We start from the raw sequence: 576716 nt of genomic DNA, 5'->3' as shown, positions 1-576716 counted from the left end.
GGGTGAGTTTCTAAAGGACATTTTCGAGCTGAGAGTGAACTATAATTGTAAAAAGAACAAAACACAATATTCCTACAATTGTGTAAGCAAACATGACTCTGAAACCTACTCAGTAGTATTTTTCTGTGGTTAGAGCCTGAAAAGGTTTGGATTTGACGAGGTCTTTTAGAATTGTGTTTGTTTAGATATTCTGGAATTGAAGCCAGAAGCCATACTCCAAATGCAACGCTTCGTATGAGAAAACACATTCGTCAAGGATACATCTGATAAAGGTTAATTTCCAAAATATATAAAGAACTCACCCTGGCTGGTTTGGCTCAGTGGTTAGAGCGTTGGCCTGCGGTCTGGAGAGACCTGGGTTCGGTTCCCGCTAAGGGCACGTACCTCGGTTGCAGTTTGTCCCCGGCCCTGGTTGGGTCGTGTGGGTGGCTACCACTTGATGTGTCCCTTTCATGTCGATGTTTCTCTCTCTCTCTCTGTTCCTCTCTCTCCCTCCCACTCTATCTGAACAAAAAACAAAACAAAAACAAAACAAAACAAAAAAATGTCCTCAGGTGAGGATTAAAAAAAAAAAAAACACAAAATATATAAAGAACTCAATACAACTCAACAAAAGGAAGACAAACAATTCGATTAAAAAATGGGCACAGGGCCCTGGCTGGTTTGGCTCAGCGGTTAGAGCATCGGCCCGCAGACCAGAGAGTACCGGATTCGGTTCTCACTAAGGGCATGTACCTCAGTTGCAGTTTGTCCCCGGCCCCAGTTGGGGTCATGTGGGTGGCAGCTAGTTGATGTCTCTCTCAATCAAAGTTTCTCTCTCTCTCTTCCTCCCTCTCTCCCTCCTGCTCTATCTGAAGATGAATGCAAAAATGTCCTCAGGTGAAGATTTTATTTTATTTTATTTTATTTTATTTTATTTTATTTTATTTTATTTTTTTATCCTCACCTGAGGATATTTTTCCATTTTTTTTTGTACAGATAGAGTGGGAGGGAGAAAGAGGAAGGGAGAGAGAGAGAGAGAAACATCGACGTGAAGGGACACATCGAGTGGCTGCCACCCGCATGACCAACCAGGGCCGGGGACAAACTGTAACCGAAGTACGTGCCCTTAGCGGGAACCGAACCCGGGTCTCTCCAGACCGCAGGCCGACGCTCTAACCGCTGAGCCAAACTGGCCAGGGCTCAGGTGAAGATTTTAAAAAAAAGGGCAAAGTGCCCTGGCCAGTTTGGCTCAGCAGTTAGAGTGTCAGCCCACAGAACAAAGAGTCATGGATTCAAGTCTAGTCAAGGGCACATGCCTCACTTGCGGTTCTGTACCCAGCCCTGGTTGGGGTCATGGAGGAGGCAGCCAATTGATATGTCTGTCTTACATCAATGTTTCTCTCTTTCTCTTTTCCTCTCCCTCGCCCTCTCCTTCTCCTTTTCTCTCTCCCTTCTTCCTCCCTCTTCCCACTCTGTCTTAAAATAAATGGCAAAATATTCTTGGGTGAGGATTTAAAATGTAAAAAATAGGCAAAGGACCTGAATAGACACTTTTCCAAAGAGGACAAATAGATGGCCGATAGATATATATAAAAAAATGCTCAAAGTCACTTATCATCAGAGAGATGCAAATTAAAACTACAATGAGGTATCACCTCACACCTGCTAGAATGGCTGCCATCAACAAATCAACAAATGAGTGCTGGCGAGGATGTGGGGACAAGGGGACTTGAATACGCTGCTGGTGGGAATGCAGACTGGTGCAGCTATTATGAAAAACAATATGGAGTTTCCTCAAAAAATAAAAAATGGAACTTCCCTTTAACCCAGTGATCCCACTTCTAGGACTATAGCTTAAAGATCTTAAAACTCCAATTAGAAAGAATATATGCACCCCTATGTTCATAGGAGCACTATTTACAATAGCTAATATCTGGAAACAACCTAAATGTCCATCAGTAGATGAGTGGATAAAAAAGCTGTGGTACATATATACAATGGAGTACCATGCAGCTGTAAAAAAAGGAAAGATTTCTTAGGCTTTGTAACAGCATGAATAGACCTGGAGAATATTATGCTGAGTGAAATAATCCAGTTATAGACAGATATCACATGATCTCACTTATATGTGGAATCTAATAAACATAATAAACTGACTAATAAAACAGGTCCAGAAGCATGGATGCATGGAACAGACTGACATCTTAGGGGTGGGGGGAAACAGGAAAAGATTTACCGAGGAAATTATATATATACATATATATATATATGCGTGTCAATGGGCCCAGACAGTAGTGTGGTGAGGGCCTGGGGTGGGGCAGGGGATGCAAGGAGGGGAGCTAAGGGGGTGGAAATTGGGGAACATCTGTAATACTGTCAACAACAACAACAAAAGATTCAATTAAATATGTTTTCATAAAATTGCTCTGTGGTGCTAAAAGAAATTCTTGCTGGGTCAATAACAGCATTGTCACTTACTTGGTAAAAATCTAATAGTGATATCACTATATCCATAACTGTACATATAAACTAGATACTATGTAGAAAGTAAACTTTTATGAACAAACTAGATTAAAATTTTTCCTCTGGCTTTAGTTCCTGATTGTTAACAAGCTAACCAATATTACCTATTAAAAGAAAAAAAAATCTTGTGTTCCCATGACTACATTTTTGACAGTCTTCAGGGATTCTTTTAGTCTACCTAAATTGATGCTGAAACAATCTCCGCTTTCTATTAAACATATGAATTTGATGGCAAGGTACTGAGTAGTGAAATAGCAAAGTTGAAAGCAACAATATGTTCTTCCATTTAGTGAAATACCAAGCTGATAAGGACAAACTACACGGGAACCTTTTCATACTGACTGTGGCCTGAAAAGTGGCAGGTGAACTTCAATGTAGATAAGAAACTTCGAAAAATATCTGAAACTAAATTTACAGGAAAATAGGCGCTGAACTTTCAGTTATAACTTATGAAAAACAGATGGAGAAATCATTGCAAATTACTTTTGGGAAATATTAACCCAAGTTACTGTTTTAGAGAGATTAAAATGATAGTGCAGGTAAATACAATTTTTTGAAAATAGATATAATTATTTTCTTACCGCTATACATATAGGATGTTTTTGTGTATAAAATATTATGAGTTGTAGCCAGTCCTGAAACTTGAAAAAAGCTACTAAAGACTCAGAGAAAGAAGAAGAAGAAAACGTGAATTAGGTAAGAAAAGCTATAAAGAGCAAATTCTGAATAGCACAAACTGATTAGAATAATTGTTTAAAGAGATCAAATAATTAAAGATTATAAAGTCTAAATCATATGATTAAAAAGTGAACATGACAGTGTCCTCTAAATTCTGGAGAACTGAAAACAGAAAGTACCAACCGAATGTGCTGAGAGTTGTTTCAGATAACTAGAAACTATATAAAAATACTATCTCTAGCAGGTAGTAACAGGGTATTCCTAAGACCGAGAAAAACTAAAAATATACAAAAGTATAGAATGACTTCTGATAAACTTTAAGCAATAAATTAGTTCACTCATTCAGAAAAAAACTATGTCTTCAATTATGCATCAAACTGTGTGCCAATTGGCATACAGTTTAGTAAAAACAGGAAAATGAGCAGACAATATCAACTTAGACTTATGGCTATAATGACAGATGTGCAGATGGGTGGCATGGTACCTGTGCAGATGTGTCTGTCCACGTGTATGTACTCACGTGAGGACGAAGGTGTTAGTTAAAGCTACTGGGAAGACACAGTGATTCAATTGAGTCTCAACAAATATTTAGGAGTAAGACAAAAGGAGCCAGAAGAAAGAAGAAAGTAGAGTTTAAAAGGAAGAAAGCTGTGCCCGGCTGGTGTGGCTCAGTGGTTGAGTGTAGATCCATGCACCAAGAGGTTGCCAGTTTGATTCCCAGTCAGGGCACATGCCCAGGTTGTGGGCCCGATCCCCAGTGGGGGGCATGCAGGAGGCAGCTAATTAATGTTCTCTCTCATCAATGTTTCTATCTCTCTCTCCCTCTCTCTTTCTCTCTCTCTGCAATCAATAAAGAAAAAAATTAAAATTAAAAAAATAATAAAAGGAAGAAAGCTGAGAGAAATTATGGCATGTAGGTAACTGCAACTCCATGAATAAAGCTACAGCCCCAATTCCTAGGTATGAAGAACAAGAGATGATACTGAAGAGAAAAACAGGCATCCACGTACCATATTATAAATCTGGGCTTTATTTTATGGAAAATGAAGAATTTGTAATATTTTTTATTGATTTCTTTTTTTGAAAGAGAGGAAGGGAGAGAGAGAAACATCAATGTGAGAGAGAAGCATCCATCAGCTGCCTCCTGCACGCCCCCTACTGGGGATTGAACCAGCAACTCAGGCATGCGTCCTGACCGGGAATCAAACCAGAACTTCTCAGTCCATGGGACGATGCTCAATCCACTGAGCCACACCGACCAGGCATAAAGAAACACCGATTTGGTATGGAGTGAGAATATGATTATTTCTGTCATTTTTAAAATATGTTTTTATTGATTTTTTTTTCTTTTAGAGAGAGAGGAAGGGAGATGGGGAGAGAGAAACATTGATTGGCTACCTCCAGCCCACAACCCAGGCATGCGCCCTGACTGGTAATCGAACTGGTAACTGAGCCACACCAACAGGCCTGTCTATTACCTTTTGTATCCTTGCCTGAGTTAAAGCTAGTCGCATAAAGATGGATTTAGTCACTGAAATAAAACAAATGGCAGGTAAAAGAGAAAGCTTCAGAAACATACCGATTAGATTCATATGACAAATTTTGAAATTCTTTCTTAAAAACGTGAGAAAAAGCATTTTTAAAAGATTAGGGTTAAATAAAATGTAATATTGGAAATTGAGACAAAACTACCTTTCCAAAAAATGTAATAAATGATTTAAAATTATTAGTAAAAGACTTGATTGGAAGCACACCACCATTCCTAGGTTTGTGGGGACAGGACTGAGGGAGAGCTGGCCATGGAATGGTACAGATGGTGCCAATTAGGGTCTCCAGTCACCTGCCACACAGCATTAGCAGAGGCAGGACTGACATGGCTTCATGCTCTGCCATGTCTTTTCTTGGACATCGTCTTTAATAGTGTCACAATTTCACTCTACTATGAAATAGAAGGAAACCATCTAAGGTCTGGAGGCAGTGGCAAATGTAAAAGGGATAGCAAACAATCTCTAAGAAGCCAATTTCATGAATTAGGACAAATAGAAAATATGACCATAACAAAGAAAGATACCTTCGGCCTTATTTAACGAAACTTAGAGGCTTATTTCTAACTCCACTTTTAATGAAAGAGTGTGGAACATCAGAAAGTTATTTCCTATATTATCTGCTCCTCCATTTGATACTAATTTCACCCTAAGCTTTGCCAAGAAGTTTAAAGAATAAGTGTTTACCACTACACACTCACATGCTCACTTTCAGCTTAAGGTCCATGATGTAAGAATTTTAATGATATTTAGAGACAGATGGAGAAAGAGGAAGAGATGGGAAAAAAAGGGAGGGGGGGTATTGAACAAGATTACATAGAAAATATCCTCCAAAGACAAGTAAACAAAAATAAAATACTTTGTGGGCCATCTGCAATATTTCCTTAATAACAAGAAAATAAACATACAAAAAATAGAGAAATGATACAGCTTTGAAAAATATGTACCTTAGAAAAATTCTAGGAAAAGCTCATAATTTCAAAAAATTTGAAAATTATGAAATGATGCAGTAAGATAAGGAAACAATATAAAATATTAATTGAAGGTGACAGAGCTAAGGAAAGAATTCAAGGCAATAATGTGATTGTACATTATTAAAATGACATCAGAAAGAGCAAAGATCAAAGTCAACCTGCATCTGTGGTGTGAAAGGCAGTCTTGAGGAAATTCCTCATAGAAAAACTGAATGGGGGCCTGCTGATGTGGCTCCAAGAGGTCACCGGTTCGATTCCCGGTCAGGGCACATTCCCAGATTGTGGGCCAAATCCCCAGTGGGGGGCATGCAGGAGGCAGCAATCGATGTTTTCTCTCATCAATGTTTCTATCTCTCTCTCCCTTTCCCTTCCTCTCTCTCTAAAAATCAATACAGAAAAAAAAAAGCAGTTATGAGAAAAACGGTAGGAATGAACTTGAAAACCATGGTGAGTCCATATGATTATCATTGATCTTTCTAAATAGATTAAGGTGTAAAAAAAAAAGATAAAAATAAAACAGATTTATTCAAAGGTATAATGGAAATAAAGGGTCTGAATTTGTGGAATGAAAGGCTCACCATATACATGATACTATCATTAAAAATGAACTAACATTGATAAGTAAATTGGTGAAGTTATTGAATCTCAAAGTTAAAGGAAAAATGCTCTACATACTCAGATGCAAGACAGAACATATTTATAAACAAAAATAAACAGACCTGTTTTAGAGTTTTTCTTACTAACTTTAACCCTGCCAGAAAATGTGAGAAGAGTGTCTGTAAAAATTTGATAGGAAAAGGATGAGACTAAAATTTCTATACCTCATCATTGTGATGTTTATGTACAAAAGAAAAAGATTTTTATGCATAGGTCCTGGAATTGTCCCTTTATGTCTCCTAAAAATGCTACATGATGACATGCTCCACCTAACGGAGAGATGAGAAAAAGTAGAATACAAATGGCCCCATAACCTGGAGAGTATTATGCTAAGCGAAACAAGCCAAGCAGAGAAAGACAAATACCACATGATCTCACTTATTTGTGGAATATAATGAACTAAACAAACTGATGAACAAAATTAACCCAGAGACATAGAGGGGGGTATAGATTGACAAGCCTCAGAGGAGGGGGGTTGGGAGGGAGAGAGAAACCACAGAACTTACATGCATGTATGCATGACTAATGAACATAGACAACAAAGCTGGGGATGGGGCAGGAGGGAAGGGGAAGAGGGTGTCAATGGGGGAAAAATGAGAAACATCTGTAACAAAAACAAATTAATAAATACATTTTAAAAAGCAAACGGAAAAAGAAAACAAAAAACAGAAAAACAAATGACCCCATAGACAAGACCTTGGTGACAATATGCAGATTACTTCTTTTAGGGGTCACAGTCTCACCCCTGGTCAACTAATGATTTGGCTTAAAGCCATCTGGTTTAAGAGTAAGGACTTTAAAGGGGAGGAATGTGGGGTTTATGGGGATACTCAATATTTATTTCTTCCCTTTCTACTACTTTTCTTCACAATGTTGACATCAAGACACTGTATCTGAAGGAGCACTGCGTGCCTCAAACTTGTGCACATCCATCCTCTATGTTTCCTAGGAGCATCACTTGCTAAAAATTTAATGGTCCAAATGAGAATACCCCTTTCTCTTTTACCCTGTTCCACAGCAACTAGACGGCATCATAGGAAAAGCTCCTCTCTTGGAATCTTTCCTTTTGCTCCCCCTTAAATTGTTTTTTTTCTTTGTCTATTTCCTTCTTTTAATGTTCTGTTCCCTTCTTCATCTATCCATGAGGCCTTCTCATCACTGTAAGACCTCTGTGTAAAAAGCTTTACATCAATAAATATAATGTAAAATAATTGACTTTCACATTTAACTTTCAAAATCGGTAAACTTAAAAAAATGTAGAACCAACCTCTTATATCTTAACATTAAAAAAAAGATTCAACTTTGTAGGAAGGATGATTATATCTGTATAAAAAATGTCTAGGTAACAAATGATTATTGAAAGTAATACAGTAAATCTTAATAGTAATTTTTCTAGGTAGTAGAACAACAAATGAGCTTTTAACACAAGCAGTCCTAGCTCTGCACAATTCCAGTACACGTACATTTCAGCGACCATGGTGCAATTCAGTAGCACGAATCCCACAATTCAGGTCAAATTTCCAACATTAGCTGTAATATATAAAGTAAAAACTTCACTGCTGCTCTTCAACCTACAAATTACTGTGTAAATAACATATCTATATCCTGATTGGTGATCAAGCACATCATTTTGTTTTAATATGTTGGTTACTGGCCCCCAATCATCTGTTCCTCAGGTTGTGCCCAGACAGCCAAAGCATATAGTTGTCTACCTTCTTTGTGTCCCTGGATAAACCTATGGGACAATTTTCAAAAATGAATAATTGAAACAGAGAGTTAACCAACAAACAAAATCATTGCAAAACAAACAAAAAAGCGATCATCTCAGAAGGAAAATTTACACTGAAAACGAATGAAATTATAATAGAGCTAATTGTGGAAATGTTGATAGTGCTGCCATTTTAGACACTGTACAGCCAGAGGACGTAAGTGAAGGTGAAGGAGAAAAGTGGCTGTAACAACAACAAAGATGTTTCAGAGGAAGTGATGCCTGCAAAACATGGGAAGTTTAAAGATAAAATGTTGGAAGCTGATGTACAATTAAGAGGATTATCGTGATATACTAAGGAACAGACAAGATGCCTATTTCACATCATATGTTATAGAAGAAGAGAATAATGTTCAAACTATACCTGATACATCTTTATACAAAATACATACACTTTAAATTTCAATGTTTCTTATATTTTTAATATGGTGTACTAAATAAATATCTGACTTGCTATATGTGTTCCTTTACTTACACATTTACAACTGACAATACAAAAATTTTAATGTTATGTCATGGAAAAATAAAAATTATTCCTACTAATTATTTAGATCACTTTGCACAGCCTTAGTTGTCATGGTCATTTTTATAGCTTTTTTGCTACTGTGAGAACCACCTGTCCCTAATTTCTTCCGTTATACACACACACAGACATATATATACATATATACACACACGCATATATATATGTGTATATTACTGATATAATTAACATTATTTCACAAGCTTCAAGTAAAATTTAGGCATTCAATTAAATATCATTTTGGTGGTGGTGGCTGGGTAGAGAGAAACATTCCACAGAAAACATTTTATCCTAAGCATATCATGTCTTTTACAAAGTGACATTGTCTAATTCTGAGGTTTAGAAAGCCCCTCAATAGCTAGATAATTAAATGCAATATTTAGTGTGCTTTAAACATTACTAAATTCTGGAATTATTCACAAGAAAATCTGTTACCAAATATGGCATCATCCATACTACACTGCCAAGAAACACAGGATCAACTGAGATCCCAAAGACCCAATAAAATGCAAAGTAATGTTTAAATGCAATTAATTTAACACAGTGACTACACCATTTTTCTTTCATTTAGAAGAATAAGGACAACAGACATGTCTTGAAATTGCTGCGGTAGAAGAAATAACTGTTTTTCCACCTTCTTAGATTTCTCTATGGACTGAAAGCAAATAAAGTTAGTAGTAAGGAAATCTGTTTAGTGGGACCTACTAAAAAACCTACCTAAGTTTAAGTCATTTAGTCATGGTGCTCAGTGCTCAGATGCGGATGGAGATGGGTCATGAATGCAGAAAAGATAGAAACTCTATCCTCAGGAGCTCACCATCCATGTTTCTGTCCTCCCATTCCTCTCAAACACATTCTCTGCATTTCCCGGTACTGCTCCCTGCTCAGGAAAGCTAATCAAACTGACCTTCCAAGCTTCCTTGAAAATAGTGATTTGCAATTGCATTTGTCCCATCTGTTCCATGGGCTGCAGCACTGAGAAGTAGAATATTTTTTCCTCTACCCCCAACTCTACAAGTGCACTGTGGTTCCAGCATGGGTTGCTTCCCTCTACAGTTATAGACCCTCTTAGATAGATAGTTCTTAATCCAAGTTGCAGCTCTCACTAGGTTCTGGTCATGCATTTCTCCTTGTCTACTGAGGCCTGGCGGTAGCAAGGGTTTGCTGGTGCTGCTGTTCCCTGAGTGTTTTGCTGTTTCTCTTTTAGTTCCCATGACCCCAGTCACACCTCTGTAAATAGTTAAGAGACAAAATGAATACTATGAGAATTTAAGTGAGGACATTATTCATCTGTTTTGAATGGATTCATAAAGATACCGAAACAAGATCTTTCAGGATTCCAACACTGGCAGCCTACAAGATGAGTTCTGTCTGTGCACAGCCCCTGGAGACATCTGCTTTTTTTTGAATCCTTGTCTACTGCTCGAAGACCTTAAATCCCTTTGACAAAAGCAGTGGGGACTCTACTTTAAATCAGGGAAGTTCCTGGTGAGCAAATGTTCATACCAGCTCTCTCCTGCTCTGTGTTTCATGGCAGACGTCTCTGAGATGTCCTGAACACACCCGCCTACCGGCAGCTGGACTGCCTCTCCACGTCACACCAGATGGGAAAAATGGTTTTCCCAGACAAGAGTTATGCAGAATCAAACACCCAGCTGTGCTCCAGTTTCCCCAACCAACTCACTGCTACTAGCAGAAACTATTCTTCATGCCCATAAGGTTTGTCAACCAAGCAAGAGGAAAATCAATTACCAAATACTCTATGCCATGAAGGAGACAAGTGGAGTGTCTAATGTAAGTGCCTTAGGAAGAAGTAACATCTAAAAGGATCGAGGATCAACTCTGTTCTGGGAGCACAAACAAGAAAATTTCCTGCCTTCTGTCAGACTAGCAGAGACCTAAGTTTACAGGGAATTTCCCAAATGGTCGCAGTCAATGGACCTCAGTTGATGTTGGGGTAAAACTCCTTTGAAAATGAATGGTGAAAGCTTTTGTTACAGAAACCCACTGTGGTATAACATTCATCAAATTCCTTTTCTCCATATCGAAGTATAAGTAGGATTTCTAAACAGTGGAATAAATATAACTGAATGTTGTGCCTATTTTATTTTCTAGGACTAGAGTCTTACAACACAATAGTTACCAGTACAACAAAGTAATAGTCCATCAAATTTTTTAAATCACATTAATGCCTGGCTGCCGTGGCTCAGTGGTTGAGCATCGACCCATGCACCAAGAGGTCGCTGGCTCAATTCCTGGTCAGGGCACATGCCCAGGTTGTGGGCTAAATCCCCAGTAGGGGCATGCAGGAGGCAGCCAATCGATATTCTCTCTCATTGATGTTTCTATCTCTCCCTCTTTCATCTTCTCTCTCTAAAATTAATAAAGAAAAAATATTTAAAATCATATTAATGACTACTTTTTTCCTAGGGGGTTCATGTCATCTGTCTAATAAACATTATTAAGCCTTAAAGTCAATAGAAAACTTTAATAAAAACTGACCCAGAAGATTCTTTAGTTCTTAATAATAAATTGTGAAATCATTTTTAATTTCTAAAATTTATTAAAATATGCCCTGGCCAGTTTGGCTCAGCGGTTAGAGTGTCAGCCTATGGACCAGAGAGACCCGGGTTCGGTTGCCATTAAGGGCATGTACCTTGGTTGCAGTTTGTCCTGGCCCTGGTTGGGGTCATGTGGGTGGCAGCAAGTCGATATGTCTCTCTCTTGTTGACGTTTCTCTCTCTCTCTTCCTCCCTCTTTCCCTCCTGTTCTATCTATAGATAAATGCAAAAATATCCTCGGGTAAGAATTAAAATAATAAATAAAATTTATTAAAATACATATAATTATCTTTTTAGAAAATTAAGGGCATATTAAAGAAATAAAAAATGATTCGTAAGATAGTACTAATCTTGGGAGTGACATTAGCATCATGGTGGCATAAGACATCCCTCCTGGGTATTCCCATTTTAACAACTAAAATCCAGCGTCTGTCCACAAATAAAAGTGTATCTATGGAAGTCTTGGGACCTAGCAACATGAGCCAAAGGACCCAAGAGGAAGCGGGCTCACCTGTACTTCTGTACTGCCCATCAGTACAGCTTTGGGACCAGCAAGAGCTAGCGAACCTGCCTCAGCCACCTGACCAGGCTGGGTGAACCTGGAGAGAGTAGACTTAGACAGACTCCCAGATGACAGAGCCTTTGTGAAAGTCCAGGCTTATTGTACGCCATGCACAAAAATTAGCCCAATGAATTAGAGACTTAAAAATAAGTCTACACTTTAAAAGTCCTAGAAGATAATATGCATGGGAAAAGATGTGATACACACACACACACACACACACACACACACATGAATATTATTTAGCCACACACAAAATGAAGAAAATCCTGCCATTTATGACAACATAACTAGACCATGAGAGCCTTATGCTAAGTGAGATGAATCAGACAAGAAAAATACTGTATGATATCTGATATAAATAAGAAAAAAAAAATACTTGTAAGAATAATACTTACATCTGGAGTCTAAAAGAGCTAAAATTCTAGAAAGAAAGTAAAATGGTGCTTACCGGGGCTGGGAGGTGGGGGAACTGGGAAATGTTGGTCAAGGGGTACAAACTTGCAATTAAAAGATTAATAAGTTCTAGAGATCTAATGCACAACATAATGAGTACACTCAATGTACTTCAACATATACTTCAAAATCGTTAAGAGACTAGATGTAAATGTTCTCAGCACACACACAAAAAGCATATATGAAATGACAAAGGTGTTAAGTAAGGCTATAGTGGTAATTACATTGCAATATTTAAATGTATCAAGTCAACAAGTTTTACACCTTAAATGTACATAATGTTATTTGTCAATTACATTTAAATAAAGATGCTTTTTAAAATGGGATAAATAGCTCAGCTGGTGTGGCTCAGTGGCTGAGTGTCAACCCATGCACCAAGAGGTTGCTGGTTTGATTCCCAGTCAGGGCACGTGCCCAGGTTGTGGGCCCAATTCCCAGTGGGGGGCATGTAGGAGGCAGCTAATTGATGTTCTTTGTCATCAATGTTTCTATCTCTTCCTCCCTCTCTCCTCCTCTCTCTAAAATCAATAAAAATAAATAAAAATGGGATAAACAACAAACTTTTTTCAGTGAATTAAAATTGTAACCATTATGAAAAGTAAATCTTGAAAAATTTCCACCAATTAGGGCTATAACAAAAAATTCATTAGGATCTGAATATCTTCATAAAACAAGTATGCATAAATTTTCCAAGCGAATTTAAATCCAGAATTTTAATTAAAGTCTGCAATTAATAAGAAACAGTTTGTTTCTGATAGATAGAGGCAATCATTTCCACTTGTAATTTTAAGCACATTTAGAGCTGTATTTACACAAAAATTCTTTTAAACTTCTCAGGTTTGTGTATAAAGTGACCAAGCATACATGATGACTTATTATATGAACTGTGAAAGGCATTAGGATTTTCTACTTTATTCCAGTGGTGAAGTAGGAAGGTGAATGAATATCTTCTTTATGTTCCAGAAGAATATAACCTTTAAATACAGATTGAGATTTAGTTCTTTTACCATATAGAATATTCAATAAAATAAGTCATAAGAAAATGTGTTATATATTCATAAAGGTTTATTAATGGTAATAAATCCATAATATATTAATTCACTTAGTTTGCTTAAATTGACTTTTTTTTTGTAAATTAATATCACCACTACTACTACTAATAGTAGTATTGTATATAAAGTTAGTATTGTATATAAAGTTTTTCAGTTTTATTGAGATATAAATAAAACTGGAATACAGCACTGTGTAAGTTTAAGGGGCATATATAGCATAAAATCTTGACTTACATATATTGTGAAATTATTAGCTCAATAAGATCAGTTAACATCCATCATCTCATACAGGTACAAAATAAATTTTAAAAGAAAGAAAAAAAAAGAAAATGTTTTTTTCCTTGCAATGAGCACTCTTAGGACCTATTCTCTTAACTTTCAAACATATCATAAGGTGGTGTTAATTATTAAATAATAGTTTTTTTAACAGAAGTAAATGTCATATTCCATGCTCTGAAAATATATAGAAAATGTTCTTTCTTTTACCCTGATGAGAAAGCATTATCCCCATTTTGTACAATGGAATAAAGAGATTCAGAGGGACTAAATAAAGTCCCCCATTCCTTTTTCTGGAAAAAGATTACTCTTTATCCACAGCTCACACATGGTCTTATTCACTGACCCAGCCTAAAATGAGCCGGATTCATGCATCTGGGAAGGAAGGACTTTCTGTGGAGTCATTTCACTCCTGATCCATATTTATTGCAAAAGCACATCATGGACGGACCTAGAAGGTATTATGTTAAGTGAAATAAGTCAGTCAGAGAAAGACACATACCATATGATTTCATTTATATGTGGAATCTCAAGAACAAAATAAATGAACAAACAAAATTGAAACGGACTCTCAGACACAGAGAATAGACTGATCATTGCTAAGATGGGAGGGGTGTCGGGGGACTGGGTGAAAAAGTGAAGGGGTTAAGGAGTTAAAATTAGTGGTTACAAATAGCCCTGGGGACATAAAGGACAGCAAAATATGGTCAATAATACTGCAGTAACCGTGTGCGGTGCCAGGCAGGGACAGGAACCTTCGGGGAGAACACATTGTAAAGTATATGATTGTCTAACTACTATACTGTATTCCTGAAACTATACCCAATAATACTGTATGGAAACTGTAACTGAAGAATAAAGTTTTTAAAGATTTTTTAAAAGTTACATAAAGAGCCTGAATCAAGACACTTTATGAAACCATTGTTTCCGGTAAAAGAAAAAACATTCCACAGCTTCTGAAGTATTGTCTCACTGCTGACATAGAAACTAGAGGAGTTAGAGTTATGTGTTCAGAAAGCCATTCGAAAGACCGATGCTTCTCTGATTTCTGAATCTCTTTAAAGAGACAATATTCATGTCTAGATCTCCTTACAAAACACCCCAGGAGGACTTTCACAGGTATGGCTTCTGTGAGACCAAAGAGATATAATGAATAAGAAACAACAGTGAATACACTGACCAGAGAATAAGCAACTTTAACATGCAATATAGAATGTGCAGTGAGGCAGTTAAGAAGAATTAAAACATCTTATTTTTAATATTTCAGATTCTCAAAAAAAATAAATCTAACCACTGAATCCCATGTTCTCCACTTAAGAATATTTCTGTACCCGTCTGGAAAGCCAGTGTAGGAAACCTAGTAGTATCTCTCATTACAATATCAATCAAACATGCTCTAGAGGCCCCTGAAATGGGGCTCATTTAACTGACCCCTTTATGAAATTTATGGCATAAGAGTCACATCCAATTCCAGCTGATTAAGGAAGTTTTATAGAAGCAGAACTAGAAGAAAATGGAACTATCTGAGCCGTGCCTATAAATATGGTCTGCAGTGACAAGCCTTTTAGAAGTGTTTATTAAATGAAGAATGTTTTTTTCACCCTGACTGCTGCATTTCATCAGAGGCCCCGGAGCTCCCTGTCAATACCCTTTCACACATATAACTGTCACTGGGTAGGCACTGAAACCCGCAAAGGCACCTTAACCTCAATCATTCTTTATCCTTAAAACTTTGTGGGAGCCCTGGCTGATGTGGCTCAGTGGGTAGAGTGTCAGTCCATGCACCCATGGGTCATAGATTCGGTTCCCGGTCAAGGGCATGTATACTCAGCCCGGGTCAGGGCCTATGCTGGAAGCAACTGATCAGTGTGTCTCTCTCACATTGATGTTTCTCTCTCTCCCTCTCTCCTCCCATCCATCTCCCTCTCCCCTCTCTAAAACTCAAAGGAAAAAATATTGTCAGGTGAGAATTAACAATAACAACAACAAAAAACTTTGTGGGGAACTATGAATCAATAATATATTTGTAGTAGGAGACTGGTTTTTACTAGTGATGATCACCCCCATCTTTAACTGTTTAAAGTAGGAAGAAGAAAAGGTTTACAAGGTCCCTGACCCATTCCATGATGAGCCCAACATGAATGGATGATTTATTATGGCCCACTTATCTCTTCTCCACTAAAGCAGTCACAATAAAGAACACCTTCTAAAACTACTCTGCTTGTGGTGTTCTTTTGGTCTTCTTTTCAGAGGTAGCTTCAAGTGAAGGGCAGTGTGTTTCATGCTCTGAAAATTCCATATTTTATGATTTTCAATTAGTGAAAAAGTTTGAACATAACTCAAACCCTTTAAAGAGCTGAGAGAGCTATATGAAATATAGATTGGATTTTTTAGAGTTTCTTAACACTTTCTGCAATGTCTTATGATGTCAATATTTTTCATGGCACATTTTAAGTTTCCTTCAAATATTTGTAATTAGAAAGTAAATACCATTTAAAAGTCAGAATTCATATAATACAGAATACAATTGATTTCTGATTCACATTTCCATGCCCAAATCAAACTTCTTTTTGCCATTTGAATTTTGCTACCTTGTTTTTTATTTCTATTTTCTGAGTACCACGCAACTACCTATATGCATGTTTTTCTCACTATGGAGCTAGGAGTTACAAAACTGTTTTGTCCATATATAACAGTGCTGTTATAATGTAAATAACAACAGTTATAACTTGAAGAAAATGGGGTGGGCTTATGCTGTGCTTGCCTGACTCTGTAATATAACTCATAATAGCAACGAGTGGTTGTTTTTAAAGCATCATAGGACATTTGAGCTGGAAGTTCCTAGGAGTTGTATTGGCCTCCTCCTCGTTTCTGGGGCTATGGGAAATTCATGGCATCCCTTGGCTTGTAGCTGCAGCACTCAACACATCCCTCAGTTGTCCCATCAACTCCTCCCTTATGAGTTTGTATCTCTGTGACTTCTCTTCCTGAAGGACACCAGCCACATTGCCTTCAGGGTCTACTCTATTTCAGTGTGACCTCTCTTAACTAACTACATCTACAATGACCCTATTTCCAAATCAGATTACATTTTCAGATTTACATTTAATACCCTTCTGCATAAGTCTGAGAGTTAGGATTTCCACATATCTTTCTGGTGGACAAAACTTGAACCCTTAACAGGAATCATCTATCAAACCACTTTTTTCAAGGACAAGAAATTAATTAATGCTGGAGAAATAGTTTTATACATTAAAAATTTGTGTATATCACTTGTCATTTGTCCCTAATAAGGCAAAATTTAAGCTAAAAGACATGAAAGTATATACTTTATATATATACTTATATTAATCACTTGACGTACGTGTGTGTGTGTGTGTGTGTGTGTGTGTATGTGTGTGTATTAACCTGATTGTATATATGGCAGAATCCTGTGACAAACTTTTTTTAAAAATCCTCACCCAAGGATATTTTTTTCATTTATCTTCAAATAGAGTGGGAGGCAGAGAGAGAGAGAGAGAGAGAGAGAGAGAGAGAGAGAGAGAAAGAAAGAAAGAAAGAAAGAAAGAAAGAAAGAAAGAAAGAAAGAAAGAAAGAAAGAAAGAAAGAAAGAAATATCAATGTGAGAGAGACACATCTATTGATTGCCTCCCACACCACTCAACCAGGGCCAGGGACTGAACTGCAACTAAAGTATGTGTGCTTGACTGGAATCGAACCCGCAACTCTTTGGTCCATGGGCTTGAAGTTTCAACTGCTGGGCCAAACCAGCCAGGACCTGTGATAAACTTTTAAGAGCTCCTTTCTATTTTCAATATTTCCAACAGATAGGACTGGAGAGGATGCTTCGCTTTAAGTCTTAACACACTGACTAATAATGTGGACATTTGAGGAGTTCTATGTTATCCATTTCAGGCCACAAGAAACACCTTTAATTGCAAAGAGGAATTGTCAAAAATTTGTGCTCTTAGATGCTCAATCTGTAGAAGCAGATGTATTATCACTTCATATTACAGATGTAGCATTCAAATCCTAGCATAAGCTTGCAAAGCAAATCAGGAAATAGTATATTTCTGAGAAGGCGGACTGAAGAAATTATGTTAATCACTAGTAACATTAGTTCTGGTTTAAGGCTTTCAAGATAAAATCTTTATGTCTCACCAGAAATGAAGCCAGGTGTGGGACTTTTCATAACCGTGCTCCACACAGGTAGACGATAAAGATGATATGCAGGGAGCGGACAATTTCCTCCAGAAAGGGCTTGTTACCCATAGCAGGCATTGACCTTGTATCCAATGTCACACTTGTGGAGTATCTGCAGTGGATGAAATTGGTGTCTGAAGTTAAACACCTTGAAATTTCAATTTGATTTTCACATATTGTTGAACTCCTAAAAGTAAGGTTAGCAATTGGGTGGCTCTCGGGCCCCTGGAAGAATATGATGAAAACCATGGGCTCTTGTCGTTGGAAACTGTGCACGGTACAGTCATATGAACGTCTGCATACAATTTCAAGGAGTTAATAGGCTGCCTGTGTTATACCTATATTTCTAGGGAGTGTTGCTGGAAGGATCATTATTAGACTAGATATTAAGAAACAAAATACAAATCTTCAGAGTGAGAACATTTGGAGTCACTCTACTCAAACATAACTGCTGCTCCTGAGAACCTTGCTGCAGTGTCAGCACCCCTAGCCCTCATTTCTCCAGCTCAGGCAAGGACGTCACATGAGCCCTCTGCCCTACTCTGCGGAGCACAGGTTATGCCCTTCCTGCCACCGGCTTTGGAGAAAGATTAGCCTATACAATGCATATATGAGACGGGGTTCAAGATGAGAAATGTGTCTTTTCATTTAAGCTTAACAATGTAAATATAACAAAACAGGCCAAGCAAACCAGGTAGCATTCTGCTTAACCTTCTTTGCAGGACACATCAGAAAACTTGGGTACTGTTTGTGAGAGAGAGGAGGAGGGAGAAAGAAGGAAAGAAAGAAAGAACCTTACCAACAGGGAAATGGGCTATGCAGTTTGATACCGCTACAGATTTTTGAAACAGATTAGGTTTTCTCGGTAAGTACGTATAGTCTCTGCAAAAGAGCATGTAAACATCATTTAATTCTTTGAAAATATATGGTATCTCTTACTCTGGGCCTTAGCATATTTTAATTTTTCTCCTGTTCTCTTTGCCGCGGACACTTTGTAGTGATCAGCAAACCTCAAGGTTTGGTCCCTTCACGGAGCCCTCACTGCACCTATACCGCCCACAAGCCCTAAGACAGCCTCCTTCCTTCTTGTTCTATTGTCCCCACACCCAAGACACACACCCTATGCTTGACACGACTCTTACTGAATGGATGGGTAGACCAATGAGTGAGTATATTAATATAGGGAGTCACTTTTTGTCTCAACTATAACCATGGCAAACCATGACTAATTTTTAGTGTTTATCAGATCTTAATTTTTTATTTCTGCTTCCTCTAACTTATCGTTCTCACTTTTGATTTTCCTCGATTATCACTCAAATTTGGAAACACCCTATATTCATGCATAAATCTATAATACTATAAATATTGTTTTGAAAAGACAAACTAATCAAATCATTGACATCTCTAAAGTTTTATAAAGCCCCTCGTCGTCATTTGCTTATAATTCCTAAGAGCAGTGATTTATAGGCTCTACAAGATTATGAAAATCAACCTAAACCCAAAATATTCATTCTTTTTTTTTCAGTAATCACTTGTAAAGTGCCAAGTTTGCGCCAATAACCATGGCAGGTGCTGAAGGATAAATGAAACAGTTCTCACAATCCAGTCAGAGAGACAACATAATGGTAACACTTTTTCTTTATAAATGTGCTTTCATTTGTTCATATCTTCATGCATTTTGTTTTCAAAGGACTAAGACAATGGCCATAACGATGTGATAAACTCTGTATAAAAAGTTCCCAGAGCACTATGAGGGCAGAGGGGAGATGCAGACCACTGCCTGAGCTCACCTGAGGCCAGCACTTCCTCCAGCCTCATAGGCCAATATTTTCTTCTTGGGAATACACAAAACAACACAACTAAAATGATGAATTCTTTTTTTTTTTTTTTCATCCTCACCCGAGGACATTTTTCCATTCTTTGTTCAGATAGAGTGGGAGGGAGAGAGAGGAACAGAGAGAGAGAGAAACATCGATGTGAAAGGGACACATCGAGTGGTCGCCAACCAGGGCCGGGGACAAACTGCAACCGAGGTACATGCCCTTAGCGGGAACCGAACCCGGGTCTCTCCGGACCACAGGCTGATGCTCTAACCGCTGAGCTAAACCGGCCAGGGCTAAAATGATGAATTCTTATTTGCCTCATTCTGGATTATATCCTTCTATGTTTTTAGAGGGCATCACTGCCCTCTTTAAGACAGTAGGATAGTAATTTTAGGGTCTTGCTTTAGTGGGACCTCTATTTAAAACTATACATAGATGAAGCCCTGGCCGGTGTGGCTCAGTTGGTTGGACATCATCCAGTGCACCAAAAGGTTGCCGGTTTGAATCCAGGTCAGCACACATGCCCAGGTTGCAGGCTTAATCCCTGGGGGGGGATACATGCAAGAGGCAGCCAATTGATGTTTTGCTCTCAAATCAATGATGCTATTTTTCTGTCTCTCCCTCTCACTTCCTCTCTAACAATAAAAAAAAAAAAATCTTTAAGAAAAAGTATACATGAAAATAGTTGCTGTCCAGATGTATCTAACAATCATGCCATGAGTGTACAAAATGCATAGAAGGAAATGCTTTTTGAGGTATTTTTTGAATCTTGTAGTTTTCCAGTCCAGAAACTATTTTCCTTTAAAGTAACTTAACTCTGTTGTTTGTATTCCAAAATCACTTTCTGTTCTTCTTTTACCTCTATAAAATATAGTGTCAACTAAACTTAGCTTCCGACTTTTCTCTTTATTTTTCACACTAACCTGACGGTTGACATGGATCTTGAATGGAACATTTCTGCTATTTTTTGCTGTTTTGGCTTCTTATTCCCTGTGCACACCTTGTCCTCTAGTTGATCTGCAGAGAAGCAATGGCATTATGTTGGTTTATTAGTATTGGGATTAATTTTTCTAAAATTGTTAATTTTTTCCCATTTGTTTTCCTATGTTCCAATACCTTTTATAACAATAGAAATGCTTTTCTAGCTTCGGATTTCATGAGGCACAAAGTGCTACGGGATGGAAGGAACATTTCTCTTGTGCAAATTAGAGAGTCTTCTGCTCCATCATTAAATGAAAGGAGAGAACTGTCTGAAATGAGCACAGGCTGTGCATTGTCAGTCCTCTGACCCCCCGTGCCTGTCGGTTTTCATTACTTTACAGAAGGTGAGAAATCACCCTGAATGGCGAGATGAGTGTGATGATACTGTGTTTGTGGATGCACACATTCCAGAAATTGAAACTGACGTGTGCCTCTGCACAGAGCTGAACAGAGAGCAGCAGGTCCCCCTCTGGTCCACCCAAAGTTCAAATGAACCATGACTTACGAGCCACCTTTTTTTCAGGACACTGTCACATAAATATATAAGGCACGCTATATTGACAAAGCCAGGATCTATCACACACAGCGTTCTGTTTCATTCCGTGATGAGAAAGGATTTTGTGGGAACAGGCTGAGCGAAACTCTCTTCTGAGAAAGTAAAAAATTATGCCATTAAATGAATGTATCTTCATTTCACAATTAGTCTCAGGGAATAATCTGAAAACATCTTGACACTGTTTCCTGGTCTGTAGTCCATATTAGGTCCATATTAGGTCCACAATCGGATGTGTTAATTTCTCCATCTAAGCATTTCAGGCTTTGAGGGGTTCTCCCGTATTCCTGTTTTAGATTAAAAGCAGATGTTCAAGCTACTCTCCTTATAATAGTATGTAATTTGGTCATATCAATTTCCAGCCATTATCTTTTCTGATAATTTTAACTTTTAATAATAAAAAAATCATAAAAATTATTTTTTGATTTAGATTAGATAACCATCTCTGGGTTGCTCAAGCTCCGGTAAGTGTGGCTTGTGTTACAGCAATGAGAGCAATAATTGGGGGGGCAGACACTGCACCGTGAATTGTATGATAGTGAGATGTGAAATGAGAGTTTCCTTTTGTTCTAGTCTCTAGGTTATAGCAGCTATTACTTTTAGGAAATTATTTCGAGGTCTCTTTCTGGAGTCATTATAGTCCCTTATCCTATAAATTATAGTTAATAATGGGATAGATTCCTTCTTAATATGCTCAAAAGACCTTAGCATTGTCACTTACAGCTTAGACAACCGAATAATTGTATTTTCTCATTCAGAGGAATATTAACTTTTTTCATATTATTCATTTCCTTCAAATTAAGTAATTTGCTGCTCAAGAAAATTTTAAAGTATTACATTCTATTCATATAATCACTCTCACTAAATATTTACTGATGCCTTCCATGGGAAATCTCAATGCCAGACATTTGGACAGAGAAAATGTCACACAGTGCTCCCACCTGAAGCTCACAATATGTCAGAGGAAACAGACCGAGGAACAGATAATTACATTAAAACCAAGTAAGTGATATACGTTCAGAGTTTGCTCCGGGTTCTCCAATCCCACATAAGAATGATATTTTACAGAATGCTGAGGGAAGACCATCACGCACAAGACAAAAATCTACTCGATGCCAGAACTGTGTGATGATTCTATCGCAAAACACGTTATGGAATCTGTATGTTCATCTAACTAGAATTGACCGAGTATTAGACCATCTGGTTTAACTGTCAGTCTTCTGGTGATGATAGAGAAATTGTCCAAAAGGACAACGAGCATTCTAAGGTTCATCAGTCCATAAATACTCATGAACTTGCCACACACAATCAATATTAATTTGCTAATGTGGTTGAGGTTTCCTGTGAAGTCAGTAATGAGTCGTTACAAGTAATGGTCATTGTATGAAGTTTGGATCCAGAAGCCACAATAAAATTTCAGAAGTATATCCAGGGGAATTCAAGTTCTGAGTTTTGATATGGAAAGTTAACTTCCCTGAAATTTCTATGTTAAACTCTGGGCAACTTTCTTCTTGACATTACACAAACCATGGAACTTTGGAGATGTGCTTTGCATTTTAATAACTATAATACAGATCAAATATAATAAATATCATGAAATAGTAACCTTGTACACTTTTGTCCACAATGGGAAATTAAAGCACCCAGCAACTAGAAATACCTTGAATAGTCTAGGTTGTGGAGAGAATACATCTCTTCAAGGGAAACAAATTACAGACAAAATTTCTGGTGTTGGGTTGAACAAAATTTTGTGATTTGCTGAACTTCATCTTTAACTTGTTATATTACTGTGCTTTTAATATTTGATCAAAATATTTTAATAAAAGCCTAATGAGTAGAAATTATTTCTTAAATTTTCGGTGGTCTCTCCAGGGCTTGTCATGGAATTACATACTTGTTAGTCTGAACCTAAAATAACAGTTAGGTTATTTCTTAAATATTCTGCCACTGTTCAAACCCTATAACTGTCTTGCATAGACTCATGCTCTGAGGCATCTCATAGTGTATTCATTCTTGCTTCCTCTCCAGTTGATTATCCACCTTGTGGTCCAAGAGTGATCTTCCCGGAATTCAAATCAGATCGTGTCATTACTCATTTGATAAACAGTGGCTCTTGTTCCTTTAACTGATAGATCTCAGCTTTTTGGCATGGCATTTCTGGTCAACTTCGTCTCCCGCCTGCACTGCTTGGGCAATTTGAACTACAATGCTTGCCTTTTTCCAACACTGCCACTTTCACAACTTTTAATAAGCTCTTTTCTCTGTCTGGAAAATCTGCCATCCCTGTTGTAGAGATAATTTCTTCATCAGTATCAAAATCCTCTCCTTTAGAAAGCCTCTTCTATCTTCTCCCAGCAGAAGTAACTCATTTGATCTCTATTTTCATATTGCAAAATATCTTTGGTATCTCTCTTTTGGTATAGCATTGCTGGTGTTCTTTATTTTGTTTACATACTTTATTTCTCATAGGAGTGTGGGCATCACCAAGGTAGAGTTGTGTACTGTTCCTATTTTCATTTTTATGACTAGCATAATATTTGATACAGAAGATACTTGAGATAATAGCTGTGGGATGCATAAACCCATTAGTAAATTTTTATATTGGGCTGTGATAGCGTCATTTCCTTCTATTTGGAGACTCCCCTTTTCTTCATCACGGGAAATCGCTGTGTGTAGGTATGCACGCCTCTCCCACCTCTGTCTCCAGTTACCCTTGTGATCATTGCTCAGGAAGAAGGCTCTAACTCTTGCTCTGAAATTTAGAATGTAATCACATAAAAAGGTAAGAAATTCTATCATACTGCTGCACAGTTTGTCAGAAAAAAAAAAAGTAACAATGGTGGCACATTTTTCTGTGCTTTATTTATGTTCTGGGAAATGGTTTCCTCTTGACCTAACCATGACTGAAAGAGAAACACTATTTCTTAAAATGTCACCAATAAATTTAACATTACCACTAAATATTTTATAGGAGAAATCCAAGCCAATACCGTGTAAAAGGGAAAAATGTCATCTAACATAAGTTACCATTTTCCTGAATTTTATTCTTCTGAAAAACACAAATGGTAATTATTTGGGAATAGCCAATCTCTTACGATATAAAAATCTTCAGCCTGAGTTATACAACTTCCTTTAACACTCAGGGAAACAGGACAGAAGATAGGTTTTATCCCCTAAACCCTTTTACTAACATCATTTCTACAAGGTTTAATTCAAAATTATTCTCTCCTTAGATTCAAGGTGGATTTCTTGGAATATGAATATCGTATGGGTTGTGTCACATTTTTGGCACCATTACAAGCTTTCCTTGTATCACAATTCAGTTAATTGATCCCCTAACCAGGCTGTGGCAGGGCCATTATTAAGTGGATGCAGGGATGAGATCTAGTTCAGTTCAAGTTAACCTTGCTTCCCAGCAGCGACAGGAGTTAATTAATTCCTGTCACCAGACTTCACGCCAGGTCTATTGCACATCACCTGTCGTTATTGCAGTCACAGCCATTATCTCCAAATCGCCCCTTATAAAATCTGTATGTGACCCTTCTCAAAGATAGATAGATAAGCAACAGTCAAATATCCATAAAGAAGTAGACCGTAAACAATCAACCTCAGAGGAAAGTCATAACAAATATACAAAAAGTTAAGATCCTCAGTTCTAGCCATTCCTCTCTTTTTTCCTTCCTTTCTTCTTGTCTGCCTCCCATCCTCCATCCCCCCTCCTTTACTTCTTTCTATAAGTGCTTATTAAGCACTTTCTATGTACTAGGCACAGTTCGAGGTAGTATTATGGATATACCAGCATAAAAATAGACAAAAATCAATGCTCTATTGAACTTCAATTTTTTTTCACATTGCATATTTATCTTGTCACAAAATTATTTTCTAAATACCTGTTATAATATTAAAAAGTGAGCATCAGTTAAATATCTATAAAATCTCTCTCTGATAATGTACACACTTCACAATGAGTACAAATAATAAATATTGTTTTGTTTAGGAAACTGAGGAAAATTATGCAACTTCAATACAAATTCACACAAAGCTGAGGAGATAAGTAATATGAGAAAATTAAGGTAACTCATTCTTATGAGCTCCAGTTTTTTTCAATTTAAAAGTAGTAACTCAGGAAATATTGTGAAAGATCAATATCCTTTTTTGTTTTGTTTTGTTTTTTTATCAATTTATTTTTGTTACAGATATTTCTCCTCTTTCCCCCATTGATACCCTCTTCCCTATCCCGCCATCCACCACATTCCCAGCATAGTTGTCTATGTCCATTGGTTACACATATATGCATATAAGTTCTGTAGTTTATCTCTTCCCTCCTCCCCCACCCCCACATTTGAGGTCTGTCAGTCTGTACCCTACTTCTGTGTCTCTGGTTCTATTTTGTTCCTAAGCTTGTTTTATTCATTATATTCCACAAATAAGTGATATCATGTGATACTTGTCTTTCTCTGATTGGCTTGTTTCACTTAGGATAATATTCTTCAGGTCCCTCCATGTCATCTCCAAGGATAAGAGATCTTTCTTTCTTACAGCTGCATAGTACTCCATTGTGTATATGTTCCACAGCTTTTTTATGCTATTCTCTTTCAAGCCTTGGTAGAAGAACAAGGAAACACAAAGAAAATTGAACTAACAACACCCACCCTGCCCCACACTGCCTACGTTATCCTCCTCTATTTGAGAGAAAAGGATAACTAGTGTCAGCAGTAGTCGTCTAACAGACTGAATTGTTTAGGGCAATATTTTTAACAGTCTGTCTGTCTATTCCAAGTGGAAAGAAGATTTACTATTGAAACAGAAAATCTTTCTAGCAATAATTACCAGCATTGGAAACCCATTAGTTATCTCACGAGAGGTTCCATCCTTTCTCTTTGGGAACAAGGATCTTCACTCCCTCTGCAATCCATATGGTCAAGTGCATAAAATATGTTTATACAATGAGGACTAACTTTTAGACTCAGGGAACGCACATGGCTATATCTTAAAATCTTTTTCTATTTTGCTTTTATATCTTGTTTCTATGGTAATCAAAACAGTATTATGTGAACATAAATGCTATGAACAGAAGCATAGACCAATGGAACAGAATGGAGAGCCCAGAAATAAATCCACACATATATAGTCAATTAAGTTACAATAAGAAGTCAAGGATATTTAATGGGAAAAGGAGAATGCTTCTATGATTAGTGTTGGGAAAAATGGACAGCCACATGCAAAAGAATGAAACTGGATCATATCTTATACCCCACACAAATATCAACTCATAATGGATTAAAGAGTAAACAGAAGACCTGAAACCATGAAAATACTAGAAGAAAACATAAGTGATGAACTTGATGTGAGTCTTAGTGATGATGTTTTTGCTTTGACACCAAAAACAAAGGCAACCAAAGCAAAAATAAATAGGACTAGAAACTGAAATCTGTGCAGCAAAGGAAACCACCCACAAAATGCAAAGGAACTCATACAACTCAGTAGCAAACAACAGGAATCCAGTTGAAAATAAGCAGATGATTTGAATGGATATTTTTACATATAATACACATAGATGCCCCACAGGCACATGAAAAGTGCTCAGCATCACTAATCATCAGAAAAACGCAAATCATAATCACAATGAGACATCACCTCACACTTGCTGGAATGGCTATTTTCAAAAAGACGCGAAATAACAAGTGTTGGCAATGTAGAGAAAAGGGAACCCTTGCACATTATTGGTGGGAATGTAAATTGGTGCAGCCACTATGAGAAGCAGTATGTAGGTTCTTCAAAAAAATTAAAAAATAGAACTACCATATGTCTAGCAATACTGCATTTTGGGTAATTTTCCAAAGGAAATGAAACAGAGAAAATGAAATACGATGTGATCTCACCTATACAGAGACTCCAACAACAATAACACATAGATACAACAGACACACAGGACAGGTTGGTTTTGCCAGAGGTCGGGGTGAGAGGGGGGTGAAATGTGTCAAGGTGGTCCAAATGCACAAAGTTCCAGTTTTCTCTAAACAAGTCCTGGGGATATAATGTCAAGCACGGTGACTATAATTAACAAAACCATATCATATGGTTGAAAATTTCTTGGAGAGTAGATCTGAAAAGTTGTCATCACAGAAAATTTTTCTGACTATGTGTGGTAATGCAGGTTACCTAGACTTGCTGTGGTGATTGTTTCCCGATATTATATATTTGCACAACAAATCATTTTGCTATGCATCTGAAACCAGTATAATGTTGTATGTCAATTATATCTCAATAAACAAATAAAGAAAATAAGAATAATAAAGAATTATTTAGTGGTCTTGATATTAAGGGTTTGGCTCTTACTTTTCAAAGGCAACAGCAGTAATGAAGGAGAACAACCATCTCTTATAAAATGTGCCTTGAGGTGTGTGAATGAATAAAGGAAAACTTTCCTATAAAGCCTCTTTTTTTCCAATCCTCACCCGAGGACATTTTTACACTTATCTTCATACAGAGTGGGAGGGCGAGAGAGAGAGAGAAATATCAATGTGAGAGAGACACATCAATTGGCTGCCACCTGTCAGGGACTAACTGCAACGAAGGTACGTGCCCTTGGCTGGAATTGAACCCAGGACTCCTTGGTCTCTAGGCCGGCGCTCTAACCACTGAGCAAACCAGCCAGGACTAAAGCCTCCTTTTTTTAACCCTTTATTTTATGGCATCAAATCATTTCAAAAACATGAGAATAACAATGTTAGCACTTTCATTCTATCTAGAGTGACAAGAAAATTGAGAGCGAAAATGTAAAAACAAAACTTTTTATTTTTTTCTGGAATTTTGGCAAGAAGTCTTGTTTAGGTTGATTATCCCATTATTTTTTTTCTGGGGAGCTTTGTGCTAACCTGCATTCAGAAATAGAAGAAACTAGAATTTCCCACTGATTTGATATTGTTGTAAATAATTATTCCATGCCATCCAAATTATATTTTCATTGGATTTGCCTTGGTTATGTGACTTCAGGTTTCAGTTTAAAATTTGTATCAAGAATGGAAATGGCTACACTTTTGTTTTGTGACTTTCTTTTATAAAATAAAACATAATGAGGCAGTATAAAAGGGAAATTTAGGTTTTTCCCCCCATGTAGTTATGTCTTTTTCAAATCATCAGTTTACATTAGGCAGAGTATTCATTACTTTGTTAGAGAAACAAACAGCATATACTGAAAGCTTAACTAGGAAACAAAGTACCTTTATAAAGAATGAGAGAAAATGTAGCCAAATCCAGATGCCTAAAATTAGAAAAATTATGTTTGAAAATTTCTCTGAGGAATATTATAACTGTTCTCAGAAATACCTGTGATGAATGATTTAAATTTTTCTAATTTATTATATCTTTAAACTTTCAATGTATGAGAAATATAGTTAAGTCAATATGGATGATTTTATTAGATATGTACAATTGTGCCAAATTGGCAATTTAAACACACCAGCTTCCCATTTTAAATCCGCAGCCTTAATAATAGTAAATGTTTTATTCATAATTATTACACTAATAATTCACATAGGCTAAAAATATAATGAATTTTTAGAAATCACAGTACTTAATAACATTCATCAGTAGCACCACCAAATCTCCTATAGGCCACATGAATATATGAACACTACTTGGAAACGAGAAATTTCACAACATTATATAGCTTGCTTAGTTTACAGCATTTCTAGCATCAGCAACTATGCATATGTGTGTTTCATTCTCTGATTCAGGTAATACTGTGTAAAAAAAAAAACTGTCCTCATTAGTGGGCACAGAAATGTATAGTCTCTACTATCAAACAATTTGAAATAATTACATGTTTTTGCACAGAGACGAACTCCGGGAGAGAAGAATGCAGTCGGCTCGTTGCCCCGAGAGGAATGTCCCATGCCACTAGGTTCACCCCCACTGGAATGTTGCAGCTGAGACGTGCTGTACTGCAGAAACCTTCTGGGGGATACTGCGAGAAAGTGAACCTGTCTGACAACGGAGGAGACCCATGCTGCCTGTGCAATACTGCGGTTGCTGTCTCCTTTCCCAGTATCCCTCTCTCCGGGGGCAGAGAAGCGACTGGAAAGCCATCACAAGAGACTTCTGCTCTGGTAGGACCACAGTGGCGGCTGGCAGACTCCACTCTGAGACCCTGGATCTGGGCTCCAGCCCAGTGGGCGCCTCAGAAACATAGAAGGGTGAACATATTCCCTCTCATGGTATCTCAGGCTTTTCTGAGGGGTGATGCTGAGCTGATCCTGCAGTGTTGTCCTTCTTCCCAGTGGCTGTGCACGGGGACTATGATCCACCGGGGACAGTGATCCACTGGGGACAAATGGAGGACTGCACCAGTCCCTCCAGCTCACAGTCATTCCCTAGCGAACCAAGCCCACGCTCCATGGTGTGTTCCTCAAGAAGAGAACTTCTTTACAATTCACCCAGAAATTCATACAAATGAAGAAGGTGAGTAGAGGAATAAATCCATTTGAACACGGGAGGGGGGGGGGGAGTCGAATAATTCAAGAAATTTAAAGAATGGAAGGATTGGATACCAAATCGGCTAAAATAATAGAATATTTCTCAATGCAAAATAAAATACTAAAGTCCCGGGGCTTATAAAAATCCAAACTAGGGCTTCTTATACTAAAAACAAACAAGCAGAAAAAAAAAATTGCTGTCTTCCTTCCTGAGTGAGTCAAGGTCCTGGCAGAAAACAGAAGTCGATAAAGAAGTTTCAGAAGAATTAATGATGACACTCTACAGAGTACCGATTTTGGTGTTTCGCTCCAGAGACTGGCAGTAGTGAGAACACTTTAGCATCTTTAGGCTTAAAAGGCCAAGAAAAGAATGTGGAGCACCCCCTCCACCCCGGTGATAGCTTCTCTCTAATTTATGTGTGTGTGTGTCAGAAATAATGATGATTTCCTAGTTTTTCTCGCAGTTTAAAGCAAGGCAGACTACTAAGGAAATGTGGCAATCCTGGCTTACGGCTTCTAATTTATTTATTTATTTATTTATTTTTTTATTTTTTATTTTTTTTATATGAATTTTTATTTATTTTTTTGTTACAGATATTTTACCTTTTTACCCCATTGGCACCCCCCACCCCACCCCCTCCACCCTGTCCCCGGCTTAGTTGTCCATGTCCATTGGTCATGCATACATGCATATAAGTTCTGTGGTTTATCTCTTCCCACCCCCCCACCCCCCATCCCCTCTTCTGAGGGATGTCAGTCTGTGCCCTACTTCCATGTGTCTGGGTCTACTGTATTCCTCAGACTGTTATGTTCATTATATTCCGTATATAAGTGAGATCATGTGGTATTTGTCTTTTTCTGCTTGGCTTCTTTCACTTAGGATAATACTTTCCAGGTCCCTCCATGTCGTCTCAAAGGATAAGAGATCTTTCTTTCTTACCGCTGCATAGTACTCCATTGTGTATATGTACCACAGCTTTTTGATCCATTCGTCTACTGGTGGACACTTGGGCTGTTTCCAGATCTTAGCTATTGTAAATAGTGCTGCTATGAACATGGGGGTACATATATTCTTCCTGATTGGTGTTTCAGGCTTCTTAGGGTATATTCCCAGCAGTGGGATCACTGGGTCAAATGGAAGTTCAATTTTTAATTTTTTGAGGTAGCACCATATTGTTTTCCATAGCGGCTGCACCAGTCTGCATTCCCACCAGCAGTGTATTAGAGTTCCCTTTTCTCCACACCCTCGCCAACACTTGTTGTTTGATGATTTGTTGATGGCGGCCATTCTGACAGGTGTGAGGTGATACCTCATTGTTGTTTTAATTTGCATCTCTCGGATGATTAGTGATGTTGAGCATTTCTTCATATGTCTCTTGGCCATTTGTATGTCCTGTTTGGAGAGGTGTCTATTCAGCTCCTCTGCCCATTTTTTAATTGGGTTCTTTGTCTTCCTTTTGTGGAGTTGTGTGAGCTCTCTGTATATATTGGAAATTAACCCCTTATCTGATACATCATTGGCAATGATGTTCTCCCATACAGTGGGTTGCCTTTCCATTTTGATGATCGTTTCTTTTGCTGTGCAGAAGCTTTTTAGTTTGATGTAGTCCCATGTGTTCATTTTCTCCTTTATTTCTGTTGCCTTAGGTGATGTATCAGTGAAAATTCTGCTCCGTATGATGTCCGAAATTTTGTTGCCTACATTTTCTTCTAGAATTTTTATGGATTCACGGGTCACATTTAAGTCTTTTATCCATTTTGAGTTTATTTTTGTGTATGGTGTAAGTTGATGGTCGAGTTTCATTTTTTTGCATGTAGCTGTCCAATTTTCCCAACACCATTTATTAAAGAGGCTGTCTTTACTCCACTGTATGCTCTTGCCACCTTTGTCAAATATTAATTGAGCGTATTGACGGCTTCTAATTTAAATCTTGCTTCTTTTATGATAGGGACACTGTGTTTATGTTCTAGCATATCATGTTAAAAGATTTTTTTGACATACAAACAACAAAAACTTCAAAACAATATGTGGTTGGACAAGTAAAAGAGCACAATGTTTTAGGAACCCAGAAACTAAGTAAATGCAACACTAAAGAAGGCACAGAGGAGGGGCATCTGCTCTGACGTTAAACAAGAGTAGGAATTTCACCTGCAGAAATAAATACAAACACAGAGAAGATGCTTCTGAAGTGCTGAATACATTTGGGAACGGGTGGCAACTGGAGTCTTCTATGCTTATTAAGAACGGCTGAGCCAGAGGACAACTGTCTAATTCATTAATTAATTAAATTTTAGCCTGAATCCTTTTTGTTATATCTTAATTATCAAGTGAAGAACAGGAAAAACTGTAAATATATTAGTATTCATAATAACAGTTTCTACCTTTCTATGTATATATTAACTTGCATAAAGACCACAGACCACAACATATTTCTTGTTAAACATTAGGTCACTGCAAGTGGTAAAAAAAAAAATATATGAACTTCAATACTATCTGACATTAAATGTAAAATGTACCAATTTTTCAGAAACTCCTTTTTTTTTTTTTTTTTCCAGTTCTTTAGTTCACTGAAGCTTTCAGTAAACCAGCTAATCTCTAAAAGATTCCAGTAGAACTTGAGCTGCATGAATACATCTTTCCCCGACTCTGGTGCCCCATTAGGAACACACATTTCCCATTGCTGCATTCGAATAGCATCCCCACCCTCCTTAAATAATTAAGGTTTAACTGCAGTATAACTCCAGGTTTTCTTCCTGTTTGTCAATAAACTGACTGAATCCTCTTCACTCTGGAGAGATCTTGGCACAACTGGCCATCACCAAGGACATATAAAAGTCAAATGTATTAATGGTTAATTCAGTGTAGCCTCACCCTCGCTTCCCTCTCGGAGAGACCAGGGACCTCTAAACTTCCCCAACAGCCATGGCGGCTCTGAGCTACCAGAAAAATGCTGGAGAGCAGAGCACGTGGCCCAGCATAGGAAATTCATTTTCACTTTCTGGGCTCCCTTCGATCACTTTTAGGACCAAATCTTGCACTGGGATACCCCGTTCTTTTGGAATTTAAATGCTACTCCCTGCTGAGAGGTAATGAGACTGATTTTTTGGAAGATTTGTTTCTAAATCATGAGTTCTTCTAAAGCTCAAAGAACTCAAGAACGATCTGCTATGTAGACTACAATGGTGATATAAATTCCAGGGACACATTTTCTTTTTCTAGCATTGATGCATTTGCGCTATGTGCACAGTTGACAACAAGTGATTATCTGGACACATTTTAGCTTCCAAATTTGGTTTCATCTTTCCAGAAAAGGGAAGTCAATTGTTTTATTTTCCGAGAGAGATAATTGCCTAATTATGTACCTGTCATGTGTAGAAACGACCAGAAAAGGCAATATGTAATTGATCAACTTCTCAATATAATTTCATAAACTCACAAGTGCCACAGGTTCTGCTCCGCAGGAGGGGTGAACAATGACAAATAAGCAAAGCAGGGCACTGCACGGTCTATTGGGCTATAGAGCGCTATGATAAATGGGTCTATTAACACATAATGTCCCCATTTTCTCGAGAATTATCTTGAGGCTGAATTATAGGCCCAAACTCTCCTCATTAACCCTCCAAAGAGATCATGTAAAATATGTTCTTCACCATATCATTAATTACTAGAAATATCAATTTTAAGGATGGGCATCTACTCAGACTTTTTGTGTGTGCAAATTTTCTAAACAGAGATGGTGTTCAATTATAAATGCTCAGCATGTAGGCACCCTCTCTCAAATCTAAGTCAGAGGTGATATATAGTTTGTCCAGATATTGATATAACCATAAACCTGTATTTACTAAAGACTTCCTATCAGATGGACCAATTGTTGATACAGAAAGGTGATCGAGATTCTACTTACATTAGGCCCTTTGTTTGGATTACCTGTGAACAGTAAATTGTCAAAGCCAACCCATCACGATACAAAACTCACATCTCCAATATGTGAACTTGGGCCATTTACCATCCTTCTCCTTCCTTTAGTTCCCTCATGTATAAAATTGAAATAATAATGGCATCAACCTCAACTGCAAGTGTTAAAGGAATATACACATAAAGAGCTTAGAAGAAAGACTGGTATATAGTAAGCATTCAAATAAAGTTTTATTTTATGCTCCTACAGCATGCAGGTTCTAATGAACATATATTTAGTATGTTTACAACTCTTCCATATCGATTTTTACTTGTAAGTTATATATAGGCCAAGTCCAACACAGATTCCTGGTGTGTCTATGATTATTTAAGAAGCTTGTGAAATGCTTTTGCGAAAATAATTTGTAGGAACATGGAGACCGAGGCAGGAGAGGCCCTGAGGGACAAGAGTAAATCTCTACTGAAGCTGCAAATAGATACTGGAGTTCTCTCTTCCAGTCTGGTGCTCAGACTAATGGGATAGACTTTGTTTCCTCTTACATAGGAGCATTCTAGTTTTCTTTAAAGCAAATATATTATTTACTAGGCTTAGAACTGCCCAGAATTATCACATGGAGACTCTTATAAAAAACGTGATAAAGGTTCCAGCTACATGGCCTCATTTTAAGGACCTGAAGCTTTGTGTCTCCTCAGAAACAGAGCTGCCAAATCCAATTTTTCTTCTGGTATCCCCTGTAAAATTGCATCCTACCTTCTTGTTATTCTCAAAAACAAAATAATAATAATAATAAAATCTCATCAGTTTCTCTTTGGGAAGAGGCAACTGGAGAGGCTGAAATAAGAATACTTAGTTAATAAAATATAAGTTCGCCAGGTCACACAAATGGTGTGGAGTGCCAACGTCAAATATGTCCTCGGTCCTGTGCTCCGGAAGACGATGGCAGTGAAAACAATCTCCCCACCCTTGTCATCCCCAAACAGCTTAACCATGAAGAATGCCACTGGCCCCATGTAACTCAGATATGTTTCATGGATGCCCTCGTGTTTATAAGGCCAGGTGCAGATTCTGCAGACTCCCCTTCTTTGTGCCCAAAGATCAACCTGGACAAAATTCCTGCTAATTTGACTTCACCAAACATTAGTTAAGCTTCCCCTCACCCGCAACACCCCTGGCAGGCCCCTGAACATGACTCACTCAAGCCAGCATTATCTGATTTGGAATCACCCTTGCTTAACAGACCCTCCCCTTCAGAGACCATTTCCTGCTCAAATGTCAGGTCACCCCACTCTCTTAGCACATTCCTCAATGCCCATTCTTTCTAGACGTATTTACTCCAGTTGATTAAAAAAAAAATAATTCTATCTGCCTGACTTTTGTGAAACTTGCAGATTTTATGGTCAGAACATTCTCTCATTGCGAGAGCCCCTCCCCTTATTGCAATAATCCTTTTGAAGAAGATTTTTCCTTACCTAAATCCAGATTTCTTTTATTGGACCATAGGTCACAGACGAAAACCTGGAGATGAACGTTATGAATTTTTGTTCCATAGCTAAGACATGAAAGTGAACTCCTCCGGTCCCAGTTTTCGTAAAGCATTAAAACAACAGAAAGTGACACTAACATTCAGGACTGTCAAAGCAGAGAGCAGATTTGCAAGATTAAGACACCCACCTCCAGCGAATAAAAAAATTTACAAAAGTCAAGGAAAGGGACAGCGCAGATTGATAGGCAGTTTTCCCCTCACGAGAACTGTTGGTGTCCTGTGAGTCTTACTCCCTCTCACCACCCCCATCCAATCTCGAAAGTAGGACTTAAATAAGAATATTTGATGATATTGGCATGTAACCCCTGCAGTGTGGACACACATATGTCTGATTCTCCCCTCGGCAATATACACGGTGAGAAAATGAATTGTAAGCTCCTTATACAATCACTCTAATTAAGTGGTTTCACTGGGAGGAATGCAATCCCAAAATCTGTTCAAGCCAGAGATAGATTTATTTCCCATAAATCAGATGTGGGCCCTATGAAAGAGAGATGCTGGAGCTGCCGCGGGACCTCTTCAAGAGACACAGTGGTGAACGAATCTCAACAGAGAAGCTGGGGTTATCTCCTGATGGCTAGAGATGAAACAACGAGAAAGTTATGATCCAGACAGCAACACGGCACTCATTTTCTAATGAGAAATTGCTCTGACATGTCTTATAACTGGGACCCCTAGAAAATTCACAAAGGTGCCCTGGCCGGTTTGGCTCAGCGGTTAGAGCGTCAGCCTGTGGTCCAGAGAGACCCAGGTTCGGTTCCCGCTAAGGGCATGTACCTCGGTTTGTCCCCGGCCCTGGTTGGGTCGTGTGGGTGGCAACCACGTCGATGTGTCCCTTTCACATCGATGTTTCTCTCTCTCTCCCTCCCACTCTATCTGAACAAAATATCAAAAAAAGAAAATTCACAAAGGTGAACTCAGTAGAGTGTTAAGTGCCTATCTGGGTTAAAGAACATGGCATAAACCGGAAACAGTAGCAGTCAAGTAAAAAGAAGAACACAGCTCCTCTACATCATTTTCCTTTCCATACAATGTATCTAAAGAGAGAGCCAGATGAGTAGAGAAGGAAAAGGGACATTGTCAGAGGTCATAATTCTGTGGGTGGGTGCCCTGGCTGCCTCATCCAGCTAGGTTATTCCCATTTTTGTTCACCTTTGACTAGGCTATTATTTCAACTCTGTCAAGATAAAAGTTGTAGAAAAATGATGGTGATGCAAATAGTTTCTGTCCACAGAAATTCACATTGTACCTGGTGGAATGTAATTGATACTGATAGTGGCCTTTGACCCATTTTTTCATTGGGTTATAAATCTCTACGAAAATATATGCAAAGGCAATTGTTCCTTTGGTTAAGAGAGACGGGCTAATACAGAAATCACTGAAATTTCCACCACCCTGGGTCATTTTTCTTAATTTTGAATGTTGTTACTTTTGAATCCAATATCCTAGATGAGTAAAACTTTGAAGATCACATGTATTTCAATTTATGTGGATAGAAGGAGAGTATTCACTTCAGATATTTTTTTGTTCTTTCAAAAGAAGAGATTTCTTACCTTTGTGCAGATTGCCTTCTACTTAAAAAGAAAGTGACTGTTAATTTCTCTTGCTGACCGCATCGACCCTTCGTACAAATGCGAAATGTTGGAAACCAGGGCTCCACGTCTTGTTCTCTAATAAGTGCTGTCTTGACTGAAACTTTAGCACATGCATCCACTGAAAACCAACAGCTAAGAAATCAACCCCACTGTCTTGTAAGAATCGACTCAGGTCACATTTAACATGTGACCTTTGATTACAAATTTGTGGAGAGAAAAAGGAATTAAATAGCAGCTATCACTAAGGCAATTGAAAAGTCAATATATATGTTGAACTGCTTTCCAATAAGACTTATTTTCTAATATTTCCACTTAGGTTCACTTCTTAAGATTCCCAGGCAATCTTTCTCTGCCCATTAATGTTTCAGCACCCAAAACGTAATTTGTATGATGTTCTACACATAGAAAAAGAGCACGTTACAGAAAACGGCTCTCTTTAAGTTTTTTTTAGAAGAATTTAACTTACTGACATATTCACATTTGATAGCATTTGGTATAAGAAGAGAGAAATCTTAAAAGTCTAACAGAGGAACTTACTAGGAAACCTTATTTTAAAATTTGAATAAAAAATTTAGTACAGTATTATGTGCAGTAAAATCTAAAATTAGAGTATATTACATATTTCTGGCAGTAAAGTCTAGCCTGATTATGATAAATTACAGGAGGAATGCACATCTTTTTATTAGTAGATAGAAAAAAATATTACAGAAGTCCAAATGTAAAGTATTACCGTCAGAAATAAATAACAGTTTTAATATATAAAATGTTGACATCTTTTTAATTTTTTTAAATTTTGATTTTAGAGAGAGATAGAAACATCAATGAGAGAGAATATCGATTGGCCACCGCCTGCATGCTCCACACTGGGGATCGGGCACATAACCTGGGAACATACCCTGACCTGGAATCAAACAGGCGACCTCTTGGTACGTGGGTCGATGCTCAACCACTGAGCCACACCAGCAGGGCTAAAATGTTGATATCTTATATAGATTGATATCCTATATAGATTCCAGGGAAAGAACAAAGAATAATGAGAGTAAATGTTTTTGACAACATTTTGCAACTTCAGACAAAAGATCAATAAAATAATAGGGCACAGAAAAAAGTAAATATACAGATTAACTTATTGTTTAGTGATCACTTCAATCATATATTCCATCAACAAATATTTATTGAATTCTGTGAAGACACCAGAGAGCCATCAATGAATAAAACGGCTTAAAAATCCCAGCTTCTCACCCTGGCTGGTTTGGCTCAGCGGTTAGAGCATTGGCCTGAGGTCCAGAGAGACTCGGGTTCGGTTCCCACTAAGGGCACGTACCTCGGTTGCAGTTTGTCTCTGGCCCTTCATGCGGGTGGCAACCACTCAATGTGTCCCTTTCACATCGATGTTTCTCTCTCTCTCTCTCTTCTTCTCTCTCCCTCCCACTCTATCTGAACAAAAAAATGGAAAAATTTCCTCGGGTGAGGATAAAAAAAAAAATCCCAGCCTCTCCCTGGCTGGTGTGGCTCAGTGGATTGAACGTCGTCCCATGCACTGAGAGATCCTGGTTCAAGTTAGGGCATATGCCCGGGTACACGCTTGACCCCGGTAGGGAGCATGCAGGAGGCAGTCCATGGATGTTCCTCTCTCACATCGATGTTTCTATCTCTCTCTCCCTTCTTCTCTAAATTAAAAAAAAAAAATCAATAAAAATTTATTTTTTAAAATCCCAGCCTCAGAGTTCACATTATATTTGGGGGAGATAGTCTATAGACAGAACAAAAAGAGCATATATATATAAAATAGTGTAAAGGAAAATGGAAAAATATTACAATGGATGTCGAAATTGGGAGAGTTGCTGTTTGAAATAGAGCCAGTAGGTACACATCCTCTGAAATAAGAGATTGCTTAGAAGTTGACAAGTGTTGAGCCATGTAGATGCTTAAAGAAACGCATTCCAGATGGGAGGGCTATTACATACAAAAGTTCTAACACAGAGCCCTGACCAGTTTGGCTCAGCAGTTAGAGCGTCAGCCTACGGTCCAGAGAAACCCAGGTTCGGTTCCCACTAAGGGCATGTACCTCGGTTGCAGTTTGTCCCCGGCTCTGGTTGGGTCGTGCGGGTGGCAACCACTAGATGTGTTCCCTTCATGTCGATGTTTCTCTCTCTCTCTCTCTCCCACTCTATCTGAACAAAACATTGAAAAATGTCCTCGGGTGAGGATAAAAAACAAAAAAACAAAAGTTCTAACACAGAGCCCACCTGATGTGCTTGAGGTAGAGTAAGGGTGGAATGAAAACCCTGAGCAAGAGTAAAAGGAGATGGGGCTGGAGAAGCAACGAGACACTGGAGTGAGTCCCTATCACCGATTTAAACAACTCCATGTTTATTTGTATAGGATAAGAGACATTGCATAGTTTTTTTTATTTTTTTATTTTTCCACATCTTTATTGTTGGATGTAAAATGTATTACAGATGTTCCACATTTTTCCCCCATTGACCCCCTCCTCCCCATTCCCGCGCCCCTCCCACCTTTTCCCAAACTATTGTCCGTGTCCATTGGTTATGCATATAAGTTCTTTGGTTTATTTCTTCCCACCCCCCCAACCCCTTTCCCTTTGAGGTTTGTCAGTCTAGCAATGAATTTGTGCTTCTTAATCCCTTCACCTTTTTCATCCATTCCCCCAACCCCTTTCCCAACTGGCAACCAACAAAATGTTCTCTGTATCTATGAGAATGTTCCTGTTCTTCCTGTTCATTTTGTTTGTAGATTCCATTGTTGATAGATATGTATTCATTGCCATTTTGTTTGTTCATATATTTTATCTTTTTCTTTAAAAAGACCCTTCATCATTTCATATAATAACGGTTTGGTAGTGATGAACTCCTTTAACTTTTTCTTGTCTGGGAAAGTTTTTATATGTCCATCGATTCTAAATGACAGCTTTGCAGGATAGAGTAATCTTGGTTGTAGGTTCTTGGTTTTCATCACTCTGAATATTTCTTGCCACTCCCTTCTGGCCTGCAAAGTTTCTTTTGAGAAATCAGCTGACAGCCTAATGGGAACTCCCTTGTAGGTAACTAGCTGCCTTTCTCTTGCTGCTTTTAGGATTCTCTCTTTGTCTTGAACCTTTTGCATTTTGATGATGATGTGTCTTGGTGTGGGCCTCTTGGGGTTCATCTTGTTTGGGACTCTCTGTGCTTCCTGGACTTGTATGTCTGTTTCCTTCACCAAGTTAGGAAAGTTTTCTGCCATTATTGTTTCAAACAGGTTTTCGATTTCTTGTTCTCTCTCTTCTCCTTCCGGCACCCCCAAGATGCGAATGTTGGCACGCTTGAAGTTGTCCCAGAGGCTCCTTACACTATCCTCATTTTTTTGGATTCTTTTTTCTTTTTGCTGTTCTGGTTGGGCGTTTTTTGCTTCCTTATATTCCAAATCGATGGTTTTGCTCCTTGGATTTACGTACTCTATTATTGAAGCTATGTAAATTATTCTTTATTTCAGTTAAAGCCTCCTTCGTTTCTAACTGTGCAGCGATCATTTCTGACTGGTACTTTTTTATGCTCTTGAGGCCCTCACTGAGTTCATTGAGCATCCTTATAAGCAGTATTTTGAACTCAGCATCTGTTAGGTTGCTTATCTCCATTTCGCTTAGTTCTTTTCTTGGGGTTTTGTTCTGTTCTTTCATTTGGGACCTGTTTCTTTGTATCCTCATTTTGGCTGCCTCCCTGTGTTTGTTTCTGTGTATTACTTAATGAGAGGTATGGGGCTCGCTGAGACCCGATGTTGCTCGTTTGAAAGAATTTAGGAAAAACCTGAAGCAGGATCCAAGACAGGCCAATCCTATGGTTAAGCAACTGGCAACAGCTTGGGTGGGCTTGAAAGTTGTGTGGGGCGGGGTGGGGCAGGGCCTCAGGGAGTCAACAGGGCGGGGCTATCAGTGTGAGCCAGGTTGCTGGAGTCCCAGATATGGCGACTGTCTGCCGCCCCAGGGAAGGGCTCATCAAAGGAACAAAGGCCTCTGACAGCACGTTTGTCCCCGAGAAAGCCCCCTCTCCAGCCCTCGCTCCAGTGCCAAACAGCTCAGTTCTTCCCTGTATTTCTCTGGTGCCCCTCGAGCTGCCTCCCCTCCGAGCTTAGAGGGAGAGAGTCCGATAAGTCCGTGCGCGGGCCCTTTAAGGAGCTGCCTGTGGCTCCAGCCAGGTCAGCTTCCCTGAGCCTCAGTTTCTGCTGGTTTTTCCAGCCAGAAGTTATGGGGATTCTCTTCCTGGCACTGGAACCCTGAGTGGGGCACCTGGTGTGGGATGGGGACCCCTCAGTCCTCAGGAAGGACCTTCCCAGCCGCGGGAGCCTCCTGATTTTTATCCGCCACACTTGGGTGTGGGACCAGCCCGTCGCGCCGCTGCGCTGCTGCTGCCACCCCTCGCGCCGCCGCCCCCTCCTACCGGTCTGGATGTAGCTGCTTTTTTTTTTTAATTCCGTAGTTGTAGAACTTCCATTCAGCTTGATTTCAGGCGGTTTTGGATGATGGTTGTTCTGTAGTTTTGTTGTAACTTGCATGTGGTTGTGGGAGAACGCGATACTGCGATTCCCTACGCCGCCATCTTGACCGGAAGTCCGACATTGCATAGTTTTGTTGTTTAGTATATTCATGGTCATATTTGTGCAAGCACTTTTTAAAACACTCTTATCATGGAACATTTCAGGTATATAAAAGAGAGAAGTAATAATATAATTAATTCCCATGCACTCTCCACGGCAATACAACATTCAACCCAAAACCATTCTTGTTTTATTCCATTTCTAAAGTGGTTATCTTGAAACAAATCCCAGACATAATATGATTATAGCCATAAATACTTCAATGTGCATTTTTAAAATATAAGGACTTCTTTTAACATAAGCACACTACATTATAACTTAAAATGTTTAATTATCCTTTAATATCAACTATCTAATAAGTAGTAAAATGCTGTGTTCTTTTCTTAAATTTTAACATTGATTTGTTGGATGAGGTTCCAAACAGTTCTACATGTTGCATTTGTTGATGTGTATTTTATGTTTATACATACACGCACATTCTATCTCCTTTTTTATTTTGCGATATTTTTTTCAGAATTTTGAGATTTGTGTATAAGACACTATGGTAGGTGACAGAATAAAAGAGAATGAGAATTGCCACATGCCTATTCGCATGGAGTTGTTCACCTGTGCCTCTCGCTCCTCCGGTGGATGAAAGAGCCAGATAAGTAAGCAGTCAGGTTGTGAAGGACAGACAATAGGGCAGTAAAACAAAAGAACATACAGCTAAAGCACTGTGAAAACTTGTAGCTAAAAATTTCCCACTTGGTAGACCTTGCCCTGGACCCTAAGAGGATTACAGGAGCTAGGCAGGAGGGAAGGAGATGGGTATCAGCCGGAGCTGACCACTACACTGTGCAAATAGAACTGCTTACCCCTCAGACATAATGGCTCACCGCAGATATCCGCTTCTGTACATGTTTGCTTGCTCGCAGACCCTTAGCCCAATTTCTTAACAGGGGCCAAGAAAACTATATAAGCAACTCTTCCCCCTGAGCTCAGGGCTGCTCTCTCCTCTGCGTAGGATGGGACAGTCACCACGCAGCTAATAAAGCTCTCTTAATTTGAACCCAGTTCCGAGTCTGTGTCTGGCCTGTCTCATTGGTCTACAACAAGGTTATTCTAATCTTTCCATTTCTAGCTAGGGAAGTAAAGGATCGAACAACCTGAGTTTTTTTATATTTACTAGCACCTCATAAAATAAATATTTTGCATAGTTACTTCAAAGAGAACTGCTTGGACTGCTTGTAGAAAGCTTAAAGAAATAATGAAAGCCATAAAGTTCTACCATGATACAGCAGAATTCTGACAAGGTATTTTATTGCCATATAAACAAGAACAAAAATTTAGTAGAAAAGCATGTTAATATTTTACTACCTAAGTGATCTCCAGTGATTTGGAACAGAAAGGCACAAGTAGAGAGAGGCGGCAAAAAAAAAAAGGCCAGGAGAGAAAAGCCAAACCTGCCGGGCATGCTGGCTGTCCTTTCCAAAGCCATTACAAAGTTTCAGGTGGATTAGTATCTCTTGAAGACTGGCTACATGGTAACGGGCGCAAACAAAATTCCAGAAGGGCCAATTAGGAAAGAGCGAGAGAATGGAAATCAGAACTGTAAGAGGACAGGGAAACACACCTACATTCTATTTGTAAGTGACGCAATCTTGGAATTTCTGAGTAAAGATCCTTTAGAGAGATCAGTACCTCGGAATGATGAGAAAATAATACGAACTTGAACAAAGAGACATTTGCAAACCTTGTACATAAGGTTTTAAAAAGTCAATCACAGAAAAAGAGGAAAGAAAAGGGGATTGCAGCACTCAGCCTTGTTGCCTCGGGTGTGAAGACAAGTCCCGGGGAGCTCAAGCTTTGTGTGTGGGTCCTTTGTGTGCGGGTCCCGCCAGCCCTCATCCAACCCCAGTCCGGAAGTGTGGGGGCTCATTTCTCTTCTCAGAGGTCCCAGGAAGATAGAGTCCCTACAAACTACAGCAATAACTCCATAGGGTTTTTCCTCCTTCCCCATCTTTCTGTTCCGTTATCCCTGCTCCCCGAATTACATCCCAAATAAACTACCTTCACCCAAGTCCTTGTGCCTTTCTCAGCTTCCGGAGGATACACCCTAACTACTGACCAAGCGAAAAACACCTTCAGATTTCCCTTCTTCACTTGGACAGAGATGAAGGTTTAGGACACACTACCCTACCCCATAAAACAACAACAACAACAACAACAACTCATTTTACCCTAATATAAATACAGAAATCCGAATGAGGCAGGAATTCCCTGTTGTGGTTTGGATGTGAAAGAGAAACTCGAAAGGTAGAGAAGTGTAGGAGGAAAGACAAAAGCCCCCTCAAGCTTTGTGTTTAAAATGCTTCCTTTCCCTGATGAACATAGACGCCAAAATCCTGAACAAAATACTAGCAAATCGGATCCAGAAATACATCAAAAAAATTATTCACCACGACCAAGTGGGATTCATTCCAGGGATGCAAGGCTGGTACAATATTCGCAAATCAATAAACGTGATACACCACATAAACAAAATGAAGAATAAAAACCACATGATCATATCAATAGATGCTGAAAAAGCATTCGACAAAATCCAGCATCCATTTCTGATAAAAACACTCAGCAATGTAGGAATAGAGGGATCATATCTCAACATAATAAAGGCCATATATGAAAGACCTACAGCCAACATCATACTCAATGGACAGAAACTAAAAACATTTCCATTAAGAACAGGAACAAGACAGGGATGTCCACTTTCGCCACTCTTATTTAACATTGTACTGGAAGTCTTAGCCACAGCAATCAGACGTGAAGAAAAAATAAAAGGGATCCAAATTGGAAAGGAGGAAGTGAAACTGTCATTATTTGCAGATGACATGATATTATACATAGAAAACCCTAAAGAATCCATCAAAAATCTATTAGACTTAATAAATGAATTTGGCAAAGTAGCAGGATACAAAATTAACGTCAAGAAATCGACGGCATTCTTGTACATCAATGATGAGCTCACAGAAAGAGAAACGGAAAAAATAATCCCATTTACCATCGCTCCAAAAAAATTACGATACCTAGGAATAAACTTAACCAAAGAAGTAAAGGACCTATTTGCAGAAAACTACAGGTCATTGAAAAAAGAAATAGAGGAAGATATAAAAAAGTGGAAGCACATACCCTGTTCATGGATTGGAAGAATTAACATAATTAAAATGTCCATACTACCCAAAGCAATCTATAGATTCAATGCAATCCCCATCAAAATACCAACGACATATTTCATAGAACTAGAACAAATACTTCAAAAGTTCATATGGAACCAAAAAAGACCCCGAATAGCCACAGCAATCTTGAAAAAGAAGAACAAAGTTGGAGGGATCACAATACCAGATATCAGGTTATACTACAAAGCGACTGTAACCAAAACAGCCTGGTACTGGCACAAGAACAGGCATATAGACCAGTGGAACAGAACTGAAAGCCCAGAAATGGACCCAAGGCAATACGCTCAATTAATATTTGACAAAGGTGGCAAGAGCATACAGTGGAGTAAAGACAGCCTCTTTAATAAATGGTGTTGGGAAAATTGGACAGCTACATGCAAAAAAATGAAACTAGACCATCAACTTACACCATACACAAAAATAAACTCAAAATGGATAAAAGACTTAAGTGTGACCCGTGAATCCATAAAAATTCTAGAAGAAAATGTAGGCAACAAAATTTCGGACATCATACGGAGCAGAATTTTCACTGATACATCACCTAAGGCAACAGAAATAAAGGAGAAAATGAACACATGGGACTACATCAAACTAAAAAGCTTCTGCACAGCAAAAGAAACAATCATCAAAATGGAAAGGCAACCCACTGTATGGGAGAACATCATTGCCAATGATGTATCAGATAAGGGGTTAATTTCCAATATATACAGAGTGCTCATACAACTCCACAAAAGGAAGACAAAGAACCCAATTAAAAAATGGGCAGAGGAGCTGAATAGACACCTTTCCAAACAGGACATACAAATGGCCAAGAGACATATGAAGAAATGCTCAACATCACTAATCATCAGAGAGATGCAAATTAAAACAACAATGAGGTATCACCTCACACCTGTCAGAATGGCCGCCATCAACAAATCATCAAACAAGTGTTGGCGAGGGTGTGGAGAAAAGGGGACTCTAATACACTGCTGGTGGGAATGCAGACTGGTGCAGCCGCTATGGAAAACAATATGGTGCTACCTCAAAAAATTAAATATTGAACTTCCATTTGACCCAGTGATCCCACTGCTGGGAATATACCCTAGGAAGCCTGAAACACCAAGCAGGAAGAATATATGTACCCCCATGTTCATAGCAGCACTATTTACAATAGCTAAGATCTGGAAACAGCCCAAGTGTCCACCAGTAGACGAATGGATCAAAAAGCTGTGGTACATATACACAATGGAATACTATGCAGCGGTAAGAAAGAAAGATCTCTTATCCTTTGAGACGACATGGAGGGACCTGGAAAGTATTATCCTAAGTGAAAGAAGCCAAGCAGAGAAGGACAAATACCACATGATCTCACTTATATACGGAATATAATGAACATAACAGTCTGAGGAATACAGTAGACCCAGACACATGGAAGTGGGGCACAGACTGACATCCCTCAGAAGAGGGGATGGGGGGTGGGGGGGTGGGAAGGGATAAACCACAGAACTTATATGCATGTATGCATGACCAATGGACATGGACAACTAAGCCGGGGACAGGGTAGAGGGAGGGTGGGGTGGGGGGTGCCAATGGGGTAAAAAGGTAAAATATCTGTAACAAAAAAATAAATAAATAAAAATTTCAAAAAAAAAAAAAAATAAATAAAATGCTTCCTTAGCATTTGTTTCACTCGCAGCTGAAATGCATTTGGGTAACTGGGACAGCAAATAAATGCGACACACCACCCTTTTTGTTCATGAATGGTTCTTGTACCAATAACATACTTGAGGAGCTAAACAATTAGCAACCTTGTGGTTCCCTTATTTTCAGAAATGGCAGCTCAGTGTCAGTATCCTGCAATGAATAGTCTTTTTACCCGAATTTTCAGATGAACCCTTTCTAAACTACTTTATGTTGTGCAATAGGTTAATGTGTTCCAATCTCATTTTAGTGTAACCATTAACCTATCACCGATATAATCCTTCTCAAAAATCTTTTTTCGAAAGAAATAACCGAAGTGAGGTAATGGGAAACTCCTGTCTTGAACACAGCTAAACCGAGGGTATCCACCAGCCTTTCATGGTGATGGGAGAGAAACCTGTGACTTCAATCAATTCTTTCCCGAAGTTTTTTACCGGGTCCAAAGCTTCTTCCTGGGAAATATTTTTAACTTGCCTATTACGGTAGCTGTTCTCTGCCCACAGATCCTCTGCGAGAATGAAGCTACAGTCCAGATGATTTCATTTTTACATTTATGTCAAGGGTTCCGCCAGCCGGCTGCAATCCGAAGACACTCTTTCAATTAACTCATTCAATTAATTCTAGATATTCTAGAATTCAGGCATTAAACAGTAACTTTAGATTCAAATTATCCAGTTCCCGAAACAAGCAGAGGTTTCTAATGGAATTGATCTGGGGACTAGGCTCATAAATCTGCTACTCCTCCTCCCTTCCCCGGGTTAACTCGACACAATATTATCACATCAAGTTACTGGAAAGCCCAAAGTCACTCTGCATTACTTTAGCTCCCTAGAAAAATATACTCAGACTTTCTGGTTCTGCCTAAAAAGCTTAGAGGTCGCCACTCCATCCTAACATAGTAACAAGTAATATGCTGAAAAGATTAAAAAAACAAACATATAGAGTGCTCATACAACTCCACAAAAGGAAGACAAAGAACCCAATTAAAAAATGGGCAGAGGAACTAAATAGACACCTCTCCAAATAGGACATACAAATGGCTAAGAAACATATGAAGAAATGCTCATCATCACTAATCATCAGAGAGATGCAAATTAAAACAACAATGAGGTATCACCTCACACCTGTCAGAATGGCCGCCATCAACAAATCATCAAACAATAAGTGTTGGCGAGGGTGTGGAGAAAGGGGACTCTAATACACTGCTGGTGGGAATGCAGACTGGTGCAGCCGCTGTGGAAAACAATATGGTGTTACCTCAAAAAATTAAAAATTGAACTTCCATTTGACCCAGTGATCCCACTGCTGGGAATATACCCTAAGAAGCCTAAAACACCAATTCGAAAGAATATATGTACCCCCATGTTCATAGCAGCACTATTTACAATCGCTAAGATCTGGAAACAGCCCAAGTGTCCATCAGTAGACGAATGGATAAAAAAGCAGTGGTACATATACACAAGGGAGTACTACGCTGCTGTAAGAAAGAAAGATCTCTTATCCTTTGAGACTACATGGAGGGACCTGGAAAGTATCATCCTAAGTGAAACAAGCCAAACAGAGAAAGACAAATTTCATATGATCTCACTTATTTGTGGAATATAATGAACATGACAGTTTGAGGAATGGGGTAGTCCCAGACATATGGAAGTAGGGTACAGACTAACAATCCCCTAAAGAAGGGGGTGGTGGGGGAGAGATAAACCACAGAACTTAAATGCATGTATGCATGAACAGTGGACATGGACAACAAACTGGGGACAGGGCGGGGAGGGGGTAATCAGTGGGGGGAAAAGGAGAAACATCTGTAGCAAAAATTAATTAATAAAAAAAAAAACTTGATAACAAAATGAAAGCAAAAGAAAAATAAATAAATACATAAATAAATAAATATAAACAAACAAACAAACAAACAAAAAACAACTCTCTTGGGATCCACAAAATGGAAGCACGCAGGACACAGCTTTGCCCCCAAGACTGGAGAGAGCAACAGGGGCAGTGGCGGCTTAGGGGACCAGAGCAGGAGGCCGAACCTGCGGAGGCCCCATCACCCGCGTAGGGAAGCCTGACCTGGAATTGAGGAGTCGCTGGAGGCCCTAAGAAAGAAACACAGAATTGAAATTTCTCTGGGGACCAATCAAGTTTCGGGGGGGGGGCACGGGGTTGGGGTTGGGGGGAAGATACGTAAGACTTACCTCCAGGAGCTCAACAACATTTTCACAGACTGTATCAAGGGGAACTCTCTCCTGCTTGCATCAAGGGTGGGGAAAAGGAACCACTTTAAAAACAGCACCTCTGTCCTCCTTCAAAAGGCCTGACCTCAGGGGAAACTAGTCAATGGAGCCTAACCAGCTGGGCTATTATCAGAGCCTGACTGACCCGGGGAAGAGATATAGCCAGCTCCCCTCAGCTCTAGCCTTCCTTAGGGGAGCAGAGAAATACAGAATTCCAGTCCAATCCAGCCATCCTGTCCCATACAGGGTGGAGGGAGAAGCCTGGCAAACACTTGAGAAGTTGACAGTCCAGTCACAGGCTCCCTGAGAGACTGGGAACTAAGCATAGGACTGTAGGATGCCCCCCACACACCTCACCACCACATTACTGAAGACCCATTTGCAGCAGTTCCTTTTCTCCAGTACATTATGTCCAGATATCAAGATAAACTTACAAGGCGTACCAAAAGGCCAAAAACAAAATTTGAAGACACTGGGCAAGATCAGAAACAGACATGGCAGGGATGCTGAAATGATCAGAGTGGGATTTTATTTTATTTTTTTTAATGCTAAGGGCTCTAATAGATAAATTTGACAACATGCAAAAACAGATAAGCAATGTAAGAAGAGAGGTGGAAATCCTAAGAACCAAAAGGAAGAAATGCTAGAGATACACACACACCACACAGACTGTAACATAAATGAGGAATGCCTTTAATGGGCTTGTCAGTAGCCTGGACACAGCTGAGAAAAGAATCTCTGAGCTAGAAGATAAAATCAATAGAATCCTTGAAAAGTAACGAACAAAGAGAACAAAGATTGAAAAACATGAATAGAATATTCAAGGTCTGAGGGACTAAAGGAGTAGCAGAGGCATAACTGGAATACCAGAAGAAGAAGAAGGAGAGAAAGGAAGAGAAGAAATATTTGCAACCATAATGACTGAGAGTTTTCCCAAATTAACATCAGATGCCAAACCAAGTTCCAGGAAGGTCAGAATACACCAAGCAAGATAAATGCCAAAGAAAACCACACCTAAGCATATCATCTTCAAACTCAGGAAAATCAAAGATAAAGTAAAAAAATCCTGAGGGAAGCCAGAGGAAAAAATACCTGTAAAGGAGTCACATGACTTCGGGGAAAGAGAGGGCTGGAGGAGAAATCAAAACCTAACCCCGGACTTTCTAGCCCACCTGGATGCAGCTAATGCAACCTTCCTTATGCTTGTAGCTGCATCACCGCACCTTACCCCTCGACCAGTCAAATACCTCCCCTCTTGCTCCTCACCTGTTCTGGGCAGACATAACAGCGCGACTTCCCTGACCCGAACCCCAGACCAGTGAACCTCACCGGGAGTGCTCCAATAAAACTTTCTTGCCCGCTTTTGCGGCTCTGTTTCTCTTTCTTCCTTGGCAAAAAACAAAAACAAAAAACCTTATAGGAACAAGGATAAGAATTACTAAATTGACAAGCTAGATTTCATTAATATTAAAAACTTCAGCTCTGAGAGAGACAATATCAAGAAATGAGAAGACAGGCCACAGACTGGGAGGAAATATTTGCAAAAACACCTCTGATAAAGGACTGTTATTCAAAAATATACAAAGACTCTTAAAACTCAACAGAAAGAAAAACAACCCAATTAAAAGATGGACCAAATACCTTAGTGACACCTAACCAAAGAGAATATACAAATAATCATATAAAGAGAGATTCCATTTTTTTGCATGTAGCTGTCCAATTTTCCCAGCACCATTTATTAAAGAGACTGTCTTTTCTCCATTGTATGCTCTTGCCTCTTTTGTCGAATATTAATTGTGCATATTGTCTTACGTTGATTTCTGGGTTCTCTGTTCTGTTCATTTAATGGGGGGGCAGAAGACTCTAATTAGCAGACGAGAAATGTTTGTTCAATCCCACAGCACTCTGTGCCTCCTAATATCCAGTTTAAGCTAGAAAATCATTTCTATTGTTATAAAAGCTATTGGGACATAGGAAAGCAAACAGGAAAACAATTAACAATTTAATAAATCTCAATACCAATAAGCCAACATAATGCCATTGCTTCTCTGAAGATCAACTACAGGACGAGGCGTGCACAGGGAATAAGAAGTCAAAATAGCAAAAACAATGTGATACTACTACATACCTGTTAAAATTGTCAAAATCCAGATCATTGACAGCACTAAATGCTAACCCGGATATGGAGCAACAGGAATTCTCATACATTGTTGGTGGAAACGCAAAATTTTATAGCCACTTTGGAAGACAGTTTTGTTATTAATTACAAAACTAAATATACTCTTACCGTATGATCCAGTAATCATATGCCTTAGTATTCCCCCACAGGAGTTAAAACTTATATCCACAGAAATACCTGCACATGGATTTTATAACAGCCTTATTTGTAATTGCTAAAACTTGGAAACAACCAAAATACCCTTCAGTAGGTAAATGGATAAACAAACTGCAGTACATCCAGATAATGGAATATTATCCAGTACTAAAAAGAAATGAGCTATCAAGCCATAAAAAGACATGGAGAAACCTTAAATGCATATTACGAAGTCAACAAAGCCAGTCTAAAAAGCTATATACTCTCTGATTCCAATTTCATGACATTCTGGAAAAGGCAAAACTATGGATACAGTAAAAAGATCAGTGCATGTCAGGACATGAAGGGGATGAATAGGCAGAGTACAGAAGGGTTTTAGGACAATGAAAACACCCTGTATGATATTTTAATAATAGATATATGTCATTATAAATTTTCCCAGATTCATAGAATGTACAGCACCAAGAGTGAACCCTGAGGTAAACCATGGACTTTGGGTGATTATGATGTGTCAATATAAATTCATCAGTAATAACATATTTAGTAATCTGATGGGGGATGTTGATAATGGGGGAGGCTGTGATTGGTTGGGGACAGGCAATATATGGGAAATCTCTGTATCTTACTCTCAATTTTATTGTAAACTTTAAATGCTAAAAAAAGTCTTAAAAAAATAAAGAAAAATATATTCAGAAAAGTACAATTTAGTCCTCTTCTTCTTTTTTTTTTAATCCTCACCCGAGGACATTTTTCCATTTTTTGTCCAGATAGAGTGGGAGGGAGGGAGGGAGGGAGAGAGAGAGAGAGAGAGAGAGAGAGGGAGAGAGATTGATTGGCTGCCTCCAGCAGGTCCCCCAGTGGGGATCAGGCCCACAGTCTGGGCACATGCCCTGACCAGGAATTGAACCAGCGACCTCTTGGTGCATGGGTTGATGCTCAACCACTGAGCCACACCGGCTATGCTCAACTGTTTTTTAACATTGTATTTTTCAGGCTATGTAAATTACTCCTCTACAAAAAGATATAAGCCAAGTTTATTTTAGCACTAAAAGATATATATAATGAATGAAAATTCCATTAATTAGAGACAAGATACATTGCTAACCACAAATATTTCCCTAATGCCTTGCACAATACTTGGCTCATAGTATGAAATCAATAAATAGTTGGTAAATATTATTAGTTGTTTTTCACACCAAGTCTCTCAATCACTAATGATCGTTCACATGTGTTCTGTATTTAAATTCTCATTGCTCCATTTGTTCTCAACTAATCTCAGTATTAACAGAGTAATTCCAGAAGCCCTTGCTACTGGGGGAAACAATGTAAAGCTCCGATTAGTTCTGCTGAGAATCAGCAATGGCTGCCCTGTGCTCCACCACAGAGGAATAGCTCAGTGCCAACGAGATGGGTAGAAGGCAAGCAGAGACTTAATAATAATAATAATAATAATAATAATAATAATAATAATAACAACAACTATGTCCTTCTATAATCTTCATTTGCCAAGTGAGAAAAGTCAATTGAGCATCAGCTTACAATATACCAAGAAGGTTGTTCAATGCAGATAAAATAAATTTTAGAAAAATAAATTTCTAAAACTGCAAAGTATTTAAAAAGAAAAGAAAAAAGTAAGCTCCTCTAAGAAAAGTAATCTTTATCATAAATAGTAGATATAGCAGATAACTCTTTAGAATTGTTGAAAAGCTAGTGACCTAAATCCTATAAAGTGTCAAATTCATTGAAACCTAAATTATACAGAACATAGAGGGATAAATATAAATTAAGCAATGCAAACAAAAACAAAAACAATCCAGTAAAAAAGAGTATTAAAAGAATCATATAATTAAAGTGGGATAAACTCAGAAAGCATAAACCATAAAATAAGTTGCAACTTGTAGGATATATTTATTATAGACAAAGGAAGCAATGTAAGATGGAAATGGTAAACAATACTGTTTTCTAAAGAGTATAGAAAGTGATGACAGGTTACGGTTAAAGGCAGAAGCTTTTATTCTTTTTGGCTTTGTCTTCAAATTCAAGAGTAATCAATTAGCCAGAACAAGTGTTTCCCCAGATAAGGAAAAAAGAAAACGCAATACAAAAGAGGTACAAAGAAAAGGCACAAAAATCTTCAGGAAATGATGCATTCTTTCCTGGATCCCTTTTCCCCAAGAAAGATTTTTCTTTCCATACAGAATATAAAAGTAACTGAATAACTGGCATTAAGAAAAATATAGTGACTGTTCATTAAATAACCTCCACCACAAAACCCTGATGGAAAGAAATAAAATTTCTGTCATTTTATAGTTCAGAATATGGCTGTCCTAGGGAAATATGTGATTCTCCTAAGGTCATATTTTATTCCTGTCAATTTAACTTTGATAAGTAAAGATCCCTGTTTTCTGATCTATCAGAGAAAAATTGGATTCAATTTTATTTGTGATAAGTATAGATCTGGATTGTCTGTGCATATAAGCAATTAAACACGAGGCCAAATGTAGAATTAGGTATTGGAAGGGTTTGGCTCATTACGTTGAGTGGTTTCATGGTCAGCATACCCATATGACAAAAGTCGTGAATCAGCTATAATTGCATTTTGAATTATTCCATAGCTCTGATTTTCAAGTAAGTTACTGAACACTTCTCTAATGATTTAATTAAGTATGATTTTATGTATTTAACATATTTTAACAAGTTCCAACTGTGTGCTGAGGATCAAGCTAGATTCTTGTACAAATAAATTCTAATAAAGACAATCAGGCCCTGGCCGGTTTGGTTCAGCGGTTAGAGCGTCAGCCTGCGGTCCAGAGAGACCCGGGTTCGGTTCCCGCTAAGGGCACATACCTCGGTTGCAGTTTGTCCCCTGCCCTGGTTGGTCGTGCGGGTGGCAGCCACTCGATGTGCCCCTTTCACGTCGATGTTTCTCTCTCTTCCTCTCTCTCCCTCCCACTCTATCTGAACAACAACAACAAAAAAAATGGAAAAATGTCCTCGGGTGAGGATAAAAAAAAAAGACAAGTCAGTATTTTAAGCAATTTGTTATGGGTTTAGTGATCATATAAAATGGTTTGCACTTAGGATGACAAAGATTAAATTATAGTTTACAAAACATATATTTGTAACACATTATTGCTTTTTATGTATAATGTCCTCCTGTAATATGGAAGAATTAAATGATCACTGGAGGTCTCTATATGATTATATTGCATGATTTTTAAAAATATTATTCAATATATCCTGCATTTCCAAAGACACCTTAAGAAGATCTATTCATTAACATTTCTCATTCTTGAGGGCTGAATTAATATCTATATCATTTGGGGAGTCTTCTCTCACTAGAAGTACAATTCCATGCTGAAACATGACTTATACTTTAGTTCTACTTATCTTGCTGCATATCTTTACATGACTAGACTATTCTCTTCTCTAAATCTGTATTTCTGCATCAGATAGAACTGTATGAAACGACATTTATGATGCTTACTAAATTCATAGAGAAATTTAAAAAACAAATGTCAACATAAGAAACATTTAAACCTGTGAAGAATTTGGTGAGTTTATTTGAGCCAAAACTGTCGACACAATTTCCTGGAAGCAAAATCTCAATGGATTGAAATACTGCTCCAGAGAATGGCAGTTCTGCACCTTGTTTTATAGATTATAATCAAGAGAGATGATGTAACTGAGTTACATGAAATCTGTTGGTGATGGTTTAGGGAGATAGGAGAAAGCAAAGTGGGGATACTTCTGGGATTAGGTGAAAAGAAAATGATAGACACATACATCTCTTACATATGTGGGTACAGGAGAGTTAACGATAAACAATTAACTCATAACAATGAGGGGATTTGTGGTCTCCACAGAGCGGTGCCTGTGCATTGAGGGGTCTGGAGAAAGTAAAATCACTTTGACATTCCAAAGATACATCATCATAGATGCAAAAAGATAATAGACAGGCTCAGTTAAGGTAAAGACTGACCTTTGTCAGGGAAGATACTGGGCTAGAACATGACTACCTGCCAATAACTGCTTTTAATTAAAACATTTTTTTCTTTATTGATTTGAGAGAGAGCAAGATAGAAACATTGATGAGAGAGAACATTGTTTGGCTGCCTCCTGCATGCTCCCCAGTGGGGATCCGACCCACATCCTGGGCATGTGCCCTGACCGGAATCAAACTGGCGACCTTCTGGTGCATGGTCAACACTCAACCACTGAGCCACACCAGCCAGGATTAGTTTAAGCATTTTAATTTCAGACCATCCTTTGTGGTTCGTTTAGGCCTTTGAGTTTGCAAGGTCACCACGCAGGCCTCTCCTGAGCTTGTCTGTTTAGCATGTGGCCTCCTCTTGTCCACATACGGTATGGATTTATTTTTATATTCTGCCTCATACTTTTACTTCAACTGTGGTCTAACCTCTAAATTTACTTTTGGATTGCATATATAATATAGTTTCTTTTTTATTACTTCTACTGTCACCGATAACTTATTTTATAGAATCCATATTCAGGTATGATCATACATCAAAATTCTGTCAAATGTTAATTTATCTATTTTTTGTTCTTTAGTTTTATTGGAATCTTTTCTGCCTCCTTATAAAAATGTAAACTTATAAATTAACTTAATTTACCTGTCCAATAATTTCTCTTATAAATGTCTAAAAAGAGGTAAAATTAATGACTCTCTGGGCTGCTGCTGCAAGAGAAGAGCACACAGGCCTGAATCATCAGATGTGGAACAGTATATGGATACATACTTTGATATTTTTTGATGTTGAGAAGTGCAGTTGCTTGGTTGTATTGTAAATGTAAGTTTGACTATATAAGAAACTCCCAGATTTCCAAAAACAATGGACTCCAGGGGTGGGCAAAAGTAGGCTTACAGTTACATGGTGACATTTGGATTAATAAAACTATTGTAATAGTCATAACCTGCATGTGTTTTTCCATACAAACAACTGTAAACCTCCTTTTGTGATTTTTAATTCCTCTCAGTTGCTCTGCATCTTTGAAAATATTTAGTATTATCAGTCTTTTTATCAGGGTCTTTCTAGTAGTAGGCAGTAGTATTGTTTTTTTTTTTTTTTCTTTATATTCCTTTGCAGAATAAAAATGTCAAGCATCTTTTTTTGTGTGCTCATTGAATCATCATAGTCTATCATGAGCAAATAAGAGTTGTATGTTTTCTTTTCGAGGTGTATTCCTTTTATTTTGCTTCCTTGCCTTGTTGTTCTGTCTAGGGCCTCTCCAAAAATTGAAATGCAGTAAAGATGGAAGATACCATTGCTAGTTTCCAACTGTAGGGATGACATTTTAGGCTTTCATCAAAAAGTAAAAGAACGCTGGGCCCTGCCCAGTTTGGCTCAATGGTTGGAGCATCAGCCCATGGACCTATGAGTTTTGGGTTCAATCCCGGTCAAGAGTATGTACCTCAGTTGTGTTCGTCCAGACCCTGGTCGGGTTGTGCAGGAAGCAACCAGTTGATGAGGCTCTATCGTATCGATGTTTCTCTCTGTCTCCCTCTCTCTCCCTTCCTCCCACTCTATCTGATGGCAAGTAGAAAAATATCCATAGGTGAGGAATAAAAATAATAATAATAAAATAAATAAAAGAACTCTGGGCTTTTGTTAAATGTCTTTTATCGGGCTGAAGAAGTAGCACTCCACTCCTTAATCTTGAGTGAGTACTGAATTTAATTGTGATTTCTGCAGCTATTGAGATGGTCATATGGTTTTTGTCATTAGTTAATGTGCTGAAGTACATTGTTTGATCTTTTTAATGTTCTCAGCCCAGCATTTCAGAAATAAAATCCATTTTTCATAATGTATTATGTTTTTAATATATTGTTGAATTCAGTTTGCCAACATTTTATTAAGCATTTCTTTTCATCTGTGTTCATGAGTGCATTAGTCTGCAGTTTTCTTTTCTTTGTAATATATTTGTGTAACTCTGTTACAGTGAAATCCTGGCCTTATAAGTGAATTGTGAGTTGTTCCCTTTCTTCTATTTTTATAAATAATATTGTGTAGTATTGGTGTTAATTTTCTTTGAATGCTTGATAAAATTTGCCATTAAGGCCATCTGAAACTGGAGATTCCTTTGTTGGGTAATTTTTAATTATAAATCTATTCTTTAACTTCTATAAAGCTATTCAAATTGCCTGCCAGAAAAATTTTCTTTAACAGTTTTCACAATGCAGGTCTGCTGGAATGAAAGTTTTCCGTAATGTTTCTGATGGATATGTAATTCTAACTTCATGGTTTTTGTTGTGTTTTGTGTTTGTTTTTCCTACCAGCATTATACGCGATCACGCGTTTGTCTTCTGGCTTGCATTATTTCCGTCTGGAAATGTTTGGTTATTGTGTTTTTGCCGCTGTCCTGCTATATAATGTATCTTTTGCTATGGCTATCTTTAATATTTTTCTCTTTATAAGTAACTTTTATCAGTATAATTATGATGGGCTTTGGGGTAGTTCTCTTTTTGTTGATCCTGTTTGGATTCTATTAAGCTTCTTCCAGCTTAATAGTTTTATAGTTTTTAGCAAATTTTTTAGAAAGACCATTCTTTCTTCATTCTCCTGCAGCCCTCTCATTTCCCTCTGTTTTTAAAACTGTAATTACACATATATATAAGGTTGCTTGATATAGTATCACAGGTCACTATAGCTCTGTTTAGTTATTTTGGGCAATAAATTTATTTTCTCCTCGTGATTCAATTTGAGTTATTTCTATTTCTGTGTCAAATTCATTTATCGATGACTAATCCACCATTAATCCAACTCAGTAAATTTCATGTCAGCTAGTGTATTTTCAGCTCTTAAAATTTTATTTGCTTACTTTTTATCTTTTAGTTTTCTCTGTAATGTTTATGTTTTTTCTTATATCTATGGATATATTTACAGAGCTGTTTTAAAGTCCTTGTTTGCTAATTCCATCATCTTGGTCATGGCTGAATTTCTATCTATTGCCTGATTTTAATTTTCTCCTGATTACAGTCACATTTTCTTGCTTTGATTGCCTAGTAATATTTGATTAGATACTGAACTCTTGGGATATTATAATCTTGAGCAACTTGATATTTTGCCTTTACTAAAGAGTGTTGAAATTTGTTCTTATAGGCTGTTAGGTTACTTAGTTTTTATTTTGAGGCTTCTTTTAAGGTTTGTTAGAATGTGTCACGAGAAGAATCTATTCAAAGTATATGCTAGCCCTACTACCAAAGGGAAACCATATGGCATCTCTACCACATGCATTCTCATCTATTAGATCTCAAAGTGTTCCCCACATTGAATTATCCTGTTGACAGTCCCCTGGTATATATTCTTTGCTCAGCCTTGTGGATTTTCACTCTATGTTTGCAAAGCTTAAGTGTCATTTTCTGTGGAGATTTTTTGTTCTCTTTCACCAAGTAGCTTCTTTCTTCTCTGGTGCAATATCTGGTTAATCACACCATCTCAGGTTCCTTAAACTCTGACCTCTACCTTTTCAACTCAGCAAAACTTTCATCCTCTGCTTAGGTTTTCTCTCTCATGGGAACAGAACAGAATGTGCCCCTAGGCAGAGAGCAGGGCCCATTACAGAGCTCACCTTGCTTGTTTCTCCTTTCTCAGGGGTCACAATTATGCCCAACAATTGTCAAAACTCTAAACAGTTGCTTCATATATTTTGTTCCGTTTTCTAGTTGTCTATTCAACAAGATAAATATTGTACAAGTTAAACAGTGATGGCTGAAAGTAGAAGTGCGATATATTTGTAAATATAAATTAAAGTTAGTAACCTAAATGAGAAACAATATTCATAAAATTACAAACAAATACAAAATTAAAGAAAAGTGAGAAAAAGAGTTAAATATGAATGCTTGTTCAAGATTCTATTTTTAATTGTTTATTCCCTTATAAAATAGTTTGCAAGGTGAGATCTCAATAAATACTTACTGAAAGAATATAAAAATACTAGGCAGAGAATTCTTTCTGGTGATATCAGAGGAACGGTGGCGTGAGAGATTTTCTTTGATTTCTCCCCGTGTAATTTCAACAAGTTGAACAGCTATAACTCAACAAGGGATTCCCTGCTCAACATACAGTCATGCCTGACAGAGCTATATATTGAAGCATCTAAAGGTGAGCAAATGGAAACAAACAGAGGAGGTAAGAGGCCACAGACACAGCCCTGCTGCCAGGAGCTCATGGTGGGCTCAGCCAGGAGAGGGTAGGAACCTAGCTGTAGCTGGCACTTCCTCCAGCCAGGAGGAGCAGATACTCAGTGGGCACTCCTGCAGGAGTGAGCAGTGCAGACTATAGCTGAGCCAAGAGACCTAGGCAAGGACACTGCACAGGGGTTGGTTCTGCCATAACTCTCAAGTGGTTGGCTTTCCAAAGAAAGGAAGAAAACCCTACTGTTCCATAGGCTCCCAAAACTCACCTCCTATTGCCCTTGCTGTTGGGTTGCAGACCACATTATCTACAAACCCAAGAACTATTCCTATAGAATCACTAGTTCCCCTGAGCAAACATTGCACTCTGTGACTGATCCTCAGTTGGGGCATGTGGCAGGGGAACCCTGTGGAAGTCCAAGGTCACCATTATTGAGAGGGAAAAACAAAACAACCCCCCAAGCATCCCAGCTATACTGACTGTAGCTGCAGAGGTCAGCTTTGGGAATTCACACAGCTCTAAAACTTGTGATTCAGTACTACATACTGGAAAGTAATAGAAAGACCTCTTTGTAGTAATCTGCTAGAAAAATGGCACCAAAACATAGATTCTTAGACAGAGAAGGGCCACATCAAATACCATGAATAACCAAGGTAGTGAGGCAGCTCAGAAAATAAATAATCTCCAGAAAGGAAACAGAAACACATGGAAACATGTGATATATAAATGACAGAGGATTTAAAATTGTAGTTCTGAAAATACTCAATGAGATGCAAGAAAATGCAGATAATTTAGTTTACTCAGAAAACAAATTAATGAAAAAAACAAGTACTTTGCCAAAGAGATTGAAACTTTAAAAAAGAACTGAACAGCCAAGCTAGTGTGGCTCAGTGGATTGAGCATCATCCCATGGACTGAGAGGTCCCAGTTTGATTCCCAGTCAGGGCACATGCTGAATTATGGACTCCATCCCCAGTGCAAGGCATGCAGTAGGCAGCCAATAGATGTATCTCTCTCACATCAATTTTTCTATCTCTTCCTTCTTCTCTCTCTAAAAAATTAATAAAAACATATTTTAAAATAATAATAATAAATAAATAAAATTTAAAAGAACCAAATAGAAATCCTGGAGATGAAGAATTCAATAAAAGAAATCAGAAACAGACTAGTGAGCAAAGGAAATAGAGCCAACCAGATGGAGGAAATAATTAGTGATATCAAAGATAAAAATGACACAGAGGGAAGAAGAGAGAGACCTGAGCATTAAAAAAAAAAAAAAAAAAAAAAAGTGAAAGCTATACAAGTACAATCGACTCCATCAGAAAAAGCAATATAAGTATAATAGGCATACCAGAAGAAGAAGAGAGGGAGAAAGGAATGAAGAGCTTATTAAAACAAATAGTGGATGAGAACTTACCAAATCTATGGAAAGAACCAGAAACTCAAATCCAAGAAACAAACAGAACACCTAGTTACCTCAATCCAAAGAGGCCTTCTCCAAGGCACATTGTATAAAAATTGTCAAAAATTTATGACAAAGAAATAATTCTCAAAGCAGCCAGGGAAAAGAAGGACATGATCTATAAAGGAAAACCCATCAGGTTTCATTGACTTCTCAGTAGAAACTCTACAAGCCAGAAGAAAGTGGAACCAAAAATTCAAACTACTGAAAGAGAGAAATTACCATCCAAGAATAATATCTCCATCAAAGTTATCCTTTAAATATAAAGGAGAAATAAAGAATTTTCAAGACATACAGAAGCTGAGTGATTTTATCACCAGACAACCTTCATTGCAGGAAAAACTTAAGGGGGTTATTCTACCTGAAACAAAGAACAAATTGTCACAACACTGCAAGTGAGATCACCCAAAAACTTACAGCATAAATTTGGATTATTTGTGACAACAAAAACATAAAAGGAAGGGGGTAAAGATCTAAATTTGCAAGGGAGGATGGAAATAAGATACATTAAAAAACAAAAACAAAAACAAAAAAAAAATCCCACAGCCTGGCTGAATAGCTCAGTTGTTTAGAGTATTGTCCCATATACTGAAAGGTTGTGGGAATCCTGGTCAGGGCACATACCTAGGTTGCATATTTGATCCACGATTGGGGCATGTATGGGAGGCAACTGATCAATGTTTCCCTCTTACATCAGTGTTTCTCTTTCTCTCTCTCTCTCTCTCTCTCTCTCTCTCCCCCTCTCTCTCTCTCTGTCTCCCCTCCGCCCTCCCTCTGTCCCTCTCCCCTTCCCTTTCTCCCTAAAAATCAATAAAGTCAAAACCTAGGTGAGAATTAAAAAAGAAAAAAAATACTTTATATATGAAACTTTCTTTTTCATAAACCTTATGGTAACCACACACAGAAAAACAAAACTGAGACACATAGCTTAACAAAAGAGGAAACAGAGGAGCAAAGTATAGAATCCCACCAAACAAACAAACAAACAAAAAACAGACAAAAACACAAAGGAAAAGAACCAACTGAGGCACAAATCTATCAGAAATCAAAGGATATAATGACTATAGGAAATCCTCATACATCAATAATTACCTTAAATGTAAATGGACTGCATTCACCAATAAAGAGGCACAGAGTAGCATAAAGGATCAAAAAGCAAAATCCAACTATATGCTGCCTTCAGGGGACACATCTAAACTGAAAAGACAAAGGTAGAGTCAAAGTAAAAGGGTGGAAAATGATTCTCCAAGCAAATAACATCCACAGAAAAGCAGGCATAGCCATACTTATAATTGACAAAATATATATGCACCAAATCAGTGAGCAACAAAATATATAAAGAAACTACTCACAGAACTAAAGGGAGAAACAGACCAAAACACAATCATATTTGGGGACCTCACTACATCATTCATAGCTCCAGAATTCATAGCTCTACATCAAACAGAAAATCCGTACCGTAAAGAAATATTGGCCTTGGAGGGGGAAATGGTGGTGGAGTGAATGGAAGCTACACAGACCACCCCCCAGGATCAAACTGGAATTACAACTAAAGAAAAGTCATTTGGAAAAACCAACTGTAGAGCAGCTGGAGAGAAGTCTTATAATCAGGGACATAAAGAGGAGCCGAAATCAAGACTGGTAGGAGTTGTGGAAGCATGAGAGGGCTGGCTGGGTGCCCACAGGCAGCAGCTGAGGGCTGTCTTAGCTGTGAGCAGGTCCCTCTGCAAAGTTAGGGGTTTAAACACTAAGTCAGCTTCCCAACACAGAGTGGTGGAAGAGGAAAAGGCACCCACATAACACCTGGCTGAGAAAATCACGAGAGTAAAGGTTCTGTCTGACGAAGAGAGGCACAGGGAACACTGGCACTTCCCTGAAGGGCCAGTGCACTAAGTTATAGCTATAGCCACTCACCTTGGGTTCCAGCAGAGGAAAATCAGACTGGACTGGAGCTGTGTCAAAAGAGTTGGGGGTTCATGGCACTGGGAAGTGAGTTGGGAAGGAGGCCATCATGAGCTCTATGCTGAGTTACTCCCTACTTCTTCCTCAAGAATCCCCTTCACATCAGAGTATCTGTAGCCCAGGGGAGAAGCAACTTTCCCTTCCTTGGGAATTTAATACTACCCAGCCAGAGAAGTGCAACCTGAGGCTGATTAATAGCCAGAGACTACCTGCCAGCCAGTAGGAAGAGAAGAGCCTCTGAAAGCTTTGAGCTTTGGACCTGCTCTCAGTATTGGTGGTGGTGTGGCTCTGCGGTCTGAGTTGTAAAGGCTAAAGCCTGGGTTCCTGTGCTGAGCCACCCTCCCATGCTTCAGTAGCCATCTTTGTCAAGTAGCCCCATCAGAGTGTCTTTACCCTGTGGGGAGAAGCAACTGCCCCTCCTTCAGGAATTTAACACTACCCAGCCCAGGGAAGCACATCCTGAGGCTGATTCACAGCCAGAGACTACCTTCCAGCCAGTAGGCAGAGATGATATTCTGAAGGCTTTGAGCCTGGGGCCTCACCCTCAGTGTTGGGTGTCCTGGCTCTGGAGACTGAGCTGTAAAGGCTGAGGCCTGGGTCCCTGTACTGAGTCATTAACCCATATTGCAGAAACCATTTTCTTCTCAAAGTAACTTTAGCCCAGGAGAAAGCAATTGTCCAACCCCTGGAATTTTTCATTTAACTGAGAGCTTCAACCTAAGGCTCATTAAATAACTGAGACTAATAGTCTGCAGGCAAAACTCTGGGATAATTGAATCTTTGCTTGGCTTGTGACTCTTCCCAGGAAAGTAAGACTAAACATTGGTTTTTGGCATGGTCCCTCCCATATTCATCCAAACCAAGCAGAGGGAGCCACAATTAGCAGAACATTGACACTCACAGAAAAAATATAGTGGGCTCCAAACCCTGCTGAGACAGCAAAAATGGTGAAACAAAGTGTCAAATCCAAAATGAAAGAATAAGAGAATTCTACAGAAGAAGGACTAAATAAAATGGAGTTAAGCAAGTTATCAGAGGTAGAGTTCAGAGTAATCACTATGAGGAAGCTCAACAGCATGAGTAATGATATAGAAACAGTGAAAATCAACCAATTGGAAATAAAAAACTACCAAGGAGAAATGAATTATGACAGCAGAAATGAAGAACATAATGGAAGGAATAACCAGCAAATTAAAGGAAACCAAGAATCAGATCAGCAAATTAGAAGACAGGGTAGAAAATAAATCACACAGAGAACCAAAAAAAAATAAAATAAAATAAAATAAAAAAACAATTAAAAAACAGGACAGTTTAAGAGAGTTGTAGGACAATATGAAATGTAACAACATCTGAATCCTAGGATTACCAGAAGAAGAAGAAAGTGAGAAAGGGTTAAAGGATATATTTGATGAAATAGTAGTCAAAAACTTCCCTAAGTTGGTGAAGGAAAAAGGTATATAAATTCAGGAAGAACAGAGAGCCCAAGTAAGAAGAACCCAAAGAGGCCCACACCAAGACACATCATAATTAAAAAGCCAAATATTAAAGACAGAGAATTTTAAAGGCAACAAGAGAAAAACAACAGATTACCTACAATGGAGCCTCCATAACTGTCAGCTTATTTTTATTTTTTCAACAGAAACACTACAGACCAGAAGTAAATGGCATGAAGTATTCAAGGTAATGAAAAACAAGGATCAAAATCCAAAACTACTCAATCTAGCAAGACTATCACTCAAAATAAAAGATGAATAAAGAGCTTCCCAGACCCCCCAAAAAAGGCTAAAGGAATATATTGGCACCAAATAAGCACTGCAAGAAATGTTAAAAGGACTGCTATAATAAGCAGAAGGAATAGAGAGCAAACATATACATAATAAATAAAATTGGCAACAAATAAGTACATATAAATAATAACCTTAAATGTAAATGAATTGAATGCCCCAATCAAAAGACACTGAGTACCTGAATAGATATATATAACTCATATATATGTTGTTTACAAGAGACCCACCTTATAATAAAAGACTCATTGAAAGTGAAAGGATGAAAAAAATTTTCCAAGCAAATTAAAATGAAAAAAAAATCTGGGATAGTAATACTCATATTTGATAAATTATACTTTAAAATGAAGGCCATAAGAAGAGACAAAGAAGGCCACTACATAATATTGAAAGGATCTATCCAACAGGAAGATATAACCTTGGTAAACATATATACACTGAATACAGGAGCACCAAAATACATTTAAAAACTTCTGGAGGACTTCAAAGGAGAAGTTGACATCAATACAATCATAGCAAGAGAGTTCAAAACTCTGGTGACATAACTGGATAGATCCTCTAGACAAAAGGTTAACAAGGAAACAGAGACTCTAAATGATGCACTAGATCAAATGGATTTAATAGATATCTACAGAGAATTATACTCCAAAACTGCAGAATTTACATTCTTCTCAATGCACACAGAGCATTCTCAAAAATAGATCACATGTTAGGACACAAATTAAGTCTCTACAAGTTCAAGAAGATTGAAATCATATCAAGATCATAATGGTAAGAAACTAGCAATTAATTACAATAAAAACACTCAAAAACATTCAAACACAGAGGCTAAATAGCATGTTATTAAAGAATGAATAGGTTACCATGGAAATTAAGGAAGAAATTAAAAACTTCCTGGAAAGCAATGAAAATGAACACACAAAAACATAAAATCTGTGGGATGAAATGAAAGCAGTTCTGAGAGGGAAGTTCATAGCATTTCAAGTCTACCTCAAGAAACAAGAAAAATTTCTAATAAACTAACCTTACAACTTAAAGAACTAGTAAGTAAACAAAAAGAAAAACCCAGAGCAAGTAGAAGAAAAGAAAGAGTAAAGGTCAGAGAGGAAATAAACTACAGAGATTAAAAAACGATTCAAAAGATCAATAAAACCAAGAACTGGTTCTTTGCAAAGATAAACAAAGTTGACAAACCTTAGCCAGACTCACCAAGAAGCAAAGAGAGAGTACTCAAATAAACAATGAGAAATGAAAGAGGTGAAGTAACAACTGACACCACAGAAATACAAAGGATTGTTAAAAAATACTATGAAGAATTATAGGCCAAAAAATTGGACAATCTAGGCAAAATGGAAAAATTTCTAAAATCATACAGTCTCCCAAAAATGAACTGGGAAGAGACAGGAAACTTGAACTGACCAATGGCAAGTAAGGAAATTGAAGATGTAATCAAGAAACTCCCAGCAAACAAAAGCCTGGGTCAGGACGATTTCACATGTTTTACTGAACATTCAAAGAAGAACTGATATCTATTCTTCTCAAACTATTCCAAAAATTCAAGAGGAAGAAAGACTTCCAAGCTCTTTTTATGAGGCCAGCATAATCCTAATTCCAAAACTAGATAAAGATACTACAAGGAAAGAAAACTACAGGCCAATATTTCTGATGAACATATATGCCAAAATCCTCAACAAAATATTAGCAAATTGGATCCAGCAATATATTAAACAAATTATTCACCATGACCAAGTGGGATTAATTCCAGAGATGCAAGGCTGGTACAATATTCCCAAATCAATAAATGTGATATACCACATAAACAAAATGAAAAATAAAAACCATATGATCATATCAATAGATGCTGAAAAAGCATTCAACAAAATCCAGCACACATTTCTGATAAAAACGCTCAACAAAGTGGGAGTAGAGGGATCATATCTCAACATAATAAAGGCCATATATAAAATACCTACAGCCAATATCAGACTCAATGCGCAAAAACTAAAGGAATTTACCTTAATAACAGGAACAAGACAGGGACGCCCACTTTCACCACTCTTATTTAACATACTAGTGGAAGGAAGTCTTAGCCACAGCAATTAGACAAGAAAAAATAAATAAGAGAGCCAAATGAAAAGGAGAAAGTGAAGCTGTCAGTATTTGCTAAAGAAATGATATTGTACATAAAAAACCTTAAAGATGCCAAAAATCTCCTACATTTAATAAATGAATGGCAAAGTAGCAGGATACAAAATGAACATTCACAGATTGATGGTATTCTTATACACCAATAATGAACATTCAGAAAAGGAGTAAAAACATAAATTTCATTTACCATTGCAAAATAAAATAAAATACCTAGGAATAAACTTAACCAAGGAGATAAAAGACTTGTTCTTAGAAAACTAAAGGACATTGAAAAAAGAAATAGAGGAAGATATAAAAAGTGGAAGCATATACCACGTTCATTGATTGAAAAAATCAACATCATTAAAATGTCCATACTACTCATTAATAGGGATTCAAGGCAATCCCTAGTAAAGTACCATTGACATATTTCACAGATCTAGAACAAATACTCCAAAAGTTTATATGGAACCATAAAAGACCATGAATAGCCACAGCAATCTGGAAAAAGAAGAACAAAGTGAGAAGGATCAAAATACCAGATATCAGGCTATACTATAAAGCCACTGTAATCAAAACAGCCCGGTACTGGCACAAGAATAGGCATATAGATCAATGGAACAGAGCATAGAACCCAGAAACCAACCCAAGACAGTATACACAGTTAATAAGAAACATCATCATTAAAGTCTTTACCCGACAAAGGAGGCAAGAACATACAATGGAGAAGAGATAGTCTCTGCAATAAATGGTGTGCGGAAAATTGGACAGGTACATGCAAAAACATAAAACTAGATCACTAACTTACACCATACACAAGAAAAAACTCAAAATAGATAAGAGACTTAAATATCAATCATGAAATCATAAAAATTCTAGAAGAAAATGTAGGCAGAAAAATCTCAGACATCATATATAGCGGAATTTTCACTGACACATCACCTAGGGCAAGAGAAACAAAGAAAAAAATGGATAAATGGAACTACATCAAACTAAAAAGCTTCAGCACAGCAAAAGAAACCAGCATCAAAATAAAAAGGGAACCAACTCTCTGTGAGAACATATTTACCCATGATACATTGAATAAGGGGGTTAATATCCAAAATATATAGAGTACTCATACAATTCAACAAAAGGAAGACAACAATTCAATTAAGAAATGGGCAGAAAATCTGAATGGACACTTCTCCAAAGACATACTAATGGCCAGGGGACATATGAAAAAAAGCTCAACCTCACTAATCATCAGAGAGATGCAAATTAAAATGACTATGAGATGTCACCTCACACCTGCCAGAATGGTGGCTATCAACAAATTCTCAAACAACAAGTGCTGGTGAGGATGTGTAGAAAAAAGTACACTAGCACACTGCTGGTGGGAATGCAGAGTGGTGCAGCCACTATGGAAAACAATATGGTGATTCCTCAAAAAATTAAAAGTGGAACTGCCATTTGACCTAGTGATTCCACTTCTTGGAACATAGCCTAAGAAGCCTGAAACATCAATCAGGAAGAATATATGCACCCCTGTGTTCACAACAGTGCTATTTACAATAGTTAAGATCTGGAAACAGCCCAAGTGCCCATCAGTAGATGAGTGGCTAAAAAAGCTGTGGTATATTTAAACAATGGAATACTATGCAGATGTAAAAAAGAAAGATCTCTTATCCTTTGAGGTGACATGGAGAGAATTATGCTGAGCAAAATAAGCCAGTCAGAAAAAGACAAGTACCACATTATCTCACTTATTTATGGAACATACTGAACAAAATATGCTGTCAGCCAAAAGAGATCTAGAGTCATTGAAGTAGGGAACAGACTGACAAACTTTAGAGGGATAGGAGGTGGAAGGGTGGGGTGAGAAGAGATAAACCAAAGAAGTTATATGCATATATGCACAGCCAATGGACACAGAAATTAGGATGGGGAAAGCAGAAGGGAGAGGAAATGTGGAGGAGGGGGTCAAATGGAAAAAAAAAAGGGGACATTTGTAATACCTTCAACAATAATTTTTTTTTAAAAAGAAATATCAGCCTTAAATGACACTCTAGTCTAGACAAAATATACATAATTGTAATTCATAGATCCTTTCATCCCAGAACATCAGATTTTTCTTCAGTGCACATGGTACGTTCTCAAGGACAAACCATATGTTGGGTCACAAAACTAGCCTCAACTAATCCAAGAAGATTGAAATTATACCAAGCATATTCTCTGATTACAAAACCTTCAAATTAGAAATCAACTCCAAAAGGAAGTAAAGAAACCCACAAATATGTGGAGATTAAACAACATACTACAAAAAATGACTGGGTCAAAGAAGAAATAAAAGGTGAGATCAGAAGATATATAGAGAAAAATGAGATTGATAATGAGACATATCAAAACTTCTAGGATACAGCAAAAGCAGTATAAGAGGGTAGTTTATATTATTACAGGCCTATTTCAAGAAAGAAGAGAAATCCCAAATAAACAACTTAACACTGCATCTTAAAGAACTAGAAAAAGAAAAATAAAGCAACTCAAAATCAACAGAAGAAAGGAAACAATAAAAATTAGAGTATAATTAAATAAAATAGAGAATATAAAGACTATACAAAAGAATTAATACAACAAAGAGCTGGTTCTTTGAAAATATTAATAAAATTGACTCACTAAAGAAAAAATAGAAAAGACCCATATAAACAAAATCAGAAACAAAAGAGAAGTTACCACAATCATCACATATATAAAAAGAATCATCTTGAATATTATGAAAGACTACATGCCACCAAATTCAATAATCTAGAAGAAATAGATAAGTTCCTAGAAATATATAACCTTCCTAAACTGAATTATGAAGAATTGGAATCAGAAGTGAGAAAATTGAAAGAACTATCAACAACCTCCCAAAATATAAAAGTCCAGGACCAGATTGCTTCACCAGTGAATTCTACCAAATATTCAAAGATTTGAAACTTATCTTCTCAAACTCTATTAAAAATATTTGATAAAGAAGGCAATACTTTCTAACACATTTTATGAGGCTAATATAAACCTGATATCAAAACCTGGCAAGGATAACACAATAAAAGAAAACTACAGACCAATATCTCTGATGAAAACATACAAAAATCCTAAACAAAATACTAGCAAATTGAATACAACAATATATTTAAAAAATTATACATCATGATCAAGTGGGGTTCATTCCAAGGGCACATGAGTGGTTCAACATACATAAATTAATCAATATAGTACGCCACATTAACAAAAGAAAGGATAAAAATAATATGATCTTATCAACAGATGCAGAAAAACATTTGATAAGATACAACATCCATTTATGATTGAAACACTTAATAAAATTTGTATAGAAGAAAAATACTTCAACATAATAAAAGTTATTGAAAAACCCTCAGGCAATATCATACTCAATGGTGATAAACTGAAAGTTTTTCCTTTAAAATCAGGAACAAGACAAGGATGCCCACCACTCTCACCGCTCTTATTCAACATAGTTCTGGAAGTCCTAGCCTGAGCAATCAGGTAAGATAAAAAAATAAAAGGCATTTAAATTGGGAAGGAAGAAGTACAAGTGTCACTTTTTGTATATGACATGATTCTGTACATAGAAAACCCAAAAGGCTCCTTCAAAAGACTGTTAAAAAAAATAAACAAATACAATAAAGTTACAGAATATAAAATCAATGTATGAAAATCTACTGCTTTTCTATATACTAAAAGTGAAACTTCAGAAAAAGAAATGAACAAAACTATTTATTTTGCAACTGCAAACACAAGAATAAAATAACTAGGAATAAACTTAACAAAGGATATGAAAGACCTATATATTAAAAACTGCAAAGCATTATTAAAAGAGATTGTAAAAAACACAAATGGAAAGATATTCTATATTCATAGATTAGAAGAATCAACATAATTAAAGTGGCCATATTACCCAAAGCAATATACATATGTAATTCAATCCCCATCAAAATCCAAAGTCATTTTTTAAAGATATAGAACAGAAAATCATCTGATTTATATGGAACCACAAAAGACCCCAAATAGCCAAAGCAATCCTGAGAAAAAAAGAACAAAGCTGAGGTATCATGCCACCTGAATTCAAATTATATTTCAGAGCTACAATAATCAAAACAACAAGGCATTAACAGAAAAACAGACACATAGATCAATGGAACAGAATTGAGAGCCCAGAAATATAACCACATGTTTATAGGGAGATAATATTCAGTAAAGGAGCCGTAAACACGCAATGGAAAAAGTAAGTCTCTTCAATAAATGGTGCTGGAAATTACAAGTCACATGCAAAAGAATGAAACTAGATTACAGTTTGTCTAATGTACAAAAATTAATTCAAAATGGATCAAATACTTACATATAAGATGTGAAACAAAAAATTACATAAAAGAAAACATAAGTACTAAATATATGGACCTTGGTCATAGAGAATATTTTATTAATTTGACCCTAAAGGCAAAGAAATAAGGACAAAAATAAATAAATGGCACTATATCAAACTAGAAAGCTTCTGCATAGCAAAACTAACCAACAACAAAACAAACAGGCAAACAACCAAATGGGATACAATATTTGCAAACAACTCCAACAAAGGGTTAATATCCAAAATATATAAAGAACTCATAGGACTTCTGGTCAAGATGGCGGTGTAGGTAAACACGGTATCGCTTGCTCCCACAACCACATCAAAGTTACAACTAAACTACAGAACAACCATCATTCAAAACCGCCTGAAATCAAGCTGAATGGAAGTCCTACAACTACGGAATTAAAGCAGCAGCCACATCCAGACTGGTAGGAGGGGCGGAGGCAGGAAGGCTGGTGGTGGGACGGGTTGGTCCCACACCCACGTGTTGAGGATAAAAATCAGGAGGACACCTCAGCTGGGAAGGTCCTCCCCGAGGACTGAGGGGTCCCCGCCCCACACCAGGTGCCCCGCTCAGGGTTCCAGTGCCAGGAAGAGAATCCCCATCACTTCTGGCTGGAAAAACCAGCGGGAACTGAGGCTCAGGGAGGCTGACGCGAGGCAGCTCCTTAAAGGCCCGCGCACGGACTTATCGGACTCTCTCCCTCTAAGCTTGGAGGGGAAGCAGATCGAGGGGCACCAGAGTCATACAGGGAAGAATTGAGCTGTTTGGCACTGGAGTGAGGGCTGGAGAGGGGGCTTTCTCCAGGACAAACGTGCTGTCAGAGGCCTTTGTTCCTTTGATGAGACCTTCCCTGGGGCGGCAGACAGTCGCCATATCTGGGACTCCAGCAACCTGGCTCACACTGGTAGCCCCGCCCTGCTGACTCCCTGAGGCCCCGCCCTGCCCCACCCAACTTTCAGGCCCACCCAAGCTCTTGCCACTTGCTTAACCATAGAATTGGCTTGTCTTGGATCCTGCTTCAGGTTTTTCCTAAATTCTTTCAAATGAGCAGCATCTGGTCTCAGCGAGCCCCATACTTCTCATTAAGTAATACACTGAAACAAATACAGGGAGACAGCCAAAATGAGGAGACAAAGAAACAGGTCCCAAATGAAAGAACAGAACAAAACCCCAAGAAAAGAACTAAGCGAAATGGACATAGGCAACCTAACAGATGCTGAGTTCAAAATACTGCTTATAAGGATGCTCAATGAACTCAGTGAGAACCTCAGTGAACTTAGTGAGGGTCTCAAGAGCATAAAAAAGGGCCAGTCAGAATGACGGATGCACAGTCAGAATTGAAGGAGGCATTAACTGAAATAAAGAATAATTTACACAGATTCAATAGTAGAGTACGTAAATCCAAGAAGCAAACCATCGATTTGGAATACAAGGAAGCAAAAAAGCCCAATCAGAACAGCAAAAAGAAAAAAGAATCCAAAAAATGAGGATAGTGTAAGGAGCCTCTGGGACAACTTCAAGCGTGCCAACATTCGCATTTTGGGGGTGCCAGAAGGAAAAGAGAGAGAAGAAGAAATTGAAAACCTGTTTGAAACAATAATGGCAGAAAACTTTCCTAACTTGGTGAAGGAAACAGACATACAAGTCCAGGAAGCACAGAGAGTCCCAAATAAGATGACCCCCAAGAGGCCCACACCAAGACACATCATCAAAATGCAAAAGGTTCAAGACAAAGAGAGAATCTTAAAAGCAGAAGGAGAAAGGCAGCTAGTTACCTACAAGGGAGTTCCCATTAGGCTGTCAGCTGATTTCTCAAAAGAAACTTTGCAGGCCAGAAGGGAGTGGCAAAAAATATTCAGAGTGATGAAAAGCAAGAACCTACAACCAAGATTACTCTATCCTGCAAAGCTGTCATTTAGAATTGATGGCCATATAAAAACTTTCCCAGACAAGAAAAAGTTAAAGGAGTTCATCACCACCAAACCGTTATTATATGAAATGATGAAGGATCTTTTTGAAGAAAAAGATAAAATGTATGAACAAACAAAATGGCAATGAATACATATCTATCAACAATGGAATCTACAAACAAAATGAACAGGTAGAACAGAAACATTCTCATAGATACAGGGAACATTTTGTTTTTTGCCAGATGGGAGGGGAGTTGGGGGAATGGGTGAAAAAGGTGAAGGGATTAAGAAGTACAAATTCATTGCTAGACTGACAAACCTCAAAGTGAAAGGGGTTGGGGGGGGGGGGTGAGAAGAAATAAACCAAAGAACTTATATGCATAACCAATGGACACAGACAATAGTGTGGGAAAAGGCGAGAGGGGGGTGGGGGTGGGGAGGAGGGGTCAGTGGGGGAAAAATGAGGAACATTTGTAATACATTCTACATTCAACAATAAAGATTTAAAAAAATAAATAAATAAAAGTAAAACTAAAAAAAAAAAAAAAAAAGAAATCATAAAACTCAACACCAAACAAATAATCCAATTTAAAATAGGCAGGGGACCTGAATAGACACCTCTCCCAAGAAGACATACAAACAGCCAGCAGGTATATGAAAAGAAGCTCAGCTTCACTAGTTACTAGGCAAAAGAAAAATCAAAACTACAATGATATACTGCCTCAAACCTGTCAGAATGGCTATTCTCAACAAGACGGGTAATAACAAGTATTGGAGGGGTTGTGAATAAAAGGGAACCATCATTCACTGCTGGTGAGAATGTAAACTGGTCCAGCCTCTATGGAAAACAGTATGGAGACTCCTTAAAATATTAAGAATAGAGTTACTTCAGCGCAGCCACTATCAAAAACACTATGACGTTACCTCACAAAATTAAAAATTGATCTGCCATCTGATCCAGTGATCCCACTTCTAGGAATATATCCTAAGAGGCCTGAAACACCAATCAGAAAGGATATATGTACCCCTATGCCCATAGCAGCACTATTTACAATTGCTAAGATCTGGAAACAGCCTAGTGTCCATCAGTAGATGAGTGGATAAAAAAGCTGTGGTAACTAAAACAGCAATGAGGTATCACCTCACACCTGTCAGAATGGCCACCATCAACAAATCATCAAACAACAAGTATTGGCGAGAGTGTGGAGAAAGGGGACTCTAGTACACTGCTGGTGGGAATGCAGACTGGTGCAACCACTATGGAAAACAATAATGGTGTTACCTCAAAACATTAAAAATTGAACTGCCATTTGACCCCGTGATCCCACTTTTAGGAATATACCCTAAGAAGCCTGAAACACCAATCAGAAAGAATATATGTACCCCCATGTTTGTAGCAGCACTATTTACAATAGCTAAGATCTGGACACAGCCCAAATGTCCATCAGTAGACGAATGGATAAAAAGGCTGTGGTACATGAACACAATGGAGTACTATGCAGCTGTAAGAAAGAAGATCTCTTAGCCTTTGAGACAACATAGAGGGACCTGGAAAGTATTATCCTAAGCGAAACAAGCCAAGAAGAGAAAGACAAATATCACATGATCTCACTTATTTGTGGAATATAATGAGCTAAACAAACCGATGAACAAAATAGACCCAGAGTCATAGAAGTAGAGTGCAGATTGACAATCCTCAGAAGGGGGAGAGAGGAAAGGGATAAAGCACAGAACTTATATGAATGTACACATAACCGATGGACACAGACAACAAAGCAGGTGATGGGGTGGGAGGGGATGGGAAGGAGGGTGTCAATGGGGGGGGGGAGGAAAAACATCTATAACAAAAATAAATTAATAAATTTATAAAAATAATTTGTAAAATATCCCTGACCACCTTGGTTCAGCAGTTAGAGCATTGGCCTGCAGTCCAGAGAGACCCGGGTTCTATTCCCACTAAGGGCACATACCTCAGTTGCAGTTTGTCCCCGGCCCTGTTTGGATCATGTGGGTGGCAACCACTCGATGTGTCCCTTTCACGTCGATGTTTCTCTCTCTCTCCCTCACACTCTATCTGAACAAAAAATGGAAAAATGGTCTTGGGTGAGGATAAAAAAAGAAAGAAAGAAAGAATAGAGTTACCGTAAGACCCAGCAATCCCTCTCCTGCATATCTATTGGAAAAATTCTAAAACATGTCTTCATAAAGATGTATGCACCCCTATGTTTACTGCAGCATTATTCATGGAGACAACTGAAGTGACCTTTGATAGAAGACTGGATAGAGAAGATGTGTTACATATATACAGTGGAATACTACTCAGCCATAAGTAAAGACGAAATACTGCCATTTGTGACAATATGGATGGACCTTGAGAATAGTATGCTAAGCAAAATAAGTCAACCAGAAAAAGCTGAGAACCATATGATTTCCCTCATGAGTGGGATATAAAACTGAAACCCATGGACATACATAGACAGCAGTGGTGGTTACCAGAGGGAAGGGGGTGGTGAAGCAGTTCTAATATATGGTGACAAGATACTTTGACTTAAGGTGGTGGGCACACAGTGCAGTATACAACTCTTGTAGCATAGAAATGTACACATAAAACCCATATGATCTTATTAACCAATGTCACCCCAATACATTTAATAAAAAAAAAATTTTTTTTAATTCTTACTAATTCACTAAATGCTATCTGATCCTAATAACTAATAAACATTTTTATAGTGTTGAAAAACTACTAGGCATTATTTGCCCCCAAATAAAAAATACTAATATTTTATGTGCAATAAAATTGTATTTGTAATTGGCTAAAATATGCAGTTTATATAAGAGTAAATATCATCCTATATTTGGCTTCATCTTCATTGACAATTAAAATATGATTGACTCTGCTTTTATAATAGGCACTTAAAACTTTTACAATAAAATGTGGTGCTTTATTAAATAAAATAAATCTTCCTGTTTAAACAATTACGCTTTCAAGAAAATTATTTTGTATGAAAAAACTATTTCTTTTGTAAAAAGAGAGAGTAGTTTGAATACAACCTAAACCAAGTGGATGTTGATTTTTAAAAACCACATGAAAGATACTGAATTTCAGTGTGCTGAAGTTAATGTCTTTTATTTCCCCAATTAGTTATATCTTGAAATATTTATTTTTAATGTTCCCAAAATAATTAAGCTACTCTAACCTGCACAGCTTTGCTTGTTACACAAGCAAATGTTTCATTAATATTTTGCTTCAAATTCCCACTTGTTTCCAAAGGTTCTTTTCTGATATAGATATTTAAAATGTAGTCCGCTTAACTTGTTTCCTTTGGAGGCTTAGTTCTTCCTTTCAAAGATCTCTGTCAATTCCAGAAAAGCCCAGTTGTGTTTTAGAATAGATTCTATTTGCTGCGACCTATTAATGATTTTATGACAATAAACCAGTGAAAATAATGTTTATATTATCACGGTTCAATGTAGTTTGTAGGTGGTAATCAAGAGTCATTGTAATTCAGTTGTATTGGAAAAAAAATTTTTTTTTTTTTGTAATTAACAACTAGCTTTAAAACAAAAAGCATTGCCTTTTGATATTCAGATATTTCAAACATAAACATTAGATTGGGCATTTTTGTTGTGAATTAATTTTGTGCATCAAGCAAACATCGTGAAACAAAGGAAGATATGTTTAGAGAGCACATTTTTAACAGAAAATGCTGATACAGCACGTGGAGGTGTCATTTTTCTAGAGGTGCAAATTCTAATTCATTAGAACTGATAAAAAAAATTAAAGGGACATTTATCTGATACATGAATAAATGAAAAGTTACATTGATGAAAATGCTACATTGCTTAAATGTCAACACCTGTTGTTGAATTCAGTATCCTAACATTGCTTTGTATTTCACCCTGATAAAATTGTGTTTGCTGGGATAATCTTCAGATTTGTGGAAAGCTTTGAACATCAAATTATCTTTTAAATATATTCAATTTCAAATTCCCAGAAAGCTATCCTGCCAATGCAAATGTTTGAGATAAGCATGAAAGCTTCTCAGCCCGACCAGAAACTCAATTCGTAAATGCTACTTTTTAATTAATGAGGTTTTTATTTATATAACTAATTAAAAAATAATACATGGGAATCCATCTTTGTCTCATAGTCCCAAAATTTGCTTCCTTATATCAGTGTTACTAACAACTGGATTAAAATCATGCAACTATTAAAATAGTTATTGAGCGCAGCAAGTGTAGCTCAGTGGTTGAGTGTTGACCCATGTACCAGGAGGTCACCAGTTTGATTCCCGGTCAGGGCACAGCCCAGGTTGTGGGCCAAATCCCTAGTGGAATCCCTAGTGCGGGGCATGCAGGAGGCAGCCAGTCGATGTTCTCTCTCATCGATATTTCTCTCTCTCTCTCTCTCGCTTACTCTCTCTCTAAGATCTATAAAGGAAAAAAAAAAAGTTTTTAAAATAAATACAGCAAAGGGTAATTTGTAGTGAGAAATCTGAAGATTTCACACATTTCTGACTATATGAGGTGTCTCTACTGAATTCCCTATTATCTTCCCTCCTTAATTTCGTTCTTTCAACGTGTAAGAAAATAGCACAAAAACGGCCATCTGAGAACCAGGAAAGGGCTCTCACCAGACACGAAATCTACTGCTGCCCTGATCTTGTCTTTCCCAGCCTCCAAAACTGAGAAATAAGCATTTGTTGTTTAAAAGCCACACAGTTTATGGCGCCTGGTTATAGCAGCCCAAACGGACTGAGAGCAGGACCCTTGCTACAGCTGGGTTAGGCGGCTTGAATACAGAGCCCAAGGATCAGACCTAACTGAAAATGGGGTTCAGAGGAGCCCGTCTAAAATTTGGTCGAGGTCACTATCTACATTATTCTGGCTTTTACTTATGCAATTTATTAAACTACCAGATATGCCAGTCCTCTAGTTCTCCTGCAACTCTAAGGAGATAATGATGATTTGTGCAACGCTGTACCCATGGTGGGTAGTCAGAGCATGATCATAAATTAAAATTTTCAAAATCAAGACTAAGCTAGACAGAATGCACAGAGCATGTCTATCAGCCCCAGGGTTGAACCAGCCTCCTTTGTGATTATTAAATTGTTTGGAACAAAAGCTCCCACAGAGTAATCTGCAGTCAGCCTATCTAATGAGACACACTGCAGTGTCATACAGACATAGCATATCAACTTGAAACAGGTCACTCTCAGAAGTCATATATGGAGACACGTGTTGAGATTTCAAACTTTGTCGGCAAACGACTTATAATCTAAAATATTGTACTTTGATAGAAATAAAATAGATAATGAATGATGCTAATAAAAAACAGATAAGATTTCTGAAACATTACTTGGTATAGAAAAACAGCACACTCCCTTTTTATGGGGTCATTAAGGGTCTCTGATGCCATGCACATTGACACAGTACTTGGTCAGCATGGGGAGAAAACAAACCGTCATTCTTGAGCATCTCTTTCATGCCAAGCATCATGATGAATGTTTTAAGCCCTTGAACTTATTTAATTATTGCAACAAATTTCAGAAAGAAATACTACCCCACTTACAGATGAGAAACTTGAAAGACAAAGAAATTTACTAATTTTTCAAATGTTATATACATTGAGTAGCAGGACCCAAATTAAAAGGCAGGTCTGATAAACTCTATAATGTTTCCAATTGCAGATAATATCAAAATAGTTGTATTCATTTGCACATTGCTGTGAATAAGACAGGTTTGGGTCTTATCCTCATGGAGGTAGCTCACAGTCTAGATATTTTTCAAGTAAATATATAATTTATTTTTATATTTTACAAACAACCATATACTTGAAATTATGATAAGTAGTTAAAAGTACAGAAATTATGAGAGCATGTAAACCATGTATTAAAAAGGTCTCTTTAGTCTGATATAAGGAAGATAAATTAGAGCTAACAGGGTGACATTAAGTGGTTAGGAAGGATATGGCGACTGCATTTCTGATAGAGGAAAAACAGATGTGAGTGACCAGAAACATAAAGGAGTTTGGTATGCTCTTTAAATATAGGAATGGCCATGCTAGAGAAGAGAGAGACTAGCAAACAATCCTTGAATTTTAGTAAAATGATGACTATTTATTTTCATACTCCATGTCTTCTTTTATCTTTTATTATCTAGATCATTAGTGATAAGAGAATGATAAACTCCAAGTTGCTTTTTTTTTTTTATCCTCACCTGAGGACATTTTTCCATCTTTTGTTCAGGTAGAGTGGGAGGGAGAGAGAGGAACAGAGAAAGAGAGAGAAACGTGAAAGGAACACATCAAGTGGCTGCTATCCGCACAACCAACCAGGGCTGGGGACAAACTGCAACCGAGGTACATGCCCTTAGCGGGAACCGAACCCGGGCCTCTCAGGACTGCAGGCCGACGCTCTAACCGCTGAGCCAAACCGGCCAGGGCACTCCAAGTTGCTTTTTAAAGAATACTTTATGAAAGTGACCAGTATCACTTATGATCATATTTCATAGTCCAAAGAAAGTCATGTGACCATGTTTAACTTTATGGGGACAAGGAACTATGATTCTAATGTGAGCTCAGAAGGAAAACTTAACATGGTTGATACATAGAGCTGATGACTATGAAAGAAAAACATGAGGGGAAGTGGCCTGAGTGTCATTCAAGGGCCGGACTACACTGGCTTGTGTAGGCCTTGTTTTATGGACGTCATCCTAAAAGACTTCCACTTTAGAAGATGAACTTGGTTGCTGTGGTGTGAACAGACTAGAGGGGACTAAGAATATAATCAGAATGACCAGTGAGAAAGGTACAGTAATGATCATTTTAAAAGATGGTGTTGGATAACAGTGGAAATGAGAAAAATGAGAAGATTAGGAATCTCTTTAGAAATCAAGTAGGGTATTGTGATTTATTGTATGTGCATGGGGAATGAGAAAAAGACATCAATACTCACCTAAGCCTCTATCATGAACTATGGGTTGAATGGTCATGATATTTACTTCAACGGACAATATAAGTATAGATTAAAAAAAACTAGATTTTAAATCAGACACTCTAACGTGTTTTTCCTAGGAGACATCCAAGCTGAGGTGTCCCCCTAGGCAGACAGATCAATGTGTCTAAATAGACCTTGGAAGAGAAATCTAGAATGAATATGCAGATTTGGGAGTTGTTTACACATAGTTGGTATTTCAAGCCATAAATAAATAAAATGTATATGTAAAGGAGGGCAAATGCAAGAAACAAGCACCTTTGGAAATCCAACACAAAGCTGCTTGAGAAGTGTGAGCCACCAAAGAGCACTGAGAAGCATAATCAGAGAAGGAGTTGAACCTGAAAAATATTGTTCCCAATCCTCAACCCAGTCATCAGACTTTAGAAGTCTCATGTTAACCCATAAGTTGAAATCTGCACATTCTTTTAGGGAAGGATAAGAATTCAACCATCTTTATATTTGACTTTATGGTGCTTTTAAAAAATAGGCATACATTACTGGGGGGATGGGGGTAGAAAAATGCTAGGCAACAGAAGAATGTTAGATTTTGTTCCTTCCCCAATTCTCTACTCTACCCTAGTCACACACTCACACACTCTTACATTCAGATTTAGATTATTATTTTTGTTAATCTGTGCAGTCACTGAAATGGAAGAGTTCAACATATTCGACACACTGCGTGATGCTCCCAGGGCTTAGATATAGCACTATTTACAAAATTTAATTGAAGAGGAAAATGGTATGAAAATGTGAAATGCTCTAGTAGTTCCCATCCCAAAGCTCTGATGGTGTGCTTGGCAAGGCAGCAAGAGGAGAATGGTAGTTAAAAGCTATATTTGAAAAATCTATAAAAATGTCCAGGATGTGGTATTAAAAACTGCTTAAGTTATCATTGGATTTATTTCGATGTAAAGTTAAAACTATGCTGAGAAGAGGGGTTGATGTTATTTATTATTCTCTTTCCCAGACTTAGAATGAGGAGAGCTGAAATTTAATTTACTGTCACCAGTAGAGAACTGGCTGTGGATCGATATCTGGCGACAGCTTTGTGTTCCTCATACTTTACAGGCTTTATTATTTCTTCCATAAAAAAACAGCAATGCCCGGTGTGTTCCAAGAGAGTGAGAGCGGTACAATTAGAGTTATTATGTGCAATGGGTCCCATAAACTGCAACACTGATGCAAGGAGGAGTCCGCCTTTGTGCAATCAGTTACTGTGTATCCCAAATTTATTCCCAGCTTTTACTGTAAAGGGAAGTTGCCCTGTTAGTTCCCAAGCAACTGCCAATAAGAAGTAGTATCAAAGATTTCCAACTGAGCTACATGCCAAATTTCTTGAATATAGTAAATCACCTCGCTAGTTTTTTCCTTTATCAGAAATTATGTTGCTCCTTTGTTCACAGTACTATATCGTAGGTCTTCAAATAACATTGTTGCATGCAACATCATAATGTTGATGAAAGAAAGAAAAAAGGGTCCTGCCTGGGGCCACAGGCTGTGTACACTTTGCATGTTCTCCCCATATCTACGAGGGTTTTCTTCTGGGACTCCGGTGTCCTCCTGCATCCCACAGACATGTATATGAGGTAATTAACACGTCTAAATGGTCCCAGTCTGAATGAGTGTGGGTGTGAGTGTGCCCTAGGATGCATGGATGTCCTGTCCAGTGTGGGGCCCCACTTTGTGCCCTGAGCTGTCTGGAGAGGCTCTGGCCCACTCGAGACCATGAATTTGAATAAGCAATTTGGAAAAGAATGATCTTACTTGTTTTCTAAATCTTTCTTAAGTGTGAGTATAGCTCACATGTATTTTATTGTTTAATATTAGAAGTGTTTTGGGTTTTTATTTAGAAGTTTGGGGATGTTTTTCTGACCAGAAACATACTGTGGGAACTTCACTCTTGTTTATAGCAATCAGCCTGGTAAAACGGGTATATATGTGTATATATTGTTTCACTTAAAGTCACAGTTTCATAGAAATAATTGACTCAGATAAGTGAGGACTTACTATCACACGGTGTACTTGAACACAGGGAAGCTAATGTGTGGGCATTGAAGAGATACCATTGTCCCTATAAAAGAGCAAAGTCTGGCGTGTGTCCTCTGCCCTAGGCTGCATTGGGCATAAGATACACTACGTGGCTCTATCGGTTTCTAGGTCTACCATAACAAAGTACCCCAGACTAGATGGCTTAAACAACAAAATTTGCTCACAGTTCAAGGCCAAGATCAACGTACTAGCAAGTTTGGTTTCTCCCGAGGCCCGTCTCCTTGGCTTGCACATGGCTGCTGTTCACTGTGCCCTCAATGGCATTTTCTCCAAACACAGGCATCCCTCCTGTCTCTCCCTCTTCTTATAAAAGAACATCATTCTCGGTGGATTTGAGCCTAATCATGTAACCTCGCTGAACCTTAGTAACCTCTTTCAAGGCTTCATCTCCAAATAGTTACAATTTGAGGTGTTGTGGGGGTTAGGACTGCAATATATGAATTCGGGGGAGACATCATTTAGTCCATAACACAGCATTCTGGCCCCTAAAATTCATGTTGTTCTTGCATAAAAAAAATACATTCCCCTCCATCCTAACAATCCCAAAAGTCTTAATTCATTCTGGCACCAACTCTGGAATGATCAAGGCCAAAGTTTCATGTAAATATCTAAATCAGATATGGGTGGGACGTGAGGTATGATTCAGCCTGAGGCAATATTCCCCTCCAGCTGGGAACCTGGGAAAGCAGACAAGTTATGAGCTTCCAAATACAATGCTGTGACTGGCACAGGATGGACATTCTATTTGAAAAGGGAGAAATTGGAATGAAGAAAATAATGGTGGGTCCCAAGCAAATGCAAAACCTAGCCATGCAAACTCCATTAGATTGTAGACTTTAAGGCTCAAGAATAGTCTTCTTTGGCTCCATTATTTTGTCCCCTGGATCCTCTGAGGGGACAGTCCTGTCCCCCCGTGACCCTAGGAGGCAGCAGCCTGGCCTGCTGTAACCAAGGAGGTCTGATCTTCTGGAACTCAGGAGGTGATAGCCTGGTGCCCTGTGTCTTTGATGGCCATGGCATCCCCACCATCTCTGAATGGGCTTCAGAGTCACTCTTCCCTTTTGTTGAAGGATGACACATGATTGCAGCTGGATAGCTCTAGTGGTCCATCTTGTAGAATCCCAGAAGTACCACAGCCTTCCTTGATCTGGTCTTCGTCCCTTGAATCCAAGTTGGCAGTGTTTCGGCATGTGTCACCCCATTTCAAGTGCTAGCTTCTGTTGAGATGGCTGATTGATTAATCCACATCACCTCTTTATCAAATAATTTTCCAGCCACACCCTTGATGATCTCTCCAGAAAAAGCTTCCTCATTTTTTGTAACATGGAAAGGCTCAGAATTTTCAAAATTTTCATGTCTTGGTTCCTTTCTACTCAGCAGTGTCTTCAGTCATCTTATGCCTTTCGCATTTTCCTACAAGAAGCAAGGAGAAACAAGTCTTTAACACTTTGCCTGGAAATATTTTGGAATCTAAGTACATTACTCACAAGGGTGTACCATCCACAAGATACTAGAACACAACTCAGCCAAGTCCTTTGCCACTTTATAGTAAGGATCACCTTCCCTCTGGTTTCGAGTAAGATCTTCATCATTTCCACCTGAGACCTCATCAGATTCACCTTTTGCTACCAACAATATTTACTGGTAGTCCAAATTCCTGCCAACAACCTCTTTACTGCAATCTAGGCCTTTCCTGACATGCACTTTTAAACTCTTCCAGTCTCTACTCCTTACCCACTTCCAAAGCCCCCTTCACGTGTTTAGGCCTGGCAACAATCCAACAGAAATTACAGGCAGAGATCATGAACAAACATTGCACACAAAAAAGAGATATAAATGGCACTGAAACTGTACCTAAAGATGCTTCATTTAACTCGTGATAAGGTAAATGAAAAATGCAACAACACTGAAATGCCATGTTTCACTGAGGATAGTGGTAAAAATCCATAGATTTGACAAAGTCGTGCTTCAGCGAGTCTCTGGGGAAGCAATCTCGCAGACATTGCTGGTGGTGGTTCAAATGGTGCACCACGTGGGGGTCAATTTTGCAATATCTAACAAAATTGCATTTGTGTAGCAAACCCACTTCTAGGAATTTAGCCAACAGATATATCTGCACACAATGCAAAACAATTATGGAAAAGGTAACTTATGTGTCAATGTTAATAGCCAAAAATGAAAACATCTGGACTGTTCACCAAAAAGATGGTTTAATAATGAGAGCATATCATTTTTCTGTTCAGGTATTAATCTTGCATTTCCTTGAGGGTTTGTCCTAGACAGTTTTCAAAAGACCGTATCTGTATGTCCAATTACCAAATTGGCATCTTAAATAAAAAGTGGCAATTCATGTCAATGTGGCCAAAACCGAACCCATTGTCTAGCCAAACCCCATAACCTGTCCATTAAATCTGTTCTCGCTCCTCTTCCACCAATCTCTTCAACTCACAGGAATCCTTCTTAACTCTCAGCTTTACCTCATTTCTACTAATGCAATTATTACATTTTATTAATAGAATATACTCATTATTTCTTAAATTGATTTTCTTTCCAAAACTACCCTCATCTCAGGCTTAGCTCCCATCATTTATCACTTGGACTACTTCAATATGCTCTCAGTGTTACCTTTGTATTCTCTCTTGATCATTTATGATTCTTTTTTTTAAAATTAATTAATTAATTTTTGTTACAGATGTTTCTCCTTTTTCCCCCACTGATACTCCTCCCCCTCCCTCCCCGCCCTGTCCCCAGCTTTGTTGTCCATGTCCATTGTTCATGCATACATGCATATAAGTTCTGTGGTTTATCTCTCCCCCCACCCCCTCTTTTGGGGATTGTCAGTATGTACCCCACTTCCACATTTCTGGGACTACCCCATTCCTCCAACTGTTATGTTCATTATATTCCACAAATAAGTGAGATCATGTGGTATTTGTCCTTTTCTGCTTGGCTTGTTTCACTTAGGATAATACTCTCCAGGTCCCTCCATGTCATCTCAAAGAATAAGAGATCTTTCTTTCTTACAGCTGCATAGTATTCCATTGTGTACATGTACCAAAGCTTTTTTATCCATTCATCTGTTTCCAGATCTTAGCTATTGTAAATAGTGCTGCTATGAACATGGGGGTACATATATTCTTTCTGATTGGTGTTTCAGGCTTCTTAGGGTATATTCCTAGAAGTCAAATGGCAGTTCAATTTTTAATGTTTTGAGGTAACACCATTACTGTTTTCCATAGTGTCTGCACCAGTCTGCATTCCCACAAGCACTGTACTAGAGTCCTCTTTTCTCCACACCCTCGCCAACACTTGTTGTTTGATGATTTGTTGATGGTGGCCATTCTGACAGGTGTGAGGTGATACCTCATTGTTGTTTTAATTTGCATCTCTCTGATGATTAGTGATGTTGAGCATTTCTTCATATGTCTCTTAGCCATTTGTATGTCCTGTTTGGAGAGGTGTCTATTTAGTTCCTCTGCCCATTTTTTAATTGGGTTCTTTGTCTTCCTTTTGTTGAGCTGTATCGGCACTCTATATATATTGGAAATTAACCCCTTATCTGATGTATCATTGACAATTATGCTCTCCCATACAGTGGGTTGCCTTTCAATTTAGGTGGTTGTTTCTTTGCTGTCCAGAAGCTTTTGCGTTTGATGTAGTTTAATGTGTTCATTTTCTCCTTTGTTTCTGTTGCCTTAGGTGATGTATTAGTGAAAATTCTGCTGCATATGATGTCTGAAATTTTGTTGCCTACAGTATCGTCTAGGATTTTTTGAATTCATGAGTCACATTTAAGGCTTTTATCCATTTTGAGTTTATTCTTGTGTATGGTGTAAGTTGATGGTCTAGTTTCATTTTTTTGCATGTAGCTGTCCAATTTTCCCAACACCATTTATTAAAGAGGCTGTCTTTACTCCACTGTATGCTGTTGCCCTCTTTGTCAAATATTAATTGAGTATATTGTCTTGGGTCCATTTCTGGGTTCTCTATGCTGTTCCATTGATCTATCTGCCTGTTCTTACCAGGCTGTTTTGATTACAGTGGCTTTGTAGTTTATTCTGATATCCGGTACTGTGATACCACCTACACTGTACTTCTTTTTCAAGATTGCTGTGGCTATTCGAGGTCTTTTTTGGTTTCATATGAACTTTTGAAGTATTTGTTCTAGTTCTGTGAAGTATGTTGTTGGTATTTTGATGGCGATTGCACTGAATCTATAGATTGCTTTGCGTAGTATGGACATTTTAATGATGTTAATTCTTCCAATCTATGAACAACGTATGTGCTTCCATTTTTTTATATCTTCCTCTATTTATTTTTTCAATGACCTGTAGTTTTCTGCTAATAGGTCCTTTATTTATTTGGTTAAGTTTAGTCCTAGGTATCTTAATTTTTTTGCCACGATGGTAAATGGGATTGTTTTTTTAGTTTCTCTTTCTGTGAGATCATCATTGGTATATAAGAATGCTATCGATTTCTTGATGTTAATTTTGTATCCTGCCACTTTGCCAAGTTAATTTATTAAGTCCAGTAAGTTTTTGATGGAGTCTTTGGGGTTTTCTACGTATAGTATCATGTCATCTGTAAATAATGGCAGTTTCATCTCCTCCTTTGTAATTTGGATCCCTTTTATTTTTTCTCCATGTCTGATTGCTGTGGCTAAGATTTCCAGTACTATGTTAAATAAGAGTCGCAAAGGTGGGCATTCTTGTCTTGTTCCTGTTCTTAAGGGAAATGCTTTTAGTTTTTGCCCATTGAGTATGATGTTGGCTGTAGGTCTTTCTTATGTCAAGATATGATCCCTCTATTCCCACATTGCTGAACATTTTTATCAGAAATGGGTGCTGGATATTGTCGAATGTTTTGTCAGCATCTATTGATATGATCATATGATTTTTATCCTTCATTTTGTTTATGTAGTGTATCATATTTATTGATTTGCAAATATTGTACCAGCCTTCATTCCTGGGATGAATCCCACTTGGTCATGGTGAATAATTTTTTTGATGAATTCAATTTGCTAGTATTTTGTTCAGGATTTTAGCATTTATGTTCATCAGGAATATTGGCCTGTAGTTTTCTTTCTTTGTAGTGTCTTTTTCTTGTTTTAGAATTAGAATGATGCAGGCCTCATAAATCGAGATTGGAAGTCTTTCTTCTTCTTGAATATTTTTAATAGTTTGAGGAGAATGGGTATTAGTTCTTCTTTGAATGTTCAGTAAAACTCCCCCATGAAGCCTTTGTAGGCCTGGGCTTTTGTTTGCTGGGAGAATCTTGATTACTTCAATTTTTTTTGTTATTTGTCTGTTCAAGTTTTCTAACTCTTTCCGGTTCGGTTTTGGGAGACTATGTGTTTCTAGAAATTTGTCCATTTACTTAGATTCTCGAGTGTGTTGCTATATAATTGTTCATAATATCTGTTAACAATCCTTTGTATTTATGTGGTGTCAGTTATTATTTCTCCTCTTTCATATCTGATTTTGTGTATTTGGGTTTTCTCTCTTTGTTTCTTGGTGAGTCTAGCTAAGGGTCCATCAATCTTGTTTATCTTATCGAAAAACCAGCTCTTTGTTTCATTGATCCTTTGAATTGTTTTTTTGGTCTCTATGTCATTTATTTCTGCTCTGATCTTTACTATTTCCTTCCTCTACTTGCTCTGGGATTTTCTTTTTGTTTGCTCTCTAGTTCTTTAAGTTGTGAGGTTAGATAGTCTATTAGAAATGTTTCTCTTTTTTTGAGGTAGGCCTGTAGTGCTATGGACTTCCCTCTCAGACTGCTTGCACTGCTTTCCATAGATTTTGTGTTGTGTGTTCACTTTTATTGGTTTCCAGGAAGTTTTTAATTTCTTCCTTGATCTCAATGGTAACCCATTCATTGTTCGATAACACATTGTTTGGCCTCCATGTGTTCAAATGCCTTTTGTATGTTTTTGTTGCAACTGATTTATAGTTTCATGCTATTGTGATCTGAGAAGATGCTTGATATGATTTCAATCTTCTTCAACTTGTAGAGACTTAATTTGTGCCCTAACATGTGGTCTATTTTGAGAATGTCCTATGTGCCCTTGAGAATAATGTGAATTCTGCAGTTTTGGGGTGTAATTCTCTGTAAATATCTATTAAATCCATTTGATCTAGCGCTTCATTTAGAGTCTGTGTTTCCTTGTTAATTTTTTGTCTGGAAGATCTATCCAGTGATGTCAGTGGGATGTTGAAGTCCCGTGCTATAATTGTATTGCTGTTGATTTCTCCTTTGAAGTCTCCAGAAGATTTTTAATATGTGTTGGTGCTCCCAAATTGGGAGCTTATATGTTTACCAAGGTTATATCTTCCTGTTGGATAGATCCTTTCAATATCATGTAGTGGCCTTCTTTATCTTTAGTTATGGTCTTCATTTTGAAATCTACATTATTAGATATGAGTATTGCTACCCCAGCTTTTTTTTACCTTTCTGTTTCCTTGAAAGATTTTTTTCCATCCCTTTACTTTCAACCTATGTGAGTCTTTTGTTGTGTGTTGGGTCTCTTGTATACAACATATATGTGAGGCATGCTTTCTTATCCAGTCAGCTACTCTGTGTCTTTTTATCGGAGCATTCAAACCACTCACATTTAAGGTGATAATCGATATGTACTTATTTTTTGCCATTTTTGTTTAGTGTGGTTCTATTTTTCTTCCTATTTCTTCTACTAATTACAGCAGTCCTTTTATCATATCTGCAGTGCTGGTTTGGCGTTAATATATTCCCTTAGCCTTTTTTTTTTTTTTGTCTGGGAAGCTCTTTATTTGACCTTCTATTTTCAATAATAACCTTGCTGGATAGAGTAGTCTTGGATTCAGATCCTTGTTTTTCATGACCTTGATTACTTCATGCCACTCCCTTCTGGCCTACAGTGTTTCTGTTTAGAAGTTAGCTGAATGCCTTATGGGCTTTCCTTTGTAGGTAACCTGTTGTGTATCTCTTGCTGCTTTTAGGATTCTCTCTTTGTCTTTAATTTTTGGCATTTCAATTACTATGTGTCTTGGTGTGGGCCTGTTTAGGTTCTTCTTACTTGGGGTTCTCTGTGCTTCTTGAACTTGAATGAATGCCTTCTTCCTTCACCAAGTTAGGAAAGTTTTCTGTCACTATTTCTTCAGATATATTCTCTAACCCTTGCTCATTTTCTTCCTCTTCGGGGACTCCTATGATGCGTATGTTATTATGTTTCCAGTTGTCCCACAGTTCTCTTAAGCTATCTTCCTGTTTTTTAATTGTTTTTCCTTTTGGTTTTCTGATTGGTTGATGTTTTCTACCCTGTCTTCTAATTCACTGATCTGGTCCTCAGCTTCCTCTCCTCTGCTTGTTAGTCCTTCCAATGTGTTCTTAATTTCTGCTATTTCATTCTTCATTTCCACTTGGTTGGTTTTCAATGTTTCTATATCTTTACTCAAGGTGCTGATGTCCTTACTCATGCTGTTGGGATTCCTCAAGACCATGGCTCTGAACTCTACCTCTGATAATTTGCTTAGCTACATTTCATTGATCTAATCTTTGATAGAGTTCTCTTGTTCTTTCATTTGGGATTTGTTTCTTTGTTTCACCATTTTGGCTATCTCAGTGGGATTTGGAGCCTTCCAAATTTTCCCTGTGGATGTTGGTGTTCTGCTGTTTGTGGCTCCCTCTACTGGGTTTGGATGAGCCTGAGTGGGCCCACATTAAACACTACTGTCAAGTCTTACTTTCCTGGGTAGATTTGGAAGCCCAGGAAAGGTTAAGTTATCCTCTAGCTTTTTCCTGAAGGCTAGCAGTCTCAGTTACTCATTGCCTTGGAATGTAGCCCTGGTGTTCTGCATAAGAGGATTTCCAGAGGGTAGGATAGATGCAAGTTGTTAATGAGCCTCAATTTGCATTTCTTTGTCTCACCTGGGAAAGGCTGAATCTCTGAGTGAGGGGCTGCTGCTTTTCTCCACAGCTCTGGAAAATAGCACACTTGCCACTGTCCTTTGTGGCTGCAACTCAGCAAAAACTCTGAGTGCCCTTCAAATCTTGGGTGTCCCCACAGAGTTCCAGCTTAGTCTGCCCTCCATCTGCTGGAGCCCCCAGGTAAGTGGCTGTGTCTATTTTAGTGCTCTGTTCCAGCTCTCTGCACTGTGGAGTGGGCTTGGTCTTTATTCCCCAAGGGTGCTGCTCACAGCTAAGACTGCTGCTATCCGTGGGCTCCCAACCCACTACCCTCTCACGCCTCCGCAGATCCCACTGATGTCCCTGGTTATGTGGTTCTGTCTCTTGATCATTTATGATATTTTTTTAAACATAATTGCCAAAATATACATGTTGAATATTATATAATCAATATACTCAACAATAACTATACAATAATGTACATGATATAAGCAGTATATACAATAATATGTAACATATAAACAGTAATGGATAATAATATCTAAATGTATGATTATGATTTTTCTGATTGAAATTCTTCTGTCACATCTCTGTATTCTGTAAGTCCCCAAAGAATACATGGTTATGCACAATTTGGGCTTTCCTTAATCATTCTAGCATCACCTCAGATGACAACTAGTTTTTTCTATGTCAGTCTTTCCTGCCTTTTCTCTCTGTCTCAAACATGCTGTGTTCTCTTGCATTTCAGGTCATTACACATGAAGTTGTTTCTTTTCCCTCCTTGTAAAATTAACTTTTATTCTTTTGTAGCTGTACCAGATAATCAAAATTTTCTGCATCCTCACCATCATTTAGTGTTATAGTTGTATTCGATTTTGGTCATTTTGATCTGTAAAAAGTGATAGTTGGTTGTGTTTTTAACATGCATTTCCATAAGGGCTAATGATGCCGAACATCTCCTCATGGGCTTGTTATGCTGTCTCATAAATGTGAAAAGTTATAGAAAATGAATCAATTCCTCAAAAACCACATACTGCCAACCAACCAAATTCAACCAAGATAAAATATATACTCTGAATATCCCCAAAACCATTAAAAAAACAAATTTGGAAGCAAAAGGTTCACACAAAACAAATCTCCAAGCCCAGATGGTTTTACTGGAGAAATCTGCCAAATATTTAAAGAATAATTAACACCAATTTCACACATTTCCTGAAAAATGGAAGAGGATGGAGCACATTCCAAATCATTTTATGAGGCTGCATTGCCATAGTATCAAATTCAGACAAAGATAGTAGACAAAAGAGAAAAAAACTACAGATCAACAGCATTCATTAACTTAGATGCAAAAATTCTCAACAAAATATTTCTTCAGTCCTTTTATTGCTGAGCAATATTTCTTAACATGAATGCACTACTGTAGCTTGTTTATTCCATTCTGTTAGTGGATATCTGGGATGTTTCTATATTTTAACTATTACAAACACAGCAGTCATGCTTATTTATGTACATGTCTTTCTATTTAAAGACACAACCAAGCAGTTTCCTAGAGTGTTCATACCATTTAAAATACCAACTGAGCCCTGGCCGATTTGGCTTAACAGTTAGAGCATAAGCTCACAAGCCACAGAGCCATGGGTTTAATTCTGGTCAAGGGCACATTACCTTAGTTGCTGTTGCAGGTCAGTCCCCAGCCCTGTTCGGGGTCATGGGGGAAGCAGTCAATCAATGTTTCTCTCTCTCTCTCTCCCTTCCACTCTCTTTGAAGATAAATGAAAAAATATCCTTGGGTGAGAATTTTTTAAAAATAGTAATAATAAATAAAGTACAATACCAACCAAGAGGTGCATTGTGAGCTTTCTGGCTTCTCCACATTGTTGCCATACCCCGATATGGTCAACTTTTAAAATTTAAGACATTAAATAAGTGAAGTAGAAACTTATTATGGTTTTAGGTTGTATTTCATAATAACTAATGATTTTGATCATCTTTTCATTTTCTTATTTGTTGTCCTAAGGCTTGTATCTCAAGACTTAGGTCTTGCTTTTTTGTCCAATCTATCTCTGCCCTTCAATGGGGTGTTTAGATAATGTTGTCTGTGTTTTCCAAGAGTTCTTTCTTTCTTTGTCTTTTTTTTTATTTTTTCTGAATTTTTTGGATTAAGAAAATTTTATAGTTCCATTTAAGCCCAGTATTGGTTTGTTTGCTTTTGTTCATTTGCTTGCTTTCTTAATTAAATTTTATTTATTTTAGATTTTAAAATATACATCTTTAGCTTAGCAGTCTACCTTAAAATGATATACCACTTCATGTAAACAAGTATTTTACAATAATACACTCAATATTTTTACTTGTAGCTTTATGGTATTATCATAACATTTACTTATGCATATTATAAATTCCACAGGTTATTGTTATTGTATTTTCAAGAGCCAGCTATTTTAAGAAGAAAATTATATAATAAGAAAAAAAGTCTTTCATAGCTATACTTGAGACATACTTATATATCCAGTGTTCTTTATTTTGTATTTATAGATTTATATTTTCATTTGGTATCATTTTTTGTTCAACATTTCTATATTTCACACACTGTAGGCCTGCTCATGATGAATTATTTTAATTTTATACATTCAAAACTATTTTACATTACCTTCTTTTATAATGGATATTTTTCTTGGGTATAAATTCTGGGTTGTTTTGTTTGTTTGTATTTTATCTCTATTTTAAAGATGGTGCTCCACTGTCTTCTTACTTCAATTATTTTTGAAGAAAACACAAATTTTTCACAACTACTGAGGCAAGATGATTTTGGATACTTTACCCAGTGCTCCATGAATTATAAGATCTTTTCCAATCTGGCTGAAAGAACAGGCAATATTCCTGGTCCTGTATTAGCATCAAGCACTGTTACCCTTAATCTTTTTCAATATATTTTTCTCTATTGTCAGGTAGCTTCCTTTTATGTAGATGTTGACAAGTATTCAGATGACTATGGAAAGGAGATCAGTTTCAGATCTTTACCTCCTTCTCTGTGCATCCCTCTCCTGTCTGGTACACTATTGCGCTAACCGTACCCACCTCGGTTTCCCTGAAATCTCAGCAACATGTTTTAAACTCAGGGAGTCATCAGGTTCCACCTGAGGAGCCTCTTTCTGTATCAATGCCTGGAAAGTCTTCCAATCGTGGAACCTGTCTTTTTTGTTTTTTCTCTCCCAGAGATGACTCTGCTATGTGAACTGATGTCCAGGGACTTAAAAACCTATGTTTAGAATATTTGGTCTTTCTTTTTTCTTTCCTTCCTTATTTTCTTTTTCTGTAGTTGTTTCAGGATGAAGGGTAAATCTCATTATTCTGTCTTGGCTGGAAGTCAAATGAGTATTTCTGATACCAGAAAATGAAATTATTGAAAATCTCATTTTAACTTTACCCATAGGGAAAAATACTCTGTCATTGTGCCCAGAATTAAAAAACAGACCTTTATCTTCAACCCATACTATAAGTAAAAATAATTTTAATGGAAAAATAAAATTACTTCAAGTTAATAATATTAGAAATTTCTAAAAATTTCTCAACAAAGTTATACTCAAAATTAAGGAATATTTGGTCAATCTAACATCTAGCTGAAAAGATATACTAAAGAAGTTAACAATTCTAACTTAGTTAACTGATATAAATATATTTTTAAATGTGTATTACATTATTAACTTTATAAAAATAATTAGTAAATTTTAATAGTAAATCTATGTGAGAAAATAAAATACTGGGCTGATGTTTGCTATTATGAAAGTAAATATGTGTGTTGTATATATTAGGCTTTGTCCCATCAACAGAAACTTTCTATCATAACCTGAAAATTATAAATAAAATGTTTTTTATATCTTTTGGCTTCAGCTCCTCAATTTCTTTTTCCTTCTTATATTGGCATCTCTAAACCAGCTTTTATGTCTCTGATCAACTATCTTTTCCCTGATGTTGCAATGTTTTTGTATCTTGATGTAAGAATAAATATAATTTTAAACATTTATTTCCTGCTTGTCATGATTTCAAATGCCCAGACTGCATCTTGCAAGGGATAATATATATGACAGAATAGAACAATCAAAATGAAAAAAAAAAAAGATTATGAGATTAAAAACAAGGCACTGGAAATAATAAATAATAATAATAATAAATAATAAATAATAATAATAAATAAATAATAATAATAATAATAATAAAACCAACTGTATATTGTAAAGATTTCAAGGAAATTGAGATTTTGATTTTGTTTACAAACTTGAGGAAATAACTACCATAATCCTGGGGGATCCACCTAGTGTAGGATTTTGCTTTTAAGCACCATAGTCATCAAGGTGTCTAGAGGCTTCTAACTCATTCTGAGCCAGGTCGGTATTGAATTACTTAAACTGAAACAAGGGTTTTATTAATTCCTCAGTGTCCGTGCTTATGTTTTTATTTTCAAACCCAGAGAGCAATAAGACATTGCAAAACCCAAGAATTTCCAAGTCCATAGCACCTCCTGCTGCATGCAGTAGGATAGATACCAAGTTTGTAACCAGTCCGATTTCTGAAATCCAGAAATGTCTTATGATTTCTGGGGTTATCAACTTTTTCTTAAGATAACCCATGACCTACATCACTTATCTTAATTAAGTTATGTATGTGTTGTAACAGATAAATCCTGATATTTCAGTGGTTCAATACAGTTGTTGGCTTCTCTTTCCCATCAAGCTGTACGTATAGCAAGGGAAGGACTGTGATCTGTGCAGTCACTCAGACAGGGTCCCTGCCAGTGTCAACACGTGACAGCCAACGCTAGAAGACAGATAAGAGAAAAACTATAATTATATATAACATGTTTATATGTATGATGTTCATAGGGCAAGCCTAAAAGTAGTAATACCACTAACACCCACATTCCGTTAGCCAGAACTCGAGCATAGCATTATCCCACATGGAAACTAGCCTGTCCTCAGAGGCGGGGGGATGAGCTTGATGAACAGCTAGCATTGTTGGTTACTACATTTATATGAGACGTGGAGTCATAATACCCATTACATAAATATCCCCCATGGACAAAGCACCGTCCAAGTGTTTTGTTGTCAAGATGATAAAAAGGAACTTGAACTTTGACATCAGAGGTACCCAGATATAAATGACAGTTTTTAATTCACTTGCTAAGAGATTTTGAGAAAATACAGAGTTTTGTCCTCCAACTTCCTCATTTGTAAAATGGAAATTATAGTATCTGTTACGGGCTGAATTGTGTCCCAAAATTTATACGTTGAGGTCTTTATTCTCAAAAGCAGAATGCGACTGCACTTGCAGATAAGGTCTTTACAGAGGTAATTAAAGTAAAATGAGGTCATATGAGTGAGCCTGACCCCAAAATATCTGGTGAACTTAGAAGAGGAGACAGGACACGACACACACAGAGAAAGAACATGTGATGACAGCGGGAAGCTGGTCACCTGCAAGCCAAGCGGAGAGTGTGCAGAAAACAGCGACCCTGCCAACACCTTGATCTTGAACTTCTGGCTTTCAGAGCTATGAGAAATAAATTAGTGGTAACATGATAATGGTATATTTATAGAACACCTTGAATATCATCATATATATATGATATATATATATATCATACATATATCATATATATATATATATATCACTCTCCGCTTGGCTTGCAGGTGACCAGCTTCCCTCTGTTATCACATGTTCTTTCTCTGTGTGTGTTGTGTCCTGTGTCTGTAACTGTTATACTAATACCTATACTTCCCAAATTATAAGAAAAAATTTTAAATTCCTAGATTCAAATACATTAGAAAGTCTCTTTCATATGTTGGTCTGTAGTTCACCCCATTTATTCTGAGTCTTTAGGCTGGAAAACAAAATACATAAGCAACCACTTATTTGCCATATTGCATTAGAATACTTCATCCAGATAATTTTCATTAGGGGAGTGGCCTGGACAAATATTTTTAAAAGTGAGAAAAAATGTTGCTGTATAAATACAGTAGTTAAAAGCAGCATGTTTTTTTCAATACCTTCATTCTGTTCTCTGTAGATATACAATAGGGGGGACATCTGTAATACTCTCAACAATAAAGATAAAAAAATTTCCTCACCTTGGCCGGTTTGGCTCAGCGATTAGAACAAGGCCCGTGGATCAAACAGTTGTGGGTTTAATTCTAGTCAAAGACACATACCTCGATCATGGTTTGGTCCCTGGCGCTGGCTGGGGTCCTGAGGGAGGCAGCCAATTGAGGGTTCTCTCTGAATCTCTCCCACTCTATCTGAAGACACATGGAAAAATATCGGGTGAGGATTTTTTTAATTTTTTAATTTTTTATTTTTTACCCTCACCCGAGTACAGTTTTTTTTTTGTTTTTGTTTTGTTTTTTGCATTTATCTTCAGATAGACCAGGAGGGAGAGAGAGAGGAGGAAACATCTACATGAAAGAGACACATCGACTGCTTGCCACTCACACAGCCCCTGGCTGCAACCGAGGTTCGTGTCCTTAGTGGGAAAGGAACCCAGGTCTCTCTGGTCTGCGGGCCGATGCTCTAATTGCTGAGCCAAACTGGCCTAGGCTCAGGTGAGGATTTAAAAAAACGTTTTCCTCTTACATGAGGGAAGAATGGGCTTGTGCACTTAGTAAACTGGCACCGTGTGTGAGTCTGGTGCGCGTCTGCGTTGTTTTCGGTGCTTTCTCCTAAGCTGGGATTGCTGTGTCTCCACTCTCAACATCATGTTTCAAGCAGCAGCAGCAGCCTTTCTTTAATGTCTTTATGCGTGGGCGTGTGATTTCTTCCCCTATACACTGACCGAACAGGAAGAGTTGCAGTGCAGCAGCACAATTCTCGCTCTTTCAGATCAGAGACGTGGAAGTAGGGAACAGACTGACAGACAGCAATGCGGTGAAGGCAGGGGTTGGGGGCCAGAGCGGGGAGGAGGGTGTCAACAGGGGGGAAAAGGAGGGACATCTGTAATACTTTCAACAATAAAATCAATTTTTAAAACAATATTAAATAGGAAAAAACATTGGAAGCTGGCAAAAGGTTTTCCCCTAGCCAGGGGCTTGCTACAAAGATATAGCCTTGAATACTTTTTATTATTTTAAAAAATTATCAGCTTTTTTTTTTTCTTTATTGATTTTAGAGAGCGGAAAGGAGAAGGAGAAAGAGATGGAAACATTGATGAGAGAGAACATCAATTGTCCGCCTCCAATATGCCCCTGATTGGGGATCTGGCCCACAAGCTGGGCATGTTTCCTGACCGGGAATCCAACGGTGACCTCTTGGTGCATGGGTCTAGGTTCAACCACTGAGCCACACCGACCAGGCAAAAATTCCTAGCTTTTAAAAAAAGTTTTCTACAATTTAAAGTCTCAGTCAAGTTGAATCCCACTTAATACAATTCTTTTTTAAGAGTTTTATTATAAAACGTCTACTGTTGAGTGATCAAAAAATCCTATGGAATTGCCTTAGCAGTAATTTTGATTCTGTCCTAATTCATTAAGTCTCCACCTTTCACCCTCCACTGGTTTTCTCCGTCTTGCTCTCACACGATTAGGAGTAGATTTAATTTCTGTTAGTTAGTGGCTTTTATTTCCATTGGAGTCATGGACTTTAGTGACATTCAGCTGCAACTAATGCCAGCACATTTGTTACATTATTATTAACTATCTGGATAATTAACTGACATTACTCCAAAAATAGTCTTCATTCTCTTTAAAATACATGTTGTGCAAAGCACTTTTAAAAATCTCTTTTAACCTAATAAGTTTATTGACATTATATGTTTCATAGTTCTCATTTTCCTATAGACCATTTAATATCTAGTTGTTTTCCAAAATAATGATATATTTTCCTTCAATGAGTCCAGTTTTCCTGAGTGTCCCTAGATTTTGTAACAGGATAATGAAGAATAATTTTAATTATTAATGATAAATGTTCCACCTATTTCCAGAATATTTTCACATTTTGTTCATCTTTAGGTTTTATCCTCTCCAATTTTCTACTCCTTTTACTTAATTCTTCCCATCCTTAAGGCACAAAGTTTGTCTTTCCTGTCATAGGCATTTGTCAGGTACATAGGAGGTAGAGAAATCTAATTAAAATGTATTATCTGCATACACATTTGATGAAAAACTAATATAGAGACTCGCTTTTTAATATACACCACCCACCATTTTGCAAATTAAAAAAAATCTGTGCATCTTAATGCTCTCCCTTTATCCCTTCAGGTAAAGCTAGGAAGGGCTTTGGAACCCTGGCTCTGCCATGTGCTTAAGTCACTATGGGCAGTTTTCCTCTTGTGAAAACTGATCATTTAGCCTGGCCGGTGTGGCTCAGTGGTAGAAGGTTGACCCATGCACCAAGAGATTGTCAGTTCGATTCCCAGTCAGGACACATGCCCAGGTTGTGGGCTAAAGCCCAGTGGGGAGCATGCAGGAGACAGCCAATCAATGTTCTCTCTCACTGATGTTTCCATCTCTCACTCCCTCTCCCTTTCTCTCTCTCTAAAATCAATAAAGAAAATTTTAAAAAAAGAAAAAGAAACTGATCATTTAATCCCTTCCTTATCATTTTCTCTGCCTGAGATGTGTTTTTTTCTGACCTCTAATTTTGCAATCAATAAAGATTTCTCCCAGCAACTTATCAGCATATTTGGCTTTTCTATATTGGCATTTATTTAATGTTATTTTGTATTGTTACTAATTTAGTTTACTTAAGTCTTATTATTATTATTATTATTTTGCTTCTTATTAGTCAGCAAAACTTACACATAGGTGTTTGGGCAAAATTAACATATTATGTTGGCATCTTCCATTAGCAAGCTCACTAAAATTCCATTATTTGTGCAATATAAAAGGTTCATTCACAATTGAAGTTGTCTTGCTTTCAGCAACAGGAGTTAGGGTTTTATATTTTTAATTGTTTTTACTGCCTGAATTTTAGATTTCTTAAGAATTAAATCTGGATATTACATGCCTATCATAAAAAAGAGTTTTAATATTCTTAAAATAAAAATGTGTATTCTGCATTTATTTTTTTAGTTTATATATTTATTCAAATGAATTTAAATCTTGCTATAACCTAACTACTGTCTTCTCTGCTGGCTGCGATTCATTCTTTAAAGAAATGGGTATAACTTTAATATATATGCATATTTAATGAGATAATCAATGTATAAAGTGCCAAATCCATGGTAGTGGAAGAATACGTAGGAGTATAAATAATTACTGCTTCTTTATTCAGCAGCCTTTTTTTTTTTACCGAGCAAGATACACTATTAAGTAATGATATATTTAATGATGAGAATTGAATCATTCTGATGGCCAACTAATTGGACAACCTAAAATACAAGGTTTCTTATAGATTCTTTGTATAATTTCTACAGATCATTTTTGTTCTACATTAATCAAGGAGAATATTAAGTACATTAGAAGAACTAAGAAACACATATGAAGTACATTAGAAGAAATGAAGTCACAAGATATTAACAAATTATATGGTGAACTAAAATAAGCCACTTACATTCAGATTTTCTAAGACAGGATTGACTGTGTAGCTCCCTACATTTTGTGGATCTTACAGCATACAATACTGTGCTTGATTCTCTGCTTCAGAAGGAAAGAAAAAACAATCTACAAAGGGTATGCTAATTGTGCATTAGCTCTATGACCCTAATCCATGTAATTCTTTGTTTCCTTTTTTCCTTAATGAAGGCAATAAGCCACTGTTGTTCAAAGGCAAAGAGTACTGTATATTTCAGTTCAGATCCACGTTGACTCATTCTGTTAACACCATTCAAAATCTAACAATTGTGCCTTATGAATTTTTTTTTTAGTTGAGTGGAAAAACAGAAGAAAACATTTGAAGATTTCAACAAACTTTCATCAGTACACTGATTGTACAGGTACTTATCTGATTATGGTTACCTAACTCGAGTAACTTCATTAGTTTGGTTTTATAGATTCACATATTCCAAAATTATGCTGACATTAAAAATAAATATCTGCTATACATCATTTTATAGAACAGGCACATAAACCTACATGCTGCAATATGGTAGAATATGTTGATCTATAAACTACGACACTGAATGACAAATCTACCATAACGTAAAACCTCAAGTATCCCTTCAACACTAAAATTCCCATTTCCAGGCTTCCTTCTGGCTAGTGGGAACCTTCACTGGATTCCCAGCCCGTGAGGTGTAATAATGATTACAAATAGATCCTGCATGACAATACAGTCAAATGTACAATTTAGACAACTCTTTTGGGAAGATGCCATGAGCTTATATGCCCTAAGTTATCCTACATGCTCAATATTCTATTTCCTAGAGTCATTCGTGAATATTTTCCAGTCGCACTATTAACAATTTTTTTATATCATGGAGCCCCTGTTCGGTTTTATATATACAACTCACTTGGTTTAACAGATAGACAACTCAAAGACATCAGATATTAATTCTACCTCTAATTGCATTATATTTTGATAACTTGCACAGTCATAATGACTTGTTAAAATACATATAAGTAAAAGGAAGACAATAAAAATCTATATACAGGCTAGGACCCAGAAAGTCAGGATATTTCCATGTGAGAAAACCTATGTCTCAGCTCAAAGGTCATCAGGCAGGAGGAGGTGGATGTCCCTCTTATTTGGGGGGTCAGCCATTCTGTTGTATTCAGACCTTCAGCTGATTGGATGAGGCCCACCCACATTAAGGGGAACAATCAGCTTTACTCAGTCTATCAATTTAATTTTAAACTCATCCAAAATGACCCTCACAGAAACACTCAGAATTATATTTGACCAAATGTTTGGGCACCCCAGTCAACTTCACAAAATTCATCATCACAACTTGTCCTGGTTGAGACTTCTTTGTTACAGTCTTTTTCTCTTTAATGGACTGAAGATGATCCATATTGTGTCTTTGTTCCTATTCTGCTGTTTCTGGGACTTTGTCCTCAATTTACTATTTATCACAAAGTAATACAATTGCTAAAAGATGTACAGTGTATGACTACAAACACTCTTGAACCAGGCATAGAATCTCTTACAGCATGTTATGCATGGGGCATAACAGAGTGTCTGGCAAACAGTAGTCAAAAATGCCACATGAGTCCGGCAGATGTGGCTCAGTGCACCAAGAGGTCGCCGGTTCGATTCCCGGTCAGGACACGTGCCCAGGTTGTGGGCCCAATCTCCAGTTGGGGGCATGCAGGAGGCAGCCAGTTGATGTTCTCTCTCATCGATGTTTCTATCTGTCTCTCCCTCTCATTTCCTCTCTCTTTCTAAAAAATAAAAATCAATAAAGGAAAAAAAATTTTTTTAAAAGCCACATGAAGGAAGAAATGGATGAATGTTAGCTGTGTGTATCTTCTGGAAATCACGAATTATTGCTATATAAAATAAATATTTGAGCCCCATAATTTATACTACATTCCTTCAGTTTTCTGTATCTGCAATTGTTCTGAGACCATTTTAGGCTCATTTTTCTCATTGTTGTTGATATCTGTTGATAATATCTGAATTTGACATTTTCACACAAGTCTTTTGAAATTCCATGCCTCCTAATTTGTTTCATTGTCATGAATATAGGCATACACTGAAATAAGTTTAAGAGCATCAGAAGATAATTAGTTCTTAGAGATTTCAGCTCCGTTTTATGAACTCTAAATTACATGCTTTCTTTATATTATAGTAAATACTTAGAGTTTCTTCTGCCTACTCAAAACATTACTTTAAAATTTGACTCTGTACTACACTGAACTGATTCACTGAAAATATAAAGTAGTAGGACAATTTATTTCACTTTTTAAACTACAATTTCACAAGTGGCATCTCTTATCACTCAATGACTGAGTATTAAAAACTTTTGGCGTTCTTAAACTCTTCAGGCTTCACACAGTTATTTAAAGTAAGGCTGTTTCCTTATAAATTCCTGTGAATTTTTTAATAAATGATGTCTTTTTTTTTTTTTTTTGTAAACTACATACCACAAGTCACAGTGTTGTTTTTCTGGAACTTTGTCAACAAAGCCATGGCCGGCCGGCATAAGCAATGAAAAGCAGTATGTATTCTTCCTAAATGAGCCACCATTTCCACAAACGGTAGAATAAGGCTTCCTAATATCTAAATCCACAGATGCTCCAGATTCCCTCACATATTAACTTTCACTATGATAATAAGAGAAAGATGTGGATTGTCACTAAACTCTGTTGTGGTCTGAAACCATATAGACCCATGATTAGAGGTGGAAGCAAAGAAAACTGGTCAAAACTGAAATCAGAGAACTGTCCTGGAAGGAACAAAACTGTAAGTGCAAGAGAAGACTACTCATGAATAGGAGAGCAGATACCAAGGACATCATGTATAATCATAACCCCGCTTTGGGGTATCTAGGTTCACTCTTAAAAAATCACAGAAATGTATATGTCACCGTCTATTAAAGTGAATAATTTTAGGAAATTTATGAAAAAGGCAATTTTATCTTTTTTTCTTCTAATCTATCAAAAACTGCCCTCTTCAGATAGACTTCCTCTCTCCCCATCTTTCTCTGTTCCAAGTTTCTCTATGGACCACTTCCTTTCCTGACAGGGACCCTACAACTTGCCTGTTTATTGTTACAATTTATCTTTGATGAGTCTGAAACTGCAGAACGTTTCTGTCCATAAGCCCTCACCCTGAAAAGATTGAAACTAAACTAAAATAAAATGTGGTCTATTAGCACAAGATGATTTCTAGGTGGCAATTGAGAGATAACTACATATTTAACATTTTGAATTTTAAAATAATTGTCACCTACTAAAACATTTCAATCATTGAATTACACTGTTTGAAATAAAATTGTATCTACAATACAATTGTTTTTACATAATTTATATAAAGCTAAGATGAATCATAGACATTTAGAACTGCAATGTTCTTGCAATAACTGGATAAAGAGGTGGAAAGGGTTAAACAGAGTTGTTCAGTACAAAGAGGTATCAAGTAGCAGCATTTTAACTTGGATCAAGATTAAACCTAGAGAATAACTCAGGTCACAATGTCATCAGCAGTCATGAATGAGTTTATCTGGGCTATTTAATTTTGTCATAAAAAATGTGCCTCAGCTTATGGAATTGTTGTAAACAATGATTATCAATTGCCTTCAACGGTCATGACTACCTTCTAGAACAGGTGAGATTTGGTAAGGACTGAGGTTGTGTGTTTCCGAGGGGGAACAAACAAGGTTTGAGAGGCCAGATGGCTGAAGCCTGAGGAAGTTCCCTCTGCTTGCTCCAAGCACAGGACCGAACTTGAAGCTAAACTGCAGAACATGCCACTTGAAAAACCACCCAAAAACAGCTGCTTGAAAAATACTGCGGACAGGGAGCGTGGAGAGGGAACAGGAAAGGATGCGAAGTAGTTGAGCGAACTCCTGGAGCTTGCAGCATGGATGGGAAGATGAGGGAAGATGCGGCAGCACAGCTCCTGCCCCCTGGGAGCGGGGTGGGGGGTGGGGACTCAGTCCCACACAGAGATCCCCAAATGAGAGCAACAGAGCAGGGTAGGGGAACTCGCGTAGCATCAGACAGTGGGAATCAGAGGTGCTTTGGCCCACTGCGGGGACTCAGCACTATCCCAGGCTAAAAGCAAGTGCTTGGTTACACCACCAGCCTAGGAAGCTCGCCCTGACTGTGGGCACCCGGAGGCACCGTAAGGCAGAACAGCGAACCCGAGGAGGGGTTCACACAGCAGTGAATCTGGGGGACCAATTATTTGCTGAAAGAATTTTGACGGGAGAGTCAGAGTGCCCGGGGAAAGAGGCGTGATCCTCCCCACCTGGAACAAAGAAGAGGCATCCCTCCCTACACCGGTGGAACAGCTCTGGGCTGGAAATCGGCACCCCAGTGGCTGGGCCTGGCAGCACTGGAGATTCCGATGTCTTCTGGAGGGAGCCTGGGCAGAAGCCCTGCCAGCAAGAGCCAGCTGTGCTGAAAGATTAAAGAGCCAAGCAGGGTGTTTTTTTTGTTTGTTTGTTTTTTTTCTCTCATTTTCTTTCTATCCTCCCCTGCTTGGGGTGGTGATCACGTGGTGCCAGCAACCCAGGCAGAGCTGAGGCCCTGGCAGGAGAAGAAGAGACTGCTTGCCGTGTGTGTGTGTGTGTGTGTGTTTTGTTTGTTTGTTCTTTAATCATTTTGTTGAAGCTGATGCTTTTATCATTGTTCATGCTAATATTTTTTTCAGCTTCTTTCTGGTTTGGTCTGGTTTTGCCATGACTTCTTTATTTTCATATTTTTTTTATCTGTCTTCTAATTCTAGAAGCCTCCTATTATTCTTTCTGTGTGTGGGGAGAGTTGTTTCTCTTTGAATCTTTTTGTTGAGGAGGTTGCTTTTATTGTTGATGCTCATATTTGAGGGGGTGGGTTCTTTTTTGGTTTGGTCTGATTTGCTTTGTTTTGTTCTGTCAATACCTATATAACAGTTGGCATGATAGTTTCAGGATTGAGACTTACAGTCAACAACCCTGAGGACTGAGCCCACCCACAAACAGACAATAGCAATCAATACCTAAATTCAACAGGAGAGCACACATAACCCTCAGAAGGGTCATTCCTAGAGCACCCAGCTCAGATCAAGGAGACTAGTCCACTGGGTCCTACAGGAATGCCACATACCAAGACTGGGAGGCACAGCAGTCTTATCTGATACACAACAAACTGCCTATGTATCCCAGTGTACCTCACGTGGCCCTGAACTACTGGACTGCTAAAATGGTGACAAAAAAAAACAAAAACAAACAAATGAAAGAAAAAGAGGAATCACAGAAAATGAACTAAATGAAATGGAGGCGGACTTCCGGTCAAGATGGCGGAGTAGGGAAACTCAGTATCGCGTTCTCCCACAACCACATCCAAGTTACAACAAAACTACAGAACAACCATCATCCAAAACCGCCTGAAATCAAGCTGAATGGAAGTCCTACAACTACGGAATTAAAAAAAAAAAAAAAGCAGCTACATCCAGACCGGTAGGAGGGGCGGCGGCGCGAGGGGAGGCGGTGGCGGCGCAACGGGCTGGTCCCACACCCAAGTGTGGCGGATAAAAATCAGGAGGCTCCCGCGGCTGGGAAGGTCCTTCCTGAGGACTGAGGGGTCCCCGTCCCACACCAGGTGCCCCGCTCAGGTTTCCAGTGCCAGGAAGAGAGTCCCCATAACTTCTGGCTGGAAAAACCAGCAGAAACTGAGGCTCAGGGAAGCTGACCTGGCTGGAGCCACAGGCAGCTCCCTAAAGGGCCCGCGTATGGACTTATCGGACTCTCTCCCTCTAAGCTCGGAGGGGAGGCAGCTCGAGGGGCACCAGAGACATACAGGGAAGAACTGAGCTGTTTGGCACTGGAGCGAGGGCTGGAGAGGGGGCTTTCTCAGGGACAAACATGCTGTAAGAGGCCTTTGTTCCTTTGGTGAGCCCTTCCCTGGGGCAGCAGACAGAAGCCATATCTGGGACTCCAGCAACCTGGCTCACACTGGTAGCCCCGCCCTGCTGACTCCCTGAGGCCCCGCCCCACCCCGCCCCACACAACTTTCAAGCCCACCCAAGCTGTTGCTACTTGCTTAGCCATAGGATTGGCCTGTCTTGGATCCTGCTTCAGGTTTTTCCTAAATTCTTTCAAACGAGCAGCATCGGGTCTCAGCGAGCCCCATACCTCTCATTAAGTAATACACAGAAACAAACACAGGGAGGCAGCCAAAATGAGGATACAAAGAAACAGGTCCCAAATGAAAGAACAGAACAAAACCCCAAGAAAAGAACTAAGCGAAATGGAGATAAGCAACCTAACAGATGCTGAGTTCAAAATACTGCTTATAAGGATGCTCAATGAACTCAGTGAGGGCCTCAAGAGCATAAAAAAGTACCAGTTAGAAATGAAGGAGGCTTTAACTGAAATAAAGAATAATTTACATAGCTTCAATAATAGAGTACGTAAATCCAAGGAGCAAACCATCGATTTGGAATATAAGGAAGCAGAAAACGCCCAACCAGAACAGCAAAAAGAAAAAAGAATCCAAAAAAATGAGGATAGTGTAAGGAGCCTCTGGGACAACTTCAAGCGTGCCAACATTCGCATCTTGGGGGTGCCGGAAGGAGAAGAGAGAGAACAAGAAATCGAAAACCTGTTTGAAACAATAATGGCAGAAAACTTTCCTCACTTGGTGAAGGAAACAGACATACAAGTCCAGGAAGCACAGAGAGTCCCAAACAAGATGAACCCCAAGAGGCCCACACCAAGACACATCATCATCAAAATGCAAAAGGTTCAAGACAAAGAGAGAATCCTAAAAGCAGCAAGAGAAAGGCAGCTAGTTACCTACAAGGGAGTTCCCATTAGGCTGTCAGCTGATTTCTCAAAAGAAACTTTGCAGGCCAGAAGGGAGTGGCAAGAAATATTCAGAGTGATGAAAACCAAGAACCTACAACCAAAATTACTCTATCCTGCAAAGCTGTCATTTAGAATCGATGGACATATAAAAACTTTCCCAGACAAGAAAAAGTTAAAGGAGTTCATCACTACCAAACCGTTATTATATGAAATGATGAAGGGTCTTTTTAAAGAAAAAGATAAAATGTATGAACAAACAAAATGGCAATGAATACATATCTATCAACAATGGAATCTACAAACAAAATGAACAGGAAGATCAGGAACATTCTCATAGATACAGAGAACATTTTGTTGGTTGCCAGTTGGGAAAGGGGTTGGGGGAATGGATGAAAAAGGTGAAGGGATTAAGAAGCACAAATTCATTGCTAGACTGACAAACCTCAAAGGGAAAGGGGTTGGGGGGGGTGGGAAGAAATAAACCAAAGAACTTATATGCATAACCAATGGACACGGACAATAATTTGGGAAAAGGTGGGAGGGGGGCGGGAGTGGGGAGGAGGGGGTCAATGGGGGGAAAATGTGAAACATCTGTAATACATTTTACATCCAACAATAAAGATGTGGAAAAAAAAAAAAAAAGAAATGGAGGCAAGCGGTCTCTCAGATAACAAATTCAAAGAATTTAAGGGTGCTAAAAAACAACTTAGTGAGATTTACAAGCCATTTAATGAGAATTATAAAGAGCTCAATGGAAATTACATCAGTATAAAAAAAAAAAAAACAGGTAGAAGCTATGAATAAAAATCAAGTGGAAATGAAGAATGACATAGCTGATACCAAAAAAAAAAAAAAAAAAAATGTTCTGGAAGGATTTAATTATTGATTAGAAGAAGCTGAAGACCAAATCACCAAGTTAAAAGATAAGATAGAAAAAAACACCCAATTAGAGCAGTAAATGGGGGGGAAAAAGTGGAAGCAGGATATAAGGGAGTTTTCGGATAATACAAAATGTAACAACATTCACATCATATGTGTACCAGAAGGGGAAGAATCAGAGAAAAAAATAAAAAACATGTTTGAAAAAAATGATAGAAAACTTCTCTGACAGGTTAAAAGAAAAAGTCATACAAGTTCAGGAAACATGGACTCCCAATCAAGATGAACACAAAAAGACCCACACCTAGACATATCATAATAAAAATGGTAAACATTAAAGACAAAGAAGGCAATTTAAAGGCAACAAGAGAGAGACAAAAAAGTTAGTTATGGCCCTGGCCGGTTTGGTTCAGCGGTTAGAGCGTCGGCCTGCAGTCCTGAGAGACCCAGGTTCGGTTCCCGCTAAGGGCACGTATTTCGGTTGCAGTTTGTCCCCGGTCCTGGTCGGTTGTGCTGGTGGCAGCCACTCGATGTGTCCCTTTCACGTCGATGTTTCTCTCTCTCTCTCTGTTCCTCTCTCTCCCTCCCACTCTACCTGAACAAGAAATGGAAAAATGTCCTCGGGTGAGGATAAAAAAAAAAAAAAAAGTTAGTTATGTAAGAACTTCCATCACACTATAAGCTGATTTCTCAATAGAAACACTACAGGCCAGAAGGGAGATGCATGAAGTATAGAAAGTAATGAAAAGCAAAGGACTGAATCCAAGATTATTCTATCCATCAAGGCTATCATTCAAAATTGAAGGTGAAATAAAATGCTTTGCAGATGGGAAATAAAAAAGTTTACAGGAATTTATTAACACCAAACCAACACTGCAAGAAATGTTAAAGGAACTGTTTTAAGAAGAAAAAGTAAAGAGAGAGAGAGAGAGAGGCAAAAAGAATAAAAATGACCTTGGCTGGTTTGGCTCCACTATTAGAGCGTTGGCACACAGACCAGAAAGTCTCGGGTTTGGTTCCCGCTACGAGTGTGTATCATGGTTGCAGTTTGTCTCCAGCCCCAGTTGGGGTTGTGTGGGTGGCAGCCAGTCAATGTGTCTCTCTCACATTGATGTTTTTCTCTCTCTCTTCCTCCCTCTCTCCCTCCTGCTCTATCTGTAGATAAATACAAAAATGTCCTCAGGTGAGGATTAAAAAAAGAATAAAAATGGCAGCAAATAAGTACCTATAAATAATAATAACCTTAAATGTAAAAGGTTTAAATGCTCCCATCAAAAGACATATGGTAGCTAAATGCATAAGAAAACCCAACCCATATATATGCTGTCTATAAGAGACACACCTCAGAACAAAAGATGCACACAGGATGAAAGTGAAGGGGTGGAAAATATTTTTCCATGCAAATGGAAATGGGAAAAAAAACTTGGTGAAGCAATATTCATATTGGATAAAATAGACTTCAAAATGAAGGCCATAATAAGAGCCAAAGAAGGTCACTGCATAATATTAAAAGTTTCTAGCCAAATGGAGGATACAACCTTGGTAAACACAAATGCACCCAATATAGAACCACCAAAAATAAAAATAAAATACTTCTGGAGGACTTCAAGGGAGAGATTAACAGCAATCATAGTAGGGGACTTTAACATCTCACTGACAATACTGGATAGATCTTCTAGACAAAAAATTAACAGAGACTCGAAATGACACACTAGATGACCTGGACTATATCAATATTTATATAACATTTCACCCCAAAGCTACAGAATATATATTTTTCTTAAGTGCACATGGGACATTCTCTAAGATAGACCACATGTTAGGACACAAACTAAGTCTCTACATGTTCAAAAAGATTTGAATCATATCAAACATCTTCTCAGATTACAATGGCATGAACTAGACATTAATTACAATAAAAACACTCAAAAATATTCAAACACATGGAGGCTAAATAGCATGTTATTAGACAATGAATAGATTACCAATTAGATCAAGAAAAAAATCAAAGACTTCCTGGAAACTAATGAAAATGAACACACAACAACACAAAATCTATGGGACACAGGAAAGCAATCCAGAGAGGGAAGTTCATAGCAATACAGGCCTACTTCAAGAAACTAGAAACATTTCTAATTAACTATCTAACCCTACAACTTAAAGAATTAGAAAGAGAACAAAAAGAAAAAGAAAAAAGAAAAAAACAGAGTTAGTAGAAGGAAGAAAATAATAAAAATCAGAGTGGAAATAAATGACATAAAAACTAAAAAGAAGGGTCAATGAAACTAAGAGTTGTGTAAAGATAAACAAGATTGATGAACCTTTAGCCAGACTCACCAAGAAACAAAGAAAGAGGGCTCAAATAAATAAAATCAGAAATGAAAGAGGTGACACCCAGAAATACAAAGGGTTGTAAGAAAATACTGTGAATAATTATATGCCAACAAATTGGACAACCTGGGTGAAATGGAAAAATTGCTGGAATTATACAGTCTATCAAAACTCAAGCAGGAAAATTCAGAAAACCTGAACAGACCAATAACAACTAAGGAAATAGAAGCAGTAATCAATAAACTTCCAGCAAACAAAGGCCAGAGTCCAGAATGCATCACAAGGAAGTTTTATCAAACATTCAAAGAACAAACATCAATTCTCCTCAAACTCTTCCAAAAAATTCAAGAGAAAGAAGGACTTCTAAACTTTTTGTATGAGCCCAGCATAATCCTAATCCCCACCCCCCAAAAATGATAAAAACGCTACAAAAAAAAAAAAAGTACATGTCAATATCCATGGACATAGATGCTAAAATCCTCAACAACATATTAGCAAATTGGATCCAGTAATATATTAAAAAATTATTAACCATAACCAAGTGGTATTTATCTCAGGTATGCAAGGCTGGTACAATATTTGCAAATCAATCAATCTGATATACCTCATACACAAAATGAAATATAAAAATCATATTATCATATCAATAGATGCTAAAAATTCATTTGACAAAATCCAGCACCGATTTTTGATAAAATCTCTCAGCAAAATGGGACCAAAAGGATCATACCTCATTATAATAACTCGATGGGCAAAAACTAAAAGCATTTTCTTTGAGAACAGGAATAAGACAGTGATGTTCATTTTCACCATTCTTATTCAACATAGTACTGGAAGTCTTAGTCATAGCAATCAGACAAGAAGCAAAAATAAAAGGCATTGAAATTGGAAAGGAGGAAGTGAAACTATCATTATTTGCCATGACATAATATTGTACATAACAAAATCTAAAGACTCAACCAAAATACTACTAGATTTAATAAATGAATTCAGCAAAGTAGCAAGATACACAATCAACATCTAGAAATCATTGGCATTTATATGCACCAATAATGAATACAGAGAAAAGGAAAATAAAAAAGCAACCCCATTTATCATTGTAACAGAAAAATTAAGATACCTAGAAATAAACTTAACCAAGGAGCTAAAAGACCTATTCTCAGAAAACTAAAGGACATTGAAAAAGAAATAGAGAAAGATATAAAAAAGTGGAAGCATATACTTTGTTCATGGGTTGGAAGAATCATCATTACAATGTCTATACTACTCAAAGAAATCTATATATTTAATGAAATACCTATTAAAATATCAACAGCATGTTTCACAGATCTACAACAAATACTCCAAAAGTTTAAATGAAACCAAAAAAGCACCACAGTAATCTTAAAAAAGTAGAACAAGTTGGAGGAATCATAATTCCAGATATCAGGTTATACTACAAAGCCATCGTAATCAAAACAGCCTGGTACTGACACAAGAACATATATACAGATCAATAGAACACAACATAGAACCCAGTAATCAACCCAAGACATTATACTCAATTAATATTTGACAAAGGAGACAAAGCATACAATGGAGTAAAGATAGCCTCTTTAATAAGTGGTGTTTGGAAAATTGGACAGATACAGTAAGAAAAATGAAACTAGATCACCAACTTAGACCATACACAAGAATATACTCAAAATGTATAAAAGACTTAAACACAACTCTTGAATCCATAAAAATCCAAGAAGAAAATGTAGGCATCAAAATCTCAGATATTACACATGGCAGAATTTTCACTAACACATCATCAGTGGCAAGAGAAACAAAGAAAAAAGTTAATAAATGAGACTCTATCAAACTAAAAAGCTTCTGCACAGCAAAAGAAATTAGTATCAAAATGAAAAGAAAACCCACTGGGTGGGAGAACATATTTGCCAATGATACATCTGATAAGGGGTTAATTTCCAATATGTATAGAGTACTCATACAATTCAACAAAAGACAAACACTCCAATTAAGAAATGGGTAGAGGACCTGAATAGATACTTCTCAAAGAAGACATACAAATGGCCTGAAGACATGAAAAAATGTTCAACATCACTAATCATCAGAGAGATGCAAATTAAAACAACTATGAGGTACCACCTCCCACTTGCCAGAATGCTGCCATCAACCAATTATCAAACAACAAGTTCTGGAGAGGGTGTGGAGAAAAGGGGTCTCCAGTACACTGCTGGTAAGACTACAGATTGGTGCAGCCACTATGAAAAACAATATGGTGTTTCCTCAAAAAATTAAAAATGGAACTGCCATTCATCCCAGTGATTCAACTTCTTGGAAGATATCCTAACCTGAAACACCAATCAGGAAGAATATATGCTCCCCTATGTTCATAGCAGCACTATTTACAAAAGCTAAGATGTGGAAACAGCCCAAGTGGCCATCAGTAGATGAGGGCTAATAAAGCTGTGGTACATTTACACAATGGAATAGTATGCAGCTGTAAGAAAGAAAGATTTCTTACCCTTTGAGATGACATGGAAGGACTTGGAGAGTAATATGCTAAGCAAAATAAGCCAGTCAGAGAAAGACAAGTATCATATGATTTCACTTATTTTCTGGAATATAATGAACAAAGTAAACTGATGAAAAAAATAGATCCAGAGACATGGAAGTGGGGAACAGACTGACAAATCTCAGGGGGAAGGGGGTGGGACAGGAAGAGATAAACCAAAGAACGTATATGCATAACCAATGGACACAAACAACAGTTTAGTAAAGGGGGGGTGGGGTGGAGGCGGGTGGGAGCAGGGAGGAGGGTGTCAATGGGGGAAAAGAAGAGACATCTGTAATAAAAAATAAATTAATCACAATTTTAAAGTATAAGAGGGAGCAAACAGAAAACTATGGCAAATGGATAACTCTGACGCTCCAATTAGAGTTAGTTTAAAAGAAAGGGATTGCAAATGTTAGCAGCAAGAAGACAGGAGGATCTAATACTGGTGGAGCTGACCACCTGAATCTGTTCCCAGAAACAGTATAGTGTTTCTCAATGTTGGCATATGCAGAGAGAAGCTTCATTAATAAATGAGTTTTATGGGACAGAAGGGGGCAGAGAACAGAAACAGACAACTGTCCAAAATCCATTATATGCATAATCAAATATAACTTAGTTAACAAAACTAGATCCCACAGTTAACCTTTTCATCGATTTATTATAGTTTATTGCACCACGTTTATTGACTGTTATACACATAAATTTCCTGTTAAAACTGTTTTGCTTTGGACTTCAGCTCAAAGGTGTAGATAGCTGAAAAAAAGCATAACTCCCATACTTACAACAAAAATAAATGCTGAACAATTAATTTTCTTCAGCCCATCACAGATATAAGTTTGTTTGGCAAGCAAATAATACAAATGTGGAGAGAAACTGACACCCACAGAGAGAAACAGGACCCGAGCCCTTGCTAACTGGGGCAGAAGTACCAAATGCCATGTGAGCTAGAATAGGATTTAGCCAAGTATTTATAACAAGTTTTAAAGGCCAAGTACAGGATAGTGTGAATGTCCTAGGGCCGCAGAAAGAGGGAATTTTCCACCCTCTTATAGGTATTCCTTTGAGGAACCTTACCAAACCTTTAAGGGTATCCAGGGAGAACCGTGGGAATGTGTTCCCAGTGGAGCTTACTGGGGGTAAAGAGCAGCCACTCCCCAAATCCTGCTGGGTTTTACCCGGCTTCCCCTTCAATGCCATTAACCTTGGAGTATCCTCTTGGCAGCAAGCTTGGGGAGTCATAGAGCTTACTTCATTTGTTTCATGTCTCTCAAGGCCAATATTATTTAATGGCTAATGCCCATTACTGAAAACCTTTATTTCATATATTTTGGGCCATTTCTTTGTTTTTTCAAGAATAAGGTTAAAGCCAGTCTTTGTTACGCCATTCTGATCAAAAGCAGAAATTTTACTTATGGATATTGATTCAAAGATAAAGAAAATATTTGAAAGCAGAATTCATCTCTACCTTAGTAAATAATAAACCATGATCTAATGGGGTTTATTTCAGAAATATAAGACTAATTCATTACTAGGAAATCCTTTAATATCATGCACCATATTAAAAGATCCAATAAAAAAATACGATTCTTAAATGTGAAAAAAATCTTTGCCAAAATTTCACATGCAATCGTGGTTAAAAACTCTCAAGAATATAAGAATTGACAAATATTATGCTGACTCGTATAATTATGTGTATGTATATATACATTTAGACATGCATATGTGCATGCACACACATCTTATTTATAAAGCCAATAACATACTTAATCAGAAACACTAAAATTATTTTCATAGAGGTTCAGACTAAGGCAAAGAAGCTTAATATCCTCATTAATATTCAATAGTATGCTATTAGACAAAAGAATGCAATTAGAATCATATAATTATTAAAAATAAATATATAAAATTAAAAATACTATTTGTAAATAATATGCTGTTATAGCCAAAATGCTCTAGAGAAGCAATGATAAAACAAATTCAAACAATAAAAAGAAATCAATAAGGTAGCCTGCTATAAAATTTGCGCACACATATAAATAATCTTTATATACACAAACAATAATGTGGGACTCTAAATTTATCAGTATATATAAAATTCATTGCCAAGAAAAGCATAAAAATTAAAAGACCACTGACAACTGGGAGAGAATATTTGTACAATATATCACAGACGAGTTTATATCCCTAATATATAAAGTATTCTTAAAAAATAAAAGACCAAATATTCAATAGCAAAATAAAAATAAAACTATAGCCAGACAATTCTGAAAAATAAAAGACAATAAAAATGCCCCTTGAAATATTTAAATGTTTAAATATACTCATAAAAGAGATATGTACATTAAACAAAACTGATAAAATCATTCTTACCTAGGAGTTTGGTGAAAATTTTTTTTTAAATATGACAACATTTGGTTGGCATGTCTATACGTAGGGAAACAGAAACTTCCTGTTATAAAAGTTTTCATATTGCTGATGGGAATGCAAATCAGTACAACCCTTCTTGCAAAAAATGTGGCACTATATAACACAACTACATGGTTACTTATCTTTTGACCCAGCAATACAAAATAACAGGAGTAAAGATATTCAATGCAATATTATTTGTAATTTTAAAATATTAAAAATAATCCAAATGTCTACATGTAAAAAAGTAGTTTAAAAACATTTGGTAGATCTATCCAATGAAATAATTAACGGGCTTAAAAATTAGTGAGAAACATTTTATGTACAGATATGAACTCAATTCTACTGTACATAATTTAGGTGAAAAAAAAGCAAAGTACAAAAGAATATCTGTGCTAACATTCCACTAGAAACAAAAGTAATATATCAAATATTCGCACACCTGATAGCTCTTTATAAAAAAAGAAATATGGCCCTGGCCAGTTTGGCTCAGCGGTTAGAGCGTCGACCTACGGTCCGGAGAGACCCGGGTTCAGTTCCCGCTAAGGGCACGTACTGCGGTTGCAGTTTGTCCCCGGCCCTGGTTGGTCGTGCGGGTGGCAGCCACTCGATGTGTCCCTTCACGTCGATGTTTCTCTCTCTCTCTCCCTTCCTCTCTCTCCCTCCCACTCTATCTGTACAAAAAATGGAAAAATATCCTCGGGTGAGGATTTAAAAAAAAAAAAGAAAGAAATATGTACAGGATGATAAAATAGATTCATTAGTTTGGTTACCTATTGGTGGCCAGTGTGAGCGGGGTGAAAAGAATAGAGCAGAGTGGGGTAAATGGGATGGGCGGGGGAAGTCACACTTCTCTGATTTAACTTTTTATATTGTTGTAACTTTTCAAACCATCGTAATACCAAAAAATACATTATTAATCAGAATGCAGAACAACCAAAAATGGAATCTAAAGAGTAATAGTTGAATTTGTGTATTATAAATCAATAAAACAATCAAAATGATGCTGGTGGAGAATGAAAGACTAAATTAAAGTAACCTAGGAAAACCACATTTTGACTGTATACTACAATACTAAAGAGACATGCATTAATTATGCACAAATTATATATTCTAATTTGGAAATTTATTTTTCACAATCATATAGATTAGGGACTCTGAGACAAAATTGTAAGACTTTATGACTATTGTTAGCAAATAAATATATTGTGGATTCTAAGAGCAGATATTTCTCTTTCAGAGAATGAAGCTACAAATAAGAAAAGGGGGAAGGATGGAATTAGCATAAGGTGTTGGAATGGACTTTAAGCTATCAGTAAAATCTCATGGTTATCAATATGCTTATATACAAGTAGATATTGATACAGATATATATATATATACACACACACACATATACATATATATGGATTAGTAGACCAGTAAAAGGATAATGATAGGACAATAGGTAACATTTGAATATAGTATGTAGTTCAGTCAATAGTATTTTCAAGTTAATTTTCTAGTTTTGATAATTGAGCTATGGTTATTTAATCATTTTTGCATAATCAATCATTTATTTTATTAAAATTTTTTTGATTAATTAATTAATTTTTGTTACAGATGTTTCTCCTTTTTCCCCCACTGATTATCCCTTCTCCCTCCCTCCCCGCCCTGTCCCCAGCTTTGTTGTCCATGTCCATTGTTCATGCATACATGCATATAAGTTCTGTGGTTTATCTCTCCCCCACAACCCCCTCTTCTGGGGATTGTCAGAAAATTTTCTAATTTGGTGAAGGAAGACGGCATTCAAGTTCACGAAGCACAGAGAGCCCCAAGTATGACGAACCCAAACAGGCCCACACCAAGACACATAGTAATCAAAATTCCAAAAATCAAAGACAAAGAGAGAATCCTAAAAGCAGCAAGAGATAAGCAACAGCTTACGTACAAGGGTAACCCCATAAGGCTCTCAGCTGACTTATAAACAGAAACACTACAGGCCAGCAGAAAAAAGCATGAGGTAATCAAGGTCATGAAAAACAAGGATCTGAGTCCAAGACTACTCTACCCAGCAAGGTTATCATTCAAAATAGAAGGTCAATAAAGAGCTTTCCAGACAAAAAAAGGCTAAGGGAATACATTAGCACCAAACCAGCACTGCAAGAAATGTTAAAAGGACTGCTGTAATTAGTAGAAGAAATAGGAAGAAAAATATAACCACACTAAACAAAAATGGCAATAAATAAGTACATATCAATAATCACCTTAAATGTAAATGCATTGAATGCTCCCATAAAAAGACACGGAGTAGCTGATTGGATAAGAAAGCATGACTCATCTATATGTTGTTTACAAGAGACCCACCTCACAACAAAAGACTCACATAGGTTGAAAGTGAAGGGATGGGAAAAAAATCTTCCAAGCAAATGATAAGGGAAAAAAAGCTGGGGTAGCAATACTCATATCTGATAAAATGGATTTCAAAATGAAGGCCATAACTAGAGACAAAGAAGGCCACTACATAATATTGAAAGGAGCTATGGTTATTTAAAATCGTAACATTCAGAGAAGCTGAGTGAAAAGTATATAAGAACTATTTTCACTATTTGGGGAACTTTTGTCTGTGTCTCAAATTATTCCATAATAACAAGTTATAAAATATGTTTTAAAAAGTAATAGAAGAGTCCTGGCTGGTGTGACTCAGTGGGTTGGTTGAGTGTTCTCTCATACATCAAAAGGTAGCTGGTTCGATTCCCGGTCAGGGCATATACCTAGGTTGTGGGTTCGATCGCAGTTGGGGTGCATATGGGAGGCACGCTTGAATTATTCAAAAATTAAATTTTATAGCATGCAAGCATCAAAAATAGACCAGCTCAAATTGGCAGCTCTCATTCTTTCTAGCTCTCTTGCTTGATGACCTTTGAAAAACCAATGATCTTTAAGTCATCTTGTTCTGCTTTGTGTTTGGCACATAAACTCATCTAAAATTATCACTACCCATGAATGTCAAAGGAACTGTGCTGTGCTCTTTTATATACTTGGTTTGTGTCATGTAAGACAAAAAAAAAAAAAAAAGAGTTTAGACATTTTACTAAAGTATGAGAGATGTTCATATTAAAAGCAGATTAATGAGAGCCCAAAAATAAATTCAAACATATATGACCAACTAATATTTGACAAGGAAGCTAAGAATACTGAATGAAGAAAAGACAGTTTGTTCAATAAATGGGTCTGGAATCATTAAATATTTACCACATAAAAGAATAAAACTGGACTCATAATACATCACAAAATCATTAACTCAAAATAGATAAAAGACTTAAACGAACTTGGCCAGTTTGGATCAGCAGTTAGAGCATCAGCTCACGAACCAAAGAATTGCGGGTTCGGTTCCGGTCCAGGGCACGTTGCTTGGTTGCAGTTCATCCCCGGCCCTGATCGGGGTTGGGTGGGAAGCAGCCAGTCGATGTCTCTCTCTCTCTCTCTCTCTCTCTCTCTCTCTCTCTCTCTCTATCTCTGTGTCTCTCTCTCCCCTTCCCAATTTGTCTAAAAGTAAATGGAAAAATATCCTCAGACAAGGATTAAAAAAAAAAAAGACTTAAGCAAAAGACCTGAAACAATGAAACTCCTAGATGAAAAAACTTAGGAATTAAGCTCTTTGACATGAGTCTTGGTAATGATTTTTTGGGGGGGAATGACATCTTAAGCACAAGCAACAAAATAAACAAGGGACTACAACAGACTACAAAGCTTCTGCACAGCAAAAGAAACCATCAATAAAGTGAAAAAGGCAACCTACAGAATGGAAAAAAAATATTTGCAAATCATATTTTTGATAAGGGGTTAATATCCAAAATATATAAAGAACTTACACCACTCAATAGCAGAAAAACCAAATAAACTAAGACAGTGATCAAAGGAACTGAAGAGACATTTCTCTAAAGAAGATATAAAAAAGGACAACAGGTATATGAAAAGGTGCTCAATGCCACTAGTCATCAGAGAAATGCAAATTAAAACCACAATGAGGTATCAAATTATTCAATGCCTATTTAGATGCCTATTAAAATGACCATCATCCAAAAGACAAGAGATGCCCCACCGGTGTGGCAGTGGTTGAGCATCGACCCATACACAAGAGGTCACCAGTTCGATTCCCGGTCAGGGCACATGCCCAGGTTGTGGGCCCGATCCCCATTGAGGTCTGTGCAGAAGGCAACCAGTTGATGTTCTCTCTCATCAATGTTTCTGTTTCTCTCTCCCTCTCCCTTCCTCTCTCTAAATTTAATAAAGAAAAAAATTTAAAAAAAGACGAGATAAATTGTAGAATTAGTGTGGAGAAAATAGAAACCCTGTTCACTGTGGGTTGAACTGTAATTGGTAAAGCCACTATGAAAAACAGTATAGAGTCTCCTCAGAAATTTAAAAGTAGAACTACTGTACAACCCAGCAATTCCAGTTCTGGGAATGTATCCAAAAGAACGAGAACACTAACACAAAAAGGTATCTGCATCCCCATGTTCACTGCAGCGTTATTTACGATCGGCAGAACATAGAAACAACCTAAGTGACTATTGATGGATAAAAGGATAATAAAGCTGTAATATATTACATATGTATACATATATATGTATGTATACATATGCAATAAAATACTACTCAGCCATTAAAAACAAGAAAATCCTACCATTTGCATCAACATGGCTGAATCTTAATAGCATTATGGTAAGTGCAAAGTCAGACAGAAAAAGACAAATAGTGTGAATGATCTTACTTTCATGTGGAATCCAAAACAAACAAACAAGCAAACTTATAGAAAAAAATATCACTTCTGGTTACCAGAGGCAAGGGTATAGGGAGGAGAAATTAAAAAAGGTAGTCAAAAGTTACAAACTTCCAATCTGGCCATGTGGCTCAGTGGAATGAGCATCCTCCCATGGACTGAGAGGTCCTGGTTCAATTCCCCATCAGGGCACATGTCCAGGTTGTGGGTTCTATGTGTGGTAGGGGATGTGCAAGAGGCAGCTGATCAAAGTTTCTCTCTCACATCAATGTTTTTATCTCTCTCTCTCTCTTCTCTCTAAAAAAAAAAAAAAAGGCTACAAACTTCTAGTTATAAGAAATAAGTACTAGGGCTATAAAATACAACATGATGATTATAGCTAACACTGCTGCATGATATACTAATAAGAAAGTTGTCGAGAGAGCAAATACTAAGAGTTTTCATTACAAGGAGAATTCTCTTCCTTTTTTTCTTTCTTTTCCTTTTAGTGTATCTATATGAGAAGATAGATGTTAGCTGAGCCTATTGTGAGAATCATTTCACAATGTATGCAATTTAAACCATCATGCTGTATGCCTTAAACTTATACAGTGATGAATGTCAATTATTTCTCCATATTCTGGAAAAAAAAAAGTTTTTTTAAAAAAAGTAGATTGAGCTTGTCTCCAACTTGTCTCTAGAAAGCAAATATCAGCATAAACTATGGAGCAAGAGTTGTGTAATTCTTTGGGGACATGATTGAACAAAATTATTTTGGTATGTTTATAAAAGATAATTTTTTTCTAGAAATAATGGTTAACATTTTCTATTTGCAATCCTTGCAATCTTTCCATGTAGAAATGCTTCAAAGTTTGGAGGGGAGAAAGAGTCAGTTATGAAATATTTTTTGAAAGATTCCTTCAGACACTAGTCTCAAGAAGACAGTAATTCTTTAACAAAATATACCATTTAATACACATAAAATACAGGGTGGCTGTGCAATCCAGTTTATTGAATAAGTATATTTGTAAATCTCCATGTTTTAGGGTTACCTTTCAAATACCTACATTTATTATCAATGATAAGGTTTTGAATCTATTTTGTGTTGTCTCTCAGCTCATTCTTTTATATTAAAAATGTAAAGGAGCCCTGGCATGTTTGGCTCAGCAGATAGAGCCTCGGCCCATGGACCAGAGAGTCCCGGGTTCGGTTTCCGCTAAGGGCATGTGCCTCGGTTGCAGTTTGTCCCCAGCACCGGTTGGGGTTGTGCGGGTGGCAACCAGTCGATGTGTCTCTCTCACATCGATGTTTCTCCCCACCCCCCTCCTTCCCCCTCTATCTGAAGATAAATGCAAAACATGTCCTTGGGTGAGGATTAAAAAGAAAGAAAGAAATAGAGACACACAAAATATTTTTTAAAATGTAAGGGAAAAAGTAATTTATGGAAGTATGTTAAAGAAGAGCTTTGGGAACAATGAAATAAATGTAAAAACTGTTTTTACTATTCTGATCTACTTTCTCTCATAGTGAATCATAAAAGAAAGTAATGTTCTCAGTTTGAATTGAATAGGATCTCTAGGGATAACCGATCACATTCCTTTGTTATGGTGAACAGAAAGACTAGACACTAAGAATAGTGTGTTTAGCTTACTAATAAGTACGGGGATATGGTGCTTTAATTCACCTGTTAATTCAGGAAACATTTATTATTATCCTGCTCTGTAAAAGTGTTATGGAAAATATGACAGGGAAAGGAATAAACTCTGTCTTCCCAGTTTACCACGAGATGAAGTTTAGTTCATTAAAGTCATCTTAATATGTAAAAATGCAACTAGAAAGCAGCACAATTATCACAGACTTAGGGTCTTAAAACAACACACAATTTGCTCCCTTACCGTTCTGGAGGTCAGAGGTCTGATGTAGGTCTCATTGGACTAAAAGCAAGGTGGTGTCCTGGAGGCTATAAGGTAGAATCTATAGAATTCTTGCCTTTTCCAGCTTCTCGAGGCTGCTTGCATTCTTTGGCATATGGCTGCTCCTCCCAGCCCCTTTGGCCGAGTCCTCCTCATGTTGCATGTCTCTAGTTCTCCCTCTTCTGCCCTCCGCTTCAACGTGTAAGGATCCTTGTGATTATCGGGCCCACTGAGGCAACCAAGGGTAATCGCCCCATCTCCCAGTCAGCTGATGAGAAGATTTAATTCTACCTGCTTCTGTCTCTCCTCTTTGCCATGTAACTTCACATATGGACAGGTTTTGGAGATCAGGGTGAGGACATCTTGAAAGGGGAGCAATACTCTGCAGATCACATCAATGAAATGTTTCTGTTTTCTAAAACAGCTTAAGCTAGCTTCCAAATTGGGCAGCATATTTTGTTAGTTTTCTAAGCCGGTGCTTTTAAATTGAGTGAACACTTTAGTGATAGATAATGACATTTGTCTTTTTATGATTCTGTGGCCCATCTCCTGGCCTGCAATAAAGGAAACACATTATGTTGTTGAGTTATTTGTTTCCTTTCCAGGAAACAGGGTCCTATAGTCCTGTAGAAAGACATGTCATGGGCAGTTTTTGTTTTCTTGGGTTTTTTGTTTTAGTTTTCTTGGTTTTTTTGTTTATTCCCCTAGCCTGAACCGAACCCGGGACTCTCTGGTCCGTAGGCCAATGCTTCAACCGCTGAGCCAAACCGACCAGGGCTGATGGGCAGCTTTAAATAAGCACTTTTTCTCATCCTTCTCCATCTCCTCCTCCTAGTTGTTAATCTCTGGTTTTCCTTTCTGAGCTTCTTCCAAACACGCTTTTTTTTTTTCTTTTTTATTAATTTTTGTTACAGATGTTTCTCCTTTTTCCCCAACTGATTTCCCCCTCCCCCTCCCTCCCTGCCCTTTCCCAAGATTGTTGTCCGTGTCCACTGTTCATGCATACATGCACATAAGTTCTGTGGTTTATCTCTCCCCCACCACCCCCCTCTTTAGGGATTGTCAGTCTGTACCCCACTTCCGCGTCTCTGGGACTACCCCATTCCTCAGACTGTTATGTTCATTATATTCCACAAATAAGTGAGATCATATGAAACTTGTCTTTCTCTGTTTGGCTTGTTTCACTTAGGATGATACTTTCAAGGTCCCTCCATGTAGTCTCAAAGGATAAGAGATCTTTCTTTCTTACAGCTGCGTAGTACTCCATTGTGTATATGTACCACTGCTTTTTTATCCATTCGTCTACTGATGGACACTTGGGCTGTTTCCAGATCTTAGCGATTGCAAATAGTGCTGCTATGAACCTGGGGGTACATATATTCTTTCTGATTGGTGTTTTAGGTTTCTTAGGGTATATTCCTAGAAGTGGGATCACTGGGTCAAATGGAAGTTCAATTTTTAATTTTTTGAGGTAACACCATATTGTTTTCCATAGTGGCTGCACCAGTCTGCATTCCCACCAGCAGTGCACTAGAGTCCCCTTTTCTCCACACCCTCACCAACACTTGTTGTTTGATGATTTGTTGATGGCAGCCAAACACGCTTTTATAATTATCTTTCTTTTATTTTTCACTTCTACTCTTGTTGCCTACAATTATTTATCTACTTTACTATATTGCTTGCATTTGTGGGTAAAAAGTGAAGCTTTGTTCCTTTTGTTTTTTAGATTTTAAGACTTGATGGTTACTGCGTAGCTGAATCTTCCTATTCTGATCAAAATTTTTATTTGGAAGTCTCATTAGAAAGAAAATCTTAGGGAGAAATATATGAACTAAAGCAAAAATATCTACCCTGAAAGTTATCTTTGGGAAAACCACCTTGTTGGTTCAAATGTTTCGAATATATTTAAATTTTAAAATAAAATAATAAAGTACAAACAATGATGAACAAATGTATATCATATATGCAGATTCCAGGTAGAAGACATTCATAAATAGTCATTTTTCTTCACCAGCAATAATCTTGGCAGGTTATATACATAGCCCTATATTTCATTATTTAAAGTTTGTAAGAAAAATTTTCTTTTTAATTCTGTCTGCAAGAGGTCAATGTCTGGTTTTTCTCAAAATACCATCAGCTTTATTATTTTATTGTCAGATATTTCTCAGGGATGGATAAAAAATTAGGGAGACCTGATATTTTAATAATTTTGGAGACTATTTTAAGAAAAAGAATGCATACATTAAAAATATGAGGTATGTATTTATTTGAACATATTTAGAATGGGAGATTGCATGTATTATTTTAAAAGCGAAAAACATCAGAGATGTAACAATATTCTGAAAAAAATAATTAAATGTGTTAATAATTGTTACTTTAATAATTCTTTGTTACCGATTGCAATCAACATTAAAATTCTGAAAAATTTGTGATTTTACTCCTTTCATATTTCTGACATTAACAATAATTCATAGCAGAGGAATTAAATGTCAAATTTAAAGTTTCCTGAATAGCAAGGTAAACAGTGTTTCCCAAGTACTTGAGTTTACATAGAAACACACATACTGTCCTCAGGTTCTTAGGTCAGAAACTAATGGCTGACTTTAATGGGCATACATTTTATGGAACAAAAATGGCTGTCTATTCAAATTTTTAATGCCATGTAATAGTATAGAATAGCCATCTGCACATTTTATCTGCTAAAAACAGATAAAACTAAGCAGTACATATTTTAGGTTTTGTGAGCTAGATAACCTCTGTTGTAACTACTCAGTTATGCCATCATAGCATGAAAGCAGCTATAGGCAACATATAAAGAATATGTATGGGTGTATTTTAATAAAACTTTATTTACAAAAGCACAGGGCAAACTGGATTGGTCTTGCCTGCAGTAGTCTGCCAATGCTGGGATAGACTTTTTGTTGGGAGAGGACTGACCAGACAGAAACTAGACATCCCAGGACTGATGAAAAGTTCCTATTAAGCTAACTTTATGGCCCCTTTCCAGAGCCAAGACTCATATGTGTGTGCATTCACACACAGATAATTAAATGCACTGATTAAAACTGCTGTCTCCTACAACTATGAGTTGACTTCACCCTTCTCAGCATACTGATATTCTTTTGATGGCCACACACACTTCTGGGTCCAAGCTAAGGAGAAATTAGTTTGAATTTAATGGGATATATTTACATGGTTTTCAGTAATTCCTATGTATCAGTCTGAGTCCAATCGGAAGATAGAATTCACACTGTAGTTTAAAGGAAAAAATTTAATATACAGAAATTTTAAGACATAAAATAGGAGTGTATCCTAGGACTGATAGAGAGTACACGTGGACGAATAAATCTGGGGTGGGAGAATCCTCCTCAAGTTGGGTTTAGATATTTTTATCAGAAATATGAACACTATGTTCCCTTTCAAAGGTTCTTTTACTTAATCTCTTTACTCTTCTGACCCAAAGAAAGACTCATGAACACAAAACATAGTATGGTGATTGCTAGAAGGAAGAGGGGGTGTGGAGAAGGGGAAAAAAAAAAGGGTAAAGGGGATATTAATGGTGATGGAAAAAGACTTGGGGTGGTAAACACACAATACAGTATACAGATGATGTATCAAAGAACTGTATACCTGAAACCTGCATAATTTTATTAATCAGTTGTTCCAATACATTTAATGAACATAAATTTAAAATAAATAAAGTGCTTTTAAAAAACCAATAGTTAAAATATATTCAAAGGAATTCTATAGTGGGAACGAAGAGAAAATGGGCTTGAGTACTAGTGCATATAAAAGAAAGCTATTCATATGCCTATTGGCCTTTTGTATGTCCTCTTTGGGGAAGTGTGTATTCAGATCCTTTGACCACTTTTTTTTTTATTGGATTGTTTGTTTTCTTTGTGTTGAGTTGTATAAGTTCTTTATAAATGTTGGAAATTAACTCCTTATCAGATATATCAATGACAAATATGTTCTCCCGTTAAGTGGGTTGTTTTTTCATTTTGTGGAAAAGCTTTTGTGCAAAACCTGTTTAGTTTGATAAAATCCCATTTGTTTATTTTTTCTTTTGTTTCCCTTGCCCAAGGAGATATGTCAGGAAAAATACTGAGAAATGTCAGAGATTTTACTGCTTGTGTTTTCTTCTAGGCTTTTAATGCTTTTGTGACTTGCACTTAAGTATTTAATCCATTTTGAGTATATCCCTGGGTATGGTGTAAGGAGGTGGTCTAGCTTCATTTTTTTGCATGTATTTGTCCAGTTTTCCAACACTACTTATTGAACAGGCTGCCTTTACTCCAGTGAATGTTCTAGCCTCCTTTGTCAAATATTAATTGTCCATATAGGTGTGGGTTTATTTCTGGGCTCTCTATTCTACTCTATGTATTTATATGCCTGTTTTTTGTGCCAGTACCATGCTGTTTTGAATATTATTACCTTGTATTATAGTTTGATATCAGAGAGTGTGATACTTCCAACTTTGTTCTTCTTTTTCAACACTGCTGAGGCTATTTGGGGTATTTTGTGGTTGACATCACTAATCATTAGATAAAAGCAAATTAAAACCACATTGAGATATCACCTCACACCTATCAGAATGGCTATCATCAATAAATCAACAAATAACAAGTGTTGGCGAGAATGTAGAGAAAAGGGAACCCTCATGCACTGTTGGTAGGAATGCAGATTGGTACAGCTATTGTAGAGTTTCCCCCAAAATGAAAAATAGATTGGATTTATGGCCCAACAATTCCACTTCTGGGAATATATCTGAAGAAACAAACAAACAAACAAAAAATGAACCCCTATGTCCATTGCAGCATTATTTACAACAGCCAAGATTTGGAAGCAGCCAAAGTGCCCAGCAGTAGATGAGTGAATTAAAAAGCTGTGATACTTTTATACAATGAAATACTACTCAGTCATAAAAGAAAATGAAAGGAAATCTTACCTTTTGTCACAGTATATATGGACCTGGAGAATATTGTGCTAAGTAAAATAAGCCAGTCAGGGAAAGACAAGTACCATATGATTTCACTTATATGTGAAATCTAATGAACAAAATAAACTAACAAACAAAATAGAAACAGACTGACAGCTGTCAGAGGGGAGGAGGAATTGGAGGCCTGGGTGAAAAGAGATGAAGGAATTAATAACAACAACAAAAAAAAAAAAAACAGATACAGACAACAGTATGGTGATTGCCAGGCAGAGGCAAAGGGGGGTAAATGGTGGCAGAAGGAGACTTGACTCGGGGTCCAAGTCATGCACGTTGCATTATGCAGATGCATGTTGGAGAAAAGGAGGCAAATGTAAAATGAGACTGGAAAAATAGATCGACAAGGCACCTTTAAGATTTTAGTCCATAACTTCTCTCTTTTTAAATGACAATATTTAAGAAGGTTTATATAAGAATAGAAACAATATAAATGGTACTTATTTTATGAGATTTGACAGGATATCTTCCCTTCAAAGACTAGCTAGGCAATAAAAATTCCAAAAATAAATGAGAATCTTAGTAAAATGAAAATGAATACACAAGCTGGAATCAGATTTGAACTTACTTTGTTTCAAGAACAGTTTGGGAGAAATAAATCTGGGATGCCAGTTACTCTCCTAAATAATAGAAACACACACACACACACACACATACACACACACACCAAACACCTTGAAGTGAAAAAGACATGTAGATCTTTCTCAAATTATAAAAATTAAAGAAAACAATGCTAATTATTTGGCATCATTTTTTTCTGTTCTTAAATATGTCTTGGATAAATATTTAAATATATACTCAAATATATATAAATATTTTGGATAAATCCTTGCTTTTTTATTAATTTATATATAATCAAGATTTAAAATCAAGTGTCCTTACTGTGGACCCCTAGGGGAAAACAGATGTATTTAATTTAATAGTAAAAATCTTGAAATGTGAAGTCCAACTACAGAAGCAGCTAGTTTTCATGCTCCATTATTTTATCCATATTCTGATTCATACACTGAATCTGTTTGCCATAAAACACTATTCACCACAACAAAAAAGAGAAGTTGCCTAAGCTCATGTGTATTTGAAATATAATAAGAGAATAACAAAAATATGATACTTTGAATAAAAAAAAATTGAATCACACCAAAGCATTGCATTTTGTATGAATAACTTCTTTTTCATTTGTATTTAGATGCAAAACAGATGGTGAAAGTTTGTTTTAAATGATTTGTACATTAAAGGAAATTTATCCACACAGTTACATTATTCTCAGTACACAGAGCTTTTGTTCATTACAGATATGTTTCACTTCTGATATATTAGTAACCATGATAACTCTGGTATCTAAGATTACCATCCATCTCACAACAAGACATATTGGAAATCAACATTTTCATATGTGCATTTATTACAACCCCTCTTTGTTCTACCATATGGTACCAGTCTATTGATTTTCTAAAGGAGGAAAAAGCTCATGGATGACAGGCTCTAAGGGCAGGATTTTCTCCAACACCAGGATGTGTCTTTACTCTATAGATTAAGAAACTGATTTTGTTGGTTTAGGCTCAGAGAAGTCATCATAATAAGAGATAGAAAATAAAAGAATGCCAATTAATTAATTATAAAATGAAGCACCATCATTTTCTTAAAGAGAAAACCCAAGTCTTTTTTTGGTGACTTCACTTCCCCCAAACACCAGAGAATCACAAAACAGTTACTTAGCATATGAGTCGAGCAGAGGAAACAATGGCTATTGCTCCCAGAATCTTCCTCACAATGGAATATACTACTATACTCATTGAGGGACTTAGGGCACCTTGTCTCACTTTCATGTAGACAGTGCTGAACATTGGCCAGTTCTAAATATGTTTTCTTTTTCCATTTTTGTCTTCATTTAAACCACTATTCTTCTCTTAAGATATACTGTCTTCAGATGGCTTCAAGGAAGAAACTATTTTTCAACATTATTTCATTTCATTTCAAACCTTAGTCCTTTTTTTTTTTTTTTTATCCTCACCTGAGGACATTTTTCCATTTTTTGTTCAGATAGAGTTGGAGGGAGAGAGAGGAAGGGAGAGAGAGAGAAACATCGACGTGAAGGGACACATCGAGTGGCTGCCACCCGCACGACCAACCAGGGCCGGGGACAAACTGCAACCGAGGTACGTGCCCTTAGCGGGAACCGAACCCGGGTCTCTCCGGACCGCAGGCCGACACTCTAACCGCTGAGCCAAACTGGCCAGGGCAAACCTTAGTCCTTTTTATTCCAAATGTCTACTAGCTACATACAGGGTGGGGCAAAAGTAGGTTTACAGTTGTCCATATGGAAAATAATACAATAATTATTAAACAATAATACAAGAATAAACTCTGTGTTTTGTTCACTCACAATTATAAACCTGCTTTGCCCCACCCTGTACTTAACCACCATGATTTAGAATAGATTCCGATCATAGCTGGTTCATCTTATTCACTGTGCTTTAGTTTGTATGCTTTTACCTCAAAGAGGGTAAACTCAGTATCTGTCCCAGAATAGGAAGAGAGGACGAGGAGGGGGAAGATGGGAAGGAAAAGAAGAAGAAAATCATCTGGAGGCTTGGGAAAGTGTCACTGTGGAGAAATTATTTAAAGTGCTTAGTTACATGCCTTTAACCAACCAATCCAAAAACCCAACAACAACGGAAAAGAAATAGTTCATCACTCAATACAGTCAGAGAACAACCTGAGTTAAAAAGTTAGAGAGCATTTTTATAATACAGTGTTATACAGATTTTCTATTGAATTCATTTTTAATAATCTCACATTTTTATTTGTATATTTATTTTACAGGCATGCTTCACAGGGTACTCTGTGCAAGGGCTGTTGCAGGCACTGGTTTGGACAAGAAAGGTGGTCCCTACTCTTCTGAAATATGCATTCCAAATAAAAAAAATAAGAGAAGGGGAGGAAATATAAGGAATTTTATATATTGCAAGTTCTTTCTTTTCCTTTTTCTTCTTTTTTGCAAGTTCTTTTAATGAAAGTAACAATAACATTGCAGAATGCTAATGTCTGTGGTTAATTGTTTTCATGTGATCTTGTACCAATAAGGTTAGAAAGAGGTGACACAATAGAAAAAACGAGCCCCCCACTTTCAAAATAAAAGTGTTAAGAGACAGTAAATTAGTGGAAACTCCCATTTTGGTTACATATTTGTGAAAACTTTGTAATATCTTTAAAGTTGTTAGAAATTAACAATAGCAAAATCTACCTAACAATTTCCACCTGTTGAAATAGGTTATGTACATCTTTTCACACTGCTTTCGAAACTGTTTACATCCTGCCCCCAAGCACAGAATTCAGCAAACTCGCTCTGCAAAGGCCCAAACACTTAGTGTTTTGGGTTTTGCAGGCCAACAGACATAATTTAAGATATTACATAGGTACTTATATTGCTAAAGAGAAGATAATTCTCCACAAATTGTTATTGATGAAATTAAAAATATAATAATAGAGTATATATATATATATATATATATATATATATATATAGTTTGTTTGTTTTTTTGTAATACAATTTTATGAGAAGAATAGCGTTTTGGAGGGGAAGATGTTTCACCTAAATGGGGTTAAGTGACAACAGCATTTACTTTCATCAAAATCCATTGCAAATATTCATCTGTTCATGCTAATCTGTAATGATATTATTAAAACATCTTATCTTTTTACACAGACCTTGCTGAACACAATCAGTCTACAAGCAAATGCTTTGAATTGAACATATTTGTCTCTTGAAAAGCATTTATAGAATTTCATTAGATTCTATTTTTGATATTTGCCTTGAAGTATATCATTGCATTACAGATTATCACTTCCAATTAAAAGCTGGGTGGAAGCCCCTCAATTATATAATTAAGTGAATTTAAAAAATAAAAAAAATTTATTTGTACTTATATTGAGCTTTTAAATACATTGCAGGAAGTGTTTGAATTTAGAAAATCTATCTGGTGCAAATTTATGAAGAAATAAGGATCCTGCTCCTTGTTTTAACTTTTAACAGAACATGGAGTATATAAAATAGCTTGACACTACTTATGATGAGAACAATGTTAGTTGTTGTCGAAATGGTTTTACCAAAGTCTAGGTTTCACATTTAAGTATTATTTTGCATTTTAATTTTAGGCTGAACTCATTATGAAACATATCAAGTCTGTAGCAAAAACTAATTTAATGCTATTTCCTATCTGATAATAGTGGTTGGGGGTAGTTCGTCACTTCCAGAAAAATTTCAGTATGACTCTGAGTTCAAAATATCATAATGAAACTTTACCACTGCTAAGTCATTGAACAGCCAAGAGGTAGGAAGAGATGGTATATCCAGCTTCTCTTTCAGACATAAGTGCCCCAAACTGAAGACAATTGGGCCCATGAGAGGGAAGGAAGTTAGTTCCCTGTTGACACTACTGATTCAATAAAATGTAACAGAGTCCAGTGTTTACCTCAAAGTACTTGCTGATGAACAATAAAATGAAAACCAGAAGCTTTAAATACCTCACATTTTTGTAAGTTTTATAATTTTGCCCAAATAAGCCTTTTCCTACATACATATATATTTTTTTTCACCAATATCGGTTATGCACTGTAGATTCAGTAATTCAGGTTTTACTTCATTACTGGTTTCTCAACTTAAAAAAAAATCCTTGTGTCTCATTGTTCATGCGCACTATTTTTAGAGATAAATTCTTAAAACTTGGTATTGACTCATTAAATAAACAACTGAGAAGTGTCAGTAAGATCTATCAATTCATCAAGAGCCAAGAAAAACAACCCGAACTTATTTACCTTGTAAAAAATAAGACAAATTGATTATTAATGTTGCTTCCAATGCAACTGCTCTTGCTGATGGCTCATCATCTTTAGCTGGTTTGTTTTCTCTCAACACTTTTCCTCGGCTGCTGCAATCAAATATGATTTAACAAGCTCACCATTGGTAAATGGCTTTTCTTGCTTGGTTAATAGATGAGATAATTAAAAATTTAGTTTTGTTGTAGCCACATTTTAATTTTTTATATTTGTGAAGAAATTCCACTGTGATGAGATATACTGTCTTAAATGTGCCAATGTTTCTGAACTTTGCTTGTCTGGGAGATAGGAACATTGTGACACATGCTTTATCTGTTGATGTCAACCTATATGCTTTAAGCACAAGTACAGTGTCATAGCATAGGAAACAGTGATTGTCTATCTAATTTGATAGAAATAATCCATACTACACTGTGACTTAAAAGATGCAACATTTGGCCCTGGCTGGTTTGTCTTAGTGATTAGAGCATCAGCCCATGGACCAAAGAGTTGCGGTTCAATTCCCAATCAAGGGGACGTACCTTGGTTGTGGTTTGATCCCTGGCCCTGGTTGGGATTGTGGGAGGAGGCAACCAGTCGATGTGTCTCTCTCACATCGATGTTTCTCTCTCTCCCTTCCTCCCTCCCACTCAATTTGAAAAAAATCAATGAAAAGTTATCCTCAGATGAGGATAAAAATAAAAATGCAACATTTGAAGTCCAAGCTTCTTGTTTTAACTTATGAGTATGCACAGGTGTATCAAATTCGTAAAATGTATTATGGTGACATAGGACATTTGAAATGCCTCCAAGTTATAACTGTGTTACCACAATGTGTAGTGTCAAGTAGCACTGGAAGGCAATGCGTGTGCGACATATACGTTCCCTGTCGCCCTACTTAACTTCTCTGCTGTTGTAGTGCAAAGCAGCCGTGGACAATAACACATGAATAAATGAGTGTGGCTGCCTTCCTATAAACCTGTATTTGTGGACACTAAAATTTGAATTCCATAATTGTCATGTATCATTAAATGTTATTATTTTGATATTTTCAGGAATTTAAAAATGTAAAAGCCAATCAGTGCACACAGGACACATGAAATAGGTGGTAGTCCAGGTTTGTATAGACTGTAGTTTGCCAACCTTGTTTCTGATTTAGAAAATAGAATATAGTCGGCCCTCATTTATGGTGGTTAATCCTTTCCAGACTCTAGCAGTTGCACCTGGTGTTGAAGGACTCCTGGGATGCTCGAATACATAGGCCTGCAGTCCATACGTACATTAATTTTAACTGTAATTGTAATACAGGGGTGTATAATTGACTCAGACAACTGAGTGCATGCTGTATCATTTTCACTGTCTCGGTCAACTTTTTAAAGAATATATTTGAAAAAACCACAATAGAGTGAAGCAGCGAAAGGTGAAGTGCGAAGTGGTGAGGGACGACTGTACAGATATATATATATATTTTTTTTATCCTCACCCGAGGACATTTTCCCATTTTTTGTTCAGATAGAGTGGGAGGGAGAGAGAGGAAGAGAGAGAGAGACAGAAACATCGATGTGAAGGGACACATCAAGTGGCTGCCACCCGCACGACCAGCCAGGGCCGGGGACAAACTGCAACCGAGGTACGTGCCCTTAGCGGGAACCGAACCCGGGTCTCTCCGGACCGCAGGCTGACGCTCTAACCGCTGAGCCAAACCGGCCAGGGCTGTACAGATATTTGATGAGCAAAAGACACAGAATTAACATTTAAGAGTATTGAAAGATGGGTAGTAAAGTGTAAAAGAAATCAAATAATTACCAAAAGAAGCTGGTAGCATTATACTGTTTGTTTTTAACAGTTTGATTCTGACATACCTCAGTGTGTTGTTGTTTTCAATTGATTCACACCGGGGTCCACTAAGCTTCTAGAGTTAATGGTTTGATATCTTTCTTCAGTTCTAGAAAATTCTCAGGCATTAGCTCATCTTTCTTTTTTCCCCCTCTTGTGACAACAATAATGTGTATTCTGTGATATCATTATATGTAATATATATTATTACTTAATATTGTCAAATAATAAGCCCGCCCAATGAAATTTTGATTTCTTATATTCATTTTTCATTTCTAACATTTCCATTTGGCTATTTTTACCATTTACTATATGTACTGAAATTCCCCGATCTGTTCATCCATTTTCCTTGTGTTAATACCATAATTAAAGTTATTTTAAAGTCTTTTCCTGATGATTCCAATAGCTGGGAAGATTTTCAGGCAGCATAATGCTTATAAAATGTCACTTTGTTGCAAACTTCGGAGGATTTTTAATACCTTAGTACATTTCTTAAATGGAGTATTCATAGAAATATAAAAATATGTGTACACTTACTCCACAATTGACGTGTTAGGAACAACTAAGAATAAAATAAATTCATTATTATGAGTCAAACCAGCAGACTATTTTTTCATCAAAGCGAATGTAGCTTACAAACCAAAATGTACATCATTTCATGTTTGTTTTTTTAAAAAACACACATAATCCAGGAGAGGGAAAAATTCCGGGTGTTGAAATCAGTAGAGGGCATTAAAAACAATGAAGTCTAATATTTAATTCTAACTCGTGCACTCTCTGTGCTCCACTAGCCTGGGTTCCTGCAGCACCATCTTCACTATCACCTCCAATCTTCTAATGAAACTTTCCGAAGCATGCAATTGGTTCTTGATTTCTAAAATTAAATACAAAAATTCTGTCCAGATTTGTGTTGGTACAGGGCAGAGAGGAGAGATGAATCACAAATACAGAAAACCAGTGATATAAAAAATACCCAAGGAAAGGAGGAAATTTGAGCAAGAGAGAATTAGTAGGACTATAAACCCCTGGGAGGTGTTCACATGTGGGATGAGAGGAAATGACTCTACAAAGCTAGACGTTTGGGGGCCATACAGACAGATGACCGCTTGGTTACATTAATATAATAGATTACATTAATATTAATATTAATATAGTATTACACTTCCATATGTGATGTTCCATTGCTGGCTTTTTTGGCTAATGTTGATATAAAAAATGTCCAAATCTGCAGAGAATGTTCATGAGTTTATTGAGCCAAACTGATGACAATGGCCAGGAAGCAAAATCTCAATGGATTGAGAAAATGCTCCAGAGAATGGTAGTTTTGCACCTTACCTTAATACAATCAAAGAAGGGGGTGTAAAGGGGTTACATGAAATCCACTGGAGACAGATTAGGGCGGTGGGATAAAGCAAAGTGGGGAAATCTCTGGAGTGGGATAACAAGTAAAACTAATAGACACATACTTCTTTTACACTGGTGGGTATAGAATAGTTAACAGTTACAATGAACATGGTAACAATAACCATGAGGGGTTTTGTGGTCTCGGCACAGGTGGGTGATTGTGCTCTAAGGGTTTTGGGCAAAGGAAATTGCCCTGACAGTCCAAAGCTCTGTTATTGTAGATGCAAAGAAACTATAGACAGGCTCAGTTAAGGCAATGGCCTTTGTCAGGCAAGGTACTGATCTAAAACTAGACTACCCACCATGACTTGCTTTTAATTAAGAAGTTTTTATTTCAGACCATCCTATGTGGCTACTTTCGGTCTCTGAGTTTGTGAGGCCCACCGTGCAGGCCTCCCCTGAGCTCACCAGGTTTCCTATGTGGCTCCTTTTGTGTTCACACCTTATTCTCTGATCTTTAAAAAGCTGTTGTAAGCATAATTACTTATATTGTAGTGTTTGCTACTTTCTTTATGTAAACTCTATTTTGCTTTCTTAGTCCTATTTTAAAAGTCCTTTGGTATTTTTGGAATAACCCTAAATGCTTTACTGAAGTGAACACATTTATGCACGTAAAATAAATGGAGTAAGCTGGAATTATTTTGATGTTTTCCTTATATTCTCATAAAATATCTTCTTGTCTGACTGGTGTGGCTCAGTGGCCAAGCATTGACCCATGCACCAAGATGTCACTGGTTTGATTCCTGGTCAGGGCACATGCCCAGATTGTGGGCCAGATCCCCAGTGGGGGGCATGCAGGAGGCAGCCAATCAATGTTTTCCCTCATTGATGTTTCTATCTCTCTCTTCCTCTCTCTCTAAAATCAATAAAGAAAAAAAAGTTTTTAAATAAAAGATAAAATATCTTATTGTCATTAAGTACCGCAAATAAGTTGCTAGTATTCGTGGCAAAACAGCAGTGAGGCAGGACAGTAAGAAGCTAGGACAATTCCTTGGCAAGTGGAATGGGAAAACAGACAGATAGCGGATTCAAACTGGCCTCATCCAGCACCCTGCCTCACCCGCCTCCTTTCCCCTGCACAACGTCTCCCTTAAGCATTAAGCCCTGAGGACAATAAGGTTCTGATCAACCTCAAATAATCTTAGGAAAGAAGCCTTAGGTCTGTTGACCACAGAGATTGTTTTGGTAAAACTGAAGATAACATCTCGGCAGTCAGTTGCCTTTCAGCTCCAGTCCCAGAAAAGCAGCAGAACCAGACAAAGCGACAACATGGCTGACATCGGGATCACATGCAATGACCAATGACCCCTACCCTAGCACTGACCAATCAGTACAGACCAAGATCCTGACCCTACATGCACATTTTGATTAATCAGCATATCAAAGGACATACCTGGAAAGCTGATGAACATTCCATTGTGATCCTCCCCTGAGAGGCTCCCCTAAAATTTCTGCCTTTAGAAAACAGCTAAAAACCCTTTAGACAAAAACCTAGTGCATGCTCTCTTTCTAGAGCATGCCCACACCTCCTTTCTTCATGCATGTATCTTCACTTTCTTTCTCTTAAGCTCTAAGGGTCCCACGAGACTTGCAACCAAGGGAGCAGCGGGCAGCAGCCGCTCATCCTGGACTAACCCCCTGAAACTGCCTCCAAGGGCTATTCTTTTGCCTCTGTAATGTGTTTGATGAGTCCACACAGCCCAGCTGGCTCAATTCTTCTGCCTCCATGACATTCTTTCTAAAAGGCCAAGGCAACTCTGTGAACAGCCCACTCGATTCTTCTCTTCGAGTGTACTTTCGCTTTGCATGCTAAATAAACTTCCTCTTGCACTAGAGTTCTTAGCTCTGAATTGCTTCCTTGTCAAACTCAAAATGCAAGAGCTGACATGGCCAGTAACAGCAGCAGTTACTCTAAGAATATGCACATACTTCCGAAATCATAATCATTGATATCTAATTGTGCTCTTCGCTTTGTACACTGCTTATCTACCTGCCAGTGGTAGGGCTTTGTGGATAAACTATAATTCCAACAAGGTGGTATAAAAGTCAGTAAAATCTAGTCATCTCCACACTTTCAATGGAGATATACAGAGAAACAGATTTTCTTGGTGATTGTTCCCAGATGTGATCACCAGCATGAAACTGCAGACTCCCTTTTTCTTAAAAGAGTAATAAACCTGAATATTATCTATATTGAAAGGATGTGACTATATTACTTCCATTATAGAACAGAGGGCATTTTAAGCAATGCAAAAGCTACTTTGAAAAAGAAAAATAAAAGGTTTCAACATATCACTTTCATGCAGGCTCTCTGTTCAATAAAATCCTGGTTTACTCTGATTCTGAAGAGAGACTTGTGGGGTGGAATGATGTTAAAATGCATGCCATTTTAGTTTAGATGTGCCCATTTGGATTCACAGCATGCTATAGCTAAGTATTTGATTGCCACTGTAGTGTAGGAAATTGGTTTGTAAAAGTCATACTTAGATTTTCAAGCTAAGACCAAATGAGGACATTAGCATTTGGATTATTTCAAAAGGACTGAATATATCACCCTCTTTTTTCCCCTGGGGTTTCTTTAGCCATTTTCACTTTTGCTTACCCCTCCCCCTGCAACCCCCCTCACATACACACACATTGTGAGAAGCAGCAATAGAGAATTGAAATGAAGCAAATAGAACAGTAAGATGCTTTGGGGGCAAATACCAGTTCTAGCCCTGTCCAACTGTTACTCTTTAGTCCATGCAAATAAACTCTTACACTAGTTACTTTAAGTCAAGAACAGAATAACAACGCATCCTATCTATTTTGTGTTGTAATCAATGCTTTTTGACTGAATAATATATTACAGGCACTGGAAATATTTAGAGAAGTACATAGAATGAAGGTCATGGGTGTGTGTACCAATGTCAAATGCTTTGGACTATACTCCAAGCAATGAGGAACCAATGATCCATCCTCTCATCAAATTTGTCTTTCTTACTCTCTTCAGACAAATATGAAGGTGGGGTAGTAAAACTACCTTTTTCACAGGTTATTGTTATTTTGGTTAATCCTCACCCAAGGATATTTTTCCATTGATTTTTAGAGACAGTGGAAGATGAGTAGGGAGAGAGAGAGAGAGAAACATTGATGTGAGAGAGACATATCTATCGGTTGCCCCCTGCATGACCTTGACTGGGCCTAGGAATCAAACCTGCAACCTAGGTATGCCCTTGACCGGAATCAAATTCACAGCTGTTTGGTCCATGGGTTGATGCTCTAACTGCTGAGCCAAACCAGCCAAACTTTCACAGGTTATTAAGAGATATTGTGCATGAAAGAAATTTGGAAATTTTGAAACAAACGCAAGAGGCAGAAAACTGCACATAAATCACCAGAGTTTTTGTGCCTGTGATATTTACCAAAGAAAAAGGACTAAAGCCATGAGTTTTTATTCAGAAATTATCTATCAACTGGCCTTTCAAAAAAAACAAGTAACACACTATAATATCTATAGTTTATTTGAACACTTATGCAAAAAACAAAGCCAGGTATAGTGTAAGGAAGTAATCTCGGATTATTTCAATTAGGTTAGTCATAAAAACTTTTTTGAGCAGGTGACTTTTGAAAACTATATTAAAATGCCAGGTAGAAAGAATTTGTGGCATAATTGTCCTAGGTCAAGAGAGAAGCAAATGAATGACCTTAAAATAATATTTTGTTTTAGTCAAGTATTCTAGGAACACCAAGCCAATCTGGACAAGATGAAAAGCAGTAACAGATATGATTAGGAAAGTACACATTTCAGACCATGTAAGTAATGGTGTTTCATGTAGAAGTATTTGGCTATCATGGCAAATTTATGATGACAAAGTCTAATTGGAGGGTTTTGAGCAAAAAAGAGCAATAATCTAATTTATCTTTTAACCTGGTTTATCACTGCTTCTCTGTAGGGAATGAACTGTAGAAGACAAAATGGATCCAGAAGGCATTTTCAGTTGCTCAAATGAAACACAATGATGACTTGAACTGAAGTGTTAGTATCAGAAATGATAAGTATGGGACATGAAATAAAATTTTAAAGTAAATCCAAATTTAATGATACAGAAATGAGAATAAGAAAAAAGAAGAGCTTCCCCTATGACTGACAAGTTTTAGGTTAGTGCAACTGTGCCAATAATGGCATCATATCATGACATAAGAAAAACCAAGTAAGATATGGGTAAAGAATGGAATTAAAATATTTCCTCTAATTTGAAAAAGCTATTGAGTCATTCAAGACAAAATGCTCAGTAGGCAGCCCACTACGTGAACCTAGAGCACTGGACTCCAAGGGTAAGATCTGAAGATATAAACTTGCGGTCATCAGCCTATAGTATTGAAAAGCTTGGAAACAGATGAGATTTCCAAAGGAGAGATCATAGATAACGAAGAGAAGATCTAGAATGTCAAGTTTGGGGGCACTGAAACATTGCGAAGTTGGTAACTGAATTCAGCAGAGGGCACTAAAAAATGAAAACCAGTTAGTTATAAGTTAAGCTATAAAAAAGCCAAATCAATATGTATTTTAGCAAGAAGTAAATAACACTGTTAAATGCTCCTGAGGTGTCAATTAAGATAAATACTAAAAATTGACCATTGGACATGGAAAGATAGAGATAATTTATGCATTTAACAGGAGAATTAGGAAAATAAAGGTTAAGAAAAGTGAGCACGGGGATGAATTTTTCTACAGAAATATTTAGTAGCTCAAATAGAGCTTGAAAGAACTCAGCCAATAATCAATCTTGCTTTGTTGGTTAGAATTGACTATAAAGGTAAATAACCAAGTCCTGGCCAGTTTTGCTCAGTGGTTAGAGCATCAGCCTGATGACTGAAGGGTTGTGGGTTCGATTCCCAGTCAAGGGCATGTACCTGAGTTGCAGTTTCAATACCCCGCCCTAGTCAGGGTCAGGTGGGAGGCAACCAATCCATGTGCCTCTCTCACACTGGTGTTTCTTTCCCAACCCCCCACCCTCTACTCTATCTAAAAATCAATGGAAAAATATCCTCGAGTGAAGATTAACAACAGCAATAAAAAACACAACAAAAAAGTAAATAACCAAAACCTGTATTATTGTAGCTTGAACAAGTATGGGATTATTTTTCTCCTATTACAAGAAATTTATTGGTAGAAAGTTTGGGAAGTTGGTTCAGCACTTTAAACAATGTCAGGACCGCAATTTTCTTGACATTTCCCTCATGCTCCCAAGATCAAGGCTGTTGCTGCAGTAGTCAAATCAGGGGGGGGAAAGGGGTGGGGTTTGGGTAAAGGGGCAATAAATAATGTATTCTTTATTTTTTGTTTTTTAAATTTTAATCAGTTAAGAAAACAAAATTCCCTTGTAACTTTCCCCAAATTTTGTCTCTCACAGAATAAGGTCACATACCCCATTCCCCCATTGAACTGTGAGAATTAAAATATTTTGTTTTCCATCTTTTATAATGCTCTAAATTGCAACCTTTGCATTCCATATTGACTTCTTATCAGGTCAACTTGATATATTTCACATGACAAATCCATACTCAACTTACCTATTCGCAGATGTCTTTTCTTCCTGAAATAATTAATGAGAAGCAACTAAGTCACAGGCACGACTCTAAGTTCCAGGGACAACATTATACTAAAAACAATATTTCTGTACACATGTAGAGCAGTAGAGAAGACAGACAATAAACAAATCAATAAGGGCGTAGTGAGATATGAGAAGTGCTATGTTAATGAGTATGGTCAGGCTTCCCAACAGAGCTGATATTCTCAGAGATATGATTAGAGCAAAGAATGTCTGCAAAGGCACTCAAATGGACCATGCTTTTATATGTTTCAAAGACAGCAAAATGAGTATAACCTACATGGAATGACCAAAAGAAGAATGGTAGGAAATAAGAATGGAAAAATATCCAGGGGCTAGATTATATAGACCTCCTTAAGACATGGAACGAAATCATATCGATCTTGATAAGCCATGGTAATGCTCCAACCTCTGCATCTGTCATTGCTTGGCATTCTCCATGTGTCTCTGTGTATTTTCTTCATATAAGGACTCACCATATCATAACTAGTTACATCTGTAATGACCCCATTTGCAATATAAAATCACATTCTGAGATACTGGGGGTTAGAAATTCAACATATCTTTTGGGAGGACACAACTCAACCTATAAAATTTATGTTATAAACAAATCAACATATGTCCATTCTTTATTGTAACTATCATCACATAGCTACTACTGTTGTTTGATTTATATGTGAGGTAAGTGAAAGTCATGTTCATAATGTTTAGTTTCATTTTCTAGATAAAATTTCATTCGAAATTTTTATGTAGTTTAAAATTTTTTAATATTTAGTTAGAAATATTCTCCATTTGCATTTGATTTATTTTAATGACTTTATAGTATACCCATTACTTTCAGATATTGAGGACAAATTATTATCTGACTATTAATGCATTTAATCTCGGTCTTTAAATGAATATCAATATTGTAATAAAGTAGACAAAAATAAAACTAATACATAAATAAATTACTTTTATTTTTTGGACGGTTAACTGTTGAGGCTAATAATAACATAAACTAAAAATAAAATTGAGAGTAAAACTTCTCTATCAAAAAGAGAAAATAAATAAAGTGGTCTGAAGAGATTAACAAAATTATTATTTTTTTTACCCTTAGCCTTATCTCTTGGAAGAATGGTTTCTAATTCCACCTTGAAATAAATTTGAATTGCACTGTCAGATGCATCTAACATCCCATAAATAGCAACATCTATATGTCACCTTCAAATGAAAACAACTAAATGTTTCATCTGGGCGAAAGCAATAATAATGTTAAAGTACAATGAACTTATTTACCTGTTCTTTAACTTACATAAAGTATACCTAGTGCCACATCTTTTAATATCTTCAGATTATAAAAGTGTGTTTATTGTTTTCAAAACCTACACAATTAGAAAAACCAAAATGCAATATTCTTATGAGTTAAAAACAACATGGTCCATTATTAAAACTCACTTACAGATGAGAAAGACCATAGTTCAACATATTAACATTTTAATGAAATCTTTCAGATGAAAACCACCAAAATCCAGATTGAAGAAATAATTCAGAAAAACTAACATTAGTATGATGAGTTTCTCTAATCCTAGATTGGGTAAATAATGAATGTCATTTAGCAAACCTCATATATGATGCATGTTAACTCCAACACAATGGGAGTATGTCCGAAGACTTGGTCCCTTCCCTCCAGAGGACTTGAATTATCTACTGAGATAAAAAACACTATCTCCTGAATTGCCACTCAATAGATTCCATACTTACATTTTACCTCTCAAAAAAGTCAATCCTTAGTCACTCAAAAAATACCTATCTTAAATACATACTGTCTTTCTTTGAGTTTTTAAATTTTTATTTATTTTTAATTTATCTTTATTGTTGAAAGTATTATAGATGTCTCCCTTTAATCCTCCCACTGACTCCCTTCTCCCCTCTCCTGCTCATCCCCCTGACTTTACAACACTATTTTCTGTGTCCATTGGTTATGCATAAATACATATCAGCTCTTTGGTTTATCTCTTTCCACCCCACTCCCCACTTCCCCCTGAGGTTCATCAGTCTGTTCCTTGCTTCCATGTCTCTGGATCTATTTTGTTTGTTAGTTCATTTTGTTCTTTAGATTCCACATATAAGTGAGATCATGTGACACTTGTCTTTCTTGGACTGACTGATTTCACTTAGCGTAATAATTTCCAGGTCCTTCCATGCTGTCTCAAAGGGTATGAGATCCTTCGTTTACATAGAGGCATAGTATTCCATTGTGTAACTGTTCTACAGCTTATTTATTTATTTATTTTTAATTATTTTCGATTAATTTGTTTTTGTTATGAATGTTTTTCCTTTTTCCCCCATTGACACCCTCCTCCCCATCCCCCTGCCTTCTCTTCCCAGCTTTGTTGTCTGTGTCCATTGGTTATGCATACATGCATATAAGTTCTGTGGTTTATCTCCCCCCCCCCCCACAAAATCCCCTCTTCTAAGATTTGTTCGTCTCTACCCTACCTCTATGTCTCAGGGTCAATTTAGTTCATCAGTTTGATTAGTTCATTATATTCCACAAATAAGTAAGATCATGTGATATTTGTCTTTCTCTGCTTGGTTTGTTTTGCTTAACATATTACTCTCCAGGTCCCTCCATGTGATCTCAAATGATAAGAGATCTTTCTTTCTTACAACTGCATAGTATTCCATTGTGTACATGTACCACAGCTTTTTATCCACTCATCTACTGATGGACCCTTGGGTTGTTTCTAGATCTTAGCTATTGTAAAAAGTGCTGCTATCAACATAGGGATACATATATTCTTTCTGACTGGTGTTTCAGGCTTCTTAGGGTATATTCCTAGAACTGGGACCACTGAGTCAAATGGCAGTTCAATTTTTAACTTTTTGAGGTAACACCATAGTGTTTTTCATAGTGGCTGCACCAGTCTGCATTCCCACCAGTAGTGTACTAGAGTCCCCTTTTCTCCACCCCCTCGCCAACACTACTTGCTTGATGATTTGTTGATGGCTGTCATTCTGACAGGTGTGAAATGATACCTCATAATTGTTTTAATTTGCATCCCCCTCATGATTAGTGACGTTCAGCATTTTTTCATATGTCTCTTGGCCATTTGTATGTCCTGTTTGGAGAGGTGTCTATTTAGTTCCTCTACCCATTTTTTAAATTGGGTTCTTTGTCTTCCTTTTGTTGAGTTGTATGAGTACTCTAAATAATTTGGAAATTAATCCCATATTTGGTGCATCATTGGCAATTATGGTCTTCCATATGGTGGGTTCCCTTTTAATTTTGATTATTGTTTCTTTTGCTGTGCAGAAGCTTTTTAGTTTGATGTAGTCTTATGTGTTCATTTTTTCCTTTGTTTCTCTTGCCTTAGGTGTGGTATCAGTGAAAATTCTGCTGTGTATGATGTCTGAAATTTTGTTGCCTACTTTTTCTTCTAGAATTTTTATAGATTCACAAGTTACATTTAAGTTTTTTATCCATTTTGAGTTTATTTTTGTGTATGGTGTAAGTTGGTGGTCTAGCTTCATTTTTTTGCAAGTAGCTGTCCAATTTTCCCAACATCATTTATTGATGAGACTATCTTGACTCCACTGTATGCTCTTGCCACCTTTGTCAAATATTAATTGGGCATATTGTCTTGGGTCCATTCCTGGGATCTCTGTTGTGTTCCATTGATCTAGACTGTCTGTTCTTGTCCAATACCAGGCTGTTTTGATTACAGTGGCTTTGTAGTATAACCTGATATCTGGTAACGTAATCCCTCCTAATTTGTTCTTTTTCAAGATTGCTGTGGCTATTCGGGGACTTTTTTGGTTCCATATGAACTTTTGGAATGTTTGTTCTAGTTCTGTGAAATATGTCATTGGTATTTTGATGGGGATTGCATTGAATCTATAGATTACTTTGGGTAGTATGGATATTTTAATGATGTTAATTCTTCCAATCCATGAACAAGGTATGTGTTTCTACTTTTTTATATTTTTCTCTATTTTTTCAATGACATGTAGTTTTCTGTAAAGAGATCCTTTACATCTTTGGTTAAGTTTATTCTTAGGTATCTTAATTTTTTGCTGCAATAGTAAATGTAATTTTTTTTAGTTTCTCTTTCTATGAGTTCATCATTGGTGTATAAGAATGCCATTGATTTCTTGATGTTCATTTTGTATCCTGCTACTTTGCCAAATTCATTTATTAACTCTAGCAGATTTTTGGTGGATCTTTGGGGTTTTCTATGTAATATTATGTCATCTGCGAATAATGACAGTTTTACTTCCTCCTTTCCAATTTGGATCCCTTTTATTTTTTCTTCATGTCTAATTGCTCTGGCTAAGACTTCCAGAACTATGTTGAATAAGAGTGGCAAAGGTGGGCATCTCTGTCTTGTTCCCATTCTTAAGGAGAATGTTTTTAGTTTTTGCCCATTGAATATGATGTTGGCTGTAGTTTTTTCATATATGGTTTTTATTATGATGAGATACGATTCCTTTATTCCCACATTGCTGAGTGTTTTTATCAGAAATGAATGCTGGATTTTGTTAAATGCTTTTTCAGCATCTATTGATATGATCATATGGTTTTTATGTTTCATTTTGTTTATGTGGTGTATCACATTTATTGATTTGTGAATATTGGACCATCCTTGCATCCCTGGGATGAATCTCACTTGGTCATGATAAATAATTTTTTTGATGTATTGCTGGATTTGAATTGCTAATATTTTGTTAAGGATTTTGGCATCTGTGTTCATCAGGGATATTGGCCTGTAGTTTTCTTTCTTTGTAATGTCTTTAACCAGTTTTGAAATTAGGATTATGCTGGACTCATAAAATGAGTTTGGAAGTATTCCATCTTTTTAGATTTTTTGGAATAGTTTGCAAAGAATAAGTATTAGATCTTCTTTGAATGTTCAGTAAAACTCCCCCGTGAAGCCATCAGGGCATGGGCTTTTGTTTTCTGGGACTTTCTTAATTACCTCTTCAATTTCCTTTGTTGTTATTGATCTGATCAAGTATTCTATCTCTTCCTGGTTCAGTTTTGGGAGGCTGTGTGTTTCTAGAAATTTGTCCATTTCTCCTAGATTGTCCAATTTTTTGGCATATAATTAATTGTTCATAGTATGCTTTGATGATCCTTTGTATCCTATGTATTTCTGTGGCATCAGTTGTTACTTCTCCTCTTTCGTTTCTAATTTTGTTTATTTGGTTTCTCTCTTTTTGTTTCTTGGTAAGTCTGGCTAAAGATCATTAAATCTTGTTTATCTTTTCAAAGAACCAGCTTTTTGTTTCATTGATCTTTTGAACTGTTTTTTTGATCTCTTTGTTATTTATTTCTGCTCTGACCTTTACTATTTCCTTCCTCTTTCTAGCTCTGGTTTTCTTTTTCTTTTTTTTTTTTATCCTCACCTGAGGACATTTTTCCATTTTTTGTTCAGATAGAGTGAGAGGAAGAGAGAGGAAGAGAAAGTGAGAGAGAAACATCAATGTGAAAGGGACACATCGAGTGGCTCCCACCTGCATAACCCAACAAGGGCCGGGGACAAACTGCAACCGAGGTATGTGCCCTTAGCAGGAACAAAAACCAGGTCTCTCCTGACTACAAGCTGATGCTCTAACTGCTGAGCCAAACTGGCCAGGGCTACTTTCTAGTTCTTTAAGTTGTAGAGTTAAAAGGTAAATTAGGAATTTTTCTTGTTTCTTAAGGTAGGCCTGTAGTGCTATGAGCTTCCCTCTCAGGACTACTTATGCTGTATCCCATAGATTTTGTGTTGTTGTGTGTTCATTTTCATTGGTTTCCAGGGAGTTTTTAATTTCTTCCTTGATCTCATTAGTAACCCATTCATTGTTTAATAACGTGCTATTTAGCCTCCAAGTGTTTGAATGTCTTTGTGTGTTTTTATTGTAATTAAATTCTAGTTTCATGTCAATGTGATCTGAGAAGATGCTTGATATGATTTTTGAGCTTTGTAAATTTGTAGAGACTTTCTGTGTGTCCTAACATGTGGTCTATCTTTGAGAATGTCCAATGTGCACTTGAGAAGAATGTATATTCTGCAGTTTTGGCGTGAAATGTTCTGTAAATATCAATGAAGTCCAGGTGATCCAGTTTGTCTTGTAAGGACTCTATGTACTTGTTAATTTTTTTGTCTAGAATATCTAGCCAGTGGTGTCAGTAGCATGTTAAAGTCACCCACTATGATCGTATTGCTATTGATCTCTCCCTTGAAGTCCTCCAGAAGTTTTTAAATATATTTTGGTGCTCCCGTATTTGGTGTGTATATGTTTATCAGTGTTATATCCTCTTGTTGGATTGATCCTTTTTATATTATGTAGTGGCCTTCTCTCTCTCTTATTATGCCCTCATTTTGAAGTCTATCTTGTCAGATATGGGAATTGCTATACCCACTTTTAATCATTTTCATTTGCTTGGAAAATTTTTTTTCATTCCTTCACTTTCATCCTGTGTGAATCTTTTGTTGTGAGGTGGGTCTCTTGTAGACAGCATATATATGGGTCATGTTTTCTTATCCAATCAGCTACCCTATGTCTTTTGATTGGAGCATTTAAGCCATTTACATTTAAGGTAATTATTGATAGATAGTTATTAGTTGCCATTTTAATTTTATGCCTATGTTACCCCCACCCCCACCCCCCCACCCCATTTCTTCTTCTTCTTACAACAGTCCCTTCAGCATTTCTTGCAGTGCTGGTTTGGTGGTGGTAAGTTCCTTTAGCTTTTTTTTTTTTTTTTTTTTTTAATTCATGAAGCTCTTTATTTATCCTTCAGTTTTGAATGATAGCCTTGCTGGATAGAGTAGTCTTGGATTCAGACCCTTGCCTTGCATTACTTTGTACACTTCATGCCACTCCATTGTGGCCTGCAGCATTTCTATTGAGAAATCAGCTGACAGTCTAATGGGAGCTCCCTTGTGGGTAACTTTTCATCTCTCTCTTGCTTCCTTTAAGATTATTTCATTGTCTTTAATGTTTGCCATTTTTATTATGATGTGTCTAGCTGTGGGTCTTCTGGGTTTCATCTTGCTTGGGACTCTCTGTGTTTCCTGGACTTGTGTGACTTTTTCCTTTACCAGTTTAGGGGAGTTTTCTGTCATTATTTCTTCAAACAGGTTCTCTATTCCTTTCTTGGATTCTTCTCCTTCTGGTACCCCTATAATGTGAATGTTGTTACATTTTGTATTGTCCCACAGCCCCCTTAAACTCTCCTCTTGCTTTTTAAACTTTTTTTCAATTTGCTGCTCTATTTGGGTGTTTTTCTCTACCTTGTCTTCTAAGTCACTGATTTGATCTTCAGCTTCTTCTAATCTACTATTGAACCCTTCTAAGGTATTTTTTCCTAACAGCTATATCATTCTTTATTTCCTCTTGATTTTTATGCATAGCTTCTACCTCTTTTTTTAAAGCTAAAGTAGTTCCCAGTGAGCTCTTCATAATTCTTATTAAGTTGTTTCTAGTTCTCACCAAATTTTTGAGCACCCTTAAAATCATTGCTTTGAATTCTTTATCTGACAAGTTGCTTTCTTTCATTTCCTGTAGTTCCTTTTCCAGTGATTCCTCTTTTTCTTTCCTTTGGGTGTTGTTTCTTTGTCTCCCATTTCAACCGTCTGGTAGCACTTTACCCGGTGAGGGATGTTTGGATGTGTAGGCAGCTCACTGTATATCAAATAAGGCTACTGTGCCTCCCAGACTCTTTTGTTGCATGTCACCTCTTGCCTGCTGTGGATCCTGGAGGATTGACTACTGGGGCTTGTATTGGTATGTACTGGTAGGTGCTGCTGCTGGATTGCGTGGGCCCCTCTGAAGCTGTGTTCCCTGGTGCCACCTGTAGCTGTATTGCTCAGGCTCCACTAGAGCCACACTCCCTGCCTGCACCTTTGGCAGGTGGGTCACACATGTCCCTCTGGATCTTCAGTTCCACACTGCTGTTATGCACAGGTCCATCTGGCACCCCAGCTCTGCACTGCTCTTGTGGGTCGCTGGGTCGTACATGTCCCTCTGGACACCCGGCTCCACACCACTCTTGTGTGCCACTGGGTCACACAGGCCCTGATGTATTCCCAGCTTCCCAATGCTTTTGTGGGCAGCAGTGTTGCACAGGCCCTGATGTATTCCCAGGTCCCCATGCTGGTGGCTGGGGAGTGCTGCTGCCCAGTGGGGCTCAGCTACTGCTCAGCCTTTGCTGTAATTTTGGGGGATGGTTCTCTGCTGCTGACCTGTGCTTCTGTTGCCTGGGGATGGATGTCTGCTCCCCTGCCTCTGCTGCTGGGGGTATATCTCGACTCTGATTAGGCTGCTGCTGTGGAGGATGGTGCTGGGCCCCCAGCCATTTGCGGTTTCCGAAACCGGCACCTTGACAGCTCCACTACTGTGCACTGGTCTGTGTTGACACAGAGTGTCAACTGGCCCAATGGTGCCAGGTGCAGTGGTGGACTCAGGATGGTACCACAGCTTTTTTATCTACTCATCTACTAATGGATACTTGGGCTGTTTCCAGATCTTAAGTATTGGGAATAGCACTGCTATGAACATAGGGGTGCATATATTTTTTCTGATTAGTGTTTCAGGCTTCTTAGGATAGATTCCTAGCAGTGGGATCACTGGGTCAAATGGCAGTTCCATTTTTAAATTTGGAGTTTCTTCTCTGAGTTGTTTTTAATCAGCTTTACTATTGTGATCTGGTATAGTAAACCACAGTAGGCATGTGTTGACCTTAGTAGTTAATTTTTAAAGCCTCATTTTGGGGACATAGTCAGTGACAGGAACAATGCTTTTCTATGAAGTGACAAGTACAGATGTATTTAACATTTGAAGTAAACTAAATTAGTTAAGCAATCTTTTGCATTTGCAGAAAGTAACCATTAATGGAACATGCAAAATGCTCTAACAAAGAGCCTCATCGGCAGCAGCATCTCCATATATATCTTCAATAATTCCAGAGAATTGTCTTAAAATTAGGCAGATTTGCATAGTATTTCTTATAGATGAAAATGGGCCAAAATAACAACCATCACAAAATCTCTCCTAAATTACATTCTCTGTTTAAAGTGCTGATAACTTTTAGTATCTATTAATGTATTAATAAAATGTAATACATTTTAGAAACATCACAGTGAAGAAATAGTGCCAAGTTGTTTATATAACTAATCACAGATGCTTGAGCCAAATCTTTCTCGTTGCTGCCTAATGTTAACTACTTATATTACTACTATGTTTACATTATTATTGTATTACTTAATGCACTGTCTCAGCATACCATGAGGCACACTAGCTAGGGAAGTCACAGTTTATTACGAAACCCAGGCAATGCATTGTAGTTTTAGAGGCAGCTCTCACTTTCAGAGGCAGAAGTAGTCCCTTGACTAAAAATATGAATGAGAAGAGCTTTTTGTCCCATTGCTTCCAAGATGAAATGTGAACAGAGCGGGCATTAGAAGGTGGCCCTGTGCTGTGTTCCACCAAGCCACAGACATGAAAGTAGGAAGGGCAAAAATGGAGATTCCCTTACTTGACCTCCTTATTTTCCTTATACGTATTTAGAGTATTTGTTTAAATTTATAATTATCTGTTTATATTAATGCTTCATTTATTCTTCACTGTGGAGAATAAGCTGTTTCATGTGTGGCAATTCTCTAGATCAGTGGAATGCACTTCTGTAAGCAGCAAATGTCAACACGACACATGTATTTTTTGCAAGACATGTTTCTAAAACACTACACATTTGTTTGCCTTTGAAAATAAAGCATGCAATGTAAGGAGGTCTCAGAGAGATTTTGGAGCGGTAACAGGCTACCTTGAAAACTCTTCTGCTCCTTGTTTATAGTATTACTATATAAAACAAGGACAGGGAATAGCTGTGCCTTGTCTGTGACAGTCTTCGGGGCCCAATCACAACCCGCTCATTCTGGTTATGTATGGTGGAGCTGGGAGTGGGGAGACAGAACCTGTCATGAGTGGAGAAGCCTCGTGTGCTTGTACATGAACAAAAGAGGAAATAGAGAGCCAACCCCCCTCGCATGAGAATCTGATGAAACAGGAGCAGAAGCAGGGATTTTCAGATTCAGAAGCTTAAGGGAGAATTCTGCGGATGAGTGATCATGAGCTGTTTCCTGCCTTTAAACTCCTTCCTGTAAAACTATTTCCACTCAAGCCAATGAACCCATCCGTGGCATACAAACTGATATAAAGAGCTGATGAGCAGGCCAGAAGCAGCTAACATGATACTCAAGGAAGTTCACATTAGTGTCATGTCAAGGTAATGACAACACTGTACATGAACACATTGATGGTACTGCTTATTCAAAACCACAGATAAAAAGGAATGAATATGCAGCCTAACTAATTTTATCATTTGAACCTAAGAAGCATCCAGATCCTGTTTCTCATTATCAGGATGAGGCACAAATCCGAATAGGCAGGTCTCAGTTCAGTGGGAACTGTAAATCAGCCGTGTGCATGCCTCTTCACATTCAGGCACATTTTAATCTTCCTGATGTAACACAAGCTAAAGCCTTCTGTCTCCTCAATCCTGGCAAACGATGTCTCTCTGGAAAACTACTATTATTCAGAGACAGGATTATTTGTTGAGAAAAAAATGAGTGACTAATGTTCAAAAAATGTGAAAATAATCACTATGTACATGGTGATGGGGAGTTAATTACTTGTTGGATGACGGTGATAGTTTTATACGCTCTTCTGAGGCAGCAGCAGTTAAACTTGCTTAAGCTGACTTAGGGTGTTTTGAATGAACTGAAAGATATTTTGATTCCTCTGTATGTCGTGTGTGCTGACTTGATCCGAGGCATGAAGGAGAAGAATCTCAAAGTGAAAGGACCAGTTCAGATGCCTACAAAGACTCTGAGAATCACTACAAGGAAACTCCCTGTGGGGAGGGTTCTAAGACTTGGGATGGACTTTAGATGAGGATCCACAAGTGACTCAGTGACTTGCACAGCCCTTCTGAGATTGTTAGCAGATTTGTTCCATCAGTATGGAGCCAGGAGTCGAGGTTGAAGTCACCACTGCAGATGCTTAAATCAACTTTTTTAATAAATTGACTATCAGTTGAAATAAATAAATAAATAAATAACTACGTACAATGACATATCAGGGAGACCATTTTGTAAAGTATCTGACTGTCTAACCACTATGCTGTATACATGAAACTAAAACAAGACAGCATTGAATGTCAATTGTAAGTGAAAAATAGAATAAAATAAAAATACAGTTCAGAAGCACACTGCATAGAAAAAAAATATTTTAATAAAAACAGCTAATCCCAGATGGCATGAAACCTACAATGTCTGTAACCATATTTGCAGCCTTCCAAATGGTTAAAAGGCTTCTGATGCTGGAGTATTGTTTGCATCAGTCTGTTTCCTTAAATAGAAAGGGATTATATTTGAGGATAATCAGAGCTATTAAAAAACAAAGTGACTATATATTTTTTAAATGTTAACAAAAATTTATAAAACTATTATGAGAAAGGTTTTATACATAAAAAAAAAACAACAGGAGTTTATGGTCTCACCTCTGACTTTTCATTTATGGATTCTAATTTTAGAAACAAGCCCTATTTCCAGGCTCTTCATCATGTTATAAATCTTAAATTTATTCCTGCCAACAAATTTGGTTTCGTCAATTTAACATATTTGTCTTGAGCATTTCATGTTGTTTTACAAACCTTAGTGATCAGATATGCTTATGGACAACATTTGGGTAAGGATCAATTTGGGCAGTTTGATCATTCTCTGAAAATGATCCCTATAAATCTTTGTAACCCAAAGCTTTCCAATCAAACATACATACACAGAAGCTTTACTTTGCAAGGTAAACTTGATCTCTTAGGTATTGTCATGGCATGACAAGTCAATTATAAATAATTAGTTCTAGTGGGCAACTTCCAAACTGATCATGTTTCTTTTGCCCAGTGAATGGCATACAAAACAGTACTCCCCAAACTATGTCCCTTGGAAATATACTGCATTTTAAAACATGAAAGAATTAACTTCCTATGTAGTCCTTGTACGTCAATATTCATTGAACATTTTAATGGGAACTAAAACTGAAATCCATGGGAACTTCAGAAAGTTTCAGGTGATCTCCGCAGGTAAGTAATTGCTGGAGATTGTCCTGTGACTCCTTCATTTCTCTACCAAAGTCTGGTGGGTGCCGGCTCTCAAGCTTGCTTGGCTACCTCCTTCAAGAGCTTTCAAATTGTTCTTCCCACTTGCATTGGCCTCCTTCCTAAGATTCTTCATAGCCTATCGTGTTCACCTCATCAAAGTACTTCTTCATGGAAAACATGTTGAAAATACAGTGGAACCTCAGTTCTTGAAGTTTATTTGTTTTGGAAAGTTGTTGAATAATTGATTCATTTGAGCCCAGCCGGTGTTGCTCAGTGGTTGAGCATCGACCCATGCACCAAGAGGTTGCTGGTTCGATTCCCAGTCAGGGCACATGACCAGGTTGTGGGCCCGATCCCCAGTGGTGGGCATGCAGGAGGCAGCCAATCGATGTTCTTGCTCATTGATGTTTCTCTCTATATCTCCTTTCCTCTTTCTCTAAAATCAATAAAGAAAAAAAAATTTTTTTAAAGTGATTTGTTTGAAAACCAAATCATTTTTTCCTATTAGGAATATACTCTAAGAAGCCTGAAACACCAATCAGAAAGAATATATGTACCACCATGTTCATAGCAGCACTATTTACAATAGCTAAGATCTAGATACAGCCCAAGTGTCCATCAGTAGATGAATGTATCAAAAAGCGGTGGTACATATACACAATGGAGTACTATGCAACTGTAAGAAAGAAAGATCTCTTATCCTTTGAGACGACATGGAGGGACCTGGAAAGTATTATCCTAAGTGAAAGAAGCCAAGCAGAAAAAGACAAATACCACATGATCTCACTTATATACGGAATATAATGAACATAACAGTCTGAGGAATGGGGTAGACCCAGAAACATGGAAGTAGGGTAAAGACTGACAACCCTCAGAAGAGGGGGTGGCAGGGGCTGGGAAGAGATAAACCACAGAACTTACATGCATGTACGCATAACCAATAGACATGGACAACAAAGCCTGGGATGGGGTGGGGGGGATGGGGAGGAGGGTGTCAATGGGGTAAAAAAGGAGAAGCATCTGTAACAAAAATAAAATTTTAAAAATAAAGAAAAATAATAAAAAAGAAATAACAGAAATAGAATTAATTCCTTTCAGAACCACAAATGATTCCATTTTAACCTTTCTTATATATAGTCCATATCCAATGTACTGTTTATTCTATAAACGAACACTTATTTTCTTAAATGTATCGAACCACCTGCTACTAGTCTTAAACAAACCACTTTGGGCACTAGTTCCAAGGGTATCCTTTGGGAGGTCAGTGTGTGGCATCTTTGCTTTTTCACATATCACTGCCTGCGAAACCACTACCTGATCTCCTTTATCCAAATCAACAACAGTTTTTCTACCTCTTCAATTGCCTGTGTTCATTGTTTCTTTTCATACCCTTAGCAATATTAGCACTCTTGGAGGCCTCTTTATGTCTTAAAATTGTGCTAATCATCGATTTCACCAGCAACAAAGGCATTCTCTTCTTTGTTGCCCAAGAGACGCTTTTTGTCATGTGAAGGTATCAGAATGAACAAGTTGTCGGGTCAAAAACTGAACACCAAAGTTGTATTCCACAACCAAGACATTTTTTCCAAGAAGGACCTGGTCAAGAACCAAATTGTTTGAAATGGGAGATGTTTCAGAACTGAGGTTTAACTAGATACAGCTGCTAAAAAATCAGCAGTGGCTAATTGTTTATTAGGAAAATTTGTTCTCTTTAGCATGGAAATCAAGGCAACTTTCCAGTAGGACATTTCTCTGATATAAAACGTTCTCTCCTCTCTTCTCTGCCAAACTAAGCCCTAGATTTAATTCACTGTGCCCTTATTACATTAAACTTTACTTCTCAAACAAACCTGATGATTTTACATTTTGGAATAATTTTCTATAAACTTTTATTTTCTCTCCCAACTTACATTGGAAATTTCTTAAAATCTGAATTAAAGTCCTTCTCTTTAATTTTATTCTAGGTTTGTCATTTCCCAGTAATACAAGGAGATGCTAGCATATATATTTTTATTTTAATGTTTTGGGGGTTTTTTGCATTTATCTTCAGACAGAGCAGGAGGGAGAGAGGGGTGAAGAGAGAGAAACATCAATGTGAGAGAGACACATAGACTGGCTGCCACCCACACGACCCCAACCAGGGCTGGGGACAAACAGCAACCGAGGTACATGCCCTTAGTGGGAACTCAACCCAGGACTCTGGTCCACAGGCCAACGCTCTAACCACTGAGCCAAACTGGCCAAAGCTCCATTCATTTATTTTAAAGCGGTGTGTGCCTTTATATAAAAGTGGCTTTCTAGTAGACAACATGTAGTTCCATTGTGTTTCTTTATTCTCTCTGACAATCTCTGTTTTTTAATTGGTGTATTTGGACCATTGATATTCAAAGTGATTGTTGATATTCTTGGCTTAACATCTACCATACTGCTTTCTATGTATTGCCCTTATTCTGTGTTCTATTTTTGTCTTTCACTCTTTTTATGACTTTGGTGGTTTTGATTGAGCATTTTATATGATTCTATTTTCTCTCCTTTCCTAACATGTAGGTTTTACTTAAAATTTGTTTCTAATTTTAAATGGTGCCCTAGAGTTTATAATATACATTTACAACTAATCTACGTCCAATTTCAAATAACACTATACCACTTCACAGGTAGTGTGAGTAATTTATAATAACAAGATAATCACAATTCCTCCTTCCCATTTCTTGTATTGTTGCTGTCATTTATTTCATTATATAAGCTTAAATAGCATGTATGTAAAATATATATAAGCATACATAATCAAATACATTGTTGATATTATTTTGAACAAACTATTGTCTGTTAGAATAATTAAGAATAAGAAAAAAAAATACTTTTCAGAGGATGGCATCAAAAAGTGAAAAAGGAAGCCCCTGCCCCACCCAAGGCTAAAGTCAAAGCAAAGAAGTAAAATGCAAACAAAGCAGTGCTGAAAGGCATCCACAGACACCAAAACAACACTTCACCTCCAAAGGCAGCCTAAACATCCTCAGAAGAGTGCTCCCGGGAGAAACAAGTATGGCCACTATGCCATCATCAAGATCCCCCTGACCACCGGAGTCAGCCATGAGGAAGATAGAAGACAAAAATACACTTGTGTTCATTGTGGATGTCAAGGGCAACAAGCAGCAAATCAAACAGGCTGTGAAGAAGCTCTATGACATTGATGTGGCCACGGTCAACACCCTCATCAGGCCTGAAGGAGAGAAGGCATGTGGTCGACTGGCTCCTGACTATGATGCTTTCGATGTTGCAAACAAAATTGGGATCATCTAAATACAGTCTGGCTGGCTAATTCTAAATATAAAAACATGCCTGGCCAGTGTGGCTCAGGGTTGAGCATCGATCCATGCACCAAGAGGTCTCAGATTCCATTCCTGGTCAGGACACATGCCCAGGTTGTGGCCTGATCCCCAGTGGGGGCATGTAGGAGGTGGCCAATTCATGTTCTCTCTCATAGATGTTTCTATCTTTCTTTCCCTCTCTCATTCTCTCTCTCTAAAATCAATAAAGAAAAAAAAAATTTTAATTTTACACTTTAAGAAAAAAAGCAAAGAAAAAAAAATGAAAGTTTTTATTTTATTTTCACTTAGTTCTTCTTCATTGCTTTCTCTTTCTTATGAATCTCTAAGTTTCACATGTATATTTTTTCACATCTCTGTGAAGGATTTTTTTAAAACCTTTTTCCAAGGCAGCTCTAGTGGACACAAATTATATCTTTTTATTTTGTATGCCAGTCTTCTTTACTTTTGAAGGCTAATATCACTGGTTACAGAATTCGAGGTTGGTGGATTTTTCTCTCCCAACGTTTTAAGTATTTAACTGTATTCTCTTCTTGCTTGCACGGTTTCTGAGAAATTACATGTGATTCTTATCTTTTTCTGCTATTAGTAAGGTGTTTCTTTTCCCTGGCTTCTTTCTGCTTTGTTTGCTATTTTTCCCTTTTATCCTTGACTTTCTATAATTTGAAATGATATGTCTATGTGTAAGAGGTTTTATTGTTGTTGTTTTACACATATTCTGCTTGGCATTCTCTGAAGTTCCTGGATCTGTGATTCGATATCTGAAATTAATTTGGAAGAAATTCTCGGTCATTTTCTTTCAAATATATATATATATATATATATATATATATATATATATATATATATATTTTATCCTCACCCGAGGACATTTTTCCATTTTTTGTTCAGGTAGAGTGGGAGGGAGAGAGAGGAACAGAGAGAGAGAGAGAAACATTGATGTGAAAGGAACACATCGAGTGGCTGCCACCCGCACAACCGACCAGGGCCGGGGACAAACCGCAACCGAGGTACGCGCCCTTAGCAGGAACCGAACCCAGGTTTCTCAGGACCGCAGGCCGACGCTCTAACCGCTGAACCAAACCGGCCAGGGCTATATATATATTTTTGTAAAGCAAATTATCCTTTATTCTTTTGTACGTAAGCTATTATTTCCTTGTCTGTTTTTAAAAGTTGATAAACAATTTAAGAAGTAAAAGTCTACAGATCCTATGCTGATAGATTTTTAAAAATTAATTTATTTTTGTTACAAATATTTCTCCATTGTCCCCCACTGATTCTCCCCTCACCATCCCTCCCCGCACTGTCCCCAGCTTTGTTGTCCATGTCCATTGTTCATGCAAACATGCATATAGGTTCTGTGGTTTATCTCTCCCCCACCACCTCCTCTTCTGGGGATTGTCAGTCTGTACCCCACTTCCACGTCTCTGGAACTACCCCATTCCTCAGACTGTTATGTTCATTATATTCCACAAGTAAGTGACATCATATGATACTTGTCTTTCTCTGTTTGGCTTGTTTCGCTTAGGATAACACTTTCCAGGTCTCTCCATGTTGTCTCAAAGGATAAGAGATCTTTCTTTCTTACAGCTGCACAGTTCTCCATTGTGTATAAGTACCAGAGCTTTTTGATCCATTCGTCTACTGATGGACACTTGGGCTGTTTCTAGATCTTAGCTACTGTAAATAGTGCTGCTATGAACATGGGGGTATATGTATTCTTTCTGACTGGTGTTTCAGGCTTCTGAGGGTATATTTCTAGAAGAGGGATCACTGGGTCAAATGGAAGTTCAATTTTTAATTTTTTGAGGTAACACCATATTGTTTTCTATAGTGGCTGCACCAGTCTGCATTCCCACCAGCAGTGTCCATTCCAACACTTGTTGTTTGATGATTTGTTGATGGCGGCCATTCTGACAGGTATGAGGTGATACCTCCTAGTTGTTTTAATTTGTATCTCTCTGATGATTAGTGATGTTGAGCATTTCTTCATATGTCTCTTAGCGATTCGTATGTCCTGTTTGGAGAGGTGTCTATTTAGTTCCTCTGCCCATTTTTTAAATTGGGTTCTTTGTCTTCCTTTTGTTGAGTTGTATGAGCACTCTATATATATTGGAAATTAGCCCCTTATCTGATATATCATTGCAATTATGCTCTCCCATACAGTGGATTGCCTTTCCATTTTGATGATTGTATCTTTTGCTGTGCAGAAGCTTTTGAGTGTGATGTAGTCTCATGTGTTCATTTTCTCCTTTGTTTCTGTTGCCTTGGGTAATGTATCCATGATTCATCTGCTGCATATGATGTCTGAAATTTCGTTGCCTAGAGTTTCTTCTAGAATTTTTATGGATTCATGGGTCACATTTAAATCTTTTATCCATTTTGAGTTTATTCTTGTGTATGGTATAAGTGGATGGTCTAGTTTCATTTTTTTACATGTAGCTGCCCAATTTTCCCAACACCATTTAATAAAGAGGCTGTCTTTACACCACTGCATGCTCTTGCTACCTTTGTCAAATATTAATTTAGCATATTGTCTTGGGACCATCTCTGGGTTCTCTGTTCTGTTCCACTGGTCTATATGCCTGTTCTTGTGCCAGTACCAGGCTGTTTTGATTACAGTGATTTGAAGTATAACCTTTAATCTGGTAATGTGATCCCTCTTACTTTGTTCTTCTTTTTCAAGATTTCTGTGCTATTTGAGGTCTTTTTTTGGTTCTATATGAACTTTTTAAGTATTTGTTCTAGTTCTAGGAAGTATGTCATTGGTATTTTGATGGGGATAGCATTGAATCTATAGATTGCTTTGGGTAGTATGATGTTATTTCTTCCAATCTATGAACAAGGTATGTGCTTCCACTTTTTTATATTTTCCTCTATTTCTTTTTTCAATGACCTGTAGTTTTCTTCAAATAGGTCCTTTATTTCTTTGGTTAAGTTTATTTCTAGGTATCTTAATTTTTTTGCCGCATGGTAAATGGAATTGTTTTCTTAGTTTCTCTTTCTGTGAGTTCATCATTGGTGTATAAGAATGCCATCGAATTCTTGACGTTAATTTTGTATCCTGCTACTTTTCCAAATTCATTTATTAAGTTTAGTAAACTTTTGATGGAGTCTTTGGGGTTTTCTACATACAGTATCATGTCATCAGCAAATAATGACAGTTTCACTTCCTCCTTTCCAATTTGGATCTCTTTTATTTTTTCCTCCTGTCTGATTGCTGTGGCTAAGACTCCCAGTACTATGTTAAATAAGAGTGGTGAAAGTGGGCATCTTTGTCTTGTTCCTGTTCTTAAGGGAAATGCTTTTAATTTTTGCCCATTGAGTATGATGTTGGCTGTAGGTCTTTCATATATGGCCTTTATTATGTTGAGATAAGATCCCTCTATTCCCAAATTGCTGAACGTTTTATCAGAAATGGATGCTGGATTTTGTCAAAGGCTTTTTCAGCATCTATTGATATGATCATGTGGTTTTTATTCTTCATTTTATTTATGTGGTGTATCATATTTATTGATTTGCAAATATTGTACCAGCCTTGCATCTCTGGGATCAACCCCAGTTGGTCATGGTGGATAATTTTTTTGATGTATTGCTGGATCTGATTTGCTAGTATTTTGTTCAGGATTTTGGCGTCTATGTTCATCAGGGATATTGGCCTGTAGTTTTCTTTCTTTTTAATGTCTTTTTCTGGTTATGGAATTAGAATTATGCTGGCCTCATAAAACAAGTTTGGAAATCTTCCTTCTTCTTGAATTTTTTGAAATAGTTTGAGGAGATTGGGTGTTAGTTCTTTTTTGAATGTTCAGTAAAACTCCCCCGTGAAGCCATCCGGGCCTGGTCTTTTGTTTGCTGGGAGAGTCTTAATTACACCTTCAATTTTCTTAATTGTTATTGGTCTGTTCAAGTTTTCTATCTCTCCCAATCCAGTTTTGAGAGACTATGTGTTTCAAGAAATTTGTCCATTTCACTTAGATTGTTGAATTTGTTGCCATATAATTGTTCATAGTAGTTGTTAACCATCTTTTGTATTTCTGTGGTGTCAGTTGTTACTTCTCTTTCATTTCTGATTTTGTGTATTTGAGTTCTTTCTCTTTGTTTCTTGGTGAGTCTACCTAAGGGTCCGTCAATCTTGTTTATCTTTTCAAAAAACCAGCTCTTTGTTTCATTGATCATTTGAATTGTTTTTTGTTTGTTTGTTTGTTTGTTTGTTTGTTTTTTGGACTTTATGTCATTTGTTTCTGCTCTGATCTTTTTGTTTGCTATCTAGTGCTTTAAGTTGTGAGGTTAGTATATTCAAATTATTTTTGTTTCTTGAGGTAGGCCTGTAGTGCTATGAACTTCCTTCTCAGAACTGCTTTCGATGCATCCCATAGTTTTTGTGTTGTTGTGTCTTCATTTTCATTGTTTTTCAGGAAGTTTTTAATTTCTTCCTTGATCTCCTCAGTAACCCATTTGTTGTTTAATAACATGCTCTTTAGCCTCCATGTTTTCAAATGTCTTTGCATGTTCTTGTTGCAATTGATTTCTTGTTTCATGCCATTGTGATATGAGTAAATGCTTGATATGATTTCAGTCTTCTTGAATTTGTAGAGACTTAGTTTGTGTCCTAACATGTGGTCTATGAGAAGTCCCATGTGCAATTGAGAAAAATGTGAATTCTGTAGTTTTGGGGTGTAATTCTCTGTAGATATCTATTCAATCCATTTGGTCTAGTGCTTCATTTAGAGTCTCTGTTTCCTTGCTAATTTTTTGTCTATAGGATCTATCCAGTGATGTCAGCGGGGTGTTGAAGTCCCCTGCTATGATTGTATTGCTATCGATTTCTTCTTTGAAGTCTTCCAGAAGATTTTTAATATATGTTGGTGCTTCTATATTGAGTGAATACATGTTTATCAAGGTTATATCTTCCTGTTAGATAGATCCTTTCAATTTCATGTAGTGGCCTTCTTTGTCTCTAGTTATGGTCTTCATTTTGAAATCTACTTTATCAGATATGAGTATTGCTACCCCAGCTTTTTTTTGCTTCCTGTTTGCTTGGGAAATTTTTTTCCATCTCTTCACTTTCAACCTATGTGACTCTTTTGTTGTGAGGTAGGTCTCTTGTAAACAACATATAGATGAGTCATGCTTTCTTATCCAATCAGCTACTCTGTGTCTTTTATGGGAGCATTCAATCCATTTACATTGAAGGTGATTATTGATATGTATTTATTTATTGTCATTTTTGATTAGTGTGGTTATATTTTTCTTCCTATTTCTTCTACTAATTACAGCGGTCCTTTTAACATTTCTTGCAGTGCTGGTTTGGTGCTAATGTATTCCCTTAGCCTTTTTTTGGTCTGGAAAGCTCTTTATTGACCCTCTATTTTGAATGATAACCTTACTGGGTAGAGTAGTCTTGGACTCAGATCCTTGTTTTTCATGACCTTGATTACCTCATGCTTTTTTCTGCTGGTCTGTAGTGTTTCTGTTTATAAGTCAGCTGAGAGCCTTATGGGGTTTCCTTTGTAGGTAACCTGTTGCTTCTCTCTTGCTGCTTTTAGGATTCTCTCTTTGTCTTGATGTTTGGGCATTTTGATTACTGTGTCTCTTGGTGAGGGCCTGTTTGGGTTCTTCTTACTTGGGGCTCTCTGTGCTTCTTGAACTTGAATGCCTGCTTCCTTCACCAAGTTAGGAAAGTTTTCTGTCACTATTTCTTCAAATATATTCTCTAATCTTTGCCCATTTTCTTCCTCTTCAGGGACTCCTATGATGCAATATTATTACTTTTCCAGTTGACCCATAGTTCTCTTAAGCTGTCTTCCTTTTTTTAAATTATTTTTTCCTTTTGGTTTTCTGATTGGTTGATTTTTTTTTTCTACCCTGTCTTTTGATTTTCAACATTTCTATGTCTTTAGTCATGGTGCTCATGTCCTTACACATGGTATTGAGCTTCCTCAAGTCATGGCTCTGAATTCTAGTTCTGTTAACTTGCTTAACTGCACCTCATTTATCTCATCTTCGGTAGTGGTCTCTTGTTCTTTCATTTGGATTTTGTTTCTGTGTTTCACTATTTTGGCTATCACAGTGGGCTTTGGAGCCTGCCAAATTTTGCTTGTGTGTGTTGGTGTTCTGCTGTTAGTGGCTCTCTCTCCTGGGTTTAGATGAGCGAGGGAGGACCCACATTAAACATCACTGTCAAGTCTTTCTTTCCTGGTTAGAGTTGCTAGCCCAGGAATGATACAGTTATCCTCTAGCGTTTTACCTGGAGGCTATCAGTAGAGGTTACTTGAAGAGCCTTGGCTTCTCAGTTGAATGAAAAACTCCCTCTAGTGCTCAGCATAAGGGGATTTCCCAAGGGTGGGGCAGATGCTGGTTGTTAATTGGCCTCAATTTGCATTTCAATAGCCACTGGGTGGGGTTGAATCTCTGAGGGAGGGGCCGCTGCCTCTCCCCAGAGCCCTGGGAAGGAGCAATATGGCCAATGTCCTTTGTGGCCACAACTCAGCAAAAGCCCTGAGTGCCCTCCAAATCCCGAGTGTCCCCACATAGTTCCAGTCGAGTCTGCCCTCCCTGTTCCGGAGCCCAAGGTAAGTGGCTATGGCTATTTTAGCCTCTGTCCCTGCTCTGTGCTGAGGAGCCGCTTGGGAGTTTAATCTGAGGGTGCTGCTCCCAGCTAAGGCTGCTGCCGACCATTGGCTCCCAGCCCTGCTCTCGCGCCTCCGCAGTCCTACCAGGATTGAGTCAGTGTCCCTATTTAGGTGGTTCTCCAAGATGCTTTTCTGTTGCTTTTCCTTGACGATTTGTCTTTATTTTCATTGTAATTCCAGTTTGGTTCTGGGAGATGGTCTGTGTAGCTTCCATTCACTTCGCCGCCATTTTGGAGTCTCTCTGTTTCAAATATTTTTTCTGGCCTTTCTCTCTCTCTTCTCCTTCTGCTACACTCATTAGTCATATATTATAACTTTATTAGCAGTCCCACAGATCTTGGATATTTTGTTCTAATTTTTTTTTTCAGTTTTTCTACTCTTTGCTTTTCAGTATTCAAGGATTCTATTGATATACTTTCTTGCTTAGAGACTTTTCTCACCCATGTCCAGTCTACTAAAAAAGGCCATCTTTATTTCTGTTCCATTGTTGTTTATCTCTAGTATTTCTTCTTTTTGGTTGTTTGTTAGGATTTCCATCTCACTGCTGACATTGCCCATCTGTTATTGCATGCTGTCTTTATCCATTGGAGTCCTTAGGATAGTAATTATAGCTCTTTTAAATTCCCAGTATCATCATGCTGACATCCCTGACATGTCTGTTTCTGACGTTTACTCTGTCTCTTTAAATTCTATTTTGTTTACTTTTGGTATGCTTTGTAATTAACCTTGATTGCTGAACATGATGTATTAAATAAAAGAAATTTCTGTAAATAGATCTGTAGTAATGCAGTGGTGATGTGTAGGAGGAGAGAACATCTTCTATAGTCCTAGAATTAGGTCTTAGTCTTTTGTGAGCTTGTATCTTTAAACTGTGAACTTCAAAAGGGTTTCTGAGAATTTTTCTTCCCCATTAGATGTCACAGAATGACTAGAGTGAACTAGAGTTGAGTATTTCTCTTCTCCAGGTCAATTAGGCTTTCATACTACCCTAAGTCAGGCTTTAGTTAACTAGATTCCCCTAAGGGTAGGCCACGTTAATAAGAACAGAGTTCTCTGCAGCAAAAGATATAATCATCAAAATGGAAAGGCAACACACTGTATGGGAGAGCATAATTGCCACTGATATATCTGATAAGGGGTTCATTTCCAATATATAGAGAGTGCTCATACAAATCAACAAAAGGAAGACAAAGAACCCAATTTAAAAAATGGGCAGAGGAACTAAATAGACACCTCTCCAAACAGGACATACAAATGGCTAAGAGACATATGAAGAAATGCTCAACATCACTAATCATCAGAGAGATGCAAATTAAAACAACTATGAGGTATCACCTCACACCTGTCAGAATGGCCGCCATCAACAAAACATCAAGCAACAAGTGTTGGCGAGGGGGTGGAGAAAAGGGGACTCTAGTACACTGCTGGTGGGAATGCAGACTGGTGCAGCCACTATGGAAAACAATATGGTGTTACCTCAAAAAATTAAAAATTAAACTTCCATTTGACCCAGTGATCCGTCTTCTAGGAATATACCCTCAGAAGCCTGAAACACCAATCAGAAAGAATATATGTACCCCCATGTTCATAGCAGCACTATTTACAATAGCTAAGATCTGGAAACAGCCCAAGTGTCCATCAGTAGACGAATGGATAAAAAAGCAGTGGTACATATACACAATAGAGTACTATGCAGCCGTAAGAAAGAAAGATCTCTTATCCTATGAGACAACATGGAGAGACCTGGAAAGTGTTATCCTAAGCGAAACAAGCCAAACAGAGAAAGACAAGTATCATATGATGCCACTTATTTGTGGAATATAATGAACATAACAGTCTGAGGAATGGGGTAGTCCCAGAGACGTGGAAGTGGGGTACAGACTGACAATCCCCAGAAGAGGAGGTGGTGGGGGAGAGATAAACCACAGAACCTATATGCATGTTTGCATGAACAATGGACATGGACAACAAAGCTGGGGACAGTGTGGGGAGGGATGGTGATGAGGGAGTCAGTGGGAAAAAAAAGGAGAAACATCTGTAACAAAAATAAATTAATTAATTAAATATTAACAAAACAAAAAAAGAGAACAGAGTGCTCTGGAGTGTTTCAAAATGACTTAACTTTCTCTCCCTTTGTTGAAAGCCTGTTGATATTTTTGTTTAATATTTACTGTGGGATCCTAGTGTAGCTCCTGGAGGTAAATCTCACAATATTATGAGCTCTTCCTCTCCACCACCTCATTACTGGGTCTCCATGGAGTTTTTAATTCTCAGTCTGGTCCACACTTAGCATCCAGCAATTCATTAAGTACATTTCAGTTTTTCCTACCTGGGCTCTGGTCCCATTATGGTTTCTACTAGTGACTGAATCTCTGCTCTGGTACACTTTGACTCCCTGTATTCTCCTTTCTGTTTCTCCAACTTGAGGTCAGTGGTTTGCTCTGGGTCTTCCACATTCTTAATGATCCAAGAAGAGTTAGTTTTTTTTGTCTGCTCAGCTTTTTGCTTGTTAGGATGAAGTTATTCTTTTAAGCTCTTTACATACAGAACCAGAAACCAAAGTTCCCCAAGGGAATCAATATAGCCACAAACATAAATCAAGCATCCAAATAGAAAGATAGCTAAAACATCACCTTAGGTGAAGTATTCTGCGTCAGTTGGTAAAGTTAAATCAGTGAGATAGCTGAGCTTTTTGACTAGTCGGTGTCTTTCCAGAAAAACACAAAAATACAGTAAAAATCCAAGAGTCTGAACTAAGGTAAGAGCTAAGTCTAAGGTTAAAGTCTACATGTTTAAATATAAACCTGCATCTAATTATTGATAAGATGCCAAAGAGTTTCTAACAAAAATTTTAAATGTTTCCCTTTTAATTTTTAATGAGTCACTGATACTGGGATGTATTTCATATGTTTATAATATGTTATTGTTAACAGTATGGTAAATTATCACATATAAACCTCACTGTTTACATAAAATGTTAGGCCAATGATGTTATAATTTTAGTCTGTCCACACATATAAGAGCTTTTTCTTTTCTTAAAATTATTTTTTTCTTTATTGATTTTAGAGAGAGAGGAAGGAAGTGGGAGAGAGAGAGAAAATGTCGATGAGAGAAAACACTGATTGGCCTCTTCCTGCATGCCCCCCACAGGGAATCTGGCCCATAACCTGGGCATGTGCCCTGACTGGGAATCGAACCAGTGACTTCTTGGTACATAGGTTGACGTTCAACTACTGAGCCACATCGGTTGGGCCAGATAAGGGCCTTTTCTATGTGGCAGTTGAATATTATTGGGAGGTAGAGCAAGAAGAGGAAAGAAATTGGCAGCATAATTACATAAAAAATGGACATAAAATTACTCTAGGACCTAGAGACACATTGGAAGCTTCTAAATTTTTTTTTTTCTTTTCTTGAGGTAGGGGTTATGTGCCCCTAGCAGGAACTGAACCTAGGACTCTCTGGTCCGCAGGCTAATGCTCCAACCGCTGAGCCAAACTGGCCAGGACGGAAGCTTCTAAATTTTTAACTGAGCCTGTTTTCTTCTTCATTACCTACTACCCCAGTACTTCATTTTCAACTCGTGATCAAGCCCCTTTCTCATACCTTCTTTCATTCTCTTTGTCTTTAGTTTCCTTTTTTTTGGTGGGGGGGGTGGGGGGGGTGGTATATAACATTATATTAGTTTCAAGTGTACAATGCAATGATTTGATATATGTATATATTGTGAGATAATCACTAGGGTAAGTCTAGTTAACATTCATCACACATACAGTTAGAAATATTTTTCCCTTGTGATGAGAACTTTTAAGATCTACTTTCAAAAGCATAATCTACTTTCTCAGCAACTTTTAAGTATGCAGTATGGTATTAATAACTATAGTCACCATGCTGTACATTATATTCCATTTGCCTTTAGTTTCTATATAGAAAAATACGCTTCAATAAGTAATAGCCTAACATGCTTGTCCACTGCAAAAGAAGATTTTTAATTTAAGGAGAATTTTAAGGCTAGCAATAATAAGAGAATTATTTCAATCATGCATGTTGACTTTAAAACAAAAATGCAGCACTATAAAATGAGTTGTTTTTATATCACACTTTTCTACGAGAACTAATTTGCCATGATATGACTATCATTTAAAGCCCATATTCTTTGCTTAAATGAAAGAAAATGAAATAATTTGAATGGAGTTTGAAAGACCACGAAATAATTTGACAATAAAGTTTAGAATTGAGTTTGTTCTGAAATGTCTTTATCACACTTGAGAATAATCTTCCCAACCACTAGTGGTAAAAGCTTCCCTCCACATGAAAAAAAAAAAAAGAACTTTAGCGAGGAGGATTTTCAGACTCTGCTATATCCCATTCTTAGAGAGAACTAAACAACTAAATTAATATTACGTATTTGCTTAGTTCAAGTCAAAGTACATATAAAGAAAACAGATAAGGAAACAATTTAATAGATTTCTTAAATAAAATAACCCATTTGTATGGCTAAATTATTTCTAAAATCAAACAATAAGAACAATAGGTAAATGGCGCTTACCTTGCTCCTTTAAAACTGTACTCATAAAAATGAAATAAAAGAACAAACCAACACACTCACCTGAATCCAGATTTCTTTAATCCAGGGGCCTTTTGACTTTATAAAACTCCATTCCAGAGCAACTTTATTCTTCCACATATATAGACTTTAAATTGCAAAGCCATAGTATTAGACTATATAGGTCTTCCAATGTTGTGTAATCAATTGAAGGAAATGCCACCTCTCAGTTTTGGATACTACTATTGCATTAATCGTATGAAATAGCAACTAGCCCACAAACAATGAGCATCTTCCATGCACGATTAAACCACTGTTCCAGGTGTGGAAATTATCTTGTTTTAAATTAGTTTTATTTTCATACTCAAAAAAATATATACATAACTAAATATAATTTAAAACTAAATAAACAAGTGATATCATAACACCATCCATTACTATGAAAGATCAAAGAAGGGGAGGCCATTTAAGATAAAAGTTTTAAACTCAATTTAGCATATTTTCTATGTTTTGGTCCAACTTTCTTTTACAGTTACATAAATTATAAGTGGGAACCATTTCATTGATACATCCTGACAGTTAATAGCATTAGAAATGGCCAATTTATCCTTAAACAATACTGGAGGCCTAGAGCATCATTCATTTGAGCCTGCCTAGCACAATTTCTTCTAGTAGATATTACTATTTTTTAATCTCTTACTTCACTGCTTGAAAGCTTAGCTGAGAATATAAAATAATAAATCATAGTAGACAAATCTCAGAAAAGATATCATAAATAAAATACCTAGATATACTTATAGAAATTTGCTATAGATCTCCATTTCAGAAATGGAATACTATAAGGTAACAAATTTGCCTTCTCTCTTCTGGAAAAACAGTAATATCTATTTATAATGACAATAAAACTCTTCTTTTTTTGAGCTCTAGGAACCTATATGCTCATTATCAGGAAACTAAAAACTTCCAAGGTCTTTACTTTTTTTGTTTGTTTTGTAGCCTAAGAGAAATAAAAATAACTCTTTCTCCCTCTGTTTCTTCCCATATTCTCCTGTGCATTTAACCTTTGTTGCCTCTCAAATTCCAGAAGCATTTTATTGAGAACCTTGATTGGGAAGATCTCTTGTGATGTGCATTTTTTTTTTTCAATGAGCATTTATTGAGCATCTGCAATTTGCAAGCAATATGTTATAGACAGAAACTTATGTCAGAAAATTTGAGGACAGGTTTCATAGCTCACCTTTACTAAGGTGCAACAAATCTCATGCACAGCTTGAGTAACTTACCACAGGCCATACAGATCGTAAGCAAAAGAGCCGACTATCCAGAGATATATCTAACACAACACCCTGAGCTCTCCAACATTTTATTTGAAAAAGAAAAATCTCCCATACCATTTGCTCATGTTGATATCAAAGAGACCAAAGGCTAGAGGACCATAGAGATAAGCCTCCTGTCTGCTGCACAGCTGGGCCACTGAATTGAAATAACAGGCTTAGTCCCACCTGGAAGCAAAATGAAGTTCCAAGGAGGTAAACATTTTATTTCACGTTATGACTTATACAAAAATAAAAAATGTGGAAATAGTATTTCATGCAGTGAACAATGCTAGGTGGTTTTCTAGGTGTCTCATATTTGAATTAGAAATCGAAACACCATGCAGATCCTTATGCATGTAAGAACATTGAATTTCATATAGTTCAAATAATCCAAAATCATATAAAATAAATTATCCTAAAGAAAAGTTAGATTAGCCCTAGCTGGTTTGGCTCAGCGGTTAGAGCATCAGCCTAAGGTCCAGAGAGACTTGGGTTCGGTTACCACTAAGGGCATATACCTCGGTTGCGATTTGTCCCCAGCCCTCATTAGGTCGTGTGGATGGCAACCACTTGATGTGTCCCTTTCACATCGATGTTTTTTTCTTTCTCTCTCTCCCTCCCATTCTATCTGAACAAAATATGGAAAAGTGTCCTTGGGTGAGGATAAAAAAAAGAAAAAGAAAAGTTAGATTAAGAGGGACTGGGTGAAAACAGTTAAGGGCTTAAAGAACAACAACAGCTCATAGACACAGACCACAGTATGCTGATTACCAGAGGGAAGGAGGTGGAGGAAGGTAGAAGAAGATAAAAGGGGGATTAATAGTGATGGAAGGAGACTTGACTTGGGGTGCTAAACACACAATACAATACACAGGTGATGTGTTGTAGAATTGTACACCTGTAATTAACATAATTTTATTAACCAGTATCACCACAATAAATTCAATAATTTTTTTTTTAAAAAAGAGAAAAGGAAAAATAAGTTAGATTTAAACCTAGGCCTATTGGAAGCCAAGTTCTGCAATCATTCCTGATCACCTTACCACCTCCCACTGTCTTCCAGATAAACTTGAAGAGATACTAGAAAAGGAAGAAATACTTTTATAAATGTTCTTATTGCCATCACTAACAGGAGTCTCATAATGACAATGCAATTACAATGTAAATATCTGGCTCTGTTCTCCCACTCCTGTGAGCTCCTCTTCTAGTCATTCATTCCCTAAAGCCAGATGAGTCTTTGAAAGCAGACTTAAATTGCAAGTGAAACTCTAAATACAGTAGTCATTATTTTCTACAGGTGAGTCATCATGATGTTCCGTATTAGGTCTGTGTATTGAGTAAACAGAAAGTAGAGAACCTATGGTCCTGACAGTAGTGGGAAAATGAAACTTTTGTAAAAACCAACAAACAAAAAAACATGCTCATTATCACAAGCAGGTGCTCACAATTAATTCAGATACATGAATATTGAAATATTAGGGCTAATTTGGGTATAACATCAAGAAGACACCAAAGGTGCAAGTTCCTCTGTTTTAGGAACATGGAGGTTGAAATAATTGTAAGAGCTGGAACACTGAGCTCAGGTTGTTCTGGCTCCATGAGACCTTCCATTTGACTAACTAAACAGCAGAACTCAAGGTGGTGCTCTAACCTGAAAGTGGTCTGGGATCAAATGGAACTGGAACCTGATTTCAAAAGAGCAATCAATAGAAAATAATCCATTTTTCAAAACCAACTTTGTTTTGAAACGAATCCATCTCTAATGATTAATAAGTGGAATTTTGACTTCCCAATTTCTATTTTAACAATAAACAAAACAGTTATTTAGAAGATACTGATGATTTTTATCATTTTACAGATAAAAAACCTGAAATTTTGTTGTCTTACATTAAAAAGAGATTGATCTGTCTCTGTGCCACTCTCAATGCCTTTTCCCCTGTGTTTTAGATTAATTTTTAAGCCACTGTCCTTCGGTGATGAAAAGGTGGTTGTTGGGATACAAAAATTCACATTATAATAGCTTACTAACTTGCCCTGGCCAGTTTGGCTCAGCAGTTAGAGCGTTGACCTGCGGTCCAGAGAGGCCCGGGTTTGGTTCCTGCTAAGGGCATGTACTTCAGGTGCAGTTTGTCCCCGACCCTGGTTGGTCGTGCAGGTGGCGGCCACTCCATGTGTCCCTTTCATGTCAATGTTTCTCTCTCTCTCTCTCTTCCTCTCTCTCCCTCCCACTTTATCTGAACGGAAAATAGAAAAATGTCCTCGGGTGAAGATAAAAAAAACAAAACTTACTAACTCTCATAATAATATATATTTTTCTTACCAATAGTTCCAGGAAAAAAATCCCAAAATTCAATTCGTGTCCAGGTTTGGGGTGTATGTTTTCTCTGAAACAATGAGAGTAGAGTCAGCCTCATGCACAGCCCACAGGTTAAAATGAGTAGGAACATTCTTTCAACACAAAATCAAGTTTCTCCCAGAGGTAAAAGGGAAAATAGAAGCAAAGCAGTCACAACAACATACATCATATTTTCCATATATCTAACAGTCACCAAAACTTTGCTTCTTGGGCGTCACTCACATTTACCTCTGTCAAGAACCACCGAGCAGCCCTGCCAGTGTGGCTCAGTGGCCTGAGCGTTGTCCCATGGACTGAGAGGTCCTGGTTTGATTCCTGGGCAGGGCACATTCCCAGGGTATGGGCTCGATCCCCAGTAGGGGACATGCAGGAGGCAGTCAATTGATGTTTCTCACATTGATGTTTCCATCTCTTGCTCCCTTCCTTTCTCTCTAAATAAAAAAAAAAAAAAATCAATAAAAATATATTAAAACAAACAAAAAAAAAAAACATAAAAAAATTTACTGCCTGAGATTTCCATCAAGAGCTCTACATTACACATGTGCTCTGCAAAGAAAACACCCACCAACTTTAAAAAAAAATATTTTTTTATTCTCACCCAAGGACTTTTTTACATTCATCTTCAGACAGAGTGGGAGAAAGAGAGGGAGGAAGAGAGAGAGAGAAACATCGATGTGAGAGAGACACATCAACTGGCTGCCACCCACACGACCCCAACCGGGGCCAGGGGCAAACTGTAATTGAGGTGCATGCCTTTAGCGGGAACTGAACCCGGGACTCGCTGGTCCGCGGGGCCGACACTCTAACCGCTGAGCCAAACCAGCCAGGGCAACACCCACCAACTTTTAATATATTTTCAATTCTTTGTCTTCATTTAAATTCTAATACAGAGGACTTCTCATAAGAAAATGATATTTTCTTGTCAATCAGACAGTTTTTTTTCCAAGATCCTCAATCTGCTCCCAAGTGTTTAATTGTCATCCTTTGTCTTCTTGTGTCAGTAAAGAACATGATCAGGCCCTGGCCGGTTTCGCTCAGCGGTTGGAGCCTCGGCCTGCGGTCCTGAGAGACCCAGGTTCGGTTCCCGCTAAGGGCGCGTACGTCGGTTGCAGTTTGTCCCCAGCCCTGGTGGGTTGTGCGGGTGGCAGCCACTCGATGTGTCCCTTCACGTCGATGTTTCTCTCTCTCTCTCTCTTTCTCTCTGTTCCTCTCTCTCCCTCCCACTCTACCTGGACAAAAAATGGAAAAATGTCCTCGGGTGAGGATAAAAAAAAAGAACATGATCAGCTGATTATCATGTCAAGCACGGGGTATTTGCTTTGTAAAAAATAAAAGTGAGTGGATAAATCAAGGAAATGGATCTCTAACTACAGACTGTCAACATTCAATGAGCTGGTAGAGGAGGTGCTCCGGGGAATAAGAGAGTGTAACATTTCTTATCATATAGCAAAAACTCCCAAAATTTAGTGGCTTAAAAGCCCATCATACAGTTTCGCTAAAGAAAATATGGTTTTCTTAGACAGTTGTTCTGATCTGGGCCAATGTTAACATAGGTAGTCTTAGTGTGTTCATGTGTTTATGGTCATTTTGTAGGTAGGCTGAAGGTGACTATTCCGCATAACCTCACTCACAGGTTTGGTGATGGACTGGCCATTGGCAGGCGTAAAGGAGTGACTGGGCCACAAGGTTCAACATCCAGCAGGGTAGTAAACCTCGTTCACATGTGACAGCAGGGCCCCAAAAGGGAGGGCAGAAGGGTGGAAAGCCTATTGAGCCTTAGTCTCAGAATTGTCAGGCCCTCATGTCTCCCACTATTTACCAGCCAAAGCAATTCACAGACCAGACTCCATCCCATGATGGTTGAAAAGCCACATTGTTTGTGAATATGAAATATAAGTAGAGAGTTGGGCTATTTTTATAAGTAATTGACCACAGTCCTCCATCTGCTCTCCCTCTGGTCTTGTCCCGCTCTCCCCACATGCAAAATACCCTTACTTTCTCCCAATGATCTCTAAGTTCAGGAGTTTATCATCTACATCCTGTCTGAAAGTGCCCATCCCCCTTAGACACAACTCTGCTAGATTCAAAGACTTCTGAGGTAAAAATGCAGGTGATCTGACACTCTTTGGTGAGACAGGGACAGGATAACCACAATAAATACTCTCATCTAAAAAAGTAAAAATGAAAACTATATAGCTGTCACTAGTCCATAGCGATTCTGAAGCCCCACTGGACATTGTTCCCTGGTACCCCTACTCTGGAGGCATAAATTTCTTAATCAGTGCAAGTTCCATTTCATGGGGGAAAAACAGCACTCAGTTCAGCGTCCTCCGGTATTCTCAGTTCCAATATTTGAGTTAGTCCACTTGAGGTATCCTTTAACTTTTTCATTATATTCCTTGACTTAAAAAAGGAAAAAAAAAAAATAGCCCTAAATGGAAGATGAGTAGACGCCTCTGCCTTTTCCCTGCTGATCGAGATTTGAAGACCTGCTGCCTGTTTACAATTTGAACCATCTCGATCCCCTTTAGTACAGGCTATTGGCACTTACGAAAATACAAACTCCTTGAAATCTGTGTTGATGTACACATCTGAATGACTCTACTCTGTTCAACAAAGCTCACTGCCAACTGATTTCAAAATGTGCTTTTTAATCTATACACTGCTAATTTCAGAATAGGTGGCTGTGCCCTTTAGATTCATAGACACTTCTTATTCCCCTAATTGAGACAGTCAATAGGCACCAACGTAATTCTTTAAGAAGTCTCAACAAAGACTTTCTAATTTGAGCCTTTTCCATAAATCCCAGAGTTTATTCTGAAATCTTCTACTCTTAAGGAGACTTGAGGTGAGAAACAGTTTAATTTTCTAAACAACCAAAGCCTGACCCCACCTAAATTCCTCTTGCGAACTTACCAGTTCTTTTTTTTTTTTTTCGTCTCTTCTTTCTACCCAGGTCTTATCATATAAGGCTACCATCAATGAGCTGGCACTTCAACATTCTCCCTTGAGGTTTTTGGTTGGTTGGTTGGTTGGTTGGTTGGTTGGTTGGTTGGTTGGTTTTTTTAAGCCAAATCCAAAGTAGATGAGGTATATTTTCCATCTTCCTTGTTATTGTATGCAATTCTTTAACCAATATTTTTGTATATTATTTGGGTTATCAGTTTCCTAACCTCTAAGACTAATTTCCTCACCATGTTCCAAGCATTGCTAAAAATTTCTTCTCTATTTTTCTAGCCTCAACTGGCTCCCCAGACCAATGTTTGTATTATGGCAAGTTCCCGTTTGAAGAACCAATTTCTGTATAAGTTAACTTTTGCTGTGTACCAGATCAGCCAAAGAAGACTGATTCAAAACAACAATTATTGTAATTGCTCACGTGTTTATGCATCACAATGTTGTACTACGTCATGGGTGAAGCTCTCCTGGTCTCAGCTGGGATCCGTGATGTAGCTATGGCTACCTGGCAGGTTATCTGGAGATTGGTTGGTAAAGAAAAGCCACATTCACGCCAGATCTGGGACTCCAGCAACCTGGCTCACACTGTTTGCCCCGTCCTGGTGATTCCCTGAGGTCCCGCCCCACCCAAGCTGTTGCCAGTTGCTTTATCAGAGGATGGGCCTGTCTTGGATCCTGCTTCAGGTTTTCCTAAATTATTTCAAACAAGCAGCATCTGGTCTCAGCTAGCCCCATACCTCTCATTAAGTAATACACTGAAACAAACACAGGGAGGAAGCCAAAATGAGGAGACAAAGAAACAGGTTCCAAGTGAAAGAACAGAACAAAACCCCAATAAAAGAACTAAGCAAAATGGAGATAAGAAACCTAACAGATACTGAGTTCAAAATACTGCTTATAAGGATGGTCAATAAACTTAGTGAGAACCTCAGCTAACTTAGTGAGGGCCTCAAGAGCACAAAAAGAACCAGTCAGAAATGAAGGATGCACAGTCAGAAATGAAGGAGGCATTAATTGAAATAAAGAATAATTTACACAGTTTCAATAGTAGAGTAGGTAAAGCCAAGAAGCAAACCATCAATTTGGAATATAATGAAGCAAAAAACACCCAATCAGAACAGCAAAAAGAAAAAAGAATCCAAAAAAAATGAGAATAGTGTAAGGACCCTCTGGGACAACTTCAAGCGTGCCAACATTCGCATCTTGGGGGTGCCAGAAGGAGAAGAGAGAACAAGAAATCAAAAACCTATTTGAAACAATAATGACAGAAAACTCCCCTAACTTGGTGAAGGAAACAGACATACATGTCCAGGAAGCACAGAGAGTCCCAAACAAGATGAACCCCAAGAGGCCCACACCAAGACACATCATCATCAAAATGCAAAAGGTTCAAGACAAAGAGAGAATCTTAAAAGCAACAAGAGAAAGGCAGCTAGTTACCTACAAGGGAGTTCCCATAAGGCTGTCAGCTGATTTCTCAAAAGAAACTTTGCAGGCCAGAAGGGAGTGGCAAGAAATAATCAGAGTGATGAAAAGCAAGAACCTACAACCAAGATTACTCTATCCTGCAAAGCTGTCATTTAGAATTGATGGCCATATAAAGAGTTTCCCAGACAAGTAAAAGCTAAAGGAGTTCATCACCACCAAACCATTATTATATGAAATGTTGAAGGGTCTTCTTGAAGAAAAAGATAGAAAATATGAACAAACAAAATGGCAATGAATACATAGCTATCAAAAATTGAATCTACAAACAAAATGAACAGGTAGAACAAAAATATTCTCATAGACATTTTGTTGGTTGCCAGATGGGAAGAGGGTGGGGGGAATGGGTGAAAAAGGTGAAGGGATTAAGAAGTACAAATTGGTTGCTAGACTGACAAACCTCAAAGGGAAGGGGCTTGGGGGTTGGGAAGAAATAAACCAAAGAACTTATATGCATAACCAATGGACACAGACAACAGTGTGGGAAAAGGCGGGAGATGAGGGGAGTGGGGAGGAGGGGGTCAATGGGGGAAAATGAGTAACATCTGTAATACATTCAACAATAAAGATTAAAAAAAAAAAGCCACATTCACACGTCTCTTGATTGGCCAGAGGTGATGGCACCATGTGAGTAATGTCATCTAGAGCATATTGACAAAAAAGAGCAAGAGTGCAAAGGTCTTTTGAGGCCTACGCTGAGAACAGGTATACATTAGTTCTACCACATTCTCTTAACAAAAGGAAGTCTCAATGTCAGATCAGATGCAAGAAATAGATAATTACACTTTACCCTTTGGTGAAATAACTGTGGTCATATTGCAAAGGGTTTAGACTTAGAGAGGTGTAAAGAATAATGGCCATATTTGTACGATGCCTATTACTGAGATTACCAACATGTGGAATTGAAGTTGACGTAAACATTTGTTTTGCAGTCATTTCTAAATTGAGTTTTCTATTTTACTGAATGATTATTTAAAACGCTTTTTATTTTATTCTCAACCTGGCATTTAGGTTTTGAGAATAAAATATATGTCTTAGATTTACTAAATGTTGTCACAGATGTGAAATCCATAGTAGGAACTCAAGAGAAATATTCATAGTGTGAACTCAAAATTAAGAATGATGATATTAAAAATATGTATTTTTGGGGGGAAATATTTTTATCTTCTATGTTTTTGGTGACATTGAAGAAGTTAGTAAAAGTTTTAATTTTATTTGCTCAAAACACACAGTGTATAAAATTAATGATAATCAGTATTTATCTTCAAAACCAATGAATTATCATGATCATTATTATTGGAACAAATCGATCATAGTTAGAAATAAATAATCCAGATCTAGTAAATGTCCCTTCTGACTATTTTGGACTTTATTATTGCACAAGAGAAGAAAGATGGTAGCTGTTTGCGTTGCCAATTATTCTGGGACACAGTTGGTCCTGCTGCAGAATGTGATTAGTGAGGGCTTTGGTCACGTTCCAAGTTTCCCATCTTGATGTTTACCTGTGGTCTATCCAAGGTAGCTTATGAGACTGGAGAGGAGAGTCTCTTTTTCAGCTACAGGAAGAAATGAGGCAGACCCCTGGCCCTGGCGAACGGCTTTGCATGCTCTATTGGTATTCTCTGCTGTCGTCACAAGCGCCTCTCTGCTTCCACATCAGTACCTCTGAAAAAAATAAAATTAGAAAGCCTTCTCTTGGACTACATTAAGGCAGAAATGAAAATTAATGACCAGAGAGGAGTTATCCGGGAAGGATGGGAGATCAGCAGCCTTCTGTTGGAGGTCGGGACTAGAGGAGCCTGGCAAAGGGCAAGTCTCCCAGCGGGGACAACACGTAGCAAAGCAGTGGAGGAAATCATTAGTGTGTTTGCATTTGTCGAGTCCCTGGTAATTACTTGGGAAAGAACCTCACAAGAAGAACAGATTTCCTGAGTACTCAGAATCATATTGTGTATCTTTTGAAGAGTAAAATAGTAGTGACCATTTTTATAGATCCCAAACAGGAGAAACAGGTCATATCAGTGAAATTAGATAATGAAATACTGTACATTAATGCTAAAGTCATGTCCTTGTCTACAGGGCTATTATTCCTAAATGGAAATGTCAAATGGAGGAAAAGTGCAGTAAATTATACACAATAATCTGTAGATAGTGCAGGACAATAAGATATAAATACCTAAAGAGCTGAGAATACTTGACAACTTTTCCTCATGCAGTTGTACTTATTTAATAAAACAATTATCAGGTAAAATTTTTAAAAATCTATCTATAATTTTTATTATCAGAAATACCAAGATCAGTTCAAAGTAAGCACTCTTTCCATAAGAACACAATAAGCTAGGGTTGGACACCAGAATACAATTTGCTTTTCTTGCCCAGAGTAAGATTTGGTCTGAAAAACTTTGTAGTCCAGGACTGCTTACACTTTAAAAACTGAGCAAGAAAATAAAGTTAAACTTTGAATGCAGCCATTATTCTTGCTGTCAGCAGGAACAAAATTTACCACCAAAGGAAAATCTGAAGAGTCAAATGTACCGTCATGTAGAAGTCAAACAGCCCTCCTGAGCTCTTTCTTAGTTTCCTAATAAAAGTCTTTGGCAAGAACTGCCATAGCTTACAGTTTAATGAACGTAGGTAAAAACAGACTCAAGTAGCAGCTTTTTTATATGAACGTGGAGTGTGTAACTTCTTTATAGAAATTTAACTTAGGAGAGCTGTGAAGAGTCATATACTCCTGAGTTTAAGAAGGAATATACTCCTAGGATACCTACTCCCTTTCATATACATATACATACACATATAAATATATATACAAATACACATATACATATACATGTGCATATACATATACATTTGTGAGGAGACTTGGCATTCTACCTGACTCCTATGTGCAATATGTCCATCCATTTGTGTATATAACTCCTATAAATATAAGTTGCTCATTTATCTTCTGGCCAACATATTAAAAAGGGGACTACCTTTCTTTTGAGACAACATCCTCACTGAGTATATATCTTTGAGAAATTCACTCGTTCTCAATTTCTACATCATCTGTAGCTGCCCCGCAGGGAACTATGGAGATATAAGAAGGCAAAGCTACGGACGAACACGTAAGCCAGCTTATGAGCAGTGATTACCGCAGATGTCCTGGCAGCTCTATCTGGCTGCACGCTGTCCACCTCAGGATGGCCACCTGTCAATATGTTCATTTATTTTGCATCTCATTCACCCTGGGTTCTCACACTTACAAGTCAAGGCACTGTCCGTTATTATTTCGGCACTGGAGGTCAGATTTTTTATTCAGGATACTTCTTAGACCTTTCAAAAAGCATGAAGATGGTGCTTTTCATAAGTGTGATCATTCTCTTGTTAAGAAGAGGTATTGGTGGCCCTGGGCAGGTGGCTCAGTTGGTTGGAACGTCATCCCATACAACAGAAGGTTGTGGGTTTGAATCCTGATCAGGACACATATCTACATTGTGGGTTTGATCCCCGGTTGGGGCACATATGGGAGGCAACCAAGCGATGCTTCTCTCACAATGATATTTCCCTCTCTCTCTCCCTTCCTCTCTCTCTAAAACTCAGTAAACACACATCCTCATTTGAGGATCAAAAAAGAAGAAGAAGAAGAAAAGAGGCATTTGCCTTATTTTCCTGCAATTAGAGATTCTGCTGGCACACCATGTCTTTCTAGTTTAATTCCGCACTTCGCATTTTCTGATTAAGTGCAGTACTCAGAGATGACTGGGCACAGGCTACACTCAAATTAAAACATGTTATTATTCAGGGCACAGCGGTGGTGCTTATCTGGAGACTGTCCCACATACACTTCAGGTTTGGCATTTGCTAAAGGAGACTGCAGTCAGCAGGGGCAGGGAGCCGACACTAGAAATCCCCAGATGAAGGAGCATCTGGAGGGGAAGAGGACTAGCAGGCACGGAGCGAGGGGGCCGAGAACCGCGGCCGCCTCTTCATCGGCACTGCGAGAGTCGAGAAGCCAAGGGGCTGTCAAAGGCAGATAAGCACACATGCATGGAATTCAATTTGTGCTGGTCCACAAGTCAGCGGCACAGTGAATGACACCCCCCAAGAGCCTCCTTGAATAGTTGGGAAATTAAACCTCCCTTTCAGACCCTCTGATAAATAGCAAGCAGGGTAGATCTACTGTGGAAAAGAAAAAGAAGAACAGAAAGTGTGGGATCTCAAGGGAAACTTGTATTTGGGGCCAAAAAAAAAAAAAAAAGTACATTAGTTACATGAAGTTGAGACACTGAATTCTAAGTGCTAGAAAACCTATCTTGAGCGAATTCAATGCCATCGATGTTCTAGTTACTATAGTTTGGGAAGCTGGGAAGCATCATTTCAGAGGGAATAGCCAAGTACCTATGTAGATAAAGAAAGTTGACAGGATTAGAAATGCACAAATGCTCTGAGAACTCTAGTTCTTCCAGTAAAATACTCCTCCCCCTTCCCCCATCCCACCTCCCTGTCAGGAGCAGGAAATATATACCATAAATAGTTGCATTTTGCCCACCTAGGATGCTTTATCTGTACTCCCTAACTGAGGCACACATTGGATATTAAAGAGGCCGGGACAGGACAAATTATAACAATTCAACAACCTCCTACCCCGAAGTAATTTGTGTTCTTGTGATGACAAAACATACAGAGTACAGTGAGCTGCATCTCTGTATCCTCCTTCTTGAACCAGTCTCTGGCCCCACCAGGCTGGACTAATTTCAGGTTCCTAGCTGAGCCAGGCTCTCTGTCTATACCCATTTGTCCTTCTGCCTGAACGTTCCCTTTTCTCCACATCATCCCTAACTAGCCCCTATCCCTCCTACCTTTTAGATCTGGATTACTCCATAATCCTTTCCTGGCTCCTTTAATTGGAATAAGATATATGTCCTCCCCCAACCTCACAATCCCTCACCTCACTGTGTATTGCCCCTACCATAATGTTTGTTGTATTATATTCTAATTCCATGAGTACTTGTCTGTCCAGAATCCCCTAGATTATATATTTGGTGGCTGCAGGGACCCATGGGACTCTGGGACCCTGTTGATGTTGCTCACAATGATGTTCTTAGAACATGGGTTCTCGCCTGATACATAGTGGGAATTCAGTAAACAATCTCTGTCTACGTGAATTAGAACTGTAGTAAAGAGCTTAAAATGATGTCATTTTATTTTTTGAACCAGTAATGAACCGATTTAAAAAATCTAGAGAACTCTTGAGAAATCACTCCAGTTATTACAGAGAGGAAGGAAAGACTGTGAGACCAATTGACTGAAACAAGGTGTTTGTCAACTTTTTCATTGTCTCTTTCCAAGATTCTTACACTAACCAGGAAACAGTTCTTGTTTTTTCTGCTCTGACTCCCTTTCTCAACACCCACACAATTCACCCTCCATTCTGTAGACAGAGTCATCTTCTTAACACAGCAACCTAAACATTTTACTCTCTACCTGAGATCTTTCAGTCAACAGCTCACATCTGTACCTTACAGGGGAAATTTCAAGCTACTCCATGGAATAAGGCCCCTGCCCACCTCCTCAGCTTCGTATCTCATTCATCCACACCTCGGAACTCACCCTCCAACAAACCAAAATGCTAGCCTCCATCGCTGTCACCTATTAATAAGTGAAATAACAGAGATGTTGAGTCACTTACATATTTACCTAAACCAAAAATTCTACTGTCAAAGTAAAAATATGGGAAATGACACCCCCTCCTTCCACAGTTTTCTCAGTTTTCAGGCAGTCCTACAATTGACCTCTTTCACTTTTTTAAGACTATTTGACACCCGTTTTACATTTAACTGTGTAAGATCTTTTAAAACATATTTCCTCTGTGTAACATTGTTAGGAAAGGAAGGAGATTAGTGTTTCCATGCTTCAATCACCAACACAGTAGGACTTGACCTAACATAAAGGATGATGAGTCCACAGTGTAGTCTTTGCATACAATGAAGTAAGAAAGAGTGTGCATGACCAGGGCATGGTCCCTCCCCTATGGGCAGGATTTTGTCCTTCTACATGCACCTGTCTGACAACCTGCATCCCCCATGTGTGCTAGTCTACACATCTCGTTTTCACCTTGTCAGCATACTCTAGGAAATAACACCATAAGAACCACTGACACTGAAAGCTATTGCATTTTTTTTTTTTTTTTTTAGAGAGAGAGGAAGGGAGAGGGAGAGAGAGATAGAAGCATCAATGAGAGAGAACATCGATTGGCTGCCTCCTGCATGCCCCCCACTGGGGATCGGGCTCACAACCTGGGCATGTGCCCAGCCCACGAATCTAACTGGTGACCTTTTAGTGCGTGGGTCAACACTCAACCACTGAGCCATGCCAGCCGGGCCAACTGCCACCTATTTCAATCAAAACTACATTGAAATAGAAACCTGCCCAGAACTGCCACTACTCAACATATGTTTAGAGAATTGCATACATTTTGTGGAAGGATGCACCATAAAAAGAAGACTAGCCATTGGTAATGCAGATGTAAATCAAAGGGATTCATTGTGTATAAATGGGTAACTTTTAATGACTGAACGTTGCTGGGACAATGCAGATGCACCTCAGCTGTGCTGCTAGAGGGTTTCATCACTTTCCACATAAAAACTAATTGTGTCTACAAACATCTTACTTGACTTAGGTTGCAGTCATCATGACAAAAACAAATATATCTTGTTAACTGAGATCTTTATATTACTTCAGTTTGAAATTGGCCATCACATTTAAAAACACACTAAAAATAATAACAATTTTCAAAAATGAGTACTCTTCCCCCTTGACATTCTATCTTCTACTTGACATACCCAAATACCCCCTTTTAAGTTTATGCTACGTATATTAGAGCTTATTTCCGACCTGCTTCCAACTAATTTATATGAAACGGAGATCCCCATGCACGAAGTGACAAGGGTAGAAAACGATTTCCACAAGTTCAAATTTAAAGATTATTTTCCTTCTTTCTATAAGACAAGCTCAAATGTCAACATATCAGCATATCATTTACTTTGCATTGAGCTGTTTTCCCAGTATTCACAAATTCAATTACTTTTCAGTTGCATCAAACAGGATTCTTACATGATTTTATTCAGCAACTCTGAATTTCTTTCCTGCTGCTTTTTGCTTTGCTTGCTTAAAAAAAAAAATCTGCCATTTTTTGGTGATGTATCAGCAGGTTTCATTCTCATCAGGGTGAAATAATGACTCATCCAAGAAGTGAACTGTAGCCTTGAGTCACACTTTCAATCTAGGTAAGATGAGATATTCTTGTGTAGTTATTTTCACACCAAGGATAAGCTTTAGTTTATGACAGATATGGAGCAATTCCTCACTTTGCAGTTTATTGTTAATAAGTACCTGATTTTGGATTTAAAAAAAAATTAAGATGTCACCCCCTGCCCTTCCCCACTATACATCATATTTTGTACTTATTAGATTCACAGAATGCTTACATGTAAAAATCACCCTTTCTCTTATTTTCAAAGAAAATATGCATAGGTCATTGCTTCCATTTGAAAGTGACATTTGTATCCACTGTTTGCCATTGGTTACAAAGCAAACATGAGTAGAGAAGGAAATAGAAATAGATGAACTCAGGCCACATTTAGAATTGCAACTCATCAGTATGTGAGTTGCCTCACAGTTTTGTCTATGATTTGGACAGGGTTCTCCAGAGAAACAGAACCAAATTCCTTATATATGAAGAGACTTATAGGCATTGGCTCACTTGATTATTAAGTCCGAGCAGTCCCACAATCAGCTATCTTAGAGCAGGATAACCAGAAAAGCCCACACTCTGAAGGCCTGAGAACAAGGAACCCTAATGCTTCCAGGGCAAACAAAGATGCACCTGTCAGCTCAGACAGCAAATTTGCCCTTCCTTCTCCTTTTTGTTCTATTCAGGCCCTCAACACACTGAATGATGCTCCCCTGCATTAGTGAGGGCAATCTACTCATTTTGTCTATTGAAATGCTAATCTCTTTCAGAAAGGCCCACACAAACACACTCAGAGACGAGGTTCTATCAGATATCTGGGCTCGCCTCAGCCTACTGAAGTTGACGCGGAAAATTAACCATGAGTCTATCCCTGTAGCTCTTTCCTATAGTTGAGGTTATTATTTCAGAGAAATGTACACATTGAAAATCTACAAACAAATGACTATTAGTGGGAATTGTAGAGACCTGACAACATTCATTCTGAACAACTTCTCTTAACATTCCTGGAAAATGAGTCCTATTTATGGGCCACTCTTCGGCATTAGCAGTGCACTTGGCGGCCAAGGGATAAAAATGAAACCAGCAATAAAGCTGTTGTTCCTTCCAGCTCAAGTTCAGATATCTTTAACATGACCCGTATGGCATCTTGTGATCAAGTGCATCACATCTTCATCTTGCATCACTCTTTCTGTGAAGTTAAAGGACGGAATTTTGGAGTCACAACATCAGTCTGTTAACTTGAAATAGCAACCAAAGAGATGGTTAATGGTTTATACTGCATATAATCCTTTCACAAATATCGCTTCGATTGATTTTCTTAACCTTGTGAGAGATAACAATATCTATTTTACAACTGTGGAAATGGGATCAAAAAGGTTATAAAAATCTTCATAACTGTCACATGACACAAACCTGGGCCATCTGATTCCAAACCACACAATTTTCCCACTCTGCCACCATTATCCTCAATGACAAGCAATGTGATTATGTTACTTCTTTTGACAGATAGTCCTGCCCTTTAATTATCTAGTGCTTCTAAGCATACTTTGTTCTTGCAACAGTTTCCATTTGGAAACCAAAGATTTTGATCCATGCATTCTGACATACATTTAATCATGTTTCTGCATGCTTTCATAGCCTCAATGATTAATGATTTCTATGCCTGACACCACTGTAGCAGGCCACCCAGAAATTTTGAATATAGAGAGCTGCAGCCTATTTAATAGTGGTTGTGAGCCTCAGGTGGTACATTGTAAGGACAGTAGAATCCTTTCTTTTTCTTGTTAACTTTAAGCTGATAGCAACTGGAAAAATGTTATGTAATTAGGCTTCTTTCTGCCTTAGGAATACATTTTTTTTAAAGCTGTCTGAGATAACTGGCTGATTATTTGCTTATGGATTCTAGAGTTATATTTTATAGAGATAGAAGCTGACTTTTTTTCTTTCCTTTTTTTTCTGAGTTTCACAAACTTTCACTAGAGGGTTATGGGCAGTCCTGCTAGCGGGCTCAGATGATGCTCACAGCTGATGAGGCTGCTTGATGTGTGCTTCCCAGTGCCAGGAATCCACAGGCTGAGTTCCGGTGCACCGTCTGCAGTGGAACGGGCCCCAGGAGGCCGGAGGCAGTGCTGGCAGAGAAGGGCTGATTGAACACGCCCCCTGGCTCTCCCAAGGATCCCTCACTGGTTTGCGTGCCTTTCACCAGAGCTCAACTGATGCTCATTTCTTTTTTCATTGAATATCTTTTTGCCATTAAAACTGTTTCTCTTATCCTTATTCAATTATATTATAGACAATTTAAAACCAGGGACTCAGTGGTTAATCGCAATAATGACTCAGATTTACAATTCTCTATTGCAGTTTGAAATCTTCTCACCCCTCTCCCCTACCTTTGCTCGGGATACAGTTCCCCACACTTCGATTTGTTCATGGCATTCCTTTTAGCCAATAGGATGTTAGCAAATGTAATGCAAGCAGAGTTTGAAAAGATCTTCCGATGTGGCTTGCATCTCTTGAACCACTGCTGCCATAATGAGTAGAACATGCCCATGAGGAGATGAGAGACACTGGGAGGGGGCAGAGCTGAATCTCCCCAGCAGAGCCAAATTGGATCAGCAAAACATCAAACAACCCTCAGATCTGATAAAAATTATTGCTGTTTAAAAACCACTGAGTTTGCCCTGGCCAGTTTGGCTCAGCAGTTGGAACATTGGCCTGGGGACCAGAGAGACGAGGGTTCAGTTCCCACTAGGGGCATGTACCAAAAAAAAAAAAAAAAAAAGAAAAAGAAAGGAACATTTAAAAAAAAAAAAAAGAACCACTGAGTTTGGGGCTGGTTTGCTATGAAACATTTTTTTTCTAGTTATATGAAGACTACTCTTATTAAATGATTGATCCATGTCATTGCCAGGGCCACTGTGTACAAGTAAGAGAGGTGAAGTTTTATTTCTTGGTCTCTTCCTCCTTGCACAGTTTTGATGATGTCCTCCTTCTTGGCCTGGAGCTGCTCTTGATGGCGCTTGCAAGCTTCCTTGGTCTTAGACTTGTGGGCCTCCACCTGGTCATCCAGAAGCTTCTTGGGAGCCTTGTCTTCCTTCAGCTTGTGGATATGTTCCATGAGAATCCATTTGTTTTAGAACACGTGACCCTTCACATTCAGATAACAGTTGTGGTACATGTGGTGGTCAATCTTCTTAGAGTCACAGTATTTTCTGAGCAACCGGCGAAGAATTCTCATCCAGGTTACCTCTCAGGCATTGGCAGTACACTTTCCCTTACCTATGCCCATATGCTTGCCCTCCCTGTGGGCCAAGATGTTTTCCCAGCAGGAGCCCAGGAGTGGACAGTCACAGGCTTCCGGATAATCAGCCCACCTTCGATCAGCTTCCGGATCTGCTGACAGGAGCTGGCATTGACGATTTCATTGGTCTCACTGGGTTTTAACCAGATCTTCTTTTGGCCACAGCACAGGACACTGGAGGCAAATGTCTTCTGAAGCCTGAGCATACTCATGCTGGTGCCGCAGGGACAAAAGAAACACTGTGGGACATTTTTGTAGTGAGGGCTAACTTGTGCATAGAAACAGGTCACTGTCTTTAATTGCTCACTATTCTGTCCCAGTTAAAAAGATGAATTTGCCATCATTACTAAGAAAAATGTGGGATACAATAAGTTTTATACTAGGATATAATATCCCAGACTTAATTATATTCACTATAATGCTGTGATTAATTATGTTGGCTTTACTGAAGAGGAAACTAATATTCAGAGGATGCCACTACTTATCGTTAGAAAGAGAATGAGATGGAATTATGACCTCAGAACCAAAGACTTTTTTAATATGACTTTTGTGACTTGTACTAAATGCGTTTCACCAAAATTTAGGATTCTTGCCAGCCAAACAGTTCATCATAAACAACATCATAAAATGTATAATTGTTATAAATCCATTTGAATATTAGTCACACTCTTAGGGTTCATGCTCCTAAAATGAATCATATTTGCAATTACAATATAATAAACCTGCGCAGACAGGTGGATTACTGTTCGTTTTTCCATTTCTGTCCCCATGAATCATTGCAAACGTCGAAGTGGCCGTGCAGTGATGCAGTCATGGCTGCCCATAAAGCATCACTGTTGCTCTCAGGACTTGAAAATCCAGCTGTGAAACCATGTCTCTGCTGGTCCTAGATGCACTGAGAGATTTGGCTGTATAGTATTTCCTTGAAAAATGTTTTTTAACTTCAAAATGAGGGGCTGTGCATATATTGGAACATAGTTCATTTTATGTCACAGCAAAACATGTAATGACAACAATTAACTTTACAGAAAGAGTAAGGAGAGATAATGGACGCAGACCCAAGCGAGGAGGTGATCCAAAATGCGTCTTACAGGCCATAGTAAGAATTTTGTTCTTCATCGAGGAACAACTGGAAATTGTGTTAGTTTCCTAAGACTCTCACCACAAATTATCCAAGATCAGGTGACATAAAACAACAGAAATGTATTCTCTTGGGTTCTGGAGGCTAATAATCCAAAATCAAGGTGTCAGCAGGGCCATGTCCCCTCTGAAGTATCCAGAAAAGAATCTTTCCTTGCATCTTCTCACTCCTGGTGGCTGCCAGAAATCCTTGAGTTTCTTGGCTTGTGGTAGCATCACTCCAATTTCTGCCTCTGTCTACACACAACCACACCCCCTCTGTCTGTTTCTGTGGGCAAATGTTGTCTTACTCATAAGCACATCAGTTACTGGACTAGTGCTACCACAATTCAGTATGACCTCATCCTCACTGGATAGCATCCCGAAGAACACCGTCCATTTAAGATACCATTCACGCCCTGGCCGGTTTGGCTCAGCGGTTAGAGCGTCGGCCTGCAGTCCAGAGAGACCCGGGTTCGGTTCCCGCTAAGGGCACGTACCTCGGTTGCAGTTTGTCCCCGGCCCTGGTCGGTTGTGCGGGTGGCAGCCACTTGATGTGTCCCTTTCGCATCGATGTTTCTCTCTCTCTCTCTGTTCCTCTCTCTCCCTCCCACTCTACCTGAACAAAAAATGGAAAGATGTCCTCGGGTGAGGATAAAAAAAAAAAAAAAAGATCCCATTCACGAATTCCACGTGAACATGAATTCTGTGGAAACACTATTCAACCCAACACAGAATCATTGAGAGTCTTTATGTAAGAAATGAACTTGAACCTGTGACCTCTCTCTATATCTTCTTTGTATGTAACACTAATTGGAAAACTTACTACCTTAAATGTTATGTATTAACATAGGATCTTGTTTAAAATATGGACAGTATTTATCAAACATCTCACTTATTGTTTTCTATTTAATACAAAGCAAAGCCAAAATGCATTTGAATAAATTATTTTGTCCCCTTTAAATGAGATAATGTAATTAATTTGATTCCTACACTTCTAATTTATTTATATTTAAGTTTGCTGTAATTTCTATATGCTCAGGTTTCATAGTCCTAAATTTTACATGTATACATACATGTATATGAGAGAGACAGAGACAGAGAGACAGATTTATGTGTACTTTATCCATCAGTAACAAATGCAGATTTAAAAGCTTCAAGAAAAAATATTTTAAATAAAATATCATAATAAGAGGAACGTTTACTCAATGCAATTGCTAAAAGCATTGCATATACAAAGAGCAAGAAGAAACTTCTGTATATCTTGGAAATATTCTGGAATACAGAATTTAGTGTCACGAAGGATTTAAAGTTCAAGTGGATCCCACAATTACGTAATCTTGAATTTCCAACAAATTCAGCGATGTCACTCATGAGAATAGCTTTTCTCCACAAGTTCCCATGTTTCTTTGTTAATCCCTGGAAGAAAAATTTTAGGAACATATTTTTTTCTTCATTCACATAGGCACTTGATTCATTTTTCCTTTCTCAAAACAATGAGGGAAAAGTCTTAATGGTGCATTTCTTTCTTTCTTTTTTTTTTTTTTCTTCATTGATTTTAGAGAGAGAGGAAAGGAGAGGGAAAGAGAGATAGAAACATGGATGAGAGAGAACATAGTTTGGCTGACTCCTGCATGCCCCCCACTGGGCATTGGGCCCACAACCTGGGCATGTGACCTGACCAGGAACTGAACTGGAGACCTCTTGGTGCATGGGTCAACACTCAACCACTGAGCCACACCGGCCAGGCATAATGGTGCATTTCTTAAACATGTAAAAATACTTGCACTGATTTGAGTTGCTAAAGCTGATAGAACTATAAAAATAGAAGACTATAACTTGGAAGGAGTTTTATCAGATCTAAATTTCTAGTCCTTAAATGTATATGGTTTCCACATTGATGATGGAAGCTATAGTGTCCTGTCAACACTCCGCAATGGTTCTCTCCATCTCCCAATCCCCGCCCCTCCCCTGGCCATCACCCCTCCTCCTCCTGTTCCCAGTACTGTCTTGCAGTGACCTTGAAGAGAAGTGGACACTCACTTGTGATATTCACAGCAAGGCCTTTGTGTAATAGGGAGGGAGTCTTTTAATCCTCTGGACTTGGGCTTCTTAATTCATGGGTCCATGGACCCAGGGAGATTGCACAGATGGGGACCTTGGGTCTGAGAACCCCCTAAATTTGTCTTTGTTATTAAAGTCATTTTATAAGTTTGAATGGAGAAAATAGAATTTATTGTGTGCTTTGCCTAATGCAAAATATACAACAACCTAAAAATAATTCCCCAGGTAATATAAAGATATAAAAATCTATCTTGTGCAAAGAATCTATACCATACACAAAGTTTGATTCTTTTTTTAAAAAACTGTAGATCTAAGAAAGTAAAAAATCTCTTAAGTACCAGGACAGACTTTTGAACAAAATCTATTCTACCAGCTCTAAGCATTGAACAGAAGTATCTCCAAAGGAGGTCTAAAATGCAATCTACAATTAGCCTACTTACAAAATCATTACTGTCAGGCTATAATAAAATATTTGAGAATATTATAGCTATTTTTAAAAAGTTTCCAAAATCATGCTGTTGATGCAGAACGAGAAGTAAATTGGAATTCAATTAGCCTCTACTTTTAGAACTCTTTTAATTACCAGGTTGAAAACCTGCACCAACTGAATCCCCATTCATTAGGGGCATGAATTTTTAAGACTCTCCTAAATTTAACATGTACATATAAACCCTTTGGCTCTGTTGGCACTTGGAAGTATTGTTCACAAATGGAAAATAACCAGGGCAACGGAACTAGGCGATATAAACACTGGGGCAATTTTAACACAATACTGTACCACCTCACCCTTCAGATTCTGGGTGCTCACTTCACTTCATCATGTACACAGTATACATGTTCTAGCTCTCAGAGCTGCTGAAGACTAGATTAACAAGAAGAAACCAGTAACCAGTACCTAAGAGAAATGCTGCTTGCATGCTCTGGCCTTAGGTCGGCACTAATGTAGACCACTAAGTGAAGCTGCTCCCTCTGACCCACAGAATTTTTTCCTCACTGTTAAGTTTCTTGCTCTTCCAAACAGAATCTGATCAAAGACTGTTTCTAAAATGTATCAGAAAATCCTATACATTAAGTTAAGAAGGATGAGTAACCCAATTTAAGAAGGTGAGCTTGTACAGGCACTTCACAGAAGACATCTGAATCACTGGTCAGGAGGAAATGTAAAGTAAAACCACAAGTACAAGTACGTTCTGCTACACTCTTACCCAAATGGAGGGAGGGAGGAAGGGAGGAAGGGAGGAAGGTGTAAGGAATCGGGGGCGGGGGGGGGGGGGGGGGGGGGGCGGGGGGGCGGGGGGGGGCACCGCCGAATAAAACAGAGAAGAGACTGGAGAGCCAATCAGCCGAATAAACAGGGATCAGGCTTTATTGGGTACACTCCGGGCGGGTTCACAGACTCCGGGGGTCAGGAGTCCGGGAAGCCGCGCTCAATGTAGGGGCTCGCGTTTTTTATATCTGCCTGTTGTAGCTGGAATTTGTCCCTTAGGGTTTGGCCCTGCGGGGGCCATGCATGGAGCCTCTGGAATGTGAATCGATGAGAGCAAGATGGGAGTTAATCTACAAGCTCGAGGCAGGCCGTTCAGGGTGGGAGACAAGGCTGAGCAAGTGAGACAATGGTCGAGCACTTTGCCTGGTGCCTGTCCCCATGCCATCGGACAGAAGGGAGGAAGGGAGGAAGGGAGGAAGGGAGGGAGGAAGGGAGGGAGGAAGGGAGGGAGGAAGGGAGGAAGGGAGGAAGGAAGGGAGGAAGGGAGGGAGGAGGGAGGGAGGGAGGGAGGGAGGGAGGGAGGGAGAGGAAGAAAGGAAGAACTGAAGAAAATGTGGGGCAACTATGTTTTTCAAGCAAGCCTCACTGGCTTCAGAGCTGGCTGATTTGGGGCTTGCCTCTCAAATAACAACCCTAAAAGTTGGTAGTCCAAACCCCTCACTCCTCATGGAGAAATTAGCAGTTGGGGGTTCCCTCCCAATTTGCAAGGCAGTGTGCCACGGTGGGATTTATGACCAGAGTGTCTCTCAGCCTTTCCTATGCAGTGTGGGGATTTTCTTTGATGCCCAATGTAGGAATCACTCAGATACTTTCTGGATTTCTCTCAGAGGGATTGGTGTGTGCAGCTGTATACGCAGTGCTTCCATGGGAGGAGGGGATTCAGGGTCCTCCTATTTTGCCATCTTCTTCTAATACTATATGCTTTAAAATTTCTTTTAAAAGCTTTCAAGGAAGGCAAAACTAATCTTTGGTAAGGGGTTAAAACAGTGGTTACCATTGGAGTTATTGACTAAGAGGGCGTTCAAGGAAGCTTTCCAGAATGCTAAAAATGTTCTATAACCTTGAGGGTTACAAGGATGAAAACATCTGTAAAATTCATTAAGTTGAACATTCAAAATTTGTTTTAAATATATAAGCATATTCATATACACATACACATTTTACTTCAATAAAATAGTATGCATGTACATTTCAAGCCAATTTTGTTGTGCTTTGTATAGGACTTACTAATGTGTCAAGGAACTTTAGTAGTGACTATTTTTCTCTCTTTTAGCCATATAATACAATAATATTCTGACATAACCACTAATTACAATGATAAGATTCTATATAAATTAAAACGACTTGGAATGCTTTACTATTTTAATGCATAAAGTAAGAAAAACCGATTTTAAAATTATCCCTGAAAACAGACCAGGGATTGTGACCTATACACAACATCACTCAAGACTGCAACAAGGCACATGGCCACGCTGCCTGGACGTGTGGACAAGGGCTTGGGCGTGCACACATAATTCCTGCACTAGGCCAGAATCATTGAGTATCTGCCACAGTCCCAGGTTGGTATCATTTCAGTTTACAAAGTAGCAAATGCAAATCATCTTAAAAAAAAACAACAAAAAAAAAAACACCTAAATTTAGATCCTCAGGATTGCCACACGCTGAATTAACCCAAATATGAGCTTAAAATAAAAAATAAAAAAATCAAACAGACGAGAAAACAAACCGATTCAGAACAAAAGACGGATTAGACCTTCTTAAAAAACATCTGATATCAGACTTATCATATAAGGTGTTACTTTGCCTACTCTGAAATGTTCAGAGAAAGAAATAAAATCAGGGAAATGAGAGAGCAAGAAATTTGTATAAAAATAACTTGGCTATTTGAAAAAGAAGCAGACTGTCCTTGTAGAAATGAAAAAGTATAATCGCTAAAATAAAAAAAAACACAGTAGATTTGCTGAAAAACATGTAAAATAGAAAAAAAAAATCAATTCGTGATCTAAAGATAGATCTGAGGAAACTACTTTTTTGAAGCACAGAAAGATTAAAATACAAAAGTAGTTAAGAAATCTGGAGTGAAATAGAGACTAAAAAAGGTGGTGTGTGTGTGTGCATGTGACAGAGAGAGATCCCAAGATCCCAAGAGGTCCCAAGATTTAAAAATCTGGATTTCACCCAGCTGGTGTGGCTCAGTGGTTGAAGGTCAACCCATGCACCAAGAGGTCACCAGTTCAATTCCCAGCCAGGGCACATGCTCAGGTGGTGGGCCCGATCCCCAGTGGAGGCGTGCAGGAAGCTGCCAATCGATGTCCTCTCTTATCGATGTTTCTCTCTCTCTCTCTTTCCCTCTGTCTCTAAAATCAATAAAGAAAAAAAATTATATAAGATAAAAAAGCTGGATTTCTTGGCATTAAACACAATGAGATCACCTCCTTCTCACCAGTGCTCAGAGCTTAAGTCTCAGTAGAAGGTCCATTCTAACTCTACCTCAAAATATTTGAAAAAAGTGACGAATGGAGTTTGATGCTGCCAATGTTTTATAAAACAACTCAGTCTCATCAGCATGGAATGCCTGCTCTTGCACACAACGCTTTTCCTGTATAATATTTATTTATTTATTTATTTATTTATTTATTTATTTTTTATCCTCACCCGAGGACATTTTTCGATATTTTGTTCAGATAGAGTGGGAGGGAGAGAGAGAGAGAGAAACATCGATGTGAAAGGGATATATCGAGTGGTTGCCACCTGCACAACCCAACCAGGGCCGGGGACAAACTGCAACCGAGTACGTGCTCTTAGCGGGAACCAAACCCAGGTCTCTCCAGACTGCAGGCCGACGCTCCAACTGCTGAGCCAAACCGGCCAGGGCATAAACTTTTTTTTTTTTTTTTTAATCTTCACCCGAGGACATTTTTCCATCCTTTGAAACATCGATGTGAAAGGGACACATCGAGTGGCTGCCTCCCGCGCGACCAACCAGGGCCGGGGACAAACTGCAACCAAGGTACGTGCCCTTAGCGGGAACTGAACCCAGGTCTCTCCAGACCACAGGCAGATGCTCTAACCGCTGAGCCAAACCGGCCAGGGCCTCCTGTATAATATTTAGCAAGTATTTTTGAAACTCGTCAGAGACTCAGCCTCCAGATCTTCAGAACCTGTCTCACCCGCACAAGTCACCATTTCCCATGTCCCCCTGCCTTCTGAAATGTGAGCTAACCAGCACTAGCTGAGAAGGGTTTGGCATTTTCCTGTCCCCAGGTGACACAACTGTAATTTCTTTAGCTTTCAGCCTCACCACACGTTTTCATTAGTGACCACATGGATTTACAAACTTAGTCACTTTTCCAAAGCTTCACCTCACACAGCAGATGTTACTCCCCTGAATGGCCTCACAGACAGATAAAGAATTTTCTCTTCCATTTTTGGGATGGGCCATGCTGTTGCTTCATTGACATTGGACTCGCCATTATCAGCACTGTAACTCATGCTTGAAAATGGCTTGCCTAATGTGTGCTTGGTTGGTTGTGTTTTTTTTTTTTTCTCTCTCTCTATAAGGCACATCATAGCCATCTGGCACTTAGGGACACTTGATAATACTTCAGCGCCGTGTTTAGAGAATGTTATAAGCAGCAAAGTCAGCAACAAAAAGCACAAAAATGTGGAACACATGGCACTTGAGACTGGAAAAAGGATTCTCCTTTCAGAAGACAGTGCGTCACCCTGTTGGACCTCGGCAGGGATGTACTCTTTGTGCATGTCCAGGAATGAGTCACAAGCATTGATTCGGGGGTTACAAATAAGTTTATCAAGTATGTGAATTGACAAATAGAAAATCTGCAAATAATCAAAAGTAACTGCATTTTATGCAAGTTGTATTCATTTTCTCTTGCTGCTGCAACCAATCGCCACAAGCTTAATAGCTTAAAACAACACGCCTTCATTATCTAGCATTTCCAAGGGTTAGAAATCCTGGTACAGCGTGTCTCCACTGGGTCCTCTGCTCACAGCCTAACAAGACCGGTGGTTTCTACACAGATTCTTATCTTGAAGCTCTGGGGACGATTCTGCCTGCAAACCCACTAAGGTGGCTGGCGGAATTCATTTCCTTCTCTTGCTTTCCACATTGCCACCCCCAGCTTCAAGCCACCAATTGTGCCCAGCCCTCTGACGCCTTCTACACCCACTGACTTCCCCTTCTGCCGGCCAGAGAAAGATCTCTGCTTTCAAGAGCTCCAGGGATTAGACTAGGACACGGGGAGAATCTGCCCTAACCTCCCTTTGTAAAAGTCAGATGATTATTAACATTAATTCAATTTTCAAAGCCTCTTTTATCATATGACATAACATATTCATGGGAACAACACCGGTATCTAAAGGTGTAAGAGCCAAAGGACTGCCTACTGCACAGTATTAGAAATAGAGAACTAAAATATTGCTTTCAAAGCATGTAGCTTTGAAAGTTTATAAGACTTAAAACACAAGGTGTTATGGCACTATGTGTGTGTGTGTGTGTGTGGGGGGGGTTATGTTTGGATTTAACTACATTTTATTAAGTGCAGGTATTAATTATATGGGATACAATGTCAAAGGTCAGTGCTAACATCAATAAAAATGAGGGATAAAAAAACAAAATAATAAATTCGACCTTTCAAAAAAGTAAAAAGAGCAAGAAAAAACAAACAAACAAACAAACAAAAACCCTAGGCAATTATAAAGTACAAAATAAGATTTAGAGATAAGTCACAATCACAGACTTACCAATAAAAAGAAACTGTCAAGTAGATAAAAGGAACAATAGAGCTATATGTTATTTTTAAGAGATAAATCTAAAATCTAAGAATACAGAAAATTTAAATATAAAGAACAGAAAGAAATTTTAGGCTAAACTAAAAACCTTCTTGGGATATTGATAAAAGCCTTCATTGATCAGGATAATACAACAATTGCAATTGTGTATATATCAACAATATAACTTCATATTTCACAAAAAAAGGTGTTAAGTCACGGGAGAACCTAACAGATTGAACAACACAATGAAAGATTTCAAGACCACTTTCTCAGTTACTGAAAGGAAAAACTATAAAAAGTGATAGGCATATGACTTAATATGATAAGTAGATTCCTAAACCAAATAATTTTGAAACTAAACACTGTACTCAAGAGCTCATTTGTAAAATTGACAATGTACAAGATCGTTAAGCAAGGTGAACAAAACAGCTGTATATCATTACCTCTGCCATCGTCTGTTGGTAAGAAGCAGGTCTCAGGCTCCACCTGTGCTCAAGGAGATGGAGTTACACAAAGGCTGAGCTCCTCTGGAGACAGGAATTATCTGGACTCACCCCAGGATTTGTCTGCCACTCCACAGTTATTTCATAAAATCATGCCTATCACCTAGGAGTTATAATATGAATTTTTTAGGTATATTTTGGAACAAAATGATAACTTATTCTAAGTCATCTAAGTACAAGTCAGAACAATACTATTTTATTGAAAACATAATATGTAGCCCAGCTGGTGTGGCTCAGTGGTTGAGCATCAACCCATGCATCAAGAAGTTGCCGGTTTGATTCCTGGTCAGGACACACGCCCAGGTTGTGGACCAAATCTCCAGTGTGGGGCATGCAGAAGGCAGCCAATCGATATTCTCTCTCATTGATGTTTCTATCTCTCTCTTCCTCCCTCTCTCTAAAATCAATAAAGAAAAAAAAATTTAAGAAAAAAGAAAATATCTAAAATTGTTATGATTCCTTAATTTGCCGATTTTTCTATTTCTTTGGAAGAATATGACTATGATTTTTGTTATTTTCTTTGCTCCCAAAGAGGTTAATTATAGCTAATGCTTTTTTATGTATCTTATTAAAAAACACAATCTTTAGCCCCGGCCGGGTTTGTTCAGTGGTTAGAGCGTAGGCCTGAGAACCAGAGAGTCCCTGGTTCAGTTTCCGTTAAGGACACATACCTTGGTTGCAGTTTTTCCCCTGCCCCAGTTGGGGCCATGTGGGTGGCAACCAGTCAATGTGTTTCTCTCACATTGATGTTATTTTCTCTCTCTTCCTCCCTCTCTCCCTCCTGCTCTATCTGAAGATAGATGCAAAACAAGGTCCTTGGGTGAGGATTAAAAAAATAATAACACACAATCTTTATGTACTTAATCATTGAAGGTATAAATCAAATTTTAACTATCCCAATTTTATAAAATAGGGAAAGAAAGCATTTTCAACAAATAAAATCTAATAAGCAGATAGCAATACTCCAGACACCCCGGCCACCTTCTATTTATTTCCACAGCCCTCTAGGTACTCCACTGTACGTCTGATACCTCATTTCCAGAAGATGGCCTCAAGCATTCACCCAGAGGGGCTCACCACGCATGCATGCAGAACCAGGGCACTTCTAAATCTCTTCATCTTCTCACAAGTTCCAAGTCCCCCGAATGGTAATGTCCTGACTGTACTTCTATTGTAGAAACAAGTCCGGCAGGTAATGCAGGAACATGCCTCTCTTTTCTATACAGAGTCTCCATGGAAGTGCTTTGGGCTCACACAGAAAGGCAGATAAAATGACATTCTTCGGGACCCTGTGTCAATGTCATCATTATAAGTTATTTCCTTCTGACAAAGCAGTACTTTGGAAATGAGATTCAAAAGTGAGGGTGCCACATGGATATCTATGGTTTTCAAATATACATCTAGGCAGGAAAATGTCCGTTGTGGTTCGGCTACTGATTCCACTGGCTCTATAGACTAACCAACTTGCTAAATCAGCCTTTCCAAGAAGCAGAGTGGCTCCATTTAAGCAGTAGTGCCTATAGGCCTATCATCGTGAGACTGTTTCTCTTCTTGTCTCCTCAGTTAAAACAGCTTTCTTTACACTGCACAAATCCTGGAAAAGAAGGCTGCAAACCAATATTAGAATATCAATATAGGCAGATGAATAACTGTCTCCTGGCTCTTGTTGTTTAATGTAAAATGGTAATAAAAACAATGCTTTCTTTGCAGGATGGCTGAGAGAATTAAATGAGTGATTACATAGGAAACAATAAGAAGAGTGCCCAGTGTATACAGTAAGCACTCAATGAATAATAGCTAATATATAAATTATGGACTTGGGGGAAAATATTTTAATATCACAAAATTCCAAATACAGAATGAGCGAACTGAAGGGAATTGAAATGAAAAGAAGGAGATTTAAGTTGATTTGTACAAGAGCAACTACAAAAAGATGCAGTTCTAGCCCTGGCCGGTTTGGCTCAGCAGTTAGAGTGTCGGCCTGCGGTCCGGAGAGACCCGGGTTTGGTTCCTGCTAAGGGCATGTACCTTGGTTGCAGTTTGTCCCCGGCCCTGGTTGGGTCATGTGGGTGGCAGCCACTCAATGTATCCCTTTCACATCAATGTTTCTCTCTCTCTCTCTCCCCCTCCCACTCTATCTGAACAGAAAAATGGAAAAATGTCCTCGGGCAAGGATATAAAAAAAAAGATGCAGTTCTGCCCAACATTTCTTAATTTCATTTTATTAATTTATCCGTGTGAATGTCTAGTGGTTAAAAAAATCCACAGATCATTTCAAGACTATGTCCCAGGAAGTGATCCCCAATTGTTGAAATGAGTTCTAGTCAACATGCTTGTAAATCGAAAGTGAGTGGTTCTAACACCATGTGCTTTGACAGGTGAAAACACAAACCCACCATGGACAGATGGACATAGTTCCATCTTTCTGCTGGTTGTTAAAGGTGACAGTGAAATGACTTCTGGCAGTTGCTCTCAGATCTCCAGAGAACAAGAGTCAAATTCAAGAAACAAGCAGTAAAAGACTGTGGTATGAAAGTGATACAGGGATGGACAAGATTGAACCATTGTCTCAGTGGGATTGGGAGGAGAGAATAAAGCAAGTCAAGTCCTATTAAATTGTCTGCAGGGCTCAGGCATTACGTTATTCGGGGGACACAATGACAGAGCATTGGGCATTGGTGCTCTACATCAAAAGTTCAGTTAATTTTTTTTAATGTTGAGTCTTATGGCAGCAACTGCCCACTGATTGAGCAATATTCAGCAATGCTCAATAAACTGAGAGTAAATTTCTTACTGCGTCAACCCACCATTTGTGTGTATTTCTATGCGCGTCTATTAGTGTAAACTTTACCTCCCAAGAGCCAGCTTCAATTTAAGCGTTTTCGGAGAGATTAAAAGACAAATGTTTTGGTTTGAAAGAGAGCTCATTTCCTATGTAGATTTTTACTACTATTACTATTTAAGCAGCACAAATTAAACTGAGGAGAAAAACATTCACAGTTCTTTTATTGTGGGAATTATTGTAATTTTATGTCTATGTGTATAGTTCTAAGCTGATGTGGTATTTTAAGTGGCTTCTCTGCTCACCACTAAAGGTTGTTTTTTCTGTTTTTGTTTTTGTATTTTTGAGAGGAAGGAGAAATCCAAACTGCATATAGACTATATCAACATTCAGTAGATTGTGCTACAGTAATAAAACTGACTTTCTGGAAAATTCTATAAACAATTTTTGCAGATGAGTATCCATTCTCTCACTTGAAGGTCAATGAAAATGCTTTCTCTAGTGTGCATAATTGCCTATTATTATTTTAGAGGAGAAACTGTAGCTCCAGTTTTATATTATACTCTGAAGTTCAACCCACCTTTACTTTACATAGGTCTGCTTCTATAGCTATTTAAAAAGTCTTCAGAGAGCAGTAGAGAGGAGTAAGCTATACAACTAAAGGGGCAATTACCACAGGTGAACATTTAATTAGTCTCTTGTTCAATAGGTCTGACCTTGATCATGAATCTACCATAAAAATTTCCCTGTCGTGAAAACTGGACTTGATGCTGTTCTAATTTTGGTTTCAGGGAAGTGCTTCTGAGTATACACAGCGTATCTTGGAGAGCAGAGAAAAACCAGCCACATTGCAATAATTTCTGATACACTGACATTTCTTTTATCAATTAACTTTCTGTGTTCTCAATTTATATGTAACCTTACACAATAAACTATATAAGAAGACTTTTTCTGTATGTGATTAGGAACTAAAAAAAAATGACATTTCCTTACACAATGAATTACATAAGCAGATGTTTACTGTATGTGTTTAGGCACTAAGAATATCAAATTTTTTTTAAAATGATAATTTCTAACAGAACAAGTTAAAATAATTACAAAACACCATAACAAAGCATATCATCACCAAATGCTTGACATATTCACTCTTTGACTTTATTAAAAAAAATTTTTTTCTTTATTGATTTTTAGAGACAAGAAGGGAGAGGGAGAGAGAGACAGAAACATCGATGAGGGAGAACATCGTTTGGCCATCTCCTGCATGCCCCCCACTGGGGATTGCGCCCACAACCTGGGCATGTGCCCTGACCAGGCATCAAATTGGCGACCTCTTGGTGCATGGGTTGACATTCAATCACTGAGCCACAACAGCAGGGCTTGACTTCATGTTTTTTACACATAATTTTTTCTTTGTGTTTTTTTAATTGAATTTATTGGGGTGACACTGGTTAACAAAATTATATAGATTTCAGGTGATCACTTTCACAACACACCATCTGCACACTGTATTGTGTGTTCACCACAAGGCAAGTCTCTGCCCATCACCATTTATCCCCCACATACCCTCCCTCCTCCACCTCTACCCTTGCCCTGCAATCACCACTCTGTTTTCTTTGTTCATGAGTTTTTTTGTGCATTTTTCTTTTTGGCTCAATCCTCCCACCCCCTCCCCAGTTCTCCAACCCCTGCATAATTTGTTAATTGAAAATAACATGCAACCTGTAAGGTATCCATGCTTAGTTATAACTGGCTCCACGTTTTGGCAATGCTGGTATTGGAACATTATGAGAAAGGCTTCTGAAATACAGAAAGCCCTTGGTCATTCTATTAGTTTGAACACTCTGAGAAGCTGATCCTAAGACTGTATAAATTAACATAAATGTATATTATTAAGTACAATGCCTGTGAGAGAGAAAATAGGGATGAAGTGGGTGTAGAATGGGAAAGTCATCAGACCACAATGCAAATCTTACCTGCAACCCTGCAAGAGAGAGACTGTTGAGCACTAGACGAGCATTAGGGGATTGGCATGGCAAAGCCATAGGGGAATCCTAATACCAAAGTCTGCAAAAGGAGCAGTCCTGTATCTCTCAGGAATGGGTAAGATGTAGTAACCTTGCCACACTCAGTCATGGGACTACAGTGAGCAGTCGGCTTAGGTCTTATGGTTCCCAGACCTGGGGTCAATTAGATCACATTCCTTCTCCATAAATGTAAAGAATGTTTAAAAGGTTTGCAAAGAAATTTTGTTTTTGCATTTGACAAACTTTTTTGCTAAATAGTTTTCTTTTGTTTGATCCTAAACTGTTTTTATTGTCTTGCTATATACTTCGTATGCTTAGAAGCAGAGTAGACAATACATGTTAATATAGACTCCCAATCTAGGAGTACAGGATCCTTGAGTGCCAGCCATAGTTGTAAGACAGCTTTCTGTGCTGAGTGTTTTTCTTTATGAAATATGCAAATTATCTGATAACTGTTAAATGTAATCATATCTACATGGTGTCTACCTTACCTAAAATCCTATGTTCTATCACTAGAATTAGCACAGAAAAGAATGTAATACATCCAATTAGGAAAGATCAAAGAATTTTGCAAACCTACAAGACAGTGAGTGTGGCCTGGTATCTAAATTATTAAATGATTTTTCTAGCCATACAGCTTCCTCTAATCTTTAAGCAAGATAACTATGAAGTTTATAGTTCTCAATTTGTGTGCATGTGGGGGTTGGGGGGAAGGTTCAATTCATAGATCTCCAGTAGGATAAAATAGAAACTTATTTCTTTAAGTTTTATAATTCAATAATGATATATATATTTTTGTTGTCTAGTTATAAAACAACACATATGCATATATGAAGAGCTATTGAAGTTAGTGACATTGCCAGAATATATGATTGCTAAAGTTTCCTAAGAATGCTTTTATAATTCTTAGCAGTCAAGAAGCAAAGAATGGTATCTATTTTAACATTAGGTTAATTATTGTTTTCTTATTATATATTATCAGTGTGTTATCATTGTTCTCATTGTACATTTATTTTCTTTGTTTGCATATTTTACTCTTCCAGTTTTATATGATTCAAAGACCATCTTAGACATGGGCTAGAAGAACATTTTCCTGCTCCACTAACTGCATTGTTTTGTTTTGACAGTATTTAAAACTTTCATTCAGAAATTATCTTGAAATGTAATTACATGTCATATAAATTACATTTGTAACACAGTTATTTAAAAAAATATGTTCTGTGGGAAATCATATAAAATATCATTATTGAGCTTGTTGCATTGCCCTGTTTATTCATACATGTGAAAAAGGTGCCCTGTTTTCAAAATTAAACTTCAAAAAAATGTACCTTTATATGAAGTTTGCCTAATGCTAATGATGGGATGCTGAAAAAAGAAGACAGAAATTTTCAGAGGAGATGCAATTATATGGAATGAAGCAAAAGTGGGTTTATAATTTTTTATATAAAAATAATATAATTAATAAATAATAGTACAAGAATAAACCCTATGTTTTGCATACTCACACCTGTAAACCTACATTTTCCAAACCCTATATTATCATGGTAAAAGGGCCAGGATAGGAACAGTTGGACAGACAGAAGAGCTCTGCCCCTTTAAATGAAGTTTCTGCAATTCAGGGACTCCAGAACTAAAGCATTCCCAAACGTAAAGCCAGCAGTGATAGGGATGTTCTTCCTTATCTAAACACGAACTTCATTTGAGAGAAGAATCTGTCCACAATCAAGTAAAAGGTTTTGTTTGTTTCTTTGATCACAATCAAAGAAGAAGGATAGTGTGATGCAAAAGAAAGAAACACGGTTTTGAGTTTTATTTCCAGGTCTTCTGAGAAGCTCTATGATTCTGAACAAGTCATTGAATGTCTCAGAGTCCTGGACATCTCAACTACAAATTTAAAATGATGAAAGCTGAATGTAATTACTATGTATAAAAGGTCTGATAACAGTAAAACTCATCAATTATAATAGAGCCTTCCAGAATTTCCCTTCTGCAGAAAACAACATATAAAGTCAACCAAGAGAATCTAGAATTTTTACAACATAAAAAAAAATCTATTTATATTAGTCAATATCAACAAGCAATAACTTTATTTTCTGTGTAACTATCCTCATTATTGTACATACATTTACACAAATTCAGGGCTACTGCCTCACTTGTTAGAGAATATGCTCATTGGTCAACATTAAAAACCACTTCAATGAATTTATTTTCTATAGTGTTTATGAGTCAATTTTTAAAAAATTTTAAGCACCTTCTCTACCATTTATTCCTTCTTCAGTGTCTTATCTGTTGCAATTCTATTTAACCTTCTTAAGGATTGATGTAATGCTTTTCATTTGAAATCTGTCATTGATATAACAGCTCACTGCCATCTGCCTTATGTGACAAATTTGAACTAAGCAGCTTTATCAAAGTATAAAGTATCCCTCAACATACCATTTATTATTTTTTTATTCAGGTGCACTTTAAAATGCCCTAGGTGGAGTATAAATATTTCTACTAGCTTATCAAGTCACATAAATGAGTTGAATCTTATGCTAAAACATGTCATAAACTAGAAACAGTTCATAAATTGAACAAAAGACATACATATCTTGTTATGTATCGAGATTAAAAATATATTGTCAGTTTAACAATTTTCTGTTTCTTTGCATATATCTTTAGTATGGCAGTCAGGTGTTTGTGTGTTTATGTTCTGGCAAGTAGGAGTTATTTATTTTTCTCTTTTTTTGTTTTTTAAAAAGTATATCTTTATCCTTGATTTCTTGTATGGAAGAAGGATAAGTATTTGAGCTTTGCTCTTTTATCTTTGCAGCTGGAGTCAAGGTCCTTTACTGCCATCACCTGGAATAAACAACAACTCACAGCAATGGAAACCAAGAAAATAAAAAGACAACCTGCTAAATGGAATATGTGCAAATCATGTATCTAATAAGGGGCTAATATCTAAAATATATAAAGAACTCATACAACTCAATAGAAAAAAAAACCTGATTAAAAATGGGCAGAAGATCTAAATAGACATTTATCCAAAGAAGACATACACAAGTCCAACAGGTTCATAAAAAGATGCTTCTACATCATTAATCATTTGGCAAATGCAAAAGAAAACCACAATGAAATCTCACCTCATTCTTGTTAGATGGCGATTATGAAAAGGACAAGAAAAGGGAACTCTGGTGCTCTGTTGTTAGGAATGTAAATCGGTGCAGACACTATGTAAAACAATATGGCAGTTCCACAAAAAAATGTAACATAGAAATACATGTGATCTAAGAATTTCACTTCTGATTATGTATCCAAAGAAAATGAAAACACTAACTGGAAAAGATAGATGCACCCTCATGTTTGTTGCCGTATTATTTACAATAGACAAGATACAGAAACAACTTAAGTATTCGTCAATGGATAAGTAGGTAAAGAAAATGTGGTACATATACAATGTTATTCAACCATACAACGAATGAAATCTTGCCATTTGTGACAACATTGATAACTCTTGAGGAGATTATGCTAAGGGAAATAAATCAGACAGAGAAAGGAAGATACCACATGATGTATTTTATCTGTGTAATCTATATATCTATCTATACCTATATAAATAGAAAGATATACAAATTTATAGACACAGAGAATAGATTGGTGGTTAAGGTGAAAGAAATGAGTTAAATGTTTTCCTTTTTTTAGTTTAAATATATTTTTAAAAACTAAAAAATGATTTGTTTAACAGCCTTTTATTTGTCTATATCATTTGTAGAACGACTTATTTCTAAGGACATCTCTTTGCATGTATAAGAATTTGTGAAAATGGGAAAGCATGTTTTTTTTACTATTTTCTATTATTTATCTTCAGTTATAAATTTATGCTTATTTTATTAAAAGAGTAGATATGTGGATGCATATAGTTCTGGGATTAGAGATTATTTTATTCACATATTAATGCTTTATTCTATAAACATGCATCATTTTATATTCAGAAGGAAATATAAATGCAGTAAAATTTTATGCATTATAAGAAAACCTAAATATATTTTATATAATCCTTTAAAATAAAATCTTAGTATGGAAATATTAAAAGAATAAAATGATTTGTTTTAAAAAAACAATATCAAAAAAAATTTAATAGAGTATTGTATTTAAATTCCCAATTTGTTCATTCAGTGAATATTTAGCAAGTGACTATGAACAATGCATGCCTTAGCCCATTAAACACAGAGATGCATAGAATATGATTTCTGACTTAAAGACATAATATCATATTCAAACTATATAAATTACTATGTAGCGATAAATATTTCTCATAATTTTAGTGAAACATTAACTATAGAAGAAGTACTTCTATTGAATAACTTCCTTTTCTAAAGTAATTTAGTAAGAATATGTTACAATAACTCTGACTGCATATGGAAATGGAGAGAAAAAAGCAAAAGCAAACAGAAGTAATTGTGCCACATAATACAATTATGTTTTAGCTTGGACATGATACCCACAATTCACTATTATTTTCAATCATACAAAAGTTATAATTTTGACAGACTCATAATAAATGGTGCACAAATATGAGATAAAGTTATGACTGGGAGGAAAAAGCACCGTTGTAATGGTGACAATGTGTGTAATAACTTCAATTTTTACCGACCACCATTTGTTAAAATAACATGCTAAATTATTTCTCTCTTGATTTTGAACCCCCAAAAACATTAACTCTGAGTATTTGGGGGTTCAAAAATATTAGTTTTAAACACAAAATACATAACACCATAGTCATCCACTGGGGGGGGGGGAGAAAGGTAGGTGTTGAGGGACAGAGAGGGGAGGGAAGAGAAGGACTGAAAAAAGTCTAATTTCTCCAAAAATGGATGTTATTATTTCATTAAAAAAATTTTTTAGCCCTGGCCGGTTTGGCTCAGCGGTTGGAGCGTTGGCCTACAGTACAGAGAGACCCGGGTTCGGTTCCCGCTAAGGGCATGTACCTCGGTTGCAGTTTGTCCCCGGCCCTGGTTGGTCATGAGGGTGGCAACCACTCAATGTGTCCCTTTCACATCGATGTTTCTCTCTCTCTCTCTCTTCCTCTCTCTCCCTCCCACTCTATCTGAACAAAAAATGGAAAAAAAAAATTTTTTTTAAACTAAATTTATTTGGGTAACATCGGTTAATGAAATTATGTAGGTTTCAAGTGTACAATTTTATGCTACATCATCTGTATATTGTATTGTGTGTTTACCACCCAAAATCAAATCTTCCGTCACCAGACATCTGACTCCCTTCACCCTTTACGAACCCACCGCGCTTCTCTCAAGAACTGTATTTCACTTGTGTGTGTGTTACATTTACCTTAACAAGTAAAAAGTGATAGCTTATCACTGGTTTTATTTTTAAAACATTCAAAATATTTTTAAAATATTTTCTGAAGTAGCAAGAGAATGGTTGAGAAAAGGACTAGTACATCCTGCCAACAGCCAGGCCCACACTCTGGAATGAATTTGAAAACATCAAATTGAAATCTCCACATGGATGTTTTTAATAAATGTGTAAGAGTTGATGTTTGTCTGAGGTTAATTTTCTTGGCTATTATTACGGGTCAAAAACCTATTCAGCAAACCATTTATAACAAGAAAGTGTCCTGAGAATCAATCATTATTCTTTGGACATATTAAATTAGTTTCGGAGTTGATTGTCTTAGATACATTTTGAAGCTTGAGAAGAAAAGGCAGTGAGGGTTATAGAACACACTCGACAAGCAGATGTGTAACATCACAATTCCTCTGCTGCAGCAGGCTTCTGAGTCTGATTTTTAAATCAGCGCAGCAAACCCAAAGCACAGAAAATGAAGACACCGCTGGCTTCAGGGGCTGACCCCAAGGGAAATAAGCACAGCTGGAGGAGAAAAGGCAACAGAGACCAAAAGGGATTTTATGCTTTGGTCTGATTTCATACTGGTTGGGGCATCTACTGGGTCTTTTTTTTTCCTTTTTTTCTTTTTCAATTCAGTTAAAGCTCTTATAAATTAATTCTGCAGTGGAGGACCAGTAAAGTGCATGCAAATAAATAAATAAATAAATAAATAAATAAATAAATAAATAAATAAATAAAAAGAGGAGATTTTGAATTGTCTAATGTATAGCAAATCCTGTTAAGGATTATTAACAAACCACTGTTGTCCATAAGAGAAACCAATGCTCTTGAGTTTCAACAAATCATCATTAAACAATATTAACTTAGTGTAAAAATATTTTAAAGATTTTTATTACCTTCTCAGTGATTAGCTATCACTTTTTACTTGTTAAGGTAACAGTAACACAATGTCTTACAATGTATATTGTTGAGGATTTCCAGTGAAAATCCAAGTAAATTCTCTTTTGATCCTTGCCAGAGCCTAAGTTAGTGGCAAGTAAATTAAGTGTATTAGTGTGTGATCCAAAATATTCTGAAATATCTCACAATTACAAAGATTTCTTTCTTTATCCAAAGTAACTAAATGATCAGATATGGTATTTTTAGAGACTGAGTTCATAACTGAAGGGAAAAAACTAAGAATGGTCTGCTTACATGGAGTATGTTAATCAACTAGAAAGTTAAGATCAATTACTGATTTTAGTGTTTGAATTATTTAATGCAATAAACTGAATGGTGGACAAAAAAGAAAATTTCTCTCCAGTTCAATTACACATTTCAGTTTGTTTTCTATGAGCAAAGTATGATTCCTAACCATGTACATGTATAGAAATGAGTAAAATGCTTTAATCTGCCTAACAGGCACTCACATATGTACTAGAAAGATATGCATACAAAAGAAAAGCAATAAATATTGTGGTTAAGAGAGTGAGCTCTGGTATGGCCGATGTGGCTCAGTGGTTGAGTGTCAACCCATATACCAAGAGGTCACTGGTTTGATTCCTGGTCAGGGCACATACACATGTTATGGGCTAAATCCCCCGTGGGGGTCATGCAGGAGGTGGCCAATTGATGTTCTCTCTCGTTGATGTTTCTATCTCTCTCTCCCTCTACTTTTCTCTCTAAAAATCAATAAAGAAAAAAAGAATTTTTTAAAGAAATGACGGTTTCTTAAAAGAAAAAAACAACATTTAGACTCAACAATAAGCAAACAACACAATTAAAACATGGGCAAATTATCTGAACAAACACCTCACCAAAAAGGATATACAGATAGAAATAAGCACGTGGGAAAATGCTCCATGCCGTATGCTACTAGGTAATTTCAAATTAAAACAATGAAATGCCACTGCACACACATCAGAATGGCTAAAATCAACATCAAATGCAGGTGAGGACATGGAGCAAGAGGAACTCTCGTGCGATGCTGACGGGCGTGAGTACAGCCACTCTGGAAGAGCTTGAGGTTTTGGCAAAGTTAAACAGTCTTGCCTTACAATCTAGCCATTGCTCTCCCAGGTATTTACCCACATAATCTGTCAACATTTTCCACACAAAAACCTACATACCAATGTTTATAGCAGCTTTGTTCATGATTGCCAGACTTTGGAAGCAACCAAGATGTCCTTCAATAGGTGAAGTGATTAACAAACTGTGGTACATCCAGCCAATGAAATAATATTCCCAGATAAAAAGAAATGAGCTATAGAAGTTCAATTTTTTAAATGACATGGGAAAATATTAAATGCATTTCGCTAAGCGAAAGAATTTATTCTGAAAGGTTGCATACTGTAAATTTCAACTGTATGACTTTTATCTAAGGCAAAATGATAAAGACAGTGAAAAGATCAGTGGAAAAAATCAGTGATTGCCAGTTCCGGGAGTTGAAGGGTAGAGGGAATGGATGAAGAGGTGTGCAAAGGCATGTATGTGTCAGTGAAAATGTTCTTTATGAGATGTAATAGTGTATACATGATATTACTCATTTATCAAAACTCATGGAACTAGACCACACTGAGGGTGAATGCTAATATAACACTATGGATTTTTGTTAATAATGTATCAATATTAGTTAATCAATTTTATCATTAGTTAATAAATGTATCATACTAAAGCAAGATGTTAATAATACAGGAAACTGGGGAGGAGTGGGGTACATAGCAACTTTCTGTACCTTCTACTCAATTATGTTGAAACCTAAAACTGCTCTAAATTAAGTAATTGTATTTTTTAATTCACAGGAACAAAATCAACAATGAACATGGTCTTTTATATTTAGGTGAAAGAATTTGGAAGGCCTATATACTACAGTCCCCTCTTAGACATCAAAACTGCATTAGTAATATTAAAAGTTGAAACAATCAAACATAAAGAAATGTATTTACTTTTAGTACCAGTTTCCCAGACTTTTTTGATTACTGACCTCAATTTCTACTAAGAATATTTATTAAAAAGCCTTATGTTACGTTAGAAACAGCTGTACTGGGCAATCATTATTCAGATGATTTAAAGAATTGAGGGCCATGTACTGTTTCTGTCTCCTGATGAAGAAATGGATATGCTATTCTTAATACTTAAGGCAAAGGCAATCTGCCTTTATTAGTAAAGAAGCAATAAATTAAATATTTTTGAAGAGAGGCAAGAATTGTTATGTTTCTGTGCATTTTATATAAAGTCACTTTTTGCTTATAGATTTTAAAGAAGACTCTGGAACGAGTTATCTGGATTTATATAGAGTTCCTTCACTGTCCAGCTGTGCAGTTGTGGGCATTTAGAATATAAACAGTTAGTTATCATAAGTGTTAGCAGATATTATTTTATTTTTATTTTCTGCAGATGTCAAATTTCTTCTGAGGGTGTGACCTCCTTAAAAGGGGACAGAATCTGAATGATGAGTCAAAGCCAGTGACTACCTTACTGGTTGCATTGTACAGAATAAAGCAAATATTTAAAAGTGGAAAATCTATGTTAAATGGTCTTTTTCTTCAGCGCATGGATCCCTCTTCATTTTACCAGTCCTCTCACATCCTTCCTGCAATCAAAATCACAGACAATGACGCTATTGCCTAGTGCATACACATAAGTGCATGGTTTTAAATTGCTTTGGATGTGTGAGTCTCTATGGTTCCCTAAGATATAACTTAATTCAGATTTACAAAAAAATGAGCAATGTTGGACTGAAATCTGAAATCTATGTTCAACCTTCAACTGATTATCTCACATATTTATTTAGTTCTAATCTGGTTAAATTAACATTTCACTGGATTGATAAAAATTCCTCCTTTGAAATCCAAACTTGTCACTAAAACTTGATATATGATTATAAAGTTTATGTTAAACATTTAAAAGCTCAGTATTCATTAATTGTCTGTCTTATCCAATCCTAATCCTAATGAAATAAATTGGTTTAAGTGTATGTCATATATTGTTCAATATTTTAAAATTATTTAATAATAATTAATGCATCATTAACATGTGTGACTGATACCAATTTGACATAAATTGTCAGATATCATTAATTAATCTAGTCTCATTACATTTGCATTAACTGTGTTATTGTGAATGTAAAATGTTCTTGCAGAGATATTCATTGATAAATCTGAATTAATTGAAATACTTAAAAATTTCCATTCTATAAAGGCTCATAATTAATAGTTTTCTTCTCTTGAAATATATGTGCACATCAGTGAATGAGCATAAATTTTTTATTACACTGTATCTCCTTAAGTAGTCTTACAGTAGAACTAATGTCATTAGCATTCATTAACTTGCAGTTGGTTCTTTATAATGATCCTGCTGAGAAAAACCTTTCCTTCCCACATTTTAGATAGAGCACATTCTTCTTTCTTTGGAAGATATGCCTGCTCCCTAAATTCGCTCTAGACATTTCATTGTGATTGCAAATAAGCTTGAAGGCATGCCTAAAAGATGTTACATGTGGCTTAAATATCCTTCTATTTATGTACTTTTGTAATGGAAGATAATCATCATAATGGAAGATGATTTTTCATGTCTACAACTTGAGAGGCTAAGCCACCCATATGATTCCAACTCTATAGCTTTTTAAATTTTTATCTCATAAAAAGTTTTCCATCTGACACTCAGCATCAACTTACAGTAGACGAGTATTATTAAACCAAACTGTGTGCATGTATTTTTTTAATTTACAATATCCTTAGGTGGTGTATTAGCTTGTTATGGCTGCTGTAACAAGGACTACAGACAGGGTGGCTTGAAGCAATAGAAATATATAGCCTCATAGTTCTGGAGTCCAGAAACCTGACATCAAGGTTGGTGTCTTAAAAGAACTGTGAGATTGGTATTATTTATTTCCTGGCACATTTCAATAAGGAAAGTATTATTACTGTCCTCTATATTGTTGAGATAGGGACAATGGGGTAGAGAAAAGTTATAAGCCCAACAAAGATCTCACAGCAAATGAAAGACAGAATCTGGTTCCGCAGTCCATGCTCTTGATCACCACACCGTGCTGCCTTTCAAGAATGGTTAGGTGAGAGATGGAACATAACTTGCAAATGGAAGTTGTTTTAAGACACTGAGATTAGCATTGTTTGCTATCATAGCATAACATTATCTTACTTGACAACACATTTGCCTCAAATATTACAGAATTGTTTCCAAGTTGATGAAACTTCCTACCCAAGGCTTAGACATATTACAAAGTCATGATAAAACAAAAACAAACAAACAAAAAAAAACAATAAAGAACTGGAGCAAGAACAGGCAAATGGATTAATAACAAAAAAATATATACAACTCTTAGGAGAGTCCAGTGGATGTATAGACACTTCATATACGGTAAAAATTGCACTGGAAGTAAATGATCAAGGGACATTCTATTTTTAGTAGGTATTTCACTTCATGGGGAACATTAAAACTGAAGTCTTTTCTTACACAGGAACTAAAAGTAGACTCCATTTAAAACATATATTAAGCTATAAATATGAAATGTAAAATAATATGTCTGTTAGGAGAAACACAGGGAAGAGCACTTAAATAAGCTGGAGACTCAATAGGATACTTCTGCTCATTCTGTGAGCTCTTTTCCCCTCCGAGTTCCTTCCACTCTGGTATTCTGCCCTGCAAACCACAGCTGCCTCATCTCCCACAACTCCTGCCTTGGTCTCCTCAGCTTGAGAGATGATCCAGCTCTGCCTGTCTCCTGTCTCCTGTACTGTGGTCTGAAAAGGACATCTAGTTAAGAAGCCCAGTGACATTTTAGGGCTATCTCATTTATGCTCCTCTCAAGGTTTGCAGACTTGTGTTTCCTGCTAGACCAATGCCTGAAAACAGATGTTTCATACATTTCATTCCACTTTTTTTTTTTTTAGCAGACTGTAAGTTCTGCACCAAAAATGTTCATGGACAGAGCGGAAATTAAGCATGGCATGTTAACGACAAATTTTATCTCGCCAGCACTGCTACTTCACCATCGAATAAAAATAGTTCCTTGTATTAATGGCCTCTTCCCGTCTGGTGCTGTGAGGCAGCTTTCTGATGACAACTGACAGTTGTGTCTATAACAACAGAGAGATACATATAACCTCTCTGCTTTCCAAACTTGATTCTGCTATATAAGGGTCCAGCATATTAATCCCATCACTTCCATTATGTTCTTCCTAATTCTAACTTGGTTGACAGTTAAAATTCATTACTGAATCCACAATCATGCAAACTTCATTCCTGGGGTTTTTCAGTTATGTTTAATACCTCTAATCTCATCGATTTGTTTTTTAAAAAAATAAACTTAAATTATGTCAGGTTTAAACTGTCTTTTAGGAAAATATAAAGAATCATTAGGAATGACAGTAGCAGTGAGAAAGATGATGGTATGGAATTCTTAAAAATTAGGTGAAGCTCTCTGTGAAATAATGTCATAAGAAGTAATAAATTCTCTCTAATACAATATAATAAATCATTCAGGTCTTAGCTATTGCCACAAAAATTTTAATATCAAAGAGAAATAGCAAATAATATACCATAGAGATGTGACAATGCACTTAAAAACATTTCAACAATTAGTTTCATATGAATTTATGAGCGCCAACAAAGGATAGTAAAGTGTTCTTTATTTCTGTTTTAAGTGATTCCTGGCAATTATTAAAGAAAATCTTTGGAAGAAAAATTTTTATATTGAACATTATCGCACTAATAGTATATAGTCATGACAATTCTGATTCTGCCACTAAAGCTTTTATCTGCTTTGGAGACAAATTTTAAGTATGAAGTTGTAAATTTGTTCAAGCAAATTTGTGGCGAAAAGAAAGATTGCAGAATACCTCAGAAGGAACATTTTCCTAATGTTGGCAATATAGGTACATTTCCATGCATATTCTATTTTTTAAAAAATGATTGTTGGAATATGAACACTACTGTGTTTTTCTTTAGCTGATTATGTATTTTAAAGAATGAGAGGGAGTTGAAACTATTCCCATTTTAAAGGCTGTCTTCACTAGCAAGTATTTATGACAAACGATGAAATATTTTATTTTCACTTGTATATCTCCATAAGGATTCAGAGTCTGGCAATAGTTTCATTAAACATCTATGACTACTTTGTCAGTTTTGCATTTAAATGCAAACTATCCAGCCTCCGTGGCCTAGTGGATTGAGAGGTCCTGGTTCAATTCCCAGTCAGGGCACATGACCGGGTTTCGGGCACGATCCCCAGTGGGGGGTGTACAGGAAGCAGCCAATAGATGTTTCTCTCTCATTGATGTTTCTCTCTCTTTCTCCATTCCTCTTTCTCCAAAAAAATGAATGAAAACATATTTTTTAAAAATGTTAAGCAAAAACTGATGTTTGTTACTTTAAATAGCTAAAATATGTGTTCAAGAACATAATCTGTTGTAATGTTAAGAAACTCAAATATGACTTTTAACATTCAAAGTATAGTCAGAAAAACAAAAGGCCCATACAATAAGATAAAAATATTTCTAGCACAAACATTTTTTAGTACATCTTATCTCCAGATTAGTCATACATTAGCACTTCCAGTAGGCATAGTTGGAGAAGTGGTCAGCTTTGAATGAAGTCAAATCCTGAGTCATAAAAATAAGTTTGGTAACATTAAAAACAAAAGAGCTGTGTGTATGGCACACATGCCGTCTTGAAACCTAACGTTAGGTGGACTTCAGTCAATTTACAGAATAAAATATTGGATTCCACTCAAAATTGAATTCAATTTCAACAACTAAAGCTCAATCTTGCCAAAATCAGTTGGAGATTTGGTTCTCAACTAGGAACAGATAAGTGATTGTGCTTCACACTGGTGTGTGAACAGGAATCCAGAGATGTGGACCTCAGTGAAGGGAAATACTGGCGGCGGGTAACTGGTGTGTGAGCCAGCCCATGGGATGCAGGTGTAGTTCAGAGGACACACTGGAATCGGAGCACAGCAGGAAGAGGAAATAGACTGCTCATTCATGCCAGTAGTAACAGAACCGGAAGAGTAATTCTGCAAACTCTTGCACATCAAAAATTCACACTTTTATCACCTATGAAATGAAAAGTGTCCATCTAGTCTAGGTACTTGTTAGAATTCTTTCTAAATCTAAAAATTAAATAACAATTCTAAATGAAAGAAAATTTGGCAGAATTAATGGAAGGGCCTCTAGCCTGTCCTAAGATATAAAAAAATTTTCAATTTTTTTCTTTCACTAAAAAATGTAAAGTTTTGTCTGCTTACATCAAATATTACATATACTTGTACAAAATGTTTTATTTGTTGTCATTTCATTTCAAGTATATTTACAGGTGCTAATCAAAGACGAGAATTTACAGTAGTAGCTGAGATTATAAATAATTTAGTCTTGCCTCGGCTGGTTTCGCTCAGCTATTAGAGCATCAGCCCGTGGACCAAAGAGTCATGGGTTTGATTCCAGTTAAGGGCACATACCTTGGTTGCAGTTCAGTCTCCAGCCCTGGTTGGGATTGTGGGAGAGGCAATCAATCGATGTGTCTCTCTCATGTCAATGTTTCTCTCTCTCTCTCTCTTTCCCTCCCTCCCTCCCTTCCACTCTATCAGAAGATAAATGGAAAAATATTCTTGGGTGAGGATTTAAAATAAATAATAATAATAATTTATTCTTCACCATTCCCTCTAATCTATGTAACTAATTCCTGTTTGTTACCAGGTGAAACTAATTCTCTATGCTCTGTTCTTTTATTAAAATAAAAAATGGCAAAGATCTTTTCTACATTGTTTTACACATATTTTTTTTAAATCACAATAACATGATCACAAATTCATTTTATCCAGGCAACAAATATCAATAAATTTGGAAGAAAATTAAAAATTCATTTATCCTTTTGGATAAACTGAACAAAAAAGCAAAGTTATATATAAACCACTATATCCACTAATCACTTTGAATAAAGATTCAGTAAATTATAGAGCTGGAATATTTGTAGAGAAGCATTTCTTTAAAATTTTAAAAATATTTCTGGATTATTCCCATTTTTTCTTTATTTAAGCACTTCCAGCATCGAGGGCCTTATTTATTTATAATAAAACAAAATCAGTTCAACAGTTAGAATGGATTCCTGCCTTCTTGTAACCTGTACTATTATATTTTAAGCTGACTCAACACAGAATGATAATGTCTTTTCTTTCAACCAGATACATCTACCAGATCAAATAACAGGTGCTTTTCTTTATTACATCTCCCTAATACTGAAAGCTATCATTTCTCCTCTTGATCTACCTCCCTCCAAGCAAAATATTTCATTATTTTTTATTAATTCCTAAAATGTTTTGCAGACTTGTTTTTAATACTAGTGGGTTCCTTCAGAATGCACCAATGTCTCCTTGTATTTCTGTGTTGCAACTGGTTAGGGTGTTTAGCTATTAACTGAAAAGTTAGTGGTTTGAGCCCACCTGTATTCTTAGGAAGCAAAATCCTCTGTGTCTCTTTCTCCTCTGCACATTCTCTCTCAGCTGCTACTGGAGAGACAGAATGCACCCAATCTGTCTTTTTTCTGCTAAACGTTATCAAGTATTGCATACACTCCTACTCCACTATTATTAGACAGGGTTCTCCAGAGAAACAGAACCAATAGGAAGTGTACATGTGTGTACATATAAATGGAGGGAGGGAGAGAGAAAGGGAGAGAGAGAGATGAGGTTATATAAGCAATTGGCTGGCAAACGGGGGACCTAGGAGAGCTGACATACTTAGTTTCGATCCAAATCTGAAAAATAAGAACTAGGGAAGCCAATGGAGTAAATTCCACTCTGAAAGCCAGTAGGTTTGGGGCTCAGGAAGAGCCAGTGATTTAGTCCAAGTCTGAAGGCCAAAATACAGCAATGTCTTAGAAATTAGTATTACACACACACATACACATACATATAATATTATATTATATTATATATTATTAAACTAAGGAATAAAAGTTGTACCTGTTTTTAAAATATTCTATATAAATCCTTAATTTATTAAAAGAAACTTTTCCACATTACAAATACAGTCATGTTACCAACATATTATGTGTGCTCATTCGTATACTGGAGGAATGCACAATTCTAATTCACAAAGTGCATGTCATTATATCGCTTTTCTTTTTTGAAATGCTCTTTCTCTAATAATTTAAGTGCCAGCAGCTAACTTTATGTACTTAATCATCTAAATTGCTTTGGAATACAATGCTAGGCTGACAGTGAAGTATTGAAAATCTCTAATTCAATATCACATCATTTAGAAATAAAAGATATTAAAAAACTATAGAATACAAATTTTACATTATACTTCTAAGTAAGACAACCATATTAACTGGAATAATCTTATTAAAGATGACTATTGGAATAATTTAGCAAAGCTACAAAGATGATCATCAGAAACACTGACAAAATATAATTGGAATTAAATATTATGATATGAAATTCATATTAGCCAGAGAGCATACTTAATGGTTTATTTAATGGTAATGACCTTTATTAAGTTCTATTTTATCGATTTTATACAACATAATAACTTTGAAACTTAAAAAATAATTTTAATAAAAATATAAATTTGCATTTTTATTTCTCTTAGGTTAAATTTCTTTATTTTCAAATTTTTCAATCTAAGCCCTTAGGAAGAAACACATTAGCTGAGTCTTGAAGAATGATCAGGTGCTTGCAAACTGAAGAGAAAGAGAAGTCTTGTTTCGGGGTGTACTCCTAAAGGACCTGGCATAGAGAATTGCTCAATGTAGATCGAGTCGTAGTGGGAGAAAGGCGAGGAGAAGGTTGGATTGTGGCTAGAGACCAGGCTGGAGTGAAGAGCTAAAGTTAAATTGCAAATGACTTCATAAAGTCAAGATTAAAAATTTGTATTTTATCCTACAGGCAAGAAAAACATTAGCTATTTTAAAAATGAATATATAAAAAAAAATTTAAAACTCTGACAGTCATATGAAAGCTCTGCCAGTCATTTGAAAAATGAGACAATGTATTGGTCAAAAATAGGAATTTAGTGATGAGATCAATTAGGAGGTTGTTTTAATCAATGAGGCAACTGATGTCAAGGCGATAAATTACTTGACAATAATAAAGAGAGAAGAATCTTTGGTTGTGGGTGATTTATTGGATGTTTTGTACTCTATACTGTTTTCTGGTTTTGGAGACCAGATAAAGAGCAGACCTAACAATGTGTCTGAAATGTGTAGTTTGTAGTGTGTGGGGTTATACTGGTCGCTAAGTATAGTAGATAATTGGCAATACAGAAATCTTCATACCTCTGCTGACAAAAGCCAGAGCAAGAATTTGGTCCTGCTCAGTGAACTGTGTAGTCCACATAAACAAAGACAAACTGCTGAGTTTCTGACCTAGTTTTGAGAACTCTGTACCTATCATGCTACATAAGATGCTACGGAGCCAGTAGGTCTACTGCATGCCGAGCTATACAGTGAACTGATCCCAGAATATGGAGTGCAAAGTTTCTCTCCAAAACCAGAATAAGCCAACATGCTCAGATTTATTCTGCTAACAAATACAGATTGAGCTTCTGCTATATATCATGCACTATACTAAAAACCATAGATAAAGCAGTAAACAGTAAAAAAGAACTGCCTTCATAGAGTTGACAGCCAAATGGATTATCTTAATCATTTACAGAATTAACTCATCATGAGAAATCATTTGTGCATATGTTGGTGATGAAAACTTGAGGAAGATTAAAAATATATATAAATTGTAAGCAGAAAACATACACAAAAATAAAATAAATTGGATATGGTTAAAAGAAAATAATGTCAATTTGATTGCAATGCAAACTATCTAGAATGGTGTATGTACATCTTTATAAAATTTGGATATTTGGGTTGTTTAAGTGACTGAGAATTTATAGCTGTATAATACAACAGTTTGCAAAGGAAAGTGTTCTGTATTCTAAACCACCAACAGTTAATATGTAGACAAAAATATCCCAAATTTCACTTCATTAAATTGAATAAAATATTCTCCAAGACCATCTGACTCTCTCATTCTAATTATTGCTCCAAACCATGTCTTAAAGGGATTGCCTCACCAAAAGTTCCAAGAGGATGTACGCTATGCGAACAGCTATTAACTGATTTTTTGAGTATCGTTCCACTAGCAATCTTTAATTAGCCTGCAAAAACTGTAAGTTAGTTTTACAGATATTTGAAACAGTCTTGATACTACATACCAAGATACTATACCATAAAGAGCTCAGTTGTATAAGAGCACAGTGTCCAATTCAGTGCCCAACACAGTGCTGGTATAGTAACAGTTACACCCTGACAGAAATATCCAGTCTGCCTGATGACTGGATATTTATATCTATATCTGTAGCATTTGTAATTGTGGCAGCCTACTGTGAGACATTAACAGGTGGTTTTTCTATGCAGTTCCTGTACCCTATGACCCCTTCCAAAACCCAGGCAGTTAGGATATTTACTTGCTTCAGGAGTGGAAAAGCATAGAAGAATGCAGAAATCAAATCTGATTAATTTTTAACTTTTGTATTTCATACATATAACCAAATATTTGGAATGATGACTCAGGGCCTAGATGAGAAAGAGATTTCTTGAGCATTAAAAATGCAAGAGTGAGCCCAGCCGGTATGTCTCAGTGGTTGAGCATCAACCTATGCACTAAGAGGTTTTTGGTTTGATTCCTGGTCAGGGCACATGCCCAGGTTGTGGCCCGATCCCCAGTGTGGGGCATGCAGGAGGAGGCCAATCTATGTTCTCCCTCATGATGTTTCTATCTCTCCCTTTCCCTTCCCCTCTCTCTAAAATCAATAAAGAAAAAAAATCGTTAAAACAACAAACAAGGCGATTGTCCCCTGAGAAGTAGAATTATACCCAGCGGTTTTCAACCTGTGGGTTGCGACCCCTTTGGGGGTCAAATGACCCTTTCACAGGGATCACCTAAGACATAACAGTAGCAAAATTACAGTTATGAAGTAGCAACAAAAATAATTTTATAGTTGGGGGTCACCACAACATGAGGAACTGTTTTAAAGGGTCGCAGCATTAGGAAGGTTGAGAAACACTGACATGCCAAGTCTAGGAATGTGGGCGACGATGAAGCAGTTTTAGGAACACAAGAGTAGAGGGCATTAGTCCTATGGTAAAACCGAATGAGCAGGTGACATCCAAGCCTTTACCACATTCATCATGCTGTAAGAGGCTAAAAAACCTATTATGTATCCATACTGAGGTGACAAAAATACCTCAGAGAATTTCCCAAGCTAAGGAACTGAGACCAGCACGGCAAAGCCCCCCTTGTTTGGAAACAATGGAGAGTTTCGCTGTTATCTGCTGGGCCAATAACACAAGACAAGGATGTGTCAAGTACAGCAAGGTACAAGAATGAATCAGCAGATACTGGAATAAATGCATGATGACTCCAAGGACAAGATGTTCCATCCCCAAATCTTTACCCTTAGAAAGCCTTTTCTGACTCCCAAACTTTAGACACAATCTCTGGATAAGACAAAATGATATAAACCTCAAGTACACTGAGATGAATTTTGCCATTTATGGGAACATGGAACTTAAAATGGAAATCTAATTATCAGAACACAATAATAGCGTTCTTGAACAATTTGTGCCCATTACAAAATTATCATATGTGCATTAGAAGTTATTATCTATTCATTGCCAGCAGAATCATATCGATTTAGAAAATTAGATATGAAAAATAAAGGGTCATTTTACAAATCTATCTACACACTGATCAAAAATGTATTTTTAAGAAAAATAAGCATTTTAATAATAAATTATCTCATAAACTCCTAATGCTTGTGTATCTGCACCATGCCAGGCTCTGAGCTAGCTCTAAACTGGCTTAAGCCATAATCGAAGACCAACTATCCCTAGTCAAGGCAGGAAGCCAGTAAATTGATAAGAGAGAATGTTTATAGGGGAGCACTGATAGATAATATTTTACAACAGTTGGTCTTAATTTGGGATTTTTTTTAAAGATCTCAGATAACAAAGAAAAATAATAAGTTGACGTATAGTGCAGTGGAAGTTACATAAAATTTAATGACAGGCAATAGAAGGAAAGTCTTATCAAAACACAGGAGCTTGAGAATACCGTGCTAAGCAAAATAAGTCAGACAGAAAAAGTCAAGAACCATATGATTTCACTCCTATGTGGGATATAAAACTGAAAGCCACAAATGAACAAACAAGAACAAACAAAAACTCATAATCACAGACAAGAGTATGGTGGTTACTGGAGGGAAGGGAGGTGTTGGGGTAGGAAAGGGTAAAGGGGGTCAAATACATGGTGACGGAACTTTTGACCTTGGGTGGTAAACACACAATTCAATACGCAGAGGATGTATCATAAAGTTGTACTCTTGAAACCTCTATAATTTATTAACCAATGTCACCCCAATAAATTTAATTAAAAAAACAACAACATAGGAGCTAAGCTCTGTGGACTGGGGCGTTAGTAGGGGAGCTGGTACAGACCTGTTCAACACCAGAATGGCCTCAGTGCCCTGGTCCGGCTGGAAGCATCACGTGGGCGTCACCATTGGTTCAGCTCTGAAGGTAGAGCTGGGTCACAGATCCTTAAAGTCAAAACACTGCCCACTACCAGGCTACTTTATTCTGTTGATTCTGCATTATTTCCCAGATGTGGTTGGTCTGTCTTCTTCTCTGCCCTGACTGCTTGCTCTGTGACAATGTCACACCTCACACACAAAGCCATATAGTTGGCAATTCCTAATAAATAGCAGCCTTGCACATGCTCTAAAATTGGGAGAAAATTCCTGTATTAAAGCAGTAACTTCAGGGGATCAATTGAGATTTTATTTCAGTTCAAGGTTACAGTATAGATTGGTACAATTACAATACTTTCATGGCAAACAGTCCTTGTTTAAAGTCCTGTGTTACAGATTTAGTTTATAGTAACGTTTTCTTTTTCTTTTTTCTTTTTTTATCCTCACTCGAGGACATTTTTTCATATTTTGTTCAGATAGAGTGGGAGAGGGAGAGAGAGAAACATGAAAAGGACACATCGAGTGGTTGCTACCCGCACAACCCAACCAGGGCCGGGGACAAACTGCAAACAAGGCACATGCCCTTAGCAGGAACCGAACCCGGGTCTCTCTGGACCGCAGGCCAACTCTCTAACCGCTGAGCCAAACCGGCCAGGGCTATAGTAACCTTTCCTTTATAGTCAGTCATCACCAACCACTAACATACTAGAGCCAATAAAAATAGTTAAAACATTTTGGTTATAGTACTCTGATTGACACTTACTCTCTTTAGTCGGGAGAAAATAAATCTGTAGATTTAGTTGGGGGTGAACTTTATCACAATATTTAAAAAATAACTTACCCTTCATTATTTTTCTTCTCACACAATTTTGGATCTCTTGAGCAAAGAATATTTCAAATGAAATTTACAAACAGAATTTATATAGAAAGAAGTACTTTTATACTATTCTTAGGGGGTTAAAATTCAAATTTTACAGTGTAACTTTGGACAAACATATATAAAAGTTTTATTTATTTGGTACACCTTGACCAAAAAAAGAACAAGCCTAGATATTATATATCAATATTTTAAAAATATAGCACAGAGCCCAAAATGTCTCTATATTTTTTCCTTTTAACCATATATTTTACTAGAACAGACAATAAAAGGAAGATAAATTTAGACTAATATTATAAACACACCAGGGTTTTCATATTAAATTGACAATCACTGTCCAATTATTTCAGAAATCAAATCACTTGTTCATATCTACACAATATAGAATCCAATATTCAGTACAAGTTCCCTTATAGATCATTTCCCTTAGGAAAAGCTATAAGCCATGAGTTGTGTGTGTGTGTGTGTGTGTGTGTGTGTGTATTTAATTTAGCTTCTAAAACCTCATCATTAAGCTTAAATCAATCAGTAGGTAGATTCCCTAGCAATTGTCTCTTATTGACCTAAACATTATTAGTTTCTAAGAGTAGATAAAAGATAATCATTTAAAAATCTCACGTTTTTATTGAGAAACAGTTACATGTTTAATCAAATGCATGGAAAAAAAAAAAAGTAAAAGAAAATTTCTTCCATTATTTGTGTTTAAGAAATGACTTTAAGTGTATTGCTGTAAGATAAGAAGTTTCCTGGAGACTACTATTTTACTGGCTTTTGTAAATATGTAAAGTCAAAATCAAAATTTTTTATTGACTATACCATAAAAATATAGTTATCAATGCAGAAATTTTATTTTCTTTGAACAAATTTAGGCTTTTGTCATAATAAAAAGATAATATCTAACTTGTGCAAGATAAATAATTTCTAGATGTCTGCTTACCTCATCATACCTACATTTAATAGTGTTTTGCACACTTGAATATTTAAGAGGGTCTATCTTGTGTTAAATGTTCTTATTAGAATAACACATATTATATATCCACGCATATTAAAACAGAACCTAAAAACCTTTTATATCACTGATCTACATAATAAAAATATAAGTAGGATAATAAAAAACATAATATACCAATAACAGAAATAAAAAATAACAAATTGTAAATAACATATGCATAAAATAAATAATTTGTAACATGTAATGGATGCAGAAAATTGAGAGAAAACATTCTCAAAGATAAATGTACTATTTTATTATATCATCAGGCAGTACAATATGGGGGGAATAAGAATAATCAAATCAAAACATTTAAGACTATATTGGTTTATATGTAATGGTTTATATTTTCTTTAATTTCACAGTTCAAAGCTATTTTTTAGCAACCACTGAAAGTATTGACAGTGTTGGAATTTTTCCAGAAAGTACCCTCTATATTTAAAAGTATTTTAAGACAAATAGCATATGATTTCACTTAATGGTGGAATCTGTGAAAAAAAAAGAAACAAACAATAGAAACATGCTCATAGATACAGAAAACATACTGATAGCAGTTGGGGGGAGGGGCTTGGGGACTGGGTGAAAAGGTGAAGGGCTTAAGAAAGAAAACCTCATAGACACAGACAACAGTATGATGATTACCAGAGGGACAGAGGGCTGGGGGAAGGTAGAAGGTAAAGGAGAGATAAATGATGATGGAGAGACCTGACTTTGCATGGTGAAAACACAAGGCAATAAACAAATGATGTATTATAGAATCATACACCTGAAACCTATATAATTTTATTAACCGATGTCACCCCAATAAATTCGATAAAAATTAAAAGTACTATTATTATAAGCCATATCTTCTGAACGTAATCATGGAGAAACATGCTAATGAACTTCATTGTTTAAAAAAAAATGTTTAAAAATTACTACATGAAGAATTGCACCAGAATTTTATAAAAATGAAACATTTATATAATAAAAAATTGTAATATTTCACCATTTGTTTCAATTTAACTAAATTGTATACATATATTCAGTCTTTGCTCTTCATTTTACTAACAATAATACAATATTATAATCTTGAGTAAAAATCACTACACTATCAAATTAAAGAAAAATATCATATTTGAAGTTTAAAAAAATGCCCTTTTGTATGAAACTGAAAACATAGCAATAAAATCTCTAAGTATTCAATTAGTTATTTTCTGATCTGGCAACTACCTAATACTTCATTACAGCTGATGAATTTCTCTCAAAAGAAAATACAAGTAACAAAATAAACCTAACTTCCATATCAGTAATGATCAAGTAAAAACCATGGAAACATTTTCAAGGTTTTTGCATAATGATTCTCTCTGCAGGTTTTCTTACTGTATTTTTTCCTCTAATGAGTTCATGCTTCTCACATAATCAACAGTTAAGAAAAACAGTTTAAAAAATGTACTCAAGACAACATTTTAGATAAATCTCTTAGGAAAACTATGTATTGGATTTTTTCCCTCCAGTTGTGCCCTCGTGACCTCTCTCCACTCATCACCCCTCTGCGCTTGCCATACATACAAACAACACACACTCCCCCCAAAACACTGAACACGCACCCATACACAAACATACACACACACAATTCACACGTACGTACACACACACACACACACAGAGCAGTCAGATATTCTTGTCACAGGGGTCATAAGAAAAAAAGAAAACATTTTTTCCTGTAAATCTGAACTTTATTTTAAATGACTTTAAAATCATCACCCTTGTTCATTGATTTGTGCTACTAAATGTCAATGGCTTTCTTTAAATCTTTATTGAGGTGGACCACAGTATCTGATTATGGTATCCAGATATAGGAACAGATTGTTTAAATGTATCAATTCACCAACTATCTACCTAAGATGATCAAGAGGTCAACATAGAGTTTTAAAAAATTAAAAAGCCAAGTACAAATATATAAGATATTAAAATAGGGGTAGGGGGCATGATGAATAAGAAAATGAAATTATTTTTGTACCCATAACCCTCAGCATGTAACTGCCATGCATTTGTCTGAATGGATATTGTAATTAAAATCATAAAACGTAATTACAGTGACATTTTCAGCCATCTGTATGTACAATGCTAATTGCACAGAACTGCCCACAAATATATATTTAAACCAACTGCTGTTAAAAAAAAACAAAAACCTGACTGTTCAAAACGTCAGTTCCTTTTTCAAATAAAACAACAGTTAATACCAATTGCCAGCTGTCCAAGTAACAGCAGAATACTGACTGAAAGGTGAGTATTTTGCCCCTTTGACTTGTGCAATCTGCTTCCTAGATGGAAGCACAGGGCATAAAGTCAAACATCTATGAGATTACAACGCCAAGGTCAGATATCCTTCCGTCAGCATTTACACACTACCATTAACGTTCTACAGCTGCACTATTAATCACGATTGATTACGTCCTTGTCTAGTTTAAAGCAAATAATTATGGAGTGTTTATATCCTAAAACATTCCTATATTGCTATTAGAAAAGTATGCTTTCCAATATTGTGAGAATCCTCCTCCTTTCCAAAGAAGTCACTTTATTTAAAATTAAAAAGGTTTTGTACATCTAGTTCACTTTCATTTAAATCATAAATGAAATATATATTAAAATAGCAGAGCTTTACATTTTGAATAGACTCCACAGTTTATGACAGAGAAAATTAAGTTATATGATTATTCAAACAAAGCTAAAGAGCCCATGATAAATCAGCTAAAGTGGTATACAACACCACATCATAAAAAATAGATAACTAAATTTAAGGATGTTAGATTACTCGGACAAAAATATGCAACGAGAAAGGGACTGTGGAACCACCTGTTCTCAGTGGCAAGACTTTGATGAATAACAGCCTTACCATTTATCACATGGAAGCCCTTCATGGAATAGCTGGAACACCTGGCTGAAGTTACACAGGATATGAGCAATGTAAACTTAAAGAGCCTGTGCTCCATTTCCTCATTTTTACAGGTCTTGCTTGAGTTGAGATCTAAAGCAACTTTGTGAAAGCATAGCCAATGTCAAGTCCTCACTCTTAGTGTATAAAACTCCACCATCTCCTCTTTGCTCATCCCAAAATAAATGTGTCCTTGGCCCAAACTCCAATTCTCAGAGCCACAAAACAACTTCTGTATTACCCCGCTATAACCAAGTTTAAGATGAGAAGAAGACTACGAGGAGAGATTCAACATTTGGAGAACAGTAGAAATTGGAAACAGAGCAGATTCTCTTGAATGACAAATCACTACTTCTTGACAATCATTTGTGGGAAACAAAACCATCTTTGAAAGCTGACGTTCTCAACCTTTAGCATGCATCCGAATTATCTGGAGATCTGGCTAAAACAAAAATCACAAGTTTGTTCCCCAGAATTTGTGAATCAGTAGGTCTGGGGAAGGACCCAAAACTTTGCATTTCTCATCCTTTCCCACGTGGAAATTCCCCTTCTGGTCCAAGGACCACTTTGGGGGAATATTCAGTTAAATAGTTAAGCCACTTTGTGGATGATCACAAACTCACGTCTGAACCCCTGAAATCAATTGTTACTCATCGGAGTCAATGAGCTATTTCCCTTGTATCAGATACTGTCAATAGACAAGCATGTCAGTTCTTACTCATGACTCTCACTTCAGTTTTTGCAGAAATGTAGCTAGAGGGACAAACTCCCACTCTGTTAAACTCTATAAAGGCAAAGATACATAAACAAGCCCTGAAAAGAAGAATTGTCCAAATCCACCCATAGATATTAAATTGAATACTTCTTCTGAGGCCACTAAATTGTTGAGGAAAAAAAGAAGCACATTAGTTGCAATAACTCTGAGGTGTCTCCTAATTCTACACTTTCGCTTAGAGTATAGTTGATGCTGTGATGGCTCCAGGTTGTCTGGCTGGTGTGGCTCAGTTGTTGAGCATCGATCCATGTACCAAGAGGTCACCGATTCAATTCCTGGTCAGGACACTTGCCCCAGTTGTGGGCCCCAGTTAATGCAAATGGGGTTAGTGATGGAAAAATAATTAGGATGGTTCAAAAGAAAGAAAATAAGAATGAAAAGGATAAAGTAAAAGAAAATCTCAGAAATATTAAACTGAATGTTAACTCTTCCATAGGTTGATTAAAATATTTAAAAGATGATAGATGATATAACTACTACTATTTTAATGAATCATGATATAAAGATTAAGTGATCTGACTGCCAACCCATTCCTCAAACTGTAAAAGCAGTGTGACAGATTTGCTCAATTTTCCTTAGTCTTAATGAATTTTTAAAAATCTGACTATTGTAAAAAAGAAATTTATAATACCCTGAGTCAATGCCAATGACAACTGTGGAGCACAGAGAAGATTATGACTCTGGATAACAGGAAGGCCAAGATCACTTGGCCCCGCCCCCAACAGCCAGGATTGTTTACACTGATGTGGGTGAAATGGCCAGACGGTGGTAAAGAAACTTGAGTTACATTTCTGGACACTGGTGCCCAATGCAATCATAATAAAGTCTGATAATGAAAAGTTAATATGCAATATAATTAAATTGAGGAGATAATGGTGAGCAACACAAGCAAAAGCATGGCTTAAAATGTAGGAATTTATTAACAAAACTTTTATATGGGTCTCTGTCCCTGCCAGAATGTATTGTCAGAGTAGATGGTAGATGTAATGTTCATCTGGAAGACTATTACCTTATCCAATTTACTGGAAAAGGTTGTCCTGCAAATCTGTTCTTCACGCTCTTTTAATCGAGCACGGTAAATGGAGACTTTTAAAATTATCTAAGCCCACTCAAGTGGCTAATTTAAAACAATTAGGATACACTAGGTCAGATACCTGAGGTGCTCAAAGAAATTTTGATTTTAATTAAAGATCTTTCAGATTCAGGTATATCAATACCACCAAATTCCTTGTTTAATGGCCTTTGAGAAGAGCTGATGTATCCTGGAGATTCACGACAGGTTACAGCAATCTTAATACATAATAACCTCATGCTCTATGATATTAACTATTCAAACTGTGTGACAAGCTAAGGGAGACTGTAATTTTGTGACCAATTTGGCTAATGTTTTCTTTTCCATTTCTACTCATGAAAAAATATACAACCACTTGGGGGTCATGGAGATGTATGAAAAAATATAACTTTTACTGTGTTTTCACAAAGATACTTAAATTTTCCTGCCACTGTCACACCTAATAAGATAAACAGATGTTTCCCCTGTACATTAGATCCCCAGAAGTTAATCATTTTATAACTAGAAGTTTGTACCCTTTGACCAATATCTGAGGTCTCCTCGTTTCTCCCATGCTCTAGCCATGGTAACCACCATTCTACTATCTGTTGCTATGAATTTGACTTCTTTAGATTCCACATATAAGTGATATTATATAGTCTTTGTCTTTCCTTGATGTACTCCACTTAGCCTAATGCCTTCAAGGTCCCAAATGGCAGAATTTCTTCTTTTGTATAGCTGAATAATATCCATTTTATATATGCCACAGTTTCTTTGTCTATTCATCTATTGCTGGACACTTAGATTATTTCCATACCTTGGCTATTATGAATAATGCTGCAATGAGCATGGAAGTACAGATATTTCTTTGCTATCCGTTTTCATTTCTTTTAAATATATACCCAGAAGTAGAATAGCTGGATCATACAGTAGTTCTATTTCTAATTTTTTGAGGAAGTTCCATACTGTTTTCCATACTGTCTTCACCAATTTACAATCCTATCAACAGTGAAAAAAAAATTCCCTTTTCTCCATACCCCCTCCAATGCCTGTTATCTCTTGTCTTTTTGATGATAGCCATTCTGATTTGCATTTCCTGATGATTAGTGATGTTGAGCATCTTTTCATGTACTTGTTGGCCATTTGTATAGGCCTTCTACGTAAAAAATATCTATTCAGTTCCTCTGCCAATTTTTAAATTGGATTGTTTGTACTTTTTTGCTATTGAGTTGTATGAGTTCTTTATACATTATGAATATTAGAGATAAACTTAAGCCAATTCAATTGAAAAGTATAGTTATTTATTATATTAATCATATGTTTATATCTCAATCTAAACCCTAAACTAAAATGGAATTATAAGTACTTGTTAGTCATATGACCTGAGGAGAGCTGATTAACCCAGCTATAGTAGAGACTCAAAAAAACAGTGAAATGACAGACATTTCTTACCCAGGATTGACTAAGTCATCTCTCAGACAACCAAAAATAAGCTATTATTCCTTTCAACTCCAAAGTCAAAGCAAGGAGTACACAAATTGATGAGGTTATTTATTTCTGTAGAAATCACATACAAATGCTGAGAAATTAGTCCCTAATTTTTAATTTACTAGGAAAAACAACAACACTGAATTTGAGTGGGGCTTTAAAGCAACAGCACTTTTTTTTTCTTTTTTAGACCTTCGAACAACGATAGCATTATCCAGCCCTTTGTGACCCTACTAGTCCAGGCTCACCTGAGAACCCCATGTTCAAACAATTTGGTAAAATCTGTCAAAATCTGACTGGAGCATTTGGCAAAATTCTATTACTGCTACCCAGTGGTAACTGCTGGTATTTGGACTAGAAACTAACCTGACATACTGCAAGGTACACCATCTAAAAAAAGTTCTTGGCTTGTTATTGTTATTGGGAACTTTCATTGAAATGTTTTCTATTACAGAAAGACATCAACTCATTTTGAAACTTGAAATACTCATCCACTTGGGTTTTCTCATGTCATCTGATTACATGGAGTGAAATGGAGAGAAGAATCTCTTCATGAGATGAAAATACTATACTCAAGTACACAATAGGGAGAAGCACTAGGAGTACTCATCATATATAAGAACAACGACTGCCATCCATTTGGGCCTTATAACCCTTTTCCTGTGGAGTTATATAAGGATGTAATGAAATGGGTCCTCCCTATGCCATATTATCAAAGGATGTCAAACAAGCAGCATGATTTGTAGCTAGTCCTCAAGGTTGGAAGATCAGTCAAAACCACATTCAACCTAAAAAACAGTTGCACTGTTGAAGTGTTAATGATGCTACATTAACTAAAGAGGCAAAAGATAAATCTGCTAAATGGGCATAACTGAGTAGTGTTTCTTACAATGCCAGAGGAACTAGACAAAAGCCAAAAGTGACTTTTGCCAATTCTTGGGTAGTAGCCAATAGAGTTGCAATGGTCCAGTAAATGGGCCTGAGATAACTGGAAGATAGAAGATTCCCCATGTGGGGTACTGTATGGTGAAATCTGTCATGGAATCTGAGGTGGTATCAAAACGCAGCATTTCTACACTAACCCCCAAATAACCCCCACAATAACCCTGATGATTGCTATTATGGGTTAGTCAACCAGGCATGGCCATATAATCAGAAGAAAACAAAAGATCCCAACATAAACTTTTAACAAGCTCACCCAAAACAAGATACATTGCACAAATGACAATTTGATCTGGAGATGACTCATATCCTTGCAAGTGATAATATCCTTGACAAGCATACTCCAAGTCCTTCCTCCTGACACTCTGTGTCCTACATTTATTAAAATCCTCATACAAGGATGCTCTATAAAGTCCTTTCAATTATCTGAATTGAATTTTCAATCTATTCAATCCCCATTTATATTATGGAATAATAATACTTCATAAGGTTGTTTTGAGGAATAAATTAAATCATGTCAAGTATTCAGAATAAAGCTGGTGCATTAGGTGCTTAGAAAATTCTCTTTTATAACTGGAATAGTAGCATTACCATTGTAAATATATAATCTCCCAAGATAAAGGATCATACATATGTGGATATATAAATTCAAGTTAAGGCTCTAGTTGGCTATATTAGCTCCATAATAAAACACGTTCCTCCCTATTACCAGGTCAAAAATACCAATCATGAGTAAGATGCATCATATGTAGTTTATTTCAAAACAATAGAAAAAGTATTTATAAACCAAAAGGTAAATATGATTCAGAAACATTTTTCTATTGCTTTTTTATATAATTTGCTTTTAATACCAATTTCAGATGAGACCAATTTGGTAGCACAAATATTTCTTCTCCTTTAATGACAATGATTCTCTGAATTATCACTTGTATTAAATATATGGAAAATATTATTCCAGGAATGTAAACTTAGTTTCAAATTAATAGACATGACTAATGTGCTAGAATATAATTTTCAAAGAGATGAAAACAATTTTAAAGTATGTTACTTTCTTTTTTACTTTTAATTAAGTTTCTTCTATAAGGATTTGGAGATCTGATTTGAAGAATAATTAAAAATTGGCTCTTACCTTGAGGTCAGACTCCAAGTTCATAGAGAAAAAGCTGCATAACGACTGATGCTTATCATGTTACCTCAAAAGGAAACTAACTGGTCATCTTTCTCATGCTCTTATGTACTTGGGTTATTATTGCTGATTACAGCTGGAAACACTCTTCAAACACAAGGTTACAGGAAGATCAGGAGGCAGAATATCACCTTTTGGCTTTTTTGGCCTGAAGCTGAACTCTCAAGGCCAATGCAGTACAATAACTTAACTTACAAGGTACTTCACTGAGATTTTTTATTTCAAGTTTGAAAAGCTACACAAAATAATTTTTGACTTTTCAAAAGTTCATTACATCTACATTTAAAAATGCAGTACCTTTGAGTCAGAGACATTTTCAAGGACAAAGGTAGCCTTGAGAGAGCAATGTGTTGTGGGGACCATCTGGACTAAATACATGCCTGAAACCAGGCTATGTTACTGGTCTATTGAAATATATTAAGGTTTCAATGGAGGCACTTCTGGTACAAGAAGGGCCTACTGGACAAGGAGAAAATAGGAAAGGACTGCACTAGAAAAATAAATGCAAAGACTTTCACTCACCTCCTCCCAGGACCAAACTGGAAATACAACTAAATTGGTGACAATAGAATAACCAACTAAAGAAGAGCTGAAGGGGAGTCTTATAACCAAGGATTTACAGAAGAAGCTTTGTCGAGACTGCACCTTCATAGCAGCCCACATGCCATGGGTCAGGGTTGAGCCTCACAGTCAGCCAGTCTGAGGGTCAATCCCATACACAAATGGGCCAATAGCAATCATGACTCAATTATAACAGGAGGTCCCAAAATCTACATATCAGGGACATTCAGAAGATCAAGAAGACCACACCATTAGGTCCCGCAGGAACCTACTACATAAGGCAACACCATGAACTCTGGTAGATATAGCAGATCCATCTAATACATAGAAATAAACACAAAGAGACAGCTAAAATGCAGAAACAAAGAAACAGACCTCAAATGAAAGAACAGGAGGAATTTCCACAAAAAGAACTAAATAAAATGGAGGCAAAAAATGCATCAGATGTAGAGTTCAAAGTAATTATAAAGATACTGAAGAAACTTAAGAGAACAACATCAGCATGAAAAGGGACACACAAACCATGAAACAGAACCAGTCAGAATGAAGAATACCACATCTGACATTAAAAATAGACTGGAAGGAATATAAAGTAGGTTGAATAAAGCAGAGGATTAAATCAGCAATTTGGAAGACAAGGTAGAAAAAAACACCCAATCAGAAAAGCAAAAATAAAAAATAAATTAAAAAGCAGGAAGATAGTTTAAGGGAACTTTGGAACAATATGAAATGTAGGAACATCCACTTCATAGGGTTACCAGAAGGAGAAGAAAGAGAGCAAGGAATAAATAACCTATTTAAAGAAATAATTACAGGAAACTTTTCTAATTTAGTGAAGAAAAAAGTCACACATATTCAGGAAGCAGGTAGACTCCCAATCAAAATGAACCCAAAGAGACCCACAACAAGACACACCATAATTAAAATTAAAATAAAACATTAAAGAAAAAGAAAAAATCTTAAAAGCAGTAAAAGAAAGACAGAAAGTAACCCACAAGGAGGTTGCCATTAGACTGTCACCTGATTTCAATATAGAAACACTTCAGGCAGAAGGGAGTGGCATAAAGTATATAAAGTAATGAAAGGCAAGGACCTGAATCCAAGACTACTCTATCCAGCAAGGCTATTATTTAAAATTAAAGGCAAAATAAAGAGCTTCCCAGACAAAAATTTTTTTTTAAAAAAGGACTAAAGGTCGCCCTGGCCGGTTTGGCTCAGCGGTTAGAGCGTCGGCCTGTGGTCTGGAGAGACCTGGGTTCGGTTCCCGCTAAGGGCACGTACCTCGGTTGCAGTTTGTCCCCTGCCCTGGTTGGTCGTGCGGGTGGCAGCCACTCGATGTGTCCCTTCACATCGATGTTTCTCTCCTCTCTCTCTGTTCCTCTCTCTCCCTCCCACTCTACCTGAAGAAAAAATGGAAAAAAAAAAAAAAAGGACTAAAGGTGTGCATTACCACCAAACAAGTATTACAAAAAATGCTAAAGGGTCTACTTTAAGAAGTACACTAATAATAATGATGATGATAATAATAATAATAGAGTTAAAAGAATAAAATGGCAATAAATATGTACCAATCAATAATCACTTTAAATGAAAATGGCTTAAAGGTTCCAATAAAAAATATAGGGCAGCTGAATGGATAAGAAAGCAAGACCCATATATATGCTGTCTACAAGAGACCCACCTCAGAATGAAAGATTCACACAGACTAAAAGTAAAGGGATAGAAAAAGATATTTCATGAAAATGGAAATGAGAAAAGAGCTGTGGTAGCAAAACTTATATCTGACAAAATAGACTTTAAAACCAAGGATATAGTAAGAGGCAAAGAGGGACATTATATAATTATAAAAAAGAGCAATCCAATAAGAGTGTATAACTCTGGTAAATACTTATGCACCCAACATAGGAGCACCTAAATGTGGAAAGCAAATCTTGATGGACACAAACAAAGAGATTGACAGTAATACAGTCATTGTAGATTTTAACACCCCTTTGACATCAATGGATAGATCTTCCAGACAGAAAACCAATAAGAAAATGATGGACTTAAATGACACACCAGATCAGATGGATTTAATTGATATCTTTAGAGCATTTCACCCCAAAGCATCAGAATATATATTCTTTTCAAGTGTACATGTAACATTTTCTAAGATAGATCACATGTTAGGATACAAAATAAGTCTCAAAAAATTTAAGAATATTGAAATCATATCAAGTATCTTTAATCATAATGGTATGAAATTAGAAATCAACCACAGGAAAAAAACTGAAAAACACACAGTCATGGAGACTAAATAACATGTAACTAAACAATAAATGAGTTAACAATGAGATCAAGGAAGAAATCAAAAGTCACCTTGAAACAAATGAAAGTGAGAACACTATGACCCAAAATTTATGGGAAATAGTGAAATCAGTTCTTAGAGGGAAATTCATACCATTACAGGCAACCTTAGGAGACAAGAAAAAAACTCAAATAAGCAATCTAACTTTACACTTAAAGGAACTGAAAAAACAACAACGAACAAAGCCCAAAGTGAGTAGATGAAGAAAATAATAAAGATCAGAGCCAAAATAAGCAAAATAGAATCCAGAAGAACAATACAAAAGATCAATGAAACCACGAGCCAGTTCTTTGAAAAAATGTAACGAGATTGATAAACCTTTAACCAGACTCATCAAGAACAAAAGAGAGAGAACCCAAATAAATAAAATCAGAACTGAAAGAGGAGAAGTAGAAACTGACACTAAAAAAATACAGAGGATTGTAAGAAAATATTACAACAACTATCAGCCAACAAACTGGACAATTGGGAAGAAATGGATAAATTCCTAGGAAGATACAATCTTCCAAAACTGAATCAGGACAAACCAGAGAATTTGAATAGATGGATTACAACTAGTGAAATTTAAGCAGTAATAAAAAATTTCAAAAACTCTTAACAAATAAAAGTCCTGGACCATATGGCTTCACAGGTGAATTTTACCACACATTCAAAGAAGAACTAACACCTGTTCTTCTCAAACTATTCCAAAATATTCAAGAGAAGGAAGATTCCCAGACTCACTTTATGAGACCACCATTATCCTAATTTCAAAACCAGATAAAGATACTCCAAAGAAAGAAAATTATATGCCAGATATAAGGAATATACCACGATGTAATAAAGAGCATATACAACAAACCCAGAGCCAGTATCACATTCAATGGGCAAATGCTAAAAGAGTTTCCATTATGATCAAGAACAACACAGGGATGTCCATTTTCACCACTCTTATTCAATATAGTGCTAGAAGTTCTAGCCATAGCAATCAGATAAGAAGAAATAAAAGCCATCCAAATTGAAAAGGAGAAAATCAAACTGTCATTATTCTCATATGACATGATATTGTACATAGAAAACCCTAAAGACACCACCAAAAATCTACCAGAACTAATAAATGAATTTGGCAAAATAGCAGTATAAAAAATTAATATTTAGAAATCTGTGACATTTCTATACACCAATAATGAACTATCAGAAAGAGAAACTAAGAAAACAATCCTATTTACTATTGCAACAACAACAAAAATAAGGTACCTAAGAATAAATTTGACCAAGGAGGTAAAAGAATTTTACTCGGAAAACTATAGGACATTGAAGAAACAAACTGATGAAGGTACAAATAAGTGGAAGCATATACTGTGTTTAAAGATTGGAAGAAACAACACCATTAAAATGTCCATACTACTCAAAGCAATCTATGGATTCAATGCAATTCCTTTTAAAATACCAATGGCATACTTCACAGTTCTAGAACAAATATTCCAAAAATTAATATGAAAGCAAAAAATACCCCAAATGACTTCAGCAATCTTGAGAAGGAAGAACAAAGTTGGAGGTATCATAATACCTGATATCAAACTATACCACAAGCCCACTGTAATCGAAACAGCCTGGTACTGGCCTAAGAATAGCCACATAGGTAAATGGAACATAACAAAGAACTCAGAAATCAACTCACTTCTATATGGTCAATTAATATCTGACAAAGGAAGCAAGAGCACAAATGGAATAAAGACAGTGTCTTCAATAAAAGGTGTTGAGAAAATTTAACAGGTACCTGCAAAAAAAATAATAAAACTAGAATACCAACTTACACCATACACAACAATAAATTCAAAATGGATAAAAAACTTAAATGTAAGTCATAAAACCATAAAGATCCTAGAAGAAAACATAGGCAGTAAAATTTCAGACATCTTTTGGAGCAATATTTTTGCCCATATGTCTCCTAGGGCAAAGGAAACATACAAAAAAATTAATAAATGGGACCACATCAAACTATAAAGCTTCTGCACAGCAAAAAAAAAAAAAAAAAATGCATCAAAATGAAAAGGGAACCCACTGTATGGGAGAAAATATTCACTAATGATACATCTGATAAAGGGTTAATTTTTAGAATATATAAAGAACTTATACAAATTAACACAAGGAAGACAAACAATACAATAAAAAAAAATGGGCAAAGGAACCCAGCCAGTGTGGCTTACTGGTTGAGCATCGACCCATGCACTAAGAGGTTGCTGGTTTGATTCCCAGTCAGGGCACATGTCCAGGTTGTGGGCCCAATCCCCAGTGGCAGGCATGCAGAAGGTGGCCACTCCATGTTCACTCTTATTGATGTTTCTGTCTTTCTCTCTCTTCTTTCCACTTTTCTATAATCAATAAAGAAAAGAAAAAAATGGGCAAAGGAACTGAATAGACACTTCTCCAAAGAGGCCATACAGATGGCCAATAGACATGAAAAAAATGCTCAACATCCCTAATCATCAGAGAGATGCAAATTAAAACCACAATAAAATATTATTTCACACTTGCCAGAATGGCTATCATCAATAAATTAACAAACAACAAGTGCTGGCAAGGATGTGAAGAAAAGGGAACCCTAGTGCACTGTTGGTGAAAATGTAGACTGATGTAGCCACTGTGGAAAACAGTATGGAGTTTCCTCAAAAAAATTAAAAATGGAACCGCCTTTTCACCCAGGATCCCACGTCCAGGAATATATCCTAAAAGTCCCGAAACACCAGTTCGAAAGAATATATGCACTCCTATATTCATAGCAATGTTGTGTACAATAGCCAATATGGAAACTTCCCAAATGGCTATCAGTAGATGAGTGAATAAATAAAACAGCTGTGGTACATTTACACATTGGAATACTATGTGGTCATAAAAAAGGAGGAAATCTTACCTTTTGTGACAGCATGAACAGACCTGGAGATTATTATGCTAAGTAAAATAAGCCAGTCAGAGAAAGACAAATACCATATGATCTCACTTATATGTGGAATTTAATGAACAACAACTACAACTAACTGACAAACAAAAGTATGGATACATGGAACAGACTGACAGTTGTCAGAGGGTAATGGGGAAGAGGGTACTAGATGAAAGAAGGTGAAGAGATTAGCCAAATAATATATATACATAACCCATAGACACAGACAACAGTGTGGTAATGGCCAGAGGGAAGGAGGGTTGGGAACTGGGTGGAAGGGGGCAAAAGGGGTGGAGAAAAAGACATCTGAAATAGTGCCAACAATAAAAATAAAAAATAATAATAATAAATAAGAAAAAGTAATTAAACATTGGTTATTTTTACCCATGAATTCTCTTGCTACAAAATGGAAAGTGTCAGTGCAAATTACCAGTTAGAATGAACCTTAAATGGACTTTAGAATATCACAATATGTCCACAGTACAGAGATAAAATTAATTTTTTACAATCATATTTTGTTCATTTATTCATGACATGGTTACCTTGTACATTGTATGTGAATTTTCTTTAAATTTTTCCTCAAATTTTAACATCAATTTTCTTCATCAATTTAAATATTGACAGTGGCATTTTGAGTAGGGCAAGTGTGATGTGTGTAACAAAAATCTATTGTAAGTGATAAGCAATGTAATTCAGAAAAGACTATTTTTGCTATTTTGTTTTAGAAAAATCTGGAAGTATTTTATATAATTTACAGTGAGTTTATATAGTTTGCTAACTATGATGACCAAAAATAAACATTTTAAAATTCTTGGCAAAGAAATTCAAAGAAAAAGTATGGACCTGGGTGAGCTATAACTTTGATCCTTAAGCAGACAGATAAACTGCTTGTACGTTAGAGGTTATGAGAACTGCCACAGAGAAGTCACCAGGGAGTCTAATGGCCTCACCAATATTAGTTCTTTTCTTTTCTTTTTTTTTAATTTAATTTTTCAAGTTGATTTTTTAGAGAGAGAGAGAAATATCAATTTGTTGTTCCACTGATTAATGCATTCCTTGGTTGTTTCTTGTATGTGCCCCGACTGGGAATCAAACCCACAACCCTTCCATATCAGGATAGTGTTCTAACCAACTGAGCTACCTTGCCAGGGCTTATTTATTTCCTTGACCCCTCCAAATTCTTTAAAAATCCAGTTCATTCACTCAGAAAATGTTTGTTAGATGCTTTTATATTTTATACACTATTGTATGTATGTGAGTATGGTCGTGAACAAGACCAATAAATTCTCTATCCTAATAGACCTTACCCCAGTGTTTGAAACACACTTAAAAAATAAAGAAAAATAAAATTTTTATTATGGAAGATATGAATTTTTTAAAAAGCAGAATAAAGGTAGAGATAGACATGCAAATAAAAGGGTCTATCAAAACCAGAGTGGTCATATTAAAGAAGCAATATTTCAACAGAGGTCTAGATAAGAAGAAAGAACCACCCTTGCCAAACCAGGGAATAGGGGTCTACATAAATGAAGAGCACGTTTAAATGCCAAGTGCGATGATTTTGAGGAAGGGGCAAGCTTAGTGTCTCCAAGACACCAAGAAGATGACATTTAATCTGAAGTAGAATAAGCCATGGGAAGAGAGTGGAGAAGAAGACATAACGTTAGTCAAGGCCAGATCATCTAAAGCCTTGTATGATTTGGGAAGAAATTTTGGTTTCATTTGAAGTGTTGTCAGAAATCAATGAAGGATTTTAAAGAGATGAGAAATATATCTGATTTACTCTGGTTCCTGTGTGAAGAATAGAGACTATATGGTAGAACAAGTTGTCAAAAAAAGCTCTCTGAGGAGAAATTTGCGGTAGACTCTGCTTGAATTAAGGTGGCTGGGGTGGAACAGGTAAAAAGTGATCATAATCAAGATATATTATAAAAATAAAATCAACAGGACTTGCTGATGATTCAGGTTAGACAAAGGTAGTAAAGGATGAGACTTGGATTTTGGCTTGCGCAACTCTGTGGATGGTGGTGGCATTGATGGAACAGCAGGTTTTTACTGGTGTGAAAAAATAATATATAGTTCTTTTTTTAAACATTTATAGACATCCAAATAAAGGTGCTGAATGAACATTTAGACATCAGGGACAAAATATAAAATTGGAATTCATAAGAACAAGAATAGTTTTAAAGCTGAGAAATTAAATTTATAATTTAGGGCAAGTATTTACACAGAAACAGAACAGAACCAAAGACTAGTCCCTGGAACATTTCCAAATACAGACGTTGGAAATAACAGAAATTTATAGTAAAGAACACCAAGAAGCTATGGCCAAGTCAAAGATAAAACCAAAAAAGTATGGTATTTCAAAAGCCAAGTGAAGAACATGTTTCAAAAAGGAGAGAGAGATAAATACTCCAAATAAGATGAATACAGAGAATAAGTCACTAGATTTGCAAGAAAAACCATGATTCATAACAAGAGCAGTTTCAGCATGATGAGGGGGAAACTTGATTGAACTGATATGAAGAGTAGTCCAAGTAGAGAGAGAGTATAGATAACTGTGTGAAGGAGCTTTTGCTATGAAGAGGAAAAGGAAAAAGGAGTTGTATCTGATGAAGAACGTCGAGTCAAAGACATTTTCTTTTTGTTTGCTTGGTTGCTTGCTTTTTAAAATAAGATTTGCTCCAACATACTTTGTGGCTAATGGTAATATTAAGAGAATAAAATGATGTTAAATAGAAATGAGATAATTTCCAGATTAAAGACCTTGTTTTAGAGAAAATGCCTAAGTCAAGTGTTTGAATATGATAGAAAAGTGATATAAGTTAGAAGCATTAACCATTGTTATAAGGGGTAAGAAGGAACATAAGGGTACAGATTCATAATTGGAAAGATTTTTTTAAAATTCTGTTTGCATAATAGATATTTCCTCAATAAAAAATAAAAGATGTATCAGCTAAAAATTAAAATAGGTTGGAGGAGTCTGGTGGTTTGAGGTTTGATGAATACAAAGATGTGAAATGGACCGCCAAGAAAGTGGAAAGCTGATAAGGATTATCAGAACAGGTTATCACACACTTAATATTTGCTGTCACATATTTAAATTGTATCCAATCTCATGTTTTTATTGTATGTTCTCCTTATTCGCTGTTGCTTAACCACATATTTTCTCTCCTTACATTTAAATTTCTAACACATACTTACTAGATTTAGATCAACATAACAGAAACATGTGAATTTCACTTAACAATATTTTTAGTATAATTTGTAAGCCCCGAACTTTTAAATGACCCAGTAGTTACTCACTTTATTGTTCTTGGTGTCTGCAAAGTACACAAACCTGCATTCTAAGAAGAACATCAACTTATGTATGGATATAAGACAAAATGCCTTTCATGTTAGTCTGGAACATAATGCTTAAAAATTTGGAAAACATCTTTATTTAAGATTAACAACTTTGTCTCAGAGTTTATTGCTGTTCTAATTCTGTCAGAGTCAAAATGACAAAATTTATTATTTCCAAATATCATATGAAATTACTACTATATTTATGTAATATTTCTGAAGTATCTGTCTTCTGTCCATTTGTCAAGCTTTTTCAAAGGACTTAAAGATAAACAAGAAAATAAAACATTTACATAAGTAAATAAATAGACGTAAATAAAATGGTCTTGTTATCAGGGGACAAAAACACTTTGACTAAAAAGTTTCCTATTTATAGAGATGCTTTTCCTCCATTATGTCTAGTTTTTGCATTCTGACAAGATGTGTCTAAGAAAAGAACAATGACAAAATTAGTAGTCATTTGAGAGGTCTTGCTTTTTGATGATTCTAGTAAATCCAATTTACTAGAAACCAAGATGAATGATCATAATGACTGAACAACAATTCCTTCTAATCAAATTTATTTGTCATCTAACAAATATTTTGGTGATAAATTACAATGTTCATATCACTCAGAGCTTCATATAATTCAGTTATATTCTTGTAACAAAACTTCCATTCCTACCAAAGTACTTATGTAAATATGCTTCTCAGAGCTTATACCTATTTCATTAAGTAAAACCAGAGTGCATATTATACACTCATTCCAGCCATCAGTAACAGTAACACTCACCCATGGATACATGTACTCATTGAGAAAATAATTTATCTACCTCATTATATGACAACACATTTAAAAGATATTTATATTTTTGGCAAATTGTGCACTATTACTCTCAAGAAATCTCTACTGAGAAGAAACAATTTAAACACTTAGAGACTTATATTCACAAATTAAATTTCAGTGTATAAGGGAACTTCCAGTATGGTGTCAAGTAAAGTGGTTATGTAGACGCAACCACTTTAGATAGAGAATAATTATAATAACTGGATAAAACAGTCAATTAAGTAATGGCACTAGAAATTGTCCACAATCAGACAGAAGTTATAGGAAGCTTTCCTCTCAAAAAATAGCTCTTAAAAGAGTAAAAAATGTGAGTTTGAGTCTTTCAGGCTAGAATTTGTGGCTTTGTAATTACTAGTCCTCTCAACTCCATTAGCTATAATGATGTCAACAGGCAAAAGGAAAGCACTGTCTTACTTGGTCAAGGTACCAGGAATGAGATTAGAATCCAAAGAGCAGCTGAAATTTTAAAACAAAAACTATGAGACATTCAAAATTCAGTAAAGTGTGATGCATCCAGGAAGATAGTAGAAACTGATTTTAAGTGGACCCACCCGTAAATTTAGGAGAAAGGACTTCAAAGTCCCTATTATAAACATTGAACATAAAAAGAAATAGAAATTTGAATAGGTTTTAATGTTGAATCCATAATAAAAATAAATTTTGCCAAGAAAAAAATTCAAACAACTTTGGGTTCACTGGTTAAATCAATCAAATATTAAAGAAAGACTTAACATTGTTATTACATAAATAATATTACTATTACATAAGTGGTTTTAAAACTAGACAAAAAATTAATAGTTTCTAACTCATTTTATGAGGCCATTATTACTCTGATAACAAAGCTGAACAAAGACATTATTTAAAAAGTACCAATATCATGTCCTTTATGAATATTAGATGCAATTTTTTAAAATATTAGCAAATCAAATTTAACAATATACTAAAATATAATGCATGATGGCTAAGCAGAGTTTTTCCAGAAATATAGGGGTTGAGACTTCCTCAAACTAAAAAGGCATTTATTAAAGATACATAGTTAATAATATACCTAATGATATAAAACTGAATGTTTCCTGCTAGCATTCAAAAAAGGTTAGGATGTCTCCTCTTCTATTTCTTCATTATACTAAATTCCTTAGCCAATCAAATAAGAAAAATAAATGTAGAAAAAAATACAGATTAAAGAGGGAAGGAGTAAAATGATCATATTCTCAAATTGGCATGATTGATTATATAAAGTGGCCTGAAAATGTACAAAATAGCTAGAAAATCTAAGAAGTTAACAAGGTCATAATATACAATGCAAATAAATACAAATCAATAGTATACCCATCTATTTGTATAAAATAATGGTAAAATGAAATAGCAAATACAATATAATTTTCTTTTTTTCTTTTTTTTAATTATTTTTATTAATTTGTTTTTGTTATAGATGTTTCTTCTTTTTCCCCCATTGACACACTCCTCCCCACCCCCCTTGTCTTCCCCAGCTTTGTTGTCTATGTCCATTGGTTATGCATAAATAGATGTAAGTTCTGTGGTTTATCGCCCCCCCCCCCAAATCGCCTCTTCTAAGATTTGTTAGTCACTAACCTACCTCTATGTCTCTGGGTCAATTTTGTTCATCAGTTTGTTTAGTTCATTATATTCCACAATAAGTGAAATCATGTGATATTTGTCCTTCTCTGGCTTGTTTTGCTTAGCATAATACTCTCCAGGTCCCTCCATGTTATCTCAAATGATAAGAGATCTTTCTTTCTTACAGCTGCACAGTATTCCATTGTGTACATGTACCACAGCTTTTTATCCACTCATCTACTGATGGACACGGGTTGTTTCCAGATCTTAGCTATTATAAATAGTGCTGCTACAAACATGGTGGTACATATATTCTTTCTGATTAGTGTTTCAGGCTTCTTAGGGTATATTCCTAGAAGTGGGATCACTGGGTCAAAAGAAAGTTCAATTTTTAATTTTTTGAGGTAACACCATATCGTTTTTCATAGTGGCTGCACCAGTCTGCATTCCCACCAGCAGTGTACTAGAGTCCCCTTTTTTCCACACCCTCGCCAATATCTGTTGTTTGATGCTTTGTTGATGGTGGCCATTCCGACAGGTGTGAAGTGATACCTCATAATTGTTTTAATTTGCATCTCTCTGATGATTAGTGACATTGAGCATTTTTTCATATGTCTCTTGGCCATTTGTATGTCCTGTTTGGAGAGGTGTCTATTTAGTTCCTCTGCTTATTTTTAATTGGGTTCTTTGTTTTCCTTTTGTTGAATTGTATGAGTACCCTACATATTTTGGAAATTAATCTCATATTTGGTGCATCATTGGCAATTATAGTCTCCCATATGGTGGGTTCCCTTTGCTTTTTAGTTTTATGTAGTCCCATTTCTTCTTGAATTTTTGTGGATTTACAAGTTACATTTAAGTCTTTTATTCATTTTGAGTTCATTCTTGTATATGGTGTAAGTTGGTGGTCTAGCTTCATTTTTTTGCAAGTAGCTGTCCAATTTTTCCAACACCATTTGTTGAAGAGACTGTCTTGACTCCACTGTATGCTCTTGCCACCTTTGTCAAATATTTATTGACCATATTGTCTTGAGTCAATTTCTGGGTTCTCTGTTCTGTTCCATTGATCTATTTGTCTGTTCTTGTGCCGATACCAGGCTGTTTTGATTACAGTGGCTTTGTAGTATAACCTGAAATCTGGTAATGTGATCCCTCCACCTTTGTTCTTTTTCAAGATTGCTGTGGCTCTTTGGGGTCTTTTTTGGTTCCATATAAACTTTTGAAGTGTTTTTTTCTAGTTCTGTGAAAAATGCAGTTGGTATTTTACTGGGGATTGCATTGAATCTGTAGATTGCTTTGTGTAGTATGGACATTTTAATGATGTTAATTCTTCTGATCCATGAACAAAGTGTGTACTTTCACTTTTTTATATCTTCCTTTATTTATTATTTTTTTTCAATGACCTTCAGTTTTCTGTGAAGAGGTCTTTTACTTCTTTGGTTAAGTTTATTCCTAGGTATTTAAATTTTTTTGCTGCGATGATAAATGGGATTGTTTTTTTTAGTTGCTCTTTCTGTGAGTTCATCATTGGTGTATAAAAATGCCATCAATTTCTTGACATTATCTGCTACTTTGCCAAATTTATTTATTAACTCTAGTAGATTTTTGATGGAGTCTTTAGGGTTTTCTATATACAATATCATGTCATCTGCGAATAATGACAGTTTTACTTCCTCCTTTCCAATTTGGATCCCTTTTATTTTTTTCTTCATTTCTAATTGGTGTGGCTAAGATTTTCAGTACTATGTTGAATAAGAGTGGTGAAAGTGGCATCCCTGTCTTGTTCCCATTCTTAAGGGGAATTCTTTTAGTTTTTGTCCAATGAGTACAATGTTTGCTATAGGTGTTTCATACATGGCTTTTATTATGTTGAGATATGATCCCTCTGTTCCCACATTGCTGAGCATTTTTATCAGAAATGGGTGCTGGATTTTTTTATGCTTTTTTAGCATCTATTGATATGATCATATGGTTTTTATCTTTCATTTTGTTTATGTGGTATATCACATTTATTGATTTGCAAATATTGTACCAGCATTGCATCCCTGGGATGAATCCCACTTGGTCATGACAAATAATTTTTGATGTATTGCTGGATCCGATTTGCTAATATTTTGCCAAGGATTTTGGCATCTGTGTCCATCAGGAATATTGGCCTATAGTTTTCTTTCTTTGTAGAGTCTTTAACTGGTTTTGAATTAGGATTATGTTGGACTCATAAAATGAGTTTGGAAGTGTTCCATCTTCTTGAATTTTTTGGAATAGTTTGAGGAGAATGGGTATTAGATCGTTTTTGAATGTTCAGTAAAATTCTCCCTTGAAGCCATCTGGACCTGGGCTTTTGTTTGCTGGAAGTTTCTTAATTACATCTTCCATTTCCTTTGTTGTTATTGGTCAGTTCAAGTTTTCTAACTCTTCCTGGTTCAGTTTTGGGAGGCTGTGTGATTCTAGAAATTTGTCCATATCTCCTAGATTGTCCAACTTGTTGGCGTATAATTGCTCATAGTATGTTTCGATGATCCTTTGTATTTCTGTGGTGTCAGTTGTTACTTCTCCTTTTTCATTTCTGATTTTGTTTATTTGGTTTCTCTCTTTTTGTTTCTTGATTAGTCTGGCTAAATGTCCATTGATCTTGTTTATCTTTTCAAAGAGCCAGCTTTTTGTTTCATTGATCTTTTGAATTGTTGTTTTGGTCTCTATGTCGTTTATTTCTGCTCTGACCTTTACTATTTTTTTCCTCCTCCTAGCTCTGGGTTTTTCTTTTTGTTTACTTTCTAGTTCTTTAAGTTGTAGGGTTAGAAAGTCAATTAGAAATTTTTGTTGTTTCTTCAGGTATGCCTGTGGTGCTAGAACTTCCCTCTCAGGACTGCTTGCACTGTGCCTTATAAATTTTGTTGTTGTGTGTTCATTTTCATTGGTTTCCAGGAAGTTTTTAATTTCTTCCTTGATCTTGTTAGTAACCCATTTATGGTTTAATAGCATGCTATTTAGCCTCCAAGGGTTTGAATGTTTTTGTGTGTTTTTATTGTAATTCTACAATATGATTTTCAATGCAATCAGAAAATGTAAGGTATTTCAGATAAAGTTAAAATGAATGCACTAAAAAAATAAATAAAAAATAAAAAACTTCAACAAATTGATAAACACACTATATTCATGAGTCAGAAGATTATCTGCTGTTTAGAAATTATTTCTCCTCCAAAGGAATCTATAAATGCAATGCAATCCCAATGAAGCGTCCAAAGGCTTTTTTGAAGAAATCAACAAGTTCTTTAAACTCATAAAGGATGGAAATAACTTATAGGAACCAAAGCAGTTAAAAATAGGAAGAAGAGAAGATAACGTTGGAGAACACACATTACTTGATTACCACACTTACAAAGCTACAGTTATAAATTAATACAGTGTGGTATTGGTGAAAGGAAAGACATTCAGATCAATGGAGAATAATATGCAGTTCAGTAATAGACCCACACATATATAATAAAGAAATTTTTGACTGAAGAAATGTCAGGATAAATCAGTGGAGAAAAGAAAATCTTTTAAACAAATGGTTTAACAACTGAGTTTCCTCATGGGGGGAAATAAAATACTATTTTTATTTTATACCACACAGTATATGAGTATTAATCATATGTCTTGAAAAAGATATAAATGCAAACTTCTAGAAGAAACATTGTAACATTGGAGTAGGCAAAAAAATTTTAGACTACAAAAAAATGCATAAAGTTAAAAATTAATTGGGTTTTGTTCAATTGTTAATCAAATGCAAAGAACCTTTCTATTCACAAGACACCATTTCAAAATTGAGAAGACAAGGCTCACAGTGAGAGCAAGCATTTGCAAATCAAAGCTGCTGAAGAATGTTTACTTAGAATGTACAAAAACTTCTTACAACTCCGTAGTAAAATCATCAGCTCAGTTAGGAAATGGATAAGGAATTTGAACAATTTATACTAGAAGATGTAAAAATGGCCATTTAGCGTAAAAACGATACTTTGTATTTTTATTCATAAGGGAGTTGCAAATGTGATACAACTGTAGAATTAGATGGCAAAAATTGTAAAAGGTAATAATATCAAGGGTTGGCATAAATAAAAGCATCTTGAAAACAGATGAACAACAGGAAAATGGGTAAATAATATTCAGTATATCCATGCAATAAAAAATACTCAGTCATAAAAAGGAACTCTTCATATACACAACATGAATGAATATAAAAAATATTATGCTGAAAAAATACAGACAAATAAGAGTACATATTATGTAATTTTGTATAAATGATATTCTAGATAAAGTAAACTAATCTACAAATGCAGATAACAGATCAGAGAAGAGATAAGTGAAGGAAGAAACTACAAAGGGATTTGGGAAAACCTTGGGATATGGGTCATGAAAATATTCTGAATCTTCATTGTAGTTTTAATTTTACAGTTGTATATATACCTTCAAAACTTACCGAACAATATACTTTAAGAAGATGCAGTTAACTATACACAATTTATATTAAAGTTGAAGAGTGCCAGAGCCAATTGTTCCCAGATTTCATTGAAAATGGAAACCTTGCTTGGCCAGTATAGCTCAGTTAGTTGAGTGACATCCCATGCTCCAAAAGGTTGTACGTTTGATTTCTGATTAGAGCACAGGCCCCAGTTTTGGGCTCGATTCCCAATAGGGGGTGTGCAGGAGGTAGCCAAATGATGTTTCTCTCTCTCTTTTCTTCTCCCTTCCTCTCTCTTTAAAATCAATTTAAAAAGAAAGAAAATGGAAAATTTACAGGCAAGATTGGAGAAAAAATATATATATATATATACATGCATAATTTATAAAACTATGATAAGGTGACCCCTCCAAAAGATATGCAAACATAAGGGAAGCAGAATGAAAATTCCTAATCAGAGAGCTAGAGGAATGATGTAAAATATTCAATTGTCAACTAAAAACTTGCTGTATGTTTTTAGATGAATGACTATGGGCACTAAATTGCTATGGTAGTTGGATTTCATTGGCTGCTTTTAAAAAAGTATAAAAAAATAGTCCAGCCAGTGTGGCTCAGTGATTGAGCATCGACCCATGCACCAAGAGATCATTGGTTCAATTTACGCAGAAGGTGGCCAATCGATGTTCTCTCTCATGGATGTTTCCATCTCTCTCTACATCTCCCTCCTCTCTCTCAAATCAATAAATAAAATAAAGAAAGAAAAAAAGTATTAAAAAATCAAGTATCTAATTTTGAATAAAATATGTATATGAAATATTTATGAAGGAATAAAAAAGTGCGTAGTTTGAAAAAAATGTTAGGGTATATTGATGCAAAACATTTTGAAGACCACTGTCTAATTATAAAGAAACTTGCCCTTTTTATAGCTTCCTTTCTTATGATTGTTGTTTTAGACAGTTTGTAGTGTTCATGGAGAAAGTGTTACTATACCTAAGTATATATAAACTTATACTAAACAACTTACATTCACTACACTTTTTTGAATCATGCATAATATAAAAACTCCAAATCATTGATTAATAAATATAAGCAGTATAAGGCAGGGGTCTTTGTCTTGTTCAATAAAGCATCCCAGACCTTATTACATTGCCAGGCACATATTAGTTATCTAATAAATACTTGCCAATAAAATGAATGATTGATATGAAATTTGACACTCAGGAGGATTAAATGCTTGTTTGGTATGGCATACTACATAGAAATTCAAATTTTATTTAGAAGATGGCCTGGTTAGTAGTTATTAATAAAATCTTAAGGTTAATGTGAGTAGCTTCCAGCCTGAATAGTATGATGAATATTGCTAAAATTGGGATTGTGTCAATTAGCTAATGCAAATCTAAGAGGCATTTCCTATGACCTGCTCCCAAGGGTTCTCATTTAAGCTTCTCCTGTTCCGGCATATGCTATTTTTGCCAGAGAGCAGAAGCATCAGGAAAGAGCAGCAGAAAATAATGATGTGTCTAAAAGTTTGTGCTCAGATATTCCATACCACTACCTGCTCATAATATTTTGGTTGAAACAAGTCACACGACCAAAGCAAAATGAAAGGTGCATTAAAATGTATGCTACATAACAGAAATAAAGAGAGAAAATAATCATGAACAATAATGTAATCTCTCTCAGGCACGGAACTAACATCAGACTAGAGTTCACATTTCTACTCTACCATTCATTAGGGTGCAATATTAGGCTAACGTTTTGACTATGCAGACCTCAGTATTTTCCTCCCTCAAATGTAGGTAATAATAGTACTTAACCATAGAGTTGTAAGAGTTAAATTCATTTATACAAGTAAATTCACTTGAAACAGTGCCTAACATAGAGTAAAATTTCAATTATTATTAGCACTTGTTACTTTTCATATAGCAGATACTCAAAATACTCAAACCATATTTAAAATTATTTTGTATTTATTGACTTCAGAGGGAGGGAGAGAGAGTGGTAGGGAGGAAGGGGGAGAGAGAGGGAATGAGAGAGAGAGATGAGAGAGAGAGAGAGAGAGAGAGATATGCTCTAACCAACTGAACTACCCAGCCAGTGTTTAAATGTGAGCAAATAAGTTAAACCCAAACTTTAAACAAAGTTTCCTATGAAATATTTTAAATACATACAAAAACAAATTATCTAAGGGACTGTCATATCTCCAAGATTTTGCCATATTGGATTAATCTCTCCCACATTGTTTTGCCTGTACTAATATAAAGCAAATTCCAGACATTATAGTGTCAACTGGGCACAGTTTTTTTTTAAAAAAGCTAAACTATAAAATAATGATGAATAAAAATAAACACTAAGTAATCATTGTCTGGAAGGAAATTAGGAAATATAATCAAAGCTCATATTATCAAATCTGATGATATTAAGGAAAATATATTTGCTTCAAATATTTTGACAATTTTCATTTTATGCTGACACATCTGGTCTATAAGTAAAGCCACAAATCACATAATCTTTGAAAAAATTATAAAAAAGAATATAATAATTTTATTTTTTTATATTTTATTTTTTAAACAAATCATTTATTAAGCATCCACTCTGCATCAAGGGATGCAAAAAATAGAGGACCTATTTTTTTTTTCAGTTACAGGTGAGGTATATTATAATAGTTTCAGGTATGCAACATAGTTATCAGACTTTTATATAACGTACAAAGCGATCCCCTGATAAATCTATTTAACCATCTGACGGCATACATGGTTAGTACAATATTATTGACTATATTTCCTATAATGTCTGTTATATCCCTGGGACTGTTTTTATTAGAACTAGAACTAAGCTATTTTATTATTGTGGTAAAAAATACAAAACATAAAAAGTATATTAACCATTTCTAACTGTACAGTTCAGGATTGTTAAGTACAGTCACACTGTTGTGCAGCCAATATGTAGAACTTTAAAAACATTTTTTTTATTTATTGATTTTACAGAGAGAGGAAGTGAGAGGGAGAGAGAGAGAAACATCAATGAGCGAGAACATCGATTGGCCATCTCCTGCATGACCCGCACTGGGGATCCGACCCACAACCTGGGCATGTGCCTTGACCAGGAATCGAACCAGTGACCTGTTGGTGCATGGGTCAATGCTCAACCACTGAGCCACCCTGGCTGGGCAATCTGCAGAACTTTTAATTCAAAACCTCATTTTCCTTTGTTTTTAATTCTGAATCCTAAACATACAAGTATAACTATTACTTAATAATTACTATATGCTTCTAAATATACACAGAGAAAACACAAGACTTAAATTCAGACACAAATACAGAAGCACACACACGTGAACATGTACATGGCTGACTTACTAGATTATAACTCTTTCGAAAGAAGACATCATGCTTTACATCTTTCACAATACCAAGTATATTATTAAGTTAGTCAGATTCTATTATGAAGTGAATGCTGCAGAAATCATATATTTTCCCACTCATAATGTATATACATTAAGACATCCTGTGTAATCAATTTTATTTATATTTTAACATCAGATTTATTTGAGGAAAAGCAGTCTTGGTTATAACTGCTGATTACTGGATACTTATAATTACAATTTTCTGTTCTTTCAGCCAAGAATTCTTTATTCCTAATTTGCCTTCAAAATATTTTAAACTTCTTATAGACTAAATAAACACTGTACTGTTCTAAAAGTTAAGTAGCAGTAAAGTGACATAATACATATTTATTTTGATTTTTGGAATAATATATGAAACATATGGCAACAGATATTTCCTAACAATATATAAGAATTTAAAGGCAATTTTGCAATTTGTTTCCTTAAAATGTAATACAGTTAAATATTAAAATCAAATGTATAGAAAGTATAAAAATAAGAAAGTAATGAAAATAATGGTGAATTTCTCCAAAGACTTTAGCTGCTGCTCATCAATTCAGTCCTAAATACACAGTTTTTGTGGTTTTTTTTACATAATACCAGATACACAATAGTTAAAAATACATAAGAATGGTACAGACATACATAGAACCTAGTAATTTAAAAAATGAAGGTAGGGGTTGAGTTCCTAAAAGAGTCTGGACGTTAAAAACGATAAAGCAGAAAATAAATAATTAACTTTGTGGTTAATGAGCTTACCTTCTCATAAATCATCAGCTTTTCCCAAAGATTACACTTCTTTCATTGATTGGCTAATTTATGTTTCTTAAATCAACACAGCACCAGGGGTTAGGCTACTGGTTCTATTTATTTTGTGCAATAATTCTGCCTAGTCACCTATCACTGATAGCTCAGCATACATACTATATCTCAAGACATGGCTATATCCAGAACTGACCCTACATTTTCTTGCCTAAGAAACGGAGGTGAAGCAGACATATTTAAACTGGATTGAACAGTGAACTTCAGTTCTTTCTAGCTACACAGAAAAACAAGTCGTACAGTTGATCACTTACTAGCAATCTTTTGATCTATCCTGAAGTTGACCACTATCATCGAAATGTTTTGTGGAGACTATGTAAGTAAATATCTATTTCTGTAAAACTTACTAGTCTTTTGAGATTGAAACTTACTCACAAAATTTCATTTGTGGTACTTGACATTCTCAACAGGAATACTGGTGTTTAAATTTATTTTATTAATGTATAATTAGTAGGTGCTTAATATAACTATTAAACAATGTTAATATTATTAAATCTCAGATCTAGGCTAATTTTAAAGTAATGTATTATTCCATAGGAACAATTTAGTTACCCTTACTTTCACAATTTTAACTGTAAGAATTTAAATTCTAACTGTATGTTCCAATAAAAATTTTTAACTCCATATTTATTGTTACTTTTTATTTTAAATCCATTTTTATTTTTAAATGATTATTTGTTGAATTTAAATAGTGTATAACTTACGTCATTTCTTTTTCCTTGTCTGAATTATCTTGATCCAACTGCTCTAATAGTCCACCACTTTTGAAATGTCCAAATAGAGATTGAGTTATCCGAACATACATTGTTTGAAAATATACCCAATTCACATGACCTTGGAAATTATACATAAGTATTTCATGTGTTGATAATTTTTTTCAGAAATCTGTATTATGAAAAACACTTTCAGAAAACTTTTTATTTTATGCAAAAATTTCAACATAACTATTGGATTATACTTTGGTACAAATATAATGTTTTTTATTCACAGCATATTAATTATTAAAAATTTTAATTTATTTTGCTTTTCAAATTAAATATTAGATGAGGAACTGAAATATGGCTACTCTCCATTATTGTTGTCTTAAGAATATTAATTTCACCTTGGGATATCAGGATCTTATTGGTAGTTGAAACTTCTCATTATTGTTTTATGAACTGTGAGGCAGTTCAGTAATTTAGGCCAATATAGTAAATAATTTCATTTGTAAAAAGATATATAGTGTTCTCCATTTCTATTCATTCAAGTATAATTATTTGGGAATAATTAATATTATATTCTGTGTGCTGTGTATATGTTATATTAACATTTATATGCTAATTTATCAAAAGAAACATGTAGAAAATATTTTGATTATATTTCAGGGATTATTTGAAGTTACAATGATAACAAGATTTTAAAGAAATGTAATGATTTGTAGTGCTTCTAAACAAATGAAGAATATCAGAGTTTAAAGAGTTGCATTTGAACATACCTAAAATTCATTTTAAGTGTTTTCATCACCTATATCAGAGATAACTTTTGGATTTTATGTATTATCTCAGCAAGTTTTGATGATAAAACGGTTTTATATCATCAGCATCATGATATTTTAAAGCAATTCTTTTAATTATCTTAAGACATATGGCCCAAGTAGTTAGAATTTGGTATTAAAGAGACCAATGTTTGAGGTCCAGTTCATCTGTTTAATCTCCATTTTAGGTCTGTGTCTTCAGTCAAAAGACTTGCTCTTCCATAAGCAAGAAAGCAGAAGTTCTCGTATTATAATGTAGATAATAACTGACTGGGTTTCTCATTAAACATAGAGTCCTGGGCCCTCTATTCGGCAGTTCTGATTCAATATATATGCCATTCGAATTGACAGGCTTGTTATAAATGTGTGACCATTTTTGAGAGCCACCAATGTAATTCATTAGTTTCAGTTACAAAACTAAAAAAGAAAATTTAAATATAAGTTAAGCAAGAGGCAAGAATGATTTAAAAAAGCATGTTTTGAAATTCTTGGAGGCACCAGATATTTTGGCTCAGCAGTTCAACATAAATTATTTTTAGTCTTGATACCCTTCAAGGAAAGTATCATCATCCCCATTTTCCACATGAATATACTGAGGCTTTGAGAAGTGAAACACTTTTCCCAGGAGTGAAAAGTCAGGCAGTGGTGAAATATAATCCTACCCGACTCAAAATTATTTCTACTACAAAAATAAAAGAGATAAAAGTATCTAAATATGACTAGACTGACTTCATTCATATAATGGAACAAAGAATAGATATTTTGTGAACCCAATTAAGAAATATAAAATTAGTCCTGCCCGTGTAGCTCAGAGGTTGAGCGTGGACCCATGCACCAAGAGGTTGCTGGTTCTATTCCTGGTCAGGACACATGCACATGTTGTGGGCCCGAGCCTTAGTGGGGGGCATGCAGGAGGCGGCCAATCGATATTCTCTCTCATTGATGTTTCTATCTCACTCTCCCTCTCACTTCCTCTCTCTCTAAAATCAATAAAGGAAAAAAATGTTTTTTAAAAGAAATATAAAATTAGCAACAGTATCTTAAGATGCTCTTAATAAATTTGTCCCCAGAATGGCTCAAGAGTAACAAGGTCAGACAACAGCAATTTGGGCAATGTCTAGTGTCAACCACAAGACAGTCTGCATTGTAGCCCAGACAGCATGGAGCAAACACATGGGTGCTTAGCCGTGAGTTGCATGTAATGAAGGAAGGGCACTCAGAAAGTCAGAAACAAACTCGGGGCATTCTATCCAGGAGTGATTACAGGCTGAGAAGACCTCCCACGGGAGCAAGGCTGTTGATTAGGTAAGATTGTTTTAAAGCTGGCTTTTCCTTTTGAAAGGTATTCCTGGGAGAAAAATGGCCATCCAAGAAATCTGACTTTGACTGTTAATCTGCAATACGACTTGCTGAACAAATATTAATAAAAGGTTACTCATACGTTAGATTGCTTTTTACTGTCACAAGACTACATGGTCTGAACTTGACATACTTTGAATCATGCTGGTTATGGCTTCAACTTTTACTGAATCCTCTTTTGAACTCATATATATTGAACTGGAAAAATTAAATGTAGTAACTTTTTTCTTGAAGTGATATACAGGCATGTTGTTAAAAAATTTAAAAGCCCCTTATATTAGCTGTAGATTGCTTTTCATGTAAGGGCTGGGCAGACATAACACTCAAATAGTAGTTAAACATACAATCAGAGCCAGCTTTACCCCTAGGATCCTTATGACTGAGGACAATTTAGTGAATATTTTCTGTACCTCAATTTTCCCACCTGTAAACATGGGTGTGATAACGGTATCTATCATGTAAGAGTCTCCTGAGAATTAAGTGGCAGGTAGAGCACTAAGAACACCTGGAGTGTAAATAGCAACCTCCCTAAAAGGTGAGCTATTATTAAGAGATGAACAGTTTTAAGTAACAGTGCCAAAATGTGAACCCAACTCTAATTCAAAACACCCAACACTGCTTGTAGAGGTTGAGTTTGTATCTATTGATAATGTTAAATTTGTGTGCATATGTACATATACATATATATGTATACACACACACACACACACAGGTGTAATTATTCATAAAATTTGTGAAAGGCCTTGAGTAACAGAAAAAGCTTCACAAGTGAAAATATAAATATATTCTGTTAAATTCAGCATAACCTTTATTTGTAAATAGCTTCTTCCATGCTAAAAATATTTCATAATCCCATTTTCCTAAACAGTTACTGCCAAATTATTTTTTTAATGGCAAAACTCCTCAAAAGTGTATTCTACTCATTATATCACATTTCTCTCCTCCAGTTCTCTCTGAATCCACTCTCATGGGTCTTCAGCTCCTCAGCTTACAGAAGCTAAGCAGTAATTCCAGGGCCTGGATCCCATGTCTACACGGTCCCCTCTGCCAGGAATGTCCCAGGGGCTAAATTCTTTAAACTTTTCTCTTTCCTATTTATAGCCACGCCTTTGGTCATTTCACCCAAGATAATGGTTTTAATTACAATGTATTTAGAGTCTTTTGTGAATTTATATCTCAACCTAGCATCTATGCCTGAACCCCAGATTCATATAACCAGGTGTCCATTCAGTGACAAGAAGTTCCATCTTCTTATTAGCTCAGGCAAAAAATAATAATAATAATAATAATTTTAAAATAGGACTTCTCTCTGATTCCCCTCTTTCTCTCATATCTTACAAATGATTCACTATCAAAAACTTTTGGATCTACTTTCACAATATATTTATTATCGGACTATCTGTCACCACTTCCCCTGCACCTACTTTGGTTCAAACTACCATCATCATCACTCGTCAGCTTCATGCAACAGCCTCCTGCGTGGTCTCTCTGCTTCCATCTTCGCTCTCACTTCTCAATGCTAGGGAGGAGACAGGGACCAGGACTGCCAAAAACTGCACTCTTGAAACATGCCTGCCACTGCATGATGATGAAACATCCCATCATCATCATGGAATTAGCAAAGTCACAAACTGGGAGGTAGAAACATTAGAGAGGAGATTGTGAGAAGGCTTTTAGTCCTCATTCATAGGCTCTGAGCACTTTTTTTTTTTTTTTTTACCATAATAGGAAGAACAATAATAAAGCTTAAATATGTAGAATCATTTCCATTTTCCAAAGTGCTTATAGTACATGCACCATAGGGCCTATGGAGGATAACACCCCTCTCTCACATATCTGTCTAGATCTGTTGGCTTTTTTTAAATGCTAGATGTTTTCAGATGATTATAAAAGTATCTGGAGAATTATATTGACATTATACTTCTATTATTAACATTAATACATGGCACTCACTTAAATGAGCATTAGCTTAAACCCAGAAACCTCTTCAAATTTAAATAACATGGGACATTGTAAAACCCAAGTAACAGAAAAAATAGGGTTAGTCATATTTCAATTGTATTTTTTTCTCATTAATCAATCCATTTAACAAATAGTACACAAAAGAAGTTATCAGAGTATCACACATTACTTATTTTAAAAACTACATTTTTTTCTCTTAAATCACAGGATTCAAGTCTTAACAAATTATGTTTGAGCAATATCACTCATAGTTATTTAAATGAGTCATGTATTTCTGGGTTTAGGTGGAGTGGAGAAAACAGAAAGACAATACTTGGAAGGCGTTACTTACTGATTTTTCATTTTGTAGTGCCACCCCCTAGACCAACACCCTGCCCTTATCTACCACAGATTTCTTCTATTATCAGGAACCCCTGTAATCAGGAGTAGCTCAGCCTGACTCACCAAAAAGGAAAGAGTTATAGGAATTGTTTAAAGTATTTCAGAGTCCATACTGTCAATCTCTCTGCCTCAGCCTCTTGAATTGTCTGAGTAATAAAACTGCATAGAGCTCAGAGACTGCCTTCCCTGGGCAAGGCACAGAAAAGACTGCTTCTGAAGACCCTTTTTTCTGCTTTTATTGCCAGCATTCCCTCGTATCACAACATGTAGTTATGAATATATTCTTTCTCAATACACTCTTATTTATGTCTTTCAGACAGTCTGGTAATTATGCTGGAAGGAACCAGAAAAAAATATGTTAATAGACCATGACAAGGATAATGTACAAAACATTAATGTAATGATAGGCTATCTGTACACAAGATAATGTGTTTTATGTACTCCTATTATGGATAAAATGGAATCAACTCACAGCCTTCTATGGATTGGCATTTCATCTGTATTTTGTGGCAATTTGTAAAAAAAAAAAGCAACAGGATATCTCAATGTATTTTATCATCTTATCTCTTAATTGCAACATTGAGCTATTTTATTTTTAAATAAGCCAGAACTGAAAGCATTGTAAAAATATATATTTTTGAGCTATGAGAAAAGCACTTTCACCCCAGCAGACACACTGTTCTAAGTGATGTGCATTATTAAGGGTTTTAAAAATGTAAGAATCATATTGTATTTTATAGTTGGATGATTCTTCTATTGTTGCCATCATTACAATAGTAATCTTCTTGAATAATTGTTAAGTTCTTTAGAAATATTAGATACGTGTACCCATTCTTCTAAGATTTCATTTAGCTGCCAGTTGCAAAATGTCAGTGTTTTTAATGTGAAATAACAAAGCAGACAAGGTGCTAAATGATAGAGGCACTGGTACCTGGAGGCATACACACCTTCTGTGTACATTTCGTCACTCATTGTACTGACTGCCATGTGTTTAATCAAAGATGTAGATTGTATATTAAAAAGTAAATATTTGCAGTGAGTACAGTAGTCCCTTCAAAGCAAAAAAAAAAAAAAAAAGTCAGATTTATGGACCCTCGGTGATCAGTGAATTGTTGGTTTTGAAACGAGAATTTGGGGGCATTTAGTCACAACTGAACCTGTAACAACTTAATGGCCATAGAAGCTCTTCTGGATCTCACTGCCCTGCAGCTCTTCATTTGTTTATCCCAGATATTGTGAATGGAAGGGTGACTGTGTACAGACATGCCACATCGTCCCTCAAGATATTCAATAGTTTATAATTTCATAACTTACTGACTTGGTCTTTTTCTTATGCATAATACAGATTCGAAGTAATTTAAATGTTTCAGATGTGAAGATGGTTTTAGTTATTTAACAGGGGGAAATAAGTATTAAATAATACTCCTTCTTAGGACCACAGGGTTGCATATAACTTGTCTGCTAATAACAATGAAGAAACAAGTGGGTCAGCCTCTCTCTCAAATATTGTGCTTCAGCTCCTCTACTAAAAGATACAGGAGTGCAGCTTTATGACCTAGGTTTATTTCCTTTTGTTTTCTTAATTCTTTCTGTATATTTAGAAACTGTACAAAAGAAAATTTATGCAGTGTAGAATTTGATGTAAAAACTAATTTTAGAATAGGTGTAGTGAACTTTGTAGCATAGTAAATGGTCTATTGTATTTCTCCCTGCCCCAGCCCTGGAATTAACCACTTCTCCAAGGAGTCCTGATCTTTAAAGAATGATTTTAAAACCAAGATCTGGATGCTTAGGTGTACTTATTGTTACAGGAAAATAATTGCTTATATGCTCTTTCAGAAGACAAAGCAGCGAAACATGTATATATACTAACTCATATGTCTGCACACATCTATTCTATATTTCTGTACATGTGCATGTATATACATCTGTACGTATGTTTGTATCTGTCTATCTATCTACCATTCTCTCTATTTCTCACTCTTTCTCTCATCTATCTTCAAATTGATACCCTCAGTCTAATCCAGTACCAAAAATTTAGTCTTCGGATTATTTATAATTTCTCAAACAATAAAAACTATAACTATCAGATCCCACTTCTAGGAATATACCCTAAGAAGCCTGAAACACCAATCAGAAAGAATATATGTACCCCTATGTTTGTAGCAGCACTAATTACAATAGCTAAGATCTGAAAACAGCCCAAATGTCCATCAGTAGACGAATGGATAAAAAAGCGGTGGTACATATACACAATGGAGTACTATGCAGCTGTAAGAAAGATCTCTTTTCTTTTGAGACGACATGGAGGGACCTGGAAAGTATCATCCTAAGTGAAACAAGCCAAACAGAGAAAGACAATTATCATATGATCTCACTTATTTGTGGAATGTAATGAACATAACAGTGTGAGGAATGGGGTAGTCCCAGAGATGTGGAAGTGGGGTACAGACTGACAATCCCCAGAAAAGGTGGTGGTGGGGGAGAGATAAACCACAGAACTTATATGCATGTGTGCATGAACAATGGACATGGACAACAAAGCTGGGGATAGGGTCGAGAGGGAGGGGGAGGGGGGAATCAGTGGGGGTAAAAGCAGAAACATCTGTAACAAAAGTAAATTATTTAATTAAAAAAATATATATATATAACTATCAAAATCTAAAACATATATGTGTATATATAATCATATATAACATACATGTAGATCAAAACCTGCTAAATCATAGCCCTACGAGAAACAATTTGCCAACAAGAAAACATTGTTTGGGTTCTTTCATCTTTTAGCTTGATAGTATTCAATAAGACACTATTTTTCAAAGTTATTTAGGGCATGTCCCTTCTCCCAAACCACTTTACTGTGCTTATGAGATTCAGCTGTAATTTAGACAAATTGGTTTGTTACAATCTGTATTTCCTGTTGGGTTATCCCTACATCATAGCTGATTTCGTTAATTTAAAATTACAAGTGGTAAAATATGCTCTTTGTGGTATACAGTTGTATGAATTTTGAGTGTTGTGTCCAACACCACGTTTTCTTATAGAAGACTTCCTTCATGTAAAAATTCTTTCATACTTACCATTTAGTCAACCACAACCCCAACTCTCAAACCCTGATCAATACTGATCTGTTTTCCATTCATAATTCCACATTTTCCAGGTTGTTCTATAAATGAAATAACAAATGATAAAACCTTTTGGATACTGCTACTTTCACTTAGTAGAATGCACTTAATATTTATCAAGTTCTTCAATGAATCAATAGTTGTTTCTGTGAGAACTCAAGGTTTTTGAGTAAAGATAAGATTCCATTTCTTTTGGGTAAATATCAAGAAGTGGGATTGCCATTAAATGTCTGTTTAACTTTACAGGTACTGGCAAGCTGTTTTTACAAAGAGGTTGTACAATTCTGCATTCCAACCACACAACATATTGTGATAGTATTTCACTGTACTTTTACTTTGCATCCCTTTATATATAATGATATTGATAGTTTTGCATATGCTTATTTACTATACCTTAAATGGGAATGTGTCTGTTTAACATACCTATTTTCTTAAAATTGTTTTTTTTTTTTACTTTTTATTATACTTTATATATTTGAGATAAAAGGTCTTCATGAAATGAGATTTATAATTTTTTCTCTAATTCGGTGACTTGTCTTTTTATTTTTTTAACTATGTTTTTCACAGAGCAAAAGTTTTCAGTTTTGAAAAAGTCCAATTTACTTTTTCTTTATAGATTATATTTTTGTTGCCATCAAAACAACCTCTTTGATGAACCCCAAATCATGCAGATTTTCTATATTTTCTTTTGGATATTTTATACGCATATTTTCATAGAGGCATATGGTCAACTTGGGGTTGATTTTTATATAAGGTATAAGAGATAGTTCATGGTTAATTTTTTCATATGGATATATAATTTTTATAGCACTATTTCTTGGCGAAGCAATTTTCTTTAATAAATTGCTTTTACAACTTTGTCAAAATTATTTGTCTGTATATATGCTGATCTATTGCTAGATTCTCTATTATATTCCATTGATCTATTTTTCTGGAACGTTGGGCAATTTCACATTCTTGCTGTTACTGTGACTTCATAATAATTCTTAATATCAATTAGTGTTATTCCTCCAATTCTGTTTTTCTTTTTTGAAACTGTTTCAGCTTTCTAGGTTTATTACATTTCTACAGGTATTTTAGAGCCACATCGTCCAAAGCTACACAAAATGCTGCTGTTTTCCTGCAATGAAAATGGCATATTTTGGTCTCCTTTAATTATTGTTAGCACTGGTTTGTTTCTGGTGTTCCAGTATATGTCTTTTATTTCTTTCAATTCCCTTATTGCACCATGATTTTCAGTATGATGCTGAAGAAGTGATGATAAAAGACATCCTTGCTTTGTTCCCGCCATGGGATGGACAGTGATGGGGGCAGGGGGAGGGAGAAGCACTCAATATTTCACCATTAAGTATAATGTTGTATAGTTAAGTGTAGTTGCAAGTTTTTGCAGATGTCTATAATCAGATTTTAAAAGTTGCTTTCTCTTTCTACTTTGCTGAGAGTTTTGAACGTAAATGGTGCTGTACTAATCAAGTGCTTTTTCTGTATCATATTTTGATGATAGTATGAGTTTTCTTTTAAATTTATTAATATGGTAAAATAAATTAATTGATTTTTGGATGTCAAATCAGCCTTGCATTCTTGGGATAAGCATCACTTGGTCATGCTACATTATTGTTTTTGCATATTGCTGCATTGGATTTTCTTATATTAGGTTGAGCATTTTTGTATCCATGTTATTAAGGATTACTGTTTTGTAATTTTATTGTTTTGTAATGTTAGTATTGTTGTGGTATTATTATAATTCTGGCTCCGTAAAATAAGTCAGACAGTGTTCTCTTCTATTTTCTATAAAACAGTTTGTAAATCAGTTATTATTTATTCCTTGAATGTTTGATAGAAATTCCCAGTGAAACTATGTAACTGAAGCTCTCTTTGTTGACATATTTCTAACTCTAAATCCAATTTTCTCAATAAATATCAGGCTATTCGGGTAATTTGTTTTTCGAGTGAGTTTTGATAGTTTTTGTCTGTCGAGGAATTTAAATTGTCATATTCATGGGCATAAAACTGTCCACAGCACTTCTTTTGTCTGCGATGTCCACAGCTATTTTCGTGTTTATAGGTTGTATCTTCTCTGTTTTTCTTTGTCATTATGGTGAGAATTTTTATCAATTTTATTGCTGTTTGAAGAATTAGCTTATGATTTTACGTATTTTAATTTTCTCTTCTTAATTTTGTTAATTTCTCCTCTTATCTTTATTATGTTCTACCTACTGCTTGCTTGAAGTGTAGTTTTCTGTTCTTTTTCTAATTTATTATTGTAAAAGCTTAAAATTTTTATTTGAGAACTTCCTTTTGTTCTAACACGTGTATTTAATGCTGTACATTTTTCTTCAAGCACTGAAAGATATTGAGTCTTGTAAACACCAAACTGGCATGATAGCTGTGGAAGATGGTTTTGCTTCTCGTGTCTGGTTTTAATCAGGAAAAAATCCATATAATCTTGAAAGCTATTAAGATCAGTGACTGACTTTGTAATGTTGCATAGTATAAACAATTTTAGACTAACAATATTTTAAAGCATTTATTATTTATTTCTAGGATATAGTATATGTGAAATGCAAAAATATTATACATATATCTGTGGATACCTAAAAGGCTTAAAGTTTTAATTTTACTACTCAATTAGATAACACTTCTAGTTTTATATCAGTGATTCTTAAAAATGAGAATGTCCCATGGAACTCTCATAAGAAAAATGCAAACATAAGTGGGATTATAGGTTGAAGCTAATGATGATAATGAGGAAGAGGGAGAATAGGATCAATAATAATCACTGCCCATTGAAATATACATCACATTAATTGTCATAATAACTGAAGTGTAAGAAGTATCTAGACTATAACTCCACAAAGTGTAAATCAGGAGAGTTTAAGTAACTTCCTCATTGTCCAGCAAGGAACAAAAATGACTCAAAACTAAGCCAACCTTACCATAGTGAGATACATAGGTTCATCAATAAGGGAAATGAAGAGAAGGTCCTAAATTTTACTAGCTACCCTTTATTTAAATTTACAGGTTACATGCAACATGATTTTTGCTCCAAACCATCACTGACTTATTAAATGTATGTCTCTTTTCATGCCTCCCTTCTAATAAAGGACATGGTAAACCACAGAGAATAAAGATGCATTCGATACAGAGATAGAGGGATTTAGGTTGGTGGCAGAAAGCACTGACAACTCCATAGAGATCCTAGGAATAGTTAACACTCCACATTAGGTAGGGGGTGCCTCTTAACTTTTTGCAAGGGGTCCTCAAAAGACCAAAATATACCCTCAAGTCATCACCATATCAGTATTCCTTTCACATGGACCCCACTGGCAATGGTATAAGCAGACCAATCAAAAGAGAAAGTATAGATTTACTTGATGACAAATCAAACATGGAATTCAGTTTAATGTAAAATAAATTGGAAACAAAATTGCAGAAGGTTTCCTTCTCTCTGTGTCTTCACATGTCACAGAGAGACCCCACTCTTCTTATATTAATCTCATCATGGGACCCCACTTTCATGAACTCACTTAAATCTAATTACCTCCCAAAGGCTCCACCTCCAAATACCATCACACTAGGGGTTTAGGCTTCATCATATGAATATGGAAGATGCAAATATTCACTGTATAAGAAATCTCATGGCTTATATATTACTCATAAATAATTAAATATTCATAAGTCAATTCCATGCAGAAAACATTTATACAAATTAAAAATGGCCTACATTTGTGCAAGATAAAAATTCTGAACATTTCTTCTCAATGAAAGCTTCTCTCCCTCTCCTGTTCCTGCCAGCATCAGGTCAAAGCCCTAAATTAGTACAGAGGACAAGAATGACTTTTTGATCCTTCTTTGGGTTGGTCCTTCACACCTGAAAGTGGTCTCACTGAGGCTCCCAAAACTTCAGGAAAGTCTGGTTTTATTTAACAGGTGTTTTATTCACACAGCACGATGGTTTCTGGCCATGCAAGATGTTTCTTTGGGACTGTCGTTTTTTAAAATACCTCTCATTGCCAGTAATCTTCTGAAGTGTATCAGTCTTCTCTCAGAGTCCCTATTGTTCATCCTGAAGGAAAGTTTGGAGGCAGACCCCTTAAAAAATGCTATGACTAACTCTTCCAGCCTGTAGCTGTCAATTGGTCCACACAGCACTCACAAGCCCTATTCCCAAAGAACTCGGAAGAGGAGCAAATCGTTAGAGTTCAGGCATTGCTAAGTGAAGCCAGCCTCCTCACTTGAAGCAGCTAGTTAGCCATGCAATCTCAGTTTAACTTTTCTCCAGTGTGAGTTCACTGTTTCCCAAACTCCAGGAATATATAGCAAGTTCTCTGGGTGGCCCCTTTGGTGATGATATGACCACCCTTCACCTTTCACCTCACTTCTCACAGCAGGGCAGGAAGGTCTTACAGAACACTATCAATTCGACCCAAATAAATCTCTTCTACAAGTTTTTATTTTTTTAATCCTCACCCAAGGATATTTTTTCATTTACCTTCAGATAGAATGGGAGGGAGAAAGAGAGGAAGAGAGAGAGAGAGAGAAACATTGATGTGAGAGAAACACATCGATTGATTGCCTCCTGCACAACCTCAACAGGGGTGGGTATGAACCACAACCAAGGTTGATGCCCTTGGCTGGGATCAAACCCGGGACTCTTTGATCGTGGGCCAACACTCTAACCACTGAGCCAAATTGGCCAGGGCCTCTTCTACAATTTTAAATAGAGCCTCTGCAATTCCTCCAAGTTGGTGAGTGCCTAAGAGTTACAAAACTGGTTTCTAGAATGTTCTTTGCGAAACCCATCTCCGTGGCCTGTCCTTCACTTTGGAACATGGATACACTTGCCAGTGGATTATAGCATCAATAAAAACCGAATTGCAAGGATGCCAAAGTTAAAATATTATTGTGTTATATAAAGATCTTAATTTTTTGTCTTTCAAAAGGACATTTCTATCAACCCTCACTTTCTAGAAAGGAGACGGGTATATGTCTTGTGTGCAGCAATCCATAATTGACTCCTTTCCAAAACAACATATTTATTTGGAAGATATTTTCCTTTAATATAAGACACCATATGAATGCTGATGGATTTTAGTCCCTTTGGCATATGTTCTCAATTTTTGTAAATTATATAAATACTAGTACTGCTTTAACTCTTACTCTGCCCATCTCTATAGCTACTACGTTTTTTAAATGACGAAAAGCATTATAAAAATATTCCAAATGCAATTTAAAGCAGAAAATGGAACTGTACTTGAGTACATAGTAGAAAAATTTTAGGTGCATTACCAATGCTTCAAAGAGTAAAAATAAGTAATTGAGTATTATTTTAAAAAATAAAATAACAAGCCCTGGCCAGTTTTGTTCAGTGGTTAGAGTGTCCGCACATAGACTGAAAGATTGAGGGTTTAATTTCCGGTCAAGGGCATGTGCCTAGGTTTCAGGTTGGATCACTGGCTTCAGTAGAGGTCGTACAGGAGGCAACTAGTCAGTGTGTGTCTCTCACATCAATGTTTCTCTCTCTCTCTCTCTCTTTCTCTCTCTCTCTCTCTCTCTCTCTCTCTCTCTCTCTCTCTCTCTCTCCTTCCCTCCCTTCTACTCTGTCACCATCTAAAAGAATCAATGGAAAAATATTCTCAGGTGAGGATTAACAAAAAAAAATTAAATTAAATTAAATAACAGGAATAGATTCCCCTTTTGGGTGGCTGACTCTCCTGGTACTCTTAAAACAGACTACTCTGAAGATTAATTAAAAGGGGGAAGATACCTTACCATATGACTTAGTGAGCATCAATATTTTCTGAATTAATTTTCTTCCTAAACATTTGTTGACTTCTGAAATATATACTATACAATGAGATCACATCAATTGCTACCTATCAGAACACTGATCACTTTTATAAGTAAAAGCATAACAATATTAAATCTAAGGTCCTTATATAACCAGGTACTCTTGAGAAATGTAAAAATTACATTAAAATGCTTGAAACATTTTAAAATAATTTCAGCTATTTGTAAAGTTAACTATGATACCTTACTTGTCTTAAATTCCTTGCGATCATAAAATCAATGCATTTCATTAAATAAGTAGAAAGCTATGAACCAACTAATATAAAACCAATCAAGATATAATGTATTTCTCTGTCTCCTTCTTCACCAGGGCAAATTATGGCAAAATATACAACTAATGTCCATAAATAAAACTTCTAATAATGAATGTCTTCTACCTTTACTATGATACCATACTTTTTTCTTTAGTATTTTTTATATTTGTACATCTTTATTCACTGAATACAATAAAAATGTTATGCAGAACATTTGATTAAAACATAAGGCAAAAATTACCCTAAACCAACTGGCCATTACTCTAAGTCTGTAATATATATTAGTCATATATCTATGAAGATTAATTCCAAAATTCTAACTTTTGTTTGGTTAAATTTTCTGTAGTATAGAAATATAGGTCCTGGCCAGGTAGCTTAGTTGGCTAGAGTGTCATCCCAATACACCAAGGTTGTAGGTTCTATCCTGGGTCAGGGCACATACAAGAATCAACCAGTGAATGCATAAATAAGTGGAACAGTAAATAAATGTTTCTCTCTTTATCTATCTATCTATCTCTATCTCAAATTCTATCTCAAATCAATAAATAAAAAAATTTTAAAAGACATATAAATTTTCTTTACTATATAGATACACAACTTATTCATGGATTACCCAGATAAGATTTTATTGAGCTGCAAACTGACTTTTCTTTAAAATTATCTTCTCTTGCTTTAGTTAATATAAAATCGGGGGGGGGGGGGAGTAAAACCAGCTATAACCAAGCATTATTATAAAGGTAAAATCTGTTGGGAACAGAGCATCATGACATTTTGCATAGCAGTCTTTTGGTGCCTAAAAGGAAGTATAATGGTGGACAAAAGAGCCCTTTTTTTCCATTAACATCTCAAGAACACACAGTTCGCTAGATAACATTTTCATTGATTTCTGTTATTAAAGGCTAAAGAAGTTTTAATCACCAGGAGGCTATTTCTATTTGTGAATAGATTACTGTGCTTTGAGAAGGCTGGTTACCTACCTCCCTAAAAATATCAAATTAGAGGAAAGTGGCTGAGATTTCAGAATCACCATCTAAGAACTGCGACTTCATTTTGTAGAAATTGTTTAATAAATCCAGACTCATGGATCCAGAAAACAGAAGATGGCCATCAGAGGGGAGAGGTGTTGAGGGGCTAGGTGAAAAAAAAGTGAAGAAATTAAATAAAAAAACAAACAAATAAAAAATTCATAGACAGTCTGGTGGTGAATGCGAGATGGAAAGGGGGATGGGGAGGTAGGAGAGAGTAAGGGGAAGAGAAATGTTGATGGAAGGAGACTTGACTTAGGATGGTGAACTCACAACACAATATACAGATGATGTATTATAGAACTGTACACCTGAAAGCTCTGTAATTTTATTAACCAATGGCATCCCAATAAACTCAATAAAAATAAAATTAAATTGCCCTGGCCGGTTTGGCTCAGCAGTTAGAGCACCGGCCTGTGGTCCAGAGAGACCAGGGTTCAGTTCCCACTAAGGGCATGAACCTTGGTTGAAGTTGTTCCCCGGTCCTGGCTGGGCTGTGCGGGTGGCAGGCACTTGATGTGCCCCTTTCACGTCAATGTTTCTCTCTCTCTCCTTCTCTCCCTCCCACTCTATCTGAACAAAAAATGAAAAAGTGTCCTCGGGTGAGGATTAAAAAATAAAATAAATAAAATAATAAAATTAAATTAAATTTAAAAAATAACAATGCAGTGCCTGGCACAGAGTTTTTATAATAAATAAAAATTAATGTTGAGTGAAACATAAGCCAGTCACATAAGTTGGCATATTGAAAGATTCCAACTATATGAAGCGGAAAAACAGAATAAATTAATGTAGGAGACAGAATAGTGGTTGCCTGAATCTGAGGATGGCGTGGGGATTGACTAGGAAAACATCATGAGGTCCTAGAATGTTCGATATCTTAATCCAAGTGACAGTTACATGGGTATGTACATATGTCCCAAATAACAGAGCTGTATTCATATATTTATGTATTTGCTCTATGTAAATTACACTTCAATAAAGCACTATTATCTAAATTTAAAAATCCATGCAATGCAATTCCTCACACATTAAATGTCAGCATAATCTCTATCTTAAGTGCAAAATTCAGGACTATGTGTGTTCTTTGAATATGAGCAATCACTTAGATCCTATATTGAATTTGCTTTTCATTTAACCTTCTAAAATATTATATCTTTTATCTTCTCTAGATTACATTATGTGTATGAGGATGTTTTAACTGTTTCATAAGAGATGTAAACAAATACAAAGTAGTATTAATTTTTGAAAAATAAGAATAATCACAATCACAATAAAAGAAAAGTTTTGAGAAAAATATGCAGAAAAGCACTATCATTCTGAACTTCCAACTGTTAAGCCAAAGGCCTTGTATAAATATTGAGTCACCATTTTGATATGTAATATGGAAACACTTACCTTGCCTGAGTCAGCCTTGCTGATAACTTCAAATTAAATAAAGACTATAAAGGTGCTGTTCAAGTGCAAAGTAGTTATACAAATAATAAGCAGAACAACGCCTCCTCCACCTCTAGAACACCAGTACATATTCTTTTATCTGGGATTTAAATGTTGTCTCAGGTCTCTAAATAATATATTATTGATAAAAATAAAACCAGTGTATGACACCTTATTAATTAGAGTATTCATAAAGAAAGTTGAGTAGAATTTTTAGCAGGCATGATTCCTTATCATAGACTTTGTTTTACCAGCTAAGTACTAAGCTCCTTTTGAACAGGAACTGACTCACCTGTTTGCAGTTCTGCCATTGAATAAGGGTCCTGGACCTTTGTAAAGCTACAAAAAAGGGGGGAGGATGCACAGTCAGCCTTATTAGCATGGGATACTGAACAACTGAGCTTCAAAAAGATTAAATAAAAACACAAATTCCTTTCAGCTGAAATGATTATGTAGAGTATTATCTGATGATCAGTCGCACAGTGGTCACAGACACAGGTTTCTATTTTGGGGAGGACACTATTGTAGCTCTGTAGGTTCTCTTTATTCACTTTGATTTATGCTGTGCTTTCAGCTTTGGAAAAATCCTTTAGACCAACCTGTGGGTGAAGTGACTGTGAGGTGACTGCTCTCTCGAAGCAGGAGGTACTGCACTATGGTACCAGTGTTCTATCTTTTCCAATAAGTCATACTAGTGAGCGGGAAGTTGTTGCCTAAATTATTCAAAATCCACTTGTGAATTGGAAGGTGTTAAGCCTTTTAGAATATATTGTGCACTATAGAGCATTTCTCAATGAGAATCATTCCATGATGTGAAAGATTTTTAGAGATTTGCTTAAATATATATACTTTTGAAGTGAGAAGGAAATAGTTTCGAAAATATTGTAAAAATGTATAACAACATCTTTAGGGATAGTCTATTATTTATTTGAAGAAAAATAATATGAAGAAATAAAAATTTTTGTTTTCTGTTTTCTATATTTATACTATTAATTCTAAACGACATGCCCAATACAGAATTTTTTTTGCAAACAATAAAAGATGATAAAAACTCTACTAATTGGAAATATTTAGTATTTATAATGCTTGTTTTTATATTTAATTATAAATAGCTTTACTTTTATCTAACATTTTTCTTAGAAACATTATATACAAAATGTTACATTACATAGCACCATATAACATTGTATATAGTAAAATATATATATTTTTTCATTATGTTTAAGACTGTATCTCATAGGTATTTGTTCTCGGCATTCCAAGCATTTAGCTACTATTTAAATTTCTAATAAGAAAATTACCCTAGAAATAATATTGTACAGTGAAAAAGGAACTGATAATGTCAGCCCATAAAACTCTCTTGGGAATGAGATTTCCAAGTGATGCATTTCCACTTGTTGAAAGCTAACCAAACATGAGATTTTTGTCTCAAGCGAAACCTCTTCAAGACGCCTTCCGTTGAACTCTCCCCTTTTTTTCACTTGAAAATTATATCCTTCCTCCAAATTCCATGGTACTTTGTTAGACTTTTATGATATAACATCACTTCTGCCTTTAATTAGTCATGTATATTTATTGCATTTATAGTAGTAAAACTAATAATAGTATGCATACAAACTATTAAACATATTGGTGGTGTTTTTTTTTTTTTTTTACTTTCATCAAACAATAACTGAATAAATTGAAAGGGGCTATGATAAGCTATTATATGTATAGCTAAAATCAATTAATATTTAAAATACCTTAAATTATGAAGTTAAAAACCTGCATAGAAATAAGAAATTATTTTACCTATGAACATGAAATAACTAATCTAATTATTTGGTATAAGACCTAAAATATTTAAATTCTATAAAACTATAGTAAGCATGACTTACAATTATATCCACATATACAATTTTTTCCAGGCTAATAGTATCATTATTTCTTGTGATGATATCAGTCAATTTCATAATTTAACTGAAATATACATTATCAATGTATTAAATACTTTGAGTTAAGAAATAAGAACATTTGTTGTGCTACTGAACTAAATTCCAAGTTTAAATATTTTAAGATATAAAATAACATTCTCATATTCTAATGTACACTAAAAATATTTTCTTTATTTCTCATATAATTTCAATTTTTCCTTGAATGTGTTCTTTTTATACAGATGCATTCTCTTTTAGTTCTCAATTTTTTGATTCTCCATTTTCACCTTCCACTAATAAGACCCAATCTCTAAAACCCATGTCAATTGTAGTATCTCTGGATCAGTGAAATATTTTTTAAATTGACTTGAGAGAGGGGGAGAGAGAGAAAGATACATGGGTTGCCTCTCGTGTGTTCCCTAACCAGGGATTGAACCCACTACCTAGGTATGTGCCCTGACCAAGAATTCAAACTGTGACCTTTGAGTGCACAGGACACACTCCAACCAAGTAAGCCACAGTGGCCAGGGCTGGATTAGTGACATAGCAACATCCTTTTCAACTATCCTAATATAATTAGAAGTATGAGGATAAAAAGAGGAGGGAGAGTTTATAACTAAGATCAGATGATTAGGAAATACTTCCCTTTAACTAGATTATATAGTAAGTAAATTAACTGGACATTTGCACATAAATTATACACCCAGTCATAACATTATTTAATATACATCTAAATTCCAGTTGTGTGAATTTTATTATTTTTAAATATCACAAATAGGATTTTTTATTTTTTGCCATTAAATGTTTGAATTTTAAACAGATTTTTGGACTAGGGGTTCATATCCATCAACTCATTCAACCTCAGCACCTGTCTCATCCTCAGTAGCTTTTCCAGAACTGCTACCTTCACCATGAAGCTCCATGAGTTTTCCCAGTTCAAACTTGGGCTTCTTCAGTTTTTTATTTTTTATTTTTCTGACAGACATCATAGAGTGGATAAACAGATTGGCAAGCCTTTTCTATGTTGTTTACAATGCTATCTGGAATCAATTTATTGACCACTTCTTTCAAGTCATTTGTTTGCACCTCTTGGGTGATGATTCCCATCATCTTCTCCTGGATTTGGCAGCCCTGCTGATGCTCAGCATAAGAGGTCTTCTGAATCTGACTGTTGCATTTTTTAGTAAAACCAACACAGAATAAATGAAGCAAATAACCATCAGTAGTCTTAACATCAACATGACCTTCAATCATGATCTGCCATTTTTTGACCATGGAGCACATTTTGTCATGGGTAAGATCCATGCCATGGAAATTAGGCATTTTCTGCCCTGAACATCTTCAGTAATTAGCTTGAATTTTCTAAATGCAACTTTATCTTTCTGCAGAGTAGTTAGGATCATTCAAAAACATGATCTTAGCCCTGGCCAGTTTGACTCAGTGGTTAGAGCATTGACCCGCAGACTGGAGAGTCCCAGGTTCGGTTCCCACTAAGGGCACGTACCTCAGTTATTTGTCCCCAGCCCCGGTTGGGGACCTGTGGGTGGTGGCCAGTGGATGTGTCTCTCTTACATGGATGTTTCTCTCTCTCTCTTCCTCCCACTCTATCTGAAGATAAATGCAAAAAAAAATATCCTCGGATGAGGATTTAAAAAAAAAAATGACCCTAGACACACCATCAGATGTGATTTTGGTTTCTTCACTTCTCGTGACTAGTTTTTTTCCAATATTTCTTATATTGTACATAGCTGGTGCTTTCATATCGTACCAATATTTCTTACAAATGGACCAACCACTTTCTTGTTGGCTCCATTTTTGCCACCTTTTGTGAGGCCTTTGTTCCTGCCCACCACCATGGTGCTGCTCAGAGACCCAGTTGTGTGAATTACAAATATTGAGAGAAAATACCCAGAACTAATGTCAATATATTTAGTCAAATTTCAAGTTAATTTGGTGAAGGTTTTAGGTCATCAGAATTCTGACAATCTATTGAAAACTTTGGAAAGGTTAAATCATTAATTATTTCAAATCATAATATCTAGCACCTCTAATACAATAGTAGCACACAAACTTGAGGACTTACAGTCATGAAGCAGCAGGAAGAAGCATAAGCCACAATATGCGTGTGAGTAGGAGATGCACACATAAGATTGTCTCAAATACCCTTATTATGTGATGTGAAGTCTGAAGCCTTCCCCAGACTTCAAATTCTTAACCTCTTAGGCTGTCATCTTTCCTCCATATGAACCTCTAAAGCTATACATTATTTCTTTTTCCACCCAGAATCAACCCAAATAACTCATCAATTTTCCTAGTTTCTGCACAAAAAAGTCCACAAACAACACCTTTTAACAAATATTAATGAAAAGTTATGAACAGCAGAGGAAATTACAGTAGCTCCACCTCACCATTCCTGTTACTTGTCATAGCTCTTCCAAATTTGTTTCCTGGCTATCCAAATATGTTTTGTTTACTCATGAAAATAGTTCAATCTCCAAATTTATACAACCACTCACATTAACATTCATTCTCGACAAAACAAAGGAAGCCCAGTTATTAGGAATCAGTATTTTTAGAAAGCTGCTACAATTAGAAATGGATATTTTCTGCTGATGTGTTGCCGGTGCTCTGGTGGGATGGACTGCAGTTCTGGTCCATCATTGGAAGCACTAGGAAGAAAGCAGACCATGTACGAGAGGCTTCCTGTGAAAGATGACACTGGAGCCAGAGTTTGAAGGTTAAATCTTGGCTCGAAGCTCAGCATAATCACAACATGGAAGCATGAGAGGGGAAAGTGGAGTGAGTTAGGAGAGGGAAATATTTCAAACAGATGAAACAGAATGAGCAATGCCACAGAAGTCCGTTTTGGCTAGAGTGTGTGTTGGTATGTCTCATGGTGTGGGAGTAGAGAGATTCAGGAGAAAGAAAATAAACCCACACAGATAGTAAATAACCAGGTCATGAAGAACATTGTTTATTATGTTAAAATACTTGGATGGAATCCCCGAATTCTTAGTCTCAATCATAGGAATAAGTTGCAGCATACACCAAAATATTGTCATTAATAATAATAAGTGAAAATTTAAATATTTTCCTATTCAACACAATTCATGTTTTTCCCTATAATATGATATTCTCACTCAGTTGTAGTACCATTTATGTCCTCTGTTGAGAAGTCAAGAATAGAATGTCATTAAGGCTAGCATACTGCAATGTGTTCATAAACCTAGATGTTCTCAGGGATGTCTCTTTCATAGTAAAGTTATCCATCCTGATGTAATATTGAGAAGCATTGCTTTGGGCATTAGGATCTCAGGCATGCAAAGACAAGTGATGGGTTTAACTTTCAGAAGGATCATTCTGGCAGTGAAAACAGATTGGACCTACTTAGCAGCCTATTGGATATAACCCAGGGAAAAAGTGTTAAGGGCTTCTTGTACTAAGGTAGTAGTAACAGAAGGGTAGATACATGAAAGCTATATAGAGGCTACAAGCAACAGTATTGTACTGAAGGACACGTTAGTTGTGGAGGGGTAAGAGAGAGGAACATTGTACGTGTTAACCCATCTTTTAGTGTTGGTTGTGTTTAAGCCACTGAAAATACTTCAGAAAATTCCAGTTAGATATGAGTCAGAATAGATTAGGGTGACTGAAGACCTTCAGGAAAGTTGAGGTGATTTTGGCCTGAGGCAATGGAGATCCAAAACCAATGCCCCAAAGGTGATTAAGTGCTTGATTCCAGAGAAGTGCCCTATGGAAAGGGTATACCAAGATTTCTGTAGAATTTCCTCTCAGAGCTGTAAAAATCCTAAATTAACTAGATATCTAGTAATCTTCAACTACACTAAAACTAAAGTATTTCAGTGGTGTTGACTTATTCATTAAACAGACATCCGACATTGGGCAAATTACCAACTCTAGTATTTCAGAGTCTAAAAGTCTTGAGGCACTCAGGTAATCAATGTGAGTGTGATTCAAAAGCCACTTGAGAAAAAGAACTAAAACATGGGTAGTCTAAAAACATTGATTTGGAAGGATATGGGTTTATGGACCCCAGCCAGCACGGATTAGCTATGAATAAATGAAATGTGATACATTTATTGATGTATCTGTCACTATATGGTGATGAAAGTAATTTTATCAACTTTATGAGAAAAATACATATGATTTTTTCAGTATGTATTCAGTTTGAGATAATAATTTGAAAATGTTTCTGTTTGTTATGAAAGTCTATTCATTATTTACTTAGGGAATAGAGTCTAGAACCAATTTTAAATCTACAAATTACTCATGCTCTTCTGCAAAGTGAGTTTAGGAAGCAGTTTATTTTGTCCTTTAGAAAGAGAGTATTTTTTATTTCTCTGTCAAAACTTAAATTTACAAATGACTGGAGGAAGCAAAGATTATATTTTGATTACCTTGTGGTAGGAATTGAAATTGAAATGACAGACGTTAGAATTTATTTTGCCTTATGTAAGTGTTACTATTTCCACATCTGTCAATGTTCAAAGAAAAATAAAACTTTTACCATATTCATATTTTTTCATGTCAAATTGGAAAGTGTCCACTTTTTCAAAATTTGCAATTTTCTCTAAGACATGAAAAAATTAGAAACATGTATATTTTAAAAAGGCATTGCTTAAAAAGGTACCTACGCTGAAAAACATCCGAAATAACAGACTCTGACTCTTTCAAAATGCTAAACTACAGTTACTACTTTCACTTAAAATATACCTCAAAAATTAATATGTTAAATTACATTCAGTTAACCAAACAATCTGTATTTATTAAAAACATACTATATGCCTCAGTTCAAACATCTTTATATCTCAACTAGTTTTCAAATTAAACATTGACAACCTGCCCAGCTGGTGTGGCTCAGTAGATTGAGCGTCCTCCCATGGACTGAGAGGACCCCATTGGATTCCCAGCCAGGGCACATGCCTCGGTTGAAGGCTCAACCCCCAGTAGGGGGCATGCAGGAGGCAGCTCATGGATGTTCCTCTCTCACATCAGTGTTTCTCTCTCTCCCTTCTTCTCTCTCAAAATAAATAAATAAATAAATTAATTAATTAATTAAATGAAAATATATTTTAAAATAATGATAAATAAACTCTGACAATTTATATCACCTTTTTGAGGCACTCAGGTTGTTAGTGTGAGTTTTATCCTTTATATTGTTATAGTGTGTTACTACGGAAATGCAAATTAGATTATTTCATTCTCTTGCTTAAAAACCTTTAGATGTCCCTTAGTAACCATGTCTTTGCCACTCCTCATCCACTTGTCTACTAATGGACACTTGGGCTGTTTCCAGACCTTAGTTATTATAAATAGTGCTGCTATGAACATGGGGGAACATATATTCTTTCTGATTGGTGTTTCAGGCTTCTTAGGATATATTTCTAGAAGTGGGATCACTGGGTCAAATGGAAGTTCAACTTTTAATTTTTTGAGGTAACACCATTATTGTTTTCCATAGTGGCTGCACCAGTCTGCATTCCCACAAGCACTGTACTAGAGTCCCCTTTTCTCCACACCCTCGCCAACACTTGTTGTTTGATGATTTGTTGATGGTGGCCATTCTGACAGGTGTGAGGTGATACCTCATTGTTGTTTTAATTTGCATCTCTCTGATGATTAGTGATGTTGAGCATTTCTTCATATGTCTCTTATCCCTTTGTATGTCCTGTTTGGAGAGGTGTCTATTTAGTTCCTCTGCCCATTTTTTAATTGGGTTCTTTGTCTTCCTTTTGTTGAGTTATATGAGCACTCTATATATATTGGAAATTAACCCCTTATCTGATATATCATTGGCAATTATTCTCTCCCATAGAGTGGGTTGCCTTTCCATTTTGATGATTGTATCTTTTGCTGTGCAGAAGCTTTTAAGTTTGATGTAGTCCCATGTGTTCATTTTCTACTTCATTTCTTTTACTTTAGGTGCTGTATAAGTAAAAATTCTGCTGCATATGATGTCTGAAATTTTGTTGCCTACAGTTTTTTCTAAGATTTTTATGGATTCATGAGTCACATTTAAGTCTTTTATCCATTTTGAGTTTATTCTTGTGTATGGTGTAAGTTGATGGTCCAGTTTCATTTTTTTGCATGTAGCTGTCCAATTTTCCCAACACCATTTATTAAAGAGGCTGTCTTTACTCTACTGTATGCTCTTGCCACCTTTGTTAAATATTAATTGAGCATATTGCCTGTTCTTGTGCCAGTTACCATGCATTTTCATTACAGTGGCTTTGTAGTATAACCTGAAATCTGGTCATGTGATCCCTCCAACTTTGTTCTTCTTTTTCAAGATTGCTGTGGCTATTCAGGGTCTTTTTTGGTTCCATATAAACTTTTGGAGTGTTTATTCTAGTTCTGTCATTGGTATTTTGATGGGGATTGCACTGAATCTATAGATTGCATTGGGTAATATGGACATTTTAATGATGTTAATTCTTCCAATCCATGAACAGGGTATGTGCTTCCACTTTTTTATATCTTTCTCTATTTGTTTTTTCAATGACCTGTAGTATTCTGCAAATAGGTCCTTTATTTCTTTGGTTAAGTTTATTCCTTGGTATCTTAATTTTTTTTGCTGCAGTGGTAAATGGGGTTGTTTTCTTAGTTTCTCTTTCTGTGAGTTCATCATTGGTGTATAAGAATGCTGTCGATTTCTTGACATTAATTTTGTATCCTGCTACTTTGCCAAATTTATTTACTAAGTCTAGTAAATTTTTGATGGAGTCTTTGGGGTTTTCTACGTGTCGTATCATGTTATCTGCGAATAATGCCTGTTTCACTTCCTCCTTTCCATTAAGGATCCCTTTTATTTTTTCTTCCTATCTGATTGCTGTGGCTAAGACTTCCGGTACTATGTTAAATAAGAGTGGCGAAAGTGGGCATCCTTGTCTTGTTCTTGTTTTTAAGAGAAAAGTTTTAGTTTTTTCCCATTGAGTATGATGTTGGCTGTACGTCTTTCCTATATAGTCTTTATTACGTCGAGATATGAACCCTCTATTCCCACATTGCTAAATGTTCTTATCAGAAATATGTGCTAGATTTTGTCAAATGGTTTTTCAGCATCTATTGGTATGATCATATGATTTTTATCTTTCATTTTGTTTATGTGGTGTATCACATTTATTGATTTGCAAATATTGTTCCAGTCTTGCATCCCTGGGATGAATCCCACTTGGTCAAGGTGAATAATTTTTTTGATGTGTTGCTGGATTCAATTTGCTAGTATTTTGTTCAGGATTTTGGCATATATATTCATCAGGGATATTGGTCTGTAGTTTTCTTTTTTGGTAGTGTCTATTTGTGGTTTGGGAATTAGAATTATGCTGGCCTCATAAAACGAGTTTGGAAGTCTTCCATCTTCTTGAATTTTTTGAAACAGTTTGAGGAGAATGCATATTAGTTCTTATTTGAATGTTGTGTAAAATTCACCTGTGAAGCCCTCTGGGCCTGGGCTTTTGTTTACTGGGAGAGTCTTGAATACATCTTCAATTTATTTTGTTGTTATTGGTTTGTTCAAGTTGTCTATCTCTTCCCTGTCCAGTTTTGGGGGACTATGTGTTTCTAGAAATTTGTCCATTTTGCTTAAATTGTCAAATTTGTTGCAGTATAATTGTTCATAATATTTGTTAACGATCTTTTGTATTTCTGTGGTGTCAGTTATTATTTCCCCTCTTTCATTTCTGATTTTGTGTATTTGGGTTCTCTCTCTTTGTTTCTTGGTAAGTCTAGCTAAGGGTCCATCAATCTTGTTTATCTTTTCAAAGAACCAGCTCTTTGTTTCATTGATCCTTTGAATTGTTTTTTGTTTTTTGTTGTTTTTTTGTTTGTTTCCATGTCATTTATTTCTGCTTTGATCTTTACTATTTTCTTCCTTCTACTTGCTCTGAGTTTTACTTTTAGTTTGCTTTCTAGTTCTTTAAGTTGTGAGGTTAGATAGTCTATTAGAAATTTTTCTTGTTTCTTGAGGTAGGCCTGTAGTGCTATGAACTTCCCTCTCAGAACTGCTTTCACTGCATGCCATAAATTTTGTGTTGTTGTGTCTTCATTTTCATTGGTTTCCAGGAAGTTTTTCATTTCTTCCTTGATCTCCATGGTAACCCATTCATTGTTCAATAACATGCTATTTAGCCTCCATGTGTTGTAATGTCTTTGCATGTTCTTGTTGCAAATGATTTCTAGTTTCATGCCATTGTGATCTGACAAGATGCTTGATATGATTTCAATCTTCTTGAACTTATAGAGACTTAGTTTGTGCCCTAAGATGTGATCTATATTTGAGAATGTCCCATGTGTACTTGAGAAGAATGTGAATTCTGTAGTTTTGGGGTATAATTCTATGTAGATATCTATTAAATCCATTTGGTTTAGTGCTTCATTTAGAGTCTCTGTTTCATGGCTAATTTTTTGTCTAGAGGATCTATCCAGTGATGTCAGCGGGGTGTTGAAGTCCCCTGCTATGATTGCATTGCTGTTGATTTCTCCTTTGAAGTCCTCCAAAAAATTTTTAATATAAGTTGGTGCTCCTAAATTGGGTGCATATATGTTTACCAAGATTATATCTTCCTGTTGGATAGATCCTTTCAATATTATGTAGTGGCCTTCTTTGTCTCTAGTTATGGCCTTCATTTTAAAATCTATTTTATCAGATATGAGAATTGCTACCCCAGCTTTGTTTTGCTTTCTATTTGCTTGAAACATTTTTTTCCATTGCTTCACTTTCAACCTATGTGAGTCTTTTGTTGTGAGGTGGGTTTCTTGTAAACAACATATAGATGAGTCATGCTTTCTTATCCAGTCAGCTACTTTGTGACTTTTTATCGGAGCATTCAAACCATTCACATTTAAGGTGATAATTGATATGTACTTATTTATTGCCATTTTTGTTTAGTGTGGTTCTATTTTTCTTCCTATTTCTTCTACTAATTACAGCAGTCCTTTTAGCATATCTTGCTGTGCTGGTTTGGTGTTAATATATTCCCTTAGCCTTTGTTTTGTCTGGAAAGCTCTTTATTTGACCTTCTATTTTGAATGATAGCCTTGCTGGGTAGAGTAGTCTTGGATTCAGATCCTTGTTTTTCATGACCTTGATTATTTATTTCATGCCACTCCTTTCTGGCCTGTAGTGTTTCTGTTGAGAAGTCAGCTGAGAGCCTTATGGGGTTTCTTTTGTAGGTAACCTGTTGCTTATGTCTTGCTGCCTTTAGGATTCTCTCTTTGTCTTTAATTTTTGGCATTTCAATTACTATGTGTCTTGGTGTGGGCCTGTTTGGGTTCTTCTTTCTTGGGGCTCTCTGTGCTTCTTAAACTTGAATGCCTTCTTCCTTCACCAAGTTAGGAAAGTTTCCTGTCACTATTTCTTCAAATATATTCTCTAACCCTTGCCCATTTTCTTCCTCTTTGGGGAATCCTATGATGCAAATGTTATTACATTTCCAGCTGTCCCGCAGTTCTCTTAAGCTGTCTTCCTGTTTTTTGTTTTTTTTTATTGTTTTTCCCTTTTTGTTTTCTGATTGGTTGATTTTTTTTTCTACCCTGTCTTCTAATTCACTGATCCAGTCCTCAGCTTCCTCTACTCTGCTGGTTAGTCCTTCCAATGTGTTCTTAACTTCTGCTATGTCTTTCTTCATTTCCACTTGGTTGGTTTTCAATGTTTCTATATCTTTACTCATGGTGCTGATGTACTTACTCATGCTATTAAGCTTCCTTGATATCATGGCTCTGACCTCTACCTCTGATAATTTGCTTAGGTGCCTTTCATTTATCTCATCTTTAATAGAGTTCTCTTGTTCTTTCATTTGGGATTTGTTTCTTTGTTTCACCATTTAGGCTATCTCAGTGGGTTTTGGAGCCTGCCAAATTTTCCTTATGGGCGTTGGTGTTCTGCTGTTTGTGGCTCCCTCTACTGGGTTTAGGGAAGCCTGGGTGGACCCACGTTAAACACCACTGTCAATCTTAATTTTCTGGGTAGATTTGCAAGCCCAGAAAAGGTTCAGTTATCCTCTAGCTTTTTCCTGGTGGCTAGTAGTCTTAGTTACTCAGTGCCTTGGATTGTAGCCCTGGTGTTCTGCATAAGAGGATTTCCAGAGGGTGGGATAGATGCTGGTTGTTAATGAGCCTCAATTTGCATTTCTTTGCCTCACCTGGGAAAGGCTGCATCTAGGGGTGGGGGAGGTCTGCTTCATTGCCCCACAGCTCAGGGAAGGAGCACACTTGCCACTGTCCTTTGTGGCCGCAACTCAGCAAAAACTCTGAGTGCCCTCCAAATCCCGGGTATCCCCACAGAGTTCCAGCCCAGTCTGCCCTCCCTTTGCTGTAGTGCCCAGGTGAGTGGCTATGGCTATTTTAGCCAGGCTCTCTGTGCTGTGGAGCAGGCTTGGTCTTTATTCCCCAAGGGCATTGCTCACAGCTAAGCCTGCTGCTGTCCATGGGCTCCCAGCCCGCCACCCTCTCGCACCTCCGTAGATCCTACCAGTGTCCCTGGTTATATGGTCCTGTCCTGCTGCTTTTCTGTAGCCTTTTTCCAAGGATTTGTCTTTATTTTAGTTGTAATTCCCATTTGGTCTGGGAGATCTTCTGTGTAGCTTATATTCACTCCGCCTCCATTTTCACATCCTCTAAGCCTATCTTGTGAGCAGCTGGGTCGCACAGGCCTCTGTGGTACTTCAGCCCTTTGGGTAACTAGATTACACAGTCCCTGCTGGGTCGCAGAGGCCTCTCTGGTGCTTCAGCACCCCACAGGCCCTTTGGGTAACTAGATCACACAGTCCCTGCTGGGTTGCACAGGCCTTTCTGCTGCCCCTGTACCCTGCAGTTCCCATGGGCGGGCAGCTGGATCGCACAAGTCCCCCTCGGGCTCCGTCTTCCCACTGCTCTTGTGAGCTCTGGACAGCATAGGCCTCTGTGGAGCCCCAAGTCCCTCTGCTGGTACCTGGGGAGTGCTGCTGCCCCTTGGGGCTCATCTCTTGCTCAACTTTTGCTGTAGTTTTGGGGGATGGGTCTCAGCTGCTGGTCTGTGCTTCTGTTGCCTGGGGACAGGTGTCTGCTCCCCAGCGTCTGTTGCTGGGGGTATATCTGGACTGTGATCGGGCTGCTACTATGAGGGATGGTGCTGGGCTCCGGGCTATTTGCGGCTTCCGCGACCAGCACCTTGGGAGCTCCACTACTGTGCACCGGTCTGTGTTGACACAGAGTGTCCACTGGTCCAATGGTGCCAGGTGTGCTGGTGGCTCAGGTTGCTGGGCCCTAGCCGCTCCCACTGCCTCCTCCCAGGGAAGACCCAGGATCTCCCAAAATGGTGGGACCTCCCCGGGATGCAGGGAGAAGCCCCTGAAGGGCCCCTTACCGCGGTAGCCAGCTGCTCCTGTCCACAGTGCAGGAACTTCTGCTCCACGGCTCTGCACTGCACGAGTTTGGTTGTCCACCTTCATGTTTGTTCACACTCTCTCACACACTAGCTCACTCTCCCACACACTCACCCTCCCTCCGGTCCTGCCAGCCACCATCTTCCTCTCTCAAAACTTTTTAAAGAAATCATTTAACATAAGTGCCATCAGCAGTAAATGAGAACATTTTAAAAAGAAATCTTACTACATAGAAAATCATGGTATAGATTTGATGTATCTTCTGCAGACAAGGGACACAATATAATTAGAAGGATGAAAAATGAAGCCATAGAACAATTACTCAGTACAGCACTATATTGCAAAACAATACTGTGTATGACATAGTCAAATTCCCAACTGCAAGATAAGAAGCAAGTAAGAAAATATAAGGTACTGATTATAAGTAAAAATGCAGTGAGTGTTAAGGAGTTAGTGAAAGAAATGCTCAGTAAATACTGATTTCAGAAAGAGTAGTTTGGGGTATTCAGCAAAGAATATGATTGAGCACAAATTTGGGGTGGGGGTGGAAATCCAAAAGACAGATCAATTACCCTAAAATAGATGAATATATACATATAGGTATATTGTAGTAATTTGAAAAAAGTTGTATGGACCAAAGCAATTAATAAATTAACTTTTTCAAATAACTGTTTAATTCAGGGGACAAAGTTAAAATTGTTTACTTACTGTTTCAATAGACTTAAGAGGTCAGTTCAGTGAAAATGATCATTGAAAGATTGATGGTTGCCAGAGGCTACAGTGGGGATGGGGAATGGCAATTGGGAGGTGTTTGTCAAAGGGTACTATTTACAAGGTGAGTAAGTCCTAGACATATAACAAACAGCACGGTGATTACAGTTAATAGTATATTGTATAGTGTTCTTGAAAGTTGTTGAGAACGTAGATCTTAAGTGTTCTCATCGGAAAAAATGCCCTGGCTAGTTTGGCTCAGCAGTTAAAGCATCGGCCTGCAGTCCAGAGAGACCCTGGTTCAGTTCCCGCTAAGGGTACGTACCTCAGTTGCAGTTTGTCCCAGGCCCAGGTTGCAGTTTGTCCCAGGCCCCAGTTGGGGTTGTGTGGGTGGCAGTCGAGGTTTCTCTCTCTCTCTTCCTCCCTCTCTCCCTCTCGCTCTATCTGAGGATGAATGCAGAAATGTCTTCGGGTAAGGATGAAAAAAAGAAGAAAACTCCATGAGATGATGGATGTGTTAACTAACCTTACTGTGGTAATTATTCACAAGATATACACACATTAAATCATCAACTGTATACCCAGATTTACATAATGTTACATGTCAATTATATCTTCATATGGCTGGAAATATGATCATTAAAGACAAATTCAGAATGCCAATGACAAAGTAAGTAAAAGGAATATTACGTACCTTACATGAAATAATGTCACTGATTTGAGCTTAATTGAAGCATACTAATTGGCATGAAAATGAATACAATTATTTAATATACTATATAAATGGGCAGAAATGACAAATGCTTACTAGAAATTTTGCTTTTATAAATTACAAAGCTTTTGTAATGTTTTATCTTTTACTTTTAGAGTTTAATTTATTCCCAAAACCTTTTTAGTATATTATTTTAGGGCCAAATGACAAGGAGATAATTTTAAGTGGCAAAGGAGATAAGAATTATAAAGAAAAAAATTAAAAAGTAATTTTTACATCATACTGTAAAAATAAATTATACTAGTAATATGTACATGAATTATAAAAACAATGAATTAAAAACTGTAGGCATCTTTCACCTACAGACTGTGTCTGATAAATCACTACAATCGGCCCTCGTTTATCATGGTTAATCAGTTCCAGACTCGACCGCGGTAAATGAATTTCCGCAAAGTAGGATTCTTTATTTATAAATAAAATATTTTCGCAGTTAGAGCAAAGAAAGCCTGTTTACGACTTTCTAAATACGTTTTTTAACATTATTAGAGCCCTCTAGATATGAAATAACACGCTTTAGTCACCATTACACTCATATTACCCAATATATTAGACAAAATAAGAGAAAATAAAACATATTAGGCGTTACAAATATCATATTATTATTGTACATTTAATCACACACACACAGTTCTTACACACAACCACTAACCTATGAAAATAGTGCAACTTGTTCGATAATGAAGTGATGAAGATGCAGAGATGTACTGACAGCAAAGAAGAGCAAGATTCCTGCTCCTCTGAAGGCACGGCCTCAGTAGGAGAGTCTTCAGGTGGTGCAGTATCTTCAGCAGGTGCGTCGTCATCTTCTTCTGCTGAAGGAGCACTAAGAGTAGGCAGTGGGTGTCTGGGTGTGTGGCTGAAGCACATCGTGATAGGCAGTTGCTGGCACTGTCTTTTCATATACGTGAGGAGGCTTTTGTAGGATTCTATCTCTTCATCAAGTGCATTCAGAATCACAATGCATGCATCATTTTTGGGTCCCATTCACCAATCATATCCTGTACTACCTTAATAGTTCTCACGTGTGAGAGACGCTCAAGTATAAGGTAAACTCCCTCCTCCTGACCCCCAGGAACTTCTGGCTCCTCTTCCTCCTCCTCACTCGCAGACTTAGTCATCTCCACCAGGTCCTCATCAGTTAAGGACACCTGTTCTGGATGACACTCGCCCTCCTCAAGGATCTTCTGAAACTTGTTCACCTGGTCCTCTGCTGCAGGCTGGTCAGCAGAGGCAGCTTCTCCATGGAGAACAACACTCTTCAGATGATACCTCTTCTGGAACTTCTCGAACTAACCCTTGCTCGCTGTGAAATCCAAGAACGTTGCAGAAGAGGGTCTTGGTTGAGGTTCGTCTGCTGTAAAGCACTGATAGAGCTGCCTCGCCTTCTCCCGGATGACCAGCGAATCCAACAGAATGTTTTTCTTGCGGCTGTTGCTGATCCAAATGGCTAGGGCAGACTCCGTTTTCACTATGAACTTATTACGACTTGTCACAACGTACTTTGCTTGCTTGTTGAAAGAGACAGTAGCCATTGCACAGATGTTCTTTTCATCTTTATGGATGGAGCGAACAGTAAACTCATTCAAGTCGTAACGGTGGGCAACCTCCACAATTTTCTTACCATCTATGATCATATCCAAGAGTTTCACCTTCTCCTGGATGGGAAGCATCTTCCTCCAGCACTTAGTTTCATCGTCAGAAGGCTTGAAAGAAGCACACGTTTGGGAGCCACCATGGGGCTTAGATAAAAGTTCTCAGAAATCGCAAACACTTACAAGAGCAAAGATACTTCCAATATGTAGCCATGTAGAAGCATGGATGAGAGAAACGAACTTGCATGAGGCTGAGCCAATCAGTGGCCAGGATAGGAAGAGGATAGGATAGCCAATCAGTGAACAGCGTGCTCTGGTTGGCTTAGTTTCACCATACCCAATTTTTTGGAAAAAAGTTATTTCCCACACATAAAGAGTGGTGGAGCGGTTGCACCTGGCTTTGAAGGATTCCTGGGGTGCTCGAATACATAAGCTTACAGTCCATACGTACAGTAATTTTAATTGTAATACAGGGGTGTGTAATTGACTCAGACAACCAAGTATACGCTGTCTCATTTTCACTGTCTTGATCAACTTTTTAATGAATATATTTGAAAAAACCGCGATAGAGTGAAGCTGCGAAAGTCAAAGCGCGAAATGGCGAGGGACAACTGTATAGATATTTCTAACGCTCCTTATCTATAACTTTCTAAGCTTTATATATATAGTTTCATTTTATACCACTTACTCCAGTAGAAAATCTGGGGGATCCTAGTCCAATCAATAATGAAATGTTTTGTGGTGATTATTTGTATACTCTGTGCTTAAATTTGCGTGGGTAACTTACACATCTTTAACACTAAGTCTTATGGTTGGTGTGGGCAAGTTAGATAGTTATTGATAAAGAAAAGGAGCAAAGGGAATTAGATATTAAAAAGCCTCTTGCTTCGCCGGGAAGCTGCCACTTTACACACTCCATGGGATCGCACCATTTCCTTGCCAAAGTGAATAACACCCCCCCACACCCGTACAGGGAGGATGGACCAGCTTTTCAAACTCCCTGGTTCTCTCACCCAACCAATGGGGGAAGTAAACCCGTGAACAACAGGAGCCAACATGGTGACCATAGATGCCTGTCAGTCTAACCTGGGAAGGGAAGATTGGTTAGGAGGTAGAACCATCAGAAGCCCAAGAAAGCTTGGGAAGTTGATTGGTTAGTTTGCAAAAGTGCCTGTCTATCTAAGCCGAGGTAATACAATCCCAGTTAACAAAGCTCTTCGCCGTCTCCCTGGAGCACACGCTCGCCCCGTTCTTCCACGTTCTCTCTCTGTGGCAAGCATTCGGCTCCAGCAGCCTGGGGTCCGTGGCAGACCACACAGGCTGCAAAGGACTAAGCTTTACTATGACACGGAAACTCGGGACACTGGCCTTTGTTTTGGCCTCAGTGAAGATAGGGTTGGACTTTTTCCATGGTGGGACAGCTGGAGATAAACATTGGGAATCTGGAGACAGCTTTCTATTTCCACCTGAATAAATCTTACCACACCACGTTCTCCTGTATGCAGGTCCGTGGGATGCTTTCTTCTCGATCCCATGAAAGAACATGATTTCCACTGGCAGCATCATTGCTTTCAAATACATTTTCTCTTTTATACTTAAAAGAGCCCTTTTGCGGATAGCACTCAGTGAGATTAAGGTCACCAAGGCAATAAACGGTACTGTCCACATAAAACTTGTCCCAAAAAGTCTTCTAACTACTAAAATACGGAAAATAAAGTATCTTTTTTCCACACTTCAGAAAACCTCTTTATTTCCCCCTTTAAAAAAAAAAAAAAAAAAAAAACTGAGAAAGAACTACATAGACAAAAAGCATTTAGTAAAAGGCAGTGACAAGTAGCAAAAAAGAAAATCATTTTCACATTTAATGGTATGGTTGTTCTTTCAAACATTTAAACCTTAAATTTTTCTAGGATTATAAGATTCCCAACAAAATGCTAGAGGTGAGGAGAACTCAGCCTAGGAAGTTACATTACAATCAGCTATCCAAACTCAATAAATAAAAAGGAATCAAAGTCTGTTTTCCTAAGAGAGTCTCATATAATGAGACAGGTTAGCAAATAAGGGAGATAAAACTCATGTTGTCTCCTAATAAATAGCTTCTAGAACTGAGGACCGGCTCCAGAGAACTTGGTTTCTATATCATCTCTAGTAAACTGGAGATACGTGAAGTAAACTGGACTGTAGTTTGTAAATACATGCACTTCAGCAAAATAAGGTGCAAACTAGGCTCTTATTTTATCTACATGTATCTGCCGATATAGGCATTTAAGAATAATATTTCAGCCCAGCTGATATGGCTCAGTGGTTGAGCATTGAACCATGCACCAAGAGGTCGCCAGTTCGATTCCCCGTCAGGGCACATGTTGTGGGCCCGATCCCCAGTTGGGGGGCATGCAGCAGGCGGCCATGATGTTCCCTCTCATCGATGTTTCTCTCTCTCTCTCCTTCTCCCTTTCCCTCTCTCTAAAATCAATAAAGGGAAAAAAATTTTTTTAAAGAATATTTCATTAACATTGTTGTACTTGTAAGCATGAAAATATGACCATATCACAATTATTATAGTTTCCAGTCTACTTCAGATAGACAGACTCATGTCTATTAATATCAGTCAAATGGAATTCAAACTGAATGTATATTTTAGTTTTAACTCAAGTGAACAATGCTCTTAATCCTCCAAAAATATTTTCATAAATATTTTGGTATTAGTACATTTCTTGGACTAGAAGTTATGGTCCAGTCTTCTCATTCATTAGTTAATTTTTTACCATTGGACCATGGCACCAGAAAGCTCCATCCTCAGCTAAGACATAATTGCTGCAGAAGAGCTTGGTGAGCGTCTGAGTTCTCAAGGCCTGGTAGATCTGTTTGCTGTGGAAGGCATTTCTTCCAATGTTTCCGGGCACACCGACAACAAGCAGGGGGGGAGCTCCCCTTCTTTAATAAAATTTTATTTACAGCTCTCTTGTGCCAATTATGGTCATATGGTGCCTAGTCCTGGCTGGCTCTGTCTGAAATAATAGACCATGTGGTTTCAAAGCCCAACTTAAATGTTCTGCCATTTTATTATTGGCAAGAGAGAGAATTTAAATGAAATGTCAGTCAGGTTTCCATGTTTTCCTCTGCAGCTGCAAGTTTCAGCTAAAAATGCTCTGCCCTAATGACATCATCTACATTTTTGTGACTCACATAATCTAAATTCAAACATTTCCATTTTCTCCAATATTTTAAGGCCTCTGATGTATAAAAAAAACTGTGGTGGCAAGTGCCACTTCTTGTTCATATAAAAATGAATTCCTCCATACAGTTCTCTTTTCAGTTTCTATAAAATAGTATCCAATACCTAAAATGCTTGCTGATGATTAAGAAGATATGTGTTTGCCTCGTCCTATACATCAAAATGTTGCGGGTCCATTTCCATGTCAGAGCACACACCTAGGTTGCAGTTTGGATCCTTGTTCAGGGCACATACAAGAGGCAACTGATTGCCCTGGCTGGTTTGGCTCAGCGGTTAGAGCGTCGACCTGTGGTCCGGAGAGACCCGGGTTCGGTTCCCGCAAGGGCATGTACCTCAGTTGCAGTTTGTCCCCGGCCCTGGTCGGTCGTGTGGGTGGCAGCCACTCGATGTGTCCCTTTCATATCGATGTTTCTCTCTCTCTCTGTTCCTCTCTCTCCCTCCCAGTCTACCTGAACAAAAAATGGAAAAATGTCCTCAGGTGAGGATATAAAAAAAAAAAAAAGGCAACTGATTGATGTTTCTCTCTCTCTTTTTCTTCCTTCCTCTCTCTAAATATCAATAATCAAATCCTCAAGTGAGGATTAATAAATAAAGCATATACATATTAATTTGATTCTCATGTTTCTATTATTGGTTCCAGTATCTAAGTTTCCTAGATGAATAATAGATGCCAATATAGTAGAGGCCAATTATTTTTAAAATTCAACCAAATTTGCTCTCTGCAATTACCATACAGTTAACCACTTTTTCTGTTCCTCAAAAAAAAATTTTTTTTTATTTTTCAACTACACTTTACATTCAATATTATTTTGTATTAGTTCCAGGTGCACAGTATAGTGATTAGACATTCAAATATTTTACAAAGTGGTCCTTTTGGTATTTCTAGTACCCACTTGGTACCATATATAGTTATTACAATATTATTGACTATATTTCTTATGTCATACTTTATAGATATATGTGTATATCTTAGAGTAACTAAACATATAGAATATACTTGTGTTTTTATTTATCTGAAAAAAAAATGTTGAAATCTTTTGTGCAAATTATTGCAATCTCTTTCTCATGAACTCTTCCCATCAGGTGCAAGGAACCATCTTTCCAGCTCCCAACTTCAATCCCACAATCGATGCCCAAATGCTAGGCGGAGCACTCCAAGGATTTGGTAAGCCTCATCCTTTCTATCATCTTTTATAACTTTTTTTTTTCTTTTGGCTTTACATTGTTTTAAGACTGTAATATGGGTATAGATAGCTGCTGTCTAACAGAAGACAAACAGATTTAAAAAAAAAAAAAAAAAAAAGCTTGGCAAAGAAGTAGAATAAGAAAAAAAAACAATAGAATAAGTCAATATAATGGAGAGGTTTGCAAATCTGATCTTGACATGTTTTTGCCTTAAATCCTTAAATGTCTCATCGTTAATTACTAAGTGAAATCCCGAACCAAAAATTAAAAAAACCTTAATCTGGAATAAAACATCCTTCTTTGCCCTTGTTTGCTTTCTAGACCGTTTCTTTTGGTACTTCTACTTCCAGCTAAATAAAACTTCCTGCCAACCACCCCACCCTACCCCACCCCCACCCCCACAATGGATCTGCTTCTTCCACATCGTTATAAACTGGCCTTGTAATCCCCTAGCCTGGAGTGCTGTTTTCTTCTCCTGTTTACTTTACATCCAAATTCCCTTCCTTTAATAGTCACCTCAAATGAGTCTTCCTCTTTAAATGCCTCTTTGGGAACTCCAGACACAGCCAGATATGCTGAACCCTGGGTACCCTGCTTTGCACTCCGTTTGTCACCGATGTCATTGTACTCGTCCTTTTTGGCTCCCTTGGGTCACTGAGCTCCCAGAGCACTGAGTCTGGCATGCTGGTGCTTAATACATGGGTGGTCAGTGAATGAAACTAGTGTTTAGAAAAGGGACAGACATATAAGGAAGGGATGAAAATTGTAGGGTTCTTTTAAAAAAAGATTTAATCTTTAAGATATGATATGGCGCTGTTAACATCCACAAATTTTCGCTAAGTAATAGCTATTTTAAGAAGACTTCTGGTGAGCACGAAGATAAACGCCTGTATAAAACATGCAAAGCCTTTCATAAGAAAGTAATCTCTTAACTTTAAAGACAAGGTCACCTTTATGAGAACTTGATTCACTTTGTGTTTTATTCACTAGCAGAACCCCATAGGAAAACAATAAAGAACTTTAAATGTGCTCTCTAAAGTCCACGTTAGGAGTCTGCAACGCTGTCATGCCTTTTAAAATATCAACAGTCACTAGAAAAATAGACGAGATAACAAAAAGTTATGGATGAACTTTTTATTCAGGAGAGTAATTTTTGCTTTAAAACTACAGATCAGAGCAACCTATTCACTGAATAAAAGTTTCTTTGCTCCGGTTCCAATTTTCCTGCCGTGGATATTTTAGGGACAGAATATTGATTCACTTTGACCATTGCAATTGCTTGTTTGTCGGTGTTTTGGGCTGAAGAAATGGAGGAGGTTTTGATCACCACGTCCAGTCTAGCATGCAAGAGCACAAACACAGCTCAAAATGCTTTAAAAGTTTATCTATCCTAGTGACCCTGGCAAAGCTCAATTGAAAAAGACAATCACTAATATCTTTCTTGGTGACTGTGATGTTTTACCAGCTTTATGGAGATATGAATGACATAGAACATTATGTACCTTTAAGGTACACAATGCGATGATTTGATATACTTATATGCTGCAAAATGAGTAACACAATGAAGCTTAACACATCCTCCACCTCACATAATTACCACTTTTGTTGTTATGGTGAGGCATTTAGATCTACTCTCTTAGCAACTTTCAAGTATGCAATACAGTATTATTAACAAAAGTCACCATGCTGAACATTAGATCCCCAGAATTCATTACAATTATACCTAGAAGTTGGTACCCTTTGACCAACATCTCCCATTTCTCCCATGCCAGCACCTGAATGTTTCTATGAGTTCAGCTTTTTTAGATTCTCTGGATAAGTGATATTATTTGGTTTTTATCTTACTCTGACTCATTTCACTTAGCATAATGCCTTCAACATTCATCCATGTTGTGCATATGGCAGGATTTTATGACTGAATAATACCCCACTGTGTGTGTGTATACATATGTATATATCGCATTCTCTTTATCCATTTATCTGTTTATGAACACCTAAGCAATTTCTATATTCTGGCTAATGTGAATATTGTTACAATGAACGTGGGGTACAATATCTCTACAAGATAGTGATTTACATTTCATTTAGATAAATACCCAGAAGTAGGACTACTATATCATGTGGTAGTTCTAATTTTAAATTTTAAAGAAACCTTTACACTGTTTTCCATAGTGGATATACCAACTTACATTCCCACCAACAGTACACAAGCCTGCCTTTTAAATAGCTATTCTAACAAGTGTGAAGTTGACATCTCATGTTTTTTATCTGAATGTCCCTGATGACTATTGATTTCGAGAAACTTTTCATGTACTTGTTGACCATTTGTATGTCTTCTTTGGAAAAATGTCCTTTCAGGTCTTTTGTCCATTTTTAATCTATTTATTTTTTTGCTATTGAGTTGTATGAGACTTTTATATATTTTATATATTAACACATCAGATAAATGATTTGCAAATATTTTCTTCCATTCTGTAGGTTGCTTTATCATTTTGCTGATTATTGAGATAACAGGAATAAAAAACTTATTGATCTGTGCATGAAGCTGCCCATAATATACTAAAGTAATATGCATGTTAGAAAGCTATGAAGCCCAGCTGGTGTGGCTCAGTTCTTGAGCATCGACCCATGCACCAAGAGGTCACTGGTTTGATTCCCAGTCAGGGCACATGCCCAGGTTGTGGGCCCAGTTTCCAGTGGGGGGCAGGCAGGAGGTGGCCAATCCATGTTCTCTCTCATCGATATTTCTGTCTCTCTCTCCCTCTCCCTTCTTCTCTCTCTAAAATCAATAAAAAAAAATATTTTTAAAAATAGAAAGCTATGAAAAAGCAGATAAATTTGTGAGTTCATGAGATGATAACTGACAATGATAATAAAAAGTGTAATGATCCACTTTCTTTTGAAAGTAGTGCTGGCTGGCTTGTAGGTTTCAAAAGACGATACAGCATAAAAACTGTTAAACTTACAGTGAGACCTAGTCCTGCAGATCAGGAAGCTGCAGAAGAATACCTCCTTAAGGTATCTTTAAAAACACCGCCTAAGTTTTTACAGAAAAAGTATATGTGGAAGAGAGGATTTTCAATGCTTATAAGACTATTTTACAAGCACAGCGATCAGTGCCAAACAAACATATGTAATGTAAGCAGCATTTCTGCTAAAAAAAATAATTTCTGTGACCACAGAGCCATAGAAACCAAACCCGAGATTTCCCCCAGGAGCAATAGTTCAGCATTTACTAATTTGATGCTCAAGGTAACCTTGTAGAAAACTACCACAAATACCAGAAATCAACTGTACATCATAAAAGTATATAAATTGCTATGGTTAATTGTGCCAGGCTTTTCTGTTAAAGCAGGAAACTAGGAATATACCCTAAGAAGCCTGAAACACTTATTAGAAAGAATATATGTATCTCTATGTTCATAGCAGCACTATTTACAGTTGCTAAGATCTGGAAACAGCCCAAGTGTCCATCAATAGATAAATGGATAAAAAAGCTGTGGTACATATACACAATGGAATTCTATGCAACTGTAAGAAAGAAAGATCTCTTATCCTTTGAGCCGACACGGAAGGACCTAGAAAGTATTATCCTAAGCAAAACAAGACAATCAGAGAAAGACAAATATCACATGATCTCACTTATTTGTGGAATATAATGAACAAAGTAAACTGATGAACAAAATAGACCCAGAGACATAGAGGTGGGGTACAGACTGACAAACCTCAGAAGAGGGAATGGTGGGCGGAGGAGGGAAGAGATAAACCACAGAACTTATATGCATGTATGTGTAACCAATGAACATAGACAACAATGCTGGGGATGGAGGGATTGGGAGGAAGGTGTCAATGGGGGGAAAAGGAGAAGCATCTGTAATAAAAACAAATTAAAAAAAAATTTTTTTAAGAATTATCTAGAAATTCCTGTCCTATCGCAATAGGCAAAGAAAGAGAAAAAGCATACAATGATTCTAAAGAAACTCGAATTCTTATTTTTTACAAATAATATTGTTATATATCTCAAAATTCAAGGTAATCAACTAAAAAGTTATTAAAAATTATTACTTCAATACTTTTTCTAATGTAAGGTAAACATTAAATCCAACATCATTTATTTATTTAAGCAATAATGTGTGAAGAAAAAAATAATTTGAAACATCAATAGAAAGGCAAAAATAAATAATTTTAACAAAATTAAGTTTCTTGTCATTGGCAAATATTCTACAAATGTTCCTAAGTCTTTTAAGAAAAAAATAATTTGGCAGATACCTCATGTTAGTGACAGAAAGAAACTCTTCTGAATGATTCCTAAGTTTATAGTTATTTTAATAAAAAATTTTAATATGTATATAATATTAATATATTCTAAAATATCTCTCAAAAGAAAGAATTGGTATAAACACTTTGAAAAATAAAGAGTAATTCAGATCAGTAGGTTGTGAATAATCTCAACAGAACAACAAAAAACAAATAATGATTACATAAATATGGTAGGGAAAATAACAATGGATATAACTGATAATTCTTCGATTTATTATTTAAAAGTACATTAACTCTGGAATGCCCATCAAGCATCTAACAGATTGCTCATGGACTACGTAAGGTCCTTTGAGTCCAGGGCTTCAACCAGACTAGCCCCATGGTACCATGTTTCTCAATGCCTCTTCGCTGGAGGCTGCCATTTTTCTCACAAATCATAAAGTTCAGTCTTTGGAGCTGATTCTATGCCTTCCTTCCTCCATTACAGCTCTCATATTTCTCTCCCTTACGTCAAACACTCCACTCTTCTTTTTGTTTCTCATTGACACCGTGAGTACAAGACTTAGAGTTTTCCAGTGAGCCTATGGCCATCTAAGATGGTTTTTGTTTCCAAAAAGAGGGTCTATTTAACATCCTACCCTTTGAATTCAATTTTCTCATCTCCATTAAATACCCTTTTTGTCAAAGAAAATTTGTACCACAAAGAATTGCACAGGCAAAGAAGACTTTATTCAAGTCTATTGAAGTAGGGATCAATATTTGTTTAATTGAGAAGAAAGATGACTCTCAAGTCCTTCTAAACAAACCACAGGAGAGTTTTGAAGCCTTGGGTGAGCTAGTGCACAGCACTAGAGGGTACTGGGGTTAGGGGTCATTGGTCAGTGTGATTAGGCCATCTTTATTTGCAAATTGATATTTATGGATGTCAGGTTTCTACCCTCCAACAGAGACTGGGATATAGGGACTGTACCTTTTCTTGATGATTAAAGGAATGGTTCCCAAGTCTTTGAAAAAGACATTTCTGGGGTGTGAGATGGGCAAGAGTTTGGGAGAAGATTTACATCACAAAAGGGTAAAGAAAGAATTAACAATTCTTTCCTAACTAAATGCTCTCAAAAAATGGAGATCAAGGTCCTATAGTCAGGAAGAAATCTATCCAAATTATAGTCAAGCTGAAGAAAACATTAAGGCCTTCTTGATTACTCTACCACAACTATAATTACAGCTAAAATGATCTAACCAAGTTGTGCATTCAGGTAGACATCAGTTCAGGGAGCTGGTATGCAAAGACTAGAGGTCTTAGAGCCCAGAAACAGAGCCTTTATTACAGAGATGGATCATGTTCTGTGCAAATCATGAGAGGTTCACACTATCCCTCAGAAGGGTACACACCCCTTGTACTTGCATTTCTTTCTCTGTTTCTCTTTCTTCCTCTTCTTAATGTATCTGTGTCTTAATGTATGTTCATTATAAGACATCTCTCTCCAACTGTAAAAAGAGAAAGATATTGTGCGCATGCAGGAAAGCCTTTTTTTGCTGGGGCAGGAGAGGTGGTTGAAGAAAGACTGTGTTTTTACTTCCCTGTATTTTTTATTGGATTATTTTAATGGACAATCTGTCGTAATAGCACCAAAATAAGACATAGGAAGAATCTTGACTTCATCAGGTGTTGCTCTGGGATCTCCCACCTTAGTAAAAATTGCTCTCTGCTTTAAAGTACCATCAGGGATAACTCTCACACATTGGTTTTAATCCCTAGATACTGAATTCTTAACTCCAGAGTAGTGACTTTACTTCTTCGATTATTATTCTTTACCAGGCTGTGACAAAGACATGCTGATCAACATTCTAACTCAACGCTGCAACGCACAGAGGCTAATGATTGCAGGGGCGTACCAGAGCATGTATGGCCGGGTAAGGTCCCTTCACCCTGATCCACCTAATTTTAGGGTAAACGCTTGAGAAATGACAACACTCTCAGAGAACAGGTACTGTTCTTCTTTTTGGTCTCACAGATGACAAAGATTTCAGATGGCATTGTGCATCAGAAACAGTTCCTATGTCTAGTATGCTTCCAGGAACACAAGAAAGATGTATCTTCAAATGTATCTATGTGTGAGCTATGTTCACACTCACCGTGACTCCACCAGTCTCTTCTCTAACACCACTGAGCTGCAAAAAATCAAAGTTCTGCTAGCCTTACACTGCTGGTTGGTCCAATTAGGCTAAAAATGTCATGCTGGAAATACTTGTGTCAAGCTTTAGGGAAGGCTCAGAAAGAACTAATAATGATCACTAGTTCAAAAAATAAGATCTTTTCCTGCAATTCTCCACAGGTCCTCACCTAACTCTTAACCAAAGTGAATTGTCTACAAGCTTTTCATTTAGCAGCATGCAGCTATGGTGGCCATTAAAACAGAATGGCAGTTAAAAATAGTTTAAGGCAATGAAACTCTCCATAGTGTTTTAAAGTAATCACTTTCTAATTTCAAGCAAATACCATTAAAGATTCCTTTCCTGTGTTATGCATTTAAACCACAGATTCAGAACAAAAACTCTTCAGGCCAAAAGGGCCTGAAATATCAATTACTTTGCAACTGAGCATTATCAATGAAACGCTATCATAAAACTCCTCTCTATAGAGTTAGTCCGCACAGTTTACCGCATCGCAAAACCTTAGTCTTTGAATAACTCTAATACATGAAATAAAAGACAGCCCTCTGTTTTAGAATCAATTAATAATCTAAAAAGCCACAACTACCAGTAAAATTAGTTGAATTAGGCCATAAAAGGAAGGCAGTTATGTGAGTCTTTTTTTGTTTTTTAATCCAGGTAAAACTGTTAACTTATGCTCCTATGACACCAGTGTTAGTTTTTTTAATAGAGAATGCAAAAACTATAAAAGTTGAAGCATTAATCATGTAATATTGTTTTAATAGGAGAGGTTGCTTTTCAGTAATTTTTTTTTTAACCGAAGACTTATATACATCTTTGCTACATCAGGTAAATTTAGGTTAAAGCATGATTTATCAATCTCGACAATATTACACTACAACAAATTAAAGCGATTAAGAAATGAGGTATACCCTGGCCGGTTTGGCTCAGCGGCTAGACCGTCAGACAGCAGACCAAAGAGGGGCAGGTTCGATTCTGGTCAAGGGCATGCCTCAGTTGCCGTTGGCTCCCTGGCCCTGGTTGGGGTCGTGTGGGAGGCAGCCAATCTATGTGTCTCATTCTCTCTCTCTCTCTCTCTCCCCCTCTCTCTCTTTCCCTCACTCCCTCTCTCTGTATCTGAAAATAAAATAAATGGGAAAATATCCTCGGGTGAGGATTAAAAAAAGAAAAAACTGAGGTGCTTACACTTAACGCATGTAAAATCCATGAAACAATGTACCCTCCAGGGCAGCATCTGCACTGTACACGTAAGGTCTCAACATTTGTTACACCCGCACTTTCGCCGAGCAATCCGCACCGTGTGGAAAGGTACTGCTGCTGCACTAACTTGTACCAACTGGAAGAGAGGGCATCGTGTTGTCCCCTGTCCTCAGAGTCACAAAATCAGTTACCAAGTCCTGCAAATTCCTTTCCCTGTCGCATGTCTCTTTGTCCCCTCACCCACACGGTCTTGATTCAGGCCCTCACACTGGGGCCCCCACGAGAGGAGAAACTCCTAGCCAGCCGCTGCTACTCCCAGTCCTGCCCCTCCGCTCCACCCACACCGCAGCCACAGTGATTCCAAGTCGAAGTGCATACTTTCCCGATTTAACCCCAGAATGTTTACCTATCTCCCGCTAACAAACATCCATGTGTCCACGGAATAAACCCAAGTGCCTGTCCAGGGCACACCAAGCCTTGCTTGCTTGTTTCCGCTCTCCATCCCCAGCCCTCTCCCTGGTCTTCACACCCTGGTCCCTGGCAGCCAACAGAACCACTTGTCCTTCTGCAAACTAACCATCCCCGCTCCCTCCCCTTAGTCAGGTATTTGTCTATCTTGGCTGGCCTGACTCGCCACTCCACACACTGCACACCTACTCATCTTCCCAGATGCAGGACACTTCCTCCCACCACTACGCCCCAGACAGAGAGGAACAGACGTGCCGCTACTGCATTTGTTACGTGACTTCCCCTTGGTACCCAATGACACATCTGTGAGCTTTGCACATCCGTTTCCCTGTATGAGTCTAAATCCTTGGAAGCTGGTGCGCATCTTGTTCATCCCTGGAGTCCAAGCACAGGTGTTAGTCCCACATGCCGAGATTGCATAATCAATGTTTGTTGAGTGACCAGGTGAAGGCATAGACCATTGCACCTCCTCCTATGACATGTAGCAGGTTCGGGCTGCTTCTGGAAACCCTGGGCTGGCACACTCTCTGCTCGGGGCTAGGGGCTTCCTGCTGGGCTCCCGGAGTTCCCCTGCCGTATGCCACCATGGCCTTGCCACACTGGGTTGTGTGGGTTTCCTGTTATCCTTGCTGACTAGGCTGTAATCCCCTAGAAAAGCAGAGACTAGGTTTTTGCTGCAGAGCTGAGCCCAGGGTCTGACATAGAAGAAGCACTTAACTGATAGAATAAGAAAATCTCAGGAATTACATTCTGCCTATGTACATTTTTCTTAAAAAAAAAAAAAAAAATTAAAAAAAAAAAAAAAAAAAAAACGGTCCCGGCTGGTGTGGCTCAGTGGTTGAGCATCAACCCATGCACCAAGAGATGGCCAGTCCAATTCCATCAGGGCACGTGCCCAGATTGTAGGCCCGATCCCCAGTGGGGGGGGGGGGCGTGCAGGAGGCGGCCAATCGATGTTCTCTCTCATCCATGTTTCTCTCTTTCCTTCTCCTGTCCTCTCTCTCTAAAAATCAATAAAGAAAAAAAAAAAGGAAAACATCCCTTTATTATCTACTTTATTATTAAAATAAATATTCATACATTGCTTAAATTTCTCTTTTCCCTCATTCCCTGCTCAAGCTGTTCCCAGGCTAATCTGCCTGACCTTCAGTCAGGGCTCTTGGCCTCCCCCGCTGCTCACGCTGACTCCCTTCTTCCTGGTCACCAGGGTGTAGCTCTGCTACCTTCCCCTTTCCGTGGCACGAGTTTATAGATTTCCTGTATCTTAATCATGGATATTTTTAGTTTTTATGAACATGAATAATCAAGGTCTGACAATTATTTTCCTAACTGCTGGGTAAAGTGCCATTCTAGGCCTGCTTCTTAAATACTCATGATTTGATATTTAACATCAGTGAAGAAACTGAATTCCAGCCACAACGTGGCCTCATTCAAAGCAGAAGCTCATCGCTAGACTCAGAGGAAAAGCCCTTGAGCAGGCCTCTGACTGGCGTGCCCATCAATATCATTGACAAGGTCGCCCTGGTCTTCCACACCAAAGGAAGGGCTCTCCTACTGACAGTGCAGTGAGAACAGGGAGCAAGGGGACGCCTCTGAGGCTGGGGGAGACTCTCCACCCTGACCAGCCTGGCAGTCAATGATTCCTGAAGGAATTCCAGTTCAGCACCGAAGCCCTTCCCAGTTTTCCCTTAACACAGGTTTGATCCACTCTGAAATCTCCTGGCATCTGGAATTCATGAACCCCGTGGTGTTGGTTATGTAATTTAGTGCAGACGCCGACTTACCCCAAATCACACCAAGTTAGAACTTACACCAAGGTTATCTGACTCTTAATCAAGTCTACCAAAACTTTTCAATAATGCCCATTGTTCTCCATTGAAAAAAACACCAGACTAACAAGGGCAGTTATCTACATTGCTGATTTCCTCATATTCTTCTAGGTCTTACTCAATGTCAGCTACTCAAGAGGCCCAATCCGATTCCGCTGTTTGAAACTGCCACACAGCCCAAAGCCTATACTAGTACTCCACATCTCTCTCACCTGCTCTTTTGCTTTTCTCTATACGTATTACCTTCTAACATCTTGTGTACTTTATTTACATATTATAAATAATATTTAGTTTGCCACCTCCCTCTAGAACACAAACCTAACTAGGAGAAGACCTTTGTTTTGTTCACTAATGGGTCCCCAGCATTTACAATAGTGGCAGGCACATGATTGGTGTTACAGACTGAATTGTGTTCCTCAATATTTATATGTTGAAGTTCTATCCCCAATGTGACTGTTTGGAGATAGGGTCTTTAAGGAGATGCTTTAGGTTAAATGAGGTCATGAGGGTGGGGCCCTAATCCAAGAGAATGGGTGTCCTTATAAGAAGAAGAAAAGATACCAGGGGTTCGTGCACAGAGGACAAGACCATGTGAGAATACAAGGCGGCCAGCTGTGAGCCAGGATCGCAGTCTCACTGGAAACCACCTGCTGCTTCCTCAATCTTGGACGTCTAGACCACAGGCTGTTAGGAAACAAATTTCTGTAATAAATGCTCAGTCTGTGGAATTGTGTTACGGCAGCCCAAGCAGACTAATAATAGTTGTTATTCAATAACAAGTTGTGAATGCATGAAGAGTTTAAGTGAATCCTTCAAAGCCATCTTGTTCCCATGATTTTTCCCCCTATCACCTTTCATCTTCATGGTTAAAAATACTGACCTTCAGCCCTGGCCTGTTTGGCTCAGCAGTTGGAGCATTGGCCTGTGGACCAGAAAGTCTTGGGTTCAGTTTCCACTAGGGGCACATACCAAAAAAAAAATATATATATATATATACTGACCTTGAAGTATCACATACCTAGGGCTGGCTAGAAATTTAACTCATCTACTTTAGGGATAGAATTACCATGTTGCTAGTACCAGTAATTATTATATCTTCTCTGTCCTCACTTTTAGTTTGGAAGTGATGGGGAAGATACAGTTTTATCCCCAAAAGCTGGATTTTATTACACAGTTTATCACAGATCAATTTTATAAGCATGAATTAAATAATTTAAAATGGTACAACTACCTTTTCTTTCAAATATAGCATGGGTTCAATATACTCCTTTTGGTGAAACTGGGAACTTAACCATCAAAAATATAAAAGAATAATATTTTTTCAAAAAGGTTTTCTATAGAGTCAAAGTTTTGTGACTGGTGTAAACCTCCTGTGAATGTTTGTTACCTCCAGAATAATCATTTCTCTTTGAAATAACAAATACAATCCTGCCGGAGAAGGAGAGAGGAACACGGAGATGGGGGGCGGGGTCAGTACTGCTAAAGCCAGACCCCATTAGGTTTCCAAACACTCTTTAAAGCAGTTCTATAAATGGGCACTCCCACATGCAATATATAATGCCTCTCATTTCCTTTAAATTCTCATAAAACTTCTTAAGTCTTGACCAGTCTCATGGATGCAAATGGAATCTCACTGTGGTTTTAACTTGCATTTTCCCTAATAACATGTAACGCTGAGCACCTTTTCATAAGTTTCTTTTACATTCTGGTTCCTACTTCGTTAACTCTTTACATTCTTTGTGTGTTTTTTGGTTCGGAAGCTTGCAACTCAGTTATTAATTTGTAGTTGTTTATATAATTTGGACATTGGGCATGTCTCGTGTATGTAGACTGAAAATATTTTCTTCAAGTATATGGATTCATTTCACACTATGTTGTCCATCTTGTATCAATAAGTGGGAAGGGTAAGAGGCTTTAATGTGTTTACAAGATAGCAAGTTAACCAGCCACGATGACGTAGATACTGATGGAACCTAGCAGACTCCTGGGTCAAAGACAGAAGAGAGTTTACCATGCACAGTAATAGTGGTAGCCAGCATGTCAGAATTCTTGCACCGGTTCCCCAAGCCTCAATCCCACAGGCCAATGCAAAGATGACCAGATAACGCCTGTACATGCAGTGGGTTACAATGCCCAAGAAAAACCAGGAGATTAGAAACTTGGATCACTTACAATGGGCAGAATGCACAAAGAGACACTATCTCTATCTTCTGACTCCATTCACCGTACACACGTCCTTGGACAAGTAAACCAGAGCAAAGTGCTATCAGTGGCTTACTCTGCCTAAGTTTCAGAAACATGAAAACTGTAGAGAATTGTCTCCCAACAATATCACCTCTCATTTCTATGCCACTTGCACTATTGACTTTTTTTTTCCTGAGTACACCAATCCCTGAGCCACTTCCATTATTCTGACCAACAAAAGCGGAGACTAAATCCATCAATTTGTCTCATGCAGCATTTAATTATCAAAAGACTCCAAGAAGCAGGGGGAGGTCAATCGGCAGTATTGATCCCAACCATGCCCCCATAGGGCCCTGGACCCAAAGAGCTGAACAAATCCCATACATCATCAGGACCTATCTTAAAAGCTGAGTGACTTTCTCTTTAAGTTTTAACAATGACCTTTCCTTTGAAGTTTTTACCTAGATACAGCAGGATGTATTAGCAATGGCACAGACTGTACCTTGGCCTACAAACAGGGAGTCCAGGGCAAGTCCATCATCCATAGCAATCTGGGCCAGTGAATTGTGGCTGCCCTAAATACTACTAGGGCCCAAGTGGCGTGATTAGACATCCCCCCACCCCCACCCAGGGGCCAGGGTTGTTGTTTTTACTCTACCACCAGAAAATTGTCATTGTCCTGGCAGTTATAACTTCACAATTTTTTCTGTCATTTCCAACCCACACACAGAACTTTCCTTTGGAAGGGTCAGGTGGCAGGAGGGACAAGGGTATTTTACTAAAATTTCAAGAAAGTCATTATGACCCGCATATAGTCAGTGCAATCAATCAAGTAGTCATTATCTTTATGATCTAGAATTATGAGGGTCCAGAGACAACCTGAGTGGCTGAACCAAAAGTGTTTGAAATCCTATGCCCACTTTTGGTTACACTGCCACCCATACAAGAGACCAGCCAGCATACCCTGAGATGGACAGTTTAGGAATGATTAGGGCAGAGTCCCAAATTTTCAAAATAGGTCTACATCACTACAGGAAAACTGTTTCTCTCTAGACTTACACAAATTCAACACTTCACTTCTGACACCAAATGTGTGGAATTCTCCTCCTCAAATTAAACAATTCTGATACTAACTACCCAGAGTGACATTCACCCCAGGTTATGGGCTTGGTCTCCCACAACCCCCTCCCACTTCAGATGCTAACCACAAGTCTGAGACTGTTGCCTCTAGTCTGCCTGACTGACTATCAATCGGGGGTTCCCACAACCCTCTCCATGGGTCTGAGCATACTCTAGGAAGGCTCACAGAACTCGGGAAATTGTCGGACTGGCAATTACTGGTTTACGATAGAGGATAAAACTCAGGATGAACGAACTGGAAGAGATGGACAGGACAAAGTATATGGGAAAAGGTGTGGGCGTTTGTGCCTTCTCCAGGCATGTCCCCTTCCCAGCATCTGGACGTGTTCAGCAACCCAAACCTCTTTAGTTGGAGCTCTTACAGGGCTTCGTGACGTAGGCGTGATAGAGTCACTCGCTGGTCACCAGTGAATCGGTCAGCCGCTGGCCCTTCTCTCCTCCTAAAGAGCAGGGGTCGAGCTGAGGGTTCCCGTACTGTAACCATATGGTTGGTTCCTCCGGCAACCAGCCCCCTTCCTCTAAGATTACCTCATTAGCATAAACACAAGTGCAGCTGAAAGGGGCTTCTTATAAATAAAAAAGATGCTGCTCTCATTTCTATCACTCAGAAAATTACAAGGTTTTAGGAGTTCTGTTCCAGGAACTGGAGTGAAGACTAAATATGGATATTTAATTATTATATATATATAATTATCATTATATCACAAAAACTCTCTACCTTCCTCTTGATAATTACTCAAGAGGGACAATTGCCTTCAGGACCATGCTACTTACAAAGCTATGTACATCCGAAGGAGCTAAAGGAGACAGTCAGAAATCCTACTGAGTTGATCAATTATCACCAATATCAGAAGCCTATGAACAGTGGCGAACATGGCAGGTTCATCAAATACCTTATCAGTGTATTGTTGAGCAGCTTTCATGATAAAAACCATGCAGAGTCAGACTGCAAATAGCCCGGAAAGCCAAATACATGACACAGATTAATTTCAAGGGCCGTGATGGTATGTCCAGAGTCAGCTGATTGAACAGGACTTGCAGCATACGAAAAGGGGACTGACGAAGCCCATCTGAAAGCACCGTGCAAGGGCAATGCCCTTTGCACTTTGACTTTCTCCACCATGAATAAAGCAAGGCAACAGTTTTTTTGAGAGAGAGAGAAAGGAGGAGAGAGAAAGAGAAAACAAAACAAAACAAAACAAAAAAACATCAATTTGTTGTTCCATGTAGTTATGCATTCATTGGTTATTTCTTGTATGTACCCTGACTGGGGATCGAACCTGCAACCTTGGCTTATCAGGACGACTCTCTGATTAGCTCCAACTGAGCTACCCAGCCAGGGCAAACAAGGCACTTTTGACTGGAGTCACAAAGCTGACAAGCCATGGTAACCTTTGTGTCAGACACAGAATATTTTGTATGTGCCCAGATCATCATGATGCATGTTTTGTGACGTGTAGTATGATGGTGGACCCAGGTAACAATGGTATAATCTGGTCACTGCGGGCTTGATCAGTAGCTGGGTGCCTGTTCACATCATCAGGGAATAAGCCCTTACTGTGGACACCTGTAAGAAGGACACAAAGTTCCTATCAGTAGCCTTGGTATGTTTCCACAAATTACAGCCCCAAAGAAAGCCCCTTTTCATATGCAATCTGTGCTTTTCCAAGTGCTAAAGAGAGAGGTCTGACAGCCCAAGACTGGGTAAAAAGAAGAAAAGTTTATCAAGGAGAGTACTGGCCAGAACTATGAGAAGAACTTCAATTTCTGCCCACAGAACAAAATCGTCCATTCTTGGTTCTGCACAGCTGTTTGAGTTGAACAGCCACAGAAGCCCAGTGGACACCATCTGGTTTCAGTGTCTGAACCATCAGTGAACCAGGTCAAGGCATTTAGGGCAACTGATTGACGTCTCCATTGATTTAGCAGCTTGTTTCACGCCCAAACTGTGGGTTAGAGTCTTTCTAAAAAATCGTAAGAGCTGTCATCATTCATGTAAAGCCAAGATGCTCCCGGGGCCGGGCCAGCTGTTTTCTTCAGTGTGCCATGTCCAATTGACAAGGAAGACTTGTTGATTTCCCCCCCCCCTTGCTAGTCATTGAATCCCAGTTGTCCCTCCAAAATGGGACTGAGAGGCTGTCTCCTTTTGCCAGAGGTTCCTATCAACAAAGTAAGTGTCACAGATACTTTTTTTAAATACTCACCTGAGGATATTTTTTTCCCATTGATTTTTCAGAGAGAATGGAAGGGAGGCATGGGAGGTGAGAGGAAGAAACATTAATGTGAGAGAGACACATCCATTGGTTGCTTCCCGCACGTGCCTCCACCCAGACCTGGGATCAAACCTACAGCCCAGGGATGTGCCCCTGATCAGGAACTGAACCCGAGACCCTTCAGTGCTCAGGTAATGCTCTAACCACTGAGCAACACCAACCAGGGCATGCCACAGAGACTTTTAACAGAAGTAATCATTGGGGTTATGGGGCCTTCCCATATGTGTCTATAGGTGGAAGTGCTTCCCTACATGTGGCTCTTTTCCTATTAAGCCCGGCCCATGTGGCTCAGTGCTTGAGTGCTGACCCATGCACCAAGAGGTCACTGATTCAATTCCCACTCAGGGCACATGCCCAGGTTGTGAGCCAAATCCCCAGTGGAGGGTATGTAGGAGGCAGCCAACTGATGTTTTCTCGCATCGATGTTTCTATCTCTCCCTCTCCCTTCCTCTCATAAAATCAATTTAAAAAAAAAAAAATTTTAAGAGCATCCCTTTGATAGTTATAAGCATCTGCAGTAGAAACAAATACAACATCCCAAAGTGAATCATCCCAAAGGGCCCCAATCACCAGCTCCTTTAGCTTCCTTTCTTCCATTGCAAACCTTGCCCACACCCATCATTTGAATGTGAGCATTCCCCAAATTCACCCATTGGGTCCACATAGAATGGTGACTTGGTAGCTATATCCAAGAAATTCATAAAAAATTTGAGTCCTCCTATTCCCAAGTGCCCCCCAGCATAGTCAGACAAATACGAATGGCCTGTAATCCACAATGGGACAGGAAGACCTTGGTCCCACCCCTAATTATTTCTCTCCTGAACACAGCAGAGGTTGGTATAGAAGGAAGGAGAAGACATGAGGAGAAAAAGAAGATCAGCATCAATTAGCAAGATATTTATTTTCTGGGTGTTAGAAGCACAACCCTCCACCAAATGAATGTTGATGTTTTGGGCCTATACAGAGTCTTATCAGGTACCAGGTTCATCATTGCAGACACCGTATGGTTCAGCTATTACATTCTCCATTCAGTGGACAGACCATGTTTCTTTCTGGTCCCAGCCATGGGGTTTGCACATTTTGACTAACTTGGAGTGTGCTCACACTTGGGAAGTTTTTTAAATAAATGTGTCTTTGAAATAGATTCTGTAGCATTTGCTGCTCCATCTTCAAAATGCCATCTCTCAATTAATGCCTGGCATGAGCACAAAGGCTAGGGGTAGCATATTATTATTATTATTGAATATTCTACCTTGCTTTCTACTCCCCAAAATCATCACTGTTTTGATGTTTTATCAGTTTAATGCTTCTTTAGTTTTATCTATAATTTTCAACTTCTTTGTTCATTTTTCTGCGAATATCCAACTCCATGTTTCTGAGTTCAATGTCATTTTTCCAAAGGGCATTTCTTCCTTTGTTTTCTCCAAGAAATAACAAATAATTGTTAAATTATTTCAGTCTTTTCCTTAAGAATATCTTCATTGTTTCTTCATTGTTGAATATGAGTTTAGATGGCTATAGAATTCTAGGCTACAGTCTAGTTATTTTTCCTTCGGTCTTTGCAGATATAATTTCAATGTTTCTTTTCCTCATCTCTTTCGATGCTTTTATCTCTTCTCTTATTACAAGTTTTGCTTTTTGGGTTACCTTTTATTCTCTGGCTGCTTTTAAGGTAATTTCTTTGTCTCTTATATTCTGCAATTTCACTGTGTTAGTCAACAGGTTTGTGTACTTTTATCTAGATAGCTAAAGATTCACATATTATATAGTATTTGAAATAACAGCTCTCTAGCATTGTCCACATTCTTTCATGCTGTAAATCCTATTCGACTGAACTTCGTTCTTCCAAGTCTCTTAACGTTATGTTCACATCACCTATTTCTTGCCTGTGTCTGTGGAATTTTTGGTCATCTTGTTCAGACCATTCTCCACTTTACTAATTCCATATTTAGCTGATTATTAGCTATTCTTTAAAATATATATTGCTTTTTTTTTGTTGCAGTTTTCCATTTCTAGAATTTTATTGGCATCCTTTTTGAGTCTGTTACTTTTTTTTCATAGCATTCTTTCAGATTGTTATTGTCTCAAATTCACGGGTTTTGAATGCTATTATTTGTAGAGTCCACCATCTATCCCTCTGGAAAATTGATTCTAAGCGCACATCCTGTTTTTATTGTGAGAATGTCGAAAGTGTAGCTTGCTTTCTTCAGTGAGAATTTTTTTTTTCTGCAGCGTTAGAGAATTCCTCTAAGTTTATTTTGCATTTGCTTCTTCCTGGTGTTCCAAAAGAATCACCAGTTCACAACTAACTGTCATGATGATTTCTTTTCACGGAGGTCTCCGTTCATATGAAAATTCAAGCGCAAGGGTGATAGAGCTATTATTTTGAATTCTCAGAGAAAAAATCCTTCAACTCAAAACCCAGGCAATGAGAGATGAGCTCTCTGCCCATCTTCCAATGCTGAAAGGTACAAATTATCAATCTGCAGGTGGGAACCCCTGTACAGGGAGGGCTGACTTAAGTTAGACATAAACTGTCCACTGTGCCAGTGAGTTGGTGTCCCTAGGCCCCGCCATGTTGTTAAAGATCAATTGAATTTTGAATTTTTTTTCTTGTTCACTCTTTTACTGAGGACATAATCCTGTCAGGGTGCCAACCTCATATAAGAGATTTCAGACTCAGATTCCTCTGTTACGCTGGCCCCGTGAATGTTCTCCAGTCCTCATATGATGTCTCACCTTGGGCTTTGGAGCCCAACACAAATAGTTCTCACACCAACCTCTACTTTCCCTCAGTCACCTGCAAGTCATCACCAAGGTCAGCTCAGCTGCTTCTCCTCTGATTGTCATCTGTCTCCTGATTTTTACACCCAGGAGTTTCTCTTTCTTCTGAGATCAACTATACTTCTGAAGGAATGATTTTTATATTTTGTTGTTTTGGAAGGGGAGAGTTTTAGCTTTTATATACTGATTTTCCAAAAGACCGAAGTATTATCAAACAAAAATTAACAGTTCCAATTTCCATAGAAAAGTAAATCATTAAACTGTGAAAATACCCCTAAAGTGAAGCTGCTCAAAAATGTTCAGCTTGCACAAATATTTCTGCAATATAAAATTGGGCAAGTATTTACACAATAAATATTGGAGTGGGTAGAATGAAGACAGATTCTAAGTTACACTTTATATGGGCCTACATCATTGAGTGTTTAAACAGCAAGTATTATGTTTTATAATAGACAAAGGTATAGAAGTTGAAAGCATAGAAAACTGTTCCCCTGAGCATATCCAGACACACAAAATGTTAGTCATGCTCCTCCTTCTTGCCCCTGGTTAAACATAACTAGATAAAGGAAAGAGAAACAAGGAAGAAACTGCCATTTTACTTTGAGTTTAAATGGAGTGGTCAGAAGAGCTGCGACATGGGAAACCTACAGTTTCATCAGCTCAGTTTGAAAAGGCGAGTCCTCATTAGCTTAATGCAAGGCCAAGCTGTGATTCCCACAGAGTCCCTTAAAGGCAAGTCTTTGGCAACCAAGAAAGCAGAGGCAGTCAGGCTGGGGAAAGTCACACTCGAAAGGTTGCCTCAGCAAAGTTATTTATATAACTCCAAGTGCGAATTTAAGACTCTAATTAGAGAACCTATTTGATGGCTCCTCTTTGAACTTGCAAAGTCTAGCTATTTAAACATATTTATATATATATAAATATGGAACTGAAAATAATATCTCCTTCTCGATGTCCTGATAATATCGTGCTATTTTCACTGCTGGAGCATTTAGCACTTTCTGCATTTCAGGAAAAGTGTAATTTCTGTGTTTCTGCACCCTCCCATAAATCAAGCTTGTTTATCTTTGAATAGCCAAGAATGACTTCAGACAAATAACGGCTGAATTACAAGTGGTCCTCATTCGTTCATTCTATACCGATGTTGTAAGGTTCCTGTGCAGTGGGCACAGTTCTGTGGGCCATGAAAGAGCCATAAAGAAAACAGAGCAGAAGCCCTGCCATGATGGAGCTTACATGCCACCTGGGTGAGACAGATAAAAATTAGTAAAATGTGTCCCATTAGAATGGAATAAATACGGTGGAAAAAAGAAGATGCCCAGTGAGAAATACAGCAAGTGTTGGGGGACCCCGTGTAATTTTAAGTAGTGTGACCAAGGCAGGCTTCCTGAGGAGGGCAGGGAGGAATGAGGCGTTTGAAAATCTAGAGAAAGACCATTCAGGGAAGAGGGAAGACCCTGATATGGGCGCAGGTCTGCTATTCCAGAATCAGTCAGAAGCCTGCTGTAGGTGGAGGAAAGAGATCAAGAGCAAGGAGAATGAGGAAATGAGGGTAGAGAAGTGACCAAGACCATGTCATGAACCTTGTGAACGATTCATTGTAAGGACTTTGGTATTTGCATGGACTAAAACACCTGGCGAGTTTGCTTTATCCTGAGCTCAACTACACAACAATAGTTGTAGTTTATCCTGGAGTTTAGAATGGGAAAGGGCATTTTGAGCAGAGGCGTGACTAATCTGATTTTGTATTTTTATAGGATCATACTGTTAGATGCATTGAGGGGAGACTAGAGGAAAAGGACAGAATGGAGACTCATCTGGAGGCTACTATTTTAATTTAGGAGAGTAGTTAATGCTACCACATTATATAGGTGGAGGCCTGGACAAGGGTTGTAGCAATAAAAGTGGTAAGAAATCATCAGTTTCTGGGTGTATTTGTAAATTAGAAACAATACAATTTATGAAAATTGGGTATTGTAAAAGTTGTGAGAAATATAATAAACTCCTGAGGTGAAAAGAGAGATAGAGATCTAGAGAGAGAGAGAGAGAAAGAGTGGAGAGACATGGAGATAATCTAGTATTAGCCATTTTTGATCTGCAGTTAATTATTTAACATTGGGGGATGGGGAAAGACACATTTTTGAGTGCCTAATATCTGCCAGAAAATATTTAAGAACTTCACCAAAATTAAATATTTTTATATTTAGATCTGTTACTATTATTTTCACTTTATAGACAGAGAAGCAAACACAAAGAGGTTAAGTAACCTAAGCAGTTTACTTAGCTCAATCTCACAGTTGGTACTTTGCACAGCCAGGATTCAAACCTAAACATTCTGCCTCCAGAACCTGTATGCTCTAATGGTATTAGATAAAATCTGATACCATTTCTTTGACTGAAATTGTATCATTTCATTGCCATCTTTTATAAAACCAGTTTACCATTGCCATGTATACGCACATACAGCTGAGTTACAAAAAAATATAAACTAGCGCCATCTAGTGGCAGTACTAATCTCCATCTACAATGGGATATATACAGAGGTGTTCAGTATCAATATACAAAGTAAATGACGATGTTATAAAAAGTTTGGGAAGGACAGCGATCAAAGAAATGTGACTGAAGAATAAATAAAAGACATTTTCAATGCTCAAGCAATCTTCAACTTGAACATTTTCTTTATCTTTTAAATATAATCAATAAATTGAGGGGTTTTTCTTTCCACATTCGTTCGTTTCTTTCACTTGTTTATACAATTATTTATATGTTATATATAAGTTGTACTCTGCACGTTTTGTATACTCAGCACAGTGCTAGAGCTAAATAATGAATTTAGAAAAATTTATGAGAAAATTCACATTCTGATAGGTTTTGGGAGGAAATAAATGCAAATAATATGGTCATTAAAATCTAGTGTAAAAAATGGGAAGATAGAACAGTGCTGGCAAAGAATTAATCAACTTCACTTGGAATGAGAGGAAGTCTCATAAAATAAATGATAATTCAAATGCTTCTACCTTTTCATCAATTGCCAAATACCGTTATCAATCCATTTGCATTTAAACCTTCAAAGCACTGCCACTGAATTTAAATGTCCATACATGCTACATTCACCACCTATGTTATGTTCATCACCTTGCTGATTTGTGACTAGTGGCTTCCTATGACCTACACAACATAATAAAGAGACTAGAAGGCCAAGATGCTTGATTTAAAATCCAGGCTCCGCCCTGGCCGGTCTGCTCAGTGGTTAGGCTTGGCCAGTGGACCAAAGAGTCTTGGGTTCCATTCCGGTCAAGGGCACATGCCTCGGTTGCAGTTGGGTCACCCATCCTGGTCGGGGTCATGGGCGAGATAATCAATCAATGTTTCTCTTTCTCTCTCTCTGTCCCACCCCCACCCCCATCTGAAGATAAATAGAAAAATATCCTCAGGTGAGAATTAAAAATAAAACAAAAAATAATAAGAAAATCCAGGCTCCATCACTTACTTGTTAATTTTTATTGAACTTACTACTTAAGCTCTATGTACCACAGTTTTCTCTTCTATACAGTGGGATGATTCTACTTCCTAATTCATAGCGTTTTTGTATTGAATTATTATAGCTATTCTAATACTCTGTGGGGCGTATAATTTTCCTATGGTATACTAGTATGGAAAAAGTACTACATCTGAAGACCTCTAATTCCTTTTAAATAGCTTTTTATAAAAATTTTTCACGGGAGAGTCCATTCAGAAAAGAAACGGGTGTTGTATCCTAGACTTTTAAAACAACAAAATAACTGCCCGGAAATCATGCAAGGAAATAATTCTAAGGGCACAAATTTTCTAAGAGTTATCCCATTCTGAACTTTTAAAAGGCTGGACTAATTAAAGTTAAAACAGCTAACATTAATTAAGGTCCATATCTCCTAGTGATGCATATAGAGAAAATCCTCACTTAAAAAAAGCCATCAGCCCTGGCCAGTTTGGCTCAGCGGTTGAGCATCAGCCTGTGGACCAGAGTGCTGGGTTCGGTTCCTGCTAGGAGTAGCACAAAAAAAAAAAAAAATTCATCATCATTTGGTGAATTAGTGGAACACGGGCTGAGTTTCTTTGTCACCACAAGCTGAGCTGGTTCCCGAGTTTCCACAGGGGTGAGGATCCACACCCACCACATCCTCTCTCCCGGTGGATCGAAGATTCACTCGCACCACCAGTGCAAGCACACAGACACGGGATTAGCCCTGACTCTACACTTCTGTCACCGACTGCCTTACCTTCTTGGATGGTGTACAAGTCTGGGTTATGTACACGTGTGTACATAGATGCTTTCTGGGTGATGTGAGACAGACTCCTCACTGAAGAGTCTGAGACACCAGTGTCTCCTCATGGGGGCACCCAGGTGGTTCTCACAGGTGTCCCCTGAGTCCCATAGAACTCCCGAGATCCCGCGAGATCAGACTTCTGGGAAGAGTGGATGGGGGCAACTGAGCTGCAGGTCAGGCTGATTCGTCCATTATCTGAGCTACTCCTAACTTCAGTGCCTCCCAGTCCAACCTTTGCTTTCCCTTCCACACCCCAAAAATGTCTCAGTATGTCTTTCTTTCTTCCTCTCTTCTCTTCATATCTCTATCATAGATACAAACATGCAGAGAAAAGAGTTTAAGGATTTAGCTCACATGATTGTAGAGCCCCGCAATCTGAGAATCCGTATGCTTGGCCAGCAGCCTTGGGGGGCATTTGCAGTTTAGTTCCAAAGGTGGTCTGCAGGCGGAATTCCCTTTTCCCAGGAGGTCAGTCTGTGTCCATTCAGGCCTTCGCACTGAATGAGGTCCACCACATTATGGAGAAAGATCTGCTTTACTCAAAGTCTACTGATTTAAATGTTAATTTCAAATCAAAAACACCTCTACTGGAACATGTAGAATAGTATCTGACCCAATAGCTGAGTCAGACATTGACACCTAAAATGTCACCTTGACACAAAATGAGCCATCGCAAATAGCTACTCTGTCTCCCTCACAATGCGACTTGTCCCTCACTGTCTAAACATGTCCCACTTCCCTAATCCCATAAATCTGATCTCACATCTGAATTCTTTTCACCCTGAAGTACTACTGCCTTAGGATCTTATGTGAAAAATTATATTTCAAGCCTTAGAAAGGACCTTAGCTCACATTTTTACTTGTTAGGGTTTGTGGAATGTGAATCTCCCTGAAAACAGAGACTGTGTTGCATTTCTCCCTCACTTACCACCATGTCTGGGAACAGTATTAAATAAATATCTGTTGAGTAGCTGCAACCTTTAATTCAAAGAATAGTCACTGAGCTCCTGTGGGTATAAGAATATAAGCATGCACACTTATGTGTTCATATCTGTTTTATTTATTTCTATAGCCCCAGTACCTAGAAGGCCTGGCTCATAGTAGCACCCGAACAGCTCTTTGGGTACAGGAATTAGAAAAAGTCGCTGCCACCCTGGCTGGTTTGGCTCAGTGGTTGGAGCATCAGCCTGCGGACCAGAGAGTCCCAGGGTTCAGTTCCCGCTAGGGGCACGTACAAAAAAAAAAAAAAGTCGCTGGCAAATAATGAGGGAATTAAATAGAACACAAGCTCCATGAAAATGAAGATTTTATGCTTTTATGTGTATTACAAACACCTGACACAACTCTAGACAAAATTGCTCATTAAATGAATTGCACTGACCCTAACAAAAATTCAACAGATTTTTCTGCATTACCAATTACCACCATGTAGATGAATGCTTTTATTTGCTGAAAAAGAAAAGCACATTATATGAGAGGTGCTGTCAAGTTATACTAAATGAAATAAATATTATAACTATTTTGATTTTCTTGTGTTAAAGACTATTATCATGCCTCACCGAAACCTGTCACTTGAATTCTATTGTTGGACCACCTCAGAACTAAAATATTGCATATTTTAGAGTAACATTGAACGTGCTTTTACATTTTAGCAAGAAATGTTCAATTTTAGACAGATAATTTTGTAACCCTACAAAAGATAAATTTAACATATATGTTTTTAGATATCCATTTCATGCTAAAAAGAATAGTTAAAATAAAATGATCAATTTCATACTTTTATATGTCTTCCAAGGACAGAAATTCAGCATGCTAGTTATTCTTTATAGGTGTTTAACTTTCCCATATTTTAATGAATGTATTAATGTGGCTATTTGAAGGACGTTCTAAGGTTACTGAAATCATTTACACAAGCTTTTTGGCAATAACATAACTAGGAGCCCCCTGCTAAGAGAGACTGCTACAATAATAAAATACAATAAAATGCATATTTTATTTAAAGACATGTTTCATTAATTCCACACAAGAAAACTAAGAACTCCTAACCAAAATGTTTTTAGGTTTCAACTTTTATTTATTTTTGTAATGAGGTAAAAAGAGTGCTAGAGTTGAGATTAGAAAAAAAAAAATATCGGACCATGTTTATATGACTAGAATGTCTATATAAATGACATCTCATGGAGAGATGTGATTATATCAGTCATTTTCAAACCCTCCAGCCCATCATCTTAGGTAATCCCTGTATATATGTGTGAATCAAAACCAGAATTGTTATTAAGTGAAATGACAGGGAAAAGGAAATTTTACTAGAAGACTTTAGGCAATTGTCCCATTTCTCTTGTAAAGTTGGTAACTGATATAATAAAAATATTTACTTTTCCCTTCACAGGACCTGATTGGTGACTTAAAGGAGAAGCTTTCAAATCACTTCAAAGATGTTATGGTTGGCCTCATGTACCCACCACCAGCTTACGATGCTCACGAACTCTGGCATGCCATGAAGGTAGTGGTCTGATGCAAAAATATACCTGTAACAGGGACAGGTCCATATTTCAGTGAAGAAGAAACTACCCTGTGTTGCCACATGGAATCAGGGAGAGGGGAAGCAATATCTGAGCAAAGATGAAACCATGGAAATGCTGTGCTCAGGAGAAGTGGCCTGTTAGGAGAGGGGACCTCTAGAGCCCACTGGCTGGTAAGATTAGCCTGGTTTTTGTTTTGTTGCTTTTATTTTTTCTTTCTTTATTCTTTGAGAGAGAAGAAGGAAGAGGGAGAGAGAGATAGAAACATCCATGAGAGAGAACATCGATTGGCTGCCTCCAGCATGCCCCATGCTGGGGATTTGGCCCACAACCTGGGCATGTGCCCTGACCAGGAATCGAACCTGCAACCTCATGGATCAACGCTCAACCACTGAGCCACACTGGCTGGGCAGCCTGTTTTTTGTTATGCAAATTCACTTCCTGGCCCAGATGAGCTACCAAAAGGAAAAAGTAACCAAGCTTCAGGGATTTATTCAGATTTGTCCCTCCCCAGTAAGTATTCACATGTTAAGAGGAACTATTATATCATGTGAACCTCTTCAAAATAGTTGTAAAAATTTGGCTCATAAGTAAAATAGGATACTGACACAAAACATAGCTCATATCTTTATTTGGATATTTTTGTGATCTTAAGTTAGCGCTTTATAAAAACTATTGCTCAAATATATCTAAATTTTACTTCTAAAGGATTAGAATTTTCTTTCTCACAGGAAAATAATTTCTATGCAATAAATTGACTACAGATTTGGTAGAGACTTTGTTGGCTAGGGACAGGGGACAAAAAGGGTTTTCACGTCTTTCCAAATGTTAATATTAAACACCTGCAGAACTGTTGCATTCATTCCAGCATAATGCCTGCCAATGACCAGATTACCACAGGCTGTGAACAGTGTGGGACAGGAAGGAGAAAGGGAAAGAAAACTAAGCGAACCTGGACTCTGGCCATCTATATTTGTAGATCAGAAGGGCATTGTATAAAATCCATGTGAATTTCAACTAATTGCTTTTTTAAAATCACGTATGTCAATTTCTACCCTTTGCAAAATTATGTGACTAAAAACTATAACTTTCTAGTCATGTTACTGTTTAGATGAAACTGTAACGTTTTATCTACATCTCAGAGAATAGTCAAGATTTCTGAAGCTTTTCCGAAAAACATGTGCTGCCTTTAAAATTACTATCGGAGAAGAATACGTATATCCATTAGGCTGTAAGAGACCACATAAAGGACCCAATTCAAATGTTTAGGCAAATGGTACCAAATTCCACATCTAGGAAAAGGCAGGGAGAGGTCCCTAAACATCCTTAGGAAATTAAGAGACTCTAATTTCAGGTTGCCAAAGAACTGATATTGGAGCAGCAAAAATCAGTATAATGAGCATTGTTTAAATATCTGTTTCCACATTATTTAGAAATGCCCATGTTGTTTTATTCTAAAATAAGGAACAGGTTTCAAATAATATTATCTTCTCAGAATCAGACAGCTAATAAATAGCAGAGCCAGAACTGAACTGGGCTTATCTTGAACCCAAACGTACTTCTTTTGGCCTCTGTCACCTCTCAGAATTCGGGAATGCTATTTCCCTTTATACAACATAAGACTATTCCCAGTGCAAATGCCTTTATATTTTCCTCTTTCTGTCTTTCCAGGGGGCAGGCACTGAAGAGAATTGCCTCATTGATATATTAGCTTCAAGAACAAACGGAGAAATTTTCCAAATGCGAGAAGCCTACTGTTTGCGTAAGGAAATACACACATATTTTACGTACATGTAAACCTTATTTTTTCAAACAACACAAAAAGAATTTGCTTATGTATTTTAAAGGATTTTTTAAGACATGCTTATATTTGAAAGATCACTCACTCAAGACCAATTAACTCCTTAAGAAAAATCAATGATTAGGATATTAAAAATGAAACAATTACCCTGGTCCATGTGGCTCCATTGGTTGGGTTTCATCCTGTGCACCAAAAGGTTACCAGTTCAATTCCTTGTCAGGGCACATGCCCAGGTTTCGGCCTCAATCCCCATTAGGGAGTGTGCAGGAGGCAACCAATCAATGTTTCGCTCTCACATCAATGCTTCTCTCTCCCTCTCCCTTACTCTTTCTCTCTCAAAATAAAAATATATATAATAAAAATTTTAAAAACAATTTTAAAATAAACAATGAAACAATTCCCTAGACAATCAAATTAAGCAAATTAAGCAAAAAAATAATTACAAGTTTCTATGAGGTGACTGTTTACATTAAGACAGGAAAGTGCCCAGAACAGTGGCTCAGGGAGCATTTTCTCTCTTACTCAGCAGAGACTAGATACATAGACAAAATAAAACCGTGCAGTCATTGCTCAGCTATTTGTACAAATATAGGTAACTGCTTCACTTTATATAAATTTCATAATCACTGTAATCTACCTCAAAAATCTGATTTTTACACATTCTAAAAGTAGAAGGTTAACTATTTTCATTTTCGAAAAGGTTTAATGTCAAGAAAATGTTCCAGGCAGTCTGCTATATTCCATTTGAACAAAAACAAGACTTTCCCAAGGGGAATGACGTAAGACCCTTCACTTAAAATATTCAAGTGAAACAAAGCCCTTGGGAAAAGCTCTAGGCTGAGCAGCAGTCTATGGAAATACAATTTATAATTCTAAATTTTGAGAATTTGAGAATGTGAAATGACTTTCAGTGTTGTTTTTCAACTTTGGAATGAAGATAATATTTTTAAGAAAACAAACCTGTGCCTACGTTACTGTTATGTGTCAGATTTTTTGGTGAATTGTTTATTGGTTTCATCTGAGTAAGTAAACGACAAAGAAATATCAACAGATTGATTGTATTTCCTGTACTTTCCAATCTCAACTGAGGAAATAGCATTAACTTATTCAAAGCACATTGGTATATTGTTCTGTAATAACTCATAGCTTTAACATGGATGTTTTCTTACTCAGAATACAGCAGTAACCTTCAGGAAGACATTTATTCAGAGACCTCAGGACACTTCAGAGATACTCTCATGAACTTGGTCCAGGTATGATACTCAAAAATTTACACCATTTGGCACTATTCAAAAAATGGATGTGGCCCTGGCCGGTTTGGCTCAGCGGTTGGAGCGTCGGCCTGCGGTACAGAGAGACCCGGGTTCGGTTCCCGCTAAGGGCACGTGCCTCGGTTGCAGTTTGTCCCCGGCCCTGGTTGGTCGTGCGGGTGGCAGCCACTCGATGTGTCCCTTCACATAGATGTTTCTCCCTCTCTCTCTTCCTCTCTTTCCCTCCCGCTCTGTCTGAACAAAAAAAAAAAAATGGATGTGTTTTATTCTCAAATAACAGAACAGAAAAGTCATTTTACTCCAATTTAACAGTAAGTCTATATAATAGTATTTATTGAATACTAACTTAAGTCACTATAATAGAAACATGAGTTGGATATAGAGAGAAACAATTTATGAATAGTGCACCATCTCTTATTTCACTGTCTTCCTCATTTGGGGTGGATTCCTGTTTCAAATAAACAGAAGGTGTGGTTTTCTTTAATGTGTGTTTAATGTAATTAAAAACTTCATACTGTACTTTACACATATTTTGTATGACTTTATTAAAGAATGGATAAGTAGCCAAGCCACTGTGGCTCAGTGGTTGAGCATCGACCAATGCACCAATAGGTCATTGGTTCGATTCCCGGTCAGGGCACATGCCCAGGTTGTGGGCCCGATACCCAATGAGGAACATGTAGGGGGTGGCCAGTCAATGTTCTCTATCATCCATGTATCTCTCTCTCTCTCTCTCTCTAAAAATCAATGAAAAAAAATTTAAAGAATGGATAAATATATTAGCCAGATTAGAACACAAATGAATAATTCCATTCATTGTTAGGAAACATTTATTTTGATTCTTTGTGTGTGTGTGTGTATCTGTGTGTGCCCACCTTATTGTCAGTTTTTTTTTTTATTAATTAATTTTTCTTACAAATGTTTCTCCTTTTCCCCCCACTGATTCCACCCTTCCCCTCCCTCCCTGCCCTGTCCCCAGTTTGTTGTCTATGTCCATTGTTCATGCACACATGCATATAAGTTCTGTGGTTTATCTCTCCCCAACCACCCCCTCTTCTGGGAATTGTCAGTCTGTACCCAACTTCCACATCTCTGGGACTACCCCATTCCTCAGACTGTTATTTTCATTATATTCCACAAATAAGTAGGATCATATGATACTTGTCTTTCTCTTTTTGGCTTGTTTCACTTAGGATGATAATTTCCAGGTCTCTCCATGTCGTCTCAAAGGATAAGAGGTCATTCTTTCTTACAGCTGCGTAGTACTCCATTGTGTATATGTACCACTGCTTTTTTATCCATCGTCTACTGATGGACATTTGGGCTGTTTCCAGATCTTAGCTATTGTAAATAGTGCTGCTACAAACATGGGGATACATATATTCTTTCTGATTGGTGTTTCAGGCTTCTTAGGGTATATTCCTAGAAGTGGGATCACTGGGTCAAATGGAAGTTCAACTTTTAATTTTTTGAGGTAACACCATTATTGTTTTCCATAGTGGCTGCACCAGTCTGCATTCCCACCAGCAGTGTACTAGAGTCCCCTTTTCTCCACATCCTCGCCAACACTTGTTGTTTGATGATTTATTGATGGTGGCCATTCTGACAGGTGTGAGGTGATGCCTCATTGTTGTTTTAAGTTGCATCTCTCTGATGATTAGTGATGTTGAACATTTCTTCATATGTCTTTTAGCCCTTTGTTTGTATGCCCTGTTCGGAGAGGTGTCTATTTAGTTCCTCTGCCCATTTTTTAATTGGGTTCTTTGTCTTCCTTTTGTGCAGTTGTATGAGCACTCTATATATACTGGAAATTAACCCCTTATCTGATATATCATTGGCAATTATGCTCTCCCATACACTGGATAGCTTTTCTGTTTTGATGATTGTATCTTTTGCTGTGCAGAAGCTTTTGAGTTTGATGTAGTCCCATGAGTTCTCCTTTGTTTCTATTGCCTTGGGTGAAAATTCTGCTGCGTATGATGTCTGAAATTTTGTTGCCTACAGTTTCTTCTAGGATTTTTATGGATCCATGAGTCACATTTAAGTCTTCTATCCATTTTGAGTTTATTCTTGTGTAGGGTGTAAGTTGAAGGTCTAGTTTCATTTTTCTGCATGTAGCTGTCCAATTTTCCCAACACCATTTATTAAAGAGGCTGTACTTACTCCACTTTATGCCCTTGCCCACTTTGTCAAATATTAATTGAGCATATTGCCTTGGGTCCATTTCTGGGTTCTCTGTTCTGTTCCACTGGTCTATATGCCTGTTCTTGTACCAGTACCAGGCTGTTTTGATTACAGTGGTTTTGTAGTATAACCTGAAATCTGGTAATGTGATCCCTCCAACTTTGTTCTTCCTTTTCAAGATTGCTGTGGTTATTCCAGGTCTTTTTTAGTTCCATATGAACTTTTGAAGTACTTGTTCTAATTCTTTGAAGTATACCGTTGGTATTTTGATGAGAATTGCATTGAATCTATAGATTGCTTTGGGTACTATGGACATTTTAATGATGTTAATTCTTCCAATCCCTGAACAGGGTATGTGCTTCCACTTTTTTATATCTTCCTCTATTTCTTTTTTCAATGACCTGTAGTTTTTTGCGAATAGGTCTTTTATTTCTTTGGTTAAGTTTATTCCTAGGTATCTTAATTTTTTTGGCGCAATGGTAAATGGGATTGTTTTCTTAGTTTCTCTTTCTGTGAGTTCATCATTGGTGTATGAGAATGCCATCGATTTCTTGACGTTAATTTTGTATCCTGCTACTTTTCCAAATTCATTTATTAAGTCTAGTACATTTTTGATGGAGTCTTTGGGATTTTCTACATATAGTATCAGGTCATCTGCAAATAATGACAGTTTCACTTCCTCCTTTCCAATATGGATCACTTTTATTTTTTCCTCCTGTCTGATTGCTGTGGCTAAGACTTCCAGTACTATGTTAAATAAGAGTGGTGAAAGTGGGCATCCTTGCCTTGTTCCTGTTCTTAAGGGAAATGCTTTCAGTTTTTGCCCATTGAGTATGATGTTGGCTGTAGGTCTTTCACATATGGCCTTTATCATGTCAAGATATGATCCCTCTATTCTCACATTGCTGAGTGTTTTTATCATAAATGGATGCTGGATTTGGTTGAAGGCTTTTTCGGCATCTATTGATATGATCACGTGGTTTTTATTATTTTTATTTATGTGGTGTATCACGTTTATTGATTTGTGCATATTGTACCAGCCTTCCATCCCTGGGATGAATCCCACTTGGTTATGGTGGATAATTTTTTTGATGTATTGCTAGATCCGATTTGCTAGTATTTTGTTCAGGATTTTGGCATCTATGTTCATCAGGGATATTGGCCTGTAGTTTTTTTTCTTTGTAGTGTCTTGTTCTGGTTTTGAAATTAGAATTATGCTGGCTTCATAAAACAAGTTTGGAAGTCTTCCTTCTTCTTGAATTTTTTGAAATAGTTTGAGGAGAATGTGTGTTAGTTCTTCTTTGAATGTTCGGTAAAACTCCCCCGTGAAGCCATCCAGGCCTGGGCTTTTGTTTGCTGGGAGAGTCTTGATTACATCTTTAATTTCTTCGGTTGTTATTGGTCTGTTCAAGTTTTCTATCTCTTCCTGGTTCAGTTTTGGGAGACTATGTGTTTCTAGAAATTTGTCCATTTCGCTTAGATTGTCGAATTTGCCATATAATTGTTCATAGTAGTTGTAACGATCTTTTGTATTTCTGTGGTGTCAGTTGTTACTTCTCCTCTTTCATTTCTGATTTTGTGTATTTGGGTTCTCTCTCTTTGTTTCTTGGTAAGTCTAGCTAAGGGTCCATCAATCTTGTTTATCTTTTCAAAAAACCAGCTCTTTGTTTCATTGATCCTTTGAATTGTTTTTTTTTTTTTGGACTCTATGTCGTTTATGTCTGCTCTGATCTTTACTATTTCCTTTCTTCTACTTGCTCTGGGGTTTTCTTTTTGTTTGCTCTCTAGTTCTTTAAGTTGTGAGTTTAGATAGTCTATTAGAGATTTTCCTTGTTTTTTGAGGTAGGCCTGTAGTGCTTTGAACTTCCCTCTCGGAACTGCTTTCACTGCGTCCCATAGATTTTGTGCTGTTGTGTCTTCATTTTCATTGGTTTCCATGAAGTTTTTGATTTCTTCCTTGAACTCCTCGGTGACCCATTCATTGTTTAATAACATGCTATTTAGCTTCCATGTGTTCAAATGTCTTTGTATGTTCTCCTTGCAATTGATTTCTAGTTTCATGCCATTGTGATCTGAGAAGATGGTTGATATGATTTCAATCTTCTTGAACTTGTAGAGACTTAGTTTGTGCCCTAACATGTGGTCTATCTTTGAGAATGTCCCATGTGCACTTGAGAAGAATGTGAATTCTGTAGTTTTGGGGTTTAATTCTCTGTAGATATTAAATCCATTTGGTTTGGTGTTTCATTTAGAGTCTCTGTTTCCTTGCTAATTTTTTGTCTAGAGGATCTATCCAGTGATGTCAGCGGGGTGTTGAAGTCCCCTGCTGTGATTGTATTGCTATCAATTTCTCTCTTGAAGTCCTCCAGAAGATTTTTAATATATTTTGGTGCTCCTATATTGGGTGCATGTATGTTTATCAAGGTTATATGTTCCTGTTGGATAGATTCTTTCAATATTATGTAGTAGCCCTGGCCAGTTTGGTTCAGTGGTTAGAGCGTCGGCCTGCGGTCCTGAGAGACCCGGGTTCGGTTCCCGCTAGGGGCACGTGCCTCGGTTGCAGTTTGTCCCCGGCCCTGGTCGGTTGAGCGGGTGGCAGCCACTCGATGTGTCCCTTTCACATCGATGTTTCTCTCTCTCTCTCTGTTCCTCTCTCTCCCTCCCACTCTACCTGAATAAAAAATGGAAAAATGTCCTTGGGTGAGGATAAAAAAAAAAATATTATGTAGTGGCCTTCTTTGTCTCTAGTTATGACCTTCATTTTGAAGATATGAGTATTGCTACCCCAGCTCTTTTTTCCTTTTCTTTTGCATGGAAGATTATTTTTCCATCACTTTACTTTCAATCTATGTGAGTCTTTTGTTGTGAGGTAGGTCTCCTGTAAACAACATATAGATGAGTCATGCTTTCTTGTCCAGTCAGCTACTCTGTGTCTTTTTATGGGAGCATTCAATCCATTTACATTGAAGGTGATTATTGATATGTACTTATTTATTGCCATTTTTGTTTAGTGTGGTTCTATTTTTCTTCCTATTTCTCCTGCTAATTACAGCAGTCCTTTTAACATTTCTTGCAGTGCTGGTTTGGTGCTAATGTATTCCCTTAGCCTTTTTTTGTCTGAGAAGCTCTTTATTTGACCTTCTATTTTGAATGATAGCTTTGCTGGGTTGAGTAGTCTTGGATTCAGATGCTTGTTTTTCATGACCTTGATTATTTCATGCCACTCCCTTCTAGCCTGTCGTGTTTCTGTTGAGAGTCAGCTGAGAGCCTTATGGGGTTTCCTTTGTAGGTAAACTGTTGCTTCTCTCTTACTGCTTTTAGGATTCTCTCTTTGTCTTTAATTTTTGGCACTTTGATTACTATGTGTCTTGATGTGGGCTTGTTTGGGTTCTTCTTACTGGGGCTCTCTGTGCTTCTTGAACTTGAATACCTTCTTCCTTCACCAAATTAGGTAAGTTTTCTGTCACTATTTCTTGAAATATATTCTCTAACACTTGCTCATTTTCTTCTTCTTCGGGGACTCCTATGATGCAAATGTTATTACTTTTCCAGTTGTCCCACAGTTCTCTTAAGCTGTTTTCCTGTTTTTTAATTATTTTTTCCTTTTGGTTTTCTGATTGGTTGATTTTTTCTACCCTATCTTCTAATTCACTGATCCAGTCCTCAGCTTCCTCCACTCTGCTATTTAGCCTTTCCAAAGTGTTTTTTATTTCTGATATGTCATTCTTCATTTCTTCTTGGTCGTTTTTCATTTCCAACTGGTTGATTTTTAACATTTCTATGTCTTTACTCATGGTGCTCATGTCCTTACACATGCTGTTGAGCTTCCTCAAGATGATGGCTCTGAATTCTAGTTCTCTTAACTTGCTTAACTGCACCTCATTTATCTCATCTTCGGTAGAAGTCTCTTGTTCTTTCATTTTGCTTTTGTTTCTGTTTTTTACCATTTTGGCTATCACAGTGGGCTTTGGAGTCTGCCAAATTTTTCCTGTGGGTGTTGGTGTTCTGCTGTTTGTGGCTCCCTCTCCTGGGTTTGGATGAGGCAGGGAGGACCCACTTTAAACACCACTGTCAAGTCTTAACTTTCCTGGTTAGAGTTGCTAGCCCAGGGAATGGTGGTTATCCTCTAGCTTTTTTGCCTGGAGGCTATTAGTAGCTGGTCACCTGAAGAACCTTGTTTACTGAGTTGACTGAAAAACTCCCTCAGGTGCTCAGTGTAAGAGGATTTCCTGAGGGTGGGGCAGATGCTGGTTGTTAATGGGCCTCAAGTAGCATTTCAATGGCCACCGGGAGGGGTTGCATCTCTGAGGGAGGGGCCGCTGCCTCTCCCCAGGGCTCTGGGAAGGAGCAAGATGACTACAGTCCTGCGTGGCTGCACTCAGCAAAAGCTCTGAGCACCTGTCAAATCCCGAGTGTCCCCACACAGTTCCAGTCCAGACTGCCCTCCCTCTGCTGGAGCCCAAGGTGATTGGCTGCTGCCAATTTAGCCTCTTTCCTGACTCTGTGCCACCTGGGACTTTAACCCGAGGGTGCTGTTCCCAGCTAAGGGCAGCCAAGGCTGCGGCAGCTCCCAGCCGAGGGCGTAGCACCCAGTTGAGGTCGCAGGACCCAGCCGAGGTGGCCGCAGGTCCTAGCCGAGGCAGCTGCTGGTCCCAGCAACAGCCACTGGACCCAGGCAAGGGCGCTGGTCCCAGCTGAGGGCGTAGCACCCAGCCAAGGTTGCAAGACCCAGCCGAGGCAGCGGCTGGTCCCAGCCCAGGCCACAGCAGGTCCCAGACCAGGCCACTGTGGACCATGGGCTCCCGGCCCTCTCTCGCGTCCTCGCAAGCCTACCAGGATTGAGACAGTGTCCCTGGTTATGTGGTCCTCCAAGCTGCCTTTAGGTTGCCCCTTCCTGACGATTTGTCTTTATTTTCGTTGTAATTTGTTTGGTCCTGGGAGATGGTCTGTGTAGCTTCCATTCATGCCACCGCCATTTTTTCTCCCCTCTATTGTCAGTTTTGAATTAGGAATAAAGAAGTACAAAAGAAAACATTATTGAGGAAGCCAAGTATATACTGCCCCAAGTTGAGGAGAATGGTAATTTGCTCTGATTAGATTCCTTCAAATTGTTCAATTGGGAGTGGGGAGGGGAGGTGGCATAGTATTAAGCAAATTAATTTTAAATTTTTAATTTAAAAAATTAAAAATTGCTTTATTGTGTTTGGTTTTGATTTGATTTGATTCGGATTTGCATGGTTTGGCTCATAAACTGTCCATATCACCAATCTCAATTAATCATGTCCTATTCTGAGGATTCTAAATCTAGGATTCTAACATTAGTGGGGAGTAAATAGTTTTGTTTTTTATAGCCCAACTTAAGTTCTGTGTAAGTTGTAGAAATAAGCTTATTTTAATTTGTGAGAGAAGTTGAAGTCAATATAGAGAAAAATTAATAAGTATTATTTATAGTAAAAACAATCTCATTTGTCATATCAATGGAATATGTTCTAACTTTTTTTTTTATCCTCACCCAAGGACACTTTTTTCATTTTTTGTTCAGATAGAGTGGGAAGGAGAGAGAGGAAGAGAGAGAGATAAACATCGACGTGAAAGGTACACATCAAGTGGCTGGCACCCGCACATCCCAACCAGGGTGGGGGACAAACTGCAACCAAGATACGTGCCCTTAGCGGGAACTGAACCCAGGTCTCTCTGGACCGCAGGCCGACGCTCTAACCACTGAGCCAAACCGGCCAGGGCTACTTTCTAACTTTTAAATGCCACAAGATTAATTTTATTAAAACATTCTCTCAAGGTAGAAAGGTCATTAATTTTTAATTTACAAGTAATGATGCTACATAACATAACTTGAAACAAACGTTTCCAGTAAGAAATTCACATAGGTGTACGTATTGTTGTTAATAGAAGAGTAAAGGTAATAATCTCATTGTAAATGTATGAGCTGCATTCTGATATCTGACAAGTTTTCATTTTCTTAATATCCAAATTGAAATGTATTATAATTACTGAAGAAAAACTATAAATTGTCTACTAGTAAGAAAATGTATTTCTTTAGGACTACTTAGTATTCCAGTAGGACTGTACCCGTCCAGCTTCTCCTGCCAAAGTCTGCTCCCTTTCCCTCCCTTCCATTAGTGTTGACCACAAGCACCTTCCGTAATAAACAAGAGTGTGCTGATCTCCAGCTCAGAGTCACCTTCCCAGGAAACCCAACTGGCTATATCTCTTCCTTGGAGAGATGAGGAAACTGAAGTCCAGAGGGGTTAAAAGCTTGCCCAACATTACACATTTCCTGCTCGAAAGGGCTAATATGAAAACAGACTAGTACACTATACCTGCATTGTTCACTTGAGTTAACCTCCAACCCCATTTGATTCCACTCCAGTTCTACTTCTGTTTGGTAAAATGTCAATGACCAATAGACAAATAACCCTTGAACCTCTGTACCTCCTTAATAGTTGAGCTATAAACCACCTTAAAGTGACATCTGTGTATTTTTATAGAGCAAACATTCTTATATTTCAGGGGCGGGGAAAAAACCACACGTCTGAAAATTAGACATGAGAGAAAATAAATCAGAAGAGGGAACAAAAACAATAGAATAATGTTTTCCCTTGATATATAGGGCAATCAATCTTATTCATAATTGCAGTTTCTTTTTTCTGAAATTAAATAATAATGCTTTGTTATTGATAACATATATAAGTATGTGTATTTTTATATATAATAGTATTGTCTGCATAGACACATATATTTTAAAATAACAACAACTTATTTCATCACTGGGTTTCACCTAATTTGTATTGAGACTTTATGAAATAAAGGATAACTTGTTAAATTAAATTTCTAAGTTTGAATCTTAAGTGTGTGTGTGTGTGTGTGTGTGTGTGTGTGTGTTTAACCTTGAAATACTTTTCAGTGTAATAAAATTTTCCTATCACATAAAATATAAAAAAATAGGGTAAATAAAGACAGATTTTATCAGCAGCCAAGAAAATTAATGAGATTTACTTAAACATTATATATTTACAAAGCTTCACAATGCATTTCCTTTAAAATTTAAAACACACTTTACATGTATAAAATACATATTTAATAGAAATTACATTATTCATAATAGAAAATAGAAGTTAAAAAACTTATAAAAAGATGTTTCTTCATACAATTTCCCTTAATATTTGCCTTTATAAAAATCAAAAAGTCCCATGATAATTCATAAAATGTATAATTTATCTTAAAATTTTAAATATTTTAAAGATGTTCCACTGACTCCTAGCTTCTACATTAATAGTTCTTCAATTTGGAACTCTTGTTTTAGGATTTGGATCAATAAATTGAGAAGATTGGAAGTAGATATAAAGTGAATCAGGAAATTGAAAAAGTCCATCTCTTCTCCTGACCACTATCTGTGGGGTATACCATTTCACAGAGAATCTATCTAAATCTTTTACAAAAAGACAATAAAATTCCCTCCTAAAGGGCTGTAAAATTTAGAGCTGATTAAGTTTCAACCAGACAACTGAGGGTTGCTGCAGTGTAATCAGGTCTCTCTACCTTCTAGTTACGACTATTATTCCCTCTGTCCCTGTCTGTCTGTCTCTCTATGTATGTCTGTATGTCTGTATGTATGTATGTATGTATGTATCTATTATCTATCTATCTCTCTACTGTCTCTGTAAAACAACAAGGTATATATTTAGATATCTGTTTCTCTTGGCTCTGTTATAATTTAGTTGTATGTCTTTAGATTTATTATTTAACCTTTTTGTGATTCAGATTAGAGAGAGACACTCTAAATTAAGGGATATAAACCCATTCTCTCAATGCCTTCTGAATACAAATATTCTAAGTTGCTTCGATTAGTATTATTACTTTGCCTACCTCCCTCTGCATGGTGACTTTCAGAACCCAAGGAAAGACTGTCCACAGTTTTCATCTTTTTCGCACCATGAAAATGAAGACACGCCTCTTTTTGTGAATTAACAGATTGAGAAAATTAGACACTGGAACCTAAAGGTGTTCATGAAATGGAAAGTGCTGAAAATTACTGTCATATTTTCTGGGAGAGAAGATCTTTCACTTTATCTATAGAGCATTTTCCTACAGGGCTATTTCTAATAAGGTAACAACTCAACCAGAACATGTTCTTCTTGAAAATGAATGCCAATCATTAAACTGGCTCACAACACTTCCAGTGTGCTTTTATTAAACTAGATTTATAGGAGATCTAATTATCTGTCAAATAATGAAAAATGAGACACTCAGAGATTAATTAATCAATATGTGCAAATCACACTGAAGATGATGAATGTTTTCACAAAGAGAAAGAATGGAAACTACCCAGTTGGATGCTTACTCCTCATCTTGCTGTCAGGATTCTCCTGGGGACAGTTTCTCAGACGTGTACAGTGAGGCCCCTGGGGATGTGATTGCCAAAAGCCTCCAGTGATCATCTGTAGTCTACTTACCTGCTCCAAATATTTTCAGCTATATTTTAATTTTCTTTATTTCTTCCTTTCACATTGTTATTTTGCCCTTAATCCAAATTCTGTACTCATGTATGCCATTTTTCTGGCATTTACATCTTAGGCTTTCTTTATATGACAAAATCAGCTTGACTCTGCCTTGATGGAAAAAGCTAAATCACAAACTTACTTATTCACATCCTTTTTATCCATCAGTCTTCTTAAAGAGTTCTTGGAAATTAAGGACTCAAAGAAGTAAACAGATAGGCACCACTCCAAGTTAAATATCCAAAAATTTTATCTTTCAAAAAAAAATTAACATACACAGAACTACAGAAAACTCTTAAATATTTCTCATAACATCCCAAGGGTACATGTTTACATAGCTTTATAGTTTAATTGGAAATCACTAGGAAAACATGAATGATTTAAAGCCACACAGTGGCTGAGATTAACAAGAGAAGGACTGTATAGACAAGAACAGGACCAAAGACTGAGTAGTGCATTTCCAACAGTAAGAGGTTGCAAAGTAAAAGGGGAACCAATACACAAGATTGAGAAGAACTAACCAGTGAAGTAGAAAGGAAAAGAGAGTGACAATCCTGGAGGTCCAGTGATGAATGTGTGGCAAGGAGGAGAAAGTGATCAGTTTTTTCAAATTCTACTGATAGGTCAAATTAGATGAAGAATTACTATGGTAAGTTAATGTTATTAAATAAACAGCATACTCATGGCCTATGAGCGTCATCCCATGAACTGAGAGGTCCTGGTTTGATTCCCAGTCAGAACACATGCCCTGGTCGTGTGCTCGATCCCCAGCAGGGGACGTGCAGGAGGCAGCTGATGGATGTTTCTCTCTCACATGGATGTTTCTCTCTTCCCTCTCCCTTCCTCTCTCTCTAAAAATAAAACAAAACAAAAAATTAATAAAAAGACACACATAAATGGCATATATCCATAGAAGACATAGTATATTGATTGCTTTTAGTCATTTCTTGCTTTGTGTAAACTAAAACCATAAGAGAGTGACCAGGGAGATTGTCTGAAATAATGAGTTCTTTAGGTTAAGAGTATAGTAACCAAACCCCAGGGACAGAAATAGCACTGAAATAGGATATCATCTTTTTCTAACAATCAGAACTTGGTTAATTCACTTACTATCTATAAGCCCATTTATTTTTTATCTTCAAGGGGGAAAACTATATAATCATTAAGGTCCCTATATCTCAACACTTCCATGATTTAAAAATAAAATAACACCCAGATCTTACCACTTAATAACAGTATGTTTACTCTAAATGTTGTCTTCTGTTCCTTACTAATACATGTATAAAGCACAGTTATATACATAAATATACGAATTTTTTAAATGTTTATTTGTTTATTAATTTTAGAGAGGGAGAGAGAGATAGAAACATCAATGAGAGAGAACATCAGTTGATGGCCTCCTGCATGCCCCCCACTGGGGATTTGGCCCACAACCTGGGCATGTGCCCTGACTGGGAATTGAACTGGCGACCTCTTGGTGCATGGGTCGGTACTCATTTACTGAGCCACACTGGCAGGCCATAAATACACAGATTTTAAAAATAAGAATTGCATGTGTGTATTCTTAGTCACCCGATATTTTAAGCAAATGAAATGACGCAGAAGAAATGTGTCTGATAAGCTCAATCAATTTTTCCTTAGCTGTACTTTTCTAAATAATATATAGCTTCTGAGTATAATTAAACATATTAAATTTCCAGAGCTACAAATTTACTCACACACAAAAAAAAAATCACTATGAATAAATTGATCTTTCTCATATGCCTCCAACTTTTGGTTAGCAAGGGGAAAAAAATCTAATATTTAATCTAATATGGCAAATTTAATCCATATAATACGTAGAACAGTCAACATGAGAGTACATGGTCAATCTCATTTATAGGTTTATTGAGTTAAATCCTTAGCTGTCAGATTTCTGGCCCTTCTCTCCTCTCTCCTTCTCTTTAAGAAGGCATTAGTAGGGAGATGTGTGTGGTTTATGAGATGTCTTGGCAACAGATGGTTGCTAGTGTCCTCAGATCATCAAGCTATTTCCTGCATCCTTGCTCATCTCAGCTGCGGAATGGCAGTTCTGGGCACCTCTTGACATGCAGCATATGAAGAGTAGATATCCAGGATGTGAGTGTTTCTCAGTGTCCCCTGTCAAACCATACAGTAGATGAATTATGAGCTTTTTTTTGGTGTCCATTTGGTCACAGCCATGATGGTTTGGCCTCATTGCTGCTGTCCCTGGAGCTTAAGAATCCTCTAAGGTCTAGCAGGGTCTCTCATGCATTTCCAGCCCGGTGACTGACCATGTAGCCCTTGGCTCCTGGAATAGTCTGTCCTTGCCATGGTCATAAACAATTTCATCTGTCAAACTCCTCAACCAGGTTCTCAGCTACCATGACAGTTCCTCCATCCTGAGCAGATAAGAAATTGTGGACCCATTCATGCTGCTTAGGTATTAAGATGAATTCAATCGAGTTGTATTCAGCACCACCCTTGGCCTAGTTATGCTGTATCACTGCAAGGTGGCCCTTTCCTGAGTCTGGAAAGATGATAGGAGCAGAAACCACTTCATCCTCGGTGTTTTCTCAGCAGAGATTATATATTTAAACAGAAGGAAAAAACTTTTTCTCTAGATTTCAATCCAAAGGAATGATTAAATAAACTGATCACTCATCTCTTCCACCTCTCTCTCCCTTCTTATCCTTGTAATACTCAGGAAACAGAAGGTCCTGCATTGGCTAGCCTTCCTTTCCTCCTATTTTGAAATGGACATTTCCCAGGTCAATTTGGCATGTCTGTTCTTTATATGATAAAGGGATGGGGATGAAACAAATTACAAAATAGTATCACTCCACAAAATTTAGATTTCATGGTTATTTTCTTGTTGCATATATCTTATTTCATGAGTCAGAGACTGCATATTAACTCATTCTTTCTCTGTGCATTTTCACTCTGACAATGTTAAAGCCCATCTCTTCTAGCCACAGCCAGGCAGTGGACACTCTTTTTGATGGGGAAGAAGATACAAGAAAGTTGGAAAAGTGGAAAACTTTTCAACATCTTTGAAATATTACCACTGCTGCAAAGACAACAATAACTGAAACAAAAAGAACCCACATTTTAAGAAAAGATATTTCATAAGGAATTCAAGAACTATAAGGCTAACTCTAAATAATGGTAGAATTCTTTTAGGAGTTACCAATGTGTTTGTGATTCAGAGCTTGTCCCAATCATTCGAGTGAATCATCGATTAAGAACAGTTACAAAGGATAACCTGTGCTTATTTTGCAGGGAAGCAGAGAGGAAGGATATGCAGACCCTGCTATGGCTGCTCAGGATGCAATGGTAAAGAGAACCAGCTCCCAGCATAAGTGTAAGGAACCTTTGTTAAACGGGTCTGGAGGTTGTGCTGCTACTTCCTGCATGTGTGATGTTTCAGGTCCTGTGGGAAGCCTGTCAGCAGAAAACGGGGGAACACAAAACCATGCTACAAATGATCCTGTGCAACAAGAGTTACCAGCAGCTGTGGCTGGGTAATTATTAATCAGGTTTCTTTTCAGATACTTAACTGATGATATAATAGGAAGCAAGGAGTTAACTGGAAAAAATAGGGGTGGGAGGGGACTGTTCCATGTAAATGGAAGAAAGCCAGTTATCTCAAAGGTACTGATTTTGAATTAAGTTTATGGAGCTATGCCTCATCTAATGACATTACTAAGGAATAAAGTTTCCCTATAATTTTTTTTCCAATAACTAAATATAACCTTCAAATAATGAAACTTTAAAAACATCTCTGTTTTTGATGGAGAACTTACTCAAATATATTACCTAATTACTACTAGGCATATTATATGTTCTCTTGAAAATAATACAGTGAACATAGCTTAATCAGTCTATTGTGAGTCAAGATCACTATTATTCACATCATGAGTTATGTGAAGCTGCCGTATTGGTCTTAGAGTTGCACTCATATTAGTTGGCACTTGGTTCAATTCTCCCCAAACTTCTGTACCTTTGTGTTTCTCTTCTTTTTTTAAAAAAATTCTTTTATTTTTTTACATATATAAAACACACAGAAATCTATAAAAATTGTAAAAGATGGCCTACTTCAACCCAACTCCCACCCCATACTTTATTTTCCTTCACTATGTAGAACAATTTGATCAATATCTGTATTTTAAATGCATTATATTTACAAATTTATAACATTTTATTGAATTATCTCTATTTGTTAAAGTGTTCCAAGAATTTCAAAATATTTCTGGGCAAGACATAGTAGATGCCATTAATGAATGTTACGATGGATACTTTCAAGAGCTGTTAGTTGCAATAGGTAAGTATCATTTATTTGGTGTACAGCAGACTTTGTATCCCACAACACCTGCTGATTGGCTCTGATTACATTAAAGATGCATGATAAAGCTCTTGATTGAGTCGTTTTCTCCTGACTTTAATTATTTAGAAGGGATGTTAACTTTATAGAGGAAAAGTACATCAACTACTGATACAATGCATCAGCTGGCAACCTGGTAACTTTAATGAGCAAACACCCTTCCCTAATAGCTGGTTCAACTTTCATACTAGGAAACACTGGATTCTCAAGTGCTCTTTCTCAGGTCATTGGGATCTCACACCTTTAAATTCATTATATCTCTACTGACTTCCATCACCTTGTTAAAGAACAGATAAATGCTAGCAATGTGAGTTCTTTTTTTCCATGAGGAAAAGTGTTTTGTTACTACGTCTAATAAATTTGCATTTAGGGGTAGGTCTTATTATAAAACAAAAGGTTTGCAAAGTTGTTACTTTAGTAGTGATTTCTTCAGGCTACTGTGAGAGAGGTATACCTTCCTAAGAAAAAAGTATCCCTCCATAAAGGGGAAAACAGTGGTAGCTATCCATAAAAACTGCAATGAACTAGCCATGGGTTACTCTGTGCTATGCTATGTCCGGAGAGCACATGTTGCAAGGACTACAAATGAGGGGCCATTGTGATTTACTGCCTATAGAAGGCATACAGCAAGTACTCAAATATTGTTGAATAAGTGAATATTGTGGCACAGACGTACATGGGCATAAAAGCTGAGAGAGAACAGAATTTTAAGGAGTTTTAAGCAAGGCCTCCATAAAAAGGTTTGGTGGGTTCTATGGAATTTCCAAAATACTATACAAAATATGACTATTTGTCTATGTATTCTTCCAAGAATAAGGTGCATCTATTTCAGCAAACGTTCAACATGATTTTATAATTACATAAACACATCAAAACTCCTCATTTTACAAACAAGGCCTAAGTCAGTTAAGGGACTACTCCAAAGACAATCAACTAATTGGCGACAAAGTTATAACTAGAACCTCCGTGGTCTGAATCTCAAGATAGCTCTCTTTCCACTAGACCACAGCCACCAACACAGCAGTGGGCACGAGACAGAAAATAGTGGACAATAGAAATAACAGAAAACAATTTAACTGCTTCCTTCATCCACTCAATAAACATTTATTGAGTATTTACTATTCTGGTCATTGACTGAGGCACTGCAGATGGGACAGTAAAGCAACCACCACCAAAGCAAGGAAAGTCCTTGTCCTTAAGGCACTGATGTTCTAATAGCAACTCAAGAGTGCTTATGGGGTTCACAGTGATAAAGAAAAGTAGAAGATGAAGGCATGGTCGCAGTCTAAGTTATTTGAACTATGGAGAAAACACTGTTATGATGATTTTATTTTGCCTAGAAGTTAGAGACTCACTCATTCATTTACTAATTTATTTACCTATTAAAATAAACAATTTGAATATCTATAATCGTCAACTGATTTTCATCAAGAACAGCTGCTGACTAGACTCTAGGCTGTTTTAATGCCATCATGGTTTTGTTTTTTATATTTTTATTGATTTTTTTAGAGAGGAAGGGAACGAGAGATAGAAACATCAATGTGAGAGAGATACATCAATCGGCTGCCTCCTGCATGCCCCCTACTGGGGATTGAGCCTGCAACCCGGGTGTGTGCCCTGTCTGGGAATCAACCGGGACCTCTCAGTCCATGGGATGACGTTCAATCCACTGAGCCACACCTGCTGGGCATCATAGTTTTATTATATGACTTCTAAGACTGGTATAGATCAGTTATTGTCCACACATTTTCTCTTTAAGAGACCTGAGAGCTAGTCACAAATCTACACCCTAAAAACAGTGTTCGGGAAGATGAACCATTTGCATGGGACTATGTCCCATTAAACTCTACAGTAATAGTGATGGTAACTTGGGTCTCTTTGAAGCTCTATGTATTTAATTTTCAGATAAAGAAGATATATTTTATGAAGGAAAAAAGAGAGTTCCAAGAGACAGAAATAAATGAAAAATCCGAATTAATCATTATAATATTGTTTCTTCATATGCTTTATTGGTTGTGGTTTTACCAGTAATCTAAATGTTGAAGTTGTAATACAGTGTATAATGAGAGATCCGACATAGAACTCACAAAAACCTTTCCAGGATTGTAACAGAAAAAAAAGTGCTCATTGCTTCTCAAATTTTGAAAATATATATTGTCACTCTCAAACTTTCTTTTTTCTCTCTCTGATTTTGTGTAGTTCTCTGTGTTCGAGACAAAGCAGCCTATTTTGCTTATAGACTATATAGTGCAATCCATGTAAGTATGATCCATATGTTTTAAAAATTTCTACAGAAATCATGTCTGCTTCCTCAAAGTATTAGTTTTACTTCCATTACTTAAACATTAATTTTCATTTTTAAACTTGTATGCAAATATACTTATTTAAAACAAAATGTACTCAGTGAAAAATGTGTTATACACCAAAATGAGACCCATCAAATGAAAGTAATGCTCTGCTTTCTGTATCAAGTTGAGGAACGTAAGAAATGTGATTCCTTGGGGCCCATCTCCATGTGTTTTAGTGTCTCTTAGCAACTGATCAAACTGGTAAATTCAAATGCTTTTTTCTCCTTAATCTTCACCCAAGGATCTGTTTACTGATTTTAAAGAGAGAGAAGGGAGAAAGAGAGACACAAGGATCGGTTGCCTCCTGTACATGACCTAGTCGGCCATCTAACCTGCTAACTTTGGTATGTGCCCTAACCAGGAATTGAAACCAACATTTTTTGGTGCGCTGGACGATGCTCCAACCAACTGAGCTACCCATCTGGGGCCCAAATGCTTTTGTATCTTGCTAAACAACCCAACCTCATACTTAACGCAAGTACAAAACATAGAGCATCATGCAGAAGATGTCAAAATGTTACAAACTCCCCATAAAAGCATTGCTACAGAAGTTTAAAAACACAAAATAAAGTCAGAAATGTCAATGGTATTTCTATTTATCTTTTGTATATTTGTTGTTGTTAACTCTAACCCGAGAATATTTTTTCAATTGATTTTTAGGGAGGGTGGAAGGGAGGGAGGGGGAAGAGAGAGAGAGAGAAATGTCAATGTGAGACACATCTATTGCTTGCCTCCCACATTTGCCCTGACTGGGGCTGGGGATTAAACCTGAAACCCAGGTATGTGCCCTTGACCCTCAGGTCCAAGGGCCAACACTCTAACCACTGGACCATGCTGGCCAGGGCATCAGTGCTTATTTTTAAATATAAAATTTTAAAAATTATACTTAAAAAGAGATAGCTAGACAGCAGTAAACTCTAAAGCTCTTCTTGTAATTAAATGAGAATGTTTTTCATAGTTTAGTGTGCTAGTTAATCTCATATCCTTTGGTGCATTCATTAAAAAAAATAGTTTATTGGCTGTTAGAGAGGGAGACGAAGAGAAAGAGAGAAACATTGATGTGATAGCATCACATAGATCAACTGCCTTCTGCATGCCCCCTACCAGGGATGGAGCCTGCAACTTGGACATGTGCCCTGACGAGGAATCAAATCAGCAACCTCAATGCACAGGAGGACACCCAATAAGCTGAACCACACCAGTCAGGGCTGGTGCATTCACTTTTTTTTTTTCTTGGTCCTCACCCGAGGACATTCCTGCATTTATCTTCAGATAGAGCAGGAGGGAGAGAGGGAGGAAGAGAGAGAAAGAAACATAGAAGTAAGAGAGACACATTGACTGGTTGCCACCCACACAACCCCAACAGGGGCCCAGGACAAACTGCAACCGAGGTACGTGCCCTTAGCGGGAACCGAACCCGGGACTCTCTGGTCCGAGGGCCTATGCTCTAACTGCTCCAACCACTCCAACCGCTGAGTCAAAGCAGCCAGGGCAGTGCACTCACTTTTAAAGAAACAAACACTTAAATGCCTGAGACAATTCACACCTTATCTATTATGTGCATGAAATATATTTAGAAAAAGAAACGGTCTGATACAAATCATAATACATATGTCAAAGCCTTGAAAACTCAGTGAAAATTATTTAAAACCATTCACTAGTACAGTGATTTTAATCATCAGAGTGTTTTAGCCTCAAAAAAATTTAACAAACTTCTTAAAAGTAGCCACAATACAGGGATAGTAGGCTAATTGTCAAGAATATTTCTGTTCTATATCATGTGTAAAGAGTATTTTTTATTCACGAACAAGAACCTATGTTTTCTCAGAACACAGGAGGAAGATCAAATGCCCACTGTTCTTCGTTGCTCTTTTATTCTATTTCCAAGCACACAGTGTTGATTTGACTTATTTCAGTTATATAAAATGATGTTCTGGGTAATACCATTGGATGATTCCAACAGTTTTCTTCTCCAACAGAATAAAGCTTCATTTGTGAGTGACCAGGGGAACATAATGACAGTTACTGATCCTATTGATGCCCAAGTGAGGGCTACTTATTCTAATAATAAATAAAACTGTACCCCTGCTGTGTGTTGCAATGCAAAAAGGGAGGTGTGTGTAACCCCAAATGGTTTGAAGGTAAAGAGGAGGATTATATATTTATTCCTCAAGTAATCAAATCTTTGATATATGAGGCCCTTAAATGTAAAACGTTGGTCAAGAGCTGTTTTCACCACCACTAACCAAAGAAAATCTCTGTCTGTGTTTTTCTCCAGTGAATGATAGGAGTCGCATATGGACATTTGGTTAGATCATTCATTTTGGTCACCTCGAATTAGATAAAGCCTATTAGTGGGTCTACACTGACAATACTCACACATCAAATATTAGTTTATGCTTACTGGCCACTGGATGTCACTATTACTCCACTTGAAAAAACAATTTAAAATGTATTTGTAAAACAGAATCTTTTCTGAAGCTAGTACACAAACATTGATTTGTTTGTTTGCTGTTTTGTTTTTTTGGTATTTGAGCCTAAATCAGCAAGCATTTCAAGTACCTGGAATTTTTACTTTTACCATTTTCAGTAATAGACTATAAAACAAAAATGTAATTGCTGTGTCAGACAGACCCACATTTATCTGACAGACGGAGTTCAAAATCTCCGCCCACCTGGCCCCACACTCCCCGCCCTCCAGCCAGCCAAGAAGAACTGTTACCTAGCAAGAGAACATGCTAAGATTTGCATGTTCTAACACAGTGTGTGAAGGTTGACAGGGCTGGAAAATGCAGAACCGGAGTGGAATGATAGGGGCCAGCATCAACACGGTGACACTGAAAAGGAGAGAGGACAAAGTAGAATGGGTGGAGGACCTCACTACATGGGTGTACCTGTCAGAATCCGACCTGGGCACTCCCGGAAGGTGATGCCAGCGTCTGAGGGCTACACGAAGAAGAGCACATTGCTACAGAAAAGGGGACGGGTCTATTTTAGACAGATTAACTGTAAAGTACTGTTTTCTCTCTCTCTCCCTCTCTCTTTTCTTCTTCCCTTTTCTGTGTCTTTTAGGACTTTGGTTTCCATAATAAAACTTTAATCAGGATTCTTATCGCCAGGAGTGAAATAGACCTGATGACCATAAGAAAACAATACAAAGAGAGATATGGAAAATCCCTCTTCCATGATATCAAAGTAAGTCTCTCATACATGATTTCTTTTGACCTATAGTTTGTCCTTTCTGAAATGGAAATGAATTTTGTTTTGTTTTTTTTATTTCTTACCTGAGGCTATTTTTCTCTTTATCATCAGATAGAGTGGGAGGGAGGGAGAGAGAGAGAGAGAAAGAGAGAAACATTGATGTGAGAGAGACACATTGACTGGTTGCCTCCATGTCACATGACCTGACCAGGGCCGGGGATGAACCGCAGCGAGGTATGTGCCCTTGACCAGAATTGAACCCGTGATTCCTTGGTCCACAGGCTGATGCTCTAATGGCTGAACCAAACTGGCCAGGGTTAAGAGTTTTAATTTAAATAACTTCATGGTGAAATCTAAAAAGTGAAATAAGCTGACAGATAATCGACTTCAGTACCTCAGACGCATTTAGAGCATCAACAATGCTAACTGAGGAAATCCCTTCACATCAATTACAGATCACATTCCTCTTTCATGTGTTCTAAGCAAAAATTATTGGGTAGCCAAAGTGGCTTTTTAAAGGAAGAGTTGATGAACCAGTTAAAAGAAATCTTATTGGTGTTTCTTTAATAAACGTCTCCTTACATCCACCTTCAAAACTCTAAACTTTTAGGGATGATAAACATTTCTCATTGAGAAATGCATTGTTATGACTCATTTTCTAAATGAATAAACTAATTCTGATACATTTACTGCAAATAATCACAGTCACCTCGAAATCTACTAATATTTACATATTAATGCCACTTTACTATGTGGGTTTAAAGCAGTGAATTTTAATGACATGATATTGCATAAGAGAACATTAATATCATGGTTGATTCTTAACAAAGATAGGTTTTAGAATTCTATTTATTCACTACAATTGTTGTTTTTTAAAATTTAGAAACTATAGCCCCGACCAGTTTGGCTCAATGGTTAGAGTGTCAACCCGCGGACCAAAGAGTCTCAGGTTGGATTCCCAGTCAAGGAAATAGATGTGTCTCACTCACATTCGATATATTTTTTGTCTCTCTCTCCCTCCCTCCCTACTTCCCAAAAAAAAAAAAAAAAAATCAATGGAAAAATAAATATCCTCAAGTGAGGATTAAAAAAAAAAAAGAAAGAAATTATAGGTCATCAAAAGAAGAAAAGTTATCCTAATTGTCCATCACAGATAATCATAATAAAATTTGTTTTAGGTGCTTTATTTTAAAATATATATATAAAAATATTACTGTTTTACTACTTAAAGGAGTATTTTTATTTTATAAGTTGTAAAGTACACAAACTACTCCACATTATTCTATATTGCTTTTTAATGTTTCACTATTATGCATAATATTATGGTGTATATTTTTAGCACAAATCTTTATGTTCATCAATAATTGATCATTATTTCCTTAGGATACATTTCTTGAAGTAGAATTGCTTCACTAGTGAATGTAAACATTTAGAAGTCTTTTTAAGGCATATTGTCAATTTTCCCTCTAGACTCTAATGATTTGTAGCAATAATATTAGGACATGTCTTTCTAAAGCTAGGAAGAAGATTTAATTTTAAGTTATTCTTCTTATAAAAATACATTAGTGTTCAATCAAATTTACATAAACCCCATTCTATTGACCATGGTATTATTTTTCAACAACTTCCACTGGGAATGGTTTTAAGGATAGATTAAATCTTTCAATGAAAAAATAAATACTTTTGGAAAAGCTAATAAATAGCTCATGGGTCTTTCATACTGCAGTTCAGAGAAGTTGCACTTCTTTTTAGAAATATTGTGACGTTCTATTTCAAATACATTATTTCTTTCAGCATTTTGCTTCAGGGCACTATGAGAAAGCTTTGCTTGCCATCTGTGCTGGGGATGCAGAAGACTACTAAATCAAGGGAAGGTTTGCGAGGTCTGTGCCCTCCTCTTCAGACATGTCAAATATAGATTCTGTCATGAAAATGCATTGTTAGTAGCATTTTAACGAAACTAGAGAATCATATTTTCTCTTCTATCTTTAAAATTATTCTAAGCCAAAGAAAACTCTTGATACATTTGTGGCAGACTGGATTTTTACTTATTATCTAAATCAACAATTTAGTAAATTGTGTATAATGGAATAATAAAAAGCATAATGCCTTAAATTGAATTATATTTAAATGTGAGCCATCAACTGTCTACAACAAGAGACTCTGCTTATGGTTGTCTTTAGCATGCTTTGGAGGTCAATGGAAACACAGTGTGTGGCCATGCCCCTTAGAAGAATTTTCAAAACTCTTGTACAAATGCAGTAAAGCTAAAGTGAACATATAAAGCCACCTTTAAAAGGAAATAAAAGTGCCCTGGCCCTGGCCAGGTGGCTCAGTTGATTGAAGCATCATCCTGTACACCAAAGGTTGTGGGTTTGATCCCCAGTTGAGGTGCATATGGGAGGCAACCAATACATGTTGCCCTTTCATATCTCTCTCTCTCTCTCTCTCTCTCTCTCTCTCTCTCTCTCTCTCCCCCCCTTCCTCTCTCTTTAAAATCAATAAACATATCTTCAGGTGAAGATAAAAGAATTAAAAAAAAAAGAAAACAAAGGTACAACACAGCAAAATGCAGTCAGGTATATGCTTATCAGGCTTAGATGTGCCAGACACTTAGATGTAAAAATAGGTGTGTGTGTGTGTGTGTTTGACAATTATTCTGGTAATGGCAATTTATCTCCAGCTATTTTTTCTTTTTAATGTTGGTGCCTAACCAACCACTTGCCCATTGTTTTTGTTTTTGCTTCGTAATATCAGCATCAAAGTCTTTTGAAAGTTATTATATGCCTTGTGCCATCAGTACAGCCTGGTCCTATAAGTCTCTCAACATTCAGTAACTTAGGTGCAGAAAAAAAACAAAAAAAAAACCAACCTCACTGAGGTCAGATTTGGGGGAGAATCTAGATTGATGCCACAATCTAACCTAGAATAAAAGCAGAGATATGGATTGATGAGCCCACAACAGATGCTCCCAACAGAAATAAGGGGAAACACAGAAACTGAGATCATAGGAAGCAGTGATTAATGAGGTCACACAAGAAAAATGAGGACATATCTGCAATAAAACTAGATGAACTGGTGGAACAGATAGAAGTGCTTTATTCTACATGGAACATTTTTCAGTTGTCTGTAGCCCACTTCCTACAGATCTGTTTCCATTGGTCTCAGGAGAAATGAAAAATGTACTCAGAATCTGGCGTCTGACAGGAGGGATGACACAGGACATTGAGCACACAATGACTGGGTACAACATGAGACATTTCAGACTTCTGACATTACTCTCAAGATGTCCAATGGAATATGACTCAACCACATAAAAGAATGAAATCTTACCTTTTGCAACAGCATGGATGGACCCAGAGGGTCTTATGTTAAGTGAAATGAGTCAATCAGAGAAAGACAAATACCATATGATTTCACTTATATGTGGAATCTACAGAACAAAATAAACGAAGAAACAAAATAGAAACAGACTCAGAGACACAGAGAACAGACTGATGGTTGCCAGAGGGGAGGGAAGTTGGGGAGCTGGGTGAAAAAGGTGAAGGGATCCAAAACAAATTGGTAGTCACAAAATAGTCACAGAGATACAAAGTACAACATAAGGAATATAGTCAATAATATTGTAATAACTATGTATGATGTCAGGTGAATACTTGAAATTTCAGGAGAATCACTTTGTAAAGTATACAATTGTCGAAAACTATGCTATACATCTGAAACTAATACAAAATAACATTGAATATAAGCTGTAATTAAGAAATAAAATTTTAAAAAATTCAACTCATTGATATGGTGTATGATATTATTTTAAATTGGGTTTGATTTTTATCTTTTAAAATATTGTCACATTTTAAGCTGCAAGTAGTAATTGTCTGAGACATTTGGCATAGCTACTGTACAAGCTAAAATTCTTAGCAGAAGAAAAATATTGTTAGAATTCCTAATGAGAATTTAGATATTTAAATAAAAACTTTCCTCACTGGACATCTTTCAATAAGTTGTTCAATAAATTGTGAAATCTATACTTTAGCTATACATTGTTATTTCTTTGGCACAGAATGAAAATCAAATAAACAAATCCATATTTAAACAATGAGAGATTTTATTTTAAAAAGAAACACTTATTGCAATAAGTGGGGAGGCCTATTGCAATAGAGAAAGGGGTAAGTGGTAAATGTTAACACTCTGCCTATGAGATTTTCAGCAGTCTTCAAGGTCAGCCAGAAAAGAATTTTAATTTCTAGAGATAAGAAAACAAGGCTAGAAATAATCAGGTATGATGGAATGGTGTGAATGTGTGGTATGATTGGACAGTTGATCTGGGAATGTCTTTCGTTGACCTTCCCAGTCACAGTTGATCTGCGATTGGACAATTGATCTGGGACAGTTGATCTGAGAATACCTCCAGGCAGTTTTCAGGAGGAGCCTAAGGGTGGATTAAGGGTCCAGGACCTGTGGGGATAGGAGAAGCCAGACCAAAGTTGGGCAAGTCAAGTAAGCAGGTATTTTGTCAACTGACAACAGTTCAGCTAATCATTTATGAGACAAAAAGTGAAGATTGGGAGGATATGTTGAGGATTGTCATAGGTAAACAAGGAGTCATAAAAGAAAGGGTGGTTCTTTGCAGTAAACCATTTCCTGAAACACAAAAGGGCAAGAAACATTTTTGATCATCTCTGTTTCCTAGGAGCACAGTACTTGGGTAGTGTTTAACATTCAGTCTAATGCTCTTCTTCCTAAGATTGATCTGAATGTTTTACTTAGTTGTTTAAATGCTAATACAACATTGTCATCTTCATCATCATATAATTCACTCAGTGAAATCCTGTAAAAGATTAAGTGTTCATATTATTATCATTGTTATTTTTACTTAATGGTGTTTAGCTGGTTATATGATCTTTCAATGCAAAAATGTTTACTATACCTGATAGACTGAACAGTAAGTGCAAAATCTCTGATAAGATGAAAAGCATCTCCCATATTTAACCTGTAGAAAAAAAGACAAAGATATATTTAAAGGAATAATGTGTTTCTGGTGTTTTGTCAATCTAAAGTAAAGGAAATAATAAATGACCACCTAATTGCTGACTTTTCCACAAGCAAAATAAAAACAGATATGGAAAGACTGCAGAGAACTCTCTGTCCTTCACAGCCAGTACTTTACTATGCTCATTTTATTCCTAAATTGACTAAACTAGTAGACAGGATAAGCATTTATCTAAAAAATTATGACTTGCAGTTCTTTTAATATAGTAGCACATTATTACTACCACATTTAAGTATTTTACATATGTTGAAAAGAGTGTCAAATTTAAGTGATGTCACTAAAAATACAGCACAGGCAGCTGCAAGGGCCCATCATTTCACAGAGGTAGATAGATGAAAGATAGATGATAGATAGATAGATAGATAGATAGATAGATAGATAGATAGATAGATAAATAGATGAAAGATAGATGATAAATAGATGAAAGATAGATACATACATACATGCATACATTCATGCATACATACATACAAAGATAGATAGATAGATGATAGATAGATAGATAGATAGATAGATAGATAGATAGATAGATGAAAGATAGGTAGATGATAGATAGATACATACATAGATACAAAGATAGATGATAGATAGATAGATACATATATATAGATAATAGATACATATATGCATGCATGCATACATAGATGATAGATACAAAGATAGATAGATAGATAGATAGATAGATAGATAGATAGATAGATAGATGAAAGATAGATACATACATACATGCATACATACAAAGATAGATAGATAGATAGATAGATGAAAGACAGATGATAGATAGATTGATAGATGATAGATAGATAGATACATAAATACATACACACATACATACAAACATACATGCATGCATACATACATACAAAGATAGATGATAGATAGATAGATAGATAGATAGATAGATGAAAGATAGATACATAGATACATGCATACATACATACATACAAAGATAGATAGATAGATAGATAGATGAAAGATAGGTAGATGATAGATAGATACATACATAGATACAAAGATAGATGATAGATAGATACATACATACATAGATACATAGATAATAGATACACACATGCATGCATGCATACATACATAGATGATAGATACAAAGATAGATAGATAGATAGATAGATAGATAGATAGATAGATAGATGAAAAATAGATAGATGAAAGATAGATAGATGAAAGATAGATAGATGAAAGATAGATACATACATACATGCATACATACAAAGATAGATAGATAGATAGATAGATAGATAGATAGATAGATAGATGAAAGATAGACAGATGATAGATAGATAGATTGATAGATGATAGATAGATACATACATACATACATACATACACACATACATACAAACATACATGCATGCATACATACATACAAAGATAGATGATAGATAGATAAATAGATGAAAGATAGATGATAGATAGATAGATAGATAGATGAAAGATACATACATACATGCATACATACATACATACAAAGATAGATGATAGATAGATGAAAGATAGATGATAGATAGATAGATAGATAGATAGATAGATAGATAGATAGATAGATAAATGAAAGATAGACAGATGATAGATGATAGATAGATAGATGATAGATAGATAGATGATAGATAGATAGATAGATAGATAGATAGATGATAGATGAAAGATAGATTGAAAGATAGATGATAGATAGATAGATAAAAGATACATGATAGATAGATGGATAGATAGATAGATGAAAGATAGGTAGATGATAGATACATACATACATAGATACAAAGATAGATGATAGATAGATACATACATACATAGATACATAGATAATAGATACATACATACATACATAGATGATAGATACAAAGATAGATAGATAGATAGATGAAAGATAGATACATACATGCATACATACAAAGATAGATAGATAGATGAAAGATAGACAGATGATAGGTGATAGATAGATAGATTGATAGATGATAGATAGATATAGATAGATAGATAGATACATACATACATACATACACACATACATACAAACATACATGCATGCATGCATTCATACATACAAAGATAGATGATAGATAAATAGATAGAGGAAAGATAGATGATAGATAGATAGATAGATGAAAGATAGATACATACATACATGCATACATACAAAGATAGATAGATAGATAGATAGATAGATAGATAGATAGATAGATGAAAGATAGACAGATGATAGATGATAGATTGATAGATGATAGATGATAGATAGATAGATAGATAGATGATGATAGATAGATAGATAGATAGATAGATAGATAGATAGATAGATAGGTGAAAGATAGACAGATGATAGATGATAGATAGATAGATAGATAGATAGATAGATAGATAGATAGATAGATAGATGAAAGATAGATGATAGATTGAAAGATAGATGATAGATAGATAGATACATACATACATACATACATACATACAAAGATAGATGATAGATAGATAGATAGATAGATAGATAGATAGATAGATAGATATAGATAGATAGATGAAAGATAGATGATAGATAGATTGAAAGATAAATTATAGATAGATAAATAAATGAAAGATAGATGATAGATAGATGAAAGATAGATTGAAAGATAGATGATAGATAGATAGATAGATAGATAGATAGATAGATAGATAGATAAAAGATACATGATGATAGATAGATAGATAGATAGATAGATAGATAGATAGATAGATAGATAGATGAAAGATAGGTAGATGATCGATACATACATAGATACAAAGATAGATGATAGTTACATACATACATACATAGATGATAGATACATACATACATGCATGCATACATACATACATAGATAATAGATACAAAGAGATAGATAGATAGATAGATAGATAGATAGATAGATAGATAGATAGATAGATGATAGATAGATGATAGATACATACATACATACATGCATGCATACATACAAAGATGATAGATAGATAGATAGATAGATGGATAGATAGATAGATGAAAGATGATAGATGATAGAGAGATGATAGATATACATACATACATACATACATAAATATGTAGATAGATACATAGATAGATAGATGATAGATAGATGATAGAGAGAGAGAGAGAGAGAGAGAGAGAGATAGATAGATAGATTGATAGATAGATACAGAAACGGTCAGAATCAGCTCTCTCAAAACTCTGGGAAATAGTCAAAGGTTTAATTTAAATCATGAAAAAGGTTAGAAAAGGTAGGAAAGCTTGACATCACTTCTTGCCCTTCCCCCACCCTCCTTCCAACATAGGGCAGCCTGTGTTCCCAGGATGCCCTGATCCCCAGTCCCGGAGGGAGCAGAGCTGACCTTATTAACAAGGAATGTGTCATGTGTCTGTCCTAACCTGTCTGGGAGCTGTGTAAAGGACTGAGGTGAGGCACTTGTCTTTGTTTTGCCAGCTTAAAACTCAGTTAGGAAGGAAAAATGGAAAGTCAGTGGAACCACTGCGGCTGCCTAGGGCAAAGGATTACAGTTGAGTCAACATAACTGAGGAATGAAAACCTGTGAGAAAGATCTGGGAAAAGGCACCCAGTATACTGAAACAGTGCTCAAGCCTAGAGTAGGACGTTCACTCAGAAAAGATCTGAGAAGACCCTCTGGCTAGTCTCCACAATTAGTGCAAGCAGGAAGTGAAGGGCAAGGCAGAATTGTAAATGGACTAAGTGTCGACAAGAGTATCCTAACACTGAGCCAAACTGCAAAAATCGGGAGACATTTTATTTTCATTCTTCTCTCTCCCCTCCCTCCTCCCCTCCCTCCCTTCTTGTGTTAAAAAAAAAAAAAAATGTCAAAATTAGCTGAATACAAACTAAATAAAGACTTCAGAGATCACAAATAATAAAGAATACAGACTTAAAAAAAATGTTTAGAAAAGTCACTAAGCAAAACAACAGCTAGAAACAAAAACAAACCCTGAGAAGGAAGAAAATTCCAGAATTACATTATAATATTCAAAATGAATAGTTCTCAAACAAAAAAATTTTTTGAAGTATGAAAAGAAATAAGAAAGTGTGCCCACTGACAGTTAAAGGAGAATGATTTAAAGACTAAGTTAGCAGAGGAAAAGAAATAAAAAGAATCATCAGTATAGTGATAAATGAAATAGAGAATAGAAAAATAATAAAGAGAATCGATGAACCAAAGATTGAATCTCAGGAAAGATCAGCAAAATCCACAAACCTTTAACTACACTAACAACGAAAAAAAACAAAGACAATGTGAATAAATAAAATCAGGAGTAGACGCAGGAACATTACTATCTATGCTGTAGGGAAAAAAAAAGAATTATATGAGAGTACTATGAACACCAAACTCTCCACCAAAATACTGGATAATCTAGATTAATTGGACAAATTCATAGAAGTACAAAAATTACCAAAACTGACTTAAAATAAATAGAAAACCTAATAAAACTTATAACAAGTAAAGAAATTGAATCAGTGATCAAAAACTCCCCAACAACAAAAATGTCCAGGCCAGCTGGCTTAACATTTGAATTCAATCATTTAAAGAATAATTAACGCCACTCTTCCTAGTTCATTTTATGAGGTCTACATTACCCCGATACCAAAACCAAACTAAGATATTACAAGAAAAGAAAACTACAGACCATTATCCATTATGAATATAGATGTAAAAATCCTCAACAAAATACTAGCAAATTGAATCCTGCAGCATATTTAGAAGATTATACACTATGAGCTAGTAAACTTTATCCCAGGGATGGAAAAAATTCAACATAAGAAAAACAGTTAATATAATACACCATATTAATAGAATAAAGGAAAAAAGCCATGTGATCACTTCAGTTAATGCAGAATAAACACTTGAAAAAGTCCTTTCATGATAAAAATACCCAGCAAAACTAGGTATATGAGGGGACTTCCTCACCATTATAGAGAACATTTATGGAAAATCTCACAGCTCATATCACAATGATCAAAGACTGAAAGCTTTTTCCTAAGATGAGGAACTAAACAAGGATGTCTGCTTTGACCAGTGCTTTTCAACATTTTACTGGAAGTACTAACCAGAGTAATCAGGTAAGAAGAAGGAAAAAAAAGCATCCAAATTAGAAAAAAAGAAGTAAAACTCTCTTAATTCAGAAATGATGATTCCATACATAGAAAATCCCAAAGAATCCACAAAGTAACTATTAGATCTAGTAAATAAATTTGGTAAAGTTGTAGAATACAAGATCAATATTCAATAATTAGTTGTTTCTATGCACAAGCAAGTTACTTTCTGAAAAGGATGTCAAGGAAAAAATCCAATTACAATTGCAAATAAAATCCTAGAAATAAATTTAACCAAAGAGGTTAAAGATTTGTACACTGAAAGCTACCACCCGGCTGAAGGAAATTAAAGAAGACCTAAAAAATTGAAAGACATCTTATGCTTATGGATTGAAAGACTTATTATTGTTAATATGATAATATTATCCAAAGTGCTGATACATCCATTGCAATCCCTATCAAAATGTCCACATTCTTTATTGCAGAAATGGAAAAGACAATCCTCAAATCCATATGGAATTGCAAAGGACCTTGAATAGCTGAAAAAATATTGAATACAAACAACAAAATTTGAAAACTCACACTCCCCTATTTGAAGAACTATAGTAAAACAGTGTGGTACTAGCATACAGATTGATCTATATACTAATAAAATAGAATTGAGAGTTCAGAAATAAACCCATATCTATATAGCCAACTGATTTTTGACCAGGTGTCAAGACTATCCAGTGAGAAATGAATTTCTTTTTTTTAATGGTGTTGGGACAACTGTATACCCACATGCAAATGAATGAAAGTGGACCTTATCTCATATCATATAGCAAAATTTATTCTAACATAAATTAATGATCAAAATATAAGAGTTAAAACTGTAACACTCTTAGTAGGAAACATAGGGATAAATCTTCATAACCTTGGATTTGTGAATGGATACTTAAATATGACACCAAAAGCATTAGCAACATGGAAGAATACATTAGACTTTATCAATATTAAAACTTTTGCATATCAAAGAACATTATCAAGAAAATGAAAAGATAACTTATAGAAAAGGAGAGAATATTTATATATCATATACCTGATAAGGGTCTATTATCCAAAATATATAAACAACTTCTACAACTCAAGAACAAAACCAAAAACAACACAATTAAAAAATGGGCAAAAACCTTGAATACACATTTCTCCAAAGAATATATAAATATTTTCATAACATGAAAAGGTGAAAGGTGCTCAACATAATCAGTGTATAAGAAAATTCAAATCAAAACTACAATGAAATTATCACTTCACACCCACTACAATGGCTATACTTTTTTTAAAAAAAGAAAATAACATATGTGGTAAGATTATGGAGAAAATAGAAACCTTGTCCTTTGCTGGTGGTAACGTAAAATGAATGGTTCAATTGCTGTGAAAAATATTTCAGTGGTTTCTCAAAAAGTTAAATATAGAGTTATTCTATGACCCAGCAATTGTACTCCTACAAATATATCCAAAAGAATTAAAAACAAGGACTCAAACAAATACATGTATATGCATGTTCATAGCAGCACTCTTCACGATAACCAAAAGTTGAAAAAACCCAAATGTTAATCACCTGGATAAACAAATTGTATATATACATACAATGGAATATTGTTCAGCTATAAGAAGTGATAATGCTACAACTTTGAAATATTATAATGAAAGAAGTCAGACATAAAAGATCACATATGATTTTACTTACTTTAGTATTCAGATGAGGTAAATCTATAGAGACGGAGAGCAGATAGTTGCCAGAGGATGGGCAAAGGCAGTTACTGTTAATGGTAAAGATTTTACCTTTGGGCTAAGGAAAATGTTTAGCAGATAGATAGAGGTGGTTGTTACACAACATTACAAACGTACCAAATATTGCCAAACAGTTCACTTTCATGTAGTTACTTTTATGTTATGTGAACTTCCCCTCAATAATAAGAATAATAAGTGACATTTAAAAATAGTTCCAAGTAAGATACATCTTCATGACTCTTCTTAAATTACTGCATCTTAATATTATCCTCATAAGTTATAATGCCAGAGCACAATGAACATTAATTACACAAACATATGTATGTCTACAAAGAATGCTAAAATAGAGAAAGTCATACCAGTTATCCAAAGTGAGTGCTGACAGGGAACGGTTTTTGTAGAAGTTCAATACATAACCATTCAATGGAAACTTCCTTCCATTCTTATATTTGTTCAAACAAAGGAAAGGAACATTTTTAACATTCACATCAATTGTTCGTAACATAGCCTGAGGAATGCAGAGATTTCAAGTGTTAGCATTTTCTTTTGAGATATGCCTCAACCTAGTATACAGTTTGATTATTGTGGTTCATTACATCTAGCTAACTGAAACAACCCAATATATTTTAATAAAATATTGTCAAATGCTCAGTGGATTAAGGTTCTCCAAATTAACATGTGACCAAATAAAGTCAATAAAAACATCAATATTCAAAATATTAAAACTATTTTTAAATTCACGAAAATGATCCAATTTATTTAGAATTTCAAAAGACACAGTCACTTTTACAACCTCGGAAATAGTCCACCAATATTTTTTTAATCATTTTTCCAGAAAAGATATTTGTGAGCTTACAAATTTATATTGGTAGCTGCTACACATAATAAAACCAGCGCTTATTCTTTTTTTCAGACACGTGTCCTTTTTTCCTTCAGGATATAAGAATCTGATTTGGGCCAATGCTATAGTCACAGTCATTGAAATTTATTTCCACCAACATGCTACGATGAGCTGTCAGGGGTCCAGGTAGGACTGGCTGTCTCATTACTCCCAGTCTAGTGGGGCAGTAAATGAAGAAACTCTGAGATCAGTTTTAAAATTTAAGTGCTTGATACATAGGTACTGAGTTCCTACTCTTCACTGTGCACCATCATTAGGTGCAGGGGTCACACAAGTGAAGCAAACACAAACTGCCCTCACATGATCCATAACAGGCCTCCGCCAATGTTTTCTTTGTGTGTGTGAGTGCATGTGCGCGCACTTTTTTGTTATTTTTTTCAATTATAGTTTACATTCAGTATTATTTTTGTATTCGTTTCAGGTGTACAGCACAATGTTTAGACAATCATACACTTTACAAAGTATTTCTCCTGATAGTTCCAGTCCCCATCTGGCACCATTCCTAGTTATTACCATATTATTGACTGTTTTTCCTATGTTTTATTTTACACCCCCACGACTATTTTGTAACTACAATCTGTACTTCTCAATCCTGTCATCTTTTATTCCCAGACTCCCAACCCTCCTCCACTCTGGCAACCAGGAGTCTGTTCTCAGCATCTATGAGTCAGTTTCATGTTAATGTGTATTTTGAACTCAAATGTTCTTAGATAGCTCCCAAGATACCTCCTTCCTAGCAGGTGATACTAATGTTGCTGGTCTGGTTCACACCTGGGGTGGCAAGAATTTATGCTATAGTGATTCACACAAGTAAGATAACATATTTATATATGATGGTTAACTGAGAGAATAACATTCCTTCTGTTATCTAACTAAATGTTTCTATTTTAAAACTACTTATATAGTAAAAGCAAAAACCTCTTCTGTGAAAAGTACTGCCATGCTAGAATATGAATAATATGGCTTTGTTTTAATATGGCTCTGAGCTAGTATTATAATCACATAAAATTATTTCTCTTAAATAATAAACAGGATAAAAGAAAGTTTCACGGCAAAATGTACATACATCATTGACCACATCAATATCAAATAAATGCTGATCAGTCAAGTTGGACAGGCAGGCAAACGGGGAGACAGCCGTTCTGCTCTCGGTCCCAGGCATCAAATGAGAGATCAGTTCAGACTCTTCACATTCTTGACCTGAAAAGTCTAATAAGAAATCAAATAATAAAATAATGGAAAACTGCTGTATTAAGCCAAATGATTTAAAACCAATCATACTTGTAAATACCATTAGTACTAGGCAAATTCTTGAAAAAAATTGTTCATGAAAGTATTTAAGAGGAAAATTTAAGGGTTGTATTGCCAGGTGATCAATGAGAAGACCTTCTTCACAGAATAAAATCATTCTGGCATCCGCTAGTGCTTCTATCATTTGTAGTTATTACTTGGTTCAGTTGGATAACTCCATGTCTATCCACTCCAACATTGGAAAGAAACTATTGGCAAAGTAGAAAACATGCTTCATTGGACACTACTGGATCTGAGGACCCCAGGTTAAAAACCAGTGCCATCCACCTGTCCTTCAGAATGAATTTCATTATCAGTTAATTCCTCTCAAGATGCTATTGAGCTACAAAACCCACAAAATTTCCCATAATAGAATTAGAATTGGTGTAATGCCCACTTTCTTACACTAACGATGTTGTCCATATTCCAGCAGAAGGGAGGAGATTCCTACTCACTCACAGGAAGCAAAAGTAATAGAGGAACATTTCTAGGTCTTGTGGAGCTCACTCATGTCACCGCAGGCCTGAGTGGAGAGTTTGGGAAAGGAGCTACTATCATGTCCATCTCTAAATGTTCCCTAGAAAATTAAGATACGTAGGAATAAACTTAACCAAAGAAATAAAGGACCTATTTGCAGAAAACTATAGGTCATTGAAAAAAAAAATACAGGAAGATATAAAAAAGTGGAAGCACATATTTTGTTCATGGATTGGAAGAATTAACATCATTAAAATGTCCATATTACCCAATGCAATCTATAGATTCAGTGCAATCCCCATCAAAATACCAACGGTATACTTCACAGACTAGAACAAATACTTCAAAAGTTCATATGGAACCAAAAAGACTCCGAACAGCCACAGCAATCTTGAAAAGGAAGAACAAAGTTGGAGGGATCACATTACCAGATTTCAGGTTATACTACAAAGCCACTGTAATCAAAACAGCCTGGTACTAGCACAAGAACAGGCAGATAGATCAATGAAACAGAAATGGACCCAAGACAATATGCTCAATTAATATCTGATAAAGGGGGCAAGAGCATACAGTGGAGTAAAGACAGCCTCTTTAATAAATGGTGCTGGGAAAATTGGACAGCAACATGCAAAAAAATGAAGCTAGACCACCAACTTACACCATACACAAGAATAAACTCAAAATGGATAAAAGATTTAAATGTGACTCATGAATCCATAAAAATCATAGAAGAAACTGTAGGCAACAAAATTTCAGATTTCATACGCAGCAGAATTTTCACTGATACATCACCTAAGACAACAGAAACAAAGTAGAAAATGAACACATGGGACTACATCAAACTCAAAAGCATCTGCACAGCAAAAGAAACAACCACCAAAGTGGAAAGGCAACCCACTCTATGAGAGAGCATAACTGCCAATGATACATCAGATAAGGGGTTAATTTCCAATATATAGAGGGCACATACAGCTCAACAAAAGGAAGACAAAGAACCCAATTAAAAAATGGGCAGAGGACCTAAATAGACACCTCTCCAAACAGGACATACAAATGGCCAAGAGACATATGAAGAAATGCTCAACATCACTGATCATCAGAGAGATGCAAATTAAAACAACAATGAGGTATCACCTCACACCTGTCAGAATGGCCGCCATCAACAAATCATCAAACAACAAGTGTTGGCGATGGTGTGGAGAGAAGGGGACTCTAGTGCACTGCTGGTGGGAATGCAGACTGGTGCAGCCACTATAGAAAACAATGTGGTGTTACCTCAAAAAATTAAAAATTGAACTGAAAAAAACAAAAAATGGCGGCGGAGTGAATGGAAGCTACACAGACCATCTCCCAGAACCAAACTGGAATTACAACTATAACACAAATTGACAAAAAAAAAGCAACAGAAAAGCAGCTTGGAGGACCATATAACGAGGGACACTGACTCCATCCCGGTAGGCTTGCGAAGGCGCGAGACGGGGGCAGGGAGCCCACGGTCAGCAGCTCGGCAGCGGCCTTAGCTGGGAGCAGCACCCTCGGGTTACACTCCCAGGCGGCTCCACAGCGCAGCCAGGACAGAGGCTGAAACAGCCACAGCAACTCACCTTGGGCTCCGGCAGAGGGAGGGCAGACTGGACTGGAACTGTGTGGGACACTCGGGATTTGGGGGGCGCTCAGAGCTTTTGCTGAGTGGCAGCCATGCAGGAGCTTGGCCTTATTGCTCCTTCCCAGGGCTCTGAGGAGAGGCAGTGGCCCCTCCCTTGGATCCAACCCCACCTGTGGGCCATTGAAGTGCTAATTGAGGCTCATTAACAACCAGCATTTGCCCCACCCTCGTGAAATCCCCTTGTGCTGAGCACCTGAGGGACTTTTTCAATCAACTGACAACCCAAAACTCATCAAGTAACCACGACTGCTAGCCTCCAGGCAAAAAGCTAGAGGATAGCAGTACCTTTCCTGGGCTGGCAACTTTAACCAGGAAAGTAAGACTTGACAGTGGTGTTTAACGTGGGTCCTCCCTCGCTCATCTAAACACAGGAGAGGGAGCCACAAACAGCAGAACACCAACAACCATGGGAAAACTTGACAGGCTCCAAAGCCCACTGTGATACCCAAAATGGTGAAACACAGAAACAGAAGCCAAAGGAAAGAGCAAGAGACCTCCACCGAAGACAAGATCAATGTGGAGCAATTAGGCATGTTAACAGAGCTAGAATTCAGAGCCATGATCTTGAGGAAGCTGAACAGCATGAGTAAGGACATAGAGACACTGAAAATAAGCCAATTGGAAATTAAAAACCATCAAGAAGAGATAAAAAAATGACATATCAGAAATGAAAAACACATTGGAAGGTTTAAAAAGCAGAGTAGAGGAAGCTGAGGACTGGATCAGTGAATTAGAAGACAGGGTAGAAAAAATCAACCAATCAGAAAAACAAAAGGAAAAAACTATTAAAAAACAGGAAGACAGCTTAAGAGAACTGTGGGACAACTGGAAATGTAATAATATTCGCATCATAGGAGTCACCGAAGAAGAAGAAAATGAGCAAGGGATAGAGAATATATTCAAAAAAATAGTGACAGAAAACTTCCCTAATTTGGTGAAGGAAGAAGGCATTCAAGTTCAAGAAGCACAGAGAGTCCTAAGTAAGAAGAACCCAAACAGGCCCACACCAAGACACATAGTAATTAAAATGCCACAAATTAAAGACAAAGAGAGAATCCTAAAAGCAGCAAGAGATAAGCAACAGGTTACCTACAAAGGAAACCCCATAAGGCTCTCAGCTGACTTCTCACCAGAAACACTACAGGCCAGAAGGGAATGGCATGAAGTAATCAAGGTCATGAAAAACTAGAATCTGAATCCAAGACTACTCTACCCAGCAAGGCTATCATTCAAAATAGAAGGTCAAATAAAGAGCTTCCCAGACAAAAAAAGGCTAAGGGAATACATTAGCACCAAACCAGCACTGCAAGAAATGTTAAAAGGACTGCTGTAATTAGCCATAGAAATGGGAAGAAAAATAGAACCACACTAAACAAAAATGGCAATAAATAAGTACATATCAATAATCACCTTAAATGTAAATGGATTGAATGCTCCCATAAAAAGACACAGAGTAGCTGATTGGATAAGAAAGCATGACTCATCTATATGTTGTTTACAAGAGACCCACCTCACAACAAAAGACTCACATAGGTTGAAAGTGAAGGGATGGAAAAAAAATTTTCCAAGCAAATGGAAAGCAAAAAAAAGCTGGGGTAGCAATTCTTATATCTGATAAAATAGATTTCAAAATGAAGACCATAACTAGAGACAAAGACGGCCACTACATAATATTGAAAGGATCTATCCAACAGGAAGATATAACCTTGATAAACATATATGAACCCAATAGAGGAGCACCAAAATATATTAAAAATCCTCTGGAGGACTTCCAAGGAGAAATTGACAGCAATACAATCATAGCAGGGGACTTCAACACCCCGTTGACAACACTGGATAGATCCTCTAGACAAAAAATTAGCAAGGAAACAGAGACTCTAAATGAAGCACTAGACCAAATGGATTTACTAGATATCTACAGATAATTACACCCCAAATCTACAGAATACACATTCTTCTCAAGTGCACAAGGGACATTCTCAAAGATAGACCACATGATAGGACACAAACTAAATTTCTACAAGTCGAAGAAGATTAAAATCATATCAAGCATCTTCTCAGATCACAATGGCATGAAACTAGAAATCAATTGCAACAAGAACATGCAAAGACATTTCAACACATGGAGGCTAAATCACATGTTATTAAACAATGAATGGGTGACCGAGGAGATCAAGGAAGAAATTAAAAACTTCTTGGAAACCAATGAAAATGAACACACAACAACACAAAATCTATGGGATGCAGCAAAAGCAGTTCTGAGAGGGAAGTTCATAGCACTATATGCCTACCTCAAAAAACAAGAAAAATTTCTAATTGACTGTCTAACCTCACAACTTAAAGAATTAGAAAGCAAACAAAAAGAAAACCCCAGAGCAAGAAGAAGGAAGGAAATAGTAAAGATCAGACCAGAAATAAATGACATAGAGACCAAAAAAACAATTCAAAGGATCAATGAAACAAAGAGTTGTTTTTTTTTAAAGATAAACAAGATTGATGAACCTTCAGCTAGATTCACCAAGAAACAAAGAGAGAGAACCCAAATGCACAAAATCAGAAATGAAAGAGGAGAAGTAACAACTGACACCACAGAAATACAAAAGATCGTTAACAACTACTATGAACAACTATATGGCAACAAATTCAAAAATCTAAGTGAAATGGACAAATTTCTAGAAACACACAAACACTCCCAAAACTGGACCCAGAAGAGATAGAAAACTTGAACAGACCAATAACAACAAAGGAAATCGAAGAGGTAATCAAGACTCTCCCAGCAAACAAAAGCCCAGGCCCAGATGGCTTCACGGGGGAGTTTTACTGAACATTCAAAAAAGAACTAACTCCCATTCTCCTCAAACTATTTCAAAAAAATTCAAGAAGAAGGAACATTTCCAAACACATTCTATGAGGCCAGCATAATTCTAATTCCAACACCAGAAAAAGACACTACGAAGAAAGAAAACTACAGGCCAATATCCCTGATGAACATAGACGCCAAAATCCTGAACAAAATATTAGCAAATCGGATCCAGAAATACATCAAAAAAATTATTCACCATGACCAAGTGGGATTCATTCCAGGGATGTAAGGCCGGTACAATATTTGCAAATCAATAAATGTGATAGACCACATAAACAAAATGAAGAATAAAAACCACATGATCATATCAATAGATGCTGAAAAAGCCTGTGACAAAATCCAGCATCCATTTCTAATAAAAACGCTCAGCAATGTGGGAATAGAGGGATCATATCTCGACATAATAAAGGCCATATATGAAAGTCCTACAGCCAACATCATACTCAATGGACAGAAACTAAAAACATTTCCATTAAGAACAGGAACAAGACAGGGATGTCCACTTTCACCACTCTTATTTAACATTGTACTGGAAGTCTTAGCCACAGCAATCAGACATGAAGAAAAAATAAAAGGGATCCAAATTGGAAAGGAGGAAGTGAAACTGTCATTATTTGCAGATGACATGATATTATACATAGAAAACCCTAAAGACTCCATCAAAAATCTACTAGATTTATCGCTTCTCGGCCTTTTGGCTAAGATCAAGTGTAGTAAAAATCTACTAGATTTAATAAATGAATTTGGGAAAGTAGCAGGATACAAAATTAATGTCAAGAAATCGACGGCATTCTTGCACACCAGTGATGAACTCACAGAAAGAGAAACTGAAAAAACAATCCCATTTACCATTGCGCCAAAAAAATTAAGATACCTAGGAATAAACTTAACCAAAGAAGTAAAGGACCTATTTGCAGAAAACTACAGGTCATTGGAAAAAAAAATACAGAAAGATATAAAAAAGTGGAAGCACATACCCTGTTCATGGATTGGAAGAATTAACATCATTAAAATGTCCATAGTACCCAAAGCAATCTATAGATTCAATGCAATCCCCATCAAAATACCAATGACATATTTCATAGAACTAGAACAAATACTTCAAAAGTTCATATGGAACCAAAAAAGACCCCGAATAGCCACAGCAATCTTGAAAAAGAAGAACAAAGTAGGTGGGATCACAATACCAGACATCAGGTTATACTATAAAGCGACTATAACCAAAACAGCCTGGTACTGGCACAAGAACAGGCGTATAGACCAGTGGAACAGAACTGAAAACCCAGAAATGGACCCAAAGCAATACGCTCAATTAATATTTGACAAAGGTGGCAAGAGCATACAGTGGAGTAAAGACAGCCTCTTTAATAAATGGTGTTGGGAAAATTGGACAGCTCCATGCAAAAAAATGAAACTAGACCACCAACTTACACCATACACAAAAATAAACTCAAAATGGATAAAAGACTTAAATGTGACCCGTGAATCCATAAAAATTGTAGAAGAAAATGTAGGCAACAAAATTTCGGACATCATACGGAGCAGAATTTTCACTGATACATCACCTAAGGCAACACAAACAAAGGAAAAAATGAACACATGGGACTACATCAAACTAAAATCTTCTGCACAGCAAAAGAAACAATCATTAAAATGGAAGGGCAACCCACTGTATGGGAGAATATCATTACCAATGATACATGAGATAAGGGGTTAATTTCCAATATATATAGAGTGCTCATAGAACTCAACAAAAGGAAGACAAAGAACCCAATTACAAAATGGGCAGAGGAGCTGAATAGACACCTCTCCAAACAGGACATACAAATGGCCAAGAGACATATGAAGAAATACTCAACATCACTAATCATCAGAGAGAGGCAAATTAAAACAACAATGAGGTATCACCTCACACTTGTCAGAATGGCCGCCATCAACAAATCATCAAACAACAAGTGTTGGCGAGGGTGTGGAGAAAAGGAGACTCTAGTGCACTGCTGGTGGGATTGCAGACTGGTGCAACCACTGTGGAAAACAATATGGTGTTACCTCAAAAAATTAAAACTTGAACTTCCATTTGACCCAGTGATCCCACTTCTAGGAATATACCCAAAGAAGCCTGAAACACCAATCAGGAAGAATACATGTATCCCCATGTTTGTAGCAGCACTATTTACAATAGCTAAGATCTGGAAACAGCCCAAGTGTCCATCAGTAGACGAATGGATAAAAACGCTGTGGTACATATACACAATGGAGTACTATGCAGCGGTAAGAAAGAAAGATCTCTTCTTCTTTGAGACGACATGGAGAGACCTGGAAAGCATTATCCTAAGGGAAATAAGCCAAGCAGAAAAAGACAAATACCACATGATCTCACTTATATATGGAATATAATGAACGTGACAGTCTGAGGAATACAGTAGACCCAGAAACATGGAAGTAGGGCACAGACTGACATCCCTCAGAAGAGGGGGTGGGGGGGCTGGGAAGAGATAAACCACAGAACTTATATGCATGTATGCATGACCAATGGCCATGGACAACTAAGCCAGGGACGGGGCGGGGGTGGGGTGGGGAGGGGGGTGCCAATGGGGTAAAAAAGATAAAATATCTGTAACAAAAAAAATAAATAAATAATTTTTTAAAAATTAAAAAAAAAAAAATTGAACTGCTATTTGACCCAGTGATCCCACTTCCAGGAATATACCCTAAAAAACCTGAAACACCAATCAGAAAGAATATATGTACCCCCATGTTTGTAGCAGCACTATTTACAATAGCTAAGATCTGGAAACAGCTCAAGTGTCCATCAATAGACGAATGGATAAAAAAGCATTGGTACATATACACAATGGAGTACTATACAGCTCTAAGAAAGAAAGATCTCTTATCCTTTGAGACGACATGGAGGGACCTGGAAAGAATTATCCTAAGCAAAACAAGCCAAGCAGTAAAAGACAAATACCACATGATCTCACTTATCTGAGGAATATAATGAACATAACATTCTGATGAATGGGGTAGTCCCAGAGACGTGGAAGTGGGGCACAGACTGACAATCCCCAGAAGAGGGGGAGTGGGGGAGAGATAAACCACAGAACTGATATGCATGGACATGGACAACAAAGCTGGGGACAGGGTGGGGAGGGACGGGGAGAGGGGAATCAGTGAGTTAAAAAGGAGAAACATCTGTAACAAAAATAAATAAATTTAAAAAAGTTCCCTAACATCTATCTATCTATCTATCTATCCATCCTCTATATATTTATCTACCTACCTATCCATCCATCTTTCCTTCTACCCTCCTCTATTTCTTCCTTCTATGACTTCTTTTGATGACAATAACACTCTGTTTCTGTGTCTCATTGTTTCTTTCTGAATAACTCACTGCCTCTCTTCTGTTGTTCTCTCTGCCTCGCTTTGTCATATTTGTTCTTTTTTACTTTTCTCTGTATTTCAATCTATTTTCTGCCTCACTCTCTTAGTCTGTCTCTCTCATATTTCTGTCTATGTATTTGTGTCTTTCTATTTCTCTCTTTTTAAAATTTTTTTCTTTATTGATTTTAGAGAGAGAGGAAGGGAGAGGGAGGAAGAGATAGAAACATCAATGAGAGAGAACATCGATTGGCTGCCTCCTGCATGCCCCCCACTGGGGACTTGTCCACAACCTGGGCTTGTGCCCTGACCAGGAATCAAACTTCAAACTGGAGACCTCCTGGTGCATGAGTTGATGCTCAACCACTGACCACACCGGCTGGGCTATTTCTATTTCTCTCTCTCTCTCTCTCTCTCTCTCTCTCTCTCTCTCTCCCCTTTTGTGTCACTCTATGTATCTATTCCTCAATCTATCTTTACCTCTCCTTCACACACTTCTCTATGTCAGTTTTTCTGTCTGTCCTTTTCTATTTGTCTTTCAATCTCTGCTATTTTCTCTGTTGTGTGTAACTCAGAGGATAAAATTACAGGAGAAGGGCAATGATGTTTCATTTGGGGGACAGGCAAGTGCAGCTTCACTCAGAGCTACGTTTCATGATACATTTGAATGAAAATGGAAACCATGTTTTCTAATTTAGCTTATCCATATTACTCCCTTGTAAATTGTTCAGTTGATTCCAAGTTTAGGAGACAAATACAAGTGTTTAATGTTTGACTTCTAAGCCTGCAAATTAAATTTATGACTAGGACTTATTAATAACTAACCTTGCAATTTTTAAAGTTATAATTATCTGACATTATTTGTTTTAATTAAAGATGGTAATTGCCAACATTTCACTGTACCACATACTATTGAATTATATATAGTACTTGGAAATTATGTAATTGTATATTATATAAATTTCACCTCAATTTTTTTAAATGTAGGCAAAATTATGCCTATTATTTGTCAGTATTATTTACTCCCATGCCACTTCTAATGCTGATAAAGTGAATTACCACACACTTTGTGGTTTAATGTAATTCAGTTTTATTATCTTACTGTTCCAGAAATCAGAAGTCTAAAATGGGTCTCACTGAGCTAAAGCCAAGGTGTAGTCAGAGCTGTGTTTGTTCTCTGGAGGCTCTCATGGACAATTTATGTCTCTGCTTTTCCCAGTTTCTAGAGACTGCCGCACAGTCCTCGGCTTGTGGCCCCTTCCATCTTCAAAGCCAGTGATGATTGGTCAACTCTTTCCCAATGTCACATCTTTCTAACTCTGATTCTTCTGCTTCTGTCTTTTACTGAAAAGGGTTCTTATAATTACTGCCCCCGCCGCCATCATTAGGTCAGCAGATCAAAAAATATAATTCAATCTGCAATATTACTTTCCCCTTTGTTACATAGCATGTTCTCAAATTCCCAGGATTAGGACCCAGACATCTTTGAAGAGAGCCATAAGTAATCATTTCAGAAAAAAAAACAGAGCAGAAAACTAACTGTACTCACACCTCCAGGTCCCCAATGTAGGTAACTGCCTGGGAACACTTACATTCTTATCCATGATGTTGACTCATTACTAGCTAATTTCTCATTCATGGTTGAATCAACTGAACATTTTCTCTTTGTCCCTCATAAGGCTTTACATTCCAATATAATATTCTATCCAGAAACATGAATAAAGCAAATCAGCCTTTTTATTTTTATTCCTTGATTCTTCTGGAAAACAGAATTCTCACACCTTCCCACTTCTCTCCTAGCTCTGAACAACTTCTACCTTTCCCTGCACATTCTCTACTTCCAATCCCTTTACATTACTGAATTTTCCTTATATTTTTATTTTCTTTTTCATTTATTCTGTTATTTCCTCAAACACATGGGCAAAGCCTTAACTTCTTTAATGTCCCCCATAGTACTCAAGGAAGTACAATAAACTGATGACCACCAATAAATATGCCAATATTCCTTTTCTTATATTTCCAAAACTATTCAGATTAGAAAGTTTAACTAATTAAGACCATCAATAGCTATTTTTTAAAAAAATAGCATCAATAGGAAAAGAGATGTTTTTAGAATAAAGTTAAACCAGCTTTATTAAAGAAATATTTTAAGTATTTGGTATCAAGTCAGATCTATGGTGGTTTAGCTAATTCTAAATAATATAATTCCAGTATATGATTTCCACAGCATAGATCTGAAGGATTATGTTAATTTCCTGTGTATTTTTTTTTTGGGGGGGGGCAATAGTTTTCTCCTTATTTTGTAAAGTTTGGTTTTATCTCAATATATTTACATTTATTTTCTTTTATTGACTTCACAGTCTGTGTATGTACATTCACAATCTCACCAATTTCTGAGAGAGGTAGTTGGTATTCTTTTCTCATGTCAGCCAACTTAGAAATTGCAAGGAGGAAGGAAGCAAAGTGCTCTTGAATTCTGTTGTTGTATTCCTTCACCACTGCAACAAATTCCTTGGGAAGATCACTTAGAATTACCTAGGAACAATGAATCAGATTACCGTAAATATATATATTTTTAAAGCAGATTACCAAAGTCTGTGAGACACAAGGTCTTAATATATTTAAAATCTGGATGAAAAAATATGTTTAAGTATACATTTATTATTTATAAAAGTATAAATATAAAAACTAAAAAAAGCACTTGGGATTCTACTGTTACAATATGTAGATAGTTAGGTATTAATAAAGAAGGGAGCAACACTGGCTACGCCTAATTACCTAGTAAGCTACAGCTTCACAGGCACCCCAGGGACAGCTGTAATATTCTTGGCCAAAGGGACGTTCATTCTGAGCAGGCTGGAAAGACCGGTTTTCCAATCTCCCGAGGGAACAACCCGATTATAGGTTGGAAGGATAAACAGCCAGGGGGAAATTTCTTTGCTGAGTGCCTGCGCAGTAGAACCAGCTGAGGAAGCAGAACTTTGAGGCATGTGCAGTGGGAGCCAAAATGGTGACCATAAAGGGGAGAAGTCTAGCCTGGGAAGATCTGGGGAAAGAACTGGATAGAATAAGGGCACGAAACCCTAGAGGATTCAGGAAAGGGACTGGATGGGGGAGGCACCAGCATAGTCCCAGGAAGATCATGAAATGGATTGGTTAGTTTGAAAGAAAGCCTGCTCTCACCCAAGCCCAAGGAAATATCATGGAAGCTTAGCAAAGGCCAGTCTGGGTAGCAGCTACATGGGCCGAACCAAAGCACCAATCGTGGGCCGGACATGAACAGACACTGTGCTGGACTACTGGAGCCTACGATGCTGGGCTAATGGCAGAGCAGCTCTGGGTTCTGGCCCTCCTTCCAGGGTTGGTGGGGACAAGCGCAGGCCTGCAGACCGAGAGGCTGGACTTCTACAGCGAGGAGTGGAGAGACACTGCGCATGGTGTACCTGGTCCTTTGTTTTCACTCCGGCAAATCTTGCCACTATACCTCAACTCTTCCAATGCATGTATCCCTGCAATGCATTTCCTGTGATATCGTGGAAGAAGCCTATTTCCTTCAGCAACACTACCACCCAGGAATATAGGTTATAAAGATTTGGCTGTATAGTATTTTCTTTCAGTCTTTAACAGACATACTTTGTTGTAGTATTCCCTTTCTTTTCTGTCTAAAGTGTATACTCAACATTGTATCTGGAGTATTTTCTCATGTCATTTAATATTATTTGAAAAGATGAATTTTAGTAGCTGCATAATATGACCAAATACAGGTTTGCTAAAATTCATCTAACCATTCTCTTTTTGTTGAGTATATAGGTGGCATCTAGTTTTCAATTATAAATAATTGATATATTACAGTATGAATTGTGTCCCTCAAAAAAATCATATTTTGAAATCCTAAGGTTCAGAATATAGCCTTATTAGAAAACAGAGTCATTGCAGATGTAATTAGTTAAAATAAGGTCATAATAGGATGTGCCCCTAATCCAACATGACTGGTATTCTTATAAAAAGGGAAAATTTGGATAGAAAAACACACACATAGGGAGAATACCTTATGGACACGAAGGTAGAAATCGGGGTGATGTGTCTACAAATCAAGGAATGCAAAAAAAAAAAAAACCCAGAAGCTAGGAGAGAGGCATGGAACAGATTTTTCCCTGTCTTCAGAGGTAACCCACCCCGCCTAGATTTTCTGCCTCCAGACCTGAGACAGCACATTTTCATTGTTTAAGTTGAAACATCTAGTTGGTGGTACTTTGTTTTAGCCACTAAGAAAACTAATAAAATAACACTTTTACATCATTTTAATTTCTTCCAATTATATCATTTTTATAAATTCCAAGAAGGAAAAATAGTACATTAAGGAATATTTTAAAGGATGTATGTATTTACAGTGCCATCAACATAACTGTCCATTGTAATTTTTGCCATATTAACAAGTGAACTATACAGTATCTTGTTCATATCCATTTTTTACTTTTGATAGAAGTATTTTACATTTTCTCTCTTTTTTTTTTTGTCATTTGAGTACATATTAAAGCTATATATTTTATCACATCTCTTTTGCATTTGAAGACTTACTAAACTGTCATTAATTGTAATTATTCTTCTAATGATCTTTTTGGCTTTTTCAGTAGTCGACAGTCATTTCTTCTCTAAGTGAAAACAATTGTTAAAATAAGAGCTAACACTTGTTGAGTGCTTTCTAAGTGCTAAGCACTCTTCTAAGCACTTCGCATATATTAATTAATTTAATCTTCATAGCAATTCTTTGACGTAGGTACTATTATGATTCCCAATTTACAAATAAGCAACAGTCCCAGATAAAGAAATTTGCTTAAGGCTATTTATGTACTAAGTAGCAGAGCTCGGTGGGAGTCCAGGAATCACTTTGGCTTTAAATTACTCTACCATACTTAATGTTCTCTATGCTTAATAATTACATCATATTTTTAATTTCTTGTCATTTGGCAATGAGTAGAATTCCCAGAACAATAATTTCCAATGGCTGTTAAACTCAGCATTCATGTCTTCTTGTTTCAAATTCAATGTTACTGTGGCCATCATTTCACTATTAGATATAATGAATGAGATCATCTTCAAAGTAATAAAAAATCCTATGTTACTCACTTGCTAAAAATCTCTAACAGGAATACAGTTTTCTATTTTTATACAAGACCTCAATCTTTTCCTCATCTGAGAAGTCACTGTGTATACCAAGAACTGACTGAGGCATGATTAACATGTAACCCTAGTAAATGACAGCAAAACTTTGTTATTGGGAAAATAGAAATGTATTGCATGTTATAATGGAAAAAATTTACATAATATTATAAGGTTATGGTATATACAGTTTTTCTTACCACTGAGTGAGAAAATTTCTTTTTAAAGTTTTTCACACAGGGAGAAAGATACTGTCTTCCAAAAAGATGAGCTAACACCACCACTAAGGTTTCCATCACTTCTTTAGAAAAGCTCTTTTGGCCTGTTTAAAATAAGGAGTTTAATTTTTCAAAACTTTAGAGAGCAAAATTCATCATTTTAGAAATATACTGAGCCAGTTCTTAATACCTAAACTTAAAATTTCAAGGTAACACACCAAGTTGAAAGAGTCACTTTCCATATCTTTGGTAATTTTTTTTTCATTTGTTCAACAAATGTTTATGTTTTTTAGTTTATCTTTATTGTTGCAAGTATTACAGATGTCATCCTTTCTTCCCCCATTGACAAGCTCCCCCCACACACACACACACACGGGCCTTTCATGTATATATGCATATAAATTCTTTGGTTACTCTCTTCCCATCCCCACCACTCTTCCCTCTGAGATTCTTATTACTTCATAATAATGCAGACTTATTGACCTTCTACTAACACAGACTCTTGGTATCCTTGGATCCACTCTTAGCTGTAGGAATAGCAAATAAGGGGAGAAAAGAACAGCCATTGGCCTTTACTTCGGGAACTGCCCTGGGTGCCATCAGGGCTATAAACCTTCCCTTTGCTGCTTAGTTCCACCACGTGTGTTATAATGTGTCAGCAAGACAACCAGAGACGCACAGCCAAATTGTAAAGGAGCGCTTTATTCTCACCGGCAGACTGCGGAGGGCTTAGTCTCTCCCCTCAGATCAGCAGCCCCGATTCTCCTTGCTCCTCGATTTTAAAGACAGAAGCCCCATCCTTCTTCCCCGCCTCCCTCCGAGGACAGGTACAATAGTGGGTGTGACAGCGATTACAGAAGTCGAAATGAGCATTATTCACCGGGCTCAGGGTACCTGCAAATGCAAATGCCTCCCAACACGTGGGGCAACTATAATCTTAGGCAAAATTCCTTTACTTCTAGGGGTAATTAACCTGTTATTGAAAAAATATTGAGGCGGGTCCATTGATGATAAAAATGGGATTATTTAGTTGCTTCAGCCAAGAGGTCTACATAAGAATGGAATCCAGTCGCCTTAGCCTTGGGCCCAGGTCAAGTGCTTCTCTCTTCAGAACCTACTAGGGAATGAAGGCCTTGTCCAAATTCCTTGTCTGCGGAGCGTTAACCTGCACCACTCTGTCTTTGGCACACATCACGTTCCAAAGAAGCTCACAATTACCCCCATTCAACATGTTCCTGATATTTCTCTCCCTGGACTATTTGTTTCCTACCTTTCCATGTACTCAAATTCCTGCAGTATTTCAGGGACTAAATATCAAGGGAAAACCTGTGCTTGATCTCCGAGATTTAATGGGCCACCGAATCGAACCGGGTGCCATGCTCACACTGATAGCCCCTTTGAGAACTTGGAATCCAGCCACAGCTGACTAGACTTCGGGAGAAAGGCAGAGCCTGAGGGAAGCTCTCAAAGTTTAAGCAAACAAACAAAAAACCTCTCAGATAGATATGTTTATACGGATAGTATCCTGGCAAATGTTTTTCAGGGTGTTTTTTTTTATTCCTTTAATGTTGTGATACATTACTCATAATATTTATAAAATAAGTAAAATTTAGTGATGTTTATTTTCTGTGATCCTTTTAAAAAATACAGATTAATAATGGATTAAGGGCTTTATGGTTTCATATATTCGGAGTTCTAAGGTTTATTATATAATATGTCCATTATTTTTAATGTCATTTTAACAAAAGTTGGTAACTTACTAAAAATAAAATGAGCAGTGGGATAGTACTTATATATTGAAGTTCATCTAAATTTATATCATATCACTTTATTTCTCTCTATAGCAAATTAAGTTTCATTCTGTTAAAGTTATGGAAAAGAGAAAAAATAATTTATAATTTTAAAAAGTGAAAATCATGCCCTGCCTGGTTTGGCTCAGCAGTTAGAGCATTGACCTGCAGACCAATGAGTCGCAGGTTCGATTCCAGCCAAGGGCACGTACCTCAGTTGTGATTCTTCCCCAGCCTTGGTCAGGGTCATGCTTGAGGCAACCAGTCGATGTTTCACATCAATGTTTCTCTCTCTCTCTGTCTCTCTCTCTCTCCCTCCCTCCCTCCTACTCTGTCTAAAGATAAATGGAAAAATATCCTTGGGTGAGGAAGGAAGGAAGGAAGGAAGGAAGGAAGGAAGGAAGGAAGGAAGGAAGGAAGGAAGGAAGGAAGGAAGGAAGGAAGGAAAGAAGGAAGGAAGGAGGGAGGGAGGGAGGGAGGGAGGGAGGGAGGGAGGGAGAAAGATCATTACAGTGGACAACAGTAGGATGCCAATATATTCCTATGGTTTATATGTGACTTTGAACTGTTACCTTTATATTTTACTCTGATACAGCCAATGATTAGGACCTAAATGTGACGATATCACAAAGAAGCCTGGTTTTCATATCAATAAACAGATATAAAAATGATAAATGAGTGATTTTACATATATTACTACAATTTATTTCATATATATAATGTGTGTGTGTATATATGTATATATATGTATATACATACATATATATACACATACATAAAATGCTAGTTTGGTGAAGGTGGAGGGATAAGGAGAGTGTCCATGGGGGGAAAACGAAGAGGCATCTGTTATCCTTTTTTTCTATTTTTTTTTCTTTATTAATTTTTTTGTGAGAGGATAAGAGAGAGGGAGAGACAGATAGAAACATCAGTGAGAAAGAACACTGATTGGCTGCCTCCTGCATGCCCCCCACTGGGGATCAGGCCCACAACCTGGGCATGTGCCCTGACTGGGAATCGAACTGGCAACCTCTTGGTGCATGGGTCGATGCTCAACCACTGAGCCACAATGGCCAGGCTGTAATACTTTTAACAATAAAGATAAATTAAATAAATGTCTTATGATTCTAGAATAATAATACTTATTAATAATATTTATAATATAATACGAATAAATATAATTATATTTCTTATTCTAAACATTTTTTGAAATTTAAAGTACATTAAATGACCATGAAAATATTTATAGTACTTTACAAATATACCATGCATATAGTAATAATATATTTATAAACATATATAGTGATATGAAATAAGAAAACTGTTTGAAATACATTTAGAGAAAACACAGTTAGAAGGTCACACTATCCAAAGTGGATGCACTCTGGGGAATATATGGAAACATGTAAACACACATGTGGTCTGTGTGGGCGTCTGTGCAGATAATTTAATGAGTAAATATTTGGAAAAATAGTGTTTGCTTACCATTTATCTTGGTTGGAATACACAACTTATGAAACAACCCTTTCTTCAGCAAGCTTACTAAAACAAAGTTTGCAGGCTCATGGTAGTGCAAATGTGACACCAGGCCAGAGTATCCGATGGGAACGCATTGTTGATTCAGGTATTCCTAGAAATTAATTTACACATGTTGACCTTAGTCTCTAGATCTCAGAAATATCACACAAATAAGTTGTTAATAAAGTACATTTTAGTACAATAGAGTTAATCATGTGTACTAACACCTTAAGCTAGGGGAAATAGGTTTAAATCTTACCTCTCTGACCAAGAATTGCAAAGAATATATAAAGTAAAACTTTAGCATGCACTTGACATTTGGTTGATTGAAGGACATCAATGAATGTTGGAGAACTGATAATGCCTATACATACATATATCAAAATATCAAGTTAGATATTATGCAAATTTTACAGCATGTCTTCCAAATGTAACGTCCAAAAGAAAAACTAAACATTTCTATTATAGAACAGGGTGCTATATCTACTATGTACTATATATAATGCATGATATATTTTTTATATTTTTAATTGGACATTGAATATGGCTTTATTATATAATTGTAATTATAATATTCATTATAATTAGACATTCCACAATGTTTTATAATATATGTGTGTGTAATAGAGAATGGAAAGAAAAACTTGAGGGAAAGACAAATAATTACACCTTCATACACGATTGGTGAGAAGTAAAATAAGATATAAAATGTAAAATCAAGAATTAAGAATGTTTCTGTATCTTTTACATTTTTCAGCCATTAGTTATTTCTTTGAAATTTTTTTAAATGTTTTAAACCAAATATAATTGTAGAATAAAATGCTTATTTTCTAATATACACAGAGCCCGGGGGTAATTATAATAGGACAATCATAGTCTTAATTTTCCAAATGTTGGCAAGCATGAAAATTAAAGGCATGCTTTTGTGTCGAATAAGAGTACTTATAAAGCAGACTCGAATGTTACAGGAGTTTATTATAGCACATCATTACTTTATTCCCTTCAGCTTATGTAATTTATTATACAATTGAGCTTAAATAATTATATTTATGTAAGTAATTTAAATAATAGGATACAGTGTACCTTTGCTTTGGCATCCTCTTTGTCATCTGCTTTGGCAACTAAAAGCATAAGTCTGAGAACCAACGATATGCCTAGAGGAAATTGACCCTTCAGTTTGGGCACATTTGACTTTAAGAGCCTTTCTATCTTATGTAATGGAATACCATAGAAGAACACGTTTCCTATAAGATCTTCTCCACGTCTTCCTGCACGGCCAGACATCTAAAGAGATGGTCACATAACACTTAAATCATTTCAAATCTTGTCTCTATAAATGGCTCGTGTCTACTTTATCTACTGTACCACGTGAAACATTAAGTTTTCAAATATCTTGAGAGTTTTTTGTTACCTGGTATATTCATTTTAGCCAAGTTTAAAATATTATTTTATTTTCCAAATATATTATCAAAGTATATTTGGTTTTTTAGTAATGCCTATGTTTTAAGATCATGACTTTTAAAGCAGGGGCAATTTCTGTCTTATTTACCAGTGTATTTCCAGAAACTAGTCTGAACTGAGAACACTGCAGATATTCAAATTATAATTGTAGATGCTTGGCACCTTTGGGTTCTCAGAGGATGTGGTTGTCTCTTATTCATGCTATTTTTGCTTATGTTCAAAAAGATTGACCAAAGCAGGAATATTCTCAGTAAGCTAATCTATTTAGTCAGGCAGTAAGTGCTCAAAATGTCTTTAAATGTAATCATAGTCATACAATGTCATATATCCAGAACCCATTTTAAAATGTTGTGTTACTATCCAAATGTTTTAAAATATACATGATTTATCTTGGTTTTATCTTTACTAAATAGATGTTTCCAAACCCTATGTATGCAAATGTAACACAGGCAGGTTGTCTACATACCTGTCGAAAGTGCAAGGCATCCAAAAAAACAGAATCTTCCATAAAAACAACAGATTTACATGGCATATTAATTCCCAAAGCAAGGGAGGAGGTAGCTGTCATCACCTAAGTGTGAAGGGTAAAAAATAAAATAAGATAAATTTAACACAAAATGTATAAATGTATGCATAGTCTTTAAATATTGACTAGATTAGACCTCCTGAAATTATTCTAGTTGAGTAAAACTACAACAGGAAGCCAACATCACCAAAAAAAACAAACTCTACATTTTCTTTTGGAATAAATAGATAAATAGCTGTCTCATGGAGATTTACATTCACGGTAGTGTTTGCCTTAATATTATAATTATCTAGCATTTTTAGATTGTGAATCACAGCCATTCAGTAAGCTTTTAATTTTTTGCATAAATAAAAGCACTAAGGTTGTAAAAGGAATATTGCTTTTATATGAAGACATTTCTAAGAAAATAGTAAGGGATAAACTCAGAGAAATTGAAGAAACCAGATCACATCAAGCATTAAAAAACCACTCTATTTTAAAATAAGCAGGTGAAAAAAAAGGTGGGAAGGGGAGACATCTATAATACTCTCAACAATAAAGATAAAAATTGATAAATAAATATAAATAAATAAGTAAATAAAATAAGCTGACAAATAAAATAGATCCAGAGACACGAAAGTAGGAAGCAGACTGACAAACCTCAGAGGGAAAGGGGGTGGGTGGGAAGGGAGAGAGAGCCAAAGAACTGATGTAAACAATATATGCAGAACCAATGGACACAGTGTGGTGAAGGTAGGGTGGAGCAGGGAGGAGGGGGTCAATGGGGAAAAAAGGAGGGACATCTATAATACTTTCAACAATAAAGACAAATTAAAAAACAAAACACTCTAGTCTTGGCCAGGTGGCTCAACTACAGTATTGTCCTGTGAATCAGTAGGTTGTGGGTTCGATTCCCAGTCAGGGCACATACCTAGGTTGCAGATTCGATCCCCAGCCCCTGCTGTGGCCGTGCAGAAGGCAATCAATTGATATGTCTCTCTCACATCGATGTTTCTCTCTCCCTTCCTCTCTCTCTCAAAAAATCAATAAAAACATATTTTTTAAAAATGTTTTAAATGTTCCTCTTAATTACAGTTACTAAGTTCATATGCATCAGTTTACTTAATATAATTGTTATACTTGAGAATCTGGCTACGATTTTATACTGTTAGTCAATGTTTTAAATCCTTTTGTCTGCTTTCTCGGTTACTTTTTGAGTCGTTCAGATGTTTTCTATGCCATTTATTTTTCCTCTGTAGTTTGCATGTGGAACACTCAAAGTTTGTTCTTTCAGTAGGTACTGACAAATTTACATAACTGTACATATATTACAAAAGTCCAAAATTAATCATAATTTTATCTTCCCTTTAGACATTATCTCAACCTCTGATTCTGAAATATACACTATTCTAACATATTTTCCTTTTTTTATTCCAAAGTTTTACTTTAATTCAATAACAAAAGTTTTCATTTAACCATATTTGCATTTTTCTAGGATTATTCTTTGATATATTTTTAATCACCTTTCAGTTTCCTGAAATTAGTTCCATTTTGCCTAATTCAGAATTTTTTTTTCAAGCAATGAGGCAAAATGGCAAATACTCTCAGTTTTTATTGGTCTAAAATTCTCTACTTTGCCCTCATTCTGGAAAACTAATTTTGCTGTGTATAAAAAGCTAAGTTGGAAGTTACTTTCTTTAAGTTTTGAAGGTAAAATTTCACTTATTTCTGGCTTCCATTTTACTTTTGACAAGTCAGATGTCACTCTGTTACAGTAATCTATTTTCTCAAGTGATTTTAATGTACTTCATCCTCAATGCTGCTTCCTTACACAGTATTGCATATATTAAAATATCTAAATTAAGACTAGCAGAACTACAAAGAGAAACAGAAAAAGTTACATTAAGAGTGAGCAATTTTGGTCCATCCAGCCGGTGTAGCTCAGTGGTTGAGCATTGACCCATGAACCCAGAGGCCGCCAGTTCAATTCCCAGTCAGGTCACATGCCCAGGTTATGGGCCCAATCCCCAGGGAGGGTAGTGCAGGAGGTGGCCAATCGATGTTCTCTCTCATTGATGTTTCTATCTCTCTCTCCCTCTCACATCCTCTCTCTCTAAAAAATCAATAAAAAAAAAATTTTTTTTTTTAAAAGAGTGAGCAATTTTAACACTTCCTTTTCTCAACAATTTACTTTTAATAATTGACAGAAGATACAAAATTTACCAGTAATACAGATTTAAATTAAGAAGCCTCACTGTAATCAGCACTTACAGAACACATATTTTAATGCATATATAGAACAAGTTGCTAAATAAACTTTATTTTTAGAACCCTTTCAGATTTACTGAAAATTGCAAAGATAACACTAAGTTCCTATACTCTACACCCAGTTTCCCCTATTGTGAACATCTTAAATTGGTCCAGTATATTTGTAACAATTAATGAAAAATATTGATACATTATTATTAACTAAAGTTCACACTTTTCCCAGATTCCCTTAATTTTTCCCTGCTGTCCTTTTTCTGATACCCAGGATATCCCATTACATTTGACAGGCATGTTGCCTTTGACTCTTCTTAGTTGTAACAATTTCTCAGGCTTGTCTGAAAGAAATCAGGGCTCTTTGGAGACATGACTTTTTCTAAGACTGGGGCAAGAAATATACCAGATGAATGAGCATCCTACTTTGCCAGAAAGTAAGGACGTGCTCCAAAACAAACAATGCACAATAACGGAAGCGTGCCCAAGGGTTACGGGAAGCAGGTGAACGGGCACCCAACTGCCAGAAGAGGAACAATCCGAACAAGAAAATAAGTCAAGGAGCATTGAATGATAATCCAAAGCATAACATATTGATTATAAATAAATGTTGGATACATAAATGAACGAGAAAGAAGAGACACAGCTCTTGTTAGAAGAATTCTAAGTAATTTATGTCGATAACTCCAACTATAAGGAGGTAAAGCAGAACTGAATGACCTACTCTTTAAGTGTGTGGGATCTGCATAGTGGCTTCCTTTCAAGGAGGGCAGCATGGAACGTGAAATGAAAAGGGAACTTTGCAGTAGAAAAGTCTGACAAGTAGGATCTCAGCCAGGTGCTGAAGATTGCCATCCACAGTGCTGTCATGCCCATCGTCTCTAGCCCCGAGACAATATGATGAGAATGGCACATTCCCTCTGTGGTCCTCCTTCAAGAAACATATAGATCCCGTGTGATCATGAGAAAAACATCAGAGACATTCCAACTGAGAACAGTCTACAAAATAGCTGATCAATTATCCTCCCAACCATCAAGATCTTCAAAAACAAGGCAAATCTGAGAACTGTTACCACCAGGAGAGCCTAAAGCGGCCTGACAAATAAAAGGCTGCATCCTGGGTGGGACTGTGGAACAGAAAAAAAACAGCTGAGGAATACCTGAGGGAGTCTGAACAAAGAATCAACTTTACTTAATAAAAATGTATCAATATTAGCTAATTATAACACATGTACCATACTAATGCAAGATGTTAATAACTGGGTGTGTGGTATATAAGATACTTTCTACACTATTCACAACTCCTTTTTTTATCCATAATGCTCAAAATTTGACAAGGTAAAGTAAACAAATATAGTCAATCTGGAAAGAAAGGTAGCAACGTATTTCTCTAGGCTGAAAATTACGTTTGCTCTTTGAAATAGTTATTTCACTTTTCAGAATCAGCAGATCCCATCAACATTCAGAAATGATGACATATGTTTATGAACAGAAAATGTCAACATTAGCCGAATATGTAAATGAATTATATATGTATATTATGAGGCACTGAAAAATGTTTATTATGTAATGCTAATTAATATACTCTTAGGCAAAGTATACAGGATCCCTAACTGCATATACATTATTTATTAACTATGTAAAATGTATTTAAAAGAACAGAATATAACATGCTACAATGTTAGCAGCACACCCCTCCAGTGGAAGGATTATGGGGAGACAGATAGAGTAATTCTGCTATAAACTGTCAGGGAACATTTCCCCCTCTTGCTCCGGCCACAGGAATGAAGGCACTGCTTTTAGGAAAGTTATCCTCAAAGTTCACCAACCTTGACGTGCTTCATTCTGAAAAGCATCTCTACAACTTGTCTTTGTCTGTGTTCCATGGCACCGTGATGATATCCAATGCCCCGCTTTAACAGACTTTTCAGTTTGTAACTTTGTCTTGTTCCTCTCAGTCTGAGTAAGATCTTTGTTAAAGTCTGAAATACCCCAAACAAAGAATCTAAAGTATCAAATTAAAGCATTTATCCTTCAACGTATCGATGATGTCACATGTAAAAAGATTACTTAAGAATCATTGCAGAGTTGGACACACTTCTAAAAATAGCCAAAGACTATTTAAACTACAAAATGCCCATTATATGGTATTTTAGTAGAATGGTTTCATAGTACTCGACATTCAAAGCTTGATATCTGTTTGATACAAGCAAATGCAACCCAATTATATATGTGGTGATCCTTTCTTCACCCATTTCTTCACCAGGAACATGCACCCCATTTTCTTTCCCGTATCCACTGAGTAGCTGAGGCCTAGCTTTGGTCCCCAGTGTTTAATCCCTGGTTACAGCTCTAATGGACTGAACTAAGGGGTCCAGCCCACCCTGGGGCCATGAAGAAACACTGAAGGGAAAGCATAAGAGGTGGGTGAGGGACCAGCGTGCCCTGAGGTTAGTACCCAAACCCATCCCTGCTTAAATTCTCAACTTAGTCTGACTTGCTACCAACCCAATTTTGTTTTATTTTTATTTTTGCTGTTAATGCAAATCTAACTTACTGGATTTCTTTCTTATTATCACTTCTAGTCATATCTGACCAGTGTGTGTTTTTTCTCTCCGTATCCCTCTCTGTCTCTCCTTTTTCTCCTTTCTCTCTCTCTCTCTGAAACTCCCTGTGTTTATTTCTGTACATATCTTTGTTTATCTCTGTCAGTTACTGTCACTGTATCTCTCTCTTCTTTTTTCTCTTTTTCTCCCCTGTTCTCTTTTTCATCCTGCCTCTCTTTTTCCCCCTCTCCCATAATTTAAGGAACGAAAAAAGCATAAGCAAGTAATAACCACATTTCTCTGTCTATGACATGAACAATTTGGTCAACCAGCAAGCATTTTATGACTAACCATTGTATAGGGTGTCTATTCATGTCCCAGAGTTAATTTTCTGAATGAGTGGTGGCATTAGGGAGAAGTATAAGACAATCATAACTCCACAGTTTCCAGTTTGAAGAACTTGATACAAGGTAGGTAAAAAACAGACAAGGAAAAATTTTCAGAAGACAGACAAATATGATTTTGAGGTTGGTTCTTTTAGCAAGTTGTTACTTAAGCCTATAGCTTAGAAAAAAGATTTTACGTTTAATTTTTATGTATCTGTCTACATAAAGGAATAGTTATAAACTTCAATTAATAAAGACAGTTGCATAGATACTGGAGTTATACTTTGGCACAAATCTTCAAGCTGCTTTTAATAACTGTATAAACTCATACAAATTATCTTAAGTTCTCCAGCCTCCAACTGTAGTCTCCCATCTATTGCTTCAAGTTTAATATACATTAAGTATGTTGTGTTTTATACATTCTATATCAAAGTATAGACACTGTATACTTTTTATGTGCTAAATTGTGTGTCTCCAAAAGCTCTTATCCAAGTCTTAACCCCCAGTACCTCAAGATGTCACTATATTTGAAAATAGGGTCTTTACAAATTCAATTAAAATGAGGTTATTAGGATGGGCCCTCATTCAACATGACTAGTGTCCTCACAGGAAGAGAGAATTTGGACACAGACACATGAAAGGGAAAATAATAAAAAGATACAGAAAGAAGACGGCCATCTGCAAGCCAAGGAAAGGGATCTGGAACAGAGCCTCCCTCATGGCCTCGGACGGAACCAACTCTGACAACACCTTGGGCTCAGACTTCTACTCTCCTGAACTGGCAGAAAATAAATTTCTAACTTTTAAGCCACTCATTTTGTGGTTCTTTGTTACAGCAGCCCTGGCAAGCCAATGCACACACCTGAATGTATCCTTGTTTCTTTTCTTTTACCTGATTATCCACAACTGTACGGTCAGCATAAGTACAGTCTGGAGAAGCTTCATAAAACTTCTTAAGGTTTTTTTTAATTTCCTTTATTTCAGCTCCCAATACAACGATTCTTTGGATTCTAGCACCTGAATCTGAATTTAAAAAACTGAATATAAAAAGTTAAGAAAATGAGTAAATATATTGATTATAGCATGTTCTTTTATTTATTTATTTATTTTAAGTTTGAGGTTATGTATATAAATGCCAGATGAAAAGAATTTCAGGTAATTCAAACCCCAAACTGAATGCCTCTATTAGAGAATATTCATCAGGTCTTCATTTCCTCAATTGTCTCTTTATCAGCTACCATTTAAGTATACTTTAAATATCTGCATTAAGCCTGGCTGGTGTGGTTCACTGGTTGAGCATTGACCCATGAACCAAGAGGTCACCGGTTCGATTCCCGGTCAGGGCACATGTCCAGGTTGTGAGCCAAATCCCCAGTGGGGGGCATGCAGGAGGCGGTCGATCGATGTTCTCTCTCATTGATGTTTCTATCTCTCTCTCCCCCTCCCTTCCTCTCTTTCTAAAAATCAATACAGAAAAAGTATTTAAAAAATAAATATGTGCATTAATATGCATCTAATATGAAACAGAAAAACCTTCTGCACCTCTCCCATATCCCATGCCAAGGAAATTTTAATTTATTTTCAATATCCAGTAGAACAATATTTTTACATTAAATTTAGAGGAAATTTTTTAAAATTTTCCTGATAACTACATATAAATGCAAATTCATTCTAGTTGAAGAATAAAAAAAATGTATCTGCCAGACTCCTCTTTTTAACATATATTGTAATTTATTTTCTGTACATGCCAAACTTAGCCTTGAGAGATGATTAGAGTACTTCTCAGTAAGTCATTGGGTGAAATGACAAGCAGAGGAAGGGTGACCAGCCTGCCGGGCCATTAGAATGGGCCTGTATTAGCCATTCCAGTTGCAATTTCACTCTTTTAAGATCAAACCTATTCTATAGGACACCCTATCTCAGAATTATAGCTGAAACAGTCAGAAAAGACCAATTTACTGCGTTATGGTTATTATTTCTCTCAAGAGTAGGTAAGGACAAATACTAAAAAAGAATGCTGAGTAAGGGTGAGAATTGTGTAAGTATTATCAAACAAAGTTATGTAATAAAATTTATATATCATGTTTTCTGGGTTAATTTGCACATTAGAATGAAACAAAAATAGAGGCACTTCTTCACATATTTGTATAATTTATGTTAAGACAATAAAGGCATAAAAATATGAACAGCATATTTCCTGTATTATATTCAAAGACAAATGTGTTAATGAACTTGTTCTAACTAGTTAGCTGTTTGATATTTTAATGGCTACCTTTGAGAAGTGAATATAAACAATTGCACAATTTATTTTTAGCAACTTTGCAAACTTGCAATTTCTAAAAAAAACAAATCTATAATTTGCATCTCTAAGAAAAAAGGAAAGAAGTTAGTACAATGAAGAAAACTAATGTAGACTATTGTATAATTATTAAAATGCTCATAAAAGCCTCTTTTGGATGCCTCCCACAATGTGAAGTATAAATAAATGAACTTTATGTGTCATAAAAAGAGAAAAAAGTCACATCATCATGTTATAAAAACAAGTTTGAATTATAGAAACAGCTGAACATTCATACGTTTTATTAAACATTTAAAATTCCACAATTCAAGTAAAAAGACTCACGCAGCAATGTTTCTCTTTTGAGATTTTCTTGCTTTCCGTAGTTTCTTGTGCAAAATTTTCTTCTCTCTTTCAGAATTTGTATCATAACAAGAATATTGTTTGCTTATTAAATTCGTAAAAAGTTGTGAAGCTGACCTTTCCACTGAGTGAATGTTAAATCTAAATAAAAAATACATGAGAATTTTTAATACTTGCATGTTCTTATCAATCTTAAATATACCTCATATATCTTATACATAGCTTATAGATATATTTCAAATCTGAAAGAGATAGATTGTATATATAATCTCGTAACCTTTATTCATAATCTACCTTTAATTTGTTTGTTTGCTTTGGGGATCTCATTTTGTTTCAAATGGGACGGAATAAATTAGGTCTAGGTCTCCTCCCTTCTCCTCCTTGTCTAGAATATCTACACTTTGAGTCCCAACGCTTTGTAAAAGTGTCTTTAACTACCCTAGCCATTGTTTTCTTCACCCACTAAATTCTGAAGCACTTAATGTCTTTATCACACATTTATTTAAAATATACATTATGTTACACTGTTGAGGGACAGAGTACACTTTACAATTAATCATTTACTGTTTTATTCTCCTATGTCCCCAGAGGTGACAAATATCTCCTCATACTCACTATTAACACCTAGAGAATGCCTTGAATACTGAAATGTTAAGTAGCTGTTTATATATTGACTGGCTAAACTACTGAATCTGTTTCAAGGTCATATACAGCGACTCTTCCAGCGACATCAATTCCTCAAGGGCAGTCATGGCAGATTGCTGCTGCATCCCTGAGTCCTGGGCTTAGCACCAAGGAGCAAAGAAAAATAAACTGAATGTGAGCTCATTTCATCCATCTAGATTGATTAAATATTTCCCAAAGGAAAAATCATTATTTTAAGTATAATGAAAACATGATTGCTAATTATTTGATGTTGATACTAAGACCCAGCTTACTTTTCTTCTAATGCTCTGAAGGGAAAAAGAGAAAAAAGGTAACTAGCAGGCCGAAGGGCTTCCCTTTTTAGTTTACATGTAACCAGTTTTGCAAACAACCTACAAAACAAATACAGCAAGGTCATATGTATACACATATGTATGTTATATGTGTGTGTTAGTGTACATGCTCTCTTTTGGCAAATGGGCACTCTGTTTTATTGTTTTTTTTTCCTTATCTTTGATGGTATATAGAATTTTTCTAATAACTGGTGGGACAGAAATTCTACAGTACTAAACTATACAATTAGATTTTGAAGTATAATTTAATGAGAGGTGTTCCTTCCTCTTATCCTATAACCAACTTGGTATTAGAAATATGACTTCAACATAAAATTTCTCAAAATTTGGCCCTGGCTGGTTTGGCTCAGTGGTTAGAGCTTCAGCCCATGGATCAATGAGACACGGGTTCGATTCTAGCTAAGGTCGCGTATCTCGGTTGCGGTTCATCCCGGGCTCTGGTCGGGGTCGTGGAGGAGGCAGCCAGTTGATGTGTCCCTCTCACATCGATGTTTCTCTCTCTCTCCCTTTCTCTCCCTCTCTTCTACTTTATCTGAAGATAAATAGAAAAATATCCTCAGGTGAGGATTAAAACAAAAAAATTTCTCAAATTTTACCCTGGCAGGGTACCTCAGTTGGTTGGAGTGTTGTCCCATGCACTCAAAAAAGGTTGTGGGTTTGATTCCCAGTCAGGGCACATACCTAGGTTGCAGTTTGATCCCAGGTCAGGGTGCATACAGAAGGCAACTGATTGATGATTTTCTCTCACATAGACACTTCTTTCTCTCACTCACTCTCTCTCTCCCTCCCTTCCACTCTCTCTAGAATCAATAAAAACATATTCTTGGGTAAGAATTAAAAAACTTTTTTTTCAAAAGCCTACTAATATGAATTGGAGGTTATATATATTCTTCTTCAATCATTGTCTTAAAAAGTATTCAAATTCATAGTTTATTAAGTATAACCTTAAGTAAATGTTACTTACGAAAAAAATATTGCAGGCAGCCTATTCATTTCTTTAAGTTTTTCCACAAAATTGGGAAACATTCTTTTTTTTTCCGTTTCTGCACTGTCAAAAGTCTGAGGCGTAAGGTACTTCAGTAACTGATTCACCTGAATAAAATTATCATAAGTAAAAGATACATCATAAAGTATTTGTTATTGTGACGAAAAGATGATTTAATCAGCTAGCATATGTGACTGGAAATCAAATTGGTGAGGCTTAGCCTATTTTTATGGAGTAAATTAGAAATTATATCTAAGTCATGCATATTTTTAAATAGAATTAAAATCTGAGAAAACTTGAATGATATATTTCTACAATATTGTAATCGTTGTCTATGTACTATCATGGCATGGTGTGTGTGCATGGAGGTAGAGATTGTTACAAACTGATGTTGGTTATTTATAGAGTGAACACAGGGTATGGTAAGTAGGACTTAAACATAATGGAGTCAAAATTGCTCAAAATATACAGATCAGATGTTATACAGTTGTTCAGATTCATCACCAAGTTAATATTGAGGGTGAAGGGTTGAGGAGGCAAAAACAACAGGTGTATACCATGCTTGTCCTGGAAAAGCTAAGAAATGGGAACAAATACAATTATGTCAAAGTATTCAGCTAACTCCTCAAATGTTTAGGAACCCAGCTGTGAGAGACACAACAAATCAGTACTAACCGGATCATCTTAAATGTTGGGATTACATCAGTGCGCCGTTTAATATAAGCTCAAGGAGAAATAAAGCACAAGGAAACTCTTCTAGTTTTCCAAACTATATGTACCATGTTTCCTTATATTTTTGTTTATGTTGAATTACTCAGTGTATATGTCATGAATAAATAAACCATAAAAATTTTTGAAGAAAAAATATATGAACAATCTCTGCTCCATTATCTCATTTCTCCCACTCCATCAGCAAACTCACCCTAAGGAACACCAGGCAGATCCTTCTGCAGCTATCACAAGGTGGAGGTTAATCCACTCCACAAGAACCTGACAATTCATCCTGCCCTGGCCTGCGAGAGGACCCCCCACTCCAAGCTCAATCAATAGCTCTAGCTTCAGTAAAGGAAGCAGCATATTAAAGAAAATTTAAATGAGGAGGGTTGCTTCCTTTATGATATGGTTGCCCAATATTTTGAGAAAAAGTAGATGAGTTTAAGTTATAATTGCCTTCTAAAATAAAATTAAAAAAAAAAAATACACACCACTCTTCAGAGGACTAAATAGACTACAGAACCTCCACAATATAAGATTTATGGTCCAGAAATAACAAAAAGAAGACAATTCCCCCAAATAACAATATATAAAGAACAAGGGAAATATGATCCCTTCTCAAGAGAAAAAAAATTACCCCAGATAAACACAAGAGATTACAAAGATGTTGGATTTAGCTGATAAGGACTTGGAAGTAGAACAATAACCCCAGAATAAGAAGTTCTGAAAAATATAAATAAATAGACTCAGTGCCAAGAGTCTAAAAGAGGAAGAAATATGAATTTTAAAAAATAATCAACTAGAAGAGTAGGAAAAAATACAAAGGAAAAGAAAAAAGAAAAAAAAAAGAAATTTTAAACCATGAGACCTACAATAAATGTTCTTCCTGAATATAGTAAAGCTAGACTTTCTAAAGAAACGGCCTTTCGTGAACTTTAGAGAAACAAGAAAACATTATAGATACCAACACAGAAAAAAAAAGATTGTTAATGACTCTAAGACTCAAGTATGTCAGCTATGTCTTGTTAAATATCTGCTGAGAAGTCTCTCAATTCATAATGGGAAAATGGGTTGATGTCCCCATCAGTATAAAATTGTATCAAAGCCATATCAAACCACAAAGAAATGATATAACTAAAAAGGCAAAACAACGACAGGTTTATCTAATAAAACAATTGTGATAAGGTAATATTTATAACCAGCTTTGAATTAAAAATAATGAATATGGAATAAAATGATATAGCAAGAGAAAAAGCTGTCCACATAAATATTGACAAAAAGCAGAGTTTAGTTTAACTGTGCCAAAGGATGCCTGGTAAAAAATAAAATTGAGAAATAATTTTATTAATTTACTCATTTAACTGATATTTTATATATGTATAACCTCCTACCTGTCTACAAAAAATATTTTAAACAAAATATCTAAAATTAAAAAAAATCAGGGAAATAAATGTTTAAAACGAAAAATTTAGGTGAAAAGAATGTAAAATGTCAACAAAAGGTATTAGACATAATAGGTGAGAAGAGAATTTTCATGTTATGAATGACACAGCTTATTGCCACGAGGCATGTCATAAGTTCAAAGGGAAAGAAATGTATCACTTGTGCCTACTGGAGAGTATATTGGATGGAACTAATTAGAGCTTAGAGATTTGCTACCTCCTAAAATATGGTAAGTCAAGAGGACTAAGTAAAATTAAGTTTGAGCTAGGCTGGTATCTATATATCCCAGTGTGTTAAAAGCCAGATAATAGCAATCATAGATCAAAGATTCTCAACCATGTCTGCACTTTAAAAGTTCATAGAATATTATTTCAAAATTCTAGTGCCCCAGCCCCACACAAAGCCAATCAAATCAGAATAAGCTGCATTTTTTTAAAATAAGCAGCTAGTGTCAATACTTCTATTTAATATAGTAGCAATTCTTGACTTTGAGTGGTTTTCAGATTTGCAGATGACATAGTCTGCCCAAGTCAGTGAGCCATTTAAATTAAAAAAACACACATAGGTTCTTTCCCATGTGGAAAGAGAATGCAGAAAATAGCGATGGTTTGAAATTCTGCTTTCATTACCTGAATCACATTGATTAAGAAGTGATCTTAACCACAACTTTGGGCCCCAAGAAGTCAAAATTGTTTGATATCACACGTCAGGATACATCAATGAGTTTGACTATCTTCCTTGCCTTCTAACTGTCTGGTGGAATCAGCCCTGGGTAATGATGGACATGTGCCATTGCTTGTATCATTGAGATACTGTAGTACCCATTTTCAGGAAGTAAAATATCATCAGGATTTTATCATCACAAAAAAAGTTAAGTCAAATAACAGAATTTGTAATAAGGTAAGTTAAATAATACTTCTAGTTACTTCTAGTTTCTTTTGCCTACCCAACTAGTTGGCAACAGAAAGAGATTGGGCTTTCACTTATTCAACTAAGTAAATAGACAAAAGGTTTTCATTGGAGAAATATTAGAGAAGAAAATCAGGGTAACGACCCAATGGTATCAGAAATTGAAAAAGTCCTGTTTTCTTTTTTTTTTGTATATATAATTAACATTTATTAATTAGATCATTTTTAAAAGACAGAACTAATTAGAAAATGAATCAAATATTAATAAATGAATTAAAAGGACATATTTTTGAAGTAAAAAGTATATAATAGATGGGTAAAGTATACACCATTGAATAGTAAACAAATTTTTTAAAAGCTGAAAAAATTAACCAAACAGATGAGAATAAAATTGAAAAGTGATGTGTAGGGTACATTGAGAACATACAATGCATATCTAAAATCATTATTCCAATAGAAGATTGCATTAGTTACATATTACCACATAAAAAAATAGGGAAAAAAGTCCTGTTTTCAATGAAAAGCATTAGCCCAACATGAGATTCAGAAAAGATATGGTACCAGCATGTGTGGGTTGTCCAAGCTGGAGCTCAGGTAATGATTCTTTGCATTTCTCCACATCTAGCTAGCTAAATTCAAGCTAGAATAGCAAATCACGGCAATGGGGTATTCATCTACACATCCTTGAGAGCTTTATGGGTGATTTCCCCCTGAACCTAAATGGACACATCAGATCCATTTCACATCAATCTTAAATTTAAAGAAATCCTAAATTGTTTTAGTAACCTTGCTTGGGTCCAGCTGAATCCAACGAATTATTTCCTTTTTCAGTTCCTCTTCGTATTTCTTGGCATCTGCCTTCATAATTACTATTTTATTTTTGAAGCAGCTGAATTCTTCAGGTTCTAACTCCTTGATAAAAAAGAACCACAAATACCAAGAAAAATGAAGTCATCATCCTCTCTAAAGTTTTCCATATACACCATTATGAAGGAAATCTCTCAAGCAGTTATCCATATTCAGTTACAGAATTAACTGTGGATAGGCTGACAATTCTGTTCTCTATGTAATGGTTGCATATTATTCTGTTTTCATTAGAACATAACACATAAATGTTTTTAACATTGCAGTTAGCTTTAGAGCTAAAAGAAATAAAAATTTCCAAAATGTTTATTTTCAAAATGTGCGTGTGTGTATACTTATATATATATTACCCTGGCAGGGCACTGTTCTAAGCATTTTACAAATAACAATTCTGTTAACCTTCATAATACAACAACAAAGTAGATATTTTTTGGTTGAGAAAATAGAGAAAATTTAACTATTTTGCACAATTCTGGAGCATCGTGGCTCTGGAGTTTAAATTCTTAACAATGTAATGTGCTTCATTTATCTAAACAAAAATAAATACCATTTATGAATGTGTTCATTATTGATGGACTGCCATAGCCAAAGAACTAGAGATATCAGCCATAGAATGTATATATTCACACCTGCATCCTTGTCCATTCTGGCCAAACGTGTACCATTGCATCATAAAGCAGTATGCTTTCCCGTGGAGAAAACCCAAGGTCTATAGGAATTCCATATTTCTCTATCTAAAAACCATAAAATACAAAATTATTAATTTCATATCCCATATATATTGTTAACAATCTGGATACATACTCATTTTTCAAAGTGGTTTATACTCACATGGTTGACTGTGAGTGCAGCACATGGGTGATAGTGTTCAATGATAAAGTCATTATCCTTTAGGGAACACACATACTTTTCTATATCATTGTATCGCTCTTTGTACCAGACTGTAAAGATAGGATTGAAATGATCATTAAGATCTGTTTGCTTTCAAAACAATGACCCAATTATGATTTTGCAATAATAAGCAGGCCTAGGAAGAGCTATGCATGAGCCCACCGCCAATAAAACATTAGAAACATTGCTGTGCATTGGGAAGAACTTTGAAAGAGTATTCAATGTATCTATATGGGGTATCTGTGCTTTATTTTCTTCCTAGTCTTAATCTTCAATTATATTATATCATTGTTTTTCAGTTCCTGGTATTTAATTATTATTTTCTAATTTATTTCTCTATGTAATTTTGTAAAGCATACGTTTGTGTAATGGGACATGGGATAAATAAACAGAGATATAGATACACAATTAATTAGGAACATTGGGTATCGCTATTAGTATTACTATTATTATCTTATCTCTCTATCTTTAAAAATAATATTACCGAGTCAAAGAAAGAATAGATGTCTTATTCTTTTTTTTTTTACTTTTCATTTTCTTTAATCGAAGAAGCTGATAGTCTAAATATCTGTATTAATATTACACTTGGTTATATTCTTAGCACTACCATTACTTAACATGCTATTTATTTTATTTTATTTACTATTCATCTTGTTTAATCTCTATGTCCACATTAAAATTTAAGCTCCAGAAATGCAAAGAGTTTGTTTTCTATTGTAATTCTAGGAACAACAATGAGACCTGGCACACACCAGGAATTTTAATATTTGTTAAATAAAAGTATGAGTTTCACATACGGAGACCTGTAACTTTCAGTTGAAAGTAGCCAGAAAAATATAATATTATATTACTTCATAAAATTCTTATGAAAAAAGCCATGAGTATATAAAGTATAGCAACATTCATGAATTTAGCAGTCAAATGTTTAGAGTACATGTAAAAGAAAAGACACCATGATATAATAAATTATATATACCATTATCTATTGATTTAAATATATATATACATATCTATGTATGTATACATACATTTAAAATGTCTTGTGTTTTCCAATGAAAATAAGACATATTAAAATAGTTACAATAGACAGTATGATACGTCATGATGTAGAATATACTATGGGACTTGACCTAAAAGAATCAGGGTTGTACTTGAGCTGTGCCTCTAGACAATCTCTCTTAAATAATGAATAGATAGAATTTGAATCAAGTGTAAATGAAAGGTTATTCCAGAAAAAGGAATTTAAAAAGCAAAGGCAAGTGTTGAGGACCAAAGAATAACCCAAATGTCAAGAACATTCATGAAAAGAAAGGTTACTGGGGTCTGCCACAGGGATGATAGCACAGAACTAGACCACAGGTGAAACAATATTTGGAAGCAATGATTTTTCAGCAAACCAAAACTCAACTGCCCTCCAGAAATGTTTTAGCCTTTAATTTATTCTTACAAAAATAGGGAGTGATACATTTATCTGTGCTACAATTCCATCTTTAACGACACTGAATTATGCAGAAATTCACATTATTTTAAAATAGATTATCTTCCCAAAGAGCTTGATCTTCAAGTTTATTAGGTCCACCATTTGTTAGCTGTGTGGGGTTCAGCATGTCACTTAATCTTCTAGAGCTAAGACTCTTATTTAATTTCCTTTGCATCTTAAAACGAAAATATATCAAAACAGGCTCTCTCTAGATACACCTGTCTCTCTTCTGTTTGTTAGTTTATTTTGTTCATTAGATTCTACATATGAATGAAATTATATGATAGAAAAAATTGATTTCCCTTCATATTTGTAGTAAGAATCAAACTGTTCTACTTATTTGGCTGACAGCTGTCGACACATGGAGGGGGTTTGGGGGTGTGTGGAGGGATTGAGCAAAAAGAAAAAAGAGAGAAAGAACTCATTGATTCAAGCAACAGAGTGGTGATTACGGGGTGTGGGAGCAAGGGTGCGTAGAGGAAGAAGAGGGTATGGGGAAATAAATGGTGATGGAAAAAGATAAAAGAAACTTTGCCAAAAAAATGATTTCCCTTTAGATTTGTAGTAAGGATCAGATTGTTTTACTTATATAACATGCCTTAATATGTTACAAGCAGGTAGAGAGTGCTCAATCATTCTGAACGCCCATTCTCCTAGGTTAAGCTAGTCATACCCAGTCTAACTCTGTATGATGACTTTTCTGTTCTTTTTCGTTGTTGTTTCTTTGAAACTTTCAAGGCATTTTGTGATGGACCAGAATTTTCCATTGTGCTTTCAACATGTTGCCAGTATCTTTTAACTGACACCAACCATCTAGATGTTAAAAATATAAATATATTATCATCACAGAAAGAAAAATCATTTGTTTTCTAAGTCATTAAAAATTGATTCCAAGAGAATAAGAAATTTTAAACGTTATACATATTAAAACTATATTTATATTCACATAGCTTAGTTCATTATTACTTTTATGCAATCACCACAAACTGATACTTTGAGGTTTCTTATGAAATTTATCTACCCAATAAAATGGTTATCTCCATTTCTGCTATATGTGTTGATTCATTTTGAAAACATGTTTGGTGTTTTGCATTGGAAAGTAGTGTGCACAGTGCATTGGAAAGATAGTTCTAAACTGCCTTATGCTGTTCTCTGAGAATCTAAATATCAAACTATAAACAGGAAAATTAAATCACTCTCACACAAAATTCTTGACGAACTAGTATGTAAATTATGTCTAGTCAAAGGATGAGAGCAAATGTTTTATAGTTAAATATAACAAATTTTGAAGAAAATAAGTCTTACTTGAAGAGTTTTGTTTTGTTTTAGAAATTAGTAATCTATGACTACATTATTGATTGTTATTATCAGTATCATTAATAGCTATGACAATAAATGCAAAACTCAGGCTTACTCAGTGAGATGTTCAGGATTACTGATAGTAGCAGAAAGTGCCAGAAAGGGACACCGAATCATAACAAGAAGATGTTCCCAAACTTCTGCTCCAATTTCTCCCCCAAGACAGTGAACCTGGCAGTGTGGTAAAATAAACTCAGTATAAAATCAGTTACAATTTATTTTTCAAAATACTTATAGATTATGCTACCAGAACTTATTTCCTTCTTTCCGTATCCAGTAATGTTTATTTACCACTGATGAAGGTGGTCAAAGAATTCCAACATGATTTTGAGAAGAATTAAGCTGGGTTTGAGAATAATATGTTGAGAGATGACTTGCTCTATTATGCATGATGACAGCTGAAGTGTGAAAAAGATGATCACATGACATTGTAATGATACTCATAAGCAAAAACAAATTGAGCAAAAAACATATATATATATATATACACTTTGTAAGTCTTTTTTTTTTTTTTTAAGTTTTTTTTTCTTTATTGATTTAATTAATTTATTTTTTTGTTACAGATATTTTACCTTTTTACCCCATTAGCACCCCCCACCCCACCCCCCCTCCACCCTGTCCCCGGCTTAGTTGTCCATGTCCATTGGTCATGCATACATGCATATAAGTTCTGTGGTTTATCTCTTCCCACCCCCCCCACCCCCCATCCCCTCTTCTGAGGGATGTCAGTCTGTGCCCCACTTCCATGTGTCTGGGTCTACTGTATTCCTCAGACTGTTATGTTCATTATATTCCGTATATAAGTGAGATCATGTGGTATTTGTCCTTCTCTGCTTGGCTTCTTTCACTTAGGATAATACTTTCCAGTTCCCTCCATGTCGTCTCAAAGGATAAGAGATCTTTCTTTCTTACCGCTGCATAGTATTCCATGGTGTATATGTACCACAGCTTTTTGATCCATTCGTCTACTGGTGGACACTTGGGCTGTTTCCAGATCTTAGCTATTGTAAATAGTGCTGCTATGAACATGGGGGTACATATATTCTTCCTGATTGGTGTTTCAGGCTTCCTAGGGTATATTCCCAGCAGTGGGATCACTGGGTCAAATGGAAGTTCAATTTTTAATTTTTTGAGGTAGCACCATATTGTTTTCCATAGCGGCTGCACCAGTCTGCATTCCCACCAGCAGTGTATTAGAGTCCCCTTTTCTCCACACCCTCGCCAACACTTGTTGTTTGATGATTTGTTGATGGCGGCCATTCTGACAGGTGTGAGGTGATACCTCATTGTTGTTTTAATTTGCATCTCTCTGATGATTAGTGATGTTGAGCATTTCTTCATATGTCTCTTGGCCATTTGTATGTCCTGTTTGGAGAGGTGTCTATTCAGCTCCTCTGCCCATTTTTTAATTGGGTTCTTTGTCTTCCTTTTGTGGAGTTGTATGAGCACTCTGTATATATTGGAAATTAACCCCTTATCTGATACATCATTGGCAATGATGTTCTCCCATACAGTGGGTTGCCTTTCCATTTTGATTATTGTTTCTTTTGCTGTGCAGAAGCTTTTTAGTTTGATGTAGTCCCATGTGTTCATTTTCTCCTTTATTTCTGTTGCCTTAGGTGATGTATCAGTAAAAATTCTGCTCCGTATGATGTCCGAAATTTTGTTGCCTACATTTTCTTCTACAATTTTTATGGATTCACGGGTCACATTTAAGTCTTTTATCCATTTTGAGTCTATTTTTGTGTATGGTGTAAGTTGATGGTCTAGTTTCATTTTTTTGCATGTAGCTGTCCAATTTTCCCAACACCATTTATTAAAGAGGCTGTCTTTACTCCAGTGTATGCTCTTGCCACCTTTGTCAAATATTAATTGAGCGTATTGCCTTGGGTCCATTTCTGGGTTTTCAGTTCTGTTCCACTGGTCTATATGCCTGTTCTTGTGCCAGTACCAGGCTGTTTTGGTTACAGTCGCTTTGTAGTATAACCTGATATCTGGTATTGTGATCCCTCCAACTTTATTCTTCTTTTTCAAGATTGCTGTGGCTATTCGGGGTCTTTTTTGGTTCCATATGAACTTTTGAAGTATTTGTTCTAGTTCTATGAAATATGTCGTTGGTATTTTGATGGGGATTGCATTGAATCTATAGATTGCTTTGGGTAGTATGGACATTTTAATTATGTTAATTCTTCCAATCCATGAACAGGGTATGTGCTTCCAATTCTTTATATCTTCCTCTATTTCTTTTTTTAATGACCTGTAGTTTTCTGCAAATAGGTCCTTTACTTCTTTGGTTAAGTTTATTCCTAGGTATCGTAATTTTTTTGGAGCGATGGTAAATGGGATTGTTTTTTCAGTTTCTCTGTCTGTGAGTTCATCATTGATGTACAAGAATGCCGTCGATTTCTTGACGTTAATTTTGTATCCTGCTACTTTGCCAAATTCATTTATTAAGTCTAATAGATTTTTGATGGAGTCTTTAGGGTTTTCTATGTACAATATCATGTCATCTGCAAATAATGACAGTTTCACTTCCTCCTTTCCAATTTGGATCCCTTTTATTTTTTCTTCATGTCTGATTGCTGTGGCTAAGACTTCCAGTACAATGTTAAATAAGAGTGGCGAAAGTGGACATCCCTGTCTTGTTCCTGTTCTTAATGGAAATGTTTTTAGTTTCTGTCCATTGAGTATGATGTTGGCTGTAGGTCTTTCATATATGGCCTTTATTATGTCGAGATATGATCCCTCTGTTCCTACATTGCTGAGCGTTTTTATCAGAAATGGATGCTGGATTTTGTCGAATGCTTTTTCAGCATCTATTGATATGATCATGTGGTTTTTATTCTTCATTTTGTTTATGTGGTGTATCACGTTTATTGATTTGCGAATATTGTACCAGCCTTGCATCCCTGGAATGAATCCCACTTGGTCGTGGTGAATAATTTTTTTGATGTACTTCTGGATCCGATTTGCTAGTATTTTGTTCAGGATTTTGGCGTCTATGTTCATCAGGGATATTGGCCTGTAGTTTTCTTTCTTCGTAGTGTCTTTTTCTGGTTTTGGAATTAGAATTATGCTGGCCTCATAGAATGTGGTTGGAAGTCTTCCTTCTTCTTGAATTTTTTGAAATAGTTTGAGGAGAATGGGTGTTAGTTCTTTTTTGAATGTTCGGTAAAACTCCCCCGTGAAACCATCTGGGCCTGGGCTTTTGTTTGCTGGGAGAGTCTTGATTACCTCTTCAATTTCCTTAGTTGTTATTGGTCTGTTCAAGTTTTCTATCTCTTCCGGGAATAGTTTTGGGAGACTGTGTGTTTCTAGAAATTTGTCCATTTCGCTGAGATTGTCGAATTTGTTGCCATATAGTTGTTCGTAGTAGTTGTTAACGATCTTTTGTATTTCCGTGGTGTTGGTTGTTACTTCTCCTCTTTCATTTCTGATTTTGTGTATTTGCGTTCTCTCTCTTTGTTTCTTGGTGAGTCTAGCTAAGGGTCCATCTATCTTGTTTATCTTTCGAAAAACCAGCTCTTTGTTTCATTGATCCTTTGAATTGTTTTTTTGGTCTCTATGTCATTTATTTCTGCTCTGATCTTTACTATTTCCTTCCTTCTACTTGCTCTGGGGTTTTCTTTTTGTTTGCTTTCTAATTCTTTAAGCTGTGAGGTTAGACAGTCAATTAGAAATTTTTCTTGTTTTTTGAGGTAGGCCTGTAGTGCTATGAACTTCCCTCTCAGAACTGCTTTCGCTGCATCCCATAGATTTTGTGTTGTTGTGTGTTCATTTTCATTGGTTTCCAGGAAGTTTTTAATTTCTTCCTTGATCTCCTCGGTGACCCATTCATTGTTTAATAACATGCTATTTAGCCTCCATGTGTTGAAATGTCTTTGCATGTTCTTGTTGGAATTGATTTCTAGTTTCATGCCATTGTGATCTGAGAAGATGCTTGATATGATTTCAATCTTCTTGAACTTGTAGAGATTTAGTTTGTGTCCTATCATGTGGTCTATCTTTGAGAATGTTCCATGTGCACTTGAGAAGAATGTGTATTCTGTAGTTTTGGGGTGTAATTCTCTGTAGATATCTATTAAATCCATTTGGTCTAGTGCTTCATTTAGAGTCTCTGTTTCCTTGCTAATTTTTTGCCTAGAGGATCTATCCAGTGCTGTCAACGGGGTGTTGAAGTCCCCTGCTATGATTGTATTGTTGTCGATTTCTCCTTTGAAGTCCTCCAGAAGATTTTTAATATATTTTGGTGCTCCTATATTGGGTGCATATATGTTTATCAAGGTTATATCTTCCTGTTGGATAGATCCTTTCAATATTATGTAGTGGCCGTCTTTGTCTCTAGTTATGGTCTTCATTTTGAAATCTATTTTATCAGATATGAGAATTGCTACCCCAGCTTTTTTTTGCTTTCCATTTGCTTGGAAAATTTTTTTCCATCCCTTCACTTTCAACCTATGTGAGTCTTTTGTTGAGAGGTGTGTCTCTTGTAAACAACATATAGATGAGTCATGCTTTCTTATCCAATCAGCTACTCTGTGTCTCTTTATGGGAGCATTCAATTCATTTACGTTTAAGGTAATTATTGATATGTACTTATTTATTGCCATTTTTGTTTAGTGTGGTTCTATTTTTCTTCCCATTTCTACTGCTAATTACAGCAGTCCTTTTAACATTTCTTGCAGTGCTGGTTTGGTGCTAATGTATTCCCTTAGCTTTTTTTTGTCTGGGAAGCTCTTTATTTGATCTTCTATTTTGAATGATAGCCTTGCTGGGTAGAGTAGTCTTGGATTCAGATTCTTGTTTTTCATGACTTTGATTACTTCATGCCATTCTCTTCTGGCCTGTAGTGTTTCTTGTGAGAAGTCAGCTGAGAGCCTTATGGGGTTCCCTTTGTAGGTAACCTGTTGCTTCTCTCTTGCTGCTTTTAGGATTCTCTCTTTATCTTTGATTTGTGGCATTTTAATTACTATGTGTCTTGGTGTGGGCCTGTTTGGGTTCTTCTTACTTGGGACTCTCTGTGCTTCTTGAACTTGAATGCCTTCTTCCTTCACCAAATCAGGGAAGTTTTCTCTCACTATTTTTTTGAATATATTCTCTATCCCTTGCTCCTTTTCTTCTTCTTCGGGGACTCCTATGATGCGAATATTATTACGTTTCCAGTTGTCCCATAGTTCTCTTAAGCTGTCTTCCTGTTTTTTAATAGTTTTTTCCTTTTCTTTTTCTGATTGGTTGATTTTTTCTACCCTGTCTTCTAATTCACTGATCCGGTCCTCAGCTTCCCCTACTCTGCTTTTTAAACCTTCCAATGTGTTTTTCATTTCGGATATGTCATTTTTTATCTCTTCTTGTTGGTTTTTAATTTCCATTTGGCTTATTTTCAGTGTCTCTATGTCCTTACTCATGCTGTTCAGCTTCCTCAAGATCATGGCTCTGAATTCTAGCTCTGTTAACAGGCCTAATTGCTCCACAATGATCTCATCTTCGGTGGAGGTGTCTTGCTCTTTCATTTGGCTTCTGTTTCTGTGTTTCACCATTTTAGCTATCACTGCGGGCTTTGGAGCCTGTCAAGTTCTCCCTGTGGGTGTTGGTGTTCTGCTGTTTGTGGCTCCCTCTCCTGTGTTTAGATGAGCGAGGGAGGACCCACGTTGAACACCACTGTCAAGTCTTACTTTCCTGGTTAAAGTTGCCAGCCCAGGAAACGTACTGTTATCCTCTAGCTTTTTGCCTGGAGACTAGCAGTCTAGGTTAATTGATCAGTTTTGGGTTGTCAGTTGATTGAAAAACTCCCTCTGGTGCTCAGCCAAGGGGCTTTCAGGAGGGTGGGGCAGATGCTGGTTGTTAGTGAGCCTCAATTAGCACTTCAGTGGCCCACAGGGTGGGGTTGGATCTCCGAGGTAGGGGCTGCTGCCTCTCCTCAGAGCCTGGGAAGGAGCAATGTGGCCACCGTCCTGAGTGGCTGCACTCAGCCAAAGCTCTGAGCGCCCTCCAAACCCCGAGTGTCCCGACACAGTTCCAGTCCAGTCCGCCCTCCCTCCGCCGGAGCCCAAGGTGAGTGGCTGTGGCTGTTTCAGCCTTTGTCCCGGCTGCGCTGCGGGGCCGCCTGGGAGTGTGACCCGAGGGCGCTGTTCCCAGCTGAGGCCGCTGCCGAGCTGCCGACCGTGCGCTCCCAGCCCCGTCTCGCGCCTTCGCAAGCCTACCGGGATGGAGTCAGTGTCCCTCGTTGTATGGTCCTCGCAAGCTGCTTTTCTGTTGCTTTTTCCCGTCGATTTGTCTGTGTTATAGTTGTAATTCCAGTTTGGTTCTGGGAGACGGTCTGTGTAGCTCCGTTCACTCCGCCGCCATTTTTCGGTCTCCGTAAGTCTTGTTTAGAGATGAAATATTGGCCCTGGCCGGTTTGGCTCAGCGGTTATACCGTTGGCCTGCAGTCCAGAGAGACCCGGGTTCGATTCCCGCTAAGGGTATGTACCTCGGTTGCAGTTTGTCCCTGGCCCTGGTTGGTCGTGCGGTGGCAGCCACTCGATGTGTCCCTTTCACATTGATGTTTCTCTCGCTCTCTCTCTCCCTCTCTCTCCCTCCCACTCTACCTGAACAAAAAATGGAAAAATGTCCTCAGGTGAGGGAAAAAAAAAAAAGAAGAAATGAAATATTGGCTAAATCACAGCAATTACCACACAAAGATAAGATGAAAATTCTCTATAAAAATAAAACATTTTACTCGTGTCACTAATCCTATCACTGAAATGCAGATAAAAATGTTTATAAAACAAATTAATTTGAAATAAATAAACTTCTCTGGGCTTCAGTCTATAAATATACACAGAACATTTATTCTGTACCAGTCAAAAATCTAGAGAAAGCCTCGTCTTCTGACTGGATAAGTGATTATTAGCTCATTCATTTGTAGTTTGCCACAATGATATAAGCACCTACTAATAATATATGAAAGCCAGAACAACTTTAAAAGACTTGATTTTATATAATTTCTGTAAAATTCTAAGCTAACAATAAACTTTTATTTAGTAAAATTAGATCCTTGTGTATATTAGAGCCTATATTTTATGGAATAAAAAAGGAAAAAAAAACTCAGTTTCAAAAGTCTTGTTTATCCTTAACTTCTGATTTTCACTGAAGCCTTTATCTTTCACGAAGAAGCATTTATCTACTATGAAGCAGGACTTTGGAGAGGTAAAGAGATGCTTTCAACAAGCTTTCAGTCAAAACAGAGAAAAAAGAAAAACATGTCATTGACACCAGAAATATATTGATAATAAGATCATTTTTTTTAAAGTGTGTGTGTGTGTGTGTGTGTTCAAGTGCCGGTAGATCAGAGATAAATGTAGAATTTATAATGATGAAGTAAGACCTGGTAAGAAGTACTTTTTTCAGTATTTTTACTAAAGATGCAAAAGATAAGATTTAAAATAAACATTTTGCCGTGTTCCCTGCACTGTTATGCGAGGGGACATTTCTCGCACCTTTTCCCTCTGTGTGTCTGCGCTGGGTTACAGCACGGAAGACGGACGCTGCCTGCTGCTCCAACCTTGGCTCCGCACTCCGCATGGGTGAGAAAAGGCATCTCTGCCTCAATTCAGTAGCCATAAAAATTGTAACTACTCTGCCCTGGCCAGTTTGACTCAACCCACAGACCAAAGGGTTTCGGGTTTGATTCCTGATCAAGGGCACATGCCTGGGTTGTAAGTTTGAACCCCGACTAGGGCTGTGCAGGAGGCAACCAATCTATGTCTCTCTCTCTCTCCCTCTCTTCCACTCTATCTAAAAAATAATGGAAAAATATCCTTGGGTGAAGATTAATAACAACAAAAAATTGTAACTACTTTACTGTTTTTCTGAAGAGTAAATGGCATTATAGCTGGACATTTAGAATAAATATCCACAGTAGACATTCAAATGATGGTAGCTGTCAGAATTTTATGTATAGCAATATGTGTAATATAATAATGCATATATAAATCAATCTTTGCATTCTTCTTCAACTTTTGTTTTATTGTAAAATGTAACATTCAATAATTGTATAAAAACAGACTTTCAAGCCCTGGCCAGTTTGGCTCAGAGGTTAGAGCGTCAGCCTGCGGTCCAGAGAGACCCGGGTTCAGTTCCCGCTAAGGGCACCTACCTCAGCTGCAGTTTGTTCCTGGCCCTGGTTGGTCGTGCAGGTGGCAGCCATTCGATGTGCCCTTTCACGTCGATGTTTCTCTCTCTCTCTCTCTCTCTCTCTTCCTCTCCCTCCCCCCCCACTCTATCTGAACAAAAAATGGAAAAATGTTCTTGGGTGAGTATTAAAAAAAAAACAAAAAAACAGACTTACAATTATCTAAGTATTATTCAGATTAACTGAGTAAAGCAAACATTCTAATAATTCAAAAACATATATATATGTGTGTATATATATATATATATATATATATATATATTTCCAGTGTCTCAGAAGTTCATATTATAACAACCTCTTTCAGTGGTTATGTTATTTTCTAAAAATCATGGCTTGGTTTTCATTGTACTTCTTTATATACACATATGTGTGTGTTCACAAACAATGTAAGTTGATTTTTCCAGTTTTGTAAGGTTTTGCCATTTGAATTATATAGTATGTGCCCTTTTGTGTCTAACTTCCTTTGATCAGTATTATGATTTGAAGAATATTCTGTTATATTTATTTTCATTGACCTTTGTATTCTATTGTATAAACATACCACATTTTGTTATTATTTCCACTCTGAGGGACATTTGTGTTGCCACTCTGCATTGCTACTCTGAACATTTTGTACATGGTTCCCTGTCCACATGTGTGACCGTTCTGAAGTTCTGTCATCGTCATTAGGTTTTGTCAAAACGATTTCCAAAGTGGCCCCCCATTCGCAGCGGACGGGCTTCCCATCGCTTTTCCTCTCAACACTGACACTGTCAGCTTCTAACCTGCAGCCTGGTCGGTGTGTTTCACTGTGACTTTAGTTGAGTGTCTTTCCAGGGGTGTATTAGACATTTGAAAATCTTCTTTTGTGATTGCCTTCTCTCTTGATCCTTTAAAGAAAGCCTTATATATGTTGAATGAGAGGTTTTTGCCAGTTATGAATTACAAATACCTCCCATTCAGTGGCTTGTAATTTCATTCTCTTCATACATTTAGATGAATAAAAATTCTTGATTTGAATGTAAATTTGCTAATCTCTTTTTCATAGATTAACCATTTACTTATGTTTAAACCATTTAACATTGATTTTGTGCATGATGCGAGGAAATAATCTGATATTTTTCTCTTTCACATTTATTTCCAATTTTTCCAATACTGTTTCCGGAGCCACTTTTTGCTTAAATAAAATGTTCATCCATGGTTCTATTTCTGACTGTCTGGCCCATTTGTCTACATGCTTATCCCTGTTTCAGAAGATATCACTTTATTACCATAGGTCTCTAACAAATCCTGATACCTGATAGAGCAAGTTTGTTCACCTTGCTCTTCTTTTTCAAATGCATATCTTTGCCTACTTTAATATTCTTTTTCATATGCATCTTGGCTACTTTTTCCTTTTTGCATTTTCATGTAAGTATCAGAATCAGGTTACCAGCACCCCCCATCCCGCAAACACACACACTCAAAGTGCACACACACCCACACCCACAAATATCACAGAAAAAAAATCCATGAGTTCTTATTTGTGATGGCACTAAATCTATAGAACAATTTGGGGACCTAATTGTCCAAAATGATATATTTGTGTTCAAAGTGATCTATCATAATTATAATCACAATCATTGAAGTTATAATCATAATACTGAATTTTCTGATGCAAAAAAAACGTGGAGTGCCCTGGCTGGTATTGCTTACTTTGTGCACCAAAAGCATCGTCCAGTGCACGGAAAAGTTGCCGGTCTGATTCCCAGTCAGGGCACATGTCTGGCTCATGAGTTCAGTTCCTGGTCGAGGTGCATACGGGAGGCAATGAATTGATGTTTCTCTCTCACACTGATGTTTCTCTGTCTCTCTCTCTCTCTTCCTCTCCCTTCCCCTCCCCTCCTCTAAAAAATCGATAAAAACATTTTTGAAAAAATGTTTATGTGCTAGAGGGCAAGGAGATGGAGTTCTATCTGGGGCGGGGGAACATGAACTTTTTCCCTAGGTATCTCTATTAATTTTAGTCTTTTAAAAAATCTTATTAAATGTCACTCAGTAAAGTTTAATGATTTCTTTATAAAAGTCCTGTACATTCTTTTAAAAATTTATTCCAAAGTACTTTGTATATTTAATTATAGCATAAATTATATTAAAAATTCTTGTTTATCTCATTTTCTCAATATGTGTTGCTGATATGAAAATTATTTATCAATTTAAATTTCAAAGATGAAAAATATAAAAATATACTCTTAACCTAAATGTAATTAAGCTAGAAATACAAACCAAAAAGATAGTTTAATAAGTATATTTAAAAATTAACAAATTTAATAAACCTATGAACAAAAAATTAAATCATGATGGCAATTAAAAGATATTTTAAACTGAATCATAAAAAATGTAATGTTTCAAATGTTGCTAAGGCAGTACTTTAATGTACAACCTTCAATACATTAATATATTAGAAAAGGATTCAAAATTCACGTTCAAATTAGGTCATCTTCCTAACTTTACAGCCTTTGTTGTTTATTTTAGTCTGTTTACTTGTTTTGTTTGCTCGTTTGTATTTTGTTTTTCATTTCCTTCCTGGGATTATTCATTAAATGAATGCTAGCTAGCAGTATGAGGCACTTTCACTTTTAATCCAGCAATAGAGGGACATGACTAATTTAGCCATTAATTAGACTGGTATAGGTAATAGGAAGTACCTCTTAAAAGATTATTGGCTCAGTGGGATAGACGTTTTATAGCTAAAAGAAAAAAAAGTCTATTGCTAACGTCTTTGGTGTGTCCGGTGATTTCTGGGATATTTTTCCTCTGCTATTATCACTCTTACTCTAGAAATTTTCCCATTTTTCTTTTTAACTCCTTCTGGATCCCTTTTAACATCAGCACCTTCAGCCTAACATTAACATCCCTTCCATAAAGGGAATATTTACATTAATAACTGTCCATACAATTGCCATCTTTTCTATAATTCGAAAGCTACATATTTTATGTGCATAAAAATAGTGGAATAATAGTAATGAAGGCAGCATACCTCATCAAATATGACATATCTCATCCTTTCCACCCACTTTTGATTACGAGGCGATATCAAGAGTATTTCCAAACACTGAGGCACTGTCACTAATATCTGTTTAAAAACATAGGAAACCACTGATCAAATTTTTTTTTAATCTCAAGCTTTAACTTTTTTTGTTTTGACATTATTACAGATGTGCCCCATGCCCCCCCACTTTGCCCCTCCACTCAAACTCTGCCCTCCCCTCCTTTTAAACATCAATGAAATATTTTAGAAGAGACACTATGTTGCTATTAGCATTTTCATGAAAACAACCATCTCATTTGTGCCAGAATAAAACAAATTTGTGTAACAAATATACATTGTGGTTGATACATTCAAAAAGTTAAGCTTATTTCATACAGAAACATGCTCCCATGCAGTACATTGGAAATATAAAATCATCACAATTTGAAACCATCACCATTGAAGGAAGCTGCTTCCTTGTGTTGAAATTTCAGAAAACATTTTATTTCATATAGAAAATATAATTTTTTAACATTATTAAATAAAAATAATATAAGCAATGTTGAAATAAAAATATAGCCCTGGCCGGTTTGGCTCAGCAGTTAGAGCATCGGTCTGCGGTCCAGAGAGTCCTAGGTTCAGTTCCCGCTAAGGGCACGTAACTCAGTCGCAGTTTGTCCCCGGCCCTGGTTGGGTCAGGGCCATGCAGGAGGCAGCCACTCAATGTGTCCCTTTCACGTCGATGTTTCTCTCTCTCTCTCTCCCTCTCTCTCTCTCCAACTCTATCTGAACAAAAAATGAAAAAGTGTCCTCGGATGAGGATAAAAAAAAAATTAAAAATATATTTCTCAGGGTAATTGTGAATTTAATATCCTCACATTAAAACTTTGAAGTGCCGCCTGGCTGGTTTGGCTCAATGGTTGCTGGTGTGGCTCAATGGTTGAGTGTCGACCCATGCACCAAGAGGTCACCGATTTGATTCCCGGTCAGGGTACATGCCAGGGTTGTGGGCCAAATCCCCAGTGGGGGGCATGCAAGAGGTAGCCAATCGATGTTCTCTCTCATCGATGTTTCTATGTCTCTCTTCTTCTCCCTTCCTCTCTCTAAAATCAATAAAAAAAAAAATTTTTTTTTAACTTTGAAGTGCCTATCAAAGAGCTTTAAATATGCATTATTATTTATTATGCATTCATGTATGTGACATACCTGAGAATTAAAGACGTCGTGACGGTAATCTCGTGTGAACACTCCACACACCACTAACCCTTTCGGCAGTGCTTTGGTAAACAAGCTGCAGACAGTTCCTACCACTTGATTAACAAGAGCCTTAAATCATAAAAGATATAACCTGCTATTCAGTAATCACTGACAACACTGAAAAAATTGTTTAAACAAATATCTGCAACAAATTTACATGCACAAAGTACAGTACCAAGTTTATATAACTCTTTCTTAATAAAAGAATTACTGCACCAAATGCTTCCCACTGGTTCCATTTTAACGTTTTCCTGAATGTATACTATATCACAGTTTTTATTAATGTGATAGCTAAAAACAATAAACAATCTATGCCACATAAATGGGATACCTATTGGAACAGGTGAAATCAGATAATGATTTTTTTATTTAAAAACTCTAATTGAGCCTGGCCAGCCTGGCTCAGTGGTTGAACACTGACCCATGCACCAAGAGGTCACTGGTTTGATACCCTGTCAGGGCACAGGCCCAGGTTGTGGGCCCAATCCTTAGTGGGGAGTATGCAGGAGGCGGCCAATCATTGTTCTGTCTCATGGATGTTTCTATCACTCTCTTCCTCTCCCTTCTTCTCTCTCTAAAAATCAATAAATAAATTTGAAAAAAAATGTTTACACAACTAATTGGTCCTCCAATAATAAGCACATTACCTAACTTTACTGAGCCTCAGTCTTCTCATCTGTAACGTGAGAGGGCTGGGTGATAGCATAGGGAGGATCCCCCCAACACTAGCGTTCTCACTGCATCTTTAAGGCCTGCAGTGAAGTATTCTCCTTGGGAAAGAGAGAGGAAGGAATACCCCAAATCCCTTCCAGGTGAAGAGGAAAATTCTGATTTGGCCAAGAGTCTCTAGACATCGTTCTCCACAGGTTGCTGTAAAGGAAGAAGGCTGCAGCATTTGTGGTAGTCAGGGGCTACTCCCCAGAGCATGAAGGCAAAATGGGAAGGGCTGCTTGTCCCTCTGCTGCGCTCTCTTGTGAACTTATCTATACTCTCTTAGCCCTGGCACAGATATCATCAAATGGTTTCTTTTAGTAAGATTCTCAAAAGTGTGAAATCTTGATTTTTAAAAAATAAGTGCTGGACCTAAGGACGTTTAAGAAATAAAATGAATAAAAAACAAGGGTTCATGGTACCATTTATTGATCACGGTTTACACCCAGACAATATATTAGATGCCTTAAATACATCATCTTACTTAATGCTTAGAATAAAAGTACAGCAATCCCCGCTTATCCATGAAACTGGGGGTAGTAGCAAATCTTATATACAGAACCTTGTTTTTTCCTATACATAAATACCATGTTGCTTTTACAGCTTGTCCCTGGCCTATCCAAGTTGCCAATGTCACTACTCTTGCAATCTGGGGCCTTTATTAAGGAAAATAAGGTTCCTTGAACACAAGCACTTCAATGCCACCACAGTCAATCTGATAACCCAAAGGGCTGCTAAGAGACTACTGGGCAGGGAGTGCATATGGTAGACTCTGGATGGCTCATGTCTCGGGCAGGACAGAATGGGATGGTGCAAGATTTCATCCTGCTACTCAGAACAGCATGCAAGTAACACGAATTATTCATTTTTGTAATTTTCCATTTAATATTTTTGGACCATGATTGGCCATGGAAAACAAAAACCATGAAAAGTAAAACCATAGATAAGGGGGACTCTTGTATACTATAAGAAACTAGCCCAGCTGGTTTGGCTCAGTGGTTGAGTATCGACCCATGCACCAAGAGGTCGCCGGTTCGATTCCCGGTCAGGACACATGCCCAGGTTGTGGGCCTGATCCCCAGGGGGGGACATGCAGGAGGCAGTCAATTGATGTTCTCCCTCATCGATGTTTCTATCTCTCTGTCCCTCTCCCTTCCTCTCTCTCAAAAATCAATAAAGGAAAGAAAAGAAAAAAAGAATAAAGAAACTGGCTCAAGATCACACAGCCCATAAAGCACTCACATCCGTGACTGCAATGCCGGAACCTGTACACTCTGCCACCTCTCTATGATTAAGGACACAAACGGCAGCTGAGGAAAATTACTGTAATATACATAGCGTCATGTGCACACATTACCTTTGTTGGAGCAACATACACGATCACTCCATCATTGCTCTCTCTCAGCACTTTCTCCATGCAGTAGTAGGAAGCATACGTTTTCCCCGATGAGGTCGGGGCAACAATCACAGCTGATTCATTATTATCCACAACATCAAGAAGTTCCCTCTAAATTAAAAAAAAAAAAAAATTACACTTCATTTTGCAAATACATATATGGTGTCAAATTTTAATTTAAAGACAACTATATCTACTTCAAATTAGTATTCACAATTTCTTCTGAGACACAGCAGTTAGCGTTCAATGGCAGGTATTTAAGGGAATCATCATTTTCTGTTATATAGAAATAATTCATTTCTCACTTTCTATTAAAAAGTTATTTACTTAAACTTGGATAAAAATACCCAAATAAACAGATCCATCACAAAGGGGCCTACCCAGGTTATCATGCAGCCCAGCTCTCTGCATTCTTTTTTAGCTTGAGTTGGGGAACCATAGACTAAAATAAAAATCTGCTGTTCTTTATCTATTTTTCTATTTATAAACTAAGTTCAACAAATTCATACAGTGTAGAAAATAGCAGTTTTTTAAAAAAAATGCACACATGTAATAGGCAATATATTTATCACTATTTATCATACTAAATTATGAATGACTCTGCTGTTTAACATTGGGACAATCTGAAACATTGGGACTACTTTCAAAAACCAGTAAACTCTTGCTAAATATATATCATGAAACATGAGGTACTATGTTTTGAAATTAAATTGATATAGATAATAATTCCATGGTATAATGAATGGTTAAGAGCAGTCTAACTGGAGTTAGAGAGCTTCATTTTTAATCCAGGCTCTATGACTTAATAGAACCAATTCTTTTTTCATTTCAATGGACTCTTTTCTCCATTTTTATTGTCACTACGTTGCATTCCATAGTGATAAAATCCAAAATGTGTTACACACAATGAGATGTGAAACAACAGTTTCCATCAAGTTTCTTCGCTTTTCCATGCTGCAGACTTTTTTGGTAAATACCTGCCATGTGTCTGGTATAAAATGTTGCACCCTGGGATCAGGATCACTTCTTTCTTCTTGAAATAAGTAAGGGCCCATATATGTTAACTGAAACCGAGCTGCTCCCATGCGAACTGAATATTTAGAAATATCCTTCTTAGTACCTGATTCCTGCATCTAAAGTAAATATTACATATTAGATTTTCATATTTATAATTTTTAATCTGGGCAAGGAAATTATTACCAATCATGTTGCAGTTTGCTTTGCTTCAACAAAATTATTATTTCATGTTTCACAATTGCTTACAACGGAGGATGAGATATAGGTATTACATCTTCATTATAAGTTTTTAAATACTATATTATATGAAGTACCGTGTTCCATAGAATATAAGGAAAATGCAATATGAAGTTAATCTTTACATTGCAAATCAGCATAGTCTTTGATAATTGTTAAATTTGAACAACCTTGTATGCATACACACATGCACACACACACAATACAATTTGTGTTTCAATTAAGGAACTCTTACCAATTTTAAAAGGACATGTTTAGTAAAGAAAATGTTTTTATATAATGAGTATATATTATCTCAGAAATTATTTTATGCAAACAATTCTACCCAATGGTTAAACAACTTATCACAGAGGAATCCACTGTCACAATAAACTCACATATTTGATGTGGCCACTGTTGGCTTTGATAACACTTGATTATAATATTAGCAAAGCATGGAAAATATACATTCATATTTTATGGTGTTCTAGCTGAGAATTAGCCACAAACCATGTTTTTAAATATTGATGGTTTGAAGAAGGAAAATCTTTCTTTTAAAAATTACCAAAAATATAATTAAAAATTTTAAATGACCAGTATTTTTTCCATTTATTTTTTTATAAGTAAAAAAATATAATAGTTTTGGTCATGCAATAATAAAGCAAATGTCCCATTTCAGAGCTGGATCAGAGATTTCATATCTGGAATTAGAAACAGTGAGGAGCTAGAATTCTGTCCATCATCATCTAGGTTTTTATTATTATTATTATGTGTTTTGTTTCTGTTTTGTGTTTCTTTTTTTAAGAAAGAAAGAATTGCTTTCCTAGAGCTTGTGAATTTATTTAGAAAAACTCTTTTTTCCCCAATTTCTCCAGTCCATCAAAGGAATGGGGAACCATCGCTCTCCCGTGGTGGGAAATATGCTATACACTCTTGCCATATGAGGTAAGGACAGAGCAGCCAAAAAAAGAGACGTCTTGTCCACACTGTGATTGGACCTAGGTTATGAGCTCATCTCATATTCTGCATTGAGATATTTTTTTGCAGTGTAATTTATTTCCATATCACAGGCTTTCAAAAGCCTTGTTAAATATTGCCGTTGAATTTTAGCTATGGCACTTGGCTAATCAAAATGCAGGGCTTTTCTCATTCTGGATATGAAGTATGATAGAAAAGAGAAAAGCTACCTAGGAGAGCTTTCCAGAGGGGTCTATAGAATTGCCAAGGATTGGCTTAAAGTCATCCTGAGATTATGGAAACGAGATGCAGCCAGAAAGGATGTGTGGGCCCTGTTAGCATTCTTCAGGACTGGGCAAAGTAGATAAAGGCTGGATCTCGGTGGTGGGTCAGTGTGAAAATTCAGAAAAGTTATAGAGCCATTAAAGGAAGGACTAGTTCAGGAGAAAATGCAAGGCTAACTATGTGTCTTTCTGGCTGTCATCCTGTACTGGCTTCTTCTCTCCCCACCCTTCCATTCCTCTGTGAATGGAAAGAATCTCCACTTGACCAAGATCAAGCAAAAACGCAAGCACATCTGCCCAGTTTCTAAATACACTATATCATGGCTCTCTAGTCATTATTGGAGAGGTATTTTGATGTAAAAAAAAAAAAATTTTTCTCTTCAAACACATTCATTTGAAGTAATAGGTGAAGACAAATGAGAAGCTTAAAGGAGTCAGTATATGTAAGAACATCAAACAGAAATAACTGTAAGTAAAATTTTCTTAGGGGAGAAAATTAAATTGATTCATTTCTCTGAGGATGAATGTTAGTTCTTTCCAGAAGTCTTCAGAAATCTTCCAGATAAACGGACAACAAAATTTACAGGCAACAATCACATTTATAGGAGAATTCTTGCCTTCTCTGTACTCATCCTTTCTTTTATTTTACTTCCAGAGGCATAGCAATAAACAGGAAATAAAATGTCCCTGCTCCTAGAGAATGTATATTCTAATTCTGAGGAACAAACAATAAACTAATGGATAAAACACATGCACACAAAATTGAGATAGTGACATATGCTGTTAAGAAAGAGAAATAAATGTCTTAGTGACTTCATGAGTGGAGGGAAATGTGGAGGAAATGCTACTTAAAATTGGACGGTTTCTAGTCAGCCATAAAATGTTTTTTGATGTCATGATGTTTCACCCAAAACATTTACAACAAAGGAGTAAGCCACACTAAACTCAGAGGGAATAAACATTCCTATGGAAGAAACAGCTGACGCAATACTGAGGCAAAAAGGAATCCTATCCACTCAACAAACAGAACAATTCGAAATGATAACAGATTGGTAATCAGGGACCAGCTATGTAGGGCCCTTTGGGCTTTGGTAAAAAATGTATTCTAAGTAAAATGGGGAGCCCCTGTGCTTAATCCATTCGGGCTGCACAACAAAAATACCATAAACTGGATGGCTTGCAAACAACAAACATTTACTTCTCATAGTTTTGAAGGTTGGGAAGTTCAAGATCATGGCCCTGGCAGATTTGGTGTCTGGTAAGAGCCTGCCCTTGTACAGCCACTGTTTTGCATATGATGAAGGGAGGAGCTAGCTTTCTGGGGTGTGTGTGTGTGTGTGTGTGTGTGTGTGTGTGTGTTGATTAATACATTTTTATTTCAAATAAATCTCAAACTTTCAGAAAAGTTGCAAAGAACCAAGAACCTTCTTTCTGGAACCCGTTCAGAATAAGTTGCCAGCATGGCACTCCATCCTGAACACCTTAATGCGGAGTCTCTTTTACAAGGGCAGTGATACTGTTAATGAGGGCTCCACCCTCATGACTTAATCACCTTCCAAAGGCTCCAGCTTCAAATACCACCACTCCGGTAGTTAAACAGAGTGGGGGACACAAACATTTAGACCATAGAACACCTATTACATATAAAGCATTCATTCTAGGTGAAAACAAATTCATCAAAACATTAGATCTGTGTGTATACAGGATGATACATAGCTAACCATTAACTTAATCTAATAAGCATTAACTCGAAATATACTCCATAAAATATTTTATACATGTACACAGATATGAATGTCATGTAATATTTTTATAGCATCTACCTGGGGACATAATGAGTGTGCCAAGTTGTCAAATCCAATGTATTTTAGACATTTGGCTAATTTTTGTCGATGTGTATTTTTTACTAGTACTGAATATTTTCCATGGATTATATGAATCCTTTTCATCAAGCTAATTATTATGCTTATATCTCTGGATTCTGCTTCTGTAAAAAACAAAATTGTTATGCATAACTTAAGTTATATAAGATATTGATAATAAAACCCCAACGCTGATTTAATTTTATGACAAGATAAGAAAAGCATAATCATATGAATCACTCATAATAATTGAGTAATTCATAGTGACTAGTCCATTACATAGCAGCTAAAAGCAGGATTGCCAGCTTCAGCAAAAGAAAAAATACAGGCAATACAGTTCGAGATATATATAGTTCACAATATATAGTAAAAATAAAATTGCTATTTATCTGAAATTCAAAGTTAACTCGTCTGTCCTTGATTTAGAAACTGGAAAAGTTACATTTCTAAGTTTCTTTTTCTTTATATAGATAATGGGGATACTAATAATAGGTGTGACCTCATATGGTTATTATAAGGACTAAACAAGTTAATGTATATAAAATGATACAATAACGACAGCAGTTATTATTAACCCCAAGCATTAATGTGGAGAATGGGCTGAACTGAGATTTTTTAAGGGGGCCATTCAATATTTTATTTGTTTAATATTTACTTCCCTGTGAACACAGTTAAGAGATAAGTATCTTCATCTTCCCTGCAATAAAAAAAATATTCATTCTCTTGCCCTCATCCAAACACTGTTGTGTCCCAATTTATTAATCATTTATTTTCTGCATATGCTTTGGAGTAAGAATGTTGTATCAAAGTTCTTGCCCTGTCACTGACCTTTGGGCACATAATTTGTTCTATTAAAACCTCAATTTCTTACATGTAATATCAGGGTAATGGAACCACCTCAAAGAATTGTGAGAATTTATATACATATATACAGTCAGCGCTCCAATAACATTTTATTCAACATTATTTCATTGTAACACTAATGAGATGCCTTAGGAAATTAATTTCTGTTGATATCAATTAGCCTGTGGTAAAATTAGTTTCGCTATACATTGTTTTTCCTAAAGTCACAGAAGCTATAGATTACTTTACATGAAAATGTACTGTGTATAGCTTTGGTTGTGGTCATCACACTCTATTGCAGTTAGTTTAGCATGTGCCTAACTCCCTTAAGAGACTGTTCATTAAGCACCTTCAGAGCAAGTCTCATGTTCTTCTTGTCAGAAGCCCTATGGACACCTAATAAGGTACTCAGTTCATGACTGGCCTTGAGGAACTGTTTATTGAATCGAATTTCAAGTTAAAATTATTCACCAATACCCAGCACATACACAAATAGCCATAATGTTTGTTATTAGTGGATCAAGTGAAAGAAAATCGTCTTACTCTTCAGATATCAATGAGCTCTTGAAGTCACACAGGCCAGAAGAATCAGCATATGAGGCCGATATCAATGACTTACCTTTTATTTCAAGAAATTTCTAAAATTAATATTGTATGTACCTGGTTTTAAACAGTATTCCATCCATAGTTTGAAACAGGCATCCAATCCTACCATTTCTGCAGCAAATTTTACAGATTTAACAGGGCATGTTTGGAGAAAATCTTCTAGTCTTTTTATTCCAGAATTAGGATTTTCTTTTATTTCCTTTTCAATATATACAGACAAGTTATTCCATCTTTCTTCCTCTTTTTTCTCTAGTTTAGCTAGCTGTCTCTTTTGATTTTCCTCAATAAATTTTTCTGCATTTGTCTTCTAAAATAACAACAAAAAAATCAACAATAAAACAAATGTTTTCATGATAATACATGTGACTTTTTTTTTTCAATACAAAGCTTTTATTGAATCTTTAAAGTATCACGAAGAACGCTGAGGAATCAACTGGCATCTTGCTGTTTCTATAGCTGGACAACTTAGATCTTATTCATAAGCCTGCTAAACTGTTCCCTTATTAGAAACATAGCTACCATCCAAAATTTTTCTGATAATCTTTTTTTTCATTGTCTGCCTTGCTGAATCAAAGCAGCTAAATTTTATACAATGCAATGCCATTTCCTCCAAGAATTAACTCATCTTCCTGGGCTTGAGAAACTGTACAAGCAATGCCTGACCTCATCTGAACTCTGCAGATGTATTCTTCACCCAGGAAATTTCTGATTTCAATAAGAGAACCATCCTCCTGAATAACCATGTCGATGGGGAAATGAGTATACACAGACCTCATCTTGTAACAGAGCTGTGTTAACACCCTTAATCATGTTCTGTATTTGATTATAGATGGTGCAAATGACAGCCAGTTCCTTTCTATTTCCCACTATTTGATCGATCCAAAGCCTCTTCTTTTTCTTTCCAAGAAGACTGAGTTTTACATTGATGTGATTGACATCTCTCTGCAGGGTGCTTGGGGCCCTTCAAAATAACCATACGTCCCTTCACAGTGATGTCAACATTTTCTGGAATATGGACAGTCTGATCACTGAGAATGGTCTTAATTCTCTCAACAGATATGGCAAAGAGAGAACATCTTTCAATTTGATGTTTTTGAAAGAAATATTTAATACCTCAAGCCATTAGTTTACTACTTAGCACATTGAAGTAGCACATCAAAGAGGACCTTAGGGGGTCCCAAATAATTAAATGTCAGCATCGATATTTATACAAACATGATAATTCAACATTCCCTTCTTACTTCTTCCTATCCACAGCTATTATTTCTCTCTTTTCTTTTACTCTATTGTTACTGTTGACATTATTACAAATGTCCTTCATTTCCCCCACCTTTGCCCGCCTCCACTCAGCCACCCCTCTGGCCATCACCACATTGTCATTTGTGTGCACAGGCTATGCATATATTTTCCTTGGCTAATCTCTTCAGCTTTTATTTTCTTAATCTATGTGCTGAAAACCAGTCTTCAGGAATTCCAAGTCTGAGGGGTTGGGTCTCCAAAACCATTTCAAACTCATATCCAATTAGGATATATATCTTTTATAAAACTATGCAAAGGGTAATATAATCACAAAAACTGACCAGGAGAGTAGCATGCTATGCGTTATAGAAAAACAAATGTAACTTTTGCCTAGTGATTCCAATAAGAGAAATAATAAGTCTAAGTGCAGTACAAGGACATTGCATCTAATATTATAATATCTGGACTACTGTATGAAAAAGAGAATGTGGCCATAGCCAATCACTGTAACACACTTCCTTGTCCAGAACTCAGGGCATATCCTTATATACCTCTCCTCCACTTTCCACCTCCTCAGTATGGAAACAATGGACCATCTCAGAACCACAGAGTACCAGTTAAGGGATGTTAGCTCTTCATGGGAAAGACACAGCCTAACCAGAGGTAAAAAGGTATCTCTGCAGAGAGAGGTCTACAGGAATAACATCCAGAAAATAATGAACTTCCTTAAGTACAAAATAGAGAATAAAAACTAAGAAAATATTTCCAACATATATGACAAAGATATGATGTTTAATTTTATTTTTTTTAAATCCTCACCCAAGGATATTTTTCCATTTATCTTCAGCTAGAGTGGGAGGGAGAGAGAAAGAAACATCAATGTGAGAAAACACATTGACTGGTTGCCTCCCACACAGCCCCAACCAGGGCTAGGGATCAAACCACAACCGAGGTACATGCCCTTGACCGGAATTGAACCTGTGACTCTGGTTCATGTGCCAATGTTCTAATCACTGAGCCAAATTATTCAGGGCAAGATATGATGTTTTAAATAGGCATAGCTCCTAGCAATTAATAAGCAATAGTAAAAGACATGAAAGAAATTCACCAGGGAACAAACAGAAGTGTACTCAAAATTTTGAAAAGATACCACTTGTGTTCAAAGAATTGTGGTTAAAACCTCTTATTGAGAGGTATTAAGAAAAAAAGCAAGCACTCTCATATACTGATGATGGTAATCATTATAGCTGAATGGTTAAAAGGGCGGGTTCTTGGGTCCACTCTGGGTTGATGAAACCTAACTGTGTAACTTAGCAAGAGCATACAATGGAGAAAAGACTGTCTTTTCAATAAATGGTGATGGGAAAATTGGACAGGTACAAGCAAAAAAAATTAAACTAGACCCCCCAACTTACACCATACACAAGAATAAACTCAAAATGGATAAAAGACTTAAATGTCACTCATGAAACCAAAAAATCCTAGAAGAAAATGTAGTCAGCAAAATCTGAGACATCATACATGGAAGTATTTTTACTTATACACCACATAGGGCAAGAGAAGCAAAGGAGAAATTAATAAATAGGACTACAACAAACTAAAAAGCTTCTGCATGGCAAAAGAAACCAGCATCAAAATGAAAAGGGAACCCACTTTTTGGAAGAACATATTTGCCAATGATACATTGGATAATGACTTAATATCTAAAATATATACAGTACTCATACAACTCAACAAAAGGAAAACAAACAATCTGATTAAAAAATAGTCAGATGACCTGAAAAGACACTTTCCCCACCAGGACACACAAATGGCCAGGAGACATATGAAAAAATGCTCATCATCTCTAATCATCAGAGAGATGAAAATTAAAATGAATATGAGATGTCACCTCACACCTGCCAGAATGGCCGCTATCAACAAATCATCAAACAACAATTTCTGGCGCGGGTGTAAAGAAAAGGGGACTCTAGTACACTTGTGGTGGGAATGCAGACTGGTGCAGCCACTATGGAAAACAATATAGTGTTCCCTCAAAAAATTAAAAATGGAACTGCCATTTGACCTACTGATTCTATTTCTTGGAATATATCCTAAGAAGCCTGAAACATCAATCAGGAAGAATATATGCACCTCTATGTTCATAGCAGCGCTATCTACAAAAGCTAAGATCAGGAAACAGCCCAAGTGCCATCAGTAGATGAGTGGATAAAAAAGCTATGGTACACAATGGAATACTATGCAGCTGTAAGAAAGAAAGATCTCTTACCCTTCGAGACGACATGAAGAGACCTGGAGAGTACTATGCTAAGTGAAATTAGCCAGTCAGAGAAAGACAAGTACTGCATGATCTCACTTATTTATGGAATACAATGCATAATTGGATTCATTATATAAACTGTTGACCAAAAGGGATCCAGAGTAGGGAAGCAGGGAACAGACTAACAAACCTCAGAGGGATGGGGAGGGGGTGGGAGGGATTGGAAAGATAAACCAAAGACCTGATATACACATATGCACAACCAACGGCCACAGACATGAGGTTGGGGAAAGCAGGAGAGGAGTGAGAGTGGGGAGAAAGGGTTCGATGGGGAAAAAAGGGAGGACATCTATAATACTTTCAACAGTTATATATATATATAATGTATATTAAATACATATATACATAAACAACAAAGAAAAAAGCAAGCACTCTCATACACTGATGATGATAATCATTATAGCTGAGTGATTAAAAGGGCAGGTTCTAGGATCCATCCTGGGTTAATGACTCCTAACTATGTAACTTAGCACAATGCTTTTCACATTAAGAGTTCAATAAATCAATAACATATTATTATTATGTGTATTAATGTTAAGATAAAAATAAAATTTTGGATAGCCCTCTTAAATGAGAATGTATATCAAATGAATATCAAATGTATATCAAAAGCCCTAAAATCTTTCATAATCTTTGGTCGAACAATTAATTCTCTAAGTAATTTAAAACATGTAGAGCCTGGCTGGTGTAGCTAAATGGTTTGAGCATTGTCCCATGGACTGAGAGGTCCTGGTTCGATTCCCAGTCAGGGCACATGCCTGGGTTACAGGCTCAATCCCTAGCAGGGGGCCTGCAGAAAGCAGTTGATTGATGTTTCTCTCTTACATCGATGTTTCTCTCTCTCTCTCTCCCTTCCTCTCTCTCTAAAAAATCAATAAAAACAAAGTTTTAAATAATAGTGTAAAACATTATAATAAAATTCTGTTTATCATAACACAGGTTATAATAATAAGATAATGGAAACATATATAATAAAAATGGAAAGATAAATGTATTATATAATATTAAGAAAATATATTTTTAAAGTTTATTCCTAGCTCTAGCCAGTGTGGCTCAGTGGTTGGAGCATCAGCCCACACACTGAAGACTCACAAGTTCAATTCCCAGTCAAGGGCACGTACCTGGGTTGCAGGTTTGATCCTCGCCAGCCCTGGTCGGGGCACAGGCAGTAGATAACCAATCAATGTGTCAGGTGAAGATTTTAAAAAAAGGCCATTCCTAGTTTATTGAAAATAAAAGTTCTTCAAAACACATTAATAGGAAAAAATAATAAAACCACACGTACATTTTAAATTGTGTGTATTTTTGTAAATATGTAAAGATTGAAATACTTGGAAAAAGTCACTAGACAGTGGGAATGAAAGGGATGGGTGGAAGTGGAAAAGGATATGGGGGATAAATGGTGATAAAAAATATAATTAATAATAATAAAGAAAAAAATTACTTCTACAACTCAATGCCAAAAAGACAAACAATTCAATTTAAAAATGGGGAAAGCACCTAAATAGACACGTTTCCAAAGAGGACATACAGATGGTCAATAGACATATGAAAACATGCTCAATGTCATTATCACCAGAAAGATGCAAATTAAATCCACATTGAGGTATCACCTCACACCTGCCAGAATGGCTGTCATCAATAAATCAACAAACAAGTGCTGGTGAGGATATAGAAAAAAGAACCCTACTACGCTATTGGTGGGAATGCAGATTGATGCAGTCACTGTGGAAAGTGGTTTGGAGTTTCCTTTAAAAATTAAAAATGGACATGCCTTTTGACCCAACAAATCCACTTCTGGAAATATATCCTAAGAATTGTGAAACACCAATCAGAAAAAAATATATGCACCCCTATGTTCATAGCAGCATTATTTACAATAGCCAAGATCTGAAAACAGCCCAAATCTTCATCAGTAGATGAGTGGGTGAAAGCTGTGGTACATTTACACAATGGAATACTACAGAGCCTTAAAAAAGAAGGAAATCTAAACTTTTTCGGCACCATGAAAGGACCTAGAGAGTATTATGCTAAATTCAATAATCTATTCAAAGACAAATACCATATGATCTCACTTATATGTGGAATCTAATGAACAAAATAAACTGAAAAACAAGATAGAAACAGAGGTATGAGTACATGGAACAGACTGACAGCTGTCAGAGGAGAGGATGGAGGGTGGACTGGATGAAAGAAGGTGAAGGGATTAGCCAAAGAATATATATATATATATATATATATATATATATATATATACACACACACACACACACACACATATATATATATATACATAACTCATAGACACAAGCAACACTGTGGTGATGACCAGAGGGATGGGGGGGGGGTGGTCAGGGGCTCGGTGGAGATGGGCAACAGGGCAGGGAATAAGTACCTTGGGGGTGGGGCAAAATTATATATTTTTAAATACTTTTCTAGATAATCTAATATACTGAATGTGTTTGGCCTTTATAATCTTGTTTAAAATCATGTTTAAATTTTCAAAACAATGTGTTATTATTTAGCATATTTAATAACACAGAAAAAAATGATCATTATATTGATAGATGGGGAAATAGATTAAAAGTATATAGAAGGTTTTTTAATTTTTTTGGAAGAAAACACACATCATAAATAAAATGAAATGTGTGTCAATATATTCTGCTTATCTGTGGAATGTGAGTATAGACTTTTCTCTTTTTTACCTATTTTTCTACATTTCAAAAGAAATAATAAAACAAACACTGGCATGTCATATTAGAGATTATACAGCCATGAAATGTGTTTTAAAAAATTTTTAATAACATGAAGGGAAAATGACTACAAGGATATGCACTAAAATATTAAAATCTTATTCGAATTTTATTTTCTTCATTATACTTTTTTTTTAACAAGTATTTTAAAAAGTATCCTTTGCAATTCATGGTTAGTATTTAGAGTATAGTTGATTTGACAGTAATTATTATTTTTTTAGAAACAGTTTTTCTTCTCCTCTGAAAACACATGAGATCACCAAGGTCCACAATTTGCGTATTGTTAAAGAAGATCCACGTGGAAGGAGTAGAGCTTAGGAGCCCCACAGGACTGAGCCCTGGCAGACCAAGAATGTACCTGGCGCTTTTTTTTCCTTTGCTGTGAAGAATTTTCCAGCGATGGCAGAGCTCCTTCTCTTACAATCCTTACTGATTTGTCACTTCCTACCAAGGATTTTCCAAAGACGTGATAAAAATGATGTAATTTCTGCATGTCCCTTCTTTCTTTGGCATCTTTGGATGTAGCTGTGGGAAACAGATGCATTATTAAAATATGCTGACAATGCTCTCTATAAATAAGAATTTCATTTAGAAAGCATTCATGAAAAAGGCTTTGACAAACACCCTGAAAACTTGCACTAATCTAATTATAGACACATTAAAGATTGAGATATAGAAACTCAAATTATTTGAGCCATATTTAAATAACATGGTAGAATCTAAATCAGTCTCATTTGCATTTTCACTTTAGTACAACCTATTGGGTGTTAGAGGTATATCCCAAAGAATAAGTCAATGGCAAGCTTATGCTTTATTTTTCTTTTAGAACATCAGAACCATACCAGAAACTTCAGCTCTTTGGCATTTTTGATGGCACTGGGCATAGTGCCAAGAACAAAGTACATGAACACTGGGCAAGAGCTTCCAATTTAGAAGCAGTGTCTCTGAAAAGTACCCTCAAATCAGGTCAGAAATATTTGACTAAAACAACTCATCAAGTTCCAGGTAGTATCATAAATGGGCTCTGGATCAAGGTATTACCGATTTGCAGACTATGCTTAGTCTGCCCAGTCCTGGACACAACTGAAAGGAATGTATCTAAACCCAATCATGTTGTGCATGCGGTGTGAACATTTTCGTGGCTTCCTGTTGCTCTTCTGTTATTCGGAATCCTCCCTAAAGCCTGCGTGATTCAGACTCATCTCACATCACTCTGCACTACAGGCTCTCTGGCTACTTCCTCATTGGTCCAGCACTACCACATGCCTAGCTAGCGATCTTCATCTTGTAGATTCAGCTTGAAAACTGCCCAACCCCTCAAGCCTACCCTCGTCACACCCTTTGCACCTGATTGTAGTATTCATCATAATTTTAAATAAGTATCTCTGTAATGGTTCATTTAACATCTGCTTTCCTAGCTAGACTGTGAGCACTACAAAAGCAGGAAGATATCTTCATGTTCCCGGCTGTATTCCCGAGCTCAGCCCAAAGCTGGGCACACAGTAACTCTGAATGCATAGGATAGATGGTGACTGAGTGTGTCAGGTTCCTACAATCCCAATCTGGCTGCTACTTTCCAGTCTTTAACGAGTCGTAATTGTGTGCAACCAATTGTTAATGTTTCCTATACTGATTTTTCTGGATCAGTTTTAAATCCAAGAAGATAACAAGATGAGAAAACTTTATTGGCCCGTTAATATTTCACTGCCAAAATAATTACTAAATTATTTGAATATTTATTACTTACTTTACTTAATTGATAATTATTAAGCAGTATTTTAAAGCAAGTAAATAATATAATTAGTAATTTGGGCAAATAATGAAATATATTGGGATTGATAAAGGTATTGGCTCTCATGAGATAATACAACATAACTTTTTATTGAGAACAAAGAACTAAAGAAACATTAATAATAACATGTGAAGTGATTTTTTGTAGCAACCTAAGAAAAAGTTTTTTTAAATCCCTGTCTCAACAAAACCACTCTCAACAAAACCACTCTCCTCCCTCAATAGACTGACTGAAATCTCATTTTTCATACTATGGAAACTAGCTTCTTCCTGGTTCTGATGTGAAAGGTATTGGAAATTTATATAGTGGCCTGAAACAGAGAAGGGGAAGTCTGTAAATTAAATTTTATTAATCTCAGATGACTCATTTTTTTCTTACACATAGAATACAATTCTTTAATATATAAGAATGTTGAAAATGTTGACGACATTAGTTATACTTGCCATTATTATTGCACCTTGTCCTTTCAAAATCATCAGTGAGAGGTCTAGAAGAATGCCAATGTGTGAACTCATCAAATTCCTTCTTCTTGGAAAGAGATGTAATGGCTGGGTCATCACTGGGGATAAATTAAAAAGCATACGTTATAATACGCATATAATTTTTTTCAGTTTCTACTATAAGCCATGAACTTACTTAATGCATCTCTACCCTTAATTTTATTATTGTACATGAACAAAATATGTTTTTTTAAAGCAATGGATCTTGTGAAAAAATAGTCAAAATGTGGGCAAAGATATCTGCAGAACTCTCATCTCTATAACAATAATAAATGCATATTAAGAATTTGTATATGAAATTGAGTTAGGTACCAAATAATAAAGATGATATTTTCAAAGTTGAGAGACACATCTGAATTATTTTAGCTTGTTTGTTTTTGTGTACGTGTGCGCTCTTATGAAATATTTCAAGCATAGAGAAAAATCGTTAGCGAATAAGTGATACCATGAACCTGCTAAGTGATACCCATGAACCTACTATTCATTTGTCCTAAAATATTCATTGCATTCCTACTATGTGCCAGATATTCTTCTACATGCCAATAATATGTTAATGAATAAAAACAGTTGTTTTCAAATGGTTGTGGGTTTTATATACAAACAGAGGGTTATAGACAACAAAAAAATATAAAGGCAAAATCAGGTCGTGCATCACTTAATGGTGGGATATGTTCTGAGAAATGCCTTGGTAGGCCACTTCCTCGTTGTGTGAACATCATAGAGTGCACTGACACAAACCTAGATGGTATACCCTACTGCACACCTAGACTATATGTTATAACCTATAGCTCCAAGGCTACAAACCTGTGAAGCATCCTACGGGGCTGAATTATAACAAAATGGTAAGTATCTGTAAGTATGTCTAAACGTATCTAAACACTTGCAGGGACAGAGAGAGGGCTGTGGAGGGAGATGCCGTCAGGGGGAGAACAGATGCCAGGAAGAGGAAAGAAGAGTAGGACAGAGAAAAGGAAAGCAGAGATCGAAAGCAACCCAGAAAAATAAAGTTCAAAGAGAGAAAAAATAAAAAGGAAGGGGGGAGGGAGAGAGAGGGAGAAAGAGAACAAAAAGGGACTGGAACGAAAGAGATAACGAGAAAAGAAAGGGAAATGAGTTTGAGGGCATGAATGTATGTGTGTGTGTGTGTGTGTGTGTGTGTGTGTGTGTGTGTGTGTGTGCACGCGCGTGCAGGTGCATATGTGTACCCAGGGGCTGGGTTATGGGAAGAAGAGGCTCCCGGGTCCCCTGAACCATCGTGATGCAATGCATGAATATATATACTATGCCAGATGGTAAAAAGCATGAAGGAGGAAAATAAAGCAGGGAGACAGAATAGTAAGTTCTGGGAGAAGGAGATGGTATGATCTTAAGAGGAATGGTCAGAAAAAGCCTTACTGGGGAGGTATTTGAGCAATGGGTAAACGGTCGTCTGAGTCAGAACATTTTGAAAAAATAGAACAGCGAGTAGATAAGCTGTGATGTGGGACTATTATGTTCAAGAAACAGAATAGCCAAGACATGGAAACAATCTAAGTATCCATTAACGAATGGGTAAAGAAAATAAGGTAGATGATGATGATAGATAGATAGATAGATAGATAGATAGATAGATGATAGATAGATATAGATAGATGATAGATTATAGATAGATAGATGATAGATAGATAGATGATAGATAGATGATAGATATTCTATTTATTTCTATTTATTCTATCTATTTATAGATAGATGGACAAGTACAATGGATCACTCAGCCATTAAAAAGAAGGAAATTCTGCCATTTGGGACAACATGGATAGACCTAGAGGGCATATGCTAAATGAAATAGGTCAGACAGAGAAAGACAAATACCATATGATCTCACTTCTATGTGGAATTAAAAATAATAAAAATAATAAGCTCACAGATACAGAGTAGAATGGTAGCTGCCAGGGACTGGGGATGGGGAAATGGGGAGATATTGGTCAAAGGATGCAAACTTCTAGTTACAAGTGGAATAAGTTCTGGGGATGTAATAGACAGCATGGTGACTTAAGTTAACAATACTGTATCATATACTTGCAAGTTGCTAAGAGAGTAGGTTTTCAATGTTCACACCACACATGAAAAGATAATTAAGTGAGGTGGCAACTGTGTTAACTAACCTTATTGTGATCATTCTGCAATACATGTATGTATCAAATCATCACATTGTACACTTAAAGCTTACACAATGTTACATATGTCAATTTTATCTCTATAAAATTGGGGGGCAGAGGTAAATAATAAGGAGGCCAACATGGACAAACAAGAGAATTTGGGAGAGATTAGTAGGAAATTAGGTCAAAGAGGTAAGGGAAAGTAGGTGCAAGGACACAGAGCAGTAGAACCCTGTAGTCCTTTTCATCTGAGTTGAAACTCCTTGGAAGGTTTTGAACAGAGAGAAATAATCTGATTCCCCCACCCCAGCCCAACACACACACACATATACACAACATTACTTGTGTAAGCTGTGCTAAGAACACAGTGAAGGAGGCAGAGGAGGAAAAAGGAGGAGGCCAATTAGGGAACTACCACATTAATAGAGAGAGAGTGACAGACTGTGCAGGGGGTGCAGGGTGGGCAGAAACAAGGAAAGGAATTACTTTACATGTGTTATTGAGGTAGAGAAATTAGTTTGGCTGAAAGACTGGATGTGGTACAAGAACTACAAAGAGTAGCCAAGTATGTCCTGGCCAGTGTGGCTCATTTGGTTGGAGCGTCATCTGGTGTACCAGAAAGTCGCAGGTTCAATACCCAGTCAGGGCACATACCTAAGTTGTGGGTTTGATCCCCAATCAGGGTGTGATCAAGACGCAACTGATCAATGTTTCTCACACTGATGTTTCTCTCTCTCTCTCTCTTTCTTCCTTCCTCTCTAAAATCAAATTTTTTCTTAAAAGAAATAGTAGCCCAGCATGATTCCATGCCTTCTGGCCTGAGAAACTGGAAGAGAAGAGAAGATGGAGATCGGAATGTTGTGGGAACACGAGGTTCCTCCCAGATAATCAGGTGTTTGGCCTGTACACATTGAGTCTGGGATGTCAGCGAGACATCCAGCCAGAATCTGGACTTCAGAGGATTGAGTCAAAAAGCCAAAGATAAAAATTCAAGACTTGCCAGCAAGAAGTTGATATTTAAAGAGACAACTGAACACACACACCCCTTGCTCCTCTTTGCTACTTCAAGACATCTGTTTCCCTTCCCATTTCATTAAAATATTTGACTCTAATATAAGATTCATAAATTTAGCAAATAAAAATGTAGGACACGCAGATAAATTGGAATTTCAGATAATCAATGACTAAATTTTAGTGGAATTATGCTTCATGCAGCCCCACTCCTCTGTCAGCTCCAACCTCCCTTCCTTGAGGCTTTTCCACTTCCTGTTCCCTTTCTTCCACTGAAGGTATAAACTAGCTTACTGTCTTTCTCATTATTTTCTTCTCATATCTTTCTTGATGATTTCAAGATCCACATCAATAATTTATTTCATATCTGGCCTTTATTTCTATATTTTGGCTACTATCACACCTCAGCTAACCCTTAATTATACCTATAACTTGTCATACCTGTTGCAGAGAAAAAAGTAAGGAGCTACCTATATATGTGAGAAATAAAAGAAAGTTGTTTAATGAAGACATATATGGGTTTTCTAAATTATAATAATCAATCATATATAAAGAGAAATTCACTACTCATTAAAATGTATCTTCCAGTGTGAAATTTTAATCATATATGTATAATATATACAATAATAAATCCAGTTTGCTATACCCAGAGATGATAGATAGATGATAGATAGATAATAGATAGATAGATGACAGATAGATAGATGATAGATAGATAGATAGATAGATAGATAGATAGATAGATAGATAGATAGATAGATAGATAGATATTACACACAGGCAACGTTTTTCTATAAATACCTGCTTAGAAAAGGTAGTTCTGACAAAATATCTCCAGCATAATCTTCTATAATCTCAGCTTTCAGAGGAATGAGTCCTAATTTATGAATTCTTTTATTTGATCCTAGTAGTATTTAGAAATACAATTAATATTTCAACACAAAACTCTAATAATTTACCATTCTGATGCAAGTGTTTGTGGAACAGCAAAATTAAACGTTTTTATCTTTTATTCCAAAATAAATAATACTTTAATGGAATTGTCACAAATCAGGTGGGATAAATCAACTTTATATTATACCTTTTAAGTCACAATTGTAAATGCATATTGAGTGAATAGATGTAGAATTTTTTATGTCAAGTAATTGAAGACATTTGAGAAACAGTGAAAAAATTACTATGCAATCTAGAAAAAATAAGTATTTATTCTGAACCACAGTAAGAAATATGACTATTTCTCCATAGACCAAAAGAAATAAGGTTTTAAATTTTTTCAAATAAGTATTAATACAATGAAATAGTAAAAAAAAAATTATTTGTTTTTTTTTTTTGATTAGTTGAAACTTTTTTAAAAACTTTGTATATTTTATTTAGTTCAAATAAAAATTTTCCACATAATCAGGAGTGTCTAAACTATCAATCACTATACCCAAAGGTCTACTTACATACAAGCTGGTTTCTTCTCATGAGCCTTAACAAACATATACTTTTTGTAGAAAATACAACAAAGATACCATTAAGATGCCCTCTGTGTCTGACTGTGAAGACAGACAGACTTGCATTTTAATTTTCTACCATAAAGTTGCTATGTGATTGAAGATACCTTCCCAAACTCTTATCTATTCAGTAAGATTGATAGTGCCATAAGTAGGGCTGTTTTGAAAACCATATAAGAACATTCATATGAAAGGCATATCTGACAGAATGGGTAGTTAATAAAAGTTAGTTCCCTTTATCATGTCCTAAAAATGAATAAATAACTAGATAAATAAGTACATAAATAAGCAAAGAAACAGACAAATAAAGCAATGGGAAGTCAAAGAAGGTGTGTAGGGGTGGAAGTTAATAGCAAATCTACCCTTAAGAAAAGGCAAATCTTGAAAAGATCAGATTTATGTTCTAAACATGGATTGTACTGCTAATCTTTTTTCTTTCCTGAATGAGATCAACTTTTAAAACTTGTCAGCACCTCTCAGTGATGTTCCTTTCTGTGTAAGAAATGGTCTGGACGTTGTCCTCATGGGCACGGGTCCTCCAAAATCACCATCCCCTGATAATGTTAAGACCATGTTCCATAATTCCTCAAAGCCCTGTTTCAAAGTGTCACCCAATTCCAAGTTTAGCCCTAGGTAGAAAAAATATATATATATTCAAATTAACAATTAAAATCTAAGTAATAGCCTGGCCGGTGTGGCTCAGTGGTTGAGCACTGACCCATGCACCAAGAGGTCACCAGTTCAATTCCCAGGCATGGCACATGCCCAGGTTGTGGGCTAGATCCCCAGTGTGGGGCATGAAGGAGGTGGCCAATCAGTGTTCTCTCCATCAATGTTTCTATCTCTCTCTCCTTCTCCCTTCCTCTCTCTAAAATCAATAAAGAAAAAAAAATTTTAATCTGAGTAATAGTCACCATATTATATTATTTTGAGTATATGAATTATCTTATAAGTTTATGCCTGTGAGTATCTCATCATATTGGATGCTTAAAACAGAACAGGCTCTGGCATATTTTTCATGTTGTAACTCATGTCATAAGAAAGTAAAACTACCTTTGAACTGTTACTAGTGTTGCTGTATTTTTCTATCACTCTTAACAAAACCAGATGGGCCAATGAGAAGTCAGCCCATGGCTTCAATATGATGAATGAAGAAGTCAGGAGTCAATGTCAGGAGTTCTGTAGGTCACACTTGAACTGAGGCAGGGCTTCTGCCCTGTGCATCTTCATTTCTACACATAGTACTCCAACCTGACACTCCTTTCCAGTTTTCATAGAATCAATACCTTGCTCAAAATCAGCAGCAGCAAAGCTATGGTGTCATTTTATAACATGTAAATTATCTAATGTATGAAAGATATACAATAAATGGTAACATTTATCAGTGTTCTAGGTGTAGCTCCCATAGTCCTTCCATGTAAACTCCCTCATCCCAATAGCTGATATTGTTTAATAGTTCTGGGGGGAAAAAAATGAATCTTACAAGTTCCTCAATGGAACCGTTTACCTCTTGTGAAAATGCACTTTCCATAGAAAATATCTGCAAAGAAAGCTTCCTATCTGATTGTAGTTAATTAGTCAATAGCTCGTTACCATTATTTGTCAGATACAATTTTCACCCATCCGCCAAAAAATGAGTAAAAGACTTAACTACACAGTTATTTAAAACATACCTCTACTATATTCAATTTCAAAATAATAAGCAATGTTTTTCCACAAACTATTATCAGTTAAGTCAGGTAGGCCAGTGAAATTCACATTCCAATTATTTCTAGCCTTTAGTTGTTTTAGGATGAAAAATTCACATCTCTTTAGCTGGAAAGTAAGAAGAGAGAGGGGCATGTTTTAATACTACAAAATCTTCCCAGAATGTTCGTGTCTTCCTTTAACTTTCCTCAGCATGATCTATGCCTTATACTAAGGAAAAGGAACTAGAGTACTTATGAAGACACAGTGCCACTGTTCTGGCATTAACAAAATATATGACTGTATTCAAATGACTTACCTTCTCTATGCTTCATTTTTTTATAACCATATGTTAACATGGCCAATCTATACCTTCCAAGGTACCTTGCAGTTCTAAAATGAAATGATTCTTTTAAACTTATCACAATCATGAACACAGTAAATATTCCTCCATTGACTCAAAATAATAAAGTCATGATAGAAAAGTAGTGGGTATTTCATTGTTATTGCTATAGTTTCAATTAACAGTTGCTTATGACATCATTTAATAAGTTAGGGCCTAAATAAAACACAATCACATATCAGGTGGAATTTCTTAAATAGAGGGTGGGAAAAGTAGGTTTGCAGTTGTTCATATGAAAAATAATACAATCATTAATAAATAATAATACAAGAATAAACTCTGTGTTTCACATACTCATAATTGTAAACTGACCTTTGCCTCACCCTGTACACAAGAAAAATGTCACGTGCATGCATATCATTGTGCTGACAATGACTAGGTAATAAAATCAACAGTGCAGTTTTACAACTATACAACTATGCTTTCATTTATTGTATTATATGGGTTTCTCGATATCTCACAAAGAGACTGTTTTAGCTTTCTGAAATTTAGCATCCCTTTATCTCATACTGTGCTAACGCTAATGGAAATAATTTTACTCATAGTAGGATTAATAATAAAAAAGATTATATAATATTCTCAGTTTAAAGTTTGCTACAAAATGCAACTTCTTTTGTTGAGTTAATTGTTAATCTAAAACAAGACGGCAATGCACTCTACCAGCAATTGATGTGCCATGAGAATTTTTCTTGTTGAGTACTTTTATATATGATGGGACTATTTTTTTTTAGAAACATGCATTGTTTGCTGGTAGCAATTTTTAAGATGCATGCAGAAATGAAAGTAATATCAGAAAAAGCAAAGTACTCTGCCTTCTAACTTTCGCCTTATTGAATTTATAGTATTCATAGTATTCCATGTGGTTCACATACCATTCTTAGAAATGGTGCAAGTGTTCTGTCCCAAATATAAGTAAGGATTCTACTCTTAGCTCTTTGAAACAGGGGTAGGTGTTGAAGAAAAAGCACACTAAGACAGTGCATTCTGCAAAGATCTGCTGCTTCATTTAGTGTGGGTAGTTTCTTCAAGTCCTAGAAAAACATGAATTTAAAAATATCAGCCTACACACAGGCAATGTAAAAATTCAGAAATGCAAGAACAGCATTTTAGAGCATCTTACTCATAATTTCCCCACACAGTAGATGTATTCCTATTCAGTTATTTTGCTTTAAGAAAATTCTTAACAAGCATATGATTTATTTTTCTAAACAGTATAAATAATTATTTTGCTTAGGAGTAAAGACTTCTCAAAATAAATGGAGCTCCAGCACTTACTGTATCTAATGCTTGCATTTTTTAAATAGTGGAGGATGATCACCTGCTTGGAGACGTGTCTGGTATCTATTTATTTATAGCCTTAAAACACAAATACAAGGAAGGTAATAAAGCTTCTTACTGTCACACCTATTCCTATGTGGAAAACCAGGGCTTAGTAGGAGATATGACCTATATACTAAGGCAGTGTAGTCTAGCAGGAATCAAACAAACTTTGATTTGCAGCCAATTAGCTGTTTGATTCTTATTCACTTATTAAGTAGGATAACAAGAATACCTAAATTGCTGAATGGCTGTAAGATTAACAATAATGTGTATAAGGTAGCTGGTATTAGTACATAATAAAGACTTCATACAAGTCAGCTTACATTATTAATAGTAACATCACTATTATTAGTAGTATTCTTTTATTTCATTTTTCAGTTATAGCTGACATTCAATATTATTTTATATTAGTTCCAAGTGTACAGCGTAGTTATTGGTATTTCTAACAGAAAACATGGGTTCTGGGCAACAGAGTAGATGGCTAGTTATCCAGGTTCATCCTGATCACAGCTGCAACACCATTCTCCATCACCTGTAACAAATGTTAAATCTCCACCTAGGCCCTGAAATTGGTCTATGAAATTCTCAGCAGCAGTGATGACCAGCTGAGAATAAGAATAAAATAGATATTTGTCTTTTGGTCAGGGAAGAAAGAGGTGACAAATGCACTGCGGGGAAAAAAAAAAAAAAAAACAAACTATCCTAACTTGTTCTGTAATGAGCCCTAAATGCCTTCATAAAAAATGTGATCAATATATTTATCCATGTTTATTCAACAAGCATGCGACAAACACATATTTTCTGTTTGATGATGAGGTTATACCTATAGCTACTGCTCATAAGCATTGCCACATCTTTAATGGTAACATTGAATAATTAAATTAATTTTGAAAGATTCCCACCTGTGAATTATGATTTTCCATGCAGGTGTTTTGGTTTTCACAGTCTTGTGCATCATGCAACATTTTTTTATAGAGTTTTAGTGTCACAGCACATGAAACAGAGCAGACAACACTTCTTACGTCAACTCCGTTGGGCCACAGATTATGAAGCAAGGACAAGGTCTGATATATCTGCAATAAAAATGTTTTCAAAGACTGAGTGATTACACGGGACAAGATTCAAAGTTCAGGTGAGGTTAACTCAAGAAAAAGAAGTTTCATTTTCCCCACTAGTAATATTAATACTGAACTTTAATCCTTCAAATAATTAAAGGAAAATATAAAAGAAATGCCAAAAGGAGAACGGAAGAATAGAAAAAAATAATGAGGCTGTATCTAACGAGGTCCTAAGTACTATTTTAATATGAATATCTATTTTTCCTCCTGATCTGTATACTCTCTAACAAATCTGGATAAGCCATTCCCAGTCTTCAAGTCCCTGAATGACTAATTCGTAAATTCTTCAGTGTTGTCAATTCAGATAATTGTCCATGGCCATTGAGGCAACCGAGACAAATAGGATGTATTTGCCTCATATTCAGAAACACTTTCTCATCAGTTGCTAATTATAAACCACTGTACTGAAAGCATTATCACTAAAACCTCCATACCTTAGAGAAAGCTGGAAAAGAGCAAGAAATTGAAAAGTTCAGCACAGTAACTAGACAAGAGCAGGAGGCAGCAATGCAGACTTAAGACAGTTTTCTCTGTCTATGGCAGGGTATCAAAGTCTGAGCCAAGAAACTTGACTTCTTCCAAAACTTAAAGATGTCAACTAGACAAGTCTCAGTTAACCTTATTCATTCATTAGAAAACATTTGTCTAGTGTCTACATCTTATGTAGGGTGTACAGGAATTTTATTTTAAGATTCATAACATAGACTTTTGAGCAGAGTAGTACCATGCTATCAGAATTACATTTTTAAAAGACCACTCTGATTATTGTGTAGAAAGAAAATCATGAGAGATCAAGAACAGAAGCAGAAATACAAGTAGGTTGATGTATTTTAGTCTACTGCATTTTCCATACAAGAGATGATAGAGTCTCTAATGTCATAGGGATAGAGATGGTGAGAAGTTGACTGGGTAAGGATGCACAGTGACAGGATTTACTGTTGGATGGAGTTCAAGTACGAGGGAAAGTGTAAAGTCAACAATACCTCCCAGGTTTTTGTCCTGAACAACTATAAGCATAGATATAACATTGACGGATATGAGAAGACTCCAGTGGAATGGGTTTTGACTCAAGGTGTTAAAATTAGCCATGTTAACTTTGTTATGCCTATTAAAAAGAGTTGTCTAATAGGCTGTTGTCTATGAGAGAAACTAAATATGTTGCTCATAAGCACTATTCCGTAGTCATATGAACTTGACCACATCATCACAGCATACCTAGATTTTCATAAAGAATAACCTATGAAAGGGAAATATCAGATAGAGAGTTTGGAGTAATCAAAAAGGTAAAATAACCAGTGACTTAGGTTCCTCATGAGAGATCACCAAAGCATCAGTGGCTTAATTTCCATCTACTAACTACATAGCTTTCCTTTCCAGAATACTAAAAAAAAGTCCTATGTTTTAGGTATACATTTCCATAGCACACATATATTAAGAATAAAAGTTTGAGATACAGAAATTACCACAGTAGTTTTCTTCCTCCAATTTTACTGTATGTTTTATACAAAGTTTTTTGTAGGAAATTCCTAGGGTTTTGCAATCAATAAACTTAGCAATAATCATTCTGTTCAGTGCTATGCTGCTTAAAGAAGAAAGTCTACATAATCAGCAAGAACATAAATGTTGGTTGAAAAAACAACTGTCTTCTAGATGCAATAAGTATTAAAAGTATATTTCCTAGATGCTGGACTTTAGTTTCCTGATAAATGTGTTACCTCTTTCTGCATTTCTCCCAAGTTTAGTTTCAAATGACCATACAGAAATATTTCTCTTTCCTGTGACCTTTGGTAAGAGTCTTTAATGCAGGCATGTAAGGCGTGTTGCAGTTGTAGCTCATGCTAAAAAAATAAAACACATAAGTAAGTCTTCTGGTGCAAATAAAAATACTATTGCAAGCCTCTAGTTAAATTAAATACAAGGTGGAAAATAATGTTTATAATTATTTGACTATGGACAAAACAAAAAGTTCATTAATCCAAGTTAAATAGATTTCCACTCCTTTTATGTGAACTATTCACTGCTGAAGTTACTAGAATATAAGAAGAGAAATTAAAATGCTTTTATTTCTAATAAAACCAACCACTTAAAAAGTACTGGCCTTAGTAGTAATATAATTGTTCTATATTGCCCCACACTGATATGTTATCTATTTACCCAAAAGTAAAAAATAAAGAAAAGTTTAAGTGATATTCTCAAGCCTTACTATCAATTCATACTTATCTATTTTTAATGGCTACAACTATTCAAAATAGTTGCAAAAAAAGTTCTTACAAATAAGATATTAAAATATTTTCTCTATCAGCTATCTTAATTTTTTTTAATCGTCAACGAGGATATTTTTCCATTTATCTTCAGACAGAGTGGGAAGGAGAGAGAGGGAGAGAAAGCGAGAGAAAGAGAAAGATCAACGTGAGAGGGACACATCGATTGGTTGCCTCCTGCATAATCCAACCAGAGCCAGGGACGAACTGCAACCAGAACTGAACATGTGACTCACCGGTCCGCGGGCCGACCCTCTACTGCTGAGCCAAACGTGCCAGGGCTATCTTAATTTTTAAAGTGAGAATATCGACAAAATCATCTTAGATTATATATACACACATGTATATACATATGTATGTGTAAAATATATATACAAAAAGTATGCATATATAATATGTAGGAGTATATAAATGAATGTGTATATATTTGTGAATATGTGTATATGTGTATATACAGACACATGTAATTTATGTGCAGGACACAGGCTGAGAATTTGCCACTGTGGTCCTCACATGTCCTTGGTTCTGAACTGTTCCCCCCAGTGCCTCTTGTACATGACCTAAACCCATATTTTTCTTCCCCATCTCTCAAAATTGCCCATACAAAGGCTTAATATGCAAGAAATTAAGATAAGGTCTCCTTCTAAAGACATATAAAAATAAATTCTTCCCTCTTTCCCCATGTTAGATAGAATATTCCTTCAGAGCATTCTTATGCCCAGAATAACTGAATAAGCACTTATGCTATTGGTTCTCTGGTTAATTATTCTACACTTATGTTGCTCATTTCTTCTGGGCAATTAAAAATAACTTACCTTTTCAAAAAAAAATTTGTGTAAATTGAGACTTGAGGCAAAGTATCCATAAATTCTAAGGACATCTGACTCTATTCCAGAAGACTGTACAATATTGATTTTCTTCTGAAGAGCATGAATGATAAAAATGTTTAAAAAGTCTGTTTGACAAGATGTTATTCCTTTTTCTGAGACAATTAGGAAATATGGATAACAGTCCTTAAGAAAGATCTCCCATTCTGGTGTCAGACAGTTGGAAAACTCTGTATGAATAGTGACATCAGTATTGGATTCTAAATGATGAATCAATAGGGTACGAAGGGTCAGAATTTCAGGGTAATCATAATACAGATTTTCTGCATCCTGTAGAAAAGGAAAACTAATGTTAATTTTAAATATTAGCATCATATATAAATTGTTGTATTAATATAATACAAAGAGTTAAAAGTTCAAGGTTATTAACTTAATTTTTCTAAATCCTGTAGAAATGTCAGATAAATAAAGACCCATTAGCTGTTTTACTATTAATGCTACTTAATATTATTATTAGTGGAGACTTTAATTATAATCTGAAGAAGCAAACTATCTAAAAGGGTAAGTAATGACTGATCACATTTCAAAGTAAATATGTTTTCTTAGATTCTACAAAATTAGAACAGAGAATTAAATGTTTGTTACCTTAAAAAAAACTATTTCAAATTTGGCTTCCTTTTGAATGAAATCATGCAGAAATTGTTCTACAATGTAGAAGAAGTGAAGAGTCTGTCCTATTCTGAAGTTCACATTAAAAACACAAGTGATGAGCAATGAATCTCCATCAATCAAAAAAAATTCAGACTCAACAAAGTCTTTCAGTAAGCTCACCATTCTGAATAAAAACATAAAACACATCATGCAAAGATTATAATATAACAGTAGCTTCAGATAAAATTCCACAGTCCAATGGTTACACAAGCTTTCCTCTAGTTTAAGAAACTTAAAGAAAAACTAACCACACTTTTATATTATGATCAAGTAACAATTTTTCATGGAATTTCCATTATTCTGTAATAGTAAATAAACCCTTAGTTAAAATATGACTGATTTCTGTTGTGAAACTGAAATTCATTGTTGTAAGCAAAAATTTATGCAAAAAAAAATGTATCTCTATTTTAAATTGAGAGATTTACTGTTTTTGTACTTCTAGTGTGGAACATTTAAGCAATCATAATCCTTGGTCAATTATATGTATGGAACTATCTTATTTTGCATTTTAAATTCACATACAATGAAGAGCTGTGACCTCTTCACCCATTCCAAGAAATAAAAGATATTCTATGACTTATATCTACTCTAAGAGGTGTTTTCAAAACGTATCTCCCTACCTCTTCCCTCAGAGGCAACCACTGCCTTGAATTTAGTTTTCATCATTCTCTTGCTTCATTTTTTTAAAGTTTTTATGACAATATATGTAGGCCTAGTTTTGGATCTTTATTACAAGGACAATGTTTTATGAAATTTACTTTTTCAACTTAATTATCAATTACTATGAAAATTTTAGCATACAATTATACGAAGCCATACTTAAAAAACTTTACTGATATAGAATATCAATTCTATGTCTAAATCACAATCTATATCTTTCTCTTTTCAATGAGCATTTGTATTATTTCTTTCATTTACTGCTGTTACAAACTGTGCTGCAATGATCATTACGGTGGCTGTTTCCTAGTACACAGGGGAAATTCTAGGGTATATTTATACAGATGTAATTACTAAGTTGTATATCATAAGGCAATAGCAATTGTTTTCTAAAGCAACTGTATAGAGTTATGCCTTCATTGACAGATGTCAGAAATTTAATTAAATACTTTCCAACAACTAAAACATGAACTACATATTTTCTTCTAATTTTAAATTTTTTGTTTGCTTGCTTGTTTTTGCTTCTTTCGTTTTGTGGCTAGGATGTGGGAAGTTACTACGTGCTACTTAAAAAATTTTAAAACACTGCTGAAAGATGTTAATTCTGCTGTGTACCTTTTTCAGAATTTACTCTGCTTTTTTGAACATGTGAAGTAGTGGATCAGATTGACTGGAATCCTGGATCTGTCACTTACAAGCTCTGAGACTTTGGATTACTTGCTTCTCTATCCTGTGCTACAGTTTCCCAATTTAAGTGGGAATTAAAAACAGATAATGTTTCATGTAGTTGCTGTGAGGATTCATGAGATAAATATTTTTAAAACTATTAGAACCAAAGTATGCTTTGGTCATAACATGTGTTTAAAATATGCACATTATACATGATGCTTTGGGTTTTGTTTTTACTTTGTAATTGTATACAATTGACATTATGGTATATTTATTCAAAATTACTTTAGAAAATTGGATTGTGGAGATAAGCAATAGACTCATTAAATCACCTACAACAAGAAGTTCTGCTTTCTTCATCACTGTATCCCTAGTGCCCAGCATATTAACAGGCACACAAAAATAACTGTTGAGGAAATGAAATGATGCATTGGTTTGGTATATTTGTCCTCCTTGCTATTATATAACGTTTTGACATTAGTTAAAACACACCAAAGACAATATCAAGAGACCTGAAAATATTATGGCATGTAATAGAATGCCAATTAAATCGCCACTTTAGTCTTGCGCGATATTTAAAGAAAGATGAATCTTTCCTCCACTTACACTGCTCTTCGAAGTTTTCGATATATTATTCCTTGCTACTGATTGAAAGCCATATAGCATAACCCTTTCAAGGAAAGAAAATATTTACTTATTTTCAATAAAAATTTGTATTTAATTTATTGGGGTGATATTGGTTAATAAAATTATATAGGCTTCAGATATACAATTCTATAATACATCCTCTGTATATTGTAATGTGTGTTCATCTCCACAAGTCAAGTCGCCTTCCATCTCCATTTACCCCCCTTTACCCTCTTCAATTTTCTCCACCCCCTTTCCCTTTTAATTTCTTGTCCTATTGGTAGTTTCTCAAAAATGATTCATAGCAGAAAGAAGTAAAAAATTATGCTATCCATCCCTGGCCGGTTTGGCTCAGCTTTAGAGCATCAACCTGTGGACCCAAGGGGTCATGTAGGAGGCAGCCAATCGATGTGTCTCTCTCACATCGATGTTTCTCTCTTTCTCCCTCCCTCCCTTCCACTCTATCTAAAAATTAATGGAAAAATATGCACAGGTGAGGATTAACAACAACAAAAAAATTATGTCATACAGAGGAAATGAATTACTTCTCATGATGCATTACTTTGAAGAATTTGTGCTGTACTTACTTAGATTTTGACAGAGTTTCCAAAATATTCAATGAGAGCATCCTCAGAATTCCTTTACATTCAGTTAATCCTTTAAAATAAGTAACAAATGTAATACTCAATTTTAAAATAATTTTAACTGATAATTCCTTTTGTTGCTAACTGAGCATATTTATATTTTATACAAGACTATGTAAACATGGCTGAAATATTCAGTAACATGTCAAAATACAAACAGATATGTTAAAAATGAGAATATGCCTACATTGCTTACTGTAAAAATAATTATGGGCAAAGTAAGCCAATCTTACAGTTTAAAATTAGATTTTTCATAAATTCTAAAATAATAAATTCCCAGTTGCAAATAAATTTTAATGAGAAACATAAATAGACCAAGTCCACAGAGACAAAAATGTCTAGAAAACTGAAAATTTACCACTTTCAAAATTAATTCATATGAATATATAGAAAGATATCTTTAAATAGATATAGAGATAGAGGATCTACCTTCAAAAGGTCTTTCACTAAAGATAAACAATAAAAGGGTAAATCCTGTATTTTTCCACTCGTCTGTATATAGGAAAAAAAGGAAAATCGATTTAATTCTTTGGAATAAATTTTTCCTGAAAATTTCTTTGTAATATTCCATGTCCTTGTTAAATGCATTTCTATCAAGAAATTGGGATTTGGAAAGGAAACAAACATTCATCTATTTAGCATGTGAGGTCTCAGGAAAAAAGTAAGCAGGAATATTAAAACACACTATAGATTTTTTGGCATTTTTGTTACGGCATAAGTAGTCTCTCATCTAGTTATGACTGATATCAATTAATTGAGCCTTCTCAACTGCTATTTTTCCAAAGAAAGTGAATTTGGGCTTAATTGAGGGGTGTTAAGTATTTAAATATTTGGGGTGCCTAGACAGACTATATATATGTAGCTCCTCGCTCCTAAAAACTACTTTAAAATTTATTATCCAAACCGTAAGGCTACACGTGGGTGTATATATTCATTTTTGTTAAAGTTGCATATATTTTATATTTCTTACAATTAACATAGAAGACTCCAAATGTCTTCATCATTTAGTGACCCTAGAATTTCATAATCCCATTTTGTCATTACTATTTTCATATCTATAATGAGAGAAGTAACCCAACAAGCTAATACTGTGAATAGTTACAGATTCAAGATTTTAACATTTTGTGTAAGGTGGCAGCAAAGTTTTCTGTTACCAGGTCTTAAGTTTTGCTTACTAAAAGTCTGCCTCACTGGTGGAGTCACGTGAAAATACTCATTTGGAAGAATATTTTAAATTTTAATTTCAATTGCATTGATCATTTTAGAAACACACTATGTCGGTTTACTGTGTTTCTTTTACTTATTTTTATTTTAGTTTGTAAGTAGGTAAGAGATATTTCAATTTGAGCTTAAATAAATTATCAACATTTGCTTTGGGTAAATGTTATTTATACATTCTCCAGATGAAGAATTTAAACATGTAGAGAATTTAGCCCAGTAGGTTGGCTCAGTGGTTGAGCGCTGACCCATGCACCAGGAGATCGCCAGTTCAATTCCTGGTTAAAGAATAATAATAAATGCCTATGTGTCCCAACATTGGAATTGATAAATGTTAAAATTTTGCTCATTGGATTCACATTTATTTATTAAGGGGAAATAAACATTCAAGGTAAAGTTGTATTCCCATTCTGCTGCCACAGAGGCAACCAACATTGTGATATTTTTTTGCCATAGTTTTGTATTAGCATATATCTTTTTATGTCTCCTTAAATTAAATGGTATAATTCCACAACTTGTTTTCTTCATTCAACTTTATGATTTATGATTATGAGATCTATCCATGTTAATACACATAGATATAGTACATTCACTTTAGCAGTTGATGATGCTGTACTATACAAGTATATCACATTTTAAAGCCAAATTCCATACTGATAGACATTTAAGTTGTTTTGTTTTCTTCCCATTGTTTTACAAATTGTGGTATTTTTGCATTATTTTTTCCTTCCTTCATTTCTTTTTAAATTGAATTTATTGGGATGACATTGGTTAATAAAAATGTTAATATGTTTCACTGAGCATATGCAAAAACGATTCTCTAAGATGTGAGGATAAGAGAGGTAAGCAACTTCACTAGGCGATATTCAGTTCATATTCAAGATATTGATATTGTCCAATTTTAAAATATTTCTAATCTGAAAAATGTGAAATAGTATCTCATAGATTTAATTTATATCACTACCAAAGATGAATATCTTGTAGAATATATATCTTTTTTTTTACATTCAGATCTCCCTTTTTTGATTTCCTTATTGACAACCTTTGCCTATTTTCTATTGCATTGTCTTCTCCGACTAATTTGTGCTCAATCTTTAGCTTTCCTGGATCAATAATTCTTATATTTATACCTGGATTTATTGTCTCATTCTAGTCTGTTCCTTTAACTTTGTTTGGAGTCTTTTATTACATAAATGCTTTTTTATTTTATTATGGTAAAATTTTTCAAACTTTTAATCTTTTACTTGAAATTTTCTTTTATCTTGTTCAAGAAATGCAGCATTTGTTTTATTTTGTGTAAGAAATTTATCTCAAGATCTTTAAGATACTCCATTACTTTTTTTTGTTTTTTGTAGAAGAGATTCAGACCAAACATGTATTGAATTTACAGATTAATTTGGTCATATTAGATATATTTATAATATTAAATGATAACAAGGAAGAACCTAGTATATTTCTACATTTACTCAGTACAGTTAATTTATTTTATAATATTTCATAATTATTTTCTCCTTAATATGTTTTTTAATCCTCACCTGAGGATATGTTTATTGATTTTTTTTTTTAGAGAGAAAGAAATATTGATGTGAGAAACATCAATCAGTTGCCTCCTTTATGCACTCCGACTGGGGATCAAACATGAAACCTAGGTATGTGCACTGACTGGGAATTGAACCCAAAATTCAGATATGTGCCCTGACCAGGAATCAAACCTGCATCATTTGGTGTATGGGAAGACATTCCAAACATCTGAGCCACCTGGCCAGGGATCTCCTTAATATGTTTTGTTAGATTTATTTCTGAATATATTTTTAGTTTATATGTCTAATTTGATGGTTTTCTTTCTTTTAATGTATATTCTAATTAGACATTTTTGGTGCTTAGAGTCAGTATTATATTCCATACTAATGGACATTTCCATACTGATGGTGATTAGGATCAATATCTTTTAAAATGTCACTCTTATATTCCAAAGGAGATTTCTCTCATTTCTCAGTTGTGTGTAGATTCTCTTGGACATTTTAGGTAGACTTTCTTCACTGTTCAAGGTAGAGTATAATAACAATTATTTTTTCTTTCTCCCCTATCCTCCCATATCTTATTTACTTCTCTGGGTTTTGCTTTACACTAACTAGAACGTCCAATATGATACTAAATAATAGTAATAAAAGAAAAATTCTTTCTTATTCCTCCCTTCAGTAGCAAAGCAGATAAAATTTTATCATTATTCAATGTTTGATGTAGATTTTTAGCAGGTTGTTTTTATTAAGTTTAGGTACATCTTTTTTCTTGGTAGGTGAAAAAGTAATCATGAGTTACTATTGAACTTTATTAAATGTTTTTCTGCAGCTACTGAAATATTTTCCTTGGAAGTGATAATATACAGTATTTTTTATAACATTTTATATTGAAATGTATACTAAAACTCAACATGGTATTGATTTTTTTTACATTCAGTAAAATTGTATTTTATGTGCTAATAGAGGGTGGAGCAAAAGTAGGTTTACAGTTCATATGGAAAATAATGCAATAAAAAACAATGAGCCCTGGTTGCCGTGGCTTAAAGATTAGAGCGTCAGCCCATCCATGGAAGGGTTTGGGGTTCAATTACCAGTCAAAGGCACATACCTGGGTTGCAGGTTTGACCCCAGGCCCCGGTTGGGGTGCGTGCAAAAGGCAACCAATTGATGTAACTCTCTCAAATTGATGATTCTCTCTCTCTCTCTCTCTCTCTCTCCCCCTCCCTCCCCTTCTTTGCTCCCTTACACTTTCTCTAAAAATCAATGGGAAAATATCCTTGGGTGAGGATTAACAAAAAAAAAGTTAAAAAAATAAAATAAAACAATAAATAATGATATAAGAATAAATTCTGTGTTTCATGTGCTCATAACTGTAAACCTACTTTTGTCACACCCTGTAATTAATTTAGGAACTCAGGCTTAACATTCAAGTACTCTTCAACCTGTGAGTTAAGCAGAGTCATGTGAACCTGATTTTAAATTCATAGTACTATCATCAGAATCATAGGAGAATCTCATTATAATTGCTGATTCTCAGCCCCTATTGTTAGGGATTTATTGATTTAATTGGAGTGAAGAAAATTGTAAGATCTGTGCTATAGTGGAGTGTAACACATCAATATTTAACTTAAATAAAATCACCTATACGCGCTCATTTAAAAAAAAATGTCCTAACCTAATGTTTTTATTTTTTACAATATAGATCCCAAGCCAAGCAAACTCTTCATTCTGGATCAACTAAAAAAAAACCAAACATACAAAAATCTAATTTAATATAAAAGAGAAAATATTTGAGGGCACTGATATTGTTCACAGGGAAGGAGAGGGTGGGGGAAGAAGAAAGAAGGGAGGGAGGAAAATTCACCCATGGGTGTCGCCTCACCTGATTTTTCTAAATCATGGCTGCTTTCACCTGTGGCTTCAACTGCTGAAGGTTTCTCTTCATCGATTTCAAACTCACATGGTAACTGCCCAGCAGCTGGCTCTTCTATCATGTCTTCCAAGGTGAGATGCTCTTCTTCTTCAGACTGCTCAAACGAGGACAAGCTCGCCAGGGTCTCACTGCCATCAGGGCTGTGGCTTTCCGTCTCACTGTCACTCTCACTCTCGCTGTTACTAGGGCTTGAGTTTTCATCTGGCATCCTCGGTGCAGAAGCCATGCTCTAGAAAAACAGAGCTCGTAGTTATCACTTTATTTAACATAACATATCACAATATAGTTTACTTCTCTCAGAGGTAAAATCTGTTTCCAGCATTTTAACTATTACTTTGATTGTATTCTTTTATTTCATAGTTGAGCACACAGGCAGCCATACAATGAATTAGCATCCAATCAATGCTTACATTGGCTGGTTTCTGTGTACCCAATGACTTGTATCTTTTTTTTATTAATGAATTTATGAAATATACATTATCTCACTGGATCAATATGTGTACTCTTCCTTTATCTGTTCTTTTTTTAAAATAGTAAAATATTTAAGCGGTGACACCAAAAAAAGATACCAAAAGTGGGACACTCTCTTGCTGGCCAGCAGATAGCATAACTTCGTGTTACATCAAAGTGTTCCTTCTCCAGCCTATGGAGGAAAGGGTCAAGTGTGGCTCATCAGAAGTCAAACTAATCTAAGGGTCACTGTACACCTAAAGCAAATAGGTAAAATCATAGGTACTCTAGATACTCATATTCACCACACACTTACATGCAGATAGAATAACTATCTGTAAATTAACTCCAACTTATAGTAGCATTAATAGCATCACCAAGATATTTTAATGCCATGGACCACAGATATAATGATCAAATTATATAAAATGAAACTACACATACAGAATTACAAAAGTCAACGTTTTATTTTTGTAAAAAGAGCCCTGGCCAGTTTGGCTCAGCGGTTAGAGCATTGGCCTGTGGTCCAGAGAGACCCGGGTTCAGTTCCTGCTAAGGGCACATACCTCAGTTGCAGTTTGTCCCCAGCCCTGGTTGGTCATGCGGGTGGCAGACACTCAATGTGTCCCTTTCACGTTGATGTTTCTCTCTTGCTCTCTCTTCCTCTCTTTCTAAAATCAATAAAGGAAAAAAAAAACGTGGTCTTCATCTGTTTAGATCTTTAAAAACAAACCAAAAAAAAAGAGTACCTGAGAGGAACTTGGCTATAATACCTGTCACCCTACTGAGTGCTTATAATAATAAAATTAATTAATTAATTAATCTACTCGATCATTTTTATTGAGTATTTACCAAAACATCAGACTATTCTAGGTAATATCCTTAAGGCCTCTAGCTTCAAGAATCACATACTCATCTGTCAAAACTCCATATCCATTTTTGATAAGAAAAAACTCTCAACAAAGCAGATACATGAGGAAGATAGCTGAACATATAAAGGCCATATATAACAAACCCACAGCTAACATCACACTTAACTGTGAAAAGTTGAAAGCTTTTCTGTACATCAGGAACAAGACAAAGATGTCCACTATCACCACTCTTATCGAACATGGTATCAGAAATCCTAGCCACAGCAATGAAACCAGGGGGGCAGAAGGTATCCCAATTGAAAAGGAAAAAGTAAACTTGTCACTATTTGCCAATGATATATTTTTAAAAACCTAGAAAGTGCATGATAAAACTATTAGGATCAATAAATGAATAAGTAAAGTTGCAGGACATAAAATTAATATTCAGAAATTTGTTGTGCTTCTACACACAAATAATGAATTATCAAAAAATAAAGAAAAAGAAAATAATCCCATTCAATGGCATCAAAAAGAATAAAATACAAGAAATAAACTTAAGCAAGGAAGTAAAACATCTGAAAAATATAAGACATTGATGAAAGAAATTGAAAACATAAATGAAAGCATATACTGTGCTCCATGGATTGGAAGAATTAATATAGTTAAAATGTCCATTCTACCCAAAGCAATCTACAAAGTCAGTGCAATTCCTATCAAAATACCTATGGCATTTTTCACATAACTAGAACATAAAAATCGTAAAATACATAGGGAATCACAAAAGACCCCAAATATCCAGAGAAATTCTTAAAAGAATAACAAACTTGGAGGTATCATGCTCAAGTTATATTACAAAGCTCTAGTAATGAAAACAGTATGGTAGAGGCACACACACACACACACACACACACACACACACACACACACACATCAGTGGAACAGAATAAAGAGCCCAGAAGTAAACCCATTCATATATGAATTTAGTCAATTAATCTATAAAAAAAGGAGGCAAAAATATACAATGGGCAAAAGACAGTGTTGGGAAAACTGGACAGATACACACAAAAATTGAAATTAGACCACATTCTTATACCATACACAAAAAATAAACTCAAAATGGACTAAAGACTTAAATGTAAGACCTGAAATAATAGACTTTTGAAAAAAAGATAGTCTGTAAACTCTTTGATATTGGCTTTAGCAATAAATTTTTTGTTATGTCTTCTCAGGCAAAAGCAAAAATAAACAAATGGAACTATATAAAATTTAAAAGGTTTTGCACAGCAAAGAAAACCATTAATAAAACAAAAAGACAATCTGCTAAATAGGAGAAGATATTTGCAAATGATGTATCTAATAAGGGGTCAATATAAAAATATATAAAGAATCCATACAACTCAACATCAACAAATAATAATCTAACTTTGAAAATGGGCACTGGAGCCCTGGCCGGTTTGGCTCAGCGGTTAGAGCATCAGCCTGCGGTCCTGAGAGACCCGGGTTCGGTTCCCGCTAAGGGCATGTACCTTGGTTGCAGTTTGTCCCCGGCCCTGGTTGGTTGTGCGTGTGGCAGCCACTCGATGTGTCTCTTTCACATAGATGTCTCTCTCTCTCTCTCTCTCTCTCTCCTACTCTATCTGAACAAAAAGTGTCCTCGGGTGAGGATAAAAAATAAAAAAAAAAAAGAAAATGGGCACTGGACCTAAACATATATTTCTCCAAAGACATAAAGTTGGCCAACAGACACATAAAAAAATACTCAACATCACTAGTCATCAGAGAAATGCGAATTAAAACCATAATGACATATCACCTCACCCATGTCAGAATGGCTATTGTAAAAAAGACAACAAATAACAAGTGCTGGTGAGGATGTGGAGAAAAGGGAATCCCTGTGCACTGTTGGTATGATTATAAATTTGTGTAGCCACTATGGAACGCACTATAAATAGTCCTCAAAAATTTAAAATAGAACTACCATACAACCCAGCAACTCCACTTCTAGATGTGTATCCAGAAAAGGAGGGGGGGGGGACATAATTTGAAAAGATATATATACTCCTATGTTCATTGCAGCATTGTTTTCAATAGCCAAGTAACAGAAACAACCTACGTGCCCCCTCTACAAACAGGTAAAGAAGATGTGGCACAGATGCACAATGGAATATTACTCAGCTATAAACAAAGAATTATGATAAGTAAAATAAGTCAGATAGGGAAAGACAACTACCTTATGATTTCACTTACATGTGGAATCTAAAAAACAAAACGAACAAAATGAAACAGAAACTCATAGATACAGATAACAAACTGATGGTTGGCAGAGGGGTGAGCGTTTGGGTGGAAAAGGGGATTAAGAAATACACATTTCCAATTTGTAGTAAAGTCAAATTATGAAATAAGTCATGGGGGGTAGAATGTGTAGCATAGGGCATAGAATCAATATTGTAATAACAATACACGGTGACAAATGGTTATTAGACTTGTGGTGATCACTTTGTAAGGTATATCAATATTGAATAACTATGTTGTACACCTAAAACTACTGTAACATTGTATGGTAACTATACTTATAAATATTTTTAATTAAAATAAATAAGAAGTACACAGTCAAAAGAAAAAAGGAAGTAAAATTAGCAGATTAATTGAGAGGCAATATGATGAGGGTTGTATCTTAGCTAATAAATGCACTAGGCAGGTTGGAAACCCAAAATGGAGAGGGCCCAGGAGAACTGCATAAGTCTTCTCAGAGGATATGATATTTGAACTTGAACTTCAAGGATTATCAGGAGCTTGCCAGATACTAGTAGGGTAAGAGCATTCTAGAAAAAGAGGGTGCTCCTGTTTTTCAACAGCAGATCTGAGAAGGCAGAGTTTGAATGGAGTACCTCACTAAGCTTGCTCAAGGTGTGCCTCCTAAAAACAAGAAGCAATATCTTCCCTAGTTTACAAATAGAATATGTATAAGCCTTATTTGATTAATCTCACTGGTCAATTGTATCAAGAAATAACAGGAAGTTTATCCCAGACCATCATGCTTGTCTCAACAATTAGTACAAATACCATTTTCCTCAAATGTTTCCCCAGAAATTACCCAACAAAATAGAATCTAGGGAATGACCTAACAGCAGCCCTGGCAAGCATGCGATCCCGTTGATGTCTCATTATTTACATTGTCTTTTGTTTGTTTGTTTGTTTTTAGTAAAATGCACATAAATGTTGCATTCTGCCACACAATATATCAGTATTTTTAGAATATAAAAATATGAGTTTTTGAAAAATATTTTCTACTCATTCTCATATAGCCCTCTGAATAATTCCATGTTATTAAAAGTATCTCTAATTTTACAGATGAATAATCAGAGAATCAGAGAGATTTTATAGTTTGCACAATGTCATGTAACTAATAAGTAGAAGAACTGATTTTGTCTGATTCAAGGCTTTTGTCTTACCCAATAGACCATTAATACTACTTGGTCATTAAAAGGGAAATAGTCACTCCAGTGAGCTTCACAGTTAGATTTTAGAAATAAGTACAAAGACAAGAGCTAACTTTTTCTTTTATTTCCAGGTTCATTGAAATATTGCATAAATACAGCCTTAATTTTTCAGAGAACCTCAATTAAGTTGTTATATATCACCGCCTGTCCTAAAGAGAAGTACAATTCCCTACTATTAAATTTAGAAACATACTCAAGGTAGCTCTGTTAACAGTATTTAATATCCAACTTTAAAAACCACCATTTAAGGTAGATTTCTCACTAACACCATTGTCTCTCAGTCAATCCTGCCAAGCTCATCCTCCTCAATTTCCCATAACAGTTAGAAATATTTCCTTAAATTAATAATATGTGGGTATCCTTTTATGTTTGCCATGTCTGTTACATTAAGTTATAAACCGATTGCAAAACTACATATCAGTTTCGTTTTAATAATCAAGGTGGTACTGGGGAGTCTTACCATGTTTTACAAATAAAAAGCAATCTAAAGCAGCCTTTCTGACATCAATCTCAATTGGATATTGGATTTAACTTATTTGCAAATAAATTATTTTGCCTTGGGACTAAAACCACCACTACTTCTTTGCCCAAGTCTAACTAATTTTCAAGTTTAACTTAGGTCTTAGTAAAACCAAGCAGCGGTGATCGGGGTTGTTGTCTCTAAAATCCAAGAATGTGTTAATGGATCAAGAGTAAGTGGCCAGAATGTTTATCTGAGAAATAGACAGACTCTCCGCATGCGGAGGGGACCCAAGTTGGCTGCCCTCGAGGCTCCATTGTGTAGGAATAGACACATACTTTGCTAGCCTCTGATTAGCGCTTTCAAGGAATTCTGCCTTAGCAACATCCATACATCTTAAAGATTGTGCTTTCCACCTGACTTGATTTAGCCCTAGATCATCTCTAGGGCCTAGTGGTATCCTTTTATGATAATTTCAACTTCTCCCAGACTGTCAGTGAGGAGGAAAGGAAACCCTTGGAACAAACTCATGCTTGCTTTCGGTTTCTCCTCCAAATCCAATCATTCAGCAATCCTGTTGCCTTGCTTCGAGAAGAATTGCCAGCACTATATTCTTTAAAAATAAAATTCCTAGGCATTACACAATCAATCGCTGCTCCCCACCCCCACCCCCACCCCCGAAATAGACCTTTCCAGTTTTTTTGTTATGAAATTGAGCTGTGCTCCTTTCTGGAGCTTCAAATTTGCATTATTATAGAAGGAGCTGAGAGTTTCTGGACTTGAAGGCAAAAATTTGACAGGTTGATTTTAGTTTTATTTTGAGATCTGCAGAGTCTGAATAAACCTCCAGATCTACTGTGTACTGGGTTGCCTGCCTGTGTGCTGAGCTGCCACTCATCTCAAACTTCCCCTGCGTCTCAGCCTTCCCTTCCCATGGTCCCGTCCCTCCTCTCTCACTGCCTAACCTGCCTCTGTCTCCTCATTAGCAGCCAGTTCTTTCTTAAATGGTCCTTCAGTGTAAGAACTCATCTTTTCTCACCAATTCATCTATATACAAAGCACCAAACCCCCTTTTACTTCTTACCTGTGGTTTCCTTTTCACAGTCCAATAGCCAGCAGCAGTGACAAGACAGGGAAAGTGAGTCCTCAGAGGTGTTCAGTCAGAGCTACACTATTTACTGATCATCTAATCGAATCAAAGGCAGCAACTTCTCTGCAGCAGCTAAAGTACCCTGCATTAGCTGACATTCTCTGGAGAGGCTGAGGAGAGAGGAAATTTAAATAGCTCATTACTCAGCTTTATACCACGGCTTTAGGCCACACCCTCTAGAAAAGTAAGCAAACTCCGAGGGCCAAAGTCAAGTACATATAGGCTTGCTTCTGGCACATGACCCAGCTACCAGCTACTCCAAGAACTTTTTTTTTTTTTTTTAATCCTCACCCGAGGACATTTTTTTTTTTTGCATTTTTTGTTCAGACAGAGCAGGAGGGAGGGAGAGGAAGAGAGAGAGAGAGAAACATCGATGTGAAGGGACACATCGAGTGGTTGCCACCCGCACGACCAACCAGGGCCGGGGACAAACTGCAACCGAGGTACGTGCCCTTAGCGGGAACCGAACCCGGGTCTCTCTGTACCGCAGGCCGACGCTCTAACCGCTGAGCCAAACCGGCCAGGGCTACTCCAAGAACTTTGTTCTAAGAGGTCAGGGGATCACATCCACAACTCAGGGCCAACGTAGAGTTAAGTAGCCTTATTGCAAGTGCCTGGATGCAGGCAGGCTGAGTCCAAAAAGGGAGTCAATCCCAAACAACACTTGGGTTGTAGATCATATACTCTGCTTCTAGCTTCTGGCAGTTCCTGCTGATGTAGTCTGCATGGCCCCATGCTCACTGTGCAGTTGCACTGGCCTGGTATCTCATCCTGCATCTGCTGGATGGTTGCTGGCCTTGTGGATAATCCAATAATCCTTACTCAACAGAAGGCGGAGCAAAGGGCATGCAAGCTATGCATTTTTCACCATTTCTGCCTTTCCCAAGCTTTTGCTTTTACCCTTTAAAAGGTCATTAACCCTTTCATGTTCAATCATTCCTTTAAACTCACACTTGCCTTCTCCTCCTTCTTCGATTTGCTTTTAAATTTCCATCAAAATTAAAGCAAGGACAGAGGATCTCTTGGAACAATTCACTGGGGTCTTGAGACTCACTAAAAATTCTTCATTAACTCAAAAGTCATGATCAGTGTAGAGTAGAACATGCCACATTGTATGTGCTCAAAAATGATCTGCTGAGTGGAACAGAATATCCAGTGGAAGGACCAAACCTGGCAGTGGAGAGATCAGTGCAGCAGCCGTGCTCTGTAGAGAACTTAGCACAAAGACTCTCCCTCAGGGGTTCACTGGGACAGAGAAATAGTACTTAGTTGTCATATGCCTATTTTCTTCATAGTTCTCATTTTACAGGCATAAAAAATTAGGAAGGTTAGAGAAAATTTGAACAACAAAAGTTCTTAATTAGGAACCTTTTTTTGATTGTACTTACATCAAGTAATTTCAGAATACACAGTCTATTCAAGCATCTAAGTCTAGTAGGACAATAAAAAGCTAGAAAAATTCTGGGACAAGAGGAGTAGGGGAATGAAGGCAAGAAAGTTAAACACAGCCAAAAAGCTTGGCAGGCCACTCGTAGCAGGACCTTATCTTGAGAACAAGGTTAAAACCTTTCCTTCTCACAGAAGAATGCAGGAGAGGAAGGAGAGAGGAGGTGGAAGAATCTGAGACCACTTAGTGCAAATCATCCCAAAGTTGTTAGGATAGGAGGGAGAAAGAGAAAAGAAGAGTAAAAACAAAACAAAACAAAAAAAGGCCAGAAGTTGGGATTTAATTGCCAGGTACCTTCCATAAATTATGAGAAAGCAATAACAAAGAAAAGGGGAGACTTTTAAAGTTAATCTGTACCAAGATATCTAGCAAAAAAAACTTTTTAAAAAACTTATAGACAGAAGGGTATATAAGACAGAAACCGCCCACCCTACTTGCTCTTCAGATTAGCTGAGAGCCCGTCTGTGCGTCATAAACCAGATGTATAGGTTTACTTACTTGCTTTGTTTCATTAATAATGTGCTTTAACATTTTAATAAATTCATTGAACACAATGCAAATATTATCTAGAGTCTTTTACATAAATTATTTTACAAAAGAAGACAAGGATCGAGGGTGGGGACAGCTCACTCCCTCTGATTCAGGGAGCTGTGCAGTAATACCTCTCTGGTGTCCGCGAGAGGTGCATGTCACATTTTTGTCACATTTTTGCTGCCATGACTCGGATTAAAGAGTGTGGTTGGGAGCTGAGTTGGATTGCTGCCAGTTAAATCTTCGCTGCACAGTTGTCCTTGATTCCTTCCAACAGATCACAGTGAGTTCAGTCCCTTCGGGGATTTCTTTTTCTGTTTTGCCATCGGGGTTCGGGGGTTGCAGCATAACAAAAATTAGGAAGACAGGCTAGGCCCGTGCTCCGGGGCAGAAAATAGAAAATAAAACCGATGGGTGCTCATGTCCCTACCCAAGCTCGGATGAACCAAGAGGCAACTCCTCCCTCCGGTTTGAGATTTAATAGGCATAAAGGACAGACTGGGGAGTTTTATAGATGACCCTGGCAAATGTATCAAAAAATGGAAAAAGTTCACCTTAACATATGATTTTTCGTGAAGGGACGTTAATCTAATCTTCCAAGAAGCCCTGACCACATCAGAAAGTGATAGTATTAAGGAAAAGGCATTAGCCTATGTAAATGAAGTTCACATATAGCATGATAACTACCCACCAGAACCAGAGGCTTTGCCCTATTCTGGTCCTAACTGGGATTATAATTTGGAGGATGGGAGATGAGCCAGAGATCACTTGCTTTTTTGCTTTTTTTGCCTCCTGCAGGGGATGAAAGCCTCGCAAAGGAAACCTGTTAATTGTAATGAACTAGTGGCCATTGAACAAGGTCCCCAAGGAAATCCCACTTTTTTCCTAGAAAGGCTAAGGGAAGCTTTAATCAAATACACCAATCTGAACCCTAATGATCCAGCTGGAGCAATAATCCTAAAAGATAAATCCATGACCCAGCTGGCTCCAGGTACTAGGAGAAAACTATAGAAATTAGGACTGGGACCAGCTACTCCACTAGGAGAGATGTTAAAAGTAGCATCCTCGGTATTTTACAATAGGGATCAAGAGGGAGAAGAAAAGGCTTCAGAAAAGGAGAAATGCAAGGAGAAAAGGCAGGCCCAGCTTGTTGCTGAATTGCAGGGACAGAAGTCACAGAAAGGGGAGCCCAAAGGTACTCCTTCCAGCATTCGCTTTAAATGTAGGTGACCAGGACACTGGAAAAAGGAACGCCCTGAGAACGGGTGTCCTCAAGGGTTGTTCCCCTTCTGTTGCAAGCTCAACCACTAGAGGAGAAACTGTCCCAGGGCCGTACGTTCTCCAGACCAGAACCTACCCACACTATGGCCTTAGACTGAAGGGGCCCTCTGCTCCAGCGAACTCCCAATAAGAGCATCATCATTAAAGGGACAGAACCAAGGGAAGCCCTCAAAGTGGCAGGAAAGTGTATTACTTTTCTTGTAGACATGGGAGCCACCCTCTCTGTGCTGACCTCCTACCAGGGATCTGTCTCTCCTGTCAGCAGCATCATACGTGGGGTGGATGGAAACCCCGAGGCAAAATACTTTACACCGCCTTTAAATTGCCTATGGGGAGTGACTAGTTTGGCACATCCATTCCTAGTTATGACAGAGTGTCCTACTCCATTATTAGGGAGAGATATTTTAGGCAAAGTTAAGACCTTAGTGATTTTTTTCAACAGACACTGAGAGCCCCAATCCACTTATAACATCCTTGTGAACAGAGGAGCAGCTGAAACAGGTGCAGGCACACACCAGGGCTTCACCCCCAGGTCAGGGCCACGGGAGCTCCAGGCCAAGCCCATAGAGCAAAATCTGCTGTGATCAGGTTAAAAGACCCTGATAAATTTCCACATAAGCAGCAATATCCTATAAATCCTGAAGCAAGGAAAGGCCTACAAAAGATGATTACAACTTTCCTTGGTCATGCACTGCTAGTTCCTTGTATTCCCCCCATAACTTCCCTATCTTACTTATCGGGACGAAAGATGGAACATATATAGATCAGTCCAAGATTTAGGAACTATCAACGAGGCCGTAATTCCTATACATCCTGTAGTGTCAAACCCATACATATTTGGGGAGAAATCCCCTCTGAAACTCAATGGTTCTCAGTATCAGACTTGAAAGATGCTTTCTTTTGTATCCCATTAGACCCAAACTGCCAGTTCTTGTTTGCCTTTGAGTAGGTAGATGCTCAGGGACATAAACAACAACTTACGTGGACAGTTCTTCCCCAAGAGCTCGGAGACAGCCCACACTTATTTAGACAGGCTTTGGCAGAGGATTTAGAGGACCTATCACTGGAGGGGGGCAGAAAAAGCATCCAATATGTGGATGACCTACTAATCTGTTCTCCTACTGTAGAATTACGGTTGATACAATTTATACTAACCCTAAATTTTCTGGTCAAGAGAGGATATAAGGTCTCTCAAAATAAGGCTCAAATCCTCCAACAAAGGGTGGAGGACCTAGGCCTTGTACTAACTCCAGGAAAGAGAAGACTCTTCAGACAGGAGCCAGGTCCCACTTGTAGTCATGCCTTTGTTATAAATCCGAGATGTCCCATTCCCTTCTTAGAGGGGCACACTTGATCCTCTCTAAACTTCTGGGTAATTAAAAATGTAAAGAAGGCAAAGAGAATAAAAAGAAAACACATAAAGGTGAATCTTTTAAATGCCCGAGCTACAGCAGTGTCCTTGTGAAAGCTACAGAGGCCACAAGGTGGGGGGGGGGGGAGGGTTTCCCCTTATAAAGGAAAGAATGTGACACTTTCAAAATCCAAGCAGCTGCAGTCCCAGGAAATGGCCAACCACTTCTCCTCCTTAAGGGTTAACAAAGACAGGAAGTGAAGCCTTGTCCTTACTTAAGCTGGGGGGTGGGGGTAGAAGGGGAACACTCTTCCCCTTGTAAAATAAAAAAGGGGGTAGAGGGAGGTACTGATAACCCACTACTCTCGGACCAGCCAAGGGGGAGGTACTTTTAAATTGAAGCTGCTAAAATGCTCAAGCCAAATATTTTACGGTATTAGATTTAAAAATTGTCTCCCAGTACATATTTGCATTCTGAGGCATCCTTGAAAATACAAGTATCTGGGAGATAATCATTATAGAAAGGAAAAACCTTATCTATCGGAGCAGATCAATTACCTTATTTCAGCTATTAAACACTGTTACACAAGTCTTAAGTAAACCAACTTTCGGCCTTTTGTTACAAAAGCTAGATGTAAAGGTGTTACTTTTTTTAGTTGTCACACAACAAAGAGTTAAGAATTTTAATTAGTTGGAAAAAAAACTGAATAATTTTGATAATAGAAGGTATAGGATGCAGAGATTTTTTTTTTTTTGAAAGAAAGTAAGGTGTTATGAGATTGGTTATTCCTGCCCTGGCCAGTTTGGTTCAGCAGTTGGAGTGTCGGCCTGCAATCCAGAGAGACCCGGGTTCGGTTTCCGCTAGGGGCATGTACCTCTGTTGCAGTTTGTCCCCAGCCCTGGTTGGGTCATGCAGGTGGCAGCCACTAGATGTGTCCCTTTTGCGTTGTTTCTCTCCCTCTCTCTCTTCCTCTCTCTCCTTCCCACTCTAGCTGAACAAGAAATGGGACGTTGTCCTCGGGTAAGGATAAAAAAAAAAAAAAGATTGGTTATTTCCGAATGAGAGAAAAGGAAGCAAACTAACAGGAACTAGGCAAGTCACAGAAGGTCTGTGCAAACTGAAGAGGGTTTGTGTAGAGGGGAGAAGCAAAAAGAAAGGATTCAGGAAGTAAAAGTAAAAACAGTGAGAAAGGATAAAAGAAAGGAATGGGAGGAAAGGACATGGAAGGAGGAATACTCAAGAAGGCACATGGAAATGAAAAGAAAACCAGAAAGAAAAAGAAAGGCACACAAATGGATACCAGAGTGCTTCAGGACTTTTGTACGTACCCCAATAGCCAGGACCAGTCACCCCAAAGGAAATAGGCCCTACTGGCTCTAGGGGTCCCAAGAAGTAAATAACAACTTTGAGGGTTTTTAGGAAGAGCCGGCTTCTATCACCTACAGATATCAGATTTGGGGGGAAAGGACTCTAACCAAGTTATACCAAAGGCCACGCAGTCCTAGATGCCTAAGTTACCCATTGGTCTTATGAGCATAAATTTGTACCTAAAGGAAAAGTTGCAGCTTCACTTACCTTGAATTTACACCTACTTCTTACAAATGCCCACAGGAACCCCAACCTGAGACCTACTCTTGTGAACCCATCAAGCTCCTCTTCAAGAAAAAAAAAACCTGTCACAGATAAGTTATAGAGGGACTGGGCATTAATATCATTGTCTTCCACTCTTCTGACCTTCTTGTCCAATTTGTCACTTCTAGGAAACAGCAACTCCATGTCAAAATGGAGGGGATTCCAGCCCCTCCCAACTTTAGAAGAATCAATCAGCAGCCTCTGTTCCAGTCTCAGATCCCCTTGCCCAGTATCCCCTACACCAGGACACTGAAATTTCTATACCGAGCCCTAACCCCTACCTGCCCACATGGGGAACGAGTGATGCCATCCAGAACCTGCCCTACATCCTCCAATAAGGCAGAGGCAGATACAGAAGACTGGCCATCAACCCTCATCATCCCAAATGCATTTGGATGGTTTCACTTGAAGGGTGAATATTGTTCAGTGAAAAGCTAGAAAAATTCTGGGACAAGAGGAATAGGGAAACTGAGGCAGGAAAATTAAAGCCAAAAAGCTTTGCAGGCTGCTTGTAGCAGGGTCTCATCTTGATAACAAGGTTAAAACCTCTCCTTCTCACAGAAGAATGCAGGAGAGGAAGGGAAGGAAAGGGAAGAGCGGGAGGAGGAAGCAGAGACCACTGAGTGCAAATTATTCCAAAGATGTCAGGAGAGGAGGGAGGAGGGGAAGAGTATAAACAAAAAAAGGCAAGGAGTCGGGATTTAATTGCCAGGCATCTCCCATAAATTCTGGGAATGCCATAATAAAGAAAAGGGGAGATTTTTAGAGTTAATCTGTACCAAGATATCTAGCAAAAAAACTTTTTAAAATCCTTATAGACAAAAGGGTCTATAAGGCAGAAACCACCCACCCTACTTGCTCTTCAGATTAGCTGAGAGCCCGTCTGTGCTTCATAAACCAGATGTATAGGTTTGCTTGCTTTGTTCCATTAATAAATGTGCATGCTTTAGCATTTTAATAAATTGACTTGCATTAATGTTTTAATAAATTCACTGAACACAATGCAAATATTATCTAGAGTCTCTTATATAAATTCTTTTATATGAGAAGACAAGGATCGAGGTTGGAGACAGCCCACTCCCTCTGATTCAGGGGGCTGTCCAGTAATACCTCGCTGGTGTCTGTGGGAGGTGCATGTCACATAAGGAATACTCATGTAAACTAACTATATACTGTGTAACAAAATAAGTCTCCAAAATTCAGAAATTTAGTGCCTTAAATACCATGTTCTTTGACCACATAATCAGTAATGAGTGATAAATTAAAAAATAAAAATAAGCCCTGGCCAGTTTGGCTCAGCGGTTAGAGTGTCGGCCTGCAGTTGGAGAGACCTGGGTTCGGTTCCCGCTAAGGGCGTGTACCTCGTTTGCAGTTTATCCCCAGCCTTGGTTGGGTCATGCGGGTGGCAACCACTCGAAGTGTCCCTTTCACGTCGATGTTTCTCTCTCTCTCTCTCTCTCTCTCTCTCTCTCTCTCTCTCTCTCCCCCCTCTCCCCACCACTCTATCTGAACAAAAAAATGGAAAAATGTCCTTGGGTGAGGATAAAAAAAAAATCATTAAAAAATAAAAATAAAATTTCTTACATCTGGAAATTAATAAGAACACTTCCAATTAACTGAAAGGCAAAAAATATTAACAAACGATAATATTTTAATGCTTAAAATATCTATAAAATGTATGGAATGAATCAAAAATTGTGATTAGAGAGAAACATATCATTAAATACAGAATAAAAGTTCAAATGAAAGTGAGCTAAGCATGCAACTTAACTAAAGAAGTTAAAAGAAGAAGAAAGTATAAGAACATTTTTAAAGGAAATTTAAAGAAGAAAACAAATAAGAATAAACAATTATTTATATGTAGAAAAGAAAAAAGGATTTATAAAACCAAAACTATTTAAATAAAATCTACAAAGTTTGTCATTTGCCAAGAAACGAAAAGAGATAACAAAAATAAATTATTTTAAGATTAAAAACAGGAATGAAACTACAAAACTGGCAGCAATTTTAAAAATTACAAAAAGTACTACCAACGATATAAATAAAAAATTTAAATATTTAGATAACATGAAAACTTTAACAAACATTTAAAATTTATCACATTCTTGTCCTTCAATTAAAATAAATCAACATTAAAGGAACATGTTATTCCAATCTCATCAAACAATTCATAAATAGTAGATAAATGAATAAGAAAGAATACTCCCACCCTGGCCAGTTTGGCTCAGCGGTTGGAGCATAGACCTGCGGACCAGAGAGGCCTGGGTTCGGTTTCCATTAAGGGCACATACCTCGGTTACAGTTTGTCCCCGGCCCCAGTTGGGGTTGGGCGGGAGGCAATCACTCAATGTGTCTCTCTCACATCGATGTTTCTCTCTCTTCCCCACTCTCTCCCTCCCACTCTATCTGAAGCTAAATGCAAAAATGTCCTTAAGTGAGGATGAAAAAAAAAAAAAAAAGAATTACGAAGTAAAGATCCACATTCTTTTTTATTTTTTTCTCTCACTTCCCCCCTCCCTCCCTCTCTTTCTGAAGCTAAATGCAAAAATGTCCTCAGGTGAGGATTAAAAAAAAAAAAAAAAAAAGAATACTCCCCAACTTACTTTTGACTCTAAAATAAAATCTTGTCATAAAAAATCAGATATGGGAAAGGAAAAATTCAGGCCTGTGTCATTGATTTACATAGATGTAAAATCCTAAACAAAATATCTGGGGGGGGGGGGGGATCCTAAAAAAAAGCCTAAGTAAATTAATAGCAAATCTTATCCAGCAAGATCTAAATAAATAAAGTTTTTAAAGCCCTCACAAAATACATTTCCATTTTTTCTCAACCATTGCCTTACCCTCTAAAGGCCTTAAATGTCTCCATTCTGTGTCTTCATCCCCCCAAAAGGAAATAATGCCATTCTCTTTGGGGAATTACATTAAATAATACTCTGTATATGAGACAGTGTTTTGTAATCAAAAGAAGAGATTTGGGGCCAGACAGACCTGGGTTTATACCATGTCCTGTGAGCTGTTCTGAGCCTCAGTTTTCTCATTTTTAAATAAGGATGATGAGAATAACTACTTTACTAGGTTGTTTTGAGAATTAAGAAATAATTTTTTAAAACAACATTATTGTTTAGATGGTTTGATACAGAACATCTTTTCTTCTCATTTTGAATTTGGAAGTACTATACAACAATACAAAGAGGAATAAAAGTATCCAAATTAATCCCGTGATTCTGTTCATGCGGCATAACCCATGTAGCAGCAGTTTTTAAGTTCCCTTTAGAAAAATATGAACTCCACACATTTATTATTGCTTCCTATTTAATGCATAGGCTGAAATCACTAGGATCAATTTCTTTCTTGAAGAAAAGACAGAAAAGAGGCAAACAGAGGGTTGAAGTTATGATGAACCAACTTGGATGGCTCTCAAGAGAATTATGCTGAGTGAAAAAAGCCAATATCAAAAGGCTACATACTGTATGATTCTAGTTATATAGATCTTGAAATGAAAAAGTGACAGAAATGGGAACCACTATGGTTGCTAGAGCTTAGAGACAGCTGGGGGTGAAGGGGTGTGGAGTCAGATAAGTAGGGGAAAGGGGTGGGCATGAGAGAGTGAGGGAGGTTGTTATAAAACGGACAATAAGAGGATTCTTGATGGTATGGAACTGTTCTGTATCTTGACTATGATGGTGGATATACAAACCTAGATATGCAATAAAACTTCATAGAAATACACACAAATGAATGCATGTGAAACTGATGAAATCTGAATAATGCATTAAATTTATATCAATATCAATTTCCAGGTTCTGATATTGTACTATGCTATAATTATGCAAGACGTTACTGTTTGGAAAACTGGGTAAATGCTATATAGGATCTGTGTTATTTTTTAAATTACTTTTTGATTTGGGATATAATTGACATGGTATTAGAAGTACAACATAATGATCTAATATTTGCCTATATTGTGAAATGATCACCACAACTAGTTAACATCCATTACCACACAGCTACAATTTTTTCCTGTGATGAAAACTTTTAAGACTTACTATCTTAGCATTTTTAAACATGCAATATAGTATTACCACCTACAATCACCATGCTGTATATTACATCCCATGACCTTTATTTTATAACTGAAAGTTTTACTTTTTGATCCCCTTCACCCATTTCACTCACCACCCACCTTCTGCCTCTGGCAACCAGTAATCAGTTTCCTGCATCTATAAATTCAGCTTTTGGGTTGTTTGGGTTTTTATAGATTCCCTGTATAATTAAAATCATAGGATCTTTGTCTTTCTCTGACTTATTTCACTTACCATAATGCCCTCAAGTTCCATCAATATTGTCACAAATAGCAAGATTTAATTTTTTATGGCCAAATAATATTCCATTATGCGTATATTTTTTATTTATCCAATCATCCCTGTCGTGGTAACTGTAAATAATGCTTCAATGAACACGGAAATGCATATATTTTTTCAAGTCAGTGTTTTGTTTCCTTCAGATAAATACCAGTAGTGGAACTGCTGGATCATATGGTACTTCTGTTTTTAATTTTTTTGAGGAATCTCCATAGTTTTCTGTAATGGCTGCACCAATTTACATTACTAACAACCATGAACAAGAATCCCCACATCCTCACCTGCACTTGCAATCTCTTGCCTTTTTTATGATAGCCATTCTAATAGGTATGAGGTAATTATTTCATTGTGGTTTTGATCTGCATTTCCCTGATGATTAGTGGTGTTTAGCATCTTTTCATGTACCACTGGCCATCTGTATTTCTTTAGAAAAATATCTATGCAGATCCTAGGCCCATTTTCTAATCAGACTATTTATTTACTTGTTTGCTCTTGAGTTGTATGAGTTCTTTATATATTTTGGATTATTAACCCCTTATCAGATAAATGCTTTGCAAATATTTTCTCCCATTTGGTAGGTTGCCTTTTCATTTTGTTGATGGTTTCCTTTTCCATGCAGAAGCTATTTACTTTGATGTCACCCCACTTGTTTATTTTTGCTTTTGTTGCTTTGCTTTGGTGTCAATGTCAAGCTGCTTGCCACCTATGTTTTCTTCTAGGCATTTTATGATTTCAGGTCTTACATTCAATTCTTTAACCTGTTTTGAGTTAATTTTTGTGTATAGTGTAAGACAGTGGTCCAGTTTCATTCCTTTGCATGTGGCTGTCCAGTTTTCCCAACACTATTCAATGAAGAAGCTCTCCTTTCCCTATTACAGTCTTGGCTCCATCATCAATTAAATTACCATATATATGTGTGGGTGTACTATGTCTTAAAACAGCATATGCATTTACAATTTTCTCAAATAACTTTTTAAAATAAATGGCTCTTCCAGAATACTCTTTATAAGCCCAATGTCAATGTTCTGGTTTGTTTTTTTCTCTCAGAAAAAATGGAAATAAATTATGGTGGTAATAATAATTCTCCAGTAAATCTCACCAAGATCTCTGTGTGTGCTTCTCAGAAAGACTGCCCATCATTACAACAAATGGGACATAAGATGCTTTAGAAGTTCCTACATAAACTCACTATAAATTGTTCTAAATTACTCTTTAAGTTATTGTTAAAAAAAATTTTTTAAAGGAAGTTGCCCATTAGACCCACCTCAAAGAATTTTGGCATATATATATATATATTTTTTTTTCTTTTAAGAGAATACTATATTGTAAGAAATTAACTTACACTCTTTCTAAAAATCAGGGAGCCAGATTGGCTAAGTCATATGAGGGAAAAAACTTCACATCTCCATGAGACTTATGAAACTATAAGTGGGAAGTGGAAACCATCACAACATATTAATATTTTATATCATTGATTTTAGTAGAAATAAAGAACAGCACAAACCACTTTGGTTTCTGAGAATCTGGGAGTTCAGAAATTGTTGTAGTGTAAGTTTTTAAATAATAAAAATAAATGTAGCCAAAGGAAGACCCCTAATATGGTACAACAGTGAAGGGTCAGTTTCAGAAAATAGAATTCTTCCATCTCCAGACAAAATGAACCACAGGTGATTTCTAAGCCAACAAAATCGACATATAAATAATGTCATGCAAAAGGTCATCTTTAAGTAAGACATCTGGGTAGTAGGACAAAATAGACCTTTTGCTTCAAGGATGAAATGCTTTGTTTGTAAGTTTAGGTTCCAAAATAGATTCTAGAACCTGATCTGAGGCTCAGGCTAGGGTGGAAAAATGATTACAGTTGACTCTTAAACAACATGGGGTTTAGGGGTACTGACCCCCTGCACAGTCATAAATTTATATATAACCTCTGACTCTTCAAAAACTTAACTTCTAATAGTCAACTACTGATTGGAAGCCTTACCAATAACATAGTCAATTAACACATAATTTGTATATTATATGTATTATACTCTATTATTACAATAAAGCTAGATAAAAGAACATCTTAAGAAAATAAAAGAGAAAATGCATTTATAGCACTGTATTTATTATACATTTATAGTAGTACTGTATTTATCAGTACTATAAATTTACATTGTTTACAAGATAAATGGCTTGTCAATACCTACATCAGTATTGTCTTATATGCTATAAAACACTGTAGATCTTATTTATATTACTAATGCTAGGCTTCAAAAATGAAAATATAATCCGAAAAATAAATTCGCATTTATTTATAGGCATACCAATTCATGTATTGATAACAAAACAGCAGCAATATGATTGCTTTATGGTGGCCTAGTAATCAATTGGATTGCTCCATGGTCATCTAGCCTGTAAACTAATAAATATATCATTATAAAATTTTATGACACACAGTGTTACAGTCATTCAGAATATAGTATTGTTAGTTTTTTAAAAACCACTTACCTGTGAAGACAGGCTGTTAAGCAGTTTCTCCAATCACAGAAGAGACACTTCATTTTACTGTAATTCTTTGAAAGCAAAGTTATAAAACAGCAAGAAAACTAGCACATTCATAATTTTACATTAAATATCACTCACTTTATGCTTATGTAAAGATAGGTTATCTACTTCCATACAAGCCATGCAGATGATGTTCTACACATTGAATACTTAGGTGGTGGTGGTGATAACACAGAAACATCTCAGACAGTTCTCACCATACAGTTATTATTATCACACAAAGACACACATATACACAACATATATGTTTATATATTTTTTATTTTTTTATCCTCACCCGAGGACATTTTTCCATTTTCAGATAGAGTGGGAGGGAGAGAGAGGAAGAGACTGAGAGAGAAACATCAACGTGAAAGGGATACATCGAGTGGCTGCCTCCCGCACAACCCCAACTGGGGCCAGGGACAAACCGCAAGTGAGGTACATGCCCCTACAAGGAACCAAACCCAGGTCTCTCTAGACACTAACCGCTGAGCCAAACTGGCCAGGGCAACATATATGTTTATTAATTGTACAATATGATGATTTACTATTCATCAAGGGCAAGTGGATCATCATTAAAGCCTTCATCCTTGTTGTCTTCACATCAGGTAGGCTGAGGAGGAGGAGGAAGAGAGGGTTTGGTCCTGCTGTCTCTACGGTGGCAGAGGGGAAGAGGAGGAGGAGGTGGAAGAAGAGCAAGGATCACAAGGAGAGGCAGGCACACTCAGTATACCTTTTGGAAATACATCTTAATTCCTTCCTGACTTTTTTGCTTTTCTATTTCTCTAAAAATGTTTCTACATTGCACCCACCAATTCTTCTTTTTGCTTTAGTTTCAGTGCCCGTGTCCTAGAAGGGTCCATGTTGTAAAAGAAGTCAAAGCTGTCTTGAATAATCAGAACCTTTCTGCCTGGTAGTCTGATGTCAGTTTGTTTTCCTGCACTGTGCTTCTTCTACATGGTCTTCGTCGTCGTCTGGCACTGGCTCAGAAGTACTCATCTCCAACCAGTCATCTTCTGTTCATTCTTCTGGTACGGTGTCTATTAGCTCTTGAATTTCCCCAAGATCCGTATCTCAAAGCCTTCACCTCCCCCACCATCACCTTTTTTGCCATATGCACAGTCTCTTGCATAAATTTCCTTGACTGGCTCTCCCAAACTGTATGGTAGTAAATAACAAACAGACTAGTATTTACATATATTTTTTACATTCATGGCATAGCTAATTTCATCTTAATTTTTTTCAGTAGTCTAGGCTACATGGTTCATCCGAGAGTTTTTTCAAACTGTTGCAAATGCTCCCAAATAATATGCAATGTAGTTTTCAAATTGTTTCAAGTCTCCAAAACAGATGCAATGTATACAAAAAAATCCAAGTGTAAGTGGACCTACCCAGTTCAAACCCGATGTTCAAGGGTAAAATGTATGCATAAACTATTACATAAAATGCACATGGGGATGCAATGGATTTTCAGATGCATAGATTTAATGTACAGAGGCCAATGGTTATGTAGATTAAACCTATTTCATTTCTTTGTAGTTTTCAAGTCACTTATATACCATTAAAATCAAGCCAAATCATTAGCTACATTTAATTTTCAAACATCAGAGAATTTTTACCAAAACTTTCGTTCGTAATTTTCAATTATTAGTTTAAGATTACTGGAAGATGCTATTTTAATGGTCATATATCTGAGTCATGTAAAGACATTTAGGCCAATTAAAGAGAACGTATTTTAACTTCAAGATACTGTAATCCTTTATTTTAGCCTTAACAGACACTTTACAAACTATGACATTGAGGGAAAAAATGTTCGGAGTATAATACTTGCTTAAGTCTCACAGAGTAAAAATTGTTTCTCAGTCACATACAAAGTCCTTGCATTTTCTCAATCAATCTGAAACCAGCTGAGTCATAATCATTATTACTCAACTATATAAAGAAACAAAACTCAGAATTATTAAGTAATTCATCCAACGGTACTCATGAGAGAACATGGCAGGTTTGATCGCAACTCTGACTCCAAAGTGCTTGCTCTTTCTACTTCATGTGTATGTATTTCTGACAAAAGCGTAAGAATCACAAACTACGACTTGAAAAATTCCATGAAAATATTTCAAGTAGTTTGGCCAGACTTTGTTTTTAAACTTTGTTTAGTTTTTCACGAAAGGTTTTACTCAGTTGTTCAAATGCTAAGACCACATTGTCTTCTTCATTTTCACATAATTCACGCAAGGAAACACTGCAAACAAAAATAAATATATATGAATCATCCACTTTGCAGGCATCAGTATTACAAGAAAGGCTTTCCCCAGGTGGGCAGAATTAAGTAAACTCACTAAAAGATGAAATGTTAGTAAAACATGAAGCATAAGAAACACTTATTACAAAAAAGTGTACACAAAAAAACACATATAAAGATAAAACAACTCACAGTCTATTATTACAATCCATGTCTATTACTAAGAGGGTTTTAAATATTTTTCTTTATTGATTTTAGAGAGAGAGGAAGGTAGAGAGAAAGAGAAACAAAGAGAACATCAATCAGCTGCCTCCTATACACCCCTCACTGGGGATCAGCCCATAACCTGGGTATGTGCCCTAACCAGGAATCAAACCAGAGATCTCTTGGTGCATGGGTTGATGATCAACCACTGAGCCACACTGGCCAGGCACTAAGATGATTTTAAAACCACCAAATTCCATGTAAACCTGACCTTTCTTCCCTTCAATAGCAATCACACAAAATCCCCTTCTCTTCTAGACCTATCTCCTATGGATCCACAGGCAACTACCTCTATGAAGAGCAAAATATTCCTTCCTTTATCTAGATGTGTGAAAAAATAAAAAGAACATGGTGTGTACACAGAATGGCCTTCCAAAGATATCGACATCTTAATACGCAGAAATTAAGGAATATGGTTATATGGCAAAGGAGAATTAAGGCTGCAGATAAAATTCAAGTTGTTAATCAGTGGACCTTGAGATAGGGACATTATCTGAGTAGGCCCAATGTAGTCTCAAAGGCCCTTATTAGAAGAAGAGGGAGGCAGGAGAGTATGAATGTTAGAGGGATGCAACGTGAGACTCTACCCACCGATGCTGACTGTGAACACAGAAGGGGTCCACGATCGAGGTAAAGCCTGCAGCCTCCAGAAGCTAGACTAAATAATCAAACGGACTGTCCTAAAGCCTCCAGATGGAATGCAAGCCTGCCTACACCTTGATTTTAGATCAGTGAGATCCACTTTGAACTTCTGACCTCCAGAATGGTAAGAATAAATTTGTTTTGGTTTAAACCACTAAGCTTGTGGCGATCTGTGACAGCAGCAATAAGAAACTAATATACAGGTGACAAGAAAGGAGAGAGGAAATTCAAGAATGAACACTGAAGCTGGGCTGATCAAGGACCAAAAACAATGAAGATCTGATTTTTATCAGCCTTTTATCATTGTATCTACCTTAATTTCACTAAAATTCCATGTTTTATTTTTCTCCTAGTGTCTTCATTGACCTACCAAATGACTAGATAGATCTATATTTACAACTTTGAATTTCCTCTTACTCACAAGTCTATAAATATGACTACTGGTCATTTCTTTCTGAATGATATCCCACAGATATTACAACACACTATTTTTGGTTGTCAGTCCCCAAATATTATCTGCATTCCTATGTTTCCTATATATCATTAACCAAAACAGACACCTTGGCATCTTCACCAACTACATGAGATTTATTGACAATGTCTCTGAATTCATTGTTTAGTTTTAATTTTTCTCAAGTACAGTTGGTATACAATATTATATTAGTTTCAGGTGTAGAATATAGTGATTTGACATGTATATGCCTTACAATGGGATCACCACAATAAGTCTAGTAATCATCTGTCACCATGCAAACTTATCACATTATTATTATTTTTTTTTCCAAATCTTTATTGTTGGATGTAAAATGTATTACAGATGTTCCACATTTTTCCCCCATTGACCCCCTCCTCCCCACTCCCGCCCCCCTCCCACCTTTTCCCACATTGTTGTCTGTGTCCATTGGTTATGTATATAAGTTCTTTGGTTTATTTCTTCCCACCCCCCCCAACCCCTTTCCCTTTGAGGTTTGTCAGTCTAGCAATGAATTTGTGCTTCTTAATCCCTTCACCTTTTTCACCCATTCCCCCAATCCCCTTCCCAACTGGCAACCAACAAAATGCTCTCTGTATCTATGAGAATGTTTCTGTTCTTCCTGTTCATTTTGTTTGTAGATTCCATTGTTGATAGATATGCATTCATTGCCATTTGGTTTGTTCATACATTTTATCTTTTTCTTCAAAAAGACCCTTCATCATTTCATATAATAACGGTTTGGTGGTGATGAACTCCTTTAACTTTTTCTTGTCTGGGAAAGTTTTTGTATGTCCATCGATTCTAAATGACAGCTTTGCAGGATAGAGTAATTTTGGTTGTAGGTTCTTGGTTTTCATCACTCTGAATATTTTTTGCCACTCCCTTCTGGCCTGCAAAGTTTCTTTTGAGAAATCAGCTGACAGCCTAATGGGTACTCCCTTGTAGGTAACTAGCTTCCTTTGTCTTGCTGCTTTTAAGATTCTCTCTTTGTCTTGAACCTTTTGCATTTTGATGATGATGTGCCTTGGTGCGTGCCTCTTGGGGTTCATCTTGTTTGGGACTCTCTGTGCTTCCTGGACTTGTATGTCTGTTTCCTTCACCAAGTTAGGAAAGTTTTCTGCCATTATTGTTTCAAACAGGTTTTCGATTTCTTGTTCTCTCTCTTCTCCTTCGGGCACCCCCAAGATGCGAATGTTGGCACACTTGAAGTTATCCCAGAGGCTCCTTACTCTATCCTCATTTTTTTGGATTCTTTTTTCTTTTTGCTGTTCTGATTGGGGATTTTTTGCTTCCTTATATTCCAAATCGATGGTTTGCTCCTTGGATCTACATACTCTATTATTGAAGCTGTGTAAATTATTCTTTATTTCAGTTAATGCCTCCTTCAATTCTAACTGTGTATCCATGATTTCTAACTGGTACTTTTTTATGCTCTTGAGGCCCTCCCTAAGTTCACTGAGGTTCTCACTAAGTTCATTGAGCATCCTTATAAGCAGTATTTTGAACTCAGTATCTGTTAGGTTGCTTATCTCCCTTTTGCTTAGTTCTTTTATTGGGGTTTTGTTCTGTTCTTTCATTTGGGACCTGTTTCTTTGTATCCTCATTTTGGCTGCCTCCCTGTGTTTGTTTCTGTGTATTGCTTAATGAGAGGTATGGGGCTCCCTGAGACCCGGTGCTGCTCGTTTGAAAGAATTTAGGAAAAACCTGAAGCAGGATCCAAGACAGGCCAATCCTATGGTTAAGCAAGTGGCAACAGCTTGAAAGTTGTGTGGGGCGGGGCGGGGCCTCAGGGAGTCAGCACAGCGGGGCTACCAGTGTGAGCCAGGTTGCTGGAGTCCCAGATATGGCTTCTGTCTGCCGCCCCCGGGAAGGGCTCACCAAAGGAACAAAGGCCTCTGACAGCACGTTTGTCCCCAAGGAAGCCCCCTCTCCAGCGCTTGCTCCAGTGCCAAACAGCTCAGTTCTTCCCTGTGTGTCTCTGGCGCCCCTCGAGCTGCCTCCCCTCCGAGCTTAGAGGGAGAGAGTCCGATAAGTCCGTGCGCGGGCCCTTTAGGGAGCTGCCTGGGGCTCCAGGCACCTCAGCCTCCCTCTGCCTCAGTTTCCGCTGGTTTTTCCAGCCAGAAGTTATGGGGATTCTCTTCCTGGCACTGGAACCCTGAACGTGGCACCTGGTGTGGGACGGGGACCCCTCAGTCCTCAGGAAGGACCTTCCCAGCCGCGGGATCCTCCTGATTTTTATCCACCACACTTGGGTGTGGGACCAGCCCGTCTCGCCGCTGCGCGCTCCGCCGCTCGCCGCCACCGCCCTCCCTTGCGCCGCCACCCCTCCTACCGGTCTGGATGTAGCTGCTTTTTTTTTTTCCCCTTAGTCCGTAGTTGTACGACTTCCATTCAGCTTGATTTCAGGCGGTTTTGAATGATGGTTGTTCTTTAGTTTAGTTGTAACTTTGATGTGGTTGTGGGAGAACGCGATACCGCGTTTACCTACGCCGCCATCTTGACCAGAAGTCCGCCTTATCACATTATTATTGACCATACTTGTTTTCATCTCTTTTTCCCATCCCACATCTCCCCACCCTCCCCTCTTCCAGCCATCAATTTGCTCTGTTTCTGTGAGTCCGTTTTTGTTTTGTTCTGCATGTTCGTTTTTGTGTTTTCAGATTCCACTATCTCATGAATATTTCTCTAACCACTCTTCTTCAACATTACTTCTGTTTCCTTAATTCAAACCCTCACTCATTCTTACCTGCATGACTGTTACAGCCTTTGAGTCTCTACCATATACATAAGTCATATACATTATATCACATAAACTATAGAATCATATCACACATTCTTCTGCACTACCTACACTTTGCTCAAAATAGTAAGCTCAAACTCCATAATATGATAATGAAGACCTTCCAATATATATCCAAATTGCCTTTAAAGCTGCTTTAAGCAACTCCGCATACCCCCATCCCTATCACAACCCCCATATCCTACATGCCACCATACTGAGCTCGAAGCCTATGCCTGGCACATAGGCCCTTTCTCATTTCTGTCCTTTGGGAACTATTCCCTCTGCCTCATCCTTTAAGACTTAGTCAAACAATTACTTTATTTGAGAATCCTCTTCTTAATTCAAGGAAGAGTGGGTCCTCTTTTATCCATCATCCTAGCACCTTTGTAATACCTAAAAGTCAGTTTTCTCTCCCTACACTGTAAGATTTTTTAAAAGTGGGAATAGATTTAATAATTCCTTATATCTCAAATGTTTAGACTACCCCTCAAACCAGTAATACTTCAATACTTTTGTAAAAAGGAATGAATGAATGATTTCCTCGGCTCAGTTTTTGAGACAGCTCTAAAGTCTCTGAAGTTTCTTGGGATGCTCAAAAGACTCTAACTGGATAACTATGAACACGTAAGGAATACTCAATCTAGAGCAATTCCCTCTGCTTCACCATCCGAAAAGTTTCATTATCCATATAAAAAGTCCAAACATGTCTGATTAACCTTAGATAAAAGAAATGAAATGACCTGATTAGCAAAAATCCCATAATGAAGGGATTCATGGGCTCTGTTAAAGAAGAAAACAGGAAGCCAATATGAGAGATCGGAGTTGGGTGAAGCCTGGAGAAAACACTAGGTATAAAGAGCTAAGAATATGTAAGTGGATATAAACCAGAAACCTGACGGAGCCCTCAGGGGCTCTCTGAGGCAGCATGTACCTGATTTACACTGATTATAGAAATTGGGATAACTAGGGATTATTGAGGCTTTGGAATATTGCTCTCTGTTGGTGCACAGTGCCTGGGACTGAGGCTCTGGTCTGGATGACAACTTAATGTCAAATGGATTTTGGAATTAACTCTAATGTAACAGGATGTTGAGAAGTTCTGCAAAGTTTTGGGGAGTTGAAATGCATAGCACCTAAAAGGTTCAATAACACCTTTAAGTATGAGCTCAACATTTTTCAAATTACCACTAAATTATCGGAAAATTCTAAAGCAGTATTTAAAATACATAACAAACCTGATAGATTGAATGGTGAGTGAAAAATCTTTCAACAACTCATAAGCGTCTCCTTCATTCATCCTAAACAAAATAATATTTGGAAAATTAATGGTGTAAAAACATTAAAGAACTTGTTCCGTATTGAAATGTCAGATTTGTCGATAATAATGGATTACTTTTGTCTGCCAAGATGTGTTTACCAGAATCATTTCTTCCACAGACTCCCAGATGATGATTTAATCTGTGGAAATGGTGATTGTAAATTCAAGAGTCTCAAGGATCACAGCCACAGATGACTAACAAACTGGAGGTGACATCTCAGGACAACACCAGAGTAGGAAAGTAGAGCTCCAAAGAGTGAATGAGAGCTAGAGGGTCAAACAGGAAGCACCAAATAGATTGTTTACCAAATCATAGCTGCTTTATTCACAATAATGACCCATAGTTTTAAAAACTATCAATATTTCTCAAGAATGTAAGAAGTTTTGCTTGGCTGGTGTGGCTCAGCTGTTGAGCATTGACCCAAGACCAAGAGGTTGCCGGTTCAATTCCCGATCAGGGCACATGCCCAGGTTGTGGGCCAAATCCCCAGTGGGGGGCATGCAGGAGGCGGCCAATCAATGTTCTCTCTCATCAATGTTTCTATCTCTCCCTCTCCCTTCTTCTCTCTAAAATCAGTAAAGAAAAAAAACATTATTTTAAAATTAAGAGTGTAAGAAGTTTTAAATACCTTAACTCAATAAGGACTGTTCAAAATATTACATAAAATACACACTGAATTCCTGGTTGGTGTGACATAATGTTCCTCCTCACATCTATGGGCTCAGTGTCTGGGCCAATTTCCCCATCCCTAGGTAAATCCAAGAGGATTTATTCCTACTTACTATTTTCAAAAATGATTTCCCTGCCAAAGAGCTAAAACAATTGTCATGTTTTTCAATCCTCAGATGTGTAAATAATATACTTTCTATATAGTTCCCTCATAATGAAAAGCATGGAATTATTTGTTATTGTTACTCAGTTTTAAAATATCTAATAACAAATAAATAGAATACTTAATAAATAAAAATATATTTGTATGTGAAAATATGTATATCTTAAAATAATTCTTTGTGTCAAGTGAGTCAGACTGTCCCAAGATTTTGCTGATAAACCACAAATAAAAATGGCAAAGACATTGTATTTTTTTCTTGCCATTATTCTGTAAGAATAAAATTCCAGTATGTTTAGCATAACTAACCTGTACTTCACATTGTATAAAGTCCTTTGCCTAAAATTCATTAAGTGCATTTATTTTATATACACTTGTGGAGAAAGAGAGATCAACATAGAGATGGAAATGGATATAGATATAGAAATAGAGGGAGATACAGAGGTAGGGATATATACGGAAACAAATAAAACATACCTGTTGTCCTGGACTAACCCTATCAAGGAACCATGTTTGTAGAAATCAAGTGCATAAGCATTAAGTGGCATTCTTCTTCCTTGCCCATCAAATCTCTCTGGCCAAAGCAAAGGAGCCTGAGAGTGATTGATACCGATTGTGTGCAGAATGACCTGAAAAAAATGCAACTTTTCTTAATTTGTTATTTATGCATAAAGAAATTTTATAATTTCTCACATCATGTTGTTCAGTTACTTCCTTAAACCAACATTTTTAAAACACACCCTTTCGGGGAGGGAAGAAAGTGTCTTTCTTATACACTGGGGTGGTGCAACCCTAAACAAGCCGAGAGAAGACTTGGCCTCACAGCATACTGATGGCACATTCAACCATCCAGTCTAGACTACAGCAAGACCCATGAGGAAAGGGAAGCTAATTTAAAACTGTATCATTATCCTAACTTGTACAGGAAATATCTTTATAAACACAGTATCAGGGACCTCGTGTCTTGTATGTCGCAGGAAAAGAGTTCAACTGAACCAAGCTAACAATTTTTATAATCCAATTACCAGGATGAAAAGGAAGGGGAGGATGAAGGAGGGAAGAAAAGAAGGAAAATAAGAAAAGAAAGAAAGCAAATCAAGAGTTTTCCATGTCTGCTCTTTTTTTGAAAACTATACTTTGCCAGGCCGGTGGGAATCCGAGTACATTGCTAGTGAGAGTGTAAATTGGTACAACTTCACTCTAAAATGACTTTCTGGTAGTTTGGAAAGTTACTATTAGTAACATCTTTTGGGATATTTTTATTCCATTATGGTCCAGGAAATTGTTTTGACCCCGGAAATCCAGAAAATGTATACTCAAAGGAAACTGTTACACATGTGTATCCGATGTTCATAGTAACCCTATGAACAATAAAGATTAGAAACAGCCTGGCCAGTGTGCATCAGTGGATTGAGTGTCAGCCCATGGACTAAGAGGTTCCAGTTCGATTCCTGGTCAGGGCACAGGCCTGGGTGGTGTGCTCAACCACCAGTAGTGGGTGAGCAGGAGGCAGTTGATCAATATATTTCTCCTACATTGATGTTTCTATCTCTCTTTCCCTACTCTCCCTCTAAAAAATCAATAAAAACACATTTTAAAAAAAGACTAGAAACAAACACAAACATTTGTTAAGAGTAGAAGACATCAACAGGTTTTACTTTCGCGCTACAATGAAGTGGTAAAAATGAAAGAGCTTCATGTCATATCATGAATGAATCCTACGGGCATAGTGTTGGGTGTAAAAAGGCAGCTTCCAAGAGACCACAGTAAGGCATTCCTTCACTTTTTATAAAATTCAAAAGCAACAAAAATAAAATGTGATTTTGGAGACTGACATTTTTAACGGAAAAATAAAAACACAAAGTTTAGACAGCTGATTTCAAAGTTTAGGACTGTTGATTTCATAAGTGAATCAAATAGGGGACGAGTACATAGGTGTTTTTATTAGTTTTGGCCTTGTAGCTTATTTATATGTTATTTAAAGATATGTATGTATGCATATTTGGAATTACACTAGAAGGTAGCAAACAATAAAGAAAAATATATTTTAAAAGATCATAACTTACACCAATCAAATAAGTTTGTATAAAGTAAGTTGGATAAGGCAAAGGGCATGTAACCACCAAATAATACTCAGGAAATAGTCACAAGATCAATATGCTTCAAAATAGATAAAATAAATCAACCCCCCTTCTCTCTAGCACATCATCAAAAACAACTATGTGTCTGAGTCACATAGTCACTGTCCCAAAAAGGTCACTGTTAACTGATGGTGATTGTGTGGCAGTGAGACATAGACATTATATCCTATCATAACTGTTATCAGTGTCTCTTCAAAAGCCATGGAAAAAGTTGCAAGTGGAAAGGAAACAAAAGTGAATAATACATAATGTCCATAAATTGAATTAGTTGTACAATAGAGAGAAGGTGAAATTGTAATACTTAACAATATCTTTTTTCAACAGGAAAGAAAATTATTCCAAAATCTCTTGTCTAAGTAATTGTGATTGTACAAATAAAATACAGGAAAAGAACATTCATAACATTATTGGTCTTATAAGCTAAAGTACACTCCTTTATCATTTCTATGCTAGAAATCCTCATCCGTCAAAGGCAGTGTATGATGAGACACATACAGGGTAAAACTCTAGGGAGCTAGTCACATAGAGCTTCACACCTGGAGCAGTGGTCTCCAATTTGTTTTGTTTTTGCTGTTGTTGTTTGCCTTGGACACCACTTCCTTTATTTCATTTTATTTTTTTCAATTGCAGTTCACATTCAATATTATTTTGTATTCGTTTCAGGTGTACAGCATAGTGGTTAGACAACCATATACTTTACAAAGTGTTCTCCCTGATATTTCTAGTACCAACCTGGCACCACAGATCATTATTACAATATTATTGACCATATTCCCTATGCTTTACTTTTCATTACCATGACTATTTTGTAACTACCAATTTGTACTTCTTAATCCCTTCATCTTTTTCACCCAGTCCCCAAACTCCCCTCCAATTTGTCTTTAAATCATGTTCCCTATCAATAGAAAGAAAAGTTTCTTTCTTGCCTCTTCTTTCATAAATGCTTCATTCTCATTCTATAAGACAAATAGCTTCCCAACTTACTATGATACATTACCTTGGGGTTATATAGCACAGAACAGTAACAAATGACAAATCTGCTTTCCTATTGAGAAAATGAACGTTTTTAAAGACCACATTAAAAAAAAAAAAAAAAAAACTCTTTAAAAAATTAGATAGTGTCTAATTATTTAAATTCAACAAAACTGAAGGTGAATCTAATCAAGTTGTTAATTAAGAGAACATTAAAATATATTTTGATGATAGAGTGTTAGGTGACTTGGGGAATACAACTCAGAAGATTTTAGAAGAATTGTGTATTATTGTTATAACAAAAGTAGTTCCATCTCCACTACTTATCTATTTAAATAAAGTTTCTCAGAATTCAAGTTAAAATGTCATGCTGAAACCCTGTCTCATTCTGAAAATAAGTAAATTTTCACTCATAGTTATATGGACTAATTAAAAAAGAAATAGCCTCATTCATCTCATTAATGTATACATTTCTAATACAACATTAATTTTCTTCTAGTAATTACTTCTCAAAATTTGTATTATATTTAAGTTTCTGTGATTAATAAGGTATAACCATTAAATTTGGAATTGCATACTATTTAAGCTAAGAAATATGATAAATAAGGTAACTTCATTAGGGTGATTACATTAAAGTACAACTGTGTGCAGAAATGCAGAATATAAATGCAAGAGAAAGAGAACTACTCCTAATTTTAAACCATTAAAAATTTAATTATTGACTTGCTTTTAACTTGAAAAATTATGGTATTAAGACACTTTGGAGTTATCTCCATTCTATGCATTTAAAAGAATGATGCAATGGCTTTATTTTAGCATATAAATATTTTTCTGAAGCTGGAAACTATATCACTAGAAATTGTTTAAATATATGATTAAAGTTTGTATCCATTTAAAATGACGAGGGTCTCTATAGTCTTTACAAATTCTTCTAAGTGACATTACACTACTTTACATGATAGAGGACTAATTTTGGAATTAAATGGAGTTGAGACATCAATGTCATTCCATAATAGTGAATGTAACAAACAATATTATTTTCTTTCTCAAAATTTGTATAGAGATATAAATTAAATTCTGAAAGTATATTCCTACATTCAAATGAATTATTCGGCATATTCCAAGTGTGTCAAGCTCCTCGTACTCCATTTTGGACATCAGTGATCCAGATTGTATGGGGGTTTACCATCTCTATAGCAATACTGGGAAAGCCCAAAGATAGTTTAATGTGCTCTTTTCATAGTAAACTTGTGTCAGTGTCCCTTACAGTCTTCAAAGGTGGAAGAAAGTGAGGGTCCTAGAAGTTGTATATAGTGGAGCAGGTCCCTCAGGCCAATACTGGCCTCAAGAGCATCATTTCCTGGGTATTTCTGTTGATACACCTGGATTTTTTTTTTTTTTTTTCCCCACTCTGGGAAATCTGAAGTCCTTTCTAAGCTGCCTGGAAGTATAAATCCATTTTTTTTCTTAAAGATATTTTATCTTGAAACTTCATTTTCTACTTACATGCTTTGGAGTTCCTGGTTGAAGCAAATCACCATCAGAGTTCCCAGAGAGACAAACAAATGGAGAAATAGCTACTCTTCCTTCCTTGCAGCTCATCAAGTGAGATACAAGTTGGGAGTCTTCACATTCTTCACCTGTGAAATCTGGCCATAATAGGTTGAGATAGATTCTTTTTTTTAAAATCAGCCAAATTATCAAGTCTTATTTATGTATCTGCTCTAGACCATACAATTTTCCAGGACCTACGTCATTATGAAGACTGAGTAAGACATATCACATAAAGTGAATAGCATATCTTGGCACAGAATATATTCAATAAATGTTAGCTCTTAATAGTATTATCAATATATAATTTTATTTTATATTTTATATTGCTTTGATCAACAGGTAATAAAAGACTAAATTTAAAGTGTATACTCTTTTAACACAGAATTATTGTTATTACCTTGGTACTTTTTCCCACTGAACAAAGACATGGCCTCAAAATCTTTCCAGACAGGGTGTTCCAAGTAACTACTATCAGTAGGCTTGGAAATGGCATATGAAAAGAAAGGTTTTGTTTTGGTTTTTTCCATTCTACTGTTACAAAGCACCAGTTCATGCATTCAAAATTGGCTCTAATTTGTTATGGAGGCAAGATATTCACACACTCTTACGTTGCCTCCTCTGGGATGCTCACAATGTTCTACTGCTATTATCTGCTTTTGTTCATATTGCTTCTCACTTTAAGCGAGCCCAGGAAGCTACAAGCTCCCCCTCCTTTTCAATTGAGGATGTTACAATGTAGCTTACTTATTTAAACCTCACTTAAACTAAGTAGGTAATGTTATTGTATTTCTCATGTATCTGTTGAGAAAATTGAGGTATGAATATGGAGGCACTTGTCCAAGGACTCACTGCTAACAAGCAGCAGAGCCAAAGTTTGGACCCAGGTATCTGCTGAGAGTTGACGTTCATGAACACTATGCATATTCCTCTCTAGTTTCTCACATCTCATATATGTCCTTATTCCATTTTCCATGCTTTTCCCCAAAGGTACCTTTAATCCAGATGGTTTATAAATGCCTCTACTGATCTTCATTCCCCACTGCCTTTTTAACTTCTAATAATCAGTTTCTTTCTTTAGAAAGCAGAAGGAACCCCCTTATTCTAATGCAAGACTGATATTTTCAGGGCTCTGTTCTTCTCCTGGGATAAAATACTCTTAGGCAAATTTATTTATGCTTTAAATTGTCCCACAGTGAAGATAAGGTATACTTACTTATTTTTGACAATGGGAGTTGATATTCCTGTTTCATGTCAGCCAATTTGGAAACAATTTGTAGGAAGGAGGCAAAGTCCTTTGTAACTTGCATGTTATACTCATGTAAAGCAGCATTAAAATCCTCAGGGAGATCCTCAAGGAATACCTAAATCATCAAGGAGATCATCAAGAACTCCAAATGGCCAAATATTTTTCAGAGAGATCTATATACTTGCCTTGAAAACTGAAACTTTGGAAGAAGAGCAAAGAACACTGCAATATAATTCTACAGTTCCTATGTATTAGTAATTTAACTTTTTTGTTCCTCCGTCTATGAAATTAAATTAAGGTAAAATTAATTTTTATTTCTATTTGCATTTATCAACACCAATACCTTTACTTCTAAAAAATGTGTTTTAATCATACTTAATAAAAATAGAAGCATGGCTTCAAATGACGTTAGACTTGCGAATGGCTCAAAAAATCTAGTGATACATTTGGAGAGTAAGCAATAGTACAAAATAAACTTCCATGCCTGGAATAAACCTCATTTGTTTGTGAGAGTTACTGAAACCTCATTGGATTAATTTCACTAATATTTTGTTAATTATTCCACACATTACAATATTATCACTAATACACAAAATCAGCAAAGTTGCAGGACAGAATATCAATATTAAAAAATAAATTGTGTTTCTACACAATAAGTATCTGAAAAGTAATTAAGGCAATCTTATTCACAATAGCATCAAGAAGAATAAAATGCTTAAGAACAAATTAAACCGAGGTGAAACAGCTCTATATTGAAAAGTATAAAACACTAGTGAAAGAAGTTATAGCAGACGTGATAATGGAAAGATATGCCATGTTCATGGGTTGGAAGAATTAATACTGTTATGATATAGAGACTACCAGAAAGCCAGTAGGCAGAAGCAAGTCTCTGAATGCTTTGGTCTTGGGACCTAGCTCTTGATAGTTGTGTTTCATGGATCTGGGGACTAAGCTGTGAAGGCAGCTGCCTGGCCCCTTGAGATAACCCATTAACCCATGCTGCAGAAACCATTCTTCTCAAGCAGAGTTCTCCCATCAAAGCAGCTATTGCGGGGGGGGAGGGGGGGGGAGCAACTGCCCCACCCATCAGAATTTAACCCTGCCCAGCCAGGAGGAGTCAGCATCTAGCATAGAATTGCAACTTGAGACTCATTAACTGTCAGAGACTATCAGCCAGCCTGCAGGCAAAAACCAGTCTCTAGGCACTTTGAGTCTTGGGCCCAGCCCATAGTTATTGGGTTTCAGGTTTCGAGGCCAGGGGGTCAGAGCTGTGAAGGTGGCTGCCTGGGCCCCTATGCTGAGTCATTAATCCACAATGCAGAAACCAGTTTCTTCAGGCAGAGATTTCCTCTCAAAGCAGCTTTAGCCCAAGGAGAAGCAACTGCATCACCAGCTGGAAATCCTCCTACCCTACCCATCAGGGGATGTTTTCATTCAGCTGAGGACTACAACCTGAGGCTCATTAAGGGACTGAGACTGCCCTCCAGCTCTACCCAGGAGAATAAGACCAGACAATGGTGCTCAGATTGGTCCCTTCCATCCACATCCAAACCAACCAGAGGGAGCCACAATCAGCAGAACATTGATATCCACAGGGAGATTTTGGCAGGCTCAAAACCCTGCTGAGATAGCTAAAATGGTGAAATAAAGAAATAAGTCCCAAATGAAAGAACAAGAGAATTCTCCAGAAGAAGGGCTAAATCAAATGGAGATAAGCAAGTTATCAGATACAGAGTTCAGCGTAATGATTAAAAGGATGCCCAATGGCATGAGTAAAGATATAGAAACAATGAAAACCAACCAATTGGAAATGAAAAACAACCAAGCAGAAATGAAGAATGACATAACAGAAATAAAGAACACACTGGAAGCCCTGGCCGGTTTGGTTCAGCATTTGGAGCGTTAGCCTGCGGTCTGAAGAGACCCGGGTTCAGTTCCCGCTAAGGGCACGTGCCTCAGTTGCAGTTTGTCCCCGGCCCTGGTTGGTTTGTGTGGGTGGGAGCCACTCGATGTATCCCTTTCACGTCGATGTCTCTCTCTCTCTCTCCCTCCCACTCTATCTGAACAAAATATCAAAGAATGTCCTCGGGTGAGGATTAAAAAAAACACACACTGGAAGAAATAACCAGCAGATTAGAGGAAGCTGAGGATTGGATCAGTGAATTTGAAGATAGGGTAGAAAAGCATCACTCAATCAGAAAACCAAAAAGGAAAAATAATTAAAAAACAGGAGGACAGTTTAAGAGAGCTGTGGGACAAAGTGAAATGTAACAACATCTGCATCATAGGAATACCAGAAGAAGAAGAAAGTGAGCAAGGGTTAGAGAATCAAGCTGAAGAAACAGTGGCAGAAAACTTCCCTAACTTGACGAAAAAAAAGGCACACAAGTTCAGAAAGCACAGAGAGCCCCAAGTAAGAAGAACCCAAAGAGGTCCACACGAAGACATATCATAATTAAAATGCCAAAAACTTAAAGACAAAGAGAGAATCTTAAAGGCCGCAAGTAATAAGCAATAGGTTTTCCACAAAGGAGCTCCCACAAGGCTATCGGATAATTTCGTAATAGAAATACTACAGACCGGACGGGAATGGCATGAAGTATTCAAGGTAATAAAAAACAAGGATCTGAATCCAAGACCATTCTATCCAGCAAGGCTATCATCAAAAATAGAAGGTGAAATAAAGAGCTTCCCAGACAAAAAAAGGTGGAGAGAATGTATTAGCACTGCAAAAAAATGTTAAAGAAGCTGCTGTAATAAGCAGAAGAAATAGAGAGAATAATTTGGCATACAAAATAAAAATGGCAATAAGTAAATACATATCAATAATTACCTTAAATGTAAATGAATGAAATGCTCTAATACAAAGTCACAGAGTAGATAAATGGATAAGAAATCATGACATATATATATATGTTATCTACAATAGACCCACCTCAGAACAAAAGATTCACACAGGTTGAAAATGAAGGCATAGAAAAAAATTTTCCAAGCAAATGGAAATGAAAAAAAAAAGCTGGTATAGTAATACTCATATTTGATAAAACAGACTTCAAAATGAAGGCCTTAACAAGAGACAAAGAAGGCCATTGCCTAATATTAAAAGAATCAATCCAACAAGAGGATTAACCTTGGTATACATATATGCACCCAATACAGGAGCATCAAAATATATTTAAAAACTTCTGGAGAACTTCAAGGCAGAAATTGACACCAATACAATCACAGTAGGGGACATCAACACCCCAGTGACATCACTGGATAAATACTCCAGACAAAAAAATTAACAAGGAAACAGCTAAATGACATACTAGATCAGATAGATTTAATAGATATTTACAGAGAATTACATTCCCAAACTGCAGAATATACATTCTTCTCAAGTGTACACAGGACATTCTCAAAAACAGATAACATGTTAGGACACAAACTAAGTCTCTACAAGTTCAAGAAGACTGAAATCATATCAAGCATTTTCTCAGATCACAAGGGCATGAAATTAAAAATTAATTACAATAAAAATACTCAAAAACATTCAAACACTTGGAGGCTAAATAGCATGTAATTAAACAATGAATGGGTTACCAAGGAGATCAAGAAAGAAATACAAAAACTTCTTGGAAACTAATGAAAATGAACACAAAATCTATGGGATGCAGCAAAAGCAGTCGAGAGTAAAGTTCATAGCATTACAGGCCTACTTCAAGAAACAAGAAATATTTCTAATAGATTACCTAACTCTATAACTTAAAGAATTAGAAAGAAAACAAAAAGAAAAACCCAGACAAGTAGAAGGGAAGAAATAAAGGTCAAGTGGAAATAAATGACACAGAGACTAGGAAAATAATTCAAAAGATCAATGAAACCAAGAGCTGGTTCTTTGAAAAGATAAACAAGATTAATGAACCTTTAGCCAGACTCACCAAGAAACAAAGAGAGAGGACCCAAATAAACAAAAGCAGAAACGAATGAAGATAAGTAACTGACACCACAGAAATACAAAGGATTGTTAGAAAATACTATGAACAATTATACGAGAACAAATTGGATGACCTGGATAAAATGGACAAATTCCTTCTTCCAAAACTGAACCGGGAGAAATCAAAAAACTTGAACAGACCAATAACAACTAAAGAAATTGAAGATGTAATCAAGACTCTCCCAGAAAACAAAAACCCGGGTCTGGACAGCTACACAGGGGAGTTTTACCGAATATTCAAAGAACTAACACCCATTATCCTCAAACTATTCCAAAAAATTCAAGAAGAAAACTTCTAAGCTATTTTTAAGAAGCCATCATAATCCTAATTCCAAAACCAGATAAAGACACTACAAAGAGAGAAAACTATAGGCATTTATCCCCGTTAAACATAGATGTCAAAATCCTCAACAAAATAATAGCAAATCAGATCCACCAATATATTAAATAAATTATTTACCACAACCAAATGGGACTCATCCCAGGGATGCAAGGCTGGTACAATATTTGCATATCAATAAATATGATACACCACATAAAAATAATGAAAGATAAAATCATTTAATCATGTCAATAGATGCTGAAAAAGCATTTGACAAAATCTAGCACCCATTTGTAATAAATATGTCCACTGGGAATCAAGGGATCACATCATAATAAAGGCCATATATGAAAAACCTGTAGCCGATATCATACTCAATGGGCAAAAACTAAAAGCATTTCCCTTAAGAATAGAAATAAGACAGTGATGTCCATTTTCACCACTCTTATTCAACATAGCACTGGAAGTCTCAGCCACAGCAATTAGACAAGAAGAAAAAATAAAAGGCATTCAAATTGGAAAGGAGGAAGTGAAACTGTCATTATTCACAGACAACATAATATGGTACATAGAAAACCATAAAGACTCCATCAAAAAACTACTAGATTAAATAAATGAATTTGGCAAAGTAGCAGGATACAAAATTAACATCCAGAAATCGATGGCATTCTTGTATACCAATAATGAACACTCAAAAATGAAAACTAAGAAAACAATCCCATCTACCACTGCCACAACAACAAAATAAGATACCTAAGAATAAACTTAACCAAGGAGGTAAAGACCTGTTCTCAGAAAACTATAAGACATTGTAAAAAGAAATAGAAGATATTTTAAAAAGTGCAAGCATTACCATGTTCATGGATTGGAAGAATCAACATCATTAAAATGTCCATACTACCAAAAGCAATCTACAGATTCAAAGCAATTCCTATTAAAGTACCAATGGAATATTTCACAGATCTAAAACAAATACTCCAAATGTTTATATGGAACCAAAAAGACCCTTAATAGCCACAGCAATCTTGAAAATAAGAATAAAGTGGGAGGGATCACAATACCAGATACCAAGTTATACTACAAAGCCATCATAATCAAAACAGCCTGGTACTAGCACAAGAACAGACATGTAGATCAATGGAACAAAATACAGAACCCAGAAATCAACCTAAGACAGTATGCACAATTAATATTCAACAAAGGAAGCAAGAGCATACAATGGAACAAAGACAGTCTCTTCAATAAATGGTGCTGGAAAAATTATACAAGTACTTGCAAAAAAATGAAACTAGACCACCATACACAAGAATAAACTCAAAATGGATAAAAGATTTAAATGTAGCTCATGAAACCATAAAATTCCTAGAAGAAAATGTAGGCAGCAAAATCTCAGACATCACACATAGCAGAATTCTTACTGATACATCCCTTAGGGCAAGAGAAACAAAGGAAAAAATTAATAAATGGGACTACATCAAACTAAAAAGCTTCTGCACAGCAAAAGAAACCAGCATCAAAATGAAAAGGGAACCCACTCTCTGGGAGAACATATTTTCCAATGATCATCGGATAAGGGGTTAATATTCAAATTATATAGAGTATTCATACAACTCAACAAAAGAAAGACAAACAATACAATTAAAAAATGAACAGAGGACCTGAATAGACAATTCTCCAAACAGGACATACAAATGGCCAAGAGACATATGAAAAAATAATCAACATCACTAATCATCAAAGAAATGCAAATTAAAATGACTATGAGATATCACCTCACACCTGCCAACAAGTCTTGGTTAAAAGTCAGCTATTAATCATATTGCTTTTTTCAAGGAAATGTCTGTTTGAGTTTAAGCTGATTTATTATTTTCTCTTTGTTTTTTATTTCCATTAGTTTTAGCTTCATGCTTATTTATATTTATCCGCTATTAGTTTTGAATACTTTTCTTTTTTTTTTTTTTTTTTTATCCTCACCCGAGGACATTTTTCCATTTTTTGTACAGATAGAGTGGGAGGGAGAGAGAGGAAGAGACAGAGAGAGAGAAACATCGACGTGAAGGGACACATCGAGTGGCTGCCACCGCACGACCAACCAGGGCCGGGGACAAACTGCAACCGAAGTACATGCCCTTAGCGGGAACTGAACCCGGGTCTCTCCGGACCGCAGGCCGATGCTCTAACCGCTGAGCCAAACCGGCCAGGGCAGTTTTGAATACTTTTCCACCATTTTTCTCCTTCCTCTTCTTCTTGTATGCCTCATATATAACATTATACCTTTTGAGTATTATTCACATGTCTTTTATGCTATATGCTTTTATTTTCATTTTTCTTTTCTCTGTGCTACTTTCTATTGAACTGTCAACTCACTGATTCGGACTTCTGATACATACGTTCTGATATTATATTTTTCGATTCTTTAATGTCCATTCATTATTTGGTGAAATTCATCCTTTGACCACTTTTATCTATCTCTTTCCCTATTTTCTTGAACATATCAATCATATTTAACATCCTTTTAAGTACAGTATCTGAATCATCTGTGTGTCTACTACTATTGCCTGCTTTTCTTCCTGCTAAATTGGTCATATATTCTTGCTTACTCAGTTTTTTTAGTTTTGGAGATTTTTTTACACCAGAAAATGTTCATAGAAGGACATGAAAGGCTTTAAATGATGTTATCTTCCACCAGAATGAGTTCCCCCACTTTTCTCTTTGGCCAAGTGAGTGAGGATGTGATCACCTTAGTCCAACTATAGACTGAAGTGGTTGGTCCTGTTTTCCAGTTTTAATAAATCTCAGTCTATATCTGATTTATTTTCTTACATCATGATCCTCTTATGATTTTAGTATGAGGATGGTGGGTCTCAGTCTTCTCAGCCAAAAATCCACCTCTTTCCAAACTTACTTTTATACCTTCCAGCCTTAAATGGCTTCAAAACTGTCTTCAGGGGGATACAAACCTATAAATAAGTGCAGACCCTTCCCTCCAATGGGTTTTTATTTAATAAATGCTATAAGTCTACAAGAAAGTTGGTGTAGTTCCCCAGCATTTCATGCAGACCTAGTACCCCGTAAATGATCTGTGGTTAAAGCTCGCAACTTTCTAGTCTGTCACTCCAGCCCCACATGGTCACTAATAGCTGTGTTGGTTGTTTGTTCTTGTTTCATGTGCATGTATGTTTTGTTTGTTTATTTTGCCACACAGCAGAGGCTCTCTGCATATGCTAAGTACAATTTTCAACCCATTTCCAGAATAGATACATTCTTTGGGAGAAAAACCATAGTTAGAGATTCCTATGACACCTTGGATAAGTTCTTGCCATTTTATCATGTTAGCCAACCTAATTGTCATTACATTCACAGCTCTCTTTTGTAATAGGAGTGATGGCCACCTATTATAGCTTACCTGAGAGTGCAAAATTTACAATAATCTTTAAGGAAAAAAGAGAGAGAGAGACAGGAGGCCTCCACTCAAAACCATCTTTTATTGTATTTTTAATGAAGTTATCTCTATTCTTACAAAGAACAGAGATACTACATTTTTAATAAGTTAACTATAAATTTATTTAAACAAAAAAATAAATAATAGTTCAAGAATGTACATGTGATTATAAAAATGTGACGATGATGTAGGTCAATGCCTAAAGTTGTGTTCACTGACTGGTTCAGAGAACATTCTGTGAGCCCTAAGATTTGAAGTTTGACACTGGAGGTTAGACAATGTAGATGAACTTTCCTCTTTTTGTTCCTTGTCACCATTTACTAAGGTGTAATAGTTTACTGGTATAACCAGCCTATCCCACTTTCTCAGATTCTAGTGGAATACACTAGTAATAGTATTTAATGTTGATTTAATGATAGGAAATCATGATAAAAAAAATTGCAAATAAAAGGGTTTTCCTGCTTTTAGTCTATGAGAGTAAAGAGATGATTTCATAGATGACTATTCTAATATATTTTCAGTAAGCACATTATACCTTATACCATATACTTCCTATCCATAGCCCTACCTCAAGGTAAAAAACAATCCCAAGAGAACTATAGAACTATAGATTCAATGATGGGAACTATTAGTTCATTTAATGTATAATTACCTACACTTTTTCTGAATGCTATAATTTGGTGCTTTCGAATAGAAAACATGAGCAAAATTTTTATCCAACTTTTCCCTCAAGGCATTTAATCTTTTGATAGCTTTATAGGGGAAACTTATGAATTACAGATTAAATATAACAATGATTACAGAAAGAAAAAATTATTAGTATATGAAACAAATCCTGCATCTAATAAAATTCTACTGCTGATGAATCATTTGTGGTAGGACTTAATGATCTTAATTATTCATTGTTATCAGAATCATAAATTTTACCTTTGACTGATAAAACTTGACAGTAGTATCTTGGAATTTTGCTGGAAGATATCTTCTTCCAAACAGATTTGCCAATACTAATACAAGCTTTTCCATAACATCTTGAGAAAAACATTTTGAGCCTACATAAAACAAAGTATTTTGTTAACAAATGTAAAAAAGTATGCCAATCCCATTTTTAATGTTTAAATTAAATATTACTTTGCATTTCATATCACATAAACTAAAACTTTTTAACAAATATAGCAACTAAGGAATGGCTCTATATGCTGGTAGTTTTACGTCTATGCCTTCTTTCTCAATCTCGCTACTCCTACCATACTTCAACCTTCATTATTTCAACCACAAACTGCCTTTCTTATCTCCTTAGCTGCATTCTCCCCTCTTCGGTCTTTGATTAGTTTTACTAAAGCATTTTATGATTGCACCTCTCACCTATTCATCAGTCTCTGATTTTATCTCAATGTATCATAAACACAATCCAATCTCCTTAGCCTAGTATTTAAGGTTTTACAGAATTCAGCTCACAAATAACCTCTCCCTACCTTATCTTCCTGTCACTCGTATTAAGATATGGTCAACTTCACTTATTCTCTATCCATCACAACACATGATAATTATATTGTAGTGGTTTAAAGGGTGCCACATTTAATAACTTGAGCTCTAGAGTAAAACTACTTACATTTGAATCTTGGCTCTGACACTAAACTTTGTTTGACTATGGCAATGTATTTAACTTCTCTGTGTCTCAGTTTCCTCATTTACAAAATAGTGATAGGCATATTATTTGCCTTATAAAGTTACCAAATTTTCTATCTCCGTGTATATAACCACATATACTGTCCTCTCCACATGCACACACGGCAACAAACACAAGCTATACATCCTGTTGCGTGAAATTATTTCTCCTATTACAGAGCTTTGGAAGGGCAGAACGTCCTGAGTATCCTTGTTTCACAAAACAATGCATGTTCAGAACACAGTGACTACAACTACTGTGTAAAAATAGAGTTTTTCTATCAGTTCATGATAGAAGATAAAGTAATGTTGTAAAAGGCAGATTTCACCAGGCATTAGGAACTCTAAAAAATGGGAAACATTTCTCTCAGAGAGAGTACTTAGGGGGTCTATTTAATTTTAATATAAAAACCTGTGTCAATGTAATATTACATGGGCATTGCAAATGCAATTAATAAAAATTTACATAATATTGGCAAAAACATATTTAGGGGGGAAACAAGATTCTAGATTATGCAATTAATACACTATTGGCTATTTAAATACAGTATACAATTATATTCAAAGAAAAAACTGGAAGAAAATATTCACAAATAATAGTAAATATTATGTTTAATATAATGCATTCCTTTTTCTATGATGAGCATATGCTAAATTTAATTTTTTTAAATGTTTATTAAAATATTATATATTATTTCATGTGTTTTGAGTCCTGGAGTCAAGGAATCACTGAAGTTAATAAGAAGTTGACATTTTAAAATAGGTATCAAAAAACAGCTATCTCCCATATAATCTATATTAGTAGTCATATGAAACTTTATTTTATCTAATTTGGTGTCTCTAAATTATCTGAATAATACCTTGTATTTTCTTTGTGGAAAAAATATTCCTGAAATGCTAACTTCACTATAACCTCTGTTGCTAATTTTAGACTATACACAGAAACATCAAGTTTACCTTTCTGGGTTGGCTGGCAGAGATTATGGAAAAGGCCTCTTACGAGAAAACTGACAAAAACAAGATTAGAAGGCTCATGATAATGCAAATGTGCTGCAAGGCCAGCAAACCCCATGGGATTGCCTTCTTGATCTAAATAGCCCTAAAGAACAAAAATAATCTATTAGTTTGACTCAAATCACCATATGCATTCATCAATAAGTAATGTATTAAGTGCCAGTTTAAAATAATAATAAATAGTAATTAATGCCAACAGAAGAGCTTGATAATCATTATCTTACCCAATTTTGATAATTATATCAATTATAAGTAATGTTAATCATTAGGTATAACATTCTAAAGTCTACAATTAGATGAGCATAAGAAAGAGAGATAGTACCAATCTTATTTCACAAAAAGACCAAGTACAATCATACCTCTTTCACCAGGAACTGCAAAGAAAATAAGAAGTAAAGTTTTAACATCTCCATGATTCTGGGTTGCTTGAAGGACAACAATGAATGCTTTAGCACTGACAGCACCTTTAAAGAAGAATACTTGAAGTCACACCATGTTAGTGATTCAAAACACATTTGTAAATGATATAGGTGTAATGCAATTTTTTTAAATTGTTCTGTATATTATGATGCTTTGACAACTTAAAAAGCCATTCTGGCTGGGAAGAGACTACCCCTCTCAGGGCTAGCTGACACATAAGATAACAACTTGCCTAAAAGCATGCCTATCCTCGGCACACCAGCCATACTCAAGTGTATACCCCCAACCATTCCCTTGCCTAACTCTCACACACTAAGCCAGTATTTCTCTTGCCATAAAGCACCCAGAGCCAGAGCCAGAGCCAGAGACCAGGCAGCTAGAGGCCACTGACATGGCCCAAAGCCCTCCAGAATTTTTCAAATTAGCAAGTCCTGCACTGTTTACACTCACCCGTCTTGCCTGTCCTGTAGAAGCTCACATAAAGGCAGTGGCCTAAACTTCCCCACGGCTCCTGTCTTCTGCCCCCTGAGCACCCTGGTGTTTTGCATGTAGCCCTGCATGGCACGCTGCGCCTCCTGCCTCTAGGACCTCCAGGAATAATCCTTCGTTTCTCTGGGGTCTCTCCTTTGTCTTCTGATGTGGTCTTGTAGGTGAAGGTAGCCAGTCGGGCATTAACAAAGGAGAAGCCTGATTTCTAGGGAGCTACAGCTTCACACACACCCCAGGGGACAGCTGCATCCTCCACCAAAGGGATGTTCATCGCCACTAGGGGAAAAGACAGCCTTTCCAATCTCCCCGGAAAACCACTGGCCGGTTCTTTGCCCAGATTACGGAGGAAGGGGTTCACAGAAAGGCGGAAATTCCTTTGCTGGGTGCCTGCACAGGGGCCAATCAGGAAGCAGCACTTTGAGGCAGGCGCAGTGGGAGCCAAAATGGCGACCCTAAAGGGGAGGAGTCTAGCGGGAAAATCTAGGGCAGGGATTGGATAGGGGGAGGGCCCGGCGCGGCCCCAGGAGAACCCAGGAAACAGGTTGGACCGTTTGACAGACAGCCTGCTTGTTTCTGAAACCAAGGGAATAGAGAGAGAGGCGCAAGGACCTCCGGGCAGCTGCTATGAGAGCCTACTACCGTCTGCATCCCTGAGGGCACCTTCTGTCTTTTCAGCCCAGTAAATCTTGCCACTATGCTTAAACGTCCACACCTGTGTCCCTTAAATTATTTTCTTGTGACCTCGCAAGAGACCGTTTCCTCCGGCAACAGCCTCACCTGACTGACCATCACATAAACGAATATGAAATAGGATAGATATTTCCTGTATCTATTTCACCACACATACCAGCAATATATAAGATTCAATGAGATGTCATAGTATTTGTTTTACCATGTTCTTACATGGCAGATCTGTCCTCGAACAAATAGAACATATAAAACAGAATCATCAGAAATGAATGACATCGCCAAATACTCTGGTAATAAATGCAAATCAAATTTAAAAGCTTATAACTTTTGGATTGTTCTGGAAGAAAATAAGATACTGCAGTATTCCATGTCCTACCATGTCCTACAATATCCAGAGCAGAGGGGTCCCTGCATATTAAAAAGATGGAAATAAAATTATTTAATTATGAATCTCAAATCTCTCATTTTGGGATTGGACACAAAATATTTATCTGAGGAAAAAACCTTCAGGAAAATGTATAATCACATTCTGAAAAATGCCTAGAAAAATGGCTTTTAAATTACCAAAATGATAATGTAATTGTCTTTGAATAGTGAACCCAGGTATGGGTGTTTATTTCTTCTTTCAACTTTCTACATTATCCAAATATTATTTGATAAACATGGGTTACTTTTTATGAAAAATAAACTTTTAGCCTTGGCTGGTTTGGCTCAGTGGTTGAAGCGTTGGCCTGCAGACCAAATAGTCAAACATTTGAATCCTGGTCAAGGGCACATACCTGGGTTGCAGGATCAATATCTGGCCCCAGTCCAGGGGAATGCAGGAGACAACCAATCAATGTATCTCTCTCAGACCAATGTTTCTCCCTCCCTCCTCTCTCTCTTTCCCTCACTCCCTTCCACTCTCTCTAAGAATCAATGGAAAAAATATTCTCGGGTGAGGATTAACAAAAAAAACAAAACCCTTTGATTACAAAATCATAAAAACAAATCTTTTTGTTTCTAATGATAGAAACAGGGATCTAACCCAGATTTTTTTTTAAGTCCATAGCTAGCACCCTTAACTACTATAGAACAATGTCTATCACACACGAAAACCATAATCTGGGGTGATTTCCAAATGACCATCCTGCCACAAATTCTATGATTGATAACGGAGACAAGACCCTCCCAATCCTATATTATTCAAGACAGTACAAAGCAATAAAGACTGATGAAACCGAAAGTTATTGCTACAGACTTCTAAAAGAATAGCAGACATGACCGCAGTCAGGCAGGCCAGTAATGAACACTGCCCTAGAAAATGTCAAGCACAGTACCTTTGCCTTGGCGTCCTCTGGGTCATCTCCCTTAGAAGCCAAAAGCATGAGTCGAAGAACCAGGGATATGCTGAAGGGAAACTGGCCTCTCAGCTTAGGAACATTGGATTTTATAAGTTTTTCTATTTTGGGCAAGGGAATATCAAAGAAATATACATCTCCCAATAGGTCTTGACCTCGTCTTCCAGCACGTCCGGACATCTGGCAACAGAACAGTGTAAAACTTACCAAAATACGTTTAATATCACATTTAGAATCAAGACTTTACATTGTGTAGGAATAAGGAAATTGTGCCTATCTGCCACCATTAGATTGTTGAAAGTAAAATCCAATTATATAGCCCTTAGGAAACTTACCAAGGCTAAGACAGAGCTGAAAATCAGACATTTATCATTACTATGTATTTATTTCATGCCAATAATTGTGCTAGATATTTGTATAATGTAGAGAGGAAACAAACAAACAAAAGTAAGAAAGACTAGACCCTCATTTCAAGTTTATTTACAGCTTCAGTTATTATATCGATTCTCTCCCTTTTTGCCTCTCCTACCCTCATACTTTTCTCTCTCACAGACAAGTGTGTTGAATTACAAAGCACCATAAAAATTGTGCACAAATTGAGGAAATACATGAGTGAGATAAAAGTCAGAAACGCTACTTCTAGTAAGCAAGTTAAGAAGAAACTTGACAGAAGTTATACTAGTTCTGAGTTTTAAGTGCTTAGAATGTGCTAAGTCCTTGAAACATTTTTATACAAACCTCACAACTACATGAGGTATGTCTATCCCCATTTTACATTATCCCCATTTTACAGTGCAGAAACGGGGACATGGGGAGTATAAGAAACATGCCCAGAGTCAAACAACCAGGACGTTGTTTGGGAGATCCAGGAGTCAATCCCTAATATTTTGACTCTGGAGAACACCCTGGCTCCAGACCCCTAAATATGAGACTCCCAAAGTGGAGATGGGAGGAGAGATCACACACAGTGTAGAAGCTGGAGGAGAAATGAAAAGGACAGAGGTTGGTACATTTGGGGGAAATAAGGAACAGGGACTATAGGGGGATGTCAAGATGTGTTTAGAGAGAAAGGGAGCGAGGGCACTTTGATAAAAACATGAATGTTGGCTGATATATCTAAATTTGATGCCTCTAGCAAAAATGTTCATCAGATGTTCCTGAGCAGGGAAGCCATTTGGAGACAAACTACCACACATGCGGGACATACTCAAGTAAGGAGAAGTGAAATTCAGGAAAACTGTTTTAATAATACAAGGCCAAGAATGTCTGATGAAAGATAGTAGAAAATAAATTGCAAGGCAAAAACTAAACACCACTATAGGAGAATAATAAAAGGGCGCTTGGTCATAGAATGTGTATTGGCAGCAAAGAAGAACTATTAAAGACAGCTCCACAGAAAAATATCATGTGCACAGGAAATGAACAAGTAAATGCTCATGGAGCACTTTCAATGCATATCTTCCCTATAAATTACTCCATTTAATTCTTGCAAATGCAATGGAATAGTAAATATCACTCGTATTATACAGATATGAAGGATCAGGCAGTTTGCATATCTCACCTCAGGTCACATGAACTTTTCATTAAAACACAGCTAAAAATGACAGTCAGCCATGAAGAAATGTCAAGGTGTGCTAACCCATAAACTGTAGCATGTTTGTAAATAAAAGACTCATATTGTGTTTTACTACTTTATGGCTATATCTTAGTAATGCAATGGAGAATCAATGCATATCACAATACCTGTCTGTAATTTAAAGCATCGAGATAGATTGAGTTTTGAGCAAACACCACAGATTTACAAGGCATATTGATTCCTAAAGCAAGGGTCCCGGTAGCTGTCACCACCTAGAAAGAGAATAAACCAATTACCTCACAAAATAGGATTTCTATAAAACACGAGAGTTGCTGAACTTTGAACTCGAATTAAACCACAGCGGTATTCTTGCTATTTCACAAACACATCAAGCACATTCCCAGCTCAGGGCCGTCATACCAGCCACTCTTTGCTTAGCACATAATATTCTTTTCTAAATAGTCTTTTCTCCAGTTTATTCAGTTCTGGCTCAAATGTCAAAGAGAAATTTACGGCCCACCATATTCAAAATAAGCACCCCTATCATCATTATTTCTGTCCCTATTCTACACTATTTCCCTTCATAGCTTTCATGGCTACCTTCTCCAATAATATTATTTGTTTACATGCCCTGCACCTCAAGCCCCATTCAGCACTGCACCCCCACACTGAGCACCTGGCACCTGAGTAGTGTTCAATCAGTATTTTTTAACGAAAGACTCGATTAGAAAGGGAATTTCCCTATGAGACAGTAATGATGCTTTTACAAACCCTGGGCAATTGCCTACTCCATCACCACAACTTTATTTGTGAAGGTTATTTCTATGGCAATAACACATCTAAATAAGAAGAGCAAAGTGAAGTTCCATTTCTTCCCTGAATTGCCATGATAACTGACCAGAAAAGGGGCAAACTGGAAAGTTGACTATACAAACCACTTTGGCTTATTTTTTCACATTATGCTGGGTATTGCTAACTGCCCTCTCTTGCCCTTTATATTGATTATCCTATGTGCCATGGTTAATGTTAATGGTCAAGTAGATGAGGCAATTTTCTCTATTCTACAACAGAGATCTATACATCTGTCAGAATGCAACAAAGTATTTAATAAGAATAAAAATGAAAAAAGAACATTCAATTTATAACATAACTAGAATAAATACCTTTTTAAAAATGTATTCTTTGTATTAAAGCTATCACTACTTCCAGGTCACTTTTCTATCATGATTGTAAGGATAAAAAACAGGGTTTTCTTTTTTATGAAGCACCTGGTAGTTAAACACGGAGATGGCTGGTGTCTGCAACTTCAAACCATCTTTCTACTGAACTGAGAGGGGCAGGAAGGAATATTAGAATTAATAAAAAATACCAGAAGAGTAAGAAAACTAATCATAGTGGGGCACTAGCCATAGTTAGAAAAATGTTAATCATCTTTTACGATGCTAATCATGATTGCTTTGTTCTGATGAAGGAAAAGCTCATTCTGACCTGGTTCTGATGAAGGAAAAGCTCATTCTGACCTGGCTGAGAGGTGTGAGCCTCAGAAGTTTACCTGGAAATGCAGTCCATTCTCCTTAATCAGAGGACAAGGAGGACTACCTGACATCATGGGAAGAGTAACAGTCTGGTTATTGGAACACTGGACCCAGAACCTGACACATGACTCGCTGGCAACTAAATCCTTCAGCCCCCAGTCCACATTCCTCCCCCTTTGCCTGCTAAAGATGATAAGAAACCCCCCCTACATCTGCCCTTTACTCCCAAAGCCCCCAATAAAAGAACAACTCACTCTTCCTGCCCTGCCCTTGTATTGCCAGTCCGTGCATGGGTCCTTTCCCTGGCTATGGGGAAAGTTAATCAGTTTCCTCCCTTTCTCTCTTAGTTGTGAATTCATTCACAAGCCCACAGTCATCAATCCAAACAAAACTTTAACAATGATCTAGCAAGTACTATTTAACAGGAGCTATTTTAGACACAGGATATGCTGATCAAACAGGTGTGCCTCTTTCCCTCGATTTCATAATCTTGCAGAAAATTTTTGTCTCTTAAAATAATTGACTTTTAAAATAAATAAATAATTTATTGTTTAAGAGAAAAGCTAAGCAAAGTTGTTAATGATATATTTTGGGTTTTTTCTCCAGATTACAGATTTAGCCTTTAGTTATGGTGTCAGATTTTCCTCACATATATTTATTAAAATTAAAAGATAATGCCCAGAGTAGGAAACTCAATCTCAGTCTCCCTCCCTCCCTCTCTCTCTCTCTCTCTCTCTCTCTCTCTCTCACACACACACACACACACACACACACACACACAAAATGTACACCACGCAAAAAAATTAATATGGGTAATTTGAAGGAGTTAGGGTCTGTTTTTAAATAGAATTAAAGATTTAAATTACTAGGCAATTATATAAACCCTCTTTGTGGATTTATCCAGACTATCCCCATGCATCTTCGTGGGACATAAATAAAACATAACAAGGGTTTGGTTTGCAAGCTATTTCAGGAAATCTCTTGTCCACTATCAATGAAAAGAGAGCATTTTGGAATGACACATCTAAACACTCTGCCAAGATATGCAGTGGCCCTCGAGGAAGTGACACGTTCTTGCTCTTCTTTTAGCTATTTTGAGAAAAGATCTGATCAAAGCACTACTAAAAGTGTTGTCCAAGCCCAGGAGAGAATGCAGCTAAAATTATATGAACAGCTGACAAAATTCCCTAGATACTATAAATGAAAAAGCAAGGGATTGGACCAAGATCAGCATAGCTAATTTAATTATAGAAATACTTGGAAAGTATCTTTTTTGCAACTATTTTAATTTCATGAAACAGATACATTGAATGATAAACTTCAAACAGTCTCCCTCAATTCAATGAGATGGAAAATAGGCAGTCATATCAAGGGTCATAAAAAAAAAAAAGACATAATTAGATGAGGAAAAAGTGGTTGTTTTCTACTTTTCATGAGTATTCAATTTTCTGTAAGCACAGCTTCAAATTTTAGAATGAAAATATTTACCTACCCTAATAAATCCTCTCCGAAAAAGAATTTCAACTAACTGTTTTTCTTTGGCATTCAAACATCTGTGATGATATCCGATACCCCTTTCTGCCAAAGCTTTCAGATCTGCACCTTTTCTTGTGAATTTGACTCGATCAAACACCATCTGCAGAATCTGAAAGAAGCAAGAGTTTTAGGGATTGTGATCATTTCTATCTGATTTTAATTTAAATCAATAAAAAGTGTTTCAATGAAAATGACATAGTATGCAATCATTTGGCCACATGAAGCAACTGTTTTTTGTTGTTGTTTGTTTGTTTTTGTTTTTTTGTTAATCCTCACCTGAGGATATTTTCCCATTGATTTTTAGATAGAATGGAAGGAAGGGAGAAGGAGAGAGGAAGAGGGAAACATCATGTGAGAGAGACACATCAATTGACTGCCCCCCACAAGACTCCAACCAGGGCTGGGATGAAACCTGCAACTCAGGTACATGCCCTTGACCGGGAACCGAAAACAAAACCCTCCAGCCCACAGACCGAAGCTCTAACCACTGAGAAAAACTGGGCAGAGCTGAAGCAACTGTTTGAGGATTCAACATGAGTGCAAAGAACATTTTACAGAAGCAACAGTAACTAGAGGAAACATTTCCAAATCTTTGAGCAGAAACTCTTGCACTGTTTCACCACCACCACCACCTCCACAGCTTCAGGGGTGGGAAGTACTAACAAAGTAGATAAAAGACCCAGAGGGCCCAGCCAGTGTGGCTCAGTGGATTGAACATCGTCTCATGGACTGAGAGGTCCCAGTTCGATTCCTGGTCAGGGCACATGCCTGGGTTGTGGGCTCGATCCCCAGTAGGGGGCGTGCAGGGGCAGCTGATTGATGTTTCTCTCTCACATTGGTGGTTCTATCTCTCTCTCTCTTAAAAAAAAAAAATCAATAAAAACACATTTTAAAAAAGAGAGAGACCCAGAGGGTGTGTGAATACATGACCTGCTCCCGCCTGAGGCAGATCCGCTCTCTAGTGGAGCCTTAGGAGCTCGTAGGGAGAGAGACAGAAAATTCTCCAAAAGGAGCAGGTTCCTTACCCTACGTGGTCTGGGAGTGCTTACTTCTCATTGTAAATTGGTCATAAATGGCCTTAAAAATATTTATACCCTAAGGAGGAAATCCACTTGTGTACAGTTATATGTACAAAAATAAGCTCTGCTTATGAGGAGAAAAAGAAAAAGAAACCGTAAGGTACTTTATATAGTTGTATAGTCAGTCATCCATAGAACAGAATATCAAGGATTTATTTAAAATTATGATGTAAATACGTTGTTCTTAGAAAGGAAGAGGCCGTAAAGCTAACAGAAGAATGTATACATGTATACAACAGATTGGATATATATCATACTTCGCGTGTATGTATTCGTGTAATCACAAATAAAAGACACAAAAGGTTCATCTAGAAGGGCAATGATTACTTCTGATTAATGGAATTGATTTTATTGCTACTAATTTGCATTTTTAAATTTGTCTACCATAAGCATGAATTGTTTTCTTATTTAAAAAGTTTTAAAAGAAAAAATGTCATACCACTTGTAAATATTTTAATGTTCTTTTGGTGGAATGTTTTGACTCTAATATAAAAAGCCTCTCTCTGATTTTGAGAGAGTCTGTGTATACTATTTAAAGTATATTAGACCACAAGTACCCACATATTTAAATGAGGCATGTGAGATTGAATTCAAGTTGGAAAAACAGCATCACAGAAACAAATAATGAAAGGGCGGGCATTTTCAGGAGTTAATGGCTAATAAGCAAGAAATAATCTATAAATTCTAATCCTGTCCTTTCTAGACATGCTCTGCAGACCCCTGAAGGATTAGGTGTAGTCAGGAGGTAATACGCAGAGACGACCAATCTGATAGAGATTCCTTTCAGTTATCACTTTCGCCACTGCCTGTCACTGAGAAGTACTGGCCGATGAGTGGAACACTTCCTGGGAAATGATTTCATTGGGAGTGCTGACCTCGGCGTCCACGGCTTTCTGATCAGCATATGAGAACTCCTGAGGGATTTCCAAGTTCTTCTCTAGATTCTTGAGTAGATTATTATGTTCAGCTTCATATATTAGGCTTTTATCCACTTTTCTGGGCTTCTTCTGGCTTTTTTCATCGCTGCTCATAAAAATAAATTTTAAGTAACAAATAATCAAATTTGACCACTTCAGGAAGCCCAAGACTTCCCAAATCTCCCTCATAGCCCCGATGTTCACTCCTATACATACACATCTGCACTATCCTGACTCAGTCCGCTCCCTTAATGCACTTATTCAGTGGCCTCTGAATTGTGTTGTTCCTATCAAAAAATTCCCTATGTACCCATATTTTTTCTGAATGTATCCTTCCCTTTTTGCTAAAAGAAACCTCCTTGCCAAATCCACTTCTCCCGTGTGACTTCACTCCCCCTTGCTAAAGTGCTCCATTTGCTAAAGTGATGATCATTTCCTCTTTCTCAGCCTTCGTAATGTGACAGGCACCTCTCACAGACACCAGAAGGTGTTAAGTGCACAGCCCCTTGAATCAGAGGGAGTGGGCTGACTCCAACCTCGATCCTTGTCTTCTCATATAAAAGAATTTATATAAGAGGCAGTAGATAATATTTGCGTTGTGTTCAGTGAATTTATTAAAACATTAAAGCAAGTCGATTTATTAAAATGTTAAGGCATGCACATTTATTAATGAAACAAAGTAAGCAAACCTATGAATCTGCTTTATGAAGCACAGACGGGCGCTCAGCTAATCTGAAGAGCAAGTAGGGTGGGTGGTTTCTGCCTTATATATCCTTTTGTCTATAAGGTTTTATTAAAAGTTCTCTTGCTAATATCCTGGTACAGATTAACTCTAAAAGTCATGTCTTTCCCATAGTTTATGGGAGGTACCTGGCAACTAAACTCCAACTCCTAGCTTTTTCTGTTTATACTCTTCTTTTCTCCTCTTCTCTGCTGTTCTAACAACTTCGGGATGATTTGCACTAAGTGGTCTTTGATTCCCCCACCTTTCTTCCCCCTCCTCTCCTGCATTCTTCTGTGAGAAGGAGAGGTTTTAACCTTGTTCTCAAGATAAGGCCCTGCTACAAGCGGCCTGCAAAACTTTTTGGCTGTGTCTAATTTCCTGCCCTAGTTTCCCTGTTCCTCTTGCCCTGATATCTTTCTCCTAACAGTAACATTGGGCTTGCAGGTAAGGCTGGTATCCTTCTTGTTCCACGTTGCCAATTGCAGGCCATTCTCCTTCTCTCCTTGTGGCGGAACTATAGCTGCTCCGAGTTTGGTTGCTAAGGGCTCTGGGCTGTTCCATCCCCTGGGGAATTGCCCACAATTGACAACAGTCTTCTGGAAATTCCTGCGAGGTTACCACCTCTCTTGGGAATGGGGAGTGACCCACAGCCCGCAACTGACTGATAGGAGGTACAAAAGTCAGCCACCGTGACTCAAATTGGGACAATCCTCTGCTGCCCCAGCTCTGTCTGTTGGACCAGGCTCAGGCAGCATTCCAGCAAAACTCATGGCCTTGCTTATCTCTTCACCTTCCCTCTTAGCTTCCCTCACTTTCATGCAGTCCCTCACGAGCGCACCGCTTCAGGGAATCCCCTGCACAGATCCCATCTCGCCGGTGCCACGGGCGGATCTGACCTCTGACATCGCTCCACAGACCCTGGTTTAGATAACTCGTGTCACCAGACTGCACTATCCTTTATTCCAGGACAATCGCCTTCTAGGCATATCCAGATCACTCCCCTTTTCTTAGCTTTTTCGGTTTGTTTCTTAACTGTGCCCATAAGACAACTCCAAATATGAGAAGATGAGCTCACTTGTGAACCGTTGTCAAATGTTCTCAGTTCCGACTAACGTCGCCCTTAACTCAGGGGAGAATGCTGAGACCGTGGAAAAGCCTGGCCCTATGTTTGTGGAGTGTGGAACAGAGTGCTAAAAGAGGCTTTGTTTGGTTTTTAATCCTCACTGGAGGATACTTTTCTATTTATCTTCAGATACATTGGGATGGAGGGAAGGAGAGAGAAACCTCAAAGTCAGAGAGACACATCGACTGGCTGCCTCCTGCACGACCGCGACCAGGGCCGGGGAGGGCAACCGAGGTGTGTGCCCTTGACCAGAATCGAACCTGCAACTCTTTGATCCGCGGACCGACGTTCTAACCACTGAGCCAAATCGGCCAGGACTAACTATTTATAAGTTTTAAATCAAGGTTATAAACTGTCAAATAATACATTCCATCCTCCTACCTTGACAAATTTGGCTCCCCTAACAGCTTGGAATTTAAGAGGATGAGAGTGAGCTCCGGGTGGCGTGCCTCCTAAGCTCCACTGACACAATTTTATGGGAATGGAGGCAGATGGAAGAGGACCAAGTGGTCCTCTCCAAAGCACAGGGCCCAGGGGCTAAGCAAGGTAGGAAGAACCTTATATTTTTGGTCATCAATTCAACCTGAAATGGTAGTTTCTAGTGACTTGAAGAAAAGTTGTCTAACCAGCCCTGGCCAGTTTGGCTCAGCGGTTAGGGTGTTGACCTGCAGTCCCAAGAGACCCGGGTTCGTTTCCTGCTAAGGGCACGTACCTCAGTTGCAGTTTGTCCCCGGCCCTGGTTGGGTTGTGCGGGTGGCAACTACTCGATGTGTCCCTTTCACGTCGATGTTTCTCTCTCTCTCTCTCTCCCTCCCACTCTATCTGAACAAAACATCAACAAATGTCCTCGGATGAGGATAAAAAAAAAAAAGAAAAAGAAAAGTTGTCTAATCAGAAGAACAGTTACTGAAAAGGCTTATACCTCCTATGTTGTCTCTGGACTTTTCCATCGTAAGCAAGAAATAAGGAAGACTGAGTGTGAAATGATTTAATCAATTTGATTTTAGCCAGATCATTTGCTAGCTAGATTGGAGAGTGGTGAACCTTAAGGCACTGGGGTCCAAAACAGACCTCTGCAAGAAAGATATGATGGGCATCTAAATCAGGCAGTGACCAAAGATGGAGCAGATAATAAAGAGAATGGATATTTTGGACCGGAGTTGTCAGAATTAGACACGGAGAACAAGGACAAGGACTCAAAAGAGCAAAGGTCTACCGAGCATAAAACTGGCATTTTAATCCCTTCTCAAGCCCAATCTATGTCACTTAAGAGATTGTGATAGCATATCAGTGACACAGCTATGGTGTGGCCCAGAGCAATGTGGGTCAACTCTGTTTCAGCCTGCTGAGGGGCCAACAGAGAGTGAGTCATTAGGTATCAAAGATGTGCTTATTTTGAGAGATGATTATGTCACGTACACAGTCTAACAATACTCACAGGCTGTAACCCAGCTTTTCCCAGTCCCTAAATGAGACTGATCTATACAACTTAGAAATATAGACATAATATGGCCACTTACCTTTACCCTCTGCGCCCCAAATTTCCTTAGTTTGCAAACACACCCGAGCAATAACCTGAACTTCCTTGTCACGCGTTCAATGTATGTTTCCTACTGAGATTTGTGAAATATTTTCACCACTGTGCTAGTGAAATACTTACATGATCTTTTGTTTTTCGATGGACTTCTTAACTTTTCGAAGTTTGTTCGCCATGTCATGGGCTTCTTTGTCAGCTTTGGGAGGCCTTTCTCTCTCTTGCTTCATCTTCAAAAAGGTGCTCACCGCTCTAGCGCTCTGCTCTACGGTTCCTAATTTGAATCTGGAAACAAATGAGAAGAATGCTCCCCTTGGAAAGAGTATCATGAATACAATGCAGTCTACTTCCATCTACCGCTATCACCCTGACATATACCTTCTGAGTTTTCAATACCCATCTTTATCATGAATAGGCACACAAGGTGTTCTGGGTCAGCAGATTCCTTAATAACTACCTTATAATGCATAAGAAGTTCTGCTCTTTGCTCCCCCCCCCCCCCCCAGCCGCAATGGCAATGAGAGCCCATGGAAACTTTTCCCTAGGAGCAGTCCCACAAGCCACGGGCAAGGGACTGAAGACAATGGGCTTTCTCTATTTATACACAGAAGAGGGATGCCTCCTTCCCCTCGCAAAAAATGAGGGGGAACATTTTTTAAGCAAAGGATTTTTGCTCTCTTATTATTTTTATTGTTGTTATGGTTGTTCTTTTTAATTATACTGATCTTTAGTTCTGTCCATAATAGAGTCAAAGGCCCCTACTATTAAACAAATATTTTTTAAGTTCAGATTTCTTAATAGCCAAATCTTTTGTGAATGTTAGTGCCTACTGGGTTTGTTTGTTTTTTTCCAGTTTTATTGAGATATAATTGATATACAACATTGTATGCATTTAGAAATAAAACACTATGATTTGATACATGTATAACAGCAAAATGACCATAAGATTAACACATCCATTGTCTCACAGCTACTTTGTGTGTGTGCCCACGTGTGTGTGTGTGCCCACGTGTGTGGGGGGTTAGAATATTTAGGATCTACTCTGCAACTTCAAAGTACACAATTACAATATTGTTGACTATGGTCAGCACACTGTATATTAAGCCCCCAGAACTATTCATCTTATCACAGGAAGTTTGTACCCTTTGATCAACATTTTCCCATTTCTTTTCCCCCAGTCCCTGGCAACCATTAATCGACTCTCTGTTTCTAGGAGTTAGACTTTCTTGGGTTCCACATATAAGTGAGATCATATAGTAAAAGTTTGCTCTTTAGGCAGGATGGAAAGAATCTTGGGTTCTCATACTAACCTTCTGGAATGTTGATGCTTTTCTAGATACCAGATGAACCCTGGAGGTTGCTGGCATTTACAATCCACAAGTGTATCCAGGGTCTGGGCTTTTTATCTTTTGTAATGTAAATGCCTAGGGACCTAGATAGAGGTCCAGACTTGCAGGCACTTTGGTATTTAAACTAGAGACTAGTCCACTTGTAAATATAAAATTTATCAAGGTATTAGTGCCTGTAAGTAATAGTTCTCATAACTATAAATTAAAAACAGCAAAATATCCCTCCAATAAATATTCTAGTTTATTGTAAAAATACTTTAATTTTATGTGGGATTCTTGCATTCATAAACACTCTATTTGTTTTGCAAGGAACCTAGGAATTTACTAAATCTATGTTTTACTGAACTAGGTATTTAACAAGACCTAGGTGAAAAATACAATAGTAAAAAGAAAACAAGAAATGAAGAAGGGAACTAAATAAAGAAGGTAACCTTTAAAAGCCCAAGTAAAAATATTTTATTAAAATTAAACTAGAAAGGTATATTTTTAAATATTCATTCTGATAACAAATGGGCACCCAAAATAGTAATCAATACTATAGTACACCATCAAAGTTAGTTAAACTTTCTTCAACTTAAAGTAACAAGTATAATCCAAACTACAAATAAAAACTTTAATTCATATAACTTATGCCCAATAAATTTAGTTAAAACATAAATATAAAATAAATGACTTACAAAAAAAATAGCGCTGGTAACTTCTCCATTTTCCTTAGCTTTTCAACAAGAAGTGGAAACATTTTTATCATGTTTTCTGAACTAGAAACTGGAGTAGATCTAAGATTCCTCAGGACCATTTTGGCCTGCAGCAATAAATAAATAAATAAAGTTCTGCATAATAAAGAAATTATTACTTTTGACAAAATATTTTCATTTTTGTCTAGTCTACGTTGCTATGATTATTTAAAATAATATATGATAACCTGGCCAGTATGGCTCAGTGTTTGAGCATTGACCCATGCACTGAGAGGTCACCAGTTTGATTCCCAATCAGGACACATCCCCAGTGGCCAAATCCCCAGTGTGGGGCATGCAGGAGGCAGCCAATCAATCTTCTCGCTCATCAATGTTTCTCTCTCTCCCTCCCTTTCCCTTCCTCTCTGTCTAAAGTCAATATAAAAAAAGAAAAAAAATTTTAATAATATATGATAAAAATAATAATGATTAATTATAAATCCTTGCAAATAACCCTCAATGAAATATACAAATCAATACACTAGGAAACAAAAAGATAGACAGTAATATATACGTACATAGACATATTTGCAATATAACATGCATTTTTTTAAGGCAACACAATTAGTCAGTTTAGTAAATGATGCTGGTTTCACTATGGCAGGAGATGGGGTGAACCTGTTTCTCTCCACGTTATGTAGAAAAATCATTTCCAAATAATTTTAAAGGTTTTTAATGACAAAATAAGCAGAAGAAAATGTAAGTAAATTAGCCCTGGCCAGGTGGCTCAGTTGGTTGGAGCATCACCCTCTACACAAAGCTGCCGTTGAATTCCTAGACAGGGCACACACCTAGGTTGCAGGTTCGATCCCTAGTCGTGGTGCATATGGGAGGTGACCAATCAATGTTGCTCTCACATCAATCTTTCTCTCTCTCTTTGTTCCTTCCTCTCTATCTAAAATCAATTGTTTGAAAAAAAAAAAAAAACATATTCTCGGGTAAAGATTAAAAAATAAAAAGTAAGTTATATTATGTTTCTGAATGGGGGAGATAATCTAAGTTAAAATTTAATAGAAAAATATCACATGAGAAAAGTCTAATACATGTCACTCCCCCAAAAATCAGAAACTTCAATATGTGGCAATAAAGCAAACTTCAAAATATAAAGACCAGAGACTTACTTAAGACAAATATGCTTAACGTATGTGACCCCAGGTGAAGGTTTTAATATACAAATTAAAATAAAAATCATTAAAAATATCAAAGGGGGGAGCAAGTAAAATATTCTTCTCAGCTACTGCTAAGTGTGATCCCAGTATCTACATTGCCACAGCGCCAAGAACTGATTCTGTGGATTGTGACACCTCTGTTCTTATAACATCCATCAGGAACTAGTAGCTTTGGGCACCTATTTTAGGAGGCACAAAGAATGAGACAAAGACCAATTTCTTTTCTCTTTTTATTCTATCTCAGAATCACTAGATTTCATGTTCAGCTTAAAAATCCTAAAATGAAAATTAAAGATTAAAAAAAAAATAGTCATGACTAAATAATGCAACTCAAGAAAACAGCGTGTTTCACCAAAAATATGCATTTAAACTACCTCCTCTACGTTGCCATTTTTAATCCAGTTTGTTAGTTCAGTCTTTAAGCTCTCTTCATATTTTCTAGCATCCATCTTCTTAATGACTATTTTATTCTTAAAATGAATGAAGTTCTCTGGACACAACTCCTTGAAAAGAAATTCCACAAAATCAAATCAAATCATGCAAGAAAATCCAAAGATGTTCTTCAACTATGCATTTTGTTAACAGAATTACAAGCTTCTTGAAAGTACAGACTGGTGACCTTCTTTTTCCCCCAGAGTTTCCAGTACACAAATCTAATAAAATAAAAGAACTCTTCAAAGGGAAGAATGCAGAGCAAAGCCAAACAGATGAAAACAGGCAGCAATGAGGGCATAGCGGGAAGGGGAATACAATGAAAGAAAATGGAGGTCTATAAATCTAAGATGTTAGAGGAGACTGAAGTATCTCAGAAACTGAAACAACAAATATTTTCAGGAATTCGGGGACATTCCATCCTACTGAAGTAAACCATATAATGTTAGAAAAGAAGACTGTCTGAGAAGGGGCAATTATATTTTAGGAAGAGTTCATTAATAATTTTAAAATGTTAGAGGCAAGTGATTCAAAAGGTAAGAATTTGTTTTTCTGAACAGCAATGTTACCATCCACTATAATAGAATTCAAATTAATTGCACTGTTATGATTTACCTGGGCTCTGGGCCAACCTTCCCAGAATTCGAACATGGTGTCATAAAGCTGGATAGTTTCTCGGGGTGAGAGGACAAGATCACAAGGGAAGCCATACCTTTCAATCTACAATTAAAATAAAATTGAAATTTTTAATATTCCCTTTATCTTATGTTCAAACCTTTGCCTCACTGTCACTATTATGGACCCAATGATACTGAAAACAGCAGTTAACTAAAATGTTCAAACGCTGATGAGTGCTAAGTGCAATCACGCTACTAACCAAGACTGTCCCTGATTTACTGAAGTAGGGAAAAGAGGTATCAAAAACTTTTTTGTATTATTTTCTAAGACTTTTGAATTCAAATCAGAGTGTTGGGAAGCTAAAATATTTGTGGACTCAGTTTGCATTAAAAAAAAAAAAGACCTCTACCCAGCATCTGAAACCAAAATTGGTTTAGTTATGAACATGATTATTTGCTTTGAGAACCAAGCCAGGCTAAAAGTGGCCAATTTTATTGGCTTATGTTCTAAAATCAGAGCTGGGTCAATTTTAAATCTTAGCCTATCAGAGCCCAGATATAAACCCATGCCTACATAGTCAATTAATATTTAACAAAGGAGGCAAAAACATACAATGGGCTAAAGATAGTCTATTCAATAAATGGTGTTCAAAATATTGGACAGATACATGCAAAAAAGTAAAACTAGCCCACCTTCTTAGGCCATACACAAGAATAAACTAAAAATGGATTAAAGACTTAGTGTTAGACTAAAAACCATAAAAAAATTCTAGAAGAAAACATAGACAATAAAATCTCAGACATTTCTCATAGCAATATTTTTTCTGATATCTCCTCGGGCAAGGGAAACAAAAGAAAAATTACACAAATGGAACTACATCAAACTAGAGTTTTTGCACAGCAAAGAGAACCATCAACAAATGAGAAGATAACCCACTGAATGGGAGAATATATTCACCAACGATATATCTGATAAGGGCTTAATATCCAAATTTTATAAAGAATTTACACAACTCAACACCCAAAAAACAATCCAATTAAAAAATGAGCAAAGGGTTTGAAGATACACTTCTCCAAAAAGGACATATGAAAAGATGCTCAATGTCACTAATCATCAGAGAAATGCAAATTAAACCACAATGAGATATCATCTCACACCTGTAAGGATGGCTATCACCAATAAATCAACAAACTACAAGTGCTGGCAAGGATGTGGAAAAAAGGGAACCCTCACACACTGTTGGTGGGAATGCAGATCGGTGCAGCCACTGTAGAAAGCAGTATGGAGTTCCCTCAAAAAATTAAAAATGGACGTGCCTTATGACCCAGTGACTCTACTTCTGGGTATTTATACAAAGAAACCTGAAACAGTAATTCAAAAGAATATATGCTCCCCTATGTTCACTGCAGCATTATTTACAATAGCCAAGATTTGGAAGTGGCCCAAGTGCCCATCAGTAGATGAGTAGACAAGAAAGCTGTGGTACATTTACACAATGGAATGCTGCTCGGGCATAAAAAAAAAAAGAAATCTTACCCTTTGTGACAGTATGGATGGTCCTGGAGACCATCATGCTAAGTGAAATAAGCCAGTTAGAGAAAGTGCCATATGATTTCATGCATATGTGGAAACTAATGAACAAAATGACCTAACAAGCAAAATAGGGACAGACTCATAGAGAGAGAACAGGCTGGCGGCTGGCAGCTGTCAGGGTGGGGGCGGGGGGTTGGAGGGATGGAGCAAAAAAGAAAACCTCATGGACATGGACAACAATGTGGTGATTAACAAGAGAAAAGGGAGGAGGGGGAGGTGAAGGAAAGTATAGGGGGGATAAATGGCGATGAATAGAGACTTGACTTGGGCTGAACACACAATACAGTGTACAGATGATGTGTTGTAGAATTGTGTACCAGAGACTTATATAATTTTGTTAAACACTGTCATCCCAATAAATACAAAAATAGAAATAAGGATATCAGATCACTTTTAAGACACTCAAAGACACTTGTCCTCAGGTCACTGACTTGGTTCCACTTTAAGTCTTCTAGATACTCATGTCATTAATTTTTCCACAAATATTTTTAAAGTACAAATGAAAAAACTCCTGCTCTCCAAAAGTTAACATTGTAGTATTTTTTACTGGTTCCAACCACTACTGCTACAAATCAATTGCCTGTGAGGCTTGATCCCTGAGATGTTAATAGGGATTCTTCAAAAGAAAGGGGGGGGGGGGGACATCAGTAATAGTGTCAGCAGTAAAAATTAAGTTAAAAAAAATAAAACTATAAGCCACTGCCCCCACAAAAAAAGAAAAGGAGGGGATGTTTTTTACAGGTGTCTTATTAAATAGACTTCTCCAAAATTTCTCAGTGGAAAAGTTAGATCTCAAAGAAGGGACTGTAGGATGCAGATTTCTCCAAAATTATTTGAAATTGGATACTTGTTTTAGTAAATGTGTGAAGTTATGAAACTCAGGTTTGGAAATTCTGGGCTAAAAAATAGCCATTCCAAATATACATTTGAAAAAAAAATTGTTTGATACAATGGAAAGTCAGCAGATTTTGAATCAGAAGATCTAGTTCTAATTCTACCGATAAATTCTATTTTCTCATCCATACATAAGAATTAAAATATTTGTATGCCCACTTTACAGACTCTGGTAAAATCAGACAGGATAAATATATCAAGACATGTTTTTTAAACTTTTAAATCTAGTAAATAAACAAGTCCTGAAGGTCAAATGTGTACTATAGTGATATAGACAACAATACTGTATTACATAAACATCAAACATGCTAAGAGATAATATTTAATTATTACCATCACAAAAAGAAATGGTAATTATGTGACTTGATTGAGGTTTTAGCTAAGGCTACAGAGACAATCATATTGCTATATATAAGTGAATCAAATCAACATGTACACCTAAAACGTACACAATTTTATGTGTCAAATATATTTCAATTAAAAATCAATTAGGCTTGCCCTGGCAGGTTTGGCTCAGCATTAGAGTGTTGGTCCACAACCAAATGATCACGGGTTCAATTCCCAGCCCTGGTAGGGGTCGTACAAGAGGCAACCTATTGATGTGTCTCTCTCCCATCGATGTTTCTCTCTCCCTTCCTCCCTCCTTCTCTTTCACTCTATCTAAAACAATCGATGGAAAATCCTTGGGTGAAGATTAACCAAAAAAAAAAAAAAAAATCCATTAGGATTGTAAAAACTATAGGATGCAAATAATTGCATGCAATCATCATTTAGCATGTCTCAGTTTGAGCACAGAAAGCTAGCTTTATAGTAACGATCCCATTAGGCCGAAATATGAAATTAATATATTATTCTGGAAGGTTAGCATTTTCTTCTCTTATTATTACTACCTGAAAGTGGTAACGTATTTTACCTAAATAAAAACATAAAATAAATCCAAGAATGATGATAATTTTCAAGATTTAAATATTTTATTGTGGTCACTGGAGTACTTACGATTTCTTACGTCTCTTAGCCTTGCATGAAAGTCTGAGATTCCTCATTTCTAAACCAGCGCATAATTCTGCCTATGGCATAGATTTGTTGTAGTAATTAAGTTAGATAATATATATAATAGGCCTAGTAAAACACCTGGTGCATAGTTGATGCCTCAACTGTCAATGCAATCAATCAGCTTAGAGTTCTTAACCTTAGAAATCATTTTAACAATTCAATGGCCAAAAGCTGGGAATTAAATTTGGTTGTTCTCCACCATAAAATAACTAATAAACTGGCAAAACTGAGCCAGTCTAGGTAGAAAAGGAAGAGAAATCAAAGGTCACAGTGTATTATAGAATTGTACACTTGTAAATTATATAGTGTGATGTACCAATGTCACTCTATAAATTTAATTTTTTTAAAGTCATAGAGTTGTATCATTCCTAACTTATAAACACACAGTATTATACCATGATGTTATTTTGCAAATCACATTATCTCAAACTCTGTAGGTGATGGGCAGCATTGATCCATGCAGTACAGAGATAGGCGATGGTTCTTTCAAGGACTTCCTGAGGCCGAGAGCTCTCCAGGAGCCAGCACTGCTCCTACGTGGCTTAATTGGTGGCAAAGGCCAAACTCTGCTCTTTGCCAGAAGCAAGCCTTATATGGATGGAAGGCAGTCCCTCCCCTCAGTTGGATTAAGGTCAGCTCACTCATTCTGAGCCACCCCTTCCTTTCTGAAACCATTTCTATGATTGAGCTTTAGAGGAGACAACCAGGTGGATGCTTCTCTTTATGTTGCCACAGTTTACTATGCTTTCTCTTGCCACGCACATTCTTTCATGTTAATCTGAAGTATAGCACACGAGGATTGGCTCACTTGGAAAAGTCTACTTGCTTTTTATCACTGCTACTTTAGGAAGCATCCTAGATAACACAAGCTACACACACAGCTGTCACAACATATGTAGTAATATCTGAACCTCCGTGGTCATCCTGTATTCCTGTTGCAAACGTCTGGAAGTCTTAAGAGGATTCATTCAGCAGCATGACCTTTGCAGAAGTCATGTGGGGTCAGAGCACACTAGCAGTTCCACTGCTCTCCAGTTATTCCATTAATAGCTACTGAAAATAGAGGAAAGGCACTTGGACCAAAATGCCAATCTTGTCAAGTACTCCAAACCACTGGACTCGTTCCTACTCAACGATAACCTGCCTTGAACCATGCTACCCAAAATAAACAATTTTTAAAAATACTATGCTGTTTTTTAAATGCCAGGTAATGACGGGGGGTGGGGGGAGAACAGAGAAAGAAGTATTTTATTATTTATGTGTGGCTTGTCATCTATATTCTAGCTTTGGGGTTTGAGTGAGGTTACTGGAATTTTGTCCATATTTATCTTTTTCAACGCAGAAGAGAAACATCCATAATAAAATTCTATTAGGAAATCACCATGATTAGAATTCATTCAGTTGCTTTTAGAAGTTATTGCATCATATCCCAAATGCTACAAGATGACTGTCATTCATTCCCTCATTCAGGTATTTGTTCAACAGGCCATTCAGAATACTAAGCTAACCAGAGCTTGAATGGCCATTCCTGGGAATAGGATGAGAGAAGGTTTTGAATTCCATCTGAAGTTGCATCTCAGCCCCACCACTTACTTAGTGCCACAGTGAGTTATCTAGTTAAATTCTCTATGCTTCGCCTTCTTCATTTGTAAAATGGGAATATTAATGTGAAATTCATGCTAAAATTGTTGTGATTGTTAAAAGAGATAAAATATGCAAAATTCTTAGAACACCAAGTTAAGTGCTTGATTTAGACTGGCTATCTCTATTTAACATAAATTTATTAAACACTTTTATATACATAGCAGTTTGTTAGGAACTATAAGGACACAAAATTTGTCTTCAAGGGGTTATTTCTGTAAGGTAAAGAAGACAAGCATGTAAACAACTTCAGCCTCAAGCTTGCCATCGTTATCTATTGTCATATAAGAAATACAGAAAGGATGCTATGGAGAGAAGATTATACCCAGGTAAGAAAGTCACAGAAGGATTCTAAGGATTCACATTAGAAGAGTTATAAAAGATAAGCAGGTTCTAGACACCTGGCACTTGGTATCTGGGGTGAAATATTCCAGGAACAATATAAACCATGAGGGCATCTAGATAAGACACATCAAGTGAATGAGTAGAAAGGACTTTGGAGCCATGTCATAGAAGACTTTGGAAGCCAAGCTAGGAGCTGGGCATTTAGCCGTTTCCAAAAGAAAGCCACTAAGACTCGGCAAAATCAGGATTATCTTCATTCCTTATTTATCACAATTAGCTTCGTGGATCCAGAAATACCATTTAGGCAGAACATGGAACTAATTCCTGTGACATTTAAAGTTTCATGAGCCTTAAAAATGGTCCTATTAGAAGGCTTAATATGACAACAGAATTTAGAATATATTTAATTTGCCAGATCTTGGAAGAAAGACAAACTATTATTCACTGTGAGAAGCAACCAAAGTTTGAATGAGCCATTCCAGGGAATAGGATGAGAAAGGAAGAAAAATATGCAAGAAAAATTAAGAAATCTTCCCCCACTCAAACCCCAGTGCCCCAAACAAAGTCCTCTTAAAATCTCCATTTTATTGCTTCACTACCAAAAAACAATGTTGTGATTATTAAGCTAGTGAAGTCTCTTTTCCTTGTTTAACCTAATTCATGGTGCTCAGATTCTCACACGTGCTAGATATTGTTCACAGGTATTTGTATATTTGTAACCACACCAAGAGAAGAATTCGTTTCAGAGAAGTGGACAGATGGGTGCTAGAAGACAGAAAGTGGGCAAAGATAATTGCCAAGAATAAATAAAATTAACCAAAAATTTTCAGGTTAAAAGTTCCCGTCATTTTAAGTTTTGTGGATGCAGACACGACTGAGGAACCAATGAAAAACTATAGTTATTCTTGTTACTTTTAAAACTATGGTTAGATATCTGTTATACTGTATCCATACCTCAATTCTGATAAGTATCAACTAGGTATCTTACACTGTGATACATAATTTGTCTGACTCAAACAAATACGGCCAAAATATTACTTACATGATCTGTCGTTAGTGCGGCACACGGGTGAAAATGATCAAAATAAATGTCATCGTGTTTTACTGAACATATATGCTTTTCTAAATCATTGTATCTCTCTCCATAGAGCACTAAAAATGAAGAGCGAGAATTTCCCGATGAATGAACACACAATGACTGAAATAATTTTAAAGTGAAGAATAAAACGTCCATGAATATATCAAACATACCAAGTCTAACTTTATATGATTGCTTCATTTGAAAGTAGTCTTTGTGAAAATTGGCACGATTGCCAACATTTCTTTTAGAAGCAATATTTTCTTCTATTATACTGTCTGCGTGTTTCCAGTACCATTTTACGGATTGTAGCCACCTTAAAAACAAATTCACATATTATTTAGGCAGAACACGAAACTAGTTTCTGTGATCTAAAATATTTTAAATAAAGACAATGTCATGTGCTTTAAAAATTGTACTGAAACCTGACAAAGTGAGATTGAATTCCAACCTCCTTATTAGTGGCTATGACTCTTGTTATATCACTTAATCTCTCTGTGCCTCATTTTCTACATTTTAAAATGGAAATAATAATAGCAGTGCTGGGAATTTCATTTAACAGTAGTAATGGAAGTAGTAAATCATAAGGATTGTTGGTATTTAAAATAAATTGATACATGCAAAGCACTTAGAACGGTACCTAGTACATGGGAGTCTTTGCTCTAATTATTATTATTGGTGGGCAAAAATATAGCCCAATGACAAAATGACAGGGGGCTTTCAACTAATAAGTCTTTGCTATCTTTCTTTATTATTATTATTTTTTAATCCTCACCCAAAGATACTTTTCCGTTTATCTTCAGATAGAGTAAGAGGGAGAGAAAGAGAGAAATGTTGATGTGAGAGAGACACACCAATTGGCTGCCTCCCACACGACCCCTACCACGGCCAGGGACTATACTGCAACCGAGGTACGGGCCCTTGACCAGAATCAAACCCGAGGCTCCTTCATCCATGGGTCAACGCTCCAACTGCTGAGCTAAACCAGCCAGGGGGACTTTGCTATCTTTCTAAGCATCTACAAAGTGGGACAATATAAGAAATCTCAAAGTCCGCCCAGCCCATGTGACTCAGTGGATTGAGCATTTTCCCATGGACTGAGAGGTCCCACTTTGATTCCTGATCAGGGCACCTGCCTGGGTTGCTGGCTCATCCCTAGCAGGGGGCGTGCAGGAGGCAGCCGATCAATGTTTGTCTCTCACATCAATGTTTCTATTTCTCTAAAAAATCAATTAGAAACATATTTAAAAAAAAAAAAAAAAAGAAATCTCAAGGTCCAAGAGAATGTCATTATTCCATTTTATTCTTATTTCTTGGTAAAGGACACCCCCCAAAAAAGAACATAAACCAATTACCTCTGTGGAACATTTTTGAGGCATGAGGGAAATTGCTTACTCGGTTACAAGGGACAGTCCTTGACTTTCCCTTGTTCAGCACCTGCCAGGAGGTGCTAGAGAGACTCTTTTCTTGACTATCCACATATAAGTTAACAGAGTCACCAGAAAGCTATGAAACATTTCAGAACCCACATAGAAAGTATGATATTCAAACGTTCAAAATAGATAACCATTCTATCCAAACTGGAACCTAATGCCTACTCAGTGAGATGTTCAGGGTTGCTTATTGTAGCCGAAAGAGCCAGAAAGGGACAGCGAACCATGACGAGGACATGTTCCCAAATTTCTGCTCCAATTTCGCCACCAAGACAATGGACCTATTAAGGACAAAAATTTCTCTGTTAAAAAATTAATTAAAAAATAGCACATGAAAATAAGACATGAATGGCTGAATTGTCATACTTAGTTTCCTGCTACCTTTAATCAACTGTGCCAAATTGATGTAAATATTGGCAAATTCAGACAATAGAAAATCTTGACACATACATTCCTCTTTATCTTACCTTCAAACATGTCTTTGGAATCTGTGCATTTCTCTCCACGCCTCCTGCCAGCCAAGTCCACATCCCATCCCAGCTGGACTCCTCCCTCTCCCTTCCTGCCCACTACAATATCCTCCCATCTGTCCTCCTCCCTCTCCCTTCCTGCCCACTACACGCTTCACATCACAGCCAAAATGATGTGTCTAAAAGAGATTAGTCCATGTCTCTAATTGACTTCCTTTAATATGTTCCCATTACATGGGGAACAAAATATAAACTCCTTAACCAGGTGCCCAATGTCTAGCACACTTTGGCCCCCGCTTGCCTCTCTAGCTTCATCTCAAGACATTCTTTCCCATCTTGCTCCCAACTTTGCTTCAGACATACAAGCCTTTTCTTTATTCCTTGAACAGAACTTCCCTATTCCAGAGCTTTCACATATATTGTTCCTTCTGCTTAAAGTGGTCTTACTCCCTCTATTCAACCTGAATATAGTTCAGCTTAATGTCACTCTACTGAGAGATTTTTCTGACTGCCCATTCCAGAATTGCTCTCCTACCACCTCCTTGCCATTATCACAGTTATGACAGCCCTCTCTTGTTCTTCCCAGCATGTACCAATGTGGGCTGGCATGGTCATCTGTGTGCTTCATCATTTCATTCCCTTTTGTCAATTACTCTTGAGACCTTAGACCCGGGCATCCCCAGCACCAATAGTGTCTGGCATTGTGAAAGCACTCCTTAAATATTTACTGAATAAATAAATGAATGTCTTTGATCAAATAAAACAAACTGAACTAGATTCACTAAAGATTCTCAAATGTGGTCTTCTTTAAACAGATTAAAGTGTGGTGCCTGGCAATCAACTAGAAAGGATTTACCATCAGAGCTCGATAATTTAAGTTTTTTTCCACTGCCCATTTGGCTTTTCCCTGGTGAGATAATATGCCATTCTGCTGAATATGAACTTTGTGCTTTGTACTAGACAGCACATTGCCCTGACCCTAATCCAAGAGATTAGCCTTCAAAATCTTTCAGCTTCACCCTTATATAAAAATGTCCTATCATTCCATAGTTTTGAGGTTAAAGTACAATTCAAACTTCTCAATTGCAAAGATAGAACTGTGGAATATTTTTTGAACAGGAACATTCAAGGCCCTTAAGATGCAATACATACAGATTAATAAAAAATCAGTATCAAACAAATCAAAAGCACAGCCTGCTTCGTAGCTCCAAATTTATAACAGGAAAAGTGAAGTTAAATATACATATCATCTTTTCCCCTTCTAAATGGAAATTTCCTTGGAGTCATAGAAAATATCCTTTTATAATGTTTTAAGTTTCTTTGAATAAGTTTTCTTAATAATGTTATAAAAATTTTCTAAATATCTTCCATTTGCTCCTATAAATTTCCATTTTCTACCCTGCTCTCTCTGGTGAGTAAACCATTCTGTAGAGACTATAGAGACTACTTCAAAAGGGCTCAGTGTTCTCTATTTCCATTGTATTTGGTCAATGGAGAGCCTTGACAAGTGACCAGAAGAAGGGAGGAGAATAAGAATGAGGTTTGCCCTGGCCGGTTTGGCTCAGTGGTTAGAGCGTTGGCCTGCAGGCCAGAGAGGCCAGGGTTCAGTTCCCGCTAAGGGCACGTACTTCGGTGGCAGTTTGTCCCCGACCCTGGTTGGGTCGTGCAAGAGGCAGACAGTCGTGTGTCCCTTTCATGTCGATGTCTCTCTCTCTCTCTCCCTCCCACCCTGTCTGAACCAAAAAAAAAGTAAAAATGTGCTTGGGTGAGGATTTAAAAAAGAAGAAGAAGAATGAGGTCTTTATTCTATTGGTTCCCTTCCTGAAAGGTTACCTTGAGCCTGCTAAGTCCTTCAACCAAGTTGATTGCCCCTTACAGTGTGTCCATCTCAATCAGAATCTCCTTTTGAGTCTCAGTAACTGCTTCTTTGCCTGTGTCCCTTCAAATACAGAGGTAAGCTACTAGCTCTGAATTACTGCACTAATCTTTATAGTTTCCTTCATGCACACCTTTGGAAATACTCTTTTTGAATTGTTTGTTGTATTGTTTTTTGTTTTTTGTTTTGTGGTACGTGCCCCTAGCAGGAACGAAACCCAGGATTCTCTGGTCTGCAGGCCGATGCTCAACCGCTGAGCCAAACTGGCCAGGGTCAAATTGTTTTTTTAAGTGTGCCCCTTGTTTTCAGTTGAGACCACTGCTAGAGGTCAACTTCCTTGATTTGGAGATTAAAAACTGAATGTTGACATCTCTGTCCAAGATTTTTGCCATGGTAGTTATTGATGCTCTTCTGAAATAGTAGCACCAATGACAGGTTCCTCTCGCACACAGAGCTTTGCAGCATACACTGATAACTCTACTGAGACACAAGGAAAATGAAGCCAAAAGGCTGATTACAATTCACTGGGAAAACCATTCAGAAGGAAATGCCTCCCCATCCTGAGCTCTATACAAAGAGACAAAGATCCTAAATTACCAAAGATCTTCATTATATGCTGATGTGCACTAGGAAATTAACTCAGAGACATAATCCAAACCTACCTCATCAAATATAACATATCTGATCCTTTTCACCCATTTTTGGCGATGAGGAGCTAACAGCAGAATTTCAAGGCAGGCGGGCACTGTTATAAGTACCTAAAAATAAGAACATTGTGTAAACAAACACATTGAGCATTTAATATGCACAAACATCATTATAAGAATATAAAAGATAAAGTTATAACTCTTAACTGTACCAGCTGATCAACAGAATACAGTATTGCTTCTGAGAGTGTTTCATTAAAATTGAGATGTTAGTTGGAACCTTATGTAATTGCACTTTTACAGGTCAAAATGGTAAAATATCAGAATTGACATTTAAATTCTTATTGATGAGTATTCAAAGTAATACAAATAGAAAGAGAAAAATAGAAATTGAGAAATGTTTGTGAAGAATCAATAACTGTGGACGTGGGAGGAGGTAAGACAGAGCAGAGGAAGAAGCTAAACTTCAAAACAGGTCTGATGACGTCTTGACCAACTGGCTCAGAGGTCTGGAGTGAACAATGGCTGTCAGCGCAACCCCACGTGAAGCCCAGATGGCCCAATGTTTACACCCCTGCCCAAATCAGTCACAAGATATGAACTACGAGGCAGAATGGGGTTTGCTGAGGGTTGTCTCTTGTCTTTCCCACATGCCCACATCCTGGCAGCAAGTCCTTCCTTGAACGGTGGTCTGGGTGGCACATCTCCATGTCTGCCGTGCAATGTTCTACAATCATGTTTTCACTTTTTGTTTAGTCTTAATTGTTTATCTATGTGTTCAATAAGGAGGAAAACTGGCTATGATGTACTTAACACCCAGTTTCCTATCCATAATACAATATTTTAAAAATTATAATGCATACTCAACTCAGCAGGAAGAGTAAGAGAATCCTACTTATCCAGAAAAAGTAATTCTAATTGGAAATTGGTGTATGTTAGTTTTTTTGTGTTTTTTGTTTTTTGTTTTATTGTGTGTTTTTTTATAACATTGGGTTCTTCAGATCACTTGGAATCAAGTTATAAACTAAGATGATGCAATAAACTATAATTGAAACCAAGATGTGAGTGTCCTCCTGTTACCCACTCTTTGGAATGTAACAATATTACATTTTCTCTAAGGCCATTTCATCTTTTGTAAATTAAATTATTTCCATAAGCCCTGTGAAGATGTTGAATTTCTAGTGAAAAAGACATAAGTACCATTATGTAATACGATAAGAAAAGCATTAATTGATATATCCTACCTGACAGTTTAGGGCATCACGACGATACTCCCTTGTAAAAACACCACACAGACATTCACCATTTGGCATATTTTTGGTATAACGATTCTGAACAGTTGCTGCCACTTGATTAACAAGGGCCTGATTGACAAGGAAAGAGATCCATTAATCACATAATAAAGCTCAGGTAAGATCGCAGAGAACAACAGGCACTGTATAAAAATATGCACTGCTGTGAGTGCAGAAAGCTTAATAACTGCTTCCTTACACTCATCTGCTCTAAATATACTAATGTTCTCTCTTTGAGATATTTACTAAGCATGTGAACCTCACTGATAAACCTCAACATAAAGTAAAATGGGCAAAAATGGCTTCATCGGAAGGAAAAAACAGAAAATGCTGTTCACACATCAGAAAAAAAAACAAAACAGCTGACATCTGAATGACCAGGGGTTCGCGGTAACTGCGCGTCTGCTACAGAAAAAAGGTCAAGTGAGAGATAGTGAAGGTAACTTTGTGGTTTGTACATCTGGGGACTCCCCCCAGGCATCTTAAGCTTGAATACAGACATGAATAAGTAGAACCGTGCTCTGGATCAACCATGTAGCCTGTCCGTAGCATCTGAGTGTGTGGAAACCTATGGACAGCTCTTTATTTCACATCTTTTTTTGGGGGGGGGGGGGATTATACAAAGATTAAAATGAAAATTTTAAAACATAAGCATAAAAATAATAGAAAGTAAACATATATTTTATATGTTTGAGCACATATGGAAAAGCTAAATGAAAATACTAATAGATATGATTATACAAAGATATTAGTAAAATATTATCATTAATATAACCATAATAGAATAAAATGACAAATAAATGTATTAATTAGAATTTAAAGAGACATAGTATACTAACTATAGGAAGTTCTGATAAATTAGCAAGAAGACATGGCTTTTCCCCCAAAAAAGAAAATGGGCAAATATATCCACAAGGGGTTCATGAATAAAGAAATATCAATACCCCAAAATCACACATAAAGCTGCCCAAATCACTAATGATCATAAAAATGCAAATTTAAAAATAAGATAAAAAGTTTCACCTATCAGTATGGCAAAACTCTTTAAAATGATTATAGGAACATTAGAAAAGATGAGAGAAAATACTGCCATTGGGAATAAAATAGATTTAAACTTTTAGAAGTATGATTTGGCAAAATGTATTGTGTTGACCTACCAATTCCACTTCTAGTAAGCTTAATTTTTCTTAATCTATTTTATTAATTTCCGACAATGAGCACTTATTGCTTTCATAAACATGAAAATCAAAAAAGCTACAATCAAAAAATAAAGTGCTAAACTGCAACTAATATATTGATCAATTCAGTTCTGAGGCCGACCACATGTCGTTCAACACGATACGTTTTCCTAGGAAATAAGATGGAGTCTGAATTCACATCAACCCAGAGGATTAAAGTTATCCCAACTAAATTTGCCTTTCTTGATTGTAATCACAGCAAAGTGTGGGTACTCTCTCAATTCAAGCACAATGCTGAATGACAAGGTCGCAAGACCAGACTTTTTTCTCACAGTGGTTCTAAGAAAAGCATTATTTGGCCTCTGAAACTAACAAGAGAAAATGCAGGTTAAAATAAATTAGATCATGAAAACGGAGAACAGATTCAGTTACCAGAGGCAGGGGTGGGGGTTGGTTGAAATGGGTGAAGGTGGGCAAAAGGTGCAAACTTTCAGATGAAAAATGAATAAGTTCCGGGGCTGTAATGTGCAGCATGGGGACTACAGTTAATAATACTGTGCTGTATACTTGAGAGTTGCTAAGAGAGTAGATTTTAAATGTTTCAATCGCAAGAAAAAAAATGTAACTATTTAAGATGATGGACATGAACTAAACTTATTGTGATGATCATTTCACAACAAATATATATATCAAATCAGCATGTTGTCCATCAATTATATATCAATAAAACTGGAAAATGAATAAATAAAAACAAAAACAGATTTGCCATATGACTACATACATTATCTTATTTAAAAACTTTTTTCTTTATTGATTTTAGAGAGAGAGGAAGGGAGAGGAAGAGAGAGTGAGAACATGGATTGGCCTCCTCTTGCATGCCCCCCAATGGGGATTTGACCCATAACCTAGGCATGTGTCCTGACTGGGAATCAGACCGTCAACCTCTCGGTGCATGGGTCGATGCTCAACCACTGAGCCACACCAGCCAGGCCTACATACATTATTTTAAAAGAGAAGGTTCAAAAGTGAAGGAGCAAATTAAGGTCACTGAGCACTACATTTGTTGGTGCGACATACACAACCACACCTTCATTGCTCTCCTTCAGCACTTTCTCCATGCAGTAGTAGGAAGCATAGGTTTTGCCCGAAGACGTCGGCGCAACAATCACAGCGGATTCGTTATTATCCACGACATCAAGGAGCTCTCGCTGCAGGGTTCAGAGCACCACTTTTGTCAATAATGTGAAGAGCACGTTACCAAAACCAATATATTAGTACACTTGCCATATAGTTTTCTGCACCTCAAAAGGAATGATTGGGACTTGCAAACACATGAAGAGCTGTATAGAAAAATCTGAAGAATTCGTTACATCCTCTCAGAAGAGAAAACTGTTACACTTTTGGACAACTGGAGATGTGTTTTTGTGTAAAAAATGGAGAGTGAGTCTGAATTAAATATCTTGTAATTAAGATCTTTTAAAAAATTAATAGTCACAGATTAAGGACTGAGAAGTTCAGTCCTAAGAAGTAGCCAATATGTATTTTGATGATGGTGAAAAATCAGCTGAGGAAAAAAAATCAATGATTCATTATTTTATTACCAATCTTCTCATTTCTATACAGAAGAATGCCAGGTGCCTACTTTGGGGGGCATGTGGGATCTTCATCCCTTCAGCCTATCCTTTTACTCATCAAAATGATGACTACTCAAAGAATCATAAGTCTGTATGATGGGAGCTATGTGAAAAAAATCCAGAGTCCCAATCTGCACATTCTCTTAATTTAGGTCCCCTCTGGGACATTCAGAGTGAAAAGAGCATCAGAGGAATTGCAATGTCTGTGGGATTAATGAAGACAACTTGACTGCCTGTGTCCTGCCTTAAAGTAAGCATTGGTTCTCCTGCTCCAGAAAAAGAGGCAGGAATTTTTTTGTTACCCCACCATCCTCAACATAAGAAAAATAAAATAATATCACGCGTGACCAAAAAAAGTGCTATGAAATAGATATCCATTACAAAAAGAAAAGTGAAAATTCACAGATAGAAAACATTAAACAACATGCTACTCAACAACCAATGGGTCAAAGAATAAATTTTAAAAATAATAAAAAATACTTTGAGACAAATGAAAATGGAAATATAACATCAAATTTATGGGATATAACAAAAGCAATGACTCCATCAAAAATTGCTAGAACTAATAAATAAATTAAGTTGTGCGATACAAAATCAATAAACAAAAATCTGTGGTATTTCTATATACTAACAACAAATTATCATAAAGAGAAATCAAGATAACAAGCCTGTTTACAATTGCAGCGAAAAGATCAAAATAGTAACAAATAAGGTTCAAAAGTGAAAGAGGAAATTAAGGTCACTTAATTTAACAAAGGGGGTGAAAGATATGTACACTTAAAACTACAAGACATTAATGAAAGAAATTGAACAACACACAAATAAATGTAAAAATATTTTATGCTCATAAATTAGACGAATTAATATTGTTAAATGTCCATGTTACCCAACGCAACCTACAGATTCAATGCAATCTTTGTCAAAAGTCCAGTGGCATTTTTCACGGAAATAAAATACACAATCCTAAAATTTGTGTGCAACCACAAAGGACCCTGAATAGCCAAAGCAACCTTGAGAAATAAAGCTGGAGGCACAGCCCTGGCCGGTTTGGCTCAGCGGTTAGAGTGTCAGCCTGCGGTCCTGAGAGACCCGGGTTCGGTTCCCGCTAAGGGCACGTACCTCGGCTGCAGTTTGTCCCCGGCCCTGGTTGGTTGTGCAGGTGGCAGCCACTCGATGTGTTCCTTTCACATGGATGTTTCTCTCTCTCTCTCTCTGTTCCTCTCTCTCCCTCCCACTCTACCTGAACGAAAAATGGAAAAATGTCCTCGGGTGAGGATAAAAACAAAACAAAACAAAGCTGGAGGCATCATGTGCCCTGACTTCAAACTATATTGCAAAGCCATAGAGTATGTCATTGGCAGAAAAACAGACACACAGATCAGTAGAACAAAAAGGAGAGTCCAAGAATAAACCCATGCTTATATGTGCAATTAATTTATGATAAAGGAGCTAAGAATGTATAATGGGAAAAGGACACTCTCTTAAAAAAACGGTGCAGCCACATGCAAAAAACTGAAATTAAACCACTATTTTTCGCAGTACATAAAAATTAACTCAAATGAATTAAAGATTTAACTGTAAGACCTAAAACCATAAAATTCCTTGAAGAAAACATAGGTATTAAACTCCTTGGCATAGGACTTGGCAACAATTTTCTAAATCTGACACTAAAACAAAGGCAACAGAAGCAAAAATAAGTAAGACCACATCAAACTAAAAAGCTGCAGAACATTGGAAACCATCAACAAAATGAAAGGGCAACCTACTGAATGGGAAAAAATATTTGTAAATTATATATCTAATAAAGATTTAATATCCAAAATAACAAATAACTCATATAACTTAATAGAAAAAAAGCAAACAATCCAATGGGCAGAGAATCTAAATAGACATTTTTCCAAAGAAGACTCACAGATGGCCAACAGGTACATGAAGAAAAGTTCAGCATCATTATTAATAATCAGGGGAATACAAATCAAAACTACAGTGAGCCCTGGCCAGTTTAGCTCAGCGATTAGAGCATCAGCTTGAAGACTGAAGGGTCTTGGGATTGATTCCTGGTCAAGGGCACATACCTGGGTTGCAGGTTCCATCCCCAGCCCAGCCCTGACTGGGATCATGCAGGAGACAACCAATTGATGTGTCTCTCTCACATCAATGTTTGTCTCTCTCTTCCCCTCCCTTCCTTTATATATATATATATATATATAAAATACCTTTAGGTGAAGATTAAAAATAAAACAACATAGTGAGATATCACCTCACACCTGTTAGAGTGACTATTAATAAAAAGACAACAAATAACAAGTGTTGGTGAGACTGTGGAGACAAGGAAATCCTTCTGCACTGCTGGGAAGAATGTAAATTTGTGTAGCCGCTAGGAAAACCTGGAAGTTTCTTAAAAATTCAAAATACAACTAGCACATCTCTCTGATGATTGGTGACGTTGAGCATTTTTTTCATATGTCTCTTGGCCATTTGTATGTCCTCTTTGGAGAGGTGCCTATTTATGTCCTGTGCTCATTTTTGAATTGGGTTCTTTGTCTTCCTTTTGTTGAGTTGTATGAGCACTCTATACATTTTGGAAATTAACCCTTTATCGGATGCATCACTGGCAATTATGGTCTCCCATATAGTGGGTTCCCTTTCCATTTTGATGCTTGTTTCTTTTGCTGTGCAGAAGCACTAATCATCAGAGAGATGCAAATTAAAACAACTATGAGGTATAACCTCACACCTATCAGAATGGCCACCATCAACAAATCATCAAACAACAAGTGTTGGTGAGGATGTGGAGAAAAGGGGACTCTAGTGCACTGCTGTTGGGAATGCAGACTGATGCAGCCACTATGGAAAACACTATGGTGTTACCTCAAAAAGTTAAACATTGAACTGCCATTTGACCCAGTGATCCCACTTCTAGGAATATACCCTAAGAAGCCTGAAACACCAGTCAGAAAATATATATATACCCTTATGTTCCTAGCAGCACTATTTACAATTGCTAGGATCTGGAAACAGTAGAAGTGTCCATCAATAGATGAGTGGACAAAAAAGCTGTGGTACATATAGATAAGGGAATACTATGCAGCTGTAAGAAAGAAAGATCTCTTAACCTTTGAGATGACATGGAGGGACCTAGAGAGTACTATGCTAAGCAAAACAAACCAAGCAGAGAAAGACAAATATCACATGATCTCACTTATTTGTGGAATATAATGAACTAAACAAACTGATGAACAAAACTGACCCAGAGACACAGAGGTGGGGTACAGACTGACAAACCTCAGAGGAGCGGGTGTTGGGGGGGAGAGATAAACCACAGAACTTATATGCATGTATGCATGACCAATGGACACAGACAACAAAGCTGGGGATGGGGCGGGGAGGATGGGTAGGAGGGTGTCAATGGGAGAAAAAGGAGAAACATCTGTAACAAAAACAAATTAATAAAAAAATAAGTTAAAAAAAAATACAACTACCATATGATCCACTAATTCCACTCCTAGGTATTTACTGGAAGAAAACCAAAATACTAACTCGAAAAGATATATGCACACCTCCAATAGCCAAGACATGACAACAACCTAAATATCCCTCAATGATTCAATGATTTAAAAAATTGTGGCATATATATATGTATATGTGTGTATACAATAAAATACCATTCAGCCATAAAAAAAAATGAAATCTAGCCATTTGCAACTTCATGGATGGACCTTGAAAATCATTATGCTTAAAACTGTCTTTTTTATAAATGGAATCTAAAAACAACCAGAGAACAAACACTCAAATTCAGTTTATTAGTTGCCAAAGAGCCAGAGGTGGGGGTGAGGAATAGACAAAAATGGATGAAGGGGGTATTAAAAATCAATTAATTTAAAATAAATGAATAAAAACCACTATAAGAAAAAAAATTGGAGGCCAACAATTATGACCAGAGTGAGATTATCCTATATTAGAAGGAACCATGGGAAATTACATTTTCTTGGGGAGTTAGAGCATAATATGTATTACTGTCTAGGTTCTGACAGTGAAATCTATGTGTAGGGGAAAAAACAATGCCTGACACCCAGAAATGTAAACTGAAACCACTGGGAGGTAGGACTGATTTGGGGGCTGATTGCAATTTTGGTTCTAAATAAAGAGTCTCCTCATTCTGAGTTCGCCTGATTCTCCAAAGCAAAATCTTCAGGGCACACCCTTTAGAGATAAAGTATTTCATTCTGGTGCTAAGTTTAAGAAAATATCAACACTCAATTGTTTCTGAAAGAAAATGCTATATAAAATAAAAGTAAACATTTCTGATATTATCTTCCTCAAAATAAAGAAGATGACATCAGATTCGGAATAGGACAGTCTGCTAGAATGAACCTATGTAACTGCACTTGCGTCAGCAAACGTTCAATTTCTCAGCAACTTTACATGGTTCAATCTATGCAGAAACACAGCATTTTATTCCAAATTTTATATCTGCAAATATTAATTTTATATTTTTTTATGAAAAATTTGCTACTATGGTGACAGGAGGCATGTAAATATATAAATAATTGTTGTCTACAGTTTAAGCTACCAAATTTCTCTGTGCACCTTTATATATTGACCTATGAAATCCTATTGACACAGGGAAAACTTGGAGGCTGCTTCATAGTGATACAACTAGATGACACACAACTTCAAAAATATACATGTGAATTCATCAGAGTACCTCTAAGGAAATGATCTATTAATAAATGAAATTAAAATTTCACTTTCTTTACATTGAAAAAATCTATATTTTACATTCCCAGTGACAAAATAACTTTAAATGATGTGGCTCAATATTAAGAAGTTAATGACAAATGTAATATGTAGAGCAACAATAAGGAAAAGCTCCTGAGATCACATTTAATAATAAAATGCACAAACATCTGCTTCACTCGATCATTACCTGCCACGTGTCAGGAATAAAATCAGGAACTCTGGGATCTGGATCTTTTCTCTCGTTGCGTATCAAATAATGGCCCATATATTGTAGCTGAAACCGAACGGGCCCAATGCCCACTGAATATTTTTTCTTTTTCTTCTCCTTTATGCCATCTTCTGCAACCTATATCATTTTAAAAGCTCATTTTGAAAGTGGTTTGAAATTATAACATCACTTAAGTAATTAAAATATTCATTACTAGCACTTTTAATGAGAAAATTATTTTACCACTTTTTAAATTTTGTAATATATTTACAGAGGTCTTTTACCATGTAATCATCATTTTATCTATGAGTAAATTAGCAGACATCAAGATTTTCAAAAATCCATCATGGTGTTTGCAGCTACAATCTGCTATATTTAAAGACAATTGAAGAATCACAATATAGTGTTTAAATTCTTTGCTAGAATTAAACATAAGATTAGTTTGAAGGATCTGCAGAACTTATCTGGCATTTAACATTTGTCCAGACAAGCACTTGTACAAGCTTTCTAATTCTAGATTATTTCAAATTCGGGCAGCTGGATTACTAATAATACTTATGAATTCAGAGTAAATATTTTCAGTTAGAAAAATGTAGAAGAGGTGACAGTATTTGCAAGACACTTTATGTATACCTAATGATTACTCTATTAGAATAGAGCTATTCTGAAAACATTACCTGGGTTGGATATAAAGAACCTGCCAACTCATCAAATCCTAAATACTTAAGGCATCTGGCTATGAGTTGCAGATCTTGCTCTTGCAAATGTTCTGGGTATTTTTCCAGCAAGGAGTGGATCCTTTTCATCATTTGAACAGCTATACTTAAATCCTTTGTGGTTTCACCTTGCCAAAGAACAACAAAGCTGTTATAACAACCACCAAAAATAATAAAATTTTGATTATCTGAGGGTAGTCATTAGTCATCCAGGCTGTGAATCTGACCTAATTAAATTCACTCGCTTACTTAACATTAATGGAGATCTTGAAACACAAAGTACTAAGTAAAATAATATTAAAGTGCAACTATACACACTTCATCATCTCCATGGATAATTGAGAAGTAGCTGTGTAAGAGTTGGAGAACAAGAAAAATGTTATAGTTCATGACAGAAATAAGATCATTAAACCTCAAGTTTGTACAGGTTCTAGGGAACAAAAACTATTTTCTCCACCTATTATTTTCATGCCTTCTCTACTATTTTCAAAGAAAAATATTCGAATGACTTTAAATATCTGGCTAAAAACTTAGCAACATTTATCGAGGTCTACTGTTGACCATAGATAAGTATTTGGCACAATCAATGGCACCTCAAAATTCAATCAGCCTGATACAACTGCCAGATACAGACTTTGCGAATTCCTCTTCATTTCTTTATAGTCATATACATATAACCTTTTTATTCCTCCTCACTGCTTATCTTTCCATATGTCCCATTTTTAAGGCTGTTTTTTATTCCACCTGTCTTCCAATCAACCTATATCTAACAAATAATACCAAACACCTACTAAATGCTATAAGAAACCACAGAAGAAATTTAGTGCAGAATTCTTACTCGGGGGGGGGGGGGTAAGGCACTGTTAATTCTAATCTCTCTTGGTAACACCCAACTTAAATCCTGATATAACGTGTTGGTTCGGGAAAAACACATAAGCCAAGTCTTAGGCTTTTCACTGTAATAGAATCCACAGTGAAAGGATGGCTTTGCTAGAGCAGATTGAAGTTAGAATGAATGTGAAAAATAGAAAGAATAGAAGGAAGGAAGGAAGGAAGGAAGGAAGGAAGGAAGGAAGGAAGGAAGGAAGGAAGGAAGGAAGGAAGGAAGGAAGGAAGGAAGGGAGGAAGGAAGGAAGGAAGGAAGGAAGGGGTGACCATGTACTAAATGAATTCAAGTGTGGAGATGCTCAAAACTGACATCAATTAGGCTTACTCAGCATTGTCAGTTTGGAGATATGGTACATGGTCATTTCACCTGCTATTAATTTACATATCTCTACCCAGTCTTTTTTTCCCTTTATCTTCCTCTTCCCATCTGTTCTTTTCTTTTCTACTATCTACTATAGAAATTGTAGAGTGCACAGAACCACAGAAACTGTTGGAAGAACTCAGCATGATAATAAACATGATCCCAGTTGTACCCAGAAAGAAAATGTTTATTCTTCGGATCTCAGAGGTGATGACAGATTCTCCCAGGATGCCCCACCAACTTCGTGGTCTCCCCCTTAACCATTTCCACAACTTTGTAAGTCATTTTTTTCAAACTTCTCTTTGACAGTGATTTGGTTTGAATTTGCTTATGAATATGACACATTTGCTACTGGGACCCAGTCTGAGATTTCGTAGCTCACTGATAAAATAAAGGTAAGAAATACTAGGAGAAATTTTGTAAGGATAAAATCAGATAATGCTTCTAAGCCTTCTAACACAAACTTCCAGTGAATAAGAGACAGCTATCATCATTCCATTTTTTTAATTAATTTTCCAATTCACCAAAATAAAATAAAAAAACATAGAATCACATACCTTCTTCTTGGCTTCTGCAATGTTCTTTCCATGCCTTCAAGCAGGCAGTTAACCCTACCATTTCAACTTGATATTTCACCAGGTTACTTTTGCATGACTTCAAAAAATCTTCCAGGCTCTGTATTCCAGAGTTTAAGTTTTCTTTCATTTCCTCTTTAATGGAATATGACAGAACATTCCATTTGTTCTCTTCTTTTTGTTCTTCCTTGACAAATAACCTCTTCTTATTCTCTCTGGCAATTATTTCAGCTTTTGTCACCTGCCCCAAAAGTAAAAAAGCATATCACAATCAAATTGGAAATACTCCAAGAAGATATTTCATGAATAAGACAATATTTTAAATGTATATTGATTATTTTGACCATCGGCCCATTCTTGAATAGACATAACTTTTGTCTGTTTCTTAAAATTAAGCATCTTTTCATTGAAACTAATGACCACTTAATTTAATAAGTATAAAGGACTCAATGGAGATAATTTTCTAGGTTTCTGAGTGGTCTATATTACAAATCAAAGAGTAAGTATAACAAAATCAAAAACACCAGGTCGCTAATTTTTCATGTCTCCATGCACTAGTTGCTGCTGCTGTCTCTAGAACTGGTTTTCTCTTCCATTCCTCCATGGTCACCTCTCTATCCCCTACTTGTCCTTCAAAATACTTCTTCTATGAAGTCTTTCCTAACTCTCTTCAGACTAAGTCATGTATTCCTGCTCTTCCTGGGAGTCTTTCTATCAAGGCACTCATCACATGTATTATAGCTGCTATGATTTTACTTGTCATACTTCCTCTCTAGATTAATTTCTTGAAACTGTAAAATGTGAAAGTTACCTGTATGTCCCAGCCAAAATATTTAGTTCATAATGTTTGATGAGTGAATGAGGAAATAGAAAGGAAATTAAGGAAAGAAGTGGATAGAAGAAGAAACATAAGTACAACTGATCTGGTATATCGAAATAAACATTTCCAATGGACTTAAACAAAATATGGAGCCACTTTTGAAATTAATATCTAAACTATGCTTATAATGATGTCAATTTAAGGTGTCCCAGGTTTTAACCTTCCAAATGCACTGTCTTGGATTAACTCAGTATGGTTTTATCTCAATAGGACAAGGATGACCCTTGGCTCTTTGCCATGGAAAATGCTTTTATCTTGAATATGCAGATTTATTATACTGCTGCTAGAAAGGCACACTTATACGGTGTTAAGGGTTTTAATTACCATGAGATTATTTAATTTCTAACAATGCAGAAGAAAAAAATGCATGAAAGTTTTTTCAGTCTTTATAACTTGTATTATGTAATGAGGATTTTTGCAAACTTGACATTTGATAACCTCTAAAGAAGAAGATACCTTTTGATAGCCCAAACTAAAATAGAAAAAGCTGTACTTGGATAGTCTCATTAACAGTAAAATTGGCTATAAAAAAAAGATCATCATGACAAAGAGAAAAATAATGACCACCTAGTTGGGTTTGCGGAAGCTGCTTTTTTACTATGAGAACAAATGTCCTCATTTCTTCTTGAAGTTCCTTTTTTAATGACTTTTATTAAAGCATACTTGGCAAATAAAATTGTAAGATATTTAAAATATACATCATGGTGGTTGATATACATATACATTTTGAAAGTATTCCCACATTGAGTCCATTTTCCCATTCATCACCTCACATATTTATTTATGTATTTATTCTTGGTGAATAACATTTAACATCTACTCTCTTAACAATTTTGTTGTTGTTGTTAATCCTCACCCAAGGATATTTTTCCATTTATGTTCAGATCGAATGGGAGGAAGAGAGAGAAATATGGAGGTGAAAGAGAAACACTGACTGGCTGCCTCCTGCACAACCCCAACAAGGGCTGGGGACCAAACCACAATCGAGGTACATGTCCTTGACTGGAATTGAACCCGCGACTCTTTGGTCTGTACATCAACTGAGACACTCTAACTGAGCCAAACCGGCCAGGGCGATTGACTTTTTTTTTTTTTTTTTTCTTTTGAGATTTCACATATAAAAATTGTTTATTCTATTTCTGTGAAAAATGCCATTATAATTTTGATAGGGACTGCATAGATTCTTTAGATTGCTTTAGGTGGTATAGACATTTTAACAATACTAATTCTTCCAGTCCATAAGCAAGGAATGCCTTTCCATTTCTTTGTTTCTTCTTTAGTTTCTTTCATCAGTGTCTTATAATTTTCAGTGTACAGGTCTTTCATCTTCTTGGTTAAATTTATTTCTCAGTATTTTATTCTCTTTTTTCCTTTTATCCTCACCCAAGGATATATTTTTTATTGAGGAAGAAAGGAAGGTAAGAGAGATAGAGACAGAGACAGAGAGAGAGAGAGAGAGAGAGAGAGAGAGAGAGAGAGAGAGAGAGAGGAAGACCTATGTGAGAGAGAAACATTGATCAGTTGCCTGCTATACACACCCCAACCAGAGATCTAACACACAACCTAGGTATGTGCCATGTCTGGGAATCGAATCCACAACTTTTTGGTATACAGGACGATGGCCCAACCAATTGAGGCACTGGCCAGGGTAGTATTTTTTTTAATGAAATTGTAAATGGGACTTTTTTCTTAATTTCTCTTCCTGATAGTTCATTCTTAGTGTATAGAAATGCAACAGATTTTTATATATTGATGCTAACAGGTTTTTTTGGTGGAGTCTTTAGGTTTTTTTACATATACTATCATGTCATCTACAAGGAGAGACAGTTTTAATTCTTTCTTTTCAATTAGGATGCCTTTTATTTCTTCTTGCCTAATAGTTCTAGTTGGGACTTCCAGTATTATTTTGAACAAAAGTAGCAAGAGTGGGCTTTCTTGTCTTATTCCTGACCTTAGAGGGAAAGCTTTTAGGTTTCTACCTTTATCATTATATAATGACCTTCTTTCTCTCTCTGACTTAAAGTCTATTTTCTGTAATATAAGTATAGCTACCCCTGCTTTCTTTTGGTTTCCATTTACAGGAGATATCTTTTCCCATCCTTTTTCTTTTAGTTTGTGTGTGTCCTTAAAGCAGAAGGGAGTCTCTTGTAGGCGGCAGATAGTTGGGTCTTTTACTGTTATTCATTCAGCCACTCTATGTCTTTTGATTGCGTAATTTCATCCATTTGCCTTTAAAATAACTACTGACAGTTTCTAATTTACAATTACCATTTTATTAATTTATTTTTCTGGCTGAGTTTTTAATGTCTTTGTTTCTTTCTTCTCTTTGTCTCTTTGTGATTTAATATTATTTATAGTAGTATGATCAGATTTCTTTCTCTTTTTTCTATGTATTACAGGTTCTAGCTTTGTGGTCGCCATTTGGTTTATGCAAACATGTTACATTTATTCACATTGTTACATTGTCCACCTGAAGTACGTGGAGCATGCCAGAGGGAGAATATAGAGAGGAGAAGACTGGCCCTAAGGCAGCAGCTTTTAATGTATGAAAATTGGATTCTTTCAGGGAAAGAGTAGAGATGGGTGTTTAGTCCGCTGCCTCTGGCTGAACCCCGGGTGGACAGCTAGGCAGGTACAGCACTAGCCTGTTAAGAACCATGTCTTTGTTTGGTATAGTTTCATGTGTCTTGTGGCAGCAAGCTCCATTGGCATTCAGAGTAGATGTTTTGGGGTCCCATTAAAAGTTGGGGTGCTAAATGTTGGGTCCAAACCTTTCCCTCCTGAGGGAGAGATGAGAACTTTGAGCTCCTTCCTAATGTTGCAGGCTGGAGCAAAAGTAGCTTTGCAATTGTGAGTACACAAAACACAGAGTTTATTCTTGTATTATCATTGATTAATTATTGCATTAGTTTCCATACACACAACTGTAAATCACCTTTTACTCCATCCTGTGTGTAATTTGGGGGGAGAGGGTGGGTTTATGGCAAGGGTATGGCCCAGCATCTTCCTCCTGTCTTGTTGGGGGTTTCTCTCACTGACCTAGAGTGTAGGAGTCCTTCAGCTAGATTCTGGATTTCCTTCAGAGAAAATTTCGAAAGGAATAACTAAGCTAGCTATAAATTCACTATGTCCATGGGAAGAGGTGAGTTCAGGAACCTCACATATTGCCATTTTAAACCAGAACTCCCAAAGAGCTATATTTGTACTGCTACTCTAACATTTATAATCCAAGCCTCAGTCACTTAATGTCTTATTTTTTTAAAATATATACATATATGTATTTAATTTTTTTCCCTTCATTGATTTCAGAGAGGGAAAGAGAGATAGAAACATCGATGAGAGAGAATATTGACTGGCTGCCTCCTGCATGCCCCCCACTGGGGATTGGGTCCACAATCTGGACATGTGCCCTGACTGGGAATCAAACTGGTGACGCTCAACCACTGAGCCACACTGGCTGGACAAAAAAATATATATTTTATTATGTATAGATATGCAGGTTAGAGTATCTTAGTAAGTAAATAAAATAATAGGTGACCATATATATATTTATATATTTATATTTATATTAAATATTTATATATTTATATATGGCATAGCATGGAAAGAAACTAAGAGACTGACCTGAACAAATATTAGCTTAAGAAGAGACAAAGAAAAGTAAAACATTTTGATAGAACTTATAGAACCTACATTTGCCTTTTTGCTCTTGGGTTCAGAATTCTTCTTTGGCTTGACATCTTGAGTTACAATGATTTTGGAAGAGACTGATTCTAATGAACTTCCATAAAATCGTTGAAAAACGTGATACTTTTGCACATTTCTAAGGTAATAAGGATCTCTAGACTTTTCTGAAAAAGAAAAAACTTAAAATGTAACACAACTACATTTCTTCAGTAGTAGTCTTAATAATTAGTCACATCATCCCACCTAAACATGTACTTTTCTTTTTAGTTTGGAACAGTTTTGTTAAAAAGGGAATTTGAACTCAGACTATCTCTGGTCTATGGAATAGTTTCTTATTTTATTTAAAGGAAGTAAGTGACAAAGCACTCTTTCATTTTCTTTTCTTTTTTTTATTAATTAATTTTTGTTACAGATGTTTCTTCTTTTTCCCCCACTGATTCCCCCCTCCCCCTCCCTCCCTGCCCTTTCCCCAGTTTGTTGTCCATGTCCACTGTTCATGCATACATGCATATAAGTTCTGTGGTTTATCTCTTCCCCACCACCCCTCTATTTAGGGGATTGTCAGTCTGTATCCCACTTCCGCGTCTCTGGGACTACCCCCTTCCTCAGACTGTTATGTTCATTATATTCCACAAATAAGTGAGATCATATGAAACTTGTCTTTGTCTGTTTGGCTTGTTTCACTTAGGATGATACTTTCCAGGTCCCTCCATGTAGTCTCAAAGGATAAGAGATCTTTCTTTCTTACAGCTGCATAATACTCCATTGTGTATATGTACCACAGCTTTTATATCCATTTGTCTACTGATGGACACTTGGGCTGTTTCCAGATCTTAGCTATTGTAAATAGTGCTGCTATGAACATGGGGGTACATATATTCTTTCTGATTGGTGTTTTAGGCTTCTTAGGGTATATTCCTAGAAGTGGGATCCACTCTTTCATTTTCTATCTCTCAAATATACATATATATCATGATGTTAGAATTACAGATTCTGGGCATTACCTCTGTCATGTGCCCTGCAGATAAAGCTAAGATGAGGCAGGTAGAGCCAGAGTCAAGAAAATATCCATTTAGGATATCCTGGCCTCTTGCATCACTTGATAGAAAAATAATTACTCCAGACCATAGCCAGCGAGTCAAAAGCTTGGCAGCTGGAAAACTCCTGCACTCTGGTAAAATCCAGTAAGATAGGAAATCTTACCAACCAAGATGTGACTGACTCCTTCACCCGCAAAAAAACTGTAAGACTCACTTAAAGGGAATAACTAAGCTAGTTAATTTTTCTATGTCTACCTACATATATCAAATCAAATCACTTTGAAGGATGTTAACGGTTAATCCAAAAGATCCCCTCGCATCTTGCAGGATCTTGATAGCTGTTTACAGAAGCAGGTCGATAAGTGTTTTATACAAGCATGCTCACTGTGTACACTCCCAGATTCTTCTGAAAGCAAGTTTTGTCAACTTGAAGGAGGGTGGGGGTGAGCACAGGGGTAGACAAAGATGAGATGACAAATAAAACAAGGACACCAGATCCCTAATTTAATCTCTGTTGATCCACTGTTCATGGTGTCATGGGCCTCCTTTGGCAGTTCCTACCATCCTAAGCAGGAAAGCAGATAAAATGCTAGCACTTCTTCCATGCAGTCAACTGGGTAGTGGAAAAGCAGCTGCAATTGCTTGAAAGGCTATGGCCTCAATATTTTTGATATCAAAGAATACACAGATTTCTTCAACTACAAACCGTCTATACTTGAGACAGCTTCTAACTTTTGTGAGGACAAATGCCATATTTGTGTTCTTCCTCCTAAGACACCTGCTTACCTAAGGACATGTATTTGTCAGTAAATGAAATGGGACTTTTTCATTACCATCTTTACTGACATTCAGCTAAATATCTTCTAGGCTACTCTTACTCAAGAAATAGAATTTGTGGCACATAATATGCCAATATTTCATTATGAGATAAAAGGCAGAGAGTGAAATTGATTTTAATTTATTTCATCAGAGTCATAGAGCTCACCGTCATATTGGCACTTTGTCCTGTCGTAATCATCACTAAGGGGTCTGTGAGAATGCCAATGTACAAGTTCATCAAATTCCTTATGTTTAGCCAGTGAAGTTACAATAGGATCATCCCTATGAGATAAAAAGAAAGATATTCGTATTTTAAAGTGGATGCTTTCAAGTATAACATAATACAGATTACACTTTGTAATAATATTTTTAAAAATCATAGATCCCTTTCCTCCTTCTGTGATAAGTAAATGGTTGATCCAAAGAGTAGTTTATTAGAGGCTTAATAACCCAGAACCCACTTCATGTTTTAAACAGTCCATCAACATAAAAAATATTCATTAATTAAAAACATGCAGCTGGAGAGATTTTACTCTAAGATTGAAACCATGCTGATTTTCACCTAGTATTGATCAAAGGACATTGATAAATTTGATATTAAACTCATTATGTGTTACAAACTTGTATTATAATCTAATATCCTCTAATCTGTTATGTTTCTAAGAATATTTCAGTATTAATTCTTCCATTCCACATGAGTGTTTGGAGAAGCAGTTTGGGCCCTATACCTCTTTAGGAAAGGCAAATCTTTCAAAATGTCTCCAACAAACATATCGACCAACTCAGATGACACTGGAATGAAACCCAAATTGGGCATCTTTTCCTTGGAGGTATCTGTAGACAAATAAAATGTTAAGTAAGACAAGGTCAAATGTGCAACTTTCATACAGGGCTATCACACATTATTTTCTAAAACTTTACACTGAAAAATATTTTTCATTTATCTTATTTATATTTATCAAATTTCAGCTCTTCCTATAAAACTATTTCCCACATTAAAACATTTCGGAAAACAGCAGAGTATAAAAAGTAGACATCATTTAAGTAGGTAGGAAGATAGATAGGCAGATATCATACATATCACACATATGTCATATATACGACACTTGACTAATAAAAGCTTTTATGTAGTACCTGGTTCATAATTCTAGGTAACCTGTCATCGCTCTGCTCATTATCCCCTTGTTGTCCATTGTTTCCGTCTCTGCCCAACACCTTCCTACTATAAGCTCTACAACTCTCTGCCTGAGCACTTTTTATCTTACAACCCACGTGGAGCAGTGTTAAGAATTTAATGTTCCAGAGAGCCCTCAGCCAAAGACTGAGATTCTCAGTAAAATGCACCTGTAGTTGCCCACAGTGGAAACCTACTCATTAACTTGTCCCGCATTTATTTTCCTCTCTTCCTTATCTAATCTTACCACTACCTTATTTGATCTTTCTGGGATCAAAAGACTATTTAGACTCGAGTTTCTGTCTGGTGGTACTCATTCTGACAGAAGGAAAGAGGATATATATATATATATATATTCACTGATGCTTAAATGATGGATAAATCAGTTCTGCATTTCTGAAAATATCCACTTTATTCCTTCACTCTTAAATTATATTTTAAGAATTATATGTACTGTCACTCTATTTTGATGTCTTTTGTTCTTATTTAAAAAGTCTATTATTAGATTTAGACTTTTGTTCTTTTATAAGTAATTCTGGTTCTTTTAAACTATTTCTTGTTTATATTCTACAATTTATTCTATTGTGTCTAGTGAGTGTATTTGTCTAACAGTGTGAATGTGCACATTTAATTTATTCCACTTGGTTTTCATAATACATACTGAATGTGCAAATTCTTGTCTTTCATCAATCCAGGCAAATGTCTAACCTCTTTAATTATTGCCCAACCCACATTGGCTCAATCTCTCCTTCTGAATCTCCAAAAAAAAAAGAAAGGTTGACTTCTTCATTCTATCCTTCATTTATATATTAACCCTTACCCTAGGACATGTTTATTGATCAATTTTAGAGAAGGTAATGGGGAGAGAGAGATAGAAAGAAACATCCATCCTTTGCCTCCCATAGGCACTCTGATTGGAGACTGAACTTGCAACCTAGGTACATGCCCTGAGAATCAAACCTGCAAATGTTCTGTGTATAGGATGATGCTCTAATGAACTGAAGCAATGGGTTATAGGGCTCCTTCATATATTTTAACATCACTTCATATTTTTTAATTTATATTTCTTGTTTGTTTTTTTATTGTTTTTCCAGTTTTATTGAGGTATAATTGACATATAACATTGTGTAAGTTTAAGGTTTACAATGTGTTAATCTCTATTTTTGTGCAATTCTTTTTTTTTCTTTCAAATCTTTATTGTTGGATGTAAAATGTATTACAGATGTTCCACATTTTTCCCCCATTGACCCCCTCCTCCCCACTCCCGCCCCCCTCCCACCTTTTCCCACACTATTGTCTGTGTCCATTGGTTATACATATAAGTTCTTTGGTTTATTTCTTCCCACCCCCCCAACCCCTTTCCCTTTGAGGTTTGTCAGTCTAGCAATGAATTTGTGCTTCTTAATCCCTTCACCTTTTTCACCCATTCCCCCAACCCCCTTCCCAACTGGCAACCAACAAAATGTTCTCTGTATCTATGAGAATGTTTCTGTTCTTCCTGTTCATTTTGTTTGTAGATTCCATTGTTGATAGATATGTATTCATTGCCATTTTGTTTGTTCATACATTTTATCTTTTTCCTCAAAAAGACCCTTCATCATTTCATATAATAACGGTTTGGTAGTGATGAACTCCTTTAACTTTTTCTTGTCTGGGAAAGTTTTTATATGTCCATCAATTCTAAATGACAGCTTTGCAGGATAGAGTAATCTTGGTTGTAGGTTCTTGGTTTTCATCACTCTGAATATTTTTTGCCACTCCCTTCTGGCCTGCAAAGTTTCTTTTGAGAAATCAGCTGACAGCCTAATGGGTACTCCCTTGTAGGTAACTAGCTTCCTTTGTCTTGCTGCTTTTAAGATTCTCTCTTTGTCTTGAACCTTTTGCATTTTGATGATGATGTGTCTTGGTGTGTGCCTCTTGGGGTTCATCTTGTTTGGGACTCTCTGTGCTTCCTGGACTTGTATGTCTGTTTCCTTCACCAAGTTAGGAAAGTTTTCTGCCATTATTGTTTCAAACAGGTTTTCGATTTCTTGTTCTCTCTCTTCTCCTTCGGGCACCCCCAAGATGCGAATGTGGGCACACTTGAAGTTGTCCCAGAGGCTCCTTACACTATCCTCATTTTTTTGGATTCTTTTTTCTTTTTGCTCTTCTGATTGGGGATTTTTTGCTTCCTTATATTCCAAATCGATGGTTTGCTCCTTGGATTTACATACTCTATTATTGAAGCTGTGTAAATTATTCTTTATTTCAGTTAATGCCTCCTTCAATTCTAACTGTGTATCCATGATTTCTAACTGGTCCTTTTTTACACTCTTGAGGCCCTCCCTAAGTTCACTGAGGTTCTCACTAAGTTCATTGAGCATCCTTATAAGCAGTATTTTGAACTCAGTATCTGTTAGGTTGCTTATCTCCCTTTCACTTAGTTCTTTTCTTGGGGTTTTGTTCTGTTCTTTCATTTGGGACCTGTTTCTTTGTATCCTCATTTTGGCTGCCTCCCTGTGTTTGTTTCTGTGTATTACTTAATGAGAGGTATGGGGCTCACTGAGACCCGATGCTGCTCGTTTGAAAGAATTTAGGAAAAACCTGAAGCAGGATCCAAGACAGGCCAATCCTATGGTTAAGCAACTGGCAACAGCTTGGTGGGCTTGAAAGTTGGGTGGGGCGGGGCCTCAGGGAGTCAGCAGGGTGGGGCTACCAGTGTGAGCCAGGTTGCTGGAGTCCCAGATATGGTGACTGTCTGCCGCCCCCGGGAAGGGCTCACCAAAGGAACAAAGGCCCCTTACAGCACGTTTGTCCCCGAGGAAGCCCCCTCTCCAGCCCTCGCTCCAGTGCCAGACAGCTCAGTTCTTCCCTGTATGTCTCTGGTGCCCCTGGAGCTGCCTCCCCTCCGAGCTTAGAGGGAGAGAGTCCGATAAGTCCGTGCGCAGGCCCTTTAGGGAGCTGCCTGGGGCTCCAGCTGCTTCAGCTTCCCTGAGCCTCAGTTCTGCTGGTTTTTCCAGCCAGAAGTTATGGGGACTTCTCTTCCTGGCACTGGAACCCTGAATGGGGCACCTGGTGTGGGACAGGGACCCCTCAGTCCTCAGGAAGGACCTTCCCAGCCACAGGAGCCTCCTCATTTTCATCCGCCACGCTTGGGTGTGGGACCAGCCCGTCGCGCCGCCACGCCGCCTCCGCCGCCGCCACCGCCGCCACCACCGCTGCCACGCCGCCGCCACCCCTCGTGCCGCCACCCCTCCTACCAGTCTGGATGTGGCTGCTTTTTTTTGTTTTAATTCCGTAGTTGTACGACTTCTATTCAGCTTGATTTCAGGCGGTTTTGAATGATGGTTGTTCTGTAGTTCAGTTGTAACTTTGATGTGGTTGTGGGAGGACGCAATACCGCGTTTACCTACGCCGCCATCTTGACCGGAAGTCCACAGCAATCATTTCTGGGTTTCCCGGGTCTCCCTAAATCCTCTGTGCAATTCTTTTGATATATTTCTAGTTCACAAATTCTCTTCAGCAATATCCAATCAGCTTTTTAGCTTATCGGTTAATATTTTCACTTCTACAATTATGATTATTTTAAAATGTAAATGATGTTTTATAGTATTTTGTCATTTTCTTGTGTTTCAAATCTCATATTTTATTTCTTTAAGCATTTTTAAACACATATATTGTATATTTTACATTTGATAATTACAAAATCTGAAGTACTTAAGACTTCCAGTTCTACAGCTTTTTGTTTCTCTTAGGGCTTATTTCCTTTGTTGTTTTATAAATTTGTATTTGCACTAATATTTGGCAGAAAATCCTGTAAAACCCGGGATTACGTTGTGTTCCTCTACAGAGAATTTGCTGGATTCCTTTTATCACTGAGTTTTAATTTGTGGCTTAGAGTTCTCTTGGCCCTGCTAACAGAGTAAACTGGAGCCCCAGATTCTTGGGAAGGCAGATCAATAATCAGAAATTCTCAGAGTGATTTGCTTGGCATTACCCAGAGAGCAAGCTATTTCTTTATTTTTGGTGCCTGGGATTTCCCTTTTGTTGTTTTGAGCTTAGCTATAATTATATAAAAAGATGTTTGGTATCTCTTAGCCAGCAATTCAATAGTTTCCCACAACAGATTATCACTTGATCTATATTGCCAAATTGATGAAAATGAGTCACAAATATCTGACTTAAAAAAAAAAAATCGCAAAACATGTAACACTTCAAAACCATAATCATAGCATATTATCCTGATAATATGACTACAAAGATAATTTATTATTAAATTGCATAGTGCCAGAAAATTATTTATAGTTGTAGCATTTAGTTAGTAGTACTTACAAAATACCTTCAGAGAAATGATGCTGTATTTCAGATTAATTTAGAGCTTTATTACCTTTGATTGGTAATGGATTCTTTTTAAGAAAGTTAAGTTTTGTTGTTCTCAGAGGAAATGGCTTTCCAACATCAAACTCTCTGACCAACTCTGATACAGCATTCCACAGATATTCATAATCCTTCATAATGGCATTTCCCAAATTCAAATGTAGTCCTATATAATAGTTAAAAATACTAAATATTAAAAGTCATTCACACATGCACAGAAACACACATTTTTATTAAATTCATAGAACTCTGAAATACTTGTCAAACTATAAAATTTTCAGTGAGTTCCACACTGTTCCCAGATGAAAATGGCCCTAGTGTTGACTGATAGATTGTAGATTTAAATTTTTATCTTGTTTCCCTATTTTATAAGTATTAAAATTATAACTACCTTAACTAACAATAACAGATGGTGAATATCTAATTGTCATTTAAGGTAATAAAAAATGCTATGCCATACATAACTTTACAACCAATAAAACTGAATAAAAACTATGATTTTTCAGATTTGAGAAAATTTATAGAGGATTGATAAATTTATATGTAGCTGATTCATTTCTGTGCTTTTGATATGAAAGAATCAAATTCTAGAGGTCAAAGAAGCTTCAGTGATGCTCAATAAGTTGTAGTTCTCTTAAAACATGTTTTATTTTTTACTATTAAGAAGCAACAGAGCCCAGGCCGTTTTGGCTCAGCGGTTGGAGCGTCGGCCTGCAGACCAGAGAGTCCTGGGTTTGGTTCCCGCTAGGGGCATGTACCAAAGGAAAAAAAAGAAGAAGAAGAAGCAACAGAGAAGTTATTCTATGAAAATAAGTCAAAGAAATCAACTATGACAAATACACAAATCAGCTTTATCTTTTGAAAAATATTCCCTAAATATTTACTAGTAGTAGAATGATCACATTAATTAGAGTAAATGTTATGGGGAAATGTTATGCATATGTTTAAATGAAAATTTCAACTGTTAAATTATCAATATTAAAAAATATATATTTGTGGAGTAATATTAAGTTAAAAGAAGTTTTAAAATACAATAATTTAATTGCCACTAAAAAAAAACATATACATGAGTAAACAATGATTAGAAGGAGAATATTGTGTGTTGTATATTGAAAATACAGAAAATGATTTTTGAAGTTTTAAATTCTTTATACTGTTTAAAGTATCATTATTACAATCTACTAAGGTAGTACCTTGGTCATTTTCATTTTCATAGTAAAAAGCAATATTCTTCAACAAAAGCTCATCATTTAAGTCACAAAGGTGAATTAAATTCAGATTCCAAAATTCAAAAATGTTTATATTATTAAGGATGAAATAGTCACAGCAGTTTTTCTAAAAATTAGAAATAAAACCAAGTTATTGACAATTTCTATATTAGCAATAAGCTACAATAGAACTTCAAAAATATCTATAATCCAACTGACGGGCAAATTGACAGAGCTCTTTCCAATTCTTATTAGTGTAAGCCCTTTCAATCTGGGTATTTATGAAATACTCTGTACCTTAAAAGATTAAAGCATAAAATAAAGTTAAACTGACCAAAAAATCTTTTAGAGTAGTTCTTTATTCTGAAGCAGAGAAATCCATAGTTGACTCTTAATACCATTTTTCTCACACTGTAATCACAGATACAGTCCTGAGGCTTTAGAAACATTTTTGCTTTCAAATGTGCCTCTGTTCTTTACTTAAGTTTTCATGTTTTCCAATTTTACTGTCAGGTCAAAAGAGCATAAAAATAGCCCATCCAGTGTGGCTCAGTGGACTGAGCATCGTCCCATGGACTGAGAGCTCCTGGTTCGATTCCTGCTCAGGGCACATGCCCGGGTTGCAGCTCGATCCCCAGTGAGGGGTGTGCAGGGGACAGCTGATCGATGTTCTTCTTTCACATCAATGTTTTTATCTCTCTCTCCCTTCTTCTCTCTTTCTCTAAAAATCAATTTTTAAAAAGTATATAAAAATAAAGAGCATTTCATGGTTCAGGGATCTAGAAGATGCGGAATCCTTCAAACTCAAAGATTCTCATCTGTCTACACTGATGTGCACCTACCAGGTTTGTAATATGAGACTAGGTTCCCACCTACCACAGACAGAATGTCTTCTCTGACCACACTTAGTTTAGAGTAGTTCAGAGCAGGGCAGACCTGAGGAAGTTCAAAGGAGCTTCTCTGCTCCATACGACCTTAATGATAAAGCACAAATACGTTCCAAATGCGGACAATTTCTTTATCTATATTGATATGGAACTTTAACCCAGCATTATCCAATAGAAATGTAACATGGGCCATCTGCACATGTTATTTTAAAGTCTCTAGTAAAAAAAAAAAATAAGTCGATTTTAATTTTATTTTAACTCAACATATCCAATGTGTAACTAATATAAAAATATTAACAGAATAGTTTACTTTTTTTTTAATATTGAATTTTTGAAATCTGGTGTTCCTTTTAAATATACAGCTCATCTTAATTCAGACAACCCACATTTCAAGTGAGTATGCAGTCGTGGCTATTGACCACTGTATTGAACAGCCTAGCTCTAACCAGGTAAGTTAGGGAGGCTGCCCAAGATTCATAAATATCAGAGAACCAGGAATCTCCTACCTGAGTGTAAATTTATCTACAAATACAGTCAAGGGCCCAATAGCAACATCTATGACAGATAACATATATGACCATGGTCCCATAAGATTACGACGGAACTAAAAAATTCCTAATGCCTAGTGACATGGTAAACTGTCCTAAATTCGCTATGTTGTAGTGTCATAGCATAAGGTATTACTGCTTGGTACCCATCTCAGTCAATCAATAATAATGCTATTGGCTAGAAATGCCTGGGTCAGTCCCTTGGGCCCTAAGCTTTCCACAGACATCTCCCCTTTCCAAACCAATGTTACAAGTGGCCCGACCCTTGTGGTTCTTATCGCGATTGCAGAACACCCTTCAGTGACAACTATTAGAAACTTTGAAGAAAAAAAGTTTATGACTTATGGGCCCTGGAGCATACAAAGTTGGGGGTCAGGAGCACAGGTCTTGGGTAGAGAGAGAGTGTAAATAGGCCCAGAGTTCTGCTTTTATTGGGGTCGAGGGTGGAGGCCTAGGGTTTGGTGGGCTCACCCTTAATTGGTGAATTTAAAACATAAGAGCAAGAATTTAAAGCATGGGAAGAGAAAAAAAAACAAAACAAAAAACAAGCAGCCCAAATGGTCAGTTATGGAAATCAGCCAAGATCTCTAAAACAAAAAATCCTGAGGCAGGGTTTAGGGGGAGGCAACCTGGCTTTGTATGTAGTTCTGTGGCTAGCAAAGAGATATAGCCCTCTTGAAGTGGATGTCTAGGCAAGCAAAGCCTAATCCAGATAGAGTCCGTGGATTACAAAAAGAAAACCAACTGTCAGGGTTTACATGTGTTTGTGGTGACACTGGTGTAAACAAACCTACCGCACTGTAGTCATTTAAAGTATAGTCATCAGAGAGATGTAAATTAAAACTACATCTCACACTTGCCAGAAGGGCTACCATCAATAAATCAACAAATAACAAGTGCTGGCAAGGGTGTGGAGAAAAGTGAACCCTTGTGCACTGTTGATGGGAATGCAGACTGGTGCCACAATTGTGGAAGCAGTGGGGAGTTTCCTCGGAAAATTAAAACTGAAACTGTATTTTGACCCATTGATCCCACTTCTGGGAATGTATCCTAAGAAGCCTGAAACACCAATCAAAAATAATACATGCACCCTTATATTCATAGTAGCATTATTCGCAATAGCTAAGATCTGTAAACAGCCCAAGTGCCCAGCAGTAGATGAGTGGATAGAAAAGCTGTCATACATTTACACAACAGAATGCTATGCAGCTATAAAAAATAAAAATAAAAAAGGAGCTCTTACATTTTGCAACACCATGTCTGGACCTAAAGATTATTATGCTAAGTGAAATAAGCTAGTCAGAGAAAGACAAATACATATGCTCTCACTTATATGTAGAATCTAATGAACCAAATAAACTGACAAACAAAACAGAACCAGAGGCATGGATACATGGAGCAGACTGATAGATGTCAAAGGGAAGGGGTGTGTGTAGGACTGGGCGAAAGAAGGTGTAGAGATTAGCCCAAGAACATTTATGGACACAGACAAGAGTGTGGTGATGGCCAGAGGGAGGGGATGCTGGGTGGAGGTGGGCAAAAGGGCATGAGGGGGTGGGGGAATGGGGGACATCTAGTGTCAACAATAAAAAATTTTAAAAATATATAATGCATACAAGTACAGAGGTAGGCTATACCATCTAAGTCTGTTAAGTGCACTCTATGATGTTTGCACAAGGAAATTGCCTAATGATGCATTTCTCAGAACTATCCCCATCATTATGCATAACTAAAACACTAAAGAAATTCCACAGAACCATAGAGCAGTAGTTTTCAAACTTTAGCATAAACCTCTTTGGAAAGGAGGTTCCAACCTATTTGGAAAGGTTGTTAAATAAAACACAGGTTGCTAGCTAGGCAATATCCCCAGCAATTGATTTCATAAGTCTGGAGCCCAGCCTAACAATTTGCACTCTAACAAGTTCTCGAGTAATGTTGATGCTCTTGGTCAGTGGGCCAGACTTTGAGCATCACTGCTACGTAAGGTACCACCCCTAGCCCCGCCTCATCAATCCTTTGCCATAATACCACTGAATAAATAGTACAATGTGAAAACAGTACAGCAATTGTTCCTCATTTTATTCACTTCATACAAGAAGTGCCTCTGTGTGGTCTCCAAGTATCAAGATGTGAGTAAGCATGAACCGCTCCCTTCAGTTGCTTAGCTGCTTTTTTCTGAGATCCTAGAGGCCTTTACTATGAAAATTCCAGAGGCTGTCTAAAGTTATCTATCTAAGATAGGAACAGAGAATGGGAAAGAGAGAGGGGTGCTTGCCTACAGGATAATCAGCTGTTTTCCCACATCAAGGGAGCAGTGGATGTTGGGAAGGGTACAGATTTGAAAGCTGGACAGAGATGAAGTTAGATCCCAACTCGATCATTTATTCGCTGTGCTGATTGGCCATTTAGCCTCTCTGAGCCTAAGTTTTTCATTTGTAAAATGAGAACACAAGAGGAGTGTTATGTCTGAACGAGGTAACAAGGTAACGTAAGGCCACACAAAGCAGCTGCGGCATAAATAGTAGCTATTCCTATCGTATCCTGTAACCCATGCCATGCTGATTAAAGAAGGGAAGCCACCTCTATCTAAGGACATCCTCTAGATCCCATCCCCTCTCATCTGAATGTCCTTGCATTTTCATCCTATCGTCTCTTAATTTCTATAATCAGAATTTAAGCATGCTCAATCTTTGCCATTTTATTATTATTTTTAATATGTTTTTATTGATTTTTTTAGAGAGATAGAAACATAAAAGTGAGAGAGAAACATCAATCTGCTGCCTCCTGAACACCCCTTACTAGGGATTGAGCCCAAAACCTGGCTATGTGCCCTGACCAGGAATCGAACCAGGACCTCTCAGTCCAAGGGATGATGCTCAATCCACTGAGCCACACTGGCTGGGCACAATCTCTGCCACTTTAAAACACTTTTAATTGACCCACTTTTCTCCCCAACTTTACCTTATGTTACTTTCCTTATTCTCAACTTCTTATATGTAAACTACTCTTTCCTATTTTCCTTCTACTTACTACAGAATTCTCTTGAACATACATTGTGTTTCCCACCACTCCATTAATATGTCTCTCAATTATAATCAACAAGAGCCCTGTGCCACTTACCCCAAGCTATTATTTTTAGTCTTCAACCTCCTGAAATTCTCTACAGCATTTCATACCATTACCCTTGCCCATCTTTGAAAGACCCAGTTCCACAAACCTTCAGAACAATCCATTCACCTTTCAATTCATCTAGGCAGCTTCTTCTCAGTATCTCTGGTCAGTGTCTCAACCTTTTCTTAGCTATTTAATATTGGAATATTTCAGATCTCTGTCCTAGGCCCTCTCTTATCTCTCTCCCAAAATGATTTCATCCACAACATGGCATCAACTAACACTGATTGATCTCTCCATTTGGATCTTTCATTGGCACCACAAATTCAGTATTTCCAAAACTGAACTCATGATCTTCTCTGCAAGTGTCCTTTGAACAATGTCATCACCCACCCCCCAAATACTCAAGCTAGAGAGTTAGAGTCACTTGACTTGTCCCTTTCCCACATGCCCCGCACTCAATCACTAAATTTGTTCATTCTACAACTTAACTCTTGAAATTGCCCGTTGCTATTCATCCTTATTTACCACTTCTATGGTCCCTAACATTATCAACAGTTAAATAAACTAAGGTAATAGCCTGATAACTGGCTTCCCCAAACCCACTGTTGTGCCTCTACAATGTAATCTCTGCTTTACAAACCAGAGAAAATTTTGAAAATGAAAGTGCCACTCATCTGCTTGAATGATATTGAACCAATCGATTGGTTTACACTCAAGTTTTATCTGCATTCTCTTAACAGGATCTATAGTTCTACATCATTTGTTTTTTTTTTATCCATCTCTTCAGCTTTATCACTCTCCCATATTCTTTCTATTCCAGTTACACTTGATATATTGCAGTTCCTTGGTCATGCCATCCTCAGGATGATCACACATGCTATTTTATCTTCTAGAATTCAGTTTTCATCCTCTCTTCAACTTGCTAACTCCTACTCATCCTTCAAGATTTGGGTTACTTCTCTTCATTTATTAAGAGAAGTCATCCTTTTCAGACTGAGTAGAGTTTTTCTATTATTATATTCTAAACCATCTTGGAGTCCCTCCTTCATAGTAATTTTAAAAATTCAACATCTATCTTGGCTGAAAAATGTAGTTCTGTGAAAGTGATAGCGTGGGATGAGTCAATATGTTCTCATTTTTTGTCACTGCACCCCCAATGCATGTGCATTGGATAAACATTTGTGGAATGGCCTCCTAACTAATTGGTTCTAAAATACTTACCTTTAACATTTAAATATAGGATCAAAATCCTTTTTCTTTTTAAAACCCATGTCAATTGATCCACTAATCTTATTGCTGGACATCAGTCTAAGTCAGTAGCTCCAAATTAAAGGATAAGGCTTACACTCCAATAATCTAAAGAATAGCAGCACTTGTAATACAACAATTCAAACCCTCTTAATGTCTCATAATAGAGAAATGGGTAAGTAAACCATGGTACTTCCATTAAAAATTATGCTAACCAAGAATATGAAAGAAAATAGAAAAATATGTGAAAAAATATAGAGAGATTTCCAATGTTAGAAACAATAACAACAGAAAAATCTAGGCATTTAAAATAAAGAAAATAAACCAAAATATGAATAATTACCAAAACGGATTTAAGTGGTGAGCCTCTACACATTTTCTATAACTATCCTCTATAATAGATAAAAATAATACACTATCACACTGATTTATTCAATTCCTCTCAAGCACTGAACACAATGGTCACCAATCCCTTACAATCGATGGCACAAAAACCTAATCTTGACAGAGATTAAAAGAAGGAAAATAGGGAGGCTTTTTTCTTTGGCTGAATATACAGCATGCTGTCTATTATCACTACCAAAGAGAGTTGATGGAATTAGAAAGTGATTGATTTAGGCCATTCAACTTTTAAAGCCCCCAAAGGGTTCACATTGTTCTCTTATAAATCTATTTTCGAAGATGATTGCGATTTTTATATTTAAAAAAATAGTTGAAACAAAAATAAAGTAATAAAGAACATATTTACCATATTTAGGAAAGTCTGAATGTCCTTAATCCAATGGGAAGTGATGACTCTAGTACAAGCTCTTTGAGAAAGAGGTAAGTGGAGTCGAAAAACCACACTGAGACAATGGAGTTTGCACAAATCTTCCATCACTTGCAGGCTTAAGCAATTCTTTTCCACCTGAATAAAATAAAGAAGGCGGGCAGAGAACCGCTGGCGGTGACACGCAGGGGCAGCCAGCAGCTGCGCAGGAATCGCATACCGTTACATCCTTCATCATACATTCCTGGGGAAGTCCTTTTCTTCGCACATACACTTGACAGAGTTTGTACAGATGTGAGGGAAGGGGGACAGGGAACTGCCAGTTCAGTGCCAGTTTACATACAGCATTTTTCAGCATTTGTATTTATGCCGGACTGTACATGAGCTGACCAAGCTGCGAATGAAGTCATGATCCTTCAGGACTCTACTGATAGAGCCATACATTAAATGCTCTAGTCTGTCCAATGCATCATATTTTAAAGTTGTACTGAAAATTATAAGAGTGAGGAAACCAGGACATTTCTAAAGCACTTAGCCAATTAGAAAAAGAATTAAGAAGTAGGCATATTTAACATGATCGGACAAGGACCTCATAGCTGTCTTCAACTGTTACAAGACGTAGACTTGTTTCAGAGTACTTCCAAAGGGCCAAATGAGGTCTAATGATAGAAGTTCTAGAGAGATACATTTGGTCTAGTATCATTTTTTCTGATAACAATTTAAAATGGCATGCCTGCCCTGGCCAGTTTGCCTCAGCAGTTAGAACATTGGCCTGTAGACAGAAGAGTCGTGGGTTCGATTCCCAGTCAGGGTGGTGCAGGAGGCAACCAGTTGTGTCTCTTCCACATCGATGTTGCTCTCTCTCCCTCTCTCCTGCCCTCCCTTTCACTCTATCTATCTGAAAAAAAAAAAAAATCAATGGAAAAATATCCTTGGGTGAAGATTATAAATAAATAAATGGCATGCCAAATCATGTGCAAATATTTTACTAAGAATATACTGACAAGCCTAATGCTACATAAAGGATGCCAGGTAACAGATGATGAGCCCTGTTCCTTTCTAAAATTGTAGACGAGAGAGACAAACTTCATTTTTCTTTAATAAGAATATTTGACCAAGAATCCCTCCGCACTCCTATTGTCTACAAAATAGTATGTGTACAAATGTGTGTGTCTGAGAGTGTGTGTCTGTGTGTCTGTGTGTGCACAGATATATAGGGATAACTATTTAGTTGAGAACAAACCCATACTGGTCAATATATTCTTAATGAACTCTACCAACCATCAAAAGGTTAAGACTTTCAGTACCACTCCAGCTAGCATGGCACTAAGATATTACAGCGGGAATATTCTTTCAAAATACAGCTTGGTATTGTGGAACCTGAACAAGACAGACCCAAGGTTCAACACATACTTCTCTTTAATACCTTTGCTTTGGGGAATATCACTTGGAATATCTGATCTTCAGTGTTCTCATATGTGAAACAGGAATAATAATACCTCCCTTGAAATGTTGTTGTGAGAATTAAATGGCATGAGGCATACAAAGAGTCCAGGATATTGCAACATTGTAAGCTTCCACCAACTGCTAATTTCCTTACTCATTTCCCCTTCCTCTGGACGGCTGGACAAATTTGATTAAACTTGTACTGAAGGACACACTTGCACAGCAAAACACTAAATATTATAACAGCACACTGGGGGTTTTTTAATAAACAAATTATAGATTTTAACCCTGTTTTGGAAGTTTATATAAATAAATGATGGAAATAAATGAATACCAAATGGAAGAAATAGTAGATGAATATCAATAAAGTGTCAAAAGTTGAAAGCAATGGTATTTCACAGTAAAGCTATAACAATCACACCTGTTGGATGTTGGTTTTCTGATCAGAAATAGTCTTCTTTCTGTTTTCTAAAAAGTGATGGTACATTCTCAAAGACAACGAGCATGAAGTAACACAAAGAACACGCCGAATGTCAGATCCTTCTGGCCAGAGTTGCTTAAGCAGAGAAATAGTTTCGTATGCCTGTCACAGAATTGTAAAATGTCATGATATTTACAAAAATATTTTTATCCATAAGTGAGCTTACCAGAAGAAATCATACAGAAAAGAAGAATATATATGACCACGTAAAACTATAAATATTTCTGTTAAAAATTATAAACATTTTAAAATGAGAAAATTCCAACAAATATTTCAGTAAAACCTTTAAACATTTAAATATGTAAAGAGCTCCTAAAAATCAACAGGAAAAGATCTAAACCTTTAACAAGACATGAGCAGCCCAGCTGGTGTGGTTCAATGGATAGAGCCTCGTCCCCTGGACTGAGAGGTCCTGGTTCTATTCCCGATCAGAGCACATGGCCAGATTGGAGGCTCAATCCCCAGCAGGGGGCATGCAGGAAGTAGCCAATCAATGTTTCTTTCTCAATCAATATTTCTATCTCTCTCTCCCTTCCTCTTTCTCTCTAAAAATATCAATAAAAATATTTTTAATTTAATAAGGCATGAGCAGATAATACACAAAAGAAACAAAAATATAATAAAAGAAAAAAATGTTCAACTTCTTTAGTAATAAAAAAGAACAATTAGATATCATATTTTTACTTTCATGTTAGCAAAGTATATTTTTTAATAACGATAGCACTGCAATGTGATGCCGTTTCATAGTTTGCTAATGAGAGTATGAATAGTTACAGAATTACTGCAAAGTTATTTGGCAATACTTATGATTGTCATTAAATATGGTGATACTTTTTGATTGGCTATTCAAGTTCTAACTCTAGGTTAGTTAAATAACACAAAATGTGTACTAACATTTATGTACCAAGATATTTATTCATCACAGAGTAATTTGTGATAGACAATTTTCAAACAATTTAAATGTTTAGCATAAGAGAAATACTATGCATCCAGAATTTTTGATAATTAGAAAATGTTTAAATAATAACATTAATTTAGAAAGTGAATAAAAAGGTATATATGCTCTCAATTGTATAAGAATACATAAAATACCATTAAAAGAATATATTCAAAATATGTTAGTTTCCATCTCTAAGTGGAAAAACTATGTGTAAAAATCGTATAATGAGTATAAAAGGTTTTCAGAAGAATAACACTATGACACACTGGGATCTAGATATTACACTTCTATTAGTGGAATTCAAGTCAACCTATATTCCAACATGAGGCATTATCTTACAGGAAATTTTTATATTTTTTAAATTATGCTATGCATTTTCCTAAAATCCTATCATACACACACAGATACATTGTTTTGTGGGATTTCCATGTAGTTGAAAACAATAGATTTTGTACTAATCAATCTTCTAAAAATATAGATATTTTGTATCTATAAATATTCAAAATCACATCCTCAGAATTAAGAAGACAGAATACTGATACTGCAAACTGGTTATAAGGGAACCATTAACACATTACAACTCTGCAATCCCTCATGCTGCTGGGCTACACTTGCCCCAGCTCAAGGCTTTGCAATGACCAAAGAGAAATTGAAAACAACTGCAGAAAATATAAAGGAGAAACATTAGTGAAAAGTGCATTGGAAGAACCACTAGAATTAAATCTACCTTCAGTCTGAAAATACAATAAAAGCAACCAGGTAGAATAGAGCACAGACTGCAGAAAACAAATTTCAAAGTAGGAACAACTTAAAGCTGCAGATGGCATATACAAGGGTCAGGCACGGGATTTAAGAGACAGACTTGGTTTATAAGGACAGATATGACTTAAAAGGATAGGAAATATATAAAGGGACAATCTTCTGAAAACATGGCTCTGGGGGAGAAAACAAAGCTAAAAGGAAGAAAGAAATACTCTACGGCAATTAAGTAGTGAAGGGGAAAGAGGAAAGGGAAGAATGCATAGGGCGCTGGACAATAAAAGAAAACCACCAAAGCCTAGGACTCACAACCCCTCATCTGCCACCAAAACAAATAAACAAACAAAATTCCCACTAACATTGCCTGGACTCTGCTAGACTGACAGAAAGGGGCACCATTAAATCAAATTATTAAATTAGGAATCTTGTAATACACCTCAATATCATAAAATGAATACAAGGGAAGGGAAGTACATGGGGAACTATTGCAAAAAACTGACAGCAGGAACAAAATTCCATACAAATGAACTAGAACAAATCTCATCACCACCAAAAATGGTAATAATATAATAATAATAATAACCATAAAGGAGAAGAAATATATGAATCTATACTCTAAATATGACTAAAGAAACTAAAACAAGCACTTGATTGCCCGGATGGTGTGGCTCAGTGGTTAAGCATCGACCCCATGCACCAAGAGATCACTGGTTCGATTCCAGGTCAGGGCACATGCCCAGGTTGTGGTCCCAATCCCCAGTGGTGGGCATGCAGGGGCAGCCAATCGATGTTCTCTCTCATCAATGTTTCTATCTCTCTCTCCATCTCCTTTCTCTCTCTAAAATCAATAAACAAAAAAAATTATTACTAAAATAAAACAAGCACTTGATTATGTGAAAAATTATTTTTATTGAGCAAACTAAATTGAAAAAAAAAAAAAGGAGAAATGAAACAGAATTGAAAAAAAAAGAAAATGAACAAAATAATTTAAATCAGAAAAATATCCTTAGAAAAGCTATGTCAGAAATGAAGAATAAATTACAAGATGCCCAAAGGAGAGTAATCTCAATAAAAATTTAATAAGAGGTACTGAAGAAAGGGAACAAAACAACAAATGACATTTATCAAAAGAGAGGCCAGAGAAAAAAACAGTTGAAATGAAGGAAGATAGAACAATATTTGTATTATCAGACCAACTCATACAATTAAACAGGTTAATAATTGAAATGATAACTATAGGCAATCAATGGGTGCTAAGGGATACTGAAAAGGAAATAAATAAACAAATAAAACCTCATAAGCCAAACAATAAAACATAAAATAAGAAAACAGACAATAAATTTAAAATGTACAAAATAAAATTGTAAGGGGAAAATAACAATTGAAACAGAAGAAAATTTTTAAAGTCATAAAAGCCTACTCCGCAAACTTTTATGCAAATAAATTTAAAACGTAAATGAAATAAATATAGAAACAAATTACTAAAATTGATCCCATTAGAGTTGTAAATTATAAATTCTCTTTCAGGATTGCTTTTGTACTGTGTCTCATAAATTTTGGGTAGTTGTGCTCCCTTTTAGTAAGCTTAAAGAAACCAATTTTTATAAAAAATTAAAAAGAAAACAAACACAGAAAATTATTAAGAAACTACCCACAAAAGAGTTACAGGCCCATATGGCTTTACAGGAAAATTCTTGCAAGTCTTCAAAGACCAGAGACTCCTAGTAATCTATAAATTATTTCAGAATAAGAAGCATGTATAATATTGATACCTAACCAGGTAAATAGAATGCACAGAAAAGTGTCATTCAAGTATACTGGCACAAAAATTCTAAACAAAGTATTAGCAAATAGAGTCCAACATCATATTAAGGAAATAATACACCATGACCAAGTGAGATGTAAACATTAAAGAAAACTACAAATTAATTAAACTCAGCAGGAATGCAGAGTTATTTCAATATTAAAAATCCATTAATATCAAAAAACCATATTAATAAAGCTAAGAGAATAAATCATGAATGTATTCACATTTTTAATACACATTCATGATAAAAACACTAAAAATATATGTTGAGGGCTACATTTATATTTGTAGATAGATAGATAGATGATAGATAGATAGATAGATAGATAGATAGATAGATAGATAGATAGATTAAAAAGAGGTATATACACATAGGTTAGTATACATACATATATTTCCTTGCTCTGTCTGCTGAAAAGTCCCAGTAGCAATAACACCCCACTAACAATGAACAAACACCATTCCCAGATCTTGACTTCTAAGTGCCATTTTCCAATCAAAGCAACCAGAACTCCTTGGAGAAGTGGTTGATTTGGGGGTTGGGGCAGGGAAAACACAAGATGAGATTGGAACATCTTGTGGTTTCAAACAGTGAGACAGTGCTCACAGAAATTAGACTCGTTGAGTTTGGAGATAAATATACCTTTTTGCAACCATCACCACAATCAATACCATCATACCTCAAGAAAGTGGTTTAATAAAATAAAACAGATGGGGGTCTTGTAAAAGAATGCACGTGCAAACCTGAAGGGTTTCCAATGTTCAAACCCAGAACAATTAGCAAAATGATTATAATATTTGACTTTAACCTGTAATATAAAATAGATAACCTTGCCCTGGCCGGTTTGGCTCAGCAGTTAGAGCGTCGGCCTGTGGTCCTGAGAGACCCGGGTTCGGTTCCCGCTAAGGGCATGTGCCTCGGTTGCAGTTTGTCCCCGGCCCTGGTTGGTTGTGCGGGTGGCAGCCACTCGATGTGTTCCTTTCACATCGATGTCTCTCTCTCTCTCTCTCTCTCTCTCTGTTCCTCTCTCTCCCTCCCACTCTACCTGAACAAAAAAAAAAAGGAAAAATGTCCTCGGGTGAGGATAAAAAAATAAATAAATAAAATAAAATAGATATCCATTAATCCATACTGGTAGAAATAAACAAATAAATGGCAGAGGTAGAGTAACTCGCCCTGACGGTAGATTTCCAATTCATAAATGTAGAATAAAAGAGAGAAACAGAAAATAATGATAGGTGAAAGCATCAGTAATAACTGTTATATATAAAATCCACCGGTGGCTTCTAAAATTAATTGGCGAAAGTTGGAAAAGAAACAGGATCTGCAGTCAGGAAAGAGTAACCTCAGTGGAAAGCTGGCAGGCACAAGCTTAATCAGTGTTAGACATATCACTATAAACCTTTGATACCCTGCACAGAGCACACAGCATCGATTCAGTGGCATTCTTGACAAAAATACACAATCTCATTCCATGAGAAAACATCAGACAAGCCCAAATCGAGGGATATTAACAAAATAACTGATCAATCCTTTTCAGAAATGTCAAGGTCATGAAGAACAAGGAAAGACTGAGAAACTATTACAGATTGGAAGAGACAAGAGAGAGAGAGCTAGATAAATGGATTTGGGACCTTGGATGGAATCCTGAAACAATGAAAGGATATTAGTGGGAAAGTACATGAAATTCAACTTAGGTCTGAAGCTCAATAGTATTCTTCCGATGTTAAGTTTCTAGTTTTGATCAGTGTACTATGGTTACATAAGATGTAAACAGTAAGAAAAGCTGGGTGAGAGGTACATGGGAACATTTTTTATAATTAAACAATTAGTTCAAATGAAAGGTTTTTTTTAAATTGTTTCAGTACCTCTTCCATCATATTATTCCATCTTAAATTTCCGAAAAAAGGTTTAAATGCCGAAACTCTACATTCTTTCAATTGTTCAATCAGGGCTTTATAAGCATTCTCAATCTTTTTTTTATTCTGTAAAAGGAAGACAAGTCACATAAATTGTTAAAAATAAACTATCTAATTATTTTTCAATACAGAAAAATCAGGTGTTGAAGACATAATTACTGTAATATATTTCAAAGCAAAATAAAAAAAAGATTGTACACTAATGTAATTATAGATCAGCAACAGTTCTTTTAAAGTCTACCAGCCAGCACTATTTTGTCTTTGCCAAATGAATTTTTGTCTTGGAATTTAGTACATTTAATTTTTTGAACAACTTTATGAATGTGTAATTGTCATAACATAAAATTCACTCACTTTATGGATACAGTTTTTGGTAAACTTAGAGATGTGCAACCATTACCATAATCTAATTTTACATTTCTAACATCTCAAAAAGAAACATTGTGTCCATTTGATGCATTATATTTTGTTATGAAAAATTCAAACATACACAATAGCATAACCTCCTCCCAGATATCTATCATTCAGCAAAGGCCCTTGGCAACATGCATTGCACTTTTATTTGTATATCACACAGACCTCAAACTGATAAATAATCTCTTTAAGGTGATTGTTTAATAAATTAGAAAATAAATTATTTTATCAAAAATAAAATCCTCCATTAAATAATTCCTCTTAAGGGGAGCTTGGGAAGAATGTTTGTAGGGCCATCTTCAAACTCACATCCAAAAATTGCTCTAACAGAATAAAATGAGATAAATTGATTACAGTATCTTCTCCCAGCATAAAAATGAAACCCAGGCCCTGGCCAGTTTGGCTCAGCATTTGGAGCATTGGTCATGGACCAAAGAGTCGCGGGTTCATTTCTGGTCAGGGGCACGTGCCTTGGTGTGGTTCAGTCCCTGGCCCTGGTCAGGGTAATGTGGGGGCAACCAATCGATGTGTCTCTCTCACATCAGTGTCTCTCTCTCTCTCTCTCTCTCTCTCTCTCTCACTCTCTCTCTCTCTCTCCCTTCCTCCCTTCCTCCCTTCCTCCCTCCCTCCCTCCCTCCCTCCCTCCCACTGTATCTGAAGATAAGTGAAAAAATACCCTTGGGTGAGGATTAAAAAGAAAAAAATGAATTCCAGGACTATTCTGCTCACAGTATGAAACTAGAGTTTAATGATTGGAGTTGTAACTAAAGCAAAATAAACTGTCTTATCAGATTTTGTGATAACCATCGGGATGCCCCCAAAACTATGAAAGGGTGTGTAACACTATTTTCAAAAAGTGAAAAACGTTAACTGACTCAAAAATCATCTAGAATTATCTTCATATTCAGAATTCACTATATGTAGTGAAAATTAAACAGAAATTAAACAGCAATTAGATTTCTTTATAAAATCAGTATGCATTTTTGACTCCCACAAATTCAATATAGCAATTGCCAAATATACCAATACAATAAAATAATAAGATCATGGAATCAAAATTCTGAATACTTTTAAATTCCATTAATGATTTAATATTAAGAAATAAACTTATTTTAGTTATTTTCCTTCTCCATGGTTTTCTGATTAAAAGCTACTGTTTTAGCTATCACTTCACTAGCATGTCTCAGCAACAGAGGCATATCTTTTACCTCCTAATTAATGCATTTCTGACCTTCATTAACTCAAAGGCAGTATACTACACAGTAGTTAAGCAAATAGAGGCTGGAGTCAGACTGCCTCTTTTCAAATCCATACTCTGATATTCATTTGGTGTTGATGATGAGCAGATTGCTTATTCAAGTATCTATTTCCTTACCTGCAAAACACAGATGACACTAAACCTACCTTCCAGGGTTGTTGCGAAGGATAAATAAAATGACTCATAGGAAGAACCAAGCACTTTGTTATGATAGTAGGTGCTCAATAAATTATTGCGTTTGTATCATTATTATTATTCATGTTCTATTCCTCTCTGTCAGATCTATGATTATTTCCATAGAAGAGGTAAAAGTAGAACGGAGTCAAGTAATTTAGAAAAGTATGTAAAATTATAGAAGAAACTAGTCTTTTTGATATAAATTACCTGCTTCAAAAACATTTGGTTATTGTACTTGCTTGGCATAAAGTATGCATAAAGTCGAAGAATATCAGGTGTTTGCCCTGAGGAAAGCACAGCATTGACCTTCATTGCCCAAGATTGAATGATCAGAAAGTTGAAAAGATGTGTTTGCAGCTGGTTCAAGCCTTCATCTGCAACTATCAAGAAATATGGGTAACTCTCTTCCAAAAAGTTTTCCCATTCTTGTGATAAGCATCCAGAAAACTGTGTTCGGACATCAATGGTGCTGTTATGCTGAAGATGGAGAATTAAAGCGGTTCTCACAGAAAGAAGTTCAGGGAAGTTGAAATATGCATACTCAGCATCCTGTGTGGGAGGGTAAAGTACATTATTTTGAAATGATCACTCAGTAGTTTACTAGTTTAGTTGATTAACACATATCATTAAAGTCATTAAAGAAACAGGTTCGAACACACTTCCGTTCTGTTTTATGGTCAGGGAATAGACTTTTAAATCTTGACTGTCATCTCACAAATACATGCCATAAACCACAACTTGGATTTAAATACATGTGTCCCTTGGCGCTGGCCGGTTTGGCTCAGCGGCTGGAGCGTCGGCCTGCAGAACAGAGAGTCTCGGGTTCTGTTCCCACTAGGGACACGTACCAAAAATAATAATAATAAATAAATACATGTATGCCTTTTAAGCAGGCAACAATACATAGGATCTATCACACTTTCCCTTCCCACTCTAATTCCTTTCCTCTCCAATCTCATTTCAAACAGAAAAAAAGGACACAAAAATATGTCAAAGCAAATGGCGGCTATGAAGTATCTGGGAAGAGGAAGTTGTGGTGGATTGCTTTGGGAGGACTGTCCCAGGTTATTGTGACCCTCCTGAAGCGGCACAGGTTTTTCTCAGCAGACCAAAATTAGTGCAATAATCTGACTGTAAGCATTAGGCTAAAAACCTAGCTATTTATTCAAAACACTGCTTGCAAGTAGTCATCAGTGCCAAAAAACTACCAATAATGTGGATTGCAAAATGATTGAACAGGCATACAACAATATCCTTAAGATTAACATGCCAGTTACTTTCATGGACAAAGGTAAGGGGTGGTAGTGGTTCTACATATCTGTATTTGAAATTGTTAAAATTTTATTAATTATATTCATAATGAAAAAAAAAGCAGACCAAATATATGCCCTTGGAGGCATTTACTATAGAGCAAATAATTTAAAACGTAGCATTAGTGAGTTTGACATTCTTCTGGGATCAAATAAATTGACGGCTGAATTTTGAAGAAAGAAGTTGGAAGACTAGAAACCAGAGATCAATTAGACCACTGTTGAGGATATTTCTCATCCTCTTTCATGATCCTGTGTCTCCTAACAATAAAGTTCCATTATTGCAAAGAAAAAAATAATCTTAAATGTGGTCACTTCTGAATACTGGCATTATGGGTAATTGTTTCCTGTTCTTCCTTTTAAATTTTGTTTTCAATTTGTAATAAGAAAAAAAACTTTTATAATAGAACACATTTTAGTTTTAGTTCTCAAATCATAGAAAACAACTCAACTGTCACATGGTACCTTGAAGAAAATGATGGCAAATTGTCCTCCTTTGCTAATAAGATCCACGAGGTAGCGTTCAACCAGATAGAAGAAGTGGAGTTCCTGCCCCTTCTTTAGTGATTTCTCACATATGCACGTGACAAGTAATGAATCTCCATCAATCAGAAAAAATTCAGATTCAACAAAATCATTGAATATACTGGAATATCTAAAATGAAAACAGTTAAAACAAAGATTACATAAAAATCAAATAACGTCCCCAAATGTCAGCAGCCTTGTTATTACCTCATTATCACTATTGTCAATAGCTTAATTTACTCAGTAATTATTTTAGGTTTGGTTCAAAGTTAAAACTTTTCAAAACCTTTTTATCTTTCACAAGAAGAAGACAGGATCAGTCCATTCTATAGAGAAGGGAACTTAGGTTCAAAGTAATAGGGAAAATTATCTAAGGCCATATGGCAAAATCTGTATTGGACTTAGGAATTTAACACCCATATTCTGAATATAGACCTGTATTATATTTCCTTCCTGCTTAATCAATCTCATTCCTCTATAAAATAATGGGTTTATTGACAACTATGGACAAAGAATGCAAGAAAAACTTTTCATTCACCATCAAACAACTCTAAAAGTTCTGTGTTAAATAATTATATATATACATATATATATGATTATATGTATATATATAACATATGTATATAGTTTTATATATATAACTATATACATATTTAATACAATATAATATATACTAAAATAATGATCATCAAGATAAATTGATGTCACTCTAAGGTCAAATAGATATATAGGAATATAATATAGAACTTTACATCTCTTTATTAACACAACATTACTCACTCAGCTTTTGGCATCTCACTCAAAATTAACTCTGACATTTTATTTAAAATCATCGTATCTTCTTCTAACCCTAAGAAAAAGAAAGAAAAAAGAACGGGTAATTTTTAATCAATCTTTAAAAAAAGAAAAAGAAACAAAAATAAAGCTATTTTAATTCTATTGAAACTGTGCAACATAGAATCATTATTTTATAAATTATGAATATTTTAAACAGAAAATTACCCATTCTTGCTGCTACCTGTGCCTCCAACCTGAATTGGAAAATGCAAAATATATCAAATATCCTTTACTTGGGTTATTAATGACAATGGCAGATCTTAAAAAAAAAGAGAGAGAAGAAAAATTAGAAATGTATTTATTCCATCAACAAATAGTACCAAATGACTACTGTGTATTAAACAATACATACGGCACTGGGAATATAAGAACAGATGAAAGCCAACATACTGTCAGTTCTCATGAAGCTTAAGATCTCTCAGGAAAGACAAATATTAATCAGATAGTCATATAAAGAGTGGAAAATTTAAAATGGGACAAAGTCAAAGAGGTCAGAGGAAGCTTCCCCAAAGAAGTAAAGTGTAGGCTGACTTCTGAAGGATGAAACAAGATGCAAGGGCTGTAGCATTCCTGGCAAACAGAATACCTGAATACCATGTGCAAAGGCTCTATGGCATTAAAAAGTGTGGATGGAACTAGATGCTGAAAAGAAGCCAGCCAGCCAGGCTGGAGTGGACAGAATGAGGGAAGAGCTAGCTGTGCTAGGGAGGACTGCAGAATTATAAAGCATTCGGAGCCCTTGAGGGCACGTGTTTGATCCTAAAATCCACTGATAGATTTTAAACAGGTAAAATTATAGTTGGCTTTGCATTCTGAAAGACTACACTGGCTATCATACAGAGCATAGATGGGATGGAAGCAAAGATCCAGTTGGTAGAGCAGAGAGAAAACCAGTCTTTCTGAGGAATGGGATAGTACCAGAGATGTGGAAGTGGGGTACAGACTGACAATCCCCAGAAGAGGGGGTGGTGGGGGAGAGAGAAACCACCGAACTTATATACATGTGTGCATGAACAATGGACAACAAAGCTGGGGACAGGGCAGGGAGAGATGGGGAGGGGGGAATCAGTGGGGGGAAAAGGAGAAACATCTGCAACAAAAATAAATTAATTAATCAAATAAAAAAATAAAAATAAAATAAATTTTTTAAAAAGGGTCATGGAAGTTGTTTGGTCTAATAGAGCTTTGTGGTAGTTTGAACACCTAGTGATACTAAATATTTAGAAGGTGAGTTTGACAAGACCTGGCAATGAATTTGTTATGTATGGAGAAGAGAGCAGAGTGAGGGTTGTGAAGAATAACTCCCTAGGATTCTACCTGATGCAACAGGATGAATAACTAGACCATTCCCTAGGTAGAAAACCCTAGAACGAGGTCATATTTCAGGGAAGGATCATGAGTTCATTTGCGGTCAACCTGAGTTTGACTTGTTTTTGAGACTTACCACAGAATGTCATGTAAGTAAATAAATCCACAGTTCTAGAAGTCAAACACAAGGCGTGGGCTAGACCTGAATATGTGAGTAATTTGAGTACTGTGATAAGTGAGGTCAGTGATGTAGATAAACTTACTTGAACAAAAAGGCACAATATCATGAAAATCCAGTTTTGCAGACCACTAATATTTAATAAATGATGAGACAGGAGGAAGAGTCTGCAAAGACAACTAAGAAAAATAAACTACGAAAGTGGTAGAAGAAAATGAAGTTGAGCATTTTGTCACAGAAAACAAATATTGAGGCATTTCAAATACGCATACAGTGTCTTAAGGCTGTGCAACTTGATAGACACGTTACATGACATTAATAAACATGTAACGGTGAGGTACACATTGATATTAAATATTAAACTAATAATGCAAGAACGTATATGGCTATAAAATAGAGTGTGTTTGAAGAAAGAAGAAATTATTGTGGGCTTTAGGAGACAATAAAGACAGGGCAGAAGCATGGTCTCTCACTCACCCAGTTATTCCATCTCTTTTCAAAGACATATAGAGCATCTACTCCTCCCCAAGCATTGTACTTGCTGTAACATATCCAAATAGGTATGAAATATGGTTCCCTTCCCTTACAACCTGGTAAGTTTTTAAAGAAAATTAATCCAAACACTATGTGTAGAGTAAAGCCATTAGAGAATTGCAAAGGAGTTCTTCAATCAACTGGAGTGGTCAGGGTACTGTCTTCTGAGGTTTCAAGGACATATTGAAAAGATGAAGAATTTTAGCATGTTGGGGAAGAGAAGAGATATAGATCATATTCCAGTTAGCAAAACAGCACTGTTTAATGCACAGAGCGGTTAAACATGACAAGTTTGAGCTCTACAGGTCACTCTACATGGCATAATGCAGGGTAATTTGATTGCAGATGAAAATGAGGTATGGACCAGATTATAGGGATCTTTTGCCCAAGGAAGAAGTTGAGGCACATTCCAGAAAACTCTCTGCCGTCCATTTCATGCAATTCTCAACCTCACTAATTGTACATTAATCACACTTTCTTCAGTTCTCTAAGAACTTTTCTGAACCAGAAAAGTTGTCAGTGAGAAATAGTAGACAAGAGAAAATACGTTACAGAAGGGAAACTGCAGAAAAGATAGTGTCAGATTCTATAAGATGAAATAAGTTAATTCATAGGTCCCCAGATGTTCACAGTGCCCTTACTATCTCGGGAATTTTTGATGGTACTCCTAGGACGAAATAAATATCTAATAGTTCATTTATTAAATTACTCAAAGCAAATCAATAAGTCCTAACAACCTCATTTGAAAATATATAATGCACACAAATTGAGAGAAATAATAGGTTTTAAAATTAAAAAACAATTACTAATGAAATGTGTGTGCCTGTTGGACATTGTACAACTTTTCAACAATAGTCATAGTGGCAGAATGAAACCCTTCTTGATTTGACAATGAAGGCATTCCATAGCCTCCTGCCTACTCTCCTCTCACACTTCCTACAGGAAACTTTCCCTGTTAAATTCTACCCCAAACTCATACCTGCCTTAACATCTACAGAGAAGGTTCAATCATGTGCCCAGCTCACTCCCACTTAAGGAAGAATATTAGGGAAAATAAAACTAGTTACCTACCATAATAACCACTAGATGAATATGTATAAAAAATTAGAATCACTAGACATTTAAGGGGAGGGGTGAACTCTCACCAGATTTTTAATTATAGCCATTTTTAAGTATTTTATCATTTACAAGTAGTGTTTTTCTCTGATACTCTGGGGGGGAAGTATTCCTACAAAAGTGTTTCATCTTCAAAGATTCATTAAAAAAAGGAAAACCCTGACAATTACTATAACATGAGGGTTTCTAATAACTTTAAAAACATAACACTGAAATGGATAAAGATTTACAGAACTCTCAGGAAAAAAAACTGGATTCATAAAACTCCTAATAAAAAGATCAAGATCAATAAGAATGAATAACATGAGATTAAATGAATTGATAAGGATTATAATAATTTTGTGACTTTTTATTGTCTTTCAGATATAAGAAAAAATTTATTCCAACATACCTATGACCTATAGCAATTTGGTAAATTATACCTCCATAAACAGAATTAAAACATTTATCAATTTAAAAAGAACATTTAGCCCGGTCGGTGTTGCTCAGTGGTTGAGCATCTACCCATGCACTAAGAGGTCGCTGGTTCAATTCCCAGTCAGAGCACATGCCCAGGTTGTGGGCCTGATCCCCGGGGAGGGGAGGGGGGTAGCATGCAGGAGGCAGCCAATCGATATTCTCTCTCATCAATGTTTCTCTCTCTCTCTCTCTCTCTTCCTCTCTCTCTAATATCAATAAATAAAAAAAAATTAAGAAATAAGAACATTTATATTTTCATTCCTACCTGATCCTTCTAAAATTTCAGGTACTCTTAACTAGTGTGTGACCAAATTTAGATATGGTGACACTTGGATTCATGTTTCCCAATGTAAAGAAATCTCTTACACCTAATAAGACTGCTCAACCAATATAGGATTTAAAATTTTAAAAATACTTGGAAATGAGATAGATGACATCTGTTACGAACAACTAACCCAAGAGTCCAGATTAGGCCTGTATCATTTATACCTTCATATTTCCCGTTTATCCTTACTTTAATTCCTTCATATCTAACAAATAGTACGAGGCCAAGTACACACTATAATAAGTATGGTTTATTTTATTCCCTTTAATTTTTTAATAGAAAAATAACTCAACATTGGGCATTATCTTTAAACCTACTTCATAGTTCAAAATGTGCAACTTGTTACACACATAGTCAAGGATGGTTAACAGCTGGTGATGTCAACTCCAATAAAGTACCAGACTGGGAAAATTACTTTTCCCTTGGGCAGGTATTACAATGACCACCACAGAAATAGCCAACCAGGAAAAATCTTTAAATTTATTTGTGTGAGTTATATTAAACAAAAAATTGCTCTTGACCATATCTTATCTCAGCAAGGTGAGGTTTGCTCTGTTATTAATACCTCTTGATGTACTTGGATAAAAAATACCTCTGGTAAAATAAAAATGAAATGGATAAAATCTGGGCACAAGTCAATGATTAAATGCAGTGCCCAATGACACATCATGGTTTTTTAATGTCTTCAGCTAACTGTACTCAAGCATTACTTTCTAGTTCAGATCTATTCTTCATTTTGTTTGTTATTATAGAAACATTTGCTGTTAAAAAACTTTGTTTACATAGCTTGATGATTTAGATACCACTCAGATAACAGTTGCTCAATATTTTGAAATAACTACTGAGTCTCATGAGATTTCATATGAGAAATCTCAAGAAACTACAGAAAATGTCTGCCCTTCTGCCCTTAAAGAAACATAATGAAAAAGCCTTCCTTTTTTTTTCTTCTGGTGCTCTTGTTGCTCAAGAATGGCCTAAGGTTCCTATGGGAAAAAAACACTTTCTCTGCTACATGGGATATGACATACCAGGAATGAGCCTTCCTGGCAATGAGGGACCAACAATGGCATGACATACCCAAATGAGCCACCTGACAACCAAGAGCCAATGATGCTTTTAATAACTGATTAGTGCTGTTTTCTTTCTTTTTTTTTTTTAATAAGTTTTTATTAAAACTTTTTGGAGAGAGAGAGAGAAATAACGATATGAGAGAGATACATCGATTGACTGCCTCCTACACGCCCCACACTGGGGATCAAGCCCGAAACCCAGGCATGTGCCCTGACCGGGAATCCAACCAGAACCTCTCAGTCCATGGGACAATGCTCAGTCCACTGAGCCACACCAGCTGGGCCTAGTGCTGTTTTCTGATTGATCAGTGGTGCTTTCAAGAAAATGTCTTGATCAAAAGGGGGGAAAATGTGTTAAAATAATAAATGGGACAACTTTAAAATGGAGCCAGAGCTGCCAAGCCAGAACTGTCTTATACATCTTCTGCCTCAAAACTTTGGAAGGTTAAAAAAGGGCAAAATAAACTTTGGACTGGTCCTAAAGCAACACTGTGTTCCAAAGAACTTTTTGCAAAGATAAAAAGAAAGCAGATATTTTGACTACCAAACTAAAAATTTTAAAGAGTGTTTGGAATTAGAGCCACAATGTTATATTATCTACACCAATAGAAATGCTGTTCTTCTACTGATGTAATTTTTCCTCTTTCCTCTCTCATAAATACTTTTGCCTTTGTTTCCTAATCAGAACATTATTTGGGCTTCTGCCTAAATCGCTTCTTCCCAAATAGCTCTTCTTATTGGTCACAAATAAATGCTTGTTTCTTCTCACTTTGAAAGGCCTTTTATTTTTAAGTTAACAGAATCAATTTCAAATGGTGGTCTTAATAATTTACCACATTTCCCAGCCAGATATACAGATTGCTTCTACAAAAATAATGTGTACATAATCATAATTTTGTAAGCATTTTTACTGGTTTTCCATTTTGGGCTCAACACAGAAATAAATCACAAGAATTAAAATCACAAAATATTATAAATTATAATTAACCCAGACAATATAAAAATAACACATCCAAATTGGGAAATTAAGAAAGTGATAAATAGAAAAAGAATATATACTAAGTGTCGCATCTGTCATAGCATAAAGTCTATAGATAGCATCTAAAAATAATAATGTCAAAAATGAAGGAATTCTGAAATCAAGAAGTTAACCTGCCTTTCATAATAAGTACTGCATCATTGGGTTACCAAATAATAGAAATGGGAAGTTTCATTTCCAATAGCTGGAGGTAATCCAGCTAATAAAGAGATGGAATGATAGAATATCACCATTTCACAACTCCTAATGAATAAATAGATCTTGGTATTTTCAGGGATAGCAAAAATATGTAGAGGCAAATATCTGCTTCCATAGAGAACAACTGTACCACATTTGAAATATTCTAGCCCAAAAAATAATAATAATAATAAATCTAAACCTGAATTTTATCAAAGCTGTAGTAGCAATGACAAAACACTTAGAAGACAAAAGAACATGTTAAATGATATCAGAAGACCTAGAAGAATCTCTACAAGACCAAATGGGGAGGAACCCACTTATTAACAAATAAATTACAAGAGGATGAAAGAGATTATTACAAATTTAGAGACTTCTCATCCAATCACAGCAGTGTCAGCACCTTATTTGATTTAAACAATGTTAAAAAGAAAGAAGAGACAGGAAGTGGGGAGAAAGAGAGAAAAATTGTGCATTATGTATTAGAGTGAAGTTGGCACAATCCCGAGAAGAAGGCCCAGGGAATGGCTGCACCATCTGATGGAAGGGATCAAGTTCCTGAAACACTGTATGTAGAGGAGCTAATCAGCTATGAGCCAAGTTCAATGATGGGCTCCATGGCTCCAGCTACCCTTGTCTAAATGCCCATATAGTCTCCTCTCCTGAGTGTGGGCAGGACCTTTGAATTTAATGGGATAGCCTCTCCCATGATTAATTAACATTATATAAGACTTTTATTATATTATCATATCAGACAGGGAAGAGATTCTCCTGCTGGCTTGGAAGGCATAAACTACCGCATGACTAAGACCTAAGGGTGGAATCTAAAGGTTGGGAGTAACCTCCAGCCAACAGCCTATAAGAAAACAGGGAACCTCAGTCCCACAGCTGTAAGGACTTGGATTCTTCCAGCAACCCGAATGAGCACCAGAGCCTTGATGAGACGGCAGCCCCAGCTGACATCTTCATGTCAGCCTGATGAGATGCTAGGTAAAAGACTCAGTTAACCCATGCCATGACTTCTGATCCATGGAAACTATAAAATCATAAATTTCTATTGACTTAACCAACTAAATCTGTGACAATTTGTAATGCAGCAATAGAAAACTAATACATGCCCCTTGACCATGAATACATCCGTTTAACTTTTATATCAAAGAGCTTATATGCATATATACACTGTCTATGGACAGAGACAATAGAGTGGTGAAGACCTGGGTGGGGTGGGAACCGGTGGAGGGGGACATCTGTAATATTCTCAACAATAAAGATTTTTAAAATCCAATGAAAAAAATGGGCAAAAGACCTGAATAGACACTTCTCCAAAGAGGACATACAGATGGCCAACAGACATGAAAAAATGCTCAACATCACTAATCATCAGAAAGATGCAAATTAAATCCACAATGAAGTATCACCTCACACCTGTCAGAATGGCTACCATCAATAAATCAACAAGCAAGTGTTGACAAGGATGTGGAGAAAAGGGAACCCTTGTGCACTGTTGGTGGGAATGCAGGTTGTTGAAGCCACTGCGGAAAACAGTGTGGTTACCTCAAAAAATTAAAAATGGAACTGCCTTATGACCCAGTAAGTCCACTACTGGTAATATATCCAAAAGAAACTCGGCACCCTAATTCGAAAGAATATATGCACCCCTATTTTCATTGCAGCGTTATTTATAACAGCCAAGATTCGGAAGCAGACCAAGTACCCGTTAGTCGTTAGTTGGTGAGCGGATAAAAAAAGCTGTGGTATATTTACACAGTGAATACTACACTGACTACTACTCAACCCTAAAAAAAGAAGGAAATCTTACCTTTTGTGACAGCGTGGATGGACCTGGAAATTATTATGCTAACTGAAATAAGCCAATCAGAGAAAGACAAGTACCATACGACTTCACTCATATGTGGAATCTAATGAATAAAATAAACTACCTAAGTGGAGACAGAATCATGAATACAGAAAACAGACTGACAGCTTTCAGGAGGGAGAGGGTGGGGGCTGGGTGAGAGAAGTGAAGGAATTAAGCAAAGAAATAAAAGAAAGATTCAGGGACACATACAACAGTGTGATGATTGCCAGAGGGGAGGGAGAGTGGGAGGACTCAGAAGAGGGTAAAGGGGGGGATTAATGTTGATGAAAGGTGGTAAAGACATAACACAATACACAAATGGTGTATTGTAGAACTATATACCTGAAACCTATATAATTTTATTAACCAATGTCACCCAATAAATTCAATTAAAAAAAAAGAAATAGATTAATTTTTATTGTGTTAAGCCACTGAAATTTTAAGGGTGCACGGGAATCACCTGGGAGATCTCACTAAAAGGTAGTTTCTAGTTCTGCGAATCTGGAGTTGGGCCTGAGATTCTGCACAGAGGACAGCTGCTAGCTGCTGCTGATGTCTAGGGTGTTTTGGGGGGGGGGGGGGGGGCTGGTTTTGGCCGTGGTAAGCTGTGACGTCTTTTTCTTGTCCTCAATACTTCGTGGATCCCCGCACGCTTTCTTTGAAGAGGACCTTTTAAATGCCGGACGCTGCCCCCTGTCCTTCAGACGCCAGACCTCCGCGCTCAGCACAGGCGTCCCTTCCTCTGCTGCTGCCCAGGTGCACCCGGGCCAGCAGAAGCCAGTCCGCCACCGCCTTTGGGAGCCAGCAGCACCCTGCGCCCGGCCCGTGGGCGCCGGAGCGTCCCCGGACCACCTCCGCCTTTGATCCCAGACCTAGAACCCCCGCGGGGCATCTCCGCTCCAGGTCCCTTTCCAGGGACACCCTGCACCTTGGAACACACACCACTTCCAGCCCTACGTCGCCCCGGAGAACCACCCATTCCTCACCCAGGATTCCCGACTGGGAAACCCGAACCTGCTGCGTCCAAGGAGCCGCTGACCGGCGCGCCCCGCGGGAACTGGGAGAGAGACCGGGGACCAGCGCGGAGCCCCAAGGTAGCTCTGTCGTTGAACAGAGCGGACCGCCTCAGCCAGTCCTTTAGTAAGGAAGGGAGTTTCGGTTTCCTTTCTCATCTCAGCGGCAACCAAGTTTCGTTTCTCGCCATCACGATCGGGAGATAGGTTTAGCAAGGGGGTGTGAGCACCTCTCCCTTCAGTCTGAGTCATATGAGAGCGAGAGCAGACAATAACATGGTCTTTGGAATTTACACCTAAAACAGAGGGAAATGAGGCAGAGAAATCTGGGACATCTAAGCAAGGTAAAACCAAGTAAAAGTGGACTTTAGAAATAGATGAACTGTAAGACACTGGAATCTGGTGGAGTCTTGCTGCTCCACCTTTATCAAAAAAGAAAAACAAAAACAGTGCAAACAATATATGAACTTGGAGTTTCTATTAAAAGAAGCTGATGATTCCTGTTCTGTGTGAACTATATTTGGAACCTGCATGGGCCAAGAAACACCATTAAAAAATAAATTGAAAATGCGACATGCTCACTTTTATTTCTGCCTTAATTGATGTACTGTTCACTTAATTTCTGCCTGTTGATGTTTGCGATTTGAGTTTCAGCACCAACCCCTCTTTCTAGTGCCCTAGTGTGCTTAATTTTATGAAATCTATAAGTGTACAAATATATGAGAATTCCAGCAAGCGGGCAGCGGGACAACGGTGAATTTTGAGTAGTCTCAGCAACAGTGGGCAGCCATAGCTGCTGGTCTGCAGGAGGGTTAAGGGCAGAGGTATGGGCACTGTTCCACAGGGAGAACAGAGAAGCGAGAGCGAAGTGAATGACATAAGTTCTGGTCATACATTGGAGAGTCAAGTTGTTAAAGAAAAGGTGGATTTGGAGAGGGTGGCCATTTTTCACATCTATGGGGCTTTCATTTATTTATTTACAAATTTGTGATGGTTTGTTGATGCTGACATTGAGAAAGAAAATAAAGGCATTTGGAACTTGACTCACGGCTGGACTAAAGTTACACCATATATCTGTCCCTCAAATGTCTCTGATGTACTTGCCTATGGTAAGCTGGATAATGCCTCACACCCCCTCCAACCTGGAACCCTAATTTCTGGAACCTGTTAGCTTTCATAGCAAAAGGTACTCTGCAGAATAAACCAAATTAAGATATTGAGATGAAGAGATTATGATGGATGACCCAAGAGAGCTCAAAGGGTCCTCATAAGAGAGTAGCAGGAGCAAAGGGTCAGAGAAGGCAATGTGAGGTCAGGAGCAGAGTCAGTGACAGAATGCAATGGCTTTAAAGATAGAGGAAGGGGCCACAATGTAAGTAGTCAGGTGGTCTCTAGAAGCTGGTAGAGCCTCTAGAAAGAACCAGCCCTGTGGACACCTGACTTCAGGCCAGTGAGATTGATTTTGGACTTCTGATCTTCAGAACTGTAAGACTTATTAGTCTGTGTTGTTTTAAGCTACTGGGTTCATTATAATTGCAACAATAGGAAACTAATATGCTATTGTGAACTAATAAAGCAAACTGATAACTTATTTGCCAGCAGCAGATAATAAGAAGTAGCAATTTCATGATGGGTGTACTATTATTTTTGTCACTTTATAGATGAGACAAATAAGGCTTAATGGGATAACAAGACTAGTGAATGGCGCCAAAATTCAAAACCTGGTCTAACCCAAAGTTCTGCCTATATTGTGATCTCAGACTAATGCTTCACATTCTTTCTCTAATGGACAAGTAATTTTGTTTTGCTGTTTTTTGTGGGGTTTTTTTGGTAAATTATTGAGATGTTAAGTTTTTTAGTGTACATGATGTTTATGTTTGTTTCACTTTCTAATGACAAGTGAAAATTCAGTAAACAATGACCCAGTCTTTTTAAATTTCTCGCCCCAGTGTGTTTAACCAACACACAAAAGATCTAGTCTAGATTTTCTTTTCCATTTCAACAACCTACTCCCATGAACACACCCTGGAGTTTGTCTAAATCTTGATAATCACAAATTCCATTTCTACTCTTCAGACCCCTCCTTTTTACTTCCTGCACTTTGGACTCCTGAATGTTTTCCTCATCAGAATGACAGCCATGATTCAACAATTCAACTCAACCTTTCCCTAATTAACTCATTCAATTGCTTGAGACTATAGAAATGTCATCTACATTTTTGCCTGACATTTGAGCACTTGGATCAATTCTTCTGAACATTCTTCTGAAATGACCCAGTTTGTGTCCCATCATACTGCTTACAGATACATCCGATGTCTTTTTATTCTCCCCCATGCCTTTGAAATGTCTTACAATAATGGCCACAACCCCACAGAATTTTATATTTGCCTCAAGTCCTTTCTAATTGTAGAAGTTCTCTTTTTTCTTTTTTTTTTTTTCTTTTTAAAAAATTTTTTTTTCTTTATTGATTTTAGAAAGAGAGGAAGGGAGAGGGAGAGAGAGATAGAAACATCAATGAGAGAGAACATCGATTGACTGCCTCCTGCACTCCCCCAATGGGGATTTGGTCCACAATGTGGGCATGTGCCCAGACTGGGAATTGAACCAGTGCTCTCTTGGTGCATGGGTTGACGCTCAACCTCTGAGCTACACTGGCCAGGCTTAATTTTATATTCTTTTTTTTTTTTTTTTTTTTATCCTCACCTGAGGATATTTTTCCATTTTTTGTACAGATAGAGTGGGAGGGAGAGAGAGGAAGGGAGAGGGAGAGAGAGAGAGAAACATCGACGTGAAGGGACACATCGAGTGGCTGCCACCCGCACGACCAACCAGGGCCAGGGACAAACTGCAACCGAAGTATGTGCCCTTAGCGGGAGCCGAACCCAGGTCTCTCCAGACCGCAGGCTGACGCTCTAACCGCTGAGCCAAACTGGCCAGGGCGAAGTTCTCTTTTTTCAATTCTCTGTCAATTTTATAATAACTCCATATAACATCCTTACATGGAGTCTAAGAAGAATACACCAGGCGCCATCCACACTCAACATAACTAACTCCCTGTGATCTGGATTTGGCTTTCTCCTTGAGCATTTCAGTCTGTTATTCTTCAGTAAGTTGTATCTTCAATTTCACCTTGTCAACCAAAATGTCCTGTTCATTCCACTGAAAGACTCAAGTCACTTCCATTTTAAAATACTAACAAAAAGACCTCCCACTCTATTTCATCCCTTCACCTTTTGGCACTGTATCCTTTAGTGGTCTACACCCATAGTCTACACTTCTTCACCCTACTATAAATCCTACTCAGATCTGCTCTGAAACTGTTCTGTCAAAAATCATCAATGATACCCTGGCCAGTATGGTTCAGTTGGTTGAGAGTTGTCCTATGCACCAAAAGGTTACTGGTTCAATTCCCAGTTGGGGCACAGGCTTGATCCCCAGTTGGGGTTGTGTAGGAGAGAGCTGATTGATGTTTCTCACATCAATGTTTCTCTCTCTCTCCTTCTCCCTTCCTCTCTCTCTAAAATCAATAAAAACATTTTTTTTTTAATAAAATCACCAGTAATGACCCAGGGATTGATATCCCCAAGCAATGATTATTTAGTCTATGATTAACTTACTTCTCTCTGATATATGCGAAAGATTTTTAACCAATCTCTCTTTTCCAACAAGCATCTTTTACCTTGGTTTCAGATACAGTAGTCTTTTTTAAATCTATTTCTCTTCCTACCTTCTCAATCAGCATTAATGGAATCATCACACAACAACCGATTAAATTAGAAACCTGGGAATTATTATTCATCTCCCTTAAATCCCAATGAACTGGAATTTCTAACACTTATGGAATCTAGAATCTCTTCTTCCATTTTTAAAGGCAAGAGCAGGTGTCACCATTGCTCATCTGGATTACCAAAACCGCCTGTTCCCTTCCCGACTCCAATCTGTCCCTCTACTCAATGTTCCGCTCTGCTGCCAGGGTTACCTTTTAGCATATCATGTTCCTGTTCAACTGAGCATGTCAAGTCCCTGTTAAAAGATATTTTGACACTTCCTCATTGCTTCTGGATTAAATCTACCTATTAGTATTTCCTCTCTTTCTAGAGCCCTCCAACTATTGATATGTTTCCTTTCAGCCCATTGGTGAGGGAGTGATTCCCGCCTGGAGTTACAGGGATGGCCAAACACATGACACCTGATGCTGGACAGATGTAATTTATAGCAGTTTATTAGTCGCATATCCTCATAACCCAGGGCAAGAGGGGCCCGCACACTATGCAGGGCCACGCAGGGCTTTAACTTGGGAGCAAAGTGAACAAAGGGGGACTGTGGGAGGCAGATTTTGTAATAACTAGAAAGTGGGGTGACTCCAGGTCTAAGCAGGACAGCTTGGGATTTCATTGAGGTACTTAGAATGGTGCACAATTAAAAAATCTATGCATTGTCTGGAATTTTCTTTTTAAATTTTTGGACCACAGTTGACCATGGGTAACTGAAACCACAGAAAGTGAAACCACACATAAGGGGTGAGTACTGTACTAGTCATTCATATAATAGCAAATTATTTAGCTGCTGCTGACAGAATGGAGTCAATACTTTTAATAACATTGAGTATTGGGTATCAGGGCTTTAATGGGGCCCACAGCATTAATGTTATGATAATCCACTGTGAGGAGTCATTCATTCATTTCAGGTTTAGGAACATGCCAAATTGGATTGTTAAATGAAGAAGCAATGAGGATAATCACCCCTTCATTCATTAGGTCATACGTACTTAGGGCTTATGGTTAAATCCCTAAAAATTATTTGTGAAGAGTGTAGCAATCTAATCTATGTTGCTTTGTTTTTTAAATTTTTTATTTATTAATATGTTTCTCATTTTTCCCCCATTGACACCCTCCTCCCCTTACCCCCAACCCCATCCCAGCTTTGTTGTCTTAAAACAAGCCAAGCAAAGAAAGACAAATATCACATGATCTCACTTATTTCTGTTGCTTTGTTTTTGACTTTTTCTTTGATTATGACAGTGTTTCAGAAGCTTACTTGACATGTAGCTTTGTAAGAAATTTCAATATGACTTATTTTTCCAGATGTAATAGATTTTTTTTAAAGCCAATACTGTTGCATGCTTTCTAAAAATTATAATACCAACATCTCTCATTACAAAATTAGTTCATTCTCTACTAAATTTGTTTCGGTTCGAATTGTATGATCATCACCTCAATATTAAATTTACAAATCATAAGTAAACACATGGTATAAATAAATACCCATGGAAAAGCAATTATGTCTGCAATAAATTTATTTAGCTCTTTATCTTTCAGAAATAAATAAAGCAGTCAAACAAAATCACAGATGCACAAGGAAGAAGGTGGCAGGGGTGGGTGGAGGTGGGCAAAGGGGCCACAAGGGAGATTCTAGCAACAGTGTCAACATTAAACATTTTAATTAAAAAAAAGAAAAACATCACAGATGCAGGTATAAAATTAAACTGAGCACACTGGGCCTGTGATATTTCTGCCACAGGCTTCTCAACATGTGTTGATTAGTCAACGAGAGGACACGTCCAGGACCGAAGATACGCCAGTTCTGTGAAAATTCTTTCTCAAAATAGTGCTGAGCAAACTGTGGCTCCGACAGAAGCAGACAGCGAACAGACCTGAGAATTTTGTGCGGCAGAGCAACTGTTTTCAACGGTTAGCATTTTAAAAATATTTAAATCCCACTTTGGCCCAACAGCTGATTTCCTCCTTTGCCATCCCCTTCCTTCATTTCTGTTTCCCCCCGGGAGGGACTCCACACCCTTCCACATTTGACTTTCTCTTTTCTCTGATAAGCAGCTTCTGAAGTTGTTACGCAGCTGTTCCTAGTGTTGCAGATTTGACAGTCCCTTGCTAAGTGTCTTTATGAAGCATGCGTGTGCAGTGCAAACTTTGAGAGACAAGGCTGCGAGTTTCGAGTTAGTTCACATAGGTCTCAAAGCCATTTTTAGATACCTAATTATTTTGGTAAATTGGCCTTTCCCTTCTAGTGAAAAAATAAAATTAAAAAAATAAAAATAAACTGTCTCACTCAGTCAAGCCTTTATTTCTCTTCATAGTGACTCAATTTGAAACATTAAAATCTTCAGCCATCAAAAAAGATGCTCCCATTTTTAATAATTCATTCATATTATAAACACAAGTGATTTTTTTCTTCTTTTCACTGTCTTTTTATAATTGAGTTTTTCTATGCTATTATAAACATTTCACAAACACCACTTTCTGTGACCACTTTAAATTTTCATGTGTTTATTTAACCATTGGAGATTTAGGTTGTTACCAATTTTGTGCTATTAGAAGTAGTGTTGGGGTAAACATGATATCATATGTCCTCAAAGAAGATCAGGGTAGGACAGGTCAAGGGATATGCACATTTTAAAGCATGAACATTGAAAGTGTGCAGAAGCTAAACCACTTACAAATGGATCTAAAGATTGGGAAGTTCATATATACAAGAGCTGGCCTAGAGTAGAGGACACTTTGTTTCATGGGTTTAAAATCAACGTGGGTCATTTGTAATAGTCTGAATAAAAACACACTAGGTTTGCACGTGTCGCTTTAAGCCTCTACGTTCTGGAGTAATTTTCTATCCAGCAATGCATAACTGATGCACATTCTGATTTAGGATTTTGGAAGTGGAGCACATCCAAGTGTACCTGTAGAACCAAGGGAATGGAGATGAATAGAGGTGAAGACACACAGATACAAGCAGGTCAAACAACAAATATGAAGCAATATGCCAGGGTATGAAATAAATAGACAAACGTGTGCTGAGGCCACCCAGGACAATGACAGGACTCCAAGTGAAGAAGAGAACCAAGAGACCAACTGGATCCTAAGTGTTGATTAAATGAGGTAGGGTGGAGGGTGGTCAACTCCAATGGCAAGAGCTTCAAACGAGCAGACTTTATTATAAGAAGAAGAAAAAATTATTTGGAAGCTGGACTGGGACCCACTGATGCCATTTTTCAACTCCAGATGCTCCTGGAAACGGGCTCTGTTGGCAGATGTGATCATGCATAGTGAGTTTGCGTGGACTATACTACCTTGGGTGAGGTATAAAGAAGACAAATGCCGATCACGAGAAACAGTTCGACAGATGTTATTCACAATTCCCTGGGGAGGGCCACTCAGAGGAAGCACCTAGCTTGGTCAAAAAGTAGAAGGAAAAAGAAAACTGGACATGAGCCTTTATTTTGGTTTCTCAGGAAAGGAATTGGTGAGGGAGGGTAAGCAGGTTTATGATGGGCTGATCTGAATAATTTAAATGGGCTCTGGGGCACAGGGACTGCCCCTTGTTGTCTGGTACCTAACCCTGGAGCAATTAGTGTGAATGTATAGTAGCCTGGAGTGTGAAGCCCAATATGGAAGGTGGTTGGGGTTATAGACTTAAAGGCGTGCTCAAGACTTAAAGGCGTGACCAGCTTCAAGCCAGGGCCTCACAGCTGAGTAATGTTTTTATTAAAGAAAAGATTAAGCCCTGGCCAGTTCGGCTGAGCAGTAGAGCCTCAGACCAATGAGTTTTGGGTTCAATTCCAGTCAAGGGCACATACCTCGGTTGTGGTTCATCCCCAGCCCTGGTCGGGGTTGTTGTAACCCAGGAGAATCAACCTCACTCAGACACAAAGTAATTTTGAATATTAGGAGCTTTATTACCTGTGCAGGGACTGCAGCCAACCTACACAGAGGAGAACTGCAGCCCCGAGCTCAGGGGGAGGGTTGCTGACATAGGACAGGGGTTACTCAAGAGTTTAGCAGAGCAAGCAAGCTACGTGTAAGAAGTGGATATCAGCAGTTAGTAGCTGCACAAGTTGTTTATTTTATATTTCTTAACATGCGGGAGGCAACCAGTTGATGTTTCTCTCTCTCTTCCTTTCTCTCCCTCTCTCTCCCTCCCACTCTATCAGAAGATAAATAGAAAAATATCCTCGGGTGAGGATTAAAAAAAAAAAAAAATTAAAGTAAGTGCTCATTTCTCAGCACACACATTGAGATGGGGTCGTAAAGTTGACCTGGGATTTCCAAAAGCTATTTTGTCCCAGTGCAGAGTCTGGGGTGGGGGTGGGGCATTGATGATGGGACTCTGCACAATGTACATTAATTCAACAATGAAACATTTGTAAACATTGGTGCACTGATGGATTTACATCGTTATAATTCTATTAAAAATCAGCACTTATTTTATTTGAATATTAATAATACCTTGGTTGTATGGTATTATTCACCATTTACCTAATTCATCCTGATATTCTATACCCTAACACAATTTTTTTTTCCGGATGTTAACATTTGTTATATATTTGCATCATATCTTGTTTGAAGAAATAAAATCATAGAAATTCTTATTCTCCCCTCTGCAGTCCAATCCCCCCAGAATTCTTCCAGTGATTCATCTGCTGGCCTCTGGGCTTGGTGCCTTAGGTCCGAAACCTTTCTGGTTTCATTTTTCTGGAGAAAAGTGGGAAAGGGAAAGTAGAGTCTAAATGTTCATTAGGGATAGTTTTGACCCTATTTTCAGTCCCTGTCTTACCCCTAAATGTACCCGTAGTTTGCCAATTAAAAGTGCTTGCAAAGAAGCAGCTGGTGCTTCGACTTCTGCATCTCTCCGACGCTCTATGAGACAAGCCTTGTTTCTCATTAGCATCTCTTTCTATAGGGGTCTAAGTTTTGACCTTCTCTGAGCTCTAATTTAGTTAGATCACTGCTTTGTCTGTTTGCCATTTTTCAACAATTTTGCTGATTTCTGGCATCTTCTACCATCTCTTACCCCAATTTTTGTCCTTTTAGATTTGTGCTACTTATATTTGAGGGGGGAACCTGTGTTCAGTCAGCCAAGCTCACTAAGAAACTCCTTTAGGAGACTTCCGGTCAAGCTGACAGCATAGGTAAACACAGTCTCCCTCCTCCCACAACCACATCAACATTACAACTAAACTACAGAACGGCCATCATTCAGAACCACCTGAAACGGAGCTGAATGCAAGTCCTGCAACTACAAAATTAAAGAAGAAGCCACATAGAGATGGGAAGAGGGGTGGAGAGGCTGGTCTCTCACCCATGTGTGGCAGATAAAAATCAGGATGGAAACCTCAGCTGGGAAGGTCCTCCCTGAGGAGCAAGGGGTCCCTGTCCCACACCAGGCCCCCAGTTCGGGGTTCCAGTGCCAGGAAGAGAAGTCCCCATCACTTCTGGCTGTAAAAACCAGCGGGAACTGAGGCTCAGGGAGGTTGAGGCTGCTGGAACCTCAGGCAGTTCCTCTTAGCACAGACTTACTCAGACCTGCTCCCCTCCAAGCTCCAGCATTGGGGAGGCAGCTTGAAAGGCACCAGAGACATATGGGGAAGAACTGAATTGTTCGGCATTGGGGCAAGAGCTGAAGAGCAGCTTTCTCTCAGACAGATGTGCTGGTGGAGGCCATTGTTCCTTTGGTAAGCCTTTCCCCAGACGGCTGCCATATCTGGGACTCCAGCAACCTGGCTCACACTGTTGGCCCTGTCCTGGTGATTTCCTAAGACCCTGCCACACCCAAGCTGGTTCCTGTGGCTTTATCATAGGATTGGTCTGCCTTGGCTCCTGCCTCTGATTTTCCTAAATTCTCTCAAACAAGCAGCATCTGGCCTCAGTAAGCCCCATACCTCTCATTAAGTGGCCACACACCTGGCAATAGAAGCAGCCAGACTTGGTTCACAGCTTGGCTTTGGCTGAGCATCTCCAAGCTCATTACAAGAAGCAGCCATCTAGAGATTGCTTTGTAGCTTATGCCTGGTGGCCCCAGGCAGAACACAGGCAGTGGCTGACCTTGTTCCAGAGCTTCAGATCATGTTGAAGTACCACTACCCAACCACCTCCATAAGCAACACACTCAAGGAGTGGACACAGTGAGTACCAGAGCCCTGCTGAAGTAAGTCAGAGGTCAGTGGTCAGTGGGCACAGCCAGTCCTTGCAGCTGATCATCCTGAGTAAATCCTTCCCACTGATGTGCCAACAGCAATCAAGACTCAATTACAACAGAAGGATGGACAATCAACACAAGGGGTGCGCCTAGAGGGCCCAGCTGCGGTGATCAGGAAGGCTGTGCCATTGGACCCTACAGGACACCTACTGAAACAGGCCACCCTACCAAGCCTAGGAGACATCGCAAATCTATCTAATACATAGAAACAAACACAGTGAGGTAGCCAAAATGAGGGAACAAGGAAAGATGTCCCAAATGAAAAGGCAGAACAAAACTTCAGGAAAAAAAGTAAACGAAACAGAGATAAGCAATCAATCAGATGCAGAGTTCAAAACACTGGTTATAAGGAACTTAGTGAGAACTTCAAGGAACTTAAAGAGAACTCCAAGGAAATTAATGAAAACTTCAAGGAACTTAGCAAGAACATCAACAACATAAATAAGGACCAGTTAGAAATAAATGAAGGATGCACTAACTGAAATAAAAAATAACATATAAGGAATTAATAGTAGAATAGGTGAAGCCAAGAAGAAATCATCGATTTGGAATATAAGGAAGCAAAAAACACCCCATTAGAACAGCAAAAAGAAAAAATAATAAAATAAAATAAAATAAAATGAGGATAGCATAAGGAGTCTGTGGGACAACTTAAAGCATACCAACATTCGCATCATGGGCATGCCAGAAGAAGAGAGAGAGAGCAAGAAATTGAAAACCTATTTGAAAAAAATGACAGAAAAATTCCCTAACTTGTTGAAGAAAACAAACATACATGTCCAGGAAGCACTGCAAGTCCTAAACAAGATGAACCCAAAGAGGCCCACACCAAGGCACATCATCAAAATACAAAGGGTTCAAGACAAAGAGAGAATCTTAAAAGCAGCAAGAGAAAAGCAGTTAGTTACCTACAAGGGAATTCCCATAATCCTGTCAGCCGATTTCTGAAAAAAAAAACTGCAGGCCAGGAGGGAATGGCAAGAAATAGTCAAAGTGATGGAAAGCAAAGACCTACAATCAAGATTAGCGTATCCTGCAAAGCTGTTATTTAGAATCATTGTACATATAAAGAATTTCCCAGACAAGAAAAAGCTGAAGCAGTTCATCATCACCAAACCAGTATTTTATGAAATGTTGAAGGGTCTTCTTGAGGAAGAAGATAAAAAATATGAACAATAAAATGGCAATAAATACATATCTATCAACAATTGAATCTACAAATCGAATGGACAAGCAAAACAGAAACAGACTCATAGATACAAAAAACTTTTTGTTGGTTTTCAGATGGGAGAGGATTTGGAGGGATGAGTGAAAAAGCTGAAGGGATTAAGAAGTACAAATTAGTTGTTAGACTGAGGAAACTCAAAGGGAAGAGGGGGTGAGGGGCAGGAGGAGATAAAACAAAGAACTTCTATGCATATATGCATAACCAATTGACACGGACAATAGTGTGGGGAAGGCAAGAGAGGATGGAAGCAGAGAGGAGAGGGTCAATAGGGGCAAAAATTGGGGACACCTGTAATACATTCAACAATAAAGATAAGTTTTTTAAAAAAACCTTTAGATAAGAAACTGGATCAAATGTGATGATGAGGTATTATCTAAATAAAGGAAGGCTCAATATTCCATTTTAAATTAACAAAACAAAATTTTAAATTATATTTTTGCCTCTCAGGGTTCTGCTACCAGATGTTGGGACAGAAATGGTCTTTGTTTTTATTACCTATATTTGCTACTTAGAAGATTAAAATATTAGACTACCTCATACGGAGATGCTACAGAATATGTGAGATACTAGTTGCAGAGCATTTTCACAACTACAAGGCCTGTACTTTTATGAACAAGTGTCTTAACCTACAGAGTATATTTTATTCAGACACCATCTAGTGGCTCACGATCTCACATTTATTAGCAATATAAAAAAATTACTAGTCTTAAATTTATGTTATTTGCAAATATTTACAATCCCACTTAAGATGTAGAGAAGATTTTGAAAAAGCCCAAGTGCCCATCATTAGATAAGTGGATATAAAAGCTGTGGTACATGTACACAATGAAATACTACATGGCTGTAAAAAAGAAGGAACTCTTACCTTTCTCAACAGCATGGATGGAGATTATTATACTAAGTGAAATAAGTCAGTCAGTGAAAGACAAATGCCATATGATCTCACTTATATGTGGAATCTAATGAACAAAATAAACAGACAAAATAGTAACAGAGGTATTGATACATGGAACAGACTGACAACTATCACAGAGAGTGGGGAGAGGGGACTGGATGAAAGAAGGTGAGGGGATTAGCCAAAGAACATGTATGCATACCCCATGGACAGCGATAACAGTGTGCTGATGGCCAGAAGGAAGGTGGGGTGGGGGTGGGGGGTGGAGGAAACATCTATAATAGTATAAACAATAAAAATAAAGTAAAAATAAATAAATAAACTTAATCATCAGTTCAAAAAAATGCTATTAAAAGATAAAATGGAAATATGAGTTGTTATAAATGGAATTAAATCAATACAAGACAGATAATTGCTTGGGCTTTTTATCTGGACACAATCTTAGAAAGCACCAATTTAAAGGGTGAATGGTTTCCTCTAAAAATAAACAAGTCTATGCTCATTCAATTATTGATTCTTTTAACAAACATTATTTGGATGCTCTTGATATTCCAGGAACTGAATTCAGTGTAACAAAATGGTTTAGCCTCAATGCTATGCTTCCTGACTATGTAAACTTCTGGTTATGAACTGTGCCTATAATGTCAGTGGTCATTTTATGATCATTTTCACCTAACCTGGTGGGTAAAACAGGTACTATTTTTAAAGTAGCTACTGAATTACTATTTTAAGATAATCTACCACTTGTGTAAAATGTATATGCATATAGCAGAAGATTATAGTAAAAAGAGCAGTCTTTATGAGTGTCACTTTTTCTACTTGGAATCACATACTCTACTTTTAATTGATTAACAACATGTTAAAAGGGCAGGTGGTAGCCCGGCCTGTGTTGCTCCATGGTTAGAGCATCGGCCTGTGCACAGAAGGGTGGCTGGTTTGAATTCCAGTCAAAGGTACCGGGGTTGCAGATTCCATCCATGGCCCCAGTTGGGGTGCGAGCGGGATGCAACCAATGTGTGTCTGTCTCATACTGATGTTTCTCTCTCTCTTTCTCCCCCCACCCTTCTACTCTTTCTAAAAATCAATGGAAAAAATATCCTTGGGTAAGGATTAATAAAAAACAAGAAACAAACAAGAGGGCAGGTGGTGATTTAAGGCTATAAGGTCAGAGTTTAGAGAAACATTTAAATTCTGTGTTTATTAGATCTGCAAATGTAGTTCTTTCTACACAAGTGCCTTTAATTTCTAAGCTCCTGGTCCTCAGAGCTGGGGTTGCTTCCCAACTCATTGCTGCTTCCTGATCTTGGAAGTCTGAGGAGACAGGAGTTCAGTTAGCTGGGTGGAATAAGAAGACAGATGCAGTCCAGCTGGTGTGGCTCAATGGTTGAGCATCGACCCATGCACCAAGAGGTCACTGGTTTGATTCCCAGTCAGGATACCTGCCCAGGTTGTGGGCCTGATCTCCAGTGGGGGGCATGCAGGAGGCGACCAATCGCTGTTCTCTCTCATCAATGTTTCTATCTCTCTCTCCTTCTCACTTCCTCTCTCTCTAAAATCAATAAAGGGGGAAAAAATTAAAAATAATAATAAAAAAAAAAGAAGACAGATGCAGGTCTGGGGCCTCAAAGTGACCACAGACCAAGCAATGTCTAATGACTAGGCGAGGCCAACCTCTACTCTCCTAGAAGAGAAGAAATGCTCATCTGCAATCCAGCACCTTTTCAAACCAAACAAATGCTAAAAAAAAAAAGAGTCTGCAATCTGTATCTTAAAATAATAACAAAACAGTTCAACACTTGAAGGACTATTTTTTTAAGCTAAAAATATGATATCAGTTTGCCTGAAATTATAATATTGTTTAGAAGATGCCTCAATTTTGCTTTCATTTGAAGAAGAAAGGTAATAGTACTACTGTAGTCTTTTCAAATTAGATAACACATAAGATGTATAATTGAAAGCATGCTATATTGGTGTTATCAATCACAAGAGGATTAAATGTATTTACGGAGCCAACTTTTGTAAAGATTGAATATTGAGGATTATACTTTCAAAGAATTTTTTAAAAAATAGCTCACTAGAGCCCTGGCCAGTTTTGCTCAGTGGTTAGCATGTCAACCCTCGGACCAATGAGTCATAGGTTTGATTCTGGTCAAGGGCATGTACCTCAGTTGCAGTTCATCCCCAGCCCTGGTCAGGTCATGTGGGGGGCAACCAGTTGATGTGTCTTTCTCACATGAATATCTCTCTGTCTCTCTGTCTCTCTCTGTCTCTCTCTCTCTCTCTCTCTCTCTTTCTCTATCTGATGATAAATGAAAAAAATATCCTCGGGTGAGGATTAAAAAATAATAATAATAAATAAATAAATAACTCACTAGATATAATAATTCAATTCAGACACTAGTATAGGTATTTTAAGTTATAGTAATTCATGAAATTTATATATTTGTCTTTCAAAACATTAAAGCTTACTACAGAAAACTACCTATGGTCTCTGGCTTCCAATTAAATAGAAACATTACAGGATAACATATCATGTTGCTCTAAGTTAAACTGCACTCATTATAGGTCAGGTCTACCCAAGAAACTTTTAGAACATTACTTGGGAGGCCTGGATTTACTGCCATGTTCAGAAAGCAGGCTTTGAAAAAGAATGCTGTTTAGCTGACCAAGATTAAATCAGTGCATTGGAGAAATAAAAACTAAGAAAGCCATATATTAATTATATTTCGATTTGAAAAAGACAAGGTAAGTCACAGTCTAATGTTCATGGTAATAAAATGTGATGTGTAAGCAGGGCAAAAATATAACAGTAAACCATTACAAAATGCTTACCTAGCTCTAGGCACTGTTCTATGTCACTGAACTATATTAACTCACTTAATCCCCACTATTACCTTATGAGGAAGGTACTATTATTATCTCTGTTTTGCAGACAACGAAATAGATTCCAAAGGAAATTTTAAAACTTATCCAGGGTCATGCAGCCTAGTGAATGGTAGGTTTGGGATTAGAACCCAGGCAACTTAACTCCAGAGGCCATGTTTGCTTATTTGTTTGTTTTCTTATCACCATGCTAAATTTGCCTCCCTGTTCATAGCGATACAAGTTAATGTACAATACCCATATATTACTGGTTGCAAATGATGCCTTACAGGATAGCATTAAATCCTTTTATCCTACTGCTTTCAAGCAATAAACCAACCAACCTAGGTCACCTAGAAATAACTTCCCTTTTCCAATCGCTCTGATGTAAAAGGTCTAGTAGTTGGATATGAACCAATCATATTTTCTAGTACTGAGTTAAGTGTTTTACAGACATTATTTTACTTAATTCACACGACAAGCTAATGTACTAATTATGACTTGTTCCATTTTTCAAATGATGCTTGAAGACGTTAAGTAATTTTCCAGATGTCACACAGCTAAAGTAGAGCAGGGCAGGGATTTCAGCAGAGGTCTGGCTCAAAGTGTGTGCTCTTTTTTGTTGTTGTTGTTGTTGTTAATACTCACCCAAGGATATTTTTCCCATTAATTTTGTGTGAGAGAGAGAGAGAAACATAGATGTGAGGGAGACACATCAATTGGTTGCTTCACGCGTAAGCCCTGACTGGGGCGGGGATCAAATCTGCAATCCTGGTACATGCCCTTGACTGAAAGTCAAACACAAGACACTTTGGTGTGAGGCTGACATTCTAACCCTGAGCCACACTGGCCAAGGCCAGAGTATATGCTCTTAACCACCCCTTTACATGGACACTGGACACTAAACACGCACTTGCCAGCACCATGGATTCCTTCCAGAGTCCACATTAGGGAAGTTTGGCTGACCCAACATGAGCCTAGATCAACTGTCCCATCCAGTTCTCCGTATTCCAGTGCTGCTGAGCTACAGCAAACCAGTAAGA

General features: G+C 36.8%; 3 protein-coding genes, 1 non-coding gene and 3 pseudogenes across 15 annotated transcripts; 3 read left to right on the top strand and 4 right to left on the bottom strand.

Annotated features, from left to right (window-relative positions):
- Positions 1-149885: 149885 nt before the first annotated feature.
- On the top strand, positions 149886-149951 carry LOC118616714. Its single transcript, XR_004956688.1, has one exon. It is a non-coding gene; the product is annotated as a small nucleolar RNA U54 (small nucleolar RNA).
- A 34217-nt stretch (positions 149952-184168) lies between these two features.
- LOC118616420 lies at positions 184169-184738 on the bottom strand (annotated as a pseudogene).
- Positions 184739-269042: 84304 nt separating this feature from the next.
- LOC118615825 lies at positions 269043-270086 on the bottom strand (annotated as a pseudogene).
- A 13331-nt stretch (positions 270087-283417) lies between these two features.
- Positions 283418-338053, top strand: ANXA10 (annexin A10). Its single transcript, XM_036241408.1, has 12 exons — positions 283418-283435; positions 287005-287086; positions 293186-293280; positions 312116-312229; positions 313920-314010; positions 315223-315302; positions 329303-329356; positions 329451-329544; positions 330249-330344; positions 332604-332662; positions 335825-335947; positions 337748-338053. The coding sequence occupies exons 1-12, from the start codon at positions 283418-283420 to the stop codon at positions 337814-337816; spliced, it is 975 nt and encodes a 324-aa protein (XP_036097301.1). The 3' UTR covers positions 337817-338053.
- Positions 338054-340672: 2619 nt separating this feature from the next.
- LOC118643957 (probable ATP-dependent RNA helicase DDX60) lies at positions 340673-455245 on the bottom strand. The gene is made up of 36 exons (XM_036282270.1): positions 455204-455245; positions 435642-435921; positions 430965-431034; positions 428359-428548; positions 427702-428043; positions 426341-426463; positions 424530-424580; positions 421772-421913; positions 420572-420727; positions 419404-419506; positions 415397-415512; positions 413520-413686; positions 406904-407156; positions 405356-405525; positions 402042-402197; positions 401026-401175; positions 398907-399026; positions 397710-397805; positions 386594-386709; positions 385853-385992; positions 383640-383749; positions 383438-383542; positions 382731-382856; positions 378858-378985; positions 375147-375291; positions 373152-373304; positions 369025-369129; positions 368181-368381; positions 367357-367461; positions 367065-367209; positions 363775-363896; positions 360802-360949; positions 349807-349949; positions 348199-348347; positions 340881-340943; positions 340673-340781 (listed from the first exon to the last, which is right to left on the bottom strand). Exons 2-36 carry the CDS (start codon positions 435916-435918, stop codon positions 340673-340675), a joined length of 4995 nt encoding a protein of 1664 aa, XP_036138163.1. The 5' UTR covers positions 435919-435921; positions 455204-455245.
- LOC118616741 lies at positions 355715-355808 on the top strand (annotated as a pseudogene).
- Positions 455246-456889: 1644 nt separating the features above from the next.
- Positions 456890-560830, bottom strand: LOC118643644 (probable ATP-dependent RNA helicase DDX60). Of its 12 annotated transcripts, none has more exons than XM_036281906.1 (38): positions 560675-560825; positions 551790-551883; positions 551568-551637; positions 550728-550917; positions 549160-549501; positions 547053-547169; positions 541618-541779; positions 539730-539951; positions 533170-533311; positions 531987-532142; positions 527175-527280; positions 526613-526728; positions 524594-524751; positions 520003-520261; positions 518158-518324; positions 517460-517618; positions 511954-512103; positions 509670-509789; positions 508441-508536; positions 505598-505713; positions 504173-504315; positions 503964-504073; positions 497393-497497; positions 496720-496848; positions 495120-495244; positions 493220-493378; positions 489671-489818; positions 487710-487825; positions 484813-484816; positions 483049-483249; positions 480490-480594; positions 480074-480215; positions 478379-478500; positions 469676-469823; positions 468415-468557; positions 464273-464424; positions 462883-462945; positions 456890-457484 (listed from the first exon to the last, which is right to left on the bottom strand). In XM_036281906.1, exons 2-38 carry the CDS (start codon positions 551791-551793, stop codon positions 457385-457387), a joined length of 5067 nt encoding a protein of 1688 aa, XP_036137799.1. In that variant the 5' UTR covers positions 551794-551883; positions 560675-560825; the 3' UTR covers positions 456890-457384. The 12 variants fall into 12 exon arrangements, 11 of the variants coding, with proteins under 11 accessions (XP_036137799.1, XP_036137793.1, XP_036137792.1 ...); XM_036281900.1 differs by having other exon boundaries at positions 456891-457484; positions 484813-484917; positions 487673-487825; positions 560703-560830; XM_036281899.1 differs by having other exon boundaries at positions 456891-457484; positions 484813-484917; positions 487673-487825; positions 560675-560824.
- Between the last annotated feature and the right edge of the window lie 15886 nt (positions 560831-576716).

The sequence above is a fragment of the Molossus molossus genome, unplaced genomic scaffold (genome assembly GCF_014108415.1).
Source record: "Molossus molossus isolate mMolMol1 unplaced genomic scaffold, mMolMol1.p scaffold_m16_p_4, whole genome shotgun sequence".
Classification (NCBI taxonomy): domain Eukaryota; kingdom Metazoa; phylum Chordata; class Mammalia; order Chiroptera; family Molossidae; genus Molossus; species Molossus molossus.
Note: the sequence above shows the minus strand (reverse complement) of the source record. Positions and strands in the feature narration are given on the sequence as shown.

What these genes read in the sequence shown, in the direction of transcription:
- ANXA10 (XM_036241408.1), top strand. An exon ending in CGGAGCACTCCAAGGATTTG is followed by an intron (nt 287,087 to 293,185) that starts GTAAGCCTCATC and finishes ATTCTTTACCAG; the next exon opens with GCTGTGACAAAGACATGCTG. An exon ending in TGGCTGCTCAGGATGCAATG is followed by an intron (nt 329,357 to 329,450) that starts GTAAAGAGAACC and finishes GTGATGTTTCAG; the next exon opens with GTCCTGTGGGAAGCCTGTCA.
- LOC118643957 (XM_036282270.1), bottom strand. Translation starts at nt 435,918, where the DNA reads ATGGCTTCTGCACCGAGGATGCCAGATGAAAACTCAAGCCCTAGTAAC. An exon ending in TCAGAATGAAGCACGTCAAG is followed by an intron (nt 369,130 to 373,151) that starts GTTGGTGAACTT and finishes CTTCACACTTAG; the next exon opens with GTGATGACAGCTACCTCCTC. An exon ending in TATTCCAACCAAGATAAATG is followed by an intron (nt 363,897 to 367,064) that starts GTAAGCAAACAC and finishes TATTTTAAACAG; the next exon opens with GCCAAAAGAGCTTTTCTAAA.
- LOC118643644 (XM_036281900.1), bottom strand. An exon ending in AGTGAGATGCCAAAAGCTGA is followed by an intron (nt 550,918 to 551,567) that starts GTGAGTAATGTT and finishes TTTTCATTTTAG; the next exon opens with ATATTCCAGTATATTCAATG. An exon ending in TGTATGTCGCACCAACAAAT is followed by an intron (nt 509,790 to 511,953) that starts GTAGTGCTCAGT and finishes CTTGTCAATCAG; the next exon opens with GCCCTTGTTAATCAAGTGGC.